The sequence below is a fragment of the Vulpes vulpes genome, chromosome 1 (assembly GCF_048418805.1).
Source record: "Vulpes vulpes isolate BD-2025 chromosome 1, VulVul3, whole genome shotgun sequence".
NCBI lineage: Eukaryota > Metazoa > Chordata > Mammalia > Carnivora > Canidae > Vulpes > Vulpes vulpes.
This window is the reverse complement of record NC_132780.1, coordinates 46,895,604-47,472,319: the sequence shown is the minus strand read 5'-3', so window position 1 is coordinate 47,472,319 and position 576,716 is coordinate 46,895,604. Positions and strand designations below refer to the sequence as shown.

Below are 576,716 nucleotides of genomic sequence, written 5' to 3'. Positions count from 1 at the left end.
TTTATTTATTCATGAGACACACACACAGAGAGAGAGAGAGAGAGAATGAAAGAGGCAGAGACACAGGCAGAGGGAGAAATAGGCTCCATGCAGGGAGCCCGATGTGGGACTCGATCCTGGGTCTTAAGGATCACACCCTGGGCTGACGGCGGCGGCTAAACGGCTGAGCCACCTGGGCTGCCCTCTGGGTTAGGCACTACACTGACAAGGAATAATAAGACCTGTGACCCTCACTTAATGAGCTTTGATCTAATTAAAGGAATATGGCAGGAAAAGAAATGTGAGGAAGTTTGCAAGTGATTTGGTTATTTTTTAGTTATTCCCTCCATCCAACATTGTGTCTAGTGCATGGTGAACATTCAATATATATTTGGAGGAATTAGTGGGTCCACTAAACAAAACATTTTTAACATGAAAAATATGTTTTCTTTGTTACTCATTCCCTTTCCTTTCTAGGAAAAATAAACAAATTCAGATATCAGAAAGCATGCTTAACTTCATTTTGTACTCTTGGCCAAAATATCTCTGCCTTTGGATTTGCACATGTATACATGTACTTCACAGGGGTTATTATAATAGAGAGCTCTGATGCATTTGCTAATAGAAAGCATATCTCTAATAATTAATTGAGAGTTCCTACTATTCCAAAAAGAAATTTTTAAACAGTAAAAAATACCATGTCTAGTTATTTATTGCAGGTTTGTTTGTTCTAAGGCTAAGTAATTATCCAATAATTTTTTTATTTCTGTTTTAAACATACTTCAATTGTAGCAGCTTGTTCCCAACAGAGCAAATGGCCATGCTGTTAGGTATGTAGCTAACAGGTGACAGTCAGAGGATAAATATGCACACACACCTCTGTGTGTGTTTGAAGAGAGCTGATGAAGAATAAGAGGAACTGGCTTAAGACAATTGTAGAGAAAAATACTTCATCAGTTCAGAGACGCATCTGCTCATAGCTGTTTGATCCTCAGTGATACTTCTGCCTCCATTTCCTTTCCAGAACAGCCTGTGTGAATCTGAGGAGGAGATTAGGAACAAGTATTGTTCATAATCATGAAGATATTTCTGGAAGCCACACCTGCTACATAGTAATGCTTTACTCTTACTAGCTTGTAGTATAGGCGCAGTTTCCTGGCTGTTGTCAGAGATGACTAACGTGGTTTTAGTAGACTTCACCCTGGTCATCTGTCTCATGTTCCTTCGAAGGAAGCTATTTAACATATGGAAACACTCCCCCCACCACCCCTTTGCCACTCTGTAAGTTGCTGAGTTCAGTTATCTTGAAGGCAAACAACTCCAAATATGGGGTAAAGGAACCCATCATACCTCATTTAGTAGCTTGTGAGATGCTTAATTCTTTAATAGTGTGGAATTTTTTCAGCATGAATACTTGTAAAATAATCCCGAATATTGTGATTTAACTATAGGTGACTATGAAAATAGTACTTTTTGTCTTTGTTTTTTTTATGATTTTATTTATTCACTCATGAGAGACACAAAGAGAGAGAGAGAGGCAGAGACACAGGCAGAGGGAGAAGCAGGCTCCATGCAGGGAGCCCGACACAGGACTTGATACCGGGACTCCAGAATCACGCCCTGGGCCGAAGGCAGGTACTTAACCGCTGAGCCACTCAGGGATCCCCTCAAAATACTATTTTTAAAGGAAAGAGTTTGTATGGTAGATAATAGATTGTAATTATTAAAGAGAAGAAAGCTCTTTTTTTCTTTCTGTGTAGCTGGTTATAATTTATTGCATTTAGGTTGACATAATCAGCTCTTCAGACTCAGTTTACATCTTCACAATGGATTCCATCGAACAGCAGCTATTCAGATATTTACAAGCAAGCTTCGTGCTCCAGGTTATGTCTATGGTGCACCACAGAAGTCTGACGATGAACCATAAAATGAATCAAAATGTTATTTTTTCCCCATGTAGTATGTCTTATTAAGGGCGCACATATAATTCCACTGGTGCTTTTCCCTTTCATTGGAAATTGGGTATGGATAAGCAAAGTAAGTTAATGAGGTCTTTTGTTTCCTTATTATTTTGATTCTGTGGATATATGTTATCGTCAAAATTATTTGAGAATCATGACTCCACGGTAGCATTTCCAAACCAAAACCAGGTATAAGTCTGGGAATGCTGCATCTTGTGTCTTTACTCAGAGACACATGATCCATTGAGCACAGTGAAGACTCCCAAATGGTTGAGGCAAGTGTTTACCATTGTTTGACGCTTTTCTCCCAACATAAAGAGGGAGGAAACAAAGCCACTTTTGTTATTTGCTCATGCAGTATCTAATAATATCTTAAAGATTACCAAGGTTCCAAGGAAAACAGTTTGGGATCTACAGGCTTAGGGGCAATGAAGAACACACAACCTACATCTGTGTGCAATCACAGCCAGTCCAGACCCACAAATGTGGCTACGTTAATTCTCAGATGTGACCTCTCTCTTTCATTTTGTTGTTTGGCTATTTTAAACTGTGATTATTTTGACCATGGTTATGGAAGGATGTGTATTGAAACCTCAGTATTATCAATGGGAGACCTACAAATGGCTGTAATACACTTGGAGATTTACACACACACACAAGCGCGCACACGCGCTCACACACACAGACACACACTTTCCCAGGGGAAAGCTTCACGGTATTCTATGTGAAAGGCACCCCCTTGAGCCTTGAGTAAGTCATATATGTGCCCCTGTACACCAGTAGACATGCGCGTGCACACATACACAGAATTAGGAAATACAAGTGAATCCAATGACATGTTTGACCAAAATTGGGGTTGAAACAGAAGTATAGCTTTATCTTACCCCAACGGGTGGGGGCTTAGGGAAAACTATTTGTCTCTGTCTCCTCCCACTTCAAACCTGTTTTCCATGTGAATAACCTCTTGTGTGTGGTGCTGTTTAATTTAGTAAATATCCTCTCTTATCTTTGGAAAATATACCTTTAAGATCCACTCTGTTACTGAGGCAAAGAGGAGCTTCTGATAGTGGTAGCCAAGGATTTTGAGATAGATTTATAAAAAATCACTTGGTAGAGGATTTTTGAACTTGAAGTGATCTAAAGTATTCTTTTCACCCAGAGGTAACCAATGCCCTGACTTTCATGTAATTTCTTTCTTGCTTTACTTTTGCCTCTTATTTATGCTTGAAAAATATAGAGTAGTTTTGCTTGATTTTGACCTTAATATGCTGGATTAATGCTGTATGATTTATTTATTGCATATTATATTCTACATTATTTGTAAGATTCATCTATAATGCTGCATGTAGTTCTAATCTGTTCTTTTCCATTGCCAAGCATTATTCCAAAGCATGAATATACTATAATTTATTTATCCATTTTACCACTGATGCATATTTTTGTTTTGTTTTTGTTTACTTTTTGGAAGAAGCCTGCCTTCACTTGAGTGGTAACTTGGAGAAGAGCTGCCAAAAAGATCCACCCGATCAAGTGTGATGTAAGGGAGAAATAAGCCTTTGTTATCCTACACCACTGAGACTTTGGGTGCATTTGTTACTCAGAATAATCTATCTTGTCCTGAATAATATGACTAGGAATAAAAAAAAAATCCTTTCACTAAGAAAGTTCCTCGCCCATGTGTTTTTGTTACAAATTTTATCAAACATTCAAGGAAGTAAAAAAATTCAGTTCAACATAAACAGTTTCAAAGACTAGAATAAGATAGTGAGCTTCTTGGTTTCTGGTTGTAGTAAGCAGAAGAATGGCTCCCCAAGGATGCTGATGGCCTAGTCCTCAGAATCTGTGAATGGATTACCTTACTCTGGCAAAAGGGATTTTGTAGATATGGTTAGGTTAGGGTCCTTCAGCTGGCAGATTATTCTAAATAATCCAAGCTGGCTAAATCTAATCACATGACTTTTAAAAGCAACAATCTTTCCTGGCTGCTGTCAGAGCAAGATGTGTCTAGGAAGAAGGATGAGATTGATGTACAAGAGAATTCTGACTGGCTGTTGCTGCCTTTGAAGATGGAGGATGAGGGTTTCCCTACAAACTATACAGAAACTTCTAGAAGCTGGGAACAAACCTCCATTTACAGCCAGTAAGAAAATAGGAATCTTGGTCCTATAATCTCAAGGAATTGCACTCTGCCAACAGCCTGAATGAGTAGAAACCAGATTATTCTCCACAGCCTTCAAAAAGGAATGCAGCTCTGTTGACATCTTGATTTGATTTTAGCCCAGTGAGAACTGCATCAGATTTCTGACTTACAAAACTGTAAATTAGGCCACGCTGAAAATTTCCTTTGTAATTGAGAATAAAATAAGGATATTTGTGATTGCCACTTGCATTCAATACTGTACTGGAATCCACAGCCAATCCCGAAACCTAAATTTTAAGTCTTAGAAAGGAAAAAAATCATTTTATTTACAGATGATTGTTTGTATATGTAGAAAATCCAAAAAAAAAAAAAAAAAAAAAAAACCCCACACAAATTATTAGAATTTTTTAAAAATATAGCAAGTTCATTACATTAGCAAGTAAAAATAAGTGTATTTTTATGTATAAGAAACAAACAAGTAACTAGAAACATATTGTAAAACTTTATTGAGAGACAATAAAGATATACTATATTCATTGATTGGAAAACCCAATTAAAGATGGGTTCCAATTCCCTAAATCGATTTATAGTTCCAAGACCATCTCAAAGTCCAAATGAGAATATTTTTGTGGGGCACTTGAGTGGCTCAGTCGGTTGAGCATCCGACTTGGTTTCGGCTCAGGTCATGATCTCATGGGTCATGATCTCATGGATCATGAGACTGAGACTTGCATCAGGCTCTGTGCTCAACAGAGTCTCTGAAAGAGTCTCTCCCTCTGCCCCTCCACCTCCCACTGCTTTCTCTCTCTCTCAGTCTCTCCGTAAAAATAAATAAATCTTTAAAAATATTTTTGATGAAACTTGACAAACTGATTTTAAAATTCATATAGAAATACAAAAGACTAGTAATTAAAAATACAGTCTTGCAGAAAAAATAAGAGGGCTTGCCCTACCTGAAGAAAACCCTCCTATTTATTATAAAACAATAATAATGCAAAAAAAAAGAGTATACTATTCACATTGGAATAGAAAAAAGTGGACCACTGAAACAGAATAGAGAATCAAGAAACACACATACCGTTGACTTAAGACAATGCAGCATTACAGAGCCATGGGGATGCAATCGGTTTTTTCAAGTTCCATAAGGAGAACTTGCAATTTTATCTCTACCTCACTTCATATATTAAAAGTAATTTCAGGTGGATCGTTGACTTTATGAAGAGTCGGAAGTTTTACAGCCTGTAGAACATAACGTGGAAAACTATATTGATGTTCTCAAAATAGGAAAAGGATTTTAAAGACCCAAAAGACATTTAGAGGATTTGTCATTTGATAGTTTGCTCTCATGTCTATTATCTATCCTTCTGCTCTTTCCAATTTGGTAAGAGGGCTGTTCCCTGTGCATTGATGCCTAGCTACCTCGCCAGCTGGCTTCTGGCTAGGTTGAACCAATAGAATTCACTGGAAGGAGCTTGGTGGGAGGGTGGAAGAGGGAAACCCCCTTTCCTCTTCAAGGAAGCAAGCGACTTCATCACATTTCTGATTCCTGCCCCCAGCAATCCCTTCCAGGGTCCCAGCTCCTGCCAGGCAGCCCCAGCTACATTCAGCTCCTACCAGTGGGGCCAGCTCCTTAGCTCTGGCTAACTGGTTCTTGCCTTTGTCCCTCTAGCCCTTGGGGTGATAGCCACTTCCTGCTGTAGTTAATCTCTGAAAGCTTCAGCATTCCCTGCTTGGCTTTTCAGTGATCCCCAATACTTTCGTGACTAGTTCTTCATGGAAAATTCTCTCTACTGAATTAAGTGAGGTGGTTCTTTTTCCTGTTTGGGTTTTTGTTGTTTATTTTTTTTAACTGCTCGTTTTCCTGACTCATCTCTGACCAATACAGAAAAAGATAGATAAATTCAAACTTAAGAATTTCTGTCCACCGAAGAACCCAAGAAACCAAACCTAACAGACAAATAAAACAATCCAATGTATAAGCCAGGAAGATATTAAATATCTTTAATCAGATTATATAATGCAATACAGAGAATAATTGTTTTAAGACTCAGATAAATCAACAGAAAATGTGCAGAGTTGGCATTTGCAATCAATAAGTTCTTTTGTAACCTAATACAATTTTATCAAACTTTCCAATAAAAAATAAACTCCTTTCCTTTTTTCCCCCTCTGCTACAGATGTTGGCTGGCAATCAGTTTCTAGCTTAACATTTATTTTCTGTTTAATCCACAGTGTGCTTTTGCCATGTCACATATAATGCTGCCCCTTGATAAAGGTATTCCTGGGGACAATTCACTTACTTCTAGGTAGATAACCACTGTTCAGTTTACTATGTTTTCTTTCAATCTTTTTCATACAAGTATATATATGTATATATATTTGTATATTTATGTATATGCATATACATATATATTTTAAAATAAATACATGTTTTTATATGTGTGTGTGAGAGAGAATAAGTTATTTTAAATGAAGAGCAGATTTTCCTAAATTTTTCTTTCAAAAATCTTAAATCTTAAGTGAGCTGCCTAATATCTTATTAAATATAATTTAATCATTTTCTGCTCTTGATAATTAAGGCTTGTAAAACATGTGTGACACCACAATAGCTATATTTGTGCATAAATCATTGTCACATTCTTGGGGACACTTAATGTTGCTGATTCAGGGACCACGCTTTGAATACCTGGGCCCCAGCAGGTGTGGGAGTAGAAGTGTCTTCTCCTCTTTCCCCAAGGGGTGCTTGGCCACCTCTTTGGTTTCCCACAACCTATCCACCACTTGCAAGTGGATGTCCATTACCTCATTTGCATGGGTACATGGTCCTGCCGGGCCCCTGCCTGATCCTGCACCCTTAAAGAAGTTTAGATACATCCACTGAGAAACACTTCAAATTTAACACCTTATGCAAACTGCCACTTAAAAAGGAAAAAAATAAAAAGGAGGGAAAGTAAAAGCAAACAGCTGATTTTTCTAATTCTGGGTGACCAAGGCCAACAAAAAGCACCCTGACAAAGCACCAAGTATGGCCCATGGGTAGAGCCCCAGGAGAGACCAGGTGGGCAGACATCCTCCCTGGTCCCTGGCCTCTGATTCTTCCAATGAATCCATCTCTTTTATAACAAAAGACCCCAAAGGCATTTCCCACAGCAAACCAGCCTAGATTTCTGCACAGGTGGTTTTGGGTGACAGGTAGACCTTGCTCACTCAGAGACTGCACCATATCAGTGGCTCTCCCAGGCTCACCAACCACCCCACCTCCCCTGGCCACTGCCTGAACTGTCTGCAAGGGAGAAACACTAAGATTTTGATTTCTGATGGATTGCAACCCGCCTCTTCCCATATAACCCTTAATTCGAATAATAAAGTTCAGATCCCTTCTTGGGAAAATGTTTGCAGAGAGCTGAATATGGGGATGCCAGCTATAAAAGAGGAAAGAAAGGTTTATCAGAAGGAAAGCCTGTGAATTTAGATTTGAGGCCTCTATTCCCTTGCCACAAATTCTCCAGTGGGGGTCCAGCTTTAAGAGGCTCCCCTGCCCCATCCAGCAGATGGAAAGCTCTGGTCATCGAGTGACTGGTAGTCAGATGACAGACAGTATCTCAAGAGCATGGAAGTAAAAGTTGCCTGTTATCTCCATAGTTGTTTGGAGTTTGTTGCTTGACCATGAAAAAATTTCCCCATGTGATGACTGAATACAAAGACTCCCAATTCATTCTGTGACTTTCTCTGTTTTTTTGGGCACACATCCTATTTCAAAAAAGATTTTATTGAAAAACACATGCATAATTCTTCTCAGAGAGCTCAGCTTTCAGACACAGAGAAAACATTCCTGTAGAATGGAGGTGCGCTAAATATGCCCCTTGGATGTTTGATTATCTACACGTGGAAATGCATGCAACATCCTAAGGCACAGCTTCGTACCCAATGAAAATGACAAAACACACATTTTATTCTCTGGCCCAACTAGATGCTTTCTATGTCATAAACACAGGCATTCCAACTAGACTCTTGGACAGGTAAACTAAGCAATTCACACCAAATATTCAGCTACTCTGAAAGTAATAGTGGAGTCTGGAATTCATGCTTGGCTTTTCTGTTTAAGACCTTGGAGCACTACCTTTTCACATCCTGACAGATTATTTTATTGAAAAGAATTTGGGGGGAGCAGTGTTATGGGGCTGTGCTGGCCACAGGATGCACCAGAAGCACATTAATCCTCTGTATGTAGGTTTTTCCTCTCTTTTTGCTAATTTTCCCTCTCAGGGAACCTGTTTCTCTTCTAAGAGTGGGTCCTTAACAGAGAATTGGAACTTCTGAAGTATAAATGATGTAGTCTCCTTTTAGAATTGCCACATTGCTGAAATAGGAGATAGAAGAATGGAGTGATTTTGGAAGGTGAGGAATTCTTACTGTGGATGCCCTTGGAGCCTTATATATCAATGACCTAGATCGACATACATCATCACACATTTTGAGAATCAGGATCACTACAAACCTCTTTGTGCTCCATTGTCAAACCCCCTCGTGTTTGAATACCTGGGACAGATGGGAACTCCTTTTACCAGGGCAATATGTTGACACCTGCAGCTGCCCAGATTCTACATTTCTTGTGCCTTTATTTTTTTATTTTTCATTTTTAAAAGATTTTATTTACTTTTTCATGAGAGACACAGAGAGGCAGAGACATAGGCAGAGGGAGAAGCAGGCTCCCTACAAGGAACCCGATGTGGGACTGGATCCCAGTACCCCTGAGCCAAAGGCAGACCCTCAACCACTGAGCCACCCAGATGCCCCACCTCTTATGACTTTAATTCTTCCAGAAGCCTGGAAAGCCGGCTTCCAACTGGGAGTTTTTGACTTAGTCATTGTGGAGCCAACAGTACAATTGGGAAGAGTGTCAGAACACTTCACTCAAAGGCCTCACTTGCTTGCATTGCTCAAAAAAAAAAAAAAAAAAAAAAAAGCCAAACAAAACAAAACAAAAACAAAAAGCCCCAACAACCCATCCCTGACCTTTCGTCTTGTGCAGTGCCTCTTTCTGACCTACTTACATGAGACTTGTGACATCTGTTCTCTCTTTAAGGGGCATCACTATTTCTTTAAGGATGGAGATGCAAGCAGTTGGCCATTGACTTTCTACTCACATGCTGAGTTCTGTACCTCTTAGGGAGAAAAACACTGCCTTGAGGCTTATAATATATTTTTTATTCTTTACTTTTAAGGGAATTGAAGGTTTCCAATTTCTAATTCATTTTTCTCCTTGTTTTTTTTTAATTACTTTTTATTTTCACTTAAATTTAATTAGCCAACATAAAATACATCATTAGTTTCAGAGGTAGAGTTCGGTAATTCATTAGTTACACACAACACCCAGTGCTCATCACATCACATGCCCTCCTTGATACCCATCACCCAGGTACTCACCCCCTCACCCCTCCAGCCAACCCTCAGTCTATTTGCTATAGTTAAGAGTCTCTCGTGGTTTGTCTCCCTCTCTGATTTCTTCCAATTCAGTTCATTTCCATCCTTGTTAATCACATTGGTTTCTTATTCAAATTCTTAACCAATGAGTTCTTAGGATGTTCAGAATTAATTCCATCTATTTGTTTTGGAAACCTATGACATTTTGTAAAACTTTTTGCCTCTAGGTGTTTTCAGTCTTTCTTGTCCTAAAGTTAGGTATTTCTTATGTTCTTCTCTTTTTGATAAAAATATATGGTACTGGGGCGCCTAGGTGGCTCAGTCGGTTAAGTGTCTGCCTTTAGCTCAGGTAGTGATCCCAGGGTCCTAGGACTGAGTCCCACATCGGGCTCCCTGCTCAGTGGAGAATCTGCTTCTTCCTCTCTCTCTCTGCCTGCTTGTGTTCTTGCTCTCTCTCTCTCTGTCAAAAAAAAAATATATATATATATGTTTATATATATAAATGAAAATAAAAAGTAATAAAAAACAAGGAGAAAAATGAATTAGAAATTGGAAACCTTCAATTCCCTTAAAAGTAAAGAATATATATATATATATATATATATATATATATATATATATATATATAGTGCTGGCAGAAAGGGGCAGAGGGAGGCTGGGAGGGAATGGCTATTATGCCCTACTTTATCTTGATTTGGCTTTGATATTTCCTATGGTCCCTGGAACCCTAGTTGCTTCCTCCTGCATGGAAAGGCAGTGTGACTGAATGTCCTGTCCATGGTGCTGGTTTTGGAGCACACGGTCTGCTTATGTTCAATTCCAGATCTTCAGTTTCCTACCTTTGCCACCTTGGGCAAGCATTTCAGCTCTCTGATCTCCAGTTACATCATCTGTCTGTCAGAGAACAAGAATTCTTGTCCCCTCAAAGGTCTTTCTACCTGGACTAAGAATCAGATTGACATGGGACAGATTAACAGGAGAAAATCAAATTTAATAAAGTACATACAGGAAATCCAAGTAGACATCGAAATTCCAAAGATAGTCAGGCAAAATGAGGTATAGATGCCATTCTGAACTGAGGAGAAAGGGGTAGAGGTCTGGGACTTCAGAGGAAAGGAAAGCACTTCGCAGGGCACTAAGGAGAAGAGCAGGTGTTTGGTAAATAGATGTTTGCCCTGCCATATAGATGGGTCACTCAGATAGCATTTATCTCTGCTAATAACCCTTATTCTGGGAAAGGCCCTCAATTTAGATTCTTCTATGTTGTGAAAGGAGGGGAAGATGTTTCTCTTAGGTCTGCAAGGTCCTGATTGCCTTCAGCTCAAGATCATCCTCCTCTCAGAGTGGTGCATCTTGGGGGTGGCCTGCCCTTGGCCCCTACCTGTCAAATGTATCTTAAAGGACAGCTATGAGGAATATATCTATGTGGCACCCTGGGTCTAGCATCTAGCCAAGTCTGGTCTCCAAAGCAAAAACAGTCACTCTGATCCCTTCTAGCTTCTGTCTCAGGACAGGAAGAGCAGACACCTGAACTTTAGTCCTGGGAGACTCACCATGAGCCCTGGCTTGCTCTTGAAAATCACTGTACTTCTCTGAACCTGTGTTTCTTCCTGGAGTAAATGAAAAGCAGGACCATAGTAGTGTCTGAAGGCCACTTCCACCCTCAGGGCTGGGGAACTGGAACCCCAGGCCAGTCCTCATTTCCTGCCCTTTGAGTCCATGATCTGAGACCCCGCCATGTCCCCCACCTAGCAAAGCTACATGTAGACCTTCTTTCCTCCCTGGTCAGCCTTCCCTATCCTTTCTCCCTCCCACTGAGCCAGCCCCACCCCCTTCAACTCCAGCTCCACCCCTTCAAGCTCTCTTTCTCCTGGATTTCTTTCTTTGGTTGACTCCTATGTGCTGGGCATGATTAATGGGATGGATAAATCCAATTCCCTGCTCCCCTTCCCACCCCTGCCTGGCCCCCCAGCAGCTCCCACTGACAAGGAGTAGCTTTCTTTCTTTCCTTTTTTTAAAAAAATATTTTATTTAAACTCAGTTTGCATCATGTAGTGTAACACCCAATGCTCATCCCATCCAGTGCCCATCCTCAGTGCCCATCACCCAGCCACCCCATTCCCCACCCCCCACCTCCCCTTCTCCCCAACACTTTGTTCATTTCCCAGAGTTAGGAATCTCTCATGGTTTGTCTCCTTCTCTAATTTTTCCCCACTCAGTTCCCTTCCTTTCCCTTATAATCCCTTTCACTATTTCTTATATTCTCCATATGAGTGAAATCATATGATGATTGTCTTTCTCTGCTGGACTTATTTCACTCAGCAGAATACCCTCTAGTTCCAGTTTTTATGGGATGGGGCTGAGTGGAACTAACAGTTCTCCATTCTTGCCCACCTCTGCATGCCAGAACTTCCCCTCCAGGTGGGTTTGTCCTTGGCTTTTTGTGCTCAAGAATAGTGATCAACTTCTAATGACTGCCTCTAATATAGGGTCTGGCAGCTAAGCAAACAAACTCGAGTTTCTGTTAAAGTTCTGGTAAGAAGTTTTCATTTTGGCTTCTCTGATTTTAAGATAAGATCTCCAAATACTTTTCCCCAGTGTTGTGTGTTTTGGCATTTTACCTTCCCATCTGCTAGCCAATTATAGTTCCTTCTCTCCAAAGGGTGCTGGAAGAGGCCTCCTGTCTCATTGCCAATCATCTTTTTTCTTTTCTTTTCTTTCTTTCTTTCTTTCTTTCTTTCTTTCTTTCTTTCTTTCTTTCTTTCTTTCTTTTCGCTTGCTTAGATTTATGGAAATTATCTTTGTGCATTTTGTTTTAAAAAATCACAACTAGGTCAAAGACAGATGGGCAGGAGTTTGTCAAGTGAACAAAAGAGGTAATTATTCCAGATCGAGGGATCCCAGTGAGAATTTGGGATCCATTTATGCTATTCTTTAATGGTGATTTGATCCTACCCAAGTTCCTTGACCCTTGTAGCTTCTATATCCTCACCTGTGAAATCTTTCTCATATCTATCTCAGGAAGAATACATGGGATAACATAAAACCTTAATTTGATAAACTTTGAATATGTACTTGAATGCAGACTATTATAATTGTCACAAAGGAAATTCGAGATAGGCTGTTTCCGCAATGGAATAGACCCTAAGGATTTCACTTCTCACACCAAAGTCTGATGACTACAAAATTCTCCTTGCCTAAGAGCTTTATTCTGGCTGCGGGACCATACTCCACTGGTGAACAGGGAAAACTGGAGACAGATCAGCAGAACCGTTGGGTCGACCCACAGACTCATGAACTGCACTGTTGCTCTTTGAAGGCATTAAATTTTAAACCACCAAATATTATGCAGCCACAGATAACATCTTTAGTTTCTTGCTCCCTCAGCCAGACACCATATTAAGGGCTGTCAAGGGCCCCCAGGTCTGTATTTTCCCTTTGAAGACCCACAAAGCTCCCCAGAGACAATGCTAATTATGTATATTAGGGAGGGAAATGCATAGTAGGGGGGGAGATGATAAATCAAATATTATTAGAAATTACTTTTCTTTTTGTAGTAAGCTCAGACAGAAAATTATCATGCATCTGAGGGGCAAGGGGTAATGGAAATATTAAAATCTACCAGACTTGCTATAAATTTGCTTTCCATCACTCCAAACTGTTTTAAATAGAAAAATTTGGAAATTAAGTGAATTGTGGAGCCAAACAATATTAATGGAACTGCTGGAAATTTAATTTTGTATCCAACTAGAAACAATTAATAGTTATATTTGAGGATAGTTGGAAAATCATAACCACTCACAAAATTATAACCAGAAGAGGTTCAGTGTAAATAAAACCTACTGTTTTGAAGCCTTGGTCATGTCTGAAAGTGTTGGGCCACTCACCTCCTCCCCAAGCATTGGGAGTGGGGGCAGCAAAATATAAATGACCTCTTAGGACATGTGCATTGGAAAAAAAAAAAATGGTCATGGTTAGTGAAGCAAGTCTTCCAGCAGCGACCATTTCATCTTCCTTTCTGTGCTCTCTCCACTTCAGGCATAAACCAATATAGAATTTGTAGGAAGAAGTCAAATTTTCTAGGTGTGAATCAGTTATCCAGCACTCAGCTTTACTGTCCCCATGGGATGGGAGGCCGTATATCTACTTGTTGCTTTCTCAAGTTGTGTCACAGCCTCTAATTCTACAACAGAAAATGTTGTATCAGGTTGTTTCATCCCTGTTCATTGGTATGCCAAAAACCAGCTCAAAGAGATGGAGACATCTTGCTCTATTAGACCTAATCAAATACATGTTTCAGAGGTTAATACTTTCATGAACCTTATGATTCTTTTTATTATTGTGTTGTAATCCAGAAGTATTCTAGTTATTGTAATTTCTGAACAAGTTAGTGCCTTTAGTAGTTCCAATAATGGTTTTCTTAAAGCTATAGAAAAAAAGTCAAATTGGACAAAATATTAAAAAAATATTTACAGGCAAAAGCTGAAATAGCTTTTGACAGATGAGCAATAAACAACTTCTGTTTCTCAGGTTTCCCAATTGTGCTTTACTAATCTTTTGTAGTTGTTCCAAAATATTTAAGAAAGAGAAGATAATGGTAAAAGAATTGTCCTATTTTTAGATTCTTATCTACATTGGTTTGTAGTTTTTATTTGTGAAGGAATGCTCACGATAATCATAGAATCATGGATGCTGAGCAGTGGAAAAGAAGTCAAAAGATTGTATAGATCAAGATCAACCACCTAATGTTTAAATCCCTTTTGCAATGTCCAATGAAATAGTCATTTAATTTCTGCTTGCATACCTGCAAAGATGGGGAACACACCACCTTGCATGAATCCCATTGCTTCTTTTGACATTCCCTGATCATTTGGGGGCCTTCTATACATTGAGCTGAAATAAGTTTCTAGGAAACTTCCAAGAACCAGTTATTGTTCACAGAATTACCAAACATCAGAATTGTGGAGGACTTTCTAGACGGCCTATTACAATGTTTTCCAAACTGCAGAAACCACTAGTGAGTTATAAAAACCCATCTAGTAGGGTACAGCCAGCATTTTATAAAAATGAAATAGAATAGGATATCAGAGTACATTACCTGGAGCAAGGATACGTTTTATTTTGTCAAACTTTGTCTTCCTATAAATAGATGCATGTGTCTGTTGGGTCATAATGCAAAACTTGTTTACCATTGGTAATTTTTAAAGGCTTTAAAAGACACTGATACAGTTTACCCTCATTTTGTAGACAGGATAAATTAGACCCAGAAAAATACAAATGACCTATCCAAGATCCCACAACTGGCCAGAGGAAGAGTCCAACTGGAATTCTCTTGACCTACATACACCATTGTTTCTGCTACAACACCAAATGTCCACCTCGCTGAACAAATCAAATTGCTTTTCCATGTATTAGTGTTTCAAATATTAGATAGTCTTCTCACCTCCCCACTGAGTTTTTTCTTTTCATGAGAAACATACCTTTTAAAAATAATACTGCCTCAAATGAAATGATTTTGAAGAACTTCATCCTCATTTGCCCTCTTATAACCATGCTTTAAATTGTTTCTACTCTCATGGCACCTACGTGGCTCAGTTGTGTCTGACTCCTGATTTCGGCTCAGGTCCTGATGTCAGGATTGTGAGAGTGAGCCCCATGTTGGGCTGTCGGGCTCCATGCTCAGTCTGGAGTCTGCTTGGGATTCTTTCCCTCTGCACCACCCCCTCAAAGAAACAAATCTCTAAAAAAGTAAAAATAAATTGTTTCTACCCCCTTTTTAACTGTTGTGCTCAGAATTTAAAACAATATATCAAATTAGATGTGTTAGTTTGGTCATTGTCTCCATAATTCCAGATACCCTGCTTTTATAGAGCAATCTAAGTTTGCATTATCTTTTGGGAAGCCATATCCTATTATTGATTCTTAGTTTATTTTCGGTTCAACCAACTAATTCCTTTTATTCATGATGGAAAGAAAAGAAGGGAGCCAGGATATTAGGAAGGAAGAAAAGAAACTTGCATTTGTCTTCTATCCTGTGGGTACTTTCACGAGTATAAATTTCCTTCTCAGAATAATTTTGTGAGACATGTGTTAGAATCATTTGATACATGAATAAACTGAAGTTAAGAATGGGATGTCAGGAAACTTGCTGAGATCACTCAGAATGGCAGAACCAGGGACTGAGAGTGGATTTGAATGTGGTTTGTTAACTCTGCTATGTGATCTTAATCCTCTCCATTGTGAACTTAAAAGGTTGGTTGACAGGAACAAACATAGTATCTTATTTTTCTCCAAGATAGTGGGCTGCAGACGCATCCCCTACTTGGCATTCTGGTCATCACTGGGTAGAGTTCTCATTCCATAGCCTGGCACTGTCCCGATGACTTCTTAGTTCTTTGCTTTCGCAGACCTGGCTTACTCATGCTTTCTCCTGCTACTGTATTCTTAAACTGTGTAAACTATTACACTCTACCTGGGCCTTCCAGAACACATAAATCATACTGCTTTCAATAAGAAATTCACATACACATTAATGCTTGAATGCATAATAAAATCCCATATGAGAATGGAGAGGGTATATATAGTCTCCCCCATTTCACTGGCTTTATTTCAGGTTCCTCCCTCCCTAGCACAATTTTTAAAAATTATCTGCTTTGCCATGTAAGGCGGTTCTACCCACAATCAGGTCCCTTGGGGGACCTCAGCTTCTCTCTCATGGAATTTATTCCAAACAAATACAGCATTCCCCTTTCAAGAATTCCTAGTGAATATAATTTTCTCTCTCTCATTATGCTATTATTAAATTTCATATTCTTATGCAGTATATAAAAGGAGATCTATTCTGTCTCAGTTTTGGCTGAGTCTACAAAAGCTGTGAATAATAAAGTAGGCACCAAATACCCAAAAGTCCTAGGGAGAGGGATTGGAGTACGTATGCAGAATGCAGACTACTTTAGGAAATTATAGAAGTCTGGCCAGTGCTAGTATATTGCCTGTCATGAGGCTATCAAAGAGGCAAGTTAGAGGAGGGTTGTTGCAGTTCTCAGGCATTGATTTCTTGCCCCACAGGGAATGGAGTGGATTTCTCTCTCACATAGTTAAACTGTGTAAGAGGAGCTTTTAGGCACCCCATAGAATTTGGGACTTAGAGATTGGTGTTAGATCTTACCAGGAAAAGTCTAAAGGTAGGACAGCATGTGCAGATAAGTGGGAGACTACAGGGCTATATCTGGAAAGAACTTCTCATCCATTGAACAAGGACAAAGGCCAGGCTTCCCATGGCCCCCATGTAGACCCTGCAGAGGGAACTTGGTCTGGTGATTTTAAAAAGTATCTTATCCAAGTGAAGTCCTGGAGGGCGGAGAGAGGGGCTAATACCAGAGTGATCTAGGGATCAGAAAGAGTCCTAGGTGATCATCTGTGACAAAGGCACCTCCCATGGAGGGGCTGGCAGGTGAAGGTGCCCAGTAAAGGATCTCTGAGGAACCCACAAAAGTAGCCCACAAAAGAGAATTAGCTTTGGACTTCTCTTGTGCTCAGAGAGCGCTGATGATAGTGACCAAGCAGCAGTTGAGATAGAACTCTTCAGGCTCCGTTCCTCTTTTCAGTCCACCTCCTCTCATCCCAGAGGAATATAAGCTACAATGACTAGCTTTCTTTCTTTCCTTTTTAAAAGCTAGTGAGTGAGAATGGAGCTAGGAGACAGTGAAGAAGCTGACCCTCTGCCGCCCCTCATACCCGGCTACTAACCCTGGATCAGGCCTGAGCTGGGTAGGGGTAGGGAGGAGTTTAACTGGATAAGAGATCAAAGTTGTGATCATCCCCTTGTACTGGGCTGAAAGATGTGGGATTATTAGGTGGTCTAGACATTTGCATGCCCTAGTGAAGGAACTATTTGATTACTGTCTGAGAGTGACCTCAAATGCTATAGGACAGGTCCAAGATTTCATCCAAAGAAAGTACAGAACGGATCAATGGAGCAAGTGTAGAAGGGAGTGATGAGAAACAGTTCAAATAAAGTTTGGTTTTGTTATGGGTATCAATGTCAGTCACGCAGTCAGTAACAAACAAAATAGGAACATTATGATAGTCAGGAAAGATCTTTTGGAGTTTGGTTTTGCTCTCCCATCCAGTTTCTTATCATTCAGATTTGATGAGCAATTTTCACTAGACTTGCAAGAAGTTATTTCACGAGGCTGACCAGTGGCATTGCTACAATACGGTATTTTGGTGGGGTTGTCAGGTCAGGTGACAATTAGCAGATTCCACTGGAGGGATCCTTCCTGTGTTTCTGTTACATACTGATCACCTACAGAGGTCTTTATAAGTAACGAAATGCTCTAACAAATGTCAGTGCTAATGTGATTTCTTGTCATTGCTGCTGCCATCTGAATATAATTTGCAAATATATAATGATTATAAACCAGGTATTTTAGGCCTTTCAGGCAGCTATAACAAAATACCAGAGACTAGGTGGCTTGTAAACAACAGAAATATATATCTCACAGTTCTGGAGGCTGGAAGACTGAGACCAGGGTGCCAGCATGATTGGGTGAGGGATTTCTTTCAGGTCACAGACCTCTCTTTGTATCCTCATTTGGAGGAGGGCTCTGGGAGCTCTGTAGTTATCTCTTTTCTAGGGGTGCTAAGTCCTTTCATAAGGGCTTCACTCTCATGACCTAAGCATCTCCCAAAGGTCCCACCTCCTAGTACCTTCACATTGGGCATTAGGATTTCAACATATGAATTTGAGGGGAACACAGATTTTCAGACCTTAGCACAAGGACACATGTAAACAAACTCTCCATTCCTTTTTGGGAAGCAATGGTAATAAAGTGACTAAAATATACAATATTGACTATTATTTTAACTGAAAGTAAGTATTGCTGTAGGAGGATTAAGTGGCTATTTATATATATTTTAGTATTATATGTCTATTTTGTGGACTATAAAATCTATTGTGGGCAAGGATCACAGCTTTTATTCAGCTACACTCAATTACATGGAGAGCATTTCCAGGGATGCCCTGAGGTGTTAATAGGAAATTTTCACTTAAATTAAATGGGGTACTGAGGTGGCACAGTCAGTTAAGGCTCTGACTCTTGGTTTCGGCTCAGGTTATGATGTTGGGATCATGGGATCGAGCCCTGAGTCAGGCCCCACACTCAGTGCAGAGTCTGGTTGAGATTCTCTCTCCCTCTCCCTCTGCCCTCCCACTCATGCTCTCTCTTTCTTTCTCTAAAACACACAAATACATCTTTAAAAAAATAAATTAAACCCTTAGATCCCAGCCCTGTTCTGCTTTATCCAAAGATCACTCAAGCTTGGGTGCCTGTTTTCTTTAAGACATCTGTATCTCATACTGGACAAATTACAACATTTAATACTATTGAAAGTCCCAAGATGAAGGGGTAAAAGTTCTTCTTTAAGAGAAATTATAATGGAACTTCTTGCAGAGGCTGCTGCAGGGGCACTAATCCTCTGGACTTCTGGCCTGGGTCAGCTGTGGGGACTCCCATAGTCAGAATAAGAGAGCCCACCATTGGTCACAGGTCTTTGCAGACTTCAGATCTGTCAATCAGGGAGGGAAATGGCCAGGGGACAAAGCCAGACACTGACAGTATCTGCTACACTTGGGCTAATATGAAACTAAAAGTCACTGCGGACCTGGGGGGGACTGTGGGAAATCACAAAACCATGTTAGTTTCAACTCACTATCGTATTTCTTCAGGTGAACAGAATGGGCAAAGGTTATGTTTAGAAACCGATACAGTTGGAAGAGTGGAAGTCATTGAGATCAGATGACACTTTGTGAAGGACATTAAATCTGCACAGTAAAATGTCACATGTCATCAGATAAGGGAATAAAGGGCACCAGGCCAGAGCTAGGGCTGTAAGCATGAGCCACGGGGAGGGAGGAAAGTCTGTGAATGCCTGAGAGGTTGTATGAAGGGGAGAGGGTGTGGTGAATGAAGGAATTCACCAAGCACTGATGAGGAATCCATCCTTAACACTGTACTCAAAAGAGTTTGAGACATCAGAAAGATTTTCCATCCTCTTGTGAAGAAATTGGTGAGAATAGTTTTCATTTTGAATATATATTTAAGAGTAGGACGGGCAGCCCGGGTGGCTCAGCAGTTTAGCGCCGCCTTCATCCCAGGGCGTGATCCTGGAGACCTGGGATCCAGTCCCATGTCAGGCTCCCTGCATGGAGCCTGCTTCTCCCTCTGCCTGTGTCTCTGCCTCTCTCTCTCTCTCTCTTCTTCTCTGTGTCTCTCATGAATAAATAAATAAAATTTTTTTTTTAAAAAGAGTAGGACAAATTATAAAAATGTGGGAAAATTTTCTCTTTCATTATGACCTGTGACTTTGAATCTTGGCTACCTTTATAAGCTGACAAACGCCCACCAGTGTTTATATTATATTATATTTGCTCTATTTATTTCCAGATAACATCTAGAAACCTTTGTTCTGTCCTCTCAACAATCATAGCAACCCAAGAATCTAATTTGGTGCCTCATAAATGATTGTGTTCCATCACTTGGCATTTATTTTTAAATTCTACGAAAACATCAGCTTACAGGATGTTTTGTCTTTTTTTTTTCCTACAGTATTTCTGCTGTTCCCCAGCTGTTTGAAACATGTTGTGACTTAGAGTTCTTCAAACTACCTCCTGTGATGAAGATTACCTTAATTACTTGTTTATGGTACATTCAGAGACAGAATATGCTGAAACAATTACCAATAGGTGAAGGCTGACATTTTACGTTCTTTGTTATATCATTAGCTGTTTCTTATGACTTCTTGTTTGGCTTTTTAAAATTATTTTATTTTATTTTATTTTACTTATCAGACTATCCAGTTCCATTTTTTTCCCCCTAAAGGGCCACATTGTAGTCAGAGAACAGGCTTGTTTCCTTTCAAACAACATTCCATAACCATTTACTGAACACCTCTTATGTGCCACACACTAGTTTAGATGTAAGGGGTATGAATGTGAATTTACCACACATCTAGGTGCACATTAAATTTTGGAGACACTTTTTACAAAGCTGCAACAGTAGATCTATATCCCACGATAAAAACAAACAAACAAACCACACAATGTTTGGAAGTCCAGACTCACACCAATAAATAAAACAGGTAGTTAACCTGACTGTACAAGATGATTATTCACTTCCCTGAATCATTCATCTTACTAAAAATTATGCCCTTCCATATGAGGCCACCAGCTCATGCTTCTGAGCAGCCATCAGTTCACTTGGAATCTGGTACAGCAGGGAGCTGTTCCTCCAGAGGCCCTCGCAGGGCCATTCCTGGTCACTTCCAAGCACTCACTACATTGGCAGGATATATCTCTGATAAGGGCAAAGTGGGCAGGATCAAGGAGAATTCCTGGCCACCTCAGCCTGGGAATATCTATTTACCTCCTGTGAGGCTTTGGGCTCTAGATCCCTTCTCTGGCTTGTCTCTGGAAGCCTGCTGGTATGTGTTATTCTCCAGAATATTACAGAATATGCTCACGTCTGTTCTTAAGAGTTCCTCAGGACACACCCTCCTAGTGTTTGTGCCTCCTCCCTTTCTTCGGTGTGCTCCTCAAAGAGCAAGCCCTTAGCTTCGGATTTAAGTAAGAAGAGTCTTCGAACCACCTCACCTCTTCTCTGCACTTGACACTCTTGTCCTGGGAAAGGCTGAAGAAGTAAAAGGAATTTCCAAATTCCAGTGAGTCAGTGAACATTCCAATTTTCCTGAACCTTACCTTACCAACCAAGCAACACATTTGTGGATTGTGTTTGAGTTTCACAATATTTCCAGAAATATACCTGTTGTAAAATATGTACAGCTGTGGATAGTAACAGATAATATTTATTGATCACTTGTAATGTGCTAAGTACTATTCTGGTGCTTTACAAGTATGAACTCAATCTTCTTGGCTATTTTCTATGTGTTTAAAGGGCAGTAGTTAATTAACCACTGTTTTCATCCAGCCTACTTAATCCAGATAGTCTCTTTCGGTCACTGTGACTCTTCTGTCCTGGGGAATCCATCCCATTTCTGATTTCTGGCTCACGGGGTTTACTCATCTGGCCTCTCACCAAACCAGATTGTGACAATTAATTATGGTTATTTTGATTCTCTGCAGTGCTGCCACATTCCCACACACCCCCTTCCCTCCTACACATCTTTTCCCTCAGGTGTAATAAAAGTTTATACCACATACAAGATTTGGGTATTTGTAGAATAATTTTTAATATCATAGAATCATAAGCTTTTGGGAGAAAAAAGAACCCCATAAATTGTTTTGCTTTTTAAAAAGTTCAGTTAATTAACATATAGTGTATTATTAGTTTTAGAGTGATTTAGTGATTCATCAGTTGCATATAACACCCAGTGCTCATCACATCATGTGCCTTCCTTGATGCCCATCACCCAGTTAACCCACCCCCCCATCCACCTCCCTTCCAGCAACCCTCAGTTTGTTTCCTGTAGTCAAGTCTCTTATGGTTTGTCTCTCTCTCTGATTTCACCTTATTTTATTTTTCCCTCCCTTCCCTATGATCCTCTATTTTGTTTCTTAAATTCCACATATGAGTGAGATCATATAATTGCTTGTTATACTTGCTTTGCTTAGCATAATACCCTCTAGTTCCATCCACAGTTTGCAAATGGCAAGATTTCATTCTTTTGATGGCTGAGTAGTATTCCATTGTATATTTACCACATCTTCTTTATCCATTCATCTGTCAGTGGACACCTGGGCTCTTTTCATAGTTTGGCTATTGTGGTTATTGCTGCTATAAACATTGGGGTGCAAGTACTCTGTTGAATCACTATATTTGTATCCTTTGGGATAAATACCTAATAGTGCAATTGCTGGGTCATAGGGTAGTTTTATTTTTAACTTTTTGAGGAACCTCCATACTGTTTTCCAGAGTGGCTGTACCAACTTGCATTCCTGTTTTGCTTTTTGTGGACATGGAAACTGGACCAGAGAGATAAGGTTACTTGGTCAAGATTATGTTATATCTGGTTTAATTGCTCAGCTGGTATTCTTCAGAAAGGCTGCTTTCATATCCCTTCTCATCACTCCATGCTCAGTACAGAGAAAAAGGATTTCATCCTAAAACTCATTTCAAATCATGAAGATAAAAGGAAAGTCAGTCTCTTTCTCTCTGTCTCTTTCTCTCTCTCTCCACCTATCTATTGTTCCATCAACTAGATTGCCTAGGTAAGTTTTTTAAAAGTGCAGCCAGGCATAACTTTCGCATGATCATACTTGTCACATTGTCAATTAATGTGAAGGTCTCTGTTGATCATGTGATCAACTTATAGATTTCTATTTATAGATGTTACAAATGACTATTTGCAAGAATTGCATGTATTACTGGGCATGTTGCTGTTGAATCACAGAGTTTTATGATTTTTTGGCATTTATGTCCCTTTTTGAAGGTTAGACATTTTAAGATGTGTGCAAATGATTAAGTAATGTAGAAGAACTCTGAGAAGCCATAGAAGAAATGCTAATGAAGAAAGATGAAATGGACTATTAAACTGAATGGAGACTTGTGTTGATGCTGATGAAGATGGATAGGAAACTTGAATAATGGGAAAAATAGTTAGGAACATTAAGAAGAGTAAAATGCAGTGAGTGATCAAGCAGTATACAAGCTTCAGAGCATTATGTAGAAAATTTATTAAAGCCAAGAGTTTGCAAATAAAAGATTTAGGGAACAACCTTTAAATATATTGAATAAAATCTCTCAAGAAAAAGATTTCTCTGGGTCCACTGTCTGAGGCATACAAAATGCAATCATTGTGTATGTACATGAAGAAAATAACCCATAAAGTATACACTAAACAGCACAAGTCAGCAATGACTTTTCTCTTGTAAGATGCCAAGATGAAGTCACCACCTGAAAATGGTCCCGGTTATTTTCAGATATTTGGCCAGAAAAACAAATGCATCAATATTTTATTAATAGCTATTAAGTTCTTAATGCATATGTTATACAGTGTATGGCTGAGTTATTATTAATTCCCATACAGAGAAACAAAAACTCCAGTGAGTGTTTGGCAGAGTCACCAACCTATTAGGATCGCACATGCTGGAATTCTGACCAACTCCAAAGTGACCTCAGAGTGAAGAGAATTGAAGGAGAGATAGTTGGATAGTTAGATTTCTTTCTTAAGGCTTTCCCCTCCTCCTGTTGACCTCAGGATAAAGACAAGAGTTCATGAGTCAGGTTGTAGGTGGAACACTGATAAACTTGAGGATATATGGGGCTGTGGTGGGGGAGCAACTAGGATCATGAGTGACTAGTGACCAAGTCATAGGAGGCAAGATTGAAGAAGCTGGATACACCATTCAACAGAGAATAATAGTGTTACTGCAGTGTACTAGCTACTGAATTGCACTCTAGGGATCCAGCAATGAGCAAGGCCAGTAGAATGCCTTTCTTCATGGAGCTTCATTTTAGTGGTTGAGACAGACAAGTGAATAGATGATTTTAATGTAGTGCATTAATATTTGTAGTATGGATTAAGAACAGAGTGCATGGGAGGGATGTCTGATTTAGCTTTGTGGGGGGGATGGTGGGGAATGAGTCTGAAAAGATGAGCAGGGATGATCCAGTTGATGGGCATGGTAGGAAAAGGGCATGGCTTGGAGTCCACTTGAGAAAGCAAGATGGGCCTGGTAACTCAAAGTAAATCAGAGTTTGGCAGGTACTATGTAAAAGGGAAGGGATGATGATGATGATGATGAGCTTGGAGGAAAAAAGCAAAGAACAGATAACAGGATTTAAATATTGAGATTTATCTTGAAGACAGTAAGAAGCTTTGAGAGTTTTTTAAAAAGATGTTTATATTATTATATAGTGAATATATATATATTCATATATATATATATATATATATATATATATATATATATATATAGGAATACTTCCAGCATAATACTCACTATATATATTCACTGCATAATAATATTATGTATTAAAAATGGATTGGAGGAGATAAGACTGGAGGCAAGAATGTCTCCTAGGACACCAGGAATAACTCAAGGGAGAGGATGGAAGTGAGAATGGAGAAGAATGGGCAGGTACTAGAAATATTAAGGAAGTGGATTTGATGCTTGATGAGATGACAGACATATATTCCATTTTTTAATGCTTTTTAGAAAACAGCTTTATTGAGATATAGTTCACATACCATACAATTCACCTATTTTAAGTGTATACCTTGATGGTTTTTAGCATATTCATAGATATACACAACCATCATCAGTCAATTTTAGAATATATATTACCTCTAAAAGAAATTCTGTAACTTTTAGCTGCTAGCGCCTTATTTGCCCCCTTCAACTCTACCCTTCCCCAAAGCAACCATTGTCTCTATGGATTTACCTATTCTGGACATTGTCTATAAATAAACATACAATATATGTCCTTTTGTGCCTGGCTTCTTTCACTTCGCATACTGCTTCCAAAGTTCACCACATAGCATGTGTCACAGCTTCAGTCCTTTTTATGGTGGGATAATATTCTATCTATATTATAGGTGGACCATATTTTGTTTATCTGTTCATCCATTGATGGACATTTGGGTTGTTTCTACCTTTTAGCTATTATGAGAAACACGATTATATCCTGTAGCTTTTTATTCTGATGAAGTTTATTGTATACAGAAACTAGTAACATAGAATAAAATAGAATAGATGGGCTTTCTTTATCAAAAATTGTGAAACTAAATTGTTCTCAATAATGCTCTATGACTTACTGTTATAGATTATTTTTTAATTAACATATAGTGTATTATTAGTTTTAGGGGTAGAGTTTATTTTTTTTAATTTTTAAATATTTATTCAAGTATAGTCGACACACAATATTACATTAGTTTCAGGGCTACAACTTAGTGATTCAACAATTCTGTACATTACAGCTCTCCCCACAAGAAGTGTAATCACCATCTGTCCCCATACAAAGTTATTACAATAGTACTGACTCTATTCCTCAGGCTGTACTTTTTAAATTTCTGTGACTTACTTATTTTTTGTATATTTTTTATTGGAGTTCAATTTGCAGACATATAGCATAACACCCAGTGCTCATCCCGTCAAATGCCCCCCTCAGTGCCCGTCACCCAGTCACCCCAACCCCTGCCCACCTCCCTTTCCATCACCCCTTGTTCATTTCCCAGAGTTAGGAGTCTCTCATGTTCTGTCTCCCTCTCTGATATTTCCCACTCATTTTCTCTCCTTCCCCTTTATTCTCTTTCATTATTTTTTATATTCCCCAAATGAATGAGACTATATAATTTTTGCCCTTCTCTGATTAACTTACTTCACTCAGCGTAATGCCCTCCAGTTCCATCCACACTGAAGCAAATGGTGGGTATTTGTCATTTCTAATGGCTGAGTAACATTCCATTGTATACATAGACCACATTTTCTTTATCCATTCATCTTTCGATGGACACCGAGGCTCCTTCCACAGTTGGGCTATTGTGGACATTGCTGCTATAAACATTGGGGTGCAGGTGTCTCCGTTTTTCACTGCCTCTGTATATTAGGGGTAAATCGCCAGCAGTGCAATTGGTGGGTCATAGGGCAGATCTATTTTTAACTCTTTGAGGAAACTCCACACACAGTTTTCCAGAGTGACTGCACCAGTTCACATTCCCACCAACAGTGTGAGAGGGTTCCATTTCTCCGCATCCTCTCCAACATTTGCGGTTTCCTGTCTTGTTGATTTTCACCACTCTCACTGGGGTGAGGTGGTATCTCATTGTTTTGATTTGTATTTCCCAGATGGCCAGTGATGCGGAGCATTTTCTCATGTGCTTGTTGGCCATGTGTATGTCTTCTTTGGTGAAATTTATGTTCATGTCTTTTGCCCATTTCATGATTGGATTGTTTCTTTGCTGTTGAGTTTAATAACTTCTTTATAGATCTTGGATACTAGCCCTTTATCTGATATGTCATTTGCAAATATTTCTCCCCTTCTGTAGGTTGTCTTTGAGTTTTGTTGACTGTTTCTTTTGCTGTGCAGAAGCTTTTTATCTTGATTAACTCCCAATAGTTCATTTTGCTTTTGTTTCCCTTGCCTTCATAGATGTATCTCTTTTTTAGCTTCATATTAATTAATTTATTTTTTAATACATTTATTTTTTATTGGTGTATGTTGGTAAATTCATAGATGTATCTTGCAAGAAGTTAAGGTGGCCAAGGTCAAAAAGGGTGTTATCTGTGTTCTCCTCTAGGATTTTGATGACTTCTTGTCTTACATTTAGATCTTTCATCCCTTTTGAGTTTATCTTTGTGTATGATGTAAGAGAATGGTCTAGTTTCATTCTTATGCACATGGCTGACCAATTTTTCCAGCATCATTTATTGAAGAGACTGTCCTTTTTCCAGTGGATAGTCTTTCCTGTTTTGTTGAATATTAGTTGACCATTGAGTTGAATGCCCATTTCTGTGTTCTCTATTCTGTTCCATTGATCTGTGTGTCTGTTTTTGTGCCAGTACCACACTGTCTTGATGACCACAGCTTTGTAGTACAACCTGAAATCTGGCATTGTGATGCCCCCAGCTCTGGTTTTCTTTTTCAATATTCCCCTGGCTATTCGAGGTCTTTTCTGATGCCATACACATCTTAAGATGATTTGTTCCAAATCTTTGAAGAAAGTCCTTGGTATTTTGATAGGGATTGCATTAAATGTGTAAATTGCCCTAGGTAGCATTGTCATTTTCACAGTATTAATTCTTCTAATCCATGAGCATGGAATATTTTTCCATCTCTTTGTGTCTTCTTCAATTTCTTTCAGAAGTGTTCTGTAGTTTTTAGGGTATAGACCCTTCACCACTTTGGTTAGGATCATTCCTAGGTATCTTATGCTTTTGGGTGCAATTGTAAATGGGATTGATTTCTTAATTTCTCATTATTAGTGTATAGAAATGCCACTGATTTCTGGCCATTGATTTTGTATCCTGCCACATTACTGAATTGCTGTATGAGTTCTAGCAATCTTGGGGTGGAGTCTTTTGGGTTTTCTATGTAGAGTATCATGTCATCGGCGAATAGGGAAAGTTTGACTTCTTCTTTGCCAATTTGAATGCCTTTTATTTCTTTTTGTTGTCTGACTGCTGAGGCTAGGACTTCTACTACTATGTTGAATAGCAGTGGTGAGAGTGGACATCCCTGTTGTGTTCCTGATCATAGGGGAAAGGCTCCCCCTGTTTCACCATTGAGAATGATATTTGCTGTGGGATGTTCTTAGATGGTTTTTAAAATGCTGAGGAATGTTCCCTCTATCCCTACACTCTGAAGAGTTTTTTAAATATATATAATGAAATTTTATTTTATTTATTTATTTTTTTTTTGGAGTTCAATTTGCTAACATTTAACATAACACTAGTGCTCATCCCACCAGTGCTCCCCTCAGTGCCTCACTCAGTCACCTCAACCCCCCACCACCTCCCTTTCCATTACCTCTTGTTCATTTCCCAGAGTTAGGTGTGTTTCATGTTTTGTCATCATTACTGATATTTTCACTCATTTTTTCTCCTTTCCCTTTCACTAATTTTTATACTCCCCAAATGAATGAGACCATATAATGTTTGTCCTTTTACTTTTTTTTTTTTTGTCCTTTTCCGATTGACCTATTTCACTCAGCATAATACCCTCCAGTTCCATCCACGTTGAAGCAAATGGTGGGTATTTGTCGTTTCTAATGGCTGAGTAATCTGAAGAGTTTTGATCAGGAATGGATGCTATATTTTGTCAAATGCTTTCTCTGTGTCTATTGAGAGGATCATATGGTTCTTGTTTTTTCTCTTGTTGATATGATCTATCATGTTGATTGTTTTATGAATGTTGAACCAGCCTTGCATCCCAGGGATAAATCCCATGTGGTCATGGTGAATAGTCTTCTTAATGTAGTGTTGGATCTATTGGCTAGTATGCTGTTGAGAATTTTTGCATCTGTGTTCATCAGGGATATTGGTCTATAATTCTCCTTTTTGGTGGGGTCTTTGGTTTTGGAATTAAGGTGATGTTGACCTCATAAAACAGGTTTGGAAGTATTCCATCCCTTTCTATCTTTCAGAACAGCTTTAATAGAATAGGTATTGTTTCTTCTTTAAACGTTTGATAGTATTCCCCAGGGAAGCCATCTGGCCCTGGACTTTTGTGTCTTGGGAGGTTTTTGATGACTGCTTCAATTCCTACCTGGTGATTGGCCAGTTCAGGTTTCCTATTTCTTCTTGTTCCAGCTTTGGTCATTTGTGGTTTTCCAGAAATGCGTCCATTTCTTCTAGATTGTCTAATTTATTGGCATATAGCTGCTCATAATACGTTTTTAAAATCGTTTGTATTTCCTTGGTATTGGTTGTGAGCTCTCCTTTTTCACTGGTGATTTTATTATCTTGAGTCTTTTCTCTTTGCTTAATATGGCTGGGTAATGGTTTATCTATATTATTAATTCTTTCAAAGAACCAACTCTTGGTTTTGTTGATCTGTTCTACAGTTCTTCTGGTCTCTATTTCATTGAGTTCTGCTCGAATCTTTATTAACTAACTTCTTCTACTTGGTGTAGGTTTTATTTGCTGTTCTTTCTCCAGTTCCTTAAGGTGCAAGGTTAGCTTGTGTATTTGAGTTTTTTCCAATTTTTTGAGCGATGCTTGTATTGCAATGTATTTCCCTCTTAGAACTGCTTTTGCTATATCCCAAAGATTTTGAACAGTTGTATCTTCATTTTCATTAGTTTCCATGAATCTTTTTAATTCTTCTCTAATTTCCTGGTCGACCCTTTCATCTTTTAGCAGGATGCTCTTTAACCTCCATGTGTTTGAGTTTCTTCCAAATTTCTTCTATTGAGTTCTGGTTTCAATGCATTATGGTATGAAAATATGCAGGGGACAATCCCAATCTTTTGGTATTGGTTGAGACCCGATTTGTGACCCAGGATGTGGTCTATTCTGGAGAAAGTCCCATGTGTACTTGAGAAGAATGTGTATTCACCTGCATACATAAATATCTGTGAAATCCATCTGATCCAGTGTATCATTTAAAGCTCTTATTTCTTTGGAGATGTTATCCTTAGAATATCTGTCATTTGTAGAAAGCGCCATGTTAAAGTCTCCCAATATAAGTGTACTATTATCTAAGTATATCTTAACTTTGGTTATTAATTGATTGATATACTTGGCAGTTCCCATATTAGGGGCACAAATATTCATGATTGTTAGGTCCTCTTGTTGAATAGATCCTTCAAGTATGATATAGTGTCCCTCTTCATTTCTTACTACAGTCTTTGGGATAAACTGTCATTAATCTGGTATGAGGATTGCTACCCCTGCTTCCTTTTGAGGACCATTTGAATGGTAAATGGTTCTCCAACTTTTCATTTTCAGGCTGTTGGTGTCCTTAGGTCTGAAATGAGTCTCTTGTAGATAGCAAATAGATGGGTCTTGCTTTTTTATCCAGTCTGAAAGCCTGTGCCTTTTGATGGGATCATTAAGCTCATTCACGTTCAGAGTTACTATTGAAAGATATGAATTTAGTGTCATCATAATACCTATTCAGTCCCTGTTTTTGTGGATTGTTTCCTTGGACTTCCTCTTTCTTTTACAGAGCCTGCTTTAATATTTCTTGCAGAGCTCGTTTGGTGGTCACATATTTTTTCAGTTTCTGCCTATCTTGGAAGCTCTGTATCTCTCCTTCTATTCTGAATGAGAGCCTTGCTGGGTAAAGTATTCTTGGCTGCATATTCTTCTCATTTAGCACCCTGAATATATACTTACAGCCCTTTCTGGCCTGCCAGGTCTCTGTGGAGAGGTCTGTTGTTAATCTAATATTTCTCCCCATATAAGTTAGGGATCTCTTGTCTCTAGCTGCATTAAGGATTTTCTCTTTATCTTTGGAATTTGGAAGTTTCACTATTAGATGTCCAGGTGTTGAACGGTTCTTATTGATTTTATGGGGAAATCTCTCTATCTCCTGGATCTTAATGCCTGTTTCCCTCCAGGTTAGGGAAGTTCTCAGCTATGATTTGTTCAAATATACTTTCTGGACCTCTGTTCCTTTTGGCACTCTCTGGAACGCCAATGAAACGTAGATTTTTCTTCTGATGCTGTCATTTATTTCCCTTAAACTTTCCTCATGGTCTTTTAATTGTTTTTCTCTTTTTTTTCTCAGCTTCCTTCCTTTTGGTTATTATTATCTGTCTTCTATGTCACTCACTTGTTCTTCTACCTCATTAATAACCCTTGTCGTTAGGACCTCCAGTTTGGATTGCATCTCATTTAATTGATTTTTAATTTTGGCCTGATTAGATCTAAATTCTGTAGTCATGAAGTCTCTTGAATCCTTTATGCTTTTTTTGCAGAGCCACCAGTAGCTTTATAATTGTGCTTCTGAATTGGCTTTCTGACATCAAAATTGTAATCCAAATTTTGTAACTCTGTGGCAGACAGTACTGTTTCTGATTCTTTCTTTTGTGGTGAGTTCTTCTTTCTAGTCATTTTGCTGAGGGCAGAGTGGCTAAAAACGAGTTGTACTGGAAATAGGAAGAAAACAAGAGAAAAAAAAAAAACAAGGAGGGGTATCCTCTGGTACTATATACTGTAAATCTCTCGACTTCCCCTGGAGCTTTCCAGCGCTGCTTGGTCAAGCACTTGCTCTTCCCCTCTCCTTCCAGCTGGTCAGAGGGGCTGGCTGTGCTGATTCTCAAATGTGTGCACCTGGGGGAGCTGCCCCGCCCCCTGCAGGGTGCCGGGCTCAGTGGGAGCTGTTTATCTGTGAGGCCCTTACTCCCTGGTGGCCCGCCCTTCCTAAGCACAGGGTGACACCAGGAGGAACAACAACAGTGGCGGCGGCCAGCTCCCCAGCCCTAGAGTCAGCTCCCGCAGTAACTACCACAGCTCCTAGTCTTCATGGGCCTGGATGATCTGGGGGGCGGCGGGGGGCGCTGACCTGCACAGCTCCGGGCGCCAGGCGGCAGGAGAGTCCTCGCTGTCCTGGGCCCTCCCCCCTCTGCCTGTCCTGGGCTGTGTCCCCGGCCCCTGGGATCCCGGCCTGCGCCGCTGAACCGCGCTCCTGGGCCGCGCAGCCCCCTCCGCCTGGAGCCTCCGCCCGACCCACCGGCTTCTCCCGAGGCCCCGCAGGCCGCTCCAGCCCGTTGCCGCGCCTTTCCCTAGACGCACTTCCTCTGTTAGTGACTCTGGGAGACCGCAGGCTTCCTGCCCCTCCTGCGGTTCTGCCCGGTTTCCCTGCTGAGCGCCTTTCCGTCCGGGAAGAATTGGTGCGGATTTTTAAAGTTCTAGCTTCTCTAGAGCTGGGCTCTCCTGTCTTGGGGGGTTCTCACTCCGTTTAGCCCGGCTCCTCCTGGGGGACCTCCCCCACTGAATTCTTCTTTATTTTTTTCTGCCTTCCTACATTGTTAGAAGCAAAAACCCTTCTCACTGTAGCATTCCAGCTGTTCTCTCTTTAAATCTCTGGTCGAATTCATAGGTTTTCAGGATGATTTGAAAGTTATCGGGTTGCCTGGTGGCTCAGCGGTTTAGCATGTCTTTGGCCCAGGGCGTGATCCCACGGTCCTGGGGTCGAGTCCCACTTCGGGCTCCCTGCATGGAGCCTGCTTCTCCTTCTGCCTGTGTCTCTGCCTGCCTCTCTCTCTCTGTGTCTCTCATGAATAAATAAATAAAATCTTAAAAAAAAAAAAAGAAAGTTATCCAGGTAAGTTGGTGGGACCAGGTGAGTTGAGGATCCTACTCCTCTGCCATCTTGTCCTGCCCCTAGGGATAGAGTTTAATGATTCATCAGTTACATATAACACCCAGTACTCATTACATCAAGTGCCCTCCTTAATGCCCATCACCCAGTTACCCCATCTCTCCACCCAACTCCCTTCTGGCAACCCTCAGTTTGTTTCCTATGATTATGAGTCTCTTATGGTTCATCTCTGTCTCCGATTTTGTCTTGTTTTATTTTTTCCTTTCTTCCCCTATGATCCTTTGTTTTGTTTCTTAAATTCCACATATGAATGAGATCATATGATGATTGTCTTTCTCTGATTCAATTATTTCACTTAGCACAGTCCCCTTGAGTCCCATCCACATTGTTGCAAACTGTAAGTTTCATTCTTTTTGATGGCTGAGTAGTATTCCACGGTGTATGTATGTATCACATCTTTTTCCATTCATCTATCGATGGACACCTGGGCACTGTGGCTATTGTGGACATTGTTGCTATGAACATTGGGGTACAGTGGCCCTTTGGATCACTACCTTTGTATCTTCAGGGTAAATACCCAGTAGTGAAATTGCTGGGTCATAGGGTAGTTTTATTTTTAACTTTTTGAAGAACCTCCATACTATTTTCCAGAGTGGCTGCACCAGCTTGCATTCCCACCAACGGTGTAAGAGTGTTCCCCTTTCTCAGGATTCTCACCAACATTTGTTGTTTCCTGACTTGTTAATTTTAGCCATTCTGTCTGGTGTGAGGTGGTATCTCATTGTGGTTTTTATTTGTATTTCCCTGATGCTGAGTGATGTTTGCATTTTTTTCATGTGCCTTTTGGCCATGTGTATGTATTCTTTAGAGAAATGTTGGTTCATATCTCCTGCACATTTCTTGATTGAATTATTTGTTTTTGTGGTTATTAAGTTTAAGAAGTTCTTTATAGATTTTGGATACTAGCCCTTTATTTAATAAGACCTTTGCAAATATCTTCTCCTATTCTGTTGGTTGTCTTTTGGTTTTGCCAGCTGCTTCCTTAGCTTTTTATCTTGATGAAGTCCCAATAGTTCTAGTGTCCTTCCTCATTTTTTTATTACAATCTTTGGCTTAAAACCTAATTTGTCTGATATAAGGATTGCCACCCCAGCTTTTTTTTTTTGATGTCCATTAGCATGATGAATTGTTTTTCACCCCCTCACTTTAAATCTGGAGGTGTGTTTGGGTCTAATATGAGTCTCTTGCAGACATCATATAGATGGATCTTGCTTTTTTATTCAATCTGATACCCTTTGTCTTTTCACTGGGGCATTTAGCCATTTACAGTAAAAGTAACTATTGAAAGACATGAATCTAGTGCCATTATATTACCTGTGTATTACTGTGAAGTCACTGTTTCTGTATATTGTCTCTGTTCCTTTCTGGTCTATGTTACTTTTGGGCTCTCTCATGTAAAGGATACCCTTTTAATATTTCTTGCTGGGCTGGTTTAGTGATCACAAATTCTTTTAGTTTGTGTTTATCCTGGAATCTTTTTATCTCTCCTTCTATTCTGAATGACATCCTAGCTGGATAAAGTATTCCTGGCTGCATATTTTTCTCATTTAGCACCCTGAACATATATCATGCAAGTCCTTTCTGGCTTGTCAGGTCTCTGGATAGATCTTCTGCCATTCTAATGTTTCTACCCATGTAGTTTATGGACTTCTTGTCCTGAGCTGCTCTCAGGATTTTCTCTTTGTCTCTGAGATTTGCAAATTTCACTATTATATGGTGGAGTATTGATCTATTTTTATTGATTTTGAGCCTCCTGGAAATTTTCATTGATTGCCTCCTGGATTTGAATGCCTGTTTCCTTCCCCAGATTAGGGAAATTCTCTGCTATAATTTGCTCTAGTATACTTTCTTCCCCCCTCTCTCTTTCCTCTTCTTCTGGGATCCCAATCATTCTAATGTTGTTTGACTTTATAGTATCACTTACCTCTAGAATTCTCCTCTTATGATCAGTTTTTTATTTTTCTTTTTCTCAGCTTCTTTATTCTCCATAATTTTCTCCTCTGTCACTAATTCTCTCTTCTGCTTCATTTATCCTAGTAGTTAGAGCCTCCATTTTTCATTGCATCTCATTAATAGCCATTATTATTTCAACTTGATTGATTTTAGTTCTTTTACTTCTCCAAAAAGGGATTCTTCTATGCTTTTTCAAGCCCCAGTAGTTTCTTTATAATCGTCATTTTGAACTCTAGCTCTGACAACTTACATATGTCCATACTGATTAGGTCTCTGGCAGTCAGTACTGCCTCTTGTTCTCTTTTTTGAGGTGAGTTTTTCCTTTTTGTCATTTTTGGAGAAAGTGGTTGCTTTTCTGTTTGTAGAGTTGCAGCTATTCTTAGATTGAGTTCACAGGTGTTCAGGATGATTTGATAGCTATCTAGCTGAATTCCTGGGACCAGATGAAACTAAGACTTCTTTGCCATCTTGGACGATGTCTTCAAATATTTTAAAGACTGTCATCTGGAGGCCCTTAGGGCTCCATGGCAGAAGTGAGACTATTGGGTGGAATAGAGTTTTATAAGCAGACAGAACTTCCAAACAATGAGAATAGTTTAAAAATAGGATGGGCTGATTTAGGAGGCCGTGAAGTCCCAGTAATCACTGGACTCCATGGAGATTTCAAGTAGAAGTTTGGAAAAATGCCTGTCAGGGATGCTGTGGAGGATATTCCTATATAGCGCTTGGCGTAGGTGATTTTGAATGTCTACTCAAATTCTGAGCTTCTGTCATGGTTGACATGACTATGTGTGGCATCCTCCAAGACTGTCTCCAGGGAAGTAATAATGTCGCGAAATTCACCTAGCAATCTTAGCTTGTTGGATCTACACTTCTTGTTCTGAAATGGAGGTATTTAAGGAAACAGTGAAGAATAGAGAGGGAATTAAAGTATTAAAACTCCCAGGCACGTGAGGAAATGCTCCGCATCACTTGCCATCAGGGAAATACACATCAAAATCACAATGAGATACCACCTCACACCAGTGAGAATGGGAAAAATTAACAAGGCAGGAAACCACAAATGTTGGATAGGATGTGGAGAAAAGGGAACCCTCTTACACTCTTGGTGGGAATGTGAACTGGTCCAGCCACTCTGGAAAACTGTATGGAGGTTCCTCAAAGAGTTAAAAATAGATCTGCCCTACGACCCACCAATTGCACTGCTAGGGATTTACCCCAAAGATACAGATGCAGTGAAAAACGGAGACACCTGCACCCCAATGTTTATAGCAGCAATGTCCACAATAGCCAAACTGTGGAAGGAGCCTCGGTACCCATTGAAAGATGAATGGATAAAGAAGATGTGGTATAAGTATACAATGGAATGTTACTCAGCCATTAGAAACAACAAATACCCACCATTTGCTTCAATGTGGATGGAACTGGAGGGTATTATGTTGAGTGAAGCAAGTTAATCGGAGAAGGACAAACATTATATGGTCTCATTCATTTGGGGAATATAAAAAATAGTGAAAGGGAGTAAAGGGGAAGGAGAGAAAATGAGTGGGAAATATCAGAGAGGGAGACAGAACATGAGAGACTCCTAACTGGGAAATGAACAAGGGGTAGTGGAAAGGGAGGGGCAGGGGTTGGGGTGATTGGGTGACAGGTACTGAGGGGGGCACTAGATGGGATGAGCACTGGGTGATATGCTATATGTTGGCAAATTGAACTCCAATAAAACATTAAAAAAATAAAGTATTAAAACTTTCTTTTCTCTACCAAACCCATTTCAAACTTGCATTCCATGTATGCCCACCATGGTGATTCTAGGATGCAATGATGAGGTCATAAATGAACCCAAATCTCTTAGCTTCGAGTTCACTGTTCTCTGCCCACTGGATTTATTGATTCCAGGTGTTAAGCTCTGATTGGGGTAGTCTTTAATAGCATATAATCCATGAAGCATCTTAACTCTGGTATCCTCCAGATATTGCTAAAACAACATAACCCAAACCAGAGAAAATAGTGAGGGAAATTCCACAATAATCAAACCACAGTGTGGATACATCAGTTTAAGCAATGAATTCTTACCTGGAGAAAAGTGAGTGCATTCATCCCTAGACTTAACTCATGCTATTCCCCTAAATATCTTCAAGTCTCTTACACATCAATTCATGTTGGGGTTTCTTCACTATTAGAATTGGGTCATATTCCTTCTCTTCCCTCTGTCCTAATTCATAACAGTTGCCTTGCCCAGTGGAAGCTATCTGAAGGTATAAACCTCTATATTTAAACTTGGGTATAAATACACCCAGATTTTTTGTTGTATTAATATCTTCACTAAAATGGACATATTTGGGGGCAGATGGGTGGCTTAATGGTTTAAGTGTCCAGCTCTTGATTTTGGCTCAGATCGTGATCTCAGGGTCTTGAGACTGAGTGCTGCATCAGGCTCTGTGCTGAGCATGGAACCTACATAAGATTCTCTAACTCCTTCTCCCTCTGCTCCTATCCCTTTTCACACATGTGTGCACACGTGTGAACTCTTAGTCTCTCTAAGAAAAATTAAAAAATAATATGGGCATATTTCATGGCAGACATCTAAACTTTGGAGAATAAAATCTTTAACAATTTCTAGGAAACTGTCAGTATCTTTACTTTGTGAGTCTTCATTAGAAGCAGAATTTGCTTTTCACAACAGGCACCAAAATTCCTCTGTCAGCCCCCTTTGCTGCTACTTTATAGGCAACAGGATCAAGTCTGCTGGTAGAAAGTGCCCCAAACTTTGAAATAGGAACTAGTGAAGACCAATCAACACCCATTTTGGAGCAGTGGCAGAGCAGTAGGACTAAATTTCCAAGGAAATGATGGCAGTGAGGGTCATGTTGGTCTCTAGTACCTACCAACAGGCTGGTGGTACAAACTGTGGTATCTAGAGCTTGAAGGTATTGACCAGAGATTTCACCAGTTCCTTGACCTGATTTGGGGTGTTCTGCATTGTTTGTGAATCTGGTTATCATTATTTTTTGGTGATTATGTGAGCTACCCAACATGCTTATAATACACACAATTTCTGCTTTAGATGAACCAGAATTGATTTCTGTGGCTGCATTGAATAAATCTAATCAAAAGAGAACAATGCAAAAGAATTTAGTGCTGTAATGATCTAACTTTAGAACAGTAAAGATGAAAAAAGTTACATTGACAAATACTTTCTCTGTTAACTGTTAAATTCTCTCATATAATTTTTCACATCTAATATAGGGAAAAGGATAAGGAGAGTTGAGTAAAACCAAGGAGATTATTATTCTGTTACTCTGGGCGAAAGATTCAGGGGAAAAAAAAAAAAGCATGGCATGGAAACTAATTCACACTAAAGTATAATTATTTGACTCTATGACTAATTTTGCTTCTGAAAATAGAAATTTATATTTCAACCAAATATTTAAGTAAGGCACAGTGAAAAGACTTTTGCAAGGTAATTGGACAGATTATTTCATTCCACTTCAAATATCCTATCTATACAGAGAAGAATTCTATTTAGGAACAGATATGAAGAAAGAGGCAGTACTCTAGGGAGGTGCCTCTCACTTTTCCCAGAAGTGCTTCCTTCACCACAGCTTCCTCCAGAGAATAGAGCCCTTTGGTCTACTTTGGATTATGGTATCAGAGTCAGGTTACTAAATATTTAAATATCTTGGCATACAACCCTAAATCTCCCTGCCATAAGGGTATACTGGGAGCTTTGACCTAATGCTGTTGACACCTTGGCTGCTTAGAGTGAGTTGTAGAGTTAAGGAACCAGCATGATCACCATTCCTTTTCTGAGTAAGGTATTTGTTTTCATTTAGTTTTATTTGTTTAATAAGCATTGACAGTGTTTACTGAAAAATAACGTGAGAATCACTGTCATGTGTTCTAGTTCTTCTTCTTGGCATAGGTCCATCATCTGTTTAAATAGGCGGTTTAACTTTTATGGGAGCTGTTAATATGTGAAAAGATACTGGCAGGACAGGGCTTGTGGGATGAGGCAAACACATTTTCAGGGATTAATGGTAAGGACACAGATAGGATCAGATACAACCCTGTATCTTCAGGAGCTGAAGGCCCAAATTCAAGAGAGATGTTTAGCTTCACATGTGTGATGGAGTAGTTGGTATTTTTCAGCTACATGCACTAGAATAGCTTTAAATTCTTGCTACCACTTTAGAAAGGCATTGGAAGGACTTCAGGGGTTGTGTTCACTGTGGGGGAATTACTCATGTAATTCTCATTAGTACAAATAGGAAAGAGGTGTAAATCCACAGTGATCTAGCTGAGAAAACAAACACTCCTTCTTTGACTTCTGTTGTTTGTTTCTCTTTGTTCCGCATTGAGTCAGGGAAATAATCAGGAAAATTATATGTGTTCAATTGCCCGGTTGCTCCAGAACCCTTGGAGTATCTAATCACAGTTAATAATTAAAACAAAGCAAGGAGACTCAAATGCTGAATTTAAGTACTATCAGGAGGGAAAGCATTTGAAGGGGAAAATATGAAGAGTGCTTTGTGGTAGATTTTTACAGACAGAAACAGGGGCCATAAAGGGAGAATGTTCTTTTAAAATGAAAGTGGATTATGACAGATCAACCAATACATATATATTAAACTCCTACTGTGTCCCCAACTGTGTGTTAGACAATGGGGAGGGACAAAGGATAAATTTCACAGTCCATCAGGGGGGATAGAACCAACAAATTATATGTGATTGAAAACTGGGATTGGTTGTTTAAAAATGGCACCAGATATTTGAAATAAGAGCACTGACAGAAATTATAGAACCTGTGGTCATAATTCCAAGTCCTGTCAGTTAACCTGATACCAGTTATTCAGGTAATACAAGCTATGCCACAGGCACAATTAACCAACTAATATTAGTGGCTTATAACAACAAAAGGTGAGGACCTTTTTCACATCTCCTTGCTCTGGGATCCAGACTGATGGAGCAGTCACTATCTTGAAGGTTACTATAAAGGAAAAGAGGAAGGTCTGTAGGATCAAGGACGGACAGTCAAATGCTCCCTTATGGTCCCATTCAACCACAAGGGGGCCAGGAAACATAATGCTGCTATAGGCTCAAAAAGCAGAGAGCTGGAAATAGTAGGTGAACAGCACTAATGACTATGAATTTGACCTTACCAGGCAGTGTTCAAATGAGGTCGTATTAAAAGTTAAATTCAGTGGGATGTTCTTCACCTGTGTGAGATTTTACTGAAAGCCTAGTGTTCCATGTACTTGGGTATGCATTGGAATTACCTGGAGGGCTTGTTAAACTGTAAATCTCTGAGCCCCTACCTTCAGAGTTCTGGGTTCAATAAGTGTGAGATGAGACCCCAAAATCTGCCTTCTTAACAAGTTCCTGGGGGATACTGATGCTGCTCATCTGGGAATTGCACTTTGAGAAAATCCAGTGGAAATTTCCTCCCTCTTGTCTATTCAAGCCTTTGGTAAAATTCTATTAAATGTTTGAGCCTGATTTGTGCTGAAGGGAATAGTGAGAAGGTCTATATGCCTCAACCAGAGGGATGGCTGATTTCAGAACTCACAGGATCTGACTCAGCTTCATCAGATGACTTTAGGGTCTGCCTCTCTCCTTTTTCCCTTGAGTGCCTTCTTAGGGAAGAGGCTCTCTCTCTCTCTCTCTCTCTCTCTCTCTCTTTTTTTTAAGAGGCTCTCTTTTTCTCCCTGGTTGGAAGATTTCAGAAATGTGTCTTCAGATTCCATAGCCAAGAAAATAAGACCCAGAGAGCAGAATTTGGTCCTCTTCTTCCTTCTAAGGGCGGATTTCTGAGTTTTCATTTCCTCCCTGGGAACCCTTCTTTTCCCAGGATCATTGACAGTTGAAAAATATCTATGTCCTTGTTGGGACACCCTGACCCAAACTCACAAGTGTGTGACTGCCATAGCACAATCACATCAGAAGACAATAATAGTATACACTTAAAAATGTTAAAAGTAAGGAGGGAAGGGATGGGAAGCTATTTCTACTGCATCTCTCCCTCCATATTTAAAAAGAAAGCATGGCTCCTCAAATTTTCAATATTTTCTTGAATCTAGATTGTTTAGACTTAAGTAAAACCATATGTGGGTCATTAACCCTTCAGGCCAGGTCAAACTCTACCAAGCCCACTCAAGTTTCTTTCTGTTGTCTTTCCTCCAGGTCATCCTCCTTGTCCTTCCTGCACTCTTCTGGTTCCCAAAGTTCTGCTTTTCTGTGAGCATCAGCTCAAATGAGAGCTGAGAGCATGTATAACTGCTGGTGAACAAGCAAGGGCATGGCATAGAGCCATCCAACAGAGACATCAGAGAGCCTGTGGAAATGTAACTCTGCCTACAGTACACACCCTCTGCTTATCCTACAGAGTACTTGGCTCTGCAGAGTCACTATTTGGCCTCTGCTTGGCATTTGCATGGATGCCTGACCCACTGCAGTTGACTTCTAGAAAAGGGAATACCTTTAGTGGAGGTGTGTTCAAAGCTCTGCCTCTTGCAATTCAGGAAACTGTAGTTTTGAAGTGGCTGTTTTCCCAGCTTCTATCATCCCTGCTAAGGTTTCAAGCCAGAGCTCAGGCTCAAGGCACTATGTGCTACCCTCTATCAATAATCTTTTCAAATATAATAAAATTAAATTTAAAGAAACCCAGCTTTTATTCTAAACGTAACTTAGAAATGGTAGCTCATTTCTGTGATGTCAGCAGGAAAAGGACCACTTTTACTTTCTATCATTTATTCTTTCTCCCAGTATCCCCATCAGAGTCTACATTTGTTAGAATTGATGGATCTACATTTACACATCATTATCACCCAGAGTCCATAGTTTACATTAGGGTTATTCTTGGTGTTGTACGTTCCATGGATTTGGACAAATGTATAATGACATGTATCCATTATTATAGTATCATACAGAATAGTTTCAATTGCTCTAAAAATCCTTTGTGTTATGCCTATTCATCTCTCCCTACCATACAACCTGTGAAAACTTCTGATCTATTTACTGTCTCCATAGTTTTGTCTTTTTCAGAATATCATATAGTTAGAATCATACAGTATAGAACATTTTCAAGATTGGTTTCTTCTGCTTAGTAATATACATTTAAGTTTCCTCCATGTCTTTTCATGGCTTGATAGCTCATTTCTTTTTAGTACTTAACAATAATCCATTGTCTGGATGTACCACAGATTATGCATTCACCTACTGAAGGGTATCTTTGTTGTTTCCAGTTTTTGGAAGTTATTAATAAAGCTGTAAACTCTGTGTACATGTTTTTGTGTAGTCATAGTTTCCACTCCTTTGGGTAAAAATCAAGGAGCATGATTGCTGGAGCACAATTGTATGGTAAAAGTATGCTAAGCTTTCTAAGCTGCCATATTATTTTTCACAATGGCTGCACCAGTTTTCATTCCCAGCAGTAGTGAATGAGAGTGCGTGTGGCCCCACATCTTCACCAGTATTTGGTGTTGTAGATGTTTGCATATTCACCATTCTAATAAGTGTATCAACTGTGTTCTACACATGATTATTTTAATTCTTAAAATTTGTGCTTCTCTAATGACATACGATATGGAGCGATATAGAGCATATTTTCATATGCTTATTTCTCATTTGTACATCTTCTTTAGTGAGATGTCTGTTAAGGTCTTTGGTACCTTTCTAATTTTTGAAATTAGATATTCTAATGGTACCTTTCTAATTTTTGAAATTAGATATTCTAATTGCTGTTGATGTATAGAAATGTAATTGTCTTTCATATATTAAACTTACATTTTGCTAAAGTCTCTAGTTAATCCTATTTTTATATTTCTCTGTAGCCTCTCTTGAGTTTTGAGGCAGACAATTATACATAAATAGTGACAGTTTTATCTATTCCTTCCCAATTAGTATATTTTATATTTCTCTCTTTTCCCGCTGTGCTGGCTAGAGCCTCCAAGAAAATATTGAAGAGAAGCAGTCATCCTGATCTTATTTCTCATAGAAAAGAGAATGATCTTAATATTTCACTATTTAATGTAATATTTGTGGGAGATACACTCTTTCAGATTAGGGAAGTTTCTTTCTCTTCCCACTTTCATATTTCTTTCATGAATGAGTGTTAATTTTTGACTGCTTTTTCTGTGTCTATTGAGATTATACTTCTTAAAAAAGACAAACTTTTAATGTGCTACATTACAATAATGATTTGTATAATGTCAATTCTAACCAAATTTCTGGAATAAATAAATTTAGTCACAGTGTATATGATCTCATTTATAAATGGTGCAATTCAGCTTGATAATATTTTTGGTTAGAATTTTGTGTTGCTGTTCATGAATGAAATTGGCTTATCATCGTTCTTTCCTGTAGTTTCTATGTCTTGTTCTGATATCAAGTGTTAAAATTCAAGAATATATATGTTTATGAAAGGTACACATTGACTGTTGACAGTGATTATGAAATTTATTTAAATCAAAGATGATTTTTGTCTTCTTTGCAATTTTCTGCAATTTCTACTTTTCTACAATTAGAAAAGATTACATATGATCACAAATCATGAAAACACAAATGTAATCACCATTACACACATATAGCCTAACCCAGAATTTGACTGTTGATTCTAAGACACTGGATTGTCCTCACTTTGTCCTGGATTTTAAGGTACTCCTTGATGTGGAGGATAAGAAGTGGCAAAGTCCTTTGAGAAACCTCAAAAGTATCATGGAATGCTAAGATATACTGCAGTAAATGCAAGAGATGGGCGGCCCCGGTGGCTCAGCGGTTTAGTGCCACCTTCAGTCCAGGGCCTGACCCTGGAGACCTGGGATCGAGTCCCACGTTGGGCTCCCTGCATGGAGCCTGCTTCTCCCTCTGCCTGTGTCTCTGCCTCTCTCTGTGTGTGTCTCTCATGAATAAATAAATAAAATATTAAAAAAAAAAAGAAAAGAAATGCAGGAGACTTAGCAGCCCAGGTTTGAATATATAGTAACAAGTTGTGTGACTTTGAGCCAACCCATCTAACTCCTCTGAACTTTAATTTGCTCACTTATAGAATGAAGAGAATCATACCCATATTTACCTCATAAAGTGGTTGGTATTGTGTAAGTATAGTGAATATGAAAGTTCTTTATAACTTAATTTGTTTTCCCACACATTATATGGATATGTGCACATACATATTGTATGTATAGATAAAGTCAAAAGAAAATGATTTTAAGGGACTCAAATAAAAATTGGTAGGGCTTTGTCCAGTGGATTCCTTATTTCAGGGAGCACCTGAATACCTGGTGACTCCCTAGTGGAAGTAGGGGCAAGTTTCACAGGATTAGTGAAGTCAAGTCCCTATCTTTGCCATTTTGGCTTAGGCAGCAATTTGCAATCAAAACTCAGAGCTGGGAATCATCCCTATTTTGTGCTCCTTCTTAATAACCACCAAAAATAATACTTCCTAAGAACTGTTTATGCAAGTCTTACAGTTTATTGGCTAGTCAAAAGTCATAAGGTGGAAGTGGTAGCTGGCAAAAACAAAGAAAAAGTGAAAGTAGAAGGCAAGAGGAAACAAGAAACCCTCTACTTCTGTTCATTTTTGTCCTTTTCCGAAAGACAGATAGATACAGGTAAATATATGTTGATAGATAGAGTAAAGCAAGAGCAGAATTGTTACAGTATTTAAATATTTAAGTCAGTATTCACGACATTTATCACTCCATACATTACATCCTCCCCCTTTCCCAGCACATACATATCTCACTATGGCTCCTAGAGGGAAGAATAGATGCTTCTGGATAGGGTTTGTTGTAGAGATTACATGCAATGGAAAAAAGAACAACAACAAAAGACCTAAAGATGATAAATAGTCTTAGTAGATTGTACCCTAAAAAAGGGCAGGAGTTGGGGGAGAGATACAAGTCGTGGGGATTGAAAGTAGAAGAATTTTAAGGGGTAGAAAGTGGTAAGTGGGGGAAAAAATTGGGGGGGAATAGCTATGGTTCCTGAAAACAATACTGAGAAGACAGAGAGATGGGGAGAGGAAATTGTAAAAATGGTTTTCTGTGCATAAAGTCTCAATAGACTAGGTAAAGATTTCAAGTGTTTGAGTTACCTTTTGTCTGGTGATAGGAACCAACTGTTTCTTTTAATAAGATGCCATCACAAGACTGGCCCACATGGGGGCCCAGTTCAATTTAAGTTATTCATGAAAAAATTTGCTTTGGGAGTAGAAGGCTTAAGCAAAACACAGCATATAAATTTACTGATTTTTCTTTTCTTACCTGAGACATTAGGCAAATATTGGTCTGTAGTATAAGGAGACAAGAAGAAACAAGTCTCACTGTATCATTCCCATTAGTCATTATTGTTAATAAAAGCAATTATTTAGTACAAATACAAGACAAGAATTTTCCCCTGAAGTCCCATCCATTCTGTAGGAACCCTCCCCTGTAACCTAAATCTCATCAAAATAATTCTTATTCAGATTTTTTAATATCACTACATGCTCAACTGTTCTTTTACTCACCACCTACTGTACACTTTTCCCCCTACAGAAGAAAAGACATCTAACTTTAAAATGCTGGGAGAAGGAGAGAAAGACATGGAGAGAACAGAATTTGGAATGCTGAGCAAATAAAAAAATGAGATGATGCAGTGGATTCTGTCTGTATCCTGCCCATATAAACTTGGCACTATTCTAGGGCATTCCCACAACCTCCTACTATAAACTAGCAACTCTCCATGTGAGGGCTTTCTCTTGGCCTCGAATAGGGAGACCCAAAAAGCTAGGCAGTTATTGCCTCTGGGAACAGCCCAGTCCATGATGGATGGCAGTTAGCAGGTGAATACCCAGGCTTCCTTGCCCCTTCCTGGGGATAACTGAGAAGTTCTACACTCTTTATAAGGATCCTTGCTGGGTTGAGCCTTGGTTGTCCTAGTGCTAATTTGCTTGATAATATTTCCTTTCTGGTTGCCCTATTCCTTTAAAAGAGCTTTTCACCTCCTAAATAAACTCCTTGTACTGTACTCTGGTCTCAAGGTCTGCTTTTGGGGGCACCCATCTTGAGACAGGTGGGTATGGAAGGCATTTGAAAGGACAAAAAGGACACCAAAGACGAGTTGTTCCTACTGTTTCATTGTGCCTCAGTTCAGCTCTTCTTGTTCTTCTGTATTCTTTTTCCATGGTGAGGTTTTACAAGCACAGCACAGCTGTCCTGTTCAGGAATGTTGAAATAAAAAGAATGACAACAAGGTGAGCATCTAATGGAGGAGATGTCATGTCTAAAAAGACAAAGGACTAGAGGGATGTTTGTGCTCTCTATAGTACTCTGAGAACAAAAATCTGTTTCTAATTGATTTCTTTCTCAACATTCCATCCTCTCCCCACTTCCGTCCCTCCCACTTGAATAATAAGGTAGATAACCTTGGGTTTCAGGCAATGTGCCTTTGACCTGGATTGTCTTCCAGAAAACCTTGACAAGAGATGCATTTTTAAAGATATTGTGCCATGTCAGCACTATATTTGGTGTACCAATCGTCTGTCAGAGATTCTTTTAGGGTATTAAAGATAGCAGTCATAAAAAAAAAAAAAGATAGCAGTCAGAAAGTGAAGAATTCAGAGGCTGCACATGACAGTGTCCAGTACTTTCAGACCCCAGAGATAGTAAAGAATGATTCTTCATGATTACTGGAAATTAATAGACTATCTTCATATGTATCATGAAAATTGGTATCCTTTAAATTTTTATTTTATTATTTTTTTTAAGTGAAGTTTTTTTTTAAGTGAAGTATTTTTTTTAAGTGAAGTGCACACAAAGTTACATTGGTTTCAGGTGCACAATATAATGATTCAGCAAGTCTACATTATATGTCACCCTAAGTGTAGCTACTATCTGTCACCGTGCAACACTATTACGATACCATTGACTATATTCCTTATGCTGTAAAAAAATGATATCCTTTTGAATATGGCTGATTTGGGGTGTGTGATTTTTTTCAAGTATCACTATTTTTTAAAAATATTTTATTTAAATTCAATTTGCCAACATATAGTACAACACCCAGTGCTCATCCCATCAAGTGCCTTCCTTAGTGCCTGTCACCCATTTATGGGGTGTGTGATTTTTTTTAAGAGTTACCTTGGCCCTAAATTTGCCTTCCCTGCATTTTCTAAAAATATTTAAAAAGGAATATGCATAATCAGATTTCAGGATGAACAATCTACAATAAACTCTGTGCCCAGGTGAGATTTAACAATGGTACCATAATAATCATTTTCTGAGGATATGTACAGGTGCCCCTCTAGCACTGCTCTCTCTCAACCAGCTCCCATAGTCATTCCCTTGTACTCTTCATTTCTGTATCAGTCTCCTTCTTTGAACAGTGGACTCTTCTAAGGCCATGGCTCTATCATGGTCATCTCACATTTCAGACAACAATGAATACATGGTCTGTGCTCAATAAATGATTGAATTTATTTTCAAGACTTTCATGCACCCATGTGAAAACAAATAATTGATATGCTAATTTCAAATGACTTTGACCTTTTCATGAAAGCAACTGGCTGTATCAGTCTTGGGTTTTCCAAATTTTGTTAATTTTTTGTTTGCATAGTTTGTATAAAGAAGTGCAGCTCTTCAGTTCATGGTAATTATTTTATAATTTGGACTAGTCATTATTTCATGTTGTCCTTTATCTTTTCTCATATTTAATGATATTTTACTGTATTTAAAAAAATGTTTGGAAGGCCAAAAGGAATTAAAATGAGGGATAAAGTGATGAATAAAGGCACAAAAAAGAGGATTTTAAGGACAACATAATGATGTTTGTGAGAGTCTGTATGAATTCAGTTCCATTTAGTCAACATGAATTTGACACTTAATGTTTGCCAAGAACAAGTATTCTAATGGATTGAAAGTTAATATTTCTCAAGAAGCAACTAAAAACTAAAAGGTGGCCATCTTTGCACAGTGATTGATGGCGGCAGATAAGACAGGCTTTTAGGAATATAATATTAAAAATGATATTTGGAAAAATATAGTTTACATGTATGTATATGATGTAAAAAGGAGACAGGCAAAGAGAAACTTAAGAAGAACCCAGAAGTGGGAGGTGGGATTAGGAAGGAAGTTTACTTTTTATTTTATAACCTTTCCTTTGATACCATTATAGTTGGTAAGAATTGTTTCTGTTCATGTATTATTTTCACAGAAAAGTTTTAAAAATTTCAATAAATCTCTAGTCCTCAGAAAACTTAAAATGACCTAAAAGAATATTAATGCATGATACATACTGTGGTAGATCACTTCCAAAAGTGACTGCTATTAATTTTTTCTCTTCATGTAAGTCCATGCCATCAAGAGATGGATCAAGAGAATACATCTGAAAACTTCTCCTCGCAAGAAAAAAAAAAGTTGTTAACTATATGTGGTGATGGATGTTAACTAGACTTATTATAGTGACCATTTGACAATATATACAAATAATTATGTTATACACCTGAAACCAATATATCTCATTTATGTCAAAAAAAAAAAAAAAAAGAAGGAAAGAAAAGAAAAAGGAAAATAAAAATGGAACTGATATTTCCTACACTTGGGACTTGCAATAAACATCATGCTGTCCCAGATGCCCAGCACTAGCCGGGTCTTAGTAAATATTAATTCTCATTCTCTCCTTGGCTCCTGTGTTATTGGGAACAGAGTAGCCTTCCTACTCATGCCAAGAAACAGTATTACTAGAAAGAAGAAAGAGAACTAACTGGTAAGAGAGGAGACTTAGGTGGGCTTGGAAAATCTCAAACCAGACAACAAACCAGTGAAATCTGGGCCCTGTGTAAGAACATAGAAATGCTGGTCCCCTTAGAATATTAGCATATTCTGGGGTGCCTAGGTGACTCAGTTAAGCAGCTGACTCCAGATCTCAGCCCAAGTCATGAGTTCAAATCTTACATTGGGCTCCATGCTGGGAGTGGAGCTTACTTGGAAAAAAAAATTGGCTATAGTCTTCCATACTTCGCTCAGGATCTTATTATTCTGAGAGTACAGGTATTTAGTATCCCCCTAGCTCACTACCCCTCTCTTATATCTCTCCCTCTTTGATTCATTGCTTATCTGTTCCCAGCCACCCAAAATATGAAGGGAAATGAGAAGCAGCCCACTGCATGAATCTGCATGTGCCTGCATTCTAGAGCCTGTGACTGGAGGCTCAAATGCTTTATTTATTTTTTTGGGGGGATGAGAGGAGATTCTCATATAAGAAATGTTGATTTTTTTTTCCAGGGTACGCTGAAAAACACAAGGATCTGTGAATTTTCAGACACTTGCCCTTTGATGGAGAGACCTTGTGCATTATTTCCACTGAGACATGATCCAGAGAATTTGTGCACATGAGGACAATTTATTATTCAGACCAGACATGCAGTACATCACCATGTATTTGTAGAGATATTGTTCAGGGACCAAAGCAAAAAATTATAATCCCTCTTGGCATGTGACACACTGCAACAGCTCATTTAGAATCCTGGGTCAACCCTTTTGAAGCTGTACAACACTCCCATTCAAAATATTTGATTTTTGAACTTTAGTTTTCTCATCTGCAAAATGGGGATAATATCAACCACACAGTGCTGCTGTGAGTATTAAATTTGAGAAAATGTATGGAAAGTGTCTGGCACAAGATAAGTGCTCTACAAATATTTGTAAGATAAGGAATGGCATATGGGTGGTACTCAGTAAATACTGTCCCCCGCCTGCTTCGAGGGAGAGCAGAGAGAGCAGGGACAGGAAGGGAAGAGGAAGATGTGTTTTTATCAATGATTCATTCAGGCCCCAGAGGTGGAGGTGGGATCTACAAAACAGATCAAGTAAGTGAGACTTAAGTTCTCTGGCACATCTCACAGTGAGAGGTGGAGTCTGTTTCCCTCCAACATGAATCTGGATGAGCTTATGAATGTTTCAGCCAACAGAATGATTCTGAGACTAGGTTGTAAGACCATGCTGCTCTGCCTGGTTCTCTAGGACACATTGCAGGGGAAGAGGCCAGTATGTGAGAAGTCTCTTCTGCCTCCCTTCAGTTGCCGTGCTAAAGAGGCTACCTATTGGTACTCCAATCTACAGTCCTCCAGGCACCATCACCTGCATCCACTGGAGCCCTGGAAATGGCAATCTTGGATCTCCAGCCCAATCAAACCTTCAGATTACCACAGCCTGGCCAACGCCTACCCGTAACTACAAAATCAGGAGCAAAATTAAATGATTGTTTTAAACAACTGACTTTTGGGAGGCAATCTGTCAGTCAGCAATAGATACCTCCAGAACAGCCTAGCACCTGGCACCTTGTTGAAATGGAGACCATGCCTTAATTAAAGGTGCAGCCATTACTCAGCTCAGACAAATGCTGTGAGGAGGGATTCAGGTCTTGGCTGGCCAATTGTGTCACAAAGGGATGTTAGATCTAGATTTTTGTGAAACCTCCAAATGTTGGAGGGATCAGTTACTAATTAAATATTTTTAAAAATATCCTGTGCATCACATCAAAGCTATCTATGTGTCAGTAAGGCCTGGAAGCTGCAGATTTATAAAAGTGAGGAAAGTCCGCTTACCCTACCCTATCCATTGCCTTCTAGAAAACTGAGTCTACCCTGAGTCAGTGGCCTCCAGCCCAGCAGGAATGCTTCCCTATAATGTATTAGCATATGAAAACTCGTAGTTAGACAAGCAGTTTGTACATTCCCAGATCTAAGCCAAACACACTGCCTTTTGTTTCACTAGTGATTGGAGTCTTGACCCAGTTAGGCCTGACAGCAAAATAGCGATTAGTAGGGGGTGTTGTTAGTGGTGTTTTGATTGGGAAGGAATGAAAGAAGTTGGAGGGAGAAGGACAAGGAGGTAGGACAATAAAGAAAAACTTTCTGGAGGACAAAAGTTCACCAGTTTTCCCTTGAAATTAATTTAAGGGCAGTAGAATGATATCAACAAAAATCTCAGTGAATTGTTAAGTGTTTTTAAGAATACAGCTCTTGTTATTGTTTTTGGCTTTTGATGAGTATATTTTGTTTGGGGTGCTTAAGGAATTCACGTTTAACTGTGGAGAAAAGAATTGCATATTATTCCTTGTTAACTTCTTGTGTACTTTCTTCAGGATGTGAATGAGGCAGAAGACAGAGCCACTGAGCTCACACAGACACGCCCAGTGCCAAGGACCAGAGGGCCTTTGTGGCCTGTGGGTGGGGACCTAATTGGTGGGAACAGGTGACCATTGCAAAGCCAGAGCATGTGCAGCCATGGAGACTGAAGAGCAGCACCAAGCTAAGGACAGCTTTACAAAGAGTGTCAGAAGTGTCACTCCTCACAGGTGAGGCGTGAGAGGTGTCGGTGGCCTCCGTCTTCATCAACCGAATTAATAAATATGTGAATATTTCCTGAGATATACCTATATCAAAAAACTGTTCTGTAGTGTATGAAAAAACTATTAATGTTTTAATCTTTTATACCGAACTTATTTTAGAAATAGTACAAAGAGCAAATATTGAAATACCACTTTTCCATCCCAGTACTTTCATATTACCTCATACTGGCACCTAATCAGTAAAATCTAGTGTTTGCATATTTTTCTAGAGATATTTGTGCATATACACAGGATATAAATTCTTTTATTCACTCAAGGGAAGGCTTGTTATATACAGCATCCTATGCTCATCCATTTTCACTTTTCAAAAATGCTAAAGAGCATTCCATTTTTTCCATAGCTGTTTGTGTATGTGTCCTCATTATTTCCTAGAGCTGTACAGTATTTTATTTTATCTTAGAAGTATACCATAATTTATTTAACTATTGATGGACAAGTGTATTGTCTCCATGGTAATTTTCTTTTGAAACAATTTAGAGTCAATATATGCAGTGTTGATGAGTGAAATCTGATCTGTGACTTGGAAGACTAGCCACCATTAGAAGTAGCCAAACAACACTTTAGGGGTGGTTAGCATTTTAAATATCCTTATTGAAATCTGCACCAGAGGGTGTATTAATTGGTATAAGAAATGAATAGAGTTCAAAATAGGTGATTAGTTAGGAAGATTAGATATTCTACATGGACTGTTGCCTGTCTGATGTACTGATAGGCTGAATGACTGACTGAATGAATGTGTGAATGTCTGACTGACTGGACCTCTGCATACCTGACTTAATAATGGGATGGCTGACTGGTCTGGGTGACCAGAGAAGGAATAAGATGCAGGGGGAGGTGAGGCATCTGGTAGGGGTTGGAGTCTCCCTTCCAGTACCTATGCTATCAGTCTATTAGTAGCTTTTTATTTTCCAGTAAGAAGACAACTAGTGCTGTGAACAATAAATATCACCAAAGAAAAAGTAGTTCATAAATCTTTGCAACAGATTTATGGTGCCTGCAGAGCCTGACTAAACCAAGCCAAAACAAATAATTATTAGAAACCCCACAATATCCCTAAACCAACCTTGGAGCTTGGTCAGCTTCTGTCACCCCCACCCAGCTGCCATCAGCCTTGTCTCAGACAAAACTGTGACATAAAACTTCTTTTCCATGAGCTTTTCCTCTGGTAATATGACCTTTTATCTCCTTTTAGCTGACCAGCGCCTTGCTCCCTTCACCTCTTTCCTCTTTCACAGCAAAAAAAGATCTGATAACCAGTCACTGACACTTGCTGATTGGTTGATTATATTTTGACTGGAACTCCTATTCATCAACACCTTCTCTGAAATAAGCTTGTGAAATTTAAGCCTTTTAGCTGTAATTATGGGATGAAAAGTATTCCACTCAAGTTTAAAAGAATTCCATCAGCAAACAGGAAGGGAGAGTTGAAGGTCGACTCAGTTGCCTTGGAATGTAGTTGTCTTTTTGGAGGGATTCCCCCCTCCAGAAACCTTTGGCAACACTGTGCATTGAATAATCCAGAGGCTGGCAGACATAAAGCTGCTGGAGGCCTAGCCCAAGGATTGTTTTGGTTTAGAACTGTCAGTGGCTTCTTCTAGAACCTTCTAGATCTTGCTCCTACCTTCCCTACTTGACTATATACAGATCTCTTTCCCTACCACCTCAACCAAATTCCTAACCTTAGTCCATCTGTTCCAGGTCTCTAAGACATACAATTTTCCTGTTCTGTGGCAGTTAGATAGTTTAGTGACTGTTTGATGTTTTATTTTCCTACTTAAGCCCCGTGTCTGCCAGTTTGGAAGCATTTGACCAGTAGTATCTCTACCTCAGTTTAGGAAGCTTCTCACAGCAGAAAATGTGTCATTAATATATAGTTTATTTATTAGTTAAAGTTTAAGGGTGTGGATAACAAAGAAACTTGGGTTTCAGTGTCTCTTCATGATTTGTATGGAAGGAAGGGGTATCTTGAATCCTAATAACAAAGGTACATATTTTCTCATCTTACCTATTGTGAAATTCATACTCAACTCTGTCTAGTAATCTTCCCAAGAACATCCAGCTGGTAAGTTGTGGAGCTAGTATTTGAACCTAGTCTGACCTCCAAGTCATGATCTTTTCTTAGGACACAACAGCAAGAGATAGCTTTATTTCCAGAGACCTCAGTGTCTTCAGCTACACAAATAGAGAGCTATCATCTCTAACATGGGACTGAAATCTACAGAACTTGTATGAAGGTAGACAATGAATATCACTATTTTTAATGTCTCACTATTGTCTTCCAATTTTTTCATAGTGCTTTTTCTTAGAGGAGGATTTTCAGTGACTTCCTGATGATAATGATCCTTACTCTTATCAGAGGCTCACAAAAATAAATGCAAAGTGGACAGGGTAGATTGTGTTAATTTTAAAGCAGTAATTATTAATATAAAAAATGAGGGAGAAGCCTTTATGAAACAAAAATCATGAACTCTTGTCTCTGCCTTGGTAGACATATGTCTTAGAGAGTAGGTTAAAAGTTTACCATAATACACTTGGGTTATCTGTTCAATTTCAAATCCAGGATCGATAAGGCTTATCAGGGCATTTTTATGACTTCAGGGAGGTTATCACTATCTTAATATAGTGATGAAGACAAAAGCCAGACCTCACTTGAGGTCAGAACTGAGCAATCAAATTAACATCTGTTAGGAATGACTTGGTCCAATCTTCAAGGTCAACATATTCACAGATGTCAAAGTGTCTGAATGGAGAGATGATAATCATTGACCCTGAAACCCTCTGGGGCTTGGCAGGCAGCTGAGGGGGAGATAAGGAGCTTTCTGTTGAGATACCAAATACATGTTCGAATATATACTTCCTTATTTTATTTTTGTAAAATAAGAGGAAATGCCAAAAACCATGTCTCAGTTAACTATGGTCCTGTTGGGTGGAGGAGTACATTGAGGTCTTCCTTTCCCACAACCACTTTCTTCAGAATTATAACTCAGAGTTCTTGACAGATAGTAGTTCATGCTTTCTTTCACTTACTAACCCTGAATAAGAAGTGGAAAGGGGTGGGCAGCCAGTAAAAGAAAGAGGAAAGAGGAGAGATTAAATGTGGTTAATTGATAGAGAGGTCCAATTTGCGTGGAAAAAGCTCTAAATTTCATATAGTGTTAGTGTGCCATCATTAACTAGGTAAGCTCTTAACAAGGTTTGTGTTAAATGGTTTTCCCACTACAGATCAAAAATTGAGTTCCTAACTGTAAATATAGACCTGATTTGTTTTTTTTTAAATTTTTTTTTTTAATTTATTTATTTTATGATAGTTACAGAGAGAGAGAGAGAGAGAGAGAGAGAGGCAGAGACACAGGCAGAGGGAGAAGCAGGCTCCATGCACCGGGAGCCTGATGTGGGATTCGATCCAGGGTCTCCCGGATCGCGCCCTGGGCCAAAGGCGGGCACCAAACCGCTGCGCCACCCAGGGATCCCTAGACCTGATTTGTTAAACAAACAAAACAACAAACCTTAATAGAATTGATAACTGGGTCCTTTACAGTCTATAATTGTGAAGCCTAAATGAACATTATCTACTGATAGTATAAACTCTTGCAGAAAGGAAATATATCTGTTTTATTCCTCAGTAGCTTCCCAATGCCTAGAGAGATGGAAAGGAGTACCATTGCTGTGGCCATCTTAAGATCTCCTGGTGCATGTTTTTTCTCACAAAGTGAAGCAAACCAGTAAACTGGAATGGGATAAATCTTTGGATGGTGAGTATGCTATGGCAAATGATATAAACTGGACTAGAGGTTCTGATCTTCATGGTGGCTCTCTTAAAGAAGTTCTGATTTATTGGATATGAAAGTCAGAGCCCTATGCAAGAGTTTTTTTGTAGAAGAATCAACGAATACTTGACTCATTTGTGAAATGTTGGTGCCAGTCAAGACAGACTTGTAAGTTGATTTTGTGCCAGTTAAGACTGATTTGACTTTTTAACTGTGATGGATGGTCAATGGTCATGTAATGATGGCCCCATCTACACACTGGCCACAAAATGATTAGAATTGTGGAATACAATTAGATAGAACACATAGCTCAGCTATGTGGCTGATAACAAAAAGTCTCACTGCTGCCTAGGTATTAAACAGTAAAGCAGAATAAATGTAAACAGTAGTTGGTTGTGCCTGTGAGACTTGGTCAGAGTCTTGGTGGTCTACCTGGGAGAAACACAGGGAATAGTAGAAAGAGCACTAGGATTGGTTCTGATGGGGGGTTCAGACTAACTCCATCACTTTCTGTGTTACTTTGGGCAATTTAATGCTTAGAATCTCTAGTTATGTATCTCTAAAACATAATCATCAGGCATCTTATAGGGATTCTTCTGAGGGAAGTGTTGTCATTCAAAATAAGACTCTCAAGAAAGATACCTGGGTCATCTCTCAGTTATTATCCTATAAATTATTCATAAGGCAGATTTTCTACTATACTTTTTAATCCTAAATTGGCTTCTCCTTTTGCTACTGGGACACTTCCAAGAAAGCTCCCCCTGCCAAACAGCCAGTATGTTTATGGGAATAAATGGCTGACTTCTCAGGCTCTCACCCTTTAAGAAGAAAAAATACACCTTCTAAACTATATAGGAAGAAACCCATCCAGAGGCTCTTATCTTATCCTGAACTTAGGCATTCCTGGTCCTACAAAAATCCATTAAAAACCTCCTCCTGCCAATGAATATCCTCACAGTCTCCAATAATAATGAAGATAATGATAGCAGTGTTAATAATAACATTGTCATTAGTATGACATGGCCTCTGGCCCTTCAGCAAACCCAGAGTTTTTACTTTATAGGGACATACTGGTTTCTGTTTACCCATTTTTCGAGATTGCATAAAAAGCATTGGCTGTCATATTGATGAGATGTATGCCTGTTTCATGAGGGGGTTAGGAGCTAGCTTAAGTTTAGATAAAAAGTGAGTAATGTCTTTAGCAAACATTCTTATCAAGAAAAGTCTCTGTAAACTTTCACTTAAAAAATACCACAATTCTTGATATACATGCCTCTTGTTAATTAGAAACCTAAGATCTTTATTAAATGGTTGAATCAAAAATAAAAATTGGATTAAAAAATAAGATTGGTCTCATACTCAAGAAATGGTAGTGTTTGATTATATTTTCCTCTCTACTCTGCTTTTCCCATCATGCGTTTCTCCATTTATATTTCATTAGACATTAAGAGAGAGTGACTTCATTTGTGCAGATTTTCCTTCTACTGTGCTATGTGAAATAGCAGAGTAAGAAAGACTAATCTATTGAATATTGACCATATGCCAGGATCTTTGGTGTCAGGATTGATTTCCTCATCTGCAAAATACCTCAGGATAATAATAGTTCATGCATTTTAGAGTTATTGTGAACATTAATTAAGATCTTATAATGAATCTACTAGATTCATAAGTCAAAATCATTATAAGGGTGAACCTTGTCTTCCTAAACCATTCCCAGTATTCCGAGTTGCCCCATGCTCCTGAGGCCTTTTCTTTTGTTTAAGGTCAAAGTCTGCTGTTAAGGAGGAGCTACATAAATTCTTTCTCACTATCTGGTAGAGGACTCATAATTCTTGAAAGTTAATTGTCTTAGGCAAATTCATAATTAGCTGGGACGGAAGATTTGAGAATGATACTTAAACATGGTGATTTCAGGACTGAGACACCTGCTAAGGACAGGTTCCTTTCTTGGAGGGAATAGAGGAGTGAGCGAGGTCAGCTTCTCTTGACACCCCACCAAGATCTTCCTCTTCTGTGGAGAAGGAGGACAGTGGCTGAAAGTCTTGGAGAAAAGTAGGCTGTGCATGTTCCCTTGAAGATGCTTCACAGCTCATCCATGAGAGGGCACTGGTGCTCCAGATAGCCCACGCTTAGAGTCTTGTCTGAAGAGAGGCATTCATCCCATAACTTCAGAACGAGTGGTTAACCACTTGTACCACATCTGTGGCTATATTTGATAGAAGATGTGTATATATGTGTATATATATACACATATATACACACTTAGAACCTTAGGAGTTCTATCCTCTTGCCCAGCTCAGTAGTCTTTAGACACTGGCTGCCAACTGTTAAACCTATTGCCCATGTGTGGAAGAGCTTGATCACTGAGTGCAATGGGTATCTTTAAAAATGGAAGTGACAAGTGTATAATTCAGGTTATACCAGAGAGAGGCACCAGGACCACCTGGAAGGCCCTCCAAAGGAAGAAGAAAACGATCTCTCCCAGTGGAAGGAAAGTAAGAAAAGAAGGAAAAAAGGAAGGAAGGACTATGGGGAAAAAAAGAGGAGAGAGCAGGTAATTTCTAATAAAATGGATAATGTCCTCCACCCCTCACCCTGACATGAGAAAGGTTTTGTTGAAAGAGGCAAAGAAAAGATAAGCAAAGCCCATACACACATAGATTTTCAGATAGGAGCAAACAGCATATCACAATTCGAAACTGATCACCTAGTGACATTTCCCTCATTCCTCCCAGCCATTCTCTTTTCATATATCCTGTTTTATTCTATTCAAAAAGCTTAACACTATTTGAAACAATCTTAATCATTTACTTGTGTGTTTATTTATTGCCTGTCATGTTTGTGAGAATATAAATGCTCTGAGGGCTGGAACTTTGACTATTTTGTTCACTGTTGTAACCTCATGACAAAGTAGGCACCAATGAACATCACTTGAGTGAATGATAATGCCCAAAGGTGTAAAAATTTCACAAAGAGGTTATATTCAGCCAAAGTGATTATATTCAGCAAGAACTGTGGCTTCAGAAGAACTGAAAAATGATTAATAATACACCATGCCCCAGTGGATTTTGAGTGGGAGCAAAGTGAATGGGTTGCTTTTCTGACCAAGCTGACCATGTAGTCACCTCAGTGGCTAGATAGTATGTATACACATATATGTATACACATACACATTTTATATATTTTTATTAACTTCTTCATATGTAATTATGGAAAGAGTATCTGCATGTTGACTAGTCTTAGGATTTGGAGGAAATATATTATTTAACAGGGCAACCTTCCATGAAGTAAATTACCTGGGAAAATCCATAAAGATTTGTATGTATAACTGCCCCACCTGTGGAAAGAAGTGACTATACGACTAGAATTGTATAAGATATTCCCATATGTCTTTATTTTGGAGTTCAGGGGATTTGACCACAAATACATATAAAGAAAATACTGATTTCAAAGTAGAAATATAATCTTTTAAGTCAATCTTCATTTGGATTGTGAATTCTGAATAACTAGGTAATGAGGTAGTGGTGACCAGCTTTAGGTAGGGTGTCAAATTCAAAGCCAATGCCAGACTTGGGGAGCATCAGACTTCGTGGAATCAGAAAGTGGGTTCCCCATTGCCATAATGAATTTATGCTTCCTTTCCAGTTTCAGTACCAAATAAAATAGAACAATTCAGAAAATTAATGAAGCGAGACATTTTTTAGTGACTACCACATATTTTGTATTAAACTAAGGCTATGGGGGGGCACTCAGCATGATCCTCTCTTGGAAAAGGTGAAATTGTACTGATGAAACATGGCACACTTGTATCACTTAGAATTGTTTTACTTTCTTAGTCAAGGTTCTCCAGAGAGAACAGAACCAATGGGATATATCTCTAACTCTGTTGCTAGCTTGCTCTCTCTGTTCTTTACCTATCTCTTTATCTCTCTAACCTATCTTACCTATCTATCCATATATACACATACATACATACATACATACATACACGAGATTTATTATAGGAATTGGCTCTTATAATAATAGAGGCCAAGAAATCCCATGATCTGCCTTCTGCAAGCTGCAGAACCAGGTAAGCTGGTGAGTAATTCAGTCTGAGTATGGAGGCTGATGGTGTAAGTCCTGGTCTGGGTCTGAAGGCCTGAGAACGAGGATATTCAACATCCAAGGGTAGAAGATGGACATCCTAGCTCAAGCAAAAAGAGCAAATTCACCCTCCATCCACCTTTTCTTGTTCTCTGCTGGTCTTCAATGGATTGGGATTAGATAATGCCTACCTGCATTTCTTTATTCAGACTGACAGTTCAAATGCTAATCTCTTCTGGAAACATCCTCACCAACACACATAGAAAAAAATGTTTTTACCATTTATCTGAGGATCCCTTAGCCTAGTCAAGCTGACACATAACAATTAAGTATCACAAGTCCCATCTAAAGAAAATTCAACTCAAATTGGCTTAGGTTAAAAAAAACAAAAGGAATTTATTGTCTCATATAACTGGAAAGTTTTAGTCTGACTTTGGGCATTAAAAGATTTAAGACTCAACATAAGACAGAAGGTCCAAGTGTTTCTCTGTCTCTCAGCTGGCTCTACTATCTCCCTGTGTTAGCTTCATCCTCAAGCTTCCCGGGTCATTTCTCCAGGGCTCAAGTCTAGCAGAACCAGCCAACACCCCTTTCCCTTCTCTCAAGCCAAAGCTTCCTATCAGGAAGTCCCTCATCCTATCAGGAGTGACTATAGCTTGTCAAAATGAGGTCTGGGGGCTCTTCCTTGGGGGCTCTGGGTGACTAGAAATCTGTTGACCCCAGTGTGAAGCAGTAAATAGTGAACATCATGCAAATGATTCAGATCGGAGATGGTATGAGGGTTCCAAGGAAGGAGAGGTTACTGGGATTGGAGCCATAAAGATATATTCCACAGGTAAAGATCAGCTTGGTAAGGGCCTTGATGGGCAGTTTTGGAGCATTTTCTATGTCTACACACTTCCTGAAGAGTTCAGTATGTATAAAATAATGAATAAGCTCTGTGAACAAGTCAATGACAGCTAATGTCTAACATACAACTTGCCACCGACAAAGGGCAGAGGAGAAATCTGTCTTCTATAAACGCCTCTAGGTGCGGTGCCATTAACCGAACCCCAAAGTGCCTACTTGACAAGTTTTTGTTTCACGTTGATGAGACAGGTTCCATTTCAGCTTTCAGTACAGCTATTTGTTTCAAGCCTTGCCTGAGCAGATGATCTGCTATCCCACCAAGCCTATTGCCCACACAGGTCTTGAAAGTGTTGGATACAGGAAGCATTCTATCATTGCAGGACTCAGCTCCCCTGCCAGATGGAAACTGCTCACTCAGTGTGATCCAGCCCTGGTCTGAGTGGTAGACGTGAAACCTTTTGTGGAATATTATCTCTGAAAGGAGGACCTCATATCCTTAGCTATCTTATTTTTATACTACCTTTTTATTGCTATATGATAAAACACTGATAAGAATAAAAGCATTCATTAGTAAACAAGACTTCTCTGTATCATGGTGGTTCTTGTTTTATAAATTGCCCCTAGGAAAAAATATATGGTTTATTGTGTTGTCAGACTTGGATATAAACTATATCTTGTCTATCAGAGATCAGCAACAGCATATGTCAACACTGACCTGGGGTCTAGGGCTCTTAGGTTTATCTTGAAACTATGAAATTTGGTTTCTCACTGAGAATACACTTGAATACACTTAAAATGTGTTTCTGCACAACGTTTAGAAGAAAGATAATCAGAAAACATGGGAGATATATATATATATCTCCCATGTTTTCTGATTATCTTTCTGATATATATATATATATATATATATATATATATATATATATATATCTTTCTGATTAGATAGATAGATAGATAGATAGATAGATAGATAGATATTCCTAAGGCTGGAAAGACTGATTAATTGGAGTCCATGAAATAGTGCAAGGTCTAAATACACGTGGACTACTTTATGCTTCCTCTTCCTGAGTATTCAGTGTATTATTTAAACCTCAAAGTAGTTCTCAAGAAGATCTGAATATCATTTTTTAGAAAGCTTTCTTTTCTTCCCATATTTTAGAATATATTTTTATTTGCACATATTAAGGTTTTAGGATATTTTACTTGTGATTAACATACTGTTGATCACACTAAAAGTCCAGTGAATAAATGCAAGGTAAATATTTAGAGATTAAAATTCTATTTTTTAATCAGAGAGAATGCTTAACAAATAATCCATTCATCCAAATAATACTTATTAAGACTATTTACAGGTCAAACACTCTGATTAAATATTACCTGTATCATTACAGTATAAGACATCTCTTTGTCTGAATTTAAAGACATTTATGTTTGACAGTATTGACTAATTCTCTATTATAGATGTGAAAATTCTAAGGACATATGCATATGGGTATTTAGGCATACATAAACACACATATGCATACATATAAACAGAAATTTATGATTAGAAAAAATCAAGTCCATTATAACTAGCTGAAGAAACCCTATTGATTTTATTTTAATTTTATTCAAATTCAATTATCAATATAATATTGTTTTCAGAGGTAGAGGTCAGTGATTCATCAATCTTATATAACATCCAGTGCTTGTTACATCACGTCCTCCTTAATCTTCATCACTCAGTTACCTCGTCCCCTCACCCCCTTCTCCTCCAGCGACCCTCAGTTTGTTTCCTATGATTATGAGTCTCTTATGGTTTATCTCCCTCTCTGATTTTGTCTTGTTTTATTTCTTCTCTATCTTCCCCTATGATCCTCTGTTTTATTTCTTAAATTACACATATAAGTGAGATCATATGATAATTGTCTTTCTCTGATTGACTGATTTCATTTAGCATAATATCCTCAATTTCCATCCATGTCATTGCAAATGATAAGATTTCATTTTTTCTTTTGATGGCTGAGTAGTAGTCTATTGTATACATAGATAATATCTTTTTTATCCATTCATCTGTCAATGGACATCTGGGCTCTTCCCATAGTTTGCATAGTTTGGCTATTGTGGACATTGCTGCTATAAACTTTGAGGTGCAGGTGCCCCTTCAGATCATTACGTTTGTATCTTTGCAAATGACACATCAGATAAAGGGCTAGTATCCAAAATCTATAAAGAACTTCTCAAAATCAAACACCCAAAGAACAAATAATCTATTCAAGAAATGAGCAGAATACATGAACAGACATTTCTCCAAAGAAGACATACAAATGGCCAACAGATACTTGAAAAAATGCTCAACATCACTTGGCATCAGAGAAATATAAATCAAAACCACAATGAGATATCACTTCACACCAGTTGGAATGGGTAAAATTAATGTCAGGAAATAACAGATGTTGGTGAGGATGCCAAGAAAGGGGAACCCTCTTGCACTATTGGTGGGAATGCAAGCTGGTGCAACCACTCTGGAAGACAGTATGGAGTTTCCCCCAAAAGTTGAAAATAGAGCTATCCTACAACCTAGCAATTGCACTACTGGGTATTTACCCCAAAGATACAAATATTGTGCTCCTACTGATTTTAAAGAAGGTTGATGATCTTAGCTAATGAACTTGTCACAAGAAAGGAAGAATATTGAAAATAAACGACTATGAAATATTAATTGCTAAGGGAAAACTAAAAGATAACAAAGATTTTTATTTTTTAAAGAGTTTTTGATTTTGATTGCTGCCAACTTTTATGCTTATTTCACATCCCAACTGACCTTCTTCAGGCTTTAGGTCTTTTTCTCTTAAGTGAAATAAGGAGAAAATATGAGTGGTAAATATCAGAGAGGGTGACAGAACATGAGAGACACCTAACTCTGGGAAATGAACAAGGGGTAATGGAAGGGAAGGTGGGTGGTGGGGGGGGGTGATGGGGTGAGCACTGGTTGTTATACTAATCTTGGCAAATCAAACTCCAATTTAAAAAATTTTTAAAAAGTGAAATCAGGTGACAGTTTTGGGGTCTAGGGGGGAGTGTGCTGTGAAAGTCCTGAACTGTTATACTTTGCTGACCCCTATTTCATCTTAGCTAGTTCAAATCTTATTTGCAAAGCAAAGATTACATGGTTCTGATGATCTGGGTTCTAGTAGGTTTTAAGATGCAAACCCAAAATGCCACTTGGCTTCAGACCTGGTTCAAGTTGCATTACTTACTTACTAGGTCTGTTTTTTTGTTTTGTTTTGTTTTTTTTAATTTCAGAGAGAGACAGAGATAGAGACAGAGAGACAGAGAGAGAGAGCATGAGGAGGGGCAGAAAGAGGAAAATGCAGACTCCCCGTTGAGGAGGAAGCTTGACTTGGGGCTTGATTCCAGGACTCTAGGATCATGACCTGAGCTGAAGGTAGATGCTTAACTGACTAAGCCACCCAGGCACCCCTACTAGCTCTGTAACCTTGAACATGCTACTTAACTTCTTAAAGCTGACTTTCCTCCTCTTCACAATGGGGTTAATGATAGCACTAGGTGGACTACCTCTGTAACTTAAGGCATGTTCTTTCATCTCCATTCTTGGTTTTCTTATGGTCAAGTGGTGGTAATAACAGTGTTTAACTTATTGAGGTAGGAGTGGTGGGCAGATTAAATTAGCATAGGGAGGTAATTAACATAGTGTGAGTGGATGGGATATAACTCAACTGATGGAAGTAACTCATGGTAGTCAAATGGTGGATAGTCAACCAATGGAAGGACGGTGACATTAGTTTGTTCTCTGCTCTCCAATTTAGGAAAGTTGAATAAATAAGCATAACAAAGACTCAGAAAAATGGACGAAACGGTGACAGAAGACAGACCGAACTTGTGCCTCCTGTCTTCACTGTTCCTCAGTACAACCCAGGATCACCCTGGGGGGACTAGCTTGCTATTTATGGCCGTTAAACATTCGAGTACCCTGAAGGGACATTGGCTGAGCAGTCTACACAGCTTAAAAAGCACTTAGAGGAATGCAGATCCATTAGACCAGTCATAATGGACCCACTCAGGGCCCTGCTTTGTAAATACACGGCTAATGTCATTCTGATGTGTTTACAGGCCAGGACACGCTTCACACAGGTCAGGACCCTGGGGTGAATCTGCGGGCTCTAAGGAGCCAGGTCCCTTACCTCGCACACCCGAGAGCACCATCCCTTATTATTTGAACATAAAAAATTTTAAAAACTGGCAGCAAACAAATTACTGTTTCAAAAGACTGTGGAATGACCTTGAAGGTACATGTGTCAGACCAGCACAAGGCAATTGCCCAGAGGTGAAGAAAAGCCATTAGCATACTTTGTAGCTGGTTAATTAAAGACTATTTTTGTCATCTTCCATTCTGAGGAAGTCACGAGACCTACAAACTTCTGCAAGAGAAATTCCTGAAATAATAGGGTTGAAGGGGCTAAATAATCATTCGCTTTCTCTCCTTCAAATAAGAGTTAAGCTTTCGTCCTTCTCATACTCTCCAGATTTTGCTTGGTGCAGTGTAAACCAAGATTTCAGGACTTTTCTTTGAAGCTTCCTGGAGTCTAAATTACCTGGAGATGATCCTACAGGAGGATCCTACTGTTGTGGTTTATCTGATGCCTTTTTCCGTTTTGCAAGGTCACTGGCATTACTGATGATAGAATGTAAGAGGTCTTAATACTGTGTGTTCAAAGCTCAGGGAGATATTTCTTAGACTTTCTCTCTTTAAATTCTTCTTTTTAAATATTATGCGTTAAAAGCTCATGGAAATATTTCTTAGAATCTTTCCCTTTAAATTCTGGAGACAAATTGCTTTGTTTTTTGAAATATACCAGTATCTCCTAACTTGGACAATTCTGAATTGATACCTAGTATTTTAAAGCTAGCAGGCTTCTGAAAAGCCATTTTATGGATCAGTACATTTTTGGCACTCATTTGCAAGGTCAAAATAATTTAATTACAATAAAAATACATAGAATGCAAAATTCCATGGCAGAGTTAAAATAAGCTCAAACCAATGACGGCTATGTTTACAGAGCACCTCTGATTTTAGGAAGCCTGGGTAAATCTTTTCCGTTAAAACACTGCATCTTCTTAGCAATTAGAGGGGTGGTACATTGTCCTTACTCTTTGCCTCTCTTCCCATTGACAGAAAATAGGCTTATGCACTTCAAAATAAATAATTAATTTAATTTGCAGGTCAAGTTAAACTAGTTTACATATCAGATGTTTACACTGAGTTTCTAAGTAGTCGATATTTTAAAATCTATCTAATTGTAGAATTGACCAGTGGAAATGACTTATGACTTTTATATCTAAGACTCTAGGAATGGAGCAGCCCTGCCAATGAAACTGTGGGGATTTCCCACTGGTGCATATCAGAGGAGTTGGCAGCCAAGAAAAGAACGAAGGTTTCTTGATTCCTAATCCCCTGAGCCCCTTGACCTTATGATCCCACGTTAGTCACTGATCCTGGTCCATGGATCATGGAATGATTTTCCAACAGGATTATGGCAATCTTTCCCACTTCAGAAGAAACTGGCATATATGATGTTCATGAGGACCATAAGACCAGTATAAAATACACCTGCACACTTCTGGGTCTTTGTGCCTCTTACTCTCTCTGATTCTTTTTTTTTTTAATTTTTTACAATATAATATGATTTTATTAAATACTTTGAATTTAGAAACACTCAACTCTAGCTTCCTAGAATAATCAGTAAAATACTGACCTCATTTTAAGGATAGATTATATTACAACATTACACATACTGTATGACCCAACCATTCTACTCCTAGGTATATAGACAATACATTTTATGTTATGTTTATCAAACCATATACTTAAACATTTACAGCAACTCTATTCATAATAGCCCCAAACCAAAAAATACCTAAATTCCTACTAATGATTTTTTTTTTTAATTTTTATTTATTTATGATAGTCACACAGAGAGAGAGAGAGAGAGGCAGAGACACAGGCAGAGGGAGAAGCAGGCTCCATGCACCAGAAGCCCGACGTGGGATTCGATCCTGGGTCTCCAGGATTGCGCCCTGGGCCAAAGGCAGGCGCCAAACCGCTGCGCCACCCAGGGATCCCCCTACTAATGATTGAATGAATAAGTAGTGGTGTACTCATACAAGGAAGACTATCTGGCAATGAAAAGAATCTCAATCTACAAACAACAATATGGATATATCTCATAAGCACAATGTTGAACAAAGGGAGCCAAACACAAAAATCATATGTAATTCATGATTCCAGTTATATAAAGCATAAAAACAGGCAAACTTAGTCAGAAGGGTGAGTAACTTCAATAGGAAGTAGTGACTAAAAGGGGACTGACATGAACTTTAGGGGCTCTCTCTGATTCTTAAACATCCTTTGAGGACCAGCTCTGATGGTGTTTCTTCTCTGTTAGCCAACAGGCTAGGCAGATTTGACCTTCCCTTTCTCTTTTTCTTCTTTTTGTTACATCTTAAACAATCTCTATTGCAGCCCTAAAAAATCAGAATCACATATGTTCACTGATTTATCCTCAGCATCTTCCCCAGAGCTAGGCAATAGAAAAACAGAGTAAAAGGTCTTCAAATGGTGAACAGAGACCCCAGAATCTCAGCTTTCTGCTTTCTCCTTCACTTCCCTGCCTGCCCTTCTTTCCCTTCATGGCACTCCACCTCCATGCTTGAGTCCCCAGGTTCCCCATGTTGGCACCGTGATACTCTCTGAGAGGCAGTCCAGGGGATTGAGTTTCCTGCTCAGAGCACACTATCAATGCTAACTAAATCACGTGACTCTGTATGCGATTCATCGTTCTAGCTGCAGGTTAGTGTCCTGGGTGCAGCAAGGATCCTTATGCATAAAAGTCATTAATCCGGATGTTCATGTTTGATGGATCTGGGAGTTAGCAGTGACTAAGAAGCTGGGTCTGTGCATTTTGGAAAAGCCCTCTGCTTGTAATGATTAACAGATCATGTTTATTTTCTTCCTCAGTCTCTGATTGAGACTCCCCAATTTTCACAGCATAAGGGTTATGTCTAGTTGGCTACATTTCATGTAATTTACAATTTACTTCTAAATCTAGACCTGTTTCCTATGTCAATATAATGGGACACCTGGACTGGGCCAATCCACCAGCATGGTTCTTCTCTATCTTGGAGCACAGGCCTTGTCAGCATAGAATGCTGTAGACAATTCATTGGGCTGGTTCTTTTGAACCATTGCCCCTTTGGGCAGCTAATGGATGGATAATGTTGACAAGCCTGCAATGTTTAAACCAAGAGATTTTAAAAAAATATTTATTGCTTGTCTTGAAATGTTCTATATATTTGTTAATATGCCAGTTGGTGTTAAATTAATTTCTATTTAACACTGAATCATGTTGTTGTTTTCCAAATACAGTTCAGTCCTTATGGTTTTACGTCTGGCTCATGTTCCCTCTGCTTAGATGCACCTTCTTTATTGCTTTTCTCCTCCCCAGTGAATACCTCTCCTTGGCCACAGCTTTTCCCTGGCATGGTAAACTTCTCTGCATCTTTGACACTCAAATGTCACCTCCTGGGATTGCGATAACTAGAATGAGTTCCTACTCCATGCTTGTAGCAAGGCTTTTATCAGACTGCATGTAGCTAGTAGCTCAATCTCCTCCTGTGTGCGAGCTTCTGGAGGGGACCCTCATATATGATTCCCTTCTCCCCAAATTACAACCCAGGGCCTGATGAACAGTAACATTTCTTAAGAACTTCGTATGTGCCTCTTTGGTGAGGAGTTTGTCTGCCTCATGTTATTCAATCTTCCCTGCTAGGCTGAAAGCTAGGGACTATTGTTACCCTCTTGTCTTGTCTCTGAGCAGTAACTGATTTGCCCAATGCTTACACCTTGTGAGAGTGGGACCCAGGATTTGAATCCAGTTGGTCTGGTTTATGAATCCTGGCTCTTCATCACCAATGCTTTTCCAGAAAGTGTGGTAAACAATGTCCCAATGAACAGAGGGGAAGGAAGACACCAGTGGACTGAAGGGCAAAATCCACTTACGTGTGTCCTGTGGTCTTCATGGTCTTTACATGGGTCAAGCTCTAATTTTAGGTGTCCCTCACTTCTTTTCTGTTTCTGTGTTCTAAGTCGTATTTCCACAACCAACTTATAACCCTTGTGTTTTCCAAAAATCTTAGCAGAGTCTCTTGTACATAGAAGGCATTCACTAAAGGAATAATTATTTTTATTGATGTAGTTCATAAATTGTTATTGACTGATGGCCCTCATACATAAAAATGCACAGATCATAAGCATACAGCTCAATACATTTTTGCAAGGAGAACATACCCATTTAACCAGCACCCAAGAAACTTCCCCTGTGATGTCTCCCAGAAATCACCACCCCAAACATAAGCACTATTGTGACTTTTATCACATAGATTTATTTTGCCTTTTTTTGGAACTTTATACAAATGGAATCATAGACTATGTGCTTTCTCTGTGTGGCTTCTTTTATTCAACTTTGTGTGTGTGTGTGAGACATTTGCCCAGGTAGAATTGGGTGGTTTATTTGCATAGTTGTAGAATAGTTTGTTGTATCAAAGTACTACCATGTATTTATCTGTGCTACTGTTGATAGACAAACAGGCTGTTTGCAGATTTTAACTATTACAAGTAATACTTTTAGGGGCTTTGGTATACAAATTTTTGTGGGGGGTTGGTGGAGAAGGATGCACATGTGTGCATTTCTGTTGAGTATATATTTAGGAATAGAATTGCTGATCACTGGGCCTGAATATATCCAGTTTTGCAAAGTAGCTGTACAAAGTTACAGTCCCACAATAGTATATGAAAATTCCTGCTGCTTCATATAAATGCTAACATTATTTTGCATACTCATTTCTGTCCATTTCAGCAATTCTCATGGGTATGTGGCAGTATTTCATTGTGATTTTAATATACATTCCACAAATGATTTTTGTCTAGTGACCTGGTATCCAATAAACTTAGTAAGTGCACTAAATTCACTGTAGATTCTTTTCTTACCCCTATGTATACAATCATATCATCTGAAAATAATGATAGTTTTGCTTCTTCCTTTCAATACCATATGCCTTTTATTTATTTTTCTTGCTAGAACCGTCAGCACAATGTGGGATGAAAGTGGCGATAGCTGACATCCTTGTCTCTTTCCCAATCACAGAAGAAAAGCCTTCAATATTTCAATACCAAGTGTCACATGCCCTGTGGGCTTTTTTGTAGATATTTTTGTTGAGATTAGGAGGTTTCATTTTATTCCTAGTTTCCAATTGTTTGTTTTAAATCATGAATAAGTGTTATATTTTTTCAAATTGTGCTTTTTTTTTTACATCTATGAGATGATATATGATTTTTTCTCCCCTTTCTCCCCTTTCTGTTAATGTGGGAATTGCATTGTATGATTTTTTTAATATTAGCTGCCCTTACATTCCTGGATAAAACTCATTTAGGTATGATGTATTACCCTCTATATGCATTGCTGGATATGCTAGTATTTTATTAAGCCTTTTTGCATTTACATTCATGGGAAAATTGATCATAATTTTTCTTTCTTGTAATAATCTTACAGGTTTTGGTATCAATTTTATGCTGGCTTCTGTTTTCATTTTGTTATATTTTTTCCTTTTTATTAACTTTTTATTTATATATACTTTTACTGTTCTTTAGTGGTTACCCTAGAGATTACAAAATCTATCCTTGATTTATTATCATGTTGCCCTTTTCCAAATAATGCTATGAACTTCTAATACTTTGCCTTCATTTCCTCCCCTCTTTTGCATTATTATAGTCATATAAAATGACAAAAAGTATGCATTATAAACAACATATGCACTATTATGTTATATATATAATATAATTATTATATATAATATATACACATGATATAATACATATTTTTTAACTCCACAAGACAGTTTAGTGTTGATTTTACTGTCTGTACTCATTTTTATTTTCCTAAGTTTTTACCTTTTCTGATGCTCTTTATTCTTGTACTATGTCCTTGTTTCCACCTGGGATCATTTTTACTTCTGCCTGAAGAATTCCCTTTATTGTCTTTAATGCAGGTCTACTAGTGATTAATGCTCTCAACTTTTGCTTGTCTGAAATATCTTTTATTTCATCTTTATTTGGAAGGATGTTTTTGTTGCATATGGCTGCCTAGATTGGCAGTTATTTCTTTTAGTGCTAGAAAGGCAGTATTCCATCATCCTTTGGCTTCCATATTTTTCTACTAAAAACTCAACTGACAGCCTTATTGTTCCTCCTTTGAAGATAATGTGTCTTTTTCTCTGGCTCCTTTCCTCATTTTTTTCTTTGCTTTTAAAAGTTCTTTGTCAGTTTTATTCTGACATGCCTACTTATGATTTTCCTGTACTGATCCTGGTCGGTGAAATGTTGGCTGTTTCAGAAGTTCTGGAACATTCTCAGCCACCATCTATTCACATCTATTTTCTGTCTCACTCAATCACTCCTTTCTAGGGCTCAGTTCTAGATCTGTCAGAACTTCTCAGAGTTTGCTAATAATGATCTTTTCTGTATTTTCCATGTATTTTGCTCTCTGTGATTCAGCCTGGATATTTTGTACTCACTGTCTTTTAGCTCCTCGATTCTCTTATTGTGTCCAATCTACTGTGAAACCTATCAATTATTATAGTTTTTTAGTTCCAGAATTTCTATTTGGTGCTTTTCAAAGAGTGTATTAAAGTTTCTGGTGAAATTTTCATACTGTCCAATATTTTAAAAACATATTAATAAAAAAACATATTAATCATAGACCTTTTAAAATTTGTCTGAATAGCTCCAATAACTGGGCCATGTGTACATTTTTTTCCATTGTCTGTTTTTATTCTTTTGTTTCTATTTTTTGGTATGCCTGTTTTTTTTTTTTTTTTTTTATGCCTGGTGGTTTTTGATTGAATGCCAGGCATTGTGAATGAAAACTATGGGGACTCAGGGTAATGTTAGCTCCTTCTAGAGGGGGTTTACCATCCCCCTTGGTAAGCAGCTTGAAATGGGGGCAGATTCTAATTAGACACAGTGCTGACCCAAGGCCGAGTTTTGAATTTGATAAAGCTCCATCTACTTTCTTCTTTATGCCTGTTAATAGGAATGAAAGCCTGGGATGGTCACTGCTGTCTCTTTTCTTGAGAGGTCCTTCCTAGACTAATCAGAATATCAGATTGTTGAAAACTCTGTTATGTCTTCAGGAGTTTTCTGTTGGATTTTTCAGGCTTTTACTCTGAGCAGCTTGAGATGAGTATTTGTCCCTGTGTTCCTTTCTCTCTAGATTCCTGGTCACTCTATTACCACTTCCAGGCAGCATCAAACTCTAGTTTTTTCCTCTCTTTGTGAGATTTCCAAAAGTTATGTTGGCTTCTTCATCTGTTAGTCATAGTTTTCTGCCCAATTTCTCAGATTCTAATTCCTCATAAAGACATGACTCAGTAAATGTTCTGAAGGTAAAAGCAGCACACAGAAGGGCAGCTCAGGTGACCTGAGCTGCCCTTCTGTCTAGGCTCTTGCGCACTCAAATTCTGGTTACCTCTGCAGCTTTCCAATACCTTCAAGTAAATGTTGTCATATTTTTTTCAATTTCCTAGTTAGTTTTGGAACTGTTACCATCATAATCTAAAGCAGATGCGGGTATGTTTGTTATTTTTTTAAAGCCTGCAACTAGCACATGGATTATATATTTTTTGTGGGCATTAAAACATCTTTTGGTAAAGAAAGATGTGAAGACGGTTGTAAAGGCAAGTGGAAAAATGGGCTTTGGAAATTGATTTATGATGGGCACACTACATTTAATCCAAAGCAAATTAGAGAACAGAGTGTTTTGGGTAGCCTAATAGTGCTCGTGTTCTATTCTTTGACCATGAAATATATAAATGCCTTTAAAATATATTTTGTGAAAATAAATAAAAAAAATAAAAAAAATAAAATGTGTTTTGTGGAGTGAAATAGTTATGGCTGCAGCAAGTACTAGATTAAAGTATATTTAGCATAAGCTCAAACATTCGGAGATAGGCAATAGGGAGATCAAGAGCAAAAATTCTGATCTAAGCTACTGACCTTGAAATATATTCAATAGTTGTAAGTTGCCAAGAGTTATAATTTTTCTAATTTTGCCTAGGGGCATATTACATAGTGTTAACACCTCTTTTTGCATACTGCAAAATATGTTTAAAGTGACATCTCTCCTTGGAGATAAGTTATTTTTGCAAAAGATATGGGTTAGAAAAGTTGGATTTTTTTTTCTAGTTTTGAACCCAGGATGGCCCAGTGGGAGAATTCACCCAGTTGTTAAGTTCTTTTCTGATTCAGGAAACTACTTTCCATGCTTTGTGTCATGTAATGGAATGAGGAGTTGATCAGACACATGATGTAGCTTTTCTTTCTAGCATATTAAAAAGCACCCTGTCTTCTGTAGATCTAGCACTGAAGGTTGGATAATCAGCCATGGATGAGTATTGGGGAATAATAATAGATATATTGGACAGTTCACTCAAATTCCTTTTAACTGCTTTCTTTTCTGCATGTGTGTGGACAGAGGAAGCCAAGAAATCAAGATTCTAAAAGCAGTGCAGTGATCTATCTTTGCAACAAAAATTTGGAAGACTTGCAACTGAATTCAGCAGTAGTCAGCCACTACTTCAGAACTGAAAGTGTGGGACAAATGGCATTAGACTCCTCATGTCCAGGAAGCATTTCTAGTAAAGTTCAGCAGTAGAGGTTATGTCTGGGAAGGTGAACTTCCAGAAATGTGGCCTCTGAGGAGTAGGGACACTCTTTTTGATGTTGCTAGAGGTAAGGGAATGGGAAGGGTTTTTGTGTCCTTTGACTTCTTTTTCAACTTTGGATGGTAAGCAATCAGAAAGTGTCCCTAAACATTTATATAACAGAAGGCCCTAGAAGATGGAAAAATCCTGTTCCTAAAAGTCTTTTTTTAAAAGAGTAAGAAACCCTTGGAGACCTTAGTTGTGGTCTAGACATTGCTTGTTCTGTGTCTCTGTTCTCTGCTCATGGTCATCTTTCACCTCTAATACTCCTTTCTCAACTCCTATTTGACTATTTGAATCCTCCAACCTTCAAACCCAGTTCATATCCTACCTTCTTCGCAAAGCCATTCCAGACCTGGACTTGAAGCTCTGGAAGAGAACGAGGTTTGCCATGTGGCTCTGGGAATATTCTCCATAGCATTGATGATTGGGGAAGGGGTAGATGCGTTCCTCGAGAAATAGGGTAGAAAGGCTGGCATTTTGAGGGAAACTGTACATTTAGGAGGCAAGAGCAGGATGAAAGAAGTTTGAGCAGATGAGGAAAGTCTCCAACCCAAGGAGGAAATGAGCACCAGCAGGGGTGGCAGCAAGTCCTTAGAGGTCCAGAGAAGTAGCCATTACATGTGGTCACTGTAAGTCTCTCAAGACTTTCTAGATATTTTACTTGTGTATTTGTGGTAAAAGTGGGGTACAAAGCAGTATTTTGAAAATTAAAAGATTAAAAAATTGCTCTGCTGAGTGCAGTTATAAAGTCATCATCATTATTATTGTATAGAATGTTCTACATCATTTCCTTCTACCCTCATGATTTCTTTGGTTCAGAGAGGATTTCTGTGCTTCCAAGAGGACTTTGGATAAACATTTCTCGACTTTCTTCTCTGTCTCTCTTTCTCATTAGTTGCCTCCAAAAACATCACACATGGGAGGCTGCATTCTTGAACTGTTTCCTTTCCCACCTAATTGTCATTTTCTCTCATATTGAAAACAAACTCCATCTTTTCTGCTTAAATGACATTGTATTTGGAGACTGTCAAGCTTAATTAAAGCTGAATATTTTTCCAGGTGGTGTATTAAGGACCAATGTAATAGACTGCGTTCAGGGACTCAGCCCAGCCATTTAAGAGGTTCTCTGAGCAGGGGGGTAAAGTTTTACTTGAGGGTAATGTATCGAGATAAACCTTCTCCGACTGATTCAGAGAAAACAACTCCCTCTCCTTCCCCACTGGTCCATTAGGATCGAACATGCTTCCAGTTAGCTTTCTCAAGGAAGAGAAAGAAAAATAGATCAATAATATTTATGATTTCTTGAAAAGATGTTTCCTTGCTGCAGCGTTGCCCCATTAAGGCTCCTTGCTATTAATAGAGTTGTGTTGGTTGCACTGGGTGATATTAGCTGGGATTCATTATATGAAGAGGGCTGTAAAAATTGCCTTTGCTCTGTCCAGCTGAAAATGTTCAGAAGCTTCATATTAACTTTGACGATGGTTTGACATGCTAAGAATAATAATTTTGTGATGGCATTCCCTTGTGATAAAATGATAATAATTAAAAAATAATAAAGCCAGTAATAATACATACCTTTTATTGACTGCTTTCCAAGTAGTAGGACCTGTGCTAAGTGCTTTGCATATATAATACCATTTAATCTTCAAAGTAATCTTTTGAAGGTGGCAGTCTCAGGCCATTTTCAAATGAAGAATGTGAAGCATAGGCAGGTTTAAGTAACTTCCTCAAGGTCACATAGAAGAAAGAATTCTGAACCCCGATCTTCCCAACTCTATGGCTCAATTTCTCTTAACCAGATTACTCTGCCTTTAATATAGTCAGTGATTTATGAATCTGTAACATATAATATTAATTCTACAGCATAAATTTCCCATTTAAGAATATGTAATAGTCTGCTTTTTGAAAAGTCACAAATATGATTCATTTAATATGCATGCTTAAGTATTCTATTAAGCAATTCTAACTCATATCTTTTCATGGTTTAATATGTCAGATAAAATTACTCAAAACATCTATTTTCAAGAAACTTTTCATGTTGATCTTTATAACCGCAACATTAAATCTACAAATTTATTCCACTGATAAATTAGGTTATTAATAATATTGCCTATAGCTTTTAATCTACTTTAGAACATCATAAAAATCAGTATGATACCATCAGTAATACATATTCATCTGTGCTGGTTAAACGGTTTGAAAAACGAGCTACAGATGGCTTCATGTTTATGGATGTCCACATGCATTTTGCAGTAGTTAATGAGGATCGGTTTTGGGTGCTTGAATATATCTGACAGGTAGATGAGAAGCAGAACAGGTATGGAAATCTATTCTTCAGTTCTCATATGTCCCTTAGCTCTGATCCATTATTGATCACTTAATAAATGGTATCACTTAGTAACTCTGAGTTACTCAGGAGTAGACACAGTTCTGACCTTCAAGGGTTTTACAGTAGAGTTGGACAGATAAGAATAAGTTGTGACAAGTTCATTCCCTAGGCCATATGGTAAAGACGATCATTGTTGGAGGAATTTGAAGAGGTCATGGAGGGCAGGGGAAGTCAGGAGAGGTGTAATGGGCTCAGAGGGTGGGCAGGATTTGGAGATGGAGGAAGAGAAAACTCCATCTGCTTATGTGAAGAGATCGAGGTGGGAGCTAGCAGTGAGAGAGGTGGCTGATGGAAGAGATGAGAATGGCCTTGCAGCAGCAGGTGCCATTTAGGATGTGATGGGGTATAAGCTTGTCTGGATTATGTGGGACCGTGATGCAGAATATATATAACAGGTCTGCACAATAGAAAACAGGATGGTTGGAGTTAAATAAAGAATGTTTCCTACCTTAAATTTGGTCCTGTAGAGAGGTGATATGAGAAGGATGGGCAAATATATCATTAAGGCAAATACATTGAAAGAAATATTTTGTGGGGTTACTGGTTGGGAATTAGGATTGCTTCATGTTAGACTTCCTAGGACTTCTGTCATATCTTTTATAGACATTACTTACGTGTTATTAAAAAGAGTATACCAACATGAAAAGTTTTTTGTTAAAGTCTGTATTTTCACCATTGTGATGTAAGAGAGGAAAACTAGTCTATTTTTGCATATTCTTTTCCAGTCTGGCATCACATAATTGTACTAAGAGGATAATAGAATTTGGTGTTCTATTCTTCTCACATAGTGCCTAGTTTGCCATGTTTCCACATCAGGTTTATGAGTTTTTTAATGGGCACATAGTATTCCATTGAATCATCTAAACAGAGTTTGCTTTAGCATTAGAGTACTATTGGACACTTTCACTATTTTCTACTTTTTGTCATTATAGATGACACTATGGAGAACATTTTTTGGCTTCTGTTGAATTACTTCCTAAGCACTTATTTCCAGGAGGGTTTATACGACTAAGAACTCATGTGGTACTTTCTATATGATAGATATAATATCAGGTGGCACTTCAAAGGCCCATCCTGATGGAAGGTGCTACCTACAGGAAATAAGGGGCCATTATCACTTCAAATTTACAGTAGGAAAAAAGTACTGTCGTGGATGGTAATATATCATTGCATTCATTAGAATTTATGTGTAACTATGAATTTATAACATTTACTTTCTCAAGATTATTTGAGAGAGATAGAGAGAGAGAGAGAGCAAGTGAGTACACATGAGTTGGGGGGAGGGGCAGAGGGAGAGAGAGAAATGGGTTTCTTGCTGAGCAGGGAGCCCAACGCGGGGCTCGATTCCAGGACCCTGGGATCATGACCTGAGCAGAAGGCAGACACTTCACTGACTGAGCCACCCAGGTGCCCCGACAACATTTACTTTCTAAATACTAAGGAGAGAAAGGCTGAAGTGGGTCAGAAAGAGAAGCAATTGTTAGGTGATGGACAAGAAAAATGGGAATGAGAAGAATGAGAGAGACAGCAGTGGACAGGAGTGATGAAAAGATGAGAAAAAGGAGACACATGGGACAACTGCACAACTGTAGTTCAGCACTGAAGATGCCTATTGGAACTCCTTGGTTCCTGGATGCTGTCAGCCTATTCTTTCCTAAGGGCCTGAGAATGTCTGAGAGGGTCAGGTCTGAAGATTCCCATTCCATCTCCTCAGCACTAGGCCATTTGAGGTTCTGTGTTTTTCTCAGTCTCATTATACTAGGGCCTTCTGATATTCCTCCCGGCTCCTATCTTTCTGCAAGTGGTGCTAATAATGGCCTAGCTGGGTGGACATGGAGGTGGGAATTCATAGGCGGGCTAGCTCATAGGCAGGCCAGCTCTATATCCAAGGGCTTCCTCCCTCCTCTCTTGCCCTTGTTTTTGGCCTTTTCTTGGGCAGGCATGTGGGAGGGGCCTTGATTGTTGAGATTGGTCTCTGGGTTTGCCCTCCCATTATCTCAGATCCCCATAGATCACAGCTGTGGAGGCAGTACACAAATATGGTTTTGATTTTTCTTCTCTCTCTCTCTTTGAGTGAGTTTCAAACACATTTATCCATGCAGGACTACAAGTAGGACCTTGTCTATACTGGCTGGGAAACATTTAGAACAAGAATGTGCCAGGGTAGCAAGCCCTGCCTTGATAACTCACACATTTTCTAGCCTTGTCATATTTTTGTCAATGTATAAACCTCAGGCAGTTTTCATATAATTTTAACCATCATGAAATGTTTGAAGAGCAGAAGAAATATGTGCTACAAAAAATAACTTTTTCTCTCTTGAGTTTCTGCAGGTCCTAAGCAACAGAGACATTTCCTCCCCCTTGAATTCTTGCCCCCAGAGAGTCACAAGACTTGGCTCTCTCATTTCCTTTAGGTCTTTGTTCAAAAGGCACTTCCTCAGAGAAGCTTCTCCAACAACCCTAGCTACAGTCTCCCTGCCTCACAATCTATTCGCATATCTGCTTTTTCTTTCCTTCCTTCCTCCTTTCTCTCTGTCTTCCTTTCTTTTTCTTTCCTCCTTTCTTTTTTTTTTTTTTTTAAGATTTTATTTATTTTATTCATGAGAGACACAGAGAGAGAGAGGCAGAGATATAGGCAGAGGGAGAAGCAGGCTCCCTGTGGGAAGCCCGATGCAGAACTTGATTCCGGGACTCTGAGATCACACCCTGAGCCAAAGGCAGATATTCAACCACTGAGCCACACAAGCATCCCCTGCTTTGTTTTTCTTTAGAGCAGTTATCTGATACCATTGCTATTAACTTGCCTACCACTGCTAACCACTGTATCCCTAACTCCTAGAAGACTGTCTCATGCATAGTAGGTGCTCAGAAAATATTTGTGAATGAATAAGTGAATGAGACAAAGGTATTGGATCTTTTGACTTAAAATAGAAAAAAAATTCTAAAAACAATCACACTTGGGACAATACTCAGGTATTTAGAAGAAATGTCTAGGTCACAACGGAGATGGGATATGGAATGAAGATGGCTCAGAGGACACAGCATCCTTGATCCTAGAAATTCAAATGCTCATTCAGCTGACAATCTCACCATCATGTGTGGAATGGAGCCTCATATCCTCATGCATGGCTATGGGAGCCTGCACAAAGGAGAATGGCAATTACATGGAAGCTCTAGTTCCCAGGGGTGAATGATGCAGAGGGTGGTGATGGTTCACTGCTCAGAGTCTGAGGAGAGTCAGGACAAATTATACCACCAGACAGGGTAGATCAGGATTGGAGTTAGAACAAATAGGAAGCAGATCTCTCCTGTTCTCTCTTCTTTCCTTCTAACATGGTCATGCCATTTCCTTTTCCCAGAAAGTATCTGAGCTGGAAGTAGAAAGGGGTGTAGGTTGATGATCGCCCCTTTTTCCATAAGTCATAGTGACCTCAGCCACCCATGGGAACCTAATGAAACACAGTGCCCCAGGGCCTAGATGAGGACATGGTGGAGTGGTAGTGGCTTTAGGAATGTGCATAATTGTCCATGGTTCTTTCTTCTCCTCCCAGCTAATGTGGCACCCTTTTTCCCACCCAGAAGTACTTGGCACCACAGGATAGATAACAGGTCTTAATTATGGTTTACCATCTTTTCTGAAAGTTACTAGTATTTGCTTTAACTAATAAGGATTCCCTGAATGAAATTGTGCTCATTCATGTAACGACAAATGGGGTAAGGTCTTAAGAGAGACAAGGTTTCCTCTTTACTTGGGAAATCCTAGATGCCTAGTAGAAAAATAAGAATACCTCTCCTTTATATGTCTGCCCTTTAATATGGCTGGCAGCTCTTCCTTTAGCAGGGTGTGGTCCATTTCTCCCTGAGTGCAGCCAAAAGCACTGTGTCCCAGCCGCAAGCCTAGGTCTCAGGAGGCTTTCAAGAGAAAACAAAATGTGTGGTCTGAGGGAAAGGAAAAAGGAAAATGTACCAAGAGCTTCTATTCCTTACCTTATCATTAAATCTGCTGGAAACAAAAGATGGTGGCAGAGAAGAAATATATTGATGAGGAAAAAAAATTCTTTTATTTTTCTTAATATGGTTGGAAATAGGAGTGTAAATCTCTGTGTTTGATTACTACACAAGAAACTAACCCAGAACTTTCATTTGGAATCTTGCCACTGACATATGAACAAGCTTAGCCTAGCCTGTTGAGTGACGTGGGGCATGTGACTCAGTCACCACTGTCACTCCAGCTATTAGTCAATGGTGATGTCATCCCAGGCCAGTCAGCCCCCAGGCAACCCACTAGGTGACTGCAGGTACATGAGCAAATCTGGCCAAGATGAGCAGAGTCTGATCCAGTCTGGCTCAGATCATGTAGCTAACTCATGCACTTACAGGCAAAAACAAATGGTTATCCTAAGCCACTGAGTTGTGGGGAATTTGTAACACTGCAATAGATAACAGATACACCTAGACTCAGGGGAAGCAGATTGGAGGATGTCCAACATTTGGCTGAGTTAGGGAGACCTTACCCACTGGGGCATCCAGAGGGGGAGATGTCAGTGTGGGTATCCGTACTGTAATATTCATACGACCAAAGAGCTGAAGCAGCTAACCTCCAGATATTTTGATGGAGTTCCTTATGTGAGAGCATGTCAAAGCTCTGGCCTCCATCATGAGGATAAAGCAACCAGCACTGGCCCTTTTGGACACTGCCTAATCCTGCAACTAACAGAGATAGAGAGGGACAATCTTCTTGAGGAGCATTAGATCTCTTGAAAATTCACGCAGAAGGTATTCTCAAGCTGGAGATGTTCTCTAAGACATGGGAGCCTCCAGTTATATGGATAAATTGATTATATTCATCTGTTGGTCGTGGCAATTTTTCATCTTGTGTAAACTACACCCACACCCTGCCAAGGATCTTCCAAATCCATGCAGTCTCAGATCATGAGGGAGGGTGTCCATGTCATTAAGATGCAGGAGTGAAACATCCAATGGGGAAAAGGATGAGTAAAATGGTGTAAGCCCAGAGTGTGATGGTGAGGTCATAGGAAAAAAATTGGGATGAGCTTCTAACCTGCAATCACCAAACTCAGTTTAGAGGCACCTTCCACCCCTCAGCCCCCATGTCTGCTCTCCACACTACTCTCATTTCTGCTTATAACCTGTGTCAAGAAATCCAGGGCTTTAGTTTAGCCGTAGAACTTCTCGTAGATAAATGCTGGAAATTTTTTTTTTTAGGGATAAAGGGTTAGGACTAAGAACTTCACCCTCCCTGTGGCAAAGTGGTTCTCTGGTCCAATTCAAAAGAAGTTCCCTTTTGGCCTGGGATGGAAGTTGCCAGAAGGTGATGTATCCATCAATGTACCATTCATGTTCCATAGAATGTAGCAACTCTAGTGACTGGCTGATCCTTGGAAAATGGAAAAAATCCCAGGTTTTTGAAGATGACTGTATGGGCTCGGTGGAGCCATCTGATGATGGTTGTTTACAGCCTTGCTTGTTGGTTTTGGTTGTGATGTGGAAGGCTCAGGGAGTGTGGCTATGAGCACTTTGCCATGTGTGTAAAGTGTTCTTAATCGACCCAGCAGAGCTTATGATGTCCATTCTCAGCTGTACCCTTGCCTCATCCTTTCTACTTCTAGAAGCTTTAGTCATATCTTATTTCCTCTGTGGTTTGAGTTTCGGATGAATTTTTTTTGAAATATGGCATAACAAAACAATCAGTTTCTAATATTTAAAATTTAGACTGTGGTTTTCTTTTAAACTATTAATGTTTTCTCAGTCAGGCTAAGTCACTGCACATTTACCTCTATATATTTGCTCTGGTTCTTAGTCAGAAGTTTCAAACATGGTTGTCTGACTCCAAATATCAAGGAAATGAGGAAAAATTAATTTAAGAAGCATACCCTTCCCAGGTTAAGGGGTAAACAACCCCAATCCTTCCTTGAGTGTGTTGCCTGAACAGCCACCCCAGAAGGAAGTAGAAATGCTGATTCCCTTGAGGCTCCTGGGGTACCCTTGCCTGGCTGGGATTCAATGAGCATCTACAGGGAGAAGGCTGGTCTTCTTTGGTTCTATATCATTATGCTAATTGTAATGTAGGGCTGCAGCTACTTAGCTGACAGAGGCCTCTGTGAGATGTATCCAAAGTGTAGCCAAAGTCCCTGACTTCCCAAAGGGTCCAGGTGCTCAGATATGTCCCCCTCATGGTAATTAATCCTCATTGATCTCCTGTTCCAGAGTTCCCCTGTGGAAGAGTTCCTGGTTGTATTGTCTGGATAGGGCTTAAGATCTTCTAAACCTCTGTTCCTTGTTGGCTTGAGACTGTGGAGATCCAGCTGCCAGGCCAGGGCCTGGAAAGAACCTACATCCTGGAAGAATATGAGGCCTCCAAGGAATATTCTGAGGAGAAGCATCTGTCTAGGGGTAGGCCAGAAACTTTGCAGTAATATGATGGCAGTCAAGTCTCTTCAAGAGAGGACAACTGGCTCCTCAGGTAGCCAAATAGTGCTATTTATTTTATGTATTGCACACCCACTGCTAAACCCCCAAATCACTTAGTCATCATCTCTCTCAGTTCTCCTGTATAGATTAGGTCTCAATGAGCAAGTGCACATGAGGAGTGTGGGGTTAAGGGCAGTTCTGGAATCCAGCCATTGGAACCAGTGCTGTGTCTCAGCCAACACTACCTCTCTGGGAGGAGCCATCCCTTCTCCTGGGTCATCAGGCCCTGATGTGTTGCACTTAACCTTCTGTCCTAATCTGAATTCCTCCCCCAGGCAGATCATGAGATAATGAGTGAGATAAGAAAGTGGTTTATTTGGGAGAGGATTCTAGGAAACATTGTTGGGAAGGGAGCTGGCGAAGAGAGGAAAGATATTAAAAGATGTGTTAATAAAAAGGTAACCAGTAAGGGCAATTGGGGCTCAAGCTGACTGAGTACCGTCTGAGAAACTGTGCAGAGCCACCTCAGGACTATTGTGCTCAGGCATGACGAAACAGGGATACCGATCCACCAACTAACATCCCTTAATTCTGGCCAGCCCTGCCTATGGCAGAGGGCTCACTGGCAGTGAGAGGACACCTTCACGCAGAGAGGGGCGAAGAGCCCTTGGTGTGTGAGACTAAGTTTTCAGGTGTATTCTGGAAGGGCTGAGGGGGTTTGGGTGGGACACAGATTGTCCATTACTCCTTGTCCACACCCAGTGTCTGCAGGTTATGTACCGTCCCTGCCTACTCTGTGGAGGGGCTGGCAATTTATCTTATCAAAAAGAAGAAAATAATGACACACACATGCATCCCTTGAATCCCTCCCAGAGAAGCCTACCATGTTCAGAACTGGAATCTGTGCAAACAGGCTATGGAGGCATACAATGGAAAACCAAGGAGCTGGTCTCCCTTGAGGCACGGGGTCAGCATTCTGTAAACCCTTTCCACTGAGTCTCTGACTGAGCAGGTGGGGTGGGGGGCAGCAGTGGTTGCTCATGGCAGCTGGAAGATGGTGCAGTGGCAGGTAAGGGGGAGAGGAGCGGAAAATGACAACATCCATGATACTCTCTCCTTTTTTATCACCATTCTAGTGGTTAATAGCCACTTAAAATTTTTGTCTCTGATTGTGGGTTAACGCCTTGAAGGCACATCTAATGTAATGTTGGGACTATCTGACAATCATCCTTTCCATCCTCACCCTTTCTTTCAACATGTTTGCAATTAAGCCGACCTTGCAAGTCAGAGATGAAACATTTCAGGTGGCTACGTCGCCTATGGTGACGCTAATCTGTTCACGTGCAGTGTGGCATTTTTTTTTCCTGCCCTGATGTATTGCAATGAAATAAAACTGTCTTTACCTTGTCCTCCGAGGGTTTCATGATCTGTTCCCAAGTGGGTGATAGCTGCTTTATATGAGACGCCACAGGGAGAATCTGAATAACCTTTTGGGCATCAAATAGTGGAGGATGTAGAAATAGATCCAGAATTTTGGATAGAATAAATAACCATGAGAAGTTATTACTTCCTGGTGAGCAGGGGCAAACCTTCCCACCCAGAAGAACAATCTTCTAATGGCTGGGGAAGACGTTCTTGGGTTCTTGGGACAGAAACTAAGGTTTTCATGATTGGGGGCGAGGGAATGGGGGAGTTAGTGGGATTTGCAATCTGCCTTCCCCAGAAACAGAATTTACTATGTGCTTCTGCTTGACCTTCAGGCTGACACAAATTGAAATGGCAGAATTGATCTTCTTAATTTATGACAAAGAGGGACAGCAAACTCTTGTTTTCCTGCCTTTCAGAGAAATCTTGCCTCTGTTCTCCTCAGAGAGGCATTTTTATACCTTGAAGACGATTCCCTTGAACTGTGGCATTGACACCAGAGATCTTGCTTATCTTTCTGAAAGTATTACTACTTTTGTTAATTTGCAGAAGAAAAAAGCAAAGCTCATCGCAAAATGAAAAATCTGTCGTCTTATTCCTTGGATTTATAACGGTCATGGGAGGGATTAGGAGCTTCAGGGGGCAAGAATTTTTCCACAATGACCTTTGAGTCACCTTTCCTGAAGTTAGAAAGAACACATGAGGTAGTTATAAGAGATGCCTAAGTTAACTGTTGGCAGCCAGCAACGCTGACTTCATGCTCAGAAACCTTTCACTCCTCACCAACGACACAAGCCCAGAAACCCAAACCTCGGTTCCTTCTGTATTTGTTACTTTTGGCATAAAGGGAGTGAAATGAGGAGGGGTTTATTTTATGAATGTACTAATACACCAAGAAAATGTTTATTTTGGAAGTCAAGAATGTGAAATACTTGTAAAACTGAAAATCACTGTACCAATAAGAAGCATCATTATGCTTATTGGAGACAGACTTGGACAATGCAGAGGTTGGAATGTGTCATCAGAGTGCTGGTCCCTGCAGAGACCTTGCAACTCTTTGAACATCTGCTCTCACTGGCTCATTCAGAGTCAGGGGGGGATTGTAGGATAGGAACTAGCCCTGGTTGGACTCTATTCTATAAAGAAGGCTTCCAGATAATCTGCCCATCCAGACTCAGACTCAATCATACATTCAGTCAGATTCATCTGATAGAATAACCCTCCTAGATACATTAAATATATATATATATTCTGATATATATATATTATATATGTATGTGTGTGTGTATATATATATATCAGAAGAAAAAGTCGGTAATGGCTGGGTATAATAAACTCATACCATGCACGCATTTAACTAGTATAAAATCAACCCCTCCAATTAAGCAACATGGGAAAATATTTCCATTGTTTGCTCTGAAAGAATTATCTGCAAATTATATCTTGGTCTTCATCTTTCTAGAGGAAGGGAAGCCACCACCAAAAGGCAAAGAGAAACAGTGTAACTTACTTCTTAGTTTTTGGGAACACCAATGGGTCTATGTCCTGGTGAATTAAAATCTGTTGAATGGGTTTTCAAGGATAATTGGGGCCACAGTTAATTTCTAGAGTGAGACCCCTATGTGAAATGCACATTGTGGGAAAAACTAGGGTTTATCTAAGCAGAAATGTGTGCCTAACAGCTACCAACTCTGTAGCTATGTCACTGAATCTAGTTACACCTGCAGCTCAACTCCTTGAGTAAACCTCAGGGAATATGCTTCCCTGCGTTTTACCAGGCAAGGAACAAGGAATTAACCACTGACCACTGCTCACAGGACCTTGGGGAACCCCCAGCAGGTCCTGGTATGGTCTGATTACTCCTCTTTGGTTTTCTTGTTGGTTTCTGTGTTGGCTGAAGCAGTCAATGCTTCACAGTCTAACACTGATTGCTTCCTCCTGCTTCTGTGAATTCTAAGGCGTTCTTGGTCTTGAATCTGCAGTGACTCAACATTTAGCCTTAAAATGCAGCCTTCATCTTTCATAGCTCTTTCATGTTAGTTATTTTGGTTTCCAATTTTGCCATGCATAAATCCATAAAGCGCTTGAAAGGTGACACTTCTCAGATGGAATCTTCTCTGCAAATGCCTCCAATGCCTGCAGTGAATGCTGGCCTGAAGTTTTAGTCTTTACTGACTCTTTGTGGAAAGATAGTAACTCTTGTGCTGAGTGATACCTGAGGACTTCCATCCCTTACTGGGGAGAAGCCTTCTACTTCTTGGTAGTTTCCTATTTGTTCTGTCAACTCTCTGGCAGCTATGTGTTGATAAAAATGAATCTATTTATATTACTCTGGGGGCAGGAGGGCTCTGTTTAATTGTGGTAGGCAAAAGAATGTCCCCCACCCTCATCCAAATATCCACAATCACTAAAGGCTGTGAATGTGTTCGGTGATATGACAAAGGGAAATAAAGCTTACAGATGGAAGTAAGGTTGCCAATCACCTGACCTTAAAATAGGGAGATTGTCCTGGATTATTTAGATGAGCCCAATGTAACCGCAGAGATCTTCAAAAGTGGAAGAGGGAGCAGGAGAGGAGGTCAGAGTGAAGCCATGTGAGGAAGTCTCAACCCTCTGTTGATAGCTTGGAGATGGAGGAAGGGATCTCAGAACCAAGGAACATGGGCAGCTTCTAGAAGTAGGAAAAAAAGCAAAGAAATGAATCCTCCCCTAGAGTCTTCAGCAAGAAACATGGTTGATCTTATCCAGTAAGACCCACATTAGATTTCTAAACCCAAAGAATTGTAAGATAATCAATTTTTATTGTTTCAAGCACTTAGTTTGTAAACATTTGTTATGGTGGCAATAGAAAATGAAGACAACTGTGTAATTTCAAAATTATATGTGGGGTTCCTTGGATTTGGACAATTTGTACTACAATTTTGTTCTTGTTCTTGGGGATGGCTACTGTTCATTGAGTACTTACACAGACATAGGCACCACTCTGTGTGCCTCACAAAGAGTAGTAGTTTACTTAACCCATACAGCAAGTCTGTGGTGTGAGTACAATCAACACCCTTGTTTTCTGGAGAGAAAACTGAGATTCAGAGCAGTTAAGTAAGGTGCCCAAGTTCTGACCACTTGTTCTTGGTGAAATTGTGATTTCGCACAGGCAGATTCCTCAAGCAGGTCAGGTTCTCCTCTATGCTATACTGTCACCTTGCTTTGCCACAGGGGAAAACCTGTTTTATAGGTGGTAAGCCTTAAGCCCTGAACTGTCTGATGAGAAGTTGCTAAAGCCAGAGGAAACGCCCTCTGGGCATGTGGTCCCCAGGGTTGGGCTTTTTAGTCAATCACGGTGCTTGTTGAGAAACACAAATTGCTCCGGCACCTGGCTGCAGACAACTGTTTAGTCTGTATGTTAAAGGAGGGGCAGCACAGAGAAGTGCAGAGGGCTGGGAAGAGGGGAAGGGTGGGATGTCAGAACAGAAGTTGTAGGCACCCAAGAGTAAATGGGCTGTGGTCTCTTGTTCTACAGCCTCTTTTAACAAGATGATGTCTTCATCTTCTGGGGCCATAGTATGGCTTGAGAGTTCATCAAAAACTAAAGAATGTGGAACGAAAGCAGAGCGACAACACTAAAGTGTAGTTTCTATGACCATAGTTCTACTTCGTGGGCCATAGAGCGTTCACAGGGCACAGCAACCCCTTAATCCATCTGTTTCCACTTGGCCAACTAATTTAAAGAAATCAAATCACCACACTGCAATCAGCGCAACAAATCTTACTGATCTTGATGGGAGAGCAGTGAGGGGGTTTTCCTGGCTTTTATTTAAGACTGCAAAGGAAAATTATTCAATCATACCCTGGCCCTCAACATAACCATTGTCACAGAAAGATAAAAATACAGGAGCTTCCAGCCCTACTGTAACCCTTCCACCACACTTTAAGAGTCTTGCTATGGGACCTCTGTATATCGCCGCTTCATGGAATGAGTGTGTGGGAGTATGAAAATATGTTCTCCATTGTCTCAGGTCATATAATGTTTATTTTTCAGCATGCTGAGCTGATTTTTTTTTTTTTTTACCTCTGTAGTCGTTCCGTGCTTTAGTATTGTCCAACCAAATTAAAATTCATCTCAATAATTTAGATTAATGTTAGTCTTTTTAATGGAGAAGTTGCATAAAAAATGAGACCATTAAAAGACTCCTCTGGCAGCATTACATAGAAACACAAGCATGCAATATAATAGTAATATTAATAATATATTGTTTTATGTGGTTTTCATCCCAAAGGATTTCAAAGAGCTTTACCAACTTTGCAAATGTTTGTATATACAAGTAATGCATGTGTGCATTAACCTTGTAGATGTTCCCTAATATTATTAGCTCCTCCCCCATTTGAGCCTTAATATATTTATTAGTAGTCTCCATATTTACATATTATACACTTTCTTCTCTTATTTTTTAAGCACAGTGAGCACCAAACTTTTTTGCTTGTGTACTCCCATCAATAAAAATGTTGAGGTCTCCATCCTCATTACACATGTATGTAGTTATATATTAATCACTCCCCTGTTCTACAGTATTGACATATAATGTGTATTACAAAACATACCTAGAAATATAGAAATTAAACATGATGACATGAAGATGAAATACACAAAATGTGGAAGGGTTACTACTTCTGAAGTTTTCATACTTTCATTAGCTTATCTCCCAAGACCCAATAAACGCTTAGAGGAAAATTTACTGTTAATGATACTGCACGTGAGAGTATATTTCAAATAACGTTCTTGATCGTTTCTTACTCCCTTTAGCCAATGTAAAATTTTTTTAAATGTTTCATTATGAAAAAATGTTTAAAGACAATAATAGTAGAAAGAATAGTATAATGAAACCTCACATTTTATCATTTTATCATTCACCTTCAACAATTATTAACATTTCTGATCATCATAAGTAGATCATTTTAACTGGTACTATAGCTAATAAACACTTCATAATGGAAGTGAGGTCTCAGCTCTGCCATTTTATCTTTGTTCATTGTGCTTGCATTTTTAATAAAGATACAGGAATTTAGCAAACCAATTTGCTAAATTGGTGTGGATGTGTGTGCGTGCACGTGTGTGTGTGTGTGTATGTGTGTGTGCATGTGTGTATGCATGAGTGTATGTGTGGACTGCTTAACTTTACCTCGATCACTGTCACAGGGTAGGTGTCACACGAATAAACTCTAAATACTCTCTTGGTACAAGAAGAAGTAAATGCTGGTGGATAAAGAGTCCACGTAAAAAAGCAGCCAGCAGCTGTAGTAAATTCTACAAGAAGAAGTAAATGCTGGTGGATAAAGAGTCCACGTAAAAAAGCAGCCAGCAGCTGTAGTAAATTCTGGAAAGAGCAAAATCTCTGCAATTGATTCTCAGAGAGTGAGGGCAGAAAAATTTTTTCACATGCCACAGGGTCATTTCAAAAATTTAAAGACAATAACTCATTCAAATATAGAATGAACGAGTGTCAAAATGCATAAACTCATTACTAAGGGAACCAGTAAGATGATAAAGCTGCAAAGGACATTTAAGCAACTGGAGTTTACAAAGTCCATTAGGGAAGACACACATGGAAATGTGCCTGTGTAACGTGCGTGTGTGTGTGTGTGTGTGTGTGTGTGTGAAGTTAGAGACAAATCTGGTTACTATCCTACAGGACAATATAACAGTAACCTTGGGGCATCTCTTCTACTGAACAGAAGTAATTTGCATCTCTAGCAGACACAAATCCACAAGTTAACATTTAACTTCACAGTGTCTGGGCTCTAATCAATAGTAAATAGAAATGTCAACAGAGGTTCAGTCTCCTAGAGAATTGAATAACTCCCTCCAGGGCCAGAGGAACAATGTTTCAGTATGGCATTAAAAATGTGCAGTCATCCTCTTGGCCTTGTAGTCAAATTTGGATACATTTTCTTATCACAAGGATTGCTCTAATAGGATTTCCCAATGTAGGGGAACTCCTTCAGAACCAAATACCTGGCACACAGACTGCTTAAGGAGTTGAAGACTGCAGCAGCAACATGACCAAGGCTGGGGCTTTCGTCAGAATGGGTATCAGTCAGTCCTTCCAAAGCAATGCATATGCTGGAGATTGTTCTAGTCAAGTCCTCATGAGGATGCTGAAGCCTGAGAGGCAAAGTGACTTGCCTGGCATACCTTTCTTGCTTTATCTTTTTTTTTTTTTTTTTTAAGATTTTACTTAATTTATTTATGAGAGACACAGAGAGAAAGGCAGAGACATAGGCAGAGGGAGAAGCAGGCTCCCTGTGGGGAGCCTGACGTGGGACTTGATCCCAGGACGCCAGGATCATTACCTGAGCCAAAAGCAGATGCTCAACCCCTGAGCCACCTAGGTGCCTCTTGCTTTGTCTTTTGAGGCCCAACTCCAAAGCTATCTTTTGTCTGATGCCCAAATTCTACCCATGTTGATAGATGTGTCTTCCTCATTACTGTGATCTCATGGTATTTTGTTCATATATTTACTATAATGTGTGCCACACTGTTTGATACCCATTTGTTTATTTGCTTGACTCCTTGGATAGGCTTTGGGTTATTCATATGTAGGAATAATAACAAATTCATCTTCATATGTTAGTATGGAACTCTGTGCTTGATGTATAATAAGCACCCAATTGATGTTTATTGACTTGAGTTGAAACTGTCTGAGATCCAGCAAGTTTAGTGGCAGAACTGGGAACAGGACTCACCTCTCCTAGATCTAGACAACTACTCTTTCTATAAGAACCCAGTGCCCTTCAAAACTTCACTCCTGTATTATAAATGGTAGCCTAGTGTCATGAATAATGTGTACAGCCAATGGTATACACAGGAGTTCAGACACATGGAATCTTTCCTTCCTTAGACTTCCCTTTAGTTTCAGTACTTAGGCAAGCAGCATAAAAAGGATAGAAAGACCCTCCTCCATTTCTCCCTGTCTTGGAGTGCGAGGCCCTCCTGCCTTGCTAGTCTCACAGTCATGCAAATACATGTAATCTCCCGGCTCTGGCTATACATACGGCTAACAATCTTCATAGACTGATGACTTTTCATTTTCTCCTAAAATTTCCTATTTCTATAAGAGTGTTACATATTATAGTTATTTGATAAGCATGTAGATAGCTTTTATCGGATAATATGTAAAAATAGTAAAGAAGAAAATGAAAATTTTAAATTACTTAGTTTCATCTGTCAAAGATAGCTACTGGTAACAAATTTGTGTATATCCTTCCAGACATTTTTCTGCATGTTTATATCTGAATATACATAACTTATTTAATTGAATTGTGATCATACTGCCTATACTTTTTATAATTTGTACTTTTGCAGTTACCAATATAGTTTGAATGTCCTGCCCTGTCTATTTACCCTAAAGATACAGATGTAGTGAAACAATGGGACACCTGCACCCCAATGTTCATAGCAACAATGTCCACAATAGCCAAATGTGGAAGGAGCCACAATATCCTTTGACAGATGAATGGATAAAGAAGATGTGGTCTATGTATACAATGGAAAATTACTCAGCTATCAGAAAGGACGAATACCCACCATTTGCTTTGACCTGGATGGAATTGGAGGATATTATGCTGAATGAAGTAAGTCAATCGGAGAAGGACAATTATCATATGTTTTCACTCATATATGGAATATGAGAAATAGTGAAAGGGACCATAAGAGACAAGAGGGAAACTGAATGGGGAAAAATTAGAGGGGAAGACAAACCAAGAGAGACTTCTGACTCTGGGGAAAAAACAAAGGGTTGCAGAAGGGGAGGAGGATGGGGTGATGGGGGTAACTGTGTGATGGGCACTAAGGAGGGTACTTGATGAGTGAGATGAGCACTGGGTGTTATACTATATGTTGGCAAATTGAATTTAAATAAAATATAGAAAAATAAAATTCAAAAATCTAAAAAAGAGTCCTTCCTTGTCAATAACTGTATTTATATGTATAATTTGTAATAACTACATATCATGTCATTGTTTTGATGACCAAAGTTTATTTAACCATTTAAAAATATTTTTTTGGCCACTTCAGTTCTTTCTAATTTGTTGTAATTATAAACAATTGCAAGATAAATATCATTGAGGCTAAATCTCAGTGCATATTCTTTCAAAAGAATGCTTATTTTGTGAAGGTTTTTTTCTATTAACAAAATTTAGGTTCGTTATTGGTGATAATTTTCTAAACCTTCTTTCATGCTTCAATTCTTTCTACTCCAGTGTCTCGTTTTCTTTCCCTAGATGCTTTGAGCCAGTATTGTGGCTGTCTCTGCCTTTTCTCCTCCTCTAATAAAAATTCTTTTTATTGACAAGAGGCAACAGCAAAATGAATGAGGAGAGAGAGAGTCTCTTCCACTGTTATTTGTTCTTTCTTATTTATTTATTTTTAAAAGATTTTATTTATTTATGAGAGAGAGAGAGAGAGAGAGAGAGAGAGAGAGAGAGAGAGAGGAAGAGAGAGAAGCAGGCTCCATGCAGGGAGCCTGACGTGGGACTTGATCCCAGGTCTCCAGGATCACACCCCAGGCTGAAGGTGGCATTAAACCACTAAGCCACCAGGGCTGCCCTCTTATTTATTTTTTGAATATTCTCTTCCTCTCCTTGCCTTTTCTTCAATATAGGTCAGAGTTACTCTTTCTCATGGCCAGTCACTTGGAGGACCAGCTAAATAATATGGTGACCATGGCCAGTAGACAGACCATCACAATGCCACTGATCACTATCACCAAGATATTTCATCTCCATCAATGTCATCTGTGCTTCTTAAATGAAAAAAAAAGAAGGTTAAACAGTCCAATTTCCTAAGAAAGAGCCATATGCTTTTGACTATTAATGAATCATTGAAAATTATTATTTCAACAATCATCTGGGAGTGAAATGTTTTCCACGTGTGGGATTGCCCAGTTGTCTTGGTAGCACCTGCCATCTGGAAGAGTTGTCTGGTGTCTCTGGCTGCATGAGTTTTCCAACTCTTTCCTAACATCTCCAGAAGACATTCAAATCTTGAAATGCTTATTTTTTCTGAAGTGTGGCAGGAGAGGATACAGTTGGTTGGAGAGGTGATTGAAGAAAAGTTCTGTCCTGTCTGGATGCCCCGGAGTCAAGCATGATTGCAAAGTTGCCTTCTTACCTCATTCTCTCTCTCTCTCTCTCTCTCTCTCTCTCTCTCTTTCTCTCGTCCTTTGTCTTGCATAAGACCCTCTTCCTTTCAGAAAGCATTGTTCTTCCATCATGTATGGGGACAGCAACAGGAAGTTAATGCGACTGGGAAAGATTGTGAGAGAATGGGGGGATGGGAGGAAGTGGGGAGACCATCACACATGGTTAATAGTTGCCTCTTTAATATTTCAGTAAATCATGAGATGATGGTCTTCCCTGTTTTCCCTTTCTTCTGACCTTACTCAGAAGATGAAAAAGTGTGTGTGTGTGTGTGTGTGTGTGTGTGTGTCTGTGTGTGTGTGTGTGTGTGAGAGAGAGAGAGAGAGAGAGAGAGAGAGAGACAGTGAGAAGATGCTGTGAGGATTCTGTCTTAGGCTTGGCTGAAGTCTCACAATAACTGGTATCAACTCTCACATTCCAGAGTCAGGTGTGGTCTCAGTCTCCTCAGCTGACATGTAAGTACAGATTTAGAGACCATAGTAGGCCACCCACTCCAGGTTTACAAAGAGGTTAAGAGGCCACAGAAGAAGCTGAAGATTAGGTCGAGGATTTCTTTGGAAGATCTATGCTCTCGGTCCTACTCCCACCTCTCATAGAGGGGGAATATGGGTGTTTCTTTCTTTCCTGATAACTGAGCTTTGAGAGGTCACTGGAATCCTTGAACTGTCACCCCTTGAGTCTGAGGGATGGCGTCCCATCCCAACAGGATCTGAAGGATTTCAAGCTGGCTGAGGTAGCCTGTGTTACGGAATCAAAGGAAACCTGGAGTTAGGAACCAGGGCCTGAGAGAGAGGGTGGGGGAGCCTGGCAGGGAAGACATGTCATCACTGTGCCAGTAGCCCTGCAGGTGGCGGAGGCCTACAGAACTGTATCTGCCAAGACTCCAGTGAAGCATGCCACGAAAGGTCTTCTCTCACAACCAGAAAACACCACTGTAAGATCCACATCAGTGAAGTAAGAGTTTTCTAGTCTACCTCTCTCCTTCTTTGGGTCCTCTCCTGGAGAAATTGCCAGTGAGGGAAGTAAAGAAGCTAATCACACCTCTCTTCCTCACTGTGACATTCCTGCCTGAAATGGGCTTGGACTGGCAGACTGGGAAGCTTAACTTCTAGATGAAGTTTAGGCTTTGATTACTACCTTGGACTGGATACACCGATAATACTGAAATGAGATAAATTGAGAGATTAAAGAGAATAGAGGTGGTGTTATTACCTGAGGCTCAACAAATAAGCTTCAGTGCCTCCTGGGGATTTTCTCCAGGGCAGAAGAAGAGCCAGAGCAGGTTTGATCACACAGTGGGCAAAACAGAGTCGCCTGTGATTTGCTAATGCGAACATTACTCTTTCAACATACAAGGTAACTTATTCAAAAGCAAACTTGAACCTTAAATGCACATTAAAATGCTGCTTTTTTTTTTTAATTATGAGAGCTGTAATTCTATACCTACCTGTAACTCAGACTCAATTCTACAACCTATAATAAATATAGTACATCTTGCCAAAGTATTATATCAGTCATGGCACCATACAAGCATAAGAAGATACTGGTTTTAATTACTGAGGAAATCCCCCCCCCCCCTTATAAATCTGGAGTCCACTCACCACTGAGTGGTTGCTCTGGGCCTAAGTGTTCTTTCCCTCTGTGAGGAAATGACCCAAAGCAATCATTGTTGTGTGTGTCAGTGGATCAGGTAATTACTCAGCGACATACAATAACCTTTTGTTATCACTCTTGAAACAAGGGGGGGCGGTGCTCAGTCCGGGGTCAGTGGATCTAGCCTGGACTTGACCAGGCAGCTGGTTCATCTGCCCTGGGCCGGCTCATAGATCTGTGGGTTGGTAAGGAGTCAGCTCTGTCCTATTGCTTTGTCTTCTTCCTGGGACCAGCAAGCTGGCTGGGATGTGTTCTCACAGTGACAACAAAGGCCCAAGAGGACAAGGGGAAATGTGTGAGGCTTCTTCAAACCTAGCAAGGCTTGAAACTGGCACACGGTCACGTCTGGCTACATGCCTGTGGCCACATGTCCAAGTCCAAAGTCAAGGGGCAGAGACGAACACTTCATCTGTAATGGGGCCCGAGCAGGAGTACAAAGGCAGGAAGTGATAAAGAATTGGAGCACCCAGTAAAATCTACCATAGATGGACCCCTAGGACTAAACATCTCATACAGGAGCAAGTGGGTACCTATTGTTTCTGCAATTTGTGCCTCCAGATCTGTCTTGGGTGCAGTAGGTCATATAAGGAGCCAGGAGGGAGGATTTGTGGTGAGTCTACCCAGGGTGGAAAGTTCAGCTCTTTTCTTTTGCCATTTCAGAAGGCAGCTAGGACCAAGTTTTGTAATTCCACTCAAAATGCCTTAACATTTGCTATTTTGAAAGCCTCTCCTTATAATAACTATTAGAGAATCCCTGAGATCATGGTCCTAGAACTCACCAGGAGCTATGTTGTAGCAGGGAGCCGAGCAAACTATCCTGCCTTCAAATCCATCTTCAGAGGAGAAGCAGCGCAGCAGATTGAGCAGATGGTGGTCGCTTCTCAGGGGCAAGAAATGCTGACTGAGTCCTGGGCTCTCCTCTAAGGAAGCAAAGCAAGGAAACTATTATTTACTGAATACCAGCTCCATTCCAGGAACTGTACTAGATGATTTTTTGGAGTATCTGATTTAATCTCCACCAAAAGAATGCTGTATGGTAGTCAATAACGCCCCCCATTAAATACATATGGCAACTGACATAGAAAGCAGTGAGTTGCCTGTCCCCAGCTGCCACCCCAGTACCCGGATGTGGTTAGTGGATGAGCTGCTCCATTTTGCATTCACCACGGCAATCAAGCCTGAGGTGCGGGATCTGTTGCAGAGAGGGTTCCTCAGAGTCCCCACAGCTCTGGGCTCACATCCTTCTACTTTCCACACTTTCACTGAGACTCAGGAAAGTGCCCAGTGGGGGCAGCAGAGAGGGTGCCTTCTTCCCACAGGCACATGTTGGGGGTGATTGGACTGTGTGTCTGAGCCTCATGTGGAAGACTTCCAGAAACACCTAGCTTCCCAATCATTATGGAATCTTGCCTTGTCTTCTAAACTGAGGCTCCGTGTCTCCCAGAATGAAAAAGTTGAATTCATATCTGGTTTATTTCTCAGCAAGAGAGTACCTCAGCCTTTCTAAGGTCCCGGGCAATCTGTCCACGTGATTCCTGCCCCTGGCAGGCCCTGAGGTATGCTCCCTGTGGGCCCCAGCCTTCATTAGCTTCCAAGAAATAAAAACACAAGCTCTGCATCTCGCTGTCATCTTTTCCTGGGCCAAATGCAGGAGAGTGTTGTCATGGCAACTGCGGCAGAATTTAGGACACAGAGGATATTTTGGCCCTGCTGCATCTTTGGCCAAAAGTTATGCCATGTCACTGTGACATCACGACCACCCATTTGGGCTGTGGATGCACTCCTCTGTCTCAAAGTTATGAGCATTTCGGTTAATTATTTTCTCTTCTCATATGCTCACTCTTGGGGCCCTGCTTCCCATCCAGCTCTCCAGTCAGGATAGATGTGGTCTGTATTCAGATGTCCGACTGCCAGACAGGCGATGGAGGAAAGCATGTGTGTGGGCTCTGCTGGGCCGAGTCTCTGTGCTGTACCCTCCTCTCCAACACACTGAGATATCAGGCCCACAGGAACTTCCGATGTCAGTGAACGAGCTGGAGGATTTCTCAAAATCATTCTTAAAATTCATGTTACTCTTCTCTTTTGGGGCAACTGGGGGAAGTTTGAATGTGGAATGACTATTTGACATGGTGAAAATTAATTGACAAGGGGAAGTGGCAGTCGTTAACAGATCTGGTATTTCCACGAAGATGTTGTTAGTAAGATTCATCTCTAATTTAAGGGAATATGATGTATTTGCTTAATTCTTCTTGTTTTGCTTAATTTTTTTACAGTGCACATACACTGCTTTTGTGACAATGAAAATTTGTCTTAAATTATAAAATGGGAATCCAATGTCCTTCTCTAATACTATCGTGGTTCCAAAAGTGGTTAATGTTTGTGCTTAAAAACAAACGAAAACAGAAGACATAGTTTCTGTTGTCTTTTCATACCTCACACACAACCCCAAAATTCTGATTTGCAACCCCTACAGAATCACTTTTGAATATGTAAAAGTGGAAAATGAATGAGATTGTGGAAATAAGTGCTTCTTAACCAATTATTATCATTTCCTCCACCCAAGAGCCTAAAATACTTGAAGTCCATGATGAGAAATTTGACAGTGAATCTTCTCTTTCTCTAAAGCACCATACCTGGGGTGCTGGTTGGCTCAGTCAGTTAGGAGGCTGCTTTCAGCTCAAGTCATGATATGAAGGGTCCTGAGATGGGGCCATGCATTGTGCTTCCTGCTCAGTGGGGAGTCTGCTTCTCACTCTCCCTCTGCCCTTCCCCCAACTTGTATGCACGTGCATGCTGTCTCACTCTCTCTCTCAAATAAAGAAATAAAATCTTAAAAAAAAAAAAAAAAGCATCATACCTCCCACCAATCTGTCTTATCACACAGCCAGGACACTTTATAAAGGGAAATGTCCTACCACCTTGCCCCTGATGGTGTCATCTGGGAACCAGCAGCATCAGCATCACCTGGGAGCTTGTTAGGAAAGCAGAAGCTCAGACCCCATTCTAGTCCTATGGAATCAGAACTTGCATTTTAGTGAGATCACCATGAGATTCAAATAATATTAAAATTTGAGAAACTGCCCTCTATGTCACCTTTTGGCCTGAGAGGGTTTCTTACCTTTCCAACAATGGGAACCCAGTTATTCTTGGCTGCAGCTCTTACTCCTATCAGGTACATGGCACATCCTGTGAATGGGTCATTTTTCAACCAAATCCAGAACATGAAAAAACAGATGTGGACCAACATTTGGCTCTGCTGTACTATAACCAGCTCTTGTTCCTCTTTGGCTCTTCCTTGTCCTGTTACTTCTGTTACAAATGCCCCTTTGTGTTACTTATCTCTGCAGCAGGCCAAAACATAGTGTCTGAAAGCAAGTACCTGTTATCTCCCAGTTTCTGTGGGTCAGGAAAAGCCAGTATAGCATGGCTAGCTGCTGTCTTCCCATCAAGTTCTATATCATCAGACTGTGTTTTCTATTTAGAAAACACAAGGTGCTTAGTTAAATCCCAGTTAAAGTGGAATTTCAGATGAACAATGGATTATTTTTTAGTACCAGTCCCATTCATTGTTTGGGACACACATTAAATAAAAAAGTTATTTTTTGCAACATTGTCTAGGCCTCTTGGGAGGTTGCAATCAAGCTATTGACCAGGACTGTTATCATCCCGAAACATTATAAGGGTTGACGGGGTGATTAGTTTTCTGTGTCATCTTGTCTGGGCCAGGGGCTCACAGGGCTCGGTATGTGCAAGCAGTATCCTGGATATTATTATTGGTACTTGCAAGTAGTATCCCGGATATTATTATTATTTAATTATTATCCTGGATATGCCTGTGAAAGTGTTTTTAGATGAGATTAACATCTGAATAGGTAGACTGAGTAGTCTAATGTGGGTGGGCCTCATCCAATCAGTTAGAGGCCTAAATAGAACAAAAAAGACTGACCCTCCCGGTAGTAAAGTGAAACTCTTCCTGCCTGACCTGCCTTGAGCTGGTTCTGTTGTCTTTTCCTGTCTTTAGACTTGAACGGAAACATTGGCTCATTTCAGCGCAATCTGCAAGATTTTGGACTAGTACTCAACATCATCAACTCTCTTGTTCTCAGGTCTTTGGACTTGGACTAGAACCCCACCATTGGCTTTCCTGGGTCTTCAGCTTGCTAACAGCAGATCTTGGGACTTCTCAGCCCCCATAATCCTGTCAGCTAATTCCTTATCATAAATCACTTCATCCACATGTGTATATATACACATATGTGTACACACACATACACACACACGCACACCCATCCTATTCCTTCTGTGTTTCTGGAGACCCCTAATACATTCTGCTTCTAAGCATTCTCACACGGTTGTTTGATTGTGGGAAGGCTTTGGGCTCTCACCATGTGTGTCTGTCTACAGGGCTGCCTCATGACATGGCTCCTGGGTGAGCCATCCATGAAAGAGTAAGAGAATACAACCAGTGTGGGAGCCAGTCTTCTCATAACCTAATCATGAAAGTCGTATTCACATTCTAATACTTCTGCCACATTGTATTTGTGAATCACTAAGTCCAGCCCACATGCAAAAGGGGGACTTCCATAAAGATGTGAAAACCAGGAGGCAGGAATTATTGTGGCTCATGTTAGAGGCTGCCTACCATGTTCTTGCTTCTCCCCACCCGCCTGGGAATATGAGTTAGAAGGGGACATAGATACTAACTTGCAGTTTGTATCCTGGAAGCCCATAACAGTTACAAGAAGGTAGTGATGTCTGAATCTTACTCATAAAAGACATCTGATGATCATTCCAAAGATATGAAGATGGTGCAAAGAACCCTGGGAAAATGGATCCAGAAATTAAAGTGGCAGGAAGGCCCTGTAGGGTCTGAAGTCCCTGCCTGGGGATCTGATGCAGGGTAGCTCAGCCCTTGCCTCCACCCAGGAGTTTCTGTTAAGTTTTACTTGAAGAACCGTACATAGACTCCCTCATTTTCTCAAATTTTCCCAAAATTCCGTATTAGGATTGAAAGAGAAATGTCCCAAGAATACTTTTAACATTTTAAACACAAAGTGTCTTTAGAAGACTGAGAAAATAGGACTGGGGATGAGAGGAGGGTGTATTCTAGAAAAATCATCCAGAAAGGATTGGTTGAAATTGCATTCCAAGAGCTCATTGCTGCAGACAGAAAAGTGACACCTTTGCGTTCATTCTGCTTTTCCCCTCCCTGCTCACAGAGGAGTCACAGATGTGACTGCACTTTAGGCCAGCCCAACTCTGAATCCGATCATGCTCAGAGCATTTTATGGTCGGGGAAAATGGGATCAAATATAAAGGGAAATAAAATGGTAGTGATGAAGGGCTTTGAGCCAAAAATGCCATTAAAATAAGAATATGAAATAAAATATGTGAAACCATCTTAAGGTCCTTTTGTTTTTGTTGTTGGTAGGGTTTTTATTTTTTTATTTTTTATTTTTTGTAAAATATTCTATGCAAACGTTAAGAAAATTATTTTCGCAGAACTCAGCTTCATTTGAGGCAGCCATGTAGAGTCGTTCCTAATAATTATAAAGCAATCTCCAAAAATAAAGTTAATTCCCTGGCAGCCTATCAATTTAAATTCTCACAAAACAAAACATCTTTCCAAAGTTTCCATTAAGCAAGGGTTGGCCTTGGAAGCATATATGTATTTGGTAAAAAAACAAAAACAAAAACAAAACAACAACAACAAAAAAACACAGGATAGAAACAATTGAAACAAGTGGTTTTTACAATGAATTCTCAGAGCATTTTGTACATCATATAGTATCATCTGTATCCCAAAAGTAGTTGATTTATTTAAGTTTAATAGGATAAAATTGAAACCAGGTTCAATATGGAGATATCCCCAGTGACCTGAGAATTTTCCTTTTACTTATGTCATGAAATTTGGATAAATCCCTTGTTTAAATTTATTGCAGAAACAAGGTTTGTTGTAGGCTTCTCTTCAAATTCCTTCCAATTCCTTCAGAAAGAAGGAATTTCTTGGGGGGCCTAAGGGCTGTTATAGAATTGGTTAGGCTCAGCATACTAGCATTGATATTTTCAAAAGGGGATTTGGTCTTGAAAGGCAAGAAAAAAACTGGATTAGTTTTTCTCACAAAATGTGCAGCTTATCATGTTTTCTCTGTATCTCTTTCAGGTCTCTGTCAATTCAGCAGTTTTTTAAAAAATTGTATTTATTTATTCATGAGACAGAGAGAGAGAGAGAGAGAGAAGCAGAGATACAGGCAGAGGGAGGAGCAAGCTCCATGCAGGGAGCCTGATGTGGGACTTGATCCCCGGTCTTCAGGATCACGCCCTGGGCCGAAGGCAGCACTAAACTGCCAAGCCACCCACGGATCCCCAATTCAGCAGTTGTTAAAAAAATTCATTGTGTTCAACAAAATACATTTATTCTGTTAAAGGCAATGTCCTAAATGGCAGAAGAAAAAGGTGGTTATGAAGCAATTACTGCCGTCTAGAAACTTTCCATTTGGTAGTGGGTTCTGGGCAAATGTGCCATGCACGGTCATTGTTAGCTTTGTTGATGTGCACATTTATGTTCTAGGCATTGTTCCTGGGGTTTTATGGGAATTAACTCATTTAATTCTTACAACAGCCACATAAAAGAAGTTCCATTATCATCTTCCTCATATTGTGGATGAGGTAACCAAGACTATAATGGAGACATCAAGAACTTTTTCCAAGGTAAATTAGCTGGGCTGTAGTGTAGACAGCATATGAGATGGATTGTGGTCCCTCCAAAATTCGTATGTTGAAGCCTTGACCTTCAGTACCTCAGAATGTGACTGTGCTTGGAGCTGGGGTCTTTTAACTTGTAATTAAGTTAAAATGAGGTCCTTAGGGTGGGCCCTAATCTCATATTACTTACAAGAAGAGGAAATGTGGACATAGGTAGAAAGGAAAGACCGTGTGATGCCATAGCAAAGTGGCCATCTAGAAGCCAAGGAGAAAGGCCTCAGAAGAATTCAATATAGCCAACACCTTGATCTTCGATTTCTAGCCTCCAGTACTCTGAGTAAACACCTTTCCTTTCCTTTTTCTTTTTCTTTTTTTCTTTTTTTCTTTCTTTCTTTCTTTCTTTCTTTCTTTCTTTCTTTCTTTCTTTCTTCCTTCCTTCCTTCCTTCCTTCCTTCCTTCTTTCTTTTCTTTTCTTTTCTTTTCTTTCTTTTCTTTCTTTTCTTTTCTTTTTCTTTTCTTTTTCTTTTTTTTTCTTTTTCTTTTTTTAAGATTTTTTAAGATTTCTTTTTTTAAGATTCCATTTATTTATTCATGAAAGACACAGAGAGAGGCAGAGACATAGGCAGACGGAGAAGGAGGCTCAGGGACTCTGGGATCACACCCAGAGCTGAAGGCAGATGTTCAACCACTGAGCCATCCAGGCATCCCAGGAATCATTTCTGTTGTCTGAGCCACCTACTCTATGGTACTTTGTTAGGGCAGTTCTAGCAAACAAATACAGATAGGATTCAGACTCAGACTGGCTGATGTTAAGTGTTTACACTCTGTCATGCACAGCTTGGTTGTCACCTCCTTTAATTTACAAGCCACATACGAGAGGTGCAAGCATGTGGCTCCATCAAAGGATGTAGCAATCAACTCTCTGATGATTGGGAGAGGATAAAAGCTCCTATATAAAGAGGTACTTGAGATGGTCCTTGAAGGTGGGAAGGATTTGGACAAATTCTGACAGTGGGTGAGAGGGCATTTCCAGTGGAACAAACAGATGGAACAAGGGTGCTGTGAGTCAGAAATTGTAGGGTAAACTTGTCAAACTAGAAGCTGTCCCACCCTGGATGGAGTGGCCAGGTATGAAACATTTGAATAGGGGGCAGAGAGCTCTTAATCTTTTATTACTTTTTTGGGGCGTATCATGTGCTTCTTTATACCATGGCCAAATCTGTGGATATCTTTGCAGATTAATGTTTTAATTCCATAAAAATACAAAAAAAAATGTTTAAAAACAGCCATCAAAATAAATATTAAAAAGTCGGTAATTAAAAATCACATGTGCTTCTTTATGAATGCGTCTGATGAGTTGATCCAGCAGCATGTCTAACCACCATAATTTTGAAGTAAGGATGCACATGTGTGGCATTTTGAGATGTCTGCTACATAGGCAGCATGATAGGCAAAGATTTGTAATGTCTGCAGAGAAAAACACAGAAGCCACAGTTACTTATGTGCTTTGTGGTCTCGTTCACAATAAAAAGAAATGCTAGATTTCAGTTAGAAATTAGTAAAAATAAAGATGTACTATTTTTCCATCCAAATTCATATGCTCCTGGCCTCGAGCAATGGTTTTTAATCTCTCTGGGTTTCTTCACTCCTTCTAGAATCTGATGCAAGTTACAGATCTTCCTGTCTCCCACTTCTGCAAAATAATGATAATAAAAAGCACATATACATGAAACCCAATTCTGTATGCAATTTGAGAAGATAAGTGGACTGCTAGCCTAGAAAGATACCAGACTGGAAAGACAGGTTTAGACTATATTATAGAGGATCATGAATAATAATAAGACTTTCTACTGAAATTGATAGCTGATGATAGAGAATTGGAAGGTTTTTAGTATCAAAATAATGCAATTGGAGATGTGCTCTCAGAAGACTTTCCCTTACCATAAACTATTTCTTGAAAAGTCAAATAATCTCATCTTGATTGTCCCTTCATTCGGTTTTTACAAATATATGCATCACTTACTCTTAAATACCTGCACAATTCTAATAATGCATTTTTTTTGTGGAATTTCTTAGTAATGCAGGGTTTTTGCTTACTAACATAGTGGAGAATCAATAGTATAAGAAGCTCCAGCAGAGTCTGCATCGAAGGCATTGGTGACCACCATATCTCAGGTGTTGTGTTCATGGTCATGGATGAGTACTGAGCCATTGATCACCTGCCAAGTATTCAATCCAATTTATTTGTTAAAGTGGCTGGGACAACTAGACAAGTACCACTACAGATGCTTAACCACAGAGCTGGCTTAACCACTCATCCATCAATTGATTTTTTTAGCCCATATGTCAGCCAAGAAACCTAAGAATAATCTCCTAACAGTTCATTCATTGGAATTCCACAGACTCAGCTGCTCAGGTGAGAGAGTGCCCTTCCTCTTCTCCTGGTGCCATCTGCAACAGTTCCCCAGGATCTATCACAACACTCCTGGAGGAGGGAGTGGGTCACAGTCTCTAAGGCAGAGTGATGGTCTGCAAGAACCTTTCAAAACTCAGCGCCCTGGGGCTCAGCCTTAGAGAGAACTCTTGGTCAAAGAATACAGTCCTGTGGAAGTCAGCCAAATCCTTGACTCCACTTTGCAAAGCCACATGTGGATCCATAGCAACAACTGCAGGAAGCCTCTGACTTCTGTTTACTTCTATCACACCCTGTGGGGATCCTGGAGTAGTGCCCCCATAATCCTTGGCCAAACCTCTCTCAACTCCTAGGCTGTCCTCCCTTGTCAGCTCCAGCTCCCCATTATAGTTCCTTCACTTCTTTATTTTATTTTTTTAAAATTTTTATTTATTTATTTATTTATTTATTTATTTATTTATTTATTATAGTCAGAGAGAGAGAGAGAGAGAGAGACAGAGGCAGAGACACAGGCAGAGGGAGAAGCAGGCTCCATGCACCGGGAGCCCAATGTGGGACTCGATCCCCGGTCTCCAGGATCGTGCCCTGGGCCAAAGGCAGGCACTAAACTGCTGCGCCACCCAGGGATCCCCTTCACTTCTTAATTATGTAGATTAACCAAGCCTTTCTTTAGCTGGGAGGAATCCTTTCTCTTTTAAAGGAGGGTGGAAGGAGGGGAGACAGAATCTGTGCTAATAGTTGCAGGATTGTCTTTGAAGGGTTGGATCATGGTGGGGCGGGGTCGTGAACAATCCACATTAATCATTTTTGTCTTTGCATCGCGAGGTCTGAAGGCTACTCAAAGTGAAGGCAGTCTTGGAAGCCATGAATTTCCTGATGAAGAGAGAGAGAGTTTCAGAGAGGTGAAGTCACTTCCCTTACTCTTGGTTGTAAGTGACAGAAAAACTTAAACTGGCTTGAGTCAGAAAAGGGAATGTGTTGGCTTCCATAACTGAAGAGCCCTGGACTAGTAGACTCTTCAGGAGTAGCTGGATCCAGGTGTTAATGTGAATTTACCTAAATATCTTGTTTCATCTTTCTGTTCTCTGTTGAACTTGTTCCTGGGTAGCTATTTCCTAAGTGGTAAAAGAGTTGGTCTGCAACAGCTCCATGTTACAATCTCAACAGAAGGAATGTGCTTACTTCCTCGTGGTTCCAGGAAAAGTTCCAGGTTAGAAACTTTAGTCCAGAGTAGGCCATGTGGCCATCCCTGAAGCAGCTTCTTTAATTGTGATTGGCTGTGCCTAATTCTTGTTCTTGTAGCTGGATCTGGGATCCACTGAGCATGTGTGCCTTGGGGAGAGATAGATGTTTGACCAAAGAAAACAAAATGCTATTAGTAAACAAAGGGTTGAAAGGATATTTGGCAGTGAAAAAAATAAAAAATGCCCACAGCCCTGCAGGCTACTTTCTGGCAGAAGTTTGCTGCCTGAACAAGATGTTGCAGGTACCCTGTGGTACAGTTTTCCTGTGAGAGCTCCTGGCAAAATGGCTGAAATACTGAAGATTTCAGTAGAATACCTAGCACTAATGCTTCCAAATGCCGAACCTCCGCGTGGTTCAGCTTGCCAGCCTGACCTCTTTACTCTTGTTTAGTTGGGGACCTGGGTTCCTCTATCCCCACCTGGCAGGACATGGCTAGATCATCTGCCTGGGACTTATTTCCTGTCTTATTCTTTCCAGGTTAGTTTACCAGGTACTGGGTTTCACTTTGCTGTTTCCTTGGACATGATGCTCACTCTATTTGGCACTCCACTTACCTCATGGTGTGCTTCCAAAAACAGTATCACCAGTTCTGCTTGATTGGTTTGGTTCTCTTTGTATTTCAATATCTGCTTGAAATTGAGCTAGTTTTGTTGCACCTTAGCTTGGATTTTGATGTAGTTGTTCAAGATCTCATTGTGGTTGCCGTTTCTGCACCCATATGTGCCTACATACAACTCTGTACCCCTAGACCTTGAATACCATGCACCTTACATGTTTGATAGAATTCACTGATGAACCCATCTGGGCCTACTCCTTTCTGTTTTAGAAGGTGATTAATTATTGATTCAATTTCTTTAGTGGATAGCTGACTATTTAAATGGTCTATTCAAATCATATTTCTTTTTTCTTTCATTTTAAAAATTTTATTTAAATTCTATTTACCAACATACAGTGTAACACCCAGTGATCATTCCATCATGCACCCTCCTTAATGCCCACCACCCACTTACCCCATCCCCCTACCACACCCTTTGTTTCCCAGAGTTTGGAGTCTCTCTTTGTCTTCCTCTCTAACTTTTTCCTACTCAGTTTCCCCCTCTTCCCTTATGGTCCCTTTTACTATTTCTTATATTCCACTTATGAGTGAAACCATATGATGATTGTCTTTCTTCGATTGACTTATCAAATCCTATTTTTTAATTAAAGAATTCCATTCAATCCAAATCACGTTAGGGAATCTCATACTATAAGACAGTTGCTGCTCTGTGCCAGACACTGTGCTAAGCACCATGGATACAGCACTGAACAAGGAAGATCACAGTACCTGAACCAGGAATTTTAAAGTATGTTGAAAAAAATGTGTAAGAAAATACTTATAATTAATTATAGCTCTGACAATACAATAGCACAACAGAAGAGCACACAGTGCCACAAGAAGAGGATTTAAATTAGACCACATTAAATAAAGGCTTTCAGAAGAATTTTCCACCTGCTTGATGGGCTCTGTTCACTTAGCCAGGCTTATGCCAGAAATCCTGAGCACCTAGCACCATGGGTTCCCAAAGTACCTGTGAAATGTTCCCTGATAGCACTTCCTTTCTCTTATTCATTTTTGCATTTCTAGAATAAAGTATTTGACATATGTCCAGACTTCTCTACTCTGCTTTGTAACCTTGAGTTGGGGAGAAAGAATGGCCCTTCTTCCAGCTTCTTCGTTTTGAACATCCCATCCCCTTTCTTTTGTCCTCTAAATTCTAGGGGTGATAAATCTTTCTTGATGTTTCTAATATCTGACTAGCCCACCAACGTCTTTCTGTCTTTTGTTCTTTTAACAATTGTGCAATCTATTCTTTGTATTAGATCTGCTCTCTTTGAAATACCCAACATGGTTTCTGTTGTTCTAATTTGATCCTGACTGATACAAAAGTCAAAATATACATGTTTCAATCTTAACTGAACTTGATCTCTCTACGTGAAGCAGCTGTTGGGTAAAGATGTTGTTTTAGGGGGGAGAAATGGGTTCTAGTTTACAGCTTAGCCAATATTTCACAGTTTAACCTTAGGCCAACCATTTATGCCTGTGGGTCTCCATTTATTCATCCACAAAATGAAGGGTTGAACTTCATCACCTGTAGGATTTCCTCCACCTTAACATTTTATGATTCTGCGGTTTAATCTTAGCTTCATCTCAAATTTCTTGTGAGCAGTTTGCTAGATCTCCCAATTCTTTTTAGTGTATCTCTTCATACCTCCTAATGATTTTAGAAAATTCTTCACTTTTACAGGCATTTTTCCTACTGAGAGCAACCTCCCTAGCCTAATTTCAGTTAAGTCCTCTTTGGGCTAGACTGGGTTTCTTAAGGAGAATTTAGCCATCCTAAATAACATTACACCTTTTCTCACTAAGACAGCGTAAGGATGGCTTTGCTTCACATCTTGGTTCAATGAACTCTTAAACTCTTCTCACCCTCTGAATTTTGTGCTAAACCACTTTCTCATTTAGTATGAAGCTACACGTCTCAGTAATTATTGCTGGCAAGTCAGTATTCTGTCTACACACTCTTCTTGACATGGAGCAATAATAGCAATCATAAAAAGAGTAGACCAAATGTGTAACAGATGCCAAGTGCAAATTGAGGTGAATGATTGTGGATAAAGAACTGTCATCACCTACATCACAAACATAACCAGCTGGTATCTGAGACATAATTTATATGGAAATGTGGAATACACCCTCAACCTTGAGCACTAAAGTAAAATAAATATTGTATTATAATGTTGATGAAACCAACAATACACTCAGGATATCCCCCACCAGTTTCAAACACGTATGCCTTTTAGAACTTGGTTCATCTCTCTGCCAAATTGGCCCAATTCTTACTTATGCTTGTGTAGCAAAACAAGAATCTTGGGCCAAAATGGCTGAGACAGATCTGGAGTCCTCATCAGTGGACAGCATCCTTCAGTGAGGCAACATGTGCCTTTCCCTGGTGCCATAGCAACTGCTAAGTTAGAGATTGAAGTTATTGTCAAGGGGATAGTAAAGAAAAGAAACAGAACACAGCTTTAGATAACATGGGTGATTTTTTTTTTTCTATTTCCAGGCATTCTGTAGTCATTCATTTTCATGGATTAATAACTCTGATTTCCAGGAAATAACAAGAGAAGAATGTTAATTTTTCAGTGTCTAGTTTAGGTATCTCAAACTATGTTTTGGATGGGCTTTATCCATTGTCCCAAGAGGCAGTAGATGAGGAAATGCACATACCCGCTGAGAAGGCGAACCTTTCTCATCTCTGGGTTGAGTACCAACATCCCCACTAGTCACTTAGGGGATTCTTTAAGAGCCACTCAACCACTTTGACAGCTTACCATAGATTGGGGAGAGGGTCAAAAGGAAGAGGGACTTGAGTTGGGATGTCAAATACTGAGGGATCTTTTCTAGCTTTAGATCCATGAAGAGAGAATGCCTCATGTTATGTTTACTATCATTTTGGAGTCAGGGATCTAGATTCCTTCAATTCACATTTCATCTTCCAATTATTTTTCCTTTTAAGCCTCTCAGAGACTCTTCTATCTACCCAACAAGTCCTTCCACAAGACACTCTATTGGGAAAGAGTTTAGAGTTCATTGACACCAAATACCATGAATACCATTAATGGTATCCCTATCTTCAGTCTTATTAAATGGTGCTCATTTGAATGATTGACTGATGCTCTGTAGGGGTCATAGTACCCCTCAGGAAGAAAGAGACACAGTGGTATTAAGTACTGGATCCCATTCTCTGGTCCAGACAATGTTGTTCAGCAAATAAAGTTTACTTCTGTCTATTGTTCTATTGTTCTTTCCCCCGCCTTTTCCCTTAAGGGATCTCTTATCTCCTTTCCTTTTCTCTCAGGCTGGTATCCTCATTTTCATTCTCCCTTTAAAAATCTTTCAATAATGGATCTAATAAACTCATTTACATTGAGTTATGTAGGGCAGATGGGACTTAATGTGTCCATTATCATAATCGGTTGAGATAAAAGATAAGAAAGCATGATGGGGGAAGTACCCAGAGTAGTTCACATTTAAAAGGAAATAAACTCATAAATGGAAGAAGTAAGTGTCTAATTACAAGATGGATGACATCAGTGAGTTGGTAGGAATGTTTTAAAACTCCAGAATCATTCTACCTCCATAACCATCCCTTCATGGGTAATCTTTCCTAACACTAGTAGCCTCAACTACAGACATTAAAACTGACATATCCAATTCTAGAATTTGGATTTTTGGGTGTTCTTCACTCTGAACTGACATCATGAAAATTTGCATTTCTTGTGGGGTGGAGATGGTCCAATTTTACATGGGAAAGTCACTGATCTCATTATATATGTAACTTACATGCTAAAAAAGCATGTAATCAAACACATTTGATTTTTTCTTCCACTCCACTTTTATTTTATTTATATCATTTTTAAAGATTTTACTTATTTATTTCAGAAAGAGAGAGAGAGAAAGAGCATAAGCAGGGGAAGGGACAAACGGAGAGGGGAAGGGAGAAGTGGGCTCCCTGCTAAGCATGGAGCCTAATGTAGGGTTTGATCCCAGGGCCCCAAGATCATGACCTGAGCTGGTCAGATGCTTAAGCCACCCAGGTGCCCCTCCACCTTTAAAGTATATCATATGGAGAAATCTTTTATAAAGCCTCTGGATGAAAACTATTTAGGTCCCTGGACTTTTCTAGTCATTCTTACGGAATAGACATCCTTACAATAACTTTACATCATGGAGATGATCTCTATGAATATCAGAATGTCTAGATGACATCAATCAAAATTACAGAGCTCATTTTAAATGAAATTATCTCTGCATTTTCAACTCTTGAGAAAAGGTAGTTTTCTGAAGCTCTCAAAGTGGTCCCATGAAACCCCCCTCACTGGGCTTTAGGTAAAGAAGGTGATACCCCTTCCCTTACTTTCTTGGGGAATTAGAGACTCAGAATAGCAACAGCTCTTTTTAAGGAAACATCCCCATTCTCTTCACATTATGTCCAATTTTTCTAGCCTTGGCATTGCTGAAGGATCAAGAGTACGGAGCTAGTTCTCCAACATTTCCTTGAAAATTACATATTTGTGTATTTGTCTCGCACTCATTTTGATTAATTGATTTTATCTTAGGATATTTTAGTTGAAATTAAGAGAAGAATAGTCCCATTCTAACATCCTCTTTTATCAGTTAATTGGTCTTTCCTGTAGTGGTTTCTGTTTGTAACTTGGAGTTGGGTAGGGTCCCACTGATCAGAAACATTTGGGTACTCTCTATTCTGTAGCTGCAAGCACAGAATTGGTATTTTATGTCCAAACAATGGCTACATGGATTCAGAAAGGCAGTCATTGATTAGACATCTGTTAGATATCAGAGACTTAACTTTGCTAATTTAAATTTTCCTTTCTGCATTTAAGTTCCATGGGACAGTCTGTAAAGTCTTTACAATCATGGATCATGTTTCTCTAAGTGTTGTTCTTGCTCCCTGGAAAACCAAATATAAGAACTATTTTAGTTATGATTTTACAGATGGAAAGTTGAATCAGAGATATTCTTTCCAATGTGCATGCCAATGAAAAACATACTAAAATCAATCCTTGGTCTCATTTCACCAGTGCATTGTTTCCCCAGCTATACATCATTACATTCTATGTCAACATAGGGACATCACTGTTTTACCACTGGGGGTAGTAGTGTTGGTTAAGGGTGATACAATCATCACAGCTTATGGTAAATGCAAAAATGTAACATAGGAGCATAACTGTCATACTCCATCCTAGCAGGTCATTGGTCAACCTTAGTGTTTCTCTTTCATTTCCATCTTATCTTTTGTTTTTGCAAAGGGCCATTTTCTAAAATTCTGCAAATATGTGGCATGACTTTCTGGATGCCCTAAAGTTTATTACAACTTTTTTTGTGTTATTTCACACATCTGCTGATAAATCTTTTATTAAACTTAGCCTAGAGAGAATGGCAAGTTCAGTTATCTGCCCAAAAGGCTGGGCTTGATTATAAATAAACCAGCATTTATACTCTTTTTTGGCAGAGCACTTGATAAAGTCCTTTGTTGATAAAAATATTCAGCTTTATCATTGGTAAATATAGCCCCCCCCTTAATATGGCTCTATTTTTATACTTTGCTTTTATGTGTCTTCTCATTAAGAAAGATATTCCTCTAGTAATGACCAAAGCTCACCACGGGTGGTGGTGAGGTGATTGGCATGAAACCAATGCAATCAGTTGGAATTCAGAGGTAAAAAAAATATAATTAGCTTACTTATGAGACAGTGAATCTTTTGATTTAATGGATGTGTGAATATTGAATCCATGATGGCTTTAAACCATGTCCACCAATTCTATGATACTCTTCCCTATAAGAAGTGGAATTTAATTCCCCTGCCCTTGAGAGTGGGGACATAGTGACTCATTTCCAGTAAACAGCATATATTGGACATGATGGTATATTAAGTTTGTAAAAGGCAAGGCAACTTCAGCCTTGCTGTCTGGGGTCTCTCACCCTGGAGGAAGATAGCATGATGGCATGAGAAGCATCAGCAGCCCATGGAGGAGCTATGTGGCAGAGAACTGAACCTTCCTGTCAACAGCCATGTGAGTGAGTCATCTTGGATACAGATCCTCCAGGTCCACTCAAGCCTTCTGATTATTGCAGTTCCCCACTGATATCTTGACTATAATGTCATGAGAGATTCAGAGTCAGAATGACTTAACTAAATCTTTTTTGAATTTCCTTTTTTTTTTTAAACTTCCTGACCCATAGAATCTCTGAGGTGATAATTGTTAAAAGCCTCTAATTTTGAAGGTAATTTGTTATGTAGCAATAAATACTAATACACCTCTGAGCCAAGCAGTACTTTTTCAATGTCTCTGAAATGGAGATTCATTGAAGTTAAATTGAGTTGAAGACTCAGGAAGGTCCTGGTGATAAGATGGAGGAAAAGATGTTCACTAAGTGTTAGATGGTTTGATCATATTAGGAAGAGAATTGGTGAGCATAAAAGTAGAGTTTTTGGGAAAGTTGCAAAAACAGCAGCAAAAACTATTGGAGGATTTTCCAGTAAAGATCACTGAAATTATTGAAGACGGCAACTGGTAAAAGAGGATTTTGATATTGATAGAAAAGGAGAAAATGGAACACATTTTCTTTTTTTTCCAATTTGTTAAGATTTTATTTATTTATTCATTAGAGTCACAGAGCAGCAGAGACACAGGCAGAGGGAGAAGCAGACTCCCTGTGGGGAGCCCGATGTGGGACTCGATCCCAGGATCCCAGGATCATGACCTGCGCCAGAGGAAGACACTCAACCACTGAGCCACCCAGGTGCCCTAAACACATTTTCAAGGGCATTTTCATTTACCAAAAATAGAACCTTAGGGGCAGTCACACATTAGATTTGGCAGTGAATATATTCAAAATAGAAAAACTTAATTCAAACCCAATTTGAATATCCCAGCAGAACTGAGGAATCCCTATTCTTGCTGTAAGAAAATTATTTTTCCAACGTCCCAGGATCTTGCAGTATCCCTTGAAATTTCCTTACACCCTGCCTATACCTAAATAATAATGAGGGACCTAAATAGAGCCTTTATTAATCTCTCTTTGAGCTTCTTATTTTGAGAGCATCATCTCTTTCTTGCTGGTAGAGTCGTTGGAGATTCTTGTGAAACCCAGTGTTGTTCCTTTGTCTACACCAGGGATTGGGCCTTATCAGTGGCAGGGTCACATTATTTTTATTTATGGTCCAGCAGAGTGTCCAGCCCACAGTAACTAGTTAATACAAGTTTAATAAATATATAAACAAACAAACTCAGAGTAGGTAGAATCAAAACATATAACAAGCAAGGGAGGGAGAGAAAACATATTTGTCAAAGGAGTGTACTCTGTGTGAATCTAAGAAGTAATACACTCCATCCCCAATATTATGGAACATGGGAATAATATAGGAAGCTGTATATCTTTCAATTCTTTTCAGATAAAACTTGACCTGTAAGGGTAAGAGCCCTGTTTAGAGCCTTCTTTTATCTTTTCAGTTTTCTCTTTCAGTTTTATAAACTTAAGAAGGCATTTAAACTTTTATATCCTTATTTCCTTCATCTACAAAACAGGGGTAACAATACCTATATCTAGGTGTTGTTATAGGGGTTTAATGAAATTATGTTTCTAAAGTATTTAGTGTAGGGTCAGACACTGGGACAAAACCCAGTAAATGAATGCTTTTCTGTTTTGTGGTTTTTTTTTTTTCTCAAGGCATAATGATTTCCCAAAAGACATACTAAGTTGAAAATTAAGTCAATATAAAAGCTTAAGCCAATGTATGCTATGGATAATCTTTCCTCCTTTATTCAATATTATAAATCTTGTAGTCCAAACATGTTAGTCCCGTCTGAGTCCCATACACTTGGACAATTACTCAATCAATAATTATATGTTGGACATTATAGGCTAGGCTTCTGCCTCAGGGCCTTTGCACTTCCTGTTTCTCTGTCTCAAAAGCTCTTCTCTCAGTTTTCAATTAGCAATAATCGTGCCTTGTATAAACCTCATTGGCTATGATACTGCCACTGCGCAAAGCTAAAAGCTCTTCTCCCAGATATTAACATGTCTCCATGACTCACTTTGCTCAGATTACTATGCAAGAGGTCTTCCCCTTTACTCACCTTTACTTTCCTTCATAAGCCTTATCACAATCTGGTATGTAGCATACCTACTCCTTGGTGTATTATCTGTCTTCCTAAACCCAATGTAAGATCCAGGAGTGTAGAGATTTGGTGTGTTCACTGCTGAGGCCCACTTTATAGAACAGTGCCTAGCACTTGATGGGCACACAATAAATACTTGAAGAATGAATGATTGAATAAAATTCTAGGAGTTGCAAGGATAGCAGTATGACATCACATCTTAATGACAGCATACAGCCTTCCTACATGCATTTGTCCATTTGTTTCTTCCCACCTACTGGAATATCCTAACTCCAATTATCAGATCCATATTGTTAAACTCCATGTTTTTAAAGTTAATCTTCAACTCCCAGCCCCAACTGTCAACTTTTCCCAGAAAGACTTGTTCATTCAGTGCAATTTTACATCAATATATCCCTTCTCTGACATCCCTTAGGATAAATAATTGAATGAGAAAAGCTATGTGATGGATTGCCTATGTTTAGGAAGGATAGTCTGTGCTTTGGTGGAGGCAATCTCTTTTAAATTGCTTCAGTCTCTAGTTTTGTAAGAACAAATACCTATAAACTCACCTGATGTTTGCAGCTGTGTCCTCCTTTTAGAGCCTCTTAGGCTGGCCCCATAGGTGAGGAGGGGCATGTACACTGCATGACTCAATTTCAAATATATTAACTTTCTGATTAGATAAGGGAAAGAGTATATATAATGTCATAATTCTATTCCAGACCCAGGAGACCTAAAAGATGACTCAGTCATCATGCAGAGGTGACAGGAACGTGAGGCATTTCCCAAGAGCCAGGGAATGAACAGAAATTTGGCTGTAGGATCAGATGGTCTGGGTTCAAATTCTCCTTCTCCTTCTCAACGAGCTCTGTGTTCTTGAGAAATTTGTTTAATTTTTTCAAAATTCAGTTTTCTCCTCTGAAAAATGGTAATATTTGGCCAACTTGCTACATAAGGATGATCTAGTGATTTGCTGTCTGTGAAATGGCTTCATGAGATATTAAGAGTTTTATATTAAGTAAAATTTACCTTTTATGTATTTTATGCCTAGATGCTGTGGTTTTAGTAAATAGCTCCTGCCTATCATAGCTAGGCAAACACCTAGGTAAGGGCTTTGATAGAACTAGAAGCTACTAAGCTTATTTGCCAGGGCTGCCATGACAAAATTCCACAGATTTGGTGGCTTAAATGACAGAAATTTATTGTCTCATGGGGCTGAAGGCCAGAAGTTCTAGGTCAAGGTGTCTGCAGTGTTGGTTCCCTCTGGGGACTGTGAGGGAGAATCCATGCCTCTCTCCAAGATTCTGGTGTTTTCCCAGAAAACATCTTTGGCTTCAGAAGCATCACCCTGATTTCTGTCTTCTTCATGGGGCATTTTTTCTACGTGCATATGACTGTCTTCAGATTTTCCCTTTTTGATAAAGACACTAGTCATAATGGATTAGGGGCCACCCTAATAACGTCATCTGAATTTAACTAGTTATATCTGTAACAAAGGGTTTAGGACTTCAACATATGAATCTTGGGGAGACACAATTCTACCCAAAACAATTGTGTACCCAGAACCCCCTGACTGATCAGATTCTTGAGAGGCAAAACTTTGTTTCTGAATTAATCTAATGTATCTTCCCTTAGGATATGTACTCTTTTGTCCAGCCAATAGACTTCTGTGATAACTTTCCTGGACAGCAGTGGTGAAAGGAAGAAAGAAGAGCAGCCTGCCCCCTGGGAAATAACACTCTATCTCTCCCACTGTTTAGAATCACCGGCATAAGGTGACTATGCAGAGTAACTTTTAGTTGGTTTTATTGTTGTTGTTAAACCCTCTACAGACAATGCATCCCTTTATTGCCAGCATCTAGGGCCTATTGCTCTCACTTTCCTGCTCTTGATAAACCATCACCAGACCTGCCCAGATAATCAGCTCATAGCAGGAACTGCATTAATAATTTCCCAGGAGGCTTCTCAGTGGCGATGCAAATAGTTTTACCAAGACTCATCCACAAGTGAGCACACATGCCCAGATATGCTTGTTAAGAAAAATTATCCAGGACTTGTACAAGAGAGTACACATAGTCTTTCAAAGACATACTGGGGTATAGTTTAACAAGCCCATCCAAAGACTATTTAACTGCTGTGGGAATGTACCTTTTATGGCTCTGCTCTTCTACTATTAATTAAAGACCCAGACTCCGTGAAGTTACATGTTAACTTGCAGGTTTTGTCTAGATGAGATGCAAATAATTCATGTCCAGTAGAAAAGATAACCACTTTAAGGCATATACTTAGCAGTATTATTATAACTTTCCTTCTTAAATGCCTATAAATACCCAGTTCCTCAAAATATTCTTTTAATCAAATTTATCATCTTAGTGGGGTCATAATTAATGAGTTAATACAACTTTGACGCCAGTCAAAATGCACCAATCTGCAATAGAAGAATGTGCTGCAGTCACATCCCAATTTTTATAGCGTGTGGCTCAGGTCCACTAGAACTGCTCAAGGTTCTGAAGTTTGGTAGATGAAGACACGGATATTTCTTCTGTTGAAGATATTCCTAGTTCTTCTCTCCTTCTCACTCCAGCCCTTGTCAATGCCTCTTCAGGTCAATGTTCCCCAGTCAGGGCAGGAAAGAGCAACAGAAGAGGGAAAGGGTAAGTTTTGTTCAATACCTGCACAAAAAGATTTAAAATAAGATTTTTGAGGATGTGAGGATGATCTGGCTGCAACGTCTGTCACCTCGTTGATCACTAGGGTTGATTTGTGTGATCTGCCTGGCTAGGTGGTTGTTCCCTTCCTTTCTCTTCATTCCATGTGCATCCCTTGAGAAGCTGCATGCTTGGTCAAGGAGGATGACCCTCCTGGATAGAGGAAGACCATTCTTCTGTCAAGGGTTTAATAGTAGCTGTACACCCCTACTGGAATCTCCAAACAAGCTCTCAAGGTCCATTTGTAGGAGAATGTAGGGTAGTCAAGCTTCTAAGACTCCAGACACATCCCAATGAGATGCTGCATGTGGCAGTCTGCCTTTCTTTTAAAATAAATAAAATAAGTAAGTAAAAGAAGTAAAAGAAAAAAAAAGTAGTAAGTAAAAGAAGAAAACTTTTGAGTAGAAAGTATAGGTTTTCCCTGCTGTCTGAAAGTAGAGTGTCAGGATGCCTGAGTGGCTCAGTGGTTTAGCGCCTGCCTTCAGCCCAGGGCATGATCCTGGGGTCCCAGGATCGAGTTCCATGTCGGGCTCCCTGCATGGAGCCTGCTTCTCCCTCTGCCTATGTCTCTGCCTCTCTGTGTGTGTGTCTTTCATGAATAAATAAATAAAATCTTAAAAAAATGAAAGTAGAGTGTCCTATGAACCCTTTCATAAGTCCAAATAGTGTAAAGCAAAGAAGCAATTACCATAACTTATCTGGAATTTTTTTTGAGTGCTTCTAGACCCCCAAAATAACCTCTCCTGAGGCTTTTCTGATACCCTAAGACACATCTTGCTAACGGATGCACAAAATAAATTGAGATAAAGCACTGATGATCACAGACATATTCAAAGCTCTGGCAGTTTGATGCTAAGTGATGAGTGTGGTTCCCAGGAAGGAATGGGTAGGGCTGCTCTTGCTCACTGCTTGGGGTGCATGCTGTCTCTCTACTGTTTCACTGCGAAGCAAAATTACATGCTATTTTTCCACAAAAGCAAACATCCTCTGGGGATTTCTTTTAGTTAGCAAAAGCAGGTACTAATGTGGGTCTTTTGTAAAAGTGAAATGGCATTAACATGAACTTTGAAAAGCTGGGGTGTGTGTGGGGGGGGACCAGTAGAGTGAAACATCTTCTAGTTGTACTGTATTCTTGCTGCATAATGAATGTTAATTTCTGGGCAGTTGGTGCCTGAATGGAGAGAGAGGATATGAACTCTTACTGGTGGAAACCCAGAAAAGTGACTAACTGGGAGGGCTGTCATTGGAAATTCATTTCCTCTAGAACTTTTTCCAGGATACCTGAGTATGTAGCTTCCTGTTTTTCCAAAAACCTAACCGAAGGAGATTGATCATGAAAAGAGGACAAATTCTACATTTCATTGAAATTAAAGCTTCTTTTTCAAGTTCCCAAATTGGTCATTGCTGTGTGCATTGCCAAGTTTTGGTTGTATAAGAGGATTGTTAAATTGGAAGCTTTGGTAGATACTCTTATGCACTAAATATCAGATCTCAAAGTGAGTTGCAGCACATCACCCTGTAGGACTTCAAAGAAGAGAATCAAAACTCAATTACTCCCCTAACCTTGTCAGGACTATAAAAGGGTCTAGATAGGAGGAGATAAGGGGAAGATTTGTGCTGAGCCCTACCCACCATCCCTTCCCTAAGAGAAGAGAAGCCCTACTCACCATCCCTTCCCTAAGGGATGCTTCCTCTTTAGAGAGGCTGTACCAAAACTACTCTGAGAGCTTGTCTTGTGTCCCCTGAGCTCAGAGCACACAGTGATTCTTCGATGTGGAATTTTAGCTTATCAGTAAAAAGTAGTTCTTCCATCTTCATCTCCATGGGTGGAGTATACCTCCCCTGCCCAGATTTATCAGATTTATCACTCTACCATGTGACTCAATTTGTAATGGGATGTTAACAGATGTGATTCGAGCACGGGCTTGGAATACACTTGCATGGTTGGGCATGCCTTCCTAATGCCTCTGCTTTTGACACAAGAGAAACATGCCTGGCTAGCCCCCTGGTCCAAGGAAAATGAAAGACATGTGGAACAGATATGCTCCAATCAATCTAGGTATAAGCACAAACTATTGTTCTTTTAAATCACCAAGGTCTGGAGTAGTTCATTATGCAGCATCATCGCAGTCAATGCTGACTAATATTTTGGCTAATTGCTTTGATGGTAGAGAAAAGGGGGGTTGCTGCTTGCTACATTGGAATCAGTCCCCACTCTCTGTTTGTCTGGAGAGATGCCCCATTGTTTTCTGTGGATTGAACGTGTGCTGTGTGCTGGAAAGAGACTGTGTGCATAGGGATTGTGTCAGGCAAGGCTGAGGGATTTGGCTGATAAAGAAATGCTGATCCCTTATTGGATTCAAGCTGTTTATTACTCACATAGCAAAAGCCAGAGTAGCAAATGGGCTAGTTTCCTGTGTCCCTTGTTCCACTGGATGACACCAGAGCAAAAAAGGTGCTAGATGATTACATGAATGATAAAGCATTCCTAGTGCTACCAAGCCTGTGCCCGGCTGTAGCTAAGTGGTTTTATAGCTTGCAGCTGTACCCTAAGCAGGAGCACAACAGAAATCCTCATACCTTGTCGGAATCCGGGAGGGAATGAGAAGCTGTTTCATGACAGTCTCCTGGGAAGATTGGGAGGCAAGTGAAAGATGGTTCTCCCAGCCGTTCCTTCCACTCCGTATATTATCATTAGTCTTTCAGCTCCAAAAAGTGTTTGAATGGACTGCTACCAGAAGTATTTTCAGATTCTGAAACTGCAAGCACATTTTCAAGTGCCAAGATGAAATCTACGGTAATAATAAAAACTAGCTCCATTTATAATTACAGAGATTATCAGAGATCTTTTTAAGGCACAGCCATGGATAGAAGTAATCACAAGGCAGAAAAATGTCTCCCTTTGCTTGTGCAGTATGTATATTTCTCTCACTAAAAGACTTGTTTATAGACTACTGTGAATAAAATCTCTTCTGGATAAAAGTTCACAAATAATAGTGAATTTTGGCAGAGGCTCCATGGTTGAGTTGGACTTTGCGAAAAAAAAAATTTCTACTTTTAAGGGAGATAATACAAATACAAATTTTAGTAAACTCTTGCATAAAGGTGCAGGCAGTATTTATTCAATTCAGGGTTGAAGCAAAGCACAGGCAATTCTATGGAAAATTTGACTGTCCTGTCCATATTTTGCAAAAATGCTATTCAAACGGCATGTGATGTCTTTTCTATTGACATCAAAGTAATTGTCAGGAAATTTTTCTTGTATTTCAGGCATTTATATTGTTTGAACTGAGCAATTAAAGGATTTTTGTTATTTTGATGGTATTTAGTCTTCAAATACTCTCACATTCAAAAAGCCCATCTTCAGTTTTATTTGAAGCACTGAAATCATATTTTAATTCTGAAGGAAAGGTCCTCCAAATTCTTGTTGACTTTTTAAGTAATCTATTGAATGAAGTCTACTTATTTTTTCTTACAGTTTTCAGGATCTTTAGCAATAGGATTATGCAAATGGGAGGAAAAGCAAATAGCGTTATTAAAGACTCCATTGCTTACAGAAACTCATTGAATGTGTTAAAGAAATGACAGAAAAATTTATCTCTTTAAGTGTCAAAGCTGCTCTTAAAAAGACAAACTTCCTTATGAACAGGAACAGAAATTCTGACTTGAAATGGATAATTATCACTGCCATGACTTACCATGACTGTCTTTTGAAATGGATTTTATTCCCTGGAGAATTCAATTATGTTGTGTGGATGTTACTAAATACTCTTACAGCATGGGTAGTGTTGAAGAAAGGTGGATTAAAAATTGATGATCATGCTCTTTTTTTATTTTTGTTTTTGGTCAGTGGACATTTAAAAAATTATTGAAGAGATTCAATGCAACTGTGAAGAATGGAAAATCAAGTTACATCATGAAAGATGGCATTATGCATTGCAGGAAACCAAATTTGAGGGGCAATGCCTAGAGTTGTCAGTTTTCTGTAAGCACGTGGTTAGTATCACTGCCCATAATGCTACTGTTGTGCATTAATGAATGTTCAGTAGACAAAAGAGCAAAGTAAGTCAGATGGGACCACTGAAATGGCACATAGTAGAAGCTATGTCATGGGCACAGAGTCTATAATAGCAAGAAATTTTATAAGCCAATTCTGCAAAACAAGTAACTGGTCAGGCTAGCCAAATCATCAGAGAAATATAATAAAAAAAAAGAAGTATGCAATCTAGATACTCATCAGCTTTGTCAGATAAACAACAAGTAATGTTTAAGTCTAGTGTATCCCAGACAATATTTTTTTATTACAATTTACAATGCATGGGCAATTCAAAATAATTAAAACGTACCTGAGTATTACAGATTTTTATTTGCTTTATCTGACAGCCTCAGGGAGGAGTCAAATGGAGGGTGACTCAGGGCTCTCCTAAGCTGTCCAATTTACTTAGGAGCCAATCTTTAGCAGAAGCAAAACATGAAATAAAAATATACGTGCTAGGGTAGCCCAGGTGGCTCAGTTGGTAAGCATCTGACCTTGGCTCAGGTCATGATCTCAGGGTCTGGGGATTGAGCCTGGCTTTAGGCTCCAAATTCTGTAGAGGGAGTCTGCTTGTCCTTCTTCCCATCCCCTTGATTGTGCTCTTTCTCTCAAATCAAGAAATAAAATCTTTAAAAAAAAATAGGTAGGCGCTAGAATGCTGGAGGTTGCCTAGTCCAACAGAAGAAATTTCATCACTCTGGATGGCCTGTTATAGCCATCTCAATAGCCTAACCCCAGAAAGGTCCCAGTAGATGGTCAATGCACTTGTTGCATAATCTCTCAATACCTTGTAGACATATTTTTAAAGTCACAGTTTCCACAAAACTCCTTTTTGGCTCTTGATGACTGTAGACAAAGTTAACCTCACGCTCTGGAAAATGCTTCCCTTGAAGGAGTTTGCTTTGAGCACTGAGGAGGAGTGTGGAATCCATATGCCTGAAGCTCGCCCATCCCTGGGGGCAGTTAAAGACAGAGTTGCATTTTTAGTGTTTCTTAAGTAGCAGCAGCATTTCCAATAACATATTCTCTAGTTAGAAGGGGTAAACTTCATTCAGAGAAATGTTCTCTAGGGCTTCCTGTCTTTCTAAAATGCTTCTCCTAATGGTCTCTCAAAAAATTACGTTTTCTGGTCCTGTTTTAATTTTACACCAAAACGCATGTTGCTGTATGTATCCTTGCATGATGTGGGGTTTAGCCAATCCTTAGACCATTGTTTTGGCTGCCAGTTACCATTAGGAGAAGTGATAAGGAAATCAAGAACAGCAGGTGAGAGTCACAGCAGAAATAGGACAGCCCTTCAGGTAGCGGGGATTCTTTTACAACGGGATGCTCTCTAAGGGAGGATACAGTGCGTCTAACCAGGAGCCTAGAGGTGCCTTGGATGCAATTTGAGTGGAGTCTTAAGTGGAAGCAAAATTCCTGATACACTGGTGTGAGAGAGAGAGAGAGAGAGAGAGAGAGAGAAAGAAAGAAAGAAAGAAAGAAAGAAAGAAAGAAAGAAAGAAAAGAGAAAGGAAGGAAGGAAGAAAGAAGGCAGGCAGGCTTTGGTAGAGAGAGCAGTGGATTGGTGCTCTTATAAACTTGTGTTATGACAGATCTGAGTTCAGGTTTTGGCAAAAAAAAAATAGCCCCTTCAAATGTATTTCTTCTCTCTCTCTCTCTCTCTCTCTCTCTCTCTCTCTCTCGGAGAGAGAGGCAGGGAAGGGGCAGATGGAGAGGGAAGAGAATCTTAAGCAGACTCCCTGCTGAGCAGGGAAACCGAGGAGGCCAGGATCAATCTCATGACTCTGAGATCATGACATGCCTGGAAATCAAGACTCAGACACTTAACAAACTGAGCCACCCAGATGCCCCAAATGTGTTTCTTCTTTTGGAAACGAGGTGAGAAGGATGCCTTTTTCACAAAACTACAGAGGACTAAACACACAGCCCTCAGTAAATGCTATTTGTTTTTCCTTCTGTTTAATCATGTCTCTGTAAAGTCATGCAATCTACAAATATTTATTGAGCACCAACCTTGTGTTGGCTAAAGAAAGACAAAAATGCAAGCTGTGAAATAAAATACATGTGTTTATTTGGGGTCTTAGAGATTGCAATCTGGGAGACACAGATTCGACATAATCAGAAAGGGAGCTCCAGAGAGACAAAGGAGGTTGAGTTTTTATAAGGGAACATGGAATCTATGTAAGTTGTTTTGAACAAAATGTCCGGTGTAGCTGCAGTTCCACCAACCTCTGAGTGATTGTGTGCTAGGTGTGGCGTTAGGTGCAAAGTCCATTTATGCCCATTTTAACATAGCACCCATATCCTGGCTTTTTAATTTAATTTAACTTTTATTTATTTTATTTCTTTTTAGAGAGGGAAAGAAGGAGAGAGAGAGAGAGAGAGAGAGAGAGAGAGAGAAAGAAAGAGGGCAGAGAGAGGCGGAGGGAGAGGGAGAGAGAAAATCTTACGTTGGCTCCACGCACAGCGCTGAGCCCGATGTGAGGCTCGATCTCACAACCCTGAGATCATGACCCGAGCTGAAACCAAGCTGCTGGCACTTACCTGACTGAGCCACTCAGGCGCCCCTTTTAAAAATTATTTATTTTTTTAGAGGGTGGGAGAGCCCATGTCTTGGGTTTCGGGGGAGGTCAGCAAAGATGCCAAGAATTTGAGACAGAAGATGTGCATGAGCCTCACTTCTTCAATGTCCTCCCGGCTGCATTTTAAATAACCCTCTTAGCAACACTTCCTGTATTCTCCTCTTTGTCACATGTGATGGCACTCTTGTAGGTGCCAGATGTACAATGAGGACCAAACTCCATACCTCCCAAATCAAAACCTCTGAATCCCATGATTCTCACCTTTTATTGCATTTACACTGGCAGATGAGACAGACATGCATTAGACCTGAGACCTAGAGTATAGCTGGGGTGCTTGACAGGAGAGAAGAGTATGATGCTGTCAGAATAGTAGGGCACTCAGGTAAACTTTCCCTGAGAAAGTTAAGACTGAGTGTAGATTCAGTATGAGTAGGAGACAGCTATGCCAGCAGGAACTGGTGTTGCAAAGTCAGGAGGGAGCAGGAGGCCTCCCCAGGAAAGGAGGAAGGCCGTCAAGGATGAAGCATATTGAAAAATATAACACAAAGTGGGAAGGGTTAGCAGATGGGTTGGTCTTATTGGCAAAGCTGAAGTAGCTGGTATCAGAACACTCCTATCAGCCCTAAAATTCAGCACACACAACTCCATGTTCCACCACGCTGACCCTTTGTGGACTGACTCAGTGCATAGCAATGGATTAGATTTTCCTTAATGGTCACTCAATTCAATTATTCATTGACCAAAGTAACCAGATCATAAACAATTATTTCAGTCTTCTTAAGAACACATTAGCTTGATTACAGCAATAATTGCGAAAGATGACCCAGTTAATTTGTTTAGGGGAAAATGGGTTTTCCCATATATGTAAGACTTAATGTAACCTAATATGGTTTGGTTAGAATCTAGTTGGAAATGGAAAGATGTGTTCATGACAAGCTAGTTTAGGTTTTAAAATTATGTCTTTGTTTATGATCTTGTAGTACTGATCTCATATTGACCTGACATGACCTGATATATTATGCATGGCTTCCAGGGTCCGAGGATATGTCCATATATCTATCAGAGAGTCTTTAGCAGCGCTGCAAACCCTGAGTGTTTAACAGAACAAGCTACGTACTATGGTGTGAGAAGGCTAAGATCATTGCTATGCTGTTTATCTCCAGCTATACTTTGATAGATCAAGCCTGGGATTTGGAATCATCCAAAGTGGAGTTTGAATCGTGGCCAAGGGGCCGTGAGGGGTGTGACTTTGGACAAATGGCCTAGGTTGAATGGAGCCTTAGGTTCCTCATCAGCAAAATGGGGATCAGAATTCCTATTTCCTATTCCTATTTAATCTTGAGATTAAATGAGATTAGATACACAGAAGCAGACAGCTACTGAGTATTTACCACTTTATCTTCTTCCTCTGTAAGTTTAACTGAGGAGCCCGGCCAGGCACAGTGAAGAAGCAGATGACCCCAAATGTCAGTTCCCGGGTGCAGAGAAGAGTGCCTCAGGTCTAGTGGAGAGCGTGTCAAGGCAGGACTCAAGGAGAGGGGACAATCTCAGGCTCAGAGGATTACATCACCCAGAGATGGGGATATCCAACGTGGTGGCCACCGTACCCATTGGGCCTGTCTGCCAAGGGGCTGGTGTGCTTGAGAATCAGTGAATAACTTAATGTATGTGGCTAAAAGACCACACAGCTGCCCTTTGCTCTGAACAAAAGCATGGCTCTGAACGTTTTTGTGTCTTCAGCTCCCAAGACGCCGGACTCAAAGAGACTGGGGACACTGGTTTACCGGAACTGGTGTGAAGTTATTCTTGTGCTAACAGAGCCTACCCAGGGGAACTGGTTATCCTTTGTACAGTCATCTGAGCAAGAACAGAGCTCACATTCTGAGGAGGCCAGTTTGGGTTTTGTAAGATCTTATGGACGCAAGAGAATTCTGTCTGCGCTCCCTCGGAGCTGGCTGCGGTCTCGTGCTAAAATCATGATCCCATTAGCCGTGGAACTATTAATCTTCTTATAGACTGTTAGACAGAAAACCACAGGCAGTGAAATAACAGCTGGTCGGGGGTGCTGAAATTTTGAAAGGGCACAGTTGCAAGGCCTGGAGCGAAACCACACCAAAGCCCAGCCTTCAAGCAATAACCTGATCACTACCCCCCACAGGCTGGCCGAAACACGTCCAGGGCTGGAAAGATCCACAAGGTGGGTGTGAGAAGCCTGAAATGCCCCGTTACTCATGTCACTCACTGCTTAAGCCCTGGAAGAGTCAGCCAAGAAATAAAATCTCCGAGTTCACAAAAATTCTGACCAGCTTACAATACATTTCTCTCCCTCCACTTCCCACACTTATCCTTGTCAGTTATGGCACCAGCAGTGGCAAGGTGCCTGGAGAGAGGTCTGGGTGTAGGGTGGAGAGTTTCTTTTCTATCAGGACTCATATTTGCTCTTGGAGCAATTTTCTCCGCACCTAGTCTGGGCTTAAGCTGCATGCTGGCGTAAAGGGCTGCATTATTGAAGCAGAATTTAGTTTTGTGACTCCCAGCACTTAAAATGAGGATAACAGTAGCCAATCAGGTCAGTCACACTGTCCTTGAAGGACAGGACCACTGCCAAATTTCAGAGCTCCTAATGGCTCCCAGAAGTCTCTAGGCCTGGATATGTAGGTAGGATTTGAGGCAGGTGTAAAATTACCCAGCCTTGTTCCACGAGCCAGGAGGAGTATCGATGAGAAAAAGCAAATTCTAATATTTAGCTGCAAATTGTGACACATGGGGCCACAGAGTATAGGCAAGAGTACTCCTTGAGAAAGAGCCAGTAGAGCCCAATGTCTTTGATGTAGGACAGCATTTTCATAGGTGACCTGTGAATTGTGTCTCATGGTAACTACTCAAGAATTACCATATCTACTGTCCAGTGCTTTGCTTTCTTCAGGCATTTTCTTTTGTGATTTGCCAATAAAAATATCCTGCATGAGGACGTGAAACAATTGGAAGCCTCCTATGTTGCTGTTAGGATAAACACTTTGCAAAAAAGTCTGGTAGTTCTTCAAAAAGTTAAACACAGAATTACCATATGACCCAACAATTTCACTCCGAGGTATATAAACAAGAGAACTAAAGCAAATCCACAAAAAAACCTGCATATGAATCCGAATTACAACATTATGCATAGTAGCCCCCAAATGAAAACAACCTAAAGGTCCACCAACAGATAAATAGGTAAACAAAATCTTGCATATCCATATCATGGAATATTATTCAGCCATAAAAAGGAACAGAGTATTGATACATACCACAACATGGATGAGGCTTTTTTTTTTTTAACATGGATGATCTTGAAAACATGCTAAGTGATAGAAGTTAAACGCAAAAGGCTACATATTGCATGGATTCCATTTAGAAGGAAGGTCTGGATGATGCAAATACATGGAGGCAAAAAGTAGATTAGTGGTTGCCTGGGCCTGGGCGTAGGTGGGATAAGGAGTGACTGCTAATGGATATGGGGTTTCTTTTTGGGGTAAAAACATTGACCTGGAATTATTGGGCGTAGGTGGGATAAGGAGTGACTGCTAATGGATATGGGGTTTCTTTTTGGGGTAAAAACATTGACCTGGAATTATTGGTGATGATTGCACATATTAAAAAAACATTAAATTGCAAGCTTTAAAATGGTGAACTTTCTAGTGTGTGAATAATATCTCAATTAAAAAAAAAGAAATCTCCAAAAGGAACTGACACTCTAGGAATTTATAGCTGAGAAACAGATTCTAGATTTGTGTTTGGAGATTCATATGCTTATTTTGACTCTGGATAGACATGTTTTATTTTGAGCACTTTATGATGTCTGTAAGAGGCATTTCTTAAAAAAGGGTAAAATCATGAATCTCATACCAATGTAAAATAAACCCAAAGCAGAGACTTTATTTCATTCATGAATTAATGAGAGAATTAGTAAGATTAACAACAGGTTCAAAGGAGAATTTGAAGAATGAAAAATATATGGGCAGTAAGGGATAATGGAATGAACTTTCAAATAATTACAAAACTGGTCCACCCACAAGGCAATAATCAATTGTGTTCCACAAGGCATAATTCATTTTCGTTTCTATAAACAAGAATCATTTGCATTATTGTCTATTTCCCTCAACTTACAAAATTGTGAGATAGCTCAAATCAAGAAGGAAGGCAGAGGAAGAGCCCCGGAAGGATGTGCTAGGGAGGAAATCTAGTAACCAAAACTTTTTGCCCATTTCCAAGTTCATAGTTTTTCTTGGCTTGTCTAAGATATTGTAGACAATATCTAGTGCTTTGTTGGTTGAACAGAAGAATGAATGAATACTATTGCTTTCATCATGAGTAGTCAGACTTATAGATTCCATAATAAATGACAGCCAGTCAATCACCATCCATTTGATAAATATATATCTAGTAGCTCCTGTGTTCCAGGCCAAGAGGTTATAATGTAGCTGGGGAGAGCTGAGCGGGATGCACAAAGAGCATTGACTATGAAAGTTATTAGCCTCTTAATGAGAAGCACGGCAGTGCAAGAGGGAGTCCAGAGGAAGGAGAAGTCACTGTGGCTGGAGCAATCTTTGAAAAAAGGTGGCACTTGGAGCTGAAACTTCAGCACAACAAATGTTTAATAATCTGTTACTAAAGGCAACAAACTAACCTATGCGCTGTGGTTCAGGAGACACCCATCCTGGACTGAATCCTAACTTCACTATCCGTGTAATCTTGGGCAACTTCCATGACCTTCCAGCACCTGAGTTTTCTCATTTTCAAAACAGAGCTGTTGAATGGAACCTATCTCATGGATTTCTTGTGAGGATTAATGAGATAGGAAATGTAACTTGCTTCAAACAGCACCTTGCCCATAGTAAACCCTCCATAAGTAGTATGTATGTCCATCCAACTGCTATGCTGGCATAAGCTTCATGCTGGCATAAAGGGCTGCATTATTGAAGCAGAAGTTAGTCTTGTGACTCCCAGCACTTAAAATGAGGATAACAGTAGCCAATCAGGTCAGTCACACTGTCCTTGAAGGACAGGACCATTCCTTGCCCTGTAATAGTTCAAAGTCAACAGGGATGATAGTTTGTGCATAGGAAAAAGGCACTTGACTTCTTAACATGTCTATAAAGTGAAGACCCCACCTAACACTTTTATATACAACATCTTCCCTAATTCTTACGACAAACTTGTGAGTTAAGTAGCATCATACCCTTCTTACAGGTTAGGAAAAGCAAGCCCACTTTGGGTTAGGAGTCAGGGTTTGGCATATGTAGGTTATGTGCTCAGAGCAGGGGTATACATGCATTGTGCTGAGAGAGCACAGAGGAGGAATCTTTTCCTCTCAGGAGTAACACTGTGGCAGGGGGACAGTCTTCCATGTTGAGAAATGCCTGGACAGAGGGTCAAAAGCAAAAGGAAAATGAGAATCGGGAGGAGGGGTTCTAGGGACTGACAATGAACGCATGCAACAATGACAAGACAAATGGAAAGACTAATATTACCTTTGTATTTGGATGCAAATGCACAAGGAGAAGGGTGACACCTAAGAATGGTACTGTCAGAAGGAAGGGGTAGGGTACCTTCAACTCCTTTCTGCCTTCCTATTTTCCCTGGGTCAGCATTATCAAGTACTTCATGGTAGCATCAGGGTCCTTGTGTTAAAAAATAACCTAAAATTGGTCTATAATGGAGGCTGAAACTGGATGCAGTCATGGAGTCTTGCCCACCTGGATTTCTTTACCTCCAAGAAAAGAATTTGAGGAAAATCACTGAGGCCACAGGGTTTCCCAGTGCTCCCTGGTTCGTGGAACATTGTGCAATAAACAACTGAATTGGATAGAAATGACAGTCAGTCAAAGCAACCTGGAATTCTATAAGCACAGGGTGGTGGTCTGAGGTCAGAGACAGGTGGTGATGATAGATATGGGTCTCTGAGGAGAGAGTGAGGTGACTCAAAAGAATCCAAAGTCTGGATCAGATCCACAAAACCAAGGTAGTGGACTGGAACCTATCATGTACGGTCCAGGTCACACGGTGGAAGTCCCTAAGGGGCAGACAGCACTTGAAATACAACAGCTATTTCTGGATTTCTGGTGATTTTTTTATACCATGAGAGCTTAAACTTGTGGCTGAGTGACTTTCTGTAGCATGTCCATCTGAACATATACTCCACTGTCATGTCAAAGACAGAGTCATATCTTGAGTTGGCCACATCTTGGGGATGTAGCAGGAATTTTATTAACCCTAAGGCCTTTATCATCTCCAGCTAAAAGGATGGTTGAAGCTTAAGGATTTGGGCCAAGCCTCCTCATCATTTGAACCATTCTGTGTTGAGGTTCTTGGAGGTCTCTGAACTCGAAGACCTTGATGGGGGACACTCTTGGTTAAAAGTCACTAGGTGTCTGAGGGCTTTAACTTACACTAACCAGTAAAAAGTTATCACTATAGTTGATGGGTCTTGTCTTGAACCTAAGTCCAGATGATTTCAGGGTCATACTCCTCCTGTTTTTAAGTTCAAATTCTCCTTATTGAAGAACCTTTAGAAAATCAATTAAAAAAACGTTCTAGCCAGACTTCTGAGGAGAGGAATGGTCTTTCACCTATAAAAGGAAAATACATATTTGACTTCCCCATGGCAAAGTAGAGACTAAGTTATGGAATTTTCTTTGCAAATTGTGAACGTCTTTGTGTACAGTAGTTTGTAGTTTGTATAATATTTGCTAAGGGTTATTGGCATCTGATAAGCTTCTTTGTTGCTTACGGACAGACCATGCATACTGAGAGTAACAATCTAATTATTCAACCTGCTGGTATCCAAGATACTGTCTCTCAAGATGAATGTGTTTGCGTTATGAGTTTGCCTCTGAGTGAGAGACAGTGGTCCTAAATAAATTGCACAGAATCACTGTAACAAACAATAAAAATAAATCAACTTCTTGTGTCAATTCTAGACAAGGGTGATTTCCACTGGGGGTAGACAAAGGCCAGTCTTGTGTGCTAGAATTAAAACAAAGTAATTTTGTGGACCATGAAAAACCATGGATATCCTTCTTGGCTAACGAACTTGCTTGCTGCTCTTCTAGAAGCACTCTCACCACAATTGTTTTTTTTTATTATTCCTACCCATGGATGTTTATTTTGCCTTGTGGTTTTTGACCCTGATCAGCATTTACCTAGTCCTGGAGGCTGTCCCGCTTGTGGCAGAGATGTCCCAAACATTGGGTTTGGCACTAATATAGTGATTAAAAAGTGACCCCAGAGCCACATTGCTCAGGTTCAAATTCCACTTCTCCAGGTACCATGCACCCTTGCAAAGTGCTGAACTCTTGTGCTTTGGTTTCATTGTCTGTAAATGAGGACAATAGACCAAGCCTATTTTATTCTACTTTTTTTTTAAAGATTGTATTTATTTATTCATGAGAGACAGAGAGAGAAAGAGAGAGAGAGAGAGAGAGAGAGAGAGGCAGAAACACAGGCAGAGGGAGAAGCAGGCTCCCTGCGGGGAGCCCGATGTGGGACTTGATCCTGGGTCTCCAGGATCCCCAGCTAGGCTGAAGGCTGAGCTAAACTGCTAAGCCCCCCAGGCTGCCCTTATTCCACTTTTTAATGAGGCTAAAATGAGGTCTGCACATAGGTCTTTAATAATGCTGATTATCTTTGCTCTTACTTTGTAGTGTGATGGACAGAGTTGTGGATGTGGGGTCAAATTGGCCAGATCCAAATGTTAGTTCCACTGCTGGAGTTCCAGATCGATAAATTTGGGAAATGTTAGTTCAACTCTGCAGTCCATTTGCCATCTATAAAGGGCAGTAGCATTTACCTTTTAGGGTTTCAGAGAGGGTGAAGCAGGGAAGCACGTGGAAGCAGGGGTGGAATTGTATAGTGGCTTAGGGCTAGACCTAGATCTAGAGCCACAGTGACCTGGGCACAAATATCAGCCAGCTCTGGGGCCCCAGAGCAGTTATGTTTTCTTTTCTGAACCTTAGATTGACTGTCTGTAAAATGGGAACAGTGACGTTATTTATTGCTGTGAGGATTGAACGGTTTAGCATAGTTTTTGGCCTGTGTTCCACTGAGCAATCAATGAACAGTGGTGAGCCATGTTGTCGATAAAACACTCAGCCAACACCTGGCTCCCAGAGGGTACTTGGTGCCCTCATTTTCCACCCCTTCTCTCTCTTTCTCCACCTATTCCTTAGGAGCAACCAGCAACCTCCCCCCCGTGTACCTAGTTAGGACCTGCTGCTGAGGGTGGTCACTGTTCTCAGATCCCTTTTACCCAGGATAAGTCATACCTCTCCCCAGGGGAATGTGACCATGAGGGACGAGCAAATAACACTCTGTCCTGGACCTCCTGGGAGTGATGGGCCAGAGCAAGGCAGGGAGAGATGTCTTCCCTCCTGGGTCTGACCCTAGTCTCGATTTTTTTCTGTGGCTGCTATTCTCTTCCTGGCAAGTCAGCAGATGCTCTTCTAAATGGCCCTCAGCACGAGTTATTTCTCAGTGGCTTTGGTGAGATAAAGCTTACCAAACACTGATGTGGATTTTTATTTCAAAGGAGTCAGCTCCTGAAAGTTACTATTTCTTTTCCGACTCATACTAACTCAGGGAATAATACTTCACACTTTTTGTAATGCTCTGTGTTTTCCAAAGAGTTTGTCTGACAATACAATTCTATGGGATACAGGTGTTTCTTAGCATTAGATCAAGGGAGTATGGGCAATAAGTCACATTTACTGAGGGTCTAGGATGTGTCAGGTGCTCATGAAATAGATTTCACATCCCAGTTTTGCGGTTGAGGAAGCTGAAGCATGGAGAGACTAATGGGCTTGCTCACCATAACACAGATCCAGATCCATGGGTGACTTTCAGCCCAGGGTCTGTTTGATTTCCAAACCTTGAGGCTTAAACACAAATTGCAGAAAGAACTGGGGACTTGCCATAGGTGTACTATTAGTAAAATTGGGCAGAGAGGGGATTATTCGAAGGCACTGTTTGTTTTTGGCTTTCTTGATTAAAAAAAAGAGTGAGATGACTGGAATAATTCAAGAATCTGCCCCTAAAAAACTCATAGTCCATGAAATTCATTTGCATAACAGAAGGAAGTGTCCACATGACTCTAGCATGCAACAGTTGTGAAATATGGTAGCTACTAGCCATATTTGAATATTTATATTTAAGCTTAAATCAACTGAAATTAGATATAGTTAATGCAATTAGTGCTATGCTGCCTGAGTCTCCTGCCTATACTGTCCTGGTCAAGAGCTGGGGAGAGCTGTGCCCTGTAGGCACCTCACCCTGTAGAAGCTGCACTGGCCTAGAAGTGAAGGCAAAAGGAAGCTCTCTCAGAGACTAAAGGGAAACTACCCTAGAAGCAGAAAGGGAAGACTTTTGTCTTCCAGCACCTTTTCTAGAAAACTCAGAAACTGCATGAGGTTGCTTTTGGGATATGGAAATATTCTCTGTGTTTATTGTGGCAGTGGCTGTATGGGTGCATACATCTGTCAAAGCTCATTGAATTATATAATTTATGTGGGTAGAGTTTTTCAATGTAAATTATGCCTTGGTGAAATTGTTTTAAAAAGAAACACATGATAAACACTAAACACCACACACACACACCTGACCTCAGGCTGGCTAAAATGCAAAAGAAAATGCCATTTTGGTAAAGATATGAAACAAGCAGAGCTTTCCTGGTCCTATTGCTGCAAAGATAAGATGCACAACATTGAAAATGATTCCTTGTTTGCAGGAACTATTGAAATTGAACTGAACTTATGTGTATCTTTGAGCCAACAATTCCAGTAATTAAGAAAGACACATAGTTCACTAGAATATTCAGGTTAGCACTGAAATATTCATGGTTTCAAACTGAAAAATATCTAGATATTCATAATAGAATGGATTAATCGATTGTCATATATTAATGCAGTAGAATATTAAATATCGATAGAAATGAACAAACTTTAACCACATAACAATATGAATATCCCAAATACCATGTTGAATGTAAGAAGACAACCACAAAAGAGTAGAGTAGGATTCCTTTTATTTAAAAATTTTAGAGGCAAAAAATTATAGTTAGAAGTCAAGGGCAGTGGTTATTCTCTGGGGGACAGTGACAAGAAAGGAGACTATGAAGAAATTCTGGAGTGTTGGTATGGCTTTCCTTCTTCGTGTGGTTGATGGTCACGTGGGTGTGTTCAGTTTGTGAAGATTCACTGTGCTGTGCCTTATGGTTGATGCCCTTTCTTCTATGTGTGTCATACTTCAATTAAAGATTGATGGGCGTTATGCTATATGTTGGCAAATTGAACTCCAATAAAAAATATATACAAAAAAATTGACTTTGAGAAACAAAACAGATGAACATAGGGGAAGGGAAGTAAAAATAAAGTAAGATGAAAACAGATAGGGAGACAAACCATAAGACTCTTAACTCTAGGAAACAAACGGAGAATTGTTGGAGGGGAGATGGGTGGTGGGTGGGGTAACTGAGTGACAGGCATTAAGGAAGGCATGTAATGAGCACTGGGTGTTATATGTCACTGATGAATTCCTAAACTCTACCTCTGAAACTAATAATATACTATATGTTAATTAAACTGAATTTAAATAAAAAATTTTTAAATTTACTTTGAAAAATCTCAGCACTGCTTGTTACACTCAGAACTCACAACCAGTTGGGTTTGAATCTTAGGGGAAGTTGTGCATCTTCAGAAGGAATGAACTGTTCCCATTTTAGTGTTTTGTGAATCTGTGCACCTTGAGCATACTCCAGGTACCATTTTCAAGAACATATGAGGCAAGCAGGACAATTAAGGTGCTCTTCTACTCTGTTGCTAGGTGAAAGGTGCCAGGTTCTGCAGAAAGGGCCTTCTGATCCAAGGCTGTGAGGCCCTGGGATTGAAGCAGGTGAGCCTCTTTCACTTGGTGGAAGTTTAAAGGAAAAGTCTTGAGGTTTTCAATTTTTGGAATTTTTGTTTTGTTTTGTTTTTATTTTACTTCGTTAGTTGGCTGTCTTTCTAGGCAAGAAGAGAATTGAAGATATGCCAATACCATTGGTGTGATTCTAGATGCTGAATGATAGAAAGGTGTCCTGTGTAACAGAGGGAGCCTGGGGCTTGCAGACAGACAGACCTTGGACTTGAGCTCTGAGTCACCACTTGGTATATCAGGACAAACTTGGAGAAAGTTATGAAACCATCTAAAACAGAATAGATATACATCCTGCATTTCGGGCAAATATTAGCATTAAGGATCAGAATTTTAAGTACTTAATTTTGACCATGATCTTCATTAGGATAAACATTTTATATCAGGATCCAGAATGAGCTTACATACACACACACATACACACACTTTACAAAATAATACTCTTATTAAATGGGATAAACTGATATTTTCAATTTAGTTTTATTTTAATTTATTTTTTAAAGATTTATTTACTTATTTGAGAGAGAGTGAGCACACATGAGCAGTGGGAGGAGGAGAGGGAGAGAGAATCTTAAGCAGACTCCCCACTGAACATGGAGCCCAACTTGGGGCTTCATCTCCTGACCCTGAGATCATGACCTGCGCTGAAATCAAGAGTCAGATGCTTAACTGACTGAGCCACCCAGGCACCCCCAATTTTATTTTTTAAATAAATGGTTCCAGTCATAACTATTTAAGTCTATTTCATCATCTACTAATAAACCACTGCCCAATAGTCTGGAAAACACAAGGGTGCAACCCCTAATGCAAGGCACACATTTGTCAGGCATGAATGAGACTGCTATAAAGACTGGATCAAATCACCTCTTTAAAGTTCCATCAGACTTATGTCTGCTGTTCACTAGCAAAACTGAGTCTTTCCAAAGCAAAAATGCCTGAAAAGAGCAGTTCCTGGTAGGACTCCTGACTTTAGCAAATGGTTCTCCACTTTGCTCTATATTGGAATAACCTTTTGTGCTCTAAAACTCTTCAGGCCCAGATCACACCCCAGACCAATTAAATCAGAATTCCTGAAGGTGAGATCCCTGTACCGATGATTCCCGCAGCTCCCCTATTCATGCCAATGTGCAAACAAAGATGTGAACCAATGGTCTAATGGGCCACATGGACTATCTGTCCCTATTCCAACCCACTCTTCTTCTTTCTCAGGGTTTAGAGACAATTGGATACTCAGGCCTCAGATGGCCATCAGGAGCATTACCAATGTCCCAGTGATAATATCTTGAGATCCATCATTGGGAGATGGGTAGAGGACAGCTTATTTTCTCTGTCCCAAAAGCAGTGACTAAGTCTGCAGTTATATGTGAATTCCCCAAAAATGACATGAATGGGAGCCTGCCAATCTCCTTGGGCTCCTGTTGGGATTAGCAGACTAACATTGGTAAAGCAAATTGAGGTCCCTGGACCAAGCGACTGAGAGATTATACAAATAAAGCTATGACATTTACTTTTTACTATTGAGCAGATAGAAAAATAAGTTAGTATCTCCCTTTGGGATATGCCCGAATCATACACTCTGCTGTTTTATATCAGCTTGAAAAAATGTCTTAGCATGGGATGGGCAGATATTTAGCTAAATGGGAGACCAGAACTTTACCTTTTTACCTGCATTCTGAAAGATGCTTCGGACAAAACCATGTAATGGTCCATATGATGCTTTTTGAATCACATCAGAATATAATTGTAAAGATGCCCTAAATTTCTAACCTGATTGTAGCACTTTGTCTTGCCCGAAATCTCCCGCTTCTAAAGAAAATGTGGCTAAAAAGTGACACAAACAGAAATGCTCGGTGAGCTTTCCTCTTTTGAATTTTACAGGGCACCAGGGTTTAACCTCTTGCAAATAAATATTTAAAAACAAAGACTTATTTGCATGTATACTTCTTGTATAAAGGTATATTTCCACATAACTTTTTTTTTTTTTTTTTTTTTTTGCAGCGCTAAACCACAAGGGAGGAGGGAAAGAGGATTGAGAGAGAACACAGAATATCCATCTCCCGGGTGCAGTTCTGATCAATCCCTGCATTTATCACATGATACCAGACACATGGGTTATTGCATTATGGGGCTTATCGAGCTCAGATCTCTGAGACCCCATTTACTCTTCCAGAAGTATGTGCTCTGATTAATAATAGATGGTTAGCCACATAGTTAAGTAGAATGACTGGCACCTTTTATTGGTTGTCTTTAAAACTAATTTAATGAAGCAGGCTGACCAGAAAGCAGAGGTTTGCTGCTGGGCTGGCTAACAAATGCCCTGCCTGTTTATAAACTAAGAGAGCCCTCTTTTCAAAAATCAAGCTACTGGATCCCTCTGAACCTTTGCTTCATTGCATGGGGTGCTCAAAGCCTTTTGGAGACTATGGCCCGTGGGACTTCCCTTTTTTTGATATTAAGGAGATTTCACCCTTTTAGTAATTGGCAAAAGTTGGTTCTGACACATGTATCCCTTCCAGCAGGTGACATAATTGGAAGTTAACCCACCAATTTGGTGCAGACCAAAGTGTGATCACGAGCCTGGTAAAATTTGTAAGGACAGGCTGAAGTTTGGTGGCTAAAAACTCCATGAAAGAATGTTGCAGTGCAGCCAAAACCTAAAAACCAAAAACTCGAAAATAGTAAGCTTGATGTGCTGTGAGCATTATGTGTGTGTGTGTGTGTGTGTGTGTGTGCAAATGTGTATGTTGAGGTCACTGTTGAGCATGGGGCAGGGCCTGGGACTGCAGAGCTGTGTTTCTCTGTGAGGCTGGTGGGTAGAAGTGCACTGCTCTCCTATCGTGTGCCAGGCAGTGACAGGGATTTTACAAACTGACTTGTTCTATGCTCATACTGAGTTTCTTGGGTTTCTTCTGCTCTACCTCCCACCACCCAACCCAGACACATTCTTACCTTGTTCTGCGCCTTTGGGAAGCTGGTGTATTATCAAGTGTATTATCAAGTGTATCAAAGGCTCTTTTTTAGTGCTTCCCCTTGAATGTGACCAATAGCTTAGTACTGACAGGAAAGGAAGTAGTAGAAAAGCAGTTAATTTACTCATCTGGTCAATTCCTATGAAGTTGCCAAGGGTTGGCTTCATCTCTCAACCAAAGGACACAGCACTTGTCAAACAAGCCTGCCTGCCAAGTTTGCCCTCTGGGTTCTGACTACCATTCCTTTCCTGGCCTTCCAGGTCTAAGACTGCTAATGGCCCTTTACTGCTCATGCAGTCACTCTATCAGCCCTTGCTGGCTTCCCCAAACCCTGCCTGTACTCTGTAAATAATCCCTTTATTGAAATTGCCCCCAGTTGCTCATCTTGAGTAGACCATCTGATCCTTGCCTGAGCCCTGACTGAGACAGCCTTCCCAGTGCTGTTGGTAGAGATGAGGCATTGGAAGCTCAGCTTGCATACATAACTTGATTGAAGTCTTACAAAGAATAGTTGATGAAGCTTTGTTGTTTTTTATGAACAGAAAGCAAAGTATCCTCAGATATGGCAGTTATGGAGACCATGGCTGGAGCTGAGCTTTTTCTTTATTTTTTTTTAAAAAGATTTTATTTACTTATTTATCAGAGAGAGAGAGAGAGAGACAGAAGCAGAGACAGAAGCAGGCTCCATGCAAGGAGCCTGACATGGGACACGATCCCAGGTCTCGAGGATCAGGCCCTTGGCTGAAGGCAGCCCTAAACCGCTGAGCCCCCCCAGCTGCCCTGGAGCTGAGCTTTTTCAAAGGAGGTTGGATGGTGAGCCGGGTGGGCATATGAAACCAGGTAAGAAGGGGGAGGGGCGGCATGTCAGCTGGCTCTTCTGATGCTTCCCAGTGTCAGTCACCCTTTGGGCTACAACAGGATGATAAGCAGGGGAATGCAGGCCTCAGCACATCTTGCATGATAGGGTAATGTGGACACCAACATCATCTAGAGGCCAAATGGAACTCCTCAGGGACAGGAAACCACTGCCTTTGTTTGTTTGCCTTTATTCTGTCAGCTACCTGGCAACTCACCAAAGGATTCTGATTTTCCTCTAGCACTTTCTTAAACTTTTGCAGTCCAATGGGAATTAAAGATTAACAGGAATGCTGGATAGCAAATCCAGCAAATAGTCTCTTAGCTCATTAAAATATAGTAATATAATTAATATTTACTGAGTGGCTATAGTGCACTAGACACCGATCATAACTGTGTACACTAAAGCACTCAATTCTTCCAAAAACCCATGAGGTAGGTTCCATAATGTTTCTGTCTTATACATGAGGACTCTGGGCTGTAGAGAGACTCAGAAACTTGCCTGAGGCCTCATAGCTGGTCAATGGTAGAACAAGCACTTAAATCCACATCTGTCTGATATCAATATTCTTGCTTTGAACCATATGCTATATGGGTATTTAGGTAGTTATTGAGGGATCCTTCTTTTCCATGTTATTTCTTCTCTAAAATTGGAAATACAGTGGCAATTATCTACTGAATATGATGTACCTGTCTATGTCCTCTTTAATACACATTTCTTAGTTCTTTCCAAGCACCCAAAAACTGTCCTCTCCATGATCAGAGAGCTCCTTTCTCCTTGTTTAGTCAAGACACCAACTTTAATCTTCTATAGCTTTGAAATCATTGAATCTAGATATTATCCAAGCTCTCTCATCCATTCTTTGAGTGGAGAGAGCAAGTTTGTACTAAATGTTAAAAGTAATAGGCCAATATTTAAAAAGCACTAAAAGGTCTTCCACTCAATGTTTTCCCAGAACATAGAAGTATTTCCAATTACACTGCTTTTCTTCAAAGCTAGAATCAACAAATGAGTAACAGATGTCAACTTCCATGGGAGGAATACTCAATGAATGCTGGCTGTTCTTGCTTATTAGAAACCCTTTAGCCTGGGTTCTTTGTGTTTCTGTTACCATGACAATATTTGGCCCCTTCTCATGTTTTCTTTTTCCAGATCTGAGGCACACTTCACAAGAGCAAACTTATCATTACAAGCATTATTTGCCACATATGATGACAGTCTTAAGTAGAAATTATTTATTGTCTTTTATCAGGTTCATATTGTACATATGATTACTTCAGTTTGTCAAGTTCTGGCATTTAGCACAATTGATATTTCTACCATTTATGCTTCAGAGTTTAGCTCAAAGGTCATTTGCTATGAACTGCTTTCCTAACTCTGCCAAACTGTGCTGGACTGTTACATTCCCTGCATGATGTTGCTTATTGCATTTCTCACAATCGGTGTAGTTTTACTTTTTTAAAAAAGATAATTTTTTAGAACAATTTCAAGTTCACAGAAAAATTGAACAGAAAACATAATTTCTATATACCTGCTGCCCAGACATGTTTACAACCTCCCCCTATCACATCCAGTACTATCACACTATCACATCCAGTACTACAGTGATACATTTGTTATTTTTTTTAAAGATTTTATTTATTTATTCATGAGAGAGAGAGAGAGAGAGAGAGAGAGGGAGGCAGAGACACAGGCAGAGGGAGAAGCAGGCTCCATGCAGGGAGCCTGATGTGGGACTTGATCTTGGGTCTCCAGGATCACACCCTGGGCTGAAGGTGGTGCTAAACCACGGAGCCACTGGGGGCTGCCCTGATACATTTGTTATATTTGATGAACCTACATTGATTGGCACATTGCTCTGCCCCTGAGCCCATAGTTTACAATAGGATTTGCTCTCAGTGTTGTACACTCTATGGGTTTGGACAAATGTATAATGACATGTATCTGCCATTACAGTATCACACAGAACAGTTTCACTGGCCTAAAGTTCCTCTGTGCCCTGCCTTGTTCATCCCTCCCTCCCACCAATCCCTGGAAACCCCTGATACTTTCACTGTCTCTATGGTTTTGCCTTTCCCCAAATGTCACATAGTTGGAATAATACACTATGTAGCCTTTTCAAATTGGCCTCTTTGGCTTATTAATATTCATGTAAATTTCCTTCACATCTTTCATGGCCTAATAGCTTATTCCTTTTTAGTGCTAAGTAATATTCCATTGGATGGGTGTAACAGTTTATTTATCCACCCACCTAATGAAGGACATCTTGATTGCTTCCAAGTTTTGGCATTTGTGAATAAAAAGTTTTATAAACATCATGACATGACTTTTTGTGGTGGATATATGTTTTCAGTTTATTTGAGTAAATACAAAGGAGCACAATTGTTCAACCATATGGTAAGAGTATGTGCATTTTTGTAGGAAATCACCAAACTCTCTTTAAAGTGGCTGTACCATTTCATATTCCACAAGCCTCAGAAAGTTCCTGTTCCTTCATATCCTTACCAGAGTTTGCTGCTGTCAATATTTTGGATTTTAGCCATTCTAATAGGTATATTGTGTTGTAATTTGCAATTCCTAATGACATATGATGTTGAACACCTTTTCATGTGTTTATTTGTCATCTGTTAATCTTCTTTGGTGAGGTGTCTGTTGAGTTCCTTTGTCCATTTTGCAAAATAAGGCTGCTCAATTTCCAGTGTGATTGTTTAATGCCTATGTTCCCTGAAGGAAGATGAAGCCCTTGCAGACAGGGCCTGTGACTTTTTTCTTATAGCTGTATTCTTAACACCTAGTCCAGGACCTGTAGGGGTCCAATAAATGTTAGTTTAAGTAAAGAGTGAGGGCGTGCATGAACTTGAACTCTGTTCCAGTAATAAACAAAGCAGTCAGTCGGGCATCATGGATTCCTATATTTGTCAATGGACTTACTTTGTGGCCATGAGTCATTTAGTCTGTTTCCTCATCTTGAAAGCAAGGATAATCGTGAAACCAAACTTTCTGACAATTGAGAAAATTATATGGGATAATAAATATGAAAACACTTTGTGAGCTTATTTTTTATATTTACAAAATATTACATGATAAAGTCAAGCAAACGGGCCTTAAATAGCTTACTTTTTATGTTTATAAGATAGCCATAGGATATTACAATAGAGTCAAGCAAACAGGGCCTTAAATAAACATTTCAGGAGAATTCTAGGCATGGGGTCATTGTTATCAAGGTTGAGACTTACAGTCTTGTTAAAGAAGAGCTGAATTATAGCTCCTGTTAAATGAGCATGCTTTATATGCCAAGTATTTGCTACACATGACTTTGAATCATTACAGCCACTCTGCTCTGAAGGTGTCATTTTCTTTCACAGATGACAAATCCAAATCTCAAAGAATTTAAAGAACTTGTGCAGGATCACAGTGATGAAGCACGAACCCGAACCCAAGGGGGGAGGGGGTTGACAGAAAACACAAAATACTTTCTCCCTACCCTGAATGGTCTCTGGCAATAAAATGAAATCAGCCTGAATAAAAATGTTTAGTCTGCATATATTTAGAACTTTCTGGAAAAGTAACTCAGTCCATGCAAAAGAAAATTGAGAAACTAGAGAATTTCATGGCTTACTTTGGATGGTTGTTGTGCAAGTGTCCTATCATGTTCCCTTCCTGTGAGTTGTGTGTGTTGGGTCAATGGGAGACTGAGGCTCTAAGGCCCCCATGTGTAGATAGGAAACAGGGGCTCAAGAAAAGACTGTGGTAAGCTTTGCCTTGGCCTTGCTGTGAAGCCAGCTTCCTCAGGCCAGAAAGACAGCGGTGCTTTCCCAAATGGAGTTGCATGTTTGAGCCCAAGGCCCAGATATGAAGGCATGAATATATTTATTCCTTACACATGGGCCCAACATAAATCTGAAAATCAGACTTAACTTGGTGAAATACTCTTTATTACCTACAGCAGGATTGTCCATTCATATGTTTCTAGTGACTAAGATATTGGATTATTGAGAGTTGCTATCACAGTGATTCTTCTCACCATCTTGCTACAACCATAAAACTCTGGCAGAGAAAGATCAGGGGTTACCTGGAAACAGAACACCTCAAGAAGGGAGTTTGGAGCCACATCTATTCCTGGATGCTCACGCCACAACACAACAGATGTAGATCTAAAGGCATCTGTTAGAACCAGTCCTGGGCACATTTTAAGAGCTTGACAATTGGATTTCTATTTCAGTCCAGAGTCTGAATTTGTGTTTAGTGCTAATTCTACTGCCTAGGTACAGTATTCTCCCAAAGAATGCTGCTTCTTTCCCTAGTTATTCTTTTCTAAAACACTTTCCAAGGCAGAAATATTTCTCTTCTCTATGTTGCTATAGATTTCCTCTTCTCTCACTTCATCTATGATAAAACTAGAAGATGGTAAGTGCTCTGTCATTATCAAAGGGTCACAAACAGACATGACCTTTCTTTCTCACTCTCTGCCCCTTGTCTGGTCATCATCCCCATCTGAAGACATTTGACAAGGTCTTTCAGGACCGCTAGTATGAAAGGGTGTCCCCACCACCAAGTCTGACTTCTGCCCTGCATCAGTGCATTTTATTACCCTTATCTGCTTATGGGATTACCATTAGCTACTTATCTTGACAAATGCACAACCATAAATATAATTTACTGGATTTTGAAACTGCAAGCCATGGCTTGTTTATATCATTCTTTGTTTCCAGGCAGGAGTTAGTAGAACATACATTTTATTAAGGAATCTTTCCTCTGCTCTACTCTTAAGTAAGAGACTATATTTCCCAGCTCCTTTGTTTCCCTGCCAAAGAGGCCCAAATAGAAACTGCTGCTTGGTTTATATCCTTTAAAATTTCTTTTTCCTGGAATAGAAGAATATGGCGTTTGAGCAAAATATGGCACTTCCTTCACAGAAAGTTGTATGTTCGTGATGATCATGAGCCAAAGAAGAATTCAAAAATATTCCTGACACCTATGTCTCATATATGTGCCAGTGAAGTTTTAGACAGGAATTCATGAAGCAAAGAATCTTTTCATATTTTATCCTTAATGAGTGCATGTCTTTCTTCATCTGAGCAGCGTATATCTTACTGAGCCCTCCAAGATAAAGGGCCTACAAACTGGGTCCCAGCTGCCAGACATGGAATCTGTGATTGCTGAAACACTACCCTGCTCAGCATCGGATCTGGAAATTCTTTGAAATGACTCTTTTACTTGTTCTAAAACCACTGATAACACCTTACCCTTTGCCCATGCATGCTTTCCCCCTAGTTAACTGATATTTCTATCTGAAACACTTTCCTGGAATCTGGCATGGAAAACTCTGGGCCAGGGCATGAACACGTGGGTTGAAAATTTTTACTTGGAGTTGAAGGCAAATCCAGAAATAGATTTCAGTGGTTTGGGCATGGAAAAATTTCAAGAGTCTGCAGACTCTGCTAATGGACTCAGCAGCCATTGCTTTTTAGGCCTCTTATCAAGCTACCCGTACCCATAAATAAGCAGGGAAGATCTGCCCTTTGCCTATGCACTAAACAGATGCTCTCCTTACCTCAGGTCTCAGAGCCCCCAAAGGGATCGCAAGGCTGTCTTTTGGCCTCTGAAGCTCCTGGGTTGTCACAATATACCCTTCAGAGTTGGGAGCAACTATAATTCATTCACTTACACAGGAAGAGGCAGATGTAAGTGACTTTAATGATTTTTATCAAGTGCATTTGTGAAAACAAAATACTCTCTTCAAAAGACCCCAGAACTTGCTATCCAAATGTTTCAAACTTCTGGGGGTTTGTAACCCTTTATTGTAACATAGCTCAATAAGAGAACTCAATCCTTGTCCCACCCTCCATGGGATGCTCTTCCTAAGATCCCAGATTTGTTGGAGGCTCTTGGTCTTCTGGTAAGTAGACAGAGCATCCAGTTTGGTAATGTAGCTTTAGTTTTTGTCTTATTGGTTTCCTTCATGCCATGCTGGAAGTTACTTCAAAAGCTTTCTTCTTTGAATGTACTACTAAGTCTTCTATGTACAGTAAAATTTCCAGAAAGTTTGAACTAACAAAAGATTACTCAGGCAACTTCACCCTAGATATTAGACATCATTCTCCAAAGATCTGACAGCCATTCCTCACCACAGGCAAGTTACCAGTAGCCAAGCTCTCTTGACCTTTTGGCCTCCTCTTTCAATAGCATCTTTTCCTCCCTGCTTCCTATCTCCAAAACATAAGTTCCTTATGTTTCAGTCCAGCATTTGACTTTCTACCTCACTTTAATTTACAAAGCTACCTCTGCATAGCCAAAAACCTACTAAGGTCTTCTCAAAAACAAATAATGATCTACTCCATCCAGTTATCCCATTTTATTGGCACAAAACCAGGGAGAATATTAAAATATTCAACAACTGGTAGGGCATGGCCACTGTCAATCAAGTGCCAATCATAAACTTCCATGTGGCCATACTATGTGTACCATTAAAAAAATTCAACTGTGGGGCAAAAACCATGAGTAGAAGCTATGAAATTATGGCTTTCCTAATCAGGAGATCCTCCCTCATCAAAATCTGCAAGCACAAAAGAAATAGTTTAAAGGTGTCCTCTCCCACTGGCCAGGGAAAGTCTCTTGTTTTCTTTTCTCCTTCCAATTGTCCTGATATTATTTATTAGTGCATAGAATATCTAGAAAAGTGAAGTGAACATTTATTAGGTTCCTGCTGTGGGCTAGGGGCCAGACATATATTATTTAAACCTCATACACTGATGCTTGGAGACAGGTAACATAATCCATATTTAATGAGGGAAGAATGGAAGTTTCAGAGACTTGAAGACACTAGGTAACTTGCTTAAGGTCAAGGTAAGTGGTGGAGATGAGATTTGATCCAAGGTCTGGCTGATTTTTTGGTCCATGCCTTTCCCTGCACACACACGAGTGAGTTTCCCAGAGAAGCTTCTTCTAGTCTTACTCCCTCTCCTTTTGGGTAGAAAGGGAACCTAATCCTGGTAGTCAAAGAACCTAGGAAGCTTCAGCTCCTGCCTTCTAAACATACATTGAATGCCTTAGAAAAAAAACACTTATATTCCCCAAACCTTCGTGGATGTGTGGAGCACACTCCACCCTCCTCCATAAGCCTTGAAATGGAACATTCACTTTGCAGAAAGGCTAGGGCTTCATTTGCAAATATCCGTTGTGTTTATCTCAAAGACTCATTGACACAAGTCATTAATATACCTCACTGTTGTTAATATTAATGTTAAATTATAATAAATAAAATGACCTAGAATGTAAAAAATGTTCTCATTTCTCCACTCAAGTAGAAGCTTAGGAATATCTTTTCTCATGTTTTACCATTTCCTACACTGACCCCTCAGTCAGTGTGTTGTCCACTTGTTTGGGATAATGACAATGTTATGGGGAAATGGAGTTAAGAGATAATTCTGAGTGGCTTCTCCTTGTTCCTGGCTCTTCAGATTACAACTGTATCTGCTGATAGATGCAGATCTGCTGGCTCATGCCAACAGAGAAACAAGAAATCTTCCTATTTTTTCTTAGCATCTTAGAATAATCAAGTTTCTTGAGAACTTCTTCCCTGGGGGAAATGCAGAAAGGATTCAGTGACAGATGAGACTAGAATTAGCCATTTAATAAAGACAGCCTGGATTATGTCAATTGCCATTAATGAAAGATATCTTTCCCCTGCCAATGAGCTTCAAAAGTTTCAACAGAAATCCCCCAGGATATTGCTGGGAAAAAATCATGATGGACAAGCCACCATCACCTCTCACATGGTTTAATGTACTCACCTCACCTGGTCTCAAATGCTCCCACCATGTGTTGGGGGCCCCATGACCACTCTCAGTTTCAGTGACTTGCCAGAAGCATTACAGGACTTAGAAAAGCTGGTATATCATGGTTTATTAAGAAAAGGTGTGCAGATGGAAATCAGCACAGGGAAGAGGCAATGGGAGAGTTTGGGAGAAACCAGGCACAAGCTTCTAGCTGTGTCCTCCCAATGGAGCTGCAGAGGACATACTTATTTCTGTTGGCAATGATGTGTGACAATACGTGTGAAGCATTTCAGTCAAGCATGTCTTGGTGTCCAGGGTTTTTACTGGGGCTCTGTTATGTAGGCATCTGGTATCTGTGCAACTGACCCCAGTTACTCAGACTCCAGCCCTCTTACCTGGGTTCAAGGCCTATGGGCAGCAATGCTGTTATCAAGTGGAGTATTCCAAGGGCTTAAAGATTGTGTCCCAGGAGCCTAGTAAGGATCTCTCCTGAACCCAGGCCCCCCTTTTTTTGTTGAATGTGCAGGGTTTGAACAACCTAGACCTGCCAAGTTAACCTTTTTCTGCCCATACCCTTATTTCCCTTGAGTCTATTCTCTGAACAGCCAGAGAGATTCTGTTTCAAACTCTTCCCTTGGTGATAACCTTCAGGACTCTACATGATTTGGATCCCCATTATTACTTGGTTCACCTCACTCCACTCACTGGCCTCCTCCCTGCACCTTGTAACCACAGGCACATTCTTACCTTTAGGTATTAGTTCCCTCTGCCCAGAATGCTCTTCCTTCAGATATATGTGATTTATTTTCCTGGTCTATCATTTGGCCCCACCCCCAGAATATTATATATCTTTATTCTTGCTTATTTTTTTCTCCTTATCACGTATCACTATCATGCACTCTAACTTCTTTGTTGTTCATTGCTGGTATCTGTCCTAGAATGTAAACTCCTTCAATGTTTTATCAGCTTGTTTGCTGCAGTATCAGTGCCTGGCATACTCAGTAAAATTGTTGAATGAGTATATAAACAAGGCAAAGGTGGTTGCATCTATCCCTATCCTCAGTAGGTCAGAAACAAGCATCTTTGTCACCAACATCAATGAAGCCTTACTCTTTTTTGGTAATTTACAGATTACAAAGATTTTTCATATCCATTAACCACCTGAGCCTCCCCACTCTGTGAGATCAGTATAGTAATTGAAGAAGAAGAGCATACCTCTTCTGTTCTAATGTGGGCTGTGGGTGAAAGTAAGTGGAAGAAAAGGAGGGAGATGCAGAGAAAAGAATGTTGGATTCAGTGTCTTCCACACTTTGGGTCTCCACAGATTTGAATTCTAAGATGGGGCTTGCATGAGTCAGTTTATCATTTACAGATCATTTCACTTTGTTTGTAAACTGGAGAAGTTGAACTTGTATCTGATCATTTTAAATCATTCACTTTGCAGAAGATGGTTGTAAAATTCCAGTTTTTTGAGCTCCAGTGGCCTTTTTTTAACTAATACAATCCACCTCTCTTTCTGAGAAGTGACAGCTTGGGCCAATAGTTTTCTTAAGCTACCATGATTGTAGATGGGGCTATAAACCTGTCCAGAGATTCACCTAAAGCTTTCTCTGGCAATCCTTGCTATTGCAGCCATGATGGTTGCATTAATATCTTTTAGGTCTACCTCTTTGTTCTCTGCTTTAAAATATTTAATAATGTTTTAATATCCTGGAAAAATGTTTATGCTATCTTACTAAGTGTAAAAAGCAGCATATAAAGGTAAATCTAAAGTATGATCTTTTTAAAAAAAATTGTTATTGATTTATTTGAGAGAGAGAGAGAGAGAGGGAGTGAGAGAAATAGCACAAGCAGGGTGAGGGGCAGAAGAAGAAGCAGATTCCCCTCTGAGCAGGGAACCCAATGCAGGGCTTGATCCCAGGATTCCAGGATCATGACTTGAGTTGAAGGTAGACCCTTAACTGAGTCACCCAGACACCTCTAAAATATGATCTTAATTACAGAAAAACTTGTATAGCAAGAACCTTGCATGGAAATATGCATGCATATAGTTTCCCTCAAGTAGTTAACTTATGGTTTTCCACACCTAGGTATTTGATAATTTCTGTATTTTTGAATATTCTAAAATAAATGTTTTATTGACTAATATTTATTTAATTAGAAATTTTAAGACAAAACCAAAAAATAATAAAGCATGAAGTATAGAAAGATATAACTTATAGAGATGATTTTTATTTTCCAAGAAAATATTGTGAGATTCTCAACATTGCTGACAAAACTTTAAAGTTTGTATTTCCTCTGCTTGAGTTTCATGTCAGCACTCAAGCAATCCCAACTGGTAACCATATTCTCCTTTTGGGGATGTAAACTACAAAATCAAAAATTTATTTGAGGAAGGTAGACATTGGAATCACAAGTCTTAATGCAACTGAAATTGCTTTCAGAGTTATCTTTTGCTCCTGCCTAAATGAGTTTCTACTCACCACAGTTCACTGAGAAGTAACCCAGAACCAAAAGACTTTGCTGTTTATCAGTTCTGAGACAGATAGACCTGAACAGAAGCAAGTTCTTGTTCAAAATGGACCAATCCAATGATATGGACAGTGCTTCAAACTAATGCAGGACAGCTCCAGGGCAAAAGTGTGTGCCTGTGTGTGTGTGTGTGCCTCTGTGTGTGTAGAGAGAGAGAGAGAGAGATAGAAAAAAGAGGGAGAGAGACATTCTTGCATTCTCCTAAACTGAGTCGTGTTTCAGTATACCCTCATTGCCCGTGCATGACTGTCCCTCATTGTGGAAAACCACCATATACAGTAACTACAAAGACAAAACCCTAAGTGAGCCATTTCCATGCTTTATTTATACACCATCATTTACATCCTGAGGTACTTGAATTTACATCTCCTCTCTAAGTGTGCCAACACTGATTGTGGATTCTTTTATGTGAAAAGTCAATTCTGTTTTCCCAGGCATTGGCTGTTATAGGAGGCTGTCCCATGGATATATTTATGTGTGTTGGGTAAACATTTCGACTTCTATTATGGATGGTAATTTATCCAGCTTATACCTCTGCCAGCCAGTCCCTGCCTAAATATCCAAGGAATTGAGAGACTCAACTGAACTTTGGATAACACTAATTGCCTAATTGTGTTCTGTATCCATGTATGTCATCTTCCCTATAAAATATTACAAGCTCTTAAAGATTAGGGCTGAATCTACTTTAAAAAAATTCCCGTATCCCATCACATAGTGTCTTTGTAACAAGAGGTGACAGGTTGTCACTGAGACTACCTACATCTAGGCACTAAGTGGCCCGTGGTTAATGGAGGAGTGGGGGTGAGAGAAGGCAGGGAACAAAATGCACTGAGCACCAGATCTTGACAATCACTGGGACTAAGTACATTATAAAAGCTCATTTCATCCCCATAATATATTTAAGGTACGTGTTATTAGGCTCACTTTATAGAGGAGGAACAGGAGACAAGAGAGCCGCAGGATTTATAAGTGGGAGCATTAGGGTTCAAAATCAGTTCACTCCAAGACTTCAAGTCTAAGTCTTGTGGATCGCCGGTTGCATGACCCCACAATGCCCTTGGCTTTCAAATTTCCTCCTGATTATCTGACAGCCATGGAAATACCATTCAGGATAGCAAGAACTGTAATACCCCTCTCTTGCATTTCTATAGTGTCCACTTCCCTATTTGTGAGGGACATCCAGAGCCTGGGGAGAACTTGTGTTTCTTTTGAAACTTGGCTTTGAGTATTAGATCCACTTATTGAAAGAGTCTGCAGGGGCTGATAGCTCTAGCATTTGCAGGTTGATTCCTGTCCAAATAGAGATCACCTTTCATGAAGTAACAGTTCAATGCAATGGTCTGTCTTTATCTATGCTTTCTTGTGTTGTTCATGGCAGATAACTCAGCCATCAACAGTATGTCAATCAAATCTTAATTATTAATTATTTAAACCTCAGGAGGGACATTTTAAAGATGGACACATAGTGTGGCACATTCCTGAATGTGTCTGCTCATGCACAAGATAGCCTATAGGTGAATCATATGCATTCAGTCCAATCTTCACTGACTCCAGAAATGGAACATGCTGGTACAGTTTAAAAGAAAGTGTGCATGCTGTGCTTTATTGATCACTTTGGTAAGCCAGCCTCCCTCCCTCCTACTCACACCATTATAGGCAGCCAATGATCTTGGGATACATTTTACGTATTTAGGGAAAGTGGGACTGGGAAGTTGTTGGAAGTTATAGGAATACTCTGCGAGCTACATGCTGCCAAATTCTGCTCATGTGGGTGAAGGTGAGGTTGGAAATTTAGAGGGGAAGATGAAGGAATAAACAAAATGACCACCTCATTAGGAACCCCCTGAGGGAATGTGGGACTCTTTTCCAACCTTTCCTCACCCCCAGCTTCCACCAAAATTGCCTGTGCTTGCAGAGAGCTTGGTAAAACCTTTGTTCATTCAAATGTTTACACCAAACCCGTGCATTAAGAGCTCACCCTGAAATTTCATAAAACCCTTGACGTTACCTAAAAAGAACACTGGGGAACAGGGCAAGCATGAGTGTGTCTGTCCATGTGCAATGGAGACCTTAGCAAAAGAGCCAATCTAGACATACACAGATAGCCCAGCGCAGTGAACTCTGTGCTTTTCCCAAACAGGAACTGACCATAGAACTCTGTGCTCATGGTTTCTGTTGAGTTTTTTCCTCTGAAGACTTTACTTTCTGTATGTTTTCTTGGGAGAAAGCTGGGTTTGACACATGAGGGGTTGTTCATCAAAAACACAATGCACACCACTATTCACTTACAATTAGACTCTCATCTTTAATATGAGTGATCACATGAAATAAAACACCCTTGTGTATACAAGGCACAGGGCTTGCATAACCCTGGCTGCCTGCTTCTCTTTTTCCTAATGCAATAGCATTGTCTCTGGCTCTACGTCCACAGCTGGAGTATGGGAAAGGCTCATGGTTGTGGTGCTCCTGAAGGAAGACGCTGGTAAAATCCCTTGCTGTGAGCTGATTCTCTTTCCCTCACTCTCCCTCCCAAGTTTTTTCTTCATCACTTGGTAAAAAAGGAACTGATTTGGTGTAGAAATAAACTACAAATGAAGTCTCTGACTCTGTCCTTTACCTTGGGAACTTCTTCCCATTTGAATTTCTATGTGTAACACATCTGTTTTCCTATACTGTTTTATTTATTTTTTATTTTTTAATAATAAATTTATTTTTTATTGGTGTTCAATTTGCCAACATACAGAATAACACCCAGTGCTCATCCCGTCAAGTGCCCCCCTCAGTGCCCGCCAACCAGTCACCCCCAACCCCCGCCCTCCTCCCCTTCCACCACCCCTAGTTCGTTTCCCAGAGTTAGGAGTCTTCCATGTTCTGTCCAAGAAACAAATAATCCAATCATGAAATGGGCAAAAGACATGAACAGAAATCTCACAGAGGGAGACATAGACATGGCCAATAAGCACATGAGAAAATGCTCTGCATCACTTGCCATCAGGGAAATACAAATCAAAACCACAATGAGATACCACCTCACACCAGTGAGAATGGGGAAAATTAACAAGGCAGGAAACCACAAATGTTGGAGAGGATGCGGAGAAAAGGGAACCCTCTTACACTGTTGGTGGGAATGTGAACTGGTGCAGCCACTCTGGAAAACTGTGTGGAGGTTCCTCAAAGAGTTAAAAATAGACCTGCCCTAGGACCAAGCAATTGCACTGTTGGGGATTTACCCCAAAGATTCAGATGCAATGAAACGCCGGGACACCTGCACCCCGATGTTTCTAGCAGCAATGTCCACAATAGCCCAACTGTGGAAGGAGCCTCGGTGTCCATCGAAAGATGAATGGATAAAGAAGATGTGGTTTATGTATACAATGGAATATTACTCAGCTATTAGAAACGACAAATACCCACCATTTGCTTCGACGTGGATGGAACTGGAGGGTATTATGCTGAGTGAAGTAAGTCAATCGGAGAAGGACAAACATTATATGGTCTCATACATTTGGGGAATATAAAAAATAGTGAAAGGGAATAGAGGGGAAGGGAGAAGAAATGGGTAGGAAATATCCTATACTGTTTTAGATGTTCGCCTACTTTCACAAGCAGACAGCCTCAAACATGTCATGACTACATTCCTAAGTCACTTACCAGTTTGTGTTAGAACCCAGAATGGGTTGTGTTTGGAGAGTGGGTTCCAAGACCAGCTCACCAGGGTCTGAGGTTCACTGTGGTCATAACCAACCCTAACTGTCGAGGCTGAGTGCTGATATGGGAATCAACATTCTGATTCTAGCTTGCTAAGGCAAGAAGAATACAGCTGAAGTTTTGTAGAAAGAAGGGGAATATCCCTCCCAGCGAGGTCAGGGAAAGTTGTGTGTCGGGGATGGAGGAGGGGTGGATATGCCCAGGGTCTGGACTGAGGAGTTGAGGTGGGGCAGAGGGACATAGCATCCAAGGTCTTTCTTTCTATCTGTCCTTTACTGAGGGCTGAAAAGAAGAAGCAAACATAAAATGAATCAATTCATCTTTGCTCTTCTGGACAGGTTGATGTTTAAGTGACTTTCTCCTTTAAATTTTTTTTTCTCCTCATGTCTAATACTCTCATAGGCTGGTGTAAGGTGTAAATCTCTGCTACCCAGCTTTAGGCAATGTGGCTGTCAAGGGACAATCACATCAGTTCACATCAAGGTACCTCCTGACTGTCCATGTGAAGGCCAGCTTAGCCAGCCTGCACCAACCCTGAGGAGAGTCGGCCACTCTGGAGGACAGGTGCTACATTAGCAAGGCAGGGGTATCATTAGAGAGGAAACCATAAAGAGAAGGGTTCCCTTTTACAGTGGGCATTCACACCCCACTTCCCCAGCTGCTTGCTCCCTGGAATAGCATCCTGGTATCCCAAGCCTTGGTACTAGCCCATCATGCCCTGGAGCTATACTTTGAAATGTCTTGGCATCCTTTCAGTGTGCACATCTGGGATGTGCAGCTGGATTCAGAACTTTCCAGTGGACTCTGGCACTTGGCAGAGTGTTAGGTCTGTTAGCATTGACTCAGCTTAGAGGGGTTACAGTACATCTTTCTTTGGAAGGCCCTTCTGGCTCCATCAACACCTGCAGCCCAAGGTGGGAAAAGGAGCCATAGCTCCACTCTGGCAAAAAAGAGTGAGTGTGTGATAAAGTTCAAGGAACGAGCACAGCACAGCAAGTCCAGATGTCTGTCATCCACGGAATGATGTTTTCTGTCCAGAGGAGAGTGGTGAGTGGCAGAATGTGATGAGAGGTTCACAGAACTAACTGGCTGCTTCCCATCTCCTCAGTAGTCCTTGGCCACCTCACGGCACTCACAAGTCACCAGGTTGCCATTCTCATCTTTTCTCCTGCCATCCTACTTTAGTGTGTCTGACTCCTGAATGATAACAAGAACTATTTTTTGAATATTTATTGGGTGTTGAGAACTTTATATACTTTAGCTCACTTAACCTCTATAGTAATCCAATGATGTATTATTCTTACTCAAATTTGAAGCCAAGGAAACTAAACTCAGTGATATTATCAGCTAGGAAGTGGCCACATGAAATTCTGGGTGATTTCTATGTGACTTTAAAATCCATGTTCTTTGTGGCTATGTCATCCTACTTCCCAAACCCTTTTAACTCTCCTTCCTAAAAGTTTTGACAGGAATTACAGCTGTAGACATAACACTGGAATGTCCAAACTACCTAGATTACACTGTGAATGCGGTGACAAAGGCCCGTGCATGATAACTTCTACAACTTAGAAGTTTAATTTCTCTTAGGCCAAACAAAAGCAATCCAATGCTGTTATGACAGCTCCACAGTGTCAGGGAGATACTAGAGCGATGTCGTCCAATATGGTTCTTCACCATGTCTGCTTCTGACTGGCAAGATGAAGAAAAACAAAGCAAGACAGGGAACACCCTCAAAATGGCAACATCCAATCAGCCAAAACTTAGTCATAGAGCCATGCACAGTGATAAGGATAACTTGAAAAAAAGCCTTTATTCTGAACATTTGTGTGGATCACTAAAGTCTATTACCAAAGAAGCACAGAAGAAAGCAAGAATGGATATTAAGGCACAACTTGCAGCCTTTGCCATATATCTTAATGGTCAGTCTGAATTTCAGAAGAGAAAAAAAAAAAAAAGCATTATATTTCTGATGTGAAGATACCTGTGACATCCTGGAGGGAACTGATCAAGCATTATGATAATCTGAGGTATAGTCAGGTCATTCTCCTGGAAAGAAAAACAAACAGAGGAGAGAGAGAGAGAGAGAGAGAGAGAGAGAGAGAGAGAGAGATAAAGAGAGAGAGATAAAGAGAGAGAGATAAAGAGAGAGAGGGAGAAAGAAAGATAGATATTTGTAAAATCACTGTGGTTAAAGATTATTTCTGTTCACAGACCACTGGACAAAATTGGTCACATGGCTCTAACCAAACTGCAATGGAGGCTGGAAAAGTATAGAGGAGCTCATGGATTTGGGGTAAGAACCAGCTATCTCTACCATGGAGATTTTCACATAATAACAAGAATTTCCAACTTTTCTTGGAAAATCAGATGTAGCAGAGTCAGTTCCAGTGGAGCTCCTTAACTGCCCTTTTAACTAGAAAAATTGGTTTCTTATTTATTTATTTATTTAGAAAAATTGGTTTCTTATATGTCTTACTAACCATTTTACACTCCACCATATGGACTGATATCGTCAGAACACATTTTCTAATGATTTCAGGAACGTTTTCATAAGTTGGTCAGTCCTGACAAGCCAGGACAATCTGTCTTACCACCAGAGTTGGAATCATTTCTCTTTAAATGCATTGCCTTATATTTCCCTCAATAACTCTCTATACTTCCTCACATTTTGCCTTGTGAGAATTACCTTAATGTTTCCTTCTGGGGTTGATATTTTATCGCTCAAAGATCTTGGGAACCGGGGATCCCTGGGTGGCGCAGCGGTTTGGCGCCTGCCTTTGGCCCAGGGCGCGATCCTGGAGATCCTGGGATCGAATCCCACATCGGGCTCCCAGCGCATGGAGCCTGCTTCTCCCTCTGCCTGTGTCTCTGCCTCTCTCTCTCTGTGTGACTATCATAAATAAATAAAAATTAAAAAAAAAAAAAGATCTTGGGAACCATTTAGTATGAGCTTTATAAATAAGTAGAAAAAAATATAATTTTGCACTTGTTTTGAGAGCATTTGAGTGGGAAGGAGAGGTGAAGGGAGAGAGAATCTTAAGCAGGCTCTCCTCTCAGCATGGAGCCTGACGCAGGGCTCCATCTCACAACACCAAGATCATGACTGGAGCCAAAATCAAGAGTAGGTTGCCTAATTGAATGAGTCACTCAGGGGCCCCTTATTTGGCACACTTTAATCAAAGCTTCATGGATAGCCATGCTTCCTCTTTTAATTCTATTCATGGATATTAGATGGAATTTGCAATCTAAAGACATAGGTTGAAGTTGTGGTCCTATGACTTGCTAGCTATCTGACCATGGATATACCTTTGAATCTCTTAAAGCCTTCATGAAATATTCAGTACAAAGTCAGTTATGAGGGTTAAGTGAGGTTGAGAGTGTGAAGGCATTGTAAAGTGTAACAACAATGCAGTTTCCAATCTAGTTATTTTCCAAGTTTGTTGCTTTCCATTTTTTTTCCACTTTCAGTATTCATTCTCCTCTATATTTTACTTTTTATTTTATTTTATTTTTATTTTTATTTTATTTTACTTTAAGAAAAAGAATGCAAGAACTGACAAACATAGAAAGGACATGGAATATGCCTGGTGCCCAAAATGTATTAGTAATTCCAAAATCAATACTCCTGGAACTTAGCTATTGTTTGCAGACATGTGCAGAGTGGTGAAAAATTTGAGTTACCCAACATGCATGTTCCTAGCTGAGCTTGAAAAAGGGGATGCTGCTATAAATAAGTGTCATACTATAAATTATAAACAAGTGTCATACTATGAGAATATAAACTATACTATACTCATACTACAAACAAGTGTCATTTTTTTGCTTTTTTTTTTTCTTTTTGATGGTGCTGTCTCTTAAAGTGGCCCCCAAACACAGTTATCTAGTGTTCCTAAGCACAAAACTGTGACATGCCTTATGGAGGAAGCAAGTGTGTTAGATGAGCTTTCTTCAAGCATGAGTTATATTGCTGTTTGCCATGAATTCAGTATTAATGAATCATATGTGTATATGCTAAAGAATCATATATATCTCATATATACATATACACATACACACATACATGTATGTTGTCTTTAAATAGAAACACATAAAATGTGATCATGTATTGACTGGTGGACAAAAATATTGAGACCATAGTCTCACAGGAACTTACCTCTATATTCCTGTTAGGAGTGATGATCCAGTATTAGCTAATTTTGTGTTTAAGGCAACTTTATAGAATATAATTACTGTGATTATTGAAAATCAACTGTACATTGTCAAGGGCAAACCCTTCAACATAATTTAAAAGTCTTAAAAAAATATTGCCTTCATTTCAAGCTCCCTCCAAGATGCAAGCAGTGCAGAGCTTTGTATCTTGGTATGCAACCCTCACATATCATTGACATTATCAGCTAACTTTGGAAATACATGGTCCAGCATAGGTGGCCTTGGGTTCCGTAGGAGTGGCGGCATGATCCTAAACTCAGGATTTAGGTTCTAAATTCAGAAATGAATGTACTTCATTCTTCTTGACTTCACAATCAAAATGAGCTAAAAGTTGAGTAATTGGGGGGTTTGGTTAGCGTGACAATAAATGAAACATTCGGATTTGTCATCTCCTCTTGAAATAAAATACATAATTCAATTTTTCTGCCTTCTCTCCTTGTCTTCCTCCATTTCTTTCTTTCTTCTTTATTTTAACCCATTTTTCCTCTTACTCCTCCCTCATCTCTCCTTTCTGATGCTTTACTTTTTCCCATAGACTTGACAATTATTCATTTTACAATTACAGAGAGCCCACACATCAAGTCCACCTTGAGAATTCACAAAATGCAAAGGCCAAAAGGCAATCTGAAAGGAGCTATTTTGAGATAACCTTTAAAATTCCAGTTTGTTTTTCTCATAACTCAAACCAAAGGAATGAAAAATAATGGGAATCCATTTTAAAGAAATCCATAAAAGTAACTTAGATACCAAATGTGACTTTAAAAAACAGAATTAGATGTTAACTGCATGGAACAAAAACTTGGCAAAGAAATGAAAAAGTGATTCCACTTGGAGATTAGGTTAGGAATTAGGTAAAGTTGGGATCTCTGTTGCCCTTCATGAAATATTGGCTTGGTTTGAGTTTTGAGACATTGTTGTACTAGCCAGCCTGCCTTTGTAAAGATGTGTACACATTAGAAGTAACGTGCTTAAGCTAAATTAGACTTGCTTGGGTTCTGTCTCTTTTCTCTCTTAGATACAGAAGTTTCAGTCTTGAATCTTCATCCCAAGAGAAGAACCAGAGAGCTTTTAGTGGAAGAGGAGCCATTTAGTGCATCTGAAGGAAGTCTCAGGGCCGCTTCTCTGTTTGCCCGGAGTCACTTTAATGATGCAAGGGAGCACATAATGCACTTTACCCTGACATTTCATTACTTTAGGCACTAACCCATTGTCAGATCCACCATCAATATCTTATTAAATTTGTCATTATGTCCTTGACATTATTTTAATAGCACTGGCAACTGCGTGATAGAAATAAATAAATCAAGAGCCTAAATTTCTATTATGTGACTTCCTGACTCAATCCACCACTCAGTTTCTCTTAGCTTTAAAATTACTTAGACAATCAGTCACTCTTTTTCATTTGGTGGAGCCCAAAGATGGGAACTTCTCATGGTTGCTTTCTGTAGCATTGGCTTTAACACTGCAGATTCATACATGGAACCAAACTCTAGAACATCAAAGACAAAATGTGTTTGGTCGATCGTGGTAATGTAAAACTTTAGCCATAGAATTCTCCAATTTAGACACCAATTCTAGGTACCTGGTTAAAGTGTGTTCTCGTGATTCCTTTACGGAGGTGTGTACTGAAATGCTTCCTTCAATCCTTGCTACATGGGAGCAGTGTTACTATTTTGAGTTTAACAAGCAGTCTGGATTTCTGGATTTCACAACTTGAATTAAAAAAAAAACAAACCATCTCATTCTGAGAAGTTCTCTGCCCTTTTCTTTCTTTCTTTCTTGTTTTTTTTTTTTTTTTTTTTCTAGCAACATATGAGCCTTTACACCATTTACTGATGCTAACTGTGGACTTTTTTTTTTTTTTTTTTAGAACTATGCTGTGGCTAGCTTCTTTAGGTTATAAATAATCTAGCTTGACTGTTTTAGAGACAGATAAATTATGAATTTTGTGTAAAACCAGGGAAGATCAGGATCCCATTAGATAATATTATGGCTGGCGGGACACAATTCCCCAAATCACACCTCTAGAGCACTCACCCTTCCATGGAATGTGTCTGAGAAGCAAATGTAACCACAGAATGATAAACTGCAAATAGAAGACAAAGTAACACTTTTTTTTTTAGCTCATCTCACATCCCCCATCCTAATGAAAAACTAGAGTGGGGTAGATTGGGTCATAGGAAAGCAACTTCTCCTTCAAGTTAGACCCATGGTTCTCAAAGTTGAGCATGCATTAGAATCCCCTGGAATCCTGGTTAGAATACAGATCCCTGGGCCCTGCCCCCAGAGTTTCTGATGTGATAAATCTAGGTGGGGCCTAAGAATTTGCATTTCTCACACTTCCAGGTGATATTACTGCTACTGCTCTGAGAATCTCACTTTGAGAACCACTGAGTTAGACCTTCATTTCCTCAAAAAATAATAAAATTAAATAAAATTAAAAAAAGCAAAACATGTGGTGTGCGTTAGTGACCCCCACCCCCCTTAAAGCCTATACTCAAGTTTTTGGTCTTACGCCTCACAGTGCTGGGAAAGCCCTCTCAGTTCCTGACACTGAGTGGCCCCAGATCAGTACCCTGGGCATCTAATGCCATTTCTGGTTCTTGGACTGTCCAATAGGTGAGAGAAACTCACTACGGGGTCCTGTAGGCTGAAAGGGGGGAAAGAAGACAGTGCTCCTTCCTTATCCACTACACTGATCAATTCTGAAAAGCCTTGCCTCCACACTATGCCACTAATCTGTGTGTTGGGAATGGACCATTCAGCTCAATCGCCCTCCCTGTGTACCCAGAATCATTAGAAGAAGGAAACGTATCTCTGTTTCTTTCTCCAGTGGTGAACTTCTTTTGATAAACCACAGCTTTTGGTAACTTATGATTCTCATTGCCCACTCGTACCAATGAATCTTTGTATGTGTGCCTCTATTGGGACAGTGGAGATATGTCGTAAAATTGCTCAAGTATGTTTGAAACAGATTCAAATTCTAAATGGATTAGCAGAAAATATCACCAAACATAATCCTTTGATAAGTATTTCTATAAATTATGTCCTTTCTCCTTAAATTATTCATTTTATATATCCCTTCTCTCATGTATATGATCTGCTCTAAGTGAGGCATGCACACTGGCACCAATTTGCCTACCGCTTATTGTTAACATTTTGTTGTGGAAATGTTCATTTATGCTTCATTATTTTAGGTAAAAGAAAGTCTTCACTTTAAGATAATGTTTTACCCAACTTTTTTGTTGTGCTAACTGTATCTGGTGCTGAGAGAACATAACTATGAAACTCTCTAAGGAATTTAAAGACAGTATACTTGTTGTCACATAGTATTTCCTTCAGGACCCCGCAGTGCTGGGAAAATCTTTGCTTTCCTTGAGGAACTTGCCCATCTGTATTGTAAAAACAAGGTGAATCTTGCTCTGATCATGCTTCCCTTAATTTCAGCTTGAGGATGCTAAATGTGCAATCAACATCTAGCAGTTGTGCAGAACCTTTGGGTGCTTATTTGAGAATGCTGAAGTTGCCCTTTCTTTCCTTGTCTCTTTTTAAATTCTCTCTTATTTAAAACTTTTCTGTAATCATTATTGATATAAGAGGGTAAAAAAAAAAGATTTTTTTTTTCATAGAAAGACATTGTCTTCCTATTCTGAATATACACCACAGCATGGAGTCTGGGTGTTTATATAGGAAAAGTGTATGATCTCAAGGGAGAAGTTGTGCTCAGAAGCCAATTGACAAACTAATCTCATGTATACCAATGGCCATTGTAAGAATGAATTCTTGTGGCCAGCTTTCATGCCTTTTTTCATTGGGGATGGTGTAAAGCTTCCATTACGGTCATGTGGAGCTCATTTACTTGACTGAACTCCAGTGAATAAATGGCCTTTCCAATTTGGTCCCTTCCAACCTTCAATAGGCTGTGATTCCTTCAAGTTCTACTATGTTTTGGTCATAGAAATACTTTTTATTAAGGTAAAATGCATGGAAAAGGTAATTTATGATGTGTAAATAGCTCCTGCAAATCCATACCAAAGAGACAAACAACTCATTAGAAAAATGGCATTAGGGCAAACAAACAAATCACAGAACTGTCATATATGGCTGAGAAAATTCTTGGCAACTTCATTCATAATGGAGGACAGGGAAATTACATAACCTATAAAATAGTGTCTTTGGCCCATGAGATTGGTGATATTTTAAGAAAAGTAAGAACAAACATGAGAAATAACTACTGCTGATTATATATATATATATATATATATATATATATATATATATATATAATTTTTTTTTACTAGTGGGTAAGCTGCAAAGAGTCATCAAAAGTTTAAATGCAGGGGCGCCTGGGTGGTGAAGCATCCAACTCTTGGTTTGGCTCAGGTCATGATCTCGGGGTCCTGGGATTGAGCCCCATGTCAGGGTCTGTGCTCAGTGGGGAGCCTGCTTGCAGATTCTCTCTCCCTCTCTCTCTCTGTCCCTCCCCAACTTCTGCTCTTGCACATGGTCTCTCTCTGTCTCAAATAAATAAACAAATCTTAAAAAACTAAAAAAATATATAATTACAATATTTATTTACTTGTCAGAGAAAGAGAGCACAAGTAGGGGAAGTGGTAGGCAGAGGGAGAATCAGGCTTCCTGTTGAGCAAGGAGCCCGATGTGGGACTTGATCCTGAGCTGAAGGTAGATGCTTAATCAAGTGAGCCACTCAGGTATCCCTTAAAAAAACAAAAGTTTAAATGCAGAGACTGAACCAGGAATGCTTTTAGGAATCTCTCCTACACAAATATTGGCACATGTGCACAGAGACATGCATATGCATGTCATTGCCATATATTAATTATAATATTGGAAAAGAGGATAGTTACACTACCTATCAATAGTTTATATATAAACATATTAATTATATAATTACATAAACAGTGATGTAAGCATAAAATGGCATACTATACAGAATTTTAGAGGGTGAGAGCTCTCCAAGTGCCAGCATGGGAAAACTCTTCAAAGCATATGGTTAAAAGGATGAAAGCAAAATACAGAACAATATGAAGAGGGTATGAGTCCACATATGTAGTGAACAAACTACCACAGACAATATGTTTGTGTATGTATCTATATAAGAACGCAAACACATAGAGAAAGGACTATTTTTTATAGCTCTCCTTGGTTACAGAGTAGGATGGAGATGGGGGTGGAGAATGAGAGTAAAGAATGATTTCTATGGTTCTGTCCTGTACACCCTATCCTATCTAGTTCTATCCTAATTAGTTTGTCTTATGTAGCCTATCCTATATAGTTTATCCTAAATAATATATCTATATACTTCTATCCTATAAAGTCTGTCCTCTATAGTTTATCCTATAGCCTATCCTCTAGTTTATCCTGTATAGTCCTACCCCGTATAGTTTATCCCCTATAGCCTATCTTATACAGTTTGAACTTTTGTATGTTTGCATCCTTCTATGCAATTACCAAAAAACCCTTTAAAATAATGTGAAGAAATAAATGACAACATAGCTACACACTAAAATATAATTTAGGTAATGGTATTATGGATAAGTTTTATTTTCTTTGAGTAGTTGTTTCCAGTTTTCATGTTGTAAGCAGACAAAATCGTTTTCAGCTTGCTAATAGTTCACCTCTCTCGCTCCCAACACATTGGGAAGGGATTTGGCAGATGATGTTTGAATCTCTATGATTTTTCCTTCAACCACCCACTTCATTAGAGAGCATATCTGACTTCCTCCCATGACTAGACTTCCCTGCTCTATGGCAGAAGTGCCTGGGTCAGGCTCTCCATGACCACGTGGAACACCAGGAATAAGGTTGGGCTGGGCCAGCACTGTGTTCATAGAAATGCCTGTCAAATTCCCCTCCCTCCAGGAGGTTGTTAGGGGAAGATGCTGAACGTTTTCAAATTTGTCCTTTCTGTCGGTACAGCATTATGTACCCCAAGTCTCCATATCCTGTAGATTTACCTGGATACCTGGAAATTTCTTTTTTAAAGGAAACATATTTTCTTCCAGCTGTGCCCTCCTGGGCAACTCCCATCTCCATTTGGTCTGGAGCTTTCACAAGCTGAATTCCTGCCAGTTTCCCTTGGATGGGCTCAAAGTCTTATTTTCTCCTGAATATGCCATATGGACTACTTTCTCATGGCCTACCCACCTTTCGTTACATGTGCAACACGTGTTTTTGAGAGGTAAAGAGTATTTCACAGAAAAAGATACTTGAAGGGGCTTCCCTTCCCCCTGCCACCTTGCTTTATCCCCTCAAAGGTATCTCTTAACATATAAAATGTCTCCCTAGGGCAGACTTCTCAATTAGTAACACACTTGTAAATCATCTGTGGATCTTGCTGAAATGCAGATTTTGATTCAGTAGGTCTGGGAGGGAGGTGAGTCCCAAGACTTGGCATTTCCACCAAACTCCCAGGTGTGGCTGATTCTTCTGATCTGCAGGCCCTGGTTTGAGTGGGAATGTTCTCAGGGACATCAGAACAAGTAAGTCCCATCAAAGCCTTGCAAGGGTGAGATGGGGTTTGTAGTTGCAAAAAAGGAAACAGTCCATACAAGAGTGAACGAGACATCAGAGATGTGGCTGAACATATATGTGTAGTTTTCATTCAAATATATATATATATGCCCTTCTTCAGGACAAACCAAGAGACCTACGGTTTTATAGAAAAATGTGGCTGTGCAACAGGGAATCCTGGAATCACAGCAGTGGAAAGCCCAGAAGGTTTGTATCGGGGGCTTTTGAAAGTGGGGTGCTGAGCAGCTGCTGTTTCCTGGGGGCTAAGGGAGAGTAGTCTGCAGTGCACTGGGTTGTGAATTGTAGGGGGTGAAGGGGGAAAGACAGAGAAGTTGCATTGGTAAAATGATTTCTAGTTTACACTGAAGTGGAGCCTTGGGATGTTTGCTGGGAACTCTTTCCATTTTTTTTTTATCTTTTCTAATTGCATGGTCTGCTGCTAATACGGTGAAAAATGTGATTGGTGTCAATGAGTGTGACAATTAGTTATTGCCATAATAATCCTACAGAATGAATTCCCTCAAAATTTACTGGCTTAAAATAGGAACTGTTTATACATGAGCACAAGGCTACAAGCTGGCTGAGCAGTTACTTTCGTCTCATCTGGGCTCCCTTAGGCATCTCTAGCTTATTGTGGTTTGACTGGCTCTCAGATGGTCTAAGATAGCCTCGTCTGGGAGAGGATAGATAACTCAGATATCTTTGTGCTCACTCTTCCTCCAGCAGGCTATCCTGGGCTTCTCTTCTTGGATGGCAAGAGATCCAAGAAAACAGAGGCATTTCTTGAGGCCTTAGCAGAGCTGATAATTGACATAGTATTACTTTGATCACATTCTGTTGGCCAAAGCAAGCCATAGGTAGCATAGGAAATTTACATTGAGAAAGCTGTGCATAGGAAGGAGGATGAACCAGTGTAACACAGAGGATATTCTTGTCTTATTTCTGACTTCAGGAATTCAGTAAGAATGCTTTCAATATTGTCCCATTAAGAATGATGTTAGTTGGGTGTTGAATGAACAATTTTAGGGTCATTTCAAAGAAGTACTCATTGATTATCTCTTTATTTATTCATTATGTTGGATATTGTTAAATGCCTTTCTAGTTGGTATGGCAAACTGTGTGTGTGTGTTTTCCCTTAGACCTATTGATGTCCTGAATTTTGTTAATTGATCTCTTAATGTAAAACCATCTTTTAAATATTGAAATAATTCCCCTGTGATCATCTATATATTCTTTTGTCATGCTACTGGCTTCTGTTTGTGAATATTTTCTTCTAGATTTTTTTTTTTTGGTTGAAATTCACTTTTGATTGATTATGTTCCATCTTGTCAGTTTTGAAATTAGAATTTGTTTGCTTCATAAAAGCAAACATTTATATGCTCTGGGTTATCTTAAATACTACTAAATTATTTGCTTTTTACAGATTTGGCTGGGTTTGCTGTGAAACTATTTGGAATAAGGCCTTTACTATTCTTTTTTTACAGTTTATGTTATTTTGTGAGAATAACTGTGTTTAGATTATTCTGTCTCTTCTGAGGTCAATTTTGTTAAAAGATTTTCCTTTAAAAAGCCCATTTACCCAGGTATTAATATATTACACAGAGTTGAGCAGAATTGTCTCAGTATATTCTTTAATTGCCCAGTTTATGTGCTTCTTTCCTCTTTTCTTATTTTGTGTGTTTGTAATTTTTTACCCTGTATTTGGATCATCTTATTATTTATTGGTTCTAGTTTTTTTCAAAATACTAGCTTTAAAATCTTAAAATTAATTTAATATGTTTGTTTCAATGTAACGTACTTTTTTATCTTTACTAATTCTCCTATTTTCTTTTGGCTTATACTTTTTGTTTTTCAAAATTTGTGAGCCAATCATTTCATTCTTGTCTATTGATATCATTTTTTAAGGGTATGAATATTGGGATGCATGGGTGGCTCAGTGGTTGAGCACCTGCCTTCGACTCAGGTCATGATCCTGGGGTGCTGGGATCAAGTCCCAATCAGGCTGCCCGCAGGGAGTCTGTTTCTCCCTCTGCCTATGTCTCTACCTCTCTCTGTGTCTCTCATGGATAGATAAATAAAACCTTAAGGCTATGAATGTTTTCTTTTTTTTTCTAAGCAGATTTAGCCATATCTAATTATTCCAAAAAATTATGTTTGATTTATAAAACATTTGGTTGGCATTCCCATTTTGTAATTTCTAGGAGGAAAAAAATTTGTCATGATGCTGTTAATTTTTAGTTTTATTGCATTATAATCAGAGACTATGATCTGTGCTATTTCACATTTTGGGATGTATTGATGTTTTTTCCTATGGTCTCATTTTCTATGGTCAATTGTTAAAGCTGCACTGTAGGCACTAGGAAACAAGTTTTATCTCTATTTTTAGAGTACAGTATTTGAAATATAGCAGTCTAATTGTATTATTCAGTTCTTCTGTACGTTTAGTTTGTTGTTGTTGTTGTTGTTGTTGTTCTTGATCCTCATCACCTGGCAGAGGTGGATTGAAGTCTCAAACTACATGTGCATTCATTTTCTTTTGGTGTCTTTTGATTTTTAAAAAAATTTGTTTATTTTATTTGCATTCATAATTGTCATGGCTAAATTATGAAATGCCCCTTTCAGCATAATAGAATGTCCCTTTTTGTGACCTGAATTCCACTGTCTCTAATTCTGAGTTTTTTGGTATCACCTTAAATTGGCACTGGAAGAGAGTACCTACTCACCTTATTGTTTATTTGTTCCTGCAGACTAGCTTGGCCTCATATTTGCTAACAAAACCAGGTTGGAAACTAGAAGAAAGGAACAAAAAACCAAGATGATTCCTGAAAGCAAATTAAATTGAGTTAAAAATTTAGTGAGTGTCTTGAAATATAAAGTCAGGGAAAATTCGAGAAGATAAATCCCAAGCCAATGACATAAAAATATGGGAGAAAAATTAAAAAATTATACAAATAGATCAGAAAATTTAATATCAGACTATTGGGAATTACAGAAATTTTTGGGTTTGTTGTCGTTGTTTTTAAAGCAGCAATAGAGGGGAAGTATTTTTTTTTTTTTTTTTAGATTTTATTTACTTATTCATGAAAGACACAGAGACGGAAAGGCAGAGACGTAGGCAGAGGGAGAAGCAGGCTCCAGGCAGGGAGCCTGATGTGGGACTCGATCCTGAGACTGTGGATCATGCCCTGAGCCAGGGGCAGGTGCTCAACCGCTAAGCCACCCAGGCGTCCCGAGGGGAAGTATTTATTAAATAAAGCATACCAGAAAATTTCCCTGACCTCAAAGACATATGTGTCCCTGTTGGAAAGGCTCAACAAATACCTGCCCCAATGAATGACATAAGATTCAAACTCTGTAACATCATTGTGAAATTTCAGCATACCAACGTTAAAGGCATACAGGAGGGAGAAAAGGAAAAATAAATAGCAAATGAAGGAATGAGTATCACATTGGCATCAAGTTCTTGACAGAACAGTTTAAGCATGGGCTGAGCAGAGCTTGTTTGCCCCTCCAAGATACTCTGCTCCATGCTGGCTGCCTGGCAGGCCTCACGGTGGAGAACTGCAGTATGTCTGAAAAGAAAAATACAACAGGATTAAATGAGATAAACATTACAGAGATAAATCTGAACCAGGTGGTCCCCAATTACAACTGCAAATAAGAGTGAAATATCCAGAGGAGATAGAAGGTGAGCAGCCATCCTTAGAATGGAGTGTCCATTTGTCCATGTGGCACATTGCACAGTTATACTGCAATATAACTCTGCAGGAGTTGGGACCTGCTTTATCTGTTCATGAAAGCACCTGGGGCATCTGAAATTCTTTGTGGCATAAAGAGGTCCTCCATAACAATGTATTCGATAAATAAATGAATGGGCATTTTATCTTTGAAGCTCATTACTTACTGCCCTATGAGAACGGCAGATGTCATGTGAAAAAAAAATGTATACATAGGTAAGCTGGAAGCAAGACAAGCTTGGCGTGGCGTGAGTCAGAATTGGTAAGGAGCTCAGAGGGATTCAATCTTTTCAGGTATGTATTGAGAATTTGGGTGTTCCTCTTTGGCCTACTTCATGGTACACACTTAGCTTTAATTAATAACAGAGACTTTAATCAAGCATTTGGAAGCAGAGAGCTATTTAAGAATAACACAAAAATGCTTGTTATTAGAATCCCTAGTTTCTTACACATGCCCCCTTATTACTTTTAAGCTTGCTTTTATGTTTTCCAACAGTTTAAAATACATGTTTCTTAGAGAAGTCGGCACATCTATTTTCAGAGTTGGAATGAAACATATTTTTGGCATTGATATAGTGTCTGTCTTATTTGGTGGTCTAGTTTTTCTTTTCTGGTATTTGTTTTTTCTCCTTATTTCTAATCCCTGTAATGAATTTAATCTCTTCTCATGTACCTGCCCAATACAGTGTTATGAACCCTGGAAGATCTCTGCTAAATACTTTTTAGTTTACCCACTGCTGCTTCTATCCGATTTCATTCAGACCCAAAAAAAAAAAAAAGTCCTCTTGTCTTGAGCAGATGTCTCAGGTGCTAGCACGGTGCTGCGACAGACTTCAGCAGATTTGTCAAAAAGCCTGAAGTCTCCTCCCTTTGACCTTTAAGAAAAGTCCCAACTTAAAAATTACTCCCAGACAGATCTTCTCCCCACTCCCAGAAAGAGGGAGCAAGGAAAGCTGTGTCATGTTTCACCTTAAAATCTTGTTAATCTGATTTTCAATTATTTTTTAAAAGTTTTCCTCTGCTAAACGTACCAGATAAGTGCATGAGATTTACTTTGGAGACCAAGGCAATCCTGCACCAGAAACAGGTCAATCCTGTGAGTGATTAGGAAGTTTCCTACAGGACTAGTCCATGCAAATTGGGCTTAGCACAAGATCTGACTTCAAAGGACAAAACTGATGGTTAAGTGGAGAAAAATTATTCCCTTATGATTAAAAAGAAAACGGTCTATTTCGTGCAGACCAGCGGCATGGTTGCGCCGCTAAAACGTTCTCCAGTCTTGCCTCTGCCTTCTGTGAGGAAGCAGGGAAAGGGAAGCTAATCACACCCTCAGAGTTCTCTCTCCTTGGGGGAGCCCTGGACCCCCGCTACTCTGAGCGAGGTCTGCGGCCATCCTTCATGCTGCTGGTTGCCCTTAGCAAGACAAAGGACTTGCAAGGGAATATGAATCCGTTCCATCACCAAGCACACTTTCTGGTTCAGCTGTAAATCACAATGAGACTTTCCCCAGGAAGCCGGGTGTGGAGTCACATTCTGGCTTAAGCTTCTTGTCTAGATGGGACTGGGGTAACCCCACTGCACCGCACAGCAGGAGGAAGGCTGCTGGGCTGATTGGGGGAAGCCAGGGAATTGCTCCCGGTTGCTGACAGCAGCCACACATTAGAGGCAGCCCAAGGAAAGCGTATATTTTAGGGAGACAGAAATGAACCTCGTGGAAGCCCGAGAGCTGAGATCATAGAGCTGAAAATAGTGCAAGGGGTGCCAGGGGCCAGTTCCGGAGCCGAGGGTCTCCAGGGAAGGCACCAGCCAGACGAGCGCACCTACAGACCTGCACCGTGAAAGGAACAGGTTTTGGTTTTGCCTACAGCTTCTCCTCCCTCCTGACCAGGTATGTCATGATATCCTGCGCTTCAGTCGAATCCAAAGACAATATGTGAGGTCACTCTTCTCTCAATGAATGCATCAAACGTAAAGAAAATCTGGAGTTATTAAGCCTTTGCATGGGGATTTGGGGAAATACAAGGCATTGAGTAATGTTTTGGTGAAATCTTTTACCTTCCACTGGCAGTGATTTGAAAATATATTAGATGGGGCAGCCCGGGTGGCTCAGCGGTATAGCGCCGCCTTCAGACCAGGGTGGGATCCTGGAGACCAGGGTGGGGGTGGGGGTGAGGGGTGGGGGATGAGTCCCATGTCAGGCTCCCTGCATGGAGCCTGCTTCTCCCCCTACCTGTGTCTCTGCCACTCTCTCTATCTCTGTGTCTCTCATGAATGAATAAATAAAATCTTAAAAAATATACATATTAGATGAAGGAGTAGCACACGGTTCCAGTTACCATAGATAAGAGAAAGATTAGTAGTGAACTGTTTAAAACAGACACAAACTAATTGTCTGAGGGACAGATCTATCCTGCAGATGTACTTTAATTGGCCTGCATGTTGCTTTATATATAAATGCACATGAACCCACGCATGCATATACATATACATATATGTGTGTATGTGTATATATTTGAATTAATTCATGTATATTTACCCATATGCATTGGTTTCCTATGGCTGCTGTAACAAATTGCCATAAACTTGGTAGCTTAAAACAGCACACATTTATTCTCTTACAGTTCTGGAGGCCAGAGGTTCAAAATCAATTTCTTTGGGCTAAAATTAAGATGTTGGCAAGGCTGTGCTCCTGACAGGGGCTCTAGGAGAAGGCTTGTCTCTTGAATGTTTCAGCTTCTGGTGGCTACCAGCAATCCTTGACTTGTGGCCACATCACCCAATCTCTGGTCATATTCCCTTCTCCCCTTCTGTGTAAAATTACTTTCTCCTCACTCATAAGAACATTTGTGATGCATTTAGGGCCCACCCAGATAATCCAGGATAAACTCCCATCTCAAGGTCCTTAACTCAATTACATTTGCAAACACACTTTTTCCATATAAGGAAGCACTTATTGGTCCTAGGTTAGTCTTGGGGACCTATATTCAGTATGCCATACCACATGAAATTATTATTTGGCTCATTTTAATCTGTAAAAGTGATTTTCATATGGTAAAATCTAATAGTTGCCAATAAGTAAATCAGATTTCATATAAATACAGATCTCTCTCTCTCTCTCTCTCTTCTTTTAATGCAACAATCTGGATATGCCAGAGCCAAATCCTGAATAGTAACATGTCTGGATGTCAGTAGCATCTGCCCCCAGTCAGACTCACCTGTAAGCTTCGACTCACTGTTGCACCCAGATATCTACAGTACTTACTTGGACTCTGAATGGATTTGAGTTTATTACCTATGACTTTAAATCACATACAAAGCTCACATACATAAATCACACACATACACACTGTTAATACAATGACCAAACTGTCCATTCTACAAGGCCCTGGCAGATAACTTGCACACACAAATGACATACAAAATGGAAAGTAATAACACTTACTGATAATGAAAAGAAAAAGTAGTTTCAATAGCTCTCATCACGTTTCTTAAAATGCTTTATGATGGGGTATTTTTAGCTAGTTTGTTTTTTGTCACCCAATCATAATAATGTTAAATTCTATTATTTTTTGAAATTGGGAATTATACCTTCCTAAAAATCTCTGGAGGACTAAATGTATTTCATTATGAAAAATTAATATACTTTACAAATGTGTACTTTGCATCAATCACTAAAAAGTGAGTTGGACTGACGTCAGGTTGACATTTTTTGTAGCTCTTTTTAATTGAATCAAAGGGAGGAGGGTGGGAGCAGAGATGTGTGGTTGGTACTCCCAGGTGAGTTGGTGTTTTTGAGAAAAGTAAAGGTTTGTAAATTCCTTCTTTCTTTCTCCTCTCTCCTCCCTTTCCTTCCTGCTATGCCTTTTCTCTTCTCATGTCTGAAACAAGTCTACTGTATGATTTGGGGTGGGGGAGGGGAGAAGTTAAGGGAGACAAAAGCTTGATGTTTTGAATTAAACTATAATAATTGAGTTTGAGTACTCAAAGCTCTGATGAGACAAGATGAGCATCTCCTCCAACTCAGGATTCTGGGCAGGAGACTCAGCAGCTAAAGGTCCTGGCTACAATATAGTTAACTGTTTTCTCTTGATAACAATAATGTGGGTGCTAAGAGTCAAGTTTGTAGGTTCTTCTCCAGGGAAGAGTAAGTGATGAGTTAAAATGTACCATTTGTCAAAATCCTGATAATGAAAACATGTGGTTTTTGTCTCCATTTTCTTCTCCATCACATCTTTAATTAGTATCTTTTAATTTTTTTGTTCATTAATTCATCAGATATTTCATGAGTATCTATACATGCTTGGCATTGTATAAGATTATGGGAATATTTCAGTGGAAAGAATAAACAAAATCCCTGAATCTTGAAGACCACACTCTAGTGGGAGGAGCAAATAACAATAAACCCAATAAATAAGGGAATGATCTCCTACAATAGAAGTTGATAAGATGCCTTGGGGACCAAAAGGAGGATAATAAAGAGCTTGGCGGCTGGGGTGTGAGTTGCAGTTTTATTTTATTTTATTTTATTTTATTTTATTTTATTTTATTTTATTTTATTTTATTTTATTTTTTTATATAATAAATTTATTTTTTATTGGTGTTCAATTTATGAACATACAGAATAACACCCAGTGCTCATCCCGTCAAGTGCCTGCCTCAGTGCCCGTCACCCATTCACCCCCACCCCTGCCCTCCCCCCCTTCCACCACCCCTAGTTCGTTTCCCAGAGTTAGGAGTCTTTATGTTCTGTCTCCCTTTCTGATATTTCCCACACATTTCTTCTCCCTTCCCTTATATTCCCTTTCACTATTATTTATGTTCCCCAAATGAATGAGAACATATAATGTTTGTCCTTCTCCGATTGACTTACTTCACTCGGCATAATACCCTCCAGTTCCATCCATGTTGAAGCAAATGGTGGGTATTTGTCGTTTCTAATGGCTGAGAAATATTCCATTGTATACATAAACCACATCTTCTTTATCCATTCATCTTTCGATGGACACCGAGGCTCCTTCCACAGTTGGGCTATTGTGGACATTGCTGCTATAAACATGTGTGGAATCAGAAAAGACCCCGAATAGCCAAGGGAATTTTTAAAAAAGAAAACCATATATGGGGGCATCACAAGGCCAGATTTCAGGTTGTACTACAAAGCTGTGGTCATCAAGACAGTGTGGTACTGGCACAAAAACAGACACATAGATCAATGGAACAGAATAGAGAACCCAGAAGTGGACCCTGAACTTTATGGTCAACTAATATTCGATAAAGGAGGAAAGACTATCCATTGGAAGAAAGACAGTCTCTTCAATAAATGGTGCTGGGAAAATTGGACATCCACATGCAGAAGAATGAAACTAGACCACTCTCTTGTACCATACACAAAGATAAACTCAAAATGGATGAAAGATCTAAATGTGAGTCAAGATTCCATCAAAATCCTAGAGGAGAACACAGGCAACACCCTTTTTGAACTCAGCCACAGTAACTTCTTGCAAGATACATCCACGAAGGCAAAAGAAACAAAAGCAAAAATGAACTATTGGGACTTCATCAAGATAAGAAGCTTTTGCATAGCAAAGGATACAGTCAACAAAACTAAAAGACAACCTACAGAATGGGAGAAGATATTTGCAAATGACGTATCAGATAAAGGGCTAGTTTCCAAGATCTATAAAGAACTTATTCAACTCAACAGCAATGAGTTGCAGTTTTAAATGAGCTGGCAAGATGGGCTTCATTAAGAAGGTAACATTTGCTCAAAGACTTGGAGGAGAGAGGCAGAGCCATGGGAATATTTCGAGAATGAGGATGAGTGTATCATTCTGGGAGGACAGCCAGGACAAAGGCCCTGAGGTGGGACACACCTGGTGTGTTCTGGGAGCAGTTAGGAGGCCACTGTGCCTGGACCAAAGAGAGTACAGTAGGAAATAAGGTGAATGAGAGAGTCTTAACAAACTATGAAGGGATTCTGATTTTTACTCTGAGATGGGATAATACAGCGGGATTTTGAGCTGAGGAGTACTATGATCTGATTTGTGTTTACCAGGCTCACTCTGGCTGGTCTCTGGGAGTTAGATTATAGTTAGTCCAGAGTGACAGTAGAGGGATCAGAGAGGAAGCTTCTGCAAAGAGCCACACAAGAGAAGATAATGACAGTGCTGGTTGCAGGAGTGGAGGTAGATGAATTTTTGAAGGTTGAGTCACAAGAATGTCCTCACAAAGACAGTATGCTGATTAGAGCCAAGACCATTGAAATATCATTGTGCCCCAACAAAATATAATGTAAGAAGACTTCAGGGAAAGGACTATAACACAGAACAACAATAAAACTCCACATCATGCCTAAAGTGTAGTAAAATGATCAAAACATAAGTTTAAAAAAATGAGAAAGGATGAAGAACAGTACTGAAGCTGCAGAGCTCCCACTCAGTGGCCTCATCATTCGCAGGGTCTGCACCATGATATGCTATGTGAACTATTTCTCATCCTCCTCCAAATAAATAAAAGTTATAGTGCCATCTGCATTAGTAAATTTTTCTGAAAATTCCATAGGAAAACAGGAAACAGTATTTATATCACATGCAAAGGTACCAAGAAATGTCTTAAGACATTTTTGTTCTTTATTATTGATTAGTCCTCAGATACAAGCTTCTCCACCCTCATACTCTATCCTTGCCTCTACTCCGACTCCTCTGTGGAGTTTCTTTACTGTCTAAAGGCATTAAATGCTGGCTCTCGGCTTTGAGTCCCCTCCGTGATACACAAACCAAATAGTGGGCTCATCCCTCTCCTCGCTGCAGCAACTGGCTGTGCTGTTGGGAGGCAAGCATGCCTGTTAAGTTCTAATGCTCTTCTCCAAGCCTTGATTAAAATATTAGCCCCCAAAATACAGATCTTTGATTGGATTAGGGATGCTGCTGCCCCCCCTCCCCAATAATTTTCCTATGCATTGTCACAAAAAGAAATTTGAAATTCCTATCATAGCCTTAGAACATCCACCCCTTTGAAGGGTTTCTTCCAGAAACAGAGAAAAGAGGAGCACGCAAGACTGCACGCAGCTGGTGGTGTCCTGGAACCAGCTCACGAAGGTTCACAGGAGCCATCTGTGCATGCTCTTTCCAACTTCCACATTCAGCAACCTCATGTTGTAGCTTGAGCTCAACTGTGATGGTAGTACTTCTACCATAGGAATTCTCTGACTGCAAGTCAAAGCTTTTAGGTTTTCCTATAGAACTGATTTGCCATATATCTCTGCAGACAGGTCTTACTAGAAGAGATGGTAGCAAAAATGATAGTTTAGTTGCCAACTTGGAACAAAGCAGATTGAGAAGTCTAAATTAAAAGGTTTCATAGAAATAGAATAGAAATCAAATATGAAAAAGCTAGCTTTTATTCTATCAAAATACAGAATGAAAATTGAACAATGTGGGACTTACTGGTACAGTAACCCATTCTTCCCTGATCCTTCCCCTTGTAACTAAAAACTCTGGACATAATACAATAAACAAGGATACAAAGTGTCTGAGAGTTGGAGAGAAGGAGGCAGGCTGCTCAGGATCCTTGGGATTTCAGGAACAATGTGGTGGTGAATTCCCTGGGTTTCCATATCGTATCCCGCGTATGCCTGTTAGGACACAGCAGAAGCCACCAGCCCAGCACCTCCAACAGACATATACAAAAACATGTTTCCCCCAGCCAAAGGCCTGGGGAAAGGATAGCCTGTCAAAAGAAGACCTTTTTGACAATACCCTCTACACTCTAGCAAAACACAAACCTGCAGCCCTCTCTGAAGTTTCTAGTAGGTTTATCTTGCACAACCCCACTCTGCACTGAAGCAGATGTCTTGCTCTGATTTCCCCTGCCAGGTTGTGTCTGCAGGGCTGAGCATGAAGTAATCTTCCATCCCTCACCTGGCAGAAGGAGTTAGTGACAATATGGTTGGACTGCTGGGTAGTGTTGGGGGAACCAAGCAGGCAGTCCCTGCTTGATGGAAGTAGGCAGTGCTCTAAATCCCCCATCCAGATAGTGTTCGTGGGGTCCTGTGAAGAGCAGAGTCTCCACCCTACCCTGTGGCAATGGGATATGATGAAGAGGTGGTAGGCAGGAATAGTCACCATTTGGTTTCACCACCTTCCCTCCGGTGTCAGGAAGGTCCAGTGATGAGGCTTTACCCCACCTTAGAAGAGAACTAAACAAGGTATGCAAAGCAGGGCTAGTCAGAACGCCTGCTCATTCCCTTAAATAATCCTCTTCCATATGAGAGGAGCCCAGTATGGAGAGCCTCCATCCCACCCAACATCAACAAGTCAGAACAATGTGGAACGAGGCAGAGGAGTCAAGACACTGTTTCTGCAACCTCCCTACTCCCACCCCATGTCAGCATGGCCCAGTGGGGAACTGAGACTCTACCTCCCCACCTAGAATCAACAAGGCTGAATGAGCTTGTCAAAGGCAGGGCTAGCCGGCACTCTGCCCACCCTCTCTTTCCTCTGGTGCCAACAGGGAGCTGAGATTCTACACTCATTCTTCAGTCACAAAGCAGTGTGAGCCAGCCTATTGCTGTTGCCCTCCCTGGATATCAATGAATCCTGGTGGAGAGCTGATCTTATCCTCCATTTGAAGATAATGAGGCAGTGGAAGGTGGTGTCCACTTTTCCTGAGAAAGTGTTGGGGGACTGAATTCTGACATGTCTTCATTGAGGCAATGTGAGTCAGGGTCCCCACCTTTTCAGGGGTAGTGTCAGCACTGTCCCGAGGAAAGCTGAACATGCTTACCAACACCTCAAGAGGGGCCTACCCGCTAAATAAGATTATGTGGAATTCCGAGTGTCGAATTATCATATTCAAAATGTCCAGGATACAATAAAAAGTTACTAGTCATACCAAGAACAAGAAAAATCACAAAGATGAATGAGAAAATACAGATGTCAATGATGAGGTGAATCCAATGTTTGAATTATCTAAAAAGGATTTTAAAGAGCTTATGGTAGAAATGCTTCAAAAAAACAATTATAAGTTATTTTGAACTAATGAAAAATAGAAACTTTCAGCAAAGAAACAGAAGTTATAAAAACAAAAAAGAACCCAAGTCAGTTATAAAACTGAGGAATAAAAGAACTGAACAGGTCCAGTGGGTGGGTTTGTCATAGAATGGAGATGACAGGATAGAATCAGTGAACTTAAGGACAAATCAGTAGAATTCCTCAACCTGAACATACAGAGAAAACAGATGGATAAAAAAGGGACAGAACCTTAGGTACCTGTAGGACAATAACAAAAGAGCTAGTATTTGTCTCATTGGAGTTCCCAAAGGAGAGAAAGAGAGAGCAGAGCTGAAAAAGTTTTCAGAGAAATATGATTGGAAACACTCCAAAGTTTGTGACACAAACCTACAGGTTCAAGAAGCTATAAGAATCACACATATGATAAACCCAAATAAATTCTCATCAAGATGCATCAAAATTAAACTTTGGAAAACTTAGGTAAAGATAAGGAAAAAAACTTGAAGGCAGCCAGAGAAGAAGGACACATCATTTCTAGAGAAACATGGATCTGAATGATAGCAGGTTACTCATCTGAAACTATTGAGACCAAAGTCTTACAGTAAACATCCCAATTAAAAGTACTATTAAAAACTCGGCTTCTGAATTGGGAATGAGACAAAGATGTGGCTTCACAGCTTCTATTCAACTTATCTCAGAGATTCTAGCAAGTACAATAAAGCAAGAAAATTAAGTAAAATGCTTAATAATTGAGAAGGGAAAAATATTTATTTGAAGATACTTATTGTGTACATGGAAAATTCATAAGATCTACAAACAATTAGAATCAAGAATTGGACTTAGCAAGATGACTGGATACAAGGTCAATATAAAAAATCAATTTTATTTCCACATGCCAGACACAAATAGAAAATTAAGTTGAAAGAATCCCTACACACTATTACAATCAATACTTGAATTTAGTAAGATAACAAATAGATAATTATGATATAGGAAATTAAGAAAGCATGAAAATGCTTAGGAATACATGTAACAAAATTAGTGAAGACTTCTACACTGAAAACTACAAAAACAATATTGAGGGAAATTAAAGAAGTTCTAAATAAATAGAACTATATGCCATGATCATGGATTGGAAAGCTTAAAATTGTCAACATGCCTATTTTCCCCAAATTTATCTATAGATTGAATGCAATCTTATTAAAAATTCCAGCAGGTTTTTTTTGTGTGTGTGTGTGTATGTGTGTGTGTAAAATTAAAAAGCCGACTTAAAAGTGAATATGGAGATGCAAGGGGGCAAAAATAATAAGGTGCATTTGAAGAGGAGGAACAACAAGGCTGGGGACCTATACTACTAGACACTGAGATCCACCAAGAAATGACAGTAAGTAGGATGGTGTGATGCTGACCCAAGAATAGACAAACTGGCCAGTATAACAGAAGAAAGAATTCATAAACAGGCCTGCACATATATGATCGCCTGACTTGTGACAGTAGTACACTGCAGTACATTGGAGAAAGGACAGTCTTTTTAAATAAATGGTACTGGGTCAATTGAATATCCATATGGAAAAAAAATCTTGGCTTCTATTCCACCCCCACACAAAAATCAATTCCGGATAGACTGCAGATGAAAATATGAATGGTATGACAATAAAGATTTTAGATAAATGTCTGTATGAGTATAGGTAAAGATTTCTTAACTGTGGTGCAAAAACCACTAGTCGTAAAGGAAAAAATTAGTGCATCACATTAATATTAAGAATTTCCAGGTATGGCAAGATACCATGAAAGGAGCGAAAGGCAAGCTATGGAGTGGAGTTATATTATTTGCAATACATATATCCAATAAAGGATTCATACACAGAATACATATAGTATGCAATTTATGTGTATTCATATATTATAATACTATAAATTTTATATAACATATACATATAAAGAGGGCAGCCCCAGTGGCGCAGTGGTTTAGTGCCACCTATAACCCGGGGTGTGATCCTGAAGACCCAGGATCAAGTCCCGCGTCGGGCTCCCTGCGTGGAGCCTGCTTCTCCCTCTGCCTGTCTCTGCCTCTCTCTCTCTTTATGAATAAATAAATAAAATCTTAAGAAAAGGAAAACATATACATAAAGATATAATGTATAAATACTGTATGCATATATGAATTCTACTGATCAATAAAAAAGCAAGAAAACCAATAGAAAGAAGAATAAAAGACTTGAACAGACACTTCCAGAAGAAGGTATCAATATGGTGAATAAACCTATGTACAGAGGTTCAACTCCATCAGCAGGGAAATGCAAAAATAAAACCACAATGCATCGCTTCAGCACACCCACCAGAATGCCTACAATGAAAAAGTAAAAAACATCTAGTGTTGATGGGACAATCATGATCTCTTGTGTGCTGTTGGTGGAAGCGTAAATTGGTAAACCGCAGTGGAAAACAGTGTGGCAATATCTGCTAAATCTGAACATATGCAGACCCCGGTTTCACTTTTAGGTATATTCCCAACAGAAGGGCAAGCATATGTTCACCAGGAGCACGAATGAGAATGTTCATAGACGTACTTCTTGTGGGACTCCTGGGTGCTCAGCTGTTGAGCATCTGCCTTCGGCTCAGGGCCTGATCCCAGCATCGGGATCAAGTCCCGCATTGGGCTCCTTGCATGGAGCCTGCTTCTCCCTCTGCCTGTGTCTCTGCCTGTGTCTCTCTGTGTCTCTCATGAATAAATAAATAAAATCTTTTTTTTTTTTTAAAAGAAGTACTTCTTGTAATACCTCAGTATTGGAAGCCACCAGAGCTTTCATCAAAGCCAGCTGACTGGGGAGTCTGGGTGGCTAAGTTAAGCATCTGATTTTTCATCTCAGCTCAGGTCTTGATCTCAGGGTCATGAGTTCAAGCCCGGTGTCAGGCTCCATGCTGGGCTTGAAGCTGACTGACCTGAAGGGGAGTCATGGTCACAAGTAGGAGTCCTACAGCAGAAACTGGCAGAGACCTTCTAGCAGGGGACTGCAGGGGTCTGAGAGTCTGGAGGGGCAGGGTCACTGGATGCCTGAAGAGATGCCACAGGCATTGCCTCCTCTATTCCCCCATGATGTCAAGTGAGACCACGGAAGCTATTGCCTGAGTTTAAATATAAGAAGCCCGAGAATAACATGTAAGTGACTGAATTTCTTTGGAATATTTTAGATCAACCTTTTTAAAAATCACTTTCTTGCTTCTCTCTTCTTTTTTTTAAAAAAAAACTATAATATTTTCCATCTCAACCATTTTTAAATGTACAGCTCAGTGGCATTAAATACAGGTGTGGTGTGCTACCATCATCAAAAGGACTCTTCTCATCTTGTGAAACTGAAACTCTGTCCTCATTCAACACTAAATTCTATTTTCTGTTTTCAGGAATTTCACTACTCTAGAAACCTCATAAAAGTCACACAGTAGTTGTCCTGCGTCTGGCTCATTTCATGAAGCATAATGTCATCAAAGTTCACCCATGGTGTAGCATGTGTCAGGATTTTCTTCCTTTTTAAGGCATTAATATGAATATACCATATTTTGTTTATTCATTCGTCTGTTGATGGACACTTGGGTTTCTTCTGCCTTTTTGGATATTGTGGATAATGCTGTTCTAAGCATGGGGTAAACTATCTCTTTGAGCTTCTGCTTTCAATTCCCTGTCTATCTGAAAGTGAAATTGCTGGGTCACATGATGATTTTGTTTCATTTTTAAATTAATTATGGAGAAACCACATATTGCTTTCCATAGCAGCTACACCATATTACATGGAATGTTTTGGACGAGCTTGTAAGTGAAAGGGAAATCCAAGACAGAAGCAAAATTCATTGTAGGAAAACAAATAAAATTACATTTATTTTCCACACCAGTGTTTGCAGACTAAAGAAATGTATAGCTGTGGTACTAGTTTGAGTGAAGTATTCTGCTTTCTACCTGCTGAAGTTTGAATTCAATAACTTGCTCCTTATTATTATTATTTTTTTGAGTTTGCATACTGCCCAAAAAAGATGAGTTGCGTAAAGTTTTGCCTTTGCATTCTGTGTCTCAGTATCATGGAAGCATAGCCTTTCCCTTATGTTTCATGGGATGAGAATTAATCAGAAGCTTTAACTATGGAACAGTTTTCCCTCCAGATGTCATCCCCTTTGACATCTGTATTGGATTGGATGTTGTGGACCAGCCTGCTTTAAACGTTGTCAGTCCTTTGTTTCTGTTCCTATGTTCTTCCTACTCCTCCGATTACGGTCTACCTCCCCCTGTTCCCAAAATGTCAACAAGGGTGTGCCCGTGGCCTTCCTCTCCCCATGGCAGCCTCAGTGAGCCCTATGGCCTGTGATCTGGGGGGGCCCTCGAAAAGCAGAGCAGAGGCAGAAGCCTCTTGACACAGCCATTGCTCTCTGTGGCCAAGTTCCTGGTGTGACTGAGTGATCAGGGAAAGCTGGGGCTGAGATGACTCAGAGGTTCCTGCCCAGGCAATTGGATGGTTTCTCCATTTGCGAGGAAAAGCAGGAGGAAGGATAGACTCTAGAAGGGCGATAAGAACTTCAGTTCTAGACATGTTGAGTTTGAGCTGCCTGCAGGACACTCAGGTGGCATATGCTGCTGTCCTATCTCTCACATCTACTACCCCAGGCACAGTCCCTCCTGCCAGCACCCTCACCACCTCTCACCTGGCCCAGCCAAACAGCCTCCAACTGGCCTCTTTGTCTCCTGGTGTCTACTTCCTCTTCCAAACCACCCTGTGCTGGATTAATCTTCCTAGAACACAACTCATGCCATTATGTTTGTGAGTCATGTAGTACATGCTACCACATGGTCACATCACACACTACCACACACCAGGTATCACACAATACACACCAGCATGGTCACATCGTATACCACCCTAGACCATGTGTCACACAAGACACACTACACACAGTCACTGTGTATATACTCTGCTCACACACTGCATGCCACACGGTACACACTATCATATCACATGCTATCATATATCACACACTGCATGCTACACACTACCACAAGTCACATTCCATGCTTTTATACATCACACCACTTTACAGAGTTATACGCTATGACATAATCATATCTCATATAAAAACCGTTATCCCTCAACAACCTCCAAGACACAGCCTGTCCTCCTATATTAAGTTTAAATTTCCCACCCTGGAATTCCAAATAAATTAGGATGTTTTGGGTTGAAAGACACAAGTTTTGACTTCAGATGTCTTAAACAACAAGGATACTTAATATTTTTTATGCCCAGTGAGATGGGTAACATTAACTCCAGTTTGCAGAAGAGGGAAGCAGAGACCCCAAATTCTTATGACTCATCCAGCACAAAACAGTTAATGCATATTTGAGTCAAGAATTAGCCCCACCTTCTCCGTCCTCCAAGCCCCTACTCTATGCCCTCCTTACACAGCCTGGTTAGTTTATCTTTGTGTATCCATTCCTTTCTCTAAGAGATTAGCTTGAAGATGTTGGCAGATGTCATGATGAACATGTTTTTCAATTTTGAGCCAGTGAACCCACTCAGAACCAGAAACTTGGGCCTTGCTCTCAATATCTCCTACCTCTCACCCTGCCATAGCCAATCTCTCATGGATTCTGTCAAACACATGTCTCTCCAACCCTTCTCACCATCCCTCCTGCAACCACACTGCTAGGCCCACCACATCTCCCTCACTTGGGTAACTGGTGTAACCTCCTGACAGAGCTCCCCACTTCCAACCTTCCTCGCTTATGGGTTGATCTTAGCATGGTAGCCCAAACTAACTTCCTGCAATTCAAATGTGGCCATGCCACCGCCTTCCTCAAAACTTTTTAATGGCCCTTAGGCTGTTGCTTGTCACTTTGGGTGATCCAGCTTACCTTTCCTACCTCACTTATCACCAAATTCCCCTCTCCTTCTGAGCCCTGTCTATCTGGAACTTCTTTTGTTTCCTTGAATGTGCCATTCTCTCTTCTGCCTCTGGGTCTTTGTAGATGCTGCTCCCCTTTGCCTGAAACAATCCCAGCTCTGCTTCCCAAAGGCTTTCCTTGATGTTGGAGACCGGGAGAAGTGCTCCCCCAACTTTTCCACAGCACCCTCTACTTCCCTCTCATGGTATGTATCTTACAATTATTTACCTGTCTGACTTGGGCTAGACCATGAGCAACATGAGGAAAAGGACTGTGACTAACATAGTCGCTGAGTCCCTTGGGTCTAGTACTGTGCTTGGCACACAGCAGACAGTCAACTTTCTGCTAAATGAAGAAAACAATTGTATGAAGTGACTCTGACAGATTCACTGTCTTTCTGGGTGAGGTGACAGGAAAAGAGAACCAAAGATGGTAAGTTGACAGAATAAGAGGATACAACCAAGAGAAGGCATCAGTATGAAGAAACAGCTAGGCTTGGAGTTCCAGCTTAGACCTGAAAAGTTTCCAACAGTGTCAGAGAATTTGCAGAAAGTTTGGGCTGAAAAGGCCATCAGCTGTCAGCATGGCTCAGCCCCTCACTTCACAGATGAGGAAATGGACGTTTATCTTATCTAAATCTACAGTGGAACTAATCGAGAACCAAACTCTTTGGTGCTTGGTGGTGGTTATATGCCATGAAGCCACATGGTTTCTCAAGATTTCCTGGCTCTTCCTACAGCTGTGGCAGGCATCGGCTCCAGTTCCAGACAGGAAGTTGGCCCGGACACACAGCAGCCACATCTGTGCTGTGGTTCCTACAGCCTCCACCACCGACTGCATCTCACTTCCCTCCACAGGCCTGCCCTGGACTCAGAGCACCTAGGAGGCTGCCCTGCTTGGAAGCAGCCTTTGTGCAACCCAGGTAAAATAAATTAACCTCCCTCCCAATTTTCTGTCCTCCATTGCCACGATGACAACATGCTCATCCCTCAGACCTGGGAGTCTCCCGTCTTTTTGTGCCAGAGGCTCACATCAGAATCCTTCCTCCCCTAATCTGATGCTGCTGCCAGGTTTTTTTTTTTTTTTTTTTTAAAGTGTTCTTTCCTGGTGCCTGTTTATCATTATCAGATATTTCTTCCACAGAATGCTATGTCACACATTTCTCTCCTGGGCACTATTCAAAGCATTTAGGGCAAGCAGTCAATGCTGCTTTAGGAACAGAACTTCTAGAACTCACATGAAAACTAGCCTACTAGAAGCCAGATGCTCACAGGGATGGTCTACTGAGGCTGGAGCCAGGACTAGGAGGTTTTGGTTGACCTTTCCAGCAGACACTAAGTTCTGGAGGGTTGATAAGGAAAGGAAGAGAGAGCTTGAAGCTACTCAGAGGGAGGGATGAAGTCAGTGATTCTGTCTGCCTCTTATAAGTGACAGAGATGGGAGACTTCACCCAGAAAGTAGAGGTAGACTGTTTGTGGGGGTGAGCTGGGTGGAGTGAGAGATGGCAGACAGAGGGCCTGGGAAGTACTTTCACAAGAGGTTTGAGAACTCAGACCCCGACTTAAGATTCCACCTCCTGTACAAGGAGTGTAGCAGGTGGGAGGAGCAGAGCGAAGCACATGCCCTGAGGCATCCAACTGTGGGGGCCCAGATAGTCTGCTCACTGCAGATGGGAGGGAAGTCACAAACCCATCATCTTGCTGTAGAGCGCCTGGCACATGGCTGTCTGCTGCCCACTGTGAGCTGGCATAGAACAGAAGCCAGCAAACTAGGCAGCCTAAAGCATTTACTTTCTGGCCTAACTTTAGAGAAAGTTTACTGACCCTGGCATAGAGGGGCTGGATGCATGGATGCCTCAGAAGAGTATTGCATCGAAGGTATTTCCATTTATGGAATGGCCTTCACGGACCCAGGTTCAGGTTCCTGAATGACCAATGAGGGACCAGACCCTTCTCTTTGAGGTTGTGGGGGGCAGACCCCTGTTGTGAGATTCTACCTCCCAGCATCATCTCATGGGAACTCAGAGGCATTCTAGTGTTTACAACTGGGCTTACAAATACTCTGCATATCCAGGATTTTATTTTTATTTTTATTTTTTAAAAGATTTTATTTATTTATTTGAGAGAGAGAGAGAGAGACAGAACATGAGCAGGGGGAGAAGGAGAAGCAGGCTACCCACTGAGCAGGGAGTCTGAGTGGGGGCTCCATCCTGGGACCCCAGGATCATGACCTGAGCTAAAGACAGACAGTTAATCAACTGAGCCCCCCCCCAGGGGCCCCTCAGGGCTTTTAAAAAAATTAAATAGTATTTTTTCAGCTGAAAGACTAATACATAACCTGTGATTTTTTAAAAAGAAGTTATGCAATGAGAAGAGCCTTCCTTCCACCCAAACTTCCAATTCAAAATAACTACTCTTTAGAGTTTCTCTTGGTATCCTTGTGTGTGTGTATGTCTGTATCTTTTTACTTTATACAAATGGAGGCTCTTGCTGTCTTGCTTTTTTTTTTTTTTTTTTTTTTTTAACTTAGTAACATAATGAGAAGTTCTTTCCACAACAGCAAATACAAATCTGGCTCCTTTCTACTATCAGCATTGCATTCCTTTGATGGAATCTACCTCATATGAATGAACTACTCCCTTATTAAAAAAAGTTGTTTCCTGGGGCGCCACAGTGGCTCCAGCAGTTGAGCATCTGACTCCTGATTTCAGCTCAGGTCTTAATCTTGGGGTCGTGTGTTTGAGCCCCATGTTGGGCTCCATGCTGGGTGTGGAGCCTACTTAAAATAAAGTTGTCTCCAGTGTTTGTCTGTTGCAAACAGTTCATTCTTTGTACAATGAATGAATGTAACTGGGGCATGAATTCCTGGCTGTGGAATTGCCAAGGAAAAGGGCAAATGAGTTTTAGATTTTTATACTACTGACAAACAACCCCCGTGAAAAGTCATGAATTGGTATTCATGTTCTCAACAACAATAAATAGGAAATCTTTTCCCCTAACATCTTCCTTAACATTAAGCCTATCATTACCAATTTGGTAGGTGAAAATGACATTCCACTGTACATCATTGAATACCATTGTATAAACTATCAACTTTTATATTTATTGGATCTATCAGTTCATGCATATGTTCATTGAGATGTTAGAGTTTCTCTTTTTAACACCTCCCACAACTCATTACACACACACTACAGATTATAGGGACTTTATCTATCTCATATGCCCACTGTGTATCCCCAGAGCAAAGCCTAACTATACCTGACATATAGTAGATGGTTAATAAGTATTTGTTAAATGAATGAACTTAAAAAATAATTACATATTAAGACAATTAAGTCCTTTACTTGTCACTATGTGTTGCAAATAATTTTTTTCACTGTCATATTTCCTTGGTTTTGTTATTTATATTTTTTTGCTGTGTAAAGGGTTCACAAAACTTTACATGATTAAGGATATTATTCTTCAATTTCTTTAAAATATATTTTGCCATAAGGTATGTGGAATGGCTCAAACTTAAATTTTTCTGCCTTGGTGTGTTTTTAAAGACACTTAAATGACTGGGTGGTGGGCACTGAGAGGGGCACTTGGTGTTATACTATATGTTGGCAAATCACACTCGAATAAAAAATATACACACAAAAAAGACACTTAAATGGAACTCTTCTAGAATGCCTCTGCATGCTGGTTGACCCGTTAAACCTCGTTGTAAGCACATCATGCCTCTATGTCAAGGCGCTGGTTCACATTCCTGAGCGGTAGTCTTAACATTGCAGGCTCTTACACTTGGACACAAACAAATTCATAAACTATTCCTATAGTAGGTTTTGTGACAATGGAATGATGGGGCATTGTGATCAATCTGGAACATTGGTTGTAAAGAGAGAGAAGGTTGGTGTAGAGAGCCAAAGGTGCACAGAGAGAACATTGAAAATTCCAAAGATGACTTTGCTTATTTCATAACAATTCTGGCACTGGCTTGGTTCAGATATCTTACTTTTAAAATATGTGCAGTTTTGTTTTGGATTTTGCTCATGTAACACATAGATACCAATCCTGATCCTCCTTGCCCCTTGAGATCTGTGGAGGATTGGTCATTGTGAAGCCCACTCAAACGTTTTTGAGAATTCTTGCAAGTATTAAGTTCTCCTGCTTCCTCAACCTCTTCTGCTCCAGCTTATGCATCATTTTCTGTAGGATGCCTCACATGAACCCCAGTGGAAACACAGATCCTTCTCCACTGTCACTGTCCAATCACCAACAGAAATCTTCATGCAAATCTTTGTGTATTTTTTAAAATATTTTATTTATTTATTCATGAGAGACACACAGAGAGAGGCAGAGACATAGGTAGAGGGAGAGGCAGGCTCTCCATAGGGAGCCCGATGTGGGACTCAATCCCAGGGCCCAGGGATCATGCCCTGAGCCAAGTGCAGATGCTCAGCCACTGAGCCACCCAGGTGTCCCTACTTGTGTATTTAGTAGAATTTACTGAAGACATTTTGGGTAAGACTTTCTACGATCATGGAGGGACCATCCTTCTATCCACCCTAACCCTATGTCTCTGCATGTCATCCTCCCCACAGGAGTGGCCTAAGAGCTTGCAATTTTTCTCCATCTTTTAAGACAAGTAGCACAAGTCCACCTGCTGAAATTTTGTCTAGCAGTAAAAGGAGAGCATGGGTCACCTTTAACACAAAATTTAACACAGAATACCTTTAGTGCCAAATTTTTCCAACAAAGACAGTTTTACAGTTTTGTCCCCAAATAGAAACTTGGTGCTGTTAAGAACATAAAATGTTCTCCACTTGTTGCATTTATGATACATTTTGACAAGCCCACTCTTACTTTCTTCCATTAAACTCCAACTATCATCACACATAACCATCCATGTGCACCCACTTCTTTCCTTGCTTCTCACTATTTCTTGCTATATCCATTCTAAAACAACTCATCAACCAATACGAAAGTCAAGTGAATCAAAATGATTGATAGTCTTTGGGGCATGGCTATTTTTTCTTGTTTATTGCAGTGCAGTGATTACAGATGAGGTCTAGAACCACTCCCCTAGTGGAACAGAAACTTAATGGGCTTAATGGTCCCTTGACTATTTAAGGTATTAGGAGAAAGTCCAGACCGGTAGAGAAAAGGCAACAGGTTGAAGGGGATAGTCTAATAATTCCTCTGATATTGGGGGAGTCTACGTAGACTCAGGCATATAGAATCCATGCAGTGGACAAGTGAACCAATGACAGCGAATCTAGTAGCTAATCACACAAGGGAGGATTTACCTGGTGCCCTGGATTGTAGGTACTTGTGTATCTACATTGCCAGTGGGGGAGCATCAGTGAAATCTGATGACAGGGAGCAGACTCTTGCCATATTCTGAAAGGCAGAATTGCTGACCTTGGAAGAAGGGTGAAGGAGTCTGAAAAAAAAATGAATAGGATGTATAGTCTCCTAAAACTGAAAGTGGAAAAAACCCAAAGGGAAGCTAAACTTAATCAATGAAGTCTCTGGAAGAGGGACCAGCAGACTATAGCCTGTTGGCCAATCCAACCCACCACCTATTCTGTAAAGTTATAGTGAAACACAGCCACACCCATTCATTTGTATATTGTCCAGGTCTGCTAGGTCAACTACAATAGTAGTTGAAGCAGAAGTCACATGGCTTATGAAGCCTGAAATATTTACTATCTATCTGTTTCTTCACAGAAGGAAGTTTGCCTATCCCTGCTTTAGAATATGAGCTCCTGAAAACAGAGAGTTTAGTTCATCCTGTCTATATCCCTATTTCCAGCGTTTACAAAATGCCTGGCTCATATTAGGTACTCAGCCAGTATTTGCTAAATGAATGAATAAACAAATAAATAAATGAAGACCTGAATGTTCAGAATCTCATACTTTCCAAGCTCCTTTCTTCAAAGAGCAGGACTGGCCATCGAGACCACAGTGGGGTCTATGGAGAACATAGCAGAACCTTGAAGAGCATCCCATAGGCAAAGGGAGGTTTTTAGACATCCCTGACTGCTTTACCAGCAGAAACCTCCCCTATGTGTCTATTTCTAGAAATTAAGCTTAATTTTAAATCTACAGAAGTAGCTAAGCACCCTGATAGTCACTAATGAATTCTAATGGTTAATTATGCTTAGTCTCTTAATGGTTTTCTCCCTCCATCAGGGCCCTCTGTGCTGGCTCTGCTCAGAGGACACAAAATATTACCTACTGATAGTATTTCTTAAAAAAAAAAAAAGGCTTTGAGTTCACTGCAGATTTATTTTCTTTTTCTCATTGATCCTCCTTGTTTTTCCTGATAACTAAGACCTAACAGGAAGGAAAATATAAGAATGGCAACCAGCTAGTCAGGTTCAATTTTCAGTTTTTAAATGACTGCAGCTGACTTTTCTGACCTTGGGTGAAGGTTGGTGTTAAGTGATCACCCCACTTCCCCAACCACCAAAATTTCTAAAGAAGTAAAGCAAAGGCCTCATTTTAAGATCAGAACTTGACAAGGATATCAAATCCCACCAAAGGCCCAAAAACTGCTAAACAAGAGGTACCCCACTTTGTTAAGCCTCCTGGATAGCATGTATCAAAGGACACCATGATCTTTTTCTTGGTCATTTCTTTGAGGTTTCTCTTGCTTAAGGAAGAAGGGAGATTATGTTATGACTGACGAGTCTTTAAACTCTGTGTGATCAGCCTTTGTCTTAGTCTGTTTGGGTTATAACAGTACCACAGATGGGGCAGGTTAAATAACAGAAATGGGGATACCTGTGTGGCTCAGTGGTTGAGCATCTGCCTTAGGCTCAGGGTGTGATCTCGGGGTCCTGAGAGCCCACACTGGGCTCCCTGCAGGGAGCCTGCTTCTCTCTCTGCCTATGTCTCTGCCTCTCTCTGTGTCTCATGAATAAATAAAAATAAAATCTTAAAAAAAAAAAAAACAGAAATGTATTCTCACAGTTCTGGAAGCTGAGAATTTCAAGATTAAGGTGCCAGCATATTTGGTGACAGGTGAGGGCCCACTTCCTGGTTTGCCGACCGCCATTTTCTTGCCGGATCCTCACATGGCAAAGAGAGAGAGAGTTCATTTCTCTTGTGTCTCTTGTGAGGGCACAGATCCCGTTCATGAAAGATCTTCCCTCAGACCTAATCAGCTCCCAAAGGCCTCACCTCCAGATGCAATCAGACTTCAACCTATGCATTTTGGGAGTCCATAGCATATGTCCTTCATTGTTAAAGCACTAACATTAGTAAGTGAAACACATCATTTCCTGGCTTTTCTGCCATTGCGATTGCTTTACATCCTCTGAGGTTTTCCGTGAAGAGGTAGGATGTTGGTTCTAGTCATCACATACCCTCCCTTCTCTCATTTGCATTCAATGTGCACTGTTTACCGTGGAAAACAAGGTGCCATCGTTACCAGAAACCAGTTGTAAAATTTGGGGGAAAGAAAGGGAAGATCTTGGGAGCAAGCAAGAGATGGGCAATCAGATCCTCTGTATCTGTGAATCTGCACATCCATTTGACAGTTGGGTTTCAATGCATTCAGATCTGGAGTGACATGAACTTGGAGAGGCTTTGGTCAGTGGCTTTCCTGGAATCACATTAGAAAGCATCCAAAGTGTTAGTGTCCCCTCCAAAGGAGTTCGCAGAGAAAGTGTTAACATAAATTAAAACTAGATCAGGTAATATCTTGGAGGAGTTCCTCTGTCCCCTTGCTCAATTTACCTCTCTGTGATGATATATATTGATGACCAGACTTGTAGGTACTCAGTAATTATGCACCTAATCCCCTTTGTAGACATTTTATGCATGTGTGATGAATAACCTCACTATGCAGCCCGCACCACTCTGCTGCAAAGTAGAGTTTGAAGTTTTGTGGTTAAGTGTATGAACTTTTGTGGTTAAGGTATGTTTGGGATATGTGTTGGCATATGCAAAATGATTTTAGCTTGTAAAGTATTTAAGAATAACCCCCACCACCACCACCAACAAAACAAAGTAGAAACCAAAACCAAAACCAAAAACCTACCATAGTAATACACACCATGTAGTCAGCCTTGGGTCTTGGAGCACAGAGAGATGGCCTCCCTTGACTTTGGGACTGTCCATGGCATTAGAAGGATTTGGAAGTTGCTGAGGGACAGCCTGAGGGTCAGAGTCCTTGGTAGGTAGAGGAAGAGAGAGAGCACAAGGACTTGATGCTTAAGGTTATAGTGTCACCCTGTCACCTTTGAAGATGCAGAATGCTGAGCTGGTACCCAGGACAAGTCAGGGCAGGGCTACTGAGTGCCAGAGTCCCCCATCTGGATGCTACAAACTTTCTAGCAGAAGCTACTGTGCTAAAGAGTCTTTACACTCAGATGTCCCCTGGGAGAACTAAGAGAGTGAGGAAGATTCCAAATTAACTAGGGATTCACCCAAAGGGGACTCATTGAACCTAAAAGTTACTGCATTTAATCCAGAAATGACTGAATGTCAATGTTCTTTTCCTTTTTTTTTTTTTTTTTTTTTTTTTTGACATTAAGCCAAACCAGGGATTTGTAGCTACTTAGGTCATGGCAGACAAAGAGGCACCAATCTGTTTTTGCACACTGAGTTACTCTGTCCCTGTCTGACAACAGTAATGTCCACCCCGGGAATGGTTAAGAGCAGAGGCTGAGAATGAACCTGGGGCTTCGTTTCTCAGCACCTCTCGCCCCACCCTTTACTAATCATGAGAACTTACTGTGCCTCGTGGTTTTTTGATTAGGAAACTCTGGGTAAAAATAGCGCCTCACTTGTCACCATGATGATTCCGTGAGCTCCTCTGTGCTGCGCACTGGGCAGTCAGGGAAGGCCACCACCTCACCGGGTGGCACTTTTACATCGTGTTCTGCATGAGATCCCCTGCTCTGGTGATCCTGATGTGGTGGTTGGCAGACAGCCGCAATAATGTCGGATATTATTATTCTAAGTGAGACTACCGAGTTCATATTTCATTACCTTCTCTGGAAAGTCCTCCCTGCCATACCTCCATCCTTCCCCCTACCTTGGGTAAAGGTTTTGTGAACCTCTGGGTTCCCCAACAGCCCTGCCTTTTGCCCATCTGTCTCACCTCCTAAACTGAACTCCCTGAAGGTCAATATCATTCCTCTTGTTCATTTGTCCTGGGGCCAGCTATAACTTTAGGGAATTTGTACAAGTAGCAAGTGTACCCGGCTGTTACATGAGGAGTGGGCAGATGAGGCCAGGGCTTCTGATAGTAGATTTAATGACCTTCTGATCACATATTTTGGGGCTTCCAAAATAATAGAGAAGTAAGTGCAGAGATTGGGCAGCCAGCTAGGAGAAGGACCACGATGTAGTATATTCATGTCCTATTGCTGCTGTAACAAATTACCACACACTCAATGCCTTGAAACAACAGAAATTTATTTTCTCACAGTTCTAGAAACTGCAGTCCAAAATCAGTATCACCAGATTGAAATCAGGGTGATGGCAGGCCACATTCCCTCTGGAGACTATGAGAGAATCCATCCCTTGTTTCTTCTAGCTCTGGTGGTGGGAGGGCTGATGGTGGTAGTCCTTGGCTCGAGGCCTCCTCCTTCCAGTTTTCCAGGCCAGCATCTTCAAATCCCTCCATCTTCACATGGCCTTCTCCTCCTCATGTGTCAAAGTCCCCTTTGTTTTTCTAAGGACAGTTATGACTGCATTTAGGGCACACCTGTAATCCAGGATAATTTCCCCATCTCAAAACCCTTTAATTTAATTTCATCTGCAAAGACCCTTTTCTGAAAAAAGATACCACAGATTTCAGAGATTAGGACCTGGATATCTTCTGAGTCACTATTCACCCTACTACAGGTAGTTTTTTCCATAGAATTTTCCATAGAAATATCTTCACTTATTTTTTTCTTGTTTTTGTGTGTGGGAAAGCAGTAACGGCCTGAATTCCCAGGAAATTGACTGGTATTGTGGCACCCTGGGGCCCTGGAGGGGGGAAAGCCCTTGACTGTCATATTCTTCCCTGAGAAGCAGAGCCACTTAACTGAAGTCTGTTCTGTAACCAGCATTTATTGTACGTCTTGCATGTATATAACAATCATGCAGATATGTGTTGGAGATGGAAGGATGTTAAAACCAGATCAGGGCACATTTTGAAGAAAAGTGAAGAAGATAAAATTCAGAGGCACACATGTAGTCACTAGTCAACAGGTGCTTGATTAAAACCCCAGGGTTATCTTAAAGACCAATCAAGTAGGGATTTAATTGAAACTTGGTTCAATTACCAATACTACCCATGTGTTCCGACTCTCCCAGACGAGGCCACTGAGTACTGTTGACAAGGCATGGAAAAGTGCCATCGGTGACCCTCTGCAGAAAATGCAGATGACAGATCCCATTGCCTGTAGATGCTGTTAGTTTGTTTTTGGTTTTTGTGGTTTTGGCTAACCTACAGCTCAAAGTAATACCTATAATATTTGCATAGGACTGTGAGACACATCAGTTTCTGAATTCTCTGGACATTTGTCAGGATTGGTGCTGAATTAGAAAAGACCAGTAACTGATTTGGGGTGGGTATTTATATTTTTTCAGTGTCTTGTTTGTAACCTGCAATTTTCCTGTAATCTATTTTCAAAGTGAATTTAGAATTGGTTTCAAAAATTAATGATGCATATGAAAAGCATGCTTCATAAGTTTTGCAGATTTAATGGAACTCCAGAAAATGATGAATATTACATGGAGGTTTGAAACATAAAATCACACTCCCATATGAGCCCCTAATAGTATTCACTGAGGAGATTTTAGTATTGGATGGGTGTGTTTGGGTCATAATCACAGAATTTTAGTTCCTAAAAATAACACTATGAGATAATCTATTATATAAAAATCTCTATCTATCCCTGCTTCTCCTTATTGAATTGCATTACTCAAGCACTGTGCCAAAAGAAACTACCTTCACTCTATATCGCCACTTTGTGCTTCTCCAATAGCTTTCCCTGATAAATCCCCTGTCCAAGCAAGGAACACAGCAGTGCTTTAAAATGAAAACAATATGCCTTCTGAGTCTTCAGTTCATTATTAAATGGATATCAACTGTGCAAGACTATTTTTCAGTTTGGAGTTTGATCTAAACTGACTGTTATTTGTGGAGGTGAAGGCCAAACCTTAGAATGCCACTGGCAGGGAGAGGGTTAAATGGGCTATTTGCAGTGGCCTCTCAGGTGCAAAGAACCACCTGTCCCAGAGGCACAGGGATAGGACTGAAGGCAGATATCAGTCAAAGGGCTTCAAACTTGCATCCTGCTAGAAACAATGATCCCCGTCTTGGAAACAAGGCAAAGGATGGAGTGCGCTCTTCAAGGTCATCTCTAGGGGGATGTAACTTGGTTTGCACAACTGATGTAGGGCCAGACATTTCCAGTTCTGTGACACTGATAGATGTGATTAATTTCTTTTCTGATTCTGAAATAAGATAGCCAAAGGTTATGATTTCATGACAATGGGAACATATTCACTACTAGGATCTAATTTAGTAATCTTATGTTAGCACTTCTGTATCTCTCACAAAAATCCCAAGTTTTCATACTCTTCTCGTGAACTGGTGCTGCCATCCTTCTATTTCCCCATTAATGAGTTGAATAAAACTTTGGTATGTGTGTTCACTATATATTGTCAAAACCATTTTAAGGTCTTTTTAAATTATATTTTCACACCTGTTACCGGGCCACACTGCCTATACTGACCTATGACATAGTACTGTTTATAAATCCCTCAGTACCCTTCTGGATGGCTCATTCATATATGTGTTGTTAAAAGCATTAGATTCTTCAATGTAAACATTTAAAATATGGCACGATTTTTGTATCTCTGTTTTGGCATTTCCCTATTTTTAATATATTGGGAGTCTTAAAACATGAAAGAGGGCTTGCTTGACTTCTGAGAAGCCTTGGTTGATCATCACCTTCTGAAATGTGCCAAAAGATGTAAGGAAGTTTCTCCTTGTTGCCAAATTGTCAATGGAATTTTAAGACTTATTGAGCATTGAAAAACATTAACACATATCTCCTTCTGCCCTTTTCTTTCCTGAAATAAGAACTTAAGGATGTCCCAAGGGGAAAGAAAACTTTCCCTTTGATTTGGTTTTTTATGTCTCCCTCACAGTCTGGGTACCATTAACACCTGACATCAAAGTCATAGGCTAAAAGCATGACCTTTCACAAAGGAATTCTAGAGAAAATTTCTTTTCAAAAATGGCCAGTTAGGATCATGGAATTTTGGGAACCCAAAGATAGAGGCTAGAGATTAGGGATTGCATTCTAGGGCTGCCCTTGACAATTCTGAACTGTGTGCTGTTAGCAGGGACCCCTGGATCTGTGCAGTGCATTACTTGGACATAGCAGCTCTGGATGGGTGCCCATGGGAATTTAAAATTAAGCATGTCCAAAGCTGCATTCTGATGCCTTCTTTCTTGTTTTCCCCATCTCAATAAATAGTACTTATTTTCTCTTGATAAACCTTGGAACCAATCTTAAAATCCCTTCTCTTCTGAGGCAAGCCAATCAAGCCCCAATAAGGCTACCATCTAACAATCTCTTGAATTCATTCACAACTCTCCATGTCCTTTGCTTTCAGCTAATGCAAGCAGGGTCTTTTACATACTGTTTCCTCTGCTGAGAACACTCTCTTTCCTCCTTGCCCCCTTAGCGATGACTTCCTGACTCCTTAGGCTGGGTCAGAACCCCCTGTTATAAGTTCTCATCTTTTATTTCTGTATCAAACCATCTACCACCATAGAAATTGTAGAGATATCTTAAGTGTTTGAGTATTCAATGTAGCACTGATATGTAGAAATATTTTTTTCCTGTGGCACAATCAGTTGGGCATCCATCTCTTGATTTTGGCTCAGGTCATGATCTCGGGTTGCGAGATTGAGCCCAGTGTCAGGCTCAGTGCTCAGCATGGAATCTGCTTGGGACTCTTTCCCTCTCCCTTTTCCCTTTCCTTCCACATGTGCTCTCTCTCTCTCTAAAATAAATAAATCTTTAAAAATATATATATATTTTCCTTTCTTCCTCTTTTTGTGTGTTTATTGCAAATGCCTTTTTACCCAACCTTGATACAAGGGCAATTCTTTTTCCAGGTCACAATGAAAATGTACCTCCTTCCCTCTATTTTCTCCACTGCATGCAGACCAGGCAAATCTTTCTAAAGACCAAGGACATTCTACCCTTGAGAGAGGGGAGACATGTTGTCTGTTGCAAATGATTTGGGAGTAGGTCTCATAGGGACCGAACCTTTTCCTGATGGGTGAAGTTCTATTGGAAGAGATGCAGGGATTTTGAGCTAAAACAGGCTGACAGGGGGGATCGAGGTCAGCAGGGTCAGATGCAGATTTATGATAAGGAGAGGCTTCTGGATCTGGGGACTCCACATGCATTCCTTGTGTGGGGCTTGATCCAGACCAGTTCTCTGTGAGTGGATCTGCTGGGTGATGAGAGCTAATCACGTGTTATAGGAGAACACAGCCTAGGAGTCATTTGGATAGTGGACAGACAGGAAAGGTCACTGGGACAGCAGCAAGCCACCCAGCAGTCTTCATGCAAGTGGCAAATTCCAAGTCACCTGCACTTGAGCTACTCTCCATTTCCCACCTGAAGATAGCTCCAGAGCATCTGTAAACCTAAGGGGATCTCTAGAACCCTAACAGAGACTAAGGTAGAGTTAGACTTCTAGAGAGCTTTGGAGCATTTCCAGCTGCTCTAGAGCTCAATCTAGTGTACAGTTCAGTAATGCTGGCTTTAATACATGTATATCTTCCACTTCTACCCTAGGGGAATGTAACTTCCAAGAGAGCAAGACTATTTACATCCTGATCTCTATGTATACCTGTACCGGACACAGCAATAGCATGCAACCCTTGTTGAATGGCCTTACCATGAAAATGGGGAGACTGGGTCACAGGTGGTTCTTAAGGTGATGTTAGCTTCAGGAGTATCCCTGATTTTAAACAGATCTTAGAACCCCAATATGAACATCAGTTAAATGAGGGTGCTCTGGCTGAGTCAGGAATGGGGATTTGGATCTTAGCATCTCAGAAAACCCTTACTTTCCCTGTTCCTTCTGAGGCATCCCCACCTGGGCTCCTTGGGACATCATCCAACACCCCCAGGATTGGATCATCTATTAATGAGCCTGCTTTTCAGTTGCATAAAGTTTTCCAGTTACAACATGCTTTCCAATGCATTATTCTTACTAAATTGGTAACCTCAAAATACATCCTTCTTAGACTCTGGAATGAGTGTGGCATGACAGTGAGCTAAGAAACTTGTAAGCTCTAAGATTTTTAAGGATGAGACTACTTTCTTCATGCCTGGGGCTGGAATTCCTGGCTCCCAGAACAGCTTCCTTAGCACACTGTGATGAGCTGATTGTGGTATTTCAATGGAGTAAGGAAAGGTTGCCCATGGCTGTGGCTTATCTCACACCAGGTGGTCAGAAAAAGTTGACTTAGCCAATTCCTGCTTTGGACAGGGAAGTCTGACCGGCTTCTTTGATGAGCATTTGACATCCTAGCCACATCTTAATTCCCCACTCTCTCTTACTTACATCTCAGGAATGGGTGTGGGAACCCCGTTCTGCCAAGTCTGGGCTCTGTCTGCATTTTTCTCCACAGTCTTAATCACACCCACTGTCTGTCACATGTTTACAGATTCCCAAGCAAATCCCCCTGCATGCCAACAAGATCAAGACTGCTCTGCTCTCCTGTTCTTTTACTTACTCTTCATCAGTAGCCTTCAGACTTAGGGCACTGTCCCCACCATGTAAAGATGACATTGTTTAGATTGCGTTTCCTAACATGCTGGGACCAGATTTTTAGCAGGATGCCAGGCCCTTATGACAGATATGTGAATTAGCTTAGATCCAAGGGCTCATGATCTGTAAGAAATTAAAGGTGATGAGAGCTAATCACGTGTTGTAGGAGAACGCATTTTATGTTGAAAATATGATTCCTGGCTCTAGAGTGGGCAAGTTAGCCAACACCTTCTCCCTCAATCACAACTGATAGAGAGCAGTGGCCGGACCCTGCAGTTCTAAAATATGTAGAGGCTTAGAAAGAGGCCTAAATTCTCCAAACTGTAAGAAAAACCAGCACCCACGTCTTCACAGGCAAAGATGGTTATGATTTTAGACCTCAATTTAATATCTGATGGACCCTGAAAAATATCACCTGTGCTTTCATAATGAAAACCATTTACGTTGCTCTCTGTACTCTGAAACTATGTCTGTCTGACAACAGATATAATGTGATTGATGTTCATGAGAACAATTTCTATAGGCCCTAATTGCTCTGATGGAAAACAATGACTTTCAAATTCTTTTAGCAAGGGAAATATTGTCTCAATCACCACCAGATCCTTTCCCTGACATATTGCCTGCCCCTTTCTTCCCCACTCATGCCTTTTCTACAGATGAATTACCCCATTACACCAATGGGAAATTCAGGCTTATGGCTGGCAAGTTGTGAAACCAGCAACTGAACTCACATCTGCCGGTTTCTGAAGGATACGGTTTTTTGCAATCTCCTGGAATGGATTATCTGTATAATCCTTTTTCCACCAAGCTTCCACCCAGGTTCATTTTTTTCTTCTCCATTTATTTCAGCCTACCCACTTATTTCCCAAACCTGCTCCCCATATCACCTCCAGATTAAGCCACCCTTTTTTCTCCTTTGTTCTGATTTTTCAATGGCAGAAACAGCCATATGAAAAGGAAAATTGATCAGAGAGGGTTGGGACGTAAACAAAACTGTCTTTATTCTCCATCAACTGCACTATATATTCAGTGATACCAGGAGCTTTCCAAATAGGTTCCCTCATCTAAATTTGTTCATCATAAAACAATTTCCTAATTTCCTGAGGGAACATTACCCTTTGGGGACTAATACTCCATGTTAGGTTTCTTTTACAATAAAATCTCATTAAATTTGGCTCAGGCCATTGGGAAAGTGTCATAATGTTCCTGCATTGGGAAAAATGGAGAAATGACTTTTTAAAAGCATCAATGAAGAACTAATATGCTAAGCAAGTAATAGTGTAAACAAGGGACATGTTTGACCTACTTTAAGGAAAAAATATTTAAAGAACCATGGTATGTACATCGTTTAGGTGTTAACATAATGCTTCTCAGGAAGGTATCATTCAAATAAGACTTCAAAATGTTGCTGTATCTTGAACCACATATATTGCTTCATTAATATTTTTCTTTATATCTACCCTTTCATTTTTACACAAATAAATATATTTCTAAAAGAAACTTCATATCACCAGATAAATAGAAAACAAGACTCAGTGTATAAGCAAAAGCTACCAGTAAACATCAACTCAAAGAAGACTATAAATTATCAAATTTTGTCTTCATATTGCTTGCAGAGGCTCCCAGACTGTGACTAAGGAAGGTTACACAGTGTAATAAAATCCTGCATTGGGTCTTCCTCTTTAGGGAATCAGAATATATAAAGGGAATTGCAAATGGAATAACTTTTTGCTTTGTAATTTTATACTATTTAATACACTATGCCCTTCTGACCTTAAATAATCTTTTATGCCATGAGTGGTATGCTCCTCTCACCCAGAGAAATCCGGTAAGTCTCACTTCTGCATTTATTCTTCCCATTCTCTCTATAAGCAGGATCATCAAGTCTTCATGTAAATACTTTCTATCTAGTGAATTTCTAAATTTGAATGGCACAAAATTGCATTCCTTTAAAGTACTCTGTAATTCAGATTCTTACTACTTTGTGGTGACCCTCTGAGACTTCTCCCTTCCAATCAGCCCATTCGTTCTGTGTTACAATAAAAACAACCTGAAGCTAAAATGTTTTGGGGGCTTTCCAGACACAAGTCTGAATTGTGCTGCCCCACTCAAGCAAAGTGGGTGAGCTTACCGTGCAACTGCTCTGCACTGTCACTCAGTACATAAATCCTCAATCACTGGGATAATTGAAATAACAACCCGAATCTTGAGTGATTTACTCCTTCTGGAAACCTCTTACTCATTTTAAAGGAGCCCAGGACCCTTCCTGTTAGTGAGGTTGGATTTCTTTTGCACCCACTTACTCCTGCAAATGATGAAAAGGACAGGAACTGGTTTCTGGGAAGGATCTCCAGGGTGACACGGAGAACAATGAGTGACAGTTTAAGGAGCAAGGTGCACGGGGAGGATTTCATTTTCACAAAGCAAAACCAAAAATCAGTCTTCACATATATGTGACATAATGGAAAACTTTTAGGTAGTTATTTAGATGTGGTTATTTATGTAACTGAATCTTCCTCCTGAATCTTTAAATGTTTACAGTGAGAAACTCACACGTTCCAATTAATGGATTTTCTTGATGTCTCACTCTCTTCCTGGGTATAAAGCACCCCTCTACCCCAATTTAGTATGGTCTCTTTGGAGGTAACTAGACTGTGAATTCAGTCTGTCTTCCTCCTCATTTCTTTCTACACACCAGATGGTGTCTGGTGAAGTTCCCGCTGGAGGCTCTGGCTGACAGTGGGACAAGGAGCAAAGGTAGCCTGTCCAGGTGCTGTCCTCCACTGGGCTCTGGGTGAGAAGCTTTGCCCCACTTGTTACTGGACACAAGCTTCCTCTCTGCCCAAGGCCCTGCCTTAAGGGAAGCTCCGTGATGGCAGGGATTTTGGTCTGATTGGCTCATTTCTTCCCCAGTACCCGGAGCTGTGTCAGGCATGCTACTGGAGCATGACAATCATTTCTTGAATGAAGTAGAGGGTATAATTGGTTCCTCCAGCCCTTCTGACCCTGAGCTAGCCCACAGTATGTCCCATCACCTGTGGGGCCCACACAGAAATTTTCCTCTTTCAGAATACACAGACCCAGAACAATGTACAAAAAGGGACTGTGAAGAAACTATTTTCTAGCTCTTTCTATAAGGCAGAGAAGAACTCAGAAGTGCTGAGGGGTAATATTGCATCAGTAAGCAAAATGCAGCAAACCTTGCTTAAACATTTAGGAAAATGTTTCCCTTTTGCCAAAGACTATTGCCTTTCTGCAGGTCCAGAGATCTTATTTTTATATGTCAGAAGAGAACACTGGTCTGGCTCTTCTAGTTCTTCCTGTAGGGAACATAATTCTCCCCAAGGCAAAGGGATGCCTCTAACAGAAAAGGAGATTGGTTGTGTTCAAGGCAATGCAAGAAAGGAAGACATTATGTTTCCAAATGAATTAGCTAACAACTTGTATATATATGGACATATAATTTTCATGAATATGGAGAAAGGTTTGAGAGAATACATACCGCATTATTAACATTGTTCTTGCACTGGGGGAGAGGGCGAATGGTGGGCTTAGCATAGAGAGATGCTATTATTGATATGCGCATCTTTATTGCTTAAATGTCTACAATGAACACTGTTACTTTCAAAATTAAAATCTTGATACATGGAAAGCATTATGAGCAAAAATGATAAAATAAGCTGCTTGAATTTGCAGAGTTTTATGTGTCTGTGGGTTTAGGGGTTGGCTCTGAGGCAGGATTTAGAGCCCTGATATGCATGAAGATCACTGGGGAACTGAAAACAAAACAAAACAAAACAAAAAACAAACCCTAGAGCCTGGGCCCCATCCCAGTAGAACTGACAATGATTGTCTTGGGGTGGGGCCTGGTATAATCCTTATGCATTGCGGACATGAGAATCACACTCCAGCATGGATGTCAGTCACAATGATGTCCTGTCAAGAAGTCCTTCTGTGGAGGCAAACTTGAGGGAGAGACCTTGAGGCTTATGACTTTATCTCTCCCATTTCCACCCTCAAAGTGGGGCTGCAGACATACCTACTGGGCCAACAATAAGCTACACATTGCCAGCACTACCCACCTTCAGTCATTAACCACTCCCTTCACAAACATTTATTAGATACCTACTTGGTGTGTGGGCATAACCATGGTGTGGGAATTCCTGTGGGTTTTCCAAGGCAGACTATAGCTGGCTATGGGGGAGTGAGAGCATGAGCTGAGGTCTTTGAAGCACTGCAGTAATTTGCAAAAAGCCCCCAAGGAGTCTCCCAGGATGAGTTCTGAGGCACACAAATTTGGAGCATGAACTAGAGAATTGGGATGATCACAACACAATTCTGTCACTCCATGTGTCCTGTAGCCCATGTAGTGGGGGGTATGCAAAGAAAAGTGAGCCCAAAATTAAGATGCTAATATTGCAGGATCTCAGTAATGCCAACACCAGCATCTTCAGTGGTATAAGGAAATAGGGACAGTAGCTCTGAAATTGTAAACACACCAGCTCGTGATAGCTTATGCAGTGAGAGCTTCTGGGGACTGTCCCTTGGAGGAAACCAGTGGCTGTGCTGTTGAGGATGAGTGATTTGGTGGTGGGTCAACTCTGTCATCCATGCATCAGCAATATCTGGCACATCAAGGACAGGGAGCTTGGGCATGCTAACCTGCAGCCAGAAGAGCTGGTCCATGGAGTCCATGTGAGACACTACCAGAAAAGCATCTAGAAGTGATTGTTGGGGATTTGAGGTGAGAGCAGAGCTAGAAAAATAGTGTTTGTTGCATCATCAGTCTGATTTAGTCTTGGCCACCCCCCTCCAAAAATGACACGAAATGCCAATCACCTTTGCCCACTCAGCAGAGTGCCTAAGCACTAAAGTAAACATAGCTTGAGGACCTAACTGAGCAGGCCTGGCAGGCTGAGTGGCAGGCAAGGCCTCATTGAGGACTTGGTGGGACAGTTTGCCCCCAGGGGGGCCTACAGGACACAGGGTTTTGTCACTGTCACAGCCCACCATTCCCCAAGGATATCAAGGAACCTCAGACAGAGCATGATCTCTTGGAATTCACCAGTTAGTCTGCATATCTGCTTGCTTCTTGGTGAGGAGGGGAATCTCTGGTTAGCATGTTGTCGGAAAATGTGTTTATGGTTTCATCTGAGTAGGATTTCCAGTTACCAACTTGCACCAACAGGAAAGGAATTTGTCACCAGCTACACTCCAAACATGAGGTTCAGAGCCCCAAATATTTATGAAAGAAATCTGATATTTCTTCTATCTTGGTTCTCTCTCTCTCTCTCTCTCTCTCACTGTGTGTTTGTGTGTTTTTTTCCCATTGTCACTGTTTGGTCCTTGGAATTTTCTTATTTGTGATGGACCACTACCCTTTGGCTGTGTGTCTTCTGTCAGCAAGGCCCAGGGCAGTTTATGGGCTTTATGTTGTAGCTTCTTTTTTTATTGAAAAACAAAAGAAGTGTGGTTATGCTCAGAAGACCAAAGAATCACTCCACTGCCTCTTATTTGTGAATTTTTTTAAATGTTTTTTATGTTTCAACAGCTTGGGAAAGAAAATTAGGAGCTAAAAGTAAAAACCAAAGATATCAACTTACCTTTTATCTTGGCTTCTACACATTCAGTGATCCTTATAGCTAGAAAGAAACCAGGGCACCATTTGCCAAAACATGTCTTTAAATTATAAATATATTTCAATAAAATTTAAGTATAATTAAAACATGTAAAGTATGTATTGTTGAGGCTTATTTGAAGGTGAATAAATAGGGGTATCTGAATGGCTCAGTCGGTTGAGTGCCTGCCTTCAGCTCAAGGTCATGATTCCCAGGGTCCTGGGATGGAGCCCCACATCGGGCTCCCTGCCTGGTGGGGAGTCTGCTTCTTCCTCTGACTCTGCTCCAATTCTCTTTCTCTATCTCTTTCAAATAAATAAATAAAATCTTTTTTAAAAACATGAGTAAATAATAATCCAAAGTTGTAAAATTATTATATGTGCTGCTGAAACGAGCACCCAAAGTTGTAAAATTAAAATCTATTTTACACATTCCATTTAAGATAAAAGTTTTAGTGTGATAATTATGTAATTATGCTATTCACAAAAACTTTCCAGAATTTACCAAAGCATTAATTTATCCTGAAAAGAGAAATGAGGTCTGGGAGTTAAGACCTAAGATCAGACTTGTATGATGAGCATCCTCTTTTTTTCTTTTTATGCTTCTTTGGGGCTTGTGGTATAATTCCATTTGAAGCCTCTTGTGGGCATGAAACATCATCCAAATGGCCCTTTGGACCCCCATTGGAGTTTTGCTCCTAGTTAGCCTAGCCTTGCTCTGCCACTGGGGCCACTTTTGTGCTTGTGGCAATGGCCAAAAGAAAAGATCTCTGCTTTCCACTCAGCTTGCTTTCCCTTCTTGCAATGGCTTAGGTGTGGCTGGACCATGAACCCTGCCCATGGCACAAGAAGTTCTGCTTTCCTCATTCTGGCCTCCTGCCTGTGGAGCCCAGTGGGCCTTACTCAAGCTGTCTACAGATTATACTCATTTTCTCTTATACTGCATAAGCTCTTCTCCTCTAGAATCTGTACAAAATGGCAAAGAGAAGCAAGACACATAGACTTACCCTGTCATAGAAAAATGGTACAATTGGCATGGGGTCCCAGCCTAAAAAAAACAACAAAACAAACAAAACAAAACAAAAACAAACGAACAAACAAACAAAAAACAGAATGGGAAGACATAAATTTTATCTGAGGTTAAAAAAAAAAAAACTACCTCCAGCACTCTCCGACCTACAGCTTCATCAGATACGGACCTGTGGTGGCCCTTGAAGACATGGTAATATTTTTGCAGGTTGATAGGAATGTTTGTAGATTAATACATGGACCCGAAAACTGTGCCCTATTCACATAATTTTCTTTAGTAAAACTCTAATAGAAATGAATCTCTTCTGGAGAAGTTTCTGATGAACTTTTAATGTGGACATCCTTTCACTTGGGAATATTTATTGAAGGAGAAGATGGAACAGAGGGAAGGAGAAGGACCAAGTCTGGACAATGTAGAGATTTTTCAAGGAAGTATGAAGAGAGAAAAGGGAAGGTGAGTTCAGGGTGCCTTGGCCGTCAGCTGTATGGCCACTGTAGTTGGGGGAGGGAAGAATGGTGTGGAGCTGGTCAGAGGCGCCGTGACAGGCAATTGCCCTGCCAGAACAACAGCTGCATCCATCATGCATTAGAGAAGGGGAGGTGAGAGCAGCATCCTCAAGATAGGTGAGGGATTGGTACATTAGAGAAACCTCAACTTTTCCATGCAGGAGCCAAGTTCCTCTATGCCTCTAGGGTACATAGGCAACAGAGACATATGCATTAAAAACTTCAGGTTAAGAAACCAGAAAGGCATCAAAACATAAAAAGGAAAAACAGACATTAATACCCCTATGAATTATCATCTGTAAAAAAGCAAACTGAACTTTCCAGGTCTGCTTTGAAACTTATGGGAGGGAGAACTTGAGAGTATAAGGTGGAAATTCATTGTACAGCACCCATGAGTATTGCAGTAAGACACGTGGTATGGCGTTCATGTTGCCTTCATTCAGGGTGTCATCTTTGTTGTTTTATATGCTTTCCCTTCTTGGCTTAGGTGTGACATGGAAATAATACACATGGAAGCTTCATTTGTCTATTGATAAACTTCTTGCCATAATCCTGCCAGTTCCTCAGATTCCTGCAATTTTTAACTGTGTTCTCCTACTTTGAGAATCCCAAGGACATAAACCTTTAACATTTCCTTACAAGTCTGTATGTCATGATGGTGAAACCCAGATTTGCCACTGCTGGTCCTAGTTTTCTGGGGTTGGGAGTCAAAATGTGAGCAAGTTCAGATGACCTTGCATATGAATCCCCCAGGACCTCTCTAGGCCAAGAAAACAAAAGCCTTTCCAATACTGCTGATGAGGTGCTTCAGGAGCATCCTGGACTCATTCAGAAGCCCTTCTCTGTGTGGCTCAACTGTGAGACATCTGATGGTGGCTCGGCTCACATGTATGTTTGATTTCCTCCGTGGAAGATGAAAAAGGAACCAGACCAAATGCAATTTTAAAAAGTATTGTAACACTTATGGCATGGACCTGGAAAATCTGGAATCCAATCTTAGCTCTGCTGCCACCTGACTGTGCACCTCTCGGCGAATTACTTCGCTTCTCTGGGCCCAAGTTTGCTTATCTTTAGAGTGGAGAGGTGGGGCTGGTGCTATAGGATTCCTCTAGCTCTCACACGTCAAGATCCTTTTTAAACATACATTTTCGTTTTTTACAACAGAGGAAAAGAAGATACATCTAACACTTTTGTGTTCACCACAAAGTCTAAAGCATCAGAACTCACCAATATTCCTTTGTATCAAATTTCTCTGTGTTGATTGTCTAATCTGGTTTCAATCCTCTTTCCCCCTCACAGGGGGAACAGCTATTCTAAGTATAGTGTTTATTTTTCTTTGCATTTCTTTATACTTTTGTGATAGACATTTGTACTGGTAAGCAATATATGGTATGTCATGCCTCTTTTTTTTTTTAAAGATTTTATTTATTTATTCATGATAGAGAGAGAGAGAGAGAGAGAGAGAGAGAGAGAGAGAGGCAGAGACACAGGCAGAGGGAGAAGCAGGCTCCATGCAGGGAGCCCGACATGGGATTCGATCCCGGGTCTCCAGGATCGCGCCCTGGGCCAAAGGCAGGAGCTAAACCGCTGCGCCACCCAGGGATCCCTGTCATGCCTCTTTTAACTAGAGGTATATAGACCGTACTTTAGTCTATGTATAGAGTCTATGTATATTCTTTTGCATATGGGATTTTTTTTTGTTTGAAATTATGTACATGAGAGTCTTATATGCTGGCAGAATTTTATTAATTTTTCTGTGTTATAAGATAGCTTATTAAGAATATGCTGAATATATGTATGGATTATCCAGCTTTCCTTTGATTTGTTATTATAAACATCAATATTTTGGTATATGTGGCTTTATATACAAAGCTATATTCTTAGGGGTATATACCTGGGAATGGAATTCTGGTCTCAAGGTGCAAGCATGTCCAACTTTAGTAGACCACCTTTCCGAATCATTCTCTAAACTGGTTGTGCCCTTTACAGTCCCACCAGGAAGATACTAGAGTACAAGAATCTAGAATGTCAGGTCTTGCTGTGTTCTCCTGATAAGGCAATGTGGTCCTCCCTTCATGGGAGGTGAATATCTTGTTTGATGTATAGGGTGACAGTGATGGGAAAGGGGTAAGAATGAATATGATTAATTGTTTCCACAAATCTGTTTGAGTGTCTACTACGTACCAGGCATGAGGAAGTGCTGAGGATCAAGAGACACCTGCCCTTGTGCAAAAGGTGCACATAACTAAGAGTCAGAATGGATCAGATCCCAGGCATAACTGCAAATGTCCTATTGATTCTCCTATTTGACCCCTCCCCACCAACGTTGGTCCTTAAGCCAGTCTGCATGCTAGACTCACAATAGAATCCAGTGAGGATGGGAAATGCAAAGCAGTGTACCTGCCTTTCAGATTGAGAAGGCCTTAAATCCCTGAGGAGGAAATTGTTCTTTAAAGCTCTCCTATCTGGAAAAACTTTTAAATTCTTAGGAAGAGTTCTTATGTCTACTCCCCTTTCTTTTTGTGTCTTTCAAGAGAATTCATGTTTGATTATGGATGTCTGGGTCTGGTCTCTGAGAAACAATAGATATCCTAACACACAGAGATATGAAACCATGCAGGTGCTGAGTAATATTGAGTTCTAAAGAGCTGGGAGTCTTGTGTGTTTTTTTCCCCCACAACATCTTGAAAGTATTTTCTCTGTGTCAACTACAAATTCTAATCCCAAAAGAAAGATCTTGATATTTGGAATATACAATGTGCCTTTTTTCTCACAGCAAGGTGTGCAATTAATTCCTTATGTTCTCGAATAAAATGGTGGAACAGAAAGTGTCTCCAGGATCCCCAGAGCCTCCAGGCACACAATAAACATCTTTTCATTTTCAGAAGTGATCACTGCATACCTCAGCCTGCAGGAGGATGAGTAGCTAGGATTTCTTTCAATTTTTTTTTCCCAAAGAAAGAGTAAATGAAGTCATCAAACCATCTGGTCGACTTTTAGCAATCATTCACTATATTCATTTATCGTATCTATGGGTAAACTGTTATAACACGTAAAGGAATAAGAATCCTGGGAAGAATTTTAAGGGTTAAACGCTAAAATTTATAAAAGGAGGGAATGGGAAAAGATAATATAGCCTCCTCCTGCCTTTTGCTCTCCCCAGTTCTCCTGTGCTTCTCCATCTGTCCTGTAGTCCTGGATGTGAGTTCTGACTCTTTATGGTGACACTTGTTTTTCACACCTTCTCATCCTGGGACAAGGGGCAAAGAGGGAATCAAATCTGGGGGACTTCCTGAGATTTCAGAGGCTGAACAGCTGCCCCAAATAATAGAATTTTAGACTGATACTTGGAATTCAAAACACTGGGCTGCCAGGCTCCTAAACTGCTACCCATTCCCCTCAACTTTCTATTCTGCAGACTTACCTGATTAATTAAAGACACGAATCTTTATCAGACTGGAGCAGAACACACAAAGCCAATAAACTAATTCATGGGAACTAGGGCAGATGTTTGCAAAAGTGACCCAGAATAAAATTATTCCTTCCCAGTGTGTCCTTATCTCCTTTGAAGGTGTACAGTGTCCACATAGTCAAAGGAAATCTTATGGGTAGGCTATTAGGTCAGAAATGACCTGTGATTAGGTGGTGCCACGGTAATTCTGGATGTGGACCTCTTCAGCATTCTACAAAGTGATTCTCATGTCCTCAGGGGAAGGACAGAAAGATCCAAGAACCAGGCCCAGGTCTTATTCTCCAGAATGTCCAGCTCCAAAGCAGAATAACCCCCCAATCCACACACTGGATAGATAGTTATGGAGATACAGGAATAGAACACAGCATGTTCATGGGTTAAAAGAGATGAGTGGCTAACAAGGATATTCTCAATTTGTAATACTAAGGATGAATGACAAGAAGTAACATCTCATCACATTTTCCATAATCTATTGGTTACAAACAAGTCACAAGTCCTGCTCACACTCAAGGGGAAGAGATTATATAGAGCATTAATATGGGCCACCTTAGGGTCTATCTCCCCCACTGTGTGATCCGAAAAGCTGCTAGCTCTCAGTATCCACAACAGGAAAAGTCTTTGCAGTAGGTCTGTGGTAAGTACAAATAGCCATTTGGACATAGGGCCTGGGACACCCTATGGTATTAGAGTATGAGTGCTGGGAAGAAAGGTCATGTGGAGTTAATTAATTAATTAATTAATGCTTAGGTGTCACAATTTTATATAATACAATAAATAGTAATACTTTATTAATGTGCTATCTTGATTAGTAGTAAGATTTTTCTGGCCCGCTTTTCTACAAAGTCATCAAAACGCAGCAAGTTCATTTTCAATAGTATAATTGAAAGCAACGTTGTTGCTTTGGCAAATGTAAGAATAACAACAAATTTTTAATTTTTAGAAGGATCTTTCTGCTGATTCTACCATAACTTGCGTTGAGTATGTTACAGGTTGTTATAACATCAGAACAGATTTCTGATGTTTCAAAGTAAGTTTTTAGTACATTTAGACCAGGATTCAAATCCTTTTTCTTAAAGACTTAACCCTTTATTAAAATCATTTTTAAGTCTGAGTTTAATTTTAAACATAAATTTATACAATGACATTTTAACATTTCCTCTGACATTTCCTGTAACTTGTGGAGTTTGTGCAAGAAACCAAAAGGGACTTCATGATTTGTATATAATTCAAAATGCACATTCAATTGTTATATCTTCAATGACAAGAAAGCACTAATTCAAAAATTGCCTTTCTTATTAGTAGGAATTAGTTCATTGAAAAAATCATATGAAACTACTGTTCTTTTTGAATGGATGCAACAATTTTTAAATACAATTTCTATTTCTAAATTTGCTTTCCAGTCTTGTTGCAAATTTCAAAACCAGAGAATATAAATTATTTGAAGAATTCTAGTAACTTCCTGATATTCTTTATTGCAATGTCTATGAGTATACTTTGTTAGGAGCTTTGGTCTTGACTTCAATGTGTGTATGGTGGTCAGGGGAGTGGTTTCCCCATGGATTCAAGCAATGTTGGGAGAGCAGCTGTGTGCCCATAATTCAATTCAGTTCTGACACTATCTACCTAGAGACGTGTCAGATTCCACAGGTTGAGGGTTTAGTCCTATGTGACTGTCCCTGCCATCCAAACACACACAGTTCAGATGCCACTTACAAGTCCTAGTCATCACCTGTGCTTCTAAAGACTAGCTATAGATTGGAGGGTCCAATGACCCATCTTTGGGCTCGATTAATTTGCTAGAGTGGCTCACAGACTGAGAAACATTTACTACTAGGTTGCCAGTTTATTTATTTATTTTATAAATTTATTTTTTATTGGTGTTCAATTTGCCAACATATAGAATAACACCCAGTGCTCATCCCGTCAAGTGCCCACCTCAGTGCCTGTCACCCAGTCACCCCCACCCCCCGCCCATCTCCCCTTCCACCTCCCCTAGTTCGTTTCCCAGAGTTAGGAGTCTTCATGTTCTGTCTCCCTTTCTGATATTTCCCACTCATTTTTCTCCTTTCCCCTTTATTCCCTTTCAGTATTTTTTATATTCCTCATATGAATGAGACCATATAATGTTTGTCCTTCTCCGATTGGCTTATTTCACTCAGCATAATACCCTCCAGTTCCATCCACGTCGAAGCAAATGGTGGGTATTTGTCATTTCTAATGGCTGAGTAATAGTCCATTGTATACATAGACCACAGCTTCTTTATCCATTCATCTTTCGATGGACATCGAGGCTCCTTCCTCGATGTGGGCTATTGTGGACATTGCTGCTAGAAACATCGGGGTGCAGGTGTCCCGGCGTTTCACTGAATCTGTATCTTTGGGGTAAATCCCCAGCAGTGCAATTGCTGGGTCGTAGAGCAGATCTATTTTTAACTCTTTGAGGAACCTCCACACAGTTTTCCAGAGTGGCTGCACCAGTTCACATTCCCACCAACAGTGTAAGAGGGTTCCCTTTTCTCCGCATCCTCTCCAACATTTGTGGTTTCCTGCCTTGTTAATTTTCCCCATTCTCACAGAGGAAGACATAGACATGGCCAATAAGCACATGAGAAAATGCTCCGCATCACTTGCCATCAGGGAAATACAAATCAAAACCACAATGAGATACCACCTCACTGCCAGTGAGAATAGGGAAAATTAACAAGGTTACCAGTTTATTATAAAAGGATACAACTCAGGAATGGCCAGATGGAAGTGATGCATAGGACAAGGGGTGAGGGAAAGGGCACAGAGCTTCCATGCCCCCTCTAAATATGCCATTTTCCCTGAACCTTCATGTTTGTGTCAACAGTATGCTCTCTGAACCATCTCCTGCCACAGACACCTTTTTTGGATTCTTATGGAGGCTTCATTACATAGACCTGATTGTTTTAATCACTGGACATTGGCATTGATTCAACCTCCAGCCCCCTTCTCTTCCTGGAGGTCAGCTGGGTAGGACTGAAATCATGTGGTTGGTTTTCATGACAACCAGCCTCCACCCTTAGGTGCTTTCCAAAAGTCACCTCATTGATGTTTATTGCTCTCATTGCTTAGGAAATTCCAAGGGATTTTGGAGCTCTGTGCCTGAAATGAGTATGAAGACCAAATATATATATTTCTTATTATAAGTCACAGTATCATAGTTGCGTTTTGTAATAATTTACTGAAATGTCTACTGGCTAAACACAGGCTGTTCCCACTATGATGCTCAGAATAGAGAGTTTGTGTTTGTGCCAGGAGGACAGGATCCAGAGACAAACGGGAAACTGGTCTCTCTCCACAGGTCCCATCATTGAACCCTTGAGACGTCTCTCCTTTGCTCCAGGGTTGTGGCAGCCACCATTGCTGTTTATGCTGCTGCTCTGTCATCCCAGCCCAGGCCAGACCCCTTTTGGGGTCTTTAAGGCTCCTGTATACCCCAAGTATGCTTGTGTGCACTGTTTGCTGTGCCTGTGGACTTGAGCCCATGTATGTGGCTATTAACTGGTTATCTCCCCTGCGCACACACATGCTCTTTTGTCCCATTGGACTTCACATAAGTCCCAAGATAAAATCATTAAGAATTTCAAGATAGTATCAACAGAGCATTAAGCCAAGGATGCAGCTTATGAGAGTGGGGTCCTGAGAGACTATACTGGTTATATTTCCATGCAGTGAGCCCTGCTGACAGAACCTGCTGGAAAATTGAGTGTCTTGGATATCCTACATGGTGCTGGTTGCTATTCTGTCACAGGAGTAAGAAGGGAAGAGCACACAGAACCATCAAGAAAAGCCCCTTCCTCTTTTCATGCTCCTTCAGTGTCCCTCTACTAACAACGATTAATCACACCAGTTGGCAAAGGGAAAATGTTTATAGGGCCCAGCTTCAGTATTTGTGCAGGATAAAAAATGGACTTAGAGGAAAAAAGCATTGACCTAAGCCACTTTGTGAACAAGTAAGAGTCTGTAAAACTAAAGGCAAAGAAACTGTACCTAAGCACTATATTCTAGTTAATAGGTTTTCTTCCATGAGAGTATGGGTTAGCAATTCTGAAACCACGATACATGTAAACTTAGATTGATTTACTTGAATTGAGTAAATGATGGGAACTGGGTTTCATACTGTGGGTGGGGGAGGTTACAGGTAAGTGAGGGGAGGATACTGGAAGTTTCCAATTGGTAATAGATCAAATCTGGAGACACCAGTACAAAACCCTGTGTGTCCCGATATAGATATACATGGTTACATATGGAAATATTTATAAATACACATAGAGGCACTGGTTTGTATACACACATATATCTCCTTGATCTGTCATCTGAGAGAGAGGGCCCAGAAGCCAACACACCCCGGGTGCAACAAGGATACCCAGAACACAGATCTTGGTTCTCCAACACTATTCTCTAATAAAAGGAACTGGGGTTCCTTGGGGAAGTGGCTGATTCAGGACTGGGGCAGGAAATATACAAGATGAGCTTGGAATATCTCCAGTGCCTGAAAGTGAGAATGTGCTCAAAAATAAAAGCAAAACACACCAGAGTGAGGGGGGTTTATGTCAAAGGGATCCAGATGCCAACAAAAGAGTTCCAAATAGCTGGAGCTGGAATATGTGAGCAACAAAATAAATAATGTAGTTTTGGATTATGGCTCAAAGTATAATATAAATATCTACAAGTCCATCCTGATATAAATAAATGATTGAATAAATGAATAAGTGGGAGAAAATAGACAAATCTTCCATGCCAAAGAACTATAAATGATTTATGTAGCTACTGCTCCTCCCCCGCTCCAGGTGATAAAGAATAGCAAATGAAGGGGCAAAAAAGAGTAATTTTACAATGGAGAATCTGACAAACCTTATCCCAAGCCAAGTTATCGGAATTAGCATCAATGGTGACAAGTCACACTAATAACATGAACTCTTTCAATGATGGGATGAGAATGGCCCATAGCTCTGTGGTCTTCCTTCCAAAAGCACATTACTACATGATAAAAACCTCAGACAAATCCCAACTGAGGAATATTCTATATGATAACTGACCTCAAAATCGTCTCAATCAGCAAAACTGGGGAAGTCCAAGAAACTGTCACAACCAAGAGGAGCCTAAGGAGAGATGACTAGTAAATGGAATGTGGGGTCCTGAATGGGATCCTGGGACAGACAAGGACACTGGGGAAAAAATGAGAACATCTGACTAAACAATGCTGATAATCTATCAAAATTGAGGGGGTGTCTGAGAGGAGCATTTGGTTAAGTGTCTGACTTGGTTTTGGCCCAAGTTGTGATCTCAGGATCCTGGGATCAAGCCCCATGTTGGGCTTCATGCTCAGCAGGGACTCTGCTTGAGATTCTTTCCTTTCCTCATTGGCCCCTCTCCTCACTCTCTCTCTCTCTTTCTCTGTCTTTCTGTCTCTAAAATAAATAAAAAATAAAAAATAAATAAATAAATAAATAAATAAATACATCTTTTAAAAAATAATCTGTCAACATTGGTTTACTAACTGTGATGAATGTACTCTATGAATGTAAGATGTTAATAATAAGGAAAACTGGGTGAGGAATGTATAGGACTTGAGACTCTGGACTCTCTTCACACTCATTCTATAAATCTGAAACTGCTCTAAAGCCAGTTATTTAGAAAAGAATGGATTTGAAACTGAGAGGCTGAACCTAGGTAAGTGGCACAACATGTTAATCACCTTTAGAGTATTCCTCCCTGTAAGAGGCACAAACCAAATAGAAAATGTGCTTGGATCTACTCACCTCCTACAGCCTCTGCCCACAGCCATCCCAGCAAAGACACATAAATGAAATGGTCATGGTGCCAAATGTGAAGACTACACGTAGGCCATCAGTATATACTTGAATTTAGCAAAGCTGATCCAGCTCTCACCACTGATGAATGTCCAGCCTGCCCATTATGGGGGCCAATGAGTCCTTGACTCAGCACCATCCCTTAAGCAGGCAAAGTGGCCATTTGCTGTCAACTTGTCAAGTGGGCAGCCTTAGACCTTTTCACATTCCCATTCCTGCTTCTTTTCCGTGTCCTCCACAAATGTTCATCCCCAGGGCACTCCTTAGTAAACATCTTATCAGCTGACCTTTATCCCAGTGCCTGGCTCCCAGGGAACATTACCTGTGACAATTTCTACAAAGTGTCAGGATCTATGCCAGGTGACTTGTATTTGTCATCTCTGTTATTCTAAACACACTGAGATGTTCTCAATGGTGGTTACCTTTGAGAATCAGGGCAGGGAGCCTCAGAGGTTTATTAACTTTCCCAGGGTCTTGTCACTTTTAGGTCTGACTGGCTCCCAAGGCTGTGTCTGGAAAGTCTACCATGCTAGCTACAGCTATTATGGTAAAAAAGAACAAGACATAATCATTTTCCATCATAGACCAGACATTGCTCTAGGCTCTCCTACCTACACATCATTCAGTTTTCACAGCAACTCAGTTGAAGAAGAGAGTGATATCCCCACTTTTACATATCTATAAAACCCAAGCTAAGTGACTTTCACAAACTAAAAGACAACATTGATTCTGGAATCCAGGTCTGTCTGATTCCAAAGGCAGTGACTTCTCTCGCCAGTAAGATTCCTTACTCCAAGTCAGAGAGCCATCCAGGGAGAGTACTAGATCCTGGAGGCCTTGAGACATGCATTTACCTACAAATAGCTCAAATTATACAATATCTATCAAACATATCTACCGCAAAGATGAGCATCTTTTTTCCAGAGTGAGCCTTGGAAATTTTTTCAAAGTGTCTCTCATCAACCTGGTTACCTGTAATAAGGGTGCTCATATAAGTTTTCATCCAAAGAATGACACTTGAGGATGTTGTGGGACAACAGGAGCAAACCAAGGTGGCCATGGGAAAACAGAGAGGAATGCTTACCCCACCATTGGGAAAAATGGTATGCTTCTTAGGTGACACACTTACAGTTTGTACTTAACTAGTACCTCCAAACAAACCACACCATAGGTTGGATTTGGGAGAGAGTGCTTCAGAGATCTGAATGCCTTAATGCATTAATGCAGCCTTAATGCATTAAGTTTCCCCTAGCAAATGCAACCGTCATCAAGTCCTCTTAATCACACAGCCACTCAGTTCTGCTCTGAAATAAACACTGTGCATTTCTGATTTGTGGAATTGTTTTCCTCTAATTAAATGAAGGGGGGAGGTGTAGTTATTTTTCAACTCTGTACAAATAACTACCCTGTAGAAACGAATAATGTATTGTAAGTAGTACTTATTCTATTTATTGTACCGTCTATTGATATGTGTTGGACTTGTTCTATTTTGGAGGCACTGCCATGGTAACTGGGCTCCTGACAAAGCCCTGTGTCAGAGCAGAACTTGAACATGCAGAACTTCAGATAAGTGATGAAAATAAAGAATCAACCTCGGCAGGCTCAGAAATAACAATTTGGGGGACTGAGCTTTGCTCCTGGGTATATCTGTACATAAACTTGGGAAGTTCCCAAGAGATAAGAGAGGCAACCAATGGGATTTATTGGACAGCGACCTGGTCCTGAGCAAAATGGTAGAAGAAAGTCTATTTCACAGTCTCTTAGCACCCTTGTCAATATGTGTTTTGGCCTTTGGGTCAGACCCCTGGTTTTTAGGAAAGTACAAGCTGGTGTTGAGTCTTCAGAGTCAGGGTGGTGTAGAAGATTGGCCTTGAGTCCACAGATCTAAGATGCCCTTGCCTAGTTGAGGGGCTTCCCCAAACTGGAATTGTTTCCCACCTATGCACTTGGATGCCCTTGAAAGCCTAAAAGCTCTAGCCTCGTTCCTCTTGACACCAATATGAAGGGGGGACAGGGAAGAGTCTGATGGATTCACCCTTCTCTGTAGACCTAGAAGGTTTCAGTGTTCCTGCAGGGAATAGTTACCTAAGCTATGCTGACTTTCCATAGTCCATCTCTGCAGGGACTGAGGACACCAAAGAAGCCACAAGAGCAAAATTCTTTTGTTCAAAAAGATTTCCCTTTGCAATACACTTAGGAACAGCAGTCTTGTCACATCTACTCAACTTCTCATTTCTAGGCAATAACCGATAAACCCAAGCAGTGAGCAGGTTCTGCGCTGCCTTCTTCATCTCTCCCTGGACCTTCCATCCCTTTCTCAGAATCCCTCAGCTCATCAGCTGAGGCTTGGTTTAGCTTCTGAGCTAGCCCAGGAAAGGAAAGGAGCTCATGTACCAATGTGCAGTGGTGGGCCCTTCTATGGGACTTGTCCTGGGATTCAGAGCCAGTGTGGACTTGTCTTTCTTCTCTTTCTTTTCTACTAGAACTTCAGCTATTGCTCATGAATTCTATCTAGAAGTGAGATGGTTGCAATCTCTCAGGAACTGGCTCAGAAGGACTAAACATGGCTAGTCTGGCAAGGCTTTATATGGTGAGCCATGGGCCCCAGAAAGGAGCCAATAGAAATGGTGTCATCTATGCAAACTTCCTGACTCCAAGAAGAGCAAACCTCTGCACAGGCAGGTAGAGGAGGGAAGGGACTTACCTGTTTCTTAGAGAAAACAACCTCTTTCTTGGTTGAAATAAAATTTGTTAATATTATCTAGGAACCCCAGCTTCTCATCTTATCCATCCCATGAGGTTGTTGCAAACTTAACACAGAAGGGCAGGCTTAGTGCCACCTTCTGTTCTTTCAATCAGTGTTCCTGAAACAAAGCACTCCATGTCCTACCTCCTGATCTTTGACGCCCCCAACCCAACTCCAGCCCCAAAACACACTTCAGTTGTTGGCATTCCCATTGGCCCTCACTTGTACCCAAGCCTTAGCTGGAGGATTTGGCCTTCTTAAGCATTTCCAAAGGTGAGGGGCCCCTGGGTCAGAAATAACAGATGTAGGGTCTGAATTTAGAGCAGATGCAGCTCTCCCCAGTCCCCTTAGCCTTTCAGTTTTCTTTGATTGATAATGAAGATCTCCCTTCCCTCTCTGATCCTACCTCTCTTTCTCTTTCCTCAGATATCCTTCTCCCATAAACAACAGAAACAACTGCCTTTCCACTCAACAGCCTTCTCTCTTGGGATCCTGAATATTTCCAGTTAGGGGAGTCAGCTATCAGGCTAGCTCATGCCTTCCTTCCTCATTTAATCAATTCTTACTCCAGTTTGTCAAATATTTCCTTTGTCAATGACTGTTTGCTATGGGGGAGAGTGGAGCAGAGCTGGAGACTATGGAGGCATTGGGACAACAGGTGTGGAAATGGGCTTTGGCTGGTCATTTTAGGTTAAAAGGCAAGCTGAGTAAGATCTCCAGTGACTTTGATTTTTCTAGAGGGCAGAGTTCACAATTTGGTGGGGGGGGGGGCGGGGAGAAAGAAAGAAAGGAGTGCTTGAGTGTCCACATCTGGGTTGAATATGTGTAAAGGCGAGAGATAGTTTGGAGGAAGTAGAGGACTGGCCAAATTCCTAATAAGCTACAGGAGGAAGACCAAGATGGGCCTCCGTATTTTTAGGGGTGACGGAACACTTCCGGCCTGTGAAGACTTGAGATGTTAATTATAGGACCTGTGGATGTCAGCAGAGATCTTTTAAAAGAATAAATGCCTAAAATCCCCCCAAGAATACAGAGCCAGTTTTAGAAATGGCCATCAAAGACAACAAAAGCGAAATGCGCAAATGCCTTCTACGCAGGGTGGTGCTGGGCAACCAGCTTGCTTTCCAGCCTCCCCCCCAAGCCGTTGCTAGGAGACGGAAGGGCTATACTTCCATCATCTCCATACTTGCTGGGAGATTGAGTAATTGGTCTCTGGATGTGCGTGTGCTGCTTCCCAAAATATCTCTTTAAAAAGATGTGAGAGGGATGCGGAGCCAGTAGGTAGGATGATGGAGGGCGGACGGTGTCCCAAGAGGGCAGTGGGTTTCAAGAGCCAAGGGGGAAGCTGGGTGGGGGGAGTGGGGACCCACATAGAGGATAGAAATGGGGAGCTGTTCACAGCTTTTCCGGATTCTTTCCCATCCTCAGCCCTGTTACTTAGGACTGATCTCCTAAGTGGAATCTGGAAATTGATGGGGACAACTAAAATTTAGGGAGTAATGCGGTTTGGTTTCTTGTTCTTACTATTGAGATGCAGAAGGCTAGAAGAAATCTTTTAATTTTATTTAAACTGAAATATACACCCTTTATTGCACTTGATTATAGGTCTTGAACCCTGTTTTAGGGGGAAGGGAGTGAAGGAAGAAATAGGCATGCTGGGGACACACATGCTCACAGGCCACTGTGATGAAGAGAAAGATGCAGATGCTTCAGCTCCAGGGGAGCCAAAGAAATAGGACACTAAGGGCCATAGCTGGAGGGTCTCTGGAAGTTAGGAAACCTGGGGGTGAGCCTCAGCACTCTGCATGACCCTTCTATGTCTCAGGGCTCTCATCTGTAATCTGACTGGGGTAAACTGGTGTATCCCCAAAAGATGCTTCCAATCTCCAACTTTACTGGGTCTATATCTAGTCCCACCTTCTCTGCATAGCCAAAGGATGATATCCATTATTTCTTTGTGGAATTCTTCAGTAATCCCCTTTAATCAATGGGGAAAATCTAATTGATTCCTGTATTTTGCATTTTTTTCAAAAATCTATTCAATCGACTGTTACTGGAAGTCTTTTTTTTTAAAGATTTTATTTATTTATTCATGAGAGACACACACACACAGAGAGGCAGAGACACAAGCAGAGGGAGAAGCAGGCTCCATGCAGGGAGCCCAATGCGGAACTCAATCCCAGGACTCCAGGATCACACCCTGGGCTGACGCAGGCACTAAACCTCTGAGCCACCTAGGGATCCCCTGTTACTGGAAGTCTTGAAGAGTAGATGTAGAAATTAAGTAGCTGACTTTTATATTTTATTATTTTCCTTCTGGTCACACTTTCACACAATACTTAACATGTTCAAAAATCTAATTTTTAATAGCATCACTTTTTATTTTTTGAGCCAAAGGAGCAAGGTGGAAAGAGACGGGGTTCAGGATATATTGTCATCATATCCTGATCTTATAAATGAGAATTAAGAATCTGGGAAATTTTCCTTAAAGTCTCTGGCCTGATGATTGAATGTTCTAAAATCCTATCAAGAATTAGGAAACTCCCTGTCTAGTTCTGACTCTGTCCCTAATTTATGGGACCATGACCAGACCCTTATCTGCAAAATGGGGAATGGGGGGAGGGGAAAGCCTGTGCTCCAATCTCACGGGAATGTTAGGAAGCAAAAATGCCATAATATATGTAAATGTACTTTGGAATGTAGAAAGGGTGTACAGAATGTTCTGCATTCTTTTCACTGTGTGCCTAAGAAATTTATTCATTTATTCAGCAAGCGTTTTCTGAGACACTGCTGCCACCAGGCCCTCGTTAGGTATTCATTCACATGGCACATACACATGGTCAGTGTCATCCATCGTCCACCCTGTCCCACAATTCCAGGCAGAGTGACTCCCAATTACCACAAATGACTGAGTTCTCAACGACAGTGCCCTCTGAATACTAGACATTCTCTTAGGGTGAACCTTTGCATAGTGTGAAAAATGCTCTCAAATCACTCCCACGAGTGTCTGTCTTATTTTGTTCTTGAACACTCCCAGTGACACAAACCTCAGACACTTCACTTCCTGTGTTAATGAATGCCAGTGTCTAATCATTGTGCAAGCAGATGTTCCTGAGGAAAAACAAATAAAATTAAGGCTATCTTTAGGTTAGCAAACACCCCCACCCTTGCCTGAGCAGGCAAATAAGCAATACCTTTCACCCTTTTTTTCTCTAACATCAGAGACAGTGAGTCTCACTGTCCCATGGGACATCCATATACCCTTACTTCCCTTGTTTTTAACAGCATCTGGGGAAATTTTAGATGACCCTCAGATATAAGGGCTGTGGACCCCTATTTGTTGTCTGTTTTATCAGTAGAGGAGAAGAAACACACCTCACTTTTAATCTCTCTGATCCCTTCTAAAGTTACTTTTTGCTTGTGTCAAGAAGATTTGAAGCCTGAAGAACAGGTAGGGGAAAATGAGCTGATGTGAATAAAGAGTAACCATGGAATTGTGGGCTAGGCATTAGCTTTACCAGGCAGAGCTGGGTTCCTTGCCCTTTCTCCTGGGTATTTGGCAAGCATTCTAGAGTTTTCTGTAGGGGGATGGATGTGGGAGGAAGAGCACAAGGCAGTCATAAAGGGATGCCAAGTAATAATGAATAAGAGTTATTCTGTGCACTCCCAGGAGATTTGAGCCCATGGGAGGCAGATGTTGGTTCAGCACCAGGAAGTACTTGCTAAGGAAGCTTTGTAAAATGCAAATAGACTTTGGTGGGGGGGATTGGAGAGGGGGGGCAGGAAGATGTATTCAAACAAATTCCCTCTTACTAGGGCTGGACCCCCTGGCAAGAATGTCCAAAGGATCACCCTCTGCAGCCCCTCCAACCCTTTGAATCTGTGATGCTATAGGAGGTCCTGGACAACCATTCTGATCCGTATTCATCTCTATACCCTAAAGCTGGAAAATAGCTATTTGTCTCCAAGAAAGTCCTCGCTCCAAACTAAAAACATATTACATAACTTTGCAAATGCTTTTCTTTTAAGTCCACTATAGAAAAGTCCTGTGGTCAGGCGAACTGAACAAAAATAACCGTCATCATAAAGATGTTGCAGAATTATTCTAGTTCATTCTAGTTGTAGGAAATGGCCGACAAAAAAAAAAGATAAATAAAAATCACAATATTGTCACACAAACAAGATCAAATGGCTGGATAGCACATAGAGCAGAACTACTAGAATATTATGATTTAGGATAAGATTCATGGGGATAAAATCAGTATCTGGTATGCATGTTCCCAATTCAGATGCCCAGCACTCTTTAGAATTGCACACAGCAATCTGGTAGGACTGAATGTAGACTCTTGAAGATGAATCCTGACCTTGGGACTGTTGCATGATTAAGGAAGTGCTAGTGCCACCCCCTGCAGTGATCTAGGCCAGGCATGTAATAGCAATATGGAGGAACTTCAATTCCAGCTGATCCTGTGGGCTCAGTTTTCAGGGTCATGGGCTGGATCCAGGCCTTCTGGTGACTGCAGTATGTAGCAAGCTAGCAGCAGGATGATCCTCATCAGAACCTATAGTTGCAGAACCACTAGCCATTCTTCTGGCATAACAGGGAGCTGGAGCCCCGGACTTTTAGTCCATCAGGACTGCTTGATTGATTGATTGCCTTAAGCATTGGGCCATAAATGGTTTCCATGAAGCTTTACAGAAACTTATTTTCTGAGAGGACATGTAGTTCACTTCTCAACTTCTTGGATACTGATGATTTGCTTCAAATCTATCTAGCTCTCCATCTAGCATTCTTGAACTAAATTTCTAGACCCTTCTCTGTCTGGCCCATTTTCTCCGAGTCAAGTCCAGATCTATCACCAGATGTTTTTTGTTTGGATGGTTGAAATTTTGGGGCTAAGCTTTATCATCCCCTAGACGAATATTCCTCCACCCTAGCTGAACATTAGAAACACCTAGAGGATTTTGAGGGAAAAATGTTTATTTCTTGCCCCACCTTGGACTAATGGAAACTAATTCTTTCAGGGTGAGCCTTCAGCTTCTACATTTTTCAAAGTTATCCAAGGTGATTCTGACCCACAGCAAAATCTGAGAGGAACTGTTCTAATATTTATCTTGCCATAAAAATAAGACCATGTGAAGAGAACCCTCATCTCAATTCAAGGAAGAAAGCTTTGAGATTTCCAAGGAAGATGGAAGATTGAACAGGTGCACAGAGCCTCCCATCTTGTTCTGAATACATACATATGCTGGATAAATTATAACAGAATGAGAAAAAAGAAAAAAATATCCTCAAGCCAAATGAAACTGAAAGCTAAATTAAAGTCTTGGAGGTAAAGCTTTGTGATGTTTTGTGAGAGTAGATAGTCACAATATCTAGTGGATAGGATGTCCGGGAGGTGGTGGGGCTTTGGAGAATGGTTCTGCTGTGCCTGATGTATTATCCTATATGCAGAGCTCTTTAACTCTGACACCAGCACCACTGGATGGTGATAAGAAGTAAATTAGGATATTTCCTGGGTATCAATGAGCCATGAGATCCATGGCTTACCCTAGGAAAGGGAGACATACCCAGTAATTGTTGAGATTGATTTTGCCCCTGTGGGACTTTAGTCAAACATAATCTGATTTAAAGGAAAAAGAAGAAAGATGCATTTCCCCCATTTGGGTTGGTATCTACAGATCCATATGTCCTTTAGGATAAAAGGCTGTGCTTGTCCATAAGGAGGTGGTTATACTGTCTGCATGGCAATTAACTTTAAAGTCCGTGTATAGATGTGATGTGTGTGTTCAAGTTATATCCAGTCTCTATGCTAGAAGTGATTAGATATTGTGACATATATAAGGACATATAGATATCCTACAACTGACATAAAGATGCAGAGCCCATGTGAGAAATGACTTGAGTAGTTAATTGGTATTTAAAATATTGTTACCAAAGCGAGAAGGTTTGTTAATTAGTACAAGCGACATTAGAGGTTTTTGTAGGTATATGAAATGACTCAAATCCTCTGAAGATTGAGGAATTATCACAGGTAAATACAAGTGTCACCCTTTCTGCATGAAGGAAACAAAAGAATCACTTAAGCCCAGCTTTCTTATGCCAGAAAGGCAGCTTCCTGGGTCTTATGTTGTCCTTCCCTGTCACCTGATCTAGTTATAGGCCAGACATTCATACATCCTTGCATCTGCCTTTGAGTGTGTTTCCATGCAAGGACAGGGAGAGGAAGTTTTCTGGCCTACATAGCAGGCTTGTGGTCTTGATGATATATTATTGCTTGTTTGAATGAGTTTGGTCTAAACCGCACATTCATTGTAAAATACCACCTGTAGATGGCAGGGGGTAGGGGACAGGGTCATTAGCTGTTATGTAGCTCTCGCCATGGGAGCCTACCACAAAACCTGACATTAGGGAAATGGCTAAATATGTAGGGATCTTATTGCAAAAGAAGTTCTAAAATCACCCCAAGTCTTGGAATCTTGTTGTAAGGTGGCTCCCTTCACCTGCAGGCTCACCCTCCCCTAGACTGATGAGTGGTTGAGGGTGAGGATTAGAAGCACTAAGAAAGTACCCCAAAGACCTTGCTAGTGATGCTCTCTTCACTCTGGGTTTTGGCTTAGTGGATAAATGCTTACCTTGTCCCTAATGACCAAAGACCTCCTCACTCCCCACGTTTAACTTCCTAGAAACTCTCTAGTCTCCTCAAAACTTGAATCTTGGCATTGGCTGCCACAGATAAATAACCTCAGTCCCACAAGACTGGGCTGTTGAGTTACTTTCTAACAGACCCTAAACACCAAGTCACATGGCCCACCCAACCCTCACCTGCAGGCCTTCCCTTTGCCAGCCAGATGCCTGCATTTCTGCCTATTGCCTGCAGTAGGAGCCCTTGAGCAACAGATGACTGTCTTCCTGACAAATAGTAAGTACTGTATTTACTGGTCAATTTATCTTGATCAAACTTCCTGGCAGGTTTCTTCACTTTTAGTGTCTCAGTCTCTCATCTGTAAGCTGCATATAATAATAGTACCTGCCTCCCAGGGTTGATTTAAGTGTTGGGTAATACTTTGTAGTTGAATGGTGGTCTCCAAAAAGATATGCCCATGGTATAATCTCCTGAACCCATGGATGTAACCTCGTAAGGGAGAAGATGTAAGGATCTCAAGAGAATGAGCTTGCCCTGGTTCTGCAGGTGGGCCTTCAATGGAGTCACCCATATCCTTGTAAGACAGACTCACAGAGGAGAGGCAAGAAGAGGAGGAGGCAAGGTGACCACTAAGGCAGAAATTGGAGCAAGGTGGCCACAGCCCAACGAACTTCTGGGGCTGGACCAGGTGAGGAACAGATTCTCCCTTAGAGTCCCTGGAGGTAACACCTCAATCTCAGGGCTCTGGCCTCCAGGATTATGAAAGAATCAACATCCATTGTGTTATGCCACCCCGTTTGTGATAATTTGTGATAGCAGCCCCAGGCATTTGCACACATACACTACACCGTGGCATGCAGTAGGCATCCGTGAGGTTACTCATCACAGTACTGCAGAAGTGTTACTCCCAATAGGAAATTACACATCTTTAAGGGAGAACTATAGGAGTGTGTTTGAGGAAGAAGCAGACAAGGGCACTAGAAACCTTAACCTTGGATTTGGAATTTAAAGTGATACCATTGTAATTGTCCCAACAATAGGACTATCAGAAAATGGACTGGTGGAAGTGTGAAGCTTTAATAGTCCAGACTGGCTTCTAGCTGGCCAGGTGCCAGTAAGTTTAACTTTCATCCTTCAATCTGGTTTCTTCTAGCGGGATAGTCTTTCCATCCCACAGGGACATGCGATCTGATTTGGATTTTTGAACAAGTTGTTTCCCTCCTTACGTAGCTTTGAATTCCCCAAGTCCTTGCTGATAGTGTTAACCTGGTCATATTTTTATAACTCAAGGAAAACATTAGCTGCACCAGAGAGAGGAGCTTTCAGGAGGCAAAGTTCCTGAGGAGTCGGATTTGGGGATAATCCACTGCCAAACTTTATGTTCCTGAAGTCTCCACCAGGAATGTTGCCCAGATGTCTCCTTTCCTCTCACAGGAGGTAGAGGGGAAGAGGTCAGACACTGGAAAACACAACGGTGAGATTCTGAGGAGAAGAGTGGGTGGGCCACCTGCTGGTGAGGCAGAGACAGGCTACAAGACCCCCGACAAGTCACCTGTATGTTGCTTTCCTTTACCTTTTTGATTTAGGAAACACTGGTTAACTGAGAGGCCAAGAGAATGTGGCATTTTTAATTTGGCTACCGCTCCTGAGCCGTTATGATCCTCAAAGATGCCCCTACCGTGGGATACCATGATACACAACTTGTCTCTTGGCAGATTTCTTAGGTCTGATCCACTAGAAATCACAGTGATTCCATCTTCTCCCTCCATGCTGGGCAACATGGTAGCCATGAGCCACACGTGGCTACTTACAGGTGAACTAATTAAAATGAAGTCAAATGTAAAGTTCAGTTCTTTAGTCACCCTGGCCACATTTCAAGTGCCAACTAGCCACGTTGGACAGTGCAGATAGAACATGTATGCCATTGCCGAAAGTTCTACTGGACAGTGATGTTCCGGTTATCCGAGATAGAAGTTGAAAGTGCCAGGTTATGGAGGGATCAGCCAGGGAACTTGTTCCAAAGGTCACATACTCTTTTTGCCTTCAACTCATGAACCCTGTACGCATCTGCAGTGACCATATTAAAATTCAGACAGATAGACAGTAAAAAGAGCCCACATGCCTTGTGAAAATTCTATACATTTTTAAAGTAATCATCATGTAACTTTTAGTGTCTCTTTTGGAGGATGTTATTTATTGTAAGACATCATTTTTTTTAAATACACTGTAGTACAAGAGACTTTCCATGTCAGGTTGAGAGAAGCTGGTCACATGATTTACAAACAAAACTTTTTTTTTTTTTAAACACTGATATTCTGGTGTCACTTTGAAATCAGCCAAGATGCAGTGGGTCTTAGTAAAGCAATGGACCTCAAAACAGATCGCAAAACAAGAACCAGTAAGTATCAGCACAGAGACGTCACATTAAAAAGAAAATAAAGCAAATAAAAAGAGAGTTCCAAATACCAGGTCACAATTTAAAGGGCAATATATCTTCAGAGAGATATTGAAATGTGTGTGTGTATATGGCCTGGATATATACAAACATCTCTCCATGTACAGAAGCAGATGCAGAGAGTGTCCCACATCTCTAGGCAGATTTGTAAGTGATAGGTAATGATCAGTGAATGCAGGGATCAATATTTCACAAGAATTTGGTCATTTGTCAAGGGATTACATATTTAAAATCCACATTTAATTCAAAGACCTCGTATTTAAAACATTTCCAGTTGTTTTATACATTATTAAAGCAATAGTAAGATATACAAGCTGCAAGATGTAGTAGGCCTTTATACATTTCATTTCATTTTCTCTGATTTTTTTTTCCAGTCCAAACATGTGGCTATTAGTAGCTTTTATTATGCTTGCTCCGTTACATTGAACGTTCAGCCAACCTTCACTCAGGATCCTTTTCATTAATGCACAGACCAAAGGGGAAAAAAAAAAAAAAACAAACACGGACCTGGCCTAGAATGCATAGACTAAAAGAATGACATCCCCATGTGTTTCCATTTCGTCTCCTGAGACGTATGTTAAGATGGCAAAAAGAGTTGCTTGGTTGCTGTTGTGAATTTCACAGTGTTTTGCCTGCAACACATATACACACACATATATATATTTTTTTGCTTTGCTTTGTGTTTGTGATGAATGGAGCCAAAAATATATATAAATAAGTGAATGAATGAATGAATGAATAAATAAATACATACATAAATAAATACATAAATAAAAGTAGAAGGAAAAGGGGGCACAATGCAAAAACTGAGAATATTCAAGAGCCTTTGACTTGAGCAGCAGTGATTCATTCTAGCCCTAACAATGAGAAAATAGCCTTCCACGTGCTGTCATATTTAACTACAAATCCCTCCCAACCCTAATTCTTTAGAATAACATTTGCTATCACAACCTGGGAGTCTCTGCATGCCACAATTACACACTGTGAAGGAAGTGCTTTAACCTTCATTAGCCATCTGAGGATTGGGTCACCAGCCATTCCCCATTTTCTGTAATGTGTCAAACCAAACTCAGCATTGGAAACAAAAATCCTCAAATGGGAGAAAAAGAGAAAGAGAGAGAGAGAGAGAGAGAACAAGAGAATTGAGGGTGTGTGTGTATGGAGTCATTTATTTAATTAGATATACAGTTTAAAACCATTGGCATTATAGAAGATTTGCAAAAAGAAAAGGTTAAAAAGAAAAGTCTGTTCTTGACCAGGGGATCCTTTTGTCATGGCTCTTTGCAAAGGACAGCATTTTATACTGTTGTTGCTTTGCATTCCCACTCAGACACGGAAATTCCTAAGAGTCGCTCGCCTTGTGGTGAGGTCTTGGACTTCTCACCACTGACTTTTGAGACACTGGGTTCCCGACATTCTGGTTCTCTTCTGGAATGCTTGGACTCTGAACACAAGTGTAAAGGGGTCACAGTGGGACAAGGTGAGCATGATACAAATGTGCAAAAAGATGGAAAAAAATCAATTTTCCTTTCCTGGACCTTTACATAAGGAGATCTATTTCAGTCTGCATTCTCCTTTGCAAGGAGCCAGGGAAAGGACTCAGTGTAGTGGGATGGCTTTGATTCAGTTGTTTTGGGAAGCACATTACCTTAAATATGTCTTCCACCCATGCAGTACTGCACAGAGTTGAAAAGTGCGATGTAGTCCTACCCACATGGAGAATGGAAGCACTAACCGCAATAGGGCATTAAAAAGTTTTGGTTATTTAGCAGATTTTAAGCAAATTATTCATACTGCACCCTACTTAGAATTATCTCTATTACTGTGTGCCTAAACATTTATACATAAGCACACAGACACAGTGTGTCTGTGTGTCTGTCTATGTATAAATCAAGTATTTATAACACACATATAAATACATGAAAACACCACAGCATGGATGTGAACACATCTGTATAATATGAATTCTGATATGATCTTCTATAGCATAGTTCAAAATGCTTTCTAAATAAGCCTGATTATGACGCTGGTTCAGTATACAAGGACTTCACTGAAGCTATAAGCATGATTATATATCACAATATTTCAGCTGCTTGTCATCTCAGGTATTTCATTTTGTTCTTCCAACTTCATGTCCTGCTTCATGAATTTATCACCGTGCTTGCTTTCTTGGACTGTTTGTCTGAATCCGGGAGTCTCTAGTGGACAGAATCATGAACTTCAGAGTCAGAACACTTAGATCAAATCCCACTGGTGCCAGAAGCAAGCCTGGAGATTTGTAGCATGCCACTTAACGTCTCCGAGCCTCAATTTCCTCATTTGTAAAAAATGGGAATAATTTGCTCACAGGTGTGAAAGGTGCTGGAAAACTATGAAACACTTTGTAAATGGAAACGAGTGTCAAACTGAGCTTGGGCTAGAGAATTAGGTTCATCCCTACTGCTGTTGGAGTTTTTTTACAAATTTGGTAGCAGGCCATATTCTGTGATCGGTACACTTCAGAACGAGGATGTTCCTTTTCTAAAAATCAAAAAAGCATGAGAAGAGGGGATGGTAGAGGAACAGTGATGACTATTTTAAGCTATTCTGTGGTTCATCCAATCTGGTATTCTTTCAATGCAAGACGTCTCTGAAATCAGTACCTACTCTTGAGACAACAGAATAATAATAATAATGATGATGATGATGATCAGCAATATAAATAACTATAAAACTTTGCACTTGCATAGAACCTTTCATTTCAAGACCTTGAGGGGCCTGTCAGAAGGTAAGCAGATTTTTTGTTTTTGTTTTTTGCTTTTTTCCTTTAAAGGAAAACAGTATCAGAATGGAATAGAATGCTCCCATCTTCTCATTTGCCTTAAATAAATCCTTGCTTTAAAACTGCGCAGCCCTTCTTGAATTTGATCCCTTAGCGTCTTTACCTCCTTTGCTCTCTTATCGAATAAAAGGAATAACTTGCAGCTTGTCCCCCCCACCCCCACCCCTGCCCCCGCCCCGCCCCCAAGCAGCTGGCCGGTCACGCAGAATGACAAACCTGTTCAGGTGTTCAGGTCATCACTGATGGAATCTAGAAAAGTTTTGTACAAATCTGCCCCTTCTTTACTGCTTCCCAGAGTGCCACAGTGTTTTAACAGTACCATGGGTCCTTAATAGGATATATACGTACAGGTATATATCATGGAGATATGGCTTTCATTATGTTTTTATGTGTGTTCTGGAGGGTTTTTTCACCGACAAAGAGAACAATCAATTCAAGTCCCGTGTCTCACAGGCCAGCGCAGAACTCGAAGGGACTGGAGGGTTCTTCTTGTCCAACTCCCTTCACTTGGTGGCTGATGCTACTGCGTTTCCTTTCATTCTCTGTTAACCAACACTTTTGATTTTTTGAGAACTGGCTTTCAAAGCCTAGAATGGAAAATAAGGTGCTCCGGGAATTAAGGGCGCAAGCAAAACTGAAACAGAGCAATTGCACCTTCAGAAACAAATACAAAATAAAATGTCCTAAGATGAATTAAAATCACTCACTTTCAATCTGGCTTGTGTTATAAAGATGTCAAGTTAACAAAGTTCCCCTCACAGAGGGTAGCAAGTTTTCTTGAGGAACAGAAATATTTTTCTTCCTTGGTAAAACGGATCGTCCAAATAATTGTAAATTTCTATTTAAATTTACAACCTTTTTTCGCAAAACCCACGACTATACCCAAAAGCACACCTCCAAAACTTGGTCTGGGCATAGCTCCCCATTGGCATGCTGTGCCTGATTTTTAAAAAATTTTTACTTGTTTTAATAGAGTGGGAAAAAAAAAACCCAACAACAACAAAGAACATACTGACAATGGAGTGCACTTGGAATGAAACCACTCTCCCAACCAGAGCCCACACCCAGACCTTGGCCTGTGCACACTGGACATCATTGCATGTGATGTCCCCAGGGTGAGGTTTCTTTGCCCTCGGGGACTGAGTTTGCCCTTCCCAACAGTCCTACAGTCCAGTTGATGCAGATGAGGACATCTAGGCTTCCATAAAACCCATCACCACCATATGACCCAGAGACATTTATACTCAGCTAATGAACTCCATTAGCTTCCCCTAAATATATAAGTTATACCTCTTATGGATCTGCTCTACATATCAGGGGCACGACGTCTGGAGCGGTAGTTTCTGCACACAAGGTATTAATCGACGAAGACCATGCACAATTTTGCTTGCACAGTTTAAAGGACAGGTGGGATGGAGGGCAGGGTTCAGAGGGAAGTGCTATCTGAAAAGTTCAATATAATGCCTCCGAATTTATAGCTTGTCCTATCTTTTCCAAGTCTTTGGCTTTCCCACCTGACCCTGAAATGATCTCTGGACAAGAATTCACCCATTTTCAGCTGAACTCGACAAAGGTTCAGTGGACAACACTTGGAAAAACAAACCAGTGCTATCACCGTGACCTGCAAAGACAAGACTGTCCCGACGTGTGATGCACCATCTTGCGTCTCATGGAAGCCATCTTTTCTCTCAACTACACTCTAGTGTTTCTGGTGATGGGAAAAGAATAGTCCATGGCACAGAGTTCAACAGTCTTTTTACTCCTCAGAAAGCTCCTCAGGGGAAGGTGCCGAATACATTCCTCCCAGCTAACAATCGCTGGGTTTTTCCTAAGTAGGGACCGACGCCAGCTGATCCCAATGGTTGTCTTTGTTCCTCCCATACTGTGGTTTATAATAAATCTTCTTTCTCTCTGGTTTTAATCTCCCATAGATAAAGGCTTCCCATATTAAACACAAGTTTTCCTTTTCATACACAGGCTTAAGCCATCCAAAACCAATAAGAACAGTAATAATAATAAATAAATAGAAGTGAATCCATAGAAACTCTCGATGTCTGTACAGCAGAAGTGACAAAGTTTAAGTCAAATATTTGTTTTCCCTTTTTTTCATCCACATCAAAGGCAGGAATACAACAAGGCATTGTTAGTTGTGGTGGGCAAACTGGAGTGTCTGCTGATATAACAAATTAGGGTTGTTAAGGCCTTTGTCTATGCAGAGTTAATAGTAATGCAGAAGCCAGATTGATTCAAAAGAAAGGGTAAGGACTATGAAGCAAGGAAGACCAAAAAAGAAAAAAAAAGACAAAAGAAAAAAAGAACAAAAACTAGGGAAGAAACCAAGGGAGATGGAAAGAGAGAAAGAGACAATGCCAAAAGAAGTCCATACTGTGTCTACGGATGGAGAGGTGCACATGGCTTCCCTCTGAAAGCCTCTCGGTGTCTTTGTTGTTAATACTGTCGGAGTGAAGAACAGCAGATTGATGGCATCCAGCGGCAGCTAAAAGACGTTCATCCTCTCGGCCGATCTGAGGAGGTGCTTTGGGAAGGATCGATCTGGGAGAAGGGGCCCTAGCCTAGAATATCCAGGTAGACTGGAGATGCCTTGGCCAAGTTCTGAAGGAGGGTGTGGATACCCTTGATGTTTTTCCTCATATGGGGCTCCCGCTGCCAGCACCCCAGCATCAACTCATAGACCTCCTGGGGGCATGTTCTAGGTCGCTGCAAGACTCGGCCCTGCGTGATGCATTCTATCACCTGAACAGGATGGAGATAGAAGACAGAATCAGCCAAGAAGAGAAACAAAGCAGATAAAACAAATGTTATCGCAAGGAGAGGGCTGCTCTAAAGAAACCCACTCAGTGTTCACTTTTTTCTGGAGGAAGAGAGCAATTATTATGGGTTGGTAAATCATGGTTAATTTCATTGGTTTATGTCTCTTTTTCTAGGCACACTGAGGTCACCAAACTGATGGAGAAATGTTTTCTCTCTGTGGGATGCTTCCAGACCTCACACTGTAATTCCAATGGATTTTAGCCTTATTGGCCTGAGATGGAGCCTGGAACTTTCATGTCAAGGTGCTGACTGAGGCAACTCCAAGCTGTAGAAATGAGTGGAGTTGGGATAAAAGACTTCTTCAGATATAGCCTGAAGAAAATGTGAGGTGCCTGACCAAGAAGCTTTGCTCAAATATAGATGTAGTTGTAAAAGAATTGAAATATGAAAATAAAACACTAGAATGTTCTAGTGTTTTGTGCAAAAAAAAAAAAAAAAAGAGAGAGAGAGAGAGAGAGACTTGAAACCTTATTGGAATACTACTAGCTGGACTCTGAAGGTGTGAGTGCCACATCTGCTATTAATCTACCAGATGAGCAGCACAAGTGATTTTCAGTCTCATCACTGGCAAATCCCAGGTGTGCCAGCAAACACAGCTTTTCTTTCTCTAGAATGCTTCAATTCAGCGAGTGACTATACTTTGGCCATGACATTTTAGGTACAGAGAGGCCACATGGGAGTTGCTGCTCCCAACAAAGCCACAAAACTTTGTCTCCTGGCCTCTAGCCGAGGGACACTTCTCGACACCAGCCTTTGGGAGGTCTCACCCAGCCCACTGCGTACCTCGTTGTTGGACAGCTGGTACCAGGGCTGTTTGCCATACGTGAAGATCTCCCATAACACGACTCCCAGGCTCCAGACATCACTTTCTGTGGTGAACTTCCTGTACATGATGCTCTCTGGAGGCATCCAGCGAATGGGCAGCATTGTGTGGCCACCGACCTGGTGGAGCAGGGGTGAACAGAAGGCATCAGTCACCCAAAAACAAAGTTCCCATCACCAGGGAGAAAAGTGTATACTGTAAATGGGGGGGGGGGGGACTTTTTCCCTTTCCTTTATTTGTATTTATTAATTTTAATTTTATAATGTATTAATTTATAAATATGGGAAATACAATTTCTTTATAAGAAACAAGTAACAGAGAGGGCAAAGAATGGTCAAAATATTTTTTTTCATATTTTTTGCTATTCTTTCTTTCTCAAAACAAAATAGAGCAGAGAATACAACGGGTGGATGTTCATCCTGGATAACACACACACACACACGCACGCGCACACACACACACACACACACATGTGCTTTCTGGTATGAAGGTGACTCAGTCTTCTACATAACAAGATCACTCCAACTAGGAAAGAAGTAGGAAGCTGTGTCCAAAATGACCCACCAAGTGACTACTTTCTTAGCAAGGCCAGAACTTCCTTCACTTAAAGTCTTAGGATGAGCGCACAGTGCTGCCTCAAATACCCTCACATAAGGTGGCCATGGGCAGGGCAGACAATGATTACTCTCATTTTACAAGCGACTGAGATTTAGGTTGCTATGGACACAAAGCAGTCAGGTTTTTGGACCTTGAGCTAAGGACTTGCCTCTACTACAATTAAGCTAGTGCACAAAAATGAATAAATACAGTTTGGGGAAAGTTCATTTGAGTAAACACAGTAAGGCTGAGGCATTAGATGGCAAGAGCCTTAGCATAGGCATAGGGTACTTTGTTTGACAAGGACACTTATTTATGATTTCGGACTTCCTGGACAAAAGTTAAGAACTTCATGTTTAGGTTTGCAGCTGATCGGGGCTGCCTGATTTCAAAACCACGAAGACATTTCTGCACAGTAGCCCAATGGGTGGTGAGTTCCGGTTTTCGTGCTACCAGCTGAGACACACTGCAGCTGCAGATGAGCACACAGACAGCAGGACTCAGACCATTCATGAGCCCCTCTATTCTTACACTGATGCCACATTGAGTTTCTGCCCAGCTACAATCATCAACATCCATTTCTGACTCATTAAAGGAAAGAAATGGGCTAACGGTGCCTGAAAAATGCTGCTCAATTACTGAGCCCAAAGACCTGCGAGTGTCAGAGATGTCTAATATGCTTGACGATTTCTGATGATGCTCTTAGCATCAGAGAAAGCTTGAGCATCAAAGGAGGAGAGTGTTTTGTGGGTTTTTCCCTCCATTGTTCTCTGTACAAGGATTCCAAATTTGACACTAGGGAAATAGATTCCTGGGACAAGGGAAAGGTGCCCCCATATCTTTACTGTTCAGCTTTGAACACACCCAAAGCTCAAACACTAAGTAGAGATGGGTTGCCTTCAGTCAGCTTTTAATTTCTTTACTGGCTTCTCACCATGTTGTGTCAGGTGATCACTGTTCTATGAGCACAGATTTCCTTCACGGATCTGCCTGGACATGCATGAAGGTGATGTCAATACTTACCATCAGGGTTGATATTCATAATACAACCTGTGTGACACAGGCATTGATGAACCAGAAAGGACACTGGTGACCATGTCAGTGCAGCCATTGGTGCTGCTGGCTTGCTGAGCTCCCAACCCTGGAACCTCATGTGCCCAGGACTTTGGGAAAGGAAATCTGCCAATACACAAGGAGTTCCCAATGTTTCCAGAGACTCACAAGCACTCAGGGCACCGAGGTGGGAATGATTAGTCTCAGGTGCTGGCGACCCACATACCAGGACCAAGGATAAGCTTTGTGGCATGCAGGGAGCTACATGGTGCAGACTCTCATGGAGTGAGAGGGCTCTGTGCAGGGTTTTAGTGAAAAACACATATTTATTTTATGGGAATATTGCAATCAGAATCCAGATTTATGATCAATATATAGTTGGTCTTTGAAGGATAAAAAGAGAAGTAGGATGTTATGGACAAACATGTGGTAATCTTTTGGATCCTGGGCCCTCACAATACCAAGAGCAGCTCCCCACAAAAGTTCCTAGGTCAGACATGTCAAATATGCTGTAACCTGTAACTTGTCTTGCTTCTTGGAGAGTCATGATACAGTCTTCTTAAAGTGTTTCGTGAGTTTGGTGGTAAAAGAAAAAAAAAAGATTTAATTTTATTTAACTTAGTGAATTAAACTAATTTGAATGTGTGTTTGTGGGGAGAGGGGGAGAGACAGAGAATTGCTTCCATACGTCTAGAATCAGACAGCTAAAAACACAATATGGGATGTGTTAACCTAGCAAGATACCATGCTTTCTACACTCCTGTGTATTTACACTGGTAATGCCATGGACAACACTTAATTCGAGATGTTAGAAACTGGGTTCCAGAGCACTATTTCCTAGTTGGGTGTCCTTGACTAGTTGCTCCAACTATGAAATGTAAATAATAATTTATGCCTCCCAGGGATATAAACAGCCAAACATACAATATTTGGGGAAGTGCTTTATAAATTCCAGCACACTAATGCATCTAAGGTGTCTCTTCCTTCCCTGTAACCTTTACTATCTTATCTCCTCCATTCTGGAGACATTACGAAGAGCCAATGCACACGACTCTCCCCTATGCCTCGCTCTGCAGTGACAACTGCTCTGGGGCTCCTCTGATTATGGCACTGATTCTCCTGGTTTCTCCGTCTTGTGTTGCTAATGGCCAAAGAAAAAGCTCCTGTTTCCTTTAAGGGAGAAAAAAATATTCCAATTTTGATTTACATGTTTTCCCATCTGATCATTTGTTTTATGCTTGCAGTCTCTTTAGGACACATTTTTCACGTTAATTCTTTCAAGAGTCCCTTCTGGGATTTCACACACGCTGTTATAAATAATGCTTTCCTTGTTCTGATGTCAAACGGGTGAGTGGTGGGAGACTCTAATAAAAGTTCAGACAGGGTTCACAAGTTTTCTAAACCCATTTAGAACATTTCTGAACATTTCTTTTGCAGGCCTTTCTCAGGATTTTGGAGCATGTCACAAAAGTAGACCAAGAAGTGGGGGGAATAGAGTCACCGTTGTTACAAATTACTGTCACATTCCAGTCACAGCAACTGGATAGCTTTTGGACTTCACAAAGCCACATACTGCGTGGCAACAAACACAATGAGGCATTTATTTTGCATTGTGCCACCTGGCAACTTGCCCTCACACCCTGGCTTCAATATTTGTGAGATGGAATGCCATCCCAAGTATGACAACGGGGAGTCAGAAGTGCCACTTTGAGTGCCGGGTGAGGCTTTCCAATGATCCGGGCAGGTCAGGTGCATGCTCGTCACCAAACTCACCAGACTGAAATGATGCCAGATGGGAAATCCAGGTAGCTGGGGGATTGATTGTGACCTGAGATTTTTATTTTTCTTGACCCAAGACACTGAGGCTCTAGTACCTACTATGCTATTAACTAGCTCAGCTAAGTCTTTTCAGGTCTGGCTTACTGGTAAAATGTGTCAGGTTAGACCAGCTTTTGATTATTTTTAGCACAAAACACAGTGGTTCTGTAATCGCCCACCACCGCTTGGCCACCATAACCATCCATCAGCACAGAGTCATTCACTTTTACAAAGGATTTCTGCTCAAAGGATTTCTACCTTAACCCAGTAGTTGTCCTCAAGGATAGACACTGATTTGCCTTCATATTGCAAATAATGCACCCAAATTCCAGAGAGTTTAAGTAGCTTATGTAAGGGCACATGATAATGTCTGCCCACCAGACATCTCGTACTGGTTCTCATGGGTCACTCTGTGTGTCTGGCTTCTGCAATCTCTAACACAGGCCCTGTGTTCAGTCCTCGGGCCCAGTTGTGTGGCACTTCACCCAGGCCAGACCTACTCATGCCTCTTGGACGTTTGATCTGCTTTCCTTTCTACCTAAGATCTCCTGAAGACAAACTCAAATTGCACCATTTCAAAGAACTCTCTATCCTGACCTAGTTCAGTTTCTCCAAAGACAGTCTGGTACCCCTCAGCACAGCTCTGACAACACAACAGGGACTCCCCTTCTTTTGCTAACAGATCACATGCTTCAAGAAAGATGGGTGCTTCTCATTTATGTATGGCCAGGCATTGACGGGGTTGGTTGGTAAGCACATCATGTCTTTGAGCGGGTTTCTTACGAGTGCTGATATTTGGAGAGAAATTCTCAACATGTTCATTCAGATATCAGTGTTCACTATCTCCTATCTAACCTCCCATAACTCTGAAATCACAGAACCAACCTTAAATTAAATGGATGGAAACTGGCTCATCTATTTGGTGCTACAAATAAAAACCATTTAATGAAATTCATAACTTCTTAAAATTCAATCAAAAACACTGGGGTTCACACGGAATATGAAAGCTCCCTGAGTCTTCTGGAGAATCTCATCCCTTCTTTGGTTTGCCATCTATGAAATAGATGGGGGATGCTATGGTGCAGACCTGAAACTATTTGATTTGGGGAGGAAGTCTAGAAAGATGCCATAATGCATAATACGGAGGACTATTCTTCTGCATGTATTGATTAGCATATCATATCCTCTGAGGCCTGAGAAAAAGGGCAAATTAAAGAAGAAAGTTAAAGTAGGGCATCTGGGTGACTCAGTTGGTTGAATGTCTGACTCTTGGTTTCAGCTCAGGTCATGATCTCATAAATCATGGGACTGAATCCTGTGTGGGACTCTGGGCTCAGTGTGGAGTTTCTTAAGATTCTCTCCCTCTGCCCCTCCCCCCCACTTGCTGTTTCCCCCTTCCCTCTCTCTAAAACAAATAAATCTCAAAAGAAAAGTGGAGGAAGTTAAAGAGTGAAAAGCAGAAGGACTGATGCCCATCTTGGCCCCTAATCATCGCAACTTGCTTAAGTCAGTGAAGTGAATCAGAATAATGTCTGAGGCCTGTGGTCAAAAGAAATTCCATAGTGCCTAAAATAAATCAAGTTATGGAAAATAATGGATCTTGTTTTTAAAGCATATCAAGAAAATAATTGTTCAATCTCTTAATGTTTGTTTCCCTGATATCTCATAATTTTGATAGGATGATCGAAAAGTAACCACTATGCTCTAGTTACAATACCTAAACCTGAGCATCTTTTAAATATACTTGTGTGAAAGGTGTTTAAGACAATAAATCCTGAAGAAAATACTAAAAGGCCATTGGTAAAATTGTTTTGTGTTAGAAATCAATGCTTTTACTATTTTTAAATCAAAATGAACACATCTAATCAGTTCAACAACAATTATTTCTTACCCATGGAGCACTCGTTAGGTATACACTCTTTGGTCACTACGTTGTAAATTGTGAAAATTTCCCCATGGCTTAACAAACAGTATGATTTATTATTCCACATTGGAAAATTAGGATTTAGGGAAATCTTGGCACTTGCTGAGCAAGTGTAGATATGACCTGGTGACCAATAATATTGAAGACAGCTCTCTCTCCTACCACTCTTCACACCAGGAGTCTAGGTTCTTTCTCATTTTTACAACTAAACAAAGCATCTTTATTGCTGGTACAATTTAATAAGGAATGCACAATCTATATTCGTGGTATATTGGGAGATAGTAGAGGAGGTGATAAGCTTAGCTCTCCTCCTTCCATTGGGCTGAACATAAGATGCATCTACCATCCTCCTTGTTCCCTCATCATCTTCTCTTCCTTCCCCTCCCCTCCCCTTCTTTTCTTCTATTGCCACCATACTTCTCAGCATGGCCTCTTCCAGGTTCATTCTTGCTCCCTTTCCTTGAATTTTCTCTCAAATCTTAATTGTCTGGTCCCATTCCAAATATCCATGGTGCATTTTCTCTTGTCCAATTCTTTCATCTCCTCCAAATGATCATGCCTCTTCCCTGCACTACTCATTTTTCAGCCACCATGATGTCTGGTCTTCCTTCTGTGTTTATGAGAGGCACAATGGGAAGTTGGAGTCCTCCTATAAATCCAAAGCAAATGCTTAGCTGGCTTTGAAACCACTGGTGATTTAAAGGTGAATAATGCTAATCTGGGACCTTCTACACTCAACTAGCAAAGACCAATGATGCTTGGGAGGCCACTTTCAGCTTGTGGTGTTTACTCAATGAGTGAGTGATAACCTGTTTGGAGGCCAAACATTTTACTCCCTTAGAAACATGCAGGCCAAAGGGCAAGCCCCATTAGGAGATGATTAGCTGTCAGAGGCTTTTGGCTGCATGAAATATTGAAGAGGATCCTAGACCTCCTTGTTATACTCTGTACCCAACTGCTTTGGTTCAACAGTTTCTCCTGATCTGTTCCTTAAAAATTCATGAAATCTGTAAACTTTAAGAAATAGCTGGACTTTATTTACTTATTTATTATGTGTTGCATCTGTAATATGAAGTTTAAAGAAGGAAAGAGAAACAATTTATGCAAAATATTCTCCTTGGAGAATTTGGAACTGTTGTGGTCAGACTGTAAGGACTTTATGACCACATCCTGGAAGATTAGAATCTTCCTATTATAAAGAATGATGGGGTGCTTCCAAGACGTGTGGCTACTGAGCCAGGGGATACTTCATGGGAAGAAATTCAGCCCTTCCTTCCCTGAATGAACTCAGCTCAGGTTGAGTCAAGAGGAACACTGGTAACAGACTGGTCATTGTCTCCATTACAGTAGGAACTGGTTGTTGCTACACTGGAAATTGCTGTTATTTGAAGGCCAGAAATTTTTCATTATCTTTTACCATTACCAATGTGGTCATAGACATAAGGGTTATGAGTTAGTAACTTCAAGCCAAGTGGTTTTGAATTAGTTAGAGAAGATGTGCTGGACTCTATCGCTAACCCTATTTTGGCAAATACTTTTTTTTTTCATAATTAAATCTCTGCTCTCAGAATAAAGCAAATGATCGTGTTTTGAAGGGAAAAGTCACAGAGCTATAACTTATCTCCTGACACTTGGATTCTAGGTGAGCAGATAAGGCAAATTCAATACAAAATTTCCATTGAAAATTGATTTTGTCTTTATTCTATCATGAAATAATGATAAAAATGATGAAAATAGCAATACCTCATGTTTGTGTATTTTTTTGCCTTTTCATATCATTTTCACATCTGTTCATCCTATCATCATTGTACCTACCCTGAAATAAATTTATGAGGATGAAATGATTGTTTAATCATTTAAGCTATTAAATGATTAATTGAATTAATTGATTCCTTGAATTAATTGAATCAGCCGGTCAATTAAAGATTAAATTTTCATATTAGAAAAGCTCTGTGAGGGATCCCTGGGTGGCTCGGCGGTTTAGCGCCTGCCTTTGGCCTGGGGTGTGATCCTGGAGTCCTGGGATCAAGTCCCACATTGTCCTCCCTGCATGGAGCCTGCTCTCCCTCTCTCTCTGCGTGTGTCTCTGCGTGTGTCTCTGCCTCTCTCTCTCTTTCTCTCTCTGTGTCTCTCATGAATAAATAAATAAAATATTTTTAAAAAAGAAAAGAAAAGCTCTGTGATGCCAATGTGTGATGCCATGACTTTCTTGAAAAGGCAAAATTATAGGTCTAGAGAACCCATGGTTGTTAGATGATGGGAATTGGAGGGGGGGCTTACTTTACAGGAACACAAAAGAATTTTGGGGGGTGATGGCAATGTCCTACAACTTGGTTATGGTGGCAGTTAAGTGACTGTGTTCGTCCAAACTCAGAACTTTACAGTAAAAAGGTGAATTTGACTATATGTATATCTCAGCGAACCTTACTTTAAAATCAGTTTCTTAGAATAATGCCCAGTTGCATAGAAAATGTGAAAAAAAATACTAGCTGTCTTGTTAAGCTAAGTATTTGATTCTTGATTCTCCAGGAATCCTATGGGGCTAGTCAGACATGATCTTTTGTCCCAACTTAAGAGATGAGGAATCTCCAGGCCTAGAGGTAAAGTGATCTACCCAAGACAACACAGCTAAAGCATGGTAAAGTCCACAGCAGGACCTAACTCTCCAAATGCATGGCACCCTTTCCATTCAAGCTCATGTCTGACATGGAGTCAGATTCAGAGCTAGGGAAGGCTCTCTGCAATAGTCTGCTCGGGCTGTCATAACAAAATACCATAGACTTGGTGGCTAAAATAACAGACATTTATTTTCTCACATTTCTGAAGGCTAGAAGTCCAAGATCAAGGTTCTAGCCAGCTCAGTTTCTGGTGGGAGGTCTCTTTTTGGACAGAGTTAATATGTATGTGGAGAGAAAGTGAGCTTCCAGTGTCTCTTTTTATAATGATATGAATCCTATTGGATCAGGACATCACCCCATGACTTCATTTAATTTTAATTACTATTTTAGGGGCTCCATCTCTAAGTATACTCATACTAGGGGCTAGGGCCTCAACATGTGAATTTTTTGGGGGGTAGAGGGCCCACAAACTTTTAGTCCATTATACTCTCCTTGCTAATACTCCCCCTTCTGACTCCAGTACGTTCTGGCAAAGCAAGAACAGCCCTACATACTAGGATCTGTATAATTCTGGCTCAGAAAGTAAATCTGTGGCTCTCTGTCAGCATCTTCATGCTCCCCACTGAAGGTTTGAACCCACTGTTCCCTTCCATCCTGGGTAACTTGATTATTGACTACTAATTAAAAAGCTTAGAAAATGGTTTGACCTCCTATTGTTCCACAGAACAATAGTATTTGTTCATTTCCAGTATAAACCTGAGGGCAATCTCAGTCCTCACCCTATCCCCTCCTCTACCTGGGGTTCCCTAAGGGTGGCTAAGGGAGAATAAGCAGACCCTGAACTCCCTAGTGATGTGTAGATAAAGGCAGAGGGTTTCCAGATTTCCATGTTGCCATAAGTGACATCTCTTGTAGGTCCCTTCATCTCCTGCCTGTGTCCTATATATAATTTAAAGAATAAAGAGCCCAGTCTTAAAAGTGATTGTAGCTTCATCTAATTTTATATCTGGCTCTAATCAGAAGCAAATTAAGTCATCTCTCAGTAAAACATAAAGCTATAGTTGCACCAATGTTTAAGAATCTAGAAACATTTGGATCTAGAAACAAAGATTTTCATCTTAATAATAAAGTGAAATTAGAAATAACAACATGTGTCCCTCTTCCTCTGATTGCCAAGCCCCATCCTCATCCCACTAACTCTTATTATTCTGGATGGGGAGTTTCCTGAAGGGGTCAAGGGGAGGACGATGCCTTTGGAAAGCACTAATACAGCATGCTGTCTGGAGTGTGATTATTGTACTACATCACTCAGAGTGGGAAATTGTACATTCCAACCATATACATTTCATCAAGCTGCCATTTTTAAATGTTCAGTGTTCTCAAGCTTTCTATGGTCTTCTAAGCATTATGGTTTTAAACCCACGAGACCAAAGCATGGCATCCTTTCACGGTGAAAAGCCAACAGGGAACGACATGCACTGAGCAAAGGTAATCAGAAAAGCAGGGGCAATGTGTGTTCATGTCATTGTCTATGTTAAGGTGCTTTCAGTGTGTTGGTTCAGCACCAAAATTCCAGTGTGAAGTTGTTTCTATGGAAATAATTCAGAAGAGCTGGTATTCCAGCTAGCTTTTACAAAGGAAGAAATCAGTAATTTGTCAACAGAGTAGGAAAACAAAACAAAACAAGAAAGCTTCTCTGTAATAGAGTCAGCACTCTCCATATCAGCTGTGATTACTCTGGTTACTGCTGCCCTGGGTGCATCCAGTCCAGTAAATGGAGAGATCAGGTTTCTGGGTGGACACCATACATCTGTCCCCTCATTAACCCCAGCCTGTTAGTTAACACTGAAGAGCCTGCCAGAATGTACCATTAGCTTGAGATGAAGACGTAGTACGCCAAAGCCAGTTTCAGATGAATAAACTCTTCTTTCCTCCCAGCTGCAGACGTTCATTCTGATAGAGAAACTGATATTTTGTGTTCACAGGAGTGTAACGATAATGAGAAAGTTGCTTCCTCCAGAGAGCTCTGAATACCTACCTGGGCATCATTATGGTCCTTTTCTGCAATGTCTGTGATACATGTAATGCATAGAAATTGTGACCTTGATTCTAAAAGACTTGTGATTTCCTATGATGATCATGAGTGCTAAGAAATAATATAATAAAATTAACTCTCAGTTACCTATTCTGTGCAATGCTCTGTGCTATAGATATTGCTTTTAATTTGAAGTACCTTTAATTATCTTACAGTGAAAACTCATCTATCTCTCATCTCTCCACATACCTACAGACAAATATGCCCTTAGAAAGTGCACTTATTAGAACCGGAGCTCTGTTTCTTGCTCAATGATAGTGGCAGCCCAAGGTTATAGAAAACCAGTGTGGTGTTGCCAGGTGCTTCTCAAACCTTTCCACCAAAGCATTCCAAACTGCAGAATGAAGTAAAAGACCAGGCATGTGAATAATAACTGAGACCATGTCTGTGGGTCTAGCCCAAGGTGCTGATGGCAAGTGTGGAATTTCTTCAAAATTTGGTGTTTCATCTTTAACATCTGATGAAATTGTTGCATTCGACTCTACATTATCGAAAGTAATGATTTGTCTCCAAATAATTTATGAAAATTGATTCTTTAGAAGCATGGGTCATGTTCATTTTGTAGCTTCATGGGTCTCTGGTCTGGACACATCATCCTGTGTTCAAAGACTATCCAGACTCTTGGTTGAGACACACTGGTGTAGAATGCAAGATGGTTCTCGGACAGACTGTGCTTCCCCTGAAAAGCAGCCTGATAGCAAAGGAAACATTCAGGCAATAGTGGCAGAAGTCCACATGAGGATTCTGTACAGCCCTGTCCACTGCTGCACATTCCTGAGGGGCACCCTTCATTCTGTGGTCCACATAAATGCCCCCCATCTGGAGTTGTCCAATGTGGTGACCCATATCAGAAGCCCAGAGCTTTATTCTGGTGCTTACAAGACTCTCCAGGTGACTCTGTTAAGTCTTTGCCTACCATAAAGCCATCGCTTTTTCATTTATGGAATGGAGATGACACTACTTACTATGTCACATCTGGGAGGCTCAAGTGAGGTCACTGACATAAAGTGTGATGTAAGTGGTAACACACAATTCATGTACCTTTATCAGAATATATTTAGACAAATTTGTATTTAGTTAGTGCCATGTCCACTGTGGGAAAACATTGGATGAGATTAGGTCCTTGCCCACTAGAGCTTGTATTATAACCATAATGCCAGGCAGAGGATCGATGCCATGGTGGGAGTGTAAACAACTGGCTGTGGATTGTGATACTGGTGAGGTTTGGCCAACAAACCTCATTAATCTACCCATGCTTTGGGTTCCCTTTAGCTAATAGGTATATATTTGAATGCCCAAACACTTGCCACCATGTCCAGAGGGTCACAGGAGGGAGACTATTGAGAAATAGCAGAATGGAGAGTTTTCAAAGATTAATGAGTTGATTCCTCATTGAAGCTCTTCAGAAGAAGGAGGTGGCTTCAGGCCTCCAAAGATGCTGCAATGATTGAGTTGTGTTGAGGTTTGTGGATGATGTTTAACATCTAGCTACCATGTGCAGGCTGACCACGCACAAGGAATGACCATGAACTTTACACACATTATTTTGGTGAATTGCATTGAACTACAAATCAAGCTAATGCAGAAATAAAGAGGGCGCATCAGGTAAGGATCACTGTCAGCTGCATGTCACTGAGACAGTGGCTTACCCTTGGAGGGAATTCCCTTTACTCACTTACAGGAAATCCTGAAGTATGCAGTCAAGGGTTTATGGAATACTCTAAGAACTCTTTCAAGAGGTATTTGAGTGGTCCAGTCGCTAAGCATCCTACTCTTGATTTTGTCTCAGGTTATGATCCCAGGGTCCTGGGGTCAAGGCCCACACTGGGCTCTGCACTGAGTGTGGAGTCTGCTTGGGATTCTCTCCTTTTTCCCTCTGCCCCTCTCCCTGCTTGTGCATGCTCTTTCTCTAAATCAATCAATCAATCAATCAATCATCAATCAATCAATATTTAAACAAAAAGTCCTTCCAAGGATCTTCTACTTCTTTCCACCTCCATTTTGATCTCCTGGGTCCATGGTCTCCTCCCTGGGCCACTACAACCGCCTGCTAACTAGTCCACTCACTTCCCTTCTGACTTTTTCCCCATCCACTGTCCATACACTAACCAGAGCAATAGTCTTAGAGTTTTTGTTTTCTGCTAGAAATTCTTTAATGACTTCACATTACCCTTAGGATAAAATAAAAAGCCACTAAAATGGCTTCTAGAACCCTTGTTGATCTTAGTGCCTCTATCTCCAGTCTCCTCCCATGCTTGACCCCCTTCTTTGCAGTGACCCATTCACTATAGTATTCCCTCTGTTTCTTAAGTGTCCTCAGGGCTTTCTCACCTAGGGTCCTTCACACCAACAGCTCCCTGAGTTTTCCCTGGCTTCTACTTGTCCCTCAGGACTTAAATACCATATTCTTAGACATCAAAAGCAACTTAGACTCTCAGGTAGCACAACTTACTTCCTCTCCAGCACCAATCTGTTGTAATGATGTGCATATTTGGGTGGCTACGTGTTTGCAGTCTAACCTCTGCCTCTAGACTCCCAGCTTCATGAAAGATGCCCTATCTGGTGCTTGGAGGCTCAATAGATATTTGTTAAATAAAGTGATTGCATCTGGCTGCCTCAGGGAACGACCCTGGTAGACAGACACTACAGTATGGAATAAATATCGAAGAAGAACCAGGGGTGAAGGCCAAAAAGGCAGCTTCCCATCAGCCCCATTCAGGGTTGTCAGCACGGACCCCTTGGAGAGGGGTTTATAGAGGGGAAAAGGAAAAAAACAGACAGTAGCTGATTTGCTTTAGAGAGCAACACCCGTTTCTAATTTAAACTGTAAATAAAGAATGGAATAGACATATGTTGTACACAGAGTAAGAAACATATGGGACAAGTTACCAAGAAAATCTGTGGAAACTGAAGTTTAATGGGGATGGAGTGACCCATTGGTAGAGGAAAGGGTGTGGGTACTGGGGAAAGTCAGAGAGAATGGAAGGGCTGGTTGCCCCATCTCACAGGTTCCCTTTCCTTTGCTCGTCCTGTGGGGTGCCCCCTTAGCCACCCCAGCTCTATTTCCTGAAGCCATCCCACTTACAGAAGCCATGCCCCTGTGGCCCCACTGGAATTCCCATGGAAGCATCCCATGGGAAGAATGTTGCTTGAAGGTGGTGGAGGCTTGTCCTCAAGTGGCTTTGGTGTGCCACCAAACCTGCTCAGTCTCACCAGCTGACAGGGTAGAAGAAGTTAAGGAGAGAGCTCCCAATTTCCCCTCAGCATTACCACTGCTTCCTTACATCCTACCCTCTGGCTCTCACCTACCACCCAAACTCCACAACCTTCGATCATAACCAGGGAGCAAACAACTGATGTTCAATTAAAAGCCAAGGCCCATCCCTTAAAGGACTCTCCACTTCCATCACAGCAGATAATATTCAGAAAAGCTATTATGACATTATTTGGATTCTCAAACCTTCATTGCATGGAGTATAGATTGACCTTTTTAATTGCTGAACTGATAACCCTTTGTGTTGGTATCATTCACTCATTGAACAAAATTTTTTTGAGCTACCTGTAGGGTACTGGGCATTGTCCTAGACACTGAGGCCATGGATGTGAACTGGTTCCATGTCCTCATGAAGCTCTCATTTTAGTGGGAGACACAGACCATACATAAACAGATATCTATGCATGATGATGTCAGGTGGTGATAAATACTATGGAGGAAAGGAGGCAAATAGATGGAAAGGACGAAGAGACATACTAATTTACATAGGAAGGTCATCAAACACTCTTCTGAGCAGGTGATAATCTAAGCGGAGATCAGAATAAAGTGAAAGAACAAGACATGCAAACATCAGGAAGAAGCATATTCCAGGCACTGACGTCAGCAAGTACAAAGGCCCTGAGGTAGGAAGAACCTTGATGTGCTTGAACAATAAGGGGTTGGAGTGACTGTGGCAAGAAGATAAGTGTAGGAAAAGAGGTGGAGTGTTTACCTGGGCATCTTATATTGGGGTGTGTGTGTGTGTGTGTGTCTATATATCCATATCTTCATCTATATTTACATTATATCTTTACTTTTATATCTAAATAATATTCTACATCCAGATAGTATTTTAAGGCAAGCTGCTTAATACTATTTTACAAGCACATAGACTATGACCTAGCTACCATTACCATTTACTAAACAGGGAAACTAAGACATTGAAACTCAAGACTATAGTCAGAATCAGGGTCTGAGGTGACCATGGAGGACAGATATTTCAAATCCACCAAACTTGCCTCTTTCTCTTTGATTTTTGCTCTTACTTTGGACCACTCACCCCAATCTACCTGGTCTCATGACCAGCCTCTAAGCCAGATACAGCAATATTAGTCACTTTCTCGAGCGAAACCCTTCTTCCCTGATCCAGAGAGGTCGGCAAGGACCTGACTGCACCACAGCAATAACCAGTAGATTTTTTTTTGCAGGAAGTGGTGGATTTTGGAACTGAAATAATGTCTGACTGTGTGGGTGTCCCATCCTGGTTTTTCAATGCGAAGAGAAAGAGACAGTAGAGGGATCCTATTATTTCTAGGCTCTTCAGTAGCACAGATGCACTCCTGAGTTTCTCAAAGCTTGGAATCTGTAGGATGCTTAGTTAGAGCCCCCTTGGTATTCAGCCTTAGGACTTATGTTGATGGCCGCTGCATGTTTCTCTCTGTCAATACACGAGCAGAGGTCTCCTCTACATTACCTTGTTTTTCCTGATTATCTCCCCAATACTCCATCAGCTATATGGTCACATCACTGCTGAGGTACTCTTTGACTCCTGAAACAATGTGAGTTTCCTTTAAGGAAGAAAGCTGCCCTGTGATATCCCCGGGGAGAAGAGAAAAGATTTCATAACCCCGGAGTCCTTAATGATGGTCCCTTAGCATTCTTTCTTTGTGAATCTCCCTTCTTGCCTCTATCCCTTCATCAACATCTACAACTATTTTTTTTCTGCAAATTCCCACCCAAGGTCTCTGTCCCCAGATATTACATTTTATTGATACCAAAACATCTATTTAGGTAAGATTGCTGGCATTTAGGATACTATATTTACTGGTTAATACCTACTTGAATCCATTTATGGAAATAGCTTCGTGAAACATGGAAAGGTCTTCAAGCACTACTGTCTACTGTACGAACACAGACTCCAGGAAAACAATTCCCTTCAGCCCTGATTTGTCTTTAGAGATGAAGACATGAACACTCCAGAGAAGGGCAAGGTTTATACAGAACAAACAAGTCACTGCAAATTAACTCAAAACTGCAAGGAAAGACAGAGGTGATTCCCAACTCAAGGACCTGTCCCTTTCCAATGGTGGTGTGTCCTCTGCTTCTCCAAGGGTTAAATGTCCTCAGAGCCCCCTGCTTTGGGTCCCCTCTATTCTTCACCCCATCTTCTGTATCCCCCTAACTAGCACCACCATCCCCACCAACCACCACTATTTTTGTTCAAAGCTAAAAACCTAAGAATCATCACGGATTCCTTATCACCAGGTTTTTCAGCCCTGCCTGTAAAACACACTCTGAATGCGCGCTCCCTGTCCATTTCCATGTCTGCCAGGTAGTTTACACCATCATATGCTTTCACCAAAGCCTCCTCTGAGTGCTCAGCGCTACCCCCAAGAACTGCCCCCAACTTAGTGGGGAACCTTCCTGAGCTCCTCTCATGCCTGCCTGATGTTGTGAACATCACCTAAAGACAACCTAACCCTGCCCCCCAAAACTCCATGGTCTTGGTGGCCTGTCCTTGATGGTTCTGCCCCATAGGAGTGACTCCCTGAAACCCTCTTCTTTGCCCCAGGGGCCAGATTTTACCTTCACCCCTCAGTGTAATTAGATTTGAATGAAACTTCATGCTGGAATGGTCAAATAACAAAAAGTATATGCTCAGGCGGCTACAGCTTTATGGTCCATACTTGGTAAAACTATTAGAAGAACATAGATTTTTTTTTGAGAAACATGTGAAAGTCTTTTTATCCATTTGCTAAACACTTTAATGGTCACTTCATTGCTTCTCTAAATGAAATCACTAAAGTTGCAGCATTATAGTAAAGTGGGAAAAGTGGTTACCCTTGGAGGGAAAAATTAGGTTCAGCAGAAGAGGAACCCAGAGTGATCTTTATAAAGTAAAGCACTGCAGAGAAACAATAGCATCTAATAGCATGTGGGAAGCCCTGCACATCCACACATCTGAGGCTCACACCAGACATGAACCGTGAACCTCACGGGTCAGACTCTTAATGATCTCTACTAATGAAAACTCAGCCAATCAGAACTGGCCTCATTTTGATAGTTATCCTCTTGGGGTCTTCAGAAATTACAATCAGGCTTGTTTTGCATTTATATCACCCAAGTCTTGGTCAGGAAAACTGGGAGCTGGGCAGTGGGGAGGGGGTAGGAGTTTATTCTCCTGAAGGGAAACAGGCTAAAATGAGGTCTGACACCATGTTCAAGTGATGAGGCATCTTATGGGGGGGTGGGGTGTGTGATAATGCCTGGCTGCTCATCACCAAGGGCAGGTCAAGAAAAGGTGAAGGTGAATTGTGGCATGAGGATCTCCTGTGTGATATAATTGATTTATGATATTAATGGCCAATAATAGGTCATTAAGTGCTTGAATGCTTAAATGAGGGTGGCTGTGAAGTTCCTTCTCTTTATACCTCTGACACCCTATAGTAAGATCCCCAGGGGGGCTTTTCCAGGTGTACTCCTGATTTAAAAATTCAGGCTTTCAGCTGAGGGAAAAGGAGCTCTGGGCATCCCAGCACCCTGTCAGCTGGATTAGAGTCTTGCTCTAATAATAGAACATACTCCACAGTAACCACCACCACCTGAGGTCCCTCTCCTCCTCAGTCTGTAAGGGGAGAGAATGGGGAGGGGAGTGAGTGAGAGCAGTGGGACTATGGGCTTCTGGGCCATTGATGGCATGTTCTTGAAGAGGGGTCACTTCCTTCCCTTCTCTTCTCTCTGCTCACTCCATCTTCAACCTGAACTCAAGGAAAGGACTTCAAGAGAATTCCTCATAAAGACTGAGGCAACTTAGGAAGGCAAGACTCATTCTGCATTTGGGCCTCTGTTTGGGCAGGAGACTTTGTGCACTGCAAAGGAAAAGAGGAAAGATGGTAGAGTTGAAAGAGGGCAGCAGGAGGGCCTGCTCTGCCACCGCTGGGAATGGCAAAGGTATGTGGGCTTCTCAGGAGTAAGTGGGTGCAATGGGAATAGTATACATTTGAGCCTTCTGGTCTGTACTGTGGCTGCTCCCTCGGTAACACCTGACCCCTGGAAGTGTTATCAGAAAAGCAATGATAGTAACGCAGAGGATGACAACAGTGATGTAAAGAGAGGTTTGCCCTTACAGTCTCTCCTATCAGACCCTAACCTTGAAGGAACTGGAGATAAGACAAGAAAGGAGAAGTCTAGCCTGTGATCCTGGATGGTGAACTTTGAATCTGATAGTAGAAGGATACTGCAAACTGGATGCAACTGGTTTTATAGCTGAAAGTGAACAGAAAGTCTTGGAATCTATCCAAGATGCTCTTTTTTTTTTTTTTAAAGATTTTATTTATTTATTTGAGAAAGAGAGAGAGTACACATGAGCAGTGGGGAGAAGCAGAGAGAGAGGGAGAAGCAGACTCCCCACTGAGCAGGGAGCTTGATTTGGGGCTTGATCCCAGGACCCCAGGATCATGACCCAAGCCAAAGGCATACACTTAACTGATTGAGCCACCCAGGCGCTCCTATCCAGGATGCTTTTATATGCTGGGAAATATTGGCCTCAAAAGTGTTGCAATGCATACCATTCCACACCCATTAGGATGATGAAAATCCATAACACTGACAACAGCAAATGCTGGCACAGATGTGAGCAACAGGAGCTCTCACTGCTGGAGGGGATGCAGAATGGTACAGCCACTTAGGAATTGCAGGTCAGTGGTTTCTGACAAAACTGAACATGCTCTTACCATATGATCCAGCAGTTGTGCTTCTTGGTATTTACCGAATGAGTTGAAAATGTATGTCCACATAAAAATCTGCATCTGGATGTTAATAGAAGATTTACTCATAACTGCCAAAACTTGAAAATGACTTGAAGATGTCCTTCAGTAAGTGAATGGTCTCTCGAGACAGCAGAACATTATTTAGTAAATGTTAAAAAAGAAACAGGCTATCAACCCATAAAAAGACAGGGAGGAACTTTAAATGCATATTTAGTAGGTGAAAGAAGCCAGCCTGTGAAGGTGACATGCTATATGACTCCACCTATATGACAGTCTGGAAAAGGCAAAACTATGAACATGATACAAGATAGAGAGCCTAGGTTGCAAGGGGCTCAGGAGAAGGAAAGATGAGCAGGCAGAGAAGAGAGGATTTCTGGGACAGGGAAGCTACTCTGTATGATAATGGTGGCTACATGTCATTGTACATTTATCAAAACCCACAGAATATACACCACCACGAGTGAACCCTTAGGTAAGCTATGGACTTTGAGTGACCATGTGTTGATGTAGGTTCATGATTATAACAAGTGTATCACTCAGGTGGGAGATGAGGGCAGGGGAGGCTGGGCATGGATGGGACACAGGGGCTATGTGGGAATTCTCTACTTTCTGCTCAGTTTTGCTGTGAAGCTAAAGCTCCTCTAAAACATAAAGTCTATTTTTTTTAAAAAGCATTACATTGAGGACATGGGCTGGGGCAGCAACGGAGGCTCCATTGCTTGGTTTCCATCCATGCCATTCAAAAGTTCAGGAAAGGAGGTTGCTGGTCCTGCCCCATCCTTTCTGTGATTCCCCTGGCATTCACAGAACTGTGGCTTGGAGAAAAGTGTCCAGCCGGATGGATGCTGGCATGGGGGTGGAAGTCAGTGCGGCTGGAATTCTACTCTCAACAGAAAACAGAAAACTGTGCTCCTTAGGAATCTTTGAAATGGGGACATAGTGAGGGCTTGGGAAGGAGGCCAAGAGAATATGGGGATGAACCATTCTTACCAAGATAAAATTAAGTTTACCATGGAATGTACAGACTGTTTTTTCTACATATGACTTTTAAAAAAAACTTTTTTTTTTTCTTAAATTTTGAGAACTTGATTGCCAAACTTGCCAGGATTTTGGGCATATCAGGATAGCAATAGTCCTGAGCTGAATTAGAATAAATTAAGAATTAATTTTAAAAGAATTTAATTTTAAAAGAATTAATTTTAAAAGAATTAAGAATTAGAATAAATTAAGATGAGAAAGAAGTAAAGGATATTAATGACAAGCATCTTTAATTATTACAATTTGTGTCTTAATCGGCTGATAATGTTGGCTGTATCGTAGCTAAAGATATTAGAACGATTTTAGTCATAATAGTTCTTTCTTAAGGATATTAGAGTCTTAACAGGCAGTACAAAAAGAGCTTTTACAGGTTGCTGATGGGGACAATTCAGTGAATATCTAATGACCATTCTTAGAGGCTAAAATAGACTTGGGCAGTTATAGAAGAGAAAACTTTAATGTTGGGTTATTGGAAGGGTGTTCAGTGGAAGAGAGATAAAACAAAAGGCTGAAATGGACTTCAGGCTGGCTGGGTGGTCAACCTGGTCCTCATATACATATAAGTGACGGGGTTTTCTTATGTGAACCAATGAAAAGGTCCCCTGGAGGCGAGTGTCCCCTGGAGACGAGTGTGTGGAAGACAGACTGAAGAGGTCAGAAGATAAGAGGGAAGAGTTTCTTTGGCTGAAAGAGAGGAAAGGCTATTTGGGGTTTCAAGAAAAGGGACTGACAACATCCACTACTGATGAGAGTCAATTGGGGGCAAACTTCTACGCCCTGGGGCTTCACTAAAATGACATCATTTAAACCTGGATTGCAGAACCATGTCAGGTGATACTGCATCATGCATAAATGAGATGTTTCCAGTAGCAAATTCCTTTTCTATCCAGAATGGATTCACCTTATATCAAATTCTAAGAAATAAGAATGGTGGCAGGTAGGAGAGTTTCTCCATGCAGAAGAGCCTGATGCTAAGGCTTCTATTTTCTCAGACAGTGTAGTGTCAGGAAAGCAAGAGGAGAAGTAATAAGTAGAAGAGCCACTACAGTAGCCACTATTTGGTGTCCACGTGAGTGATGGCTTGCTCACAGGCTCCTTCCGGGAGCCTAGAGGAAGTACTTTCCTGAGAGTCTGATTGAAGAGAAGAACGGGGAATAGTTTATATATAGTTTGTCTACTTTGCTCAAAGATCCCAGCACTGGTTGTTAGCTTTCCTGCACCTCCTAGTCAATCACACACGGGTATCAGAATGAGTCTCATGGTGTTTCCGACCTCAGCATCAACAGGCAGGCATGAAGCCATGATGTGAGAGGTATACATACAATGTGGGCAAGATGGAGGTACTGTGTGGTCAGTTGGGAATGCACACAGGAACTGGAGTAGAACAAATGGCCAATGGTCCCAAAGACAGGCAAAGCCAAGAGGATCTGAATGAGTGTATGAGAGGTATCTGCCCCAGGAAGGGGCTTAGGTAGCAAGACCCCCAAATTGCTTTGCTGACTATGGAATCAACCTCCATGTCAGGCTGACTTGGTGACCCTTTGCTGACCACCCAGCTCCCACCTTATGCCTAGACTACCTCTTTTTTTGCCTCTGCCCCAGGCGTGGTGAGTGTCTGGGCTGGCCATCATGTACCCCCAGCTCACAGCTCAAAACTCATAGCACTGGAGGTTTTCCACACAGTTTTTTTTCTGGCACAGGGATTTTGCTTGATCTCCATTCTAGTTATCGCTCTGGTTGCCTTACTTGTCCCTAGGCTCCCAGAAAAATGTGGATCTGTGCCTCTAACCAAGGCTCATTCCTTGGGACCCTAACCCCCAGGACAGATACTTCTGTAGCCAATTTCTGCTTGACAGGATTTTGGATATCTGTGTATAAAACTCCTCATTTATGGGTCCATCCACTTCACAAGGCATTTAGCTTTCTCTTGACACCTAGCCTGGACTGGAGATTTCTTTAAATCTCAGCCACAAATTCTTCCCCTGGGCTACTTTTCTACTACTAGCTAGATTTGATCACCATAGTATCTGAGTGTAAAGCCTGGTAACTCCCTGACCTACACCTACTTGGCCTGGCTGCTACATCTCCTCTGTGAATCCTATACTATGAAGACAATCACAAATCAAGAGGTGATGGAGACTTCATATTTAGTTGGCTTCTTGCATACTTGTCTGATCTTCTCATTGTGCACATGCTCACCTTCATGGCCAGATAGAGACAGGGATATGTATACTACTAATTGCTGCACTGACTGTGGACAAAGCCCCATTTGATTCTACACATGGGCAATACTGGGCTCAGCAGCCTGGAACGAGCCACACACAGAGAGGATGGGGGTTCATCAATAGGGGCACTAGAAAATCAGCCTGATCCCAGAGCACCTAGTGCAATCCTGCACACCCCTGATAGGAGACAGGCTATGTCTGGTACTCTCTTTTTCTCTCTCTGTAGACCTCTTCTCTACTCTGACTTTCTTCCCATTTTATCTTCCATACAATACCATGATTTAGATAACAGTTTTGGTAAAGAACTGCCCATGGTCGCCACTTCCTGGTCATTGACCTGGATTAGAGCCCTTGCTCTCTGACTCTGAATCAGTCCAGGGCTTGCTACCCTCCATTGCATGGTGTCCTGGCAGCAACCTGTCTCCTCTCCTGGAAATCACATGGTAAGTAGGGGTCTCTCTCTTTCACTCAGGTGTGGTGGGGAGATAGGCCGATGGGGAAATGGCTCCACCTCGCATCTGTAAAGCAGAGCTTTAAATGACTTGCTCTGGGCATCTGTGCCCTGCCCACCAACCCACAGACACCTGGGGCAGAACTGCTATCTGGCTTTAACTGTTCCTCTGGTGGGACTCCCTAAAGCTTTCTTTTGCAAGCCAGCTGGAGTGAGAAACCATGATGGCGGTCATTGCTGAGTCTTATCACGGCAACATCTTTCACGCTGCATTAGTAAATTTTGAGTGCTTAATAACTGACATAAATGGGAAGGGGTTTGCATCTTTAGAAATGCTTTTTCCCAAGGTTAATATTTCATGCTAAATCTATTCACTCTTTTGACATTTTTATGACCTGTGTACAGCAGTTTCATATGTTCGCAATAATGTCCAAATTGAAAGAGTATGATGATCACTTCACTGCTTTTTGTTAAGTCAATTTTAAGCATCTTGTTTCATTTGGGCCTTATGTCCAATCAGATATTTTCCTTTTAAAACTCTGCCTCCCTTATTTTCCCAGGATTGTAACATTTGGAAAGGCAAGAAAGAGACTGTTGACTTTTCTGGGGATCTCAAGTGTCCATGTGTTTCTCGTCCCCTCTTAAAAGGCTAATTACCTTTAGACCAATGAATGTGGTCTATTGAATAAAGAAACTGAGTCTGGAATGGTTACCATAAATTTGGACCTGGTCTCGAGTTTTTGTTTAGTTAGGTAGATAAAGGTGGTATGTTCCAGGGTTGGAAACATAACCAACACATGTTCCAGGCCATATGCTGGTTCTCTACATATATTAATTTACTTAGTTTCTTGCAACAATCCAGAAAGGTAGGCTTTGCAATGTCTAAATCTCAGATAAAGAACCTGGGGATTCAGAAAGGATAAATGACAAGACCAAGTGTGTGGCCAAGTCAGTCCTGCAGTGCCTTGACTCCCAGGCCAGAATCAGCTCCAATTTTCTGGGATTATCGTTTTGCTTTGGATTCAGATCAGAACCTACAGAAGTCAACATACTCTTTGCTTGGGCACCTGGGATTTCAGGGTGCACGGTGAGACAAACACCACCCCATGCAAAAAAAAGTAGGAGACAAAAAGAGGTCTTTCCTCAGATTCCACCAATATGATTATTCTGGGGGGAAAAAACCCAACAACAATAATATGTAGCCACTCTTCTCAGAAATGCGGTCCTGTACAGTATGATTTGTTCTGAAGCCCAGCAGGCTTTTCTATAGGGCATACTGGCCAGAGACCCAGATGGCTTGCATTCTGTAGGAATCTATTCTTCCAAGACTTGTCTGTTTCTAAGGATTCATGGGTTTATAATTCACTCTGATATTTTTAAAATAGTCTAAGGATTATCTCTAAACCCTGACCACAGTCTGGCCATTTCTTAGGGAAACTCCTACCCCTCCAGTTGGAGCATGTTCTGTGCCTTGCAGGTGGGCCTCCATGCAGATCCATCCCTGCTGCCCATTAGTGACTCGTCTAGGTCTAATTTAGGCCACAACACACATCAAGCAGGAACTCTGTAATTCCATGTTCTCTTCAATGTTCAGCAGATTTTGTTCACTCAATAAATGTTAAATGCCAGTAATAACTAACACCTTCACTCTCTAAATAAAGCACTATTTTGAGACAGCATATACATGACCATTCTGATTTCATCTTTTATTTAGAGAGCAGGGGGAAAAAAAAAAAAAGAAAAAGCCACACACAGATTCTGTCAGCAGTGCCTGAATTTCAAAGTCTAAAACTGGGTCATGGAGACAGGCTGGAGGCTATGAGATGCTGGAGAGCCCGGAAGCACTGAAAGGATCCGGGGATGGTAGTAATAAAAAGTGCCTTCTTTGAGCCTTCATGGAGGAAACAAGGTGGAGGGTGGAAAGAGCATAGGGTAGGTGACTTGCTACCAAGGGGTGGTCTGGACTCCACCACCGCTGTTGACACCAACACATGGGGTGCTCAGGGTCAAAGTGGATGATGCCCAAGAAAGGTCTGTGGACTTATTTAAATTACTCATTTGCTGAGCCCATATTTATCGGGTGCCTACTCTGTATTCCACATGGGGAAAATGATGGAGAACATGCCCCTCACCCTCATGGGATTTAGGCTGGGGAAGATATTAGTCAAGTAATCTCAAAATACATATGGAATGTGAATGCAACACATGCTGTGGAGGAGAGATTCATGATGCAGAGAAATAGGAGAGAAATTCAGAACACCTGGCAGGCCCTGACCCATTGTACCTAGGTAGATCTTGGTGGCTGAAGGCTCCATGCTATGCCTGGAGGCCACCCTTCATGATTGAAGGAAGCAGGCTCAGGGCGGTGGCTGTCTACCAACTTGTGTGGAAATCTTTCAAGTTTTGCAATCAGTGTTCTGGCTGAACGCTGGCATTGCCTAAGAGTTTATAATAGAGGGATTTGCTCTGGGCCAGAAAGCTGGTAAGAAAGGTTTCATGTAGGGGTAATATGTGAGCCAAGACCCAAGGAATAAGTAAGAATTAACCAGGTGAAGAGAGAACTTATAAATATAAGATGTTGTGAGTGGAGAGCGTTCAAAGACCCAATGGCAGTAGGGAACAAAAAGAATTTAGTTGTTTAAAGAAGTCCAGCATGGATAGAGAGCATTGAGCAATGGCAGCATAACAGGGGATGAGGTGGGAGCCTTGCATGTGAACCAGAAAATGCAAGGATCATCGGGTCAGTGAAAGGATTTCATTTACTTCTTTATGAAAAATGGGAAGTCATTAAGGATTTCAAGCTAAGAAAGGCATGGCCAGATTTGCATTTTACAAAGCACTCTGAGGCTGCTGGGGGAGTATCTGGAAGGCTGCTGTGTCCATTCCAGGGAGAGGCTGGTGGCTGAGATGAGGACTCGTAATAAGGGTGGGGAGAGTTTATTGCTTCTTGCTTGTTAAATTGCTAGATGACTGTCATTCACTGAGATAGGACACACTTGAATAAGCCTGGAATATGTTGGTGACAGGAGCCAAGACAGAGACTCTTGGAAGAGAGAGAGGCTTACCATGTTGGCATGGGGTAGCCACTGTAGTATCCCATGGGAAACCAGGGTGCAGGGGACTGGCCTGGACTGCAGTTGTGCATTTGTGAGTTAGGTCTGTAGCAGTGTCCGCTGACTCCCAGACTGTGAGAAGATAGTCTAGGGAAGAGCAGGGCACCAGGTGGGGCCTTGGAAAATTCCAGAAATTAATGGCTGGCCCTTTGAAGGGAGTAAGAAAGGGTGACCAGAAAAGTCAGGGAAGACAAGGTGCCCTGGTATCAAAGAAGCCAAGGAAAGAGAACGCTTCAAGAAAGAGGAAGTGGACAATAACTGTCAAATGAAATGAGGGCTGAAAATGCCTATTGGCTTGATCTCCAGAGAGACTGAGGTGAGGGATTCGTGAGATCAGCTCTATTTTTCATTCAACTTTCACTTTGAACTAATTACAGACCCAGAAGTGATTGTGCAGGTACAGGGAGCTCCCACGTACATCATCCCATTTTTCCCCAATGGCTGTGAGTGAGATATCTCACTCAGCCATCATATCAAAACCAGGATACTAACATTGGCACCATACAGGAGAATGCACTGAAGACCTTGTAATCAGATTACAGTAAAAGCTGCTTTGATGAAATCATAGGGTCAGAAGTCACATCGGAGTGGGTGGGAAAGAAGAGACAGGTGCGGTGTAGACAGTAAATATTTACTGTATTCTGCTCTGTGCTAGGCACCATGTCAGGTACTGGGAGCAGTGTGGGGAGCCCTGTGGGAAACTTCACATCCACAGGAGCTCGACAAGAAATAAGGGGGAAAGGAAGCTGAGGGTAAAAGTTTATCTCTGGCAGTGGGCCTGGGAGCAAGATTTCTAGTGGTGAGGCCTTGGGAACAAACCCTGGCAGTGGCCAACAAAACACATTCACATTGTGGCAGAAACATCGACATTCTTCCTTCAGGACAAATTTTCTGAGGAGTTTGTCATCCTAATGTCTCTCAGATTTTACAAACTGCTAAGAGCAAGGACTCTTTCTACAAAGGAGTCCCAAACATTTTACAGCTATTCCATTTTCTACCTGGACATTATAAGGAACTACAGGTGGTGGGTTAGAGAGACAAATTCCTAATGAGCCCATTTTACAGAGGAATACACTAAACCCCAAGCTTTTAGGGAACTCACATCACCCAATCACATATGGTGAAGTCCTCCTTGGATCTCAGAATTCTGGTTTTTTACATTCCTATTCCATTGCTTCTTAGAGTACCTTACTACAGGAGTTGCTTGGGGTCTCCAGAAACAGATTCTATTGAGTCGTGCAATTAATTAGCCACTGCTTCCTATGGAAGTTTGATCATTTTCTTCTTCCTGCTATCACCCAAGTTGGCTATCCTCACGTATGCAAAAGCCAAAAATATCATAGGAGGATATGTTTTATCCTAGTCTCCTGTTCTGGTTGGTGGATGGCCAAGAACCAGAAAAATAATTAAGCACGGCAAACCTTTAGGGTAGATTGGACTAATGTTGCAAATTCCAACTCTTGCCCCACTAGGGTCCTTCCAGAAGCTCTGTTTTCAAAATGGAGGCCAAGGAGAGCAGGTCAAAGGAACAGATGCAGGTGGAAGTTGGCAGCAGGACCTGGGTCCCCATGGGGCTGGGGCTTCTTTGGCCTTGTTCAGACGGGTATGCAAGGAGGATCCCCTCGCCTGTTCATTCCATCTCCATGGAAGACAGAGAGCACGGCACTGGCTGCCCCTGTGGGAGAAGCCGTAACAAAGCCGTGGTCCTGCATACTAATTGGTCTGCTTTAATGACTCTTCATCCCCTGCCTCCAACCGCAACAATCCCCTCTTCCGAAATCGCCTGCTCCTAGCGGAGGAGGCTTGCTGCCATGGCAACCAAGCCTTCCAATGCTGGGAAAACTCACCATAGAGATGTGGGGAGAAAAATCCCACTGGTGCATTTCCAAAGAAGAAGGGCTTAAAGGGGAAGGAGAGAGAGCACAAAAGTTTGGGGAGTGATGTGGCTGGAGCTAGGGAGCTCCCCTGGCTGAGGGCAGGAGGGCGCTACACTAACATGCATGCAGAGAGAGGGCCAGCTCCAGGACATCCATCTACATCTGCCCATGTTCCTACCACCTCATCCCTGGGTGCCCAGCATGGAAGAGGGAGGAGAGGAACGTGTCCACAAGGCCTGTCTTTTTAATTGAATACTTGCTACCCACTCAGTCAAACACAGTACAGAGGTTGACTGTACTCTCATCCAAATGTGGACTTGGTCACTGAGGGCTTTTAGTTGGGCTTTGACTCTGCTGGAAAATCATATTTTTTTAAAAGATTTTATTTATTCATGACAGACACACAGAGAGAGTCAGAGACACAGACAGAAGGAGAAGCAGGCTCCCTGCGGGGAGCCTGATGTGGGACTCGATCCCAGGACCTTGCAATCACAACCTGAGCCAAAGGCAGATGCTCAACCACTGAAACACCCAGGGGTCCCTGAAGAATCATATTTGAAAGGTGATTGTATCTCCCTTGAAAAGAGAGAAAATGTATTTGAAACGAGGTGTGTGCCTCCCCTACCGCTTTGCTTCAGGAGAGGGAGTTTCCACCGGGGCCCTTTGCTTGCAGGTGGCCCGCCCCTACCCAATGTGACCCAAGACTTTTGTTCTCGCTGCGGGGAAAGCCACCAGGCCAACAGCGCTTGGTGCATTCATGTCTTCTTTAGTAGGATGACAAAGCAGCAGATGGGGAGTATGGGGATCCCCTCTAATTCTGGGGTGGCCCTCAGCACTGTCTGAAGCTCTGTCCCTTCTGAAGTGTTTTCATTCTTTCCGCCTCTGTTCTTTAGAGCTTCTCTTCAGATCCTTTTCTTCCTGTTCCAAAGCAAGGCAGTGCTTCTTGCGTCATGAGCCCAGAGCATCATTTCTGAAACACTCCAGTGTTAAGTAGCTGGCACACGTTAATGTCGAAAGGGGTGTTTAGTTCCCAAAACCAAAGCAAACACACACACAAATGTTCTCTTTGGGACCAACGTGGGAGACAGTTTCTAAAGGCCGACCACAAGCTGATTGTGTTTCTGACAGGCCCCTTCTCTCAAAGGAATGAGCAAATTCTGCTATTCCTTTATCTGTGCCTGACAACTCCCAGAAACAAGCCAGGGCTGGGGGCTCGCTTCAGATCCAAGTCAGGAAACCCTGAGAGCAGGAGGCGGCCCGCGCTCCGAGAGTGAAATACTGGAAGCCGCACAACAGCGGGAGGCACTTCATTCTTAGTCCCGGCGAACGAGGCAGAGAAAAGCCTTGTTTGGTCATATTAAAAAAGATACACACTGTCACATTTACCTTTGTCCCTCTGATGTCATTTTTGACACAAAGACTTTGTAACATGCTTGACTCCCAAGCTCTGGCTTTGCAGTGTGACATCTGATGAATCTTTCATTTATTTCTCTCCAGCAAATATTTATCAAATGAACTCTGCTAAGATGTGGGGGATACACAAGTGGCTACCCACCTGTCCCTCTTTAAGAGGGTATTTGGAGATAATAGCCATTTCTTACATTTGCAGACTACTTCCATTTCCCAAAGCGCTTCACACGCATCATCTGATTTAATCCCCGTGACCAGCCTGGCAGGGCGAAGATAAAGCTTGTGCGGCTGAGCAAGGAATGAGGGGCAGGAAGCCCTTGACAAAGGATGCCAGTGTTTAGGGGTGCTCTTCTTGCTATTGCCAATTCACTTCGCATCTAGGAAATCTAGGTGCTAAAATGGCATGTTCTCTGGGGACCAGGGCACAAGGCAGTCTAGGTATGAAAAGCCTCTCAGGAGATTAAATAAGTTGGCCTTCAAAGAAATCTTTGAAAGTGAGGACACTTTATTCGGAAGGAAAATTGGCTTTGCTTTCAAAGAAGACTGCAAGGAAGACATTTCAAAGCGATGGCTTAATGAGGTAGAAAAAACACTGGCCAAGGAGTTAGGAGGTTGAGAGCCCGGTGCTATCCTGTGGCTTTCAGAAAATGAGGAAATTGGGCCAGATTATTTCTAAACTATAGGTCAAAAATTCTGCATGATTTACCAGGCAGGTTTGCAATTATATGTGTTATTCAGAAGTTCCTGAAAAAGACTTCGATCAAAGGCAATTTTAGAAGTAATGCAACCACTTGTTACATATGGGTGTATTGATTTCATTGCCAAGACGGGTGGAATGTCAAGAACTAAATAGCATTCTCAAGGTCTTGTTATTTTGAGGTCTCCTCTCACATGTACTCAAATCTATATCCTAGATTATAAGGATGGAAAGCATAACGTCTAAACAAAACAGACATCCCAAAAATATTTGCTTCATAAATATATGAAGACGTGGATGGATGAATGAATGTGGAACAGATGACTTTATGGAGCAGAGAACAGGATTTTGTAGTGGTGGCAGAGAGGAGAATGCAAAAGAAGATCCTTCTGAGAAGCATACCTAGTGACAAAAAAGCTACCTAACCAAGAGACAAAATATTGCCTCAGAAAGTAAGTAGGGGTGGGGAGGTACCTCCATACAAGAAATTTAATTTTACTACTTTAGTCTTATTCCTTTTTTCTTTCTTAAGGTGAGTTTGGTGATTTACTACTGCTAAGTAGCCAAGTTGCCTGTGTTTCCTGATCCTAGATATCTACATTTGGAGAATGAAGTTCCTCTGATACGAGCTCCAAGGTAGCACAATTCTGTGTGGATCCAAACATCAGATTTAAATCCAGACTCCCAACTTACATCAAAGAGATCTGTCATTGTAGGTCATCGTAGGTGGTCAAATGACCCACTTGGGGTAGGTGCCCTCAGTACTCCCAGCCTCTTGGCCTATGGGCTGCTCACTGATGGTGTCTCCAAGTGTCTGCCAACCTGCCTGGTATGCAGATGCATATTTAAGAGCTTCATGCCTTCTAGACACCTCTCAGTAGTGGAGCCCTGGGCACCAGCCACCAAAGTCTGTCTGCAGTGCCTCCTCTACCTCTCTTTGCCATGTGTTTCCTGGGGAGATGTGCTCACGTTTCTTCTAGAGCTTGTCAACCTTGCACCATCCTTCAAGCTGAAGCTCAGCTTTTTTGGTAGCACTCTATGAAAACTCCAACCCAGGGGAACATCTAACATTTACTCTTTCTGATGAAATTACTTTATCAGATTAAATTTTGTGCCATTATCCCCTTATGCATATCTGTTTTCTTTCCAACGAGATCAAAAACCCTTCTATATTATAATCATAGTATAATATATAAATTTACCAAACATGCCATACACCTTAAACTTGCACAATGTTACATGTCAAATGTATGCAATAAAAAATAAATACATCCCTTCTTGTATATCTGGTGCACATGGGTGCCCCCACAGCACCCAGTACGGCTTTAATAAGCATTTGTTGATCAATGGATAATAAATACATCACGGTAAATATGCTAAGGAAGTCACTGCAGTATTTAAGGAGTCAAATTAGAAATTTACAACTTTGAAGTGTAGACAAATATGTAAGCATCACGTGCAGATTGGAATCATTTAAAAAGTAAAATAGGAGTTCAGAAGCTCCACCATTAAAATGCTTATTAAAATAAATCCAAATTTGCATTTTCTGCATCATAAGTGTAAGTTAGTAGTGGTGAGCAAGGCAATCATGAAAAATTCATTTGAAGAGAAAAGTGGGAGCAGAATCATTTGCTCACATAGGCCATTGCTTAGTTAATGCTTCTGCTCGGAAAAATAACTTTTACACTGCTCAACTTGGTGTTACTGATTTTTCATTCTTAATGCTTCACTGCCCCTTGATTCCTCAAAAATGAATCATGAGCTTTGAATGTGAGGCTAAGAGGGAGGGATGTAAAGAAAAGAAAAAAGAAGGTAGTTCAAGTGCTAGAAGAAAGAAAATATTTATTCTCTGCTTTCTCCAAGGACTGAGCATCAGATTGAAATCTCTAAACTGAGTGAACAATTCTACTTACATTGTCCTAACTTAAAAAGAGAAAGTGAGGTGGGGTTTTCTCTCCATTTATTTCATGAAACTGTATCACTGTCCATGTGCTGAGTCATCTAAAGCTAGTCCCCGGATCATTGCCTCTTTCATGCAAACCATTTATTAACCAGATATTGATGAGATCCCAAGCAATTTATAGCCTGGTGCTCAATTAACATAAAACTGCAATAATGCCCTTCTGGCAGCATACAGGGCTAGAAGGGTGAATTACTTAATCATTTCTCTTCACCCTGAATGCAAAAGTGAACCACTCTGGGATCTTGAATACTCACTCTTTCATAGCAAAAGATCTCTAATCTATTTCATCCACAGGAAAAAGTGTGATTTTTCTGTATCATTCTCACCAGAAGCAGTGCCAGTTCATTGACTTCACCTTTCCTTAGTGAAATCGCCAAAGGTTTCAAAGCCCAATAGAAGATGCTCCCTTCTAATCTCAAGGATACTTCTACAGGGTTTTTAGGTATATCTTAGAATGTCCTGAGTAGAACAGTTCAATCAAAATTACTTCTCAGGACTTAGTGAATGAATATAGTGGCATCCTTACGGGCACAAGTTCTCTCTCTCTCTCTCTCTCTCTCTCTCTCTCTCTCTCTCTCTCTTTCTCCCTATTTCTGTCTCTTGCTTGCTCTCTCCAATACTTTATCAAATAGTTTCAGTAGATCTAAAGGAATGGAACCCATCAATAGAGAAGATGCATAAATGGCTATGAAACTCATTGATATTGCAAGTAGAAGGAATTTTGAGGGTGGCAAAAAATAGTTGCAGTGGTGGCTAGAGCATCTCTTCAAAGAATTACTGTCAGACAGTCTGAACTGAGGAGGGCTTAAGAACTTTATAATTTGGCTGGAGGGCTGCTTGTCAAATGGTAGTCATCTCTGGCCTTCACATAGTGACCAGATAATAACTGTAATTTAACCTGCTCCTGCCTTACAAACAGCAGCCACCTCTTCAGCTCTGGGTGTGTGTGTGTGTGTGTGGAGAGGGCGGGGCGGGGGGGGGTTGCAAGGACCACAGAGCGTGTCTGTGTATAATTAAAGCCCCAGCTGCATGGATCTGCTCAACAAAAATTCAGAGTCCTGGAGACCAGTGGCTCTGTCTTCCTCTCCCCTCCCACATCCTCTTGTTTCCTCCCCTTTCCTGCCCTTTCTGGCTTTATAATTCATCTCTGAAATCCCCATAGAAAAACTGTAAATAATACCAAATAGTCCCACTTCCTAACTAAACTCGGTGCCCCTTGAAGGCCTGTCCTAATTGCCTTAACAGAATGCCTTAATAGATGTTGGCAGAATTAATGAAAGCTCTTTGCTCCCACTGATGCTGGCAAAAATATTACTTCTATGCAAATGAATCCTGCACCTTAAAAAATCCCACCTTATCTCAAAGTATGTTCAACCAATTCAAAGAGGGTAGATTTTGTTCTTCAGAAAGATACCACCATAACATTTATTCATATGTATACCAAATAATTAGCCTAAAGGTTAATTAGTGGTATATATATCCCTCTTAATAAGTCAATTGTTTAGCCCAAAAGGCAGGCTACTCAAAGTTAGCTTTTCGGCAAAGGGATGTTTAAGATCTTAGGCTGTGCAGTGAATACTTCAAAGGTTTAGATCCTGGCTGACAACATTTATTGATTGTGTGAATACAGGTAGAGCTTCTTTACCTTTCCAGGAAGGGACTGTGTACTCACTAACTTGTAGGGCAGAGTTTATGAGGAGCACTTATAACGTGCTCAGAGGGTTTGTCCTCGGTAAGACTCCATAAACATCAGTCACCTCAGTCAGCTGACCATGGCTCTTCCAAATAGAGTTACAAATTACAGAGATTCCAATATGGCAACTTCACTTTGTTTCCATCCTGGAGAAAAGACACTAAACTAACATCAAGAGTTTGGTTTATACCTGATTATAATTCCTAGGTGCCTGGTTTATCTAAAAATAATGTATCAACAAAGGGCTTGGCTGTTTCTGGGAAGATCTTTGCAAGGACAGAGAGGTGATTGTTTTAACCTCCTTTTCCTAAGGAGACAAGTCTTGTACTGGTAGCTTGGTCTAAGGCATGTCTATGGCAGGCAGGCAAAGTCAAGGTCAGAGCCTATACTAGCGGCAGCAACTCTACTCTCTCACAGTTTAATATACTCATACTGTTGAGAGCATTCACACGCATGTTCTTTCATCTGATCTCCACAATAGCCTGCTGAAAATATAGCTAGAAGACAACCGAAAATGAAACAGAGAGGCTAAGAGGCTTTCCTTTGGCGATGCAATAAATTAGTAACAAAGATAAGACTGGAGCTTAGGTATCTTGTCTTTCAACAAGCTCTTTCTAGTTTACCTATGAACTAGCACTTCATGAACTACAGTTGATTTTTAAAAATCTGAATATATGCTGTAAACGGTTGTTGTCATACCACACAGTGGTGGTTCTCAGTGAGAGGTTGACAGTCCAGTAACATGGGCCTTACCGAGAACTTGCAAGAGGTGTACGTTATGGGACCCCACCCTAGCCCTACTGAATCAGAAACACTGGGGGTACAACCAGCCATCTGCTTTACTAAGGCCTCCATGGACACCAAAGTTTGAGAACCACTGCTCTTGGCCAAAGAGGCTAATGATAATTAAATTACCTTACCTAATCCTTACAACAACTTCAAGATATGTAACACTGTTATCACAGTCTTGGATAGAGGAACCTAAGCCTCTAAATGAATAGACAAAGTTTCAAACATCATGTGGTCAGTAAGAAAAAACCCTATGTCTGCCCGATTCCAGGGGCCTAGCTTCTAAACCCACTGTCCCACTGCCTCTCAACAGGTGTTAACTGGCAGAAAGAGTTTTACTAGAAAGGGTTCGTTCAACCTACCTATAATTCTTACCCAAATAAGGCTGGTCCTTTACTTTACAATAGACTGCTACATTTAAAATGATGGCTATTGTGCTCCCCGTTTCACATGTGTCCCCCATTTGGGGGATGGGCTGCTAAAATAATTACTCCTTCACTCTTGACAGTGGAAATCTGAGCTTTTCTAAGGAACGATCATACAGATACCTAATTCCAAAGGGGTCCAGGCTCATACAGCTTAGGTCACTTTTTACACACTATTCCAAATTTTAAACCAAAGAACAGCTTGATCACTGAGCTCTCCAAATGGTTGGTACTTATTTTCAAAAGGAAGAAAAAAGTATAACTGACCTCAATTTCCATAACTGGAATTGGCTCAATGGCAAAGAGAATCAAACAATTAAAATAATGGTGAAGGGGGCATTAGCAGAGGAAATCCCCTGATGGAAGTCTTGACAGCTGTCTTTCAATATATGTTTTCAAAGAACAACAGGTGCTCTATGGCTTTGTCCTGGAATCTTCTGGTGCTGATCCCAGGATGGGGCCTGTGCATAAGTGTTTGCATATTTAATCTTATGCTGCCTGTCTTTCTCAGTCTGGCCTTGGGGTCATCATGTTTTCAGGGAATCATGGCAAAAGAACTGATTTAAAACTTAAAGGACAGCAATTTGGTATAAGATGCTGGGAAAGGGCAAGTAGGGAGTAATTTTTAAGACTAGAACTGGGGGTGCTTAAGGGGCCTTTTCATTTCAGCCGCATACATCAGCAAAACGATCGCACTTGCAAGACCTCATTCAGAAGGGTTAGAAGAGTAAGTATGCTTGCCCATTTCCCTATCCAAGCTTCACCCAAGCAAAGTGGTGTGTACTTGTATGTTGGGGGTGGTGGGGGGTGATGGTGAGACAGGAGACAAAGAATCCACCAGGGCTTTAAGAAAGAAACCTTATATAATCTGCTCAATGCCATGTTGTCTATCCCCATTGATAAACAATTATATATATCATTATATTTTGTCTACGTGTCTTTGTGAAATGGAGGTTAATATAGGATATGTTCTATCTTTGAAGTGATCTTTAAGTCAAAGCATATAAATTACTTCCTTTAAACCAAAAGGTCATGTGAATGTTGAACCATAGCTACCCTATGTACCAGAGAGTTGTTAGTTACCTGACATCTTCATATCCCATGGCATGTGCGCAGAAGTGTGACTTTGTTACAGCACATTGATTTGTAGGTAAGAAGTAAGAGTGGCCAAAGTGAACCTAAGTGGAGAGGTTAGGACAAAGCCTAAGGATTTTTGTGATGATGACATTAGCATGCAGAAAAGAGGGGCACTTGGCTTCCACATGAAATGCTTCCTTGAATATAATGACTCAATAATTTAAGGTCAAGGTCCTGCTGAAAAGGAATCCTGCTCCATTGTGCTTTGTCAGCCCTAAGTCAATATGAGCCATCCAGAGCACCTGATATGTGTCTTCTCTGTGGCTGTAGATGGGATGTTCTAAAAGAGATCTTGACTAAAGGCCACCCACTCTGCTCCCTTTCTTAAACCTTTGATGCTGACATCAAATACTAAAACTTTGTTCCATGGGGGTGTATAATTCATGATTCAACTCAATCAAAAGAAAAAACTATACCACCTGTAAGCACTAAGAAAACACACAGTTTTCTTGATTATGTAGTTTACATTTTCATTAATCAGAATGTCTACACAACAACAAAGGCACTGGATAAAAATTCAGAAATTAAATCCCTTGGTTAGTTGTTCCACATGATACCAATCAATCAACTGGATTGATGTCCCCTTCCCCCATTGAATTAGCTAATTTCTTGGCTAAGCCAATTTAATTATTTTGGCTGCATAGACTTCTCTTCAGACTAATCAATAAAAACCCAGAAACTATTATTTTAAAGGTTAAACTGCTAAATGATTCAAAACACAGGCATTTTGAAATAAGCTCTCTCTCTAAAACTCCTTCCTTTTTATCTTGTGGACATGATGGCCAAAGTGAAATGCTATTTAAAAAAATGCAATTCTTTCACTTGTGGAAAAAAAAGGATGCCAGAGTATCATGCTTTCTCAAGTGATTGGAGAAGACAATGAAAAAATTAGCAAGTTCCAATTTTTATACAACTCGAGCTCAAGATTAAATAAACTATATTTTATTTCCAAAAGAAAATGGAAAAACAATAGATAAGGAAAAAATACTTGCTTAATTACATATACATGAGTAATCACACACACACACACACACCCCACATATTTTAAGGTTTTATTCACTTAAAAGAAAAAAAAATCAAGACCTCAAAACAAATATCAAAAGCATGGAGGCAGAGGATCTACAGAAAGAAAATAAGAATGGACTATAAAAATTAGAAAGTGGTTGATTTTGTCATTTGTCCTTTCCAGCCCTGCCAATGAAGTTGCCACCTAAATGCATATAAAAACTTGGTGTATGTATCTAAAGCATTTATGTCAGACTATTGGCTCTCTCACAGTTTGATTCCTTAAAATTTGCCTTCATCCTCCCAGGTTCTGTATTTTCATCCACTCTGAGGTTCATTTTCAGCATCACATGCTTAGATGTTCCATTTTGGACATACTACCTGAGCTCAGCCCAGCATGCCTCGCCTCAGATGTGCCACCCACATTCGTCCCCTGTCATTTGTGTAGGCATGGTGGGTAAAGGACCTCATTGGCTATTGACTTTCTCTGTCTTTCCCCAAAGGAAGTAATAAACAGTCAGAGGGACAGATATTAAGCACCAATAACCAAAGAAAACCAGGTTTGCACCCAGGGGGACAGTGTTTTATATATGAATTTGCAAAACTTTTAATCACCAATCTTCAAAGGGTAAAATGTAACCAAGACACACAGGGATGGGTGATTAGCAATATTCATATACTGGTGGATCTTGTGCAATTGTTTTAAAAGCAGGATGATGACATAGATCAAGAGTCATATTAATGCTCAGATCCTTTGAGTCTGTAAGCCCACTACTGGGAGCTTATCCTAAGTAGATAATTCAAAAGAAGAAAAAAGTCCTACATACAATCATGCTCTCTGCGCAGCTATTTAAAATAATAAGGAAAAGAAAAATTTAGAAGTTCAATAGTAGGAAACAATTAGGCTAACCTTGGTAACTCAACCAGATGGAATACTACTTAACCAACAAAAAAATGATCATGACACAATGATCATGCTTTGTAACAAGAAAAATGTTTATAATAAAAGACCAGGTTACAAAAACTGAATAAGCAGTGTAAGGTCAAAGTGATTACAACTATATAATGTGGTGTGCATGTACATGTACCTAGCATATATACCATAGATGCTCATTTGCAAACTCTCTGTTTGCAAATCCTCTTACTCTCTAAAATTTATTTGTAACTTCCAAACTGATACTTGTGGTGTTTTCACAGTCATTCACAGACTGTATGGAACAGGGAAAATTTTGAGTTGGATAAGGTGATACTCTGCTTCTTGTTTTGGGTATTGTCTACAAATGAGCATCCTTTTAGCCATTTGCTGAGTGCCACATGATTTTGCATTTTTTGTGGGTTTTGTTGGTGATCAATGTTCCAAATGGCCTGCAGGCAAAGGCTCCATGCTGTTTAGTGTTCCTAAGGGCAAGAAGGCATGATATATTTTAAAGAGAAAATATGTGTGATAGATAAGGTGCCCTCAGGCATGAGATACAGGGCTATTGGCCATGAGCTCAAAGTTAATGAATCCACAATGTATATTAAGTAAGATATCTTTAAACAAAAACAAGATTATGTATTGATCAGTTTATGGAAAATATTGTTACCAGGGGTTCACAAGAACCTAACCCTGTATTTCCCCTAGGAGCAATAGTTCAGTATTTCTGGTGGCTTTATCGAGCATAACTTCCACTAAAGCAAGAATTAACTATATATACATATGTGGACATACATATACACATACACATATATATACACACACACACTTATACACATACATACAAACACTACAAGAAAATTGTGTGTACAAATACACAAGTATATAGTTATCTGGGTTTGGGATGCTTGAGTTTTTGTCTTAAAATTTAAAAATTGCTTTTATAACATTGCTTTCACCATGAAAACATTTAAAATGAAAAAAAGCTAAAGAAACACTGCTGATGAATAACAGAGTTCTCTAGTCCTAAATATAGATTTTTTTTTTTTTTTTTGGAATGCAGTGGCCTTATACCCTTGTCAAACAAAACAAGTTGGCCAGCATGTGTCCTTCATGCTTATTCTCTGGACAGGTCACCTGATCTTGCAATGTTTTAGTTGGCTCCACTAAGAGGTAATGATAATATCAGGCCTTGCATGAATATGTACCTTAAAATTTTGCAGTAAGCTGCCCAGGGAGATATTCTGATTTCTTTAGTGCTCTAGCATTGTGGTCTCCAGAATGTCTACTTCAAACTATTACTTGGTCTAGGGACTGAGTTTTGTTTCCCAAAATGCATATGTTGAAACTCTAACCCCCAAGGTGATGGTGGGACCTCATGATGAGATTAGTGCCCTAATGAAAAGAGAAGACAAGTGCTCTCTCTCTCTGCATGCACATTTCAAATAAGGCCATGGAAAGACATAACCAAGAAGACCGCCCTCACCATGAACCTGACCGTGCTGACACCCTGATCTCTAGACTGTGAGGAATAAATTTCTGTTGTGTGAGCCCGCCAATCCATGGTACTCTATTACAGCAGCTGGAGCAGACTCTGACAAAGCTCCAACCACCCCGCCCTCACCCCCTCAATGTGGTTGTATTGAAGATGGGTCCTTTAAGGAGCCAATTAAATGAGTTTCATAAGGGTGGAGCTCTGATTCAGTAGAATGGATGCCCTTATATGAAGAGGAAGAGACACCAGAGAGCTTGCTTTCTCTCTCTCTCTCCACCATGTGAGGACACAGTGAGAAGGCGGCCATCTGGCCAGAGAGTCCCCATCAGAAACTAAACATGCTGGCACCCAGATCTTGGACTCACAGCCTGCCGAACTGTGAGGAAATAAATTTCTGTTGTTTAAACCTCCCCGTCTGTGGTATTTTGTTATGGCAGCCCAAGCTGACTAATACACTGGGTTCAGTCCTCTTGCCCTTTAGGTTCCCACGGGGTTCAAAGGACAGGATGTTAGATATGGAGGCATCATGGGCTGGCTGTTGTCTCCTACCACATCGATGCTCTTGCTGGGCAACTCTCCAGGCAACCACCCTTCCTGGATTCAGGGTGTCCTCTTGTCACTTGGACCAACAGGTGATGGGGTCCTTGTGGTTTCCCTAAAACCTACCTACAGCTTTGTAAATTGTCCTTTTATTCAAATATGTTTCTAATACTCCATGTCAGTGTGCCACCTATTTCCTATCAAAGCCCTGACAGGAACTAACACAACATGAAGATTGCTAAAAAGATTATTTTTTAAAACATAATTCCAAATATTGTGTCACTGATAGAGACTGAGGCCCAAGAACTCCTTATTAACTGTGAGTCATGTCACACATTCAGGGTCACCCGAGTCATTACAAATGGGATCACCAAGGGACAGTGGCTGCTCATGACCTGTACCACTTGACTGGCGCTAACAAGGCTGTGATGGTAAGAAATGAAACCCCCTTATTCTGCCCAGAGCACAACTTATTAATATTACATTTTTTCTTTCCCTACTCTATAAGCCAGACCTTCCATAATCTCTGGTTCCATTTTTTATTTTTGCCATGTCTTTTTCTCCATCTTGGTTCCATTTGCTGAAAAGTCTCCATTGTTCTAGGGGTCAGGAAAAAGGGGCAGGGGGAGCGCTTGTTTCGAAGTGATTGCCTAGCAACCCATCTTCCTTATTCCAAGGACAGAGGCGATTTGCATTTTGAGAAAGAGCAAAAAAGTTCCCCTTCTCATGAGTCCTTGAGTAAGAATGTCTTGCTGACCACTCCTCAAAGGAACCTTCCTTCCTCTGAGAACTCCCCCTGGGTGGCCTTTCTTTGCCCGCAGCTGTTGTGTGTGCTCCCTTGGGACCGGAGTTGCCTTCCGAGGTGCACCCAGAGCTGCCTGGGGCAGTGAGTGCCTGTTGGCACTGCCAAGCTGTAGCCCCGGGCAGGCGGCACCAGGACAGGGCTCAGAACATCCTGATCTCATTCAAGTGGACATTTCTTTCCCACACTGTTCTTTCCTTTTGGAGCTTTCTTTCCTGGAAACATGCCACGCCCAGAGGATGTCTAAGCCTGCTGCTCTTAACCCCCAAATGGCCAGTGCATTCCCTGAGCTTGCTCAGGGAAAGTTGAAGCTGGCAGGAACATGGGAAGAACAGGACAGGTAACCTCCACTCAGAAGTTCTCAGCTGACCTACAAGAGGTGGGAACCGAGGGAAAAGAGAGACTGTTCTTCACATCATTTGAAAAACTGAACTGAGTTGGTAGATGGAAAAAAAATCTCTACCATAAACTAGAGACCTCCTACCAGAAACGTCTCATCCTCCATCCTGCTCAGTCTCCATGCTGAAAAAAAAAGTTTGGTTCTCTAGAAATGAAGTGTGGGCAGTGATAAGATGGGAGTCCTCCCTGCTGCTCTGAAGATGTAAGGAAAATTTGTGATATCTGGCTTCATATTGGGCAAGACTCTTAACTTTCTGAAGCTCTGAATTGCCATCTATAAAACAGATCTTTAGGAATTATATTGACAACTGTTGACAATATATAACTTACTTGAATTCCACCAAGTAACACAAAGCATGTGCCATTGATGTATTGTTGCATAAAAACCATCACACGATTGTGTTTACATTGGCTCCTTTGTCTCCTTATCCTACTAGAATATTTGTCACAAGGAGGGGCTCTGTATTATCTGTGGACAATACTGATCTATAACATGATACCAGATATGTCTGTCATTAAGATGTTATGGTGTTTTATATACCTTTGCATTCCATTGTCATTTTATGTATTTTCATCCACACATATACCCAAGACAAAGAAACCAGGAAGGTCTGCATAAGGCTAATTGATAAAACAAAACAAAACAAAACAAAACAAAACAAAACAAAACAAAAACCTTCCTTGACTAATATGAAGTAGTCCTCTAAGAGAGAAAAAAGTAGAAGATAATACTACCTAATCTTCTTCTCTATAAGGCCAGGAGATGAATGCATCTAGGAAAAAAATATAATTGATTCATAGAGTTGGTCAGAGAGCAAGAAACAAAGAAATTTTTAAAAATACCATTAAGCAAAACTTTACCTTATGCAGAAGAACATAACTGTGGCTTTGTTATTATTTTTTATTTTTGTCAGATTGGTACATTCTCTAAGAATTGATCTTCAGTCTTCTCTGTGCCGAGGGTATTTTTATTTAATTCAGTGGAACTGAAAATTGAGCTTAGAATTTTAAAGCTCAAAAGACTTTAGAAGTCATCTGACATGAACACTGTCCTCATTTCACAATTGAGATCCACATTCTGAGGCCCAAGGAGGTTTGGGTTTGCCCAGATGACATGCCGATCCCATGGATGGAACTCCATGCAGGGTTTAGGTAACCACAGGTAGTTGACTTCATTAAATCATGGGAGTATTATGTTCATTAGCACATCAACTTTGTTTCTCATTTGAAAGGATTTTGAGGCATATGCTTTTGGGAATGAGGAACCTAGAATGTTGAGCAAGGGGCTGAAATGGACTGCCATGTTCTTGTTCATTCCCACAGGAGTATTTGAGGACACACTGGGTGTTCTAGCACTGAATAAGCAAATAGGGAAGACTGTCATGGCCAATTGTGTCCTTGGGTGAATGTTCTCTCTACTGCAGAGTTGGGGAGTTTTGCTGAGAGTCTGGGGAACAGTGAAGCAGTCATCTAGTGAAAAGTTTAATCAAACATTCTCTGGGTTTCCCTGAACTGCTTACCATTTCCCCCTTTTCTCTCAACTACTGCCACTTCATTATTTACAGTCAGTTGTGCTTCAAAGCCATGAACATTTGGGCATTCTCCTCTCTGTGACATGGAGAAATCATTGAGCATGGTCCTTATGCTATTTAAGTAATTATGTCATAAGTATAATGAGATACCAAGCTTCAGACTTTTTAGAATAGTCCATGCACATATAATCAATGCCTTTGAAAGCCCCAGTGAAGTTGGCAAGTCTGAAAGAAGCAAGGAGATTGTAGAATGAGGGCTCATGGAGGGCATAGGGTGAGTTTCAACCATAGTTGATTCTGGAAACAGAGTGTTTCATAAATTCCTCTCTGGGCAACACATCTGCTCCTATTCATTTTGTTCGGGCTAAAATAATTTACAGAAATGAGAATATGGTACCTGATTTTAATTGTCAGAATAAAAATCATGGAATCTTTGAGTTACAGAGGTTTTTACAAGTTATTTACAGCTGGGATATTCTTAAAACTAAATCTCCCAAACTAAATCAAATAAAAATGTATTGTACCACTATGAATTTATTTCTAGAATTTCAAATTGGTAACACTTATGTATTGTAGATCAAACTACAAAAGCACACTAAAGTTTGGCTGTTACCAAGTGTATTAAAATTATATATACAACCTATCTGAGCATGTTGGTTTCCATTAGTTTTTTTTAATGGTTATAATGCACTTAGTATTAATAATGATATTAATGGTTATAGTACACATCAACAGATGGCATTTAAATCAGAAATCAGCTATTTATAGAGCCAGTCATGGAGGCCCCTCCACCAAATACTGGAGTCCACAGAACACAGTTTATAAAACACTGACTCCTTTCTATGGTATCGTGAAAGATGGAAAACCTATGCTTGGACAATTCCTCCAAAGACAAGAAGCTCATCTCTTGGAAAGGCAGCCCATGTCTCATCTCTCATTCTCAGGCAGTTCCTCTTCACACTGTACCAAATATGCTTCACGAAACTTCTACCCAATGGTCCCAGTTCTAGCCTCTGGAACCACTGCCCTCATCTGCACAGCAGAAGACAGCTAATGTGTCCACATCTAGGTCTTCCTCCCTCTTGTGTCTCAATGCCCCCAGCTCCTTCAATTATTCCTCCTATGACACAGTCCCAGACTTCTTGATCATCTCCCTCTGTGCATTCTCTTGCTTGTTAAAGACACTCTCAAAATACAAATGACTTCAAATGACCTCAAACTCAACATGTACTAAATTGAATCCTTGGTGTCTCCTCCACCCATTCCAAAACCAGGACAATGAATAATACCACCGTCTGCCCAGTGATGCTGGTTAGAGAGGTATGTCACGTCCCTGATTTCCTCTGCTCTGCACTTTCTATACCCAATCTGCCACTAGGCCCTGTAATTTTGCTTCCCAAATAATTAAAAATCTCTTCACTTGGCTCTGTCTCCACTGCCAGCACCTTTCACTGCCACACCATTGTCTCTTCTTGAACTTCTGCAAGGGCCTCTTAGCCCAATTGCTCACAGCTGCTCTGGCTTTCCAGAGTGGTACCATCCCACATCTTGCATAAAACTCTTAGCAGCATCCCATTGTTTCATGATAATGCAAAATCCTTAGCATGTCTGACATGGTCCTATGTGACTTAGTCCCTTTCCGCTTCTCCAAGTGGATTTTGCATCTCATGCTCTGCGTCGAGCTTACTGGCCCTCCTTCACCATTCTCTGCTTCTCCTGCCACGTGGCCTTCCTACCTGTGGATACCTCTGCCTAGAGTGTATGTTCCTCCTTTTTCTTGCCCTTAAACCAAGTTGCAGGGCTCCGCTCCAAGACTCCCTACCTCAGTCTTCCTGGAAGTCTTACACCAGGTCAGATTCCCTTTTGTAGATTCTTACTGACCTCAGGACATCTGCCTCATGACACTAAGCACAGTTCTTATTTATATATATTGAGATGGTCTGATCATTGCCTGGCTCTCCAATTAGATCATTAGCTCTTCTAGGCTAAGAAGTGTCTATCTCTGGTTACTTTTTCCCATCTTGTGGACATAAGTTGGTCAAAAGTATTTGTTGAGTGAATTGATTACACAATTCCTATTTCAATTCTTTGTATTCCAACAAGGGACCTGATCTTCAATCTAAGGAAGGTAGAACAAATGTGGTCAAGAGAAATCTGAAACCCAAAGGACATGACATAAGTGGAAAGTTTGAGGTTGTTTTCAAAAGAATGTGTGTCTCTAGGCATTGTTAAACAGTGCCCCAGCCCACTCCCCTTGGCAATATGAAGTTTGGATCCACACCGACAGTGGGAACTAAGGAAATGAAGAAGTGAGGATGATAAAGGGACAAAGCTGACATGATTTTCAAAAGAGAGTAAAGAAGTAGGATTCCAGAAACAACTGATAACCAAACATGACCTTTGTCATGTTTGGGACCTTTGTTCCAGACTGAATTTTAACAGCAACTATTTAAATGCAGTTTGAAAGCACTTGGTAAAGGAAGCCATGATAACCAGGAGCAAATACAGGTTCATTCAGATGAAGTCATAACAAAGGATCATCCTGTTCCGGTTGGGATGGGAGATGAAGGATTGCCATGGGCATGAAGTGTATTGATTGCAACAAGACTCTTGGCAAAGTCCCCCACAATCTTCTTGAAAGGTAGAGACACATGGGCTGGACCTGCAGCTCGTCAAACACCAGTGTGTGCATGCCCAGCTTAACACCGTCCTGCCCAGGGCTGATTCACTGTCATACTATTTATTTCTGACATGTTCTTTTTAAATGTTCATATGTAATTATAATAATGATAGCTGACATGTAAAATGCCCACTGCGAAGGAGGTATTGGTTAAAGCAGTTTAATCCTTATGCAAGCAATTTGAGAAGGCATTAGAATGATTGCTATTTCACAGTAGAAGAAATTGAATGTTGTGACCTTAAGTGACTTGCACAAGGTCAGATAGTAAGAGGCGGAACTGAGGTTTGAACCCAGGAGGTCTGGCTCTGGATCTATGTTCTTTATACTATCATCCAACCCCTACTTCCATGCTTCAGATGCTCTGGAATGTTCTTGGCCTTCAGGATTTTATTGTGCTAATGAATGAGCATTTCTGCACTGTTCTACAATGTTCTAAGGTAGAACTTTACCAGTAATGCATCCACCTTTCAGGGATTCATGGATAGAATTCACAGGGTCCTATAAACTTGGATTGCTTCTACTATTCATCAATCTTCCACAAAGAGCTAGCATTTTCTTCATGGACAACAAACCACAGTAGTATCAGCAGCATATGTGAAGTTGTCACCTATAGAAATCAGATACCTTTATATCACATTATTGTCACAGATATCTCAAAACATTATTTATGTTCATCACTCTGAAATTATAAGGATTATTAGACTCACCACCAAATCTCATTATTTTATGTTTTAACAAAAACACATATATTATAATACCACCTTATTGACATATTATAACTGTACTACAGTGTAACCGTGTTCCTTTATAACTCTTTGCATTTTCTGTTATGCACTTAAAGCCTCATTTGGAGAAGGAGTCCCTGGGCTTCATCAGATTGCTGAAGGGCAGAGGCTGGTCCTGTGCTGTCCAAGTCAATTTAGGCTGCAGTGTGCACGGTTTATGCCATGATAGCTTCCCTTTATGACATGTGTTTCATGCCCAGGCAGATAGTTATGACTCATTATGGATGACAAGAGGTAAGCAAGTGATAGCTCTGGACCAACCACAAAGAAATAAAGCAAGAATATTACATAGAAATTAAAATGTGCTTCTTGTGGTAGCAGCTGATGTTGCCTTTAAGGGCATAGTAGTAGGAACTGAGCCTCAGAAGGGTTCAGATCAGCAGGCAATAGGGATCCTTTGACATTCTCAAAGACCTCATAACCACCACTTCTATCCTGGGAAAGATGACCAACAGTGTATGAAAAGCGGCTGTAAAACACTCATGGGAGGTAAGACATGAATTCAGGAGACATGAAGGGAAGGAAAGGGTGGTGGTCAATGTATGTGCCCTGAAGGCAACATCTTGGGACTATTCCACAAAGATCTGAGACAGCGCTTACATTTCTAGGAACTCATCCCAGATTCAAGGATGTTTATCTGAGACACATTCCTCCACACACAGAAGGAATATGCCATAGGATTCAGCTTTGTATACTTTACACTTTCAATAGTGGTTTTATGACAGCATTAAGTAGCAGGCAGATTTCTTTATCATTTAACTAAGATGGGAGGTCAGGTTCAGGAAAGTATAATGAGTTGTTTAAAGTCATACACTGCATACATATTGCAAGTTAGAATAGATCCAGGTTTGCTGTTGGTCGGTTTCCATGTTCCTTGACATATTCTCCAGATTTGGAATCTGGAAAGATTCCAGAATCCCTCCTTAAGAAGTTCAGATTGGCTTTTCTAAAACCCTTTCCTGATCTAAAATGTTATGGTTTAGAAATTTAAAGTATCCCTTTTCCTCCTCCACCCAATAAAGCTTTAGGACTTTTGTCTTACACAGTAAGCCACTATTCTAGATGAAACTGTTATGACCACTATGGACAGAGCTCTGTCCATACCAGGTGACACCTCTACCAGGTGATACTTTTCCAATTGCAGGATGAAGACAAATGAGCCTGAGGGTATCAGGGAGGTTCAAAGTGAGAAGAGCATGGATTTTTCCTTCTAGAACAGGGGTTCAAATGTCAGTTCTGCCACCTGGATAAAAAGTGTGGCATCTCAGGAAAGTGACTTCACCTCTCTGAATATTAGTTTCCTCATCTGTATTGTTAGAGATTGATAGGAAGGTTACATCTTAAATTGAGATGTAAAAGGAGGCCAATAAATGTTAGTCTTCCATACAAGACCCAAGATCAACTCTCTAAGACATTAACAAGAGTCTTATATAGTTGCAGTCCTTTCCTACAATGAAGCTTAAAGAGTTTTCTGGAATAAATTCACCTCTGCCCTTAAAGACTTTGGAAGAATTCGAGTATCTCTGGTAGCCAAAAGAAAACATACTAATCCTGGACTTAACTCACTCTGCAGTTTCACTGTGGGGCAACTCTTCCTTCTATGCCCTTAAAATTGTGCAACATTCCTCTACACCCTTGCAAAACCCAGGAAGCTTTCTGTGCCATATGCACAGGCAAGGCATGAGCCTCAAGTCCTCCTCAGCCTCCGCTGCCGCTTCCCCGTCATCAGCAACATGTGAATGAACCAAATTATCTCCAGAGCTGAGGGCGTGGGCCATAGAGCCAGGCTCCGCCGTCAAAGGAGCCCAGCGTCATGTTCTCCACCCCCTTAGGAGATGGCTGATGCTGTCGTAGGGCTGTGAGGGAGGAAGCCGGCCTGGAAATGCCATGTAGGGAAGAAACTGTTCCATTTCAGTGTTAGGATTCTAAAATAGCTGCTAATAAAAAGCCTTCATACTGTGACACTTCAATACAGACACCCACAAGGATACCTTAACAAGCTGTTTGACTCCTTACAAGCCTTTTCTTGCTGCAGGGCCCCCACCAGTCACCCACACAGATATACAACCATGCAGTGACAGAGAAGGCCAGCAGGGGTCTGCCTAGACTGCAGGCCAGCCCAGGCCACCTAGCTCCTTGCAGGAGGAAGGCATTGCTGCTCTGACGTCGGCTTGTCCTGGAGCATGTCGCCTGACTTTGAACTTCCTGCTTATTCTGTCTCTCTTTCTTTCCTCATGTTGTCTTTGACAAAACTTACCTCGAGAATGAGCCAAGCTCACCTCCTGGGTTGAGGGGGGGATACTCAAAGAATGTTTCATTTACCAATTCAAAGATGCCATGGTTCAAAGAATCGGGAAAAAGAAGAGTAGGGTATGATCTCATGATAGTGATTACATTTTAGTCTTTACCATTGGAAGTCCTAAAAATCCATCAACTACTATAATACTATCTCCATCAGAAAAATAATAGGTCAGGTTTGAGAAAATTTTTAACAGCACCTATCTTATCTTTGAAGCTTGATAATTAATGTTACCCTTTGAATCTTAGCATAGATGAGACCATGTTTTGTCCTTAGCTACTTTCTATGAATGCTGCTGATTAGGACCAATGCAATTTTTAAGCTTGGCTACACATCAGACTTTACCTAAGAAGCTTGTTAAAAATATAAGTTCCTAAATTCTCATCCCTCCCATTCCCAGATGCTAAATTACTATATCTAAGGTGATATTCAATAATCAAAATTTTGATGAAAGCACTCTGAACTATTGAGATATGCAGGTAAGCTCAGGAACTTATATAGTGGGGAGCTTTTTAGTACCAGGTAAGATAACACTGCTATGCCTCTGTTAGAATAGAAGGAATTTGTCATACAGGCAGACATCATAAGTAACTTGGGTTTAAAAATTCTCTTAGTGGAGCCCAAATTAGGATGTGTTTTGATCTGGTAAGTAGAATTTCTCAATTTATATACCTGTAATAAATTCTTATGACCAATAGAATAATCAGCGTGAGAAGCTCCCACAGCTCTGCAAAGGGATAAATCTTGTTGTTTTCTGACTTCATATACATCCAATATTAGGTTAGGTGGTTGTAACAACTTCTGAGAGTTTTATGGTTTTTCATATCTGGACAAATAGACCAAGAAGAAATGGGAAATAACTACTAGAGGTTAGAATTCTGTTTTACAGAGACTTGAGAAAAGAAGTCAAGTCATACTTGAAATCAGGAGATTTTTCCATCCTGAAGACCCACCACGATGGACAGCATCTTTACTTTCAAACACTTCCAAGAAGAATATCATACCATCTTTCTCAGAACCCCTTTTAGGCAGTTATAATCAGTAACAACCTAGTAAGTGCCTCATACAGTGTGAGATGTTATGGAGGTCAATATTAGAAGTTACACATTCTGCCCAAGAATCATGTGTAATCAGGTCACCGAGTCAGTTATAATTTCAGTCACATATAATAGTCTTTAAGTTCCAACAACACCCTCACCAACTATTCCTTTTTTAAGACCCAGGTCAAATCCTGTTTCTTCCAGATAACTTGCCAGATTTCATCCCACATCCTAATAAAAATCAAATTATCTCTACTCATAACATGTAGCACACTACATAGTATCACAGTGACTTATTTATGTGTTTTTCCCCAGGAGACATGTGATCTTCTTCAGAGGACAGAAGGGGTTTCACTCAGTATCTACAAATTGAAGAGGCATGGCTAAGAACAATACATGCACTACCATCTTGGGCTAATTCAGTCATTTATCCATCCAGGGTGTTCTGTCCCTGAGCATAGGACAAAGACTGTGGGAAAATGCAAAAGGTGTGGAGCATTATTAAAATTCAGCCTATATATATATATATATATATATATATATATATATATATATATATTTTTTTTTTTTTTTTAACCAAAGCTTTCTTGAATCAATTCACAATTGAGCCTCAGAAGTAACAGGGAAGCTAAGATAATTTCCTCTTACTCAATACTCACTGGAGATGGAGAAAAATCTACTCTCCTACTTAAGTTATAATCTTGTGTAGGCAGGAAAACTTTAATTGTAGAAGAAGTATTATGTAAATGTAAGTTATTTAATTAAAAAGGAAAACAAAGCCTTTCACAGGAAGTAGCTGTTCTAAAGAGGTGGGAGAACTTGTTTTCTTTGCTGCAGCTTATAAGTGGTTCACTAATAGATTTTTGGAATGACATATTCATCATCAAGAGAGACAGCAACTGTCTTCTGCTTCTATTCAAGGTGCAGTAACAGAGAAGAGATTTACCTTCTCATGTGAAACTACAAAATGGCTTAAATTCATATAAAATTATTATTTTTAAGACACTAGATAACAAGAGGCAATGATCCCTGAGAAATGAGGAACAAACGTGATGAGTCCTATGATTGTTAAGCTTAATTCATTGAAAGAGACAGAGGTGGGAAGAGCAGATGGAGCCCAGCAAGCCTCCTAAGTTGAGGAGTTAGGAGCTGGGAGTCTGGGGAGATCAAGGTAGCCAGGGTGGAAAAGTCAGAATTCCAGAAATGGGAGAGCTGCACACAGAGGGAATTCTGAAGATCTGCAGAAGGAGCTCCTTGAGTATTCATCTGAGTGCTGATGCATACATGCACATGTGGACACAGGGGCTGGGAACGAACTACCACAGAAGATGAGTGGAAACAGTGCCCAGTGCTCTCATGGGATCAGAGATAGTGCTGGTTCCCATGAAGCAGGATGAAAACCTCATGATTAATGGGTACTCAGGTAGACTACCTGGTAGATCTTGCCTCAGTTGTAAGGAATTAATAGCTCCAAAGTAAGCACTGGTCTCATCCTGCCTAATCTTAATAGCATCGCACAAAGGGATCAAACTGTTTCAAGGCAATATAAACACATGCCAGAACAGAGCTCAAAAATGTTTGTAGGAATGCAAAAATATCCATCATCAAACAAGATAAAATTCACAATGTCTGGCATCCAATCTAAAATTACCGGGCATACAGAGGAGCAGAAAAATATGACTCATAATTCAGAGAGAAATCAACCAAAGGAAATTGATCCAGGACTGGCACACATGTTAGCATTACAAACAAATATTTTGAAACATTATTATAAATGTATTCCATATGTTTAAAATGTTAACTAGAGGCATGGAGGATATAAGAAAAGCTATAATGAACTTCTAGAAATGAAAACTATAATGTATAAGATGAAAATATACACTGGTTGGGAATAATGGAAAAGTAGACATTGAAGAAGAAAAGATGATGAAACTTGAAGATACAGTAATAGAAAATATCCAAAATGAAACACCCAAAGAAAAAGAGAATCCAAAAACATGAAAGATTTCAGGGAGCCATGAGATAGTTTTAAATGGCTTAATGTAAGTGAAATTGGAATACCTTGGTGGTGAGTGGAGGAAAGAGAAGAAATATTTGAACAAGAATTGGTCAAAAAATTTCCAAATTAATGGAAACTATAAGCCCACAAGTCCAAGTTATCCAATGCATCCAAGCTCAAGAAATATGTACCAAGGCACATTATAATTAGATTTCTTAAGACCAGTAATAAAAACATTATTTTTAAAGCAGCCAGAAAAAAAGAAGCATTGCATACAGAGGACTAAAGATCTCCCACAAAGAAATTCCAGTAATTTTTTTTTTTAGCAATGGTTATATGCCACTTCAAGTCAGTTTTCCCAACAAACTTTTTTATTTATTTATTTATTTATTTATTTATTTATTTATTTATTTATTTATTCCCAACAAACTTTAAAGGCAGGAACTCACTTCCAATAAAAAGACAGAGGCCATGAGGGTAACTAAGGTCAGTATGACATAATTTTCTTTATTCTCTCCAAAGCCATTCACTTTTGCTTCCTTTCTTTCCACAGTAGAATCACAGTTTTGTTTAAGTCTTTTACTGAAAGGTCACAAATCTCTTGGTTCCTTCTTCCTTGTGGTAGAATCTCAGTTTTGTCTAGGTGTTTAGTAACAAGCCATTGATCTCTGTAAATTTGCCCAGCTCTTAGTCTTGACCCACCTGTGACCTGGGAAGTGAATGGAGGAGTCTGCAGAGGGGATGTTCTGGGAAAGATTTACTTTCCAATGAGAAGATTGTATGCAAGGAGAAACTGCTCCCTGAAGCTGCTCTGCCTCTGTTCTTCTCTAAGTGAATTGCATGTGTTTGGAGTTGCTGCAGCCATCTTGCAGCCGTGAGGAAAAGACCAAGAAACTATCAAGTGCCAGTCCATAGCTCGGACACCGGGCAGCCTGGGAGCCAACCAGAAACTGCCCACCTGTGATGTGAACTCCTTGTCATTAAGCGAAAATGACTGTTTGTTTCAGCCACTGCTAGTAGCATATTGATACCTTTGGTTAAATTCATTCTTCATTGATAGAAGCATAAGATTAGAAAAGAGAAATTAGATTTGAACCTTCACCTTTAGGACCTCAGTCTGATGTTCTTTCCTCCATACCCCCGCTAACATTTTGTTGCCAGCTTCCTCTTTTAAGGGGCTCTGATCTCAGTGATGAAAAAAAAAAAAACATGGAATGTCATGAGTGTGACAAAACTAAAGCCTGACTGTTTCAAAAACAGGAGAGAAGGGGGAGGAAGTGCCCGCTAAAGATGCCTCTCAGCACCTGGAGGAATCAGAGTCCCTCTGGCCCATCTGAGCCTACCTTCGTTCCCAGAGCACCTAACAGCTCACTTAATTTCTGTGGATGCACTTTTATGGACAAAATGAACAGACTAGTGATCTCAGGAATAAGGGACTCAGGAGCCTGAAAAAAACATGGGAGATTTATTCCATGTCCTGCTAACAGTCTTGACTAGTCCTGGGAAATGAATAGGACCAGGGGACCTTGGACAAAGAATTAGCAGGCCAGCTCTTCCCTGCTGGCTTCGGCCACTTTCCATACCCCTTCTTGAAAGGTCACATGGCACAGTGACAGATGAAAGGCTCTGAGGAGTTCTGCAGCAAGGAAAACGATCGCTAGGCTTGGTGATCATTGATCTCTTTCACTGGCAAACACCCCCTGACAGCTCGGGGAACCCAGTTTGAGAGACGCTGTTCTGCTATACAGGAGTGGGGATTTAGGGGTCCGTTGGGCAGATCTACTTTCATAAGGTGACAGAATGCAATCTGACATGTTTCTCTCTGGCATAAAAACTCTCAGCGGCTCCCTGCTGCCAAAAGGACCAGGTCCAAAGTCTTTGGCATGGTAAACAGGTCCCTGAGAAATCTGATAATAGCTTCCTTCAGCAGCCTACTTTGTTAGCCTGCCTGCAAAGGTTGCAGGCAGAGGGGCCCCCATTCCCTGGCCACACACCATGATGTTTACACTACCATCTCTTTTCATAGCTTCCTCCTATGCCAACAATGTCTCCCTCCCCACCTGGCCAGGGCCCTCTTGCCAATAGAACGATTTGGGGTTCATATCTTATATACCAGCTCAAATGTCACATCTCTGTGAACCCTACTCTGATTTCCCAAAGTAGGCTGGTGGCTTCCTCTTTGTGTACATGTCTCTAATACAGCATTTATCACGTTATTACATGGGCAAGAACTCCAAGTCACAGCCCACATGTCTTTTTTATCTGGATGCCTTTAGTATCTCGTAAAGCATCTAGCGCATAGTAGCTGTTTCATACATCTGTGTCCAAAAAATGAATGGATGCATGCAAGGACACTCACCCACCCTTTTGCTACGCCAAAGCATATGTGAAAGGCTCTTAGGAAGGCTTGAATACAAATTAAGCCAATTTAGAATCTTGAAATAATTTATGCAAATCTAGTTTAATATAGAATTCGTCTGAACTCAATGTTCTGATTTCTCCCCAGCAGACAGGTTCCTCTGAACTGTGCTCTCTCTGACTGTGGTATGAAACATAAATGGAAGATGATTTCATGAAATAAATAAGCTCTTAAGTTTCTGGGGCCACTTTAATCAAAAGAAGTCTAATAGAAAGGTCTATTAACTGTTCATGTGGAAGTTGAGCAATTGTGTAGTATATATTAAGAGGGAAAATAAGGAAATGATGTATGCAAAGAAGAATTAATGACACAGAGGACATTCCTCTTTTAGGAAGGGACTTTGCTGCCTCTTAAAATGAACAATGTGCCTGGTTCAAAGGTTCTAGGCAGAGTATACCAGAGGAAGTTTTTTGTTTTTTTGTTTTTTGTTTTTTACTATAGTATAAGAGCAAATAAATTTTAGCTCTGGGATCGCTACTAAAAAAAAAAAAAGTTGGAAGTAAGGACATCCCTATATCCCTACCTTTACTTCCTGAAGCCAGTACTCCTAGCCTCAGGGCCAGGCCCATCTGCAAATCCGAGTATCTTCTTTATTCTTCTACAGGGCTGAAAAGTCACACCCATAAAGGGTTTTCTTGATATGTATCCTGTTCAGCGATTATGCATTGACGGCCCAATATGTGCCATGCCCAGGGACACATGCCCATTTTTCTCTACAGATACAAAGATGTGTTAAGACTTGTCTTCTCCCTGCTCCCAAAGTAGTGAGAAGACACATATATGAACAAATTTCCCTGGTGCAATGTGCTCTATGCTATAATGCTTATTTATTTGTTTATAAGTGAGAATGCATTTATTAGATATATTTTTTGAAATTCGCATATAGTTGACACACAATGTTTTAGGTGTACAACATAGCATAATGTATGAACTTTGTCTAAACACTATGTTGTACTGCTTATTTATATGATGCATGGAGGTATCATGGATTTGTGAGTATTTATTCAGCTTGGAGGAAGTCTGGGAGGAGATGGAACAGGAACTACCTCTTAAGAATTAGCACCCTCTATGTTCTTCATAGAGGGAATGACATTGGTATTTTACACAACAATTCACCAAGAACATTTATGGAATGAGTCAAGATTGTTCTATCAATCTATCAATCAATCTATTTGTCAATTGATTTATCTAGAAGTGCTCATATTACGTAAAAATATTCCTTAAAAATAAACACATTATTTTTAATACCAAGGTTTGAAAGTTAACTCTTGATTATGTCTCACGTGTTTATCTGGTTCTGGAGTTACAATGTCTTCCCCTCATTTCTGAGGTTCAGGACTTCATCTTCCAGTTGATATTAAAATTCAAATCAGTTCTTCTTGCTACTTGTTACATCAGCTGATTTCAGTAAAATCCATCTTCTTTTCTCTCTGCAGTTAATAAACTGGTATTGAGCAACTGAAGACAATTTCTTAGTCACTGTCACTGGTGTCACTTAAATACTTCAGGATTCTGATGATGGCCCTGCTTAGCTGATATATACTCATTTGCTTTTTTGAAGGTCCACCATAAATCAATTTGCCTATTCTGCTTCCTTCTTTTTCCTCCTTAAGTGGAAGATGAATTAAAGGATAGGATTTCTTACCACTTCAATGTAAAGCTAAAGCTGAAAGGGGAACAAGATTTAAAAGCTTGAATTTCAGATCTTTAGGCTCTCTACTCACCAACAGATCACATTCATTTTAAGCACATGTTGGACCCAAACAGTGAAAACCACCAAAGTGCACATTAGAAAAGTTGCAATAGATCCACTTTGGCCCAGTAATGACCAAGTAGAGTGAGATCCTAGGTCTCTGACAGGCAGAAATCTGGTTCAGATGTTTCCTAAGTGCTAGGTTTTGCCAGTGGAAGGAAGCAATAAAAACCAAATAAAAGATTGGTACTGCAGAGCTGCTAATTAAAACAATTCAGAGGACATAAATGCTAGAGTAATTTTGAACCCACCATATCAGGCTGGTTTCAATGCAAATGTACTGCTCCGATTTCTCCCTTCATTGGGAGGATATAATTAGTTCAGCTGTAACAGGGTAGAAGCCTTAAGGCAGCCATTTTCTGGTGCTGCCAGCTCCCCCATGACGGAGGAACAGCTGCCACATGCCCCTCCTGCCATGGATTGCACAGAGCTGCACAAGGCTGCTCATAAGGCACCATGAGCAGAAGGCTCAGGTTGCCAATGGGTTTGGCTCTTGCTTAAAGATAAGGGACATGTTACTCCTCAACCTAGTTGACTCCAGGACCAATCATCATCCTTCTAGATAAGGGAGCTTTGGCTAATACAAAAATCCTCCCCTATTGCTGTGACAGAACAGATTTTTAACATTGGTGATGACAGCCCACACCAGCTACAGTAAGCAGCTCCTCACCCTGGGGTTTGATGCAGGTTGGAGGAGGACAGGAGGAGAATAATGAAGAAAAACATCCTTAAGATCCTTAAGCAAGCATCCTTAAGATGCTTGCACATAAGAAACTGAAGCTTTAAAGAAGTCACATTCCCCAGCTATGGTGACAGAGAGAAAAGATGCCACAATGAGAAGGGGCCTGAGGTAGAGCTTAGAGATGATCCAGCAGGTGGATAACTAGTGGGAAAGCCAGAATGTTCTGGGAAACAGCCACTGAAAGATGGTGCTAGAGTTCAGGTGCAGAATTGGCAATAGCTTCTGTTTGTGCATTGAACAAACCCAACAGAATGGAGCCCACTGATTTGCTTTGGATATTTTTAATAAGTGAAAATATTCTACGAATGATTTCTAGGATAATAATTAGTGTCATGGAACCAAGAAGTGAACTATTATTTGTTTTCCGAGGCTACTATCAAATTGTCAGTCCTTACATCCATCATCTGCTTTCCTGCCCACTCCTGCCCATCCTCACCTATAATAGAGGCCAAAGTAAGGCTGCTTCTTTTTCCTCATCCTTAATGGGAACAACAAATAGCCAAATGAACATATAGATCTCCCAGCCACGACTGCTTAGTATTCATGGTGAGACAGAGGTGGGGGATGGGGATACATAAATGTGGCATCTGAAGCACATTTGCTAATGATTAAAATAGTTCCAAGAACATTTGACAAAGAAACTGGAAATTATTATTTCCTCTGATCAATTCAGAAAAAAAAATACTTCGGGAAAATGTCACCTAAGTAGTAGATTTTCTTTTTAGTAAATGGTAACAAAATAAAGTAGATAAAAGATTTAGACACTTTTATAATGTGTATAAATAATCCAGACTAACTTCTTATGTTCATAATAATGGTCACTATTTTGCTAGTATTGTCCTTTTGAGACTTTTTTAAAGGCATGAGATATAATTCATATATATAATATAAAGGTATAATATTTACCTTTCAGTGATTATTATATTATATTATCATTATATATTATATATTCAATGATAGTATATTGGTATAGTATATTGGTAAATATATTAAATAACCACCACCATCACCATACACTTCTAAAACATTTTCATCACCCTATAAAGAAACTCCATATCCAGTAGCAGTCATTCCTCATTCTCCATCCTCCAAGCCATTGGCAACCATGGATCTACTCACTGCCTCTATGGATTTGCCTATTCTGGACATTTCATATGAATGGAATTATATCTTCTGAGTCTGGCTTCCTTCATTTACCATAATGGTGGCATTAAGGTTCAATCCTGTTGGATCATGATTCAGTACTTCATTTTTTTTTTACTGGTGAATAACATCCTGTTGTATGGGTCACCACATCTCATTTATTCATTCACCAGTTGATGGACACTTAAGGTGTTCCCAGTTTTTAGCTATTATGAATAATGCTGCTATGAACATTAATATACAAATTTTTCTGTGAAAACATAATCAGTTCTCTTAGGTATATACCTAGGAGTGGAATCACGGAATTAGATGATGAGTCTGTGTTGAACATTTTGGGAAACTGCCAAACCATTTGCAAAGCAGCTGCACCATTTTGCATCCCCACCAGCAGTGTATCTAGGCTCCGATTGCTCCACATTCCCGTTAACACTTACTATTGTCTGTCTTTATCACAGAATCCCAGTGAGTGTGAAGTGATACTCATTGGGGCTTTGATTTACATTTCCCCAATGACTAACGATGTTGAGTATTTTTTCATGTGCTTATAGGCCATTTGTGTATCTCCTTTGGAGTGCCTCTACTTAAAATTGTTTTTCTACTTAGGTGATCTTTCCACTACTGAGCACTTCTATCTTTTTTCCTCAGATTCATTTTTTTCTAGAGATTATAGGAGAGGACACTGGACTCTACCTGGCTAGCTTTGGGAATGAAGCATGATTTTGTCCATTTGGATAATGACAAAGTTGAAAACATTTGTTGAGTACTTATTTTGTGCCAAACATTATAAGACCTTTATTAACTTACTGCTAAAGAGAAAGCTGTTGCTTGGGCCACATGCTTCTTCCTTCGATGCTCATCAGGAACAGCAGAGTTTTTCTTTAGGGAAATACTCAAGCGGTTCTTCATCTCTTGAGACAGGGAAAAGTCCTCACCCCCACCTCCCACCAAAAGAAAAGAGCTAACAGTGGAGATGCATCTATTAGTAGGGAAAATTTCCCGCCATGTTTTAGATATTTAGAAGAGACTAGTCATCTCTAGACTCAACAGGTACTTCAAAGCTCCATTTTGAACACTTGTAGTTAAGACCATTCTCCTGTTTTCTACAGAGACACCCAAGAAAATCCTTTTCAGTTTGGTATCCACTCTCTTTTGCCCCACAGACTATGGACAATGCTTATCAAGGTGACAAAGGAAGAAACCCCACAAAACAATCTACAGAAGAATATGCAGCAAAGCACTGGATTTATTTTCATAGACTACTTGTAGTGATGTTGGCTTAACTAAAATGCAGAGGCATGAGAACTGGGTAAGGCTGCAGAGAGGGGTGTAGGAAACAAACAGACTAAGATCCTCAAAAATAAATCATAAAGGGAGGGATGAAGGTGAGGAAAGGCATTGTCTCTACCAGTCTTATCTTATGAAAGCTAGGGGAGTTATATGGTTTTCCATCTTAGGCTATGTACACACAAGACATTTATTCCTTTTCTCTCTTAGTTTCTTCCTCTGCCCTTGAAAATCAAGCAAAACCACAGTAAAACCGAACTAAGGATTTGAAATGTCCTATTACCTCAAATCTTCACTTTCAATGTCATGACTTCAGGGTTTCCAGAAATGCCCTTTTCTTCTCCTCCCCAAGTTCCAAATCTATCTTGCTAAAGGGACCAGTTCCAGGTACAGGGGATCTGAATTGTTTCTGCAATTCTAACCTTTAGTGTTTCTAGTGGTGGAACCCCCACCAGCCAGAGGAGGCACTATTTGGGGAGGAGGGGAGGACAGAACCTCTTACATCTCACAAAGAAGGCCAATAGCTAATCTACTTTCAACCAAAATGGTTCTGGGTGGGAACTTCCAAGGTCTGTGGTGCTGTTATTTATGTGAAAAAGTTCATCTTCAGCCACACCCTCAGACAAAGGCTCCAGGCATAATTTCACAGAATCAAATACAAATGCCAGAATCCTTTAACCTTGTGTCATCCAGGAATTCCCACAAGCCCTTGGGCTCCCCTGGCAGAACCCTGATGTTGAGGGCTTTTCTCTTGGAGATATCACACACAGCTCTGGAGCACTGTGGAAAGAGCATGATGGGTTTTATGGGGGTGAATTGTGTTCCCCCAAATTTGCACATGAAGCCTTAACCCTCAGGACCTCAGAACATAGTTGTGTTTGGGTGTTGAAAGAGGTGATTTGGTGAAAACGAGACTGTGGGTGAGCCTTCTTCCAATGTCTGGTGTCCTTAGAAGATGAGGACATTTAGACACAGAGAGAGACAGCAGGGGTGCACACACAGCAAAAAGACCACGTGAACATGCAGAGAAAGGTGCCGTCTGCAAGCCAAGAAGAGAAGCGTTCGGAGAAAGCCACCCTGCCATCACCCTGACCTTGAACATTTACCTTCAGAGAAAATAAACATCTGCCATTCAAGCCCTTTAGTCCGTGATATTGTGTTACAGCAGCCCCAGCAAATGAATACAGGGAAAGAGGGCTGTGGGGACTCCTGGTGGGGGCAGCCACTCACCCTGTAGTAGTCGGTGCTGTACACGTCCCGGGACATCCCGAAGTCCCCGATTTTCACCAGGAGGTTCTCGCCAACCAGGCAGTTGCGGGTGGCCAGATCTCGGTGCACAAAGTGCTGGGATGCCAGGTAGACCATTCCTGCTGCTATCTGCTGGGCGATGTGCAGCATCTGGGACTGGGTGAGCTCCGTCGGCGGGTTGCCTTCAGCCATCAGCACAGCATCAGGCCCATGGGCCCTGCAGAGGACATGGTAAGTGTGGCTGGAGCCTCAGCTCTCTCCTCTAGGGGCCCCGTCTCCCATGAGCTGTGGGAGCTCGAGGACTGCCTGACTTAGCTAAAGGGCAGGGGGGAGATGCTTCACTCACAAGTGCACCCCTAAAGCTTTGAGAGCACCCAGGCTCCAATTCCCAGGAAATCTATAATTCTCAGGGCCATCTGGGCCTGAATGGTACCCTCCTACACACACACACACACACACACACACACACAGAGGTCTGTGTTTTGGGGGCTCCAGAGCTAGCATGGGGCCAGGCACTGGCCAGAGAGCAGAGCCCACTGAAAAGCAATGGAGTAAAATACATGAACAAAAATAAAATAAACCAAAACCAAAACATAGGGCAAGAGTTTGGCTCTATTAGAGCAAAGGGTCATCATGCCCCATTGAGAGCCCCAGCGTTCCCCTCCCGTCTCCCAGCTGCAGCTGAGCACCCCTCACCCGGGCCAACGCCTCCTGAGTACCCCCACCAGGGCCAGAGCTCTGCAGCTGGGCTCGGTCTCAACAAGCTGCCCTTGTCTCCCTCAGGCCCAACTGAGCAAAATCCCAGGGCACCTCAGCCTGGACATTCATTCCCTGTAGAAAATCCCATCTCCTGCCCACCCCTCCCTCGACCTCCAGCTCCACATGTGTACTGGCCACCACATGGAGAGCTCTGGAATCACAACACATTGATTCTTTCCCTGGGCCTAGATTATTCTTTACACTATGGCGGGGGTAGGGGTGAGGTGTATGGTATTGTATATCTTCTTTTCCTTCTATCTCATACACTTGGCCTTCTCCCAGCTGTGTGATGACTTAAGGCATCTAAACACCGGCACACGTTTCAGGGAGAGGAGCGCCCTCATCTCAGATGAGCCTTGAGCCCCATTAGTCCCCTGCTCCCAGCTCCTGAGTCCTGCCACGACTGGTGTCACTGCTGCCTGATGGCCTGAGAGCAAAGAGTAAAGGGTCCTTCTCTTCTGGAAGCGGTGGGGGAGCGGTCAAAGGGCTGCTCCTTACCAGAGGCAAAAAAAGGAAGAAGATTCCTTCAGGACAGCTGGAAGTACTCAAAATAAATATAGAAGGTTTTTTTCTTTTTTTCTTTTCAGATTTTATTTATTCATGAGACACAGAGAGAGAGAGAGAGAGAGAGAGAGAGAGAGGCAGAGACACAGGCAGAGGGAGAAGCAGTCTCCCTGCAGGGAGCCCAATGTGAGACTCGATGCCAGGATGCCGGGATCACAACCTGAGCCAAAGACAGATGCTCAACCACTGAGCCATATAGTAGATTTTAAACGGATTTTAAAGTGGACAATCCCACCTGCAGGGCTCCAGAGCTGTATGAGTATTTGAAAACAGAAAGGGTCAGAATTATCCCAGAGTACCCTGCTCCTTCTGCGTCTCCCCGCACCGGGCCAGCCCCACCTTGGTTGGACTGTCCCCACCGGCATTTGCATGCCCCCTTCTCTGGGCTCCAGCCCGCCCCCCGCCCCTGTGCTTCCACCTTCACTGGATTTCCAAATCTTTCACTCTCTTTTTTTTCTCAGAGAACAAGCACTAGATGGGGAGAGGGGAGTGTTCCACCATCAGGATCTAGGGAAGCCTCTTAACTCATCCCAGTCTGTAATGTCCTCATCAGTCAAACAGACAAAGGGCTATGAGGCTGGGCGATCATGTAGGTCTCTCTTATCTCTAAATATCTGGGTTGAACCATCCCCAGGGAGGAGCTTCCTGGGCTTGTGCACACTTCACCTCAGTTTAAACCACAGCCCCATATGCCCCTCGTCACACTGAGAAGCCAGCCGTGTGGGGAAATGCCTCTGGGATCTCTTCCCCTCAAAACTGCTCCCCTGTGGTGGGCAAGGCTCTGGGGATCCAAAATGAAATTGCATCCCATCCTAAGACGCTGGCAGTGACCTCAGGTGACTGCACTGTTTCCTCATTCCATCCCCACTGCACCCTCCTAAGCTCACTGATAGGAGCAGGAGGGAGACTCTGCTTGTGAAGAGCTTTGTGGCTTTTGTGGAGAGCCAGCACTAGCTATGGTGCAAAGTTGCTCTCCCCAGCCTGAGGGGGCAGGGGATAGGGGGGATGGTTTCCCTATGGCAGGAGACAAAACCCTGACTGTGACCTCAACACCAGCAGAGACCTGGAAGAGCACAGGAAGGAAGAGAAATCCTGAAATATCCAGAGAATCCAGGCCAGGACGTGACCTTCATAGATTTAAATCCAAGAGTGAAATACGATGTTGCTCACTTGCCAGAACCTTATTTCAGCCCCTGGCACCTAGACCCCTCCAAGACTCTGTCCATAGGAAAGACTCTGGAGAAGAGGCAGCAGTAGAGACTGGTGCCACAGGCCACCTCTGCACAAAGCCCCAGGCTCCAGGGTCCTCGGAGACACCTGAGGCCTGCACCTCTCCCAGGGCCTTCTGCACGCAGAAGGGGTGCAGGAGTGGGGCCAGCTTCTTCATTTTAAGCCAGTTGTGTCCCCTGCTTGCTTTTGAGTTTTTGGACAAGCCTCCCTTTAATGAGAAGCCTTTGCATGCTTTCTTTGAGCAGAAAATCTTGTAAAAAGAGGGCAGGCAAGTATTCTAAACAAGCTCTCAAGAGGAGTATAAATAAAGTAAAAAAACCAGCCTTCTGCTTCATTCCCCAGGTTACCCTGCAGCTCCTGGAAATAAAAACATATTTTACTCTTCTGGGAGAACGTGCCTTAAAAGGGGGGAAAATGCCATTAGCACCCCAGCTTGAGAAGCTGGAAGGTTCAGTGGGCTTCTAATGAGGGAGCTGTTCACCTTTCCTTGGTTTCTTCTCCCTAGGTGGGTTACAGTCGGCACTTAGCCACACTGTCCAGCTCCAGAATCCTGCGGCATGCTACTTTCTTTCTGAGTTTTTTTTTTTTTTTTAAGATTTTACTTATTTATTCATGAGAGACATACAGAGAGAGGCAGAGATACAGACAGAGGAAGAAGCAGGCTCCCTGAGGAGAGTCCAATGTGGGACTCAATCCCAGGACCCCAGGATCATGCCCTGAGCAAAGGCAGACGCTCAACCATTGAGCCACCCAGGTGTCCCTCTTTCTCAGTTTTTTAATTGGCTACCTCACGAAGAAGCAGTGCGGTGCTTAAGGCTCTGAGTTTTACAGCCAGGGGCTGTGGGTTTGAAGCTCAGCTCTGTGATTCTGGTTGGTTTTTTGTTTTTGTTTTTGTTTTTGTTTTTGTTTTTTGGACCATAAAAATGGGAATCATTGTAATAATAGTTTATGAAGTTTATACAAGTTAAACCGCTTAGAATGCTTAGGAGGCTCAATAATACTAGCTGCTATTGCTTGAAAAAGCTTTATCTGACTTCCTCTTGTTGGAAGGGAATTCTGGAGAGATTCCAGAGGAGAACTGGCATCTCTTTGCAAGCAAGAATTATGTGTTATACCCATTTCCCAGCCACCCCAGCATAGGGCCTGGCCACGTTGGTACTCAATGTATGGCTTTGGGATGAATAAAAAGGGTGAGAGGAAATTGTAGACATCTGTCTTTATAGGGCAGTGCCAATGACACTTGGGGACATGTTCATGGCATTTACGGGCTGCATCCCTTCCAGAAAGGGAAAACGGAGTGTAGTTCGCAGTACATTACTATGCTTAATTTTTGGCATTGAAAACCTCTTGTTACCAGAGTTCAACAGATTCTGAAATCAAGCGGGAGAGATTTCTAATAGCTCCATGCCTTGTGCAAGATGCCCAGGGAGAATCAGGTGCTTGCTCCTTCTGGAAGCAGGAAGGAGAGCTAGGGAGAGGTTGGCTGAGCCAAAAGTGAAAGGATCAACACACACACACATTTACACACATGCTTACAACATGCACACATATGCATATGCGCACAAGTACAGTGTGAGCTCACAGAAGCATGTAATTGCTTCCAGGTGAAATACGTTTGTTGTATTACGCTGTTTTTGGAAAGCACCATTTTTAATTAGAGAAGTAGCATAGAGCATGGGAACAAGGAAAAAATACTTCTATGGACAGTTAGACCTCCACCAAAAGTAGCTTCTTTTCCTCCTTTCACATGAGGTCTGAAAGACAAAATCCATCTTCATCCCCTCTCCTATCACCTGCAAGAAAAACTGCTGACACTAAGTAATGTGTCAGGATGACTGTCTCTGAGCACCAAGAGTAGGCTACATAATCCTAATCTTACCTGGCATTCTCTCCCCAACCCCATAGTCATGAGCAAGGCAGAGAAGGGGGACTCCTCCCAGTAAAGGACAAACTAAATTGCACATGTATTCTTGAGCCTAGAGCTGGTAAAAGGGATCCAGGAGGTACCAACCACATGATGATATTTCTAAGCACAGCAGCATGCTGTCCCCCTCCACCGTTCTCTCAGTGATGGACTTATTAAACTGTAGTTTCTGAATTTTCAAGGCTGCCTGATGCCTGTTTCTGTGGAAAGCCCTTCTTGGGGCCCCCAGAAACTGGAGGAGAACAGAGAGGTCTAATGGGCATGGTAACACAAGAGATATAACATCAGGGCACCTGGGTGGCTCAGTGGTTGAACGTCTGCCTTTGGCCCAGGGTATGATCCTGGGGTCGGGGGATTGAGTCCCACCTCGGGCTCCCCACAGGGAGCCTACTTCTCCCTCTGCCTGTGTCTCTGTGTCTCTCATAAATAAATAAAATATTTTTAAAAATTTAAAAAGAAGAGGTGCAACATCCCCAGGATTCCAGATCTCTCAACCTTGTGGTTCTGGGGACAATATCTATTGATTACCTATCATCACAATGATCCTGACATTCATCCTTAAGGTGGATATTATTATGCCCCCTTTACAGTTAACAAACTGAGGCCAACATCTTTCCTGTGTCTCCTAAGTTTTACTACCTACCAAGATACCACAGGCAGCACACTTGCTAATCTTCCAAAGCTGAGAAGCAGCTATGTTAGAAAGAAAACAACATGTTAGGGCCAGAGACATGACATAGAGAGGGTCTGGCTCAGGCCTACCAGGGGAGTCAAGGCGGCTGGGGCCAAGTGGGTCGGAGACCCACTTGAGCAGACATGGCCGCTGATGCAGACTGGGAGGGAGAATCCAGGATCCCAGCCCACACTGCTGGGACTGCTTCCTCTTTCCATTCATGGTCTTTTTTTTTTTTTTTTAAAGACTTTATTTATTTATTCATAGAGACACACATAGAGACAGAGGGAGGCAGAGACACAGGCAGAGGGAGAAGCAGGCTCCATGCAGAGAGCCTGACGTGGGACTCGATCCAGGGTCTCCAGGATCACGCCCTGGGCTGCAGGCGGCACTAAACCGCTGCGCCACCGGGGCTGCCCTCCATTCATGGTCTTAAATGAGCATCTTCCATTTGTACCTCTGCTCACGGCAGAGAGAAGCATCACTTGACTCCCTTCACCCAAGAGTAAGTGGAATGGTTCTTTTCTTCTGTCCCTCACTCTTCTGTGGCCTCAGTTTCTTTCTCTGCAGAACATGTTGGTGTTGAAACCAAGATGGACCATTCCAGAAAAAGTTCCAGGGGACCCTTGGCCCCTCCCAAGAACTCCCCATCCTCACCCTCAGGCTATCAGAATCACGGAGGCCTGCCCTCTCCCACGTCTCCCCCCACACCACCCCCACACCGCACCTGAGGAACTTGTTGAGGTCCCCGTGCTTCATGTACTCGAAGACCATGATGAGCGGGTCACCCTCCACGCAGACACCATAGAACTTGACGATGTGCTCGTGCTGGAGGTTGGTCAGCAGCTCAGCCTCGCGGTGAAAGTCCTTGCGTGCGTTGTCACTGGCATCCTTCAGTGTCTGGGGACCAGGGGCAGACAGGGGAGAAAAATCAACACATCTCAGACTGAGCTTCCTATCAGCAAAGGGAAGCTTGTGTGGAGAAGGAGTTACTCTGGTGGGCCCCAAGCTTCCTGGAGGAGAAGGAAATTCATCTCATTTATTATACAAAAGATCAGAAAATGTCCTCATTCCCGAGGAAATACTGTTTGTATTAAAAACTGAGAAGTCCCTTATGGGTATGGGAGGCTTTGCAGTTTATGAAGCGCTTGTACAGATGTTTCCTCATAAGTAACAGACATGAGCTTTTTATAGTCTTCATCCTTTTTATCCTTGTTATCACCCAATTATTACCACAGGCTTCTCTTCCCATTTGGGTACCTGTTATGCCTTCAAGGATGCGATGTGCTGCTCACTTCTGCTCATGTCACTTCGTAGTATGGAAATATTCAGTACACAGAAGAGCATAATGAACCCTATGCACCCATCTTCCAGCCTGGACACGATCGTTCTGCCAGGTTTATTACCTAAGACTTCAGAAAGCTTTCTGCCACACGTTCCCATGCACACTGCCGGCTCAGAAAATTCCCCTCTCCAGTGAGCCCTAAACAGGCCCGTCACATTGCCAAGATGAAGACATCCAGGCTCTGGTGCCCTCAGTTCTCTTCTCAGAGCACCCAGACACCACAGTGTCACAGCAGGCCAAAGCTGGTGTTTGTTGATGTCACACACCTGAGCTGAACTCTTGACCTGGGCCAAACACAGAGCCAGAGCTATGGTGGCATCATAAAGACACTGACTCGAATCCTGGCCTCAGGTGCTTCTGGGCAAATAAGGAGCTACATCATGTTTATAATTAACTACAATTCCAGCTTAAAATGCACATGCTATACGAACCAGCTCCCTTGCATCTTGTCCAATTTCATCACTTGATGTGCCTCTCAGGAAATCTATGCTTTCCATGCTTCTATTTTCTGCCCACATGACATCAGGTCAGGCCTCCCTGCCTCTGCCCATGTTAATCCCTTTGCCTGGAATCCTGACTCGGGCATAAGTCACTGGTGTTGGAGGCTGACTAATGTCCCCCCCAAAGGCGTCCACATGCCAATCCCCAGAATCTATGAATATATTACCTTCCACAGAAAAGGGACTTTGCAGATGTGAGTAAGGTAAGGGTCGTGATGTGGAGGGATTATCCAAGTGGGCTCCACACCATTCCAAACAAGAGTCCTTGGGTGAGAAGGGTAGGGGTGTCGGGAGAGGGCAGATGTCAGAGTAGAAGCAGAGGTCAGACAGGACAGAAGGCACTACTCTGCTGACTTAGAAGGGGCCACCAGCCAAGGAATGTGGGTGGCTTCTAAAAACTGTAAAAGGCCGGGAAATATTTTCTGCCCTAGAGCCTCCAGAAGCCGCCAGCTCTGCTGACACCTTCCCTTTAGCTTAGTGGAACTGATTTTGCATCATAACTGTGTGAGGAATCATTTCTGTTGTTTAAGCCCATATAGTAATTTGTTACACCAGGCACAATTAAGGGACAAGAAGGGACACGCAGAGGATTCCTCTTGGTAGAGGTGGCATATGGCATACGGTGGCATATGTGAGTCCCTTCTCCAGAGCCTGCAATAATTCCTTATCAGTGTTAGATGGCAAGTGTGAATCTCATATTCACAAAAAATTGACCACTGAGACAGAATGAAAGCACCGTCATCCATCAGATGTGACTAGGGGCAAGACAACACGCTATGTCCAGGATCAGAGAACACCACCAGGCCCCTGGTGGTCTTATTGTAGCTCAGTGCCTTGACTCTGCTCTCCTAAGGGAAGACTCCTGACCTGGGCAACTTACAGACCTTAGAATGTACGGCAAATCAAGTTCTTAAGGACAAGACTTGGCATGCAAATTAGCAGCCAAGACATTTCTCAGGGCATGCTCTTAGTATTAACACCTGCTGGGAGGGATTGGGCAGAGGGGGAGGTTGAGCTGTGATGTAGTGTCAACAGGCCTTGTCTGGCCCTGCCAGATGATCCTTCAGAATTGTCCTAAGTTGAGTCAAGGGGGCTGGGCCTTTGTAGCTTCCTATCAGTCAGCCCCTGGATGGAGGCCACCCCAGAAACGGAGTGTGACCTTGAGTGGACTTACGGACTGCCCACAGGTTGCTGGCAGCTGAGAACTGTCTGTCAGAGCCTTCCCAGCAAGCGAGAGAGCAAGTCCTTCTTGCCCAAAGGAGACCGGGAGGCTTGTCATAGAGTCTACCACACGATGAGCTTGCAATATGTAACTTACCCTGCCCAAGGCCGTTCTCTGCACAGGAGGGCACAGATGAATATGCAGGGCCTGCCTCGCATCAGTGACAAGGAAACATTAAAATGACAGAGGCAGCAGCAAGGTCACAAAGTCTTTTCTGCTACAATCTAGCATTTTCATGAACTGCCTTTAGCCAGATTCGAAGCTTTCTCCCCAGTGATGACCTGACTCAAGGAGACAGAAATTATATCCATAGTTTTCTTTAGGCTAGAGGCAGTTGTTTCTTATGCCAAATTCTGGAGATACTGATTGAAAATAAGGGTCTGGCACTGGGTTTTCCCATTCTCTCTTAGTATGTGGTTTTCTAAGAAGTGTCCCTTAACAGCACTGGCTCTGAAAAGTGAGTAGATTTGGCCTAGCAAGTACTCAGAGAGGCCATAAAACTTTGGGAGGACCATTGCCATGGAAACCACACATTTCTTCATTTAATAACAAAATGAACAGAGGCTGAGAGCCTGGGATCTGGTGCTCTGCTCCCTGGAAGCTCCAGAAACTGGGCTGTACCCATCCAAACTAAGTTCCTTCATCCCTGCTGCACAGAAAAATGTGAAGTGCTTATCTTGCTGACTTGTTTTGGTTGCTTTTTAATCCAACCACTGTTTTTTTTTGTTGTTGTTGTTCTGCTGAACTTGTAGGTAAAAAAATAAAAAAATAACAGGGGAAGCAGATGGACTCGGAGGAGATGGACGTTGTTTTGGCTGGGAGCAAAATACACGGGAACATCTCTCGCACTCGGACTTGCATTATGGTTTTCGGTATGTGTCTGTCTCCACTACTTCCTTTGACAGCAGAATCCAGTGTTGGGCAAATAAAAGAACCATTGATCCATGAGGTCTATGCAAACTAGAGATATAAGAGCATTGGAAAGGAAGGAAAGGTGAACATGCATCTGTAAAGGTGGTGGGACGTGGGTCCAACTACAAGCAGAGAAAGCAGACAGGAGAGGAGAATATAAGGATGGAGAGAAGACTTTATAACGTACTCTCAACCTAGAGGGCTGGCCACAAAGACTTGTGTTCTCCTTCTGGTCAGGAAGGTCAGATCCTCCCAATGGTGGTATCCAGAAAGAAGATGTTCTAGCTTAGAACTGAAAAAGTCTGGGTTCAAATTCTGACTCTGCCTTGGACCTCTCTGAACTCTGGTTTTCTCCTCTGTGGAGTGAGGGTAATGATATCATCTCCTTCACAGGGTCAGGAGGTGGACTGAGTGAGGTAGTGTAAGCTGAGATGCCTCCCAGGACTCTGGTAGAGAGTGATATTTGAAATCAAAACCACAACCAGGCCTGCATTCTATTTGCTTGCACGAGGATCCAGGGAGGCCAAAAGATGCATGGATAAGGCATAGAGATGGCCCACCATGAGAAGAGGCTATCCCAGAGGTGCCACCATTCTTTCCCAAAAGCCCTTTGAAGCCTGCAGCATCTTTTCAGAAATCAGACTCCTTATTCGAAGGCTTCCCTGTGTCACTGAGACAGCTTATTTCTGGGGCCTCAGCCTGTCTTTCACAGTGAGCTAGAGAAGGCTACTGACCCCTTTAGGCCATTATCACAAAGCGTGAACAAATTTTGCATGTAATCTCTTAAGTTTAGCTATATAGTATTGATTCAAGAATGCTAGATTGTATGTGTGTGTGTGTGTGTGTGTGAGAGAGAGAGAGAGAGAGAGAGAATCAGGCAGTGGGGTAGAGGAATAGGAAGGGAGGGGAGACAGGATTTTCTTTGGAGGAGGGCACCAAACTAAAACAGCTAGTAAGCATCTAACATTTCCATCTCCCCAAAGCAATATCCTACAGTAAGAGACTGTTCTTAGTGTAATGTCTGTCAGAAACTGTGCCTCAGTAAAATTTTTGGATTTAAGAAAGGTTTCACTATTCATGAGGTGAGTGCATCCCATAAACCTAGCTTCATCCTATGAGCCCATCCATTTTTGCCTGTTGGGTCCTTTTTCTAAATTATGATTCAATTCTATTTTAAGAAATTCAGAAAATATGGCAGTAACAAGTTGGGCAAAAGCCTCTTCTGAATTTGGCACTCAAAGGACAGAATTTTTCTAAGGGTAGAACCACAGCCAGACAGCAATCAGAAGCTGGAAAAATCCTGCTATCAACCCTATTTATAAAAATCATCTCTGTTTTCGTACCATGGCTGATTGTCATTTTACTCAATTAAGGGAGGCTTGGCTGGTTCCCCGAGTCCTTGGCATTGGACATGAGGTGGCAGCTTCCCTCACTGACGACTGCCTCCACTTTGACAGGCATATTTGCCCCATCATTGAGCATTGCTATTTTCTTACTCCTGGTGTCTGCTTTGTAGCTTCGTTTCTTCTTATTCCTGGTGAATTTCCTGACACTTCAAAGCTACCATCCTTTCCGAAGACATTCTCAAGGGACAGGTCTCATCTAGAGCTAAAGAGTTACTGCCTTGAGCACACACTGATTCAGAGTTAGAAGAATTGAGCAGCATGCAATAAACTAGCACAGAACTGAGAAACTAGTGAAGGCAAAACAGAAGTCAGGAAAAAACGAGAGGAAAATTAGCATTCCTCTCAAATGCTTCCATGAAATATTAAGGCTAACTAATAGGAAGCTAGTAGGAGAGGCTAGAGAGCTTACTAGAAATCATTGGTGTGATTGGATGCTGTAGGATATGACAAATGATCATGCTTTCAAAGTACAGGTGGTTTGGGAGACACAAGGTAAAACAGAGATTGTGTCCTTTTTTTAAACACTGAGCTCATATTTTTCTCATATAATTTTTAACATCATAGAAACAAAGTTAAAGTGAAGGATAGGAAAAGAAGAGATCATTATGGTTAAGACCTCATCAGGCCTAAGGCTCATTGCTGTGCTTAAAATACAGAGGGCAGTGAGAAAAACCCCATAGGAAACGACTAATACACATGAGGATGTCTGTCAATATGCCTAAGTTCTTCTGGGTCAGGATGATTGAGTGAAGATCTGTCACTAATGGAGACTGTTGACTCTGATACCTCTTAGACTTACACTGTTCAATATGGTAGCCAATAGCCACATGTGGCTGGTGGTCATTTGAAATCTGGCTAATCCAAACTGAGATGTGCTGTAGGTATAAAACACACACCAGATTTCAAAAACTTGCAGTGAATAAAATATCTCATTAATATTTTTATATTAGCAATGTGTTAAAATGATATTTTAGATATGTCAAGTCAAATAAAATAGATGAATACAGCCAGCATTGTCTGTTTCTTTTTATGTTTTTAATGTACATACTGAGAAATTTAAAAATAAGAATGTGACTTGCATTTGTGGCTCACATTGTACTTCTGTTGGACAGCACTGTTCTATAAGAGCCATCTCAATAGGCTATCAATGGGCCAACATGTCTGTAGTATTGAAAAACAACACTAAGCTGAAATAGGATTAAGGCAGACACCCTTCTTATAAGGTTTCACAGGTAACAATTTAGAGTAAGCTGCAGTCACAATGCTATGTGATTCTTCCAACTTACAGGTCTTCTCTAAAGAATGATAGAGGAAGCTTTTATCAAATTCTTACAAAAGTGAACTTTGGAAGACTATATCATAATAAATTCAGAGATAGTTAGAGCTTGATAGAAAGATCTTAAAAATTAAGTAAGATGCATTAGGTGGCTTTCCTATATCCCGACAAATGTAAAAACTAATGAAATTGATCCCACATAGTGCTCATTGCATGTTGGAAACCAACACTCTGTGTATATTAACTTGATCATATGTAACTGGCCTTTGCAAGGACTTTAATTATGTACCAAGTGACAGCTTCAAATACAAGATTCATAGCCAGGGTGTTGATTGCTGCTATCTTTATTTTCACAGCCACACTGACTCTTACAGTTCAGAATCTAACAAGTCGACCATCCAATGGGAAACACAGGCTAAGTCCTAATTCACATGCTTTAAAATGCTTGCAATAATTTGGGTGGTGAAATCTATGGCTGTGCATATTATTCAAGTTGCATATCACAAACACTAAGTCTTTGGAAGACAAGAAACTAATTCATAGCAACAGTCGTATTAGAGAGATATTGACTCAAAGGAATAAATCAGAAGTTGTCCTCCAGTAGGGACAGCTGCAATATATATCCTGGCCTTAAATACAATTAAAAATCAGAGCCAATTTCACCAAAGTTGCTGAAGGATCATGGTAGGCCGGGACTCAATCGGGAGTTGGGTTATCATGCTAAAGTCAATTAAAAAGCAGCGTAGCTACTGCAAGGCACAGGTTCCAGAGAAACAGAAGTGTGAAATGAAGCCTCCAGTTGTATTTAATACCAGATGAGTCCTCATTCCAGTGACATGCACTGTTTTGGATTTAGCATTTCTGAGATGATGGGGATGAATTGGAGATAAGCCAGAAAATAAGGTTAATAAGACAACTTAACAAGACAAAAAGCAGATCTTCCATCAAAGGTTAAAAGTTGAAGTTCCTGGAAAGGGGATATTAAGAGAGGGATATTGGAGCCTACCTGACTCAAGTTTAGGAGGGGTCCTCACCAGGAAGACGTCATTCTCCATCTTATAGTACATATGGGTACATATGTACACACACACACACACACACACACACACGCATGTGTGCTTACACTAAAGTACAATAGAAATCCATTAAACAAAGTCTGGATCATAAAGACAATGAAGGCTTTTAATAAGCCACTATTAAAGTTCTACAATTTCTATTCCTAGAGACTTGTAAAGATGGAGTTGATAGCACTTTCTGCAACATTATGTCTTGTTAAGGTATACAAACTCCTTTTTTAGGGCAGCACTGACAAATGTTCTCTTAAATATACTCATCTTGTCATCTTCCATTTCCATTTTGTGGGAGTAAGGATTTCACATACCAGGGTACATGGAGGGGGGGTAACAGAAAAAGGGAGGAATGGGAGGGAAGCTTCACAATTAATCAATATGTGAGGACAGATATGGTCTCACACACACACACACACACACACACACACACACACACACCCCAAAACAAAACAAAAAAAACCTAAAATGAAAAAAAAAAGAAAAGAGCCACCTGTCTTAGACATAAATGTGCCTAGGTAGAGCACATGAGCTCTTGAACTGATGAACTCCTGATGCCCTTTCTCATCCATGGATGGTCTCACTGTTCAAGAGTGAGAGAGCATGAACTTTTCTTTTTGAGCCCTTCTTCTGCCCTCTCCATTTTCTGAGACAATTGGCTCTAGTTGCTTCTTCTTCCATAGATGGTCTCATCTGTGCCATGTGACTACCTCGGATGGTTGGGCCCCATGTACATGGCCTGGCATGAAGGCAGAGTAGACTCACTGAACACACAGTCTTTTCCTTCTTGAGCGTGCTTTGTGAGAGGACCAGAGACTACGTAAGCAGTAGTCTACAGCTGGCCTGGAGGCAGGAGTCGAGTGTTAGGAAGCAGCAGAAGCTAGAGATAGCCATACTCCATCAACAGGGAAGCCTAGAAGGCAATCTCTGAGGTCTCCTACTGCGAGGATGAGGAAGTCATAGTCATAGTCATAAGGTCTACCTCAGATCCAGGGAGAGCTTTTAGATCCCAGTTGTTCTAGTCACAGTGAGGCCTCCTTGTCCTGCACACTTGATTTGGGTTGGTCATCTTTTTTTTTTCTTCTCAGATCTTCGCTCTTTTCAGGGATGGAATCTCTAATATTCTTTCAGGGAACCATTATTCCCCCATATTCAGTCTCTGTGCGTTGTGTAGAGCTGATCCCCATCTTCCATTTCTTGGGATATGTAACTCATTTCTGGGGTCACCCCAGGCCTGGATATTCAGACTAGTAGACTAGTATCCAGAGAGTCAGAGGACCTGGTGACCCAACTCAAGACAGGCCAGAAGGACTCTTGTGTAATTGTTGGAGAAAAGGAGCTCTCTTTAGGGTTGTTAGGATGGGAGGATCTAAGTCCAGAGCCATTGCTGCCAAGTCTTTACCACAGTGGAAAGAGAAGAACCTGTCTGAGAATACAGTCAATACAGAGGAAAGCAGAGCTAAGAGATACATAGAAGGAGAACTGATTTCCTGAATCCAGCAGTACCTGAAGCTTGGATGCCTCTAGCAAGGTTTTCCAGTAGCTTCAGCAAATAAATATCCTTTTCTGCTTAAACCAGCTTGAGTAAGGTTTTCCATAAACATTCTACCAGTCTTCTTATCAAAGCTGAGTATGATGGTTTGCTTATTTTCACTCCAGAATCCAGTTTTCTTTATTTCAGCCTATTTCCTTGAATTGCATCTCTATTCAGGAAAACAGGAAAGTGCCTCTCATTCTTCCATACAAATGAACACAACTAACATATACCTTTGCATTACTTGGTGAGTGGTATTGTGTTGAATTTCTTCACCTGGTTCTACAAGCACATGTGAAAAATTCAATAAATAAAAGTGAGCACTGGATGTTATACTATATGTTGGCAAATCGAACTCCAGTAAAAAAATATACAGAAAAAGTGTGGTGCATGATGAGCATCAGACTAATGGGGAGGCCTGAATTTTAATCCTAGGTCTGACATTAAGCGACCTCCTTTTTCAAGCTACGTGACCTTGGATAGGTCATTCGTCTTCTCTGGGTTCCCATTTCCTCACTGGCAAAATGTAGGTGTTAAGCCAAAGAACATCAGTTAATAGCTCTATATATCTGCATAGTGGTTTAATCATTTCTAAAGTGATTTCTCATTAGATTACATAATTCTATATATATTCTATATATATATAAATATCATCTTTACAGTTTATCTCAGCTATAAAATTCTATGACAATCAGTAGCTCATCAGATCATTTTGTTACCTAGAAATGCCAACTGCTGACTCTTCACTATTTCGAAGGCTATTTTTTCCACAGTTTTTCTGTCGATCCATCCACCCCTTCATTCATTCAACAAGCATTTATTCCATGCTACCAGATATTAGACAATGTGCTAAAAAGCATGGTTCCCACCCTCAAGAATATGTCACTCTAGTGGAGGAGACACACAATCACACCATTGATGAAATAAGCCCGCAGATACATAGAGAATTAAAAATCTTGACAAATGCTAGAAAGGACAAGTACAGATACCTTAATAGATATTAGAGGGAGGTCTGACCTAGCTGGGAGAGTAGGCAAGGGAAAGTCTCCCCATAGAAGAACTACTGGAGTGGATGGCTGGTGAATTAAGGGAAACTGTGTGGATCGAGGTAGGGGGCTCTCCAGACACAGGAGTGGCAATACATGTTAGATGCTACTTTGGGGCTGTAGAAAGGTAATGTGCCAGCAGGCTATCAGTCAACTCTTCCAAAACCCTTGGTGAAGAAAAATCATCATTATTTCCTCCATAATAAGAAGATACTCAGAAATATGAAATGCAAAAATCCTGAAGGTAGTGCCTGCTGAGGTCGGATCTCACCATTTCGAGTCTCAAAAGTTCCTATGCTGTGCCTCTCGCTTGCTTTAACTTACACCTCGAGGAAGTCACTCAGCTTCCCTGGGTCTTGGATTTCTCATCTATAAAACATGAGACTCGGTTTCTGTATGATTTCTAAAGTCTGTCTTGTATGCCACATTTTATGTTTCTAGAAATACACCTGAGTTAGTGGAGAGGGGGAGGAGAGGCCGTGAATCCTACCAAGCGCACTTGTGGCTATATTTAAAAAACAAAAATCAGCGTGCATTCATAGTACAAGAAAATGTTGTAGGCATCGTAGCTATTGAAATGCAGGTTGGATAGAGCCAAAAATAGCTAACGCACCCACTGCTAATGCAGGGAAACTACCATGAAGCTTTTCCTTGGCAAATGAGCTACTTAAAGGTAAAGTAACTCATTCTGATCAAGGGCTGGTTTCTCTGCTTCTCATCCTCTTTATGGGTTCTTCAATTGTAATTCAGTGTAAAGGGAAAAAATAGTTGTTGCATCCATTTCACTAAAAAAACGAAGGTCGTCCAAAAAATATCAAGAAAAGTTTAATCTGGTTGGTTCCGAACAAGCAAATACTCTAATGGGAGAGGCATGCTCAGCCCTTGTGGGCTTTTCAGTGCCCTACACATGCCTTAGGATCACTGCCATCTTAAATCGGTTCCTGTGGATCCCTCAAGTTCTTAAATCATTTGGGTCAGGAGATCCCAGAATTTACAGGAAACTGACATCTGTCGGTCTGAATGCAAAGCCTTGGATTTCAAACCAGTCAGCTCCTTCTAGAGAAGGAAAGAGGACAATAGCTGCTATTTCTTAGATGCATAATCAATGCTGCAGGGGTTGCTAGGCAACCGGCAGAAAGCCTGTCAAACATCCCTGGTGCCTCCAATGGAAGAGGAGCTCCAGCAGCAACTCATCAGAGGTGACAGGCTGGAGGTCTAGGGGGGACCCGGAAGCTGCATTCCAATTGTCTCATTCCTTTAAAAAATCACTACTGTGCATAAAGGACTGTGGTTAGGACTGAACCATAGATATTTTTCTCTCAGGCTCATGGGAGAGCCTTTGAACATACTTTCAGTTGGCTAGCCCATAGCCTGAAAAATGAGCAGGTCAGGCTGGAGAGAACAGTTCCGTAAAAGGTTTGTGTGTTGTTCTGATCCATTCATCCTGGAGCTGGGGAAGGTCTGACTGGTTCTTCTGTAGCTGCAGCCTCTGGATCCCAGGAAGTTAAAATGGGCATCGTCTCTGAAGCTAAAAGTCATTCAGGCAAATAGAGGCAAAGCATCTGATTTCAACAAGACTTTGCATGCAAGGTCACGGAGATGAGACATCTTAGGTGTGCGACCTTGAGGTTGGATTGAATTTTTAAGCTGCAGGAATTTTGTCCCCTGAACTTGGAATAATAGTTTCTTTTGAATTTCAACAAGAAGGAACTAGCAGAGAAGGAATCAGGAGCTGATAAAGGGGAAAATTCAATTTTATGTTTGTTTCATTGTTTTTCGTTTCTTTGCTTTTAGTAGTGTTGATTAACAAGCACTCATCATAGGACATTAATTTGCAAACTTATTTGACAAAGCCAGAAAGCTGATGAGGACCAGGTCCTGGGTCCAGATCAGAGGTGGGATTAGGGCTAGGACTGGATTCACACCAGAGAGAAGCCTCACTGACATTAGCAGTGGGAGATGTGCCCAGGTGGAGGCATGCTGTGGGCAGGACAACCAGCTACACCCCTCTGGTGCTGGCTGATCTTCATCATTACCAGCCGGAGCCCTGAAACCCTCTATTTGCATGTGTTGGGAAGGAAATGTAACCCTTGGGTTGCGGGTGCCCTGGATTTAGCCACACAACACACTCTGCTTTTGGAAAAGTGCAGCGAAGCAGGCAGAGAATATGGAATGACACTAAAATGAAAGGTTCTACCCATTAAGAAATTTGGTGAATCTCCCTCCTTATCTGGCTGAGGTCCCTCAGCTACTCCTACACCGTCATCTAGGATTCCCTCATCTTCCAGAATTTTCTCACATTCGAAGCTTCTCACCTTGTGACCCCAAAAATCTGAATTCCAAATGTGAAGGCCTGACTTAGCTCCCTGGGTGGTCTCCAAATATCAGTGGGAGGAAACAAGAACCCAGAACATGAATCCATGATCTTTAGCATCCTTGCATATAACTCATGACTAGGTTAGGATCAGATCTTTCCTAAGCATATTCCAGCTTTCATATTTTATCAGTCTATGAAGCTACAAAAATAGAGGCACCTTTTGGTCCCATTTATCCAAAGGGTGGGGAGTGGGGAAGAGGCAGAGGAAAGTAAAGATTACAGATAGAACATTACCAAATGTTCTGAACATTTTGTGCTTAAAAACATAAAAACTTTTTGGGTAAATGAAAGAAAAGAGGAAGCAATTGCAACAGCAGGAATACCACCCTGAGTCACAGCAGGATTCTTATTTTACACCTTTTACCCCACTTGACCTCACATCTTTCCAGCATTTCCTTCCTGTCTCCTCTCCTCTGGCTGCCTCTCCCCTTCCATTTGCCTAGCTCAGGGAGATGATGTTTCTTGATATGACATTTACCCTCCCTGGAAAGTTCTGTCCTTTATTCACTCCAAAGTACAGCTTTTAGAAAACTTTGGTGAGAATCTAAGAGCATCCATGCCACTCAGGTTGGCTACTTTGGATGATATCAGAAGAGTCAATGCACTGTTTTCGTCCTCTGGATGAATTTTAACAGAAACTGTGCTTAGTCCACAGGATGAGTAAGGTCAAGAATTTTCTCTCTCCTCAATTACCTATTATGTAGAGACTAAAGTAGTTTAATGCTAAGGACAGCAGTAATGGAATAGACACCTGATTTTGAAACATGAAAGGTTGTCCTGGTTATAACTAATAAACAAACACCACTGGTATCAGCATTCTGTGTTTGGCAGAAACAAATAAAACCCAATCATCTTCTGTTAAGTAAAAAAGTTACATTTTATTGTATTAGCCAAGTCCATATTCCTTTGGCACTTAATTCATTTTATAAATATATGCCTCTTTTAAGTGCTTTACATATATTATTCAATACCTTGGTGAGTTGGGTTCTTTGTGAGTTTTTTGTTAGTTTTGACAATGCATATGTAAAAGATCTGCTGAAGTCTTTTGTGCTATTTTTGTTAATTCTTATGTTTTAGAGAGCTCAGTGGAAATTTTATCCCCTTCAGTAACGTTTATGTTATCAAAACCCAGGTCTCCTTTTTGAGTTTTGGGATGAAGTGGCTGGAAGTAGGGACTTTCAGCCTCCTTTATTTCAGTAAAACCTTGAGTCTCCTAGGGTGGTGGAATCTACAAGAGATGCCATCCAACCCAGGATGGAATCATGCCTGAGTTGTATTAAATCCTGGGGCTCTGGGAATACTTGGGAGGGACAGGGTAAGGTGTAATAGCAGATGTCAGCAGAAAAGAGGCCTGGAGGGAAAGTGAACTCCAGTCTCCCTTCTAGAGCCTCCATGGAGGACAAGTTGCAGCTGAGCTTGGCATAAGCACCAAGCAATCCAACAACATGGACTGAGTCTCTAAGACTTAGCGGGTTGAATTCTGTTTGACCCTACAGACCTCCATCCCGAATTCAGTTAGCATTGACTTGGAAGAGTAGACCAGAACTATTCACAGCCTACAGACTGATAGGTTGCCCCTGAGAAAAAGCTCCAACGGTTAGATGTATCCCCAAATACCCTCCCATTGTCCACTTAGTTATAGGAAATTCAAACACATCCACCAGAGGAGACATGATTTGCTCCTGAATTGGCCAAATATAACATGAAATAATGTAGTTCCACATGTTAACGTGACCACAGATAATGAGACATTCTGGAGTGTTCTCTTACCTTCACTGCCACCAAGATCTTGTCCTGCTCAGGACAGAGGTTATAGCATTCAGCTAGGAAAACTTTTCCAAAGGCTCCTTCGCCTAGCTCCCTTTTCAGAACAATGTTATGTCTCTTGATGTGCTGAACAACTGTAAAACAAAGAGAGAATGGAAATTGGAATTGAGGCACTCAGAGGTGAAGGTAGAGGGTGGGAGTCAGTGATCTGCCTCCTGGGGTTCTCCCCTACATAGTAGCAAACCAAAGGAGAGGCTTGCTATCCATCCTCGCTGTCCACCCCAAATGGTGTGCTTTCCAGAGCTCAATTATTATTTTTGCTAGAGCAGAAGTAGTGACCTCTCTTTTGGCTGCAGAATGTCATTAATGAACTTTCCAGATTAGAAGAGGAGAGACATGAGAAAGCATAGACATTAACAACAGGCCCCTTGGGATCCCTGGGTGGTGCAGCGGTTTAGTGCCTGCCTTTGGCTCAGGGCGCGATCCTGGAGATCCGGGATCGAATCCCACATCGGGCTTCCAGTGCATGGAGCCTGCTTCTCCCTCTGCCCGTGTCTCTGCCTCTCTGTCTCTCTCTGTGTGACTATCATAAATAAAAAAAAAAAAAAAAAAAAAAAAAACAGGCCTCTCACAAACCAGATGCTTTGCATATACTCGTTCATTGTGTGTTTTTTTTAATTTTCTTATTTATTTATTTATTTATTTATTTATTTATTTATTTATTTTTTATTGGTGTTCAGTTTGCCAACGTACAGAATAACACCCAGTGCTCATCTCGTCAAGTGCTCACCTCAGTGCCTGCCACCCAGTCATCCCCACCCCCCGCCCTCCTCCCCTTCCACCACCTTTAGTTCATTTCCCAGAGTTAGGAGTCTTCCATGTTCTGTCTCCCTTTCTGATATTTCCTACCCATTTCTTCTCCCTTCCCCTCTATTTCCTTTCACTATTATTTATATTCCCCAAATGAATGAGAACATATAATGTTTGTCCTTCTCCGATTGACTTATTTCACTCAGCATAATACCCTCCAGTTCCATCCACGTCAAAGCAAATGGTGGGTGTTTGTCATTTCTAATGGCTGAGGAATATTCCATTGTATACATAAACCACATCTTCTTTATCCATTCATCTTTCGATGGACACTGAGGCTCCTTCCACAGTTTGGCTATTGTGGACATTGCTGCTAGAAACATCGGGGTGCAGGTGTCCCGGCGTTTCACTGAATCTGTATCTTTGGGGTAAATCCCCAGCAGTGCAATTGCTGGGTCGTAGGGCAGATCTATTTTTAACTCTTTGAGGAACATTAACAAGGCAGGAAACCACAAATGTTGGAGAGGATGCGGAGAAAAGGGAGCCTCCTTGCACTGTTGGTGGGAATGTGAACTGGTGCAGCCACTCATTGTGTGTTTCAAGGGAAAAGGCAGAGATAGAGCCAGGAATCCCAAAATCCTTGAGAAGATGCCTCAGGCTTCTGGGGAAGGGAGGCTCAGGGGAAACAAAGGGAAGAGCTAAGATCTGGGCATTGCTAATTAAGGCTTTGTCCTCTCATTCCAGAAATGTCTAGACCATGCTATGGCTGGCTTCCCCAACCCTTTCTAAGATTGTATCCTAGTCTTGGCTTTCCAAAGCCAAGAAGAGACAAGAATAGGTACGTCACAGGGAGAGAGACTAATTTCCCCCTCTAGTCTAGAGTGGAGCTGTTCCACATCAGCTCAACTGTATGCCATCTTAAGGAACAACGCAGGAGGCGGCCAAGGCTCTCTGGAAGCCCATCAGCTGCAAGGAGCAATGCTCCACTCAGCTCCCCTCTGTGAAGCCCAAAAGGAGACTGTGGAGGACAGAGCTGCAGGGGGAGCCTGTGCCTCTTCGCCTGACCTTCAGATGCTGCATCTGCACAGGGGCTCTACCAGGTGATCGACCACCGTTCTTTTCTGGACCCCCATCCTGAGTGGCAGTATTAGATTGGGAAGCCCTCTGGAGCCTAGAACATGCAGCTAACAATGTTCTCTCATTTTGCTCCCACAGCCCTGGGAAGCACCCCTTTCCATATTTTAAAAGTAGGTAAACTGAGTCTGCAGAACTTTCAGTGATTCTCAGTGTGGGAACGGAAGAGTTGAAATTTGAATTCAGGTCTGTCTGAATCCAGAGTACGTGTTTTTTTTCTTTCACATCACAAAGTTTCTTTACAACAGTAAATTGTGTTACACATGGCAAGAGAAATAGAAATATATAAAGAATCGAGTAAAAAGTAAACATGCTCTCCCAGCTTCCTGTTTAGTTCACCCTTCAAAGGCCAGTTCAAATTCTCACTTCCTAAGAGTTTCCAAGACAAATTTGACCACCAAAGACCTCTTTCTCTGAATTCATATTATGTGATGACTTCTGCTTAGTTGAATTCTGGCTTATCTCCCAATTATTTCACGTCTGTAAACTCCCTGAAGCTAAGAGCAACCCTATCTATCTCCTATGATCTTGTGTAATGCCTCCGGTGCTGAGCCCAGGGAAGATTTACCATGGTTTAATTTAGTGATCTTTAAAAGTCTTAAAAAAAAAAAAAGATTATTTATTTATTTATTCATGAGAGACACATAAAGAAGCAGAGACACAGGCAGAGGGAAAAGCAGTCTCCCCACGGGGAGCCCAATGTGGGACTCGATCCCAGGACCCTGGGATCACACCCTGAGCCAAAGGCAAATGCTCAACCACTGAGCCACCCAGGCTTCCCAAAAGACTTTTTTTTTTCTTGAATGTGAACTGCATTGTGAAAACAAAAGAAGATGCAAAGTGTTGTTCTGTAGTTTAAATAAGAGTAATAAAATGAAAGCCCATAAACCTACTATACCATTCAAGAAACACTATCACTTACAGGGTGGAAGCAGCATTATGCCATCACGTTCTTTCTTGATGGTATCCACTTTTCCCCAATCTCTTCTGGGGATAATTACTAACTTAAATTTAGTGTTAATCATTTCTTCTATAGGTTTCCTACTAATGATATATCCTTAATGAGATATTGTTTGGCTTTGCTACATAAATGGAATCGTACTAGGTGTTTTCTTCCACATCTTGCATTTTTCACTCCACAATGTCCTTGAGATTGAGTTACACTGAGTTACCTTGTATGTGTGTAGTGGTAATTCCATTGCTTTTACTACTTTATAATATTCTGAGAAAGGACTATACCACCATTTATTTATTCATTCTATGTTGATGGATATGCACTACAGTTTCTTTTTAGATACAATTTCATGTAAACTGCAAATGGTGATTAAGGTTTTGCTTTAATAGGATTTTACCCCTGATAATTTATGTGGTTTGGAGCTAAGACAGCTTCCATGGGCCTCTGGGAACTCAGGGTGATAAAAATCAAAAGGTCTTTTATGAGCAACAATATTAATGAATATAAGAATGTATATTAATTTCTCATGCTTCAGTAGCAAAGACTGAATTTAAGAGAAGAGAAATGTGTTCATTAGGTAGAGTGCCCATATAAAGAGACAAATGTAATTCTTGCAGAGAGTTAGCTGCCATATTTAAATCTAATATTTAACTCCATGGTTGTCACATGTTCATTGGGAATTAAACTGCCACTTGATTTACTTTACATTCTCACCAAATCGAGGTAAATATTTAACTTTTTTTTTTGTTTTTAATTTATACTTTTCTTCTTCTTTTTTAGTTTCCAAATAGAAGAAGAAATTGGTGGAAAATAAGTTGAAGTGTATAAAGCTATGGATAAAGCCCCAATTCCATCACCTTCAAAACTAAAATTGATGGGACCAGTTTTAGTATGCTGAACTTGAAAGCACCAAGTGCCTCTTTTCTCTCAGAAACGGGCAATTTTGCATTCATTTGCTTTGTTGGTTAGGGGCCTAATAGATTATATGAATGGCAGTCTTTTGCCAATGGCTTCCTTTGCAACAGCAATTCTGTTTTATAAGACTAGAAGCCACTCAGAAACAGAGGGAACAATTTTGTGTTTGTATTTGCGATTCTGACAGGGCCTTATGGGGTTTCGCAAATAGTTGGTGCTATACAAATATTTGTTGAAAAAGGCTACCAAATGGTAATAGCAACCACAGATGATAAAATACTGTTTAATCATATCATTTCGGGTAATGGCAGCCATCTTATCAAGTATGTAGGCAATAAAGCAGCCCAATTCTTAGAGGTCAGGGAACAACTGACCTGAAGCTCCCCCATCACTAAGCCAAGAATTTCTTCCCAATCTCCTCCAAGAGAGTGTCGGGGCTTCTCTGCACCTGCCTCATCTCCTGATTCCCTCCATCACTGCAGGAAGTCCTCAAAGCCATCTCAGGGCATCCTTCTTTGTCCAGTCTCCTACTCCAACACCACTCATAAATGCCCCAGGCTGAGCTAATGCCCATACCCTTCACCTCCTTTATAGATCCTCCTGTGGACCCCTCCTGCCTAGTTTCACCCACCAGGTCCCTATGTCTGCAACCTCTCCTTAAGCTTCCCTCAGCCTCCTTGACTCAAATAAAATCTTGACTATGTCCTGAGGACCCCCATGACATCCAGTGGAGGCCATCCTCCAGTGTTTCCCCAGGAACTTCAGGGCCCATGTGCCTGATTTCTGACCACTCTCGCTTTCTCTTGCCAGAGACCCAGCTATCTCAAAGTATCTATTTTAAGTCTCTGCCATTCTGTCCCCTCATTGCTGGTGACCCCTCTTATCCACCGATCTCCCAGCTTACACTCTTCCCTCTCTACCCTACCAGTGCCATCATTGTCAGGACCAGCGGCACAGAGAAGTTCAGTAACTTGCCTAAGCTGCAGAAACACTGGATTGCTATTGATCCTGTCTTGTAATAGCATAGCTAGGAGCCAGGCACTGGGACCTTTGGTCTGGCTGTCTGAATGGCATTAAGGCAACTTTTTTTCTAGGAGCAAGATTGTCTTAATGAAGGAAGCGATGCATTGATTCATATTCTGGACAAGCTCTTTATTTCACTGTGGACTAGTACTTTGAATAACACTGTCTTAAAAAGTCCTATGAACATTTGGATTCATTTTATGCAAAACATTCTGAGTGAAATGAATCTAAAGATTCCATGATAAGTAAGCGATCAGGTAAGCATGTAAAATTTTTACATGCTTCCTCTTCTGAGATCAGTCAGTTGTCTGTTCTTAACTCTGGAGACTTGAATAAAATCACATCAAACTCAACATGAACAGCTAATAAAAAAATAAATAAAAACCTGAATTCTACCATAAATGTCTTCATAGATTTGGGAGAAAACTCAAAAACAATAGTTGATTTTTTTCAAAAAAGTTTTGTAGAAAAGTTTCTCTTTAAAATTTGCCTTGCCAGAAGACAAGGAGGTATCACTGAGAGAAATACATCAAATTCATGTGGTCTGCAGACTGATCTATGTACCCCGATACAGTCAAAACAAAGCATGGGATTAGACTGTTGTACAAATAAGTCTACTTTATAAAATCAGAGAGAAACTGATCATCAGCAAAAGTAATCAAGATGAGTGGCTGAAAACTATCTGGACATCTTTCTAATGGAATTTTCCAGACCGGAAATTTGGTGCCCTTGGTCATTTGCTTCATGAGGACCAGAATGGAGTAGATTTTCAGTTTCATGTTAGTATCACATTGCAATCCCTAACAAATGCATTTTCTCACAAGTACCTTCAGTAGTTTACAGAGATGCTTGCAGTTTCAGATGGTTTAAATCAAATTCCTGGTATTGATACCTCCCAGAAGCAGATATTCTATATATACACACAGGCTATAGATGAAGTATTAATCTATGTCTATATCCATTAGTACTAAATCTAAAACTAACTAAATAAATAAATAAAACAAACTCTACCCACTTAAGCGTGAAATCGGAAATGTATCCTTCCAATTTCCTCAGTAATGTTGCTTCATAGAAAACTCCTTGGCCCAGTGGACATATCCTGCTCAGCCTATGACCCTTAAATTGAATCATTAATTGAAATATCTAATATGTGCCAAGTGCTAAGTGATCTGCAGTTAAAAGGAAGACTATTTTAAAGTTTTGAGCAGAAAGGTAAAAAATTGTATGCCCTAGAAGACAAAGTTCTTCAATTGATGCGATCTCTACAGAGACCCAATGTGGGGTTTTTGTAGAGACATACAGACCAAAATGTAGGGTCAGCCTCAGTGGTTCCATCTCAAAGGACTGGATGCTATAATGGCAAAAGAACTTAAAGATTGTTCGAGGCTGACCCCTTCAATGTTTGATAGTTCGCAAGGAAGGCTTAAACAGTGAAGCACCTCCCCGGGGCCACACAGCTAAAAAGTGACTGAACCAGGACTCTGAAGAGCAATCCCTGGACTCTGTAACATGGGCCCCCATTTGAGACTGAAGGCAGTTGAGGGCCTCCTGACATTAAAGTGGCAATAGGCATTTCATCTAGTTAATATCTTTTCTTTCAGAAATATTTGAAATACTCACATTGACCATCTGAAATGGACAAAGCATCTCATAATGAAAAATTTCATCAGAAAACTTCTAACAAAATAAAATATGAGTGAAAAAAGGAAGAAATAAAACTTAAATGCCTTGAAAAATGCTTGAGCTTGACTTAGTATAGGGTGAACAAATACTATTTACTAAATATCTTAATATCTATTTCATGGGCAGCATATTGAAACAGGTAAAATTGGGACTCCTGGGTGGCTCAGAGGTTAAGCGTCTGCCTTTGGCTCAGGGTGTGATCCCGGAGTTCAGGATTGAGTCCCACATCAGGCTCCCTGTGAGGAGTCTGCTTCTTCATCTCCCTCTCCCTATGTCTCTGCCTTCTCTCTGTGTCTCTCATGAATAAATAAATAAATACAATCTTTAAAAAAACCCCAGTAAATCATCCACCTTGTAAAAATAAAGTTGCATGAAGGACTGGAACTATAGTTTGGGATCTTATCTACATTTTTATTAAAGGACAAGTTGGTACTAAATTGGAAATAAATGCAATTAAGACCATAGACATAAAACATACCAGGACAAGACAAGGCCAAATATTCATAAATAATATTAATGATGAAATAGAACATGTAATAATACTGAGCTGTTCTTAAGTTCTTTTCAGCAAAAAAATCCCAATGTGCATTACCATCAATTAATTTTCATATCTCTCCAAATGAGGTCAACAGTCACATTTATTTTATAGATGACACCACAATTAATTGACTTACTGGTGGTCATAGAGCAATCCACTTATCCTTTTTCCAGTGCTATTTCCAATGAAATGAGGAAATGGGGAGGGGCCTAACATGTGCTGATTGCTATTATGGGCCGGAAAATGTGCTGAGAGGTTTACAAGAATTATCAATCTTCATAGTAATCTGGTAGGGTAACCTTACGTCCATTTTCAGATTAAAGTAAAAAGGAGAGGATCAGATGAGCTAAGTGACTCATTCAATGTTGTATAACCAATAACAGGCAGAGTTAAAATTCTTTCTACCACAATATTCTACTTTGTCTTGTCACCTACTATAGTTTGGGCATTTTTCTAGGGCCCTGTGAAAAGGATGAGCAAAATAATCCCTATTCTCAAGCAACTCATTATCTAAAGGAGAAGAAAACATATATATCTATCATATCTTTTACTAACCCCTTTGCTTCATTCACGAAAGATGTTAGGTACTTGATGTGACCATGCAAAGAAAAACAAAAAGCTCAAATGAAAACTAGAGTCAAGGAAAGTGGAGTAGAAGGCTAAGACAAGGTGTTAAGTATGAATGCAAATGTGAAGATTCTTGGGCTTCACATGGTTATTAAAATTAAGTCATAATTTTACTCCAAGTTTCCTGGCGGCAGAAACCAAAAGAGAAGCACAATAATTAATAAAATGTTGACTACCCATAAGTAAAAGCACAAAAATTCCTTATGGTAAGTGAAATCCTTCATGGCATGTAGTTTCTGAAGGAATATATCAAATGGATTTTACGTAGGGGATCACTGTCCTCAATCATGCCCATAGAGGAAATAGTGATCTTCCTAAGGATATTTCTTATGTCAGAGCTCCATAAGAAATAAGCACACGGCACAATAGCCACTCTCAGTGAAAGCATTGCAAGATATGATGGCGTGTCATCACAATGGCTCAAGAATGCTATGGGGATGTGATTTCCCCACCCCCACTGCCAGGCCTAGAATATGTCGAGCCATCCAAACAGAGAACGAGGAGCCATGTGACCAAAATGGACACCTGAGAAAGGCAAGAGAAAGGGCCATGAGTGAGCCTAAGGACCAGAAGCCGGTGTGATGGGGGCACTGGTATAGGTGAGAAGTAAGTGGGAAGAAGGAAGGGAGTAGGTAAGAGATACAGGAACATTCTGAAACAGAGAGGAAAGATTTTGAGTGAGCCATCTTTTGAGGGCCTCAACTTTGCTGCTCATTACAGCATTGAGACAGGGAAGCAGAAAGTAGGCTTCCAGGGATTCCTGAGGGGCCCATTAAGCACAGACCATCAAATGCCTTCAGGCTAAGCCTGGCATTGGGTCCAGTAATGGGCAAGGCATTCTTGCAAGCAACTTTACATTCCTGGGAGGGCACCAACTGGCTACTTGGATGACCCACACAACATCCAGTGACAGCAAAGGACCCTTTCACCCTAAACCAAATTTTAAGACCCCGATGCTGAACGAGAGTAGGGCAGGTGTGGGAATGGAGCTTCATTGAAACTGAACATCACAGTACATAAAGGTGATTAGGTTATTTGAAGTTAAAAATCCAAAAACTTCTTGTAGAAAAGATCCAGGGAGGGGGAAAGCCCCAGAAATCTTTCACACTGTGAGACTGAAGGGAACACTACACTTCAAAATACACATACGGCACATCCTTCGCTTTGACAGCCCCTAACAGCCAAAATTATATCTGTTTTACATACTGGCATGTGGTGGAGTTGGATTGATTTGCCCTGACAGCCCTCCCTGCTGGAACAATACTTGTCAGTCAGCTCCGGCAATGTTTATATTTTCAAGAATAATTATGCCTAGTGATTGTACAAAATCCTGGCAGGTAGGCCAGAGAGTCTTATCTGTCTACCTCTCTGACCCTGTGTCCCTGTGCTCAAAAGCTCCTCCTCCTCCTGAGGTTGGAAAACATTCCTCTAATGCCCTCAACCCCCTCCGAAGCTGGGACACTAGCTTCCATTTGAGGGTTCTACACTGGTGCCTGTCCTATCATCTGGGACCTTCCACCCCTATGTCCTCCCAAGGAAACTTTCCTTCCTTCCATAACTTATACTAGAAGCCATTACATTTTCCAAATTGACTTGTTCAAGGTAGTTGGGCTTTACCAATGTACATCTACATGAATGCTCCCATTGTGCAAGACATCTTTAGTTTTGGGTTGGGAAAATTCAGAACTGAGACCAGTGGGAATCGAGGGCTTCCCTGACCTATGTCTTACATAAACATAGTGACTATCTTCTCTGTGTATACGCTCTAGTACACATATTCTAGATTAGAATGGGATCAGTGGGGATGGGAAGGACAAGCAAAATGCTAGGCAAGTGGGCCACTCAGGGAAGGCTCATGGAGCCAATGAGCCAACCTCAGAAAAGCAGGTTGGAGTTTTTATGAGGGAAGCTCTGAACTCAAGAGAAAGGGGTATGTGCTTAGCTTAAGGCACAGTGGGAGGCCAGTGGGCATTTTATGAGGTCCAGAATTCCATGCCAGCTTCCTAGGCTGCTTTCTGCAGCTCTAGACTCTGCCCTAATTCCAGTAGCGCTCATAACCAATGATACATGACCAATATTTGAAACATGAAGGTGACAGACAAGATTTTTGGGTGCATCCCATATGTTTTCCATCTCTAGAGGGCTTTCTGTCCAATTAATATGCAAAGCAGATTCTGATATTTCCTCTTTAATATGCTTATTTCAGAACTCATATTTTGGAAGGTAATGCTAATGTTTATCTTCTTTGAAGGACTTTGTAATACTTGCAGCATCCTTCAATTCTCCCCGCACCCTCCACACTTCACCACTTAAGCATCTATGTGGAGAGAACTGTGTTTGGTGCTGTGAAACTCCCAAGGATGAAGAAGGGGAAAAGGATGTCAGTGGATGCTAATTACACATCCACTGTGTGCAAGGCATTGTTTTAAGTACTGTACATACATTCTCTTCTTGAGACATTCTGACTGATCCGGGGAGAGACATCACTGTCTCCTGTGATAACGGGAATGTGGTAACTGGGTTTTGGAGATGTTAATTTGACCAAAGCCACACAGCTGAAAAGTGGGCAGGACAAGCTCAGTTGGTTTCAAAACCATGCAATTTCCCCCAGTAAACGATGAATCTTTCCCCCAAAGGATGGGCAGTCTAACAGGGAAACGAGGCAAATACACAAATAACAGTTGTCAAAGGCAGAATATCAAAATTGCTGTGACAGATGTAAACAATATAGAGTTAAGGGTGTCTAGAAGAAAAAGAATCAAAATCCTTTGAGTAGAGGATTTGAGGTTGGAGGATGTGCCGTGTGTTTTTCCTTGTAAGTTGAGTGGGGCTTGAAATGTTGGTTGGAAAGAATGTTGGCCATAATCAATTTTGACATTTCCAAAAGCCAGGATGTGAAGGACTTGATCATATACTGGACCTTCATGTCAAGATGTGTCCACATTAAAGTCCCAAATCTGAAAACTGTTTAGGTTGAACATTTGTGCAGGCCCAAATGTGACAAATATCAGCTATTTCTTATGGCTTAACCTAATTTATCCCTAGGCTGTTAACATTTGCCAATAGAACTTCTGAATATTAGAAAAGAAGCCATATATTTTAATTTTCAAGAAAATATTAAGGAAAGCAAAACACAGACATTGTAACAAATGTTACACCGGAGAGAAATTGGAAAGAAATTGTACTCTCCTACATGCCCCCCTATTCTCAACCTCATTCTTAAGGTGTCCAATTCCATACAGTTTGAAGTTTTGTTTTCTAGGGGTTTCCTCCATAACTCTAATCAATACATTTACTTTGTCTCCTTGTTTTCCCAATTTAAGACATTTATCAATTCCCTGCTATTGAAGAGAAAGATTTTACTCACACTATTCCTCACCTTTCCCCAATAACTGAGAACTGTATTATTTTATTCTTCTACTGATAATCTATCACACTATATCTTTTTTAAGCCATTATTCTATGCTCTTCTGTATATCATGAACATATCAGCCCTCTTACCTTTCTTTTACCTAGTCACTTCATATACTCTTTGAGCTTGATCTTTAATGACATGGTGTCAAGACTATTACTATGTACTTCAACTTATGATATGCTACAATTAAGTGTCCTTTGTGACTAAAAATTGAAAAGCAATAAACATAATTTATTTCAATACAACCAGCTTAATACTGTATGCTACAAGACTAAATAGGTGCCAGGACTGCATTTTCTTTTCCACGTGTCTAATGTCCTATAAAGAACTTCTGGGCCACTCAAATGAGGATGTTCCTAAGCATCAAGATCAAATGCTTTCTCTTCCTTACCAAGATTGTCCTAGCATCTAATTCAAATTGATAGATTTTTCAGTTATCCTGTTGGTACTTGGCAGACCTCTTGATTTGAGGCCTGGGGCTTCTTCAACACTGGGAAATTGTCTTCTGTTTTTTTCTTTGTTAATTTTCTCTCTATCATTTTTCTGTGTTCTCATTCCCATTTGGACAGTAGCCAATGCCACCTCTCATGAATTGCTTCTCTCTGCCTCTTATCTTTTCTTCTCCAGATCTGTCTATCTTTTTGCTGTATATTATGGAAAAATTTTTTGACTCTCTTTCAGACCTATGATTGAAACTTTATTTCAGCCATCACATATTTAATTTGTATGAATTCCTTCTTGTCATCTTAGGATTTATTTTTCATAGCTAACTAACTTTGTGTATAGAAAAACCTCAATTCAGAGAACACTTACTTGTTTTTAATTCTCTTCTGATTCCTAAAATACTTCTGTTTCCTCTGAGGTCAGCTTTTTCTCTTTGACTCTTCTTTCAGTGTTTATCGTCCTCATGTGTATGACAGATCTTGAATTTTATTTATATTTAAGGACGAAAGACTGGGTAGCTAGTAAGGGTTTCTTGTGCTTTTATGTCACTAATTCTGTTTTTAAATAGTAATATTGCTTAGGAATTGGGTCATTGGTAGAACACAGAGATAGGCCTTGCTTTAGCATACATAGGCAGAAAGTGGACCATTAAGCTGGAGTGTAAACATGCCAGACTAAAGAAAATGTCATTCTGGGGCTTCAATATCCATACAATTAGCCTCATCCTCTAGAGGAATCTGGCAATTTCTGCATAGAAGTGCTTTCAATTTTTTTTTTTTTTTGGTCTGAGGATAAGTAATGAGCTATCTGTTTCTCGGCAGATTGCGGGGGGGGGGGGGGGATCCGTACCACTCATTCAGCTGCCCTTCCACTATGTTTAAGCCCTTTCCTACAGATACTCTCTACTGTACCTGCTGCATTTGTTGGCCCCAAGTCTGTAGCCACCAGGTTCCACCCAACATGGCAGTCCTGCCTCATCTCAGACTCCCTACAGCATATTCTGAGATGAAGATTCCCTTACTGTGTTTCACACATGCACATGGTAACCACACACCATCTATGTTCCAAAAATCTATTGAAAAATGTTACCCATTAAGGATTTCCATCTCTTCTTCCATTCACAGTATGGGTAAGAGGCAAACAGACATGCTCAGCTCAATGGTCCAGATGGAATGTCTTCGCTACCTTTCTAAGGAAGTGCTTCTTGGAGTCTCCAGAGCAGATGGGATGTTCTCCAATAGCTCAAACAAGACCTTAAGTAACCCATCCATTTTATAAATGAGGACAGTTAAGGCACAGTAAAAGTGTTAATTTCCCAGAGCTGAGCCAGGAACCAAAACCCATTTGCTTGCCCTTAAATCCAATGTCATTTTCATTATACTCTGATCCCTCTCATTATAGACATTAATCATCCAAATACAATAAATACCTTAAAGGCCGGGAAGATAAAGGCGACATGAAGTCAGTGGAATATTGCTACAGTCTGTCCCTGGAAGTCAAATCACCCTTTCTCCGTAGCTACCAGATTTATCTCTTTTGTCTTCTGCCTATTTACACTTTCCATCTTTGATAAGCTGCAAAAAGTTGGGTGTGAATTCATGTCAAGAAGCATAGTGATGAAGGCAGTTTATGAGCTGTGAGCAGATTTATAACGTGAGAGTCATGGTGCTTGGGTCCCTTTCCTCTCTGTCTTTTGATAAAGACTAGTTCTGTGTGCTTCTGTCAGCTGGAACACTTCCAAAGTTTGCAGTCAATGATACAAACTCTGTTTTTGGAGAACACTTGTAAGACATACACAACTAAGTAACATTTACCTAATCACAGTGCTTGAGAGAGGAGAGAATGGTTCCCACCTATTGGGCTTTGGGGTCCTGTTGGGATACAGAAGAGGGTCAGACAGATCCAGCTCCTGTTACAGTTCCCCAGGTTTGGTAATGAAGTCTTTTATAGAAATTGCCTTCTCCTGAGAGAGTTTCAATGCTGCTATTACTACTTATACTTAATGTGATTACAACTTCTGTTTTTATGTGTTATGAACCATTTACATTCGGCATTGGCATGGTCCAAAGTACTGAAATGATATGAAATATTTGGAGTAGATTATATTTAAAAACTTCACAAGGACAAGCCCATGTTAAATTCTATAATATGCTGAAGTTGAGCAAGAAATCAGCTGAGGACAGTTTGTCTCTGGGGGTATGGCTAAAAAGTGTCCACCCCTGCCTGCTAAGCCCCACCTGGGACCTGGGTGGACAAGTTTTCCAGGAAAAACCTGATTTCTCAGGAGGAATGAAATCTCCAGGGACTTGAACCAATAGTGAGGGCTCTGGTCACCTATTTGGCCCAGGCTCCTCCACCTAGAAGTACTTGAATGAACCAATGATGTTTGTAAGGCACAGTAAAATATTCTTGTATTTTGTCCCTCTGCCTTCTGCATGTGCACAGTGATTACGAGCCTAGATGAAACCACTCTAATCATATAAGCACCCCTGAAGGCCTAGGAGGAAAATGTCCATGGAGGAAGAGAAGTGAGAAATGAGGAAGAAGGTGTCCCCCGTGCAGGGCCCAGGATGGCTATGGAGGAAGCAATGAGTGAAAATGGCCACAATTTCCAGGTAAGGAAAGAGTAGTAGGCAGAAAGGAAGCCCCAGTCTGATCATTGCTAACAACTAACTACATGACTAAGAGTAATTTACTTAAAGTATCTATCCAACTTCAATTTCTTTCCTTTAGCTGTAAAATGGGAATAAAAATACCCAACCCCTACACCCTGGTGAGAACAAAATGGTATGCTAATTAAAAAGTACTCTAATAGAGGCCTCTGGGTGGTTCAGTCAGTTAAACGTCTGCCTTTGGCTCAGGTCATGATCCTGGGGTCCTGGGATTGAGCCCTGAGTCAGGATCCTTGTTAAGCAGGGAGTCTGCTTCTCCCTCTCCCTCTGCCCCTGCTCGTGTGTGCTCTTTCTCTCTCTCTCACTCTTTCAAATAAATAAAATATTTTTTTAAAGTACTGTAACAAATAAAATGTGCTATAAATGTTATTTATAACATAAATAACACCTCATCATGGGTGTGATGGGAGGGTATGGGATTAGCATTTCAATACAAGTTTCCATTGGTTAAATAGGGCCAGATCACAGAGCACCTGTGGGTTAGATTTGATCTGATAAGTAGATGGGGCTATGGTAGGTTCCTGAATGAGGGTATGGCATTATATAAATAGCACCACTGCTATTTAGCAACTTCACACTCAAGATTACACAGTGCCTTATAGATACATTTCATTAGTTCGATGAAATGTTAAATGCTACACACAACTACAATAATAATGGGACCTTCTGTTCTCTGAATACTTTCAGGCTCATAAAGTACTCTCTCATGTTCTTTTATTTGAACATTAGAACAACTATGTGAAATGTCCTATGAACATTTCCTAGGCTCCTTTTCACAGCTGAGGAAGGAGAGGCTCAGAGAGGCCAAGGAGTTCATCCATGGCTGCATAGCTGATTGGTTCTACAGCCAGACCTCCAGCATGGCCTTTTGATTCCAAGTTCAACGTCCTTTATGCCAGAGTGGCAGAGTGGGCATTCTGGAGACCAAGAAAGTAAGATGTTTTATTTCAGACGTAAAACTTACAGATAAGACACTAAGATAATGCAAGTTGCTAATGCAAAAATAGTCAAGAATTTGCCTACTGGAGGGATAGGAAGTCAGGAAGAAGTTAATGTGGATGGTAATTGTAGGAAAGGCTTCATGGACTTTTTTTTTTTTAAGTTCTGGTTGAATGTGAAGAATGGATCTCTTTGAATCGTTTGGAGTAAAGTGGGAGAAGGCTCTTAAGAAATGAGGAGAAGCCAAGGCAAAAAGGCAGGATAGTAGGAGTACAACTGCCCTGGTTAATCAGGGGTGTAATGAGAGGGGTGGGATTGGGGTTTTAATAGAAGTTTCCATTGGTTAAATAGGGCCAAGTCACAGAGCACCTGTGGGTTAGCTGAGAGGTCTCGATTTGATCTGATAAGTAGATGGGAGCTATTGTAGGTTCCTGAATGAAGGTTTGGCATTATAAAAGCAGCATATTTTCCAGTAGGAATATGCACAGTGTATTAAATATACCCTGAAGCAAGGAGAGCAGCTAGATTTTTGCATTAATAGAAGCATAATCATGAAGTCCTGGATTACAGTGTGGCAATGAAAATAAAAGGAAAGCTATAAATCCTAACAGCCAACTTGTTTGATAATCTGAACAGAAGAATTACTTACTCAGCTACCATACTCCATATGACTCTCCAAAACATGACTAGCTTTCTCAATCACATTTCCCCTTAGCCATGCTGCCAAGTGATTCAGAGTTGCCAAAGCAAAAAGTTCATTAGAAATCACAAGTGGGACGTCTGGGTGGCTCAGCGGTTGAGCATCTGCCTTGGGCTCAGGGCATGATCCTGGAATCCCGGGATCGAGTGCTGCATCGGGCTCCCTGCATGGAGCCTGCTTCTCCCTCTGCCTATGTCTCTTCCTCTCTCTTCCCCTCTCTCTCTCTCTCTCATGAATAAATAAAATCTTTTAAAAAATCACATGAATTCGTCAAAAAGATTCCTCATTCCATCCCTTGGTTGTCTGTCCAAGAAGACTTTTCAGAAGTAAAACGGTTATACACATGTGCAAACACCATTGGGCTCACTTTCAGACCTTCCCAATGCAGTTAACTATGGATTTGTGTCATATGGATTCCTGATCTAAGTGTCAGAAGATGTTATCAAGTGTCACCTTTCACTGAACCCATATCATCTCCGGGGAGATGCAGGAGAAGATGAAGAACAGGTGCAAAGCAGGTGCAAAAAAGCCCCGTGTGTGGAGCCGAGAAGGAGAAGGGGTGGGACATGGACAAGTATAGCACTGGTGGTTGGAGAGTCTGGATCCTTATAACTTCATTGTTTGGTCCAAGCAGAGTCTCAATGTTTGGGTCTGCCTTTCCAGTATCTGGGATCTGAAGTCATGCTCAAAAGCAAAACAGGTTCAGAGTTGAAATTGGTTCCCTCTTTTGGCCTGGCAGGTATGTTTGTTGACATGATCAGATTTGAACACAGCCACAGCCTCTACTGTCATAAGTGAATGGTAATAAAGGCACACTTCCCCTTTAAATTTCAATGGCTGTGTCATGCTTTCCATTCCCTCTTCACTTCAGTGTGTGGGCCTTACACACACACAGAGACACACAGACACACACACACACGCACGCACACCCAGACACCTCACATGCTGTACCAACAGCTGCTTGCCAGTCAATGAAGTCACATTACTCTGTCATGGGAATGTGTGAAATAAGCCGCCTCACAGGAGGTGGGCAGAGGCATGCACGATGCAATCAGTATAAACAGGGTTTTTCTCTCTCCTGCGCCTGTTTTGTTGGCTCATTGAGCAGAGAAGTGAACAAGCTTCATTGGGTGCAGAACTGTATTTAGGAGAAACCTTTTCTTTTTATTGTCACTATATGTGATAATAACTTCACAAGACTGTCACCATTAGATTCACGCTGGTTGGAGATACACGCTGGTTGGACAAAGCAGGCTCCCTGCTCTCAGAAAAATCCAACAAAACTGACCTTCTTTTCCCATGGAAATGTCAACAGCAATTATACAACCAACACTCGCTAGGCAAATATGCCAGAGCTGCTCCGGGGGTTGCAAGGCTGCAGACGAGCTCAGTCATCGTGAGGGTACCTACACCACCTCGAAGCATCTCTCTGAGACCTGAGACTTACAGTGTGCCACCCCAGGCAGCTGTCAAAAGAGCTGCCCAGCCCAGGTGCTCCTCCTGCTGAACACACAGTCTAGCATTTCAGCAACACAACCTCTGTCCCAGGCTTCAGCAACTGAGAGAGTGATGACCTAAACCAAGTACCTGAAGTTTAATTGTATTATTTCATGGAAATTCAGTCCTCAGTATAAAAAGAACTTTTGAAAGACAAATGTTCATTTTGGGTCAGATGTTCTTGCATAACGCTTGATGGTATGCAAAAAATTATTTGTCTCACCTGACGTCATTAGACCACCTACAAGGATTCCTATGCCACCAAAGTTAAACCTCTATCCAATACCAACCAAAGCCAACAAGCAGGCCTGATTGTTTAAATAAGAAATATACAGGGAGGAAAAAGCTGCAGGACACAGGGATAGGATGAGACTCGGAAGGCTAATTAACAGGACCAGGAGAAGGGAGTGTGACAGACTCTCACACACAAGTGAGCTGGCAGCCCTAACTAATTAGCAACAATTAATTTTGCGGTAGGAGCAAGAACACATGTATTATGTTCTATAAAAGCTTAATAGCTGTCACTATAAATCACTCCCATCTCTCCCCTGAAATTCAACTTGCAAGCAGGCTGCTTTGAAATCTTTGGGAATTAACAATATAGAGCTGCTATATCTTGGATCTTAATATGAAAAGTAAGATGGTTTTTTCTCTGCCACTTGGCCCTTGACTAATGTCAGCTGTTGTAACGGAGGTTGGCATCAACAGGCTCAGCCGCACCAGGCCCTGAACCAATTCTGATTGAGGGAGGCAAGAAATGAGCAGCCCCAGGCCTGCTTCTGGTGAATATGGGATCCATTGTGCTGCTCTAGACTGGACATCCTGTGTGGCCAAAATGGGCTCCTTGCCTGAGATGGAAGACAAAACTTTTTTCATCTATGCCTTCTCTTATTGATTGGAAGTACCTGCATAAAGCATTACCATAGAGAGAATTGGGGGCTTCCTGAAAGACTGCCATGATCAATTAGTAATGTCTGCTAGGAGTGGGGATGAGAAATACTATGGGTTTGCTGTTGTTTGAAGTTTTTTTTTTTTAGTTTTTTTTTTCATTTTCTATCATTTATTTAAATTATGGTAAAATACACATAACATAAAATAGTTTAAAGTACACAGTGCTTAGAAATACATTCACATTTTGCACAACTATAACCCCAAATGGAAACTCTGTCCCTATGAGGTTTCCCTCCCCATTTCCCCTCTGCCCTCAGCCCATGGCAATCACTCAACTGTCTTCCATCTCTACTGATTTGCCTCGTTTGGATATTTTGTATAAATAAAACCATACAATATGTGTCCTTTTGTGTCTGGCTCCTTTCACTTAACATAATGCTTTCATGTTGTAGCAGGTATCAGCATTGTTGTTTTTGATCACCCCGACAAACCCCTTCTGTGGACAAGTATCTCCTTCAGTTTCCTAAACAGCATCTCAGTTCTCTACTGAGTTAAGAACCCACTATGAAACTTAGCCAAGTCTTCCTAGGCCCCTTTTCTAATGGGTGCAATTTATTTATGGTTCATCCTCAAGCTTCCTCAATTTTATACAAAGCATCTATATGAAAACCTACATTACACTTAATGGTAAATCTTCCATTATATGCAGTGGTAAAAGACTGAATGTATTCCCTTTGAGATCAGAAATAAGGCAAAAACTTCTCACTGTTCTTACTCAACACAGTATGGAAGTGCTAGCCAGTATAATAAGGCAAATAAAAAGAAGTAATAAGAACAGCATGGGAAAGGGAAAAAAAATAAACTATCTCCATTTGAAAGGCCATAACACTCTATATAGAAAATTAAATAATCTACAAAATAAAAAAGAATCTTAGAATAAGTGAGTTTAGCAATGTTTCAGGATGCAAGTAAACATGAAATCAATTGTATTTCTAAGCCTTACAATGGACTGTGGACACCAAAATTTAAAATGCAATACCACTTTAAATTGCTTCTCCAAAACAAAATACTTAGGTATAAATCTAACATAACATGTGCAGGACTTGTCTGAAAACAAGGACTTGTCTTGATGAAAGGAATAAAAAAAGAGATAAATAAATAGAGAAACACACTATGTTCAAGGATTGGAAAACTCAACATAGCAAAGATTTCCATTCTCTCCAAATTGACACACAGGTTTAACACAATTCCTATCAAAATCCCAGTGAAATTTTTTGTAGATATTGATAATATTGTTCCAAAATGTAAGACGCCTGGGTGGCTCAGCGGTTGGGCACCTGCCTTTGGCTCAGGTTGTGATCCCGAGGTCCGGGATAGAGTCCTGCAGCAGGCTCCTGTAACGAGCCTGCTTCTCCCTCTGCCTATGCCTCTGCCTCTCTCTGTGTGTCTTTCATGAATAAATAAATAAGTCTTAAAAAATAAAATGTATATGGAAATGCAATATATAGAATAGCTAAAAATAATTTTGAAAAGGAACAAGAATGAGAAAAATCAGTATATCTGATTTCAAAACTTAAATAGCTACAGTCATAATGGCTATGTGTTACTGGTGGAGGGATTGACATGTAAATTAATGGGTTAGAATACAGAACCCAGAAATAGACCCACACAGCTATGCCCACCGTATCTTTGACAAACATGAAAATACAATTTAGCAGAAGGAAAGATAACTGTGGTGGGTTGAAGAGCGGCTTAAAGAAGATGTGTCTGTTGCAACCTCAGAATGTGATGCTGTTTGGAATAAGAGTCTTTGCAAATATAATTAAGGTAAAGATTTCAAGATGAGATCATTCTGGATTCAGGTGGGCCTTAAATCCAATAATAAGTGTCCATATACAAGACAGAAACAGGAAGCACAGAAAGAGAGAGAGAGAGAGAGAGATAGAGAGAGAGAGAGAGAATGTGAAGATGGAGCCAGAGATTAGGAAGTGATAGGTCTATAAGTCAAGGAACACAAGCATTGCCAGCAGCTGCTAGAAGATAGAAGAGGCAAGGAAAGATGCTCTGCTAGAGCCATTTGAGGGAGCACAGCCCTGTCAACATTGATTTCAGACTTCTGACTTCCAGGAATGTGAGAAAATATATTTCTGTTGTTTTAAACCACCAAGTTTGTGATCATTTTCTTTGGCAGCCCTAGGAAACTAATGCAGTAGCCTTTCAGCAAGTGGGACTTGAGCAATTAGACATCCATGGGCAAAAAAACCCTTGAATTATGACCTAAGTCTTACACCTCATACAAATACCAACTAAAAACTGAATTATGGACTTAAGTGCAAAACATAAAGCTATTGGAAATTTTTAGGGGGAAGAAAAACCTAGAAAGAAGACAATCTTCAGGATTTAGGGCAAGGCAACACTTTCCTAGATTTGACACTGAAAGCATGATATACAAAGGGAAAAATCAGCAAACTGAACTTCAATAAAATCAAAAATTTTTGCTACAGATCCTAGTATAAGAGGATGAAAAAACCTAAAATTTTGCAAGCCACATATCTGATGAAGGACTAGTACCTGGAATGCATAAAGAACTCTCAAAATTCAACTTAAAAAAAAACAAAACTAACAACTCAATTAGAAGGTGGGCAAAAGGTATGAATAGACATTTCACGGAAGAGCATATAGATGGCTTGGCAACTAAGCACATGAAAAGGTATTCAAAATAATTAGGCATTAAAGGGATGAACAGTGAAACCCCAATGAGATATCACTACACACCTATCAGAATGGCTGAAACAAAAATTGTGATGACATCAAAGGCGGGCAAGTGTGTGGAGAAACTGGATCACTCATCTATTGCTGACAGGAATGTAAAATGGTACAGCCATGCTGGAAAATGTTTTGGCAGTTTCTTTTAAAAAACTAAATATGCAACTACCATTTCATCCAGCAATCACACTCCCAGGCATTTATTCTATAGGAATGGAAACTTATGTTCACACAATGTACATAAATGTTTATAGCAGCTTTATCCATAATAGTCTAAAACTGGCAACAGCCTAGATGCCCTTCAACAAGAGATGGATAAGCAAACTCTGGTTCATCTGTACCCTGGGACACCACTCAGAAACAAATAGAAACAAACTATTGATACACACAACAACCTGGATGAGTTTCTGAAGAATTATACTGAGCAGAAAAAAAAAAAATCCGGAAGGTTATATCTTGTGTGACAACATATATATAACATTCTTGAACTGACAAGTTTATAGAAATAGAGAACAGATTAAGTGGTTGCCAAGGGTTTAGGGCTGGAAGAGAAGAGCCTGGGAGGGAATTGGGTGACATGAGGGATCCATGTGGTGATGGAAATGCTCAGTATCTTGACTGTATCAATGTCAATATCCTAGTTGTGCTATTGTACTAGAATTTTATGAGATACTGCCATTGTGGAAAACTGTGTAAAGGGCACATGAGATTGCTCTATATTATTTCTTACAACTGCTTGTGAATCTACAATGATCTCAAAGTAAAAATGTTTAATTAAAAAATGTCAGAGATGTGCCTTGTGACATTGGATATGTTTTTAATACGGACAAAGCATGGTACTTGCTGGTACAGAACAGTTTGCCACTAAAAGCTTCCATTCATTACCAACAATTATGGCTTTGGTCCTACCTGCATCATCAGTGAGCTCCTTGAGGAACTGACTCATGTATTATTTATCCATAAATCCCCCACAGTGCCTAGCAAGCACCCTGCTATGTAATAAGTGCTCAATAAATGTTTGTTGACTTAATGTTTTTATCAGTAATTCACTGAATATGCGAGTATGTGTACTGTGCACTGTTAAAACATCACTTGCTGCAAATAAGAAAAACATTAAAGAAATGTGTCATGAAGTAAATTAGTGTCATCCTTAAAAATGCAATTAGATCTTTATTTTTTATTAGTGTTCTGTTTATTATTTTTCTTTCTTTGTTTTTATCTGATTACAAAAGTAATCGATATTCACTGTAGAAAAGTGCTCAAGTCTAGAAAGCTGTAAAGGCCTTTCACTGCACCTATTTTAATGACTAGATGAGCCCCTTCTGATTTGACATGGTACGCTTCCAAAGTGCTTGACCTCAGTTTTCTTGTTCATTGAGTCATTCATTCATCAGAGGTATGTTGAGGATCTACCAAAGGCAGTCCTACAAATGCAGAGGTAAGCATGGCTCTCTACATTTTACAAACAAAACAGACTGTTGTTTGGAGGGTTCAGCCAGAGGGAGCCTGTCTCTTTTCATCTGGCATTCAATATCAGAATAACCTCAGCTTCCCAAACTTTGACATCTTAAAGGAACAGCACTCCCTGGTTAATGATAAACACAGCTGAGTATTTCTTTAGCAGTAAAGGTTTCCAGAGAACATGTCCAGGGGGCATCTACTGGTCTGGCACCACAACCAATAGAGAAGACAAGAAATAGCTAAATGGTATTGATTGGCCTTTATGTAAGACATTGGGCTCTCAGAAGCTATAAACGTGGACAAGTTCTTGAATGTATTCAAATGTATTCAAACATAGAGCAAAGCAAAATGCAACATAGGATGAGATGATGGGATCCATAACCGCCTTATATTTATATCAAATCTGTTCTTGGGAAAAGTAGGAAAAGCAAAGCAAGTGTTATTCTTTAAAAGAAAAAAAAAAGTACTATCCCCAAAGGCAACCAGACAAAACCCATTACTTTATCAACAGAAATGGATTATTTTCATTCCCTGCTACTTGTTGGTGGTGTAAATTTTATTCACCAGACTGAGCAGAAGTATACAAAGCTCTTGGATTTTTGCCAGACAGATACAAAACTATGTGTGCTATTTTTTCGTTCCACCTGTTAAAAGTTAACTAACTCAGAGTGTGTTTATGTTTCTTTTTTTTTTTTATTAAGATTTTATTTATTCATAAGAGACAGAGACATAGGCAGAGGGAGAAGCAGTCTTCCTGCGGGGAGCCTAATGTGGGACTTGATCCCAGGACCCTGGGTTCTCGCCCTGAGCTGAAGGCAGATGCTCAACCACTGAGCCACCCAGGCACCCCATGTGTTTCTGTTTCTTTATCGTTCCTGTTGATAATAATGGGGACCCAAAAAACTCAGACTTTTACCAAAATACTAAGTGTAATTTCAAATTTAACATGTTTTTCAGCTCATTTTTAAAAGTTGTTCTGTTGCTATAGAAATGACTATACAACTTATCCAATGAAGCCCCTTCTTCACAGGTGAAGGATCTTCTAACTGGTTGTTTTTTTTTTTCTAACTGTGTTTAACATCCTTTTCTTTTCTTTTTTTTCCTCTTTCATTTATAACCACTTAGTTGAAGCCTGCATTTGAAGGAGTCCTTCCCACTAGAAACAGAGTTATAAGTATAAACTTCACACAAAGCACCATTTGTCATTAGTGCTAGGTGATGCTAAAGATTTTTGTTGTGGTTTGAAGGAGATACACATATTCCAATTCAGCAAATACTGATTCCATACTTAGTCCAGAACTTCCAGAAACATCCTACCTTCCACTGTCCTTTATAGAATTGACTTGAATTTCTCCAAAAGCATACTGGATGTTTTTGAGCCTCATAATTGACCAAATGTTTTCTTTTTTTCTTTTTTGTTTTTTTTTTTTTGTTTGTTTGTTTGTAAAGAAAACAAACATTTAAAAATTACTTTTGCAAAAGGAAAAAGTAAAGAATAATCCCAGGTTGGAGGGTGGGGGTTCTATACTGATAAGCACAATTTACAAAGGAAAAAACAGAACATTGAGAGCAAAGTGGTCTGTCTACAGGCAGAGCAGACAGCTGCCCAGTGTGATCGCGAGGATGACCAGAAGGCACTTCTGACTGAAAATCTTTCTCACCTATTATCTTCCATCTTTGTGAACCTTATTAGGTGACTGGACAGAGCTTACTACCATCTACTAACCTGAGGGCTCTGAGAGAGGGACAGGGGATGAGTCTGTTTGGTGGGAAATATACTACGTCCAGCAAAAGTCATTGAGGTGGGGGTTAGGCAGAGGTGGGAAGAAGCAGCCAACTGCAATGGCCAAGTTAAATCTCAGCCACTCTTCCTTTTGTCCCTGTCACATTCAATGCTTGGGGGCCCCACCAGCAGACCACAGAGCCACGTGTGGCTCTTCCCCTGGAGGTCTATCTGCCCAACGGTGGTCTGGTGAAACTGCCCTCCACCGTTACTACTTGTCCCACCTCACAGTTCCATTATCTGTCTTCCTCTCAGCCGCCATCTTCTTCATCCTCTCCCATCTTGTCATTACCATGATGCTGCTTCTCTCATTTCCTCTCATTTTTCCTCTTCTTGCTCCTCCTGAATTCTAGACATTCCCAATCTTGGAGTTCTGGAATTGGCATCCTCTTTTTCTTTCTCTTAACATTTCCTTTCCAGCTTCAACTACACACTTCTCTCAGGCCTCAAAACTTTCCTTTATACAGATATTTCTCCATCAACATCTCTAGCCCCATGGCTTTTTTTTAATAATTTTTTTTTATTTATTTGAGAGAGAGAGAGAGTGTGTGTACAAGGAGGGGGAGAAGCAGACTCCCCACTGAGCAGGGAGCCTGGTGTGGAACTCAATCCCAGGACGCCAGGATCATGACTTGAGCCGAAGGCAGACACTTAACCAAGCAAACCACCCAGGTGCCCTGCCCCATGGCTCTTCTGAGCTCATTCTCCATTTCCAACTTCCTTTGGGCCATTTTCTATGGGGTGTCATATCCATCTCTCATCCCCACATTATCCTCCACAGTGTCCTTATACCTCTTCTCTCACTCTTCCCTCACACACCCAGATGGAAACAAAAACAGTTTTGATTTCCCTTCTCCTCACAATCAATGGCCAAATCTCACCTATCCTGCCTCTATCATTTCCCCCATGTCTGCCTTCCTTCACTGCCATCAGCTTGACAAGACTCTTCCTCCTTTCATCTGTATCACTTGGTAGCCTCCCCTGCAGACTCCACCTACGGGAGACTTCCGATTAACCATCCCAAGGCACCACACAAACATCATCCCTTGATTTTGATCACAAGCCAAATAAATGTATTTTATATTGCAACCTGGTTACACTGAATCCAGTGTTCACCTAAAGCTTCATGCAGTGTGTTTACTCTCAATAGGGTGATGCACCTTTTAAAACTCAACTTAATTCAACCTTGCTTTGATTTCTCAAAAACTGACTTCTATGGTGCACTAATGAGCTGCAATGTGCAGTTTAAAGAGCAGTAGCTTAGAAGACAATTTGGTAAAAACTTATTTTCCTCTTGTCCCCTCTTATATCCTACCTTCTGTCATTCAGGAGAAGCAGAGAATGAGATCATTCTTTAATTATGTCCACTACACCTTTTTTTAAACTGTGACAGAGTACACATAAGATTTAGCATCTTATCTACTTATAAGTATACAGTTCAATGGCATTAAGTACATTCACACCATTATACAATCATCACACCACTCATCTCCAGAGTTTTTTTTTTTTTCTTGAAGAACTGAAACTCTGCCCATTAAGCAACTCCCCCTGCTGCTCTTCCCCTAGACCCTGGCAACCATCATCCTACCTCTTGTCTCTGAATTTGACTACTGTAGATACCTTCTGAAAGTAGAATTTGTCCTTTTGAGGCTGGCTTATTTCACTTAGCGTAATGTCCTCAAGGTTAATAATATATGTTGTAACATATGTCAGAAGTTCCTTCTTGTTTAAGGCAAACAGTCCATTGTATGTATGCATCATATTCTGTTTATCCATTTATCCATCGATGGACACTGCTGCATTTTTAAAGCCCTGCTCCTGTGCCCACCTCATTTCCTTGTACAGTCCTAGTTTCATGCTGTCTCTCTCTCTCTCTCTCTCTCTCTCTCTCTCTCTCTCTCTCTCTCACACACACACACACACACACACACATTCTAAAACCCTGCCATCGTAGGTATGGGGATAATAGTGTCACCTGGTGTTTCACTGGAGCAAACTTCCCTTCCCTCAACACCTCTACCACCTTCTTCCTTCCCCTCTGATATATTCTCCTTTTTCATTCCCCATTGTACTGAACCTTCTTGTATAAAGAGAGCTCTACATCAGCAAATTCTTGCTCATGAATGTGTATCTTGCCTCAATGTGTGCCTTCTGCTCTCATCTAAGGCTTTTATAGTCACATGAGCATCATCTCACTATCTTCCTATCTTTTCATCTATTTATTAAAGTAAAAACCTTAATAAAGTAAAAAAATTTTAATAAATTTTTAATGCTCTTCAAGACTGACAGTGTAAAAGTTGGAAAACATTGGTATAAAGGAGAAGAAAAGCCAGAGATTCCTGAACTAAAATGCAGATATTTTCTATTGCATTCAAAAACTTGTATTATAATCATATTTATTTCAACTATTTTTCATTGCAATCTAGAGATTAGGCTTTTAGTAAAATAGACTTACGCAAGTGAACCTCATGTTCTAACCACCATTTATAAAATTTTTCCTATAAGAGTAATTCACCTAAATTTCGAAAAACAGCTTTGTAGTCAATCAAGAAGCATATGTGAGAGAAATATCTCCTCTCTATTCATACAATATACCTTGTTACTTGAAATAATTTCACTAAATTTTTATCCATGATATCAGAGAAGCAGAATTTGAATGAAAACATTTACAAAAATCTCAGATGCCTTCTTAGCAATTAACTTTTCTTTCTTAACTACATTTTCTTAAATGATAGTTGTTATAAGAAGATAAAAATATGGTGCTGAGAAACCCTCTACAATGAAGGTAGGAAGAGGAGGTCAAAGCAAAGCATGTGAGAAACCATAAATTAGAGGCCTTGCTTGAAGAATGAGTGGGTTGCCTTGCTGAGAATTTATCTTATTAAAATTCAAAGTATTTATAAAGATTAAAAATTAAGGTTGGCTGGAGTTATACAGCAAGGCAAGTTCTCTGCAAATTCCATTAATAATTAAACCTTTTATAGCATTCTATGTGATTCCTGGAGGAATGCATTAAAGACACCGTGTGTCCTCTGCACAAGGTTAGGCAAGAAGCCAATTCAATGACGAGGATTAGAATTCATGAATTCTTAGCTCAGAACACCATGTGCCTGGCATACAGGGAAGGACAAAAATCATCTCTAATAACTTCTGATTAAGAAAGGGAGGCCAGAGAAGTAGGTGTTTAGAAGTAAGGGCATTTCCACACTTAAGAGGGTTTTTGGCACCTATCAGATTTCTTTCTCACTTCTTCTCTTTGGCATTGCAAGGGCTATTCATTTAGATTCACTAATTTTGAGCAGCCTGAAGCAGCTGTTCAATAATAGTTGAAGCATCTGCTTAGTGACACTCCAGATGGGGAGTTTTCTGGGTTCACTGATGAAGCAGCCCCCTGATTCAGTAAAAAGACCACTACTCCCAGGCCAGGTAAATGTCTTTAGTATTTTTGGAAGGAAAGAAGGAAGAAAGGAAGGAGGGAAGGAGGAAGGAAGGGAAAAAGGAAGGAGAGGAAAGAGAAAACAAAGAAAAATGAAGGTCAGGAGAAAGAAAGGGACAATTTCCTGCCTACTATGAATATGCTGCTTCTTCTACCTGACCTCTTTTTACATCAAAAAAAAAAAAAAAAAGATTTGGGGCACCTGGGTGGCTCAGTGGGTTAAGTGTCCAAGTCTTGATTTCAGCTCAGGTCATGATCTTGGGGTTGTGAAATCAATCCCATGTCCACCTGCACTCAGCAGAAGGTCTGCTTGAGATTCTCTCCCTCCCCCCTGCCCCTCTCTCCATTCAAGTATGTGCATGCATCGTCTTTCTCAAACTAATTAATTAATCAATTAAATCTTTAAAAAATTATTCATTGAAATCAAAGACTGTCCAAATTAAGATAGAGTTAGTAAGTCTCTCAGTTCTGGGATGACCATTACATGGGAATTGGAAAGACAGGATGAACTTGAGAGGATATGATTAGCTATAGAACATCACAAATGATCAGCTCTAAATTATTGCTCTACTCCATCCCATGGCCTCCATCCTCAGAGGTATCCCTTGTTCACAACATTCACCCTGCAGCTCCAGCCACCTTCCAGGACAGCTTTACTCAGGACTTTTGTTTAATTTGTTGGCCAGAACTCTAGCTGCAAAAGAGTCAAAAAGCCAATAGATCTTTCTGCGATGATAGAAATATTCTATCTGTGCTGTCCTATTTCATAGCTATTTGAAATAAGGAACTGAAATCTTAATTTTATTTCACTTTAATTCAAAGAGCCACTTGTATAGATTTTCTGTCATCTCTACCATTCCAAGACTAGCCCTGCAGATTTGTTTGCCCACTTTCTTCCTCCTTATGATAATCTGAAATTAAAAATATATATACATATTTTCGGTAAAACCAATGTACACTGTTTACAAAAATTCAGATTTAAAAAAAATTCAGATTTCTCTTACAGGTTCCAAAAACAGAGAACAACACAGCACCCCAAATCCCATTCCTGGTCTTCTCACCTCACTCCTTTTTCTCCTGACCTGCTGTGAAGTAGGATACAGATTCACAGATTCACCCTAATCCCCATGTCCCTAAAGTGTGCTTGTGGATTCTTAAAACCATTCAAAGAAGAACACATAAGAATTGTTTAAAGTTCCTTGCACTCACCCTGGTGGAAAAAAGACAAAGACCCTTAAAGTCAGAAATCCCAAGAGTGTTGATGATAGTCTTTAGATTCACCTACTAGTGAGAAATGTTACTAGAGTTATATACATTCATACTTGGAAATGGAAGGTGAGTTTCTGGGCATGTGGAGCAGTGGGGATTATGGTGTAGATGTGGGCAGAGCTGAGGCTTTAGAGAAGAAGCTGGTGCAATGAAGGGGACACGAGATCCAGAAGTTAGCCGCCTTTTCCAGCTCCCCCAGCCCCACCATGACTCCATATTAGACACATTCAGCATATTTAGAAAAGGCAGTGTTATAAATAAAGAGACAGACCAAAATAAACAGGATCTTCATAATAATTTGGGGTTTGTTATATAATCAGTAATTATGGTGCATTTATGCTTATTTCATAGGACTTAGAGCAGTGTTTAGGTTTTTAAAATTAACTATGCTTACGGTAATTTATATTTATCTCTTCATTTTAGAGGTTCTATCTATGAGCTATTTGCTGGGGAAAAAAAACCCTTAAATATGCAAAATAATTGTACATTGTCTTTTAGAAAATAGCATTCTATTTACAATATTCTGCTTAGTAATTTTATTTCCAGGTTAAAATATGAAGTGACTGTCTACGGGGTGCAGTGCATTAGCACCTCTGGCTCCTTACTTCCTATGACCTACTCATCCCTCCTTAGATCAATATACTGCTTTCTGATGCACGCAAGAGAAAATATTCTTGGGACTCCAATTGATAGATGTTTTTAGGTATTGAAAACTTTTTAATTGAAGACTTGGGCAAAGGAATTTTAAATGAATCAGTAAAATGAGGCCTTTGCATTTTTAGTCTATCCAGACTGTCCTCTGACATCTCAGATGAGCCAAAGAGGCTCTTCTATGTCACCAAAAACATGTATCTCTATCAAGCGAGTCTTCATTCAGAAATAAACTGAAAGCACGAAAAATCCACTTTCCTCAATAACTTTGAAGCCACTGCATAATTCTTCAAGTCTGAATGTGTACAGATTAAGATCAAGGTACGGTTGTCCAAACAGAAATATCTACATCTCCTAAGTGCCTTGTGTCCAGACCCAGGCAGACCCAGTTTTATATGTCACTGCATTGCCTGATGCACTGCAAACAGCTGGGGTGGTGGAGACCGTTTTCCGAGAAAGTGATGGCACCATGGAATGCCCTTTCTGGGAGAGAAACCCATTTCCCTGTGTCCAGACACAAGACATTTGCAAGCCACTCTGATGCGGGTTCAGCAAATCTCAGTAACTAGAGTCATTTCTCACTAGGGCAACAGAGGTTGTAGTTAGCACTTCCATTAGAGATGACTCTGCTTTAGGAAGCCAACTATTGGTATCAGTGAAAGAATAAACAGTAGCAGTAGGACCTTTTATCTTTGTCTCGTCCTATTGGCTTTTCTGCCTCTGCATTTCCTTGCAGGTCAGAGGGAGGGTTGAGCACAGGACAGTGGGTCTGGCCTTCTGCCCACCCCAGGGCTAAATTGTGGTTGCCATGGCTACAAAGACTCAAACATCCCTGGGTCTTCCCCGCACAGGACTTTTCTGCTAACCTTTCTTCCATCTGGAGATCCCCGCATGGCAGAAGTGACAGGGAATTGACCACCCTGGCTGACATGAGTGACCAGTACATGAGCAATCAAACAGAAGTACCCTGAAGAAGTGGTTTGTAGGGGCATGGAGGGAGCGAGCCCTTGCTTCTGTGCCCTATCCTCCTGCATCCTAAGGCACCCATCCCACATGGGTTCAGGCATCATTCTCAGCCTCACGCTGCTTTTGACCAGGGACAGGACTACAGGTGCCAGCACCCAAGGGAATCCTGTACCAGAGCAGGCGAGTGACCATGGTGACTGGTGTTACAGGCCCCAGAGCAGAAGTCACAACCACAGCAAAAACAATGTCACAGCCCAGGGTCCTGAGGGAAGTAGGGCATAGTGGTAAAAGACTTGGACTTGGGGTTGGGCACCTGAGTGGCTCAGTCACTTGGGCATCTGCCTTTGACTCGGGTCCAAAGGACCCTGGGATTGAGCCCAGCATTGGGCTCCCTGCTCAGCGGGGAACCTGCTCTTCCTTCTACCTCTTCCTCTTTCATCCTTACTTGTGCTCTCTCTCTGTCAAATAAATAAGTAAAATCTTAAAAAAAAAAAAAAAACAACAACTTAGGCTTAGCAGGGGACCTCTTGTATTATTGAGTTGTCTAGCCATGAGAAGTCACAACACCCCTTCTGTGTCAAATGGGTACAATGACATTGACAATAACGATATTGCTTCCTTGGAGCTGTGACAGTGGCTGCAGGAACAGACTGATGAGAAATCCTACAAGGGAAGGTGTCTCCCCCACCCTATGATGCCCACTGCTCCTGCCTCTAATTCCCAGCTACTTTCTTGGAATTTTTTTTTTTAAGATTTTTTTAAAATTTATTTATTCTTGAGAGAGAGAAAAAGAGTCAGAGGCACAGGCAGAGGGAGAAGCAGGCTCCATGCTGGGAGCCTGACGTGGGACTCGATCCTGGGTCTCCAGGATCACACCCCAGGCCGAAGGCAGGCACTAAACTGCTGAGTCACCCGGGCTGCCCTGTCTTGGAATTCTTAAGTGCACTCTTGACTTCATTGGCCCGTCTATTCTCACCTCTCCTAGTGGTCATCCTCACCCTCCTTCTTACCAGGAGCCACTCCTAGAAGAGGCAGATCAAGAGTTTTGTTACCCGAGATGGCCTGATGTTGAGACTTTGAAATGCCTCATTGCTAAATTTTAACCCCTCCTTTTTAAAATGTATAGTAGGAGAGGGGGGCCTGGGAGGCTCAGTCAGTTAAACATAAGACTCTTGGTTTTTAGCTCAGGTCATTATCTCAGGGTTGTGAGATCGAGCCCCGAGTCTGGCTCCATGTTGGTCATGGAGCCTACTTAAGGTTCATTCTCTTCCTCTCCCTCCACCCCTCTTCCACTCCCTCTCTCTTTAAAAATAATTAAATAAGCAAAAAGTGTGGTAGGAGATAAAGTATGTATAAGTATAGTCAAAAGTAACAGGGGAAAAATGTATTTTGTTGAAATGTCTATTTTTTTTAACATAAGCAGAGCCTTTAAAAAAAGATTGTATTTATTTATTCAGAGAGAGAGTGTATGAGTGGGGAAAGGGGCAGAGGGAGAAGAAAAGAGAAAATCTCAAGCAGACTCCACAAGTGCAGAGCCTGACTCAGGGCTTGATCCTACAACCCTGAGATCATGCACTGAGTAGAAATCAAGAGTCAGACACTCAGTTGACTGAGCCACCCAGGCACCCCAGAAGCAGTGCCTTTAAATGCATTTATTCTCTGCCAGTTTCATTTCAGAGATGTGTAAAATAGCCCAGAATTCTGCAGGACACACCATTGCTTTAGAAACACACCATAGAGAACTAACATGAAATCACTTCTTTCCCTTCAATTTTGCAGGATTTCACGAGACATAGAACTGGGTTAATCTTAGGGAGAAAAATATGTGCTTTCAAATTCCTACCACTGCATGCTATAACCATCCAATATGTGACTGCTTCTCCTCTAGGACAGGCAGTGTTTTGGGCACGGAGGATGTAACAGTGGGTAAAGGAAGCCAAAATCCCTGCCCTCGTGGAGCTCACACACTCTTGCACAGTGCCTGGCACCAAAGACCCATCAATAAATAGTTGCTGAATAAATGTGTGCATGCACTTTCACCTTAATGACCAAATCATCCACTAAATCTAAGTTAGCTAATCATTTCTTCCAGAAGTGTATCCACATGTAGAACCAAAGTTGCCTTGTTCATAAAAACAGTTAAAAACAAATCAACCATCTTTGATTTGTTTCCCAGAGAACCTATCTTATAAGAACAACAATGACAGAGAGAGAGAGACAGGGATGGAGACAGAGACAGAGAGAGGCTTACTCAAATGGGGCAGCCTAAGAATCCCAGGAAAAATGTTATTTAGAAATTGACATGGTCTTCTGCAAGAAAACATAGAAGTGCCCGATCACACTCTTTAAGAATCTCATCAAATAAATTAAGATCTCAAGGCATAGCTCCTGTCCGTCTAGCTGGTCTTCTGGGGGAGGGGCCTGCTGTGCCTCAACTTTATGGTCAACTAATATTCAACAAAGCAGGAAAGACTATCCACTGGAAAAAAGACCGTCTCTTCAATAAATGGTGCTGGGAAAATTGGACAGCCACATGCAGAAGAATGAAACTAGACCACTCTCTTGCACCATACACAAAGATAAACTCAAAATGGATGAAAGATCTAAATGTGAGACAAGATTCCATCAAAATCCTAGAGGGGAACACAGGCGACACCCTTTTTGAACTTGGCCACAGTAACTTCTTGCAAGATACATCCATGAAGCCAAGAGAAACAAAAGCAAAAATGAACTATTGGGACTTCATCAAGATAAGAAGCTTTTGCACAGCAAAGGATACAGTCAACAAAACTAAAGACAACCTACAGAATGGGAGAAGATATTTGCAAATGACCTATCAGATAAAGGGCTAGTTTCCAAGATCTATAAAGAACTTATTAAACTCAACAGCAAAGAAACAAACAATCCAATCATGAAATGGGCAAAAGACATGAACAGAAATCTCACAGAGGAAGACATAGACATGGCCAATAAGCACATGAGAAAATGCTCCGCATCACTTGCCATCAGGGAAATACAAATCAAAACCACAATGAGATACCACCTCACACCAGTGAGAATGGGGAAAATTAACAAGGCAGGAAACCACAAATGTTGGAGAGGATGTGAGAAAGGGAAACCCTCCTGCACTGTTGGTGGGAATGTGAACTGGTGCAGCCACTCTGGAAAACTATGTGGAGGTTCCTCAAAGAGTTAAAAATAGACCTGCCCTACAACCCAGCAATTGCACTGCTGGGGATCTACCCCAAAGATACAGATGCAGTGAAACGCCGGGATACCTGCACCCCGATGTTTCTAGCAGCAATGTCCACAATAGCCAAACTGTGGAAGGAGCCTCGGTGTCCATCGAAAGATGAATGGATAGAGAAGATGTGGTTTATGTATACAATGGAATATTACTCAGCCATTAGAAATGACAAATACCTACCATTTGCTTCAATGTGGATGGAACTGGAGGATATTATGCTGAGTGAAATAAGTTAATCAGATTATATGTTCTCCTTCATTTGGGGAATATAAAAAATAGTGAAAGGGAATAAAGGGGAAAGGAGAAAAAATAAGTGGGAAATATCAGAAAGGGAGACAGAACATGGAAGACTCCTAACTCTGGGAAACGAACTAGGGTGGTGGAAGGGGAGGTGGGCAGGGGGTGGGGGTGACTGGGTGACGGGCACTGAGGGAGGCACTTGATGGGATGAACACTGGGTGTTATTCTATATGTTGGCAAATTGAACACCAATAAAAAATAAATTTGTTAAAAAAAAAAAAGAGAGAGATCTCAAGGCACTGTTTGTCCTTTACTGTTAGGCAGTAATTCCCTACACGCCCTCCACCTGGCAGGGAAGCCCCTTGTACTACACGCTTCTTCTGCTGTGGGGGTGAGTGGGAGAAAGGAACAAAACCTGGCAAAGGCAAGCCTTTAGAGCTTTATGTTCCCTTTTGCAACACTATTGATTTGCTCACACTCCCCAAAGATCTGAGACATTTTATAATCATGACCATAATTGAATACCATCAGGGGTTCGAAGGGACTTCCTTCTTTAACATTTAAAGAGATGATAAGGTTCAATTTAAAAGCTGTAAAACCTTAAGAAGAAGCCAAGGCAACCCCACAGATGGACTCTGCCTTTCTGAAAAACCTCTACTTTCTTTCTTTTCTTTTTTTTTTTTTAAAGATTTTTATGTATTTACTTGGGAAAGCAAGAGAGCACAAGCAGGGGGAGGGGCAGAGGGAGAAGGAGAAGCAGACTCCCCACTGAGCAAGGACCCCCCAAAGCTGGGCTTGACCTCAGGACCCCAAAATCATGACCTGAGCTGAAGTCAGATGCTTAATCAACTGAATCACACAGGTGCCCCCCAAACCTGCACTTTTTTTTATTGTGGCCCTGACCACAGGCTCCAGAAACACGTGGAGATATTTCTCTATCCCTCTCCTAGGATTCGATTATCTGGCTGCCAGGACAGGATGAAGTGCGGAAGAGGAGAGCAGCTTGGGGAGAATCCTTCCAGGGAAAAGCAATTAAAAAAGTCTTTCATCAAAGATTGCTGCTGTCAACAAGACAAGTAATAGGCCAAAAGTGCAAGGAACTTCCAAACCTGTTCACCTCCAAAATTGCATCCAGGCAGCGTCCTCCAGTTCAGAGAAAGTAGAAATCTCGGCATCAAAATAATTGCTTAAAAGTAGGGACTGGAAAGTTGCAAAGTATGTCTTTAAGATTTAAAAGACATTAAAAAAAATACAAAGTTCAATGAGCCTCCTGTCCTTATTGTTTGTCTTGCTGTCAATATCCTGCTGTCTCTCCACCCCTTACTTCCTTCTATTTGTTCTGAGTTTGGTAAATTGTGAAGGTTATTGTCCCAGCTTTCCCTAGTACCTAACTAAGGGTTATATTTTTCCCATTATTGCTTGGGTAAGCTTGAACCACAGATTTATATATTTTCCTGCAATTGTCTTCCAGCTGAGCCAAGTTGCAAATGCCTTATCTTCTCTGATACCTGTCCAATTTCCCTCTGTCTATTAGGTTTTGCTGTAACTAATTAGAGGAAAAGACTTATGAATTGCGTCCCCAATCCTGTATGATTTTTTTGAAGCCATCATAGACAATATTAAAGATGATTGATAGAATCTGTTGTTTTGAGATGCATCTGGCAATTTATTCATTTGATGTCTGTCATCACTCATGTTTCTATATATTTGTAAATGAGACTTCACAGTAAGATTTTTGTAGACCAACTATTGCCTGGAATGATAATTTTACATGACCACAATATTTCCAGACTGTAAAACTCAAAGCTTCTTGCTCTCAGCCAACCTTAACCCAGGCACTGAAGTTCAGATAGGATATGTAAGTGGAGGTGGGGTGGTAGCAGGGGAATCGTCACTTGCTGAGTGAAATCTGACTGGTCCATGTAATGAGATAGAACCAAAAGTTGACTTGGCTAAAACTGCAGTCAGTCCCCCAAATTGCTCAACTTTGCCTTGGCTCAGCAGCCAATGACCCATTAATGTACGAAGCTAAATAAAATCATCTGTTAGGGAAGATAAGCGTGATTGCTGTTGGTCTGGTTATACAAACTGTGTCCCATTAAATTAAGCATGTGAGATGCAAAACAAAGAGAACCAGCTCACAGTTGGAATGCATTCAAGGCGTTGGAGCAGCAGCTTTCTTAGATTAATGTGGGTGTGCAATGCAGACTATTAAAACCCCTCTAAGCATGGGGTCTGACCAGTGCATGCAATTTCTGGGCACCTGTTAGATTTTTCATTTATCCGAATAACACCAAGTGGCTCAGCCTTGGGAACATACTTGCTGCAGTGCAGTCTCCTGGATTTAACAGCCTAATGAGATGTCCCTGCAATACTCCGTTGGAGGGGCCTCCCGGGGCGCATTTCGTCTGTGTTGCCCTCTCTTTGTTACTGAATGTACCACATCTATCTCAGAAAGTAGGGTGACCTGTTTCTTGTTGTCAAAATTGCTCTGTGGGTTTGGAAAAGCCTCAGAGTTAATGTCAGCTCTGGCATGCTGCTGCTTTGTCGACACCGGAGGCAGGGCAGGCAGCATCTGTCTACTTGGCCAAGAATCCTCACCCTGCTCCAGAGACACACACCATTCTCCCCGTGGATCATACGTCGTGCTTTGAGGCAAACTATTTCCCCCTTTGTCTCATGGAACAATCAGAATAAAATCAATAGTACAGAGCCTGACCGGCAGACACAAAGGCTGGCCCGCTAATAAACACAGCCGTGCCGGATTCACGGTGTCTGTCCGGGCACACCATGCCTTTTGTTCTCTGCCAGCATCAGCCCCCACGTCCACATCCACCCTGTTGACCAGAGGCTGCTGTGCAGGCTTTTAAGGACCAGTATCAGGAGCCACTGCTCCATAACTGCTGAGCCATCAGGGATGACTCCTGGAGCTACAGTTCTTGCTTCTATGAGGCAGCATAAGGAGTAATAGGCTTAAGATTTTTAAACAGCACTGGATAAAGAAGCCCAGTTCTTACACAGAATACATACTCTATGCGTCCATTCATATGAAGCTTTTGAACAGGCAAAATGGACCCGGAGTCTAAAAAACTTAGAACAGTGACTGTGTCTGGGGGAGTGTTGCTTGAGGGGATTGCCTGGAAGGACACGGGAGGAAACTTTATGGGGTGACAGTATGTTCTGGATCTTGATGCGGCTTTTGGTTACATGACAGCAGCATGTGTCAAAGGTCACTGAACAGAACAATTAAGACTAGTATGTTTCACTGTCCATAACTTTCATCTCAAAAAAAGAAAGAGTGAGGCAGAGAAGAAAAGAAGGGAGGAAGGAAGACAAGAAGGAAGGTGAGGGGTGATGAAACGAAGGAGGGAGGGAGGGAGGGAGAAAGATAAACCATAAATAAATAGTGAACTCTAGCTTACACTTGTTGAAGTATTTAGGGTTGAAGTGTCCTGTTGTCTACTCTGAGATGCTTCTCAAAGCCAATGGACTGCTCATGATAGAGAGATCTTCACTGCAGATTCCAGATGTCTCTGTGGGGTTTCCTGGACAATTCCTTTAAGTTTTCTGTGTGTTTGAAACTTTTGTTAAGAACATGTACGGAATGAGTGAAGAAATCCAATTCTAGCTTTTAGAAGTCAGATGTCCGAGTTGGCAGTGGTAGTTTGGCGGACGTGCCAGATGGGGTTCTCACCCAGACAGTTTAAGATGTGGGAGGCAGGGCTAACGCTAGCCATGGCAGTGGACACAGCAATTCCTGCACTCTGCCTGGATTCTACCCACTTGCCTCCCCCCACCACCCTGGGCTCTATCAGACTGTAATAAACAGTTCTGCTCCGGCAGCAGAGCACAGATAACTTAAGCAAGAAAAATGTCCTTTGGATAATTTGCAGACTTTGACCTGAAATAAGGGCAGATACATTTAGATATATGATTTGTTTTCTGGCTATGATGCTATTTCAAAGTATCCTTGTTATTGCTGTGGTGAAAAACTCCACCATCAGAGAAATGAATCAGGCTGGGTTACTAAAACCATACCCTACAGCTCCCCTACTCTATATCCATCTTATTATCATATTGGCCCAAGGTCATCTCTTAAAAAAAAAAAAAACTTTCAATATGATACATGCAGGCAAAGAATCCTTTGTTTTTTCAAGCAGAACATATTGGCTGAGCCAAAACAAGTTAAGTTACATCCCTGGACATCTTAACAAGACAGGATCCTTTCTATATTTTTGTAGGTTCTGATTTATAACTCTCAATTTTAGGGGCTAAAGGGTAAAAGCATAGACATGCACAGCATTAAAACTTGCTTCTATTGGCTTTGGAATTCAGCCATAGATGTGTACTAAGTGAGATAAATAAATGAATCAATCATCTGGGCCATCTCCCACTTTCCTCCCATATCAGCCCAACTGGGTCTCAAGACTCAGCTGAGAAATAAAGAAAACCCCAACACTCACTCTCACAAGCATCACGATCACAGTAGTGTGCCAAAGTTAAACAAAACCATACGAGGCATATTGCCATAACTTCCACAAGTTTTCATTTTATTTGACTATTTGGGTGTATACATTTTTACACTAAAACACAACAGATATATCCTGAAATAATGTGCAAAATTCCCATGTTGTAGTAGACTGACATTTTGGTGACTTCCAATAAACTACATCTTCCTGTTTTCATGCTCTTGCATGAATTACTCCCTTTGAGTCCAGGTGACCTGTGCCCTGCTGTAACCAAAAGAATGCAGGGAAAGTGAGACTGTGCTGGTTCTAGATGCTAAGCCTCAAGAAACCTGGCAATTTTCACTGTTGGGCTTTTTTAATAAGTCTGACTACCTCGCATCTTCCATAATATGAGTAAGTGCAAGTATCCGTGTGGAGAAGTATACATGGAGGAAACTAAGGCAAAATTCCTAGCCAGCGATCACCACCTGCCTGCCTTGTGCAGAAGACCACTTTGGACCTTCTTAATGTCCATGTCGACACCGTATGAAGTAGAAAACCACCACTGACTTGCAGAATTGTGAGAAATAATAAACTGTACTTGTTTTAACTGCCAAATTGGGGGTAGTTTGATACACAGAACTAGATAACCAAACCACAATAAAATTTGTGATTTCAAAGAAATATTACAATTGAAGAAAGCATCTTAGAGTGACACCGTGAGACTTCTACTGGTCAGAGTACTTTAGTAAAGATAATCAAGAAGCATCTCCTTAGAAGATAATGCACAAGAAGATAATCCCCTAGATTCAGGTATAATTTCTAGTTGTTATATGATCATGAAGAACCTCATGTCTTAAACCTTTGTGAGACAATTGGAGATAAGCATTTTTTAATCATGCCTGTTCATACCAAGGTGATTGCTTATGTGATCATTTTAAGACACATTAGGGAGTAGAAAGTTCATTTATATCTGGCACTGTCTTCTAGAACCCTGAAGTATTTTTCTCCAAAATTCCTGTTCTGGTTACTAAAAGCCTTCCTCCATATGGCCAGCTGTAACCTGGTCCCAGAGGGTGAGAAAAGATCAGTAAAATCTGAGCCACATGTTGTACTCAGGACAAACCACCTAAAGCTAAGACATGGACTCTTACTCTAGCAGTTCATCAAATGGCCCCTTCATAGCATTTAATCCTGCTGGGTTAAGTGTCTGAATTAATGTAATGAACAAGCCCTGGCCTGGCTCAGTACCTGTCACATGAGGATGATGAGGGTCATGGTCATTAGCACTGATTAGTCATATCCATGGACCTGCTATGTCCCAACACCAGAGCCTGAGTGACCAGGAACCTAACGTGACCTAACGTAAGCTAGGGAGGAGAAGGAAAGGGAGTGACAGGAGGACACATTATTGACCACAATGAGTGAGGGATTATGCTAGATGCATCATATGCATTCAAAATCACCAAAGATGCACAAGACCCAGAGTAGGTAGGCATTATTACCCTCATTTTATGTATACTGTGGTGATGTCGGCAAAGTGCTTAGCATAGCAGCTGGCTCTTAATAAGTGCCCCAAAATAGCAGCCATTAGTATTTTTATAGTATTGTTAATATCATTTCACAGAGTGGAAACTGAGGCCAATTGAGATTATGTGACACACCAAGATCACACAGGAGCAACAGTGTGACACCGGGATTAAAGCCCAGGTTTCTCTGATGTCACTCTCTCTAGGCAGGTAACAATGACGGTGTTGTAAGGACTATTGTTTCCCCCAGTGATGGCTGAAAATGCTATACCCTTAGAATATGCCACCAGTGATGGGCTAAAGTCATAACCAATCTAAAATGCAAAAGCATTTTTTGTTCCTATTTAATGTATCAAGGGTATTTTGGAGTTAGAGAAAGGAAAAAAAGACATTTTCAAAGAGTCATTTTAGAAAGTCACTGCTGTCAGTAATGACAAATGGAGAAATTCTATCCACGAGGCAATTAGCCAACAGAGAAAGGCTGAGCTTTTCAGAGATTTAAACCAAAGCAGATTTTATAACCTGTGATTTGTCGTGATTATGGCCCTACCCATCCACTGTTATGGGTTGAAGTGGATCTAGCGTCAGGTCAACGTCACACTGTGTGGAATGCCGTCAAGATGGCATCTGATCCCTTAGGATCTCCATGAGGTTGATGGCCAGGTGCCCAGTGGTGGAGGCAGAACCTGATTAGCATCTTGTCTCTGCCACTTTCTTCTGAGACCATGCGTCTTACTTAAACTCTTCCTGGCTCACATTCCCCATCCCTATGTAATTGCTTAAGTGTGAACTGTAGCTGAGATAGGTTTTAATACTTGTGTTAGGATTATAGAGGAGTCAAAGCTTAGGTCTTTGTAGTCAGTATATTCATAACGTCGGACATGGTACATCTCAAAACAGGTTTCCTTTCCTTTCCCTTCCCAGACTTAATTAAGTTCTGTCAATGTCCATCTCTAGCATCTGAGCCCAAGAATAACATTCTCTTCTATTTTCTTTGTTCTGGCTGACTTTTGTTTGCAATATTGACTACTTGGGAAGTAATAAGGCTAGATTTGTGTTATTTTCCCTTCTACTCTGTGGTTTGTCAAGAAGTCATGTACCTGAAAAAAAATGGGTTTTGTCACTTCTTATACAGTGTATTTGAAACCTTAAGCAATAGAACACAAAACAAGATTCAATGTCCCGTTTGTCCCCCATTAGCATCAAGAAAATAATGTACAGCCTTAAATAACACTAACAAATAATCTTTTCCTTAAGGAAAAAAAAATGTGGACCCAGTCCTTCTGTGGTTTCCCAACTTCAATTTTTCTACTGGCATCCAAACCAGAACGCTGGAATCTATAAAACAAAGCAAATCTGAGAATGGATGCGGCCATCTTATTGTAGATGGTAACCCAATATCCCTAGAGTTAGTGACTGGCATCAGCCAGAAATAGAAACATCATCTTGGACCATACTCTGGATGGGAGCTTATATGTTATCAATATATTTAGTCTTCTGGTGAAGAACACTTACTATAGCTTACAGTCAAGCTCCAGTGAGACTGCCGTTTTTGGTTTTGAATACCAAATTATTTTCCTCTTGAACCTCACATCATCTGGCTCCAAGGCCTCTACTAAATGATGTCATAAATGATGCCAGGTATTATTTTTTTAGTTCTTTTGATAGCAGGAAAATATCCACTCCAGGGGGTGCTTAATTTCTTGCTAGTCATTTGGAGATGAATGTCTCCAGGTTCTTGGCAGCTCTTGGCCAGATTCACACAACCAGGAGAAGATGAAGGGTAATGGGAAATAACCTTAAGTCAATCCTCAAAAATTCACTGGATCTTGAAAGCTGACCTAGGGAAAGTGCCTGGCTTAATGGGATGACAAGAAAATGAGCAATATACTCATACTTTGTTTTAGAATACCAGTTTGGGCCCTCACAAGAACCTATTCCATTTCTCGAATTACATCAGTTTTCTTAAAATAAAATACATGAAGAAGTTCCACAAGTCATTGATTTTCTTTCTTTTTTCATTATTTCTTCCTTCTTTCTTTCCATCCTTCCGTCCTTCCTCTCTCTCTCTCTCTCTCTCTCTCTCTCTCTCTCTCTCTCTCTTCTCTCTCTCTCTCTCTCTCTCTCTCTTTTCTTTTTGGTTGAACCACATACCTTCCACCTAAGCACAACTTATTCTCAGGAACAGAGCCTAAGCCCACGCGGATCTTTATCTTTTGTTCCAACCCCACACTTGTTTTACCCTCAGCTAGTTTAGGCAGAAACTGATAGCTAATGCTTTTCATTAAGCGAGTCAAGAAAAATTGCTTACCAGGTTTTACTCCTTCATCAGCCTGACTAATTACACCCATTCACTGTTCCTTTCATACAGACTTCAAATTCCAACTCTCAAAGACGCACACCACCCAAGAGACATCTGCTTCCTGCCTCACTCTGTCTCCGTTTTATATTACCCACTGAAAACTGTTCAATGGCCCAGAAAATACCAACTAAGCAAAATCTAGAAGTAAGAAGTGGTTTCAAGCTGATGAAGGGTCAGGTCAAGGAAAAGGTGTTGAGATAAACATAATGGGAGATAGCGGGCACAAAGACAGGAAACAATCTTCTCATTCAGGGAAAGGCATTTGGCATCCAGACTCCAGTGACAAGTCCCATATACCTCTGCACAGTGGGAAAAGTGGAGTGTGCATGTGTTACTAAGGCAAAGCTGGCCTGAAACCGTTCAAGGCACCAGCTGGAGTGGAAGCTCTAGGTTTGAGTGATGACAACCAAGGCTAGACTTGAACACCACAGAGGTGATGCTCGGGTAACAATCACACTCCTCCAAAGCATTAAATGTTGGGCTTTAAGCAGGTTAGCTCCATAAGTTTGGGAAGAACTTCCCATGGATCCACAGTTCAAACTGAAATTTCTCCTTTGAAGGAAAATGTGGGAATACACACCAACCTTTCAAGTATCAAAATCTTAATTTTCTCAATGTGGGAATTTCTTTGCATGGACTTGCCTTAGCCATGTCCACAGGAAATTCTTCCTAGCAAACACATCTATCTACAAGAGCAAACAGTGTGGACCTAAAGAGCTAAAATCCCATTTCCCCTCTTCAATGTATTCTGAGTTCTTTGAAGATCTCATCTCTCTGGCTAATTAAACTGTTGGTGGAAATTTCATGGTAAAAAATGCACAGCATCCTCAAGATTGCTGTCAGAAAACCATTCTGAATGCTTGGTTTAAACGAGCCTCAGAAGAAATAGGTCCTCCTAACACCTTTTCTTCTGAAGTTATCTGAACTGTTTATTGTTTCAGCTTTGGGCTTTCACATATGCTTCTCAGGATTATGAAATGCAAAAAAAGAAAAAAAAAGAGAAGATAACCTTTATTCCACCACAAGTTCATTTCATGAACTTGGCTTATTATAGCACAAAGAACATCAGGTGTGGTGCACATCTAAGTTGTGCTTGTAACATAAAACTCTAGGATCTCTAAAATCTTCAGTGTGCAATTGCCATCCTTCAAAAAACTATTTAATAACTGGACATTGTGTTTCGCTGTCTCAACCTCACTGTTTAGAACTTGATGCCTTTCAATGATCTGTCATTAGAGTCTCATTTTTGAGGAATTATTGGAAAATAGGCTTCTAGTCTCTTAGGTTTCTAATTAGTGAAGCCATCTATAAAATGCTATATATTTTTTGATAAATGAGGCTATATTAGATCACAGATTTTGAAGCTGATTAGCCTGCAGGGTTCTCAGTCATCATCTCTATCCCAAAGTTACACAGTTCTAGTTTGTCCAGGAGGTACATCTTAGACCTAATAAGGCACTGCTCCTTTTTCCTGCCCTGGGAGGTGGAAGGCAAGCATGGGGAGGGGTAGAGGGAAAAAGAATCTTGAAGCAGACTCCCTGATGAATGCAGAGCCCAAGGATGATGACACAAGATTCCATTCCAGAACCTGGAGATCACTACCTTAGCTGAAACCAAGATTCAGCCCCTCAACCCACTGAGCCACCCAGGTGCCCTGTGGCTTTCTTTTCTATGATTAGCATTTTGAGAAGACACTTCAATTCTAAAAAATACAAATAATAGTGTAGATGCAAAATATCCTGTCTGCACCGAAATATATTAAATAAGGGAAATATTTTCAATCACCCTTACTGGCACTATACACAATATAATTAGTGTTAAGCGTCTGTGATAAATTGTGCCTAACAAATTGCTCAAGCATCATAAACATTATGAGAAGACCACAGTTTCATTAAACACTGAAAATTGTATTTTTCCCAGTGGTTATACTGAAAGATAATGAACTCCCTACGAGTGGCGGCAGAGATGCAAATTCAATTTTGCACAAGACTCACAAATACCATGATACATTATGCCAATGGAGACACAGCCTCCGTCTAGACAAAATGAAAAACTTTCCTCATGTTCAGTAAATGTGTATAATTAAGAAAATATGTAAAACATCTAATCATCAATATTATATCCACGTCTGTATCTGCAATCTTATTATTATTATTATTTTTTTCTTTTTTTAAAGAAAGTCCAGCTGAAAGTTGAACCTTGTTCTTCTAGGCTTCAAATTTCAGTTTTCAAAGGGACTACTGATATAGGAGAAATTAGAAAGCACCCTAGTATGGTCCCAGAATTTGTTAACTCTTCCTTAAATTTTTGCTTTCAACTGAGTGGCAGGCCAGGGTTTTAATTTATAAGAGCAGCTTTTATTATACAAATAAGCAGATGCTGTCAGGGGGACAAAATTGAAGCAGCTCTGATAGTTTTATTAATTTATTTGATTTACTTCTGGTTTCTCTTACCCAATCTTATTTATGTCAAAGTAAGTTGGAGCAGAATTCATTATGTAGCAAAATGCAATTTGACTACTTTTTATTGGGACACAGTGATTCAATCACTTCTCTCCTTAAATCCTATTATCTCTTCTTATGTTATGTTGCACAGATCAAATAACATAAGATGAAATTCCAGGAGAAACTTAAGAATTGGTGGGAGGGATGAAATCATACCCAATAATTCCTTAAACTACAAGTACTAAGTTACTCAGCAATTAGCATCCTTCCCATTTTGCCTTATTGGTGGTATATTTTCTCTGAATAAAATTAACTGAGTTTGTGAACTTGACTTTCTAAAGTAAACTTTAAGTTTCTTATCATTTAGATATAGAATTATCAGAAGCACTGAGCCTAAATTGACTCAATTTGGGCATTTCTGCATTTTATTGATTAAATGGATTACAAAATTTGCCAAGTAACTACCAGATCTTTTACTCCCCAACTAGTAAAGTTTAGGATTTTTTATGTTTTAGTAATTTTATGACATGTTTGCGAAATAACAAAGCAGAAATTCTTTTAATCTGTTATTCATTTACCTGTTTCACTGTGTCCAGTACATCGTCAGTACATGGGAAACCCTCAACTCATAAATGCATCTGGTTACCAACGTCCATATTTCCATATTGAACATTTCCAATTTACATATTGAACGCTTAAAAATGGGAGTCATTTTTTCATGAAGACCCTGGTCTTAGGCTTAGAACAACACTATTCCTTAAATGCCTTTTGAGTCTGTGCCCTGTGCTACCTCCCCTCCAAATCCCATTTCCTATATCCTAACCCATCATGAGTGAAATATCTCCACATTCAGAAAGACCTGTAAAAACTTTTTCCTTTTTTGCAGACCAGAGAGGGTAGCCGAATTTCAGCAAAGGAGACAAAGCCAGGAGAAACTCACCAGCAACAAAAGTACAAGCCTGTCCCTAGGGTGCTTGTCTCCACATCTCACCAAATTTCATGGTCCTTCTGGAAACCTCCATAGTGAATCTGGCCTGGAGCAACAATGTTAAACTCGAACACACATCAGAATCATCTAGGGGTTTCTTAACAATGCAGATTTTCTGGCTTCACTTCTAATGACTCAATTTTGATAGATATTGGTTGTAAGGATTTGATTCTTAGAATCTCCAGTTATTCTCTCTCTCTCTCTCTCTCTCTGCCCCCTCTCTGTCTCTGTCTCTTTCCCTCTCTCCCTCTCTCTCTCTCTCTCATACACACACACACACACACACACACACACACACACACACACACACTCACACAGAACCATACAGTGAGGATCACAAACCTGAAAGCTTCTGCTTGCTGATGACTACCAGTAGCTGGCTGACTAGCTGGCCAGTGCAATGTCAAGGGTAAATGGGTAAGTATCTCCTCCAACAGTGGTGCCTTTGCTGGGTATTTGAGAAGGAGGCTGGCCAAAGCTCAAACAGAAGGCCACTGGGTGGCTCTACCATAACCTCCCAAAGCCACGCAGCTATTATTGGGTAGCTCTGCATCAAAGACTTGAGACTTTGGTCTTCACCATTTAAGATCACTCTCTATTGTGTTGTCACAGGCTGTTTGGAATTCAAAAAGTACTTTTTATAGGAGGTAATTTCAGGATTAGACTCTGAGCAAAATGAGAAAGTTGTAGATATACCATCTCATTAGTTAAATTAGCTAAATTCCCAGGGTAAACTGCCTCAAGTCCTCTGTGGGCCCATGGGTGTATGTTGGGGGACACATGAGAGAGGACTGGCAGGCTGGCTAGACAGAGGCAGAGAGACGGATGCTAGGTCAGTATGTGTGTAAGATGACAGTCCCTGGACTTGGGCTGCCTTGGTTCAAACCGGTCTCTTGCCTGATAGTTGCATGTCTTTGGGCAAGTTGCTTAATTTTTCTGTGCCTTATCCTTTTCCACTGTGCAATTAAGGTAATAGTAATACCTACTGCATAGGCAACTGTGTAAATCAAATGAGATAAAATATGTAAGCACATTGCACAGTGGCTGGCATGTATCAACTGCATGATAAAAAATCACTTGAAACTTACATATTAGTCCCAGGAAGGAGCCTTCTGACACACCTAGAGAGTTATCCCTGAAAACTCTCTTCCCCTTCCCTAGAACCTTCTGAGTTTCTTTTTTTTAAAATATTTATTTATTTATTTATTTGAGAGAGAGAGCTCAAGTGCTCATGCTCAGGGGAGCCCCACATAGGACACAGGGTTTGATCTCACGACCCTGAGATCATGACCTGAGCCAAAATCAAGAGTTGGACACTTAACCCACTGATCCACCCAGGCACCCAATGAGTTTCTTTTAAACAAAGGGCACCCCAATCAACTTTCCAAGCAGCCCCTTCTTGGTTCCTAAACTTCAGATCTTCCCAGTGGCCATTGCTTTAATCTCTGGGGTCAGTCTATTTTCATTTTCCCAGAATTTATTTTCTTTCAGGCTTCATATCCCTTCTCTTTCTGGTCTCCTTCTGGAAGCCTCTATGTGCCTCTCTTATGGCCAGTTCTCTCCATAAAGTCACCTTTGGAAGTTGAACATGAGACCTCCTGAGAAGTTATCTCATAATACAAAACATAAAGCATTATTCTCTCTGAAACCCATTTGACAAAACCATAAAGGAGAATTCTCAAGATGTAAACCAATTGGGAGGTAGAATGGAAAAAAGCTTTCAACCCAATGGACATGGCCACAGGGGTAGATAATATGCCATTCAAATGGGAAGGCTGCCTAATTTCTGCTCCAACAGAATCAGAGGAGCATTTCACTTATTAGCCATGCCTGACACTCAGTGAAGTAGAGATGCATTTTCCCCCCAAAGCTACAGTCAGATTACAAATACAGTAGATACAATTATCCCTTCATCTGTTCATTCAGTTATACATCATGTTTATTATGCACCTACCACATCCTGGCCCCTGTTCTAGAAGCCAGAGATGCCAAAGCACTTTTATCTATTGAACAGTCCATGATTAGAAACCTAGAAAATTGTCAATAAGTATTTCCATCTGCAGTTTTCAATATCATTCAGTGACCTACTGCCACTGGATTCCCGGGTAAGACGTGATGTCCTGATTATACACATTCATCATCCGCCAGAGCTGTATGATTACATACGCTGAGCCTACTCTGAACTTTTATCCCCATCCTCTGTACCCCGGCCCATCCTGGAGTTTCAATGTTAAATGTTAGTAGTCATAGATTTGTTTTATTTTATTTCATTGGGCAAATTTTCCATATTGGTAAATGTAGCTAGGTACATGCAGAAGTGCACACAACCCTCATCCCATTCTAGGGGAAGGAAAAGATCCATCGAATTCTCTCTTTGGAAGTATTTCAACCCCTTTCCTCTGAAATCTCATTCCAGTTATGGAAATCTCATTCCAAGATGCTATTGGGCTACCTCTCTGCAAACCCTAAAGGGCTATCTGAGCCCAGTCTCTTGTGCTGATGGAAGTATGGGGTGGTATGGGGCTTACAGGTCTCCAATAAACAATATTTTGATTATATCATTATTTGTCACAATGGACTTCAAACTGCAGTTGAGCAATGCATACTTTGGTCTTCTCTAAGTTATAAAGACAATAGAGTAAACACTGAGTCGGGAAAGAATGTGTACATTTTGGCTAACCTCACCATTCTAACTCATCTGCACTCGTCAAGCCTAGTGAAGACTCGTGATGTTTTGGGGAACATGTGTTACTCTACTTACTAAAAACTAATATGAGGCACTGGTCACATATATGAATGTGTATAAGCATATGTGCCTATAACAAAGCAGGTGTTTTTCAGCTCCTTGATGTTCCCTGACCTTATGAAACTCCTGTGTTTTTCCCATGGAAGACATGCCACTTGCTCGTGCTGACTCATGTTTTTCAAAGAGACCTCCCTCCCAAAGCTAAATATCTATAAAAATTTTGACCCCTTTTAACTAGACAGTTTGGAAACAGGAATCTTTGCATGGAAAACAAAAGAATGAGTCATAGAGTGTGAGCCAGAAAAGTGACTTGTCTGCCCTATGAGATGCTTACAAATGGTTGGCATCAAAACAGGTTGCCTGCAGAATGGTCAGTGAGAAGGCATTATTAGCCTCTGTGTCCCCTTGGCCTCTCTAGAACGGGGTGACCAGGCGAGAACTGTGGGTACCTCAACCCTTACAGCATTGCCTACAGAAAGTCAGGAAATGTGTGCACCTCCATTTGCTGCTAAAACACTTGACATTCTTTGAAAGCTGGCCTCTGAAATACGGACATGAAGTTCACCTAGGAAACATGTCTTAATCTCAGAAGAGTGAAGGCATTCTAGAAAGAGTCAGAGGTGTATATAGTACTGGATGCTTTTCCAAAGAGTTTCTGAAATAAAACAAAAAAGGATGTGGGGAAGGGGAAAAAGTGGGATTTTGTGTGATTTTAATTAAGGAATAAGGCCAATTATTCATGATTATTTAGTACTTCCAGTAATGACTCCATCGAGAAAAACTCACTCCTGACCCAGGAGGCGCTGGGTCAATCCTTACAACAGAAACTGGGCCTGGGGTCAGAGACTATTGGCTCCTTTTTAAAAACAGTAAGTTCACTACCCACCATATGGCATTCCTATGGCATTCCTTGGCTTTTATGTTTGAAGGTTAATATACTCAGCATACCTTGATAAACCCACATGAAAGGTGCAATGCCAACAGCACAATTCCTCTTGCAGACTTAGAAAATTGCTAGACATTATTTTTGGAAAAGGTCAGCAGCAACATTAGGCTAGACGAAAGAGAGCCAGAATTCAGGGAGCTAATCAGGGCCTGAGTATTAACTCTCCCATGTGTTAGGGGTATAATTTGGGTTTATTAATTCTCCTCCTAACCTCTCTGGTCCTCTGTTTACTCGCCTGTAAAACAAAGCAATAATACCTGTCCTGCAGGATTGACAAGGATTCATGTTTGTTTTTTTTTTCCAATATGCAAATGCCAGGTCATCGGATCCGGCCCATAAAAGGTGTTAGATGCTGCTTGTTTAATGGATAATAAAAATGCAGACTTTACAAAAAGGGCTCATGACATTAAAGAACAGGTTAAGTGAAAATTAAGTGTTTTAAACCTCAAATATTATATCTGTAATTTAGCAAAAGAAATACTAAAATTCCAAACATGGGAAAATAAAGCAAAGCAGTATCTAATACATTTTTAAAGGAGTTTCACTTAAAAAAAAAAAAAAAAAGGAGTTTCACTTGCATGTTGGATTTTCATCTAATTTGCCTCCCTACATTATTTCCCAAATTTACCAAGAAGACCCCCTGACCCTTTTATCTCTTCTACCTTTTTAAAAGAATCTCTCTCTCTCTCTCTGGCAGCCTGGCTCATTCCCTTACTCTGGAGAGTCACATATATAACAAAAAATGCAGTAGGAAGACGAGAGTGAATGTCTCTGCAAATATTAATGCTGGTGATGATGAGCTGGCTGAGCAAAAGGGCATCAGGGAAATATTTGTCCGGAGTCAGATGGGCTGGGTGAGGAAGGACAGTCAGGCCAGGAATACAAGAGGGGAGAGAAGACTTAACGCTAAGCATCCCAGCCGTTCATGTATACAAAACTGAGCTTTGCGATGGTGGGGTTTACACAGGAGCCAGGTCAGAAAGGAGCCTGTGTCCACGGACAGGCCGAGCACTGTGGGGAGAGATTCTAGTCTTGTGCCCAAAATTTAAGGGAACACCCGAAATTGCAGTGACTGAGATGCATAATGTTTTACTGTGGTATTTTTCAAAGTAAAAATTCATGCAAATAGCTATAATGAAAAAAAATATCAAAATTTTAAAGAAAGACAGACTCTGACCCTGAACTTATAGGACTCAATGCACTTAGTACCAGCCCTCTCAGATCCATCTTTCTTTAAGGTTTGGTATTTTCTTACAGATTTCTGGGCATTATTTTTCTGTCCTGTATTTTTATTTTATTTTATTTTTAATTTTTGTTTATTTATTTATGATAGTCACAGAGAGAGAAAGAGAGAGAGAGAGAGAGAGAGGCAGAGACATAGGCAGAGGGAGAAGCAGGCTCCATGCACCGGGAGCCCGATGTGGGATTCGATCCCGGGTATCCAGGATTGCGCCCTGGGCCAAAGGCAGGCGCCAAACTGCTGCACCACCCAGGGATCCCCCCACTTTTTTTTTAATTTTTATTTATTTATGATAGTCACAGAGAGAGAGAGAGAGTGAGAGAGGCAGAGACACAGGCAGAGGGAGAAGCAGGCTCCATGCACCGGGAGCCTGACGTGGGATTTGATCCCGGGTCTCCAGGATCGTGCCCTGGGCCAAAAAGGCAGGCGCCAAACCGCTGCGCCACCCAGGGATCCCAGGGATCCCAGGGATCCCCTTTTTATTTTATTTTTAAGTAGATTCCATGCCCAGCATGGAGCCCAATGCAGGGCCTGAACTCATGATCCTGAGATCAAGACCTGAGTTGAGATCAAGAGTTAGACACTTAACCAACTGAGTCCCCTAGGTGCCCATATCTTTTTTGTCCTTTATTTTGGCATGAAAATATTATTTATCTGGATTTCTGAGATTGTTGGTACCCCCTTAAATTCTGTGCCCTATGTGAGACCCTCACTTGCCTTACCCTAGTCCTGGTCCTGCCTGGGTACAGAGGGAGCTGCATGAAAGCAGAGAGAGTCTGCTTGGGGCCTACACAGGAACCAGTGGGGACTTCTAGGGAGCCATTTGTGGTGCTTTTCAGAACCCCGATACTCAATTTTCAAGTCCATGTAAGAATAATTATTGGTAGGTGACAAAAGCAGGCAACAGAAGCATGGATCTCACACTTGTCTTTATTGGCATATGTGTTTGGCTCTGAATTATCAACTACATCACAAATTCCATACAACAGATCTCAATTCCATCTACATGTCTATATAATGGAGAATTCCAGACCTCATTGTTCATTCATACATAGACAAGCCCTGGAGTTTCTGAACATAGTAAAAGAATACAAGTCATGTTTTAGGTCTGCTCTCTTGCATCAAAGGAGAGAGGGAAATGGAGTGGAACAAGATGTAGCAGTCAAAAGAGACCTTTCCCAAGCCCATCCCCATAGATTGTGGTCCAGCATCGGAGGGCCGAAGGGCTGAGACCAGCACTGGAAGGCAGTGAGCAGGTGCCCAGCTGCCAGAGGCTCACTGCCCATGGTGGGGATGCAGGGAGACGTCACAGAGTGGATGGTTGCAACACCGAGATCTTCTATGGAACCAGAATCCATATACACCCAAGTCCCTTTCTTCCAAAATGGGAAAAGGATGTGGGCCTACATGAATTCACCCCTCACCCAACAACCCCTCCCAGAGCTCTGCCCTCACACAGAAGCTTGGCCGTCAACAATACAGATCTCTTCAAGAGAACAAAAGACAACACCGAGATGTTAACACCAAGGACCATACCCATGTATCGGCTACCAAACCCAAATCTGGCTAGGATCTACTTCAACTAGAACTTGGGGTGCGATATGTAGGAAAAAGCAGAGCATATACTGAGTCCAAAAGAGAAGCATGATTCAGGAAGTGAGGGACAATATTACTCCCTTTGCTACCTTTCCATTTTTTCCCTTCCCAGGCCCAGGAGTTCAGTAATCTAAGGCAGAGTGACCCATCACTGATATCTTACTAGTGAAATGAGTGTTTTCCTCTTCCCAAATCAATGTTGAAAAGTCTAGGTAGGGCTCAAGGAAAACAAGCTTCACATGCAAGTAGAGGAATTTTGCCATTAACTCCAAACAAAATCTCTTAGGAAGGAAAGAAACACCCTCAAAGTTACAGTCCTTGTAAAGGAACCAGCGGCCCTCTGTAAATAAGTTCAAGCAGTGATATGGCTGCACATCTGCTTCTGCGGGTTTCAGCAAATGGCACCAATGGAAACGGGAACCTGGGAGCGATATAATCATTAGCATCCTGGTTCCTGATTCCCCAACACGCACAGACAAAGGGAGGGTGGCCATGTGAGAGGGGCAGAGGGGGTTCTGAAGGAGCAAATAAACTAGGATAGAGACACTGTAAGACCAGTTAGTACTCAACGAAGAGAAGGTAAAAATCTGAGTCCCATCTCCAGGGAACAAGTGAATTTCTCTCTGTTCTTTTAGCAACAGACTGAAGGCCAACTTTTGTTACTCCAACAGGGAACCCTGCTCAGGAGCAGGGGTGGGAATGAGGGGTGTGAGGACTTGGGCATCCACCATTCGTGCGGGAAAACAACTCAGGTGGCAGCTCCATGGTACTGTCTCTGCTTATTTTACAAGCAGACATCATGTAATCTCCTCTAGTAAGGGCATTCATTCCCTAATACGGAGGCTAACTCTTTCAATACAATTAGATAGCATAGGATTTTATCCTGTCCCCTCTCTATCAGCTACTTTATTAGAACATTAGAACTATGGCACTCAGTCTGCATGTCATCCTTACCTAATCATGAGCTTGGTTTTCACCATAACACACCACGGTCAAAGGCATGGTTAAATAAATGTGCGAAATGGTAGCAACAGGATAGAGAATGTTGATGTCTACACATATTCATAGCATGTACAGTAACTGATAAGAATAATTTATACACTAGGCATTAGCTTTTTGTTTTCTTTCTAGAAATCTCCCTTCCCCTCCACCGCTCTTTTGGTTCAAACTCACACCAGTCTAATCTCTTACAATTCACAGGAATCTCTCTACTCTGAACTCCTTTTTAGAATCTGTCAACCTTAATACCAACACTGACATACTACTTCTGTCATACTATTGATAAAGGTGCCCTCACCAGAACTCCAGTCCAGGCCTACATGCCTGAGTCACCAGAAGAGGAAGCCTTTCAGTATAAAACATCTGGAGACCATTGGGCAACTAACTCCATCAAGTTTAGGTATGGCTGAATGACTAAAGGGAAGTTCTGACTTATCAGAGGCCCTTGCACAGCATGGGGGATCTGGGTAGAAGAAAGGCAGTTCCTAAATAATGAGAAACATCCTAGATGTAATCAGCCTGGTCCTTAAGGTTCAGTGCACTAAGGTCCTTGAGAGGAATGAGGTGGCTAGGGCCAACAACCAGGAGACAAAAGGTTATCTATCACCTGCTTCAGTTGAGCAATAAACCACATTTGGAGTCATTGAAAGTGTTGACCCTAAACCTGAGCTATCAAATTGCCTTGGCAGAACAAAGAGCCTCTGACTTCCAGAATCTTCCCAGCTGGAGACATCATCCTCATTTCCTCTCTGACACTCAGCATGTGAGAACCGAACACCTCTGGGTTTAGGGTCTCTCTAGACCAGCCTGAAGTGGCCAGCCATGTTTGGCCGCCCAGCCTAGCTTAGCTTCTGGGTACCACCAAGCAAATTGGAAATCGGAAACTGGAAGTATATACCCAACATGCCTCCTCCAGACTTTCCAGTACGATCTACCTAGTGTGAGCCACTACTACAGAACTATGAACAAAGCCCAGTACAAATAAAGGCAGAGGAAAAAATAGACTTTATATCACAGGACATTCAAAGGATATTCACAAGACCATATATATTTTCCAATATATCAGCCACTATCTCTATCAGCCACTATCTCTAGCTGTTGGAATTACCTCTATTATTTATTTTTATATTTTAAAGTACCTCATTTTACGGCACCTGAGGGCTCTTGAGGTAATTAAGACTTAATTCTGTCTTATCAGCAGAAATCATCAGGCCTATACCACCTCAAGTGACCGATCCATTGTGCTTTTCCTGGGACTGTCCTGTTCCTAGGAACAGCCTTAGTCCTGGCAGTCACTATAATACCGACATTCCTTTTCCCTTTAAGCACAAATACTGCCTTCTAATTTTCCCCTTTTTGAGGAGGCCAACCATTCAGAAAGACACAGCCTTCTCTCAGCAAAAGGGAGCAGGCTCAGACAGAGGGCAGCAGGGATCTAACATGGATCCCCAAGGGGACTCCCACTTAGAGCTGAGCCCTAGCAGCAAAAAGGCCTTTGCGCTTGGCTATCAGGCTAAACGAAGAAGCAGTTCTTCCTCCAATTCTTTCCTGTCTGTGGTATGAAGCAAATGCATCTAACCACTCTTCAAGAAAAGTGACAACTCCCAAGCTCAAACAAACAGCCAACTACAACATCAGTGAACATAAAGAGAACATGGATTCTCGGACTATGGGTGATCTAAAAAGAAGCTCAGCCATGGTGGGTTACCCTCAGGCTGGCAGAATAAGTAAAGACAGAGAAAAATCTACACTTCACAAAGAGAAAGCCTACTCTCTGTTATAAAAGCTGCCATATAGGATTGAGTGTCATATCCCAGAAGAACTCTCATTGTGCCATCTCTACTTAACCATAGGGAGCACTTAATTGTTCGAAGCATCTGGGTAGCAGGAGCTTCTCAGCAATGTAAGAGGCTCTCCTGCATTTGTGTTTGGGAGCTGGCCCCAGTCCATAGTCTGCTGGCATGTGCAAGAGTGACCCAGTAGAAACCAAAATGGGGGTGGCAGATTGACTCGATTCATCCTGCTGGTACCCATGCTCCAGTAGGGATGGGCCTTGGGAAATGCCCAGAACAAATGCATTAGGATCCTGCATCTGCTGGCATACTTCCAGAACATCATGGATGATTTGGTGGAATTGGACTAAAACATCTGATGTGGGGGGCATCCATAGTTCCATCTTACTGGTCAATGGGGTGGAAGTAAAAACAGTTCTGAGAATCTTACTACAAGTGTCTCCCCCTAAATTCATATTCATTTTCCCTTTTTTAGCCATTATGGAGTAGTTTCTCTAGGAGGTCCAGTTATCCTATAACCTATAATTCTTTTTTGAGAACAAATAATATCATCCAGGGGTCAAAGGCTAATAAAATGACATCTTATCTCTTACTCGGTTGTAAGTGTGCTTGAAACTGATTTGCTAACGAATCTTCATGTCTGGAATTTGTAACATGGCTTACATTTTAAATGTAATTATGCAGCATGTGTTCATTTCCTTTCTTCTGAGAAACTCAAGTTGCTTTTTTAAGCATTATTTGATAGCTTCTTGCCATCTCCCCTGGAGTTGAAAAGAGAATATGATATCCAGCTGTTCTAGCTAGCCATGGGGAACCATGGCACCGAGAAGGAGACAGAATTAGACTGGGACCTGCACATTCGAGCCACGGAGACCCCCAAGGGATGAGTTGTCAACCCAGTGGGCTGTAAACGAAGCAGTTTCTAAGGATCCTAAAATAACTGCATTCTCCCTCCATCCTAATACTCACGCTGGGCAGAATGGGCTAAGCTTATTTTTAAAGTGCAGGTCACAGCCTTCAAGGGGATTTAAACAGTTCCCAAAGCAGCTATTACTTGGCCGATTAAATGCTTAGAAGAAAATCTACTTTGGAAGACAAAATTAATAGGCAAAAGATAGAGAAGAGTGCTAAAGCAATTGTTTCTTCCTGGCTTTAAATCCTGTCCCTGACCATCAAAATGGACCCATGGAAACAGGCTGTCGTGAAGTCTGAAGAGAAGCCCGGGAAACTCTCAGTACTCTCATCCTTTGATCTAATGAGTTCCTGGGGTCCTGGACATAATTCTTAATCTGTGCTCATGTGGACTCAAAGTAACATTGGAAATATGTCCAAAACCTCCGCAGCTCTGTGAAAAACATTACCTCCAATCCTTCCCTTATTGACAACACAAAGATGGTGTGGGTATGGCAGTTAAGAGGAGAGGGAGGAGTGCCCTGTGGATCTTTCCAACTACAGTTAAAAACACTCCCTCTCCTTATTATGTCTTATTTCCCTAGTCTTAGCTGGTCTATGAATCTGTGCTTATCTACATAATTGCCTAATAAGCATGAAACCGATGAGAATACACACACATACACACACATGTGAACTATAATACCTGGGGAAGTATGGCACACTCTGCAGGAAATCAATAAATATCCACTTTTCATTGGAAACAGAATCAAAGAGAAAAAGTCAGAATTCTTCATACACATCTGTCACAGGGAGTTACGGCCCTACATACTCACAGAGGGCATGCGCTACAAGGACAGACACACCCAGTTCATATTTAGAGACAGTTCTAATTTAATTCTGGCCCCAGGCCTAGAACCTTAGCTAATTTACAAGGCTGCTCTAGGAAAGACACACATTTGGGGATGACAATAAGTTTATAGCATTTGTTTTTCTTGCAGGGGAAGCTGTAATGCATTCCCACCCTTCAAAAGAACCCAGGATGGATGATTCGGGGGTTTTGCTGGTTAGTGTTTCTTTCTTTTCTTTTTTTTTTTTTCAGCTCAGAAGGTGTGTTTCCAGTATACCCTGTCAAAATGTTTCTCAGCAGTCAAGGAGAGGATAGCACACGGCTGCCCTTGAGCCAAGTTTGTAAATCCTACTGGGAAACCACCCCATGCTGTCAGATGACGTGGTTTTCAGACACGTCTACACAGACTAGTTGAATTAAAGACCAATTCCAGACTAGTTGAATTAAAGACCAACTCCAGACTTGATGTTGCTGAGCTCCTCAGCTCCATCTTGCCATCCTGATTGATCGAGGAGATGGGTCTATAGTTAAAGTGGCATATCATTTTGAGGGCTTAGTCATTAGAGCACACTGCTTTCTCTTTGGAAGGCAACTTCTTGCTTGGCTAGGTTATGGAAGCTAAGGAGTGACGTCAAGATGTTGTCTGGCCAGAATTTGCAGATAACCATAGAACTCTTCTCCTTCATCAGGTATGGATTTAGCCTCCTTTAGTTCCTGCAGTGACATAGGAGCCTCCAAATACCAAATTATTATCAGGCGGTCTTGGGGGAACCTCTGGGCCCTGCAATAAAGTAGACAGACTTGCTATTGGAAAGTGCTCGGGAGCAATTCAGCCCTGTTCAGATTGCTCTAAAATCCTGCAAACCATCTCTGGACTTTTGAAATGAGTCCACTCACATAGCTGCTAAGAGTACTTTGGGGGATAGAATTTATTATCATCCTTCGCTTAAATGATCTTACACATCATTTAAAGCAATTCGGTTTGATTCTGTTTGTTTGTTTGTTATTTCGTTTTTAAAGCAAATCTATGCAAGCAGGGAGGCTGTATCATTTTGGATAAGCCACTTCTGGGCCTTGTTTATAAAATAAGGTGTGTTAATTGATCTTTAAGGTCTAACTCAGGTGTCACATACAGATGGTGGACTATGGACCAACTCTGACTCTTACTGATAAAATTTATTGATCCCAACGCAGTGTTTTAAATCTTAGGGAATTCATATAAAAATAATAAATGCTGTTCTAGCTGGGAAAATGAGAGGATCTGGTAATAGTAGGCCCATGTTCTAGTAAGGCCTTCATCATCTTTCTGACCCAGCCTGTTTCTCAAAAAACCTGCCTGATCCTATGGGTAATTAGGGGTTAGGACCTTTGCTCTGAGCTATTCTATCAGGGTGTGCTGTGATTATATGATTATATCTGTGACCACTGCTATTCCCAATAAGACTCCCTGAGGGCAAAGAATATGCTAACATCCTCACTAAGTCTTGGTTTTTTAGCATTGTAAAAGTGTTGTGGGTAGTCAATAAATATTTAATGAATTGAACTTCACTTTCTATATTAGATTCTTACAATTCAATGAAATAAGACTGGGACCATTCTTTGTAAGATCACACATGTATTCTAAAGCCAACATTTTTGACTAGCATGTAGACTTAGGAAAAAGAAGTAAATATGCTGGTTTATGGCCCATGTCTCTCACAGAGTCCAGAGGTTGGTGGTGTACTATCCATGGGGTATTTTGCTCTAAGTATGTGGTAAAAATTCTAAACTTTTACCAAGATCTTCTTTTTTTTTTTTAAATTTATTTATGATAGTCATCACAGAGAGAGAGAGAGGGAGGGAGAGAGAGAGAGAGGCAGAGACACAGGCAGAGGGAGAAGCAGGCTCCACGCACTGGGAGCCCGACGTGGGACTCGATCCCGGATCTCCAGGATCGCGCCCTGGGCCAAAGGCAGGCGCCAAACCACTGCGTCACCCAGGGATCCCTACCAAGATCTTCTTAAATTCATTTTTCAAATGCAAGACATCCAACTTCTTGGAAGACTCCTGCTTTAGAGGTTCTTTGGAGATTATTTTGTAAAAATATTCAATGGGAATCACTTCATTTCATGCTAAACTTCCGGGACACATGGGTGGCTCAGTAGCTTGGCGCCTACCTTCAGCCCAGGGCATGATCCTGGAGACCCGTGATCGAGTCCCGCATCAGGCTCCCTGCATGGAGCCTGCTTCTGTCTCTGCCTGTGTCTCTGCCTCTCTCTCTCTCTCTCTCTCTCTCTCTCCCCCCGTGTCTCTCATGAATAAATAAATAAATAAAATCTTAAAAAAAGAAAGGCTAAGTTTCCCAAATTTCATGGGCGTACAGCAATAAATCTCTCTGTATATCAGATCTATGTATTTTTAAATATTTTAATTTCTGGACAACTCCATTTAGAATGATCAAAAAAGGGTTTTTGGGGGGTCAGAAGCTTATTTCTGCTAAATTGTTATCTAACTCTGGTTAAATTAGCTAATATGTTGTAAAAAGTATGTCTAACAAATAAACCTCTATGTAGGCAAGTTTAATAAGGAGGAAAGCCAATGAAAAAGGCTATGGTTCATTTTTACTTGTTATAACTCTGTTGGTAATTAATATTTCAGTAATACATAGCCATCATCTGGTCAACATCTGACCAACAGCAAAGGTACATCATGTCCTTTGTTATGAAGAAGTAGTTCAACAGATAGAGTTCCTGCTCTCTAGGAGCTTACAATCTAACCTAAACAAGACTATAGAAACACGTACACAAGCGTGGTCAGACTCAGGATTTAACAAGAAGCAACAGATACATTGAAGATAAAGGAAAAAATTATGGGATAAAGAATGGCATTTAAGAAAGAATGAAGACAAGGAAAGAAGTAAATTGCTCCTTCGTTCCCATTTCTTTGAAAAAGATTCACAGAAGATGTGTGATGTTAAGTGTTCTTAAGATTATGGAAGAGCATATGGCTTGATGCCTGGAAGAAAGAAAATTTCTTCTGATATAAGATACTGTGAGTGACTGAGAACACTGAGCCCGGACAGGGCCCTGCAAGACTTTATAAGGAAGGGAGTGTCAAATGGAGAATCAGTGGTCTAGAGCCCTCTGGTGGAGTACAGAAACTGAGGGGAGGCTACAAGTCTCCTAAACTTGCTTCCCATGCCTTCTAAGTAGCAGTGACATAGAGTGGCTGAGCCACAAAACCAAGACTCTTCCAAAATAACCGAAATGTGTAATTAAAAACCTTTGAAAAAAATCCCCATGGACTCTAGACTAAGGAAACCACCTTGAGAAAGTTTCCGTGAGATATCTGAGGGCTGAAAGCACTTCCAGATACAACTACAGGCTCAGCAGCCACTTAGTCCACTTTCTTTTTGGTTCTCATTTGTTTGTTTGCTTTCTTGCTCATTGGTTCATTTTCTCTTATTGGATGTATTGGGCTGATGCTATCTACTTGATTATTCAGCCTTATATTTCCCTGTCAACAAAGAAGAACAAACTTTTGAGGATAGGTTGATTTTTGTCAACCTCAATTATGATACAGCCTTGGGCTACCTGAAGTATATCACAGAGCCTGGTATTAGTGGTGACAGAGGGGTCAAAAGACTCTAGGGAGCACAATCAAAATGATGACAGATTCTCCCATCATAGTACCATGCTTTGCCTTATTCAATATTTGACTGTTAGGCATGTAAAGTATTTCAAGGACCTTTGGAAGATGCTTATCTCTATAAAGAATGCACACATTCTAAGCAGAGCCTCCATACATCTTGTTCACACCATAATGACAATATTAGGATTAATAGTGCCTTGATTTCAAACAAAAACTTTTTTTTTAAACAAAAACTTTTTATTTCAAGGAGCTCAATATTCCTCATCTATGCTATTCTATTTATCTTGTCATATTGCATATTCAGCTGAATTCTATGGTGGGGTCCCGTCTCACACCTTAGAAGCTCATAATATTGTTATTCCTAATGGTTATATTAAAATCCAATATTCACCATAACTTGGGGTAAATTTGAATGAATAGGAGGAAATTACAGGTGTTTCCTTATGTATGAACAGATACTCATTGCTAAGCCCCTTTATTTGGAGAGTTCTCTTAGTCAGAAATCAGTTTGGAGGCTGACTAACTCCAAAGTTAGTCATTCTCTAACTTTGTAACTTTCCTACCTTACTTCTGAGGCAAGATAGAAGTACAGTATTTCAGGTGGAATAAAAACAGAAGGTGCCCATTCATCAGTGTCAGATGAACCCCTGGGACCTAGGCCACCTGATGTTCTAGCCTTCATGGCCTATATATGATGAAAGGCCTGTGGTTCCAGTGGCATAAGCCTGTCTGTCCACTGTGGTTTTATTTTTTGTTTTCCATAACAAAACAGAGCTGCACTCTGCTTTTTATATTTGAGCAATGGCTCTAAAGATAGGGTAAGAGTCCCTGAGAGAAATCTCAAGCTTCTCAACAGAAGCTAATAGGTGAATTTGGTTCTGAGTAGTATAGATCACTGCACTTAATATGCGCATCATCTGTTGTGATGTCTTTTTGCTATTGTGGCATAACAACAAATCTCATGCTGGGAACAAGGACTGAACAAAGAATACCGATTTACCTGAATTGATATCCCCTGTGAGCAACACAGCACCTTCCTATCAATGCTGTATGTTTTCATAACTTTCAATAAATCAAATTTAAAACCCACCAATTGCCTGTCTATTGTAACTGATGAATATGCAGCCTAATAATACTTCTGGTTTCTGTCTCTATCTTTTTCAAGATAAGCATGCCTTGATTCCAACTTCATGGTGACAAATGGTTTTGGAAAATGGATCCCGAGAAAAGTCGGTATCTGTCCACAGTTCCAGGCCCAGCAGGACACACACCCTGAGAATTCCATGAACAGCAAACTAAAGGATCCATTCCATAGCCCCAAAGCCCCAGGAATTCTCAGACATTTCACTGCCCCCTCCCCTCAGTCATCCTCGTCAGGCATTCTGATAAGCACGCTGATTGATTCAGCTATGAAGCTCCAGGCCATTAAGTATAAACAGCTGTACTTACATGTGTCTGGCTTGAGCTGACTGTTGGTGATGCCAAAGTACTGGGGATTTTCAATGACAGGGATCTTGGTCATTCCAATGATGACGGCATCGGGGCCGCCCTCTGAAGATGATGGGGTGTTACTCCCATTGGAGATGTGGTGGAGGGGGCTGGCAGAGTCATCATCATTGCTGATAACTGAAGCTGGGCCTGGAGTTGGAAAAAAATACATATTCTCCTATAATTTTTAATGCCTTTTGAGCTATAATTCACACACACAAAGTTCACCCATTTAAAGTGTACAATTCAGTGGTTTTCAGTATATTCAGAAAATGGTGTAGCCATCACCATGTGATTTTAGGAGATTTTCAACATCCTAATTAACAATTATTTCCCAGGATCCCCACTCCTAGCCCCAGGCATCTACAAATTTACTTTCTGTCTCTATAGATTTATTCTGGACATTTCATATGATTGCAATCATATGTGATCTTTTGGAACACACTGCTTTTACTCAGCATGCTTTTAAGCCTCATTCATGTTGTAGCATGCGTCATTACTTTATTCCTTTTTATTGCCAATAATATTCCATTGTATGATATGCTACATTCTGCTGGTCCATTCATCCACTGATGGACATTCAGATGTTTCCACATTTTGGCCGATGTCCACAATATTGCTATGAATCTCTGTGTACAAGTTTTTGTGGAGACATACATTTTCATTTCTCCTGGGTAGAATTTTTGGGTCATGTGGTAGCCCTATGTTTAACATTTTGAGGAACTGCCAAACTGTTTTCCAAAGTAGCTGCACCATTTCTATTCCCATTAGCAATGTGTGAAGGTTCCAATGTCTTGACTTCCTTCTCCGGTAAGTTAATATGCAGCTTTGCTTTCTGTTCTCTGAACAGCTTTAGAACACTCTCTCATTGAAACTCCCAGCATGAATGCAGGATTGCCATGTCACCATATACTGAAAGGCATACTAGCAGTTCAAACACTTGAGTGCCTTTCTCCACTCTTTGGACAAGTCACTTACCTTTTTTGTACCCCTATGTCCACTTACATTCATAAAATGTGCAAAAGAATATCTGTTATTTTATGAGACTAGTGATAGAAAAGAGTATTATAAATTTAAATGTGCTTCATGAGCATGAATTGCTTTTAGGTATTATGAAATAAACTTATAACTGGTGGACTAAAATTACACTGGATGGTCCTATTACTAATCTTTCACTTTCTGCATACCCTGATAGCAATGACACTTTTGCCTACAAAATGCTTTCATGAAAATAATGGGTCAATCCCACAGCAAAGTTGCCTGCTTTGCCTTTACCTCTAATCTTATTTGTAGATCATTCTATGGATGTCTTTATACTAATGCAATAACCATAGCATTTTTCACACAAGACTTAGACTTTCTAGTCTCGAGTCTAAGAATGCATATGCCCATAAATACGATCTACTGTGTCTTGTCTAAACAATGTATTCACTGACTACTAAACCCATAATGTGTGCAAACAAAACTGGATGCACAATGGATACCAAAGGTCTATGTGAACACTTTGAAACAATTTAAGGTCTCTATAGCTCATGATACACACTCTGTAGGTGAGAAGTCGACAACCTCCCTTGACATATAGTACACGTGTTTCTGCAGTGTACTGAGTGGCCGCAGGTTCTCACAGAAGCAGACCACTGCCCACAGCCACTGGCAGAAGCCAAGAGAAACAAAGGGAGGAAAGATAAGGAGGAAAAACAAAAGACAGAATCAAGTATCAATCAAGGCAACTGTGTACCAGTGGAAGAAAAGCCTGAATTGCTACTTGCTGAGCAAGGGATTGTGCCTTCATCCAACCACCCAGCATACGTGTTTCCACACCTCCATCCTTCTCTCCCCTTTCCTTCTCAGTTAATTAATGATTTCAGTGAGAAGCACGGCAATTCCAAAGACAAAAGTCATTGTGTCATGCATTTTTGAGTCCCCTATGAAAGATACTGATAATCCATCCCCCGACCTCCAAGATTCATTTTCTGCCTCAGAAGGGGATTATCCCAGTTTGCAGTGATAACAATTGGACATACCCCAGCTAGCTGAATCTTAAGCAAACTATGCAGGAGGCAGCCAGCTGCTATTATAGGTAATTTTTTAAAGCGTCTTCTCAAGGGGATGTGCATTTCAGTTTCCTTTAATGATACACTCTGGCTTAATTCTGCAAACAAGTCCTCATACAGCCAATTTAGAATCTGTAGAACACTCAAAGCAAAAGCAATCTCGCTGGTTGTGTCCTGTGCCTAGCTCACCAGCATTAGTAAAGAGTGGAAATTCTGCCAAGAATAGCTATACAGACAAGTTCTTTCCAATCTCCTTCACCATCCCTGTTTTATGATTTGCTTCCTGACAAGCCTAGATCACCCAGAGCTTAAACCCAGAGATGGAAAATGGAAATGTGTTATGTTAGGGTTTCTGCATCTTGCCAGTAAAGCCTTCCCACCACTGGCACCCTCACTGTGTTCCTGGCACAGCTGCTCCCGCCCCACTCTGAGGTTACCAAAGCGAGCTACTGCCTGCGCCCCCAGGGTTGTGCAATCAAGGTCGCACATTTCTCAACGTTTACCCCCAGGAATGCAGGAGCTGTCATGTTCCAATACTCCACGTGTTGTCAGAAGGCCAGCGGTACTTGTTTCCAGAGCCCTTGCAATGATGAGAATGCGTTGCTTCCTTCTGTGACTCTCCCCGGGGCCCAGGTCAGGCTATCAGCATTCCTATAGCATCTAATCATTGTGGAGGAAGCTGCCATCTAGAAGGCAATGCTGAGATGCCTCCAGGAATCTGGGCTCTAAATCATCCACCATGTATACAGTGGTGCCCTTACTTACAGAATTGCAGCAAGAAGCTTTCCCTTTGCTTTTCTTCTTCCACCAAAGGACACCCTTTCCTTCCCTTGGAAAACCCCCAATTCTGAGGTAACAAAGCCCAAGGGAATGGGCTTTCGTTTGGGGAGAGGGGAAGCGGGTAAAAAGGTAAGCATGAAAGTGGTATAAAGCACCAGAGGCAATTCTTCAAAAGTCTTTTCACTTTGCCAGAAGGTTACTGTTGACAAATCTGAGCAACATACAAACCTCCACAATTTATCAAGCAAATATTAATTCAAGTGCTATTTTCTTCATCACTGATATTCTAAATCCTGGAAGATTGATATGGCTGGCAAGGTTGCAGGGATTCAGCCCATTTTTCTGTGAACATTTTGATCTAATGGAGCACAGCAAAGTTAGGTAGGGGGAAAGCTCTCAGCAGGGACAATGAATGTCTATATAATTTGACAGCAGGCTGTCTGCGCCTATCACGGGATGTGTCATTGTGTGTCTGTGCACCAGCTCAAGGAGACACCACAAAAAGACAGCAGAAGAGTCAGGGGCACATCACAGTGGGTTATAAGAAATTCATATGAAGGTTTGAAAAAAATGTCTTATAACATTAATAAAAAGTTTTAAATTGCTGGGTATGTGCCACTTGCCAAGTTTGGGAGGGGGGTAGTTCTAATTACTGAGCTGACAAATATGAGCTATGCCTGGAAACGTTTTTAGCCCATTTTTATTTTAATATGTCTCAGGTGCAAAGAAGCATTTTTCTTTCAACAGAGCTGCTTGGTAATGTATTCTGCACATCTGACTTACAGACTTTTATTTTTAAGATTTATTTACTTTAGAGAGCAAGTGGGGGGAGGGGCAGAGGGAGAGGAGGAGAGAATCCTAAGCAGACCCTGAAGTGAGCGCAGAGTGCCACGTGGGGCTCTTGATCTCCTAACCCTGAGATCACAACCTGAGCTGAATCCACAGAGTCAGATGCTCAACTGACTGTGTCACCCGGGCACCCCCAGACTTCCAGACATTTCTAAGCCTTATGCTTGTTTTCTAATAATAAGAACTGCTGAAGGTCATCTGGGGAAAGGATTTCCTTCTCTCAAGGCCAACAATGTCTTTAAGGGAAGGGGAGAAACTGTTCTTGACAGCTGTATTAACCATGCCTCTTATTTTCCGTATTCTGATGCTTCAACATCCGGGGCCTGGCTGACCCTGAAGGTAATGCCCCTCCCAGAGATAGCCAGTTCCTAGAGATGGTAAAGAACTTGCCTGAGAGCGTACCTCTCATATACAAGCCAGCCGATCCATAGTATGCCGCCATCCACCTGCCCTGTCACCCCAGAGCCAGGCACCAGACAACTGAGGACAGCCTGCCTGCCCACAGCCTGCCGAAGGTACTCAGAACAGCCCATCCTAAACCTGTTTACCTTGCCTGGCCTGTTCCTTCCCATGGAAACCACCATAAAGCCTCCTGCCCAGCGTTCTCCCATCACTCCCCCTGCCTCCTGACCGACCCTGGTGCTCCCCCTGGAGTCCTCCCACTGTGCTGTGGCTGCTCTCTTCTCTCAGAAACGGGGAGTAACAGACTATCTTTTCCATGGCAGTCTTTCTCTGACCTGTTGGCCTCACCAGACCCAAATAATAATACAACCTACATTTTAAAGCAGCAGCACCTCTGATGGACTGTGGCTCAAAGAACAATTCTGAAGAAGAATTCTCTCTGCTGTGGCCTAAAGGGGTGAAGCCCTGTTTTTGAAGTTTTCCAAGAACGCACACCTCGCAGCAGGGAAAATTGGCCTGGAAAATGATTACGGGGTTACAGTGATCCTCTGTTTAGTGGAGAGAAGACCCATTGCCTTTGTAGGAGACTTTATCACCCTGTTCCTTCTGCCTCCTGTGCCCCCTACATACACACACACACACACACACACACACACACACACTACAAAGCCTTTAAGATTTCCCAGCAGGGTACTCTCTGATATCTTGGCAAAGGGACTATGATTAACTGTATCTGAAATGTGCCCCTGGGGGAGTCACCAAACAAATCCTGAGCTGGTTGAGTTTAATGTTCCAATTTGGCCACATCTCTATTTTCACTTTGCTAGTTAAGAGCTTTTACCTTGGAATTCATGGGGGACACTTCAGGGTCAGAATTACTAATATCATGCTCAAAAAAGGAATGGAAAACAGAACTCCTTGCATGGAGGGATGAACACATAGGGGGTGGGTGGCTCAGGACCGGAAGGCTCCATGACACTGGTACATTTCCCCTCCCCGACTTCACTACCACAATACATACTAACCAACAGATGCCCAAGATGGCCAACTCTTGGAAACACACATACAAGATGTAAGGCAGTTTGCCTTTTTGCGCTTTTTAATGAATTCCTGTTCATTGTCGCTGTACCCATAGAAAGTACTGAACAAATTGGAGGGCCCCGGAGATCACACCTGATTTCAATCCCAGTGATGAGATACATTATGTGCACTCATTTGGTAAGCTACAAACTCTGCTTTTCAATTGTCAGCACACAGTCTGAATGCAAGGAATAGAATGCAATCAAGTCCAAATCAGAGCGTCTGGACGTTAGAGTCTTGTTTTGAAAGAGAAATGGTCATAAATGAACAGCTGATTTAACCAATTCAAAAATGTATTACGTCTTGGCCAATGGAAGAAGTTAAGATCCCCACTTGTCCAGACTTGACTTGAAGCCAACTTTGCTGTATGTGGAGTTTGGGTGCTATTGCATTTTATTTCCTAAAACTTCCAAAAAGCCCAGCAACTACCTAGACCTGGAGCAGCAGTTGGCATTCCTCCTAGGATTAAAAAACATCAACTTCAAAAATATAAAGCCATTTACTGAGCTCAGTTAGTGAGAGTAATGCCTTTTCTGGAAAAATCCTAGTCCTTTTTCTTGAGCAACTCAGAAACAAGGAACACAGAAAATTAACCAAGGGGCCAACACGTGTGAAGAGGAGCCAAGTAGTTTCATCCGAATCAAGCAACACAAACTTGTTACTTATCCAAAGAAGGAGTAACTACTTACCAACACCTTGTCTTGATTTTACTTTCCCAAATCCAAACCATGAGAAATCTGAAAACCACAACAAAACATAAAATAAACTTCGAAAGAGAAGCGTAAACCAAGGGCATTCAGCAGTGTCCTTAGTGAAATAACAAAACTCTCTCAAGAAGCTCCATCGTGCACCAAAGCTTCCTCTCAAACGCCTGGACATGAATGCTTGAATTTTTTGTGTCAAGATCTATTTCTCATCCCAAGAACATAGACATTCAAATCAGATAAGATACAGTAGCCTGTCTTTGAGAAAAATGGCCAAAGCCCAAAGTTAATGGCTTGCTTGCTTTCTCTCTCTCTCTTTCTTCTTCCTAAGTTTTGAATCATCTAAGCTCTATGGGTGAAAACACACAACACACTTGACAAATGCACTATGATCTGAACCACAGCAATGTGGGAAAATAATAAGAGAAAACAGATCTTTGGTGAAGCGGAGACAGGCAGTAAAAAAAAAAAAAAAAAAAAAAAAGGAACATGTAGTCCCATGCAAGAACTGACACTTGGGCTAGATGGGGATTCAAGAAGAAAAAAAAGGGGATCTTAATTCTATATGGATTCTACCACTGACTTGCTGTGTGGCAACAGGCAGGTCACAGCGGTTCTGTGCCTCCTGTACCACCACAAAGCTCCACTAAGCACGTGTAAATAAAGATCTGACAAATGCTTGGAGGTCTTCCAGGGAATAAAGCCACAGTGAAATGTCTTTTTGTTTCCTGGGCTTAACTCTTCCCTTCTACGAAATTTCCACTGGGTTCAAAGTGAACTCTACACAGCAGGGAAATCCCTGGATAAGAGGCGGATAAAGGGTAGGGAGCCCAAATAAGTAACTCTGTTTCTCAGATCTTGGGATCTATAGTGATTTTTGCAGGCCATGAAGATGTAAAGCTGCATAGAAGAGCCAATTGAAGTGAAACAATGTATATGGAAACTCTTTGCATGCTCAAAAATGCCTCACCAAGTTGTCATGATTACTCTTGTTTCCAGTAGAAGTTAACCTTCCTCCTCTGGTAGCCTACAACTTTGGCTCTCCAAACTCTAAGGCGATTTTTACTTCTTATTGATATTCCTCTGAATGTTTTTTTCCAGGTTTTAGAAGACAGAATGAAGGTCTGGCCTCTATCCAATGTCAAATAAAGATCCCTTTGCCCAGAAGACAGTTAACCTCATTCACTGTGTCCTCTGTCTAGTGAGGCAGGGCTGTGCTGTGGCTTTCTTAGATACCACTAATCCCTTTGAAAATGGAGTGCATTTCCTACGGGTCAATTTTTGTTTTTCTATATTTGTTTGATTTATATAGTCTTCATTAAACAGTTGATTGAATTTCTTAAGACTGCCTTTCTCACTTGAGTATTCTTTTTATCAAAATTGTTTCTATCCTACAGAGAACCCAATGAAAGACAAAGCCGTAGCAGTCCCTCACTGACTGTACATTTCAGATATTGTCAATCATTATAATAAACCTAACTGTAAGGGACACCTGTCCAACCCACCTTTCAAAAATCATTCCTTCAAGACAAATCCTAGAAATGGAACGAATGAGTCCAAAGAGATGAATAATGTTAAGGTATCCAAGAAATGTAATTCAACTGCTTTCTTGCTATATCTGGTCTTTCTTTTAACAACAGTCTGTGAGGAAGCAGGAGTGTATTTCCATACTTCACTCAGTGGGAAACGAAAGGGTGAATCATTTTCTGCTTCCATCCTGCCATTGGTGTGTTTCCACCTAACTGAACAATGATAGCAAATACTCTGCTCTCGTCTTTGCCACACAGAACACCTCATACCCCACATCTTCTAGGCTGGCATTGGGCATGTAAGGAGAACACAGATATGAAGAGGGTCAGAGCCCCTCTGACGTGTCTAGACATTATAATTTAAGAAGTGCCTCCCCCACGCAAGACCCTTTTCCCTTCATCCGCAGCCATACCTTATGACATATCATCCTTTGTTCCTTGACAAGGAACTAAGATAGACTTAGCAAAGGTCACAACATGTAGTAACTGAGAGACTCAAATCTGGGTTTTTTCGCTTCTTTCACAGTTGCCTTTCCAATCTTCCAAAATGCTTAGCCAGAATTAGCCAAAGTTGACATTACATTCAGGATTCAATTTTATATATAGGAAAGCACTAATAGGTAGTCATTCTTTCTCACTCATTTATTCAATAGGTGTGAGCCTGTGTAAAACCTCTGAACATGAGCGACTCCGTTTGGAGACTAACACTTCATCCTGTTTTTTGAACAATGTTTGATATTGAGCTACTAAACCAAGCAAAAGTGTCATGACTGAACCCAGGGCTGCTGAATCCACATTCTGGATAAAAACTGGACACTCTGCAGAAGATGTTCTCCTAGGAATGGACATAATGTATTCAGAAAACCAACGATGTAAAGTGTAATTAATTACATCTTCCAACCATAACGTTTGGAAAACCAACATGAGTATGTTCTAATATTTCTGTAATCTGCTAATAAAGATCTCTGGCTTGTATTCCTCAATGGGACACAGTTGGGGTCGCTCCCTGAATCTATGCTCCCCAAATTATGATTCTAAGACCCTTCCCCCAAAAGCTTTTGGTTTTTTTTTCAATTCTTCCTTTTTTTCTTGGTCAACATATGGATAACAGAGAATTCAAAGATAAATGAACTGCCCTCATTTGGGCCGGCCCTCAGGGGGCTGACAATTAAAGATTAGCTCTCTGAGAAGTATGTCTAGGTTGCATGGGGACTCAAAGGAGGAGCGTGTAATCCAATCTAAGGGAGTGGTCAAGGGAAAGTTCTCTAGCTTCTGGGTAACAGATTAGAATTACCCAAGAAGGGGAAAACCAGAGAGGGGTACTGTCACTGTCCACTTACAGCTAGAGTGGGAGCTCTGTATGTTTCAAGGGAGTGATATATCTGGAAAGGGTAGGAAACTGAGAAACAGAAGCAAAGGCCAGGCCAAGAGTTGGGGCTTTATAATGAAAATTGCAGGTAGGCTCTAAACAAAACAAAACAGCCTTGGGCCAGGCAGTAACATGATCAAGTTGAATTACAGAAAACTCACTTTGGCTGTAGGAGCAAAACAGGATTATGAGAAGGAAAGACTGAGGTCAGGTGACCTGCTAAGGAAGCTTCTACAGACATCAAGCCATGAGATAGCTGTGGCCTGAACCAGGTTCTGGGGAGGAAACAGGAGATGGCTGTTAGGCATATTTAGGGGACTCAGTAGGACTTGGCAACTCATTGCATGTTGAGGCGAATATGGGAAGTGAACAAGGAAGGTTTTGGGTTTGGACAATAGAACATATGTTCTATTATGTTCTATGCTGCTGCCCAGTGTCTGCAAGGAACTTAGAACTCAGCTGAATGGCTAACATAAGAGCATGGGTGGGGGCACAAACCCCAGATAAAGCGTCTCTGTGGAAAAACATTCAGTGTTTGGACCTCAGGTTTGGAACTCAGGACACAGGTCGAAAGCCCAAGTTCTAGAGCTCACAGTCTAACTGGAGAACACAAGCTGGATGCATACCTAGGACACTTTTCTTGTTTGGGCAAATAAAACACCTTCTTTTGCAGGCACAAATGAAAAGGCATCCAACTGTAGGTAACTTTTGACAAGCTTAATCCTAAATTGCTAAAATATGTCGAGGTTCTCTTTAACAGTGACACGATTATTATGAAAAAGAGAATCGAATTTTCTTGGCCATTGCCCAGATTTCTTAGAAAATGTGAGAGACCAGATATAGCAAGGTCACATTGGTCCTCTCCCCCTGCCCTCCTCCCCACGGAAGCTGTCCATTCTTCGATGGGGCTTTCTTGATGGATTCAAGCAGTAGTCTTAAAACCTTAATACGAAATTTCACCAGCAAAATTCTCCCACAAGGCCAAAAAGAAACAATTTCTCAATTTCCTGTGATGTTTCACCCATTGAGAGTAGAGTCCTGCCAAGCATTCTTTTATTTTCTGTTTAATAAGAGACACTTTATTCACTGCAAAATAAAGGGCCCCTTCAAAAGCAAATGTAGTTGCAGTGAGCTTAAAGGAACTTCTCTTTCTACAATCTAGACTAACAAAGACTCTAAATTATGAAATTAACCAATTAAGTCCTTCTCATATTGAAGAAAGTTCAATCTTCCCTGACCAGAGAAAAGAGAATGCAGAAAAAAAAATAATGCATTAACACATTAATAACTCTAAGATCCAAAGTAAGTGGTAATAAAGATCGCTTTTCAAATGTCTCTCAAAGGAAACAGCTAAAATTTAGGGGGCTGGAAAAGAGTATTTATGATATAGGTGAGAGAATCAGGGGCAGGAATGAGAAACAGGCACGGTGGAAGAAACCCAATATTCCCCACAGTTGCTGAATCACACAGACTCTAGATGTGATTGTCAGAAGGGCTCTGATCTCCAGACAATACGCTTCTGGATTTTTTTAATATATATTTCTAAGTTTCAGAAAAATTGTTTTCATATGTTAGGAGATAAATCAGCTTTCCTTCCTTTTAACTCCGGAGAAATTAAAATTTGCTGTGTTCTCAAATGGAATTTCTTCATTTCTTAAAGCAAAACTCACCACCCTCTACCCCAAGAAAAGCATCTCTAACACTGTAATGAGAGCAAATGGGAAAATGCGATTCACTGACAGCCTTTACTTCACCTTCAACTTCTGGTGGCCACACCCTCCCTAAAAAAATAAATGAATGAGGAGCCTCTGAGCTGCCTTTCCCCTCTAGGAAAAAATAAGCCCAGAGTAGACACTCAGTAAGTGCTTGAATGAGTGGCCCTGTGCCTGTTACCTCAAAGAACCAGGAGGACTGGTCATCGGAGTGGAAGGGAAATGAATGCAAAGAATCACTTTGTTGATGATACAATCATCTCCCTTTCCAACTGACACATAATCAAAGTGAGCAAGTGTTTATTTCAAATGAATTCCAATTCTTCCAACTCTTCAGGGCACAGAACGGTGGAGTCTGGAGCCAAGATTCTACTTCCACTTAGTCTTAATCTTTTATTCAAGGACACAGCCTTTGCATAAGTACCATCGGCACAGGCCAGGAGGAGGGTTTGTTTTTAGTTAACAGGTTCTGGACATCATGTACAGGGTCCTCCTGCCCAAATCCTCATTGGCTTCTTCCCTTTCCTTCCTTCAAATCTCTGACATGACTTATTATACCATTCTCTAGGAAAAGTAACACTGAACACCTCCAGTGTGACAAACATAAAAAAACACGTATGTGTGTATTAATGGCTGCAAGTGCTATTTGCCTTCTGAAAGCTGTATTTTTCTGGGGCCACAGTGTGACTATGCATTCTGTACCTCCTTGAGGTTGGTTGTAGTTGTGCAATTGAGTTGTAGCCAGTGGGAGGTGAACAATGATGGTACCACTTCCAGGCCAGTCCGTCAAGACTTCCTGTCACTCCCTGGTCTTTCCACTACCATTGGTCCAGAATGGAAACAATGCTTATGGCAAACTTGGAAGTTATGACATGAAGATAGCAGAGAAGTTCTCTGCTAATTCTCCCTCTATTCTTTTGGAAGTAGAGGCAGTATAGAAACCGAATTATTCTCCCTGAGAGCCAATGAAGCCATTCCAATTGTATCCATATGCAAAAAATAAACTATTGTGTTTGAACCATTACCCACTTTGGGATTTATTTACTATGGTAGGGAGCTTTTGCTAACTAATGCATGTAGACAAAAAAAAAAAAAAAAAAAATATATATATATATATATATATATATATATATATATATATATTTATATTTGAGGTGTTATGAAAGACCCCAGGACTTCCCAATCCTGCACATGAATTCAACATCATGCTTTCATGTATGTTTGTGTCTTTCTTTCCTTTTTTTTTAATTTTTTTATTTATTTATGACAGTCACACACAGAGAGAGAGAGAGAGAGAGAGAGAGAGGCAGAGACATAGGCAGAGGGAGAAGCAGGCTCCATACACCGGGAGCCCGATGTGGGATTCGATCCCGGGTCTCCAGGATCGCGCCCTGGGCCAAAGGCAGGTGCCAAACCACTGCGCCACCCAGGGATCCCCTGTTTGTGTCTTTCTAGAGCAAAAGTCCACATGTTTCACTGGATTTTCAAGGGGTTTTTCACTGCAAAATTCTGAGAAACACTGAAATTTAAATAGTTTTGCAGACAAAGATGTAAATGCATAGTATTCTACATTTGGGTCCTATTTAATTATGTTCCTGGTCAACAGTTGAATCTGGGTGCTGAGAACCATACACCACCTCTCAGCTGGACTTCAACTCACGTCCTGCTCCACTCTCACCTCCCCCCAATCTATTCTCCATGGAGCTTCCAGAATAATCATTCTCAAGTAGAAATCAGATGACCACATTCCCCCATTTAACTTCCTCTAGGGGTTTCTCGAATTTAGTATAAACTTCTGATCCTCACTATGGAGTCCTACGTGACATCGCTTTAGCCATCTCCCATGAAGCCTACACTCTGGCCTCTTTCCTGTTCCTTCTCACTTTGCACATTTTCTTGCTTCCTCCCAGAATCTTCTTCTGGGCTCTCTTTCTGCCTAACCAATGCTCAGCCTTCAGGTTTCAGGTCAAGCCCTGCATCCTCAGCCAGGTCTGAACCTTACAGCTTTAGCCAGAAGTCAGTGACTGGCTTAGATGAGGCTCCCCTCAAAGCAGACTCTGACCCAAGGCCTCCAGCGCAGGCAGGGAAGGAAGCCGGCAATGGAGGTCTTATCCAATGGGGCTCACTGTGTGCAACTGGAGTTCAAATCCCTGGAGGTCTCCGGGAAACGGTAATGAATGCATTTTAGAGTCATCCCCACCTTTGGTGGGGAAGCTGGGTCGTTTACACTGCAGCTGCATCTGCCCCTGTTCCAGGACTTCTGGCTAGAATAAAGCACCAAAGCAGAGAGTCATGGGTGCTGGCAGCAGGGCACGGTGGGCAGGCACAGGCGGTAGATGCCGAGCAGGTACAGGTGGGACACCAACAAGCATTTGCTACGGGGATCCTATCTACGTAGTGTCTCTTGCAGAGACCCTCAAGAAATACTTGTCGAATAAATGAAAACATTTCTTTAAAAAGCATAATAAAAATAAGTTCAGCAAGTCTAATGAAAATGCCAATATGCAGATTATACACTCAACATAAAAACTGCTGTTTTGCAAATATATTTGCTATCCCTCTGATGCATTCATGGCACTCTAATGGAACCTCACTGAGGACAGTATTTAAAGATGAGTACTGAGAACCTAGCACTCCAGGCAGGAGTGTGGAGTAAAGATGCTGGACTACATGTCGGAGGGGCGGGGGCAGTTCTCCCTAAATACTACAAGAAACGAACCGCATGGCCTTCAGTGAGTCACTTTCCCCTCACAGGCTCTGTTTCCTACACCATGAAGACAGAGGTTGAGAAAAGGCATTGAAGGTTCATTCAAGCTCAAGCAGTCTCTAGTACTAATAATTAGGCACATATGACTGAGAACAGATTGCCACACGGCCTTATATAGCTTCCCTGAGCATGGGTATTTTGGGAATGTGAGATCATGTGCAATTTAAAGAAAAGCACTCAGTCAACTGGCCTAGATTTTCTCCTGCTAAATAATGCTCAGATGCTTTTGGGTCACTATATTCCCATCTTGAATATAGAGAAGGGCCTGGCTGTAGAAAAGCAATTTTAGAAAACAGTACTTACTAAATACTTGCTATATGCCAGGAAAGTTACGGGAGATTAGATATTACTTTAATTAGGAAAGATTCGTCAGCTTCTATTGCCATATTAAAAAAATAAAAGCAGACCAAAGCTTTAAATCCTACAGACTTAAAGTTCAGAAGCCTCAAGTGGCAAAAGATGAAACCAGACTTGCTTGGAATGTGGCAAAATGTCCTGATCCCATATATCAAACATTTAGCTTTAAGTCAAAAAATGCCGACTACTTTCCTCTTTCGTTTAGAACACGTGGAATATTTCCAAGAAAATCCAGTTGGTCCACACCTTAGTTATTCACAATTAAACTGTATAAAGCATTGTTGTTTCTTTTTTTAATTTTAATCTATTGCAAATTCCAAAGGCTTTTTTTCTTTAACAAAGGTGGTCATAGTCTTCCCTGGGCATGTAAAAAAAAAAAAAAAAAAAAAAATGGAACCTGAAACTCCTAATAATTAGTTTCCAAGCTGGGAACTTTGAGAAAAGCAGGGGAAAGGCCACCTCTGTATAACAATAAGAGTTGACAGACGTGAAAGAGTTACATCAAAGCTTTGTCTTTTTAGGGTACAACCCTAGTGAGAGCTCAAGATGCTTTCTACACACATTTTTTTTTCCCCTTTGGCCACAAGCTCCCTGCAGGGAAGGCAGGTGATGTCTGGGAGCACACACCCCAAATCTCCTTGTTAAAACTGCAAAACTGTTGGGTGGATGACTGAGATTCGCCCCCAAACCCTCCTTTCTCTGCAGAGCAATATTGGTAAGCCCTCAGAGCGAGTGTTTGCAAAGGAAATTGGTTGAATATGAGGGAATCATCCTAGAAGTGATATTACTGACCCTCAAAGAGAATGACAAACCCATAAGGTCTGGCAAACACTTTATGTCAAATTCCCATGAGCTTTTGTTTCCATGGAGAACCAAAACAATGACTCAGACCTTGGCTGACTTGGTCAGACCTGTCAATTGTGCCCAGGTGCCAAGTGAGGCCAAAAGGAAGGGAGGCTACTCTCTCCACTCCTCCTTCCACAAGGTTTGCTGCCACATTAAATGCATTTGGAAATGCCTTTGCAGTGTCTGCTATATATTTATATTTATAGTTATATTTGTATTTAGCATACATTATTTATATTTATATGTATATAGCATGCAAATTATCTCTCTCTCTTTTTTTTTAGTTCCTCTAAGCTAACACTTGCTATAGTTAATGCAGAGGACTGTGTAGGAATTTTTTGTAGCTGTATTATGGAATTTGGGAGGGAGAAAGAGGACGGTAGCATTTCTAACCATGATTCCACCATAGGATATTCTCCACTTTTAATTGTGCTCAAATTTTTCCTGTTGATCTGGGAATGTGATGACCTGTTTGTGTCATCCTTTGGCATCTTCGTCTTTCTTTTCAAAGATCCGCTGTCTCCCTTCCCATCCTTCCACCCACCTCCACACTCTTGAATTCCAGCTACGGTCGGGGAATGTGTAAGGCCAATACAATAGATGGGATGTTTATTTAATTTTATTACTGTGTGATCTTCTATTAGGAAGTTTCCATAATGGAATAGAACATAATAGGATTATACACACTTATAAAGCTGGGTGCTGAATAAAAGTAATTGAATAAAATGACCATAAATAGAACAAAATGAAAACCAATTGTTTAGGATGGAATGTCGGTCACACATGAATTAACCATCGGCCGCTCCCAGCTTCCTATCACAGGAGGTGGCAACACAATGCCAGTGGAAGAAACCCAAACCCATAAGACCAAACTGAATTTCTTTCTTTAGTGTTTTCCCACCAAATGCCCCACAACTCTTTAAGATCCACTGCTTTTCTGGAAACAAATCAACATTGACAAGGTAGGTCAGTGGTTCTCAAAAGGGGACGGTATTGTCTCCCAGGGGAAGGTCAGTAATTTCTAGAGACATTTGGGGTCATCACAATGGGAAGGGTAAGATGGAGGGTATGTGCTACTGGCATGTAACAGGTGGAGGTCAGGGATGCCTGGGTGGCTTAGTGGTTGAGCATCTGCCTTTGGCTCAGGGCGTGATCCTGGGGTCCTGGGATCGAGTCCCACATGGGGCTCCCCTTAGGGAGCCTGCTTCTCCTTCTGCTAATATCTCTGCCTCTCTCTGTGTCTCTCATGAATAAATAAACAAAATTTATAAAAAAAAACAAACAAAAAAACCAAAAAACACATGGAAGCTAGAGGTGCTGCTGAACTGCCAACAATGGACAGTCCCCCATAATAATGGATTTAAGGCCTAAAAGGTCAATGGTGCCAAGATTGAGAAACACTAGCCTAGGTCATGGGCCATCCCTCAACCTTTTTTCCTTGTTAAAAAGACACCTTAGCCTGTCTACACTCACTGTCGCCAAGGGAGTTCAGTCTTCCCTCATGTTATTCCAATATTCTTGTCACTGGGATCCTTGCTGCCAGTCCCCTCCTGGGGGCTCTGTTTTTTTCACTTCTGCTGCTCCCAAACACCAACACCAGAGAAAGCTGTTCTGGCCCTACAACTGAGGGGCCATGCAGTGTGGACAAGAGCCAGGTTTGGACTCCAAGTCTTGGGTTTGAGACTTGGACCCACCATTTCCTGGCAGACACCCCACAGTGACTGGGTTTCTCCAAGAGTCCCTCCTCAGAGCAAAAATCACTGCCTTGCTCACCTGACAGGCCTGCTTTAGGATCACACGATCTGATGTGTCTGTAAGGAAATAATAAAGTCCATACTCCTCAATATTCAAAACCTTGTCCTGGCCCCACGACCTGGCCCCAGCTTTATCACTTATGGCACCCCTTAACATTCTCCAGAGTCCAGTTAAACTGTTAGTTTGCTTTCCTTAAGTGAATATGCCTTAAATTTCCCTAATTCTCCATTAATCCACTTGAAAACTATTCTTTGACCACCTGATTGATGCAGAACAGTGTGACAAATGCTGGGTTTATAAGGCAGAATAGAATAAAATAATCGCAGTTGCATCTAAATTCTGTGTCATACATCCATGAAGGCAAGAGAAACAAAAGCAAAAATGAACTATTGGGACTTCATCAAGATAAGAAGCTTTTGCACAGCAAAGGATACAGTCAACAAAACTAAAAGACAACCTACAGAATGGGAGAAGATATTTGCAAATAATGTATCAGATAAAGGGCTAGTTTCCAAGATCTATAAAGAACTTATGAAACTCAACAGCAAAGTAACAAACAATCCAATCATGAAATGGGCAAAAGACATGAAGAGAAATCTCACAGAGGAAGACATAGACATGGCCAACAAGCACATGAGAAAATGCTCCGCATCACTTGCCATCAGGGAAATACAAATCAAAACCACAATGAGATACCACCTCACACCAGTGAGAATGGGGAAAATTAACAAGACAGGAAACAACAAACGTTGGAGAGGATGTGGAGAAAGGAGAACCCTCTTGCACTGTTGGTGGGAATGTGAACTGGTGCAGCCACTCTGGAAAACTGTGTGGAGGTTCCTCAAAGAGTTAAAAATAGAGCTGCCCTACGACCCAGCCATTGAACTGCTGGGGATTTACCCCAAAGATACAGATGCAGTGGAACGCCGGGACAACTGCACCCCAATGTTTCTAGCAGCAATGTCCACAGTAGCCAAACTGTGGAAGGAGCCTCGGTGTCCATCAAAAGATGAATGGATAAAGAAGATGTGGTTTATGTATACAATGGACTATTCCTCAGCCATAGAAATGACAAATACCCACCATTTGCTTCAACGTGGATGGAACTGGAGGGTATTATGCTGAGTGAAATAAGTCAATCGGAGAAGGACAAACATCATATGGTCTCATTCATTTGGGGAATATAAAAAATAGTGAAAGGGAATAAATGGGAAAGGAGAAAAACTGAGTGGGAAATATCAGAAAGGGAGACAGAACATGGAAGACCCCTAACTCTGGGAAACAAACAAAAGGTGGTAGAAAGGGAGGTGGGTGGGGGGTGGGGGTGGCTGGTTAGCAGGCACTGATGGGGGCACTTGACAGGATGAGCACTGGGTGCTATTCTATATGTTGGCAAATTGAAAACCAATAAAAAAAAATCAGAAAAAAAATAAATTGTGTCATTTTGCCACCTTTTCTTTTTCTACCTGAAATGTAACCTTCAAGCTATATTTTTGACCATTAGACTCCATTCATCCAACAAAATCCATCTTAAAAGTCACTCCATCAGGAACCAGTTCTTCATTTCCCCAAATCAGAAATACTCCTGTTGACATGGAGGTTGTTTGTCTCACAAAAAATACCACATTCTCTAGTGTATTAATTATTTATATAATTGTATTTCTCCCATTAGCTTTTGAACACTCTGAGTTGAGAAATCTTATTCAGTTCTTCTCCCTCTTCCATAAGAGCTTCATAACAGTTACAACAGTGTCAGGCAGGGCGCTTTACACATGGTAGGTAAGTCAGTAAATAGCTCCATTGCTGAAGGATTTAAAAATAGGGCATGAGATGTCCCCCCAAATATAGTAGAGACTGTGTTGTACAGCAAAAGCTAGACAACAGTAGGGACATTCATCACGGTTGACTACCGTCCTCTGTATTTCCAAAACACACTGTTCTTTCCCTATCATAGCTCATCTCACTGTGAATTTTAAGTATCCACTTACTTGTTGTAACCTCTCCTCAAACTCTAAGTTCTTTATAAGCAACAAATATTTGTATCTTGTCTCTCTATCTAGAGCACTGAGCACAGTGTCTGGTATATTTTGGGTGCTTCACAAAAATTTGTTGAATGAATAAATGAACGAATTCCAATTTCTCACCTTTGCATTCTTTGATCAACAGCCAAATCTGGTTATAACATGGGTTCATGGCTATGTCATTCACTGCAATGTTCTCCTCTCCTTTCTGGCCCAGCAGACGATTGGACCCTCTCTTCCCTACCAATCCATGGTGTTTGCTTATGTCAATGAAAACATAGTAGAAATAACCTGTATCACTTTTAGGCAGAAGATTTAACAGTCAGCCCTGGGTTTTCCATTCTCTCTTCCTTCTGCCACAGTGAATGAAGCCTCATGTTTTGGTGGTAGGATCCTAAAGTCCTGGGTTTCTAAGCAGCTAAGATAAAGAAAGGCCTCCTGCCTACCTATGTTGTATATGCAGCATACACATAATCTTTTCTGTTTTAAGGGTTGTTTCTGCAACCTAAACTAGGCTATTCTGACTGTTACAGGAGTGAAGTTCCAGGCGTGCTTTATTAAGAGGCAGTCCTACCTATAAAACTATAGGTTTTTACTTTTTTTAAGATTATTTATTTATTTATTCATGAGAGACACAGAGAGAGAGGCAGAGACACAGGCAGAGGGAGAAGCAGGTTCCATGCAGGGAGCCTGATGCGGGACTCGATCCCAGGTCTCCAGGATCAGGCCCGGGGCTGAAGGTGGCGCTAAACCGCTAAGCCACCCAGGCTGCCCTGGGGTTTTATTTTATAAAAGGACTCCAAAATGTGTAAGAGAGCACCTGCCCACAAAAATACCCCCTAACACACATACAGGTGTGTACATAAATATGTAAATGTTAATGATAAGTAATGCAAAAAAATTTTTTAACTCATTGTAACTCATTTTGTGAGATGAGTTATGACCTTGTAAACAAGCCACATAGAAGGCCATGCCTTTGTTCCAAAGACACTGCCTGTTTGTCACAGTTTTTGAGCTTGTCTTCAGGAGTTATTTTGAATTAACATAGCAGAGTCTACCAACTATAGAGATCTTCATTATTTGAGGGGAAATTCTCATATTTTTAATAGTCAAAGATCATTTCGAACCAGGTCTGATGGAATATGCAGGTGACTAAGCTGGGTCACATTACCATTATTAAAAATATCAAGGTGTCTGATTCTATGGGCTCAGGCCTCTCTTTTTTGTGAAGTTCATAATTTTTCACTAAAGGCACTTCTAAAGGATGAGTTCCAAAAGGGCTTCTGTCTGGTGATTCTCATGTTTTTTATAGTTTTAGAATAATAACTAAATGTTCATCTCCAGAAACCAAGAAGGTCCCTACATCTGTGGTCATTAAATAGATCCAAAATGATCAGCTACATGGCTGGGTGTTCTTCTCTACATGCATTAGAAGCTAACTAAGCACATTTACTCTCAGACTATAAATCCATGAAAACAGTAGACTCCTGATGGATAAGAGCCCACCTAAACAGGACGGATTGGAGATGCACAGCTGGGGATTATTGTTTTCATTTGTCTTCTGGATTGTATACCCCCAAATCCATGTGTTGAAGCCCAAATCCCCAGTGTGGCTGTATTTGGGCTTTAAGGAGGTAATTAAGGTTAAATGAGGTCACAAATGTGGGGTGCTAACCTTATAGGGCTTGTGCCCTTATAAGAAAAGACCTCAGAGCTTGCTTTCTCTACAAATCACAGAGGAAAGGCCATGTAAGGACACAGTGGGCAGGTAGCCATCTGCAAGCCAGGAAGAGGGCCTCACCGGGAACTCTACTGGCTGCCCCTTGACCTTGGACTTCGACACTCTAGAACTGTGAGGAAATAAACATCTGTTATTTAAGCCAACAAATCTGTGATATTTTATTACAGTGACGTGAGCAGAGTGTTCTAGTTTGTTTGTTTTGTTTGTTTATCCTTGTTGCTGTTTGGATTGCCATCCTGCATGTACTTCCTCTTCCTTAACGTGTAATGATTTTCATTTGGTTTACACCCACCCCCAGACAGCTAGTGTGATTCAAGATGGAACCAATGTCTCAAACATAAAAAAAAAATCAGCAGTTCTACTTCCAGCCCACTGAGAGGGAGAACTGGCAGGCAGTCTGATCAAGACCAAACCTAAGATGCGTGTACAGTTGATGCAAGAGATGTGTTTTTCCTGCTGAATGGGCGTCTGGTAGGAATGTAGCATCAGGAGTGGATAGAAGGAGTCATCTTTGCTATAACCATTATTAAGAGAAAAGGTTTTTTCCAAATAGAGCCAATCCAAGGGAAGAGAGGTAAAAGGTGGATCCTGCTCACAGAGTTTGGGCCTCAGATCAAGCCAGATCCAGAGCTTGGTATTTATTGCTGAAGACATTTACAACCGTAACCCACCAAACTAATACAGGGACGGGCCAACAGTGGTCTTAACTGTCAGCAAGTCAGACCTGCATCACCAAAGGCCAGAGTGAATGGGTGCCCTCTGTTCTTTCATGCACCCAAGTGGTACTGCCCTAAGCTAAAGTTGGACGGGCCTGTTCCAGAGATGTAAATGTCCTGCTCTTCAATGGCCTGTTTGACATGATGAAAGGCTTTGGGATTTCAATGACTTTGACTCCTCTGGAGATGGGAGGACAGCCTATGTTAGCAATTTGCATGGGCATTAATAGACATATACTTTAGCTATTCAAATATTTAACTAGCTCTTTTGTTGGTGTTTTGAATCCCAAAAGGCTGCAGCTGCCTGTTTGTGTCTGTTGTGCCTTTAAGGGGCTTGCTGATTCAGTAGGATCCCTTGAATGCATTAATTAGCCTTCTCTCATTTTCCCAGCCCATGCCTACGAAGAAACGAGCATTTGCAGCTCCAATTGCCTAACGATGTGAGTCTTGAGGGTACCAGCTAAATAGAGGCTCAGAATTGCCTGCTTTGTGATGGGCAGTTTTATGCTGGCAGCAGCCTGCATGGCAAGGGTGTGTGGCTGCATGATTAATTTATTGGCTATCACTACTGGCAGGCGAAGGAAACACAGGCCCCGGATTAAAGTGTAACAGGGGAGATAGGGCATTAATCAGCCCAGGTACATGAGTCAGAAAGACATAAGGATCCAGAGAAAATAAAATGTTATGGAAGGCTGGAAAATGATTTATCATTTTTAATATATATCATCTAAACCCACTCTTTATAACCGCTTGTCAGCCTCCACGTTATAAAGACTCAGACAGGAGAACACTCCTTCCTTAAACATGAAAGTGAAAGATGCTGGTGGGGAAAATAAAGAAGCATGAAGAACGAACAGACTGTAAAAGAAAAAAAAAGTGTTCATTTTAAAGTAAATTTCTACTCCTTTCTTTTTAAATGATTTAGAAATATGGCTTTTGCTTGGAAAAACTGCATTCTATCGGTCAGATGGGAGGGAAGATGAAAGTCTTGTCCACGAGAGCCAATTTATCAGATCATTTCCAAAATTATTATAATATGAGAAAATGTACTTTCAAAGAGTATGTGTGCGTGGTGGGCTGACCTGTTAATCCAACCAACTGAATGACTGTTAACTAAGAAGCCTTGAGCTGGAAGGTTGGTTCTGCATCATCAAGCATTCTCAGAATTGGACGATAGCAAGAATAAAGTCTAGATTGGGTTGAAAATTGTATGAAGAGAGGCATCCCTTCCTTTGTTAGCAGTTACTGTTCCTCCTTGGCTTTTTTCAACCCAAGAAATTATAAGAACCATCTTCGGGAAGGCTTCCCTTTGGCTAATGGGCACACACAAAAAAATAACAAGCATCCTTTTGTATTCTGCAACATTTTACAACTGCTAACAGTTTTTCCCAGTTCCCCTCTGGAAATGTCAGGTGTCTGTAGCACAGGCAGAGAGAGATGGAGGACTTAAGCAAGTTACTCAGAAAGGTTGGGAAATGTAATGATCGAAGATATTAGGGGGTCTGTTGTCTACTCCTTTATTTCATCCCCTTCACAAAAATTCTTTGGCTTGGTCTGAACATGGGAGGACTTTGTGCTATGTCTATAAACACAGAGCCCATTGCTTTTTTGTGAATAGTGATAGCTCCATGCTCACACTGGGCTGTCTTGCCTCTGCATCTTGACTCCATGTCCCTGCTAATGTCTATCTCTTTCCCAGTTTCTCCTATCTATCTTTTGCTGCTCAAGAGTCACCTCCTCCAGGATACCTACCTAAGCACTTCAGATTGGACTACATTTTCTCCTCTCTGCTCACATAAATTTTTTTGCATAAAATCTTGATGATACCCATGTATTGTAATGGTCTTATCACTGATTTTTGTCCTCAATTAGATGATAAATTCTTAGAGCAGAAACTTCTCATCTTCCAAGGGTTTATTCCTATGTAGAGGCTGGCGTAAAGCCTCCATCCCTGGCAACAGACCCCGGCAGGGCTGAGGCATCACACTGCACCCTGATAGTGCCCCATAGAATTGCTCAGCTCAGGGCAGGGTCACGCTACATATGGCATACCATTAGTGATCCATGCCTCTGAGCTCGAGCTCTTAGTCTTCAAAAATCTACCCATCTGTAGAGCCCCAAACACTGAAGGACAATAGATAGATGCCTCTGTGTGAAGGACTATGAGCAATAAGAAAGGTCAGAAGTTTAGGAGACCTCCTGGTGGCTGGTGGAATCCTGCACTGGGCAGGGAGGCAATCAGAGAGATGCAATGTATGGGACACATGCCTTATCTATTTCCTAAGCCTTCCTGAATACTCCAGGTATAATGCTGCTTGACTATTATTGAGCCAGAGAATCCATCCATCAACTAAAAATGTTTAGATTGGGGTACCTGGGTGGCTCAGTCAGTTAAGCATCTGCATTTGGCCCAAGTCATGATTCTAGGGTCTTGGGTTCCAGACCTACAACAGGATCCCTGTCCCTGGGGGAGTCCGATTCTCCCTCTGCCCCTCTCCCCCAGATGCTCATGCTTACTCTCTCTCTCTTTCCAGTAAATAATTAAAATATTTTTTAAAAATAAAAAATGTTTAGATTGAAAACCTACTGTGTGCAGTATTATGGAAAAGGCTAGCATTTACTGCATTCTTCCTATGCATGACCCAGCATCTTACTTGATTGTCACCATTACAGCATCAAGTAGGTATGATCCCCATGCCTCAGGCACAGAGGAATCAAAAATCTTTAGGTCACACAGACGGAAATGAAGCAACATAAACATGTAGTCAAGAATTAGTCAGAAAGCCTGGATCACAGACATAAGCAGAGGGTCATCCAAGTACATCCCCTCTCTTGTGCCTCTCCTTTCCCTGATACTCACCGTCTTTCATAAACTTCTGGAAAATTGGGTGTTGGTGGTCTAAGATCTCATAACTATTGTATTGGCCCTAGCAATGGGTCTAGAACTCAGCCATCCATTTGTTCTCCTAGATGTTCAATGAGGCTTACCCTCCACCCCCAATTTAGCCTAAAGGAACAGATGGTTCTAATCAGTGCTACCAGGTGGTGATGATGCCAGGACCATGGACAAAGTGCAATTCCAACTCTCACATAGAGGAAAACCCCAATGTTCACTGAAATCAGGGGCCCTGGGAAAGCAGAAACTTCTCATCTTTCAAGAGAAGAGGTTCCCATGCAAGTAGGGCACCTCCTGATGACCCACAGTGGGCCAGAGAAGCAGCATTGTGGGTGGATGACAAGAAGAAGAAGAGCAAAAGCCAGAGCTCCAACCCCAGGCGCTTGGTCATTTACCAATGGTCCTGGACTAGAAGTCAACTCCTGAGGTAGATCAACAACTTGGGTCACAGGTCTTCTTTGGGGTTCAGAGTTGATTTTATTGTGTTGTCCAGAACATGGATGGCATTCCATACATGATGCCTTAGATACAGTGTTTATTGCCTGATAATGTAAACATATGTTTTATGAAGATAACCCTGGCAGTCATGGAGAGAATGATTTGCAGAAGGGCAACACTTGAATCAGGAAGGTGATGGGCTCAGAGGCTATTGATTGAAGAGATCAAGGGTCTCTTCACATGGAACATGTTGCAATCCCCAGGTATGCTCAACATCCAGACTAAGATTGCTCAGTCCTTTCCTGTGTGTAAGAGGTATCATGGCAGACAAGAGTGGCTGGAAATGAAAATAGGGGGTTAGGAGGGATTCCAGATTTGATTGTGTCATCAAATTTCTAAGCAAAACGATAAATAATTCTGCCTGGTTTCCATGTTTGGTCTATAGGAAATAACACATCTGCACATGTAGAAACATCTGGGCCACTAAGATTTTCACTTTCAGTGGAATGCTTCCCATCAGATAGCCCCGAACTTTGTTATCCCCCAGATTCAACCGGGGACAGAAATTCTTTCACTCATTTATTCAACAAACATTAATTATAATGAATTATCTTAAGACAAGGATGGACGATGATTCTTGTCATCGATGCAGCTTACATTCTGTGGAGGAGACAGATGACCAACAGCAACAATAAGGAAATATGTAGCATGTCTGCTAGTGACTAGGGCTTTGAAAAGAAGAAAGTCAGCAAGGGGACAGGGCCAATCAAATGAAAGCAAGGACTGCAAGTTGATAAACAGTCACAGGAAGCCTCCCAGAGGTGATGTTTGAGGAAATGAGAAGAGCATTCCAGAAAAAGAAAGAGAACCACAAGTACGAAGGCTGTGAATGTAGAGTGTACCCAGGATAGCAATCTGGGAGACAGATCAAGAGGGCTTGGGCCAGGTGAGCAGCAGGGGATGGGGAACCAAGCAGTGGGATTCTAGATGTATTTTGAAGGCGGAGCTGATAAGGAGTTGGGCAAGGGATATGAGTGAAGAGAGGAGTCATGAAGTCTCACAGGTTTATTGAGATGAGTTAGATGCTGGGAGGATCATGTCCCAGGGGAAGGCCTGGGGCTCTGTATGGGACATGCTAATTGTAAGATGTCAAATAGGCTCCAAATGGAGCTCCTGAGAAGATGGTTGGATGTATAAAACTGAAGTTCAGAAAGGAGGTCTCCACCAGAAATCATATTTAGGCAAAGCCAGCAATTTGATGGAGTCAAAGCCTTAAGACTAGATAAAAATCCCCAAATGGAGTTGTGCTGCTAGAGAGGAGATCAGCTCAGATACTAAGCTCTGAGGGGGTCAGCGATGGGGAGAAGGAAAAAGCCACCTCTGAGGTAGGAGGAAAGGGGGAGAACAGGACATCCTGTAAGTCAAGGGCAGAAAGCGTCTGAAGAAGACAGAAGCTGTGCCAGGTGCTACTAAAGGTTCGAGCAGGGTAAGAACTGAGAGTATCAAGGGGATTTGACAGTGGGATTCCAAAGAAAGGGGGACAGTGGGATTAGAGAAAGGATGGCAGCTCTTTCCAGGAGTTCCCTGCAGGAGGGGAAGGAGAAGGGGCAGTCAGTGGGAGCAAAGGGGTCATGAGGTCAAGAGGAGTTTTTTTTTTTTTTCAGATGTGGGAAATGACATCTATATTTTTTTAAAGATTTATTTATTTACTTATTTTGAGAGAGCATGAGCTGGGGGAAGGCAGGAAAGGGCAGGGAGAATTCCAGGCAGACTCCCCGCTGCGCATGGAGCCCAATGTGGGGCTCTATCTCACGACCCAGGAGATCATGACCTGAGCCGAAAGCAAGAATTAGACCCTTAACTGACTGAGCTACCCAGGCACCCCGAAATGGCAGTATATATGTAAGCTGATGGAAATGATCTAGTAGAGGAGATGTGATGCTGCAGGGAGAGAGGGGACAATTGCCAGGGCGGATGTCCTTCATCAGGTAAAAGGGGGCAGGACTGAGAGAGCTGTCCTGGGGAGAAACTGTGTGAAGTCATGACAATGCAAACAGACAGGGGGACATTAGGTGGGGGCGCCTTCGGCTTCTCTTCTGATGCCTGTGTTTGATTTCCTCAGGGCAATGAGAAGCAAAGCGGGAGCTAAGAGTGAGTTAGGGGAAGAAAACGGTGGAGAGAGGTGGAGAAAGGAAGGGAAGGAGAGAGGGGCTGGGGCACAGCCCTGCAGAGGGGGTTCTTTGCCATGCTGGGCTGCGGGGCACTGGAGTGAACCCAGGGGGTGGTTTTGCCAAGAAAGAGGCAAAGACACTCTATGTACCTGGGCATGATGACAGCCCGTCAGTGACCATGGAATCCAAGTTAGAGTGAGGGGGGTAAAAGGAAAAAAAAAAAAAAAAAAGGATTGATGTTTAGGGTCCAGGAAGGTCAAAAGTCTGTTGGCTGGCATCCAGCTAGCAGAAGTAGCAGACAGTGAGCTGGAAAGAAGATCGGAGAGAGAGATTGTTGAGATTAGGGGGAGGGTGGCCATGCCAAGGTCAAGGGGATGTCCATTGGGAGCACGACGGTAGCAGGACAGAGGGTGCGCTTCTCACAAAAGACCCAGCTCAGTAAGAACGGGCTGAGTTTTTTTCCTAATTGGTGAGACTGGGCAATAAAGAGATCTCATTTTCCTCCCAAGGTCCTTTAAGAAGGAGCGGAGGGAGGGAGCGAGGGGGAGAGGGAGCGAGGGAAGGGGGAGACATTGGCAGCAAAACACACCACTTAATCACATCATATTTCTGAAAGTGGAGCTTGAGAAAAAGTAACCAAGAAAGCCCGGCACCCTGTAGTTTCGGGGCTTCCCGAAGTCCTTCATCCATACCTCTAATAAAGAGCAGCAATTTGTCTGCCTTTTGCAGACACACTTGACGTGCTGGCAGCCTCCAACACCAGCCTCCCCTGCTGGGGTCCGGGGTCCGGGGTCCGGCGGGAGGCAGCAGAACTCCTGCGGGCGAAGGGGGGACCCGACCCGCAGGCGCTCGCGGTGGAATCGGCGCGCAGCGGGCAAAAGCCAACCCGCGGCGAAGGAGGCCGGGGCTGCGCTCCCCAAGCACTTGGGGCTGGGCGCACGCGGGCTGCCCTGCTCCGGAGCTCGGAGCTTGGTGGAGCCTGAGCCGCCCCAGGCCCCAGGGGTGTGCGCCTCGGGGTGAAGGTCAAAACGTGCTGGACCCCGCCTGGAGCATCTCCTGAGTAGGGGGTGGGGGGGTCGCGGAGCCGGGGGTCTGAAATCCAGGGTTTCATTCTCGCTTCTGCTCTGTCCACTGACATTCCGTAAACAACTCTTAGGTGCCCAGCTTTGTGCCAAAAATGAAGGGGGCGGGGTGTCTCGTGAAAATCAGGCTATGGTGCAAGTTTATCAAAATGAATAGGAAGCCAGTGAAAAGCCAGGCTTCAAGTCTGTGCTCACCTGTGGGCGCTGTTATTTTAGGTTTTTAAAAAGTGTATTTTGACTCTTCTGGTGCGAAGTCATTAGGAGAGCAGATGAGCGCTGCTCCAACGTTTCACGCCCCAAAATCATCTGCCAGAGATACCCATTAGGTAGACCACCCAACCACAAATGGAGGGTAATAAATAATACATAACACTGGTCAGAATCAGTAAGAATGTGGGTTAATTGCTACAGTAATAAAGGAAGTGAGGTAATTTATTTTTCAAAGAGTTAATGAAATGGATGTTTCACCTTCCAGCGTCTTCTTGAGTATCTTGGCATTTCCTGTGTTCCAGAAATGGAATTCAAGTCTTATAGCAAAACATTATGAAAAAAAATTTAAAACTTCTGTGCAAAATTTCAATTGTTTTTCATTAACAAAGCAGAAGGTAAACAGTTGCTGTCTTTTATCTATATTTTAAAGATGAGGGCTATTTTGAGTAAATAGGCCAGTACTTGTTTTACTTAATATGGTCTCAATGAAAGTTCACAAAATCGTATACACTATGGGAGAAAAGTAATACTAGGTAAGTTCATTCCTCTGATATCAAGGTTTTTTCCTCAAAAGTTTTCTTTTTTAAAAGATTTTATTTATTTATTCATGAAAGACACAGAAAGAGACAGAGACATAGGCAGAGGGAGAAGCAGGCTCCCCTTAGGGAGCCTGATGTAGGACTCCATGGATCCCTGAACTGGGATCACTCACTGCACCAAAAGCAGATGCTCAACCGCTGAGCCACCCAGGCATCCCCCTCAAAAGCTTTCGAAAAACTTTTCGTGTGATAAAACACACACTTGGTTTTTTCTTAGAACATTTGAAAAATGTAGAAAGTATAAAAAAAAGAAAATTAAAACTACCTGTAGTCCAACATCCCATCCCATTAACATTCTGATGCTTTTATCTTATTTTTTTATGTAAAAAACAAGTTTTGGAATCATGATGCCTATAGAATACTTACCAAGTATAGTTTAATATTCTAAACTTTTTCTTTAACATTACGATGTGAGCACATACTTTATTTTACTACCTTCAGAATTTTGCCATCATTCAGCTAATCATTCTGATGTTATTGCATATTTAGGGTTTTTTTTTTGTTGTTATTGTGTGTTCCTTTTTTTTTTTTTTACTGTTAAAATAACTATATGGGCAGTGCCAACTTTGTGCACGTAACTTCCTTCTCATCTCTGCCTGTTTTCTTCTGGATATGCCAGAGTTGCTGCTGTCACTGTTTTCATATCTGAATGATTTTTTTTTTAAACCATTATACTGTCTGACATTATTGCTACCATATGAGTAAGCTACTAAATAATTGGTTTGGTAACCAGCCAGATGAGAGAAACTTCAGATTCACTCATTCATAAATTGGTTCCCCACCATTTTCTAGGCACTGGTAGTATCTATAAATTTTTACATCTTTCACTTTTTAAAGATAAATCTCTTCTATCCATTTCATGTCTATTTCCATTAGCTAGAACTTCCACAATACGATAAAATCATAGTGACAATGTACACATTCTTTTTTTAAAAAAAAGATTTACCTATTTATCTGAGAGAGAGAGAGAAAGCACGAACAGGGGGCAGAACAGAGGGAGAGAGAGAGAATCCTCAAACAGACTCCCTACTGAGTACAGAGCCTGACCTGGGGCTTGATCCCAGGACCCTGAGATCATTATCTGAGCCAAAACCAAGAGTCAGACACTCATCTGACTGAGCCATGCAGGCATCCCACTCAATGCATATATTCTTGCATTACTCCAGATTTTAATGAGAAAACTTTTGAAATTTCACCAATAAGTCTGATGGTGACAATTGGTATAAGATGTAGCATCTTTTATCCTGTTCATAGCAGCATGGTCCACAACAGCCAAGACATGGAAACAACCTAAGCATCCATCGATAAATGAATGGATAAAGAAGCTGTCTCTCTCTCTCTCTCTCTCTCTCTCTCTCTCTCTCTCTCACACACACACACACACACACACACAGGAATATTCATTCTTTTAAAAAGAAGAAATCCTACCATTTGCAACAATATTGGATGGACTCTGAAGGCATTACATGAAGTGACATCAGTCAGAAAGAGATACAAATATTGTGTGATCTCACTTACATGTGGAATCTTAAAACAAAACAAAACACCAAACTCCAAGAAAAAGATTAGATTTGTGGTTACCAGAGGTGGGGGGAGTGGGAATTGAAGGGAAGTGATCACAAGGTACAAACTTTCAGTTATAAGACAAATAAGTACTAGGGGCATAATGTGCAGTGTGATGACTTTAGCTAACACTACTGTATGATACACAGGAAAGTTGTTAAGAAAGGGGATCCTAAGAGTTGTCATTATAAGGAGAAACTGTTTTTCCTTTTCTTTTTATTATATCTACAAAAGAAGATGGATGTTAGCTGAACTTTGTGTAGTCATCACTATACAATGTATGTAAATCAAACCTCCATGTTATGTGCCTTATGCTTGTCCAGTGATGTATGTCAATTATTTCTCAACAAAACTGGGGAAAATGAGCATAAGTACATAGCATCTTTATCACACAAAGGAAGTACTCTTTTATTCTTAGTCTACGAATTTTTAGAAGATAAGTTACTTAACTTTGTCAACACAGGAGCCAAATGAAGATAACTAAATTTTCTTTTATGATTTAGCCTTCGTCATCACATTCTGAGCTTATCACAGTAGCATGGAGTTATTTTTTTATAATTAGGGTGCAAAACAGTTTTCTGAAGTTTTATCTTTCTGTCTAAAAGCCCTCCCTCCAAGGGCACCTGGGTGGCTCAGTGGGTTCAGCATCTGACTAATGATTTTGGCTCAGGTCATGATCTCAGGGTCGTAGATGGAAGCTTGTGTTGGGATTCACATTAAGCATGGAGACAGCTTGTGACTCTCTTTCTCCTTCTCCCTCATTTGGTACTAAAACTTGACCTGAACTGCTGTGAGGTTATTTGGAGACTTTATTTATTCCAGTTAGTGTACCCAATCTTCAGTGTCACTGCAGAAATATCACTGAAAGTGACTACAAAGAGTTCCCTCAGACCCCACCAAAGGTGGTATTAGCATTCACTACAGCAACCATATTGCATTTCTAATATCCAAAGAGTCCTCAGATCCAAAGCATCTGGTTTCAGAGGTTTGAGATAGAAAGCATGGTTCTGTATAACTTGTAATAATATTAGTTTATGCTAGAAAAGAATCACATAACATTCTAGTGTGATCTAATAGTGGGATCAATTGTTTTCTCAATTGGAAGGCAAGCTGCTTGAAGGCCCTAACTTTTCTTGCTCATCACTTTGTCTCCTACAGTAACTTACACGATCCCCAGTCCCAGGTGGATTCTTGCTAATCATTTTACTCAAATGAATTCTCTCCAAGAGCATCCTCCTTGATCCAAAATTATTTCAGTTCCCTGCAGGCCACTTCCCTCAGATGAAAACATCAACATTGCCATTTTCCAACCAACTGTGGGGCAAATGGGCTGGGCAGACCATTGGAAGGGCTGTCCTTGACTTGCCTTTCTGTATACCTAGTGATGGTTTCCTACCTCAAGTCAAGTGTTTGGCCTTAAATATCTGAAAAGCAGTTGTTCTATTAATAAAATGTTCAAAATATGTCAGCACATTTTAACAATTTTGCTTCTACCATAAGGCTAATTCAAAACATTTTTGGCAAAGAGTAGAACTATGGCATTTGCTCAAATGCTACGGAACTATGTTTCTTTGAGATTTCTCCTCAACGATGGTCCTAAGATGTGATGGGACAAGGCACAAAGAGTTAATTCCTGTCTCACACTTCAATCATGAGGGCCTCCTTATGTTTCTGGAACTATTGCGTCTTGTCAATTATTTTGAGTTTTCTATTGGATTACAGTTTGCTGGCATTGCAGGGGTAGATTCCAAAACTGCCACAAGCAGGCTCTAGAAACCATAAATAAGAACAATGATTTACATTGCTTTCACATATTATATTTTTCAAAGTACTTCCACATACATGACTTACAAATAACTTCCCATCAGCTGGCTTCCCCAAGTCAGCCTTGTGTTCCCACTATCCACAAGGATATCTTTTCAGCACTGATATGGAGGGTAAGGACCTTGTATGATTTTATGATTATTATAAAGAAGTAAGGGAAGAACTGAGATTTTCTACCAACCTAATGCACCACCTTTCAATTTCCGTAGGTTTGTTGTTATCTCTGTCTGAACCTCCCAGTGATGGATGCCAGAAAAACAATCCCAAAGTTCTAGCTCTTGATGGACACACCCTTGTTTGATGTGAAGTAGCTCACTGTTCCAAAGGCAACAATGGCTGCTTTTCAGAGTCAGGCTAGTTTCACTGACAGAATATAGCGGAGCATGCTCCATCTCACAGTCCAGAGCCAGGTGGAGATGAACACTGAACACATCTACTGTGGTGATTCATAATGACAATAGGGCAAGTGAAGGAAGGTCTCCTTTCTCAGGGCTGGGTACTCAATAGTTTCTGATTGACAAATGGTGACAGCTATAGATGTGACTCTAAAAGATATCTACTCCTAAAAAGATACGAGGTTAATCCAAACTCCCAGCTAAAATGGGTGGAAGTATGAAATTATGTTTCTTTAAGGTGAGTTGCAGAACTCTTTCTGAAGACAAGCACTCCTGGAAGAGTAGAGAGGAATGCATAAGCCATTGTTCTAGGTTTTCTCTGCCAGAGTAATGCCACCTACCCAGGAGAGAAGGCTAAGGCCACACCCTCTACAGGAAATATAAACTACTGTCTGAGCAAGAAGGCTGCTGTTGTTATATTTTTTGTATGTGCTTTTGTATGAGCTCGACCAGTTACATAATTTGCAGTGGCCAGTGCTAAAGGAAATGCAGGCCCCTTTTCATAAATCAAATATTTCAAAGTGTTGACAGCAGAGCATTAAACTGAGCATGAAGCCCTTCTACAAAGGGTCTGTGTGATGGCACTGGTCCACTCCCATGAAGCTGGCCATGAGTACAAGTAACAGTGTATATGGAATCTTATGGTTATTCTTCTTGTTCCCTGTACTTAATGGGCTCTTGGAGTCCTAGAAGGGTCAGCAGGTGGGCAGAGCTAATAACATGAGCTAGGAAAGATGAGGCTAATTGTTATATTGGCTCCACATGAAACACTTCCCTCAAATCAGAAATGGAAAGTGAGTAGGACAATCCAAAGGGTTCCTAGATGCTCAAGGCTAAATATTGACCTCGTAATCAAGGGAAAAGATGATATTGGAGTTAACTTTATGTGGTTGGATATAAAGTTGTTTCCTCCTTGTAAACAGAGGCCCAGTGAAGAACTACTAATCCTCTGGGGCTTGGGAATGATTATTCTGGGAGGTGGACTCTGGAGTCCACAGGACCTGCAAGACTGGAGATTGGCTGTCACTGTAGAACCAGAAACCTGACACTTTAAATTTATTTGGACTTGATGATTACTTCCTTCCTTTATAAGTAGGATAAATACAGGATGTCCAGTGAAATTTGAATTTCAGATAAACAAGAAATAATATTTTATGTAAGCATTTCTCAAATATTGCATGGGACATAATTATACCTAAAAAATTTAGATGTTTATTTGGTGTTTATCTGAAATTCAGACTTCACTGGGAATCTTGTATTTACTTACTAAATCTGGCAACACTGCTCTTTTTTTTTAAGATTAATTAATTAATTAATTAATTTTTGAGAGAGAGCAGCGGAAGAGCATGAGTGGGGGGAAGGGCAGAGGGAGAGAAACCCTTAAGCAGGCTCCCTGTTGAGCATGGAGCCGGATGAAAAGCTTGATCTCAGTGTTCTCAGATCATGACCTAAGCCAAAATCAAGAGTTAGATGTTTAACCAACTGAGTCACCCAGGTGCCCCGGCAACATTATTCTTGATGGGTTCTTGATAGGTTCCCCTTCCATGTTTTTTCAAGTTCTATAAGAAAATGTCAACTTCTGCCAACCAAGCTAGCATTATGGGGAGGTGACAGTATAACATCACAGACAGGAGTGGCCATGGCAATGCAGCAAGGCACCTGAGTGGAAGGGAAACTCAAAGGAACCAAGCTGTGGAGATGCCTGTATGCACATCCTCACCTGAGTGGAAGGGAAACTCAAAGGAACCATGGCAATGCAGCAAGGCACCTGAGTGGAAGGGAAACTCAAAGGAACCAAGCTGTGGAGATGCCTGTATGCACATCCTCACCTGAGTGGAAGGGAAACTCAAAGGAACCAAGCTGTGGAGATGCCTGTATGCACATCCTCACCTGAGTGTTCTAGGCCCTCCCTGCGCACTGATCCCCTGGGGCATGGGGGAGGTTTGAAAACATCAAGGCAAGGTCCTGCCCCGCAGACAGCTTTACTTAATTGGTCTGGGAGGCAGGCCAGGGAGGTGGAGCTTTAACAGTTCCCCAGGTGAGAACAATTGCACTAAAAACTCAGTGGGTTACCTAATTTGGTTTATCAGGGGAAGTCACTGTTAGAGCCCCAAATGCATATATATCCCCAAAATCCACGGGTAAGAAATGGGTTGGATGTTCACTTTAATGTCTGCAGGCATGATCATCTCTTTTTTCTTTCTTTTTTAATGTGAAGCACTGAATTCCTGAGGTTATCTGATCCCAGTCGTTCTCCGACCTGGCTACACATTAGAAACACCTGGTTCCCAACACTGCATCCCCAGATACTCATATTTACTGAGCCTAGTGTGGGTCCCACGAGTTAGAACAGTGGCTCTGAACTTTAATGTGCAGGGCTTCTGGGTGGCTCAGTGGTTGAGCGTCTGCCTTTGGCTCAGGGTGTGATCCCAAGGTCCTGGGATGGAGTCCCGCACTGGGCTCCCCGCGGGGAGCCTGCTTCTCTCTCTGCCTATGTCTCTGCCTCTCTCTCTGTGTCTCTCATGAATAAATAAATAAAATCTTTAAGGAAAAAAAATGTGGAGAGCTTTTTAAGCATGCAAATCCCTGTCCCACCCCCAACCAATGCCACCACTTTTGAGGCCCAGGGCAAGAGCAGGCACTTGAACACGCTGGTTCTAATGCACACCACCACTGGAGACAAGCAGTTTAGCTGCCACTGGAGGCCTCCTACACCCAGCTGTGCCTTCGCGGGGCTGAGCGGAGAGGTGAGGGGTCTGCATACACCTCATTCTGGGGCTGGAACAGTTACTAATTATTACCTTATGGTCCAAAAAGAAAACCAAGGACTGGCGCCAATTCCCTGCATCCTTCAATGAAGTGGGAGCTAGGATAATAACATGATATTTCTAACTCTATAACAGTAGCTCATCATAGGACACAGTGGGCCTTGGTTGCTTCTGTTTCTCCCCCTTCCTGGCATGTCCACCCAGGCTGCCTCTCACCTTCATTTACACATTTTACCCATCCTTCCAGGACTGGCAGAAATGCCAGCTTCCCCATGAGTCCTTCTCTTGATCTCCACAAAGCAAAAATCACTATAACCCCATGCTTCATTAAACAAACTCTTTAATGGGGTCTATCTTCTTCTAGCTTGTTGTATTTGTTTTGTCAACTTAAAATTCCCTGTGAGATTACAAACCCCTTGAAGGTATGTCTCATGTCTCCGTATCCCTTTGAAATGCCCAGCGTCATTGGGTAGATGCCCAAAGAGTATGTACTGAATTAAATTGGGATCCATAATACAGCATCTGAAGCCTATAACCAAGAACCGATGAAACCACTGTTTTAAGTTACAGGGAGCACAACAGAGGTAACAAGAGAATGCAGGAGTGTCAAGGTCACTGAATTCATATTCTGAAGATCAGCATGACAGAAAAATGTGAACAACTTTGCATTTCAAAAAACAATTGTTTGCTGGACATAGCAACAAATGCAATTTCTGAATCTTTTGGGATCGATTTCAATCTTGGAAGAATAATGTACGAATTCTGTTTTCTGAGACTAAGAAAGACTTTCATGGTTGAGCTAAAATATCTTGCTTTCTCGGAAGTTTATGTTACTTTGAGTCTGTAACCTGCACCTACTCTCTCATTCATGAAAAAAAAAAAAAAAGACAACTGTGAGAATCTGTGAGGTTTACTTCTGTCCTGTGAGCAACTGTGTTGACCACACATTGTCTCATATCTATTGCCTGGCCTAGGTCCTGAGCGCTCGTCTCCCTTTTGGTAGCAGGAAGCTCTCCAGGAATGGTTAAGAGTGTAGTCTCTGGAGACAGAAGGCCCTAACTGATGTGACAATTCTTAGTTCTATGCCCTCAGGAAACTCACCAAATCTCCTTGGGCCTCACCTTCCATCTTGAAAACTGGGAGTGATAACTGTATCTACTATTATTCATATCTGCTACTACTCTCCTACCTCCTAGGAGTGTTAAGAAGGTTACAGGAGTTGGCATATCCAAAGCACTTAAAGTCCTGCCTGGTACATGGAAAGTGCCCCTCTCTTGGGGAACCTCCGACATACCACAGCCCTCAGAGACTGGACACATTGTTCTTCCTTACTGGCAGTGAACACACACACACACACACACACACACTCAACCACAGGTTGATATATATAAAAAACATAATATAAATACTAAAGCCAAGATTAGGGGGAAAAATTAACAAAACTCCATGTTAACAAGGGTACTGAGAGATGGGCATTCTTAAACATTTCTGGTATAACTGCAAATTAGCCAATATTTCAGAAAGTAAACTGGCCATGTCATATAAAGCTCTTAAAAATATTAAAAACCTCATGAGAGGGCTCAGTGGTTTGCGCACGTGCCTTCAGCTCAGGGTGTGATCCTGGGGTCTTGGGATCGAGTCCCACATGGGGCTCTCTGCAGGGCTCCTGCTTCTCCCTCTACCTGTGTCTTTGCCTCTCTCTCTGTGTCTCTCATGAATAAATAAAATCTTTTTAAAAACCCAAGAAAACACCTCATGAGAAAAGTCATGTCTGAAATTAGTGGTAAGAGGAACAAAAAGACAGATGGACAAAGATGTCCATTATGCTGTTATTTTCAATAATGAAATTGGAATTTTTTTTAATGTCCAATACTAGGAGATGATTAAATACATTATGGTTTATTCACAGAATGGTATATTACAATGCCATTTCTTTAACTCTGTAAAGAAATCTTGATCAATTCTGTTTAGTACCTATAACAGGAAATAAAAATATTTATATGCACTATTATCTCAACTATGTAACAATTATACACATAGAAAGGTATTGGGAGAAAGGTAAAATATTTCTGGGTTGGCAGCATTACAGGAAATTTTTACTTCTTTCTTTGTACTTTATTTGTTAAAACACGTTACTAGTATAATTTGTTAAATCTCTCCAGAAAAGAAGCAAACACAGAGTAAGGGCACCAGAATTAGTTCATTACCACTGGATAACTGTTTAAAAACTTTATCTTTTAATACTGAGAAAAGCTTTAAAGATTAAACAGAGTATGCGCATATTTGCGGGAGACTCTACCTTAATTATAGCACATTCTTTCTCTCTTGTTGGCTAAGAACAGCTCAAAGAAGGATGAAAAAAATAAAACAACCCCAAAACCCCTGAGGCTCCTCAAGAAAGCATGATAGGGAGGAAGGAATGTAACAAGGAGCCCCTATCTGGTGCCAGCTTCTCAGAGCTACTTATTTGGGGATTGTATCTGCCACACGTCTAACCAACATCTCTAAAGTGTAAACACCCATAAGGACCCCATAAAGCCCTGCCTGGATATAAATGAGATGAGATGGTGTCTAACCTTCCAGGTATAGGATGCTACACAAGAGCATGAAGGTAATGAGATGGGCAGGGACTCTCGGTGAGCCTTGAGCCCAGTGGGTGTGGAAGGCAGCAGAGGAGAGCTGGAAAAAGCGAGAAAAGACCAAATTACAATGGGGTCTGAAGGGCACAAAGCGTCTCTTAACTAGCAGCTGTTGCCAGTCACTCTGAGTTTCCACGTTCGGCATAATTTTACATGAAGCCCGTAATGTTTGTTTGTTTGCTTGTTTAAGATTTTATTTATTTATTTGACGAAGAGAGAGAGAAAAAACACACAAGGAGGCAGAGTGGCAGGCAGAGAGAGGGGGAGAAGCAGGCACTCCATTGAGCAGAGAGCCTGATGCAGGGCTCAATCCTAGGACCCTGAGATCCTGACCTGAGCTAAAGGCAGACACTTAACCGATTGAGCCAGCCAGGAGCCTCTGAAGCCCATAATGTCTTAAATCTAACTGCACGAGGGCTTGGTGATGAGTGTCTACCGTAGGATGAGTGTTCCCTAAAGCACTCCTATTCTGGAGCAGTGACAACCTTAGAGCAGCCCTACCCCCAGATGTTTTGATGATATGTTTCCAAGAATTCCTAGTGTCTTCCCCTCTGATAGATGAGAAACAAAACACTCTAAAATGCAGTGAGAAAAAAAATTTCTTGCTATCTGTTGTGGACAGACAGGTGACCATCCAGGAATTCTGAGTACAAAAGACAAATACATGTCCTAGTGACTAGGATTAAACTATCCCATCCATCAAAGGCAAAAAGAGAGATTCATAAATCCGCAAATAATCCCAGAAGGTATCTGATGGCTCCCACCATCTATCTTGGAAGATAGATGTGTATTCGGGTCTTTGAGACATAGCTACCATCACAGCTTCCTCTTATACCAGGTCCAGAGCCCAAGAGCAACCCAACATGCAAAGGGGTGAACATCACCTCTAGTGAGGCCAACAGAAGGAATGTTTTAACAAGTCAGATCCCATGAAGGACCTGAAAACAAAACTCGTTTACAAATTGTTTGATTTATGGGAAACAAAGCCATTCTGGGGCAGAAATCCTGTCTGTGGCGTGAACTTGCCCTCAGATGTGCTTTGCCTATTTACATTGTCTAAAAAGAAAAAAAACTAGGGTCCCCTGGGTGGCACAGTCAGTTGAGCGACTCTTGTTTTCAGCTTGGATCATGATCTCAGGGTGGTGAGATGGAGCCCCTCATCAGCCGCTGAGCTCAGCAGGGAGTCTACTTGAGGATTCTCCCCCTCTCCCTCTGCCCCTCCCATTTGTGCTCTCGCTCTCTCTCTTTCTCAAATAAACAAATAAATCTTCTTTTAAAGAGAGAGAAAAATGAAAAAAAAAAACATACATGATCTGCCAGCATTTTAAAAATTAGGAAATTTCATATAAAAATACTGATCTCTGGCTTCTCTTTAAAAAAATAAAAAATGAAAAAGACAATCCTGCAGAATGGTCCATATTGTGTCAAGAGAAGGAAAGAAGTAAGCCCCCCTTTCTTCTGGAGGGGGGGTTACTATGTGATGTCCCCAGGAGCCCATGACAATGATATATTTTCCTGGCCCTGAGTTTGCAGTCTCAAATCTGATCACACATCACACAAGCAAATATAATAACTAAATATCTCACTCTTCTCTAGCATGTAGAAGAGACTGACAGACATGTTCTTTCTCTTCTTTCTTTGAACTTCATTAGCCAAAAAATGTCATCTTATTTAAAAAAAATGTATTTCGTGTTTTTAAAGAGATAAAAATCATATTGAGGTAGAGGACACAAGGGGGAGAATTCTACTTTGGGGAGGGTACTAATGAGTGCATTTGAGTTCTCTTTGAAGTGGATGGGAGAATTCATTTGGAAGGGTAGGGTGGTAAGATATTTGTCTTATTCTCTAGAAAATATTCACCTGAAGTCTGAATCTCCCTAACTGCAAGTGGAATTAGGGGAAGAAGCAGATATATGGAAATACAAAAATTTCCCTGTCATAAAAATAAATCCTAAAAGATAAATTTTTAGCTTCAACATAGAATGAAGTTATAGCTTTTTGACAAATGATGTTCTGGGTTGTCATGACAACCGGGCCCCATTAGAGGTATGCGTAAAGAGGCCTGCCTATAAATCAGAACGTTTTTAGGAAGGGGTTAAAACAAACATTTCTAGACTATTCCCAGGATTTAGTGGCAAAAATGTAATTATAGACATTTGTATCAGTCTGCCATAAAGCATGACAGCTCCAATTTTACAAAATGTTAATTAAAAAAATCTATTAAGCCCATGTCCCTCTGAGAGAAATTACTATCACACCTGAGATTGGGAGTCAGTGCAAGGCTGGGAAAATTGGATGGCCAAGTAGAAAAGGAGGTTTGAAAACAAGACTAACCCATGAGCAGCTTGGTTAAGAGTTTGGGCTAGATTCTGACCCCCAGGAGAAGGGTTGTGGGCCAGATGACATGCTCAGAGCCTTTCCAGAAGCCTGAGAGAGTACAAGAGTAATCAAAGATCTGGAGATGGAATTAAAAAGAAGAAGAAGAAAAAAAAGCTGATAGACGGAGGCCAGCTCACCTGAAAAATACAAGGATGAAGAACCAAAGTATCTTTCCATCCGGAAAGAAGTAAACAACATGCAGTAACCATTAGCAACTTCCATGAGGGCAGGAAAAATGAGAATTAGCTTAAAATCAGACCCTGGAAAGATGCTTCTTAAGGTAAATATCAAGATATTCCACTCCAAGGGTCACAAATGAGCAGCCTGGGGACACCTGGGCGGCTCACTCAGTAGTTGAGCATCTGCCCTCTGCTCAGGTTGTGATCTCGAGGTCCTGGGATCAAGTCCCACATGGGGCTCTCTGCAGGGAGCCTGCTTCTCCCTCTGCTTGTGTCTCTGCCTCCCTCTCAGTGTCTCTTATGAATAAATTAATAAATCTTCAAAAAAAAAAAAAAAAAGAAACAAAATGAGCAGCCTGTAGGCTAACCTAAGTCAAGAGATAAATTCTGTCTGTCCTGTCTGGTGTTCTTTTAAAAATGTACAGTATTTGCCAACATTTAAGAAGCAGGAGATTGTACATAAAATTCTGGCTTCTTCTCTTTAAAATGCTGACCCAGTGATAGGCCTGGATTCCCACGGGGCAACTGGAGCTGGGTTCCCAGAGAAGAAGAGGTTCCCTCCTGGAGGACAAGGGGTTTGGTTTGTTCAACCCTGTGTCCTCAGCACCAAGAACAGCACAGGGCACGATGAACCTGCTCAACACCTTCTGAGTGGAATGAATGAATCCTGAATTGATTACCTGGCTGAATTAATGAATGAAGTGCAGTTACTCTCTTTAAATAGGGACATACTCTCTAAGGGACTCCCCTACCCAGACTATTTATTGCCTGCTTGGACCCTAAAGGCATCTGAATTTTCCACCTCACTCTGTGCTATAAGCTTTCCTTTAGGTGAGACACCACATTGCCTTTGATGTGGACTCCCCCATAAAACCCACTTTAATGGCCACATACACGGGCCACCAAAGCAAAATGACAATGCAGTAATACTCTGAGGACATTAGAGAATAGTCCAAAAAATGATCTTCCTTGAAAGGTCTGGCATCACCATTCATCCTGCAGGCAGAAGGCTGTATCAAAGTCCTTGCCAAAGCCTCTTCCAGAGCTTGAACAAAGCAAGTACGTGTGATGGCTTCAGATTACTTGTTTATTCATTCAACAAACATTGAACCTTTCCTCAGTGCTGGTATGACTGAGAGCTGTGTGGTATATCTCTTTTACCTTGATGGCCAGAGATTCAAGTTTTTATTAAATGACTGAATGAGCAGTGGGAATCACTATTGATAGTAACACCATCATGAATCTACTCTATGCAGATGTCTACATTCTTAACTAATCCTCGCAACCTGTGTGTTCTAAGTTATTATCCCTATTCTATAGAAAGGGAAACTGAGTCTTAGAGAGGTTAAGAACCAGATCCACAGCATGGGCCAAAAGGGCTGGGTGGTTTGGCACCTACATCCTGTGTGTGAGAAGTTATGCCACCCACCTCTCAAATAAACTCTATTCTCAAGTGTGGTGGATTCAGTAGTGGCCTCCAAAAAAAAAGAGATTTCCAGTTATATCCCCTGGAACCAGTGAAGGGGATCTTATTTGGAACAAAAGAGTCTTTGCAGAAGTAAATAAGGATCTCACGGTGAGAACATCCCAGACGTAGGGTGGGCCCTAAATCCAATGATAATTATTCTTCTAAGAGGAGGTGAGAAACAGAAGCATGGAAAGAAGGCTCTGTGAAGACAGGCAGAGACTGGAGTGGCTTGTCTACAAGCCCAGCAATGCCAAGAAGTGCCAGCAGCCACTGAGAGCTAAGACAGGCCTGGAACATGTTTTCCCTCATACTTTCCTGCCAACACTTCAATTTCTGACTCTGGCCTCCACACTGTGAAAAGATGAATTTCTGTTGTCTTAAGCCACCAAATTTGTTGTATTTTGTTACAGCAGCCCTTGGGACACTAATACATCAAAGTATTCCAGGTTGACATACTGAAGCCCCCAGAAAACTTAGCCTGTACTGTTCACAGGGAGGACTAGGCTGCATTCAGGATCCTAACATGAGTCCCTCTATTTCTGATCAAGCTTGAGGCCTGAGCTTTGTCCAGAAACATGATCACATTGCAATAAAAGTAAACTCACTTAAGAACTATATATATTTCATTTCCTTCTTCAAAATCACAGGAGTCCTCAAACAGGAATGGTATATGGCCTTAGTTTTTTGGGGCAATTTAATTTACTGCAGCAACAGGGGACCCAGGCTCACCTCACTAGATGATCAAACACAGCCCAATACTATTATGGGAATATAGGAAGGATGGTGTCACTTCCACGTGCACCATTCTAGGGAAGCTTCTAGAGGGGAGGCAGTTGGGCTTTGGAAAGGGACTACAGTAATGACAATCTTCATAATGCTATTGTTTATTGAGCACCTACAACACGTCACAGGCTGTCCTGCCAACTTGCCATACTTTGCCCATTAAATTCTCCCAGTCACCCTGAAAAGTAGATATCTACCACCCTCATTTCCCTGAGGAGGAATCTGGGACTTGAAGAATAGAATGCCAAGTCCAAGGTCACCCAATCAGTAAGTGACAGGACTCTAACACATGAATGTTCCAGGTGGTGGGAGGAAGAGGGTCAAACTAGGTGCAGCCAGTGGCCTGGGGAAGCACAGAGGTAGTGGTGGATGGGAAGGCATGGTAGAAAAGATGGGCTGGAGGAAGACTTTCTGGAGTTTGAAACCCCATTTTGAGGACATGGACTTGATCTACTTGGCTACATGAGTCCAGGACTGACTATCTCAGGTCTATATATTGGGAGCAAAATTTTGGACTCACAAAGCCGGTGAGGATGGTGAGAAGAGTGAAACCAGTGTGCCCCTCTGGAATCCAGAGACTCTACAGGAAGGCAGAAGGGGTTGGCCTGGAAAACAGCAGGCAGGTTTGGAAGGTAGCAGGGAGAAAGATGTAGCTTGACTTCAGGACAGTATTCAGAGGTAAAGACAAGGAAGTGTCCTGGCTAGCCCAGAGATTTGGAAGGACAGACAAGTATGAGCCATGGCACAGGACACAGGACACAGGACAAGGGCTGTGGGGGCAGATGTGGTGGATTCAGTTAAAAAAAAAAAAAGATTTTTCTCCTCTCTGGGACCCTCAGACTCTGGGGATATCCATCAGCAGATGGTGCTGTACCTTTTGCATCTTGTCTCTACCTCATGGGTTTCCCTCAGGGGGTCTGGAGTTGAGAAGGTATTTAAATTCAACACATGAATAGTTTAAACCCTCCAAAGGAAATTGTGCTCTCTAGGTTTAAGTCCAGGGTGATGTATAAGCCACTGGCCTATTTCCCAGAGAAATCCACCTCGCCAGCATCAGGACAGCCATGAGTCATGGGCCTAGAACTCAGCATTATGGCACAGAGCACCCCAAACTCTGCCCGCATCTCAGATGCACAGCCAGCAAACTTAGTGAAGAGAAGAGAACTGAGAGCAGGGAGTGGCCACAGGCTTCGGGAGCCCAGGCAGAACTGTCTAGAATGTTCCTGGTTCCAGATCTCCTTCCTAGCTCCTCTCCGCCCACCCGCCCTTCTCTGGGGAGCCAAGCAGTCCTAGAGGAAAGACGAGTGAGGAGCCCAGGGCCAACACACAACCAGTCAGGGTCTAAAGTAATCTGAATTCTGCCCACTGATCTCATCAAGCAGCACCTGGGAAGTGTGTCAGTAAGCAGTGGACTTGACTGGAGTCAGAAGATCAGGATTCAAATTCTGCCTTGACATGTGGTTCTTATTACCTGTGGACTTGGATAAGTACACCTCCAGAGGTAGGCTGTGCTGGGCTCTGTGGGGTCTGCTGCTGCCCCTACAGCCATCAGCACCCATGTCTCCTTCCTGGAGGACTGTCCTTGAGCTATTGGGGCCCACTTCTGCTGGCTTTGACCCTCATCCAATGACTCACTGGTGGATGCAAGAATATGAAAACCCAATTCCCAGGTTTCTAGGGGGCAACTTATACTCCAGAGTTCCCCTGCCAGGAGGCTACGCCTGAAATCATCTTCCTACTTAGCACGCTTGCCAGTCCTGCCTCTTCCAGTCTCTCCCCAGTGTGTTCTGGAGCTTGCCCTTAATAAATCCCGGCTCCATGAGTCCTCATCTGTGTCTGCTTCCAAGAAGCCTGGCCACAGACCAGTATCTGCTCAAGGCTGCCGTGGAGGAACCCATAGCTTAAAAGCGATGAGCAGAATATCCAGCAAAAAGGTCACAAAAGGCAAAGTTTGGCAAAAGACATGTTTAGTTTGGCTCACAGAGACTTCAAAAAATGTGAAGGGCCTTGCCAACATCAAAAAACTGGGAAATCTTACATAAAATCCAGATCTCCCCTGTCTTGGACAATCAGACGTGGCCACCCTGAGCCTGTGTTCTGACACAGCAACAGAACTGTGTCAGCCCTGCCAGTGCATGAGCCGGTGCCCACCAGCCCACCTGCCCACCAGTCCATGGCCTAGCTGGTCTCTGAGGCCACGGGAGCTGCCAACCTATGGTGAAGCACATGCAAAGCACTCAGTAAAATCTGTTGAATCTGAACAAGGCATCATTTTTCTTGAAAACAATTTTACTGCAGGAGAGCAGGCCTGAAAACCGTGTAAGCAGACATGTGGCTTGGTTCCACTGCCAGCCCTGTACTCTGACCTGGCAAGGGATGGATGGATGCTGCCATGAACACCACTTTCCTGAAAGAAGGTGAACCAATGATGAGAGCTGCCATGACAGGAAATTTGATGGGGAACACCCAAGGAAATGAAATAAAATTACTTGTGGTTTTAGCATGCAGGCAAGCAAAACAAAAACAGGTCTTAGCTGCAGATGCTATTTCATGTTGCCATAAATAAAAGGGTGGCTAACAGCTCAAAAACGACTTTCCAAAAAAAAAAAAAAAAAAAAAAAAAAACGACTTTCCAAACAGTTCAAAACGTTGACCTGCCCTGTCTGTGTATTTCTTACTTTTTTTTTTTTAACCAGTTGATTATAGTTGAAACCCTTTAAACTGATGTAACTGGTAGTAAGTCATTTAGGGGAGCAGAGGTTCCCTGGAGCGTCCCAGGTCACTGTCAGGTGGGTCAGTGTGCTTTGCAGGGAGGTGGCCAGCAACAGCCACCAAGTCCATCGGTTAGGTGGAGGTCAGACAGGATAGCACCTATCGTCCAAGGCAGTTTGCAGACCTTCACCTTCAGGTAGCATAAGTGACCAAGCACCCCACTACACCCTGAGACCCATCCGTGTTCTGAAATCCATCTCCGCGCTTGCACATGGTCCATGCTCCCCGTGGGCTACGCCAGCACCAATGCCTGGATGTGGCAGAAAATACCAAGGCAGCCCCCTCCTGGGAGCCAAGAAGCTCCTCTGATGGCTGGCATGGCTCCATGCCTCCCCAGCGGCCTTGCGCATCCTTCCACAGGGGCGATGGAGTCCAGAGTGCTTGACCTGGGCTGCCTCCCTCTCACCCACAGGAGGTGTACTTGCCCTGCAGCTTGGTGCTCTCACTGCCTTCCCCAGCTCCTTCCCCATTTTCTCGCACACAAGAGTTTCTCCTGATTAGAATCCTGGCAGCTTCAGCCCCATCTTGGCATCTGCTTCTCAGAGGACGCGTTCCGCATTTGAAAATTCCGACTGCCTATATTCGGCAAAATCTGTCGACTCTACCCAATGATCGAGGCTCTCAACTTCTGTGTGGTTACATGAATCCGAAGAAGAAAGTACTTACAAAGAGAACTTAAAATGAGCAGGCTTTAAGGAACCAAGTAAGGAATTAAGAGAAAGAGAGAAAGAAAAAGCAGGATGAGGGGGAGGAAGAAGAAGAAGGCGGAGATAAGTTTTCTTGTCTTTTTCTTTCTTCTTCTATTTTGACAATTTCCCATTAAAAAAAAAAAGGGCATGGAGCTTCCTTGAAACACAACCTGTTTACACCTGTAGGAAAAAACTCTCAGAGACAGGTCTGTGTTACCTGTCCTGCTCCAGAATCCCAACTGTTAAATTGCCATTTGGGGATGAGAGGATGGCTGGGCAGGAAGCCCTTGGTGACCACAATGGAGACCACGAGGCTATCACTCTCAACACCCTAAACCTCAACATCTTTGATTGTCACTTTGTGGAAAGGCAGGAAAGGGGAAGAACACTGCCTACATGAGATATGTAAAACATGCCTCATAACGTAGAAAAGAAAGAATACAGTCTCACACACACACTCACACTCATACTCTACAAAGAGGGTTAATGTTAAAAGGAAACCTTCAGGCTGGTTATTTCATAATTCACAGCAAAATAGAAAAGAGAGACAAAATCAGCAGCATCGTTTATAAGCCCTAGAAAATGGAAGTTTCCAAGCTGTCATAAATAAGGATGGAAGCATTTGCCAAGTCAGAAATTTTGCCAAGTTTGAAATCCACTCAATCCTTACATCTTGGAGCTCAGAACGGAACACCAGCCTTTTGGGATTTGTAATCATTTCTTCTCAGCGAAACTTCTTGCTATTTATAAGGAAGTAAAAACAAAAAGCAAAAAATACAATATGGAAAGTTTTTAAAAGGAGCTGGTTGGGAACATTGCAGCACGGTGCGCATCGGGAAGGCAATAATGGTACAGATGGTGTATGTACTGGGATTAAATTCCTATTTAATCAAACAGGGTTTTAAGTATTCAATTTTCTGTGTGTGTGAGAGAGAGACAGAGGGACAGAGAAGAAGAATTATGTCCCTCCTTTCTGTCTTTTCCTCTCTTTTTCTCTCTCTCTCTCTCTCTTTCACACACACACACACACACACACACACACACACACACACACAATCTCTCTCCTATGCAAACACTCCACTGAACTGATTTTAAATTTTTAATGTGTGAAAATTAAAGAGAGGTCAAAGCAGATTTCTGTGTGTGGTTTGGCCTGGAAACAGAACTAGAGAAAAAGAAGAGAATAATTTTTTTTTTTTTAAGAGAAAATAGGTAACAAAGGTGGAGACACTTTTCACCCATTTATACTAGGTCAAGAAGAATCAGAGCCACCAAAATGAAGAGCAGAGGTCTGATGGTCATCGCAGAATTTGTGGCCATGGGGTTCCCCAAGAGGCGAAGGAAAAGCACAAGCCTCAGAGCAGCAGGGCCAGAAGCATGGATTTTATAGACAGATGGATCTGATTTGTGTGACTTTGGGCAAGTTACTTAACTTTCTAAGTCTTTGTTTTCTTATGCATAAAGTATGAACCATCAGGGCATCAATGTCACAGATATTACCATCAGACCACAGCCCACAGCCCATGAGGCCAAAGATGGCATCTGCTCCTCTTATTGTGGTATCCCCCAGGGCCTGGCTCATGGCCTGACCTATAATTGACACAATAAATATTTACTAGGTTTTGAATAGACCTGACGTAAGATGAAACAAGATAATGAGGAATTTAGTATATGTCTCAGTTGAGGTCGTGTCAAGGAAAAAGAACCCACCGCAAATGGTTTAAATGAAGAGATGTGGGGATGCTGTCAAGAGGAATGGGCAGGTTAAAGGAACAAAGAAGAAACAGTGAGACTAACTGCACTGGGAAGCCCTTCCCCTCCATGAAAAGAGACAGAGGAGGAGAAAAGGTGGAACCCAGCCCAGACCATGCATGTGCAGGGGTGAGCCCTGGCAAGGGTAAACCTCCTTGGTGGGAAGGGACAGACATATCCCCACCGCCGCCCCCCGCCCCGCTCCATCTGATACCTGCCACCCACCTCGATGGTCAAAAAACCCTGGGAGCCAGCACACTACCACCCCAGGAGTAGAACATTCAGCAGCGTTTTGTGAAGGAGGGTGATAGAGAGGTAATTGGCCTCCCCCCAATCCAGGAGCCTAAGTGCAGAGAGAACATCTGTTAAGGGAGTCATCTTCGCAAAGCCTGAAGCACCCTCGTGTATGGTATATTAGGTCACATAAAAACCAGGAACATCTCCTGAAAGGTAAAGCAGTGCTGGTGACTCTACTTCCCACCTTGGCTCAAGTGACTTTATCAAAATTGCATGAACTTACCTGAAGCTGCATTCTAATCCTTTAAGCAAGAAGCTGTGGCCTACATTTTTATTTAGCGATTCAGCCAGGCTAAACATCGTATGATGAGAATTATTAAAAAGAAATGAAAAGGTGTCAAATAAACACAGAAGAGGCTTTTCTTTTCCTCTTGGGAAACCCAATCAATATTTAAAAAGGAGATAGGAGGAGAATTTCCTGTTCATTAGCTTAGCTCCAGGGGTTTATGCTGTGTGACATGGGACTTGACCAAATGACTGGGAGACCAGCGCATGCCCTTGGCAGTCTCTTTTGGTCACTGACTGCCAGGCAGGATATTTGGGGATCCAAGTGGAAACGTGACTGCATTACTCAGATGCTGCTCTGCCTTGTTGGGTTTTGGAGGCAAGAAGTTCCTCGAACCTTCTCCACCACCTTGTTCCAATGTCTGGATGCTCTACAGGGAGGTGGCAGGATGTGTCCTCAGACAAACTCTCTGACTCCCACCCCCACCCCTCACTGTCACTCATCAGAGTGCTCCAAATAAGCTGGAAGGACCTGGGTTCGAGAGCCATGAGAAAATTCACTTCAGAATAATCAGATCCAATAAATCTGTCTTCAGTTACAATGGACAAAGCAAACATGTGCTGGGTTGTCATTAGCTAATCAGCAAGGAACCCATACTTGATGTAACTTCTGTGTTTCACAAAGTAATGTTTAGAAAGCATATGCCAATTCACTACTGTGCCACATACTCGTAAGTCAAGAGCTGCAAGGGCTTCATTAATGGCACATTTAAATAATCCAAGGCTTCCTGGGGCGTCAGGTGCCTCCCTGGTGATGAAGGTTGACCTTACAGTTCTGGTTTTTTTACAATAATCATTTCTGCTCAACCTCTCATGCTGGCAGGAGTGATCACTGGACACTGGCATGGCCCTGAGGATGCCCCAGATACCTCACTGGCCTCACCCTAGTCCCAGCCCTGCTTCAGCATTGGTATAGGGTAGCTGCTTTAATCTCCAGCTATCTAGCCAGCCTGCTAGAATTCAAATCCTGGTGTTACCACTAGTTAGCTAGGTCACCTGGACCAAGTTTCTCAATCTCTCTGATCCTCTTTCCTAAACTTTAAAATAGGAGCAATATTAGAATTAGCTAATTTTGAGAGGATTGTGAATTAATCCATGAGGCACTTAACACAGTGCTGGGCATACAGTGAGAAACCAATCCCCGTTAACTAGTACTACCACTTAGATATTGTAGTCAATCTCACTTTACAATGTGTTAGAAAAGGTGGTAACAACAGCAAAAGTGTCTCAAATTAGGTGCTGGTAAGACTTCAGTACCACTTACTTAAAATGATTTAAGAAGAAAAAAGCCCAAATGACAAAATATTTTTAAAAGAAATGAAATTGTATCACTTTCAAACATGAAGTAGCTCCAGCAAGGCCAATCATGCATTGCCTACTACAGCTATTATGAGAAACTACCTCAGGAAGTAGAAAAGAATAATCTAGTTATTTGTAGCTCATTGCCTGCAAATACTTGTTTCTAAGGCTTGAGGGAACTTGAAACAAGTCTTTTCTTTCACACACTCTCTCAGCCAATTCGTTTATTTTTATTCATAGCCAAAGATTTTCAGATGGATGATTTAAAAGCTAAAGATAATATAGACCCCTTCCAAATAATCAAAAATTTGTAATTAATAAAGTGAGAAGAAAAGAAGGCAGACCATATTCGGGATATGACCTGCAATGCTTCTTCTTCCAGAATACTCAAACTATAGAGCATCATTCAAACTCACTGAACTTTTGTAATATAGGTCCAAACAAACTCTACCCTCTTATTTTATCCATATCAAATCTGAAAAGAATCAATGTGCAAGAACTGCCTGGGCAGAGTGAGGGACCTAAGAGGGGAATCATTATAAGTCCTGAGACAGTTTCATAGCCTGGGCCACATCTAAAATGACCCAGAGAGGGAAGTTCCCTTCCACTGGACTCCATGATTTGCACCCACACAATCACCATATGGCCAATATGTAAAAATGAGTCTGTGATTCTGGGGCATTTACTGAGGGATTCTCAAGCATGAGTGTATACACAAGTACTTCAAAGTATTTTATTAGCAACACCAAGTGCCCCCCACATGCACAGTCTCATCAAACTCTCATGAGAGCCCAGTAGGTGCCATTAATATTATTGTCATCTCATGAGGAAGGGAGCCATGAAATATCTTTCCCAAGGTCAGTAACTTGTGAATATAACTGGGATTCCAACCTGCACAGTCTGGGTTCAGTACCCACCACCTCAAATTATTACACAACCTCCAAATGGCCAAAGAAACCTGTTTAGGAGGGCATTTAGAAAAAGTATAAGTCACCAGAACCAACCAGACTCTTAGAAGAGGTCAGTATACTTGGGTTGATGAGATAGCAGGCCCCTTTGGATTGGTTTTTCCAGTCCTTAGGCTCCAATTTGGTGCAAAATCCTTTCATGGTTCCATGAAGATGAAAGCAGGCTCAAATGAATCTGAGATTGCTCTTAGATCCTATTCTAAAAGGAAAAAATGAAAAAAGACAAGCCTAGGGGATGGAGACAAGAAGACTGTGAAGTGTGGACACCATGATAATGGTCATAGTTCGATGGCATCCTATCTCTATGCTGCTTGTCTTCCTCTGTCTCTCTCTCTTCCATGAAAGCACAAGTCATCATGTTTATTTGGCTACAAAGTCACTTAGGATGGAGGGACAGAGCACTGAGTGTACCCTTTTGCTAGGACCTGGGTCATTCCAAGTTCTTAAAATACCAAAGGACTTTCCCACAGAATGTAGGTTATTGGTTGTTTTTTTTTTTTTAATTCCCTTAAACTTTTGTTTGTTTTCTAGGATTGCTTTATAGCCAATGAAAACATATCCAATGCAAGAATCAGTTAACAATAAATGTATTTCACATTGATGGAAATTGTAAAAGTCCCTTTTGGTGGAGAAGAGATATACTCCAGGATCTATAGTGGGTTTGGGACTCCCCCAAAACTCTTGGTAACATTTCTCACACTCTTCCCTCTGACACCTTTAACCCTGAGCACCACCAATGCCACACGGGATGACGGTATGTGTTTGAGGAAAGGAGGGGAGGTATACAAGGCCCTACACAGAATGCAAGACACATGGAGATGAATTATAAAACTTTATTGGCTTGTTAAAAAATGAATGAATTCAGCAAGTACATTTATGATCTATCCACATTGTTAAAACAGCACTTAAAAATAAAATAAAAATGATTATCCATTATTTACAGGAAACATGAAAAAATGACTTTAAAACCTTGGAACATTATGGGGAAAAACAGGGCATGCTTATGATTCACAGACTGCCTATGGATTACAGCAAATGGATTTGAACAGGAAGTGAATGAAACCCAAGGATTTGTCTTTCTCTGGAATCTTTTGCTAGTTTTTTTTTTTCCTTTTCTTTCTTTCTAGCTTTACTGAGGTGTAATTAGCAAATAAATTTGTAAGACAGTTAAAGGATATAACGTGATGATTTGATATTCCTACACGTTGTGAACAGAATCTCTTGCTCTTTTATACTTGATTATGCTCCATTCATAAGTAGAAAAATAAAGGAGAAAATCTCTCTTCCTTCCTTTGCCTCTCATACATTTTCTTTTCCATGAAAACTAAGGCTTTGGATACAACCAATAGCAACCTACCTTGAGTGGTCCACTAATGACCATTCCAAGGCTGCACTGCAATATTAGCCTGAATTAAACCCAGAGTGAGCTCACCGTCAGAATCAGATGGCCGGGAGGTTCTCTTGTCCCTGATGAAACAAGGAAATGGACTAACCCGAGTGGAAAGCTGCCTTCTGTGACAACTGTTTTCGTGTCACTCTCTGGGTTGGGAGTTCTGTTCACTTAATTCCATCTGGCAGCACCCCACAGAAAACTATACTCTTGCCCTGTCTGGGAGAGTCCTTAACCTTCCCAGGTGCCCTTGAATAAACCGGACATTGCTTGTGGGCACTGCAGGTGTGTGAACACAGCAGAATTCACTTAACGAAATGGCGGTCTCTGTCCCAGTTTCCTTGGAGTCCAGTCTGCAGGACCCCAGGGGACCCCACTGACCTTGGCTTGACAGGAAGGGCACAGCCTTCGTGGCTGGATGGAGCCCCGTCTCCCAGTGGCTGTCCCTCTGCATCTGGTCTAGACAAGGCAAGATGAAACAAGCATCTACTGCTGTGTGAGGGGAATTAGATGAAAGCCAGGGAGGAGTTCTAGACAGAAAGTATGAGAACAGTGCAAGAGTGCATCATCCGCTCCGCGGTGGCATGACAGTAGTTCACACTCCATTCTTGTTTGGCCCCACTTTGGATGAACAACAACCAAAAAGCATGTGCAAAGCAACCAAAAAGGCAAATGGAAACAAACCCTCTGTCTGTCATGGAGTCAGTCAGGTTAGGTGGCTAGAGAGAAAGAGAGAGAGAGAGAGAGAGAGAGAAGTCGGGAATTTTAAGCAGATCAAGAGCAAAGATAGAGGAGAGACGAAGCAGGAGCGCATCATCATGTGTGCTCCGGCACCTGGCAGCGAGCTGAATTCCTGTCTTGTTGTCCTGGAGCTGTCTGCTCCTCAGGCTGCCCAACTGTCACGGCCTCTGCTCCATTTGAAGGAGAGCCTACAGCCCTAACTACTCTGGGGGACCTTCAGGACTGCTGGCAAAGTTGGAGGCAGAGGCCAATACCCTCTGTGCTCTGTGTTCTTTCCAAAAGTAGGGGGCACAGAGGAGAAGGACACTCAATGGGTCAAAAATGAAATGGGCTGGGTGACTAGAAGTGGCAACTCTGGAATTGACTGTCTCCAAAGTATGTGGGGATTCTTTTCTCCCGTCAGGAGACGTATCTTTTCTGGCCTCAAACCGGTGGCTCCGGGGACGTCAGTAGGCGTTCCTTACTCTGTCTCAGCTGCCTCAGAGGGTCTCAGTTGTACCCCATTCAAGACACAGGGCCTGACCCACACCTCTTGAGGTGGCAAGCCTGTTTTCCATTTACCAGTGGCCACATAGGTACAATGTGTGTGTGACAGGCTGTGTGTTTTTCCATCGAACCTGGCTACCCCAAGTAGGCCAGGCAACACGGACACTAGTGAAAGTCAGACACGTCAGGAGAAAACAGGAGAAAGAACTTGCTAGGTTGTCTCTGGCCACTCAGAGGTGGGGCCACTCAGGGATGGAGGGAAAACAGTGCCATCGGAGAGTCCCAGGCAGGGACAGAGGCCAAGGCCCCAGCTAGCAGAGGTCACAGGAGTGCCCCAAAGGTAAGTGACATGCCACAGATCTCTAGGGTGCCAAACCCAATGGCAAGAAAGCTCTCCATGGCCATTCCAGGAAGTGCGTTTATGAAGGAAAGATAGAGGGAAACAGAGAACAATGATGTTGCTTTAAGACAAAAGTAACAAACTGGCAACCCACAGACATGTTTTGTTGGCCTACATAACGTTTTTAAAAATAACCGAGCCAACTTTTTAAAAATAGGGACATTTCACATAAAAAAAAAATTCCAGGTTTCAAGTTTCTCTTAAAGAATCAGAAGATTTGGGAAACTGGGGCCCCATTCCCGGGAGGCAGGAGTTGGCCAAGGCTGGGTGATGGCTGCCCGCCTGCAGGGGTGGGTGTCCACTCACCGAGCACACGCCCTTGACGAAGGGCACCTGCCTGGCTCTGAAATGCCAGGTCCTGGTTGGGGGGCAATGGACTTGATTTCAGCAAAAATGCTGCCTATCCTTTTCTAATGCTGAAAAAAAAATACATGATACATGTCATTAGGAAGCTGTAAAAAGATTGTTTGTAAGGGACATAAAAAAGCAAAGGATGAAAGAGGGTGGTCTAGAGGATAGAAATGAGAAAATATGTCACTGACTGTGGTCTTTGGGGATTAAAGAAAAATGAAAAGCAAGGAACACAAGAACCATATGAAATAATTTTCTAATAGCCTGCTGTTTTCATCGTTCCCTAGGAGATGTCAACTGCTCTTTGATATATTAAATTGCCTTATCTGTCCACTTCTCTCCGTTTTAAAACAAAAATCTACCCCGCAAGTCTTCTAGCTGTTGAGTACAAATATTCTTTTTTTTTTTTTTCCTTTTGGCTCTGGGATATGTATAAAATAGTTCTTAAACAATGCATTGCCTTTTTCTGGTTCCATGGAATAAAATATAAAAGGTTTAAAAAAAAAACCACAAAAAAACTTGTACCGAATGGCCGATATTTAAGAATGCTTGGTGTACTGACAGCCTCTGCTCGGCTCTCAGCATGAATTTCCTCTTTCTTTCAGGGTTCAAGATTTCTGCAATTAGCTGGCCTCTTTGTAAATCAACAACTCTGGGAGAGATCAAAATCTAAGTAGTGACAGGAACTGTCATTTAGCAGTGAGCAAGAAAATGGGAATTCAGAGAATATTCCGGACCCCCCCCCCCACCCCCCACCAAGGGCCAGCTGCTCTCCCACTCAAATGTGTCTTTGGAAAGAAAACGTTTGAGAACAAGCAGCCTGTGTATGCTTGGGAGAAACTGCCCCTCTCTGAGGCATGGGTACGGAGGAGCCAAGGTAAATGCTGTAATCCATAGGACCCTGTGAAATGTCTGTATCAAGCAATAACATATTTAGTGGCTAATGTAAAAGATACAGTATAAAATATTCATCATGGGTAATCCTTTTCTATCAAGTGGTGCCTAAATGGATCCTGGTTTATTAAGATTAATGCCTTGGTTACACGGGATGCAAAACAATGTTTCCAAACATGTTGGACTAGTTAAAAATCTATAAATCCTTAAAGCTGAACTGCAAAACTTGAGTAACAATTTCCCCCCAAAAAAGAATTCTTTCAAACGTCAATAAGTTTCCAACCCAGCCGTGGCCACTCTGAGCATGCCTTAACACCAGGGCTGATCTTGTTTTCAAGCGAAATGCTCCAGGCCTGGCTCTGCAGTGCCCCTAACAAGAAAGGGGTGAGGTGAGGTGGGGCGAGGGCAGCCCAACCTGTCTGCAGGCCAGGGATCCAACCTAGCAAAGGCTGAGCAAAGCATACAAAGGTCACCGCGATGGCCGAGTGAGTGAAACAGGTGTCTGTGACAGAACTAAGGCAGGGATGCAGGATTCTGTAGCTCCCAGGCTACCCTCTCGCCAATGAGGCTGGGCCTGATAAAGCACATACTCATTACCTCTATGCTGCTGGGGTCAGGAAGAGCCTTCCTGCCCATGAAAACCAGCAGTAGTGTAGTATGTAGTAGGGGACTATCCTTCTTAGAATATGGTCTCCTGCTCCCAGCAGGCCAGCCATTCTGCCCGCAGACCTTTTCAGAGTAGAAAAGCTGCAGTTCTGTCATGGGAACAGCATGAGATACTGCGGCCTTCTCACTAGGAAACTTCTAAAAAGCAGGTGGATCGCAGGGGGCAAATAAAAGGACATGTGCACCATATGTGTCTATTTCACTCTTGTAGTTATTCTGAAACTGACTACGCCTAACCTAAATCTATAGCCCCCGACCACAGAGCTGCTTTTATTTTTTGACGGCTAATAAACTTTAGAAAAATCGTTAGCATTGATTGCATGACTCTGGACCTTTACTGCCAGGGAAGGAAAGAATCTCCCCATGGCCTCACCAAGTGCCCCCAGTGATGCCCTTAACTTTCTCAGTCACTGCGTTTCAGATGGAAAAGAGAGACTTTCTAAATTCAGTCTTCATTAAACATCAACAGAAAACATTGCTAACTATGTGTTACATAGAGATTAGGTTGTTTAGTGTGTTCTTGTATCTGTCCCTAAACTTAGATTTTTTTTTTTTTTTTGTAACTTTGCAGTTCACCTTTAATGAACAGAAACAATAAGAATCAATACATTTCCAGTATGGTCAAGGAGCACTCCTTTAAGAAGAGAAGCATAATCCAATGGAATCCCATTTCAATTTTGTATTTGAGCAATTGTAAGAACAAGAGGGAAGCATGAATTTAAAATGTTTTCTTGAGCATTTGCTTAGCTGCCTGCGAGCTGCCTCTGCAGCAGCAGTGCGCCCCAAACACAGCTCACAACAGCCGCAGGCTTCATGCAGGACCTCCTGCAAATACCACCCACATCTGCCAGAAAACCCCAACTAAGCGGCACCTCCTGGGAGAAGCCAATGCCCGTCCCAAGAGTCCAGCTTACAAGGCAGCATCAACCAACAAGCACCACAGCCCCTTTCTCTGTCTTTTTCTTTATTTCAGCTACCCATCCAGTGGGATCTTATGAAACAAAACAAAACCTAAAAGAAACACAAAATAAAACATAAGTCATGCTCAAAACAAAAAAATCAATGAAAATCAACATACAAGTATAATCACTTTTAAAAAGAACATAATAAATAATCAAAAATCAAGACAACATGGAATATGCTTTAAAACATAAAAGAATATATAATCACAGAACAGAAATTGGGAGAAAAATGTGCATCTCATTATCAAGCCACTTAGTTTTAAACTTAAAACCGATTTTACATGGCACAGAAAATACAAGAAAGAAATGCAAAGGATTTCTGCACACAGCTCCGCACAACAGTCTCAGATGTTAACATCTTAATTTAAGGAGGAGAAATCTGTGTACAATATAGATGAGCCCTGGAAAATTTTTATGTACAGGAGAAAAAAAATAAAACTCAACAACAAATCTTAACCCAAATCTTGATTTTCCTTCCCCACTTAATTTTGTCAAATTACTTCTAAAATAACTGGTTCATTACTCAGCAACCAGATCAAAGAACTGGCTAGCTTTAACTGTGAAATACTGGATCATACAAAGATTTAGATTCTTTTTCAGGAATCCTATTATTAAATAATTCATTGCCTAAATTCAACACTAAATTCATTTAAGTGTTGTACCATATATATATGACATGCACACAGATAGATGGAATATCTATTACATAACATGATACAACATGTGGTATATTGCATGTATATATATATTGCATATATAATACATGACATATAATATATGTATATATTATGTACATAATATATAAAACATATATAATACTTAATATGAATTAATTCTGCAAACATTAATTGAGCAGTGACTAAATAATAGACACTACAGTAGATGACACAAAAATAAAGAAAATGGAGTTTCTTGACCTCAAATACTTAACGCTGCTGCAGACGGAGAAAGATGAGTATGTCACTTGTGCAATAAAAAAAAGCTAATCCACTTGGTGCCAGGCTTTCTTCTAAGGTCTAAATTAGTCCTTTTACATTCACAATAACCCTATAAGGTAGGTTCTATTATTGTGCCCACTTTACTGGTGAGAAAACTGAGGTCCTGTGAGCAAAGCAGCTTGCTGAAGCCCGACAAGCATGGGACAGAGCTCAGATTCTGACCGAGAGCTTATACTCTGTAGCTACCCTGGTCACTGAAGGGAGGCCAAAATCCCTCCAACTTCACTAGGAAACCCAGCAAGAACAGAGGAGACTCATTACATATAATTCTGTATGAATCTCCATCAGGTCCCCAAGTGACCAAACAGATGATGTCGTGCTAGAAACTCCCAAAACGTTTTCAAGTTCAGCTTCAGAAGGCACTTTGAAACCCAACCCTCCAGACTCTGGATCTTCCTCAACCTGGCGTCTGGTCTGCCAAGTGCTGGTGTCATCTGCCTCCAGAGCTGAAATTACCACCACCAATCTGTATCATCATTTACAACCACACTAAAAGAGTCTATGGAACTTAATTTCCATGGCTCTTTTCTCTCCCACCCTTCCAAGTCTCAGGAAAAGCACTTGGTACCGACGCCAAACATTGCTCATGGATTTAATCACCCACAAAGCACTGAGAATTCAGGAAGCACACAGTGATGCCCATTAAGACTCCTTCATTTCTGACTTTGGTCTCTTTCTAGAAGTTCATACTCCAGGCTAACATGAGCCACGCTGTGACACTTAGAACTAACCAAACACCTTCAGGTTCTAAGAGGGTGGGGTCTCAATTTCCCTCCCACTGAAACAACAGGATTTATACAAGAGTCTCAAGCTTGCCAATAAACACAGGAGGAACTTGGTGATATAAGTAGAAGATGTCATCCCCAAATCAAAAGATCTGTTGATTCAATATACTACTTTCTCTGAATATTCCATTTTGAAAAGCACTGGATTTTAAAATAATAAGAATAACAACAGATTAAGCTGTTAAAGTGAGCTTTATTTCCTTCCAAAGGGTTTATGGCACAGGGACTCTTTAGAGTTTACTCATGTCAGAGTGTTTACAGCAGGCCCCCAGCCACAATTCCTTTGCTTCTATTTGCCACTCTCCTCTCCCGAGGCCCACCCAAGCTCGTTGTTACAGTTGGGAAACAATTTGCTTTGCTAGATGGCAGCTCTTTGGACCGCCATTCATTCAAGCTGCAACTGCACCCGCCCCTACTTCAACTGATGTCAAATGCCCCTCTTCAACGTCCTTCTGCTTTGCCTCTTGGTGATGCATCCTTCTCCAAAAACCCTACCTCAGTGCCACACACCCATGCCACGAGGGGAGTAAAGCCACCAGAATAGCACACACGATGTCTTCCTTGTGGGGGAAAGCCAGCCTGTTGCAGTGATAAGCCACGTGTAGTGTCTGCATTCACATTGCTACTCCTGCCACCTCCCACCTCAAGGAAGGTGGGTCAGACCCCTCTCTGAGACACCTGATCTTCACAGCCAGTTGACTGACACACTAAAGATAGGCCACCAGATACTGAAAAACCAGTCTGATGTAAGACTTGACTCTTGTATCAGGAAATATATTCGGTGCTTCAGATTTCTAAGGAGTTGGCAGGAAAAGTTGATCAGCACCCCAATTTAGCTACCAGGGTCTCATGGCTTTGGCCCACTCGGGTTACAAGAAGCTTAAGAAAGGGGCCCCAAAATGATATAAAACAATAGATCATTATTTTCTCCTCGTGAGGGGGAAAGTTTTTAGACCACAACAAATGGCTGAACATCTTGAGGGTTTAGCAGCCAAACGAGCTGTCTAGCTTCTGAGCCTGAAATATAGATATTTTGACAATGTGACATTCTGAGGGATTTGCAGCATTCCGATGGTGCATGGTAGTTATCGTGAGAATGGCTCCTTTATCAAAAAAACAACAACAGAAAAAACACTTGAGAGGAAACTTTGCCGCTGCTGCTTGCACTAGCTGATCTAAATAAGAACCAGGATAAAGCAGGTGCTGTCAGAAATGTGATGCAAAGTCGAAAGCAGAGAGAAACCCAGGATGTGTCTTGAAACTCCGTCTCTGCAGCTTGCTGATTTTGGATTTGCTCGTTGACCTCTTCAAAGGGATGGACAGGGTGGGGAAGGTGAAGGTCAGTGAAGCACTGTGCTTTCTTTACCACTGGCTTCCGATCCATTTAGATTTATTTACATTCAAGCGTGCACACATTTCCCTCCTATAACTCAGAAGCAATCAACCATAAAATGGCAAGGATCTGCAGTACATTTAAATTAGCAGCAATTTATCTGCAGCAGAAAGGAAAACTGCTGAGTGGAAAAGAAGCGAAAGGAACGGAAGAAAGACACAGCTGTTTGTCTAAAAAAGCAAATCCTATCTCATTTGGAGAATTCAAGTAGCGAACTGCCAACTTGGGCGACCGCATGGCATGGTGCCACTCTGGAGACCGGGTGGTGGCCAGGGTACCAGCAGAGCGGCTTACCTTCATCAGAGAGCAGAGCAAATGTTTCTTGAACCTTCCAGAAAATGTCCACTAGGTAATATCAAAGGATAAACTCCTATGTTCTCCTAACACTAGATGCTTAGAACACAGTGGGTACAAAGAGCTTTCCATCACATTTTAGACTTGAGCTGGGTGCAGTCCCGCTTTATTTCAGCACTGGGGCTTAAACATCTATTGTCCTGATTTAACATTTGTGGAGCACTTAATATATATTGGTTGTTACACCAACCATCCCTTGCCATTTGCTTTTTCTATTTTATAGGTGATTCACTCAACCCGCATGGGCAATGTGATGTGTTCAAGGTCACCCAAGAATGGAGTGAGGCAGCTGAAATCTAAACTCAGAATCTCTCGGCCACCAGTCTATCTTTTACAGTGGCATCACCTGTGTACCCATAGCGGAAATGTGCCAACACATAAGCCAGGTCCTGGGGTTTTCTTCTTTGTGCTCATTCCAGAAGCTGCTTCACCATCCTTCAGACACCTCTTTCACTTCCTGGGGATGTGCTTTGTCCACATGCCATCTCTTGCCCTAAGATCTCCTCCCACCAAACAAGCTCTCCTTATAGAAGCCTTGACCATTCTTGACGATCCAGGCAAAAGCCATTTCTATGAGTGTTTATTTGACCGGCCTCTTAAACCTCTATGACATTCTATCCCATTCATTCACATAGCTTACCTTTGTACCTTTTTAAACTTTTATTTTAAACTTGTACTTCTGTTCTATCTACTTCCCTACATCCCAGACTATAGGCCACAGGAGGGCAGAGAGAACACACCTACCCATCTTCTGTGCCAACAATGCTTTGCATGATACCAAGGGCTGAGTGCATCTTGAGTTTCAGAATAGTGATGTCTAAATTTTGAGCTGTATTGAAGAACTTTGAGGTACTTGGTAACAGAACCAAAATGGTAGAGAGTGAATTGTACAATGCAAGGTAGGATCTACTGTTTCTCACTGGTAACTGGGTTACTCAACTCACTCCAAAGCTTCCTGCAAAAAATCACGTATTTGCTTAGAAGTATATTGAAGGTTACAGTTAGACACGTGGACACCCAGTGCATTCTTCCCGAAGCATTTTAAGCTCCTGGGGAAAAGGTGCTAGACTTAGTTTATTCTAATACTTGCAATGATCAAAACCACCGTGGGCGTTGGACAAAGAAAACTGTTGTCCATTTGTTAGCTAAAGATGAACGACTAAAAATATAGCTGAGGATGGTCAGTGAGGCTTTTAAAGCTCTGGTTTGACTTTATAAAATGAAGTTTACTTATGAGCCACAAGTTAAAGCAGGAAACACAAAGTTCTTGGCAAAGCTCAAATGTGTAAGGAAAGCCAAAGCTATTGCACAATTAAAATTCAATGATTCTAAGGAGAATGTGGTCTGATCAGCAGAGCCTGATGACAGGTGTCCAAGGGCTCAACTGCTCCCATGTCAGGGACTTCACATAGGATGGGAGCAGATCCAGAAAGACTGATGATGTGGCTCCTATCTGTGGAATCACCTAAAAATGCTACAAGTAGAATAGGAAAAATGAAAAAAAAAAAAAGATTGAGTTTGTGGTTTGAGGTGCATTAAGATTAAGGCTTTCACTACAATCACACTGAGAAACCCAAATCAATCTATTGTTCTCCTTTGGGGTGTGTCTAGCCTTCTGGCTCACTTCAATAAGTATATATTATTGCAAAATCTATAGGGTAGCTCTTTGTAACATAAAATAACATCTTCTTAAAGACATTGTTCTGCAATCCTCAGACCAGAGAGGCTTGCCAATGACTCAAACATTCAGTACACATGGGCATGGCATCATAAATCTCATCCTATGATGCCTCACTGCTGCTAATACAGATTTGTGTCTAGATTTGTTTTTGCCAAAATCCTCTAGCCAGCCATTCTTCTGAGTCTATGATGTCCAGAGTACTAGAGCCTACCATGTCCAAGTAAAATACAAATGGCCTAAAACCTATAACTTAACCAACCTCACGACATGAAACTTGCAAGAAATGCAAGCATACACAGTGAAAGTTGCTTGGCTCTGCTCAAGTGTGGCCGGAACCACGACATGTAAACCACAAATACATTTCTAGAAAAATAAATTATGCATAAAACAAGCAAGAGGAAATAAGTGCCATGGGTCAGCCAAAGCCTGCCTGATGATGATGATGATGATGGTGGTGGTGGTGGTGGTGGTGGTAGTGGTGAAACCAAAGCGGGGGATGGAAAGAGGAGGAGCAGGAAGAGGAGAAGGACTTCAAGCAAAAGTAGTTGGCTGTCAAGGCATGTGGGAGACCTCAAGCATGTAAAGGGTGTGGCCATAGTTATTAGAGAGTGCGAAGAGAGGTCAGAGAGTCACAGAGCAGGACTGGGGGTGCAGGTCCAAGGTGAAGCTGACCCACAAAGGAGGAGAGCAAGCAATCATCAAATCTGTCCTGGAGGGGCACCTGGGTGGCTCAGGGGTTGAGCGGCTGCCTTCAGCTCAGGTCATGATCCTGGGGTCCTGGGATCAAATCCTGCATTGGGCTTCCCGCGGGGAGCCTGCTTCTCCCTCTGCCTATGTCTCTGCTTCTCTCTCTCTGTCTCTCCTGAATAAACAAATAAATAATCTTAAAAAAAAATCTGTCCTGGAGCACCATTAGGCACCCCAAGTAGCACTTTGGAAACAAAGTCTGAAGACTGTTCACATTTAGGATGCTTTGCTAAGAAAGCGACAGTCAGGTGGCCTTTTATATGCAGTGTCTCTGCCTAGTGTTGCAAAGCCTGGAGGTCAGAGCCACTAATGGTTCCAATTAAGCAGAGAGAAGATCAAACAAATTATCTTCACTTGAACAGAGGTACCTTATAAATCTCATCTGCATTTAAATGAACCAAGGGCACAAGATAATGAAACCCTAAACACCTAGTATTTCCAGAATACAAAACAAAGAGAGGTGAGGTTGATAATCCCCAGGAAGTGACTACAATACAGGTGAGTTACCAAATTCTGCCCCAGAGCAGGAAATCCAGAAGGCCTTTGTTCTGTCTGGTAATGGACATCTTGGAAGGTAGGTTGCCATCCGAGGAGGTGCCAAGTCCATGTTCTGATCTGAGACCAGAGTTCCTGCTTTGCAAGGAGTCTGGCTTATGTGGTTACTCCCCAGCTCTGAGATGGTTGCCTCTTCTCTCCTGTGTGTTGCTGTCACGTCACCTCCTCCTCCTCCCTGTCCCCTGCCCGCATGCATGCAATAACATTACTTCCCACTGCCCAGGGTCCTGCCCAGGCCAGATCTGCTCCCTTCAGAGATATTTATCTGGCCTCAGTCTTGTCTCCAGAGAAATGGAGGCACAAACTCAGAGACAAACACATATTATGGAGCAGGAAGGAGGCTTTTCACCCAAACTTTTCCCTAGTACACCATTGGCAGAACAACTTCTGTCATCTCAGTTACCTTGCCAGAACAAAGAGCTCCAAGAGGAGCAATGTTGGGTTTGAAAGAAGATTCATCCTGCCATTAACCAGGGATCTTACTTGACACTTCTTTGTAAAACCAAATTTAAAGTCACATATTGGACCCTTTAAGAGCATACCTAACCAAAGATAATCCTGCCCCCTAGCAAGGGTTCTCAGGGAATATCCCAGAACTGCTCAACAGTCTGAAAGAGTATCAATCTATTCACACCACCAAAAACAGGATTCACCATCCAAAAATGCCTCCTCGTCAGTTGGAACCCTCAGGATTTGGTGCCACAGCGGTGGCTCTGCACCTCCCTTAAAACAAGTAGCATGAAACCCACTTGGAACAGCCTCGGTAAAATGGAGAGCTTACTCTATTCTCAGTAGGAAGCTGGAGAAGTGCAGAATCAACCCGTGTCACAGTCTTAGATGCATCAGCCTGAAGCAGCCAGCAGAACCCCTGACTTGACCTAAGTTAACCCTGCATTCTAGAAGCCTCTGCCATTCCTGACATTTTTATTTACTCAAAGAGCTCATTTTGGAACAAGTCCATGCTGTTATGCCATCCAACTATCCTTACCTACACCCTCAGAACTTCTTACAGAAGCTGGACATGTGCTGACCTCAGTGGCTTTACCTGGCAACGCCCCTTTCTGAAGGACGAGGAAGATTCTTTCTACCCCAAGTCTCTTCAGAATCATTTGGTTTGGGTACAATTTCTACATGGAGAAAATTCTGGGTTTTAAAGAGAGTGCATTTTTACACACACCAGATTTCACAGTTTATTTTCCTTTTTAAATAAAGTATGCATGGCTTATATGGCATACCAAATATAACAGCTTGGTTAAGAATTAGAGCAACCATGCCAAGAATCAACCAGAACCAAGACACTGGGACAACAGTGTATTCTGGTTGTTGGTTCTTGTTTTTTTTTTTTTTTTTTTTTTTAATGAAAATGTAATGTATCCAAACATCTGACATTATTTTAAGAAATGCTTTCCAAAATTTACAGGAAGTCCTTTGCTAAATCAAAGTGATTAAAAGGCAAAGGCTATTTACCTTGTAACTCTACACACATTCTTAGTTTAAAACAGAAATCATCATCTATGCAAGCACAAGAGGCATTCAAACACATGTGATGGACCAATGCACTGCCTTACAGGAAAGCAGTAAAAATTTTTCAATGTCACACAGATGAAAGGACACAGTATAATTACACATGCATAGCAGGGAAGATTGGATTATAAATTAGTTTTTTTTTTCATTCTTCATAATCACAGCCATTTACCATCCACCATTTAACTATGCAAGATCCTGGACCTTTACTTCCAGCTACCATTGGAACTAGAATTTTAATAAGTACAGTTGCCCCACATGTTTATCTTCCTTGACAATTGTGTGCTAGTGGGTTCATTTCCATGGTGAAGCCTGAAAGAAAGCTGGCTGGCTGGTTAGACAGCAAGAAGCAGCCTGAAGCCAGACAGACCTGAGTTTGGATCTTGGCCCTGCTCCTTCCTGAGCTGTGCAACTCTGGCCAAGTCAGGGGGACCTCTCTGCATCTCAGTTACCCAACACTAGGATACACACAAAATAAATCTAACATAATGAGATGACTGGATTATGAGTACCTAATACTGTCTGTGCCACGTACAAGTTCCTCAACTTGGGGTTGTTCCTCAAATTATGACTCAACATTTAGACAAAGTACCATGTTGTAGAATCTCCAAACCATGCTACTGGAATAAAAAACTACAGTTGGAATGATCCTTCTCATTAAAGATAGTTCTAGGTTCTATCAAATATATATTTACCAAAAATATGTTCAAGATGATAGAGTGCTAAGCCAAAATGTTCTAGATTTGAATATGGTATGTTTCCCCTTTAAAAGCCCAATTGAAATCATACTCTATTGATTGCAAGTTATGCCCCAATCTGTGGTGCCGAGATTTGTTTTTGTTTGTTTCTTTTTGGTTTGGGTTTTTTACTCTGCTATAGCAGAACCTGGGACAAAGAACATTAAAGCTAAGTGCCAACCAGAAATGAAGAGACATCGTTTTTAAAAATATTATCAAATAACGCAAGCAAGAGATATAGGACAATTTACAAAACTCTGGCTTCCATATACCTTTCCAAGTATATGTAAGTCATATTTCACATGCTTCTTTTGGGAAGGGGGCTATCATTTGCTCATTGTGAAGTAAAAGGAGCTTAGTGCTTCCATTTTATAGATGAAAACATTTATAAATGTAGAAGGGGGTTAAGTGATCATATTTTCTTTGACTTAGGTACATGTTTCATTCATTCATCAATCACACAGTAAAAAACCAACTGCCATCATGAAGACAGAACACCACATGTCTTTTGAAAATTATCTCCTATAATTCAGCTAGCACCCTAGGACAAAAAATGCCACTGTTCCCTTTGCAAAGCAAGGACTTCTGTTAACCACCAAGAAATAAATGCTTCAAAAACCAAAGGGACTTTAAAATAGATGAACCCTTGCTACCCCAACTACTAGGATGTTGCTGAAATGCTCTCTCCCTACTCACTGGAATAATCCTGCCTTTGTGCTTTCTAGATTTTCATTCATGGGCCTGAGCAGTGAGCTCCAACCTTGCACACAGCTCAGCAGCCACCGCAGATCATTGCCTTCAACTGTATTTTCAATGATAGGCCTAAATATGCTCTTTGTAATGAGCTATGAAGTAAAACCTCACAGAAGAAATTTTGCTCAAAAAGTCCATCTTCATGGGGCACCTGGGTGGCTCAGTGGTTGAGCATCTGCCTTTGGCTGTGGTCATGATCCTGGGATCCTGGGATCCAGTCCCACATCAGGCTCCCCATGGGGAGCTTGTTTCTCCCTCTGCCTATGTCTTTGCCTCTCTGTGTGTCTCTCATGAATAAATAAATAAAATCTTAAAAAACAAAATCCATCTTCACATGCCTAGAATAGTGGGGTCCTCTCCGTTAGACCCCCGGGGATGCTGGACCATAGCTTTCAGAGACACAGGAGGCCATATAACAGAACACTCCTTTCCCAGCAGGCAAGATGTTTTCCAGCCAAAATGGCGGCCATGGCTGGTGATACCACTGAGTCTGAAGGCTGCCCAGTGCCCAGAGATTTCACAGCCACAGTAGAAAATGTCTAAGAACCATTCTATAGCTTCAGTTTCAATTCGAGAACCACAAAGAAATTTTTTACCTCCATCATGGCTATAGGAATCTGCAGTTCCATAACTGGGGAATACACATAAATGATAAGTATGAAACCACATCCTGATTGTCCTAGATACCTGGAGGAGCTGCCTGGAGGGCAGGAAGGAGCCTCTCGGTCAGTACGTTCTTCTAGACTCAGAGTTGCTTCAGAAACATAGTTTCTTCCTATCTATCGTCTTCTGGCAGCAGCTAAATGAACCAAACCCTAACTAAATTTAACTGCCTAATTGCACCTAAATTACAGTCACAAAGCCCCTTCAGAAGATTCAGTCAATTTCTTAAGGGAGAAAGTAAATGTTTTACTATATAATTATAAACTTAATTAACATAAAATAAATTAATTAGGGACTTGTGCTGGTAATGAATACCATGGTTTAGCCGTTTATTGCTATATTTTCCAGGGGAAGATAAACCTTGAGAAGAGGGCTAACTTCTACTTCAAACCTAATTCCACCTCACCGCTCCCACCCCATTGAACTGCTAGACTTATGGTTTCTCCTCAGTGGCATGGCATCTAAAATCCTACAGAATTCCAACAGAGATGGTTTCTGTGCTAATCTCTAGGAAAAAAAAAAAAAACACAATCCCATCCCAAAGCATCACAGCTACAATAGTTCCTAGCTGGCAGTTCACTAAAATAACAGATGATTTTCCAAAGCAATGGTTTTCTGTCCCAGAGTATAATGACAAAACTCACCTAGAGCCGAAACAACCATCTGCCACAGATTGCTCCACATGGTTTGTTTGCTTGTTTGTTTTTTAATTCTGAGAAAGAATTCAAAATTGGTACTGGCAGAGAAAGATGATTTCACAAGAATGACCCAGTTTCCAACCTGTATTTTCTCAACTGTTGTCCTACATTTTTTAAAATCTGACTTAGGAGAAGAAGCTGAGAAAAAGGAGCCTAGGAGGATGATCTCAATGGCATAGAGTAGTTCTTGGGTAAATAGAAGAAGTCTTGTATTAATTTTCAAAAGCGTCCTTAATTCCTAGCAACCACAATGGGTCTCACTCAGACTTGTTTTCCCCTACACTGCAGTGTAGCTGGAGACCAGTTGTACCCACTGGGAGGTAGAAAGAAGAGGGGTCGAGAGTGTGGGCTCTGATGCTAAAATGTGCCATGACTGTGTGATGTCAGGCGAGCCACCTCAGTGTCCTCATCTGTGAAATGACAGTACTTAATTCAGGATTTCTGTGCAGAGTAAATAAGATAATACATATCAAGCATTTAGAAGCATGTCTGACACATAACATGTGTTCAATAAATATTTGCTATTTCCATTCTCTGCAGATGCTAGCCCTCACCTTTTGTCCCTTTGAAATAGATAATCTTTTATGTTTAAAAGGAGTTGTAAATGTTTAGTGTATAGGTCTAATTTGTCGGACACATGCACCGAATGGAAAAGAACTCAGGGTCGAGACTGGGAATATGGAGAATCTTCTTGTTCTGATAAGATAGGATCTCTCTCTCATCACTGAATCCAACAACTTTGGTGAAGAAAAAAAGCTCTACGACCCTAACCTTGGACCACACACCCAGCCAGTCTTACCCTCTCACTGAGAAACAAGGATAACAAGTTTCCAAAGAGCTTGAGTAGCTTGCTCAATGGCTAGCAAAGGACAAACTTGAGACCCTTGTTGGTGCACTGGATACAGACTCTGAGCTGGAACCCAACACCAATATGGCAAGAGTCTCTCTCATGACAGGCAGAAGCCAAAGACAGAAATGGAACCAGTTGTTCTGATATAATAATAAACATCCTGATGCCTCTCGTCTGGGAGTTCTGAATTCACATCTGCTAAGTTACCCACATATTTTACTTTATTTCATTTTTACCTGAATTTTATTTCCGCATGGTTGGGGGAAGTGGAACCCAGTCCCTGTGTTCAGCTATCATGGAATCGCCCATGACTGATTCTGCAGGGACTGGCAAACATTTTCTGTGAAGGGCTGAACAGTAAATATTTTCAACTTTGCAGACCATACGGTCTCTGTCACAACTACTCACTACGCCACTGTAACATGAAAGCAGCCATACAGTATGTAAAAAAATGAGCTGGCTGTGTTCCAATAAAACTTTATTTATAAAAACAGAAAGCAAGTCACATAAGGGCTGTAGTTTGATGACCTCCAATTAATGGAACTACCTGCTGGATGTTTCTACCTTATCTCCTCTACTTTTTCCCACCTTAAGTTACCTCCTTAAAATGTTTCAGTATTCTTACAAAGATATGATCAACATGCAATAGAATCTGATTTATTGTATACTAGAAAGAAAAACCAGCATGAATTTATGAAAACTCTAAATTATGAAATATGTTTAAAGAAATACACTTTTATTACTTTCATATACATATAGGAGCCGAAATTAAGCCAATAAAACATTTCCAGCATGTGTTGGCAAGTAGGGGGTAATTCAGCCTTACCCAAAAGAAAAGAAATTATATAATTCATCAACTGTTTTCATGAGATTTCTTGAGGACTTTGAAAGTTTGTTCCCTAAGATGATGGGATATGATTCCTACTGCCCCCATGTTGTTTCCACTATTAACTGGTTTGAGAATTCCTTTGTTCAGAGAAGATGCCCAAATACTCCACCAAACCAATACCTCAGCAAATTAATTATTTGAACCAGCAAGGGTTTTTAACTTCAAGAAAAGCTGGATAAATTGCAATCCCATGACATCATGGATCCATACCACCTATGAAACACCTAACTTACTGCTTTCTCTCTAAGGGCTTCTATCTGGCCATTAGTACACTGTGGGTTGCATATTCAAAATCCATTCACAAACCCCTTTTCCCTTGTTTTCCACTACCTTGAGGGAGAAGAGTCAGTATACGCAGTTTCCCAGTATCCCTTGAAGGGTGTGTTTAATTCTTTGCCACTGAGATATAGCTAAAAGTCCAGGGTGGGTGAGGTCCTTTCTTCTTAAATTAAAAAGCAAAGTCTCATTGGAAGAAAACATCACTAATTTTCTTCCTTCTATCTACTTGGAGCATAGATGTGATATCTGGAAGACACGTAGCCATCTTGGGACCACAGCGTCATGGACATGAGGAAGAAGCCTGCCTGCTAAGGTGAGCAGAAGGGAAAGGTCGAAAGAGCCTGAGTGTCCCTGCCAACCTCATTAAGTCACCATAAGCCTGGGACCCAGAACTCTTGCTGTGAGTTTTTTGTTTCTTTTGGTTAATTGTTGTAGCCAATGCAATTCTAAGTGACACAATTCAAGGCAGTTTTGGAATTATTTCTGTTATTCTGGGGGGCAGGAGAGAGGGAGAGAGGAAGGAGAGGGAGAGGTCCAGGGCTAGAGTGGCTCTAAACTACTATCAAAGAAAAGGAATCTGCTTTCAAGTGACATTGTGACATCTGTGTGGCACCTGGAACTCTGTCATGGCTCATGTTACAATCATGGGACTGGGTGGGGAGCCAGCACAGAAATGCACTAAAGACAGCCCCAGCTCCATGTCTTTGAGGAGCTCACAGAAGTGACCCCCAAGAGAGGGAAGGTGCACTCAGTTGCATGAGTGAGGAGCTAAAGAAACTCCAGGAATCCAAGAGAAGAGAATCAAGCAGAGAAAAGATGCAGTGTGAGTATATAGTTCAGGAGATCAGACACGAGGAGGAGGAGCTACCTTACTGTGGAACAAACTTACTGTGGAGCCCCAGGGTTAGGGAGAACCAAGAGAACCCCTTGACATCTGAGGACTTGAGAGTTGGGGTGGGGGGGGGGCGGTTGTGGCTGCTCTGCCAATACCTCTAGCAGCCACTGCACCACATATGTCCCCTCTTCTCAGGGAGCTGTGGGACAACATCCGGCTTGACAAGTACCCTCACATATGATGGCCTCACTAGACCCTCTGGGTTTCCCAAGAGCCCACAGTGCCAAGCAAGAACGCCTACAAAGGCCCCTGTACCCAAGAGGAGCACAGAAGTGGTGGAGACTGTCACTGGGCATGAAGATAAGGTGCTGAAACAAGGGGACACGGACAACCTGTGTGGATCCGATGCTGAGGACCACAGCAGTGGAGACACACAATTGGGGGCCAACGCCTAAGACCAAAGGTCAGATAGATGCCAGCGGAAGTTTGCTAAGAGGCAGGCCCCGCCATCCCACAGATCCCCGGGGGGAGGGCACTGCCTACATTTGCAGAGTTTACCTGAAATGACAACACTGAGAAGAAAGGAAAGACCGTACATGTGAAACTAGGGAGGGTTTTAATATTTTCCCCAAATTTCACGAGACTGTGCTCCTGTCTACCCATATTCCCTTATTGACACTGTGTCTTGTCCTCAAACACAGTGAGATGGAAACATGCCCATTAAAGGGGAGAAGCCCGTTTTTCAAATCTGGACACAGAGAAGAGGAATCCAGCCCAAGTAACGCTCGATTTGACCTCTGTCCTGGACCTCCAGAGTCCCTTTATAGCCAGGAAGTCCCTCCTTGGAGGATACTGGCCGCTGCCATAATCACAATGTGTGAAAAAGGGAAGATGGCAGAGTAACTCACATCTTCTCCTGCCCGATTGTGTAAGGCACTCTGTAAACATTAGCAAATCTAATGTGTCTTCTCCACTTATCAAAGATGAGAAAACTGGGATGATAAGTAACTTGCCTAATCTCCAACAGCCAATAAAACACAGCTATATCCAGCCTGAAAGAGTACTGCATTGTTTTGTTGTTTTTGTTGGTTTTTTAAATTTATTTCTGCTGCAGTTTTATAAAGATCTTATTTATTTATTCATGAAAGACACACAGAGAGAATCAGAGACATACTTGGAGAAGCAGGCTCCTCCACATGAGGAAGCCTTATGTGGAACTTGATCCTAGGACCCCAGGATCACACCCTGAGCCAAAGGCAGATACTCAACAACTGAGCCACCCAGGTGCCCCTCCCTCCTTATTTTAATGCTGTGTAATTTTGATTGCCAATCTGAACTGCTTTTTTGACCTGTTTACTCTCTTCTGGAGAGGAAATGAAAGAGCTGTCAGTGGCCTTCACCCCATCCCACAAACAAAGGTATCAATGACAGTGTTATTCTTGTAATTTGGTATTTTCACAGATACCGTATCCTCTCTAAACATGTGACTTATCTACTGCCAAATGCCATGGACAAAGGCTAACGTCTTCCTACACATAGACATTGTCAGCCTCCTGACACATACATGCATCAACACCTAAGACCCCAAGCCTCCCTGCTGAATCTGCATCACTGGGCACAAAAAGAAGGTGGCACACACTTGTGTGACATCAACTGGATTGTCTGGAACTTCCTCACGTTCCATAGCAGGGGCCAGCAGTCTTTTGGTAAAGGACCAGGTAGTAAAGATTCCCAATTCCCACTCTACATGGTCTCCCTCTAAAGCAACCACTCTCAACTCTGCTGATTTGTTGGGACAGCAGCCATGGACAATGGCAAACAAATGGATATGGCTGAATCCCAATAAAACTTTATTAACTTTATTAACAAAACCAGATTTGGCCCACAGGTTGGCTGACCCCTATTCTATAGTCATTGCTGTGAGGGCTAGGTGTTCTTCCCTCCCTCTGAAATAGCACAAAATAGAAATTCCTTCTCATTAAAATATCTCAAAATATAATATAAGCTTATCTATGCTGTGCATCAAATGCCTTGTGGGGAAAAATGCAAACCCCTATTTCATAAAATTATCATCTGTGTTTGTGACTAGGGAGTCCAATGCCGAGGACAGGCAGATGTGCCTGAGGCAGCACAGCATTTGTGGGACACAGCTGGGAGAAGGCTTCTGATGGCCACATTTACCATTCCAATTTCACCATAGGAGAAATGCTGCCTCTCAATTAGTTACGCAGAAATAGTAGTATTTTCACTATGACTCATGCTCTGCAATTTAGGTCATGCCTACGGCAATCAATAAAATCCTCTGCTTAGATTCTCCATGGCTAATTTGATGCCCCCTTTGCCCCTAAACTGGAGAATTTTTTTTTTTTAGTTGTTTTCAATTAAGCCAATTTGTCGCAGACACCTCTGCTCTCCATCGGGTATTTTTGCCCAATTTCTCCTTTGTTTTGAAAACAGCAAAGTGGGCAATATGCATGTGCAAGTGTTAGGCTCAAACTACTACAGTTGGTGCAACGAATAATTGTCAATAGAAAAGAGACCTCTCAGCAATCACACACTCACACACACACACACGCACACACACACACACACACACACACAGGCATGCACACACCTCAGCTGTCTGCCTCCACCGTCTCACCATGTACATTCTGTTCACACCCTCCAGGGACTGAAATGTCAGACACTGATGGTGGTATGATCACCGTGACAGCAGCTCCACACTATTAAGTGTCCATGACATGTGGCCACCATGGGAAGCATCCTCATGATATCTCTGCTCTCCTGGCTTACAGACAAGGAAAGGGAAGCTCAGGGGAGTTATATGCTGTCTATTAACATGGAGGTCAAAGTTAACTCAGAGTTTAAATCTCCATCTTACTAACTTGTGACCTTGAGTAACTTTCTTAACCCTGGGTAAGCCTAGACCCATTTCTCATTTGTAAATGGTGACAATTAGGCCTTCCCTAAAGTTATGTTGAAAGAATAAAATGAGATAACATCTATAAAACTCGAATTTGATGCCTTAGCATGTGAATCAGTGCAAACCACAGGCAAATGCCTGTATTTAACCACTGTCTTAGCCTAGACAAATCATCATTTCACATGGCTCAAACTACTAATTGCTCAGCAAATAGTATCATTAGTAGTACTGTCATCATTGTCCACAGACAGTAGTAAGTGGCAAGGAGGGGATTTTAATCTGAATCTAACTGAATGAGAAAGCTAATGTTTTTTCTACTGACTTAATGATGTTCAAAGAAATCCAATGATATTTTTTACTGAGCATTCCCATAATTGACTGAAACTGGCATCAGGGAGCTAGGAAATGACAAGAACAACATTGGTATTTTTTTTCTTATTTTACTAGCAGCATTTTATGAACAGGACAAAATCTGTCTCATCCTCAGCACAGTGTATCCAAAACTTGTTTGAAGTGTATTAACCAAATGTCAGCTGAATAAAAATGTGAACTGTCTCTCTTCTTTAATGTATGAAGGGTCATGATCTACTGAAAATTGAGACCTGCCTCATTAAACAGTTATAATTAACTCTGCTCATGATATTCCACTGTGGAATTGCTGCTGTGGTTCATACTTAAAACGAGGAGGATAATTCGGCAGTATTCGATGAAAGAACAATCAGATTTTCTCTTTCAAATTCCAGGATGGGAACTGAGAGTAAAAATAACTTCTCTCTTCCTAGGCTGGGGAATCACAGGGTAAAGAGACTTCCCTTCAAATGCCTGTCTGCTCATTGACAAGCCTAAAAGAAAGAAATTCCCATCTGAACCTAAACCAGTTCCTGTTGTTTTACCATGTTCCCAATGGCTACATATGTTGAAAGAGTCTAGACATTTTTCAAGCTTGAGTTGCATTTTAGACAGCGTCTTTCATACTCAGATGTAATTCTAAAAAAAAAAAAAAAACTTTCTCTCTAAAATATGAGATATTAATCTCCAGGGTATTGCCTCATAGTATTGTAAAATCCAATCAGGAAAAGGAGCTTCTCCACTTGCTTTTACCAAATAAATAACAAAACATTTTACTGACAATGTATGGAAAGGAAATACCATGGTCAAGAAAACTTTTGAAAATATTTGCATGGTATTTTGACTGGAAATTGCATGTGTTCTCTGGATATTTTCAGGGTATCTACCCCTGACATGTCCACATCGCAGATAACTCTCTGGAGATCAACTTTTTAAGATGACTGATATCACCATGGACTCTCTGGGCTATTGAGCTTGCTTTGCAATGATGCAGAGAGAATAGTCAGTTATTTGGCTCTTCTTATTACTACTTTTTCCTTTGTGACTGATGGAGACATAAGCAAGCAAAAGTAAATATTAAGACAAAGGCAGTTAAGTCCAAGATTTAATCTAGATATTCTGGTCAAAGTCTCCAAATAATGAGATTGACCAAAGAGAACACATCTTTTGGAGGGGCAAGGGTCATAGGACAAGTCCCCTTTAATCTCTCTGGCACCATTTTGAATGTTGGGCTATGCAATCGTCAAAGCTGTTTTCATAAAGTGTCCACAGAATATTATACTCATCCTGGTCAGCAGAAGAGGTAAGAAGCTCACATTTCTCTAGCATGAGTGAGTTAAGAGAATCTTTATTCTAAAAAAGCTCAACTTAGTAATAAACAGAATGGGATATGACACTACTAAGCAAATCCCAAGGGGGCAGTGTTACTTTTGAAACAGAAGTGCTAACTAAAATATAACAAATAATTGAAGACAAAACACATTAATAAAACCACATTACATCCACAATTCATTTTAGTAATAATAATGGACTTATCAGTGCAGATTGGGAATCATGGGGAGAGAGTTCTCCAATCCCTAGAGTCTATCTTGAACTAAATTAGTCTTTCAACTCTTTAAAACTCTACTGTAGATTTCCCTTTATATGCCACCACATATAGCTACACTCCCTTCTTCAACATCTCACTGGGCCTACATGGAAAACCCTGTATCTCTGCACTAAGTCTATGCAATTCTATTAGGGTGGTTGCATAGGATGGTTTTCAAAACTCTAAAAAAGACTAGCTGACATAGCAAATATCAACAGTGACCTTGAGAATATTGATCAAGCTCTGTTTCTCTGTTACAGAGGTAGGAAATTAAGCAGTCTTCTAAATCATTCATGGATTCCTTTTATATTCTTCTATTCAGCTCCCCTCACCCAAGCCAGGAATCTATGCCCTTACATCTTTGGAAGGAAATGGTAAAATTTCTTCTATAAAATTGTTCACCTAGAAGACTCAGTTTTCTTCCATCTACTGCTTAGAATAGCCAGGTAAAAATGAATCCACAATCAGCTGAATGACTGCCTTGGAAAGATACATGATTTTTGCTTCTTTAGTGGGGCTAATGTCTGAGTCTCCCTTAGAAATGTATTTAGAAGATAATGAAAAGGAGAAGACTTTAAGTACTTACTTTGTAATTAAATATTTGCTTGACTTCATTTTTCTCATTAAAAGCTTTCTCTGATAGAGAATTTGAGATTGGCAAATAGACCATTTAGATTGATAGACTAAAAATCTGTCTATATACTGGGAAGAGATCTGTTATAAAAAATGCAACCATAAAAAATGCATGGAAGAGACAGAATGTCATATTCACTGCATCCATTGCCTAACACTCTACCATTTAAGCTGTGTACCAACCACCTATTGAGGCCCTGGGAGTAGAGGATCAAGGGCTGTTACAGGTAGAAAAGTAAAAAGGGGATAAAAAAAACTCAGGGTTAGGATGAGCTTGATGGATAATCTCTGTGGCCAGAGGGCAAGAAAGGGCACAGGGCAAGAGAAAAGGGGAGAAGGATGCAGAAATGTGTATGGTGGACCATGTGTATGGACGAGAAAGTCCTTCAGGATTTAAGTCTGTTACTAACTGCAAGATGACTTTCACAAGTCCAAGGGTCATCTGGGCCTCAGTTTTCCCAGGGAAGCTGCACTGGCTGTGCCTTCCCACTCTACCCCTTTTCAGGTCTAACTCTCAGAGGTTCTAGGACCCAAACCTGTCTATCCTTGCTGACTTTACACCAAACTCTGGGTTTCTATGTTTTCAGTGGGTGGACATGTAGACAGCTGCCTCTGTGGCCCAGGTGAGCAAAGCAGTCTGTGCCCTTCCTCTGTGAGGCCAGGGTCTCTGGACATAGTGCAGGGCTATCAAGATCTGGCACTGGTGCAATGAATTCTGTCCACCTCACTCACCGTGACTTCTGGCCACTCCCCAGCAGCTCAGCAATTTCACAGGCTGCTCCCGCTGAGGCTGGTCTGCCTGATGGCCTTTTCTTCAGACCACACCTAAGGACAGGCAGCAGCCATTCTCTGCGTCCCTCTATCAGCCTTCCTGCTGCTTCTTTCCCCTTCATGTCCCAAGTGAAAGGCGGGTGTCTCAGCTCCTGCCACATCAGAACACAGGCTTCCCAAGAGCCCTTTTCCCAGCCTCTTCCATCAGACCAAGCTGAGGCCTTTGGCACTGGTGAGTAACTCTTCTAAACTTCTCCAGTCCCTTGATTTTCCTACCACTATACCCAGGCCTCTCTGTCCTCAATCTGGCCATGTCTCCTCCTCCTCCTCCTGCATTTTTGGCTGTCCCCTAGGCTCTCTGCTCCACAATCTCTGGCAGCCTGGCCACACTCCTGGCTCTCACCTGGAGTTAGGCTATGGTTTCCCAACTGACTGTCTCTGCCTGTGTTCCAATTCCCTATTTCTCAGTGCTAGGAAACAGACACCTGTTCCAGGGAGGACTGGAGCCCCACATTCAACTCTCAGTGGCTTACAAAGCTGACACAGTTCCGATCCTACCTAAGGTCCTCTCCAGGCTCCCTACAGAACCAGGATCATCCGAGGCCACCCTGATCATCCTCTCCCTTTCTGTCTCCTGCCCTCTATCAGTCCACCTAGAAATGATTGGATATTTTTCTGTTCTCATGCATCTGTGTCGCAGGAGCATAAGACCATCTTCCCTCAGAACACTGCACCGTGCCCTCATCCAACAAACCCAAAACTCTGCATGGAATTCCCTGTGCCACTTTCCTGCCTGGGGGGCTCTTACTTTCAACAGCCAAGCTGTAGTGCCTCCTTCTACATAAAGTCAGCTCTGAGTCTGTGTGGCTGGTGCATCATCTGAGCCCCCATCTGAGCCACCATCAGAGATATTCACCACAGAGCATATTACTTTGGTCTCTGGGACTGGATTTTCAGCAAATACATTCAACAAATACTTCTCAAGGGTGAACCTCCCCTCTTGACAGCCCCAGCATATAAAACACTCGACCACACGTCTTAAAAATTGGCAGACTGACTCCATGAATCTGATCAGCATCTGCCAGATTTACATTTTTGATAATTCTCATTTTCTTTCCGTTTTTACCATTTTTAAAAACTTAATTTTCAGTTCTTACTAAGTACAGCTAACCCTTGAACAACAGCCGGCAAAAGGGAGCCACACCCCCAGGCAGCTGAAAGTCCACATGCAATTTCTGACTTCCTATAAACCTACCTTAAATAGTCCATCTACTACTAGTAACTACAGTTGACCAGAAGCCTTACCAATCATATTAGCAGTCACTTAACACTTATTTTGAATATGTACTGTATTCTTACAATAAGGTGAGCTGAAGAAAGAAAATATTTTTAAGAAAATTATAAGGAAGAAGCAATACATTTACAGTTACTGTATCTATCAGAAAAAATCCACATATAAGTGGACCCATGCAACTCAAATCTGTGTTGTTCAAGGATTAACTGTGTATTACTCCTGGTCTCTATAAAATAGTTTATTTCCCAAAGATTATACTATATTATGATATAATAACTATTGTAATAACTATAATAATTATAAAGTAACACTTGTTGGAACTATATACAATAGCAGTAGCTAATACATGATATTGGCTACATGCCAGGTTTTCTTCTAATTGTCTTCACATGTACTAATTCATTTAATCTTCAAACAGCCCTATAGGTAGTGCTAGGAATCCCTCCTTTTATTTTATTTATTTTTCCTTTGAAGATGAGATGAGGAACTAGCATACAAAGGTTATTAAGACACATCTACCCATACAATCAGTCAACACTGTTCATGCAGCAGTATTTCACCATGGCCCAGTACCCCAAGTAACTGAGGGATCTATTCATATCATCCTAATTCTGCCAAAGGGTAGAGAGCCAATGACTAGCTCCGTCTAGAAGCCACATTCCCTGGGTCCTGAGACTCTCCTGAGCTGGTCCCAATCCATTGCCTCTGTCATTTTACATGAGTTCATTTTGTGCCTGGTCATTATGAGTACACACTGGTTCTGGTAGCATCATTTCAAGCTTCCAGATATTTCACCAGCACAACATAGGATTGCTTCTCCCTTGGATCAAGGACAATGAAAGGTCAATAAAAGGTATTGAAATTGAGTAAGTTTTAGTAGGATTCAAAAGCCTTAGGATTCCTTGTTGGAGAGCCACCACCTCCACCTTGGCATGTCCACAGTTCCTTAAGGCAGACAAGGTGTCAATGATCAAAAACATGTGATTATTTCCAGGAGCTTCATCTCTGATAATTCAAACATTGTGCAACATAAAATCTTTCTCAAAAACAAGCCTTTCTCCTCCTTTTAGTCTTGAGATAGCACCTCTCTTTCCATCATGTTGTCATTTTCCTTGTTGGATATTATTAAGCCAAAATGATGAAAAGATTAGCCTATAAAGATAAAGAGAAAGCATATCTAATTTTGGAGAAAAACAGAAAAAGGAACCAGAAGTAGAGACAGATGGATCAAAATAACAAAAGGGAAGAAAAAGAGAGAGAGAAAAAAATAAGTAAAAGAAGTGATAATATTGAATATCATTGAAAATTTGTCCAGATGACCGGTAGCTGTCCAGAACTGGACTGCTATTGGCACACACCATATATGCATGTGACACCAGGCAGGTGACTTCATCTCCTTTGAGCTCAATGACTTCCTTTTCTAACACACGAGGGAGTTGAGGGTTAAGTGAAATAGCATATGCACACAAAGTACAGAAATACGCTTGGAGCAAAGCAAATGCTCAATAAATGATTGAGCTATGGCAGCAGTGGTGGTGATTTTAAGGAAGACATCAATTTTACCAACTTGGCGGTTCCCAGGGGACCCTGGGAATGCAAGCGTCTGAGATGAGACAGAGTTGGCAAGGCACAATGGAAGAGGCTGGAGCTTCACACTACCACTTAACACACTCTGGTTTCCTTGGTTTTGTACAAAGGCATGTGTGACTTTTAGAATTCCCAGGTCATGTTTCTAAAAGATTTCTCAGTTCCTTTCACACCAAAGTTGCAATAAATTCTGGCACACACTGCCGGCGGAGAGGCTCCGGTAGCATGGCACTTGTGCGTAAGTCACCAATTTGGCTGGAAATGAAAGAAAACCTCAGTTCATCCTTCATCTGCAATGATTAGCTGTCCCTGCCTCTTGAAATTGATGTTTTAAGAACAGTTAGTCCAAAAACTAATGCCTTCCAAGGACATTTTTCTAGTGTAGGTTAAGTTATTAAAGAAAGAATAAAAATCTTACAGCAAAAAATAAGTCACAACATACAACTGAAAAGCAGATGCAGCAAACACTGTGTAATTACAGATTTCTAGATCTGGAAGGTTCTTTTGTGTTAAAGATTCTATTTATTTATTTATGAGACACACAGAGAGAGGCAGAGACATAGGGAGAGGGAGAAGAGGACTCTGTTCGGGGACCCCAATGTGTGACTCAATTCCAGGGTCCTGGGATCATGACCTGAGCCAAAGGCAGATGCTCAACTACTGAACTCCTTGATCTGGAAGTTCTATAATCAAGTATTTTGGAGACCCAACTGGAAACCAATTCTCCCATTTTTCTACAAAAGCATCTTGAAAAGAAGCCTCCACATCAAAATCACCTGATGGAAAATGGGCTGTGTAGCTGGTGAGTAGGCTCTGGTTGCTGTTAGAGGTATTTATGAAATCTTTAGGAGTTCTTTTGTTTTGGTACATTCTGAGGAAAAAGCTGGCACGCACACAGATCTAAATCCAAAAATCCAATTCCTCTGAGCCAGAAGTAATCCTTCTCTCTGAACCCCTATAGCAATATCTGTAACCCTCTTCTAGAAAATATAGAAGTCACTTGATTGCCAAGTACTATTTATTTAGCCTCATAAGCATACTCCTTCCTCCAGGTATACACACACACCAGGCTCTTCACATACATTCAATGAAATCAGTGAATACACTCATGAGACTCAGATTCCAGATTCTCAGTGTTTTGACCAGTGTGGATGACAAAGATGATAAAGACAGCTGGACTGGAGCCGCCAACCTTTCCAGGAAATGACTGGTTTTGACCTGTGCAGCATGATTTTGGTTTGGGGATTTGCCATTCCTATTGATTAAGTTGGGGAATAGAAGCGGGAACAATCCTTTCTAAAACTTCTGCGATGTGATTTGCATTTTCAAATTGCTGCTAACCTCATCTGTTTAGAGGTCTCCGGAGAAATACAAAGAGAGGATTAAGAAGGGGCCTTCTTTCATGAAATGCATGAACTCGAATTAAATAGGATTTATGACTCTCTGGTTCCTCTCTCTACTTCCCCAACTTCCCAGAGAAAATGGATTCTACTGCATAAATGGGTTTGCCAGAAACATTTTATAAACGTCCAGTCCTCAAAGTAACTAAATTGTAAGAAGGGAAAAAAATACTCATAAAGATACAGATAAGCTCCCAAAGGATTTATTTTTCCCAATGGATCCGAATTAAGATGTTAATCACTCAGATAGATGGAGTTCTAGTATTTTAAATTACACTGGACATTGGACACTCTTGTTATTGTATGTGAACACCGATTAGTTGATGAACAGTAATTATTAAATACTCTCTGTCCCTACCTCTCTGGAGATATCACTCAGAAGAACACAGTCCTCAGCCTGGACCCTGTACATGGTAACCACCAAAAAGAAGTAGCTGTTGAGTATGTAGCGTGTCAGTAGATCGTTTGAAATAAGCACACAGAAAACAGACACTTGAATGAATGAAGGTTTTCTCTCTCCCTCTCTCCATACATATACCCAAATAAACACACACATACACACACTTTTGAAGATAACCATCAAACTCTTCACACTTAATGTCAATAACCTCATTCCATTCCCACAGCTCGCCATGTAGAATAAGCATCCTCTCATTGTCCAGAAGAGAATGAGCCCACTGAGAGAGATGAGGAATTCACCCAAGGTCGTATGGCCAAGTAGCCCACCGCCAAGTGACTGGAGCCGGGATCTGCCCGACTTAGCCTGTGCCTTTCCATTGGGCCACAATGCTTCCTTTCATCGTGATATGTTTGCCCACAATATTTAGGGAATTCATTTTTATTTTTTAAAGGTTTTATTTATTTATTCATGAGACAGAGAGAGAAACAGAGACAGAGACAGAGACACAGGCAGAGGGAGAAGGAGGATCCCCATGGGGAGCCTGATGTGGGACTTGATCCTGGGACCCCTGTATCATGCCCTGAGCCAAAGGTAGATGCTCAACCACTGAGTCGCCCAGGCATCCCAATGGAATTCATTTTTAAATCTTATTTCCCACTTCCAATCCTATTAGCTCGAATTACTTGAACTCATCATCCTCATTGGCAGTTCCACCCCAACCCACTCTCCTCCCACTACCCTCAAGTGTTCTCTGGACACATACACATTATTAGGATGCTGCCCCTACACAAAGTCCTTAGGGATAAATCCTATCCAAAGGGTGTCCCCTCAACTCCCCTCCAGTCTCTTATCCCAATTCTCTGCACCTATTCCCCACTGGCCAAAACCAAAGTCCTTACAAATGTATGGTTGCCATAGGCTTCTCATTTGTTCAAGTCTTGGGATAGGAAATTCCGACCTGGCATGTTCCAGTCCTTCTTCTCTCTGCCCTTCTCGTACTCTCTCACTCTGCAAACTCCAAAGCACCTCCAATGTTCATCTTTAGGATCAATTTCTAAACTAGTGTAGATACCCTCTTGGGGGCTCCCACAGCATCCTGCACTTGTCCTCTCTCTGAGCACCTTTCAAATTCCATTTCAAGGATCCCTGGACTCTGCTGTCTCAGCCAAGAATATGCTCCTGGAAGATGGGGCCATCTACCCCAGTGCTTAGTAGAAATACATATGTAAATGAATAAATGGAAGTAGGAAGGGATGATAGCAAACACTCAACTTTTGGGGGTGAATCTGACTCAGAGAAAGAGCTGAGAATTATTCAGAGCCAATTGAGCAAATACTGTGAGTGATCTAGATGGGTCACACTATTTAAGGTCCAAAACCATTGCAATAAGAATACACCAAGATAAAAAAAAAAAAAAAAGAATACACCAAGATAAAGACCACTGTTGAGACATGCCAGTCAACCCCTGTACATACCAAGTGTCCCTTCATAGGCTGCTCAACAGTCTTGAGTAAACACCCACGAGAGGAAATGCCATCAGGAGTGGTCTCTCCTGCACTGGGTGATATGCTATATGTTGGCAAATTGAACTCCAATAAAAAAAAAAAAGAAAAAAGGAAATAAGATGGAACAGCTTCTTCTTCTTCTTCTTCTTCTTCTTCTTCTTCTTCTTCTTCTTCTTCTTCTTCTTCTTCTTCAACATGCAGATTAGAAGAAAAAAAAGAGTGGTCTCTCCTACCAGGGATGCAGAGGACAGGCAATGAGAGGAGGTTCACAGGAAGGCAATAGCCGTGTACTTCTCATCTGAGAAACAAGCTTCAGTGGTTTCTTTTGGTCTCTCGTGTATGATCAACCTTCTCACACATGGGGAAGTGAAGCCCCGCACTCCCACCCACTTCAAGACACAGGTCAACAGCTAACATAAGAGGAAGAATCACGTCTTGATCAAAGGGACTGGTTTAAGAAAAATCATCTCTGCAAAAAGTCAATTCTCACCCAGCTGTTAACATATCTGGCAAATTAACAGATGACCAATTAGCAGACGACGTCAGGCTGGGCTGCTGCGCTTCACAGTGCAGTCCCTTACAAATGTTGAGGCAAAGAAACGTCACTGCCTCAGAAAATGTGGCACTTGGTGATATGACAAGTACAATGGTATTTATCATCCACATCCACAGCCTAATGGACACGAGCCATATCTGAAAAGGGAAAGGGTGATTCAGCCTATTAAGTATTCAGAACATCATCTTTCAACACAAGATGGTCCTCGATGATTTTTTTTTTTATATCCGAAGGCACCCTCCAAGTGAGAAAAATGCAGAAGCAAAACAACCTACAGCTTCTCTGCTGGAGCTATGGTCACAGCAAAGTTACTTGGGGAGGGGTGGGGGCTTGGGTGGGGAGCAGCGCCACGCAATATACAGAGGGCTCTTCTCTTCCCAGCATTGTTCCCTCAGTGGGAGCCACAAGCTCATACCCAACATGTTGCTTTTCCTTCCCTCAACTTCCCTAGAAATGCTTTGCAAAGTTTATGGAGAGCTAGTTTTAAAGCGGGTTCAGATTAGAGATTTCCAAAAGAAAGCCTTCCTTAAAACATGAGTCCTCGCCAGCCTGCATCCCTGACTTGGGGAGCCCTCCCGCTGAACTGAAGATGAATTGTCTGGCTGTTAATGAGACAAACGACATAAAGTTGTCCTTTGGTGAGACTTTAATCCCCAGCCCTGCTCCTCCCTCCCACTGACGCGTTTTCCGGGAGGCCATTTTCCAATCCTTTCAACAATTCTCTCTTATGCAACTACTTAGTTTTCAAACACCCTCTGAGGTATTATCTAAAAGTCATCCATTAAAAAATCATTACAAATGGCCCTACTATAAACGACTCTACCAGCTAAGAGATTCCCCAGTTAAAGTAAAAAAACACTAAAGGAATTACCATAATAAGGGGTTATTTAGCTACTTGTTGAATCTTTCACTCTGGGTCAATATAAAAAAGACTCTCAAGACCGGATGTTGTTTTCAAATTGCTGCATTTAAATGGGTGTACCCTGTAAAAGCTAAAGAACTCTCTAAGCCATGTCAATTAGATCCTTGCATTGTCCCATGAGGAGACTTGATATAATTGTGTCCGTAGTACGCGGGACCCCCCCAAATCAGTGCAAATGTTTGTGACTGTTTCCCCCAGGGGGCATTCGTCTCACTGAAAATAAACATTTTTTGACTGGCTAATTCAGGGTACCAGAGAAAGAGTGTTAGTTACACTGAAATGGCCAAAATACATATTTTGTTTTTGAATCTGGAAATTCACACTTTCAGTGGGATGCAAAAGGCCATCTTTAGTGAGTGGTTCTTGAATTAAACGCTTTTGTGCGTATGCAAAGATATTATAGGAGTATGGAAAAATTATTGTGTTCCAGAAGGTAAGAAATACTTGAGAATGTTATGAGCTCTTCAGAAGTGTCAACAACAAAAAAATAGATGTAAAGAGCATCTAGCTATAAGGAGAGATTAACTTTAGGGGTTATGGTTAATTTTAGACTACTTTGGGGAACTGTAACTGGTGTGGCTTAAGATTCTTCTCCATCCTAGAAGTATTAAGACTCCTACCATAGCTTTTTTTTTTTTTTTTTTTTAGTGCTTGCTTTTAAAAGATCTATCACATCTCTTCTGATTAGACCACACAGTTACTTTGCACACATAGCTCTGGATACTGAAAGCTAAAAATAGAACTGGCCTTCTTTGTAAGTTTTGAAAAGACAATGGAACATACAAAGACTGCACATTAACTGTTTACACTGTGAATCCTGACAATCTTTTATAAAAAATAAAGTCCATGTGAAGCTACAACAAGCATCGTCAAAAAGCACTCAAATGCATAATCCCTGAGAGAGTCAGTATCAGAGCCAAACCTGTTTTAGGATTTGATTGATTGACTGATTTGAAAGAGAGTGTGCAAAGAGGAGGAGAAGCAGTGGGACAGGGACAAGCAGACTCTCTGCTGAGTGTGGAGCAGGACTAGGGCTCAATCCCCCAACCTTGGGATCATGATCTGAGCCATAACCAAGAGTCAGAGGCCTAACCAATCAAGCCACCCAGATACCCCAGAACTAAACCTCTGTTTACTTACTGAGAATATATCCCACAAAGTTGGCTATATCCCTGAAATTACCACCCCCATATAAGTCAGAAGACTTTTTTTTGCTACAAAAAAGAAAAGAACTATTGCAAGTATGATAACTCACATTTCTACCTATAACCATTTGATATACTAGCTCTTACCTAGGAATCAACAGATCAATAAGGGCTATTGCTATTGATCAGTGAGGTCTAACACCACTCCTCAACCCTGAAGGCAACCTTGAACATATCTCTTTCTCTTTATATACAGTCTCTCCATCTTCATATATAAAATGGAAGTGTCCACAGTGGGAATCACAGACACTTAAGGCAAAATTGCAACAGAGTATTCTCTTGAGCTAGAACTTCTTTCGCCTCTCATCTTATTGCTTATGGACCTGCCTAAGAAAAGCCAAACCAGCAACCTGCTATAACATATGTGGAGTGCTGAATGGTGGGTTGTTATTTTGTTAGATATTTGGCTTATTTTTTTTTAAGACAAGGGTCAGCAAACTTTTCCCATAAGGGATCAGATACTAAATATTTTATGCTTTTCGAGCCAGATGGTCTCCATCACAACTACTTAACTCTGCTATTGTAATGTGAAAGCAGCCCTAGAAAATCCATAAATAAATGGGTAGGGTTGTGTTCCAGTAAAACTTTATTTACAAAAGCAGTGCATCAGATTTGGCCTATGGGCCTTGGTTTGACAATTTCTGGGTTTTTAAAAAAATTTTGATGGAATATACTTTATTTTTTTAATGGGTTGTACTTTTGATGCTATTACCTAGAAAACTCATCACAAACCCAAGTTATGTAGATTTTTTCCTGTTTTCTTCTGAAAGTTTTATAGCTTTATGTGTAGGTCTTGGATATACATGGAGCTAATTTTAATATATGGGGTGAAATGTTTGTTAAGGCTTGTTCTTGCATATACACATCCAGTTGATAGAGCACATTTCTTGAGAAGACTCTCCTTTCCTCAATGAATTGTCAATACACCTTTATCAAAAATCAGTCGGTAAATATGTCGAGAGAAAGTAGATTGGTGCTTACGTGAAGTGGAGATGAGGAGTGACTGCAAATGGACATACATCTTTTTTGGAGTACTGGAAATGTTACCAAAAAATAATTGCATTGTGCACTTATAACAAGTGAATTTTATCATGTGTAAGTCCAATAAAGCTGTTTTTTAAAAAAATCAGTTCTGTTTTAAGGGGATAACTCGAGTCTTTTTCTTCTCCTTATACTAGGAAACTGATGTGTAGCACATCTCAGAGGTTCACTAATGGCAAGAGTGTTAATCATAACCAGATTCTTAAGGGAAAAAATAATGTAGAATTCCTTTTACAACAACTTATTATAAATTCACAAAAGCCAGCTCTCCAGGGCTCTCCTCTGACCCACTAATGGTGCAGTTTGTTAATGTCAGACAGTCTGAAGTGTCTTGGTTTCTTCTTGCCACCTCTGGTGTTTACTTTCATCAGCAGTGGGTAGAAACAGAGAAGGAAGCTTCTCCAGAAAGGAAGTCCAATATGGCACTAGGATCTCACACCCAGTACATGTGAGAAAAGTTCTTCAAATTTACACACTCTGTGCTTACCTAACTAAATGCCTCACCTTCCTGTTCCTGAGCATTTGAGGAACAAGTCAGGTCACCCACACCCAGCTGAGCCTTGAAATAACCCACCATCACAGTGCTATTCCCAGGACGGGGGCACAAGAAGGTGCAGCACGTAGAGGGGCTGGCAGCACAGCACACCCTTCTCAATCTTCTCCCTCTTACAGAACAAGGAAATTTCTGAAGCTAATTTGTCTTAGCCTTGTCTAGACAAAAACTAGGGACAGACAATGCAAAGCACTCTTTTATATAAAAAAAAATTCACTAGTTTTGCTTTTACCAAGAAAGGGAAAATGGGAGTAAGGGTGTGGCTGGGAGGAAACTGATCTCTCCAATATGGCAGACGAGTTGCCTTTTCAACTTGGCCCTAACCTAAACAGCAAATCTATGTATTCCATCTCTCTGATAGTTAAAGTATTCTCTTTTTAAATTTTTATTTATTTTTTAAAATATTTTATTTATTTATTTGAGACAGAGAGTGAAAGTGCGAGAGAGAAAGCATGAGCATGAGTGGGGGGAAGGGCAGAGGGAGAAGGAGGCTTCCCACTGAGCAGGGAGCCTGATGTGGGGCTCAACCCCAGGACCCTGAGATCATGACCTGAGCAGAAGGCAGATGCTTAACAGACTGAACCACTGAGTGGTTCAATCTGAGTTTTTTTGTTTGTTTGTTTTTAAAGATTTATTTATTTATTTTAGAGAGAGAGAGAGAGAGAGCAAGAATGAGAGGAGCAGAAAGAGAGGGAGAGAGAGACTCTCAAGCAGAGCCCAATGTGGGGCTTGATCCCAGGACATGACCTCAGATCATGACTTGAGTAGAAATTAAGAGTCAGATGCTTAACCAAATATGCTACTCAAGCACCTCAAAGCATTTTCTTTCCACAGAGAACAAGTCCCCTTAGAAAGGAGTGCATTTTATAAATATAGAAAAATCAAGTTGTAATGGAAGTTCTACATCAAAGTTATTAGGCTTCCAATGGAGTTGAGGTAAAACCTTTAGATTGTGTATCCATGTTTGATGGACTATTTTTTTTTATTATTGTTACTCATTAATATTTTTACTCTTGTCCATGTGCCCAGAGACCCTGGTGAAATGAGCATTCTATAAATCTGATAAATAAATAATTAATGCCTCCCCATCAATACCTCCCAAGGGAGAAGTACGGAGGCACTCAAATATGTATTAAAGTCAAGGTCTCCCCTTCTGATAAATGTTGGGGGAAGGAGACAGAGGCCAGAAAAAGCTAATCTCACCTGGTGGGGCTCAATGCAACAAGCTGGCTCCTTCCACTTATCCCTCAGTAGAGAATAAATGTCTACTATGTCAGGATCCACATGGGGCACGCAGAGGCCAGGAGGTGGAAACGTGACATGGGTGCCCACGAAGCAAAGTCCATCAGAGCAAGCTGGGCCTTCCGTGTAGGGGGGCACTTGCCCATCCTGAGCTTCACTGAAATAGCAGTGTCTGGGGCCCCCATTTAAATTCTCTGAGAAAACTCTTCTGTCAACACAGCAATAAAGCACTCCTCAGAGGGACTTCACAGAACTCGGCAGCCAAACTGAGCCCAGGGGGAATTCCAAGGTAAGTCTCTTGAAGAGGTATAAAGCCTCATTAGTGCAAAGAGGATTTACTGTGCGCCTGGTCCAACCACTGATGCAGGTGCCTTGTTCCTGAATTTGTGATTCATTATGATTCTACAAATCACCCAATTATAAAGAATCATCACTGGCTGGCGCCTATATAGCCTCCCTCTCTTCTAAAAATATCAGTAATAATCAGAAGGCACCTACAGGCCTTTCCATAGAAGAGAAATCTGCTGAGCTGGCAGTTGGTTTATTTAAAGGAAGCAAATAGCCAGGCTGGTTATACCCACAATGTAATGGAAGATAAAAAAAGAAAAGAAAAGAAATCACACTGTTCAAATAAAGTTCAAAAAAATCATTTAGGCTGTCATTCTGCCTTAAGGTAAGTCTATCTATGAATCACCAGGGGCAAACAGGAAATACATTATTGTAGACCTTGAAAAAAAGAAGCTTCGACCAGCAAACCTTCTGCATGGTCAAAAGTCATGCCAAAAAATGCTTAATTAGCACAGTTTTGCAATGGATTGTTGCTGGTTTGGTAAATTTTAAAGAATTTGGGGAGCTAGTTGACTTCACATTGATAGCTTGATATCAACCATGTTAAGAATACTTTATGCCATGGAAATCAGCCAATGGTATACATTATGGCCCAACCCCACTCCACTCCATGAGCTGTTGTTAAACATTTATTAATGTACATTAGTCATGTGCTTTGCAAAACAGCTCCAGATCTCTCTTCTCCAGACTCTTGTGTTCTTTGAGAGTGGAGAAAAACTCTAGGAGTCACAGCAGAAATCACGTTTACAATTTTCTAGAAGATTTGGCCTCTGAGTAGAGCAAAATAAAATCAACCACTTTGCGAGACCATCCATTTACAGACAACAAAAAACTACCCTATTAGAAAGTTACCACTAGTCCCAGTTTACCTCTGCTCTCCTCCCCAGTGTTTGCTGATCCTTCAAACATCTCTGAGTGTCTTCACAGTGCTCTTGGATTATGTCACATCTCTCAAAGCCCAGGTAAGAACACGTTCAGTATTTGAATGGCACAGGTGACATTCTAAAGAACCACAGGTGACCTTGCTATTTCTGATGGACAACCTCATCTTCTTTCTTTTTTTTTTTTTTAAAGATTTTATTTATTTATTCATAGAGACAGAGAGAGAGAGAGAGAGAGAGAGAGAGAGAGAGAGGCAGAGACACAGGCAGAGGGAGAAGCAGGCATCATACAGAAAGCCTGACGTGGGACTCGATCCAGGGTGTCTCCAGGATCACACCCTGGGCTGCAGGTGCTTAACTGCTGCACCACCAGGGCTGCCCCCATCTTGTTTCTTCATACGGCTTCCCCCCTTCTTGTGATGATGGAAGCTAAATGACCAGACTGGATGTGATTTGACTGCTGGAGTCTTTCTGATAGAAACAACCCTTAGTACAACCCAGGGCCTGGGAAATGTATCTTCCACGGCCTTCAAAAATATTTATTGGCCCTAAAACCCATAATAAAGATGTTCCAACACCGATGATTGGGGAAGGTTCTCCGTGGGTCTGTCACATTTCCGTCTAGCTCACAAAGAGAGGCACCAAATGCCTTTTGCTCTAGATTATTGTTTTAAGGAAGCGTGTATAGCAAAGAGCCTCAGAAGGTAGAGATGGTAGTCCTGGAGCAAAGGGAAAGCATGTTGACCACCGGTTAAAAGAATCCAGATTCTCTAAACTCAACCCCCTATGATGCCGTGGCAGGCTAACTGGTTAGCTGATGAGGAGAGGGAAATCTCAGAATCCTCACAGTGCTTGCCACTTGTTACTCATACAGCATTTAAAAGGCATCTAAATCCATAGTTCTATCTCTATCTCTATTGCTATCCATCCATCCACCCACCTGTGCATCTAACGAGGACTCAGCGTGTCCCTCAGAGATTTTTGGTATAAGGCAGCTCACAATAAAGTTACCAGGATGAAAACTGCAGAGCTGTCATACTCTATTAAAGGTCCCCACGTGGAAGTAGGCAACAAGAACAAAATGAACACTGGCCTTAACCTCTTTTTTTGTGCTCTAGGGCAGGGCTTCTCAAACTCCGAGGAACATATAAATCACCTGGGAATCTCATCAAAATGCATAGTCGGATTCAGCAAGTCTGGGATGAGGCCCAAGATTCTGCATTTTCAACAAGCTCCAAGTGATGCTGAGGATGCTGGTCCCACCAAGGACCATACTTGGGAGAGCAAGGTTCTGACAGAAACTAAATATGAATTGTATACACATCAACACCCTGATATATGCATAATATCAACATTTTTAATAAAAAGATCTATGACAATTCAGAAAGTCCATCTAAATCAGAGAATTCCCATATTATTTTAGTAAGGGGTTACCAGAAAAATCTCAAATACATGATTGTGACTGCTTATATACTTATATCAAGAAAATACCTATATTCACCTGCACTGAAGTAACCTGCTGGCCCCAAGAACTATTTTTTAAAACTGTTACCAGCCCAAATAAATCAATCTTGCTGTCACATTTTATTTACTTGAGAAAAAGTTTGGGTGCCAATTTGAAAAGCATGGCAGAGATAGAATCCAGAAATAAAAGAAAGGTGGAAAATATATTTGACAGTTTTATTGAGAAATATTGAGTGACACCTTTCTTTTATTCCTTTCTTTCACCTTTCCTTTCTTTTTACTTCTTCTCTCCTTCCAACCCTCTTTCTTTACCACAAAGACAAGCAGAAGGCAGCAAGTTGTATTTTGGTTTTCCACATATTCTTTTATTCTCATGATGTTGGTGATGATTACCTTTAAAAGATTTATCTGTTCAAGATAAGAAATCCTGGGTTACACAGAGTTCAAATGTTTCTGCACCAAAGCCCATCTCAAAGCTTTAACAGGCCCATACACATCATGATTCACCAAGAGGGGGAGAGGGGGCTGCATTTTCCCTATCTGACTGCAGAACCCAGCTTCACTCCCCTTGCTAGTGTTCTGAGGAAATCGCTCTGAGAAAGAGCACTCTGGTCCAAAGATTTTAGACACCAGAGCCAAGCTTTTGTGTTTAAATTAGTACTACCTGGAATAAGCTTTGTGGCCTTGGGCAAATCATATAACCTCTCTGAGTATCCAGTTTCTTCATGTATAGGAATCAAATGACATCTACCACATGGTGCCCTTGTTTTGTCACAAAATGAGACAAAGTACAAAATGCCAGGCACAGAGCCCCCTCTGCCACTTGGCTTTTCAGATTCAGAGGTGATGTTAATCCAGTGTCCATTGAGGTCTGGCCGGAAAAGTGTCCATCTTACTGAAAACTACTTTTAGAGATGAGGCACTGGCTTCTTTTCTGACCTCACCCATTGTTTCAGAGCCTGGCATGTGTCTCGGTCCCGCCCACTCAAATCTGAATATTTTCTTCCAAGGGCTGCCCACCAGGCTGTGTCTGCCTGTCATCAGTCCCAACAAATCACAGTCACCAAATGAATGAGGAGAGAACAGTGAGACAGGACAAGTCACAGAAAACAAACAGGCAGGACTGAGGCTGGGCCAGAGACAGGAAGCACAACTGTCCTGAGTCAGACCAGGCTTCACCTCTCAGGAGGAACGTGGATGGGGGCAAGTGAAGTCATCTCCCTGAGCCTCACTGACTCCATTAAAAAAAAATAAAGATAACCATGCCTATCTCACAAAGCCATATTGAGGAATTAAGAGAGACAATGTGTAAAGCACCTCACACACCACACACACAAAACCTAGCACAGAATAGGAACTCATCAAGAAAAGTCAAAGCTAAGAGAAATGTTCTTGTTGGAGCTAAGAGAGAAAAACAGACTCTGTGCTTCTCAAATCCATTCTATGATTTCTAGATTAGAAACTGGGTATCATAACCCTTCTGAGGAAAGCCCACAAAAAGGAATATACATAGGGTGGAAAGTTTCACTGTCTACAGCTGACTTCAGATATGTCCAATAAGGGGTGGTAGGTGCAGCTCTCATGCTCCCTTCTAACAGAGAAAGAGAGAGAACCTTCTCCTGGACTCCAAGAAAAATAAAGCCAACAATGGAAAAGCAATAAGATTTCAGATTTGCTGAATAAGGACCTCCATCCTGACTATCCTCATAGTCAGATAGAAGGGTCACTTCCTTCAGACAGGACACCCTTCACTTCCTCTGGTCACTACTATGTTCTTTGCCCACCCTTACACATTTATTAATATACTGTCTCGGTCACTACAGTGGCTGCTCCACCAGACAGGGACCGAGTTATTCCCAGGGTCTAGTATAGGCTGGCCTGGAGTGGGTATCAGTAAGTATTTGTTGAAGGAATGAAGGGATCCTACATTAGTTATTTAATAAGTATGACCACTCAAAGATTTATAGTCCATTAAATGCAGATGAAGACATGAGACCAGGAATTTTTAAAAACTAAGGTTATTTATAACTCAAATGAACAGCTTTAATAGCAAATCAAGGAAGAAAGTAAATAGGTGTGGCAATAACCAAATCAACAGGCTATTGTCTTTGAGGAGTTTTTAGGTTAATAGGAGGATTAACAGGTAAGCATATTCTTTAACTATGATGGGCTAAGCATTTTTCTTAATGACTATTCACAGTAATATAAATCTACACAGAAGCTACTTTGTCAGGCGTGCCTGGGTGGCTCATTGATTAAACATCTGACTCTTGATTTCAGCTCAGGTCATGATCTCAGGATCATCGGATTGAGCCCCACATTGTGTTCTATGCTCAGCTCGGAGTCTGCTTGAGGTTCTCTCTCCCTGTGTTCTTTCTCTCTCTCCTTAAAATGAATAAATAAATAAAATATTTTTAAAGGGACTTTGTCTATCCTGAGGGTATCAGAGAAGGCTTCCTAGAGGAGAGGATCCCCGAGCTTCATCTTTAAAAGATTAGTAAAATTAACCAGGTAAAGGGATGGACGAAGAGCAGTCCAGAAAGAGAACAGCTGTGGTCTGTGATAAATGCTGACATCACCATACAGAAACTTTAAAGGTCTCTGGTAAGGTTTTCATGAATTCTTACTGAAATTTTCACAAGTATAGTGCTTCTATCAGCAATGAATAATTCAAACAGGGGCCAATGCAGATGCTGGATGCAAGTTCATGCATCATTCCCTTTATCTCTCCATTATTTCTTTAAGGATGTCTCCCTGGAACAGACTGGTAACTCCTATGAGATGCATTAGGATTTTCAGGACCTGGCTGTCCATTTAGAGGCCTGGTAATGTCACTTTCTGAACATATCCTGGTAAAATACTGTCACAGGACTCAGCATGACCATCTCTGTCCTATGTTCCAGAAGCACATTCCTAAAGCCCTATGCTGTTTTAATCTTCTCTGTACCTTTTTGTTTCTATGAACCACTGATATTCTGTCATAAACTGGACAAAGGTCTCTTGTATACAGCAAATTCATATGGTTTGATTTAAGCACTTGTTGAAATTATTTTCAATCATTCCCATTCTAGGAAATTTAGTATGGTATTTGGTAATATATTTTGTTATCTTTTAATAAAGAGGTAGTCTCTTCCAATTTTAGTAAGTCATGAAATTTTTTTAATATTTTATTTATTTATTCATGAAAGACAGAGAGATAGAGAGAGGCAGAGACATAGAGAGAGGGAGAAGCAGACTCCCTGCAGGGAACCCTATGTAGGACTAGATCCCAGAACCCCGGGATCATGCCCTGAGATGAAGTCAGATGCTCAACCACTGATCCATCCAGGATTCCCAGAAAGTCATAAACTTTGATGTTAGAATGGTTCTTCAAGTATCTAGAAATAGACATTAATACCCCATAAAGGAGAGTTAGAGTGCAGCAGCTGGAAGAGCTAAAGCATGAAAACCAGAAAAATCTAGCTATGAATTGTGGGTTCTGCCAATTACTAGCTCTGTGACTTGAGAACACTAATAAATGTTCTGGACTTCAATGAACTCATTCTGAAAATGCAAGATTATTAGAAAAATCTGAGAAAATATGTCAAGGACATGTCATACAGTGTTCTCTCCCTCAATAACTGGTAACTCTAACCTATACCTCACTTAATCTCTTAATGAAAATTTCAGATCATCCACTTGCACACGTGTAGCCCAAATTAGCAAATAAGATCTAAATATAGTTTTAAACACACCGATAACAAAAACATCAAAGAACATTTCTCAGAGCTCTGATAGAAAATATTGTCTTAGGTCAGTTGCTCAGAATTAGAACCAGAAAGCAGTATCTGTAGACAAGTGATTGAGTCAAAGACCCCTGGGGTGGTGGCGGGTAGGGGCTGGTGAGAGGCAAGAAAGGGAAGAAGCATCCAAGCAAGGCTGTAATTTTAGGTGAAGACTCAGTCTTAGCCTGATCCTGCAGAGGACTCTGGAGTGTAAATGACACTACAGGTCCTGCAGAGAATTTGTAATTTACTCCACAGGGACTGGGCAGCCTTCACAGGTCAGCCACCAGTAAAGGAGGGGTTAAGGGAACAGGGTGGAGGGTGCTTTGCTCCCAGGCAATTCCAGCTCTGTGTGTGCCTGTGTATGTGTGTGTTGGGTCGGGGAGGAGTTCTGCTAGCTCAAGGCTTGCCCTTTGAAGAAGGTTCCAAGTGCTAGGTCACAGAAGCACACATACACAGGAGCCAGGCTGAGCATGCAAGACTAGTGAAGGGAACCTGAGGTTGGCCAGTGGAGCACAGACCTCTATCTGTCCCATTAATCAAGAGTGTTTCATGGAAACATCTTTGTTGACCCTGCCTTCCCATCATTGCTGTTGGTTCACCACAAAGCAATGGACACTTAGCTGTAAATACATTGATTTGTCTTCCATAATTTGCAAAGGACTAAGTTTGAAGTAAATATTTCCTGAGAGTGTAAAATTCAATTTTGAAGTTTTGCCTTCAGGCATCTGAAAATGAGCTCTTCAACCTATTAGAGTTGTGGATTTCTGCTGAAGGGAGTTGCTGTCAGTAATGAAGAGACCCTGCACAGGCTGGGAAAGGGTGCTGGCCAACTCCTCAAATACCAGGAAAAAAACTGGCAGGAACACTCCTCAGCTCTTTCATATGTGTATATTCATTTAACCATCCACGCTGCTCAGAGAGTCTGGGATGCTATTTAAATTGCCTTGTGGAATCCATGCATTTCGTTAACACAGATCTATATAGTACAGAGATTCAAGACTCTGCTTTATCCAAATAAGTTCTTGTAATTAAAAAATATATAATTTCTTGTACTTGTATGTCCTTATCTGTAGAAAGAGTATGCTGACCCAAAGACTTCGGGTGCCAGGGGCTTGATGGAAACAGCCAACTGGGTAGGTAGACTGGGTCACAAGATCGTCTGAGAATTAACTGTCATTGTAAGTTACTACAAAAACATGAAATAGCAAAATAATTTTTAAATAACACATGCAATTACTTTGTTAGGATCGTGGATGATGTGATACAATACCTCCTTTGAAAAATTCTCCAATAGGGGAATCCCTGGGTGGCTCAGCAGTTTAGTGCCTGCCTTCGGCCCAGGGTGTGATCCTGGAGTCCCGGGATCGAGTCCCACATCGGGCTCCCTGCATGGAACCTGCTTCTCTCTCTGACTGTCTCTCTCTCTCTCTCTCTCTGTGTGTGTCTCTCATGAATAAATAAATAAAATCTTTAAAAAATAAAAATAAAAAAATAAAAATAAAAATTCTCCAATAATGGGTTTAATTTGGTAATTGGTAACTTAAAGCAATTATGTCAATACATCTGGAGGACCCAAATCAGAACAAGAAAGTGCCCCCTACAGATGCCATATAAACAGATATGTTAAAACAAATGTCATGTAGAATTTCTCAGGGGCCCGACAGAAAGATAACACTGATAATTAATGGGCACCTCGAGTTTTCCCATCTAGGTAGGAGGCTCAGTTCTGAATAAATAAATAGCAAGTGACCAGCATGGCTGCTCACTGAGGGAAGAGGGCTATTTACTATTCCAGGGATCCTCCAAACACCTTAGGAGCTTAGGAGATGAATGAAAAATGCCTACGGATGCAGGGAGGGGTTAGGGGAGACACGATGTACCCCAAAAATGGCTGAGTGCCTTCCTCAAACAAAACTTTCAACCATTACCACAGTTACAAAATAGCTGTGATGAACCGTCATCCAAGGTGAAACATTTGCTAAAGTCAGTGCTAAGATCAGGAACAAAGCTACTCAGACTTGGCGTCTCCCCCTCTTGGCATATTTGAATTCTGAGAATTCAGAGTCTGATTATAATTCTCTGCTTCCGCTTGCATTGTTTCGTAATTGAAAAGAATCTTATATGTAGTATAAGATGCTGAACAGAGGGAAAACCGAGAAGTCAAACCAAAATTAATACCGTCCAAGAATCCCTGCCAATGAATGGGATTATCCAACACCATGGCCATTGTTTCCCATTTGTAGGTTTTCATTGTGCAGGTCTGCACATGGCAGATCTGTCTTTGCAAATGTACTTTCTTGCTGGTAATATCTGGGTTAGTTTCTTCATATTTGCTAACCTGCTCATTAGGTGATGGGTAAGAAAGCAGACTGAAATAAATATGTATTGCTGGGTAGTTCATAAAGAGGAAGACCTGACAGTAAGGAGGACTCCCCAAGGTCTTATGGGGTCTGATGCAAAACAATTCTGCTCCACCACCCAGGGCTAGAGAAGAGGGACGAGTGATTGGGGGAAGAAGAAAGAAGAGGACAGAGCTCCCCAAATAAGGTGTGAAGCATCAAGAGAGAAAAAAAAAAGCATTTAAGGAGATCTGGACATTCTGCCCATAGAATTCCAACACCCCACAGTCATTCAAGAAAGAAGACTGACCTAGTCCATAAGATGGCAAAATGCTATTAAGTAATTTGTTGGGAGGACAGTAAGCCAGTAAGCAGGAAAATCAAGTGCTGTCTTCCTCTCTGGAAGTGCACAACTTCGAAACTTTAGCCTGACCTTAAATTCTTGCCTTGTCTCTCAAGCTGAAAGGCGCACATGCAGAGCACATGGGCTCTCCTTAACGTTTAGTCACCATGATGAGGGAAAACAGAGGAACTCCTACAATGTCTCTGCTCACTCCAAAAATGCATCATTGGAGTTTTCAAACTGTTTCTCCCAATAGCAAACAAGATTTCAAAAAAGAGAGAATTTTACTCAAAGTATATCAGCAATGAAACTTACTATATAGTGCCCTTGTTCTTGGAGGAAACTAGGCTGTATAAGAGGAATCAGAGTGAAGCTAAAAGGATCAGAAGGAAAACTCAAGACACACTAAAAAGCCTTGTCCTACCCGCAAGTAGCCACAGTCACGTGATCACCAACCACCACATATTTCCATGATGGCGTAATGCCTGGGGAATGCAGACAACTAACAAACATTTTACAAACCTACATTTTGGGCTGTGTGTATGTGTGTGTGCATTTGTTTTTAAGGAAGTTTAGATTTTCGTTTTTTTAATATTTCATTTATTTATTCATGAGAGACACACAGAGAGAGGCAGAGACATAGGCAGAGGGAGAAGCAGGCTCCTTGCAGGGAGCCTGATGTGGACTCGATCCCAGGACCCCAGGATCACACCCTGAGCCAAAGGCAGATGCTCAACCACTGAGCCACCCAGGTGCCCTGTGTGTGCATTTGTGTGTGAATGTTGAGGGAAGGGTGAGGGGTGTCATATTCCTGAAGCTATTCATGAACCTGCAGTGGAATCTCTGCACACTGTTGTACGTGAATGTCTCTCCCCTTCCCCCCAAGCAATATTTTCCCCTAAGTCATCTTTTGTTACCAGAAACTAATTCATTCTATTAATACATCACTGGAGTTCTTTACATACACTTGCACAATGTGTATGCCTTATCCAAGTACCTACTGTACCATACAGCAGACAAAAGCCTCACAGAGGCCTATAAGTCCCTACATAAGCTACATTTCTGCCACCCTTCTGGGCTCTCCTATTGCTCTTCCCACCCTCACTCTGTTCCAGGCACACAGGGCTCTGCTACTCCTTTAATGTGCAGAGCTCACCCCAGGCCCTTGCATTGGTTGTTCCCACTCCCTGGAATGCTGTTCTCTCAGATATCAGCATGCTCACTCCCTCACTACCCTTGAGTCTTGGCCCGAATGTCATCTTAGTACATACGCCTGTCTTAACTATTAACTATTTATGAACAACAAATCTGTCATTATCCTCCTCTTACCTTGTGTCCTTTATTCATGGTATTTGTTATTACTTGTAGATTGCATCTGTATTTCTTTCTCTGTCTTTCTGGTCTTCCCTCCACTACAGTTTAAGCTTCATGAGGCAGAAATTTTGTTCTATTTTGTATTAAATCACCAGAGCCTTCAGATAGTCCTATTCAGATACTCTTTTAAAATTTAAATTATTAAAAAAATAAAATAAAATAAAAATAAAAAAAATAAAATTTAAATTATTTACTTCATTTTTTTTCTTTATTTCATTTTTTAAAATTTAAGCCTTGTCTTAAATAATAATATGTATGATGTGCTAGGGATATTTTTTCTAATAAATATTAAAATAAATGTAGAGCTATCAAAATTAAAGATGTTAGCTCCTAAATAACTGTTAAAGCCATCCCATTATCACTGATGATATATGTCCCCAGCTTTTAGAAACATAGTATCATCCATTTGCAATGCATACCAGTGGTGATACATGCCAGGCACCTCCAATGGCGATGATACTAGTGCTAAAGCAGTGACCCTGGCAGGGAAACGAGTATTATTTATTCTTACTAATGTTTCTCAGTTTCATAGCATAGAACATTGAAGCTAGAGTCACAGGCCTGGTTTACAGCCCTTGGGGTGGCCACAAACCAGCTATATATATGCACCCTTAAGCAAGTGGCTTAAGCTCCCTGGGCCCAATGTCCTCACCTCTGTAATAAAGGCTTTGGATGACTCCTAAGCCCACTGCCAACCCTCTGTTCTTATTTCTACTGACAACTGCAAAGGTACAAGAGGGAATCCTAAAGCAATTGTTATTAATATCTACTTAATATTTAATCATTGTGATAAAGAAAAATAGAAGAATTCCCACAATATCATTGCTCCATGCCTTTGTGAAACAGAACATAAATAATATTTTATAAAATAAAATAATATTTTTGATATAGTTATAGTGGGGCTATAAATCTTTTCTATAACCCCAGGACCTTTTCCAGTGTAGGCAGCTGGATATCAAAAATCCAATGCCTCAAGGGAGAGTTATCCAGGTAGAACTAAAATTAAAAAGTTGAAATCTTTGGTCAAGGCCAGAACTTTTTTTTTTTTCAGTATAAGCCAGTACCTATAATGAATAATTGAATCTATTTATATTTTAACGAGTTTTTAAATCTTATTTATTCATGAGAGACACACAGAGAGAGGCAGAGACATGGGCAGAGGAAGAAGCAGGCTCCTCACAGGGAACCCGATGTGGGACTCGATCCCCAGACCCCAGGATCATGCCCTGAGCTGAAGGCAGGTGCTCAACCGCTGAGCCACGGAGACATCCCCAAGAATGGCTGAATTTAAAAACACCATTCTCCAACCCTTAGAAATTAAATAACTACTTCAGGAAAGGATCAGAGCTAGATACTAAGCCCATTAGGTCCAAGTTTTGAGGGAAGGGGATATTTCTTAGATGCTGAACTATCACTCCACAAATTACTTACTAATTGCTGAGGGAAAATTAAATTTGTTAAAAAAAAGATCTTGTGGTCACCTTCTTGAAAAAGTAATTAAACTTACACTAATAGTGTAACAACCTGACATTATGTGCTTCTAAATGAGATACAATATAAAGTGCACAGCATCTGTGATGGCCTTCTTCCCCAAAATATTTCACTTACACCTAATTGAGCCTTTAGAAATAAGTTCCAACTCAAAAAAAAAAAAAAATACAAGGAAGAAACGACCAGTTAAAGAATCTTGCAACGAAGGGCCCCTGGGTGGCTCAGTCGGTTCAGCATCTGCCTTCAGCACAGTTCACCATCCTAGGGTCCTGGGATAGAGCCCCACATCGGGCTCCCTGCTCAGCAGGGAGTCTGCTTCTCCCTCTCTCTGCCGCTTTCCCCTGCTTGTGCTCTTTTGCTCTTTCTCCCTTTCTCTCAAATAAATAAATAAAATCTTAAAAAAAAAAAAAGCCTTCTAAAAATCACTTATACTGCCGAAATGAAGGACATCCTACAGGACAACTAGCTGGTCCCTTGAAAAAGTCAATGTCAAGAGGAAAGAAATGAAGGTAGCCTTCTAGATGGAAAGGTACCAAAGAAGCCCACTTGCCAAAGGCAATGCGTGAACTCTGAGTTGACCTCGGTCTGAAACAGAAACTGTAAGAGGTGCTGTTGTATCACTGGGGGAAGCTGAGGATGCATGAGGTGTCATCTGTTACTACAGAGCTGTTTCAACTTTCTCGCAATGATACTGGTATTGGGATTGTGCTTTTAGGAGATAATGTATCCTTAGTTTTCAGGGAAACGTGCTGGAAAGTTTAGGTGGAGTGACAGGATATGGGCAACTTATTTTCAAACAGCAAAATGTTAAATGGAGGTTGAATCTTGGAGTTGAGTATACAGATGTTCGCTATAATCATCTTTCAAATTTTCTTCACGTTGGAAATTTCTCTATAAAAAGTTGGGGAGAAAAACAAGATCCACACATGACAGAATTATCTGGAAGAAGACAAATCGGGAAAGAACACTTCTCATATTCTTTCTGTCCCCATGGAAAAGCAGAAGATAGGAGAGAAGGCCAGCAAGTTTGCTGCAGGAAAGGGGAGCCTGGTAGCCTATCCCCTGATAAGGTATGGGGGTGGGGGAACTACAGAAGCTCTAGTCAGCATTGGAGTTAAAAAAAAAAAAAAAGAAAAGAGAAAGCCAGAGTCCATCTTTCTGGGAGGACCTAAAAAAGGTGGCCAAGAAGCCATAGCAATCCCAAGTTTATCATGACATAAGGTTAATAAATTAGGGAGACCATAATGTGTCCAGGCAGAGAGAGCAGGGGCCAGTTTTATAGAATTTCTTGGTCTCAAAGCCTCATGGATGCTCCTGCAGAGACGTGTGTGAAGTCGAGAGAACCTAGTTAGGAACCCAAGATGGTGTATATGTGACTAGTCCAAATTTGGTGGCCGAGGACAAGTGGGAAGGTGGGCAACACAGCAGCCAGCAACATGAAGAAGAAATGACCACCCGTGGCCACAGATGCACCCCTCCCACACAGTGGCATGGCATACCCTTGTGGCTTTAATCCCACATAGTCCCACACACTGCACCATCATCCAGAAACTGAAATGCCACCTGAGGAAATGGAGGAAAGACACCAGTGTGAAAGGCCCTGACCTGATGGAATAAATATCAAATCTTCTGTGATCAACCAAAACTGCCACAGACACAATCTGTCCTATGTTAACAATAAGGAGAACGTGATTCTACATCAGTGAACAAAAAAGAAAAAGACTATCCTACGTGGCACCCAAATAATAAAGGGTATCACCAGAAGGACACAGTAGACGCTTCTAGTGAGTGTGGGATTGTTCTGAAGGGCTTTGTAACTGGATGGTAGATGCTGAAGCTGGAGGGGACCCTCATATGCCTTTCAGTTCTGTCCTGTTATTTCTGGTCCTCACAGAATTTCCTCTTACAGATGATCCAGGAAGTCAGTGTGGGAAAGGCTCAGTTGGGTGGTTGACTTTCCTCAGGTCTTGCCGGGACTACTAAAGTGGACAACCATAACTATAAATAGAAACACCACCTCGTTGCTAGCATCCTCCCCTCCCACACCACTCCCACCCATGAACTCACGTCCCCTTCCTGCCTTCCACTGTCACTACTTGGGGCAGAGATGACTTTTCTATTTCAATTCAGGGTATTAATCTCTTAGTACTAAAGACTTCAAAAGTTAGAATGAAAATCTCTCCCTCTCTCCCCCTCTCTCCCTCTCTCTCTCTCTCTCTCTGTCTCTTCCCCCCACCCCCGCCTTGCTTCCTCCCTGTCATCCTCTCTGTCCTCAGACCATGAGAGCTCCCAGATGATCACAGAAGAAGCCAATGACTTCTACTTTTGCTGGTGCCTTGATGAAAACACAGACCTCCCACTGCCATCTGCCCGCTCAAGCCTTGGCTTCTCTCACAGGAAATGCAGTGTCTTGGTCTATGGATATAATAACATGGATGACAATCGACAGTATAAGGAAGAATTTATTTTCACCAAAATTCCTCTTTTCATCTCTAGCAGGCTGGGAATACATCAAAAACTAAAGCCTATATTTGGAGCTAGCTCAGTCAGAAGAACACACAATTCTTGATCTCAGGGTTGTGAGTTCGAGCCCCACGTTGGGTGTAGAGCTTGCTTAAAAATAAAATCTTAAAAAAATCCATGCTTATTTTTTGTTAAAAGAGACCATTTTCACAGTCGCAATCTCCTCTGTGCAAAAGGGAAGTAGCTCGAACAAGAGGCTCCATGAGCTCATGTTTCTAAATTTAAACTGATGATTACTGGGTCTCTACTGAACCTGACCCCTACCTGTCTTTCCTGCTACTTCCCAAAAGAAAGAGAAAAAACTTCCATACCCAATCCATCCATCAATAAAGGAGATTTCTTTAAACAGGTGACTTGTACAATGGACAATAAAATTAAGAATTTGCAGTAATTCACACTTAGTGTCTTTAAAGAATGAAAGGCTTAACATAAACATGTTTCTGCAGCTTTGCATTCATAATACATGTCCAAAGAGTAGAGACACATTATAATTACAATTTTGTCTATAAACTCAATTAATAAGACTAAAAACACTAACAGACACTGTCTACATATGACACATTTTTCTGTAATTCAGATTCAGCATAAATTCAGACAGGACTCTCCTCATGCTCTTTTCCTTAATGATGTATCACTATAACGTAAATCTGAAAAATAACTGCCTCTTCAGAAATTAGTTCAATAACACAGCCAGTAAATTAAAGCACTAATTTATTTCTTATAATCACCTAAGACAGGGGTATTATTTCCTCATCTTACTGAAGAGGAACCCAAGATTTTGAAAGTTTAAAAAATCCATACACACCCCAAAATTATGGTTAGTACGTGGGAGATCCAGGACGTGAACCCAAGCCTGATTCATGAGTCTCTAATGTTATATTCCTCTCTGCTCCTAGGTTTGAAGACTGAAGATTTAACAACTTAAGAACATGAAGGATATGGGTTATTCAAACAGACTCTCTTCCAATGTGCCACAGGACAATTCTGCTGATTTGGAGCTAAATTTATTCCCAGAGTCATTCAATCTCTTTGCCCAAAATAAAGGGAGATGAAATCGAAGCATATGTTAGAATTTAAGCCAAGCTATTATCTGTCCTCTTCGGAAATTCTGAAAAGCATATCCACCAAAATCAGATGCTAGGGATGAGGAGGAAGAAAACCAACAGAGAGAGGGAGAAGTAAAATTAGGGATCACAGAGATGTAGAAGGACACAATGCAAGGCAAATAAAAAATAAAAAAAAGAAAAAAAAAGAAAGGTTAAGAAGAAAGAGAAACAGGAATGGAGTGGTGGGGAAGAAGAATACCACAGATGTCCTGATTTGGGAAGTCCCTCTGAAAGTATTCCAGGATCTGTGTAAGGAAAGAACCCGGATGGTGCAGCTGGTTAGCCTCCAACTCTTGGTTTCCATGAAGGTCATGATCTCAGGGTTGTGGGATCAAGCCCACGTTGGGCTCTGTGCTCAGTGGGGAGTCTGCTGGAGATTCTCTCCCCTCTGCTCCTTAAACTGAATAAATAAATCTTAAAAACAAAAAGGAGGTCAAAGTGAGTTCACCACAGGATTTATGGAGAACCAAAGAATGGGGAACAATTTTTCTTGACTTTTAAGTACCAAACCTAATTTCTTAAGAGGTCTCTTATCTTTTAAGTGAAACAGTAGGAGTGCAGATTGTCCCTAAACAATACCACAGCATGACTTTTGTCCACTCCAGGCAAACCTGGGCCCTCCCCTGAATCACACTGAGCTGGTGGAATGCCCAGGCAGGGCAGGTAATTTAAAAAGTTGGAGGTCAGGGCACTTGTGAGGCTAAGGGGGGGAAAGCTGCTGTTTCCTGTTGCCTAATGGAGCCAGTTCCTGAAAGTTCTAAACCCATGTTCAATCTGCTGCAAAGAATAAACATGTTCTGTCCTCACAGAAACATAACCCAAATATTGGCCCTGAAAGAAATGACAGTGACTTGGGAGCGGATCTTCACCTCAGAAACATATATGGGGAAAAAATTAAATAAATAAATAAATAAATAAATAAATAAATAAATAAATAAATAAATAAGAAACATTTATGGGGAAAAGTTTTACATAATATTCGCCAAATGACAGAAAAGGAATGCTTGCGTTAATTCTTTTTCCCCCCCTGATACATTTCCAATTTGTTAAATTACCTATAACTTTTTCAACTGAATGTCTTTTCTGAAATATCTGAAAATTTTATTAAAACCTACACATTTTTTTCTCTACTAAGAGAATGTGACAATATACTTTGAGCTCAATCTGAAGCCAGGTGCAGGTCAGTAAAAAAAAGGTTCCTGTGAAAACCTACATCCTCTGTTACTATTTGGTGAGGCTCCCATATATTATATGAGAACCAACAAAGTTCATTACTTATTTTTCAAAAGAGTTAAATGTTAAGTTCTTCAAAGATTTGTTTGTTTGTTTGTTTTATTAGGAGATTTCAATTCCAGAAAGTTAAAATAATATTCTTGGTCTCTCTGAAAATGTTACACTAAAATTTATTCAAATATCTTTATATTCTCTGGTAGGGGGGAAGAGTACTTGACACTAAGTTGAAAAAAAAAAGAATTTCTGAAAGATTAAAGGGCTAAGTTAACACACACACACACACACACACACACACACACACACAGAGCAGAACTAGCAAAAGAAATATTAAGAGTATGTTTACAACCTCAGAGAAGGGAAGGCTTCCTAAGCAAGACATAAAACTTAGATGGAAAATACAGGTATATTCACTTCTATAAGAAGGTAAATCTGTTGTTTGCCAAAAGATACTATTTAAAAAAGGTAAAAACTAGAAAAAAAAACATCAGAGCAACATACATAACCAATAAAAAAATGAATGTACATGATTTATAAAGTAAGTCTGCAAATCAACAAGTAAACTGAACATTTCTTCTTATTGGTCACCTAATAAAGATGTTTCACCATATTTTCATTTTTTAAAGATATATTTATTAATTTGAGAGAAAGGAAGCATGAATGCATGGTGGGGACAGAGGGAAAAATACAAAACAGACTCCCCACTGATCATGGAGCCTGATGTGGGGCTTGATTCCAAGACCCTGATATCATGACCTGAACTCAACTAACTGAGCCACCCGGGCACCACATTTCATCTTTTTTTTTTTTTTAAGATTTTATTTAATTTATGAGAGACACATAGAGGCAGAGACACAGGCAGAGGAAGAAGCAGGCTCCATGCAGGGAGCCCGATGCGGGACTTGATCCCAGGTCTGTCGGATCACACCCTGGGCTGAAGGCAGGTGCTAAACCACTGAGCCACCCAGGCTGCCCTGCATTTCACCTTCTTAATCAGAATATCAGGTTAACTGTGATAACGTGGCACGTAACTTGGCAAAAAAATAAAAGATCGATAATATCTGATATGGATGAAAGTGTAAACTAAGGATGCCCTCATATACTAGTGGTGAGAATATAAATTGATAAAGCATAAATATACATACACACCTTTCTCAGCAATCTAGTCCAAGTATCTATCCATATATATGTAAGACATTATTTGACACACTTCTCTGAAAACTCGGTAAAAGCATGAACATTAAAACATAACTTTAAAACTAAAAGAAGAAAACAAATCACAATTTGTCAATAATAATTATAACTTAATTACCAAATGCCAGGAACTACCCTGAGGGCTTCATATACATCAACTTAGCATGTTTCCTGACAACCCTATGAAATGGGTACAATTATTGCCTCATTCCAGATGGAAATACTGAGGCAAGAGAGATGGGGGAGTTGCTCAAAGTCACACAGCTGGTAACCAACAGAGGTGGGTTTCAGATCCAAGGAGCCTGAGAGCAGTCTAGTCTGAAACACTTTTTAAGAAGAATGCAAGAGACACCCGGATACTGACACGAAAGAGCTATAAGGCAAACTGTTATCTTAAAGCAGATGCAGCCTGAGCTTGAGATGATAATTTCTTTATGGAACCAAAAATGAGTCTGTTTGATTATCTACATAGTAAGTAAGCAAAACTATGGATTTTATTATTTATGTAATATATGCATTCTGGATGGTTAAAGAAGGTTATCCCTAGCAGCAGAGCGGGTAGCAAGAGAGGAGGGTCAAGTAATCCCACTTTTAACCCCATATATTTCCAAACTGCTGGAAACTGTGCAAAGCAAGAATGCATTCGTGCGTTACTGATATAATTTTTTTAAGTTATTTGTCTTTAAAAAAAAAACAGCAGGGGTGCATATGGAAAATTTGTCCTTACAGATGTTTCTACAATTGTGTTTCTGGCTTTCGAACACATTTTTCCCTCTTTTAAAAGTTGATCCAAATATCTGTAAAACTCAACCTCCTAAACTTTCCAGAATTATTTTCAGTTCTTAGAAAAGGCTTTAACCTTCAACTTCTCTAGCTGTGGTCCCACTATATGTTTATGACTATTTTTAAATAACCAAATTTTTGGTTGATGTTGAAAGGCATTTAGAAGATCATTTGTAGGAGGAAAAACAAACTGTGGGCCTTGAATCTGGAGTTAAGAAAACCTGGCTCTGCATTCTCAGGGAGTGCCATTCTCCGGTCAATTACAAATTGGAACTATCTAGAGCTCAAGTCCTAGGAAGGAGTGCAGCTTGATGGTTTACATGCAAGGATAGGAGGCTGTGGACAAAATTTGGGGGTTATCAACATAGAATTAGAGAAAAGGCCTCCTATGCCGGTTTCTCCTGCATTGTCTTCGGGTCACTTAAATATATTTACTCTAGGAGGACAAAGGATTCATGGGTCCTCAGGGACTAAATATCTATATGTGGGCTTCCATCAGGAAATGTAAGCAACACAAAGCTGGTGGTCACAAGTATTCTCCATCAGGGTGACAAGTGCCACACCCTCTCCACCCTTCCAGCTCCCTTATATTTTTTCCAGGCCTGCATACCATCCAGCCATCAGACAGGGCTCCCACACACTGAGCGCTCTTAGGAGGCTTGGCGGTGGCCCTCATGCCCCCTGATGCTCCCATCTCCCCTCTTGCACACTTGTATATCTTCAGTGAAGAAAGCGAGGAAGCAATGTGAGAACTAAACACGGACTTGGTTACAACATAAGGAAGAGCATGCTGAGGCCTGGTTGCCTGTTCCTTTGGCAATATAGCTGCTCTGGAAAAGTCTTGGAGCCCTATTTCAGTGGAAACTAAAATTAAAGTCAATCAGAGGCGGCCTGAAGAGAAAAGGGATAAAATTATGCATTTGTGTATAGGGATATGGATACAGACATAGATGTAGGTAGTTTGTTATATATTTTAGGCATTCATGTGAAGCGCACATATAAAATAATCCCTATAGGGATGACCAAGCACTAACAGAAGGCCTTTATTCAGGGCTTCCGTGATTATGGTAACCAGACATTCAACCAAAAAGCAACAGGGTGATATAAAGACACAAAAATGAGCATGGAAAAACAGACTGGGGTAACTTCTACCTTCTGACATCGTTATTGACACAAGGCCAGTCAGTAGTCCATGGGACATTGGCAGCAAGACACTTAAACTATATTAAGCAATAATGAAGGATAAATTCTAGTTAGCGCCAAGATAGGAGCCACCATCAGGCACATCTGCCAGCTTCAAAGCTGGATGAAGATACATATTCCAAGGCCACACATGCAAAGGCAAAGAGGCATAAAGTGACAATGCTTGCGTATAAAATGGAAAGCTAAGGTGAACCCTCCAAACTCAAACAACTAACTGTATGAAAGTGTATGAAAACCTAACAAATCCTAAGCAAAAATCTGGCAAAATGATCTCCTTTTTGGGGCCATTATTTATCTGGAATAATCAAAGAAAGCGAGGGTGGGGGGTGCAGGTAGAGAGGGGCTCTGTCCCCCTAAAACTTAGAAAACCTCTAAGATCTCTCTTTAACTATTCACATATGAACTTTCCTCCAAACATTAGCTGTTCCACTTACCAAGCTACAGTGAGTGACTGAATTTGAAAACTCTCTGTGATCACTCATTCAGTCAATTAATACTTATCGAGTGCCAATTTGGATGACGAACAAGCCCATCACAAACCCTGTCTTCACAGAGTTCACAGCCAGGGCCCATGTGCACGATGGTCCCTTCGGCCTCTGGTGGCAATGAACTGACGGAACAGAGAATAAACCCTAGGAAGCATCCAGTCACACAGCCCACCTCTGCAGAACATATCACTGGTTATATTCTAAAATCTCGATTTAATTCCTGGGTTTGGAATTTAGAGATCGCCTTCCCAGGGAAGCAATGCCATCAATCACGTTTGGGTCCTCAGGTCAATCCACAGAGTTTGAGTTGCCCTGCATTAAGCTGCAGCGTGATTTAAAGAGGCTTCTGGTTACCCCAGGCCCTTCCAGTCAACAGTCTTAAACTATGGTTTATGATCCTGAGGCGGCTACTGTGATGACACAGTTGACACTGGAGCTTGAAGCGTGTGACGCTGGGATGGGTAAAAAGCTGTAAATGCCTGGTGGGTGGGCTGGCTGGCATCCTGCAATCTCTAACTATCTACAGGACAAGGGACTGGGGACAGAGGTAGAACCTCCCGAAGGTACTTATGAGGGCAAGGGCCACATTGGAACAGCTCGTTTGCACATCACACGGAACGGAACCATCAGTCCCAGCCAAGGTGATGCACATTTCTTACCGTCCTTACTGAGAAATCACCACTCCTATGTTTCCTGGTGATTTCAGGAAGACAATAGTATTTTTATATACTCTTCCTTTTTTAAGGCATACTTTTTTTTTTTCCAGCAGTGATCCCAGCACTAATAGCATTTAAAGTACATTAACTACTATTAATGTTTAAATATCACTTTTTTTTTGCAGTTTAATTTGCCCTCATCTTCTCTTCCATACCCCCTCAAAATCTCATCAACTCAGCAACTGACTGGCAAAAAAATAAAATAAAATAAAAATAACCTCCACTGTAGCCAAACATGTTCAAACCGTAGCATGGATAGATGTGCAGCAAAAAGTAGGGGAGAAAAAGCTATTGTAAACAAGCCCATGAGTCTCTGAGACAACTTTTCTTAAAAAACAACTTTATTTATGTTTGGAAAAAAAGGGAGTGAAACAAATGATAGTATAGCTTCCGCCTAAAGGAAGTCATTTACTGGCTCTGGGACAAGGTTCAGTAAAATCTTCCTTACAATTCATTAAGGCTACCCGTAGGTTAGACACATTTGGGAAATGTAGGTGCTTTAGTGGTAATCAGCCCAAAGTATCCAAATAAAAACCGGTTTCACTCTTCATGTGGGAGTCTCTATAGGAAATACAATCTTCTCTGAAACAAATATCTACCTTTTATTCTCCTCCCCCCACCACCATGCCACACGGAGTATGTGAACATTTACAGAGCATTTGTCAGTTGTTTTCCTAACACAAAGCTGGGGTGGGGGCGGCTCCTAAATATTGCTCCTAGGGTTCCAAAGCTCATGCGCAGCTCCCAGTAGAACCTAGACAAATTTTCTCTCTGGAGAGCTCATGAGATGAAAGGTCTCACACTAAACCCTCAAGATGGAAAAGTAATTGTGCTAGTGTCTGGATCTCTCCATTAAGATCCCCGCTTAGGGACATCTATTCCAAGTGCCTCTAAGGAAAGAAAGCGCTTGATGAGAATGGGGGGAAAAATGCCATCGTGGCTGGGTGACATGCAGAGAACAGCCCGGACCCTAGGTGCCAGCTGAACACGGGGACCTAGAAAGGTCTGCAAAGCAATGCCCCTCCTGCATCTTGTCACTCAGAAGGTGCTAGCCCACATTGATCCCATAGAATGGTGATTTTCCAGGAATGCTTGGGCCACAGTAGTATTGGCGTCCCTTGAAAACGGTTAGAAATGCCAAGTGTCAGGTCCACCTCAGATCTTTTAAGTCAGAACCTTTTGAAGTGGCCCACAAATCTGTGTTTTCACAAGCCCTCCAGGAGCTGCTGATGCAAAGTCACGTTTGCAAACTGTCATTGTAGTAGGACTAATTAAAATCACTGTAGTAGAGTCCCTCCTCCAGGTCTTATTTATAATTGGGAATGAGAGATCTTTCCTCCTCCAAAAGAAATGTCAAGAATCAGTAGATCAAAGGAAAGTCAGGAGGAGATTTGGGGCTATACAAGACTCAATTTGCCACTACTCCTCCCTATTCATTTCAGGTTTAGGGATTTTGATCATAGGCACCAACAGAGAGAGAGAGAAGAAAACATAAGAAATACATCCACTCCACCCCAGAGCCCAGCATACGCTGGACAGCTTATTCCTCTATAAACATCACTTCTGAGTAAGGAGGAGTAAGGAGGCAACATGAATTAGCAATTGTAATGAACCAGGCAGATCAAGAAAACCCACCACTTTGTCTCCAACACAACTAAAGCCACCACTAAACCTTGGCTGTGGCTTTCCAAAGCTAGTGGCTATTTATAAGAGACCACACAAAATTCAACAACAGCATAATTAGTCAATACGTAAGTTTAAACTTCAAAGCAAACGCTTTTCGATTACTGAAACTCTTGGCTATTTATATAACAAGAACATTTAAACAAGATTCCCGCCCTAAAATGAATTTTCAGTCCTCATGAAGAGACCCATGGTTTCTTCTTGACCCACATAGCCACCAATTTTGAATCTAGCACTGAGAATCTTTCCATTAAAAAAAGATACTCATTCAAAAGCTTCAATGTACAGGTAGTGTTCTGATTTTGCTTCCCAACACAAGCCAAATCTCACAAGATGAGACTCTTACTCTAAAAGCAGTATCCAACAACAAAACTACCATGGAAGGGTCTAGAAGTCATCATCTGTACAGCAGAAAGGAGCCTTCTGCACAAAATACTTGTATCCCTAACTAACCTACTGCCACCATGCCTTGCCTGCCTTTCTGAAGCCAAAGGAAAACCCAGACACTATTTGCCTATATCATTATTAGTCACTTGATACCCAGGAAATCAGTTCTGTGTCTTCAGGGACAACCGTCCTCATTGGAAAGTGGGTACTACTGAGTAATCAAAATTATTTTGCTTTGCCTTGATTTGTAGTATCATATCCTTGTTGCTATTTTTTCAGCCTTAAAACATAGTCATCGTAAATCTAGCTGCTTCTTTCTTTAGTGGTAATTAGCATTAGTCAGAAGCCAAAAGTGATTCCACATAAGAAGTAAAATAAACACAACCCTTTTTACCTTTCATGCCAAACTTGGAGTGTCTTGCCAACTTCAGCAGAAACAGCATCACCAGCAGACAAAATCCCACCACAGATGCAATTACCACCACAGCATAGACCTGGGGGAAAGAAAGGAAAGGCAGTTATGACCTGGCTCCTTAGTTCTCTTCATCCAGATGATGATGGTAATGAGGATGACAGTTAATATTTACTACTTGCTTTGCAAGGAACTTTGTGTCTGTCAATTAATTCACTTATCCCTTAACAACTCTTCAATGAAGTATTGTGGGTCCAGTTATTTTTTTATTATTATTTTTATTTATTCATGAGAGAGACACAGAGAGAGAGGCAGAGAGAGAAGCAGGCTCCACGCAGGGAGCCTGATGTAGGACTAGATCCCGGGACTCCAGGATCATACCCTGGGCCAAAGGCAGGAGCTTAAATGCTAAGCCACCCAGGCACCCCTGTGGGTCCAGTTATTATCCTTACTTTACAAATGAGAAAATACAAGTTATAAGCTTATAAAAATATCAGTGTAATTGATACTATATAGACATAGAGATATATTACTTTCTCCCCATCTATCTATCCTCCCACCTACCTATGTGCAGAGAGGAAAGAGACCTGACAAAACTCAAATAATACAATACTATTTCTGAAGCTGGTGAAAGATACAATGGGGTTCATTTTGCTATGTTCTCTACTGTTATGCATGTTAGAAAGCTGTCCATAATAAAAAGATTTTTTTTTAAGTTGGCTATTGTTGCTTTTAGAAATCAAAGTCCCATGGAACAGGGAGCAGGCCTGGAAGGGAGCAGGAGGGGTACCTGTGGGTCAGTTCATTTGTGAAAGCTCATTGGGTGGTAGACTTATGATATGTACACATATGCGTATGTCAATACAAAGATTTTTTTAAAGATTTATTTATTTATTCATGAGAGACACAGACTGAAAGAGAGAGACAGAGACAGAGACATAGGCAGAGGGAGAAGCAGGCTCCTTGCAGGGAGCCAGATGTGGTACTCTATCCCAGATCCCAGGATAACGACCTGAGCCAAAGGCAGGTGCTCAACCGCTGAACCACCCAGGCATCCCAACACAAAGATTTTTTAAACTGAAAAATATAATCACAACATGTGGATTATTCAAGTAGAGAGAGTAGATGCAGATCTGTGTGAATCCTGCCACAACCCTGAGTGAGATCACAGAGCACAAGTGTGTAATGCTAATGGAGTACATATTAACATTTTAGGGACAAAGATGGGAGCAGGACAATGCATCTCCTTCCATTTCTGCTGCTCACTCCAAGGTCCTGCTCCCAAGAAAGGGTGTGTGACTCTCTACACCAGGAGGTGGCGAATTTTTGCTGTCAAGGGTCAGACAGTAAATCCTTTAGGCTTTGGGGGCCATATGGTCTGTTTTGCAAACTCTCAACTCTGCTGGTGTAGAGTGAAAGCAACCGTAGACAATATGTAAGCAAATGGGCATGACTGGATGCCAATAAAACTTTACTTACAAAAACAGATGGATGTGGTTTGCAGAATCCTACTCTACACTGATTTAAATGTCCACACTTAATTAGATGCTTAACTTTCTTTGTTTCATTTACTCTGCATAATAATCCTTAAGACAGATATTATTATTTCCATCTGTGGTAATCATTAATGCTGTTTACCTAACACTTCTATTTCACCTTGTGTTTCTCTTTATAAGATTCAGTTCCTGGCTTACTTGTGGTAAGATGGGTGCATGTGACCAATTCTGGCCAATGAGGTGAGACTTGTATCCCTGAAAGTAGACCATTTCACTGCTACTTTGAGATCTTTGGCAGTGGTTTGCACCCAGGTATAATATTACACTCAAGGGACATCTGTCAATTTGAGGTTCTCACAACTGGAGGAGGGTGCTACTAGCATCTAGTGGGCTAAGGCCAGGGATGTTGCTAAATTAAACATCTTACAATGCCTAACAGCCCCCCACAACAAAGAGTTATTCACCCACAATTATGACATCAGTCATATCAACACTGAGAACCCTGCTCTCATCTCCTTCCTCTGGGCCTTAATAAATGCTAACTTTCCAAAAGTGGCTGCCTATCAACCAAGTCTTAGAATGAGGACAAGACTGACAGAACTCCCAGTCAATACAAATAATGAAGCAAGAAATAAACCTTTATCATTTTAAGCCACTAAGATTGGGGGATTTTTGTTACTTGCAACATAGCTTATGCTGACTGATGTGCTCATCTCAGAGTGAGAGGCAGTACAGAGTAAAGATTAGGAATATATGAGTTCCTCATGAGTTTGAAATTTAGATTTACCACTTATTAAGTGCCTGGCCTCAGAATTACTCAAACTCTCAGCATCTCACATGCCTCATGTGTGAAACAGGGAATATAATCATCCTACCTTGCAGATTATTTAAATACTCAGTGAGTTAGAGCAGATAACAGGTTTGGAACAGAGTCTATGACAACAGATAATAAATTAACGTTGGCTATGATGATTATAAAACTGAGATTTATATAAAAGTAAATAAGCAACCCAAGATCACACCTTTTGAGCTTGGGATTCAAACTGAAGTCTGCCTTAGTATAAAGCCTGTGACTTATCCATAATTTATCCTTTATACTACTTCAAAACACATGGCTGAGAGGAAAGGCAGGATGCTATAAACATGGCTAATCCTCCTGGACATCATCTCTAATATCCACTGGGGACAGCATTAAAGAGAGCACAAAAGATGGGAAAGGGCACATGCCAAGCATTTGGCCAGAGCAGAGACAAGGTGTGAGAATCCTCTCCTCTGGCTCTGCAGTTGTGAGCACCTCTCCCACAGAACACCTCTGCAAATGTTTGAGTGAAGACTTAACTCTGTCTCTGTGGCCTATATACAAACAGAGTGGTTGTGATTCTTAAAAGGCTAATTATAGATCAACTTGTTCTAACTAAGGCCATTTCCCTCAAATGTACCTAATGATTTGGGGCAAGCTTTTTTCTCATCTTTATTTCTAACACTTCCATGGAAAAGCGATCATAGTATTTTAGCTCTCCATTTCTCAATCTTGTTAAATTCTAGACTTGAAGGGGAAATATTGAATAAAACATGTTCAATCCGTATTTTATGAGTTTTTTTTTATTTTTTATGTATTTTTATTGGAGTTTGATTTCTCAACATATACTATAACACCCAGGGCTCATCCCGTCAAATGCTCCCCTCAGTGCCCATCACCCAGTTACCCCATCGCTCTGCCCACCTTCCCTTCCATTACCCTTTGTTCATTTCCCAGAGTTAGGAGTCTCTCATGTTTTGTCACCCTCTCTGATTTTTCCCACTCATTTTCTTTCCTTTCCCCTATAATCCATTTCATTGTTTTTTATATTCTCCATATGAGGGAAGAAACTGGGATGGAGAGATGGTGGGGACTAGCCCTAAGCCCTATAACTTCTCTTTAGGACCACAGATAGTCTCTGACCCACTTCAGAAAGTATTCAACTGGCATCCAGAAGCTTTGGTCCTTATGTTCACAAGACATCTTGCCTTTATGAGCTGTGAGAGCTAACAATGCTTCCCTTCTGCAAGCCTCCATTTCCTCATTGGTACACAGGTATGGTAATACCTGTCCTAACTTCTTTATTTCATTAGAGAGTGTTTGAGTCAATATGGAAAATGGGAAGGGTTCTACTGCTGGGGAGCAGCTAATGATCTGCTAGCAAATATTTAAACCTACTAAAGCAACTCTAAATGTAAAAAATCTCTTAATAAGCAAAGAATCCCATGACAGCAAATAGAATTGTTTCTTCAAAAATGAATTGTTTGATAAACTTGATTCCATGTACCATGCACGTGTTGGGGTAGGAGTGGTCTTTATGTGGGAAGCAAGCAGGTTAGTTGATTGGCTAGTTAATTGGCTAGTTGGTCATTTGGTTAGTTACATGACTGGTTAGTTGATCAGTTGGTTAATTGTTTTTTTATCTGAGAATACCTCTCAGCATAGAACAAGGACCTGTTCTATTAAAAAAAATCCAGTAAGGTTCATGAGGAACACTTATTGGATCAGAAAGGAGAGCATTCGAGGCTATCTTCCAAATGCTTTGATAACACCTTTAACTTTTATATAAGCAACTGACTCTGAAACTCTTCTTCTAATCTAACAACCCTCCCTCTGATCAGGAACTATTCATGATTTACATTTTCTTTAAATTCCATAGAGCGTTGTTTTGTACCTCTCATGCAGATTTCTAGGGACCTCAGGTGGAGTTGTAATGTACCAGCTTCGAACAAAGATGATTCTCACTGATCTTGCCTTCCAGTGGCCCAACTATACACAGTTCAAGCATCACTGAGATATGCCACTTAGGCACTTAAATTTATAATTTGGTCTTAAAAGAGAAAACTGAGGTTGGCATGTAATTTTTAGTAACTGGGTTATGAACACACCTGTGGGCTTAACACATGCTCCTTGGATTCCTTATATACACAAACAACTTTCTCAAACCAAAAAACATTAAGCAGTTTGGTATGAGAATAAACAGATATGATTGCACAAGGCAGGAAGTAGAAAACATTCCACAGCTGATCTACCAGGGCATTTGTCCTTGCTATTTCAATGCAATGCATATCGTCATCTATGGAAATATGTGTGTGTGTGTCTCCACATACTGGATATGCGTATTTTGAGTTTGCAGCTGAGCTACATCTGTTATAAGCCTCTTGCTCCCACCACCAGGGCCATGGTTTAAATATAAATCACAACTCTTTATTGCTGCTCCAGACCCCCAACTAATCATACCACTTTCAATCTCTCTGTCCTGCAACCCATTCTAGAGCATTCACCATTACTGTAATCAGTAATGTAGTCTCCAATGTTTATTATCTCCTAGGTGCCAGGCACTATTCGAGGGATGAAGGATACAGCTCTGAAAAACTACTGACCAGGTTGCCTAGACTTAAAAACTCACTGAGGAATTTAGGAAAGGAGGGGCATCTGGGTGGCTCAGTTGGTTAAGTATCTATCCAACTCTTGATTTTGGCTCAGGCCATGATCTCAGGATCATGAGATTGAGCCCCATGTCAGGCTCCATGCTAAGTGTGGAGCCTGCTTAAGATTCTCTCTCCTTTGCCCCCCTGCCCTGCCCCACCACCACATGTACCCGCACTCTCTCTCTCTTAAAAAAAATAATAATCTAAGGAAGGAAAAAAGATATTACACAAGTAAGCAATAAAGAAATGAGAATTATAGACAATAATAACTGCTCTGAAGAAAATGGAACATGATAATGGCTGCCTGGTGGTCACTGATGACCAAACAACCAACTAGCCAACTAACCAACCAATCAACTAACCAAATAACCAACCAACTAACCAAAGCCATGCGATGACCGTTGGGAAGTGCATGCCTTATAGAGGGAACCACAGATATAAGGGCTGTGAGACAAAAATAAGCCTGGAGCATGCAAGAGAAAGTTAAGAGAGACAGGTGAGACAGATGAGGGCAGGGTGTGAGGTGAAGTCAGACACAGATAAGGGCAAGATATGCAGGGCCCTTTTACCACCATGAGGAGCTGAGCTTTTATAATATAAGTTTTCTTACACTCACATTGGGGAAGACTCTGAGATAATAAGAGTGATCTGATTTGTGCTTTTCAAAAGTTACTCAGGCTGCTGTATGAAGAAAAGCCAGAATATCACGAGATGGGGGAGGAAGGACAGGTAGGGGCTGCGGAGGTCATCCAGGAATGAGCAACTGTCTTAAACTTCCTCTGTGGAAGGCCAGATACTAAATATTCCCAGCTTTGCAGGCCATGCAATCTTGCTACAGCTACTCCAGCCACCACTGTAGCATCAAAGTAGCCACAGACACTATGTAAATGGGCACGACTGCATTCTAATAAAACTGTATTTTTTACGGACACTGATATTTGAACTTCATCAAATTGTCACATGTCATGAAATGTCATTCTCCTTTTCATTTTACTTCAAACCACTTAAAGGTTATTTTTTTTAAATACATTCTTAGTCTGCAGATGGCACAAAACCAGGGCGTGAACCTACTTGGCCCAACGACCACAGTTTGCCCACCCATGCGTCAGCCTGCAGTGGTGGCCATGGAGGTGAGGAGATATGGTTTATAAGGTGGCAGAGCTCACGGCACATGGGACTGGGTGTACGTGACAGGGAAGTGAAGAATGAGGTACACTGCTGGCCTTTGATCTGAGTAGCTGACAAACCAACCCCACCAGAGTCCTGGGGCTCAGGCATGCCCCGTCAGTGGCTCCTCCCTGCATGATAAATCTAACCCCTGGCTCAGTGTTTCAAAACTGCACGACCAGGATGCCTGGGTGGTTCAGTGGTTGAGCGTCTGCCTTTGGCTCAGGTCATGATCGCAGGGCCCTGGGAATGAGTCCCATGTTGGGCTCCCTGCAGGGGGCTCACTTCTCCCTCTGCTGTGTCTCTGCCTCTCTCTGTGTGTGTCTCATGAATAAATATATAAAATCTTTAAAAAACAAAAACAAAAATATGCACAACCTGGCAGAACCACCTCGCTGGCTGTGCTTCTGACTGCTGCCCTTCACACACCTTACTTTCCAGTCTAAGCCTCCTTCCAGTCTGCAAGCTCTTGTGCACACACCCCAAATCCCCTGCCTTTCACTTCCTCTTGGTCTAAATGCCAGCCCTCCCTCACAGCTGGAAAATGCCCCAGCCCCACAAAGATGTGCTGGCTCTCCCAGCAGGAAGGAGGGGGAGCGCCTGCCCCTCTGTGTCCAATCTCACATCCCACGGCTTCTCTACCTGTATCCTAGCTGCTGGTATGGTAATCCTTCACTGCTCAGAGCTCTGACCAAAGGATAAACTCCTAAACGACACACCTGCTATACATTCTTCCTGCTATCTTCCCACAGCCAGTCCCTCCCAGAACCTACGGGGTTCCTTAAATCTAGTGGGCAATGAGACTCTTCTTAAAATACTGAACAACAACATCAATTAATTAATTAATTAATTAATTAATTAAAATACTGAACAAGACAGGTGTGAAGGTGCGGAAGATGGGAATAATGACTGGTGTCCCAGAATGAGACATTATTCTTCTAGTGATAATGTTTTAAATGACAGACATTTAATTTCTTTTTAAAGATTTTATTCATTTATTCATAGAGACAGAGAGAGAGAGAGAGAGGCAGAGACACAGGCAGAGGGAGAAGCAGGCTCCATGCGGGGAGCCCAACGTGGGACTGGATCCTGGATCTTTGGGATCACACCCTGGACTGAAGGCAGAGCTAAACCGCTGAGCCACCTGGGCTGCCCAAAGGACAGACATTTTAAGTAAGAACCCCTAGCAATTAAAGCAGTGCATAAAAGGGGAAGCAAGTAAGTCAGAGGCTACATAGCATGTTTATCACTTCTCTTAAACCTTTCTGTGAATTTGAGATGCCTGGGTTTAGATGCAGTGGTTTAGTCCTGCATCGAGTCCTGGGATCGGGTCCTGCATCGGGCTCCCCATATGGAGCCTGCTTCTCCCTTTGCCTATGTCTCTGCCTCTCTCTCTGTGTCTCTCATGAATAAATTAATACAATCTTTAAAAACAAAAACAAAACAAAACCTTTCTGTGACTTACCCCAAACATCAACAGCCCATTCACACCTGAACAGTAAAAATGTCATGTTGTAAGACATGCACCCAAGCAGTTCTACTCCTCCAATATTTAAGCATCCAAAGGGCTCAGAGCCAATCTAGGAAACGACTATTTATCCACTCACCGAAAGATGTTCCCGACCGCTTTTGTCAGCAACATCTGTAGAAGGGATTTCGTTACTTCTGTTTGTGGTGTCCCCAATGTCATTTGCTGCAGTCCCATAATCTTAAATTGGAGAAATGAGAAAGAAAAGGAACCATGAAGTTGTCACTGGGCTACCCACAAACAAGAGGCCACAGTATGACCCAAAACAATGAAGCGAGATAAATCCCGAAGATTCCAAGCCACTGACAGCCTAGCAGGGGAGGAGCATGACCCAGCTCTTGGGTTAAAGCCATTGCAGTGCTGGGATTGCATTGATGCTCAACTGTCATGCAACCCAGATCTTTCCACCACTGGTGTGGCAGTTAAATTCTAAACCAGGTTTTCCTTTGTAGGTAAGAATATATCCCCCTCCCCCTTTTTTTTAATGAAGTCTTTAGTATAAATATGAAGGGGAATCAATAATCTAAGATTCATACATTTTAGACCTGGAAGGGCCTTCAGATATGGAATCTAACTGCCAGTTTTACAGTTTAAGAAAGTAATGTGAGCAAAGTTAAATGACTAAGCTAAGGTCAACTGGCAAGAAGGTGGAAGAGCCTAAACATGAAACAGACCTGAAATCAGTAATGCTGATTCCAGGGCAAATGCATCCTATTTGCATAAGAGGAAGTCACTCAAGAGGGCCTATGGTCGCAACACTGATGAGAACTTGGGTGCACAGATGAACTTGTTTGAAAAGGTCTGAATTGCCAACATTTCAGTTTCTGATTTAATAGAGGGAGCTGCACCAATTCAATATTGAGAATTATGAGAAATGTCCTCATACACTGTGTCTCAAATGTCACTGCCATTCCTCTGAATCAGTTTTCATCTATACAGATCATTTATCGGAAATCAATGATTGTTTTTTTTGGGGGGGTGAAAGTTTTTATTAGTAATATTATGTATTAAATGTCATAGAAAATTTTTTATTAACTTATTACAGACAATGTTGGTTATAAATGTTTGGTATTTTTATTCTAAATAGATTTGGGGACTGAAATTTCCACCCTGAACAAACAACCTCATTAAGTCAGCCCTAGCTAAACTTCCCTCAGTAGGACTATCATGCTGACCTTGGGGCAACAAATTTAAATTATATTTCTATTAGCAGAGTGTTCCTTGAATGTGAATAAGTAGTAACAGAAAAAACATCTATTTTCTGTTTACTATTTTATTCTTAACACCAAAACTACATTGTCACCATTTTCATTGTAAATATACTAGACCATTAATTTCAACCAAATATTAGAAATATCATCCATTGGCTAATTTTTTACCTTTTCATAGTCTAATGAGCCACTCATGCAAAATTATTCACTAAAGCATCGATAGTTTAATATCATGATATTTGGCCCAAAGATCCAAAGTGGGATCTGAGGCCAATGAGAAGATGGCATTTTTAAATTCTTGAAGTTACTGGAAAAGAGTCCAAAACATAATTTTAAAATGGAAAATCAGAATTCAAACATACCTCTCTGTGACACAATTTGAGATACTTTTTCTTTAAGCCATATCAGGACAAAGAAAAACAAAAGTATGCAAATCACATGCACAAAATCATCCAAACCACAGCTTGAAGGAAACAAAGGTTGACATGCATAAAACAGGTAAAGACAATATAATCTCCCAGTTAAAATTTGCTCAAGTTAAATACATGCACATATAACAAATATACAAATTTAGAATGAGTTCTTATAAAAAATAAAATGTCAGTATGTACATAAAGTTAAAGATGGAATATTTAATAGAACAAGTGTATACATATCATATTTTAATCGATCTTTTAATCAGTCCTAAATTTTGAGCCAAGGCTGGAAATTGAGGCTGCCACTTTCCTAAACAGAAGCTTCTTGGTCATGAAGGTAGTTTGGAAATCTGTTCAAGACGGATTTTCACACCTGATCAAACATCCCTGGCATTCTATTAAAGTAGCAAAGTAGAGATGAGATATCCAGTTAAAAGCTTATGTAGTGCGCCTTCCAGCTTCTCCCTTTCCACATTCCTAAGAAAACCCCATATAATTCAAGGGGTTCAATGACATTCTCTAAGCAAGCTGATCTAAACTCCATGGTAGCTCCAGTTAGTCCAGGGTTTATCCATCCCTCTTATGTAATGGGAGCAAGAATGAACCATGACCCACTGAGTCTGGAATCAGATTCAAGGAGGGCTGACTGAGATCTCTGAGAGAGTTCCCTTTCTTTGGGACTGCTTTCCAATGCTGTTCCATTTCTCCCAACAATGTGAGTGACAGCATCGTCTTATGACCACAAGGGGAGCCAGCCTTTGGTGAAGTGGGCGCAGTGTGCAGGGGGCATGTAAAAATGAAAAACTTGGGTACCTGATGACATGGTTGAGCTCCTGGTTTAACCAAACCTATAAACATGCCCTACTTTTGAGGCTCCTGTCTGTGAGCCAAACTTCTTTATTATACAAGAAACATAATTTTGAATTGGGTTTACTGTCAAAGCCAGAAACTGATACACCTCCCTTTTCTTGGTAGTCATGGCTTTTAAACAGGTAATTAGTTCCCAATTATAGAAACAAAATGTCTGTTACAGTGGAATGGATTTACTTCCAAGAACAGAGCATGAGAGAGAAAATGCTATTTACAAGCACTGTAAATATCAAGGGAAAACAGCCATCAATATTGAATGATTTTTGAAATATCATTGTGGCCTATGTAATGCTTAAAGGGTATATTTAACCGAGCTTAAAGGTTCTCTTTTAGTTGATTTAGCTCATTTTAGATGAACATTTTGAAAAAAATATAAATAAAAACAACGTGATAGCTACCTTCATAAATTACGTCGGGATAATTTGGGTTGGCACCTAAAAGGCAAAACAGAGCAGAGATTTGTAAGTATGCATTCAGAGTGAATACTAAGTATCCCCACTAAAATTAGTTAAATATATACTGGAGGTTTTATAGGGTTACAGGTTGCTTTATGGAACAGGTACATGAAACCTCAAGTCTTGGTTTGCTTCTTCACATGAACCATTTCCTTCCCCAGCCCCCAAACCTCTATCCCTTCAAAAGAAAAGAAATGAATGAGGATAAATTACAAATGACTTTATAGCCAGAAAAACTTCAGCAATCAATGCATTATGACCGTTTCTAGTGTACAGTTGGCCATTTTAACTACAATCCCAGTACTTTTATTCCAGAGACAGATCATCCCCATACCACTTTAAATAACAAAAGATAAAACCTCTGACAGTTTGGGTATTACTTTCAAAGTGTATTTTGGCAGGTCTACTCACTTTCACAAACAATCAACCAGCCCGAATAATGGTATCTAATGCAGTTTTGCTCTCCACTTGGTGTTCAGAGCGGGTTGCCAAGGCTGAATAAACAAACCCTTTCTTTGCCTTTAATACAACATGGAAAAATAAATGGACTTTCTCTATTGAAATGATTTATGTAGAAGAGATTACACGTAAATGTTATGTCAGAGACAAATGCAAAAGTATATCCACTTAATTGGGGGGAGGGATGATTGTTTAGTTACCAAGATGATCAGAATACTCTGTTGTCAAATATTCCCATGAAAATTTACAAAAGCGTTTTAAATTTTTTTTTAAATCATTGTCAAGAAGAACCAGTGACAAAATCATCTGCTATTTACTCTCCAATCAGAACTACTGGGTCTCTATATGAAAGCCTACTTGGAAATAAAATTACAATTTGATATAACATTGCGTGATTACAAAATAAATTTCCAAAGCTACTTTCTATGCTTTTGTCTTCACTTACTTACTTGTAAACTGTAAAGCTTATTCAGCTCTCATTTCACTTCTAAACCCTTTAGCAGAAAAATATCATTTAAGATAAGGGAAAATTTGAACCAATTTTCTGTTCAGGTTACTCCCTAGTAAATAACCAAAGGTAGTTTAAATGAAGAACCAAATAAAAATGGCCCTGATATTCAAATCCGAATTTTAACACAGTTCATGTCAAGAATATCTGTTATCAGGGGAAACATTAAGTAGATGGCTGTGTACATTGATTCAGGGACGCTGCAAACTGCGGAGCATTCCATGCTAAATGGGGGTGCCATCTAGACTATAGTCTATGTTAATGACACAGCCTGAAATTGTGCAGTGCCCAACCTGTGTCACCATATGAGATGGCCCTGTGTCAATTCATGCAAATTCACTGATTCCAGCATATTTCAATAGCATTTTGAGTTTTATTATCCCAAACACCATTTCAAAGTAGTCTTGAGTTACAATATGTTAATATTTATTGTTAGAATTATTTGTAGTAGGTGTGACATTCTTGAGATGGGCCTTGAAAGCTGTCTTGCAGTTTGAAGGATGATTCAGTGGATAAAGCAGCATGAAATTCCTGTGGCAGTCCTAGTGATGTCATATGCGGGGCATCTACCCACGTGCTGAAATCCTTTCCCTTTGCAAAGTCCCTGAGCCGCATGGGTACCCTGTCACTGTGAGGATTTCCTACCCCTACTAAAGGAAAGGTTCTAGTACCCCAAGGGAGCAAGTCATTCTTTGAACTGCTCAGTAATCCATTACTTTACAAGATCCCACTCTGGCCTCCTCCTCACTATGCCCTCTATACACAAGTCTGCATCTGCAAGTATACTTACCCACCAGAGTCCACACTCTACTTCTAGACCTCACTCCAGGACCCAGGACCCAGGCCACAGGACCCAGGGCCCAGATTTCCTTCCCCATACACCCCAAACATACTTCCTAGGACTTGCTAGCTTTTTCTCCACATCTGTCAGCCCACAGGTGGCCACACCACCAGTATGAGCACATTTTGACCCAAGACTCCAGGGAGGGGTAAGGGCCGAGCAAGGGCAGGTGAGCAAGGGTGTCCACATGCCCACTCACTGCTTCTCACATATCTTTCATCATGTAGTCAGAGGCACAGGGCAGGGGCTATGGCCAGGAACCAGCTCTACCAAAACCACTACCTTCCAGCATGGACCTCCAAGAATCTGGGAGAATTCGATCCTCAAACCCAGTCTTCCAAGTCATTATAAACATATAGTTGCCAAAGTAGGAAGACTAAAAATATTTTTTTAACAATTCATTAACTCAATTCAATTTTTTAAAGTTATTTGGATATAAAGATACAGACTTTCATTTGGACTAGGTTGGCCATCCCAGACTGCTTGAGATTGAGGGCATTCCTGAGACAGTGAACTCTAGGTTTTAAAACTGGGATAGTCCCAGGCAAATCCTTGCAGTTTGTCCAGGATGAAGGGCTTTCCCCAAACATAGGACTTTTAGTGTGAAAACTAGGACTCACCAGTCACCCTGATTTGTTCTTAAGCCCTCAGGGACCCACATACAGTTGCCACCTGCCCTTAAACATGCAATCCCATAAAAGAAAAAAGGCTGAGGATTCAGAGCCAGATGTATCTAGACCATGCATTGGAAGAAGGGCCGCAGTGAAAATGCCTGACGTTTAGGTATAATTGAGTTTGTCACGGAAAGGGAACACCTCAACACATTACTCACACGGGGCCCCTGGGAACATCCAGAACATCGAATCAGTTCAATGCAGCAAATGTTAGGTATAGAAAAAGGATTTGAGATGGGAGCAAAAGTAAATAGGTTAGCCCATAATCTGGAAAACTCACCTTTTGCCAGACTTACAATTCATATGAGCACACGCCTTTCCCACCAAGTACAGCAACAAAACCCTTAGGTCACGTCTACACTTTCTGAAAAGGACTACATTTTCCTAACTTCATTTTCTGAAGTTAGGTCATGTCTACACTTTCTGAAAAGGACTACATTTTCCTAACTTCATTTTCTCAAATGTATGAGAAGAGCGGTCACTTTATATTCACTGTCCGAAATACTCAAATTTAGTGCAGGATTATGAAACTCACAGAAAGACAATGTGGGCAGAACAGTCATGTGGTTTTTACTTCCCTCTCCTGACCATACTACACTATGTCTGATGAGGACATAAAGCACAGTAAAGAAATGCGTCTTCAGGTACAAAGGTTTAGGAAGCCCAACACATTACACACAGATCCAGAGTTTATGTCAAGCAAGGGTCACAGTACTCTAGCAAAACCTGGTTCACCAAACACAGTATTTTGCTTCTAGCAACTTCTCGGTCGAGCTAACCTCCCACGGTGTTTATACTTTGACAGTAGGTAGTTATTAACATCATGTTAAAGGCAAACACAGGACAAAGTCACCCCTTCCTTTTCAGACCTCTGGCAATGGTCATTTTGTGAAAATACCCTGTCATTTTTAAGTCTAATTTCAAACTGGTTCCTCTCATTTAGTTTAAATATGCTAAAGTTAGAAACATCTGTTTGAGATATTCAAGACGAAAAGGTGGGCAAGGAGAGGCAGACACTGACTTTGAGGGAGAAAAGCCAAAGAAAAATGAATGAAAGATAAAGGAGCGATGTGCTTCTAAGGGGGATGTGAGCAGAGCTGTGCTCCCTGGAATACCATCCTGGTAGCTCATCAAGCAAGAAATCTCAGACTGAGGCATCAGGAGGTGGCATCCAACCCTAAAACTTCATGTTGAAAACCACCATAATAAAATATGGAAATTTCTGGAATAAAATATTGAAACTCAGAAACTCCGTCAACCCCACGCCATTCCAAACAAGCATCAGCCACCCGCCAGCTCACTCTATCTGGAAACAGTGGCTCCTCCCCAACCCAAAGAAGGTGCCTGCCACACACAAATTGTTGCCTGTCTCATGTTTTGATTCTGTTTTCTGAAAAGTTTGCTGAGGTGTTGGTGGGTGCTATATGCCTGTGTGCTTTGTTCTGGACCTCAGGCATGTTGTTAGGAATTTGGGGACCAGGATCAACAGGTACAGAGCACAGCACACTGGACTGTGGCCACACCGGCACTCCTGACCAAGCTCTGGATTGCGCATGGGATGTCTGTGCCTCCAAACAACAGAGCTTAGAGCATTCAGGCTTCTAACAGTGGATGGTAAAGTCCCTTTCTCCCCAAAAATATCAAACCAAAGTACTTCACCATCCTTTACCTCCATGTTCAACACCTTTAAAGGGAAGACACTAGCTTCTCTATTCTAAGCTGTTACAGCTCATGAGTAAATCTTATGAGTCTACACAAGTCTTCATGAGTAAAACTCCATGACTTTTTCACTGTAGGATTCTACAGTTAAGAGATAAAGAAACATTGTGGGAAAGTGGGTAGGTTTCCCCTTCTGTCCTGCTGCATAGATAAAAATGATGGTGGAGGCCAGAAGACACATCTGCTTCTTTCTTTCTACTTCTAGTCCCTCTCTAATGCCCTTAAAAAAAAAGAAAAAAAAAAGAGAAAAAGAGAAAGAAAGAAAGAAAGAAAGAAAGAAAGAAAGAAAGAAAGAAGAAAGAAAGACAAAAAAAGACTTCTCTCTCAATTCTATTTTCAGACTCTGTTTAGTGTGATCATTAGACATATTTCAAAGAATTCCAAATAATAGCAAAAGATTCATTCCTTTCAAATCAACCATCCTTGGTTTGTCAATAGTGTGGTCTAACTCATGGCAGTCCCTCCTTCTAATTTCCAGATCCTTTTTCTCTTCCTTTTCTGAATGGCAGGCTGAACTCAGGGCCCCAACACACTGGGGGCTCAGATGTCTGGGTTTCATTTTTGGCTGAACTACTATGCAGCATCAGGGGGCTCTTCACTTTTCCTGTGACAAAGGAATGTTCCATACCTCAGGAGAGGATAATAGCATTGGCTCTGGCAACTCAGCAGGAGCCTCGGGAAGCGTAATTAATTAACATTAGTACTCTTGAGACATAAAGTACTATTTAAGTATAAATCTTAATTATCATGATTATTATGAGCCTATAGCCAAACCATACTCTTCGCGGTTATTTAAGGCAGAAAAGCAGGTCAAACATTCTTTCCTTTCCCTCCCAGGACAAGACATGGGTCCTGACAAATGGCCAAAGAGCAAGTCGTCGGGGGCTTTATATTCTCTTAATGTGCAACATTTGGAGAAATTTCCTCTCCCTACATTCTTTGGCCCAAGTACACCAAATCTAAATCTGCCAGTTTGAGGGCAATTCTAAGTGCTGCAGAGAGCGCTGGTTCATCCAGACGTCATGAATCTTTTGATAAAACAGCACAAATGAGAAGCTGTGGGGAAAACTCTTCCAATATTTATACTTTGTTCCTGACGCATATTTTGCATACGAGACAACTGCTCCCGAATTAGGAAGCATAAGTCACTAACTCCCACCGCTTGTGTGAATGAGCATTCTTGAGCTGTGACATTCTTCCTGAATGAGTGGGCCATAGAGAGACTCTTTATGTACTGCCTGAAGAATGGGAAGCTTTGGAGCACGGGTTTTCTATCACTTAGTGCTCTGGTAGGTCCATGCCAAGCCTACAGTATTAATCACTTGGGTGAGATTTTAATCAAAGAATCTGCTCTTAAACAATCAACGTGTTCCAATTATAGAAATATCTGGCCTTGACAATTATTGAAACTCACACTATCTGATCCGAAGATGCTAGCAAAGGCCCCAGGTTTCCTCCTGATTACACCCACAAGTAATCTCTCGGCCATTAATTTTTGCTTACACTTCTCAAAAAGACACGCTCATCCCTTCTAACCTTCACTCAGTCTCCATGCACACTTTTGTGTTCACAAGAGTGCTTCTCTGTAGATAGGACTGAATGCCAATGACATAGTGGATCACTGTCATCTCAGAGAAGTCTTATTTCTGGCCTCGAAGTAGAATTTTTGGAGCCTCTCCAGACAGGCCCGTGCTTCCTACATGCATGCTACACCAGGGCTCTACTTTATTCAGTCTCCCTAAGCCTCCTTAAACCACATATTGAATTCATCTTACTTTTTGCCAAACCCAATTAGAGTGCATCTCTGTGCACAAACTATTCTGTATTGTTATCATTATTACTCATCAATGTCCTCAAGGAGTTAGTGAGACGATCTTGGTGGATGCCTGTGCAGTTCCTCCAGTGGCTTCTCCCAGGTTCTGCAGGCCAGAAGGGAACTACCCTCACTACTCAAAGTGTGATCTGGGATCTGCAGCATCTACATCAGCTGGGAGCTTGTCAGAGATGTGGCATCTGAGACCCTTCCCCAAATTCATGAAATCAGAACCTGTGTCTTAGCAGGATCTCCAGTAAAGCTATGCTCATTAAATTTTGAGAAGTCCTAACTTTTAAGTCCATCAGAAGTTTGACCAAAGTCAAAAGGCCTGGTGGGCATAGAGGATGGCAATATTACAATGAAGCATAAAGCAGACCTAAAAATAGCTAGAAACCCAAGTACGGGGGGTTAGTATTCTCTGGCAGTGACTGTGACAAAGGGAAGGGGTAAGGGCAGGAGAATGTTTAGTCCCCAGTGATATACCTCTGAGCCCATCCTGAATGGGGAGTGGGGAGATGAGGGAGAAAAGAAGCTTACATTTAACGCTCCTCTCCAGGAACCAAATTGTGACTTAATTTTCTCCTTAGAGCACCAAGTCTAGAAAGTTCTCATGTAATCAAGTGGCAGAGTCCTGAGGTCTTCTCTGTGCACACCCAAGCCTCTAGATGAGGAAGACATAGCCATGCTGAGAGAAAAATACTTCTGGACAGAAAGTTCCTCCCTAATGGCCACAGAGGACAAACACAAAGGGAGGTGAGGAAGGGTATGTTGGTGATTATATTCATGTGTGTCTGCCTAAGCAAAGGATAACACTGCAGAATTTACAAAGGAAATGGCTGAGATCTGGATCCATGTCCTTTGAAACCTCTACTTCACACAGACTTCCAGAGGTCCCAAAGAGGACATGACAAAGGTGCTCATACAGGACTGACACAGTAGTTTCTATGTAGCCATGGGGCCTCCACAGCAGCACTCTGAGAACCCAAATTGAGTTCCCTTCAGGCAGAAGTCTGTGAGGACAAATGCCTGACCCCTGCCAGCAAAGGCTAAAGCAACCCGTGGTGGTAAGATGCAGGTGATATTTGAGTTCCACCTATAAGCCCAGAGGTATTGGGATGAAGGCTCACAAGGACTCCCGGTGAACTAGACAGAGGCAGCATGAGAGAAAGTCTGCCCTGACCACAGCCCCTTGGAGGGGAGAGGGGCCTTAGCAACACAAAGCTGCATTCCTTGGTGTTGAGAAAGGAGATGCTTCCACCAGCTGGAATATAGACACGTTTGCTTATTGTCATGAAACTGCAAGAGAGGGGACCAGAGAAAGAGAAACTGCCAAGATCCCATAATGCTAGCCAGGAAGAAGGTTTGTGAATCAGCAGTGAGCACACCCAGGTCCCAAGAGACAAAGCCACCACCAAGGACATCTGCCTGCCTACCACCCTGGCTCTGGGCCCACTGACTTCTACTTGGGCAACTAAGGGCCAGAACTCTCCTTAGCCAGCTCCAGCCCCCACCCCCATCCCGCCAGCCTGAACTAGCAGAGGAGAGCAAATTGGCCTTTAAATTAAGTCCAGGGCTTTGAATTCTAACTCAGATAGGACGTGCTATTTTTCAATTGAGATTTTTGTCTGCAACCTAGTGTCCAAAGGACTGTTACTCAACAATGAGCAGAAAAATCTTACTTGGGCCAGGGCTCTCGCTCAGACCAGGGACTTTCACCTCTGGTTGCACACTGGAGTCACCAGGGATTTTTTTTTTTTTTTTTTTTTTTTTTTTACCAGGGTTCTTAAAAATAGAAAATGCCAGAGCCCAAGCCTCATCCGGGAGTCACTGAATCAGAATTGCTAGAGGTTGGTCCTAGAAATGTGTGCTAATTAATGAAATAACAATTAAAACTCCCCAGTTGATTTCAATGACCAACGAGGAGGCAAGGAGCAGGGCAATAGTGTTCACGAGCCAGAGGAGACTATTCCTAATGAACAAATGTTCGAGGGACAATGGAAAATAGAAACGAAATAAAATTAGTTTGGTTGTTATAAGCTGCATTCCTCAGTATACTGGAAAGGCAAATGCCATGGTTCTCTAGATTTCATTTGGAAGCTACAAGTTGAGTTTTGTGCTTTAAATGTGACCCAAACTTGACCAGTGCTGAGTTCAGTTCTACATGTGGGATCCAAAATGATTAATCTGGTGTCTGGAGTTTGAGAAAGTCCCCCTTCCTTTTTTGGTCACTGGCCAGGTTGCCAGTGACTAACAGATGGGAAGACACTGGCTTGGTGTCTGGGATCCTGCTGATATTGCAAGGTCTGATAACACCTGTCCTTCTTCATTAGCACCCTGGCTGAGTCTGCTGTCAGAGTCTGCAAGGTCCTGGCACTCTGGGGAGACACTGTATGGGGAATCTCTACCAACAGCCTCATATCCTCACACCCTGTGGCTGGCACCCTCTTGACCTGGCTGGTACTGGATCAGGTCTTTTGGCCTATCGTTTCTCCAAGCAGAAGGCAGCAGGGTGTCTACTGCCACGGTCAGGTTTTCTGTACCACATGGTATGAGAGGCCATCAGGACTAGAACTACATTCAATCAGTCCATCTTCTTCATCAAAAAGCTCACCAACTCTTGTATTAGAGACTTTCTCTTTCTTTGTTTTTATTTCTGTTTAATTTCTTTCAGCACTCTTCATTTTCTATCTACAAATAGTGAATTCCCATGCCATGGGACTATCCCATTTCTGAGCTAAATGAGGAAGGCACACCCTGAAGACAGCAGACAGAGCTGCCATTTTGATTTTCCTGGCCGGATATGGAAAAGCAACCCACTTCACCCATCAGAGGCCTCCTGCTTCCTCATGAGTCAGGAAACTTGCAGTGAAAAAAAAAAAAAATCTCATCAAAACAACTGGGAAGAAAGTAGCTGAAACATCTTATCAAAAAGATTTGTAAGAACTAAACTTCTTACCAATTACTATGTGACACCAACGGAAATACCGAAGGAATGTAAACCCACGTTTGACCTGTCATCCCAAACTGGTAGACTTTAGACCAGCAGGGAAATATATATGTAACTGCTATTTGTTTATTTTTCTTTACTAAAGGAGAGTAAGAGGGTAAGGAAGCAATTCTTTAAAAGGCCATTATCTGTATACTATGGTTACAAATCTCATAAATACCAAAGATCCTATCACACAAGCCAAGTGAGGTCAATCTCTAATTGGTCACACTGGTTTATGGCCCACTAGAGCCATTTATATCCACTATCACCCTGGGCCAAGTCTCTTTTATTTCCACTTTCATTTATTACTCCCTGATAGCCAGTCCTTGAGTAAATACTTAAAGAGGAAAAAAAAATCACCCTTTTTAAAAATCAGATATATATATTTTTAAAGACTTGATAAAAACAAATGAACAAGAAGAAAGAACAACGTGTTTGTAAAATTAACCTCGACTTTTATTTTTGATAGATGATCGTTTCCTTTAAAGGGAATATGTGAGACTCTCCACGTTATTCTTACACGAGAAATCAATTCTTTCCTATCATTAGCTAAGTTAAAACTAAACAAAAATGATTGATAAAAATGAGGCCACATGGATAAGAAGAGTACAGCTCTACCAAATATTGGCACCACACAGAAATGTTCAAAAGAAAATACATCCACCTCTGTATTAAACAGAGGCTAGTAGTGGCTTTACTCTGGCAGCACTGAACATCTATCAAAGCACACAGAAAACTTCTAAAACTTTCCAATGCCAGACCCTCACCCTGAATCAAGTTCACCTCCAACGGTTTCAAAAGGCAGCTGCTGGCAAAATTCAAATAAAGCCTGAAGTTTCGTTAATAATAATGCACCAATGTCAGTTTCTTCCTTTGGACAAAGGCAACCCTGCAATAATGCGAGACATTCACAATAGTAACAACTGGGTAAGGGGTGTCTGGGGACCCTGTGGTGTCTTTGCAGCTTCCCTGAACACCCAAAATCATTCACAAATAAAATATTTATTTAAAAACAAACATAAAGTGATTGTCCCCAGGCAGAGGCTGTGGATTTCACTGTAAGGCTGTATTCCCCCAAACGCGAAGAAAGAAACAGTAATCTAGAGATTTACTATAGCAAATGTAGCCAAGCAGCTAAACTCTCAATGAAGAGGAAGATTTAATGGAATAGACAACTGCCAGTGGTAGTCTGGGTAAGGCATCCAAACGTAGCTTGTTTTATGTGCTCCTGAAAGGCTATTTGTAAATCAAATTCACATAATTCAAATGTTTTAAACATGCTCAGGAAGCTTGTGCATCTAAAAAGCTATTTAATAGATACCAGGGTAATATTGGGAGAGGCTTACTGTGTAACGAAATGACTGTACTCTCCATATTTGCTGAAGGTGGCTTCGCAAGCGTCATCTGTGTCCACGGGGCTGCCCAGCGAGCCCCGCAAGCTCATGCTGCCCACGTAGCCCCTGCCTCATAGGCCTCCAAGTCTCCTCCTTCCCTTTCCTCCGCCATGCCATCTTTGTGCAGTTGTGATGAACTGAGGGCCACTATAGAGACTTCTATTCACACCCAGGCCCCAGTGCCCAAACAGGCCTCAACCTCCACAATGTTATCAGGTATCTGGGCATCAAGATCCAGAAAGTAAGAATACTCTACAAAACAACAGTATCTGAAGCAGGTAAAGGCACGATGCTCGTCCCTGCCACTACTGGGTCTCACACTGGAATTCTCCTGCTGGCCGTGAAATGGACTCTTGATGCCGGCCATCCTTTTCCCAGTCCAAACCATTGGTCAAGTGGGACCATTACCACTCCTATAAAGACAACTCAGGATCTGATAGAAGAATGCTTCCACTCCACCCAGGTATGCCACACATTCCAGGACCCTGGCTCCTCATCCACAGCAAGTGGGCATAACTCTAAATTTCAAACGGATAAGGAGCTAGGAAACAGATGTGCCAACCAAATACCGTCCACCAGTGCACAGGTTACATGGGTTTTGCCATTAGGAGTAAACAACATCATTTAACACTTGAAATAAAAATAATGTGTGCATCAGGCTACTGTTCATCCCCCCATCACCTCCTAGGGAGTATGAGTCCCTGCCCCTGGACTTGGCTTTGGCCTTATGGCTTCCACTGGCTGGTGGTATATGGCCTGAAGAGACCATGTGCCAGTACAGTAGCCAGGCCCTGAGAAGCCAAGCTTATTTCTAGTTGCCCTCTTGCCATCTCCACTGGCTACTAAGATGGAGGTCTCCTATGTAGCCACTACTTATTCACCTGCACCCCAGAATAAAGACACACTGAACAAAACTGCCCCAGCTGACCCACAGCCAAGACTTAAATAATAATGTCTTAAGCCTCTGGGTTTGGAGGTGGTTTATTGTGGGCACCATTTTGTCAACAGTTGAGTTATATACCCAATCCTCTCCCCAGATGCAAAAGCATCAGATACTCACCATCATCAATTCCAGGCCAGCCCATGAAGTGAGCAGAAATCTGTTTCTCATCCTTCCCATACTCATTCTTGGCTACTAACTTGTAGTCCCCATTGTTCATGTGAGTGGGATTATCCAGTTGGAGGCAGCCATGGTACTCCGTGTGATTGGTAACATGGATTTTAGTACAGATGTATTTGGACTCATTCAATATTGCCCCGTTATAGAACCACTGAAGCGCTGGTTTGGGGTTGCCTTTCACAGTGAATGGAATGCACCAGTGGTGGTCTGAGGTTGGAGATTCGAGAAATGTGATAGTTGGAGCAACTAAATTGAAAAAGAAAGAGTTAATAGCATCAGAAAACTCAGATTTCTCCCCATCTCCAGATTTCTGTGCCATCAATAAGGGGTTTTATTCAATGACTGTTTGGTTTCAGAAAATACAGGACCAGCAACTCTGGAATCCATCAATATTTTGAGTCATCATCAAGGTTGATTGAACTCTCAACAGAGAGCTTCAAAGAGACTCCTTTCCCTATACTTAAGACCTATGAATCATAGTCATTTTTTCAAATCTATTCAGTGTGAGAACCAACTCCGAATAGATTGCAGAGATTTCTGACAGCAGAAAGAGTTCATTTGAAGTCAACTTTGGTTTTGAATAAATATGCCTTGAAAAAATGCCTTGATATTATGTAGATTCATCACCAAAACGCTGAGGGCCACTATTTTTATGTACTTCACCAAGCAACAGAACTACTGACAAAAATGACTTTGGAAATCTTGCTGGAAGCCCAGATCTCACGTAATTTATCTAAAACATATCAAATTGACCAATGCCATGAATGCTCCTACCAGTGCTGATTCATTATTATAAAGTAGGATCAATTCGTACTTTTCACCAATTGCCAATAGTAAATGCTCTTTAAAAGCATCACCTTTTGTGGCGCCTGGAGGATTCAGTCGGTTAAGCATCTGACTCTTGATTTCGGTTCAGATCATGATCGCAGGGTCCTAAGACTAAGCCCCACATTGGACTGAGTCCCAGTGCACTCAGCAGGAAGTCTGCTTGAGATTCTTTTCCTCTCCCTCCGCACCCTCATTCCAACTCCTGCATCTCCCTTGCTCACTCTCAGATAACTAAATCTTTAGAAAAAAAAGCATCACATTTCATTACTGCACACTCCATTTTTGTTAGGATTTCAGAAGCCAATGTTTTGATCCTTTTTAAATGTCTGGGGTTCTATTCAAACCTAGACAAACAAACTAGAGATTACTTTAACTTTAAAAATCAAGCACTTTATGCTTTGGGGAAACAAACATTCAAGTAGCATCTTTAAACAGAGGACTTTTCCTGAATGAAAGTATTTAAAATCCCTAATAGTGGTTTATTTTAATGTGGTCTGACTTTGTTAACAATACAATCAAAGACTGGAAAATACCTCTAGAGATCTAATAGCATCGTTTCTCAGGTCAGGAAACCCAAGTCCTGTGAGGTCAAATGACTTGGTCAAGTTTAGTGAGTAAGACAGATCTGGAACAGGAATCTAGGTCTGGGCCTAGCCCAGAAGCCCTTCTCTCCTGGCCCTGCTTCCCTATTGTATGTGTTCATCACACAAAGGGGGAAAAATCACAGCCTGCTAACAAATGCATTTTGATCAGAGTCACTACCAAAGCTATCTCAGTTGTTAGAATTCTTTCATTTATTCCATCTATTCTTTATCTAGATTTTGATAAATAAGGTCAATTCTTCAGACCATGGCGACCACCATAGACATTAACTGAGAAGATTATTAATATGAGTGCCCCGATTTGTAGGTCTGTGTTACAAATACAAGGACCCCAGTGGGGTAGGATACAACACTTACCTTCCTCCCACCAGTCCAGGCCCCCATGGCCAGGACCCACTTATTCCTTCCACCATGCTCAGAAGAGCTTTTGGTGAGGTGTTGATTTAAGGACATAAAGTTGGAAGCGGATTGCATATGTTTGGAGATAACATTGATACTAGGCTTCTGGTGGGTCAAAATGATGAGAAATTATGAATCTAGTACCTACTGGGCACAGTGGTAGTATTGACAGTGAGTGACAAAGGACTATGGTTCGTGACTGTAGTCACACACTCCAACAACTGCATGCTGAATGTGTGAACACTAACCACTATACCAACACATGTCTACAGGTATGTAAAATGTATTCACACATACACACGTGCCCACTTGTGGTTTTCTCCTCCAAATCCTGATCTAGACACAGTAAAGCCTCATTCATTTAACCATACCAGCTCAGAATTTGGAACAATGTGCAAAGTACATGTGACTTTTACTGACTACATGTTCACACTGAATGCTACAACCTGGAATGTTAAGATTTTACAATACTGGCAAATAATGCACATGTACTTCAGAAGCATTAACATCCTGCATCTTAGTTTCAATGTATGCAGAAATTTGAAATGATTATAATAAAAGTTTCTGCAAGTGATAAGAGTTTTTAATAATTTAACTAGGACTCCACCAAGCTTCCCACAGAAACTTGATGTCAAACCAGTGAGGTTTTACTGCATTGATAGCACAATTGGGTGTTTGTAAACAGCCAGCCCAATACTTGAGGTGCCATAACTCTAAATCTTCATATTGCTTTTGTAGAGAAAAAGATTTTAGAAACTTGTTTATCAGAATATAAACTAAACCTCATTAACAAGAGGAGGATAACCAGCTCAAAATATGTTCTCTCAAAAAAACCAAAACAAGACAAAACAAAACAAAAAAAAAAAAAAAGAGGAGGCCATGAGAGGACAAGCTTAAGATAAAAAAAAAAAAAAAAAGCTTGAAAGAAAAACATGCATGAGTAAGAGAGATTAACAGAACACATGAAAGAGGCTGCTATTTCTTTTAAAGAGTACACACAAAACACTGCACACACTTTTTCTTTAACACACTTAAGCAGCACCCAGAGTGCCCCGATGACAAATGCAGGTGTGTCCACAATCATTTGCTGTTAAAAACATATGCCAGTCTGATTACGTACAATGTACAGTGAGGTTGACAGAATCTTGGTCTTCTCCTACAAGATTTTCTGCCACACAGGAGATTTGTTTTCCACTGTCATCAGATGAAATGTTGGTTATCCTCAAGGAGCCCTGCGTGTGGCTTGTTTCATTCTACAAATGAATTAACAGACAAAAATAATCTATATTAGGACTGATCCCAAAGTGATGAGATGTGGGTCTTTCCCCCCAACGAAAGAAAAAATATATATATACATACCATTAGAAAGGTTTCTGGCCTGAATTGGGACCAGGCAAAAGAATAAATCAGGAGCTATTCTGTTTCTCGAGATCATAACTGTTTAATGTGTAAAGTTGATTTAATCCTTGAATTCCTATCTACCTTTCTCCAAGGGAAGAGACCAAAGAAGCATCCCTCACCCTGTTCACAAGGACACAAGAAGGCTCACTAGAGACCCAGAGACTCTGATCTATTGGATATACACAACTAAATTTGTTAATTATAAGGATAAATAAAAAATAAATGTACATCAAACACTCATCATAGATTTCGCTATCTGGCCCTATAAAATATTAAATGATCATCACTAGGTGAATACAATCTCAAATTCTGAGATACTCTCATCTCTCTAGGAACACGGAGCCAAACAAAAGCCTTACCATATGTTTGGAAACCAGATTACCGACATCCCAGTACAAATTCGGAACTGGATCGCCTGCAACACTACAAGATAATGTGATAGACTTTCCCTCCTCCACGGTGAGGTTAGGTGCAGCCAAATTTGCTGATGGCAAACCTGTGGAAGAAGAAAAGTTAAGTGGGGACATATACAAATAGTTCAGTGCATTATCAAAATAATCACAACAAATCGAAAACTCTTCATGCTGTAGAATCAGTAATCATTTACTTTCTGAGACAGATTTATGTTGCTCTGAAAAAGTGTTGGGTTGGTAAGCTTTACAGACTTAACATGAATAAAAAAATGTGTGGTTATAAGATTTGAAAACAAATTTTGTACATTTCTTAAAAATATTACTGCAGAATAACTTTTTACTTAAAAAAAACTAGTTTATAAAACTAGGTCTTCTACTCTTTCATTGTTCTACAGTTGCTAACCCAGCTTTTTGCACATAAATAGGCACACCATTTTATCTTGTTTATTCCCTCCTCCCCTTTACTTATTTATTGTCAAAAACAAAAGGGTGAGAGACATCTACATTTTTTGCATAAATCCATTTTTTACATTAAGTAACTGATAAATATAACCCCACTACCAGACCTAGATTTTGAAATAGATTACAGAAGAAAATGTAATATGGGGAGCTTTATTGTTTTTGTTTTAAAGGGGGGAGGGGCAGAGGGAGAGGAAGAGAAAGACTCTCAAGTAGGTTCCACCCTCAGCTCAGAGCCCAATGCAGGGCTTGATCTCAGGACCCTGAGATCATGACCTGAGCTGAAACCAAGAGTGGGATGCTTAACTGACTAAGCCACCCAGGTGCCCCAAGAAAATGCAGTTTTAAAGCATTCTTTAGACATGAAGTTTGATCATCACCATACTAGAATGTTCTAAAGCCATATAAGTCAGAGTTAAATATCATAGGAAAAATGGGTTATTGTAAAATTTACAGTATGATTTAAAAAAAGTCATGTGGATCTATACTTTCACATTTCAAAAGCTACTTTTACCTATGCCATTATCATTTCATTAAATTATCACACTTATTGGGTGTTTACAATGCTTTAAACCTCATGGGACTCACAGTATTTTCTGCATGAAGGCACATCCCAGACAGCACAACAATATGCCAGGCCCTGCTTGTCAAGTTAGTCCCTCAGTTGGTATCAGAAACTCTGCTTGGGACTGGGTTCATGCTGACAGCTGTGACCCAAGGACCTATGACATGTCATTAACTCAGGAGTGTCCCAAAGGTCAGAAAAAGCAATGCATCTTCAATACACATTAAACTGCAATTAACCCACCCACCTAGTGCTCTCTTACTCACTATCTCCACAAAACTGTCCATAAACCCCTCTCCTGTGATGCGGTCCTTGATGACAAAGCCATTATTCTTTATTACCAAAACCGGCCTGGACAAAGATCTATACAGCATACATCTCCTGGTGTCCCCACCGTTGGCAGAGGACTTCCCAGCAAGACCCAGCTTTCAGCGGCCGCATGACTTCAGAACCCTTCCTGTCAGCAACCAGTAGAAACCCTTGTTCTATCTTTAAAATGCCCCTTAGTACTCTGAGTTTCATACTCCGAAGTTTTCAATCTGTCATATTTTTAGCTTCCAAGGCTCTTCTTTTGTTCCTGAATGATCTTCTATTTCTATAGCACCCTGCTTTTTGTCTCCTGGTTGCAACTTCTCCTGATCTGAGATGTTGGCCATTTCTTTTGAATTGTTCTTTTCTCCATATCAACACTGTTTCTTGCAATTTGCTTTCCTTCATCTTTTTGTTTGTTCATATTTGTCTTTCTTATTATAAGCTTTTCTCAAAGAGTGGGTATCATTGGCCACACACACATCTTTAAGAAAAAAGTACTAGAAGCACTGTGTGCATTTAACTGTCAGCTTTGTTGGAGGGCAGTATTATTGGCCTTTTTCCTGGGTACTGCCTGATGTTGGTATCATTAGACCACTTTGGGACAGGGTTTGGTCAAATTATTCAGATAATTGCTCTTCCACTGTCCTGCCTGGAAGAGGAAGAAGGATGCAAATAACGATACTCAGTAGGTAAGCTCATCATTCTCTCTATGGTTCTCACAGCCTCAACTCTTTCTGGAGTTCCTCATAATCTTTGTTTAATCCTCTCTAGAAAATATACCCTGGCTTTCTGCTGAGAAGGGTACCTTGCAGTCACCTGGAATGTATGGAATGAAAATGGGATTAACTGCTGCATCAGTGACCTGACCCAATCTCCTGGCTTTGGTGTTGCCTGCATACCTGCTTCTTTCTGAGCCTGCTAGTAGCTCTGTGGCCCAAACCAATTTCCCCTTGCCTCTGCCCGCTGGCAACCTGGTAATGGGCATTCTCAGCCATCAGCTCAGTTTCTATTCGTCTGCCTGCTTCTCAGCTTGCAAGACTTTGTGTCCTGCTGACTCCTCTCCCATTTTCTTGTGCTTAGAGATTTATCTGCTGATGCTGGAGGGATCTCAGACCTAGGGCCTTGTCATGGTGCTTGTACTCCAAGTAGGACCTCCTCCACCAACAGAGCTTGGAGACATCCTTCTCGGCACCTTGAATACAAACTATGGGATAAATTTCCTACTTTTTAAAAATGGATATCATAGTTTGGAAATTCTGAGCAGGGAAAAAAGGTTAAAATGGAGACTTTCAATAGAGAATGCTATGTCGTAATCTTCAGTTCCCCTAGAAAACTTAAGGAAACCTTTTTCAGCATGCCTCAATTTATATGATTAACAATTCTAAAAATGTATGTTTAACTACAGTAATAGTAGTAGTATTTACTGGGCATTTACTGAACCAGAAACTTTTCTAGTACTTCAAATGATTGTTTTATTTAATCCTTACAATCGTCATGAAGTGAAGTGTTTGTCCTCATCTAATTAATTAAGAATATGAATTCTTGAGAAGTCAAATACATCTTCCAAAACTGCCCACGTAGGGCAGCCCCGGTGGCCCAGCAGTTTAGCACGGCCTTCGGCCCAGGGCATGATCTTGGAGACCAGGGATCGAGTCCCATGTTGGGCTCCCTGCATGGACCCTGCTTCTCCCTCTGCCTATGTCTCTGCCTCTCTCTCTCTCTCTGTGTGTCTCTCATGAATAAATAAATAAAAATCTTAAAAAAAAAAAACTGCCCACATACCTGTTGACCTGGGATCCAGACCCAAAGTTCAAGATCTTCACCACTACACTACACTTTCTTCCCAGACTGCACATATCCATTTTAGCACAGAACATAAATACCAATACATATCTATAACCTAAGAATTCAGTTCATTTAGAAAATAATTATGTGTCTATTTGTGAAGGAAGAATGAGTCTCCTTTATTTATAGAGAAATTGTATCACCCTGTCACAGCAGTCTCCAAAGGAATCTGTGCAAAATTTGCCAAGTCTAGATCTTTTAGATGTAAAGTCTTCCACAAATGAGTAAGCATCTGACTCACGTTAATTCTAAAGCATTAATATGCTGGCCAAAGATTCAATAATGGAAAAAACAATCTGTACTTGAAATATCACTTGAGGTTTAATTAGCACAATAAAAATGAATTGGGATGCATGAACAGCCAAGGCAGGATAAACCATTTGCCAGGCACTACTTCCTGGCTTAATAAGATTTGAAATCGGCACTAGTACAGAGCAAAGCTCAGCAATGCTTCCAACAGCTTCTAGCACTACTGTCATGGGATCCTGATTTGAGCATCAGAGTGGTCTTTCTCCACACTCTGAGAAAGCTCACTGGGGATAAGAGTTGACCTACCACCCAGGCAGACAGGGTCAATGTCTCTAGATCTGGATGTGTTCAGAAGGGACATACCAGCCTGGGGACCCTTGGCAGAAAGTTCCCGACCACACAGTGAGAAGACTGACTTCCTTTAGACCAGGGCTTCCCAAACTGTAACATGAGTATAAATCACCAGCAGATCTGATTAAAAACCAATGTTGTTGTTGTTGTTTTTTCCAGTAGGTCTGAGATTAGGGCCTGAGAGTCTTCATTTCTAGCAAACTCCCTGTTTTACAGACCACACTTTGAGTAGCAAGGGTTTAGATGATCAGTGATGGCTGGAGAATTGCTCGCTAGTTTTTGTGTCTATGACTATTATTCTTAAACTCAGCAGGGGCCTGAGCAATCATCTTGTCCATGGAACTTTCCCTAAAGTGTGTTCTGTGGGATTCAGACTCCTTGAGACACTCTGTATGGGGTGGGGGGTGGGAGGAAATCTAAGATTTAAAAAAGTAAGAGCCCATAGGAAATTCTGTAACTCTGGATGTTCACTATGTACACCACATATTCAAAACTGTCAGAAGTCCCACTCTAAACAAATCAGTTCACTTCCATGGATCTTACATTCCCTGAGCTTTTTTGAGTATACCATTTCTCTGTGGTACCTTGTTATGGCTTTATTTTTAATTCAAGTAATCTGACCAAATGTAAGAGATACATATATTTAAATATTAGATGTAAAATGTATTTAAAGCTAAATATTCATATCAATGATAGTAATAACATTAATAACTAACGTTTATTGAGTACTTAGTATGTGCTAGACCTCATCTGCAATATTGTCCGTATTATCTTATGTGGCATCCTGAAAAGTCTTAAAAGTAAGTGTCAGTAGTATCCCCATTTCCAGATGAAGTTAAAGCTTATTAGGTATCATAACTAAATAGATAGTGAGTGTGAGCTGGCCTTGACCCTCATCCTTCTGTCCATGGCCATACATTGACTAGCTGCCTCTCTACTGGGCTTTGCTATGCCTCTGTTTCCCTCTGTGAGCACACACTTCTGGAGAGTTCGCTATGTTGACTATGTCCTAGGATCACTAATTTAAAGAATGAAGGTTCTCTCCATTCCTGTATCACCATTCCAAAGGGATAAGGAATACTCATTACTAATATTAGGTAAAAATAAATTCAGTTTACCTCTCATTGAAAAGAAAAAAAAAACAAAGCAGTCAGGGTCTCACTTTCTACTAACGGAGAAATAGTAACCTCTAGTTATTTTGAGTTATCAACTCAGCTTTGCAGGAAATGAAATGCGTCAGGTTTGGGTTTCAATTTTCACCTGTAAATTGGGATTATGTTCTTTCTCATCTTGTTTTAGTGATCCTGGGCTCTGTTCATTTTGCGTTTGGTCATCATTCCATATGTAAAATAATCAAGTAAATTATGATTTTGTCTATTCTCTCCTCTCCTCTCACATTCTATCTTTTTGGCATATCTTCCAATTTCTCTGTCTCCTAAAGCATATATATTTCACTACCAGGAAAGAAGCCAGAATAAGCCTGACCTATTTAGAAGTAGCTGCTTTACACCCAGTTACAAAAATGACAGAAAATTAGCAAAGTGACTTTCCAAGCCCAAATTGGAAATTGAGCTTCTATGCTTGTGTGAGCTGTGTCATTACAGTGACAGCAACCAGAAAACTTCTAAACACAAAAACTGTGTCAGCAACTGACAGGTTAGCAAAAACAGCTTTATTTCCCATTCGAAAAAAGATAAAGGAAAACAATAGTCCACTGTGTTGCTTGCTTTATTTTAGGAGACAGAAGCTGATCCTTAGTAAAAGTAAAGCAAACTAGTAAACTAGATTTTGCATATGTTTTTCAGGAGAAAAAAAAATCAACCCAGCTAAGATGGTAAGAAAAAAAAATCTAACTTCCAGAATACTCACATAGCATTTCATTCTAATCTTCTGTGTGAACAAAGTAGAAATGCTATCAATATATTTTCCTGTTTTAAAACAAAGGACTATGTATAAATATGCTAAATAGACATGCACTATAAACCATAGTGCAACAACCAAAAAGAAATCTTAAAAAGAAATTAGTAAAACCAGGTTGCCTGGGTGGCTCAGTGGTTGAGCGTCTGCCTTTGGCTCAGGGCGTGATCCTGGGGTCCTGGGATTGAGTCCTGCATCAGGCTTCCCACAGGGAGCCTGCTTCTCCCTCTGCCTGTGTCTCTGCCTCAATCTCTGTGTCTCTCACAAATAAATAAATAAAATCTAAAAAAAAAAAAAAGAAATCAATAAAACCAATTTACCTCAAGGAGCCAGGCTTCCTCTCCTGGCACCTGTGAACTGACCTCTCCAATCACAAGTAATAGTTTGTTTATGTGTCCTAAGTAATCTCTACACTGAAAGTTTGAAGGCTGAGAAGGTGGACAATTGAAATTGTCGTTATAAATAATAAGGAAACCTAAGGCAAGACTGATTTCAATCCATGGAACCATTAAGGGAGTTTCATAGAGTGGCTGTATAGTCCAACCATCAAATGAATTATCACCTTATATTCACTGTGGGACTAGCATGTTCTATGGTAACCAGTTACTAGTAAAATGAGTTGAGGGACTGTTTTGACACATCCCGGAGGAAGGCTGCCTTTCTTACATATAGTTGCCATCTACTTAGAACACAGCATCTTATCTGCTATTAACACTTCCTTGAGAAACTCTCTTCCAGAGATTTAAACCCTAATTATCATATAAAAAAGCTAAAGTATAATGTACACTGTTCTTTAATAATCCCACTTAGGGGAAATGATTGAAAGGTCTGTATTGCAAAACGAACTGCTAAAGATCAATTAAAGTAGCAGAGACATTCTTATATTAAATCAGTACAACGACTGGGCAAAATAACCTTTCTTCTTTAGAACTCCTGTGATTCGATCTCTGTTTTCAGAACCAGTGTGCCTAGCGACTCTTTTCTTCCTAATTAATGTGGAAATTTTAGATGAATGTGTTCTGTTGCCTTGCAATTAATAAAATTAATAAAAATAAATAAATAAAATAAATTAATAAAATTTTTCTACAACATGTTTCCCAGCATGAATAAATTTACAGTAATTCACGGCAGGAGGGGCTGCTAGAAAAATATTGTGAGACATTCTGACCGGGCTGCTAATGGTACCAGAGCCATTAAACTTCCCAGCCCCGCCTACCACACTCCATCACTAAGGACAGAGGGAGCTTGAGACTCTTTCAAATGGGATGATAGAAATTTCAAAGGGAACTACAAAATGCTAAAATATGGAATAATTTAGTTAGAATAATATAATTCTATAACTTATCTTAACTGAAATATCTGCACCCTTAGATAAAAATCTGGTCCACCCTGATCATTACCATAACGTGCATGGCTCATGCATTTACTAGTTGATGAATTCAACAACATCAATCAAATTCCTGTTATGTTCAAGGGATGCACTGACATCATGGAGGATGCATTGTTGCTTACAAAATGTAGAGAGTTTGTTAGTATAATACTTCCATGGTGAAATACAAAAAGAGGAAGTTTTTAAAGTCCACCTTATAAAGGAATGGAATCTCAGTGGCCCTTTTTTATTGAAATTAAAATGTTACCAGTTGCAAATTAATGCAACAGCCATAGTTATTGGCAAATTGTTAGTTTACAATGGTGAAACAAACTCACAACACCATGAAGTACTCTAGTGAGTTTTCTTACACTTAGCTAACAAGTTGCATCCAAAAAAAAAAAAAAAAGTGAGGATGAGCTCCATGAATCTGTGATGTAATTAAACACAGTAGATATATTTTTTAAGTGTAAAGGGCAAGACCCAGAAGAAAAGCCAACCGACCACAAATCCACGCTATAAACAGGCATCCAACCTGAAGACAGTAACGTATTATCCGATTTCTGTAGTATAATGGACGTTCAGAAACAATTTAAATCTATTGTCAATCTAACTTCTCTTGAAAGAGCCCAAACTAGGAAACTGTGATGAAAAAAGTAATGTGAGACTGAGCCCCAAACTGAAGCTTCCCCTTCTGATCTCAAATCTCCAGATATTACACACACACACACACACACACACACACACACACACAGTAAGATTTTATTTATTTATTCATGAGAGACAGAGAGAGAGAGGCAGAGACACAGGCAGAGGGAGAAGCAGGATCCCCGTGGGGAGCCTGATGCAGAACTTGACCCCAGGATCCCGGGATCACGACATGAGCTGAAGGCAGACGCTCAACCACTGAGCCACCCAGGCGACCCGCAATTTTTAAAAAAAAACTCCAGAACCATGTTGGCAAATGAGAAAACATACTGCTAGTGGATAAGACACTGTAAGAAGCCCCTGAACAATAAATAGAAAGCGAGAGTGGGATTAAAGAGAATCAGCACAGCCCCAAAGAGACACATAAATATTCGCTGCACAAAACAGAGAGGCTCCAGGCTGACCCCAGACTGAAGGGGCAGACGGCAGGACACAGTAGAGCCCCACCTCGGCTGAGCCACGGGGCCACTGCTTAAGAAAACAAGTAGAGGGATCCCTGGGTGGCGCAGCGGTTTAGCGCCTGCCTTTGGCCGGGGGCACGATCCTGGAGACCCGGGATCAAGTCCCACGTCGGGCTCCCGGTGCATGCAGCCTGCTTCTCCCTCTGCCTATGTCTCTGCCTCTCTCTCTCTCTCTGTGACTATCATAAACAAAAAAAAAAAAAGAAAACAAGTAGACACCACAGAAGGAATAGCCTTTCCACCTCCTGTCCCTACACACTCGCCGTGGACACAGCATCCAACAGAAGCTGTAGCTGCCCCCGACTAGAAGCAATGACTGCGGGAACCTTAGCAGAGAAAATCAGCACCGCTAGGTGTTGGTGACATCCTAGAGATACAGTGAACCCTGACACGGGAAGGGGTGTTTCAGTTACAAACAACAACCACCACAACAAAATCCAATCACTAAAGACTGCAGAAATTAGAAATTGATTGTTGAGAGGGGGAAAATCCCATATCTGGAGAAATAGCTAAAGGGCAAAGTAGTCAATAAATCCACTTTCCCATAATGCAGCACAAAAGGACGAGGATAGGAAGTGTTACTGGAGGCTGAGGGGTACAGAGGGTGGAGCCAGCAGTGTAAATCACAAACCACATAAATTAGAAAATTCTTCCAGAACTGCAGACCAAACTCCTTCACACCAAAAGAGTATACTGTGTATCAAATAGTATATTTTTTTTTAAAACACACACACATCTAGTTACACTGTGGTAAAAATTTTAGAATAACATGGAAAAGGAGAAAATCTTCAAAGTTTTTAAGAAGGAAAAGAAAAGCATAGGTTACCTGTCAAGAAGCAAGCATAAGACTGGCCTCAAGCTTCTCATTGGTGACACTGAACACAAGGAGAACATAGTACAGTACCTGCAGAGGTCTGAAAGGGATTTTTTTCGAGTCTAGAATTTTATACTCAGCCAATTCCACTGAGAAGAAATAATACAATCTGATTTTCTACCAGGAAAGAAGTTGAACATTTTAAAAAAATTTATCTGAAAGAAATATTAGAGGATACACAGCAGCAAAAAGAAAAGATCCTCCAAAAGGCAGTGGGATACAAAATTTAATGATAGATCCAAAGAAGTAGTGAATCTTAAAAAAAAAAAAAAGTCAAGTAACGATCTACAAATAAAATTCTAGTTGACAACAATCTGAGAGATGGGAAGAGAAAGTAAAAGGAAATAAAAGTATATTTTCCTGTCTTGTTGGAAGTGATTTCTAGATATTTACAAGAAAAAATACATCTTAATATGGACAGTGAATATTTGGGCATTATATATTTCCAAAAAAACCCCAGAAACAAGATTTATAACTTTCAAACAAATTAAGAAAAAAATCATTAAAAACATTAGAAAGTGGAAGAAAAGGAAAACACTAAAGAAAAATATAGACAAAGGCTATATATAGGCACTTCACCAATGAATAAACACAATGTCCTATATACACAGAAGATACCCAAAGGTCATCAGGAAAAGGCAAACCAAAAAATGACCTACCTTTTTTTAGAAAAACAAATAAGAAGTTTACTAATATCAAGGCAGGCTTTGCTGGAGTGGTTACAAATTGGTACAACTGTTTTTTAATGTGCAAACCATATAAGCCAAGATTTTTGCTATGTACTCCAGGAAAACCTTTTCTTTTTGTAACTACAAAATGTATCAACATTACTTGTGCAATTATAAATAAATAAAAAATAGTTGGAAAAAATTAACAAACAACAAAACAGTTTAAGAGTACAAAAGTGGTAGAGAAATACCTTTTTTTACATATTGCTTTTTGAAAGCAGCATCAACATTGAAATTAATTGTGAATGTTACCATGAATGTAACCATCCTGATGCAGCAACCAAACGCATTCCCTCTGAATCAGGACAGTGAATTTCCGAGGTGCCTCATATACACAATTCATTGAGTAATTTATAGGAAACAAAAAATTACTAAAAAACTGACAAATTCACTAGGGAATATGAGGACTAGGTTCCCTCTTACCCTTTCCCTCCACGATCCCAATGGTCTATTAACAACATGTTAGGTGGGGTGCATTACTGAAAGCTATCAAGATAACATGGCCAGAAATTAAAATTTTTTTCAAAACCTGGTTTCAGGCAAGGGCAAAGCAGGTATCTATTAAGGGATGGTTTGTGAAATAAGAGCAGGAGTTAAATGCTCTCTCTTTCTTCCTCTCAGGGATCGTTGAACCAATGTGGTCACAACAGCCATGCGGACTTGGGAGCTGGCCAAGAGGCCAGGTGACTCAACACTGAATTTCTTGTCCCTCTAGGAGATTTCTCTCAGTGGTGCAAATGTATACCGGAACAGACCACAGTTGCCCTCTTATCAATCAGGAAAAGTTATATATTAAAAGTTCGGGGTTTTTTTGTTTGTTTGTTTGTTTGTCTTTGTTTTTTTGTTTGTTTTTGTTTTGTTTTTTAAGTATTGACTAGCAAAGAAAGCTGAGAGAAGTTGGCAAGAGAACAAAGCCTGATTTCCCCATTAGGAAGCCAAAGGACTCTAGGAGAGAAAAATCTGTGGGAAGAGTAACTGCTGTTTTGTAAGCCCCTTCTGGGTAAAAAACAAATACTTATCTCTCCTTTTATGACATTCTCATTAAAAGTGAGCTGCAGCTATATTTTCTTTCCAGAAAAATTGACCTCAAACAATAAGAGTCTTCTGAAAACAAAGAATTGAATATTTGTGGTTAATATACAGATTCCTCACAGACAAGAACCAGTTGCTACATGGCTTTTTGCTGTGTCACCAGCCGCTAGGCCAGGAGATCAAATATAATGTGAGCTGATTAACTGGTTGTCTCCACCTATGTGCGTATTGTCAAGGTACATCACAGAAGCCCCCACTGGTAAAATCCTAACCGAAACACGTTGAGTTTTCCTTCCTTACAAACGCACTGACACTCAGTGACATGTAACTTTAAATTCTGGAGGTGCAAATGCTGAGGAGGAGCGGGGCAAGATTGAAGAGGAGTCTGGAACTCCAAACATGGAAAAGCATGTATCAGGGCATATTCGTGGTGCTCCATCCGGAGACACAGATGTCTGCTAGCAAGACAAATTTAAAGAAATGTGCTAGATTAAACTGCATTTTCTTGTACTGTGAGGACATTTGATCACCACACGATCCTTCCCTCTCCTCAGCCTGGGTGCCAACCAAGTATATACACGGCAAACTGAAATATCGCGCTCTTCGCACATAGTCTTTGGATGGATGGATAAATGGATGGATGCATGCATGAGCAGACAAATGAACAAAGGAACAATGGAACATAAGCAGTGTACTTTTTCTCCATGTGCTTCAAAGCCATCCTTTCAGAATTAATATTCCACTTGCAAAAAATATTCAGCAAAGCTGCTCCCAGCTGATTTCTCCACACTGCACACAAACATTGCCCAGCTCACCAGAGACCTCAACAGCATACTATATAAAATCTGGGTAGTGATAATCCTCCCAGACTCTCTACCACACCAAGGCAATTAGAATAATTAATAGCAAGTAGAATTCATTGATTTGAAAGTAAATTACCACAATTGGGTATCTGCAGGTTTGCCAGGGGAATATTCTTGCTGCTTTCATTTAGGCAGTACAAATCCTGAGTTTCTGGGCTGGATTTAGTCTCCTGAAGAGTCTTGATCCACATAATATCACAGGAGCATGTAAATGGATTGCCCACCAGGATCCTACACGGAACAAAAATGAAACCTGATCAGGCTTCTCTTTTTGCAGTTTTAACTACACTATTGTTTACAAAGCACTAAAACGTTATGAATTCATTCTGGCCAACAACCTTCAGAAGTCATACCCACCTTTATGGCTTCACAATACTTATTCATTCATTTATCTAATACTTACTGATCTTCTGCTATGTGCAAACACCACCGCTGGACTCTAAAGGATGCAAAGTGATATAAGACCTTTCACAATAATAAGAAAACAAGACAGGAACAGGAAGAACTATCATAGAAGCTAAAAAAGAATGTCTCATAAGATGGGGAAAAACAAGATGCCATAACAAATTTATCATGGCTATTATACCATAATTCAGATCTTAAGTGAAGATGCCAATAGTTAAGTTGTCAGGAACGCTAACACACTTATTTCTGACCAGGCTAGAGAGTCAAGTGTTATCATTTAATCAGCTCAAACCACCGTGGAGAGCAGAGCAATGTCATCTGACCTAAAAATGAGACTGTAAATACAAAGTGAAGATGAAAATGTGAGAGCCAGTAAGGTGGCACGTGGCAGCTTTCTGCATGATTCAACCACAAATCAGCAGGACCAGGACGGATGCAAGAAAGTTGGAGTCCATGTGAATGAGAGACCCTGGAAGGGAACTCTCAGACCTTCGCATGTGTGTGTGTGTGCATACACACACACAGACACACACACACACACACACACACACCAAGCTCAGGATTTCTGAGGGCAAGGGCAAGTGAGCTCCAGATTGAGCCACTGAGCCCACTGTGGGAGGGTCTGCAAAGAGAAAGCCACTAGTCAGCAGAGCTGCCTGGACTCCTGTGGTCTACGATTTGGTAACAGAGGAAGTAGTCAAGAGGAAAATAAAAACCACAAGAAAAAAAATCTTTAAATGCTTATTTATAATACTCAGTGGCCTATTTAAGATGAATTCCATTTATGGTAATGAGCCTTTAAATGAGGCCATTTACAATCGTTACATAGGCTCTGCCTGGCATTAACCACAATACTTAAGACTTCCTTGAGGACAGGACCTGGGCTTTGAACATCATTTACTCCTGTGGTTTTCTGGTTGGGTTCTAAGAATCTCAGAGATCCCTGGAGACTCCTCCAGGAGTTTCTTTGGGGAAAATGTGGTCATGGAAGACTCGTTTAATTTGTGTCTGCTTGATTGCCTCCAAGTATCCCTCCAACACCAAAATAGAATTTGATGCTACTGGATACAGAATATAAGGCAGAAGAAGAGATCCATGGTGCTTAACCTCCAACTAATGTAAGATTTTCCTGGCATTCTTAGTATATGAAAAACTAAAGAATCTCTTAAAAAGAAAGGTATGATTGAATCCACAGAAGGGATAAAGAAGCAAAGGATCTTAGGTTGTAACTATAGCAATGGTCACATGACCACACACACTGGCAGACAGCTGGCTCCTTTCTTCAGTTCATGGGCAAACCCCTCTTTCAGTGATTGTTACAGCACATTACACTCCGCCGTTTAGGCCTCTAGCTGTCCCACTAGACAGCAGTATCCTAGAGCACAGAGAGCGCTCTCCTTACATCCCCACGGCCCAGTGTGCCTGAGTCTCATTTGCAACCAGGCACACAATTAACATTTGCTGAAATATGCTGCAGGGAGAAAACAGAGACCCGCTGAATTGAAATCAGAGCTCTAATGTCTGACCCATCAAGAAAATGTTCTGCAGTGAAGCTCAAAATTTTCACACTGCACATCTCTCACTCTGGTTCACAGCTTCCCGTAATTTTACATGCCCATTCCTGGCTTAGAAAGCTTAACATTTCAAGTCCGTGAATCTAGTGGAGTCCAAAATAACTGCCCATCACCAACACTTGGCACCAGGCAACCCTTGTCACACCCTCCTGACTTGTCTCTACTAATGGCATCTTCTCTTCTGCACATTTTCCTTGTGAACGGGGTGGACCATACAACTCAGGCAATATACAGCTTGAGCAAAAGCTACAGCCTGGTATCCAAAGGCCTCATCCATCTGGGCCCCCCTCTGATACACAGAACCTCTGCTTTGGGGTTCTTTGGGCAACTTACCCATAGGAAAGTCAAGTTTCTATTTGCTTCATGGTGGTAACACAAGAATGGAGCACACCTGGAAATGCTGGCTATTGGTCATCAACACATTGCAAACTTTTCCCTATCATTTTACAGCAAAGGAAATTAGAGCATAAGGATAAATACTGAGCACAGTGGCAGATCTAGAAGAAAACCTCACAAGGGTGGGCAGGGAGGAAAGAGGTCTACCTCTCCTACAATGTTCACTAAAGCACCAGCAGGCACTGGGGAGTTCTGTCTATGGCTACTTCTTCCTTGATTGGCTTTGCTCTCCACTAGGGCCTGGACATCACAAGAACCACACAGATACTATGAGACAACCCCCCCCCCATCTTTTTCTGTTTTCCTTCCTTTAGAAAACAAACCTTTGCATAAAAGCAACATTTATACTCCTCCTAAATGATACCTCACTGTGGAGGTTACCGATGCACATTTTAATGAGGGAATAAAAAAGCAAGCGGCCAAAACTGGACCAATACTTTTTCAAGAATTTTGATATAAAAATAGATCTGCAGCATCACTCATTTAAAAAAAATACTTAATTACTCTTCCTAAGAGACTGTTTCCCCGAATGCCACACAATAATCATTACTTACAGCTCAGACAAGTCAAGGTGACGAAAATGTTTCCTAGACAAGCTTGTCAGTTTATTTCGGGTAAAATTGCTGAAAGAAACCAAGAACATTAAATGTGAATTTAAAATGTGACATCTCAGGGATCCCTGGGTGGCGCAGTGGTTTGGCGCCTGCCTTTGGCCCAGGGCGCGATCCTGGAGACCCGGGATCGAATCCCACATCAGGCTCCCGGTGCATGGGGCCTGCTTCTCCCTCCGCCTGTGTCTCTGCCTCTCTCTCTCTCTCTGTGACTATCATAAATAAATAAAAATTAAAAAAAAAAAAAAATTTAAAATGTGACATCTCAAAAAAATAAATAAGTAAAATAAAATAAAATAAAATAAAATGTGACTTCTCAAGAATAAAGTACACAAATAAAGATTTTTTTTCCAAAATGTAATTTTATTTGATCATGGTTCATGCCTTCCTTCAACCATAAGCTCTTTCTTCCACCTCAGAATGACAACTTAGTTGTTCCTGCCTCTCCAGAAATTTTTGTACATAGGGGAGCAGAAGGGGTGGGAAAAACTTTAAATTTAAAATCATAAAACTCACTAGGAAAAAAGATGAATTAAAACTAAAGAGTATTATGAATATTTTGAAATTATATGACAGACAAGACTGAATATAAATTGCATTTAACACATCCTTATAAGAAAGAATATACCCACTGATTGAATAAACTGCTGGCAGTTTATATATGACTTCTAAATAACCAGATAATTCCATGATTATGACAAGAACAACAAAATATCAGATAACAAGGAATATGTCAGATTTCATCTGAAACTATCTAAGGATACATCATTTTAAGATCTGGACCAACCAGTGATTTGGGGACACCTGGGTGGCTTAGTTGGTTAAGTGTCTGCCTTCGGCTCAGGTCCTGGGAAGGAGCCCCACATTGGGATCCCTGCTCAGGGGACGGAATCTACTTCTCTTTCTTTCTCTGCCTCTCCCCCTCCCCTGTTCATGCTCACTCTGTCAACTAAATAAATAAAATCGTAAAAAACAAAACAAACAAACAAACAAACAAACAAAATGGATCTGGACCAACCAGACAATGAAAAGCCAATGAAACCAAGTCATATTTGTGATTTAAAAAATACTCACGAATCTATTGACATGTTCCAAATACTTAGTTTTATTCAATGGGCAAGAGTTTCCGTTTCCAATGATCAGTGCCATGAGGTCCTGAGCTAGAAAATTCAGAGCCATAATCCTGGCAGCTGACTTGTTCTGTGAATGTGTTTACTGGTTGAATTTATTTAAAAAGTGTCCAATGCTTGAGCCTCCAGACATGTGTTTAATAACTAGCAGGAATGTAAAACAAACATCAACTTTGACAAAAACAGCCAAGCCCTCAACAAATTATAATGAGCCTTCCAGTATCTGTCTCCTGCTCAGGAAAGCAAGCGTTGGGCCGAGAGATAAGAAGCGGATGGATACCTCAGGGTGACAGGAGTCCCAGGCCCTTCCCAGAGGCTGGTCTGCTGTGTCAACCCAACAAACTCATGAGGTGTTCAGACATTCCACTGTGTCTGAACCATCACCTGCAGGGAGGGGTTCTAGCCCAGGAGTTAACACATGAGCCCAGGCTAGTCACATGATCAATACAGAAAAAATCACCCCGGGGTCCCCTGATTCAACAGTGCGTGTGTCCTCGCCCTGCCTCCTTCTACAGGGAAGAGTTCTACTCATCCAAACTCTACCTACACAAGGGTTCCCTCTTCCTTCTACGCTCCCTTCTTCTGTCTTTACACTGAGCGTAAAGTGCTCACCCACGTGAAAAAATAATCCACCAGGAAGTTGTAAAATGTGCCCACATACATTTTTCTCTTTCCTTTTGGAACGTGAACTAAAGAATCAGTTCCACTGGAGTATCATACGTTGAAAACTCAAGTCTGCCAGTGTTCTCCAGGCATCTTCAGAAATTCCCACCCTCCGAAGGAAACACCAACAAAAGCATGACTCTCCCTCCCAGGAGGAAGCAGGAGAGAGGGGGCAGATCAGGAGGACACTCTGGTCAAGGTCTAGGGCAGCTCCGAAGCCCCAAGCCTGCACCAGGAGCAGCTGGCCCTGTTGGGCTGCCAGCAGCACAGCCCAGAGTGGGCTCACATGCAAAAGAACAAGACGAGTTTTATGAACCATACTTATTATCAGGGCCAAAAGCCAAAAAAGAGGAGGAGGGGAGGAAGAAAAATCAACAATTCTCTTACTGTTTGATGATGGAACTTTGCAAAAGAACTAATTAGCACCTCTGCAAAGCCCCTGGAAAATACAAACACTGGCTTTTCTCACAACCCCTGGGGTCTCAGACACCCGGTAGGAATTAAAGGTACCAAGAAATAAAAGTGATTCGTCACAGGGGCTGGGGAGAGTCACCTTGTGATGCTGAATCTGCCAGGGCAGAGGGAGGGATGGTGAGGCAGGATCCAATCCAAATCTCCCCTAAAACCCAAAGTGAAATAGATTGCCCTTGTGCACATTTTCATATTGTTGGGGAGGCTCAGAGATAATCAGTATGTCCCTGGAGTAAAGAGAAACAGCTTGTAATACACATTTCTTTTTCAGTTCCCTGGTATCTAAAGTGTCATGATAGCTGAAGTAATTGCAGAAAGTCAGGAAGAATGAGCCAGTACTCGAGCCCTCAGTCATTAGCAGAGGTTGGGACTAAGGTCTGCAATGGGAGACACTGATTTGCTCCCTCCTGCCTCCCTGCCATTCTCAAAGCCAACTACTTTATTTAATTTAATTCTGGTGATTAGGAGCTTCTCTCGTCCATGAACACTGTATATCAAGCTTACCGGCATTACTGACTGTCTGAATATTGTCTAACTTCATTCTATCTTAATATTTGATCATGCCTAAAAATGTCAACAGAGTTTTTGCAGGTTGGCCAAGGACCTGACTTCCCGGCTACTGCCTTCTATTTTTTTTTATTTTTTAAGGATTTTATTTTATTTATTCATGAGAGACACAGAGAGAGAGAGGCAGAGTCACAGGCAGAGGGAGAAGCAGGCTCCCCAAGGGGAGCCCGATGTGGAACTGGATATGGGATCATGTCCTGAGCTGAAGGCAGACACTCAACCACTGAGCCATCGAGGCGTCCCCCCACTACTACCTTTTAAATAAACTATACAAGATATGTCCATCTCTTTGGTTTTCCATTCTCAAAGGACACCTCTTTGGGAGTCAGGGATACATAGCTTGTTTTATAGAAGTTGTTTACAGCACACAGAATGCCATGAAAATTATTCTACCAAATATTACCCTGAAAAAATTCACCAGGTGGCTTTGGTTTTCATATAAACGGCATGCAACAGTCAGGAAGGGAAAGTATTAAGAGGTAGAGTAAGCCCTCTTATGAATAAGTCCCCTTATAAATAAATAAGCTTATTACTAAAACTACAGTTAACCATAGCCTCCTGTACAAATCACATCTGTAGGAGAAATGATGGGGTAAAACGCCAATAAAATGTGGTCAGGAGAGTAATTCAGGTGTAATATTGGCTGTAATGAAAATACCAGAACTCAATCACTGAGCTTATTAATTACATCTAAGTGATGGTTTTAGAGCATTTTGACTTTTTTTCTATCCAACTTCTCTTTTGTTTATGCTCTCAAGACCTACACAGACATCAGATTTGTGCAGGCAAACCAACCACAGACATGATGCCGAAAAAGCATTTAAATGAAATGTGTTAATCAAGTTCCGTGGAATTTTATCACATTTTTGCTGAGTGTTTATATCTGAATTCCACAGACGTTATTTTTAAATAGACTTCATCATTAACACCACCTATAAAATATGAACTGGCTTTAGGAAATTAAGGTTTTTCATAAAATCAACAAATCTCTGTAGAATGTCCAGGCGACCTACTCCAGCAGAGTGTCTTTTATAACTGGCATGGAAATCAGCTGGGGAGCTGTTCTCCCCAAAGAAAGAAAAGAGGACAAATATTAGAAGAAAGGCTGGTTCTCAAATTATATGGATAGCATCAATTTTATTTACCCTGCTCTTATTGTAAGAGCAGGGCCAGGGGTGAGCCCTGGAGTCATAATTCTGTCACTTTTCATCTGTGGATCTGAGCAAATCCAAAAACTTCCTCAGTCTGATTTTATGTCCATGAAATGGAAACCAAAAAAAACCTTCCCTATCAATTGTCAGAAAATTCAAGTGATATAATGCTGGAGAGAGTCTGTAGGTCAACTGTAGATGCATAGACACAGAAACATTGTTACAGAGAATTTGCAAAGTGCCAAAAGGCCAACAAATGCAAGGAACATTCCTTCACTGGACACCCAAAGAACACCATTCTGAGCTTAGGGGCAGGTGATCCTCTGTTTAATGAAGAAACCTCTCAGGAAGGCCACACTTTAAGGACTATGTGCCATCATCTGACAGGACGTAGCAGCAAAAAACCTGAGAATGCCCACTGTCTGTATTTCCAGCTGACCTCAGTTGACAAAGCATCAACATGACCTCTGTGCAAACACCTGCTACTTTATAATCGTCTGAACCTTTGGCAGGTCCCATGACTGAGTTTTCTTCACTTTTATCAATCATGACAGAGAGCTTTGAGAAAGTGAACTTTCAAAAGAGGATCTACGGTGAGGGGGGTAGTATTGGTAATTCTTAGTTCCCTAAAAAGGCCAAGGCCAAGTTGGTTTCTTTCAATTCCACTAGTTTGATGTCTTCTAGGGAACATGTCATGATTCCAAGGAAAAGAATCAAGGACCCTGTACCAGGACATAGTTTTCACATCAGACTCTGTTGTTGGCCTCTTGCTCTGTCCAAGATGGAAATGGCCCAGAAATCTATGAAAGGGAATACACAGGCTGTTCTAAGTACCCCTCTGAAGCTATTAAAAAATCAAAGTGAACATTTCTAAGCCATTATCAGATCTGTGCTAAGTTTTAAAAAGGAGGTTGGAGTCTTGGAAAAGAAGGAAAAGAGAGGGGAAAAATATTGAGTACTTTGGGTCCCAGAGAGCAAAAGAATGAAACTTTACTTACATGTGCTGTAAGTTGCTGTTTTTTAGAAATGCTTTATGAGCCACAAATTTTAATCCAGAGTCCACAATCGTCCTAAGAAAGCACATAATTGCACATATGTTAGAACGAAATGGTGAAGCCCACTTGATTATAACAGAGCATTAGTAAAAGTTCTGAGACAAGGTAGAAATTGTTGAGTACTCACAGATTCTTCAGTCCTGCATAAGCTTCAACATCATCTTCATTGATGATTTCCAACCTTTTCTGATTGGCAATGTAACTGCAAAAAACACAGAGAGTGAAAACCCATCAGTCAGAATGCAGACAGTACATAAAAGAACGAGTAACTTCTATCCTACCTCACCAGGGTGGTGAGCCCTCCCCATCCACCTGAACCCCACCCTTTTTCTTAAAATACAGCAAAAGGAGGAAAAACTGAAATGTGGCTAAGAAGAAACCATGATTGAGTAGGTTTCAAGATCAATGACAGGTTCACCAAGTTTTCTTTTTTTTCTCAATCTTGTATCACTTTCAACTAACAAATTCAGTCTGCCTTCCCTTTCAAGGCATCTCCTGTATACAGAGAGCAAAATAACCTGGAAACGTATGTGCTACCTCTCAAAAGTGTTTCATTCTTATGGTGATGGCTACAGGGCTGCTGGCATCATCACACGCAAGACAGATCACATCTTTTGCACATGCCAAGACAACCTGTCACTCCTTTTTACCTCCTAACACACCAAAGCAAATTCTCCACCCCTTTCTGTCCCCCTCCTCCACTCCCTCCCTTTCTTCCCACTCCCTCTTTTCTTGGCCCAGCATCCCCCTTTATCTGCCTCTGTCACCACTAATACCAATTGCTCCTTCCAGGAACCACAGTTCACAAAGCCCACGTGGCCCCAGTGCACTTTCTGTAGGAACCCTCCTCTTCCCCACCCACCAGACCCTCAAATACAGGAGGAAAGTGATGGCTGGCAGGACAGAGAATCCCATCCCTCTGGTCATGATGAGTGGCTCAGAGATATACATGTGGCCTCAAACAGACCAATGAGAATTTTCTCTAAAATTGAATAGGTGATTCGGGACAGAGAGATACTCTTAACCTGGGACCACAGCTGAAAAGATTATACAGGCCCAGCGCCTCCATGAGAAATTTTTCTGCCACAAGGAAAGAGACTGTCTAACAATGAAGTCAGCACATGGAAGGAAAAAGAGCTATGAGATAAAATAAGACAGAGAACCCTGAAAAATGCCATTTGAGCCTTTGGATCCAGATAGCTCTGAGGTTAGATGTCACTAACAGAAGTTTGATATGAATTTCTGTCACTTCCAGCCAACAAAATCCCTGGTAATACAAACACAGAGCTATTATAACTACCACGATGGAATCTCCTTGTGCTAGTTATCTGAGTAGCTGTCTATTTATTTTTCTTAGGTCATAACCTATTTAAAGACAACTGGATCCTATCTATAATTCTTAATATGCACCATAGCAGCTAGCAAAGTACCTTGCACAAGGTAAGTATTCAAAAGATAAAGGGTACATAGATAGGTGGATGGGTGGGTGGGTGGGTACATGGATGGATGGATCGATGGATGGACAGACTGACATATGCATGGGTCCCTTCTACACTATCCAAAAAAGAAAAAAATAGATGTCAAGATGTGTGGTAAGAATTGGGGCACCACTTTGGAAAATAAATTCTAAAAATAAAGAAAAGAAAATGTTCTGAGAGAGCAAAATCACACCAAACAAAAATAATTTTCAAAGCATCCAAATAAACATTGTTCTCTGTTTCATAAAAAATCAGCCTCCAAGAGGAATATCTGGGTGGCTCAGTGGTTGAGTATCTGCCTTTGGCTCAGGTCATGATCCCAGGATCCTGAGATCAAGTTCCGCATCGAGATCCCCACAGGGAGCCTGCTTCTTCCTCTGTCTCTGTATCTGCCACTCTGTCTCTCATGAATAAATTAAAAAAAAATCTTTAAAAAAAGCAGCCTCCAAGATAGAGCATCTTCTGCTCAAATATCTTTATTCTCCTTGATATCTTGGGCCTGGGACTTACTAAATGTGCAGGAAGGATCCATTCCCTTTTCTCCTACTACTCTGGGAGGAAACACTTTTAAGACTCCTAATGCTCAATTTTCAACATCAAGATTTTTTATGAAATGTTTCTAAATCATCACACTTTAGATTATTTAAATTATTCCACTAATATTTTCACTAGATACCACAGTGACCTCCCTCCTCTAAATTATCTCCCAATAAGAACTTCATTCCAGAGACACCCTAGATATTAATGCTTTTTTCATGTAACTGGCAGCAAAAAAGGGCAGAGAGCATGGGCAAGGTTTCCTTTGCAGTCACAGCCAGGATTTCCAGAGAAGTCTGTTCCTGCCTTCCAGCTGTACTAGGGGGATGTCTGTCACTGTTCTGAAATCTTCTAAGAGTTTTTCAGCTCTCTTGGTGGGATCATCATTGTATCCTCCATACTTCTGACAGGGCCTCGATACTCAACAACAGGTACTGAGTCAACATCTGTGGCAAAGAGCATTTATCTTTAGCTTTTCTTTTAGTTATTGATGGCCTTTGTTTTTTTATTTCATTTGTCATGGAATTTTTTAATCTATAAACTCCCCAGTTTTATTCAATAAAATACAATGAGCTAACATAAATTAGAATGGCGGCATGGCTGGGTGGCTCAGAGGTTGAGCGTCTGCCTTTGACTCCACAGCGTGATCCCGGACTCCCGGGATCAAGTCCTACATCAGGCTCCCTGAATGGAGCCTGCTTCTCCCTCTGTCTGTTTCTGCCTCTCTCTCTCTGTGTTTTTCATGATTAAATAAATAAAATCTTTTTTAAAAAATTAGAATGGAGGACACAGAAGGAAAAAAAGGCAGAGATATCAACAGAACTAGGAATTAGGTTCAAAATACATATGCTTGTTAGTAAAGGGCACTGGGCTTAATTCTAAGCTTTCCAGTCACTGATACCATAGAAAAGAAGAAAAAGGAGATAAATTTCATTGGTGGTAAATTCACAGTATTCACGAGATGAAAATATGTCAGACATTAAGCAAAGCATAACAGTTTTTGGACCTAAGACTGGACAGGAGATTTTTCTGAAAAACCATAAAAAGAACCATGTGAAATTATGAAAAAATGGTCACTAGAGAATACTCTTCTACTGTGGAGGTAGCAACGCCCTGGATAAATCATGAATGTTTCTCCTAATCAGAATGAAAAAACCAACAGAAGAACTGGATTAAAAGGTGGCTAAGTGCCCTCCAGATGCCAAGAACTGCCCTTCGTAAATTACCACCTGCAGAGATAACCGCAACATAGCTGCTGGCTATAAACTGCTCATCCATTCTACACACCCCTTCAAGAAACTTTCCTCAGCCAGCATGAAGTGAGGAATCACAGGATTAGAATGGAAACCAGTGCAGGTAATAACTGACAATTCACAGAAGGGAAACTCAGCAGCCAAGAAACAGATGAAAAGCTGCCCATCCCACAAGGAATCTGAAATGCAAATTAAAATAAGGACATACCACTCCTCTCCCATTAGTTGAACAACATGTTTAAAGTCTGGCAATATAAAGCATTTCTAAGAATGTGGGGAATTTCTTTTACATTGTCGGAGGCAGTGTAAATTGGTACAATCGCTTTGAAGAGTAGTTTATCCTGGAAAATGATACATCAACACACTTTACAACCCAGTAATCCCATTTCCGGATACTTACCTGAGAAAAATTCTTACACATGCACACACAGAAACATATACAAGAATATTCACTGTAATAAAGTCGGAATTCAAAGTCAGAAACAACCCAAGTGTGCAATAATTAAGAAACAGAGAGGGCACCTGGTTGGCCCAGTTGGAAGAGCATGCAACTCTTGATCTTGAGGTCATGACTTCAGGACCCACATTGGGTGTAGAGATTACTTAAATAAATATTTTTTTAAAGAAAGAAAGAAATATAAAACAACCAAAGGGGAAGTAAGAAGAGGTTGGGGAAAACAGGTGTCGGGATTAAGGAGTTCACCTGTCATGATGAGCATGGATGATGTATGGAAATGTTGAATCACTATGTTGTATACTTGAAATTAATATTATACTGCATGTTAATATACTATAATTAACATTTAAATTTTTAAAAAAATAAACAGAAAAAATAAGGTTTAATTGAACTAGATCTTTGTATTTTAGTAGAAAGAGATCTTCATGCTAAGTGAGAAGGCAAAATAAGCAAAATTGCACACAGATATGTACATATGATATATAACAATTTATGTGAGCCTTAAAAAACACACAGAAAACAACATCACTTAATGCTCACAGTCTAGGATATTTGTCAAGCCTAAAAAGAAGACTAAAGGAAGGCCACCTTGGGAAAAGAGGATGGATTTGGGATTTTAAAAATTATACTATTTCTCTTATTAAACTAGAAAACCACTCTTATTAAAAGAGAAAAGACATAACAAAAAAACAGACAAAAACGTTGTGTTGGTTCTGAATGTAAGTACACAAAGTATTTTTATGTTGTCATATTTTTTTTTGAAATTTTTTAATTTAGGAAGAAAAAAGAAAGAAGGGAGGAAGGAAAAAAGGGAAGGAGAGAAATGGAAAAAGACAGAGAAAGCCATACAAGTGAAGTGACTGCAGGGAAGCTGGACCCCAGAGCTTTGAAGTTACAGGATCAAATATACTTGGGCTCTTGGTTCCCTGGACCATGGAAAAGACAGTCTGAAAACCTTCTGCTCTCTGTCCCAGAGCCCTGGACAGGAACCAGCAGACAAAGGAGCATGTTGGGCTGCCCCCTACTGGTGATTTCCAAGTGCCTCCAGCAAGACCTTGGCAACACAGGCGTTTTGAGCTCTCCCACTCACTGGAGCCACCAGTAACGCAGCAGCTGTGGAGACCGTTCCAGGGTTAGGGAGGAGAAAGTGGCGACCAGGGCACACAACTGGAAGGTGTACATCCAGGCAAGGCTTTCCCATCACTCCAGTCAAAGTGCTGTGAAACTATGAGGGCTCTTGACTGAGTCAAACTTGGCTTAATGAAAGCCCGTCTCCAAGAAGGGTGTCATTCCCCCTCAAAGCAGTGGGAAGGGCCACCATTTTAGCGCAAGCCTTTCTCAGGGGTTTTCTCTCTGTGACAACCCCTAACTCCTCTGACCTATGCCCACTGTTCTGGAAAGCTGAGGTCCCAGGGGTTTCAAGACACAAGACGTCCACCCTGAGCCCATGTCCCAGCACATACCTGTCTGATAAGAAATCTCATATGAGTTCAGCAGAGCTTTGATATTTCACAGAAAACTAAGCCTCTGCCACCCTAACCTGCAGACCCTGCCTCGATTCTCTTTTAGGCAAGTCAGCAGACTTTAAATGTTGACACACAGATGCAGCAGGTTTGGGTTTCTTTCATTTGATACTCTTTAACATTTTCTCCATGTATCTCCTTGGCCTCTCAGCCCCTGTGGCACCCCCCCTCCATCAGTCATCTGCCTAGACTGTTGTCACTGTTGGCCTGCAACCCTCCTGTTTTGTCCAAATATGCCTTCTTTCTTTCTCAAATCTAAATACAGGACCTTGTATTATGAAGGTTGTTTTCATTGTTGCTTTTCACTTTTGCTACATCCCAGAATCATTGCCTATTGCCCTAAAAGCTGAATTGTGTATTCAAGGGGCTTTTCAATGAATTCACCCACATCTATTCTGGGACCCTACATTACCTAGAATACTGACTGATTTCTAGGCAACACCAAAAAAGCTTTTTTCCAATCAGAATATTTTTATACCATCAGTTGGCAACCCTTTTTTTTTTTTTTTTTTTTTTTTTTTAGCATTTATTGTACCATCCTAACTCTGTACTTAGGAATTAGAGAGAATCAGAATGCCTGGGAAGCTCAGTGGTTGAGCGGCTGCCTTCGGCTCAGGGCATGATCTCAGGGTCCTGGGATCGAATTCCACATTGGGCTCCCTGCATGGAGCCTGCTTCTCCCTCTACCTATGTCTCTGCCTCTGTATGTGTCTCTCATGAATGAATAAACAAAATCTTTAAAAAAAAAGAATATGAGAGAATGAAGGTTCCTTATGTACCCACAACTGTATTTTTCTCTTAACCTACCTGACTCCCCAACTGAGCTGTTAAACTCCTCAGAGGGAAGGGTCCTAGGCATCTCACTGCATCTGTGCTTCCTAGCACATAGCTGATATTCTCAGGATGTCATTGACTTTAAACAGTCAAACAGATCCACGGGTCCTCCACTTGGGAGTTTCTTTTATCACATTGGAAAGACCAGAAATACATACACATGTTTGATACCAGGAAACAATCACATAGAAAACAAAGAAAGTAAAGACAGTATAAGAGGAAGTGCCAATTGCAAAAGCAAAATTAGTCCAATCTAAAAGCAAATTTAGATGGCAAGCTTACAATATATTCAAACCAATTAATTTCTTTAATGATGACAACTATTTGCCCTAGGAAGATGAGCACTGATTTGCCATTGACCCCCTCAGGCGCGAGAATGTTAAGACTACAAATGGCCTCCAAGAGTCTTCAGATTCATTGGTTCTTTTCTTTTCTTAAGATTTTTTTAAAATTCATTTATTCATGAGAGACACAGAGAGAGACAGAGACACAGCAGAGGGAGAAGCAGGCTCCTTGCAAGGAGCCCAATGTGGGATTCGATCCCCGGGCCCTGGGATCACGCCCTGCGCCAAAGGCAGATGCTCAACCACTGAGCAGGTATCCCCAGATCCAGTAGTGGTCCTTGACCAAGGAGGAGGAGATGCCATCTGGGGGACAGCACTCATTGCCACAGTATTTGATAAGCAGATAAGAGAAGGGTCCAAGCAGAGGTACAAGTACCCATGCTGAAAGGACACAAAGGAAGGAACTACAAGATGTAGCTGGGCAGGTTAGCAGAGGCCTAAATGGAGGTCAGGGCTTTCAGGGTGACCAGAAAGTCAAAAGGTAAAGAATTTGAATATTAACAAAATCCATACTATTTGCCATTTTGTTCTGTATTGTCACTAAAGCTTCTCCAGTCTCAACTTGACATCCAGGACCCTCACTAAGACATCTTCTTAGTGAATTTCTTCTCCTTACGCTTAACAAAAAGCTTATGGGTGGCTTTTCAGAAAAGAAGAGAGAGAAGAGGGAATTTTAGGGAAAATTCACAGAAACACTTCTGAATTACAGATTTCTGGAAAGGGTACTCAACCCATTTGAAAAGATTTCACATTGGTTTGAACAGCCTACCAAATAATTCCTACAGGTAATCTTCCAAAGTAACAAAGAGTGGCTTTAATGCATCTTGTCTTCATGTGTATTAGCTTAACAGCAGTATTATTCAAAAGTAAAATTTTCCTTTAGCTTACATTTTATTGCCTGAACTTTACTTTGGCAACACATCAGAAAGAAATAGAAACAGCAGTGACTATTTCTAATGGCCACTCTTCCAAATGGAATCACTTCCTGCTACCCACTACCCCCACTACTACCAAATAAATAAATAAGCAAGCTAATAAAAATAGAATTCATACTGCCACATGAGATTGTGATGTGCACCCAGGCTTATAGCCATGGGGTGAGGCACTTCAATGTTAATGTTGATGGGATCCTCTCTGCCATAGATTTCTTTCATAAGGAATACAATAATCCTTAAAAAATACTGTCCTTGGTCTCTGGGTTCACAGCAAGGCAGCTTCAGTTTCTCAACAAAAATTCTGAGAGTTTTGAAAGTCAATCCCCAAACAGATGCAAATGATACTCTGATGGACCAAAGCAAGACTCTCAGTCTATTCTTGCAGGAATTGACCCAAGAGATTGGTCCACTTTTTTGAGAGGTTGCATTGCCCCAACTCTGAAGACATGGATGCAGAGAAGACCAAATAATATGCTCAACCTGAATTCAAAGGGCTTACTAGTGCATGCTGATTGGCATTAGCACTTCCAGCTTCTTTTTGGCCATGGGCATTAAGGAGCACAAGTAATTCCCTTTGGTGGAGTGCTGTGGGCCGGGCACTGGGTCATCCAGGGTTGACCCTTAAGGGTGCTGTCTGACACAACAATGCTACCAGGAGAGCACTCTAATTGCTTCTGCTCTTCAGAAGAGGAAACAGAGGCAAAACCATGCCAGGTCACTTCTCCAAGGTCACACAGCTGCCCAAACAGGATCTGAACCCCTGTCTACCTGCCTCTGGATTATGAGCTGGGGGCTACAGACCACACCATTACGACCGTGGACTTGCAAATCCAGCACGAATGGTTTATAAAACTTCTACAAAATGGACCTTCAAAGATAATCAAGGCCTAAAAACAAGAGTCAATGAAGAAGAATGAGGACATTTTATAGGATGGTCTCATGCATTCTATGTACATAGAGCTGTAACAGGAGAGAAATAGAAAAATCTTCAGATTCTTCCACAATGCCAAGCTCTGAGAACTGCAGTTTCCTGGAAGAGTCCAACTGCCCTGGGAATTTAAGAATTCAAGTGACTGGGATAATCAGTGGTGTTGTGTGAGGGATAAACACACTCTGCTAGCTTCACCTCTTATGAACTATACGACCAGGGACAGGTCCCCATGCCTCAGTTTCCTCATCTGTAAGGATGTTAGGGAAATTAGGAGACAGCCCCATGAGGACATCTGAGGTCCCATCTGAGGACTTCAATTAATTCCAGTCATGACCAATGATCAGCAGAAGACAAAGGTTCCAGGGCTGGCCTGGTCACTACCCAGCTGCGGAGCTTCCTGTAGACTGCCTCCTGTGACCACGCCCATGGAAGAGGACATTGGACTTGATAATGTCTCAGTTCCCTTCAGCACACACATTATAAGAAAACGGCAGCAAAATCTTATGAAGAAAAATTACTTTCTAGGTTTCTGAGTATTTATATAGCATTTTCTTCATCTCTCTCTAGCAACAGGGGCTTGCCAACAAGAAACACTATATTTTATGGCCCAAGAAATTGATTATGAAAAAAGAAGAAACCTTAAAGTTGGCTTTCTACCTAAAATATACTGGTCTTCTCCCCAGGGAATGTGAGTTTAATTGTACTGATTAGCATAGCCTTCCATACAGACTCAGGACTGGCCCCTGGCCCACAAATCATGTGACAGGTAAATCTTATAAACTGACCAGAAGTCACAGCAGTCGCATGTGGTCCAGATCAACATCCAGTCAACATGGGGCCTTTTTTTTTTTTAAACATTTTCTTGTCTGTCTCCAACTTTTCCAAAATGGGAAGATTTCACATTTTACAATTCTGAATTTTCATATTCTTAAAAAAAAAAAAAGAAACTGAAGGTCCACCAAACTGGACTAGCATTTCTTCCTGGCAACAGTCAGGAAGAGCTGAGTAACACCGCCCCTGGAGGTTTGGGGCACATTTCCAGTTGGTCCTATTCCCGACTGCTCTTGGCTATTTCACTGCCCCATGGAAAGATTTTATGACACTTGACTTAATTCTTGCCTGTAATTTCCCCTGAGATATCAATGCTCCAACTATTCTACACCAATAGGTCACCTCCACGCACAAACATCCTTACAAGTCTCATCAAATAAAACAACACAGAGGCCCACAATAAAAATACCTCATTAAAAAACAAAATTATGTCTACCTGTCCCAGAGCTTTAGAAGCATCCTCTGTTCCTAAAAACTAAACCTGACATAAACCTAAGCCAAGTTTAATTTTATACTTGGTAGAGTGGTGAATATAATGCCCAGGAAAAGGAAGAGATGTGGGTTTTTCCTGATCAAAAACACACGGTTTTCTTTCCAACAATTTGATATCATTGTATATTTCACACTAGGTCTCAGATCTTTGGAGAAGTCACAACCACCTACCATGAGCAAATGGAAAGACAAGTAACTAAACATGTACAGTGACATACTTTTCCCACATTAAGTGAGGAGCCCTACGGTGGAAACAGTCCGAGAGCCAACTACTGTCAAGAAGAGGCTCAAGATAGAATCAAGCTAAAATTTTTATTGTGGGTGGGTATCCTCCAACATTGGTCAATAGGAAGCCACCAACAATACGAATTAGGCTGCACTTTGCATCTAATTCATCCTTGCAGGCCCTCAAGGGGCCATCCCTCTTGGGGTTAGGGACTCCCCAGGAGCCTGAGCAGCCTTTTCCTCTGGCTGGGGCACAGCCTGGTCACACGTGCTCCTAACAGCTTCTAGACTAAAACCATCTCTGCTGTGCTCTGTGGGAGGAACTCCAAGGTCTCAACAGAGCATCTGCCCACGTTCTGGGGCCACTGAAGGGCTGCTTCCCTGGCAGGTCTGGATCTGCCTGCTGTTACCTCCCCAGCTCATGTGCAGCTGCGGACAGGGTGGCTTCCACCTGGATGAGCACACAGTCTGGCCTGCTAGGTCTTTATAAAAAGGATGTCAGCCCCACCATCTGCTTGTCTGGTTTCCAAAGAGAATGGATCTGGCCTTAACCAGTACCAGAAATGAGAATTTTCCAGGCTCTGGTCAGAGGAGACATCTTCAAATCATCTGTAGTCCAGCTTCTAGTCTAGCAAAGCCTGGTTCAGCAAAAGGTACTGGGGATGGGAGACCAGGCTCCTGCGTTGCATTGGTTTTATAATTCCAAGCACCGGGAGATTACATTTTGGGGCCACTTTAGCCTCCTTGCAGAATGGACGTCCTTGTCACTTCCCCCAACTGTCACTGGCTTTCTCGGTAAGAAGAAAATGAAATCTATGTCTGCGTTTTTTCACAAAAGCTGCAAATTACATCACTCATTGTCCCCGCAAAAGAAATTCCTTCCAGAACATAGTGCCAGACAAAGCTATGTTCCTGTGGAATTAGTAGGCATTCTCTTTACCAATAATGAGCTTCTCTTTTCACTGCCAGGAAGTTGAGAACAAATGTTGTGCTCAGTTACAGCAACTATGTCAACCATTTGAGTTAGCTGGGAGTTGTAGCCCATTTTTTCACTCCTTATTCCCTCCCTCTCATTTTTACCTTCTTGACCTTCCCATGTAAAGTTATTATCACCAGTTATTCAAATACCGATGATAAAGTGAATAATTGTGACATTTCTAGCATTCATTCAATGCCAATTAAGTGGCTATTATTAACAATAGGCTAAGACTATGGAATTGCCTAGAGTCGTTTTCAAGAAATGGATTAGTAAATAATTTAATCCATGATGTTTTTAGGTTTTGGAGTGATTGTTCACAAAGTCTTCTTGCAACTCCAATCCAACACATGAATAAATTATCTCGTATAAAAAAAAAAAAAAGATGTTTTGGGGAGCCCAGGTAGCTCAGCGGTTTAGCGCTGCCTTCAGCCCAGGGCCTGATCCTGGAGATCCGGGATCGAGTCCCATGTTAGGCTCCCTGCATGGAGCCTACTTCTCCCTCTGCCTGTGTCTCTGCCTCTCTCATGAATAAATAAATAAATAATCATAAGAAAAGATGTCTTTTCCTCTTTCCCTGTTATTGCAGGCCAATCAATGTTTCACTTACGACTAGTGAAGTCTTCCAATGATTAGCCCAGGTCTTAAGAATTCTAAGAAGTGTTCAAGTCAGCACTAATCACAACATAACACAGTTCTGAAAGCTCTTGGACTCTCGTCAGGTCAAATCATTCCATATGAAGAGCATTTTTTGAACTAATATTTCTGCTCCAGCTTTAGGACAGATCAAGCACGGCACCGAGAAAAAAATGAGCATCAGGCATAACGTCAAGAAAAGAGAATGATTCAAGTGGTAAAATTTTAGGATCTCTGTGTGAAGGTCTGTTTTGATTTTGGCACAATTTTTCATCCAACATTTATAGGCTGTGGGAGTAAGGGGAGCGATAGAATGTGAGCAACACTTCCAATTTTATCTTCACTGGTTTCACTTCACATGTTAACCTTTAGTCATTTTTACAGAAGGTTAGAGATTACTTTCTTTGGAGTGAAACTACAAAGATGCTGCTGAAAAGGGATCCCAGTCGTAAGTGGTTGTGTAAGGCCACAATAAAGAGAAGCTATTTTGCAGAGAGGAAGTGTGAGTGCATCTAAAAATCCTAAGCAGATCTCTGACAAAAACTGTAATTCAAGGAATATATCACAGTTCAAAAGGATGTGTATTTTTGAGGTACCTACTGTTGTCAAATTCACAAGAGAACAAAGGTAAAAGGGAGGTTGCCTGAAACTGCAGGGAAGGGAGTGGGGAGTTGTTGTTTATTGGGTACAGAGTTTCAGTTTTGCAAAATGATAAGGACTTTGGAGATGGATGGTGGTGATGGTTGCATAAAGGTGTGAATGAACTTTGGCCACTGAAATGTACCTGTAAAAAATGGTGAAGACAGTAAATTTCATGTTATTTCCCCATAACATTTTAAAAGATTTGTTTTAAAGATTCTATTTATTTACTCAAGAGAAACACGGAGAGAGAGGCAGAGACATAGGCAGAGGAAGAAGCAGGCTCCCTGTGGGGAACCCAATGTGGCACTAGATCCCAGGACCCCAAGATCACGACCTGAGCCAAAGGCAGACATTCAACCACTGAACCACCCAGGCGTCCCTAAAAGATCTTTTCTTAAAAGGCTTCACAATTAAAGAGTGAGAGAGACAGTTAAAAAAAAAAAAAAAAAGTGATATGCAAAGTAACTGGTAAGCACCAGACTCCAAGGGAGCTGTTATCAGCAACCTAATAGGGTTGCCTGGGCGGCTCAGTGCTTGAGCGTTTGCCTTTGCCTCAGGTTGTGACTCCGGGGTCCCGGGATCGAGTTCCTGGATCGAGTCCCTCATCCGGCCTCCTGCATGAAGTCTGCTTCTCCCTCTGCCTGTGTCTCTGCCTCTCTCTGTGTGTCTCTCATGAATAAATAAATAAAATCTTTAATAAAATAAAATAAAATGGACCAGGCTTACAAAGTTGCAGAATAAAGACAGTGACCTGAATAATAGTTACATCTGAGCCCGTGCAGAGGACTGCTTGGCACACAAATGGTCAATGTCCCAATCAGGGGAGCAGTCCAGGTCCCACATATGAGAGTAATAGCAAAAAAGCAAAAAAGCAACAGTTGTATGCAAAGAACCAACACCCTTTAACATCTGTCCTCCTAACCCCTGTGCCTGCCCGTGCCATGCTCAAGGCCGATTCTCTTGCTTCTCCCACCTCCCCTAGCCCAAGAGAGCCTACTTGCCCTGGGAATATAGTCAAGGAGAGTCATACAAAATAAAAACAGCCGAGCCTAACATGTCAGGCACTAGTGTGAACATTTCACACAAGTCAGCTCATTTTAACTTCACAAAAACCTGATAAGAAAGGTTCCATTATCGTCCCCTTTTACAGATGGGGAAACTGAGACACAGAGAGCTGTCATAACTCATCCAAAGTAGCAGACGTGGACCAGCTTCACGGGAGGGGGCGGGGTTTCAATCCAACAAGAAATCCTGACTCCCAGCCGCATCCTTCCCCTATACAAACGCCCAAAGAAAATGAAAAATCAATTTGTTGATCCTCCTGTGCATGGCCATGGACATTTAAATTCAGTGATGTTTTAATTTGGGAAAAAAAAAAATGAGGAAAGGCACTTTTTAGACACAGTCTTCAGAATGCTAGGATCCTGCTAGGGTGCCACTAAAAAAACATATTTATATATTCAACCATAATGAGCTGATTCTTAAAATATTACATTCAGATCTAGACCTTTCAGAGGGAATTTAAAAAACTGTATGGGGAAGAGAGAAAGGTGGAAGCTGGTAGCTACTGATGTTTAACTGCCCCCATTAACTGCTGAGAACATGTCTGTGCTCTGCTGGTCTGTCTGGGTCTGTGATAGCACAATGCTTACGATATGGTCAGGGGAAGAACCTCCACGTGCTGTCCTTGCTGAAAACAGGGAACCTCATGCTTGAGAATTCCCCTGAAGAGACTGGCATCACTGGGAGGAGCAGCCTGGCTGGGCTGCCAACCACACTGCACACTCCTTGGTCTAAGTCCTGAGCTTCCTCTATTCTAGAGCTATCACAGCCCACAGCTACGCTGATGCAGAGATCAGATCCCCAAGACAGAAGCCCAGGCAGCATTTTCCCTCTGCTCTGGGCAGTGTCCAGGCACATCAGTGGTCCTCTCCCTGGTGGTCCTCCAGCCAATTTTCTCCATATGAGGCAGTGCATCTACAGGGCTGACAGGATGCTCCTACACCTTTCCTGGTTAACTTAGTAGGATTCCAGAATTCCCTACCCCAAAACCCTGAGTCCACTTCTAATGGTTGTAGAGGCCTTTTCCATAAGTCTGTCCTCCTAGGCACAGCAGGGATGGGGGAGAAGTCTGAGGCTGTCTGTGGTGGCATGGATGGGTTTTAATTGTATAGACTAGACTGTCCACAGGGCTTCGAGACAGAAGGGTTGGGGTTGACCTGGCTGGGGGCCCCCACTAGTGCCCTTCAACAGGCCAGATAGATGGTAGGAACTGGCCTAAGTCTTGTTGCCCAGGACCCAGAAAAATGCCTGGCAGGGAGGCCATGTTCAAAACATATTTGTTGATTGATTAATTGGCTGAATAAATGAATGAATTGATCAATCAATCAACACATGTATGTATAAACAATTCATTGCTGGCCTCCAGTTCAGTCATCCATAGGAAAAGATGATGTTTTCAACAAAAGATCTATTGTCCCCTGAACTGTATATAGATATAAAATTCAATGAAAGGAGAGAAAAGACATATTCTAGGGAGCTCCATCCACGCCACCACAGACAGCCTCAGACCTCTCCCCCATCCCTGCTGTGCCTAGGAGGACAGACTTATGAAAAAGGCCTCTACAAACATTAGAAGTGGACTCAGGGTTTTGGGGTAGGGAATTCTGGAATCCTACTAAGTTAACCAGGAAAGGTGTAGGAGCATCCTGTCAGCCCTGTAGACGCACTGCCTCATATGGAGGAACTTGGCTGGAGGACCACCAGGGAGAGGACCACTGATGTGCCTGGGGTAGACTGAGGCAAATAAAAGGGCAAGAGCATCCTCAACACACCAGAAGACACTCTCCATTGTGAGAGAGCAATTTTGGGAAAGAATAAATGAAATGGCTAGTAAGTTAAACCCCAGACAGTCACCCAGGCTTATCATGAGAGCCAACGCCTCAAACAAAACTAAGACTTTTCTCATGAGAGGTAAACATTATGTGTCGGTTCCATAATGCTCATTCCTTTTAAAAAATTTAACTTTCAAAATACACATGGAGTCTAAACTATTTTCATTTGTATGCATATTATGAACATACTTCAGCGTTGTAAACATAAATAAATGGATGTTATTTATCTCAAGGGGGAATTATCTTTTTGGATTATTCAACACAATCTGTTCACCTATATACTTCTCCACTCTATTTTTAAAAGCGTCCCAATCTCGTATGTCTATCAGTTGTTTTATGATCAGTTTTGCAAACAACTATCAAAATTTCGAGATGCCCCATAGTGTTAATTATTACAAATATAAAGGAAGTACCATGAAACATTCATAGGATCAGCCCAATGCACCTTGATTGCAAAAGCACACAAGTATATGTATCAGGTGGTACACTAAACTGGCCCTGACACATCATCTTTTTATACTCCTGATGTCTGCAGTTCTTTAAGAGAAATGAACAGCTTCTACCAGCCATGCTACAAGAAGGATAAATCACATCTGAAATCTCACACCAGAATCACTTTGTAAGTAAAGCACCATAAATGCAGTCACAGGGAAAAATGGCAATTGATCCACAGGGATAGCCATTATTAGCTATTACACAACAGAAAAAGCACAAATCTTTCTCATTAGACCTATTTGCTTGCAGGAGATCAGATGTCCCTAGAATGATTCTTTGTCCCTGGCTTTGCCTCTGCTGTTGAGCTGGTCTGTTGTGCATCTCCCATCATCTGCTTGCCCCCATCCTCCCATGGCTTCCCTGTTCCACCTTCCTGTTGGATACACAAGATGCTTCCTCCATCAAAGCTTCATCTTTCTTCCTTTCCAGCTAGCTGTGCTACTTCTCTATAGGAACTGAATTTGTTGTGTTTTTTGTTGTTGTTGTTGTTGTTTTGTTTTGGGTTTTTGTTTGTTTGTTTTTGTTTTGTTTTGCTGTGTATGAACCAACATTGTGGTATTTAAATCCACAAACATCTTAACCTGATGAGTAAAAGGTCATGTATAGAAATTTTTCTACTGACAGCCCAAAGAACAACTAGTGCACACTTTTACTTGGAATTCTCCATGATATATCTGTAGGAGCATGCATGCTCCTACATCCACGTGTGTGTGTATGATGTGGAGATCTAGGACACTGTGCTAGGTGCTGGGGGAAAGCATGACCAAGATCCACATGGTCCTTGCCTCCAGGCCACTTACATCCTAGTGGTATCTACAGGTGGGTAGCCAGGAATGCATTTATGTTGCTAGGTGACCAGGGACGCAGCCCGGAGGTAGGAAGGCAGGGGAAAGGTGTTCCAGGCAGAGAGGCCCGCCGATGTGAAACCAGGGAGTTAAGTAAGAGCATAGTTGTATTATCTCATTGGACAAAGGGAAAGGCAAGATATGAGGCTAGAGGTTTGAATTTGAAGATTTGAAGATTCATTTGGGATCCCTGGGTGGCGCAGCGGTTCCGCGCCTACCTTTGGCCCAGGGCGCGATCCTGGAGACCCGGGATCGAATCCCACGTCGGGTTCCCAGTGCATGGAGCCTGCTTCTCCCTCTGCCTGTGTCTCTGCCTCTCTCTCTCTCTCTCTCTCTCTCTGTGACTATCATAAATAATAAAAATTAAAAAAAAAAGACTTATTTCAATATATAAACAGAACGCTATCTTATTTTAAAATACCAATACAATGTGGGGGGAGCTAGGCAAGCAATTTCTACAATTCGTATGGAAAAATGATCATGCAAAAATAACTGAATATTCTGAAAGAAAAGACTAGTGAGGGCAGCCCCGGTGGCTCAGTGGTTTAGCGCCGCCTTCAGCCCAGGGCCTGATCCTGGAGACCAGGGATTGAGTCCCACGTCGGGCTCCCTGCATGGAGCCTGCTTCTCCCCCTACCTGTGTCTCTGCCTTTCTCTCTCTCTCTCTCTCTGTCTCTCATGAATAAATAAATAAAATCTTAAAAAAAAAAAAAAGACTAGTGAGCAAGACTAATATTTTGAATAGAAAATAATAATAATTAAAGCTTTAGGAAATAAAAACTGTAATGCTGGCAAGGAAATAGAGCTGATTAACACAATAGGATATATCCCAAAATGGTCCCAACTGCTAGCTGAAGTTACTGGGGGACAGGTAGAATTATATAATCTACGGTGTCAAGAGACCTGATCGGCTGATCAGCTATCTTGAAAAAGTAACAAAACTATTTTTTTGCTAGTCTCTCCTTATGGAGCAAAAAGCTTTGAAGTATGAAGTAGTGAAAGTAGTAGAATGAAATACAGACTTATTTTATACTCTTAGAGTGGGAAAATCTTGTAGCCACATTTACAACACAGAAGCCATAAAGGAAATGATAAATTTTACTACAAAAGAATATACAATTGTGTCATTAAAAGAAGAAGAAGAAGTAACAGCACAGCCAACATCAGAAGACAAGCAAATTGTTAGGCAAAGTATAAATTTTCTTTTGTCAAATGGATTTCTAAAATAAAGCAATGGTAAATACCATTGCCCAGGATTATGACTGGCAATGGTCAAAAGGTTTGATAATGAATAATGCTGGCTTAGTAGTAGAAAAACAGGCACTTCCAGTTTGGGTGGGAGAATGAAATGATGTGATCTCTTTGCCAGACACCTTGGCCTAAAATCTAACAAAATCACAAACACCCTGCAAATGGCCCTGCAATTCAAATTCTAGATAGAGATTATCTATAGATTTCCTGTAGATAAAATCATGCATGTGTGCAAGGACTTGAACATAAGGTTGTTCAAAAGGAGGTTGGAAAAAAAAAAAGGAGGTTGGTTAAGTAAAGAACAACCTATTCATTCAAAGGATTACTGCCTGGCTGTGAACAATAAGGTTGGTGCTGATACAGGAACATTTTTTTTGTATATTCTTTCATTGGAGTTCGATTTGCTAACATATAGAATAACACCCAGTGTTCATCCCATCAAGTGCCCCCCTCAGTGCTTGTCACCCTGTCACCCCGTACCCCAGCCCACCTTCCTTTCCACTACCCCTTGTTCATTTCCCAGAGTTAGGAGTCTCTCATGTTCTGTCTCCCTCACTGATATTTCTCACGCATTGGATACAAAAACATTTTTAAGATACAGCCTTCAGTAGAAAAACACCAACATGCAGAAGAGTGGGTACAGCATGCCTTAATTTGTGTACAAACAAAAAGGACATATATATGCACTCATGTATGTGAGTAGACTGCTGGAAGCTGAGATATCAGAGGGGTAATTTTTCATGATACATTCCTTTCCACCGTTTGCATTTCTTATCATGTTCAAATATGATTTGAAAAAAAAGCTAATCACAAATAGAATTTCATACGGTAAAATGAATGCATTTCTGCAAAAAGATGTGTAAAATCACTTTAAAGGATCTGAAAGGTTCCCAGGCTTGAGCAAGGCTTGGCTGAAGGCATTAAGCTTTCCAAAGAAAGAATGTGTCACTCACAGTTGGTGCTGGGCAGTAAATGAAGGAGAGAAAAAGGAGTGTCCATCCAGGGGACACAGGTCCTGGCCAAAGTACTTCAAGTTCTGCATTCTCTTTGTGAAGGCGCTCCCATTATGGAGATGGATGCCTCAGGCAAGCTTAGCTTAATGCCATTTAACATTTTAAATGCAGAATTAAGTGCCCTTGCTCTAATTCCAAGATCACCAAGCAAGCTCCCAGTTATAATTAGTTCTCCTTTATAGATCTACTGGTGTAGGAAACAACGGTAACGCTGATCTGTGCATTTGGGTCCCTGGGATTGTTATCTGCCTTATTTCAGAGCAATATAATGACAATCTGGATCGTTTGTCTGTTTGTTTAACTAAAAAACAAAAAACAAAGCAACAACAACAAACTTTGGCCTTTAAGAGACATGAGGCGCCATGGGGCAATTAGAGGCAGTGACATAATGAGATCAGCATTTAGAAAGACCACGCCAGCGCGGTGCGGCACAGGAGCAGAGAGGGGGCAAGACTGCAGGCAAGCCCGCCAAGTAGGAAGGCACCAAAGCATCATAGGAAAAAAAAAAAAAAAAGATTTTTTTTTTCCTCTGTGCCGGGGACGATTTTCTCAACAGGCACTGTCCACCGGCCAGTGTGTACGTGTGTACACATTGCAGAGATGAGCATCCACCAAGGCCTGAGCTGGGAAACCAGTGGGCAAAAGGCAGAGAATTCAGGTGCAGCCCCTCTGCCACCACACAGGAAGGGACTCTGGGGCACATGAAACAGAGACAACTTTGGCAGACAAAACCTGGAGTTTAAAAGAGCCTACCTTTTGAGCCCGCACTGTGTTTCAGACGGTGAAAACCAAAATTCAACTAGCTTTTGATTTAAATTACACTCATGTTAAGTTGTCTAAGAATGCCTCATTGATTGCTTTGTCAATATTGAGAACTGATCACAGACACAACAGGTCTCTGAGTAGCCTGGTTGGCTAATGGAGTCAAAGTACTAACAGTCGCTACTTCACCCAGGTCCTCCTCCTCAAGAGAAATCCAGAACATTAAAACAAAATTAGAAGTCTGGGTGGGGATGTAATGCACAGCATGGTGACTAGGGTTAATAATACTGTATTGTATATTTGAAAGCTACTAAGAGAATAGATCTTAAAAGTTTTCATCTCAAGAAAAATATTTATGACCATGCGTGGTGATAGATGTTAAGTAGATTTATGGAGGCGATGGCTTCATCATACATAGAAATATCAAATCATTATGTTGTACAACTGAAACTAACGTTGTATGTCAGTTATATTTCAACAGAAAAAAAAAAGTCTAGATGGTTTAAGGAAGTAAATCCTAAATTATTAGGGAAATTTTACAGTTCCGGATAATTAAGTCTGAAAAAACCACACCTAGTGGAGTTTTATAAATACATTTCTATCTCCATAGAGAGATCACATCCACACAATTAGAATCCTGGTATGTGTGTCTGTGTGTCCCAAGGATTGTTGGGATATGAACCTCACAGGGAAGTGTGGGGCATGGAATAGCAATAGGTCCTTACTTTCAATAGAAAAGAGACTCTAGATGGTATGTGATTATTACCATTTTTATTCTATACCAGAAGATGCCATATTCCCAAGGGCACACAAATCATTTATCTCTTGATTAGTCTAACATGGTGCAGGGAGAGATCAGTGATGGGTGGCAGGGGAAAGACATGGGGTGAAGCCCCAGTTCACCTCTTTCCCACCACCATGCTGCTTAACTTGTGAACATTTATTTGAATCTCTGCACTTCTCTCAAAATTGCTTGCGCTTTTGAGGTTAATTTGGGCAAGTGGGACTGAATAGTAGATAGAGCCATAAGCGAGATACTGGCTAACGTTCTACCCCAAATTACACTGTGTTTGACCAAAGAGCCCTGGACAAACCAATCAACCTGACAAACCCTCCAAGGATGTCAAGACCTTGCCACCTCCTTCAGGATGAGACTAGAAACAAGCAGATGTCTGGAGGGAGCATTCCAGGTCCCTGGAGAGAATCCCTGCTTGAATCCAGAGCTATGTCTCCATGAAGACCATCAACATCATACAAAATGGTAGCAGAATGAATTCTAGATGCGAGTCAACAAGCTTTAAGCTTGCTCAATGGCTTAGTCATGGATCTCAGCCATTGATCCTGGGCAAAGAGAAGTCAGGGGAAAAAAAGAAGGCAGGAAAGAATAAGTGTGGCCACAGGTCTTTCATAGGAGCTAAGATAGGCTTTGTACAAAGGGCTGTGGGGTCCTTCACTTATATAACCACCCTTGACTGTGGCAGACTCCAAGGGCAACAGCTTGCATCCTGCTGGGTCTGCTCTGCCTTCGCTCCAAGCCCAACCTGCCAAGATGGTCCAACAGGCATAGGCTTAGCATCCCACATTGCTGCCAACTTGTGAAGGCTTGTCTCTGCAGCCTGACTTTTGTGTATGAGTTGCTTGGAGAAGAGGAAGTCTTGAAATTTAAAAACGGAAACAAAACACCGTAATCTAAACAAAAAATTTATTTCCTCCAATGTGAAGATAAGACCATTGCTTTTGAGTAGCTTTAATGGCTTTGTCTCTCACAGAGACAGGTTTGCATAGACTTGGTCTAGTACTGAGCTATTCTTCACATCTCCGACACTTCTAAAATGGTGGGTGGGGGTCAGGTTCCATCCAAGGATGCAGAACAAAAGGGAGGCCACCCTAAAGTAAAGGTCATCGGCACCTCCTTTGGGTGCTAGGAGAAAGAGCTCCTAGACCCATGTTGTTTTTAACGTATCACAGCCTTAGGAAACTCTTCACTGGCCTGGTTCGTGCAGAGGGGGCCGGAGCAGAACATTTCTGAGACCCTTCTCCCTCTGTGGTACCAATTCTAGGTGACCCTGTGTGCAACTCTGGACTCAGCAGTCCAGCACTAACGTGCCACCAGTCTTATTAGCAGCTCACAATTAAAAAAGACTTGTTTGGGGGAATTCAGAGCAGACACTGAACATACGCACATGTGACACTGTCACCAAAGGTCCTCAGATTCTCATACCGCCCTTTACTTCACAACTGATGTATAAACCACATTATCTCCACAACTGAAGCTTCGTGGAACTTCAGAGCCAGAAGAAACTTGTCTGAGCACTGAATCCAAAGATATAGGTTGATACCTAACAAGCTCAGGCCCTGACAGTAAGGGGCTGCTTCATGATCAGGTCACTCCTGACTCCAGCTTTCTGTGACATCTTGTTTATTTTTGTTATTGTTGTTAAAAAAAAAAACACACAACAAAAAACAATAAACTCAGTACCTATAGTACCTGGGAAGTACTTTTCTTCCCAGGTTTATAACACTCACAAGCACTCACTCCTTCATCACCCAGATCAATATCTACTGACTTCCCAGTCCCTCGGACAGCCCAGAGACCAAAGTGGTAAGAAGGCACCTTGATTATGTGAGATATTTGCCTTCTTTAATGGAGATCGATCAGCAATCAAATGTAGAGTGAAAATGATCAGGCCACTGCAGGGCTCAGACCTCTGCCACCTGGGAGGTGGGGAACAGGGGGGAATTGTGCACTAAACCAACCAGACCAAGTAGATTATGAAAATGTTCAATCTGCTATTAACCCAAGGTTCAGGTTTTTCTCTCCTTTTCTCTCTCTCTCACATACACACACACCAAATGAATAAAAAAATAAATTAAAAAAAAAAAAGGTTCCCTGCCTAAGTAACCTCTCCTCAAAATCATCCAGTTGATTTATAAACATCAAGAGGAACCAGAACTTGGCACTGCATCAAGGGGCAGCAGGTTCAATGCCATGTTCTACCCTATGGTATTTAAAGCTACATGAAGCTCTCTAGAGACATGCTCAGTTAGTCCGAGGCCTAATGTCAGTGCTGGTTTAATAGTGTTTTTTTCCCAAACAGCCAAGACGAGAAATTAGTTAACACTGGGGACACTTGCTTAGTACCAAAGGCAAAACAAAAAACAAAAACAGAAACAGAGACAGAAAAACAAAAAAAGGAAAAGAAAAAAGAAAGAAAGGAATTCCCCACCCCCAGCTAAACAAGAACTCTAGGTTTTATACTCTGACGACCCAGATATAGTCAAAGAGATCATACAGAATGTTCCTGGGGAGAAAGAGTCCTCAATTCTCAGCTGTCCAGCCAACTTTTCAGCTTAGGAAATGTCATTACAAGGGAATATTGAAACAGACACAAACAGAGGTTTATGGGATAGAAACAGTGAAAGATTTTAAACAGAACTAAACTCAGCTCTGGGGAACTGTGACCACATTATCTCAACTTCCCATTACTTGCTTGTAATAACACATAACCCAGGCCCTTCCCTTAACTATAGTGCTCTGAATTCCCATAAGGAAATATCACTTTTCGGAGAAGAAAAAAAAAATCAAATACATTTTCCTGTATGCTCAATGAGAAGTGATGGGGAGGGGGAGGGGGAGAAAGTTGGGTCAGAAGGGTTGAGGGGCTTTTCAATTGTTTTACCCAATGTAATAAAAACCTCCTTAATGCAGAAATTGAAGGTATAAAACCAAAGAAGCTTCAAATGGTTGTGCTGAGCTGAATTCTGTAAATACCTTCGCTGGGAAGAAAGCATGTTCTCAACTCTAGCTCGCAAGTTGTGCTAGTGATACAAATTAGACTGCCTTATTTATGAACAAGTCCAGTGTTGCTTATGTTACCACACTCAAAACTTACTCTGTGCATCTTACATGCATGTAAAGCACCATCCAAAGTTCTAGAAACCCCAGTGGAGGGGCTGAGAAGTAAACATCAGAGTAATAAAAACAGATGCCTTTCACTGAAACCTTCCGAATGCCAGGATATTTGTTTTTAGTACAATTAATTGCAGTGGAAAAGCCTACGAAGGTGAGGGGGGCCAAAATCAATGTATTAATGACATCACATTACAGTCGCTTAACCAAGCCAACAATTTATTGCACATAGAGGCTCTGGCAGCAGAGGCTGCAAATTCTATTTATGTTGTACTAAGAGGAAAAATATTAGACTTGTCTATGACCCCCAAGAAATTCACCCAATAAATACCACCCAAGAAATTCAGAAAAAAAAGGCCATCATTGATCTATATAAAATATGAGCAATATAACGATGAACACACCCTTTCACAACCATATAAGTAGATTTAACACTTAACAGTACTAAATGGTATACTTAAAAATGGTTAAGATGGTAAATTTTATGTTAGGCATTTTTGACCATAATAAAAAAAAAAACCGCATGATCTATTTTATCCATTTCTTTTCCCACTTGGGTGAGGTAGAACTTGTCATTTGCAATACATTTTGGCACCTGGTACTACAGAGAGTTAATGGCCAGTTACATAACTCTAACGGGCTTTACTCCTGAATTCCACTTATGTGTGACAATGGTATTGTTTTTAAGTTTAACTTAGCATGGCTTTGGTATAACCATCTCAGAGTAAGAAAGCTGGTGCTAAGCAGCAGTGTGATGCTGGGCAGGTGTGATGCATCTCTATAGACAGAGAGAAGAGAGATATAGGCATATAGATCATGTTGGTGTGTAAACAGTATGAGACAGACACTACGATAGAATTTTTAATAAAACAACCTCCAACAATGACTCTAAAAATGAAATGTCAGCTTAGCTTAAAATATGCACGTAGAAGCAAAAAATAAAACTATCTTTTAATGAATTTCTGCACACAGTTTTAGAATGTTGTACCATGGGCTCTCTCTGAACCCAAAAAGCACAGTGGTGTACTCTTCCCCAAATATATAGATATTAAATGACGTACCATTTTTAAATGATACAGTAAACTGTGGCTTCAGCAAGTTTTAATTAGTTTATTTATTTCCATTTTTCCTACTAAAAAAAAATAGAAACATGAAATTTCAGCTAAGCACCATTAAACTACAACTTTCAACCAGGTTATTTTAAGAATACCATGGGGTCTCATAATAAAGTAAAAAAAAAAAGTAATTTGGTTCCAACTGTAGCTGGTATTCCCCCTGGCCAAGAATATAAAGTTGTTCAAGCAAATATTAATATGTAAGAAAAAGAACCAGATGGTATCATATATGGATGACAGTGAAACAAGCTCATCTACTGATGTCATTTTGATATCAAAACAGCAGAATTCAAAATAATTATATGAAGTGCTTTCCAAAAAAGGATTTTGGTATGTTTTATAGGACATGAGGGCACAAACTGGCTGGGTGCAAACAAAGCTGAGGCACAGGGCTGAGACACAGACTTTTTCTCAGAACTCACATCTAACAGCCCCGTTGGTGTCACTAAGGAACGTAAATTCTCCATCCCAAATACTAACCCTACACACCTCCCCAATCTTTCAATCTCAGTGGATTTTCAAATCAAAAGAAAAAAATAATGGAAGAAATTAGGAGTGCCACTCACTGAACAACTGACAAATACTTTGGTAAAAATAAGAAGAATCAATTTTTTAAAGCCCGGAAATAGGAACCTACCATCAGATATTACGGAAACAACAGCATTGTGAGAACTGATGTAAGAAAGCTCGGCTCAACTCTATTGATTTCATAAATACCAGGCATCTAACACCACTAAGGTTTAAAATAGCATTTTTTAAACTTAAAGAGAGTTTTAGTTTCCTTTTCTCTGATTAGGGCCTTAAAAATCTTACAGTGAAAAAAAAATGTCAGAGTGAAAATGATTGGCTCTATCTCATTTCCTCCTTCATTATAGATGCATCATCTAATACAGAATTTCAAAACAATCCACAACAACACGAGACGTCTGACTGTATAAAGGCACTCTCCCTGGTTTCAAATTAGTCCAAAGGGCTCTGAATTCCATATGGCTTCCTCCATCTGACTACAGACCCCCCTCCATCTCATGAGAAAGACACAGATCCTGATGAGAGGCCACAGTCACTTTGACCAGGCCAACCAGGGCCGGCACAGTTGAGGCCCTACTCAACCTTCCTATCCAGCTCTGCCTCCCTTGATCCTTGCCAAAAAAAAAAAAAAAAAAAAAACCAAAACACCCAGCCTCCTGGATGCAGCCTGACAGTTGGTTGCTCCCAGCACATCTCAGCTCTGCTAGGCCTGCACATTCCCCCTGTGCTGCTGCCATTTCCTTCTGCCGAGCCTTATAACATGAGCATCACCAGCAGAACAAGCAACAGAGGCTACAAAGGTCTCTTACTTACATTAAAAACAGGTTATCTCAGTCAACTACGTTGGCAGAAACAGGGCGTGCGTTTTCTCGGGAGGAAAAAAAGCATGCGCACTCGCCAACCGGAAGGCCACAGCCCAAACCCTATTTTCAGGGCTGCCTATCTTAGGATCAAACACCGTAAGGAAAACCGGGAGAAACTTTGCCTTACAATCCTCTACTTGGATGAATAAAATCTCATGCCAGTGAAATGTAGGTGGTGACAAAGTCCAGGGGGTGGGGGGCAGGGGGAGTGGGATATACATCTAGTAGAGGTGACAGGGAGATGCTGGAGAAGGCACTGGTGAATTCTTACTTGGTAATGTATTTGTCACAAGCCATCAGAACAGGAGGACAGAAATACACAATTCTGCTTCTCCATCAGAGCAAGACAAGCTCAAACATTTCCAGGGACACAGGGGTCCGTCCCATGCTAAAGGCAGCATTCATTAGAGTACTACACACTGCTTTATCATCCAACCTAGTCCTCGGTCATCATCCAACCTAGTCCTTCAATGGGCAATTAAGATTTATAATCCAAATGGTCTCAAAATTATATCTCTGGGAAGTCAAGTCCAAATTAAATCAGACCAGGCTTTTAGGCTTCCGACGAGCACATTTTCTCTTTCAAGAGAGCGCAATTTCAACACTCAGAACTTCTCTTCTTACAGACCATTTTCAAGGCCAGCTCTGGATGCCATCTCCTAACAAAAATCTGATATATGAAATGCAAAGGGACACTGGTAACTGCAAACCTCAGGGAAAGATGTTGCTGGTGCTGGGGGGGGGGGGGGGGGCGGGGGAGGAGGGACTCTGATTTCCTTCAATAGATTTCAAAAAGTTCATCATTTTAACCTCCTTTCTAGTATATATTACTGGAACTTCTAACCTAACATGCACTTAGCACCTTATGAAACAAAAATGTCCAAAACTAAGTTATTGCATAAGGAAAGCCTAAAGCACACCCAGCAGGGCTTTCAAATACAGAGCGTATATGGAATCTCTGAAAAGAGCATATGTATTTATGTTACTGACACATATAGAATACTTGAAACTTATGCTCCACTGTCCACTTCTCCCCGAGGTAGTACTAGTCCCAAGCCAGAAAAACAGGTAACTAACAGATGGCCCTGCCCATGCCTGACTTCTCCCCAGACTTCGACAACATTCATGCCTCGGACGGACAGACGCGCCTGGCCAGCCCCAGTCCAAGGGGCAAGGAGAGAAGGAAGGAGGAAGAGCACCAGGAACTCACATTTCGGTGATGTTCTCAGGGTCTGCACTGTTGGGCTCCAACCTCGGAAACGCCACGATGCCCGGAGAAGGGTCGCTGCACCAGATCCTAGAGGCGCTGCATCTGCAGGACGCGGGACAGGCGAGAGCAGCCCTCCAGAAGCCCACGACCAGCCAGCAGAAGCCCCAGAGCCGCGCCATGGCGGGTCCATGCCACCTCGTCCAGGACGACATCCCCAGCCGCCAGTGCCAGCCGGAGTCAGAGCGAGTAGGTGGCCCCGCGCCGCACCGGCCGGCCTCCCCGGCCCCCGCTGGGCGGCCTGCGCCGCGCCGGTCGCTCCCTCGCCCCGGTGCCTGTCGCGGGCGCGCAGAGCCGAGCGTGTCCCGGGCTGAGCGTGTCCTGGCGGGCGGCGCGGTTCACTGCGGCCGGGGCATCTCTGGTCGCCTCACAGGGGGCGCTACCGCCGCTCGGAGCCCCGCCGCGGCCGCCGCTGCATGGCCCGGCGCACCGAGCACCGGCCGGCGGCGCTGCCGGCACCCCCTGGGACGCAGGCTCCTTGCTAGACGCGCACTGGGATCCGGGGCGCACCTCGGGGCTGAGGACAAACAAACACGCGTGAGACTGAGCGCAGGACCCCATACGGCGCGCTCGCCGCACCCCCTCCCCGACCCCAGCCGGGCACTGTGGATGGATGGATGCGTGCACAGCTCCGGCCCCAGAAATACACTTGCCCCTCGATGGCACTGACGCCGCCGAGGCCACTGATGTGCCCCCCGCTACCCCACCCCAACCTGAGGTCGAGGGAGGGGAGACGGAGCAAGGGTCCCCGAGACGGGGTTCCATGGCACAGGCCCGGCGAAGGACCCTTCAGAGGGGGACGCGGAGACCGCCGGCGGCGGCGATGGCTCCGCGACGGGGCCCCCAATGATGCTGCAGAATCCGCCACGGCCGCCGGGCGCAGGGGGTGCGGGCAGGTGGCGTGGCGCGCCCCACCTGGGGAGCACCCCCGGCCGCCCCGGGGGGTGGGGGGAGCGAGGGCCGAGGCGCCGGAGGGCACTGTCCGCGCTGCTCACCCGGGCTCCGGCGCCTACCGCCCGCCGGCGGCGCCTGGGTGCAGGCTCCTCCTGCCGCCGGGCACTGAGCGCCGAGAGCGCGAGCGAAGGAGCGAGCGAGGCTCCTGCTCCAACCCAATTCCGGGAGCCGCCGCCGCCGCCGCCTCTGCTACTGCTGGCGAAGTGACGTGAAGGCTGACGCAGAGCAGGGGCAGAAACTCCAGAAAATTAGTCTGAAATCCAAAAACACACACGCTCATACACACACAAACCCATAACACCCTCCAGACAAAAGCAACAGGGAGGGGAGGGGAATCTGGGGGCGAGCGGGGAGGAGGCAGGCACCGGTGCCCCTGGCCAGGAGCAGACAGCAGCAGCATGTGGGAGTTCATACACGCGCACACACGCACACATCCTGGCTGGGGAGAGCGCGCGCCTGTGTGTGTGTGTGTGTGTGCGTGTGTGTGTGCACCGAGGGCCAGGTACCTCCGGGATGGACCATTCCACCGCCCGACGCCTCTCAGTCCCTAATTCACACCGCGGTCTCTTCTACCATCGCAGCAGAGGCTGTCTCCTTTTTTGAAATGGAAACCGGGCTCGGTTCAGCTCTGAAAAATGCGCTGATTCTTATTATAGGAATCCTCCCTCCCCTCTCCCACCCCGCTGCGTGCTCCTTTCCCATCCTGCCTAAAAGGGAGGGCGAGCTGGCCTAAAAATAAATAAATATTGTAAACACCAAAACGTGCTCGGCATTGGTAACCAAGGATAACCGCCCCTATTCCGGGCCATCTATTTGAGGATCCATGGTTTTGGAGGGTCTTCCTGTTGGTGCTTTTGCAGAGGGAGGGGAGTCTCCAAATGCAACTCTAGCTCCCTAAGTGGGTCTTTCTCCTGCCGTGTTCCGGCATCACACGCCCGGGAACCAGAGACATGTGAGGGGAAGGGAGCGCGCCTGACGCTTATCGGGTTCCCTAAATGCGCCGCAGCAACCCTGGCCTGTCCGATGTGTGGCGCCGCGTCATTTTCTCTCCTCCTTCAACCTGGCAGGATTCAGCGGTTCCCGGGTCGTCGCTTCACTCCCCGCGAGGCCCACCCCCGCCCCCGCGGGGCACCCCGAGCCCTCGCTCCCCTGCCGTACCTTGCGCGTGTTCGTGTGTGCGCGGGTGTGCGCGAACGCGTGCCCTGCGCCCGCGCTGCCCAGAGCACGACAGGCTTCCAGCTACCGACAAGCCCGGCGCGGGCAGAGCCTCGGGGTCTCACTAGGGACACACGAGGCGATCCGGGAGGGTCGAGTGACACACCGTAACTGCTCTGCGGGCGCAGTTAAAGGATGGCTGCGGGGCATTCGCAAGCCTTGCCTGAGAATCCGTCTTCCCATTTGCGGCTCCGAGAGTCTGTTTTTCCGCAGTCATTTGAAAGGGAACTGGGAAAAATGCGCCGCAGTGCCCGGCACTTGCGAGAGCTCTGGTGCCCCCGCGCGGGGAGAGAGCGCCCCGCACGCTCCGGAGCACCAACCCTCCGCCGCGGCCCTGGCGGGCACTGCGCGGGGGGCGCGCTCTGGCGCCAGATGCGCAACCAGCGGCGCCCCACGCGTGCGCGCCCCTGCTCGGCCGGCGCTAGAGGCCGAGAGCCTGGCCTCGCGGAGCTCCCTCCCCGCCAAACGGCGGGCAGCGCTCAGCTCCAGAGAGGGCGCCCGGATGGGATCTCGTCCAAAGGATAAGAACGGTCACCGATCTGCTCGCAGAGGCTGAGCGTGGGAAGTCTCCAGAAACCTGCACGACAAGGTGAATGCTTACAGCTTAGTGATGCCTTAAATATTACAAGGGAATACAGAAAGCATCTGGTGGGGCTTTTGTACCGAGCCGGGGCGCCGAGCGTAACCGCGGGAACCCTCGCGCAGCGGCCCCAAGATCTCTTTGCAGGGCCCGAAGACGAGGCCGGCAGGTCTGCCTGTCTCCACCATCACTCGGCTGTGACACGCACGTATCGGGGGGCTGAACCGCCAGGCTGAAGTTCATGCCTCAGCTCGGCCCCCAGCCCCTGCCGGGGGAGGACGCGCCAAGGAAGGAAAGGCAAGGGCAAAGGCAAGTCTTGGTCCTGGACACACAGTAACACTCCCCCGCCCGTCTTGCCTGTGCCCTTGATGGAGCTGCCCCTGCGGAACGCCTGGGGGAGGGTGTGTACCTGATTACCCACGTCTCCCTCACACCCCCACCCTCATCCCATTTTTTCTCATTAATGGACCATTTGAGCCCTAGTGGCTGCAAGGTGACAGTGCGGCAGCCAGAGAGCCGAAGGTTTCAAAGTGGTTTGCAGACCAGATTCTAATTATGTTGGAATAATTTTAGAATTTGTATTATAACATATATACTATTATATTTAGATTCTAAATATCTCCCACCTGAAATTAGAACTGGCTGCCCCACGTCTAATCACACTTGCCCGGCTCTGTTTCTTCCATAGTACTTAACTATTGTTTAACAGATCATTTGCTTATTTATTTACCTAGATCTATAGTTTATTGTATTTTTCCAGGCAGAATGTAAACTCCATGAAGGCAGGGGTCTTTGCTTTGTTAATCGAGATATCTGAAGGATATAGCAGGTATTAAAATATGTTTGTGTGTATTTAATGAATAAATTAAATACGCTAAAGTTGAGATTCCTTAAATGGCCCTCTTCACTCTCACTTTCTTAACCTATAATCCTGCCAGTCTGTCTGAATAATTCCCCTTGGAGAGTCTTCCTCCCCTCATCAGAGTCAATTTTCTCTGTGCTGTCCCCGAAGTTGGCACTTCTGGAAGTCTGACTTTCTACCTCCTCTAGTGGCCAGGTATGTTCTAACTTGGCCCAGGGAGGGACCTGGCCATAATGGTAACTCAACATTTATCATGCATAATATCTGGAAACACCAGGAAATCAATAACTATTCCTCAGCTGATAGAATTATGGATCTATCTCAGTTTTAAGACCTATCAGATCTTTCACAGACATTATTTCAGGAACTCTCAAGCCATACTTTTTAGGAGATGATGAATATTTTTGAGACGGACAACCATTTTGGAAATGATTTCTTCAAACGTGAAGCATATTCCTACCATCTGATCCCACTATTCTATGTCTATGTATTTGTGAGAGAGAAATAAAAGCCTATGTCCATATGAAGACACTTATGTGAGTGTTAATAGTAGTTTTATTTGTAGAGGCCCCAAACTGGAAACAACGCAAATATTTATCAACAGGTGAATGGGTGAACGAATTGTGGCATACCCACACCACAAGAGGCTACTCAGCAATGAAAAAGAATAAACTATTGATACGTGGGGCCGTGTGGAAGAATCTCAAAATAATTATGCTGGGTGAAATAAGCCAGACAAAAAGGAGTACCTACTGTATGATCCCATTGTCACAAAACTATAGAAAATGTAAACTATCGTGACAGAGAGCAAATCAGTAACTGCTGCTGAGAGGGGCAGAGACAGCAGGGAGGAACAGTGACACGGGCACAGAGAGCCTTGAGGATGATAAATGTATTAATTATCTTGATTATGGTGATGATTTCCATATTATCAAGTTGTGGATCTAAGTATTTTTAATTTATTATATGTCATTCAATCAAGCTATTTTATTTATCTTATTTTTTAGAGACAGAGTGTGCATGAGCAAGGGGAAGGGCAGAGGGAGAATCTTAAGCAGGACTCTACCCTGGCAGGACTCAATCCCACAGCCATGAGATCATGACCTGAGCTGAAATCAAGAACCGGATGCTCAACTGACTGAGCCACCCAGGCACCATTCAATAAAGCTATTTTTAAAAGCAAGAAAGAAACATTGCCCTAGAACCTTCAGTCGTCATTTTCTTGTTCCTATTGGAATGCAATTAGAACCTCCAATTTCAGGAAGCTATTTTATAAATAGCTTTTATAAATTATAAAGTTATAAATTTTATAAATTTGGATATTTCTTAATAAGATCAGAATCTGTAATGTTCTCATATTAGCGGACCTACCATGTAATAATACATTTTACATTCTGGGAAAAGATTGAGGAAACCATTATTTGAAAGATGGGAGAGATAGTGACCACCCCTAAAAGTACCTTGAATGTCCATTAATAGGAAAGCAACTCAATAAATTATACTTCCATTCTTTATACTTACACTTAATTAAAATGCATTAAACTATATACATTAACCTGAAGACATGTCTATAGTATATTGAGTGAATAATGCAAGTTTCATGGCAATATCTAGTCTGAGCCTACAGAGAAAGCCAGTGTTCATGAACGTGTGCCATTGGTGTGTGCATACAGAGAAAGGAAGTCAGAGAAGCATTTACACCAAACACATCAGTAACCTAGAGGGATCAGATAGGTTGTTTGGAGAAACAGAACAGACCAGACAACTTATAAAACGTTTCTGCGGCACTAATAATCTCCTTTCCCACAATATACCTTATTTTATCATGTTTTCCTCTTTTTTTTAGTCTCTTCTCTTCCAATCCAGAGTTACTCTGTTTCTAGACTCCCTCAGTTTGGTGGAAAACAACTGAATCTAAAAGCATGTTTACAATCTATAAATAATGTTCACCATTGGCTATTTCACTTTCCCAAGAATATCTGTATGTTAGTAGAAGACCCTGGAGATAAGATATCATCCAAAGGAATTTCAGGTACCATGCCATCCACAAATGGGAGAGTATTTGGGGATTGAAGACCCTCAACACAGGCCACAGTGGAACCAGAGGCTGCCATCCATGATCTGCCCCACACTTGTTCCCTCCCACTCAATTGCCTCTTTGTTGTTCACAAAGTTTCCAACTGCTTCACATCCCACATCCTCCAGCTCTGAGTTAGGTCTCACTTTTCCCCATGTCTGCCCAACTAGTGTGAGAACTGCAGGTTGCCCAGCACTCTGACCCCTCATTCCACTTCCTGTCTTCCCTGAGTCCCAACCTTCCACTTTTAACGCTTAGTCACACATTTAACCCAAACTAAATCAACACAGACTTATGAAGCTTTTACGAACAGCTAAAAGGAAGAGCATATGGAGAAAATTCAACAGAGCCTCAGGAAATTGGAGGCACATACACCTGCATGATCCTGAAATCCAACTTTTAGTGATCTGATTAGGTCTCATGATAAATTCCACATTGTTTTTCTAGTCTATGTCAGGAGTCTTATATCAATAGTCATACAAGGGAGTTCACTTATTCCTCAATAAAAAGTTACAGTATGCCTTTTCTGCACCACTCAGCATATATTTATTGAGATAGGCAAGTGTTTCTGGTTCCAAGGCAGTTGACAATTACAACCCATGCAAAGATCTGTGTTTATGGCCATATTACACTTAGACTTAACAAGCCACAAGCATTCAATCATATCAGACTTCTACAGTTTATTAACTAAATGTTCTTACAACTGGAGTAGCTGTTCATTATTAGATGTTTTGACTAATGTCTTTTTAGACCTGTGCTGTCCAAAATGGTAGCCAACAGCTTGTGTGGCTCTCTAGTACTTGAACTACGGTCAGTCTATCAGTCTAAAATGAAATGTGCTAAAAAATAGAATAAAATAAAATATGCTACAAGTAAAATACATACTTGATGTAAAGACTTAAGAAAAACACAAAATATCTCATTAATGATTTTATATTTATTTTGTGTTGAAATTATAATATATTGGATTTATTGGCTAAATATATCACTAAAATTAATTTCATCTGTTTCTTTTTACTCTTTTTAATGTGGAGAACATATTTACTTTTGTTCTTAAAACTTATCAAATCAACAATTATCCTTCCTAAAGCCCCATTGTTGTTATCTTTGATTCAATGACCTAGATCCTTGGGTCTCTTTGAATCTTCTTTTAAAACCTTGAACCTGCCATCAACTTTTTCTCCTATATTTTTTCACCTGCAGGTCTAATATGTATGCTTTTCATGCATTCCTTTAAGTCATTGATAAAAAATATTTAACATGACAGGCTGAGACACTCAGCTGGAGATGTTATCTAGGCCGACATTCATTCCTTAACTAATTAATGCAATTTTATACTGAGTGTGGCTGTTTAACCAGCTAAGAATCCATCTAAAAGAATTCCATAATGAGGTCTTCTTTGACCTTTGGTCCAAGCCACCTGTGAATCACACACACCACTACATAAAGACCAAGCTGGTATTGCTCACTTGTGGGTTTTGTTTGGGGGTTTTTGGGGGAAGAGAAGCTGGCTTGGTTTGGTTTGGTTTGTTTTTTTGCAATTACCATGGCACTCATTTGTCATGCCAACTCCATTTCTACCATCATTTGGACCTGATATCAACCTGGCATTCATACTCTGGCTTTTTGATATATAACTTCATTCCTTTTCTTGGTCCCTTTTGATCCTTATGCCTTGCTTTTCCAATATTTAAATCAGTTTCTCCAAGTGAATTTGTCTTGACTGCCCTGTCAACACTTGGTGCACCAGTTTATCTTGCATAAGAATTACTCTTACACAAGTTAGGCTCCTAAAACCACTTGCACAATCCACTGGGCTAATTTTGCACTCACTCCTCTTTCCCCTGAAGGAGCAAAATTGAGCAGGATTGTTCACAAAGAAGAGTAGAGTAGGCAAGTGGGAGGTGATCTGAGAAACAGAATGAACAGTAATTTAGGTGCATCTTGGAATTCATCTTTGTTCCTTTTTGGAAAACCAAGACATTTTCTATTCTCTTCTTCCATATGCCATTATTACCAACAGTTGTTCTTTGGTCACATAGGCAAACCCAATAAAGATTTTTATCATCTTTGCAACTATTAATAGATACCATGATATCTCTTATATGGTCTCATTAACTAAGATTCCAAATTCTTGTTAACCACATTACCTGTGCCATTTCCAATGTAAGGATTCTTTTTTCACCAGAGAAGGCAGAGTTTAAGAGGTAAATAATATTGTTGTCACTATGATCAGCTAATGTCTCTCCATCTGCTCCAGGTCTGGATCTCTCTCTTCATTCTTCTCCTTATTCTAAGCCTGGTTCAAATAGTCCTTTTTTTGTGTGTGTTGCTCTCTATATTATTTTTTTACAACTTTAGTGAATTCTGGACTTCAGTACTTCTGCCAGTGTTCTCACAGAATTGTGCTGTTCTATTGTATTCAAACTTGGCTATATATCCCATCTTTTATCTTGTTCCACACCAAAATCCATAGCCTAGCTACACAGAGTCTCCTTTTCTCCTCTTGAGGATCATTCATGCCTGTGTGGTCAGAATTTTATATTTTAGGACTTCCCTTCTCTCTCAAATCAATATTCTCTCTTATAGTCAGCTAGTCAAGGGATTTTATCTATTTTTCCTCAAAAAACAAAACAAAACAAAAACCCAAGAAAACCACAAATCTGTTTCCTGAAGTCTAGGATATGTTGCAGACTTCCCAGCATCCCACATTTAGCCAATATGGCCTCCACTGCCACAGCCAGGTCAATCTTGTGGGTTTCCATGGCCCTGTCATGAGTGTCCTTCCACGTACCAAGTCCTAAGGACCCCTATAGTATCTAAATAACACTTCCTTGGTGCCAAGGCAATGGTATCATCAGTGACTGAAGTGGATATATCCCAACATTAAAAAAAGATCAAGGGGGCAGAATCAAGCTGAACCAGTAGCTTGACACCCCTTTCCAATTAGAGATATTCTTTCTGTTGCTCTGTTTTAATAAGGAGAGCTGCTCATTCCCGTGGTCTTATCTTCTCTTCCAAAGTTGTGATTTTAACAGGAAGAGATGGACAACACCTGTGTTGGGTGCCTACATCTCTAAGTTCTTTCATTAATGTTATAGGTAGGGTAGAAATTTGAGGAAGGATACATGGCTCTGCTCTGTGGGGTTACCCATAGATCCAGACTCCTTCTACCTTGTTCCTCTGTCATTTTCCCAGGGTTTGTCCTTACCTACATGGTCAAAGCTGACTCATCAGCTTGCAGGAAGGAAATAGGATAGGAAACGGCAGGCAAACAATTTCCTTCTGAGGAAATAATGGATAAGTTGTATGTATCACATCCCCTCACATTTCTTTGGTAAGAACTTAGTGGCCATGCCTTTACTTCAAGGAGATTGGGAAGGAGATTGGGAGATAGGAGGAGGATAGTGATTTTCATCATCTTTGCAACCATTAAATATGCCATGATACCTCTTATATGGTCTCATTAACTAAGATTCCAAATTCTTGGAATCCAAATTTAGATTCCAGATCTTCTCCTAAAAAGGAGATTGGGAATTAGATTTGTTTTACTGGGTGTGACCAAATGTTTTGAGAAGTTTGAAGTGAGGGGTCCTACTAAGCGAAGAAAAGGAGAATGGACATGGAAGGATAGTTTCCTAACTAGAACCTCAGTAAAATATAGTCTAGAATTTTTCTGACCACATAATCTTCAAGTTGAAACAAAATTTAATGGATTTAAATTTAAATTCTGGGTATCATACTGACATCTTCCCCTTCTGTCACTGGGGAAAAAACACAGGTTCTTTCTGCCACATTGGTCACTGTAGTCAACTCTTGAAGTCAGCCTTTTATGTAAGACTTTATTAATAAATCTGCACATAATGCTGTGAGCAGCAAGCTTATCTGTCTTAATTTTCATCTCTAAGGATAGTCCTAAATTTTGACCATTATTCTAAAAAATTCTATAGGAAATATAACTTGTTTGTGTTTATTCTTTCCAGTACCTTTAACCAAAATGTTTTTTTCCTTATAAAAAGAGAGAAGGGAAGGAAGGAAGGAAGGAAGGAAGGAAGGAAGGAAGGAAGGAAGGAAGGAAGGAAGAAAAATAGAGCAAGCAGACATAGCAAAGCCTCTATGGTGCCACAGGAACCATCCTCCAATATTCTCACCTTTGTTATAGAAATCATTAGGTTTGAGTTTCAGTCACAATGATGCCACTTTATATAGCTTGTGTGGTACTTTTGGGGAAATAACTTACCATCCTAAGCCTCAATTTTGCCTATCTGTACAATAAGCATGGCCTTTTGAAAACATGGCATTAGATTCTCTGATGTCACTCCTGTTGAAAAGTGGATTCTGTGTCTCCTCCCCTTGACTCTAAGCAGACTTGTGACTGCCTCGACCAATACAAAATGGCAAAGTCACTCTGTGACTTCTGAGTCTGGGTCATTAAAAAAAAAACATGCAACTTTTGCCTCGTGCCCTCTAAGTCTTATTCTTGAAACCCTGAACCACCACACAAGAAACCACACAAGGTTTTTAAGAAGGGACAAAAGGTGGGTGAATTTTCCAGAGCTAAGTTATGATGGTAACTTACCTTAGCTAAGCTAAGATGGTAAGTTATTTCCCCAAAAGTACCACACAAGCTTTACCCTGAGGCTTCCATGCTGCAAAGCATCTCAGTCAACAGTCCCAGCTGAACCTAGCCTTCTCGACATTCCTACCTAGACAGCACTCATGAGAGGGAGCTTCTTGGATCTTCCAGCCAATCTATTCACCAGTTGAATACCATTGATGCTATCTGGAACAGAAGAATTAGCCAACCTTGCCTGAATTCCTGACCCACAGAATTGTGAGGTAGAGTAAGATGGCTATTGTTTTAAACCACTACATTTTAGGTTATTTTTACTACACATGATAAATAACCAAAGCTGTGAGGAACAGTATCCTTCAACACTGATGTTCTAGGACTTTATCAGAGAGAAATGTAGGTATAGGTACCTCATTTGCACTGGCCACAAAATCCTCTCCACTTCTCTTACATTTCTCTGTGCAGATCCTTATGCCTATTATATAATTAATTAGTTTAATCTCCATCGGTAAAGTAACTGCTCTCCAGCAAAAGGATAACTCGGTAATGATATGAACAATGATATGCAGTTATTGTTTACCAAGGCAGTATTTCATACAGTCCGAGGATCTCTGAAGGCCCTCTGAGACTGCCTTATGGCATGGAGCACCTAAAAGTCAGTGAAGAGCTACCAACCTAAGTTCTCATACCTTGCCTTCCAGGGAGGTATTTGCAGGCGGTAGCCATCAAGACCTCCAGTTCCCTTCAAGTCAACTGCCATACATTGCAAACTACTGGAAATTAACATAATGCATACTCCCTGTCTTTTAAGAGCTTGAAGTCCTGCGGGAAAACACATGTAAAAGTGGATCGATTCCATTATGTGGTATAAGACAGGAGGCCTATACTGGGACCTATAAGAGACAAAGCAAGATGCAAGTAGGGCTTCAGGAAAGCAATGATGTTTGAGATGAGTCTTAAAGAATACACTTGAATTATCCAGGATAGAGGACCAGGAGGATGGCATGATTAATGCAAGGAAGCCAAAGAGACCATGGCATATAGATGGAAACACACTCAGTGTTTAAGTGGTGGCTGTGCCTACACCCATCTTCTACTCTCCCAAGAAAATTAGCACCAACTGTGTACATTGGCCTCTTGGCCCCAAACTAGACACAAAGAGGACATGGTGACTGCTTTCTCAGCTCTTCTTTCTGCTCTCATCAGAATCAGCCCTGTGACCAGTCCACCCCTAGCAATGCAGCAGCCTGTCTAAAGGGTATTTGGTGATTCATGCTAAGACCTGCAACTAACTGACAGGCCTTGAAATGTTTCCAACTATTTTCATGCCTGTATATCTCCTTCTGTGTTTCCACCTTCCTTCTCCCTGGGGAATCCAGCCCTTGGCTTTCAATGGTCTTTGAACTGTTCTATCCCAAGTCTGATGAATAGAAAGTCTTACAGAGACAAACTCTATGTCCTAACTGCCCTTCTGAAGTCATCCCAGCCAAGAGAAAACAGAAAACAAATTATTCTGTAGAACAAAACCCACCTCTTCGTGAGATTCTGTTGTTTTTCTCCTACATGATTTCTCTTTCTTAAAGGACCCTCCTGATCAGAGGTGGTCAGTTGACTGATCTCATGCCTTATTACATAAATACCTTTTCTCTTTCCAGAAGCCCTAGAGACTCTGCAAGGCCCTTTGCAAACACAGAAACTAGCTTTTGCCTTCCCTTGCTGTCCTTTAAAAATTTTAATAAACCTTCTCTACTCCTGGAAGACATCTTCTGCATGCATGCTACAATTTCTATTATGGATTAGGAGAGAAGGTTCCAAAGACGGTAGAATCTCTCCTGCCCTCCCGTTTCCCCTTATTCTCACAAGTGAGCCAAGTAGGAGAGAAGAATCTGTATCCAAAGGTAATTCAACTTCTGAGGGTAGATAATGCTAATTCTGGGTTTTCTGTACTCCGGGATGTTTCAAATGATTGTCAAAAGTTATTATCAGATACTCAAAACAAGACACCCCCCAAAAATCAATGGTTTCTATCTCTAACTTAAAAAAATTTGCCACTTAGCAATTTTAGATTGAGAACAGACACTCTGAGAGCCATCTCCAGTAATGCTATAGTTCCAAAGACATTATCAGCCACTATCTTTGGTTCTATTTCTCAGGGTCCTGTGAACTCTTTGTTCTCTAAATAACCAAATAAATAATATTCATGGAGCATTCACAAGATTGTTTATGAGCTTTAGGTTCTCAACTTGCCTTTCTGCTCCTGCAGCTCTGCACTTAACAAGTGGGGATAATGTTATCACATGTCCTCTACGTCACAAACCTCTTGATGACAAACTACATATTGTCTTTGTGTGATTCTCTAAGTCTGAAACCTCCTTCATGTGAAGGATATCATCTCCAGAAGTAGCACTGCTTTTATTAATATCATTTTATAAGTGAAGAAAGTTACACCATGAAGGATTGACAAGGATCTTCAATAGGAATCCAAAATGTCAAGGTAGCCCACACTCTCTAGGATGGAATAAACCACAATCAGCTGAGAAGCCACCTCTTTGCCAATTGAAAGGCTTGTCCTGCAGCTAGCCATCTTTAGAAGTCTGAAGGCACAGAATGACCTCACCTCATCCCAGAACCAGCAGATTGCCACTTTCCTTTCCTCTGGGGTTTTTGACACAGTTATAGGGCTGTCTGTGATACCCAGGTCACCTCTGTAACTGCCAGGGCTATGTTGAGTTCCTCATTAGACAATGCTAGAGAACTTCCTGTTAAGACTTTCTTCATTATCCACCTTTTCCTCCTGGAATATGATCTTTGGGGCAGAAAAGAGTGTTCCAAAGTAGTTAGTTTTCTCCTTCATTATGGATTTCAGTGGCTAACAGGAGAGACAGACAGGGAAGGAAAGAGAGAGAAACAGAATTTTTAAATTTTCTCTTAAACATCTGTTTTGAGTGAAATCCTATCTAAACACTTGCTAATTCAGATATTTTTATAAGAACACTGAAAAGAGTTCATCTTAGCCTAGTCCAAGACCCCTTCCATCTGAGAATCAAGGCCCTTTCCTGCCCTCTCACCAGCACATATGATCAATACTTCTTTCTCTACCCCCTGTACTGTCCTAGGGTCTTTGCTCTAGAACAGAGCCGAAACACACATGTGGGACTTAAGCCCACACATGTCTAGCAGACTCAAGACTATGATGAGAGCCAATTTTTCAAACAAAGCAAAACACAACACAAAAAGCCTTGCATTTATTTTTAATCTTTTTCCTTCCCTCATCATCCTTCTTGATTACTATTTATTTTCAATAGTTCTCAGCAACACTAGAGTTTTGTTTCTGCTCTGTTTTCTATCACCTTTTCCAGACAGCCTTGGGGAGTGAAGCAGACGTAAGAGTGCCATCTTGTGCTCAAGCCAGTTATCATTGTTTCTTTTGAAATAAAATGTGATTTGTGGGATTTGAGAGGAGGCCTTGGTGTCCAGATCTGTCATTCCCTGACCTAGGTTTTCCCAGAAGCTTTTGAAATTTCCCATACTTTGGCTCTGCTGTTTCTTGGCCTTCCTTCTCCAGGATGCTATGAGTCATCTATTGAAAGCCTTTTTTTCCCTCAAATAATTCCAAGTGTGACTTAGAATAATTATAGTTCAGATGGCACTACCTAGGCTTTTATAACTGAGTTCAGTGGCCCAACTCGGGAGAGTGGGCACTTAATAACTAAGGCACAGCAGGTGATTTATACATAAAGACCTAGTGAGTATTTCCCCACACCCTACCAAGATCTCTACATTGGAAACTGACAAATGGTGTACTTCATATCAAGACCTTGGCTGGAGGTCCTGTGGGGTCAAGATCCCAAAGGACTTAGGAACATCCAGATAGGCCACTTTCAGGTAACATGTTAGTACAATCAAGGTTGAAAGCGAGCTTAAATCAATAACCTGGGAAAGACAAAGCAAAGAAGAGAGGTATAGAAAAATGGAAGGAAAGAAAAATAATCACAGGCCAAGAAGAAACATCTAAGGAGGTCACCAATACAAAGATCTAAAGTAAATGAAGAGAGATCCATGTGGCAACAAGCACCAAATAATAGCAACAATAATGCCAGGAAAACAATCATGAAGACAGATGACTCTGACAAGAACCCACAATGTCAGGGAGTCAACAGGAAATGGCAGAGACTATAGGGAACTGGAAGGAGTGTGTCCCATCCAAAGGAACATTAACTGAAGGATGTAGTTGTCAAGGAGGAACATAGCTCTACCATTATTGAAGCTTCTGACTTTTAAAGGGAATTCATAAAAATCTACATTTGCATATGAATTCTTCAAATGTTTAAAGTTGGCTCAGATGTTTTTAAAGACACTATGACCTGTAGTTTCTGGTTTAAGACCCTCTCCTCTGCCTGACACAAAACATGAGGTGCATAAATGGATACAATAGCCATACCTTCCCCTGTCCCCTATCTCTCATTCAAAGAAGTTTATGGAAATAAGAATGTCATGGATGGAATGATTGAACTCTCCTCATTTCTTTTCAAGAAGGATTCACAAAATTGTACATCCATAAGCAAAAAAAAAAAAAAAAAAAAAAAAAAGAACCTTGACCTAAATTTCATACCTTACACAAAAATGTATTCAAAATAGATCATGAACTAAAATATAAAACACAAAATTTTAAAACTTTTAGGAAAAAAAAGCATAGGTGAAAATCTTTGGGACCTAGGGTAGATGAAGAGTTCCTAGCAAGATTTGATGTGAAAGGTATAATTTATTAGAAAAAAAAATGATTGAATGGACCTGATTAAAATTAAAAATGTTCTATGAAAGATCCTATCAAGAAGATGAAAAGACAAACTATAGACTGGAGGAATATATTTATAGACCACATAGCCAATCAAGGGCCTATAGCTAGTCTTTACAAAGAACTCTCAAAACTCAACATGAAAGAAATACAAATCAATCAGAAAATGGGCCAAGTCATGAACAGATATTTCACCAAAGAGAAAATACAAGCACACCAAAAGTTGTTCAAACTCATTAACTATTAAGAAAATGCAAATTAAAATCACAACAGAAATATCACTACACACCCATCAGAATGGCTAAATACAAAATAGTAATGATATCAAATGCTGGTAAGAATTCAGGAAAACTAGATCATGCAAACTTTGCTGGTGGGAATGTAAAATGGTACAGAAACTCCAGAATATAGATTAGTAGTTTCCTGTAAAATAAAAATATACTGCTCATAAGATCTAGTAACTGTATTTTGGGGCATTTATCCCAGAAAAATTAACAACTATTTTCACACAAACTCACACATGAATGTCCATAGCAGTTTTATTCAGAATAGCCAAACATTTGTAACAACCCTCATTTCTTTCATGGATTCATGGTTAAACAAACTGTGGTATATCCATACTGTGGAATACTACTCATCAATAAAAAAGGATGAACTACAGAGATACACAGCAACTTGGATGGACCTCAAAAGAATCATGCCATACAGTATATGCTTATAGTATATAATGCTTATGGCATGTGGTATGATTCTATTTATATAAAATTCTCAAATGACAAAATTATAAAAATGGAGAACAGATTAATGGTAGCCAGGGTTAGGGATTGGCAGGGAGGATGAGTGCAGGTTTAGCTATAAAGGGTAAGGAAAAAGGAGCTCTGTGATGATACTACAGCTCTGTATCTTGATTGTGAATAGTGGTTATACAAAACTATAAGATATAATTGTACACAACTATACATACATACACATGTGAATGCTGGTACAACTGGTGAAATCTGAACCAACTCTAAATTGTCCAGTGTCAATATCCTAGTTTTGATATGCTTTATAATTATATACAATACTGAAACTGGGGGAGCCAGGTCAGGTAAAGTGGTCCATAGCACCTCCCTGCACATTTTTCACAATTTCCCAAGTCTGTAATTATTTCAAATTAAAAAGCTTTAAAATTCACAGATTTCAGCACATTCACCATAATTAATAATAAGACCTTTATGCCATACCTTGCAATGGGGGTATATGCAACACATATGACACCGTGTGTTATTACACCTGAATTGAAGATTCAGGCCTTTCTCCTTCCCTCCAGAACGGATTGCACTTAACCTCACACAGTGGCTTTCACAATAAGTGACTAATTCAGTGGCCTCTGAGGTAACCAAATAAAAACATCTCAGGAACAAAAGGGCCTTTGTCATTCCATCAGTTCAGGACTTTCCCTCATGTTAAGTGAACTGTGAGTCACCTGCCTTAAAGATGAGTTGATGAATAATGAACGTTCACAAAAGACAGTGGAGTGAACATCTGAATGTATCAGGCAGGACCAGCTAACTGCTCTAAGAAACAAGTCCAAATTCCAAGTGGCCTAACACAATGCAAGTTTATTTCTCACTCTACAAAGTACAAAGTAGATATTATTGATTGGATGGATTTCTTCCCACAATGACTCAGGGACCAAGACTCCTTTCATGCTATGACTACCCTATCAATAGAAGTCTGGCATCACCCAGCTGCAAAGAGTAGGAAACAGAGGGAATATGCTGAGTGGAACAGGATGCTTTCTGGGTCAGTCCTAGAGCAACACACATCATTTCCTCCAGCAAGACTCAAAGAACCACCCCTAGAAGCGGGTGGGCTGGGAAAGGCAGTTTAGCTGAGTGCCTGGGAAAAGGAAATGGTTTGATGAGTGGGTAGTCAGTCTCTGCCACACTAACCTTTCTAGAGGCCTTTTTCTGAAAGCGGAAGTTAGCTGTTGAAGCACTGAAGAGGGGGATCCCTGGATGGCTCAGCGGTTTAGCGCCTGCCTTTGGCCCAGGGCATGATCCTGGAGTCTATGGATCAAGTCCCACATTGGGCTCCCTGCATGGAACATGCTTCTCCCTCTGCCTGTGTCTCTGTATCTCTCTCTCTCTCCCTCTCTCTCTCTCTCCCTCTCATTGTGTGTCTCTCATGAATAAATAAATAAAATCTTAAAAAAAAAATAAAGCACTGAAGAGATGGGTAGACAAGATGCAATTGAAGTAACTGGAATGTGGGAAACAGACGGTTCTATGGGGAAGCTCTATTTTCAGGACCCATCAGAAAAACATAATTTGTTAGCATTCAGAAAGATCCTGAAATTTATAGATGATAGAAAACTGCTCTCACAGCTGCTGTGGTGTGATCCCATATGTTTGGCCCTTATTTTTCTTATTACTTGCACTGATATTGTCCTGATAATTATTCACTGTATGTAATAGTTATGCAGTATAGATTATTGAGAGCTCAATTCTCCTCTCTCATATCTTAAAGGTGAAAACACTCAGCAAAGAGAGCCATAAAAAGAGGAAAACTCTCCCACCAAAATCTCCCCCTAACCAGAGATTAGAACATAAGATGTACGTAGCTTCCAGAAAATGCATTTTTCTACTCATCTTTTCAAGAACATTGGATATGGCCAGACCTTGCAAACAAGAAATTTGGTTGCATCGTGGGGAGAATAGGCCCAGTAACACATCTGTTCCTTGGTCACACTCCCAACTGGGCTAAATTTGGTTTGTCAGTGGCCTAGGTGGATTATAAATAGACTTAGTCAACATAAAAATGTTCTGAATGTGAAGCAATCTTTCAAATAATTATCATAAATCCTCTTCTAACCCAAGATGGGGAACATTGTTTATTTCTACCCAACATCCATGCAAATGTCCCCACTGAAAAGTCCTTCTTCCCCTGACCTTCCCACAGAATCCTTGCCTATATCACAGTGCCCCTTGTAAACAAGACCCATCTGCTCCTGGCTTGGGCTTTCTAGAGTGGTCTCTTCTGTTAATGGTGTGACCATGAAGCTGCTGTCTGAGGTTTATATCCGAGTGACTCTTACACTCCTCTTTCTCTCTCAATGGTGTGAGAAGATCAACAAGCTACTTGGAAGTAGATGCAGCTATGTTTCTTCAAACCAAGCAGCCAAAAACTTCACTAGAGGTGCTTTATCAGAGTCAAAATAACTACCATTTTGTGCATTTCCTTTTCTAGGTGAAAAAGAAATCACAAAAGCTAAGCTCCTACCAAAGATTCATTCACAAACTCAGCTGTCAACTTACATTGTTGGATCACTTAGCCCTATCTTCATTATCTACAGTATTCAACAAGGAAAACTGACATTCAAATGCAAGGAATGTTTGTAATATTCATGATATGTGCAGGGTGGACACTCAAATACACCAGATGAAACTAATAAAATAATGGAAATAATTCAGCTAGTGTTAGCAGAGTACCTACTACTTGTATTTAGTCTTCATATAGAACCTACCACATAAATATCTCTGTGTTCCTTTGACAAATAAGGAAATTGAGGCTTTGAAGGAGCTTGACCAAAGCCCTACAGGCAATCCAGGTGGAACCAAATTTCAATCCTTAGATTCCAAAGGATTGAAATTTCTTCACTGTGCCACACTACATGGAAACTCCTGTCTCCAACCCCATCTCTCTTCTTTTCCCATCTTTTTTGAGGAAAATTAATTTTCCATACCTTGGATCCTCCATTCATTTTGAACAAACCTTCATCAAATTTATATTTCATCTCCGAGATTTCTGTTAAGCCAAACTCTCTTCCAGAGCTCTTACCATGTTAACTCCACAAATACATGGTTTCACACCATTAAGGAAATAGCTCCTGAAATTTCATTCATCGAAAAACTCAAGCTCTGGGTCACCTGAGTGGCTTGGTGATTGAGCGTCTGCCTTTGACTCGGGTTGTGATCCCAGAGTCCTGGGATCAAGTCCCGCATTAGGCTCTCCTCAGGGAGCCTGCTTCTCCCTCTGCCCATGTCTCTGCCTCTCTCTCTGTATCTCTCATAAATAAATAAATAAATAAATAAATAAATAAATAAATAAACTCTAAAAAAAAAAAAGAAAGAAAAACTCAAGTTCATTTGAGCACAGTGTGCCTTTCACTACTCTCCAAGACCATTCTCTCAAATCTCCATCTCAATTATAAAAACCATGCTTTAGATATAAGCCTTTCTCTTAAAATATTACTCTATGTAGATAAAATGAAGAAGTATTACCCCCAGAAGAGCTGGCAGAGAAAATAAGCTTTCCAAAAACAAAATCAAAAAATACTTCTAAGCACAGCATCAAAATGTGCCTACCTAGATGTAGCATCCTGGAAACAAGAGCAGGCAGACAGAGAGAAAGTCAAAAATGACATGGAATAAACATAAACAGGGTGCTTTCCTGCCAGGGCATCATGGATATTGTGACGCTCAGAGATACAAGTTAAAAAAGAGTGCCAAGCACTGCAACCAATAGCCAGAGCACCAATCAGGAGGACACTGGAGAACCTGAGTGCACACAGTGGGGGTCACTCAGTCCCCCCACTGGCTGTATCTGGGCAGAAGGGCCACAATGCAGGCATGCACTTGCAGGGAGAATGGATGAGTCAGTGGGCAGGGAGGCCCTTTGAGAACCAAACTGGAATAGGAAATGAGTTTAACAAAAAACAGTAATAGAAAGAAGATTAATAATCTAGCACCCACAGCAAAGGAAATAAGCTCTCATCCTTTAGAAACTGAGAAGCTGTTTTAATACACAGTATGCAGTGCAGGCCAGCCAGGCAAGAGCAAGTGTCGATACTCACAGGCAGCCAATGTTCCATGCTTGCAGCACAGCATCCAGAAGTTTGGGAAGTGATTATACTCCCCAATTCTCCAATGTCCTCCTAAGGACAGAAATAAACATCCCTGGTTGTGGATAAGAAGGGAAGGTTTTATAAAGAGCAGGTGCTCAGGAAATTTATCATTTTACCTGTGAGTTACACAGTCCTTCCTATTCACTAAACCTTTAACCATGGTAAGAGTGCTTTGGATAGGAGTAATATGCCCCATCACGAAACTGGAGGAGTTGGTGAAAAACAAAACGACGCACATACCATACCCAAGCACACCAAAGTGATCGGTCGTAATCCTACCTTATTCCAAAATTGCAGGGAAGGAATGCAGTTTGTAATAATTTAGTAGAAGCAAATGGAAGTTATCACTGTAGTTAAAAAGTGTTTAGAAACTTATTGCTCAAGAAGGCCATGAAAAATTAGGGCAGCCTGGATGGCTCAGCGGTTTAGCGCCGCCTTTGGCCCAGGGCCTGATCCTGGAGACCCAGGATCGAGTCCCATGTCCGACTCCCTGTGGGGAGCCTGCTTCTCCCTCTGCCTGTGTCTCTGCCTCTCTCTCACTCTCCCTCTCTGTATCTCTCATAAATAAATAAAATCTTTAAAAAAATAGATGATCACACGAGTTATGTCAACAGAAGACCGTCTCTTTGTCCTCCGTGGGTGCTTTTAGGACATTCACTCTGATTCACTTGTCATTTCTAGCATCTTATTGTGAGAGAGGCTTTCAAAATTACTGTGGATTTGCCACATGATCCAAAGAACAAATTAGATACATCTGGCTGGGAAAGTCATGCAGAAACTTATTGAAAAGATATTCCCAATTATCTGTAAAATCAAATCTGGGGAATTCTTGGATAAAAACATAAATAAAACTCTTCAAATTTTTCAACTTGATCAATAGGTGTGAGAATGTATGCTTTTTTTGTTTGACTTTGTTTTCATGTGAGCACGTGTGTGTGTACATATTCTTAGCACACTGACTTCATCAATGCACTGTACATTAAAAAAATAAAAATTCACCAACATTATTTTGCATAATCACTAATCAAAGTATTAATTCCAATGGATTTCCCAGACACATGTAATGGGGTTAGGTCAAGGGTGAGCATCAGCAAACTTTTCCTGCCAAGGGCCAAATAGTAAATACTGGAAACTTTGTAGACCACATGGTTTCTGTCAAATTATTAACTCTGCCATTGTCATGTGGCAGCAGCCATAGACAATACATAAATGAATGAAGGTGACTGTGTTCCAATAAAACTTTATTTGCTAACACAGGTGTTGGGCAGGATTGTCCCCACAGGCCTTACAATGCCACTTATTGTGACAGATTACTCTATTAAAGAGACACAGCTCTCTGCAAATGCTCAGATTTTCTCTTAGATAAAAATGTCTTTCCATGGTCAAGAAACTAATGTTAATGACAATTCCCCTTCTGATAATTTTTTTTTATTTGAGACAAACACACACATGGGATCTTTATCTACCTCTGTAAAGCATCTATCACATTTCATGCATTGCTGGGGGGGCCTGATATTGTGGTCAGTCCACTCAACCTTCATTTCAATGTTTTTCAGTACAACAGATGATTGTGTGTAAACTGCATTGACCAGACTCCTTTGCAGCTAGGGGGCCAGGAGTGAGGCTGCTGCTCCCTGGCTGTGGCGCAGGTGGCAGCTGCCTTAGAAGTCTAGGTCTACATGATTTGGGAGTGGTTCCTGTAAGTTCAGGCTCTAGCCTGTTCTCTGGAACTAACACCTGTGACCAACACAAGTGGTGATCATTTTAGGAAGTTAATAGCAAGCATCTCCAAAAAATTTATTTATAAACATATATAATGTTCTTTGTGTAGTTCTAGGAATACTATTTCACCATATGTAACATGACAGGGATATTAATGATCATAAATCTCCAAGATCTGAAGAGACCAAACAATGCACTTTGATAATGTAGCTAAATTAAAATAATTTATAAATTCCTAAGGTCATTTCTCAAGTTGTATGCAATCTGACAAGTGCTTCCTGAAAAGGAATTCCTTTGAAATAAAAATATCAGTAACAACAAAATATCAGAAAAATAGTGAGTTTTTCATTGTGATTTCATCTGTCTCTCTATATATATGTATGTATATATATATATATATACATATATATATATATATATATATATAACTTATCACTCTACAACACTGTTACAATAACTTATGCCTTTATTATGCTAAGTTCCCATCACAGATAATAAAATGTTTGGGTGATGGGTCTGACTGCCAGTTAAACAAAATCTCTCAACAACTGGAGGTTGCTGGGAGTAAGGCCGAATTCCTCAGTCTGACTGGTCCAGGGATCTAATACGTTATTTAAAAAGAAGTCTTCTGTTCAGAAGATGTTAAAAACTAAAAGAATAGAGACCATATCAGGCAAAGGAATAGCTTTTGACTTCCCAGTCTAATTAAAGTGGTTTCAGAAACATAAACAAGATAATTTCACTGACCCAATCTGACATAACATTTACCAAAGTAGGAAACTCTATCTCCTATTGATTAGGATTTTTAACTGATCCTCTTACTAATATGTTTATATGATTATAATGCTGTACCTGGTTCCACTCATGATGACTTTGTGCAGAATACACTAGAACATTCCAGAACCCTCTGTTTGCCTCTACTAACTCTCCCTTTTG

General features: G+C 41.2%; 1 protein-coding gene, 2 long non-coding RNA genes and 1 pseudogene across 8 annotated transcripts; 1 reads left to right on the top strand and 3 right to left on the bottom strand.

The window, feature by feature from the left end:
• Positions 1-111,981: 111,981 nt before the first annotated feature.
• On the bottom strand, positions 111,982-117,809 carry LOC140595441 (uncharacterized). Its single transcript, XR_011997053.1, has 2 exons — positions 117,631-117,809; positions 111,982-115,014 (listed from the first exon to the last, which is right to left on the bottom strand). It is a non-coding gene; the product is annotated as an uncharacterized lncRNA (long non-coding RNA).
• LOC112908684 (U4 spliceosomal RNA) lies at positions 112,161-112,234 on the bottom strand (annotated as a pseudogene).
• Positions 117,810-166,495: 48,686 nt separating the features above from the next.
• Positions 166,496-204,704, top strand: LOC112908673 (uncharacterized). 2 transcript variants are annotated; one of them, XR_003232968.2, is made up of 5 exons: positions 166,576-166,826; positions 179,954-180,074; positions 180,609-180,791; positions 201,098-203,209; positions 203,421-204,704. It is a non-coding gene; the product is annotated as an uncharacterized lncRNA (long non-coding RNA). The 2 variants fall into 2 exon arrangements; XR_012002536.1 differs by lacking the exon at positions 203,421-204,704 and having other exon boundaries at positions 166,496-166,826; positions 201,682-201,770.
• A 17,991-nt stretch (positions 204,705-222,695) lies between these two features.
• NTRK2 (neurotrophic receptor tyrosine kinase 2) lies at positions 222,696-555,245 on the bottom strand. Of its 5 annotated transcripts, XM_025984167.2 has the most exons (19): positions 555,107-555,245; positions 554,055-554,628; positions 527,202-527,276; positions 527,018-527,089; positions 521,981-522,049; positions 519,128-519,282; positions 507,265-507,401; positions 506,625-506,757; positions 503,616-503,921; positions 492,099-492,134; positions 489,283-489,383; positions 481,545-481,644; positions 375,948-375,995; positions 370,055-370,243; positions 308,085-308,215; positions 294,357-294,529; positions 288,462-288,696; positions 229,414-229,572; positions 222,696-228,552 (listed from the first exon to the last, which is right to left on the bottom strand). In XM_025984167.2, exons 2-19 carry the CDS (start codon positions 554,264-554,266, stop codon positions 228,367-228,369), a joined length of 2,517 nt encoding a protein of 838 aa, XP_025839952.1. In that variant the 5' UTR covers positions 554,267-554,628; positions 555,107-555,245; the 3' UTR covers positions 222,696-228,366. The 5 variants fall into 5 exon arrangements, with proteins under 5 accessions (XP_025839952.1, XP_072619341.1, XP_072619346.1 ...); XM_072763240.1 differs by lacking the exon at positions 375,948-375,995; XM_072763245.1 differs by lacking the exons at positions 222,696-228,552; positions 229,414-229,572; positions 288,462-288,696; positions 294,357-294,529; positions 308,085-308,215 and adding an exon at positions 365,199-365,756.
• Between the last annotated feature and the right edge of the window lie 21,471 nt (positions 555,246-576,716).

What these genes read in the sequence shown, in the direction of transcription:
- NTRK2 (XM_025984167.2), bottom strand. Translation starts at nt 554,266, where the DNA reads ATGTCGTCCTGGACGAGGTGGCATGGACCCGCCATGGCGCGGCTCTGG. An exon ending in CTCCAAGTTTGGCATGAAAG is followed by an intron (nt 375,996 to 481,544) that starts GTAAAAAGGGTT and finishes TGTGGTTTTCAG; the next exon opens with ATTTCTCATGGTTTGGATTT. An exon ending in ACCAGCTGTCCAACAACGAG is followed by an intron (nt 228,553 to 229,413) that starts GTACGCAGTGGG and finishes CATCCTGTTCAG; the next exon opens with GTGATAGAATGCATCACGCA.